The sequence below is a fragment of the Drosophila persimilis genome, unplaced genomic scaffold (assembly GCF_003286085.1).
Source record: "Drosophila persimilis strain 14011-0111.01,24,50 unplaced genomic scaffold, DperRS2 tig00000002-arrow-pilon, whole genome shotgun sequence".
NCBI classification, from domain to species: Eukaryota; Metazoa; Arthropoda; class Insecta; order Diptera; family Drosophilidae; genus Drosophila; species Drosophila persimilis.
Window position 1 is genome coordinate 21,401,986 of NW_020825289.1, and position 470,949 is coordinate 21,872,934.

The window sequence follows — 470,949 nt, forward strand, 5'->3', positions numbered from 1 at the left end:
TTTAACACTTTCGATATATCTTGCGGCGAGGGTGGATACTGGATAGTAATGGCAGCGGCAGTAGCAAAGGGAGCATCTTCTGGCCATAAAACGTATTGGCTGCCATTATCGGTTAAGCTCTCACTTTATGGCCGAGAAACGCGCACGGCTTTCGGCTTTCGGCTCTTGGCTCTTGGCTCTCAGCTCTCGGCCCAGAAGGAATAGCCCCTTCATCATCTTTGGTATCAGTCGTTGGTTGGTTTAGTGTTAAAAGTACAATTGGACTCACAAAACATTCAATATCTTATATGTGTAAATAATCGGGATACCCCCGGATTCCCCCGCGTTCCTCAGAGTCCCGCTGTTCCCGCTTGCAAGGACTTATATTGATCCCTGCTCAAGTGCCTGTAGACTCCATCGCGATTCAAGTAAAATATTGGATCCGATAGCCGGGTCAGATCGTAGCCCTCATTGGCCAACTCGCGCTTCTTCAACTTGAAGGTGGCCGTGCGCGGAATCTCGTCCAGCAGCCGAATGAAGAGGGGTCGCGCGTAGGCCGGCAGGCTACCCCTCAGCATAATCGACAGATAATCCATGTCCACTTTGCGGCCGGGATCCACAATCGCCGCCATGCCAGCCTTGCCCTCCACATGGGGGATCTGAAAAGATAACGAGAATTTACCAACCAAACAAATTTTACGCGTATTTTGTGCGTTATCTGACGTTATCAGGCTCTGACTCAACTGCGGCATCAAAGAGCTGACTCACCTCCACGCCATAGACCACACAGTCCTCGAGGCCAACGCAGTTCGTTATGATGGCCTCCACCTCTTGGGTGGCCACGTTCTCGCCCCGCCAGCGGAAGGTGTCACCCGTGCGGTCCTTGAAGTAGAAATAGCCGAGTATATCGCAGACCACCATGTCACCGGAATTGAAGAATACGTCGTCCTTGGCAAAGACATTCCGCAGTAGCTTCTTCTCCGAGGCGCCCTTGTCCGCATAGCCATGGAAGGCGCTGACCGCGCGTCGGGAATCCACCTTGCCCACCAGCAGACCTGCCTCCCCGGGTCGACAGCGGATGCAGTGGCCCCGTGGGTCCTTCAGTAGCTCCCCCGTCTCTTCATCGCAGAGCAGCACCTGGACGGGATAGATCTTCCGGCCGTAGACGGGCACAAAGCCAATGGCGCCCTCGCGGTTCGAGATGTTAATCAGATTGGAGTTTCCTTCCGTGGCGCCGTATATCTCGCCTATCTGCGGTATGGAGAAGCGGCGGACGAACTGCGACCAGATCTGTGGCCTCAGCCCGTTGCCGTACATCATACGAAGGCGATGATGCTGCTGCTCAGGGGTGTAGGGCGTGGCCAGCAGGTAGCGACACAGCTCCCCGATGTACTGGGCCACGGTGCAGTCGTTGCGGCTGCAGTCGAGCCAAAAGTTCTTGGCCGAAAACTTCTTGCGCAGAACAACAGTGGAGCCGTTGAGGAGAGCCATGCCCACGCCAACAATTCCCCCGGCGGTGTGATAGAGGGGCAGAGGATTATACACCACATCGTCGCGGTTCAAGCGTAGCATGTAGAACGTTCCGGCGGCCATGAAAAGGAAGCGGAGGTTGGTAATGACAGCCGCCTTGGGCAGTCCCGTGGTGCCGGATGTGTACACATACAGCAGCTTGGAGCGCGCTTCCTCTGCTGAGGATGAGGGCGGCAGGGCCATGGCCTGTTGCGTCGCCAGGGCGGCACTTAGGTCCACGGCTCCTGGCAGTAATTCATGTCCGGGAATGGTCCTCAGCTCTTTATCGGTGTACTGATAGACGGGAAGGCATGGCAGCTGCTCCTTCTCGATCAGCGATTGTAGAACATCCATCAGCTCGCTTCCGAAAATGAGGGCCTTGGCGTTGGCCACTTTGATGGAGTGCAGCAGCGACTCTCCCCGAAGATTCGAGTTGATCAGAGCCGTGATCACGCCCAACTGCGAGAGGCCGAGCCAAATGCAGGGATACTCCAGGCGCGTCTCCATCAGCAGGGCCACACAGTCGCCCCTCTGCAGTCCTTGCGTACTGAAGAATCCTGCCACCTTCTCGCTGAGGAGCAGGGCCTCGGCATAGGTGATCCTGCGATCGTCCATGACAAAACAGGACTTTTGGGGCTGCGCGCGGGCCAGTTGCTGGAAGCATCGCGCTATGGTGAAGCCACCTCGATCCCGCTTCAGGAGATACAAATTGAGGGCCAAGAAGCGCTGCAGAGCCCTGCAAGAGGAACCATTTAGGTAAGTATCTTAGTAACTTTCAAAACATACTCACATTATGTCCCTCTGGGCGGTCATTACCAGGGAAAACACAAATGTGGGACTCCGCAGGAGTAGACCCAAGAGCGCGGCGAAAATAACGCTGGCCACGGCAGTATCGCAGCAGAAGCAGAAATAAACCAAAGATGCCGCAATCAGAGTGCCCAGACGGGTGGCAAGCTTTTGCTTCAGGTTGAGCTCCAGCTGTATCTCCATTTTCTTGCCTCCAGGCTGTTGGTCCTCCTGGTCGCCGAGTTCTCCGTTCTCACTCACTGCAAAGGCAAGGCATTAATGATTTACTCAACATTTTCATGTTTAGTCTGACAGCAATGGCAAGGCCAGACACCTGACAGCAGACCAGAAATCCCCACACTAACCCTTCGACTAACGCCTAGGGCAATTGTCTAGCTTCGACTGGAATAGTGATAGTGGGCCTCTGATAGCGTGATAGGGAGCTTCCCTGATAGCGACTAAGTTTGTGGATCCCAAGTTCTTATCAATGCATGGTGCCGGGGCCGTTAAGGAGTGGGGTATTGACAGAGTCTTAAGATAGTTGGGGCGTGAAAAATCAAACAAGTGTGAAATATACACTGTGAAACAGGTTTGAGCTACAATGTTGTTGATCATTGAAATGGAACCATTCCGCTGAATGAATTCTTTGTCATTCTACTCAAATTACAAATGCAATTATAATTACAGCCGACTGGCAACGAGTCTGCTTTACATATTTATTTAAATATAATATATGCTGAAAAACCAGCTTAAATACTTTATACCATGTATTCCCCTGGGTTTTGTTTAATCCTATCTTATAGTCTCTTATGTGACAGCTTTTCTGGGGGGAAAAGCGCTAATTGGACCGTACAATTTATTCACTTAACTTTGACGACCTAACCTAATGGCTTACTATAAATGATAGTGCACGAAGGGGTAGTACTCGACGTAATCTCAAGATTTTAACCCATTTGGCTTGGAAACTTTTAGGTCTCAATGAGAGTGAAATCTTAACTAATCTCCCAACATGCCATTTAGATTAGCTGCGTCTGAAAGTGAAGTGGAAGCTATCGGCAAATAAAAACTGCACTGGGTGACTGCCATTGAACCTGGGGCTGGTCCCAGCAAAACAGCTGATATCACAATGGGGCAGACAGCTAATGGTTTAGAGGGAAACATTTGGCAGGTGGGACAAAGGAAAAATAGCGCTACCCAGAACTGAGTGATAAATCAAAGAGAAAAAAGCAGCCACAGCTTTCATATGGGGTGCGAGCGTACCTAGTCAATTCTAGGTTTACAAATAAATTACTTTGTTTGCCTTTTCAAATGAGTCTATTGCTCAAAATTGGAGCAGATTTTCGTTTGTTTCGGGCACAGAGGTTCCCTACACGAGTATAAGGGTTAACGAAGCTATCAGGCACCACGGACTGGGACCGGAGACAAAGTTCATTGCTACTCGCGAAACATCCAGTATGGACATGCCCGACTCTATCTCTATCTCCATGTTTACACAAACACTACTGCATATGCATGTGATTGTCGATGTGTGTATGTGATTGGGTGGCGTCTATGTTGGGACCTTGACTTATTTCGAATTCCGATCACAGAACGATCGCCACGCACTTCTTGGCACTGTCTTCCGCGGGTTACGTGAGCCCAGCCCATGGACTGCGAATGGGTTCTACGAGCATTATTCCACATTTACACTATTGTTCTGAGCGGTTCGTGGCTGTCAGCGTCAGCCCCCGTCATGATCAATGCAATTCACTTTTCAATGTCAGTGCAGCAGCGCCTACTGTGTTCTCTTCTCTTCTCTGACATACTTTTTACTGCACGAACGTCAACGGTTCTTTGGGATAAGCAGAAACACGCAAAACAACTCGAAAACAGTGATCGCGAACGCGAGCTGAACGGACGGCTGGGGATCGTGGAATTGAGCAAAAAAGGGGCCATCCGTCGGCCTTTTATAAGCGAAGTCGGGGAGAGAGAGAGAGCGTAAGCTCCAAAGTTGGAGAGTGAGAGACCCCCAGCATCAATTACCTACGCCAAAGCATATTAATGCACGGCGTGGCTTCATGAAAGACCGCTCTCACGACATTCGAATATGTTCTTTCAATTGAGGTGTTTGTTCGGTTACTAGCGAGCGCCAGAGAGAATAAAAGTAATGAAGAGAGTGAAGGCCTTACCTTTCATAAATACACCTTGGGTAAGCAGTTAAGACTACTACAACTCCCTTTACAAAACTCTCAAAAGAAAACACTCTTTGGATATCCAAGGGCCAGCCGTAGCATTTGTTACACCATTGGAGAATTGTTAATCGCTTCCAAATCGCATGCAATCTTCAAAGTTTTTCCATTTTTCCAAACACCCGATTGACTGTTACCACGTGTTGCAGCACCTGCTAGAATTTTCCGGCTAGCATTCTCGCTTGTCGAATTTTTTTAATTAAACATTTTTTATACGACATTGGCATGGCCTGCGCGATGAAAAAACAAAGCGAAAACCAATTTGTCGCTGCCCCAACTTCTCCCTCCCCCTTAAAGAAACGCCTATGTCAAAATAAATTAACATAGAGCAGCGCAGCAGCGCCGTCAGCGTCGCTTCGCTGTCAAATGCCGGCAGCAGAAATATAAAAAATATGTGCATACTTTCGGGCGCGCATATAAAAAGTGTGCGCATACTTTTGGCAGCTTTTGAGTTATAGACGGTGTGAGGGCGAAACTAAGTGAGCGAATGCATGTGTGTGTGAGAGTGTGTGTTTGAGTTGCGATTGTGGCAGTGTGTGTGTGGGATTGCCTGTAATTGACACATGTTACGCGCACAAAAGCGGCACTGGCAGCGGCAACTTGCCTCGCCGCTTCTCAGCCCAGACCGTGACCCGCACCCAGAGACCCCGACCCCCGACCCAGACGCATGGCTCCATCCCGGCCATCGTTATTATCGACAATGGCGCCGCCAAAAACACACTCTCATCTGGCGCTCTCTCTTTCTCTCTCCCTCTGCCACTGTCTCGCGTGTTCTCCCTGCCTCTCAGCCCCCATACTACACACTCGCATGCCTTTGCTGCACAGCCTTCAAATGCAGGCTCAGGACACAGAGAGAGGCAACCTCAGTCAACTTTGTTTGTAGCCGGCAAAAACAAAAACATACACACACACACACAAACTTACAGAGGACACACACAGAGCACCGTTTGCTGATAACGTTAACGTCAGCTGTGCGGCACTTTGGGGCACGGCACACGTGAGTTCTGGCTATGAGTCTGACTCTGGTTTCGGGGGATGAGGATGAGGACGAGGGCAGCCAGAGTCGTGCGCAGGCAAGCGTCAAACGTTTTGTACCTTGGACCCCCAGGCGACATTCACCTCCCTTCCCTCCTCTCCTCGCCCTCACTTCGCCAGGCATTTGTTTGTGTTGTCAACAAAAGTTTCTTTGAAATCAGTAACAGATGTCGATTGAAATGGCACAATTGCTGCCTGCTCGGTCCCCGTCCCTGGTCCTGGTCCTGGTCCTGTGGCCTACCCATGCTCTGGCTCTGGCTTTGGCTCTGCGTTTGGGTCTGTGCCTGGTGGAGCATCGCCGGGCGCCCGGTACTTATGATGAATATTTTTACGCCAGACACAACACAGGCCCAAGATATCCCGAGCGGCGGGCACATTTTAATTAAAATTCTGTGCTCAAGTTTTAATGTTAATGCATTGGCATCGATGGAAGCTGGAAAACAATGGGACGGAAAATCGGGACGGGGTATATCTGATAGGAAGGGAAACTCTGAATAGTATGCCTTTGTTTGCAGCACGTTATAGAGTATCCCGGGTACAGTTTTAAGCCCCAGGCTGCTGCTGCTGCTGCTGCTGCTACTGCTGCTACTGCTGCTCCCTTTCAGTGTCCCTTTATTGACATCGGACTCTGTACATCCCCATCCTTATGTGTGTGCACGGAGCGCCTTGTGGCTGCTGGCGATAACAAACGATAACTGCATGTTAAATAGAAGCTGACGAAAGGAAAGGCTAGCCCGCACAGGGAGAGGGCTAGGCTGCCTGCCAGAGAATGACAGCATATGCAAGTTGGACGCCGGACGTGCAGCCATTTCAATGTGTACAGGCATCCCTCTGTCCCTGCAGATCAGAGCGGAGGTTGAGGGGGTGGGTGGTGGTGGTAGGTGCGAGTGGGGCTTTGGGAAATCACTCAGGTAGCAAAATGCCATCATCATCATCATCATTGTTGTGGGCTGAAGGGTTGCTAAAAAGCGCACAGCATCGAGACAAAAGCAAAGTTAAGGCAAGCTGCTGTCTGTCTCACTGTTCCAGTATCTGTGTATCCGTGTATACGTGTATACATGTATGGGTTAGCAGCCGCAAGGCAATGTGTGCGTGTGTGCAACAAATGTTGTGGGCGTCCTTCAGGCGGGAGCTAGAGAATGAGCATGGCGGTAGTGGGGGGCGGGGTCTAACGAGCTTTTACTTGCTGGCTTGCAATGCGACAGCAGCAGGTGTGCCATGCAGGCGGACACCCGCAGACACACACACACATACACACGGAGGAGGCAGGGCACAGCTGAGTGACGATAATTGAAATTTCATCACAGTAGTTTGTGGTTTTGTAGCACTCACACACATGCACATGTGGAGATGCTGCCACTCACACTAATGCGCAATTCATGGCCAGTTCCGTTCCGTGCCTGCCTTCAACTTCTTCCAGGAGCCACAGCCACAGCCACAGGCACATCGAAATGTAATTTTCTAATTCGGATATATATCGAATTGGGTTTGGGTTTTGGGTCTTTTGTTTGGTTTAAAACACTTTATTTCTTGGGTTTTCTTTTGTAGCCTTTTGCTGGTTTCCGTTTTTTGTTTTTGTTTTTGTTTTCGTTTTTGTAGATGCAACATTTACGTGGTTTGTTTGTGTGTCGTTTATGGTAAAAGTACATTAGGTATTAGTTTAAGAGATACAGTAAATACTAATCAATAAATTAAATACAATCAATAAATTAGCCATATAATAATTTTTACTTTATTGTAATAATAATAAAATCTACTATGTTCAGTTGTTTTCCATTACTTGCTTTGGGGTTTGCGGTTTGCCTAAGTACTTACAGATCTATACTTTCGTATTTCGTATTTCTTTATTCTTTATTCTTTTACTGCTTTGAGAGTTGAGCCTTGAGTGTGGGATAACATGTAATATGGTCTATAATATTAAGTTTTTTTCTTCCGTTTGCAGATTTCCGATTTCCAAAAGTGCATTAGCTGAAGTGTGCCGGAGATTCCTCTTGTAGACTGATTACCCTTTTCGATTCCATGTGGAATGCCCTTTATAAATTCCTCTAGAGGCTGGGTTACTCTTCCCTCTATATCCTAAGACCCCTCCTACACTAATTGTTGGCTGCATAAAACATTTAAATGTGGGCACATCTACATATGTATGTATGTGGTATCTGTATCTACGGCTGAAGCGTCCTCCTACTCCGTGTATCTTTAATTGAGTTTAGAAATCTATTTTCTGACGAATTATTCTTCTTGCTTTTTGGATTATGTTTATAGTAACTGCATAATTATGTATGTAAGTGTGTGTGTGGTTGTGTTTGTGTGTATGTGTATAATTATTATACACCTCGCACCCCTTTAATTTGACTAGCACAAGTACTTCTTCTTGGGTTTCATCATGCGAATGCGTCATTTGGAGCCCAACCCATTGGCCACCAAGGCGCTGGGCGTGGCAGCGGCCACCGCGGTAGCCCCCGTGTTCCCCCCGCCCGATCCTCCGCCGCCTGCGACACCACCAGCCCCTGTCCCACCACTGGCCGCAACAATCGCCTCACGGGCACCCGCCGCCGCTGCTGCTGCCGCTGCCGCTGCCGCCGCCTGGAGATGGGCTGAAGGGGTGGGCGTGGGTGGGGATCGAGTGGCCATCGCAGTGCGGATGCCGCCGGCGGGGTGCAGATGCTTGGCACTCATTTCGCTGGCCCTGGTATTGCCACAAACCTTGAAAACACAGAGAAACAGAAGGATATACAGTGTTAAGATCAGTCCGAGGCGGAAGCGAATGGAAGGGGAGGGGAGGGGAGTTGGTAAAGTGGACACCAACCTGGTGATGGCTATCCCAGTCTCTGTATTGGCACGAGGCGCTGCAGTAGCGAGCCATGTTGCAGCCCGAGCAGGTTTCGGTGGCCTTGCGGCCGCAGTTCCAGCACTGCTGCTGCAGACTCCCGTTCTGGAAAGCGAGGATGGGAAAACTTTGGATTAGCGAATAACTTCACTGCTTTGGAGGAGCACTCTACACCTACATTCTGTGGCGTGGTGATGGATGGCGACTTGTTGTCCAGATCTCGCTCGCCGCTCGAGTGGCGACTCATTTCCATGAAGAACTTCTCCATGCGGAGCCTCTCCTGTGTCATGATCTCGGCGGCCCGCGTTTCGGCAGCCACCACCGCCCGCTGGATCTCGATTACCGCCTGCCGCTTCACCTATGCGAAGAAAAGGGTTTCAAAATTGAGCCTTGAGCGCCAAATGTGGGAGACCCACCTGGGTGACTGCGTCCTCGGCATTCCGCTTGAACTCGGAGACTTTCTCCTCTGTCTGGCGGCGCAGTTCGGCGAGAGCCGCTGGCGTTATCTCCTGGCCGCTGTTGGGATGCTGCGGCTCGATGCCCCGCTGCTGGAGGATCGTGATGGCGCGCTTCGTCTTGTCCACCATGGCCGAGATGCAGTTGAGCATTGTGTGGATGTTCTTCCACTCCTCTTCGCCCCCAGCAGCGCCTCCGCCTGAGGCAGGATTCGGGTTCGGATTGGGGTTGGATTGTGGGTTCGGGTTCGGATTGGGATTGGGATTGGCAGGCCTCTGGGGAGGAGCCGGATGCCGCAGCTCCCTCTCGTCGCGCTGCATGAAACCAGCCGCCGAGGGGAGACCCTCAGCCACCGCCACAGTGTAGTCGCCGTAGGCCATGACCGAGTGCGCGGGATGCAGGGCCATCCGCTTGTTGGGCGGTGGGGGGTACCCGGAGGCGGACACACCCCCGCCGCTGGCCATATACTCGCTCCACTCATGCAGCCCGTTGTGGCCTCCGTGCTCCATCATGGAGTCCGAGGATCGCCGCTTGAAGACGCCACTGGCACTGCCGCCGGCACCGTTGGATGTGGGCGCCTCCAGTTGGACGAAGATGTCGCCGAATTCGGCCCCAAACTCCATCACCGCCTGCTCGTTGTTGGTCACGTACTGGAGGGCGGACTGGTTGGTGGCCCTGGCCAGAGCCAGCACCTCGCGCTGCATCAGGGTTACGCTGTTCTTTAGCAACGGCATCACGTAGGGTCGCAGGGGCAGGTTAATGGCCTCCTGCAGGGCCAGGCGGAACTCCTCCAGCGAGATGGTGCCGCAGCACAGCGACAGGACCAGAGCCCGCACCCGCTCGCACACTTCCGGCTGGCCCAGCTCCTGCGAAAAGTGCACCAGGGCGCCGAGGAACTTGCGCATCTTGCCCACGAGTCGTGCCTGCTCCACATGGGCCGCTGCTGCGGCGGCGGCTGCGGCTGCCAGCGAGGCGGCATGCTGGGCCCCCGGCGTCGGCGAGGTTCCAGACGAACCTACTCCTCCGTTGACCACGGGGGAGACACTGGCATTGCGCTGCGGTCGATGGTGCAGCTGCAGGGGTGAGTGGGGTGAACGGGGGGCGAGACTGCGTGCGGAGTCTGGCGGGGAATCGGGCGGAGTGCGACACAAGCGGTCCCTCTCCCGCTCCCTCTCCCTCTCCCTGTCTCGACTGCTGTGCGATGTGCAGTTGCTGCTGTCCTTGCTGCTGCTCGACGAGGATGAACTCTTGTCGCCATTGCTGCTGTTGCTGCTACTGCTGTTGGCTGTTTGGGGAAGGAGAAAGGAGAAAGGAGAAGATAGTACAGCTCGTTAGTTGTGTGTTAACAATAAACAAGAGAAACAAGTCCAAGTGCAAGTCCAAGTCCGAGTCCTGGACGAAACATATCACAGGATGTGCAGCCCAGGCGCATTACAAATGCATTAGCAGGAACTTGCCAAAGGGGCAGGGCCGAGGGCGCAGGGAGCTGGGCAGAGGAGTGACAGAGGAACGGAAGTTGCCACAAATATATATGTACATATATATTCCACCGACCACAACACGCTACGGCACTTGTCCTCCTGCCACATCAAGGAGCGGGTGCAACAACCAACTGGCAGCATTAACAAATTTGTTTGAACATGGGAAATAAATTAGCAAACATTTTTGGTCCACGTCCTCGTCCCCGTGCTCGTTCTCGTCCTCGTTCTCGTTCTGGTGTGGTCTTCTGTGCTGTGCTCTGCTGTGGCATGGTAGGTGGGTGGGGTGTGGCAAGTCAGGCAAGCAAATCAAGCACCACATAACGCACTAATTGCATGGGTAAAGAGGGATGCCAAGGGGCAAGTGGGGCAAGTGGGGCAAGTGGGGGGAGGGTCTCTACAGGCAGTGGCTACAACACATTGCGGTACGTGCTGTCCCATCCGATTTCCCATTTCCCATCCGCCGGCCCCATTCCATGATCCTCCTGCCAAAGCGATGCTGTAGCTCAAAAATGAAAAGCTTAACGCAAATCCGCACTGCGCAGATGGCCGGAGGAGCCGCTGGGGCCCAGAGTGCCAGGCGGCAAACGAATGCCAGCGCGATTTCGTTGCTTCCTTTAAAAAGTGAGCTTCAATATGATCCAGGGCTACCTTTGTTCCCGCGACTAATGTTAGTTTTGCTGAGACCTCAGTTCGATTCATTAAATATTCAAAAACCATCCATGGTTATAAATAGGAACCTATTCTGGAAACATTTGTAGCCTGTGCCGAAGCTATAACGCCCAAACACAGACACACACACACACACAAACTTTGTTTGCACAAGCTAATGGAAATTGTTTATGGGTCTGTGTGTGTGTGTGTGTGTGTCCTCCAGTGGGTGGCTGACAGACACCCAGAGAGGCGAATGTTGCTGCTGACGACGACGACGACGACGACGACGATGATGATGATGATGATGACGATGACGACGACAACGACAACGACGATGGGAAATGGCAGTCGGTTGATGTTGCCGCTTTTGCTGCTGCTTCTGCTGATTCTGCTGCTGCTGCTGCTGCTGTGGCTGGTGCACAGTTTGCTTTTGTGATAATGATTGTGGATACAGCTGCAACTGGGTGTGTTTTCACAGCCATTCAGGCACGCCACCGCCATGCCAATCGAAGGGACACACAGATACAGTGAGGCACACAGCGAGACAGACAGATATACGGACGGACAAGAGATACGCAGCACATAGTCGCAGTCGCAGTCGCAGTCGGAGGCATCACTCACTCCGTCGGCGGCGCTTATCAAACGCCAAACATAGACAATGATGGATCACATGAACGTCTCCACAGCCCACTAACGAACCCATCTCGCTCCACCCAATCCCACGCCGTTTCGCCCCCTTAATTGGCTGCCAGCCTCCCTGCCGTTCCCAGTCCACCCGCAACCCGCAACCGGCAAACCCCCCACCAGCAATTCTTCCCCGCCTATACTCCTTTCTGTGGTACAATTGTAAAATATTGCACTTGACCGGGCTTAAAAGTTTTCGGTTTGTTTGGGTTCTACTCATATTTGTTGCTGCTGTTGTTGTTGTTCTTCTTCTTGCTTTTTTAGAAACCTCAACTGACCAAAAGTTGGTGTCCAGAGAGTCCAGACCGAGGACCAGAAGCAGCAGCAGATGTAGCAGCTGTGGCAGCCAAAAACCCACGCAAAACCCAAAAAACTATTTACGAAAATTTTGTGTTGACAATTCACATATTTTCTAAAACATAATGTTCGGGGGGTCGGGTGTGCCCGTGGCTGTGTGTGTAGCATTGGGCGGCTCCAACTGCTGGCTCAACATTTGCCCGCAGCATGAGGCTTGCTCCGGTTGTGGCATCGATTTAAGGTTACGTATACGCAGCATGGGCCAGTCTGCATCCTCTGCTGCCACTCGTCCCAAAGACTCTATATGTGTGTGCTAATGTCTGTGTGTATTGTGTGTGTGTGTATGTGTGCTAGTATGGGCAACAGAATTTGCACAGCTGCGTCCCATAGATTGCAGTCGAGCGTACAAAACGAAACGTTTGCTAGTTTAGTTTGTTGTTGCTGTTTCTGTTGCTGTTGCTGTTGCTGTTGTCATTGCTGCCACTGCTGCTGCTGGTGCTACTGCCACTGCTGCTGCTTCTGCTGCTGGTTGTGGCATAGTCATTTGGGAAAACAATCATTTTGGCAAATATTCATCATGCGCTGTTTGTGATTATCATCAGAAGAGGCACAGACTGACTGAGATATAGACAAACAAATAAAATAAGAGAGAGACAGTCAGAGACATCACGAGTTTCGGCTCGGTTGCCCATTGTTTGGGGCTGTGGCTCCTCCTCTTTGTTGAACAAAACTGTGCTCAAACTCCACAAAAATGCTAATTAGCGAACGGAACCTTAAGCGTCTTAAATGCAGGGCGGCCACACATCATTTCCCCCTGGGAGTTGCCACAGGTACAACGCACGCACAGCACAGAAGCAGCAACAACAGCAGCAACAGCCACAATAACAGTGGCAATCAAAGCAAAGCGCACAGAACGGCGACCATCATCCTCCTCCTGCTCCTGCTCCTGCTTATGACGCCTAAAAGCAGGCAACAGAATGTTCGCCTGCGTGCGGGCTGCTGCTGGGAACAATGCCAGCAGCGGTTTCTGTGTTTTTTCTTCTTGTTTGGTTGGTTGGGGGTTGGGGTGTATGTTGGGGAATGAGGGGAAGCATAGGGCAACGGGGGCCAACTAGGAAATGCTTTTGGCCTTTTCCATTCGTTAGGTTGTTGCCTGCTGTGGGATGTGGGATCTGGGGTCTGTGGCACTGTGGCTGAGGTTGCGGCCCCTGCGCAGAGACCAGTCTCCAATGCTCTCTGCTCTGTGTGGAGAGAGTGTGGATCCACGCTCAGCTGATTTCGTAGTTCCCCTTGCTTTTTATATATGTACATACACTTTGAGGAGGGGTTCGACTCCTTTCTGCTAACGCAACATAAGCAAGGAGGCTGCAACCCGAGGCTCTCCCACCGCACAGAGACACGCAGACAAACAGCTGCTGGCATTCACACCATCAATCGCCTGAGCCGTCAGCTGGTCGACGCCCGTCCGCTCGCCTCTATGCACCCAATTAAACGCCTTAAAGTATGCTCCACTTCCACTCCCATTCGACTCACCTTTAAGCCTTCGGCAAATGCCTGCCGCTGTGGCTGCTGTTGCTGTGTTGTTGGTTGACGCCGCTGCTGCTGCTGCTGCTGCTGCTGCTGCTGCTGACGCTGCTCCCGTCACCGCCGACACCACCACGGACGATGATGATGATGACGATGACGCGGGTGGCACTGGGACACCTGCTGCTGTGGCCACCGCCAAGGCAGCGCCAGCTGCCACCGCTGCCGCCGCCGCTGCGGCTACGTCATATGAGTCCTTGTCGGTAATCTCCTCCTTAATTATCGCCTTTCCATCGAGCGCCATCTGGAAATAGTCCAGCAAATTAGTTAAGAAATACATATATGTATAAGCAGCAGGGCGGAAGAGAGGCAGGGACTGGGAGGACGAAGACGAGGACGAGGACCCGCCCACGACCACGGCCCGCGACAGACAGACTGCACGGGTTCCCACCAGCGACGGCGATAGACAAAAACATCAAGTGACAAAGTTCTCACATTATGTTTTCAACTTATTTGATTTCAATTTGATTAAATGGTTGTCTGACATGCAAATTGGGTGTGCCCGCACACAGCTACAGAGTCCTTGGACTCCTGGCCAAATGGGGAACCTCAAGCAGCTGTCGCACTAATGTGCCTAAACGGGTTCTCTTAAACAAAAAAACAAAAAAACACATTTAAAATTAATGCAAAATACAGTGCAACTTCTTCCATATAGAGGGTCTTAAAATATAGAAGCCAGTACATACACACATATATTCCTAGGAATTATTCAAGAATACTCGGGGTATTCTTTCGTTGATTATTTTTCAACAACTGGGAATTTCGGAAATTGAAATTCTTCGAATATTTTCCAATTTTCCCGACCGCCCGACCATCCATTCAGCCAACAACTGGGCACAGGCCACACGCTGTGGACACCTGTTCCGTAATTGAGTTGGAGAACTTTTGCCCCGCAGACTCTGCAGCGCCTTCGACTCAATGAATTTCCACGAGGAATTCTCGGCTATTTTTGCCGGAGGGCAACTCGATTGCTCTATTGGGTGGTGGCCTTGCTAATTGACTCAACAAATGCAGTTCCTGTTTATTGGCAGTGGCAAGCAACCCTTCGCCTGTGCAACCCACCAATTAGGACCCCTGCCCCCTCCCGCCTGGCCGTATCGACGCCACCCCGTATCCCCCGCCGCCCGGACACAGCATGTTCATGTCCAGAGCGAAACATTTTTCTGTTGATTTTTATCACTAAAATATGTAAATACCTCTGCGGACTGTGGGAGTTTGTGCAGCTTTGCGAGGCAAGCCCCTGCATAAACAAGAGGGTGGTAAGGTGGGAGGTAAAAACAACAAGAAACTGAACAGAAGGCTGTGTGTATGATGGGTGTATCCGAGAGTGTGGTGCGGGCGGGGTGGGGTGGGGTGGGGTGGGAGGTGATGGGCGGCTCGGAAACCTGTTCATTTTCATTCATGTTTTCGATCAATCTTTGCGGCCTTTTATTTCGCTTGAGGTGTAAGAATCGGTGGAAGCATCATCGTGTGTTTAAAGTCCATCGTCGCCGCACTGGCTAACATGTACGTATCCGAACAATTAGTGCCCCCCACAGACCCCTCCTGCACTCCCTGCAGCCCCCCTAACAGCTGGAGCAGCTGTTTGGCATCAGAGCAGAAATTACACACACACACCAAATGCTGGCTGCTAATGAAATGAAATTCTATTGAAAACAAACACTTGACACGGCGGCAGCTGCCGTTTTGCCAAATGACGACGAGAGATGGCCCACAGATCGGTCCCCCGTCCCACGTCCCACGTGCCCCGTGCCCACCCTCTTCAGCATATGGTAGACATAACACTTGTCAACTGTTTTTCCGAGCTCTTTCCGAATGAAGTTTGCAAAAATACCAACAAAAGACAATGCGTACGAGTGTGTGTGCACACATACAGGGCGGCTGATTAGATGAGGGGCAAACAACAAGTGTTTTCAGGTGAGAGGGGAGATGCCACAGGCAGAGGCCAAGAAACCCAGCGTTGCCGCTGAGTCACTTAATAGCCCCAACGTTGCCTGCCACCAGCTGCTGCCTCTGCCAGTGCCTCATGTTCTGCCAACGCCTCTGTTCTGTTCTGCTCTGCCACTGCCACTGCCACTGCCACCGCCACCGCCACTGCCTCTGCTGTGGCCCTGGCTATGACGAATGAATCAAATGTCAGAAGCAGCCGTGTCGTTGTCGCTCAAGCAGCTGTCGCCTGTCGTCGCCAGAAGGCGCCCCCAGTGCCTCAGTTAACCCCCAGCCAGCTGCCACCGCCCACCCACCACCTCTCGTACCTCCGCAGGCACTTCAAAGAGATGGCAGCCTCACAAGCTTCCATCGCAGGAAAATGGAAAATGTCGCCCGCAGAAGTTTTTCCCACAAAACTTGGGCCAGCTCTGAGGCTGAAGCTGAAGCTGAAGCAGAGACTGAGGATGGGACTGAGACTGAGACTGAGACCGAGGCAGCAGCGTCTGTGGCAGCAGGGACTGGGGCTTGTGACGGCTGCAGGCGAAATTGCCAAGAGGAAAAGTAATTATTTAAACGGAGCCAAGCAGCAGCAGCAGAAGCAGCAGCCGGCACAGTGGGATGAAAGACTCAATTAGTGATATATTCAGCCACAAACTGCAACGGCATTACCCTGTCTGACATTTTACCTGTCATTATGTTTGGAATTTATTAATATCCGTTCTGATTCACGCGATATACAAGCTGACACAAGCTATTAATTTCCTTTCCAATCACTGGCCTTTCCTTTGCCACAGTGACCCTGCAGTGAGGCAGGGGCGGGGCGTGGTCACTACTTGACAAGTGGAAAGCTACAACAAAGCATGCAGCACACAGCATTTTCACTGGATAATTTTCAATTAGGCTCGCAAAGAGCATAAAAAAACAGAAGAAAATTCTTAAACGACATTCATTTATTTCTGTGGAGGGCAGGAGGACGGAGAGTATAAAGGAGGAGGCAGAGGCAGAGGCAGAGAGCCATGTGCTGGACACCAAAGCATTTTATACTTTTATCCCTTTTGCTAACAAAAACACACCCAGATGTGGATGTGGATGTGGATGCGGAAGGGTCCAGCGGTGGGGCAGAGAGTGTTAACGAAAAGGCGCGCCAACTGTAATAACAACAACAGAAGCGTTAGCGCGGCTGTGGAGGCAGGAGACGGATAGGGCCAGGAGCAGGGGTTGAAGGCCAGCGCCAGAATGAGGTTGAGGTAGAGGGGGAGAAGGAGGAGGAGAGGCGAAAACAGAATGAAAGAGCCTGGAAAATCACAGCACAGCTGCATGTGCTTTTCCCGTAAGCTGCCCGTCGACGTCCACAACCACGTCCCAGGTCCCAGGACCAGGACCAGGCCCAGGTCCTGCCCCTTCTCCACATATGCCTGCGTGTGTCTGTGTGTGTGAATGACAACCCACTCGAATGCCGGACGCCGGGCACTTTGTAGCGTTGTTGTTGCTGCGGCTCTGCGGAGTCCGCATTGTGCGTCATTATGCGCAAGTGGCGCCCCATTCCTGGGAGAGATTACTGGCGACGACACCTGTGCAACAGCAGCAGTCTGCATATGTGTGTGTGTGTGCGTGCGTGCGAGAGTGTTTTACAGTTAAAAACTTTTTTGCAAGTCGCTACGTCAGCTGCTTCATTACACAGGGGGGAGGGGAGGCAGCCCTACAAATGGTATGTATGCTGGATGCGAGAGGGGGCGGCAGAATGGCAGGGTGTGCGAGGGAATGGGTTGAGTGAAAAGTTCCTGGGAAGCATTTAATTAGACGAGCCTTGACGGCCGGCGGAAGGCCGCTGCCAAGTCGATAATTAACGATTCAATGTTGTATTTAATTCACAGCTAATGAATGGGAAAGCGGTTACAACACTTTGCTTTGATGTGAAATTATAGATATTCTTGATTTCAGTATCGATTGGTATCTAGTACAATTATTCCGCAAATGTCTGGTATTTACATCCGCTCATCCGAAAGTGATGACCGGAGAAAGAATGTCCCCACATGAGTGAGATGGTATGTATTACGCATCAGGACATCAGGACAGAGCTTACAGAAGATCTTCAGTGGCGACCCTCGTCAACTATTTGCTAAGCGCCTCTCAGTCGTGCAACGTGCCGCAGCATCGGCGTCATTTTAAATTACACATCACGCGCACACACAGACGCCCGACAGACAGACAGACAGACAGACGGCAGCATAAGCGGTGGCAACATCAACATTTTTGCACTACTCGCCGCACGTGTGAGCCTGCCACTCGCTCTCCTGCCTTCCCCGCAATGCCGCACTGCTGGTGCTGTTTGCTGCCTCCGTTCACCCTTCATTTGCAGCCTGTGTGGGGCATAATAAGATAATGGCTTGTCAGAGAGCAGCAACAGAGGCACGGCACGGCACGGCAACAACCTCGGGGGGAAAAAACAGTTGAACGAGCGAATGTCGCGCTTAATCGGCTTTATGGTCTGTTTTATTTCCGATATGAACTGCTTTATGTCCAGAGAGGGCGAGAGTGCGAGAGAAAGGGAGAAATAAAGAATGAGAGAGGGGTAGAAAAAACTGGAGAACATTTGCCTGCCACATGTTGCCCACAAATTGTATTTAGTCATCCCAATTATGCCACATCCAGCAGCTGATGGCCGCCAGCTGCTGCTGCTGCTGCTGCTGCTGCTGCTGCTGCTGCTCTTCTTGCCTCCAGCGGTGCATGCAATTTCCCAATAACAAAACGGGGCCTTCCTGCAATTGAAGATTTCCCAGCTGCCTCAGCTTGTTTCCCGGCTGATTGGAAAATCATTTTGGAGCAGTCTTGCAGCAAGCAGCAATCAGCAAGCAGCACGTGGCACTGTTCAAGTTTGTGCCGTTTCTGTGTCTGTGTCTGTGCTGTGCCTGTGTCTGAGGCAGAGCAGCCAAGTTGTCTGCTGCTGGCAGCAACAACTTCAGCAACTACAACAGTGACTGTGGCAGAGAGAAGACCAGGCAGCAACTGCTGGCAACACATGGTGGCACGTGTCGACGTTGACGACGGCTTTTGGCCATGGCTGCACTAGACAGCAGTGGCTGCTGCTGCTGCTGCTGCGGCTACTGCTGCGGCTGCTGCTGCCGTTTTCAATTAAAAATTGCGAATGACAGCAGGTGCTGTTGATGGCTTCTCTGGCTTCCGTCTGCTGCCTCACCTGCCCCTCCTGCTGCTCTTCTGGACGTGTGCACCTGAGTGTTTGTGCGGTTGGATGTGTCTAAGGAGAGCAGAGTCCTTTCCATTAGCAGCACCTGCGTCCAGCTAGCAACTCTCGGCCCTATCATGCCCAAGCATCAAAATACACAAGTTTAAGCAGGCAATCCTATGCATTAGATATCTCCAGGGCACAAATCGATGCCCTGGGTGTTGCAACTGCCTCCCCCGCCCCTCATGGCACTGCAGCAACAATCTTGTTAGCTTTTTTTCCATTTTTTCTACACTTTTTTGCCGAAATCTGTTGCAGACACTTGAGCCAGCAGCTCAAACAACTGTGGCATGACAACTTACAAGAAGGAACGGAATGGAGTGGCTGATCCGGAGGCAGGAGACAGACGACGATGCCGCTGGCGGACGCAGTTTTTCAGTCTCCTTCGATGCGGCTGCTGCTGCTGCTGTTTCTGTTCCTGTTGTTGCCTCGGGTATCATCTGCTTTTCATCTGGCGTAAGAAATATTGCGCCAGCTGTGCCAGCTGCTTCATTTCGACGACGCCCCCTTTTCCCAGAGAGGGGACTAAGTACATCTGTGCGTCAGTGTGTGTGTGTGAGTGTGTGTGGCAAGGTCAGCCCTGTCTGGGGCTGGAGATTTAAGACTGGCTGTGGCTGTGGGTGCGGGTGCGCGCCTGCCGCAAATCCAATTCAAATGCTCGGCGCCAAGTGGGGGCGACATTTTGGTAGCCTGCCAGCAAATGGCGTCTGCGATTGCACTGGACATGCCGTTACTCTCGTGGACACACAGACCCTTTTTTCCGAGGGACGAAATGTTTAAAACATAAGCGGGCAAACAGGCAAAAGGATTGCAGATGGCTTGGGGTGGGTGTGGGCTGCGGGGAGGGATGAAGGTTAATGGTTAAAGCATTGAAACAGATTACGATGTGCCAAGGCGTTGCAAATGCAACATCGACAAGGAGGTGGGCAAAGCATGGCTTCGATTTTCCGATGCTATATCCTATATATTCTATATTTGCCCCTGCCACTGGCAGGACTCTCCTCTCTTTTCCCTTCTCTATTGTTTATACCCAAAATGTTCTTCCTCTTATATATTTTTTTAGAACATTTTCCTGGTATGACATTTTTTCGTTGTGCCCCCGAAAACGTTTCGTGCTGCTCTGGGGCCCACGTCTTTTTAATAAGCTGCCACTTGCAGGGACAACAATTCCGGTGGCGGTGGCAGTAGCAAAGCCACAACAACGGACCGAATTTCCCAAAAACCAAGAGAGAGAAGGAGAGTGAACCAGTGGGGAAACGGATGGCAGCCAGGCGAACAGAAGAACTAGGAGTAGGAAAACGGAAAACCGAATTTCGTTTTTGACTTTTTCGATTAAGTGTATGCTCTATAGAGAGACGGAGAGACGGAGAGAGAGAGAGGGCGTACCGTTAGTTGCTGTTCTGTGCGTGACATTTTCGCGCTTTTTTAGCTTCCATTTTTTCCCTCCCCCCTGTGGCCATTCCCCTGCACATCCCTCCCTCTAGGCTTCAGCTCCTCCTGTAGCTTCCAATGTTTGCCTTTGAGCTTTGAGGAAGATTTTCCTTTCGTTTCTCTGGTTTGGTTTTGGTTTTGGGTTTCTTTTCTCTTGGCATGCCATTCGTTCCGTTCCATTCGTTTGCTTTGGTCTAATAAGCAAATTGACTTATTTCCGGTCGCCATGTTGTTTGTTGTCTCAGCTGCTTCATGCCGCAAACAAAATGGCGTCTCATTAGTCAATGTCGTCTAGGCGGCATCTTAATTGCCAAAGGTGTGAAAATCCAAAAGTTTTTTCTGTTTGCTTTTTTCGGATGCTTCTTTTTTTACGAGGCTGTGCCGTGCCGTGCCGCAAAGTTTGCAGTACTAATGATTGATTGAGCCCTTGATGGATTGCCGTTTCTCTGGATGGCTGGCTGTACGTTTGAATGCCTGGCTGGTTGCCATTCCGGGGCGGGGGTGGTCACGAGGGGGCGGGACGGAGCGAAGCACATGTGGCCCTTGGTAATTTGATGCCAGCTGCATTTGTCATGTGCATTTTCACCTGTTCCACCGTGCCTCACTACCGACTATTACGCTAATAACTTTGCCCTTTTTCGCCGCCGCTGTCCATTTTAAATTCCATAGCCATGGAAATACACATGCAAGCTCGCAGACCATGCCTCACGCCTGTCCTGGCCTGGCCTGTGCAAGCCCGTATGTCAATGCATTATTCAATAGGACATTGTTGAATGGCTGATTGCCCGATGATTACTGATTAGATGAGGGCCGGCTCTCCGATTTGCCCACGGGCCAAAACAGAGCCAAATTGCTGACACACTAATTGAACGGCGCGGCTGCCGGATTGGATTGGATTGGATTGGATTAGAGTGCAGGTCAGATTCTTGGTGAAACACGAGCATTGCCATTGCCCGCATTTGTACAAATGTCCTTCCTGGTCAATCCGCTACATACATTATTGATCGTTGAATTAATTTCTATTATTGAGCAAATATTTGAGGCAATTAATTCTGGGTTCAGGCTGTTAAAGGCCGAGTAAAATTTCCACTGCATTTTGGCACATTATCCGTTTTATCCAAGTGCTAGGGTATCGATCTGTCCAACCCCTTATTATTATGCCATAGTTGCAGGACGGTTTTGCGGTGGCACTGCATTGTTGAATGAATAGCGGAAAAAATGAGAAAAGCACAAAACAGATCGAACCGCGGCCAGGGCCTCCAAGCTGGTATAATGTTTATGCAGGTGTCATGCCTGCATGACAGAAACCACACTGTGAGAAAACACGGAGAGCAACGGAGGTATGGCGCAGGTACGGGGAATGGCAACCGTAATAACAATAGCAATACCAACAACAATGATCTGCCAGACGGTGCGACGGGTGCGACGGGAGAGCAAAAAGGCCGAAAGACAGCTGCCCTGTCCTCACACTTGTTCCGATCTCTCTTCTCCTCACTCTCCATCCAGCTCTCGTTCTTTCTCTGTCTCTTTCTTTCAATTGTGGCAGCTGCAAAGTCAAGGCCACAGCTGGCCAGGCGATCCAGGCTGAGTCACGGACTTCACTTCTGTAGTTATCCCCAGAATTGAGCGATCTACTACAGATGATAATTATGATACTCACATGTGTTTGAGTATTGATAGCTCCCAAATATTTGACTTGTGGGTAGGTTTTCCCTCTTTTTATTAAAACATTTGTGACATTGAAAACGTAAATATATTATTAGATAGACTGTATATAAGAACTTAAGATGTTTCCACTTGTTTAATATTTGATATCAACCGAAGACCGTAAATACCAGTTATTGCATCAGGGGAACAAATTCCATTTACATTTTTGTTTGATGCCCTTTGGTAATCGTACTTCTATTCTCTTTTAGGATATCCTTCGCATCAGAGCCTTGGGCAGTTGAGTCGGTTCGAAAAAACACAACAACAACTACACAAGACCGATGCCTGGACCCGTTGTCGGACCCACGAGAGGAGAAAACATGCCTCGTCATGCCCAAGACATACATTTGCCTTTAACCAGAGTTCCAAACGAATCAATTGGGAAACTTATGAATATTTTGCCAGTCTATTATCAGCACGAAGCCTCTACCAAAATCTAGGCCTAAAGAACTGCCCAATAATACTGCCTAATAATTATTCACAATTTTGCACTGGAGACACTTTCCGCAGTAAAAGTTTGGGATTTCGGGCACTTATTTACAACAGCAGTCACAGATGGAATCGACAGATGGCAGCAGGAGGCACAGGGCAGCAGGGCAGCAGGGGAACAGGGGAACGGGGGAACGGGACACGGGCCAGCAGCTGCGACACATGGCAGCCAGCTGCAATTATTTGCAGTTGGAAGTTCTGTTTCTGTTGGGAACGCGGGCGCACAAGGCCATCAGAAACAGACGGCGGCCAAAGTCATGGACCAAAAACCCAGTCGAGGCAACTTCCGACCCCAGCCCCATCCCCATCCTCGTCCCCATCCCCTGCCCCGGGCAAAACAGCAAAAAGAGGGCAAATAATTTATAATTTCGCACGTGAAACTGACAAAGCAGAGGGAAAGCGAGATTTTCCTACACATCGGATCGTATCCCCTTCCGCCGCACAGCGCCCCACTATCCCCACTATGTCTGTGTTCTGCTAAAACTTTTATTCGAGCACTTGACAAACGAATTTGTATCTGCAGTTGTGCTCGCCAAATGTTTGAGCAAATAAAAAACAGATGCGTCTTGGCCAGACTACCACACTCGAATATCTTTGTATCTACATATATGTATATTGTGTATAGACACTCGCACTGTATCTTGTGGGGCCAAAGACACTTGGAGTGGCATGAGACAGCTGGCCCTGGACCTGGACCTGGACGGGAGCCACAATCAACATGTGTTGGCCGTAGCTCATACGCGTAGCATCCACAGATGCGAGTGATGCGGATGCCGATGATGCGCATCTGTGGTGTACAATTTTCAGGGGGGGACTTACCATTTTATCTGATCTATTGGTATACTTGATTATTTGGCTCTATAATAAACTTTAGTTCGATTGAAACTGTTGTTTGCTTTGGCTTGTTTTGTGTTTGATGAATATTCAGTTCGATTGCAGCATCTTTATATCAAACTATTTGTTATCTGTTAGTTTTTCACTCCTGACTAGTGGAATCAATTAGTTTTTCTTAATTACTGTTTCGCGTTCTTTCATTTATTCACTATTTACAGTTTTCGACGATAAAACAGCGCGGAACCGGCATTTCGAAGCATTGCAATGCCGAGCAAATATTCTGAATGGCGCGGCATCGGAGGCAAGCAATCCACGCGGAAGTCGAGAACGTGGATAAAGAGTGCGGATGCGGAGCGGAGCCGTCCGAACTGGCGAATGTTGGATTTGTTTGTGAGAAGAGCAGCCGCCACTCAGGTAGCGACGACCGACCGCCTCTGTTTCGGACGTGTTCATTCGTGTACATCGCTTCGGGTTCGTATTCGTCGTCGCCTGCTTGCAGTCGGGCGCCTGCGCAGTGGATTCCATTGCAGATGGAACAGCTGTTTCCCCCTCTTCAGCCGCCTGCCTTTGGTCTTATCGCAGGGCTGTGGCAGCGGCAACAACTGCCAGACATTTGTTCTTGTTGGTCGTCGCCGGCATTCGGCCTCTGGGCTATTAACATCAGCTGCTGCTGCTGCTGCTGCTGCCTGCCTCTCAGCCTCCCTCTCTTCGTGCCTTTCGTGCCCCTGCCACTTACTCGTCCCTCGGGTGATGCCTTCTGCTGGCGGCAGCTGAAAAATTCCTTTTTGGCAGCAGCTTGTTACGTTCTCGTCTCTGTTGCTGTTTCATTTTGGTCCCCTGCCACTGCTACTGCCACTGCCACAGCCACAGCCATGAAATTCCAGTTGGCATTGCGTTGCGAACTGCGTGCCGATATTTAAATAAATTGCCAACCAATTGTGCACACACACCCCGCAGTGGCGGCCTTATGCGCGTGTTCACACCATGTCAAACGCTTGGACCCCCAACCCCCACACACAAACACACACACCACGCACTCCCCCCCTGGACCCCAGGGAGCACCGGGCTTAGCCATGGGAACGAGCGGCAAGCAAATTAGAAGCGATTTGGTCTCTGCTTCGTTCTGTGTTTGGGATCTACCAATCCTCGGAAATTCCAATCGGAGAGGGTAGGATCAATGCAGACTTCAATTAGTACGGGAACCACCCTATGAACATATCCATGTTTGCATTATCTTACTCTAAGCTCAGTTAATCTAAGCACTTACGGAAGGCTAATGAGCGATATTTTTAAGGGATTCAATGCACAGAGGATGATGGGTTACGCAGGCCGATATTAGCCATTAATCCATAGATTGTACGCAGATTATAGATTATGTTCGTCGTTTGCACTGTCCACTGTACTATATTGTCATCTACCTATATATTAACATTTGTATATTCTCACGCTCGGCATTATCCTATGCTGCTCTTCTTCGATTTCGCTATCGTTCTCTCGATCTGTCGGGCTATAGTCTAAGCCGCGCTTACGATAGGGAACGCCTGCCCTTATGTAGATCACAATGAGGATATATATTGTATGGTAAAGGGTATAGATCATAGATCCTATAGAAGAAACGATTGCGTTTGAATTGAATCAGTCACACTCCATTAGTATCATCCTTCAACATACATAGTGGTTATAGGCAATTAATTCCCCCTTTCCCCTGCTGATGATTGGTAAGAAATCGGCAAAGCGTATACATACATATGTATGTGCATATCTGTCATCTGTTTGCATTTACCAGCTGTGGCAGCGGGGAAGACGTTTCAATAGATTCCTACAAATTGACCACCGCAATTTAAACAAACCCCCGCTTTTGGCCAATAAGTGGCCATTCATCTTGTCCAGCCGCAGTTCTCCCATTCCCCCAATCGAAGCACGGATCCCTGCCCCCACACCCACATAAGCAAAACTTGCCACAAACGAAAACCCAAGCACCCTAAACCACAAACTTGAGCGAACGAGAGGGGGAATCGTGGCAGAGAGAGAAAAGGAACATTTGGCACCCAAACCAAGTCCTATTCCAAGTCCAGAGCAGGGCGATACGGGAAATCTATTGGATTGGCGGGGATGGGGCGGCAGAAAGCGGCAGCTAGCAGCCAGCAGCCAGCAGCCAACAGCCAACAGGCAGCATCCAAGGCAGAAGCGCTCTTCTTTTACTGCTGCCACTTGGTAGCAGTTGGCAATGGCAGCGACGTTGCCGTCTCCGGCTCCGGCTCCGGATCCGTCGTCTTCGTCGTAGTAGTCGGGGCAGCATCAGGCGGCAAATAATGTAAAACGCCATTAGGCGAGATTTTCTCATACAAACAACAATTGTGCATTGGCACACCAGCCTGAAGTCGTCTGCGATTCTGGTGGCAAGGCTGCTCTGTATGGTGAGGGGGAGGGCTGCTGGGGCACTGTGGGTGGGTGGGTGGCTTGTGGGCGTTGGACACAGTATTTTTTATGCGCATTTCGCACAAGTAAATGGGAAAGAGACGGCGAGATGGAGACAGAGACAAGAGACAGAGAAACGTAGCGAACGAAAACAATTTTGGGGCCGCGCTGCCTGCCTGGCAAGTGGCAACATTTGTTGCTGCTGCCGCCGCTGCTGCTGCTGCGACAAATTGAATGAAATCACGGCAATTTGGAGTGGCATACATCGGCAGGGAACAGCTGCGGCCGGGCCGTGTCCAAGTCCGTTCCCAAATGGCCAGTCGCAAAAAGGAAAGAGGAAAAAAAGAGGGCAGGCAGAGATGGGGCAAACAACTGTTTGCCCTGACTGTTGACGCATAATTGAATTATTAATTTTTATTTTAAACAATGTATGACATATTGTTGCCGCTGCTGTTGCAAGGGGTGTTGCTGCTTCTGCTTCTGCTTCTGCTTCTGTTGCTGCGGAAGCGGCTGTTCTGTTGCTGTTGCGCCTGCCCCACGTGTTATCTGTCGGCGGCGTGCGCCGTTCCGATAAAGAAGTTGTTTGCTCAGCGCCGATTCAGCAGCAGCAGCAGCAGCAAACAAAGTGAAAGTCGGGGAATGAACCCGAACCCGAAGCCACCCCCCACCCAGCAGCCACCCACTTGCGGCGTCCTTTAGGCCAGGAGGTCAAAATGAAGCTGTTTGTTTGGGATGTGTGTGTTCGTCTGAGTGTCTGTGTGAATGGGTGGGTGGCTGACTTTTGATAATAAGTACGAATATGAGTACAAGGGAGATGGGTGCTCGGAAAACAGACGGGGGCATGGGAATTGGCAACTGAGTGCGAGCAGATAACACTCCATGGACGGAGGATGGTAATGGCGAGCGATGATGTTGACGATGATACGACACCCATTTCATTCCCACTCCCACTCCCACTCCGACTTCAATCCCAATCCAATGCCAGTGCAGTGTTGAGCTCCAAATCGTTTGAGGCTCAACTCTTCTTAACTGCTAAGGGCTGCTTCCGGCTGACAGCAGACTGTTGGATGCCGTCCTCAGGCCCAGCGGTTGGCCTGGCCTGTCCACGGATAAGACGCGCTAAAATTGTCGCCGGCAGTGACAGGCCGCCTGGGAGGCACCGATCCGATTCTCAGCTCCGTCCTCCGTCCTCCGTCCTGTCTTGTGCTATGCTAGCCTGTCCCATCCCGTCCTGTCCTGTCCCGTCCTGTCCTGGACATGAATAGCCAAGAAAGGACTTGTCTTGTCTTGGCTTGGCTTTTTGTGCGTGCAAAGTGAAAAGCGTAAAAAGTGAGGCAGAGCTGCAACTAAAGTGTGGACAATGGCGAGCATTTGACGAGGAAGGCGGCACTAGGAGCGGGATAGTTGTGGCAAGAAAAGCGTGGCCCTGGACAGGGACCCAACAGCTGCAATTATACACGTTGCAACGATATAGAAGAAGTCTGCAAAAATGGTCCAAAATAAAACCAGAAACAGATTCGATATTAATTCTTAAAGCCTAGATTTCAATTCAAATCAATTGAATTCATAGTTGGAGATATGTAGTTGGAGTCTTTAGATTTGAATTGAAGGCAAAGCCTCAAAGGAATCATTTGAAAGACAGATTATGACAGCAGCAGCAACAGCAGCCACAAACATCTCTTTACGTAAAGCTTCTGCCACACAACATTTCTATGCCCCACAGACACACAAAAACTGAACGAGCATTGGGATAACTAAGGATAACTAAATTGTCTGCGTGTGTGTGTATGTGTGGCACCACAGAAATGGCAACTGGCAACTGGCAGCTCTCAGCAGCAGCAGCAGCAAAAACCCGGCAGAAGCACTAGCAGCAGCAAGAGTAACCGTTATTAAAGATTTTGAATACCTAATTATGAAAATGTCAGTAGCAAACTTTTTTTTGTGATGCTGACGCTCAAAGAGAGAAAGAGAGAGAGCGTGGGAGAGCGAGAGAGAGTGACAGGGACGGTACAGAATCACAGCCAGGACTCTACCGCCAGCAGCTGATGTGGCTTCTGCTATTTGCTGCTGGCTGGCTGTTGTCTATACCCTTGAAGAGGGTCCGATAATATTGCAATACAGAGAAGAAGGAGCTCTCAGAAGAGCTCCAGAAGAGGATCACCAGAGGATTTCCACCAAATGTCATGTGTTTTGCAAAAATGTGTCACCAAACAATAACCATATATCGAAGATATGAAGGGTATCCACTGCTTCGGCTCACAAAGCTCTACATTCTTCCCGCCTGTTGTTGGTTGGTGCTCGTACTATTATTGCGAGAACAACAAAGTTGCTTGTGATGTGCCTGGCAGCCAAACACGGGTTGCTTCACTCTGCATTCAGTTCGCTGCTCAGCAGTTGCCCCCAACAATAACAAGAAAAGCAGCAGCAGCAGCAGCAACAGCAACACCAACAACAGAAAAGAAATATGAAAAATTCCATTTTCATGTCACTCAATTGAATTTCCATTCAAAAGTTCCATTTTTGTTTTCTTTTTATTTTTTTCCTTATTCTGCTGCTGCTGCTCCTCTCTTTTTTTTTGCTAGTGACTGACGCTGACGTCGACGGTGGGGCTTTTCCATTTTCCCCCCATTTAATATTTTTGCCTATTTTCTGCGAGTGTAAGCCTCCAATCCCCTCGCCGCAAAAAACCTACATTCTATACCCACACATCCATATGTGTGCGTGTGTGTGTGAGCGAGTGCTTTGTATTTTTCGGGTTTTCCAGCTAAATTAATTGCCTACGGATTTGTAGTTAGTTGCCATCGTCATCGCTATTGTTGGGGCCTGTTGTTGGTGTTGTCATTGCTGTTGAAAGCTCAAACACAAATACAGGCTCACCAAAATGCCTGCCACACACCCACACACCCACACGCAGAGAGAGAAACAGAAGGACGAACACAGGGAAACACCAATGGACATACACAATGGCAAACCAAAAGTCCCTTTTTTGCCTTGACTGCATTCGGGGTTTATGGTAAAAATAAATAAATTTCGGGTTTATCTCAATGGCATACAAGTCATTTGCAGCTGAGATTTTTTTTGTTCCTCTTCTATCTCTATCTCTATCTCTATCTCTACTACTACTACTACTACTATTTCTACTACTGCTATGGGGACCCCTGTACTCCCTTACCCACCTGCGACGTTTTTTCCTACCATCTTTATGATTATTTTTTCCCCTATTCCATTCGCTCCTGTGGTTGCTTTTTGACTGCAAAGGTGAGGACCACATGTACATACATATGTATGTATGTGTAATGGTTGGGGGCTGGTTTGTGGGTTGTGGTTGTGCTGTGTGAGTGTACGTCTCTCGGGCACAATATGCTGGGAACAATTGAGGCATGACAAGGAGATCTGTGGGAGCTGGACATGAGCTTACATTGGATTAACATTGTGCTCAAGGCGTTCAGGCAGTTCTGGTAAATCGATGTCATTCGATTCCAGCTGCAACAACCACAAATGGCGTTACTACTCGTACAGCCATTTGGAGTATTGGAAAATGCTCCTGAAACAACCACAAGTACTACTTATAGTAATGTCGATAGATGCCTGCTTTACTGCATACCATTGACAGCTGGATGCTTTTAATCCTCAGATAGTATAATTATAGAATATCGGTTTAATAGCTTTGTCAAGATTAGTAACTTAAAAATAATTGGATTAACAAAATTGAATATTCAACGAATTCGTTCCCGAATCCCCTTCAGTTTTCAATAGAGTAATTATTCAGTAAATTAATTATTCACCTCATTTAAAATTATTACTCGATCAAAGTAATTATTCATTTAATTCAATATTCAACCAATTTCTACTTCAATTCGTTCCCTCCCCCACCCTGACACTTCCCGACAAACTACGGGACCGCAGGAGAACGTATCTCCCATTCGAAAAAGAGAGCGACTCCACCTCCACTGACCCACGCAAACAGCCCAATTTCCCCATTGTCCTGTGTGTTTTTTTTGGCAGGAGAGGATTGGGGGGTTGGGGTTGGTGTTGGGTGTGGCACCGTTCCTGCCTTTGTTTAGTGGCCAACAGCGATGCCAACTGCAGTCACACTCCACTTGGCCATGCTTATGGCCAACATGCTTCTTGTTTTCATGCAGATTTATTTACAGAATTTAAATTTATACAAAAGCAACAACAGCAACAGCAGCCACAGCAAGAGAAAAAAGTGACCAACCAACCCGCCAGCGGCTATGGCATTGGGGCCTGCTCCTGACAAGCTGTCAGTCCTGCCGGTTCATGCTTCTGCTTTCCGGCTGCTGGAAGCTCGATGCTCGACTCTCAGTCAGGTCAGGCGACATCCTCCATTGACATGATTTTGCTTCTGTAATTAAACAACATTTTTTTTCCGCGCGTGACACGTAAAGCAGGAGAAACAGTCGGGAGACATTTGCTGACAAATTGGACGACCCTGTATTGAAGGAAGTTGAAACCATCCGATGAATCTTAAACGCTGTGAAGGAATGGATTCCCCCGCTCTTATATATTATTTTTGGGAGTGTATTTCCTAAAACTTCATGGTGTTTATCGACCGACAGAAGAGAAAATTCTTTTCAAATTCAAAAGCGCCGTTGAATGCTTTTTCAAAAAAACCTCAATTTTGCAATATTTTTCCACTACAGGTTTTGACAAGGTTTTTGAATTTGCATCCTCTTTCCCTCGCGTATCTATCCAGTTTTTCGCATTTTCTTGTAACAATAAATAGTGGGTGCAGCTGCAACAACAAGAGCCAGAGCAGCAACAGCAGCAGTGGCATCGGTGGCAGCAGCAAAAAAGCACATCAGCAATGGCATCAATTTTTTGTAACATGTTGGCAAACAAGGTCTCACCCACGCCCACTCCCACGCCCACAGGCGGTCCCCACGGCACACTGGCCGTGGCTGATATGGCTGCTGTGACTGTTGTTGTTTTCTGTTGGTGTTTCTGCTGCTGCTGCGGTGCGGCCACTTAAATGTCGTTATGTTGTCGGGTCACGTGCCACGTTCCAATGTCCAGTGTGTCCCATGTCCTGTCCCAAACTCAGCTTTGGCCAGCGGGACGGCTAGCGGCGAGGAGGGAAAACAACTTTATTGCCGCAGCAATTATGCGTAGCTAATAAAAATTTTGAGAGGTACAGGACTGGCAGGACAGGAGTCTAGGAGCAGGAAACATCGACAGGCAAACGATTTATGCATGATCGAATAATTAATGCGTTGATTTATTTTCAAACGTGTTTTGGCATTCGAATAAAGGCGCGAATGTCAAAAAAGGCAAAAGCGTGTTCAATGGCTGGCAGTATTAACCCATTGTCAGGCAATTCCGGATAGTGCTATAGAAAAAACTCCTCCAAAAACGGCTGAAAATGTTCGAAACATAATCTCTTGCCTATCTTTGGGGGTTTTAAAAGGATTGCGATGCAGCCGCCGATGATGGGGCATTAGAGGGTTAACATGTGCGAATTCTGGCGCTTTGTCGAAATGCAAATTTATATCCCAACCTGACAGCAACAACAACAACAACAAAAGCAACAATCAAACAACCCAAACAAACATTGCTGACAAAAAATACACATACAATATGGCTGGGAGAAAAGGGAGCCGGTGCCGGAGCCGGAGCCGGATCCAGAGCCCCGGAAGCAGGAAAATCAAATATGTTAAGCGGCATTTAAGAGCGACATCGTGCCTGCCACATGAGATAATGCCCCATCCCCCAGCAGCTTGCAGCAAACCAGCCCACAATCTCCCCCCCCCCTTCCGCCAGTGATGAGCTTTTATATTTTTCTAAAAATTTGCACGCATTGCATTGTTTGTTGCCATTGTTGTTGGTGTTGCTTTTATTTTTGTTGTTGTTTTGGGAGTGCTGCTTGTTTGTTTGTTTGTTTGATTGTTTGCTCGGGGTACACAATCGTACACACACATGTGCGGTTCCCAGCGGCTGCTTCGACGGCAGCGTCCCCTGAAAGTATGGAAAGCAACAAAAAGGACATGAAGGAAAGGACATCACCGAGGCAGAAGCTTTTGATACACTTGCAGATATAAATAAAATGATTCTAACAATGTGTGCTAGAGGCTTAGGCGTTTCGGCATTGCCAACATCAGCAAAGAATCAAACTCCCCTTCGGAAGGGTACAAAAAGCGGGAAAAAGAACGGTGGCACACGCCATTTGTGTGTGTGTGTGTGTGTATGTATGTGAGAGAGAGATGGCGAGATGTGGGAAATGTAAACGGAATTGTTTTGCTTGCCTTGATGCTGACTGAGCCTGCCCGCGTGGGTGCGCTTCGTACGTGTGTTGTGTCTATGTGTGTGACAAAGGGATAATGACTGGCAGCCACACCAACTCACACGGCCCCGACCCCGGACCCGATCCCCCGCTTGAAGCAGAGGTGATGACGTCGACCGCGCTGCCCTGCGTGTCTTATCGCCAATGAAGGAAAACACGCATGCCACAGCCAGTTTCTGTCTCAAGGATATTCCACACGGGACGGTGCGGCAGATAGAACGTCCATCTGACCCCAAGACGGAGATTATGTCGGGAGTCTATTTCGCACTGAACGCTTGATCAAGTGGACACAATGGACTTGCATCATTTCTGTCTATAGTCACCAGCTTAAACGGAAGTTTTACATTAAACAATAACTCCAGAGTGTAAGATACAAATCACGAATTCAGCCAACTAAGCTTAAATAGTCTGAGAGTGGCGGCTTTTGTAGCATCTAAACAAAAGGCTACTAAGCCCTTAATAAACACTCCTCACCAACTTGGGCGTTGAAAAGATAAAGATGTCGCATTTTGTGACTCGGACGAAGAACGAAAGGCTTGAATTCCTGGAATTGTTGAAAAGTGGAGAGAATGCAGAGAAAAACATGAATATAAAATCGTTAGAGTATAAATATTTGAATTTTTCCGCCAATAACCAAGATATTATCAAAGAAGTGTCATCTCCAGAAAAAAGTACTTTGTCGTTGCAATAGAAAACGCTAGGTGGCGGTATGTCAGTTGACACGAAATTGCGCCAGGTGGCGCGGCACAGTGCTGGCAAACAGCAGTTTGTTGATATTTAACAGCACTGCTAAGTGCATATTATTTGGCGCAAATATTCAAAATTTCAAATTAACTTTACTTTATTTTTAAATGAAAAAAACGAGGATATAAATATTATGTTAAACTAAAATAATTGCACTTTATTTACGGTAAGCCCTAAAGTTGATTAAATTTACAGAATTATACAATAATTTGTTCAACAAAATCCATTACGCAAAAGGGCGAACCCTGCCACGCCCACAATGCAATAGCAACGTCAACAAAAACAACAAAGACGATCAACGACTCGATCTATTAAATTTAAATGACTATTGTTCCTTGACTCAGTTTTTCCATCGGAAGGGGGGTCGGTATGCCTGTGGGAGCATAATTGTGGGGCGAGGACCGAGAGCGGTGCTTTGTGACACGACATCGAATAAACATATATATATTCTTCGCTAATTTTAGTTTTAGTTGTAGATTTAAGCACTAATTATCACATAGTAAACTTATAGTGTAGGCTTTTGTTTCCACTTGGACTTGCATTGACTTGCAGTTGACTCTGGGACTGGACCGCCAGCTCAGCGATATCCCAGCAGATATTTGGGCAGATAGGTGATCGAAGAGAGCAGGCTGTAGCTACGGATTGGGTGGAGATAGAAATAGATTGCCGGGGGCACGTGAAATTTAAGAACTTCTCTCATTTATTCTCATCTGAACATTACAGAATCGTGTCACCATCAAATAGCTATATAACGTATATATGTATGTGTCTGTACAATCCTTATAAGTACGAGTATCTCAACCACCAATGTTAACCACAACCAAATCAATCGGAGCCCAGAACTCTGTAGTTGTCTGCTCCCCGGATGCTGGGATTTCTGTCCGATCCTCTGCGCTGTGTAGGGTTTTAGTATTTGGTTTTTTGGTTGTAGTTTTTTTTTTTTTTTATTGTTGAATGAACCACACCAGTGCAGAAAGTAAAATAACTTGATTATTTATCGTGTTTAAAATAAAGTTTAAATGAAAATGGAAGATCACGAGCACGAGCACGAACTAGTGAAGAACACAATCAAATGGAAAGCAACCAACCACCACAGGGAAAACACTTAGGATTTACTGAATAGTACATACGAATTGGTCAGTCCACGATAGAACCACGACTTCCACGACTTGGAGGACTCCTCATCGATCTTGGACTCGACGTCCGCGCAGAAGTGCTTTCGATCGTGAGAGCGTCCGCTCTTGCAATCGCATATCAGACGCTTCTTGCACTCGGCATCGCAGGTTGGCCGAGCCGGCGAGTTTTTCCAGTAATATCTGTTGAAGGATCAATTAGCCATTAACTAAAGGCGAAGCTAAACTTTTGGTGGAGTTTAACCTACTTGTAGTAGAGCTCAAAGAGCTCCTGATTGTTGGTCAGTTCGTTGAGGAGGTTGTTCCAATCGCTGGGCCGTAGGGCCTTCATATTGTAGGCAGCACGGGCTGTGTATAGTTTGTACCAGATGGGATAGCCATACAGATTGGCCTCCTTGAGGTTCATTATCCACGACTCGTGGTCGATGACCAGCCGCGTCGTAGAGTCGTGATCCCCATCCACGTAGTACATGCGGTAGCCAGGATTCAGATCGTAGTACGGAGACACAGAAGGTCCTATATACGCTATGCTGTTGGGATGATCTGCAACAGAATATAGAAAACAAATAGATCAGAAATGTTGCAAATGCTGTTGATCTGTAGATCGTTTCATACTCAGATCATGTGGGTCGTAGAACATTTCAAACTCATCGTAGTGCGTGTGGCCGTAGAACTGAGCCGTGATTGTGCTCTCGTAGCGGGAAATGATCTTGTAGAAGTTGCGCGACCAGACCTTCAGACAATCCGAATGTCCTGGCGGTATGTGGCCTATCACATGAACCTTCTCATTGGAGAACTCTGCACTCTGCAGCTCGTAAATGAACCTAAAGCGATCAAGAGATTTTGTAAGATCTGGGATCCATTTCATTGGCTCAAGTCCCTATGCTCACCATTGCAGTTCTGTGGCCGGATCCGTGGAGTTGAGCAGCAGCCACCAGTTCTTGTTGTTGCAGTAGTTCATGTTCAGCGAGATGATGCGGAATCCGGGACGTACCAGCACCGAGTAGAAGGCACCACGCCGCACCGTATGGGTGACACTCTGGGGCAGCCAGCGCCGCCATTGGATGTCGAGTTCGTCGTACAGCCAGCTGATAGAGATGTCCACCTGGTTGACGTATGGCGGCGGAAAGCTGTTCACTGGCGCACTCTCATGGTTTCCCAGGGCCGGGAATATGGGGATGCCGGGGAACTTCTCCACCATCTGCTTGACCGTCTCCTTAATGATGGCCAGGTTCTCCTCCTTCGTCTGGTTCCAAACATCGTGGGGCGGCAGGTCGCCGGTCCACAGGATGTAGTCGATGTCCTTGTGGGTCTCGGCAATGTGCTCCAGCATGTGGTCCACCGTCCGCTTAGGGGTGTCGCACTTGCGGTAATCGCCCCACTTGCCGGCAGCTGCATTCGGTGTGGCGGGTCGCCCGCTGCTCAAGCGGCAGCAGAGAGGCTCGTTGCAGTCCGCGTTCGAGCCCTCGGCGTAGTGGGGGTCGTAGTGGGTGTCGGAGATGTGCAGCACCTTGAAGAAGGGGGCCGCCTCCAGGGGAATGGGCAGATCGGCGAGACGCGGCGGCTTGGGCACCGGCGGGAAGATGACCTCCCACTCGTGGTACGGATTGTAGACGTCGCCGCAGCCATCGCCAATGATGAAGCTGCAGAGCTCGTCGGGACTGAGGTTCACCCGCTTGATCACGTAGATCAGCTCGCTGCCGAAGAGCTGGGCCACGCCCTGGCAGACTCGCGCGCTCTGGATGTTCAGGTTGGTGCAATAGTCTGAGATCATGCGGATCAGCTCCGCGTCCGTCTTGCCCGACTGGATCTGGTGCTGCAGCATCCCGGATCCGGCGCGGCAGGCCGTGCAGGTGACCTTCGACATCACACTGTTCTCGATCTCGAACGCCACCTGCTTGAGATTGAGCAGCTTCAGCGCCTTGTCCACAAACGGCGGATACACGAGGCCATCGCCGGAGCCCACATCGTACCACAGCATGCGGGACTTGGACGTCTGGTTGTGCCTGATGCTCACAAGGCGCTGCAGGAACTCAGCATCGGAGCCATCGCCAGATGTGGCAGCACTGTGGGTGCGATTCGGATGATTGACCAGATCCAGGTGCGGCTCAATGCTCCGCGGCTGCTCCTCAATCACCCACCGCTCCATCCGCGGCTGCGTCCAGTTTATCTGCGGCCTGAAGCGTGTGAAAAGGAAGGGGAGTGCTGCAACTGTAAGTGAAAATCCAATTAGAAACGATCTCCCATTGTGTGAGACGACTCCACTCACGACGGTGCTCCACTTACCCTCTGTCACCATAGATAGAACTGCGAGAAGAGCGAGTATCATGAGTGCGATGAGCCTGCAGTTTCCTCTGGGACTCGGCCATGGCGGCTGCTGTGTCATAATTGCTGGGAGGACGTTCTGCCTCTGGAGCGGCCAGTTCCACGGGCAAGTGGCAGTCAGCAGTCGGCAGTCTGCAGTTGGCAGTCGGGGGCTTGACCTACATGCAACCGAGAGTACATGCATGCATATACCCGAAAGCAGAGACAACGAAATTGAAGAGTCATTATTATGTTAAACGAGTTTCATTATTATGAGGAGTGCTCCTTCATCAACGTTTTTCGGTTTGCTTTGGTTTTAATATGCAGTTTCTTTTTCCTGTTTTTTTCAGTCTGTCGACCCAGTGAAAAAATAAAAAAATATGAGCAATTTATGTAATTTCTGACATAGGGTCGAAAATAACCATGTAACATATGTAACTTCGTCTTTTTTTAGTGACTTGTTAAACAAGCTTCGCAATTAAACAGCATTAAGGAAATGCCGATATTCCTTACACAATCCTGAACATCCCACGACTTATTTGGCTTTATGTGTCTCCCTTTAATATGAATTCCAGTATCACACACACTTGACCTTTGAATTGCCTAACACTGGCAGAATCTATTTTCCCGTTTGCATTTGCAATTCCATCTATGTGTGTGTGTGGCTTCTGTAACCATTTGACAGCACTTAAAATCTCGTTAGCTGTAAATGGCTGACATGTTGGAACACCCACAACATCAGCGGCAACAGGGGGCATGCATCAGCATCATCGGTTGCCTGGCAACTGCCACCACTTGACACTGCCATTGCCCCACGCAACATTAGATGAAATTGTTGCAGTGCTGTTATTTGGATTGACAGATACATTTGTATCTCTCTGGCCCCAATGACTCGCGTTCTTTTATTTCGTGTACCTAAAGCGCATATCACAGATCATAGTTTTTAGCTCCTTACTTATAGAATTTTCATAGAGAGAGAGAGAGAGAGGGTTATCAATCTGCCGACACTGTTGTTGTGCAGCTGCTGCCAGATCTTATCAGTGTGAACTACATATACAGCAAGATGCACAAGGCACACACAAATAACAACACTCTTATCAACATATAAGACCTCATGTTATTCAACTTCTGTTTCTTTCCAGTTTCGAGAGAGGTGAAAGTTCATGTATGTATGTACATATGTACATTTCCAGCCTATGATTCGGTTGAATATCTCATTTGAATCCCTCAGAGTGAATATCCTCCTCTTGTATGAGTAATAGCAAGCTAAATTGTATATTTTTATTCGTATCAATTGCCAGAGCTATGTACGTATCAGAGTATCACATGACACGAAATCAACATAGCAGCAACACTCGTACTCGTACTCGTATAATCAAAACAAACAAATAAAGCAAATTGATTTGTTTGCCTCCCATCCGAGCCATGGCGGGGCTGCGGCTGCGTCAACCTTCAGTAGAGCTCAATGCCATCACATTGGATGTCATCCAGACATGCCTTTTGCCTTATGCCTTATGCCTCATACCGCTTTGCCTCATCTATTGGTTGGGTCTGCCAGACAGATAAAGCGCCACTGTTGAGCCACTGGGCGGGGGCTCTGGGGCTGTGTCTGTGGCTGTGGTTGAGGGTACATTGGCCTCCCTGGAGTGAAATCGTCACCGTCTCGGAGTAGAAAGAAAACCAAACTTTTTATTTGCCATTTGCCATTGCGATTTGTGAAAAATCGAAAGTGTTGCCCGACACAGAGCACAGGGTTCACTTGGAATATCCACTATTGTATTAACACACTACAATCGGATGGGCAGGGGAGAGGAGGGGAGCGGAGGAGAACTCGTTTCGTGGACAAGGTTAGGCACCGCAGGTTAGGGACAGCACTAATTTCCAGCTGAATGCAGGTCAAGTTAGAGCCGTCAAAATGCTTGAACCCGACAGCACAGCCGCCATACAGATACACAGCTACACAGCTAAACAGCTCAAACAAAAGGCGTTACAAAACTATCAAAAGCTAAACGAACGCATAAATGTTTTTTACAAATGTTTCTTGGGGCTTATCGAACCGGTTTATCGGTTATGGCTGCTGCAGCACGTGGTCGGGCGGTAAGTGGATTTTTGGCACACCATCTGCATCCGATGGTTCTCAGCTTTCCCATTCAGAGTCGCCTTCATTCAGGGCACGATTCCCCCCTCCAAGCGTACAGCCGTCCAGCCCGCCTGCCTGCCCCCCGAAGAAGGGCCAGGGCAACGCACAAAGAAATCAGCTCCGCTCCCGGCGCAACGGTAATTCCGAAAGAAAAAGAAGTCAAAAATGTTGTACGCGCCCAAAAACTTTCACTTTCTTTAGAAATTATATTTTTGATAATTTTCGTATAATTTCTTCTTTCTCTCTCGCCTGCCCCGTGGCAGCGGCACATGAAATACTCTGGAATGTGCTAACAACCAGTGCTGCTCCCGCAACGCACCGCACCGCACCGCACCGCACAGTCCCGTCCCCAACCCACACCCAATCTTGTTGGCTTTTTATCTCAGACTCCCTCTGCCTCCTCTGTCTTTTTAGAGTCTATTGTATAACGGCGCAGGCAGACAGGCAGACAGACAGGCAGGCAGTCAGGCAGTCACGCTGCATGTAATGATTTAATGAAAATTTCTTGTTTTATAATAATTAGGAGAGAGATGGCAGACGACCCCTAGATGGATGGTGGGGAGGGGAGGGCGGAATGAATGATATGAAAACGAAAGTGAGTTTCTTTTGTTTTTCCAGAAAAGCCTTAACCAAATGTGGAAATGCAATACACGTATGCTTGGATTTCACAAATAAAAGCACGTCAGGGAATCCAATCCAATCCCAAGCAAATAGCGCGTATAATTCTGAAAAGCATTACATATCAATCCCAGTTGATTTCAAATGACATTTTTGTGAGTTCCAGACAAGGAAGAAATTAGTTCTACTGCCATTACCAATTGAGGCACGTCGTAAGGAAAACAATGTGAAATGTGGTAAATGAATCGGCAAAAGTCTGATCCAATCTCTCCTTTTAGAAGCATTTGTTGATCTTTATTCCACACCCCGAAATTTCTGGGATTGATATTCATGGTCAAGCTTCAGTATACGTACGATGGTCAGCGGAATAGCCTCGTCATGACCAAACCAAACACTGGCCTATTTATTTGCTTTTGGTTAGCAAGAGCTAATTAAATATGCACCCGCCGAATACCTGACACGCACAGCAAACTGCACGCGAATAGAAACAGAAACATAAACAGTAACAGATACAGATACGGAATGCCAAAGACGGACAAAACCAATGAAAGCGCTGCGTAACCAGCAGCCGCTCAAGAAGTCTTGCGTATGCCAAATGAATACCAAATCAATCGAGAAAAATAGAGATGGAAATACAGAGAGCGAAAGATACATATTTATGGAGACAGAGAGAGAGAAAAAGTGAAACAAAGTGCAGACGGATGAGATGACAGATTTACAGCATAACTCATGATTTTGCAAGCAATTCAGAAAATGCACGGTCTGCGCATGCGTGACAGACAGTCACAAATCCAGAAGGAGGAGAAGGCAGACGGGCAAAAGCCAACGCCAAGTGAAATGCGCAAACGTGTTTTTCCTGCGCTTCTGACGACATGTGTAACAGTAAAAACAGTAAGAAAACTACCACAACTGGTTTAGCAGAAACAAAAACCGAATCAAACCAAAATATTGATAGCCACCACCCCTCCTCAATGGATGGGTGTTCAAGCTTTTTGACTTGCCGCACTTACCTGTCCAAATAAATTCACAAACAATCAATATTTCTTTGCTTTTCACACACAATCTCACCGGCGAAGACGAAGACGAGTCTGAACTTTCGTTCTTCACTTGACTTGACCCACAACGAACCGAACCGAACCGAGCCGAAACTGCACTGAACTTGCTTTTGTTCTTTTTGTTTGGATTTCGATTTGAGCTTAGGCTTGGAATTGGAATTTGATGGGTTTTCGTTTTCTATTTTTTTCTCTGTTTCGCTTTTTCTTTCTTCAGCTCTGCTTGGCGCTTTGGCTTTGGCGGGTACACTTTATTTATAGACAATATTGTGCCATAATTCGCGACTCTCCTTTGTCGATTGGCCTCATTTATTTACGTTTCATCTGTTTAGTTTACGCTTTTGCTACCCACACACAATACAATACATTACAATACAATACGTACTCGTATTTTGATATTTCTTTTTTGGCATGCACTTTACAATCGTTGCTTCTGCTTTATTGGTTGCTTCTGTCGTAGATTTCACCCGCTTTGACTGAGTTTTCAATGGAAGCCAAACGCGTTTCTCCGCTCCGAGTGTGAAACGCGAACAGACAGAATAAATGCGATGGATGGCCAGAGTAGCTTTGGAGCCGAGCTTGCTGATAAAAATTCATGATCTGTACACCAGAGAGAGAGAAAGAGAGAGAGAGTGAGAGCGGGAGATCTGTGGAGCGCATTTCGTATGTGTAGAGAGCTCCATGATTTTCAGAGAGGTAAAGCTTTTTATTCACAGAGACAATAACAGAAGAGAGAAGCGTGTGATGTACTTTAAGCTCCGGCGACTTGCATGAATAACTTTTGACTGTTAATTAGTTAGTCTGATGTCTAATCTCCCTAATAGAAATTGTTCTACTATTGTTTCGAAACGGAAGTACATATACTGTGCACAGCAACCAGCTAATGAGCTTAAGTCACCGTAATTAAAATTAGTTAGTCTGGCTTCCATTTCAGTGTTTTAATCGGTTGGTGTGGCTATAACTTTATAATGTCTGTAGTTTTCCACTTCTTTTATTTGAATATTTCAATTATATTTACATTTTTGCACACCCACATTGGTACATTTCAGGGCAGAGTTGCAGGGAATGTGTTGCCTATCAGTGGCCGTAACAATCATTTTCGCGGACTGAATTGGAGGGGGACATTAATCACTCTATTAATCAATCTCTGCTAACCGTTAGAAACCGTTTATGGCAATGCACTCGAGTGATTTATGACGCTGCCTATCAGTATCAGGCTGAGGACTCGATTGACGCACTCTGGGAATCGTCGCGGCTATGGGCGACGGGGAATACGTCATGCTTAAAGCTGAAGAATCGCTGTAGGCTGCTCGGATCGGCCTCCATCTCGACTACTCGCTGGGCAGAGGGCTGCTCCCCGCCCCGTACTTCAGTGGTTGGTGGTGGATCGTGCGCGGGATAACAACGCCACGTGATAGTCAGCTGCCGGAGGCCACAGCAGAAGCAGAAGCACAAGCCGCATCGCTTTGTCGGCTCTGGGGATTCCGTGGGCATTGGTCCGTCCTGGCCCCGACCGGGGCGGCGGCAGCAGATTAGGTCCATGGTCTTCTGCTTCAGCAGGGATACAGTGCGAATGGTCTGGGTGAGGAAGGTGTAGAAGAGCGGGTTCAAGGCGCAGCTGAGGAGATTCAGGATACCAAAACTGAAGTAGAGCAGCCAGTCGACGGGCTGCGAGTAGGAGCCGTACAGGCGCATGATCAGAAAGATCCAGGCGGGCAGGCGCAGGCAAATGAAGACGGCCATCATCAAAATCACCACGACAACCATGCGCCGGTGGCGAGCCTCGCGAGCCTGAGCAGCTGGTCCCATGGCACTCGGTGGCTCCTGATTCATGTTGTTCGCCCTTGGAGCTTGTGGGCTGGGAGGGATCGAGGGCAGGGGAGGCTTGTCGATGACAAATGGCAGGGCCACGCCCATCGCACTCGCCAGGGAAGAGGGCATCAAAACATCCCCATTACTGGCCGCCGGCAGGGGCTTGAATTGTCCCTCCTGATTCGGCTGCTGCTGCTCTTGCTGGTGTTGGTGGTAGTGGCGCCGCACCCAGAGCTGCCGCGCTATCACCGCGTTCAGCCAGATGAAGCTCACGATGCAGGGCAGGAAGATGAGGGTGAACAAAATGACGTAGTAGAGGCCCTCGTTGCTCTGCGTATATGTATATAGAATTGCATAAATGTTTTTTCCCACGCCAAGCGATAAGATAATAATCCCATAATCGCCCCGATCCCCACGTAGTGCGATAATCTATTCATGGACTTACGACGCCCGCCAGGCACATGCTGACCAGCTCCAATTCTGTGACCTCCAGCTTCTGATCTGTCTCCCCGTCGTCGTCTGTTGTCTGCTGTGTCGGGGTCTCCAGGTCCAGGAGATAGATTCTGTGGTACTCGTAGATGCCAAACAGTGGTGCAGAGGCGCCTATGGAGCACACCCATATGAGGCCCACGCAGAGACAGCTGTAGCGGATGTCAGGGTTCCAGAAGCCCAGCACTGGCCGCATCACGGCCAGGTAGCGGTCCGACGCAATGGCCACGAGGGTCAAGCTGCCGGAGAGCACCGATGTAGTGGTCACAAAGGGCACAAACCTGCACATAAAGCTGCCAATGGTCTGGAAAAACAACCAAATTCAACAAAGGTCGCCAACCGATTAAACGCGGGACTCACCCACAACTGGAGATAATCCGCATGGAACTGCGCTATATAGGACACGGTGCAGAAGACACTGGAGACCACATCGGAGAAAGCCAGCGAGAGCAGGCAGGCCCGAAAGAAAGGGCGCAGTTTCCTCCTGGTGTTCACATAGATGGTGCTCAGATTTCCAAAGAATGCCATCAGAAAGAGGGCGCCCACAACGCACATAAAGGCATTCCGCTTGAAACGATTCAACTGGCTGAGGTCCTCCACGAATATGCCCGGATAGGGCTCTCTCGCAGGACTCTCCGTCACTGTGGTGTTCTTGCCCAAGGCCCATTTCAAGTACAGCTCCAGTTGCTTCCACGTGTAATGCAAGAGCGCCATTTTCAGCTGCGCCCACAAGTACGCAACAGTTTTTCCGCGAGCACGCACTCCACCAACCTCGAAAGCGTTGGCATCAAAACTGTCGAAAGATTTACAACAGATATGGGCTTTTAACTCCGGCTACCTACCGCTACCGATTGGCTTTTATGTTATAGTCCTAGTATTATCGCTTCGTCGGAGCCCGCTTATCGGGCGACATCCCAGATAGCTATCGGCTGTCATTGTTATGCGCACCCCGTTGCACATCCTATCAGGATGGATTGGATGGAAGAATGATGAATCAATGGTGATGATGATGATAGTGGTAATCGCAGAATATTGATCAAATGCGTTGTACATACAGCTGAGGTCAACATAATAGTAAGTTATTTTTCTTGGTCGTCTATATTTTTGAATACAATACTAGAATAATCGTACATGGAGGATGGAGGATATGTGATTGCAGTGACTTTCCCAATTTCTCAAGTAAAAGATTGTTGAACACTCCGATTTGAAATAGCTTTGATTTCATATTTATTTGCGACATTCTCTTGGATTTTTCTCCATATATAGCACATTTGTTTATTGTCCACCTTAAGTTGCACAAGTTCAGCTTCAAAAAATACAACGCCTTCAACGCACATACATACATATACATATACATATATATTCGTAAAGGTATATTTAATATATGTGGTAGATAGTAATATATAATTATGCTTAGCTAAAAAATACACGCAAATTCTTTGATTACGGATTAAACTTAACAGCAAAAGCCTAGAAAAAAGTACCTAAATGTAAACTATTCGTAAGAGTGCTAAACTAAATATCGAAAAAACGATTACATATACGCGCAGGCAGGCAAAAGGAAGGCAAACGAAACATTTTATACAAACATTTATAGAGCTAGCTACGATCGAAATTACAAAACTAAGCACTCGAAAATACTTGGAATCTGTTGGCAAACATAAATCACATACTCGCACAGACACGCGCACACAGATACTGACATACTGACAGATACAGTTACAGACACAGACAATCACTCACACAACATTTGCCACGAACATATGTATATTTGTATAGGTGTATAGTATAGTCTTTTAACCAGCGTAGTATTGGTAGTAGATAGTTTTTTAGATAGTTTAGTTATCATATAGTAGGTATAGTAGATTAGGTAGCTTTACAACGACGGATAGTTTCTTGCTTTATTTGTGGTATTCGTATTTGTGTTTGTAGTTGCAAATGCAGCGAAGCTTTTAGTGTTGGGGCCCAGTTAGTAATAGGATTCGTGGGATCCATCCAGGCACTGGCTGGACATGTGGATGGTGAGCGTCTGATAGGGAAGTGGCTTGCCCATGCTCAGATTGGCCGTCACATAGACGAGATAGCTGGAGCCGGGCATTAGGTTTAGTATGGTCTCCGTTTCGATGTTGTCGGCGCTGTAAAGAAACGCAAAGGATATAAGACATGACAGATCCACTGAATCTTCGGCTTGCCTTTGCTGCCTCTCCCGACAGGTCATCCACTGGAAGTTCTTGTACTGCATCACCTGCTTGGGCACAAAGTCCATGCAGTAGTTGGTGGAATCCACAACGCTGCGATTACGCTGCGGCAGATTGAAGACAATGATGCAGTAGCTGCAACGAATGGAGAGCAACCGTGGCTATTGGAGAACTGTTATCCCGAATACTGGTATTTTTATAGATCTACCTGAGATCCCGCTCATCGGGTGAACCGTTCCAGGCTATGGTCGCTCGATTGCATCTCGTACGCACATTGAAGACGCTGATATTCAGCGGCAGCTCCGGGAGATCTCTAAAGAGATGCTCACTGCTCACAGCCACCTGCAGGAAGGGGGAGAACTATCGCTTAGCCGGGGCTCAACAAAAACGGGCTTTACATCCATCCTTACCAACACTTTCTGGGCACGCACCGCCTCGTCCTCGTTGCTGGGCTCGAAGCGCATCAGATAGCGTTCGCCGGGCTGGACCCCATCCTGCCGAAGATAGGTGGGCCGGTAGAAGGCATCCGATCTGACTACCTCATTCCGCTGGCGCAGCAGGTTCACTCGAATCTCACTGCCCGAGCAGGGAAGAAACAAGTGGCGCATATACGCCGGTGGCGGCTCCGTCTGCGGCACCTTGAAGCTGTATACCTGCATCCCGTGCTGCCCGCCGATCTTGAGCAGAGTGAGCGACTGCTGCCGCAGGGCCATCGGCTGGGTGCGGTTGAAGCTCACCTGGCTGCTGCTCAGCAGCATCGTGAGGTTCTGGCGACTCTGATGGACCCCGTAGAGATCCAGCTGGTAGCTGTTCTTGGGCAGCAGTCGGCGGAGCACTTGCTGGCGTCTCTTCCCAGTGCACACAATGTGGAGATTGTGGCGCGGGTTCAGGCGACGCTCGCGCTTTGGAGGCGAGCCCCAGACCAGATCCAGGGGACTGCCGCCGGTGGAGCAGCCAGAGGCTTTTGGATGATTTTGCTCCACATAGGCCCCAACGGCCTGGCAGAAGTTGTCAAACGGATTGCGGAGCGACGCTGTCACCATGCGCTGGATGACCAGACAATAATGCATGGCATGGTAATCGAATTTGCTGCAAGGGAAATCGAAGAAAAAGGGATTCAGGCTGTACATTAACATAATTAAGCATTTACTCTCACCTTCTGTCCCATTTGACCACCATTTGACGCTTTCGCACCCGATTGTGGGTGCGAATGTGGATGCGATGCGTTTCGTTGAGCAGCGGCCACGACTGCTGCGGATGCTCTGCCAGGGCGTCCACTTTCAGGGCGCCGGCCTGTCGCGCCTGGACAAAGAGATCGTACTGGCCGGCGAGGGCGCAGGGAAGCACGAGACTGCCCACAGCAATGCCAGGGCCAGGTGTAACGGCTGCTGGTCGCAGTACATTCGCTGCGGATCGGGCCATTTGATGATCACGATGATGAGGTTGAGGTTGAGGTTGAGGTTGAGACAGTGCTGGGACAGTGCTTACCTGTTTGATTGTAGTACATCTTGCGGCCCACGGTCACCGAAAAGAGAATCGTCAGCGGCGTCGAGGCGTTCAGGTTCAGCACAAATCTGCAAGACGAGAAGAAGGAAGACGAAGGCGTGTTCAGACGATGGGACGGACTAAGTGAGCTGTTAACGCCCTTTGTCAAAAATGATGACACTAAATTATCACACGCAATTTGTTCTGACTGACGCCTGTGGCTCTGTCCCGAGTCCGGCAAATGAGTCAGCATGTTTTGGCTATACTATACCCTATCTAAGGCACTTTGATTACTATATACATATGTTCATTCGAAGTAGGAACTTATTTGAATGGCCATGAGTGCGACACGAACCAACCAGTTGCATTATTGGGGTTTTGAAAACTTAATTGAAACTGAAAGGAGTGTATCGTTGCTTGAAATGTTCAAGGAAGAACGAAGAAAAATGGTGACAAAACCAAACTAGACCGTATTTAAAGAGTATCCACACTTTGCCTTCCCTCACAAGCAACTTGTATTTGTTTGTCCATCGCCTTGATGCTGTTGCAACATTGTTGCAGCCAAAGATTGAGTCCAAGTAGTCTGTGTTGCTGCCTGATGGAAGTTCTTTCTGCACTGTAATTAAATAAGAAATTTACGAGCAGTTTTTCTAATGACAAACAACGGCAAAGACAAATGCCCGGCCCGATACACCCACACAGGTCCTTATATGATGGGCAGTCTAGGATGCAGGATGCAGGATGCAGGATGCGGGACGCAGAGGATAGCTATTGGCCATTGCAGCAAATGACTCATTGACTTGGCTTATGGCCGTTGGCCATCTCAAGTTTTATTTTTATGACCAGCTACTTCCGGCCAACGCCATTTGCCCAGCACAGTCCTCAAGCGACGCCCGCCCCCGCAGCAAAAGGATGTTCATGTCCGTGGACATAGATGGTATATATGCATGTTTTTGGCTGGTCTGCCAAAAGGTTCTCTCTCTGGCATTCCCCAGCCCAGCACCAGCAGAAAAGTGATGGAGTGTTTTAATGCATTCGACCATTGTTGGGCGGCGGCGCCGCAGCGACTGAGCCAATATTTGCTTTAATTTAAGCCTCGCATGTTGCAATTGCATTGTTTGCTGCCACTGTCACTGCCGTTGCCGTTGCCATTGCTGTTGCTGCTGCCACTATCCTTGTTGTCGGCCATCTGATGACAGCAGTCAATTATATAAGGCAAACATCAGCCAAAGACGAAAGTTGAATGCGCTCGATGGGCAATGATTTAATGGATTATGTCCAATCCGACTCATCCGACCCATCCCACCCATCCGAGAGCATAATGGACTTGGAATGGCTGCGAGAGTGCCATAAATTTCCCAAACTCCCAAGAATGATGACTCAGGACAACCCAGCTCCAGCTGCCGATATGCTGCAGCACTCGTATGTAGGGTGTCGGGCAGGCACATCACATGCAGCGCAGGATTCACAGACATGTGCCCCACGCAGTTGACTCCCCATCGTTCAGCGTGACAGACAAAATGTGGTCGAGTTACCAGAGTGCGATCTGCCGTCCTCTTCTGCTGCTGCTGTTGGCACTGGAAAGGGTACTCGTCGTGTATGCCATAGTGAATCCCTCAAATGACACAGCCAACACGGTGATTTATATGCTGCCCGCCAAGGATCTGGGCCCAGAGACGTGGCGTGCAGGGGTGGACTGCCTGGACAGCTTTTCCCAGATCTTTTTCTACCGGCATCCCAGGGAACGTTACACCCGCTCCTATAACCTAATGCTGACCAATGCCTTCAACCTGTCGACGCCCGCGGATCAGATCCAGGAGGGATTCCACAAGCTCATCAACGAGGCGGTCACCCAGGCGGGGGAGCCGCATCGCTCGGAGCTTTTTCAGCTGCGCGTCGTCTCCGACCACATGAGCCACCAGGAGAAGAGCAAGAACTTCGGCGAGCTGCTCCTGGCCGACAACTATGTGATCATTGTGGACACCGTCGAGCGCCTTCTCAGCCTCATGAGCCGCTATGTGAGCCGGATGCGCTCGTGGAATCCAGGCGCGCGCTTCCTGGTGCTCTTCCACAATCCCCAGGTGCACAACCGACCCTGGCGCGTGGCCTCCCAGATCTTCAACGAACTAATGCAGAGCTTCTACGTGCACCGGGTTGCTCTAGTATACGCGAACTCCTCGATGGACTACAACCTTCTGGTGAACGACTACTACAGCAACGTCGACTGCCGCATCCTCAGTGTCCAGAGCGTGGGCCAGTGCCACGATGGCCAGCTCTTTCCCAACCCCAATGCCGTGCACGCGGCCATGACGGACTACATGACTGGCTTCAGTCCGAAGAACTGCACCTTCTTTGTGTGCGCTTCCGTCTCGGCTCCTTTCGTCGAGGCCGACTGTATCCTGGGGATCGAGATGCGGATATTGGGATTTATGCGCAGCCGATTGCAGTTCATGGTGAGTCCAAACGATATTCCAAAATCTGATTCATTCCGTATTCTTTCCCTCAATCAATTAGATAAACCAGACGTGCAGTCTGGAATCTCGGGGGGAAATGGACAGTTCTGGGAACTGGAACGGGCTGCTGGGCAAACTGACAGATGGCGAATGCGATTTCGTGATGGGAGGCTACTATCCAGACAACGAGGTGGCAGAGTTCTTCTGGGGATCGGACTGCTACCTGCAGGATGCCCACACCTGGTACATCAAGGTGGCCGATCGCCGGCCCGCCTGGCAGGCTATGGTCGGCATTTTCGAGCCGAGCACCTGGATAGGCTTCATTGTGGTGCTCCTGATCAGTTGGCTCTTCTGGTTCGCCCTGGTTAGCCTGCTTCCGGAGCCGGACTACTTCCAGCAGATCAGCCTGACGGCCATCAACTCGCTGGCGGTGTCCATATCGGTGGCAGTCCAGGAGCGGCCCGTGTGCCAGACCACACGTCTCTTCTTCATGGCTCTCACCCTGTACGGCCTGAATGTGGTGGCCACATACTCGTCCAAGATGATAGCGACCTTCCAGGATCCCGGCTATCTGCATCAGCTGGATGAGCTCACGGAGGTGATGGCCGCAGGCATACCTTTTGGTGGGCACGAAGAGAGCCGCGACTGGTTCGAGAATGACGACGACATGTGGGTCTTCAACTCGTACAACGTTTCGCCGGAGTTCACGCCGAAGACGGAGAACCTGCTGGCCGTGAAGTGGGGAAAGCGCTGCATCCTCAGCAATCGCATGTACACGCTCCAGAGCGCCCTTGCTGACGACATATTCGCCTTTCCGGAGAACGTCTTCACCAGCCCCATCCAGATGATCATGAAGGCGGGCTTCCCCTTCCTCTACGAGATGAACAGCATCATCCGGTCGATGAGGGACGTGGGCATATTCCAGAAGATAGACGCAGACTTCCGCTACAACAACACCTATCTGAATCGCATTGCCAAGATGCGTCCCCAGTTCGCCGAGAACGCCATTGTCCTCACCACGGAGCACCTGAAGGGGCCCTTCGGCATCCTCGGTGTGGGAGTTCTCTGCGCCTCCGTCGCATTTCTGGCCGAGCTAATGATTCGCCATTGGCCCTTCAGGCTGCAGGTCAAGCAGCAAAGTGAAATCTCTGCTACTCCGCGTACTCGTCGCACTCGCAGGAAAAGGACCTCTCGACATTTGCGGAGGAGCCAGTGGGAACGGCAAGTTCAAGTGGCTCCAGTCATACGATTTACGCCAGTCAAACGACGCAAAGTTCTCTAGAGACAACAGGGAATGTATTTGGATTTGGTCTTGAATAGGGATTGGGATTCGGATTGGGATTGGGATTGGATAGATAGACAAGCAAGGGAAAAGGCAAACTAAAACAAACTACGAGGAGTAGCTGCCCGCTTGGGCTGCGATAAAAATTGACTCAATTCCCATAAATTTGCAATTGAGAGACAACCCCAACGCAGTCTTCCTTGTCTTCCTGCTCGTCGCTGTCGTTTGCGTCGTCTGGTCTGGTCTGGTTCTGCGTCTCGTGTCTCGTGTCTGGTCTTTGGTCTGGTCTGGTCTGGCCTGGGTCTGGTCGCTTCTGTTACTTTTCACGCGAAATACTTAAAATCAGAGACAAAATTCTATTTTTGCAACTATCACGAGAGAAGACAACAAAAATGAACAGCAGAAGCAGATGCAGGCAGGCGGGCGCGGAGTCTTACAGCACCCCTTGTTGGACGGCAGCCACCACCCCTGGCACTCCACTTTCCGCAAATTGACAATCAGCTTCTGCTTCTGCTTCAGCTTCAGCTTTTCCCAGCACGAAAAACTCCAAACCGAAAACAGAGATAAAGAACAAGTTAAGGAGCCATTCCTATAAGTAGCACATTCACTGATTGCACAGTCCCTGTCCCTGTCCCTGTCCCTGTCCCTTTCCGTCCCGTATATAAGAAAAAGTCACTGCATCCAAACAAATATCTCTTCTAGTACCTAATCGGATTGAAGAAGTTTTGATTTGAAAATACTCGTATCTCGTATCACACATAATAAGTGAAAACAAATTCTTTTTGTAGAGAAAAAAGCAAAAAGCATATTGGAAATTACTTTGAAAATTTGAGTTAAATCTATAATAAATTCTGAGGAAAGAAATTCCTATAAATCTGTTATCGCTTTGAAAATTTCTTTGGAATTTACTCTTCTGCCGGAGAACATATTGTTCTCTTTTTGTATCTGATACAATTTGTCATCAAGTCCAACAATGGCTTTCAAAAGGAATTTCCATCCAATAGGATTACTATTTGGTGTAAATAAAGTTTGATTTCCACTCGTATTTCACTTGGAATCTTGTCTGTCTGCTACTTATTTCTCTATTATTTGATATCTCTATCATGCCGCAACATACCGATCCTATGAATGATTCAGACCCATAACAATGCCACACAGAAATGGGCAGAGGAGCCACACTCAATTACTCACACCGAAATGGGCGCAGTGAGCACTTAGTGGCTCCTGGCCCCCTACCTTTCGTTCCTTCTGTTTGGCGAAATTTTAGACTATTGAACTATGGCGCTGAAGTACCTACTCGTACTACCCATTTGCCTTGCCTCAGTGTGTCTGACTAAGAGAACTCTCAGCCCCAATGCGTCTCAACACAAATCGAGCGACGACGCTTCGCGACGCCCCTATGTCTGATATGTTCGTACGGTTCGGTTCTATTCTGATGTCGATTCTGATGGTGATGCTGATTCTTATTCTGATTCCGATTTCAGTTTCAGTCTGCTGCCGTCTCGGCCGAGTATTTTCGTACTCTGGCCAGTGCTATAAATACTATACTATACCCACTGTAGGATATATTCTCTGGCGACGCAGAAAGTTGTTCCGAATGATGACGATGACGATGCCGCTGATGACTGTGATGTTGATGTCGATGTCGATGATGGGGCAATGGGTATTGTGCGAAATTTCTGCGGCAAGGTTCACTCAAAAAACAAAGAATTATGCACAGCTTTTTATTGCAAATTGTTGCCGTAGCTGTAGCTGCTGCTGCTGTGTTGCGGTGTAGTGGCTCCTTTGATACGCTTACAAATAAATAGTTTCACGCCATAAAGTAGGGAACGAGAGCACGGAGAGAGGTGTGGGAGGAGACTGTCGGACAGGGCAATAAAAGTTGTTTACATCGCTTGAGCCTGCGGCGCACATAAAAATGCAACAACAACCCAAAAAACAACATCAACACATTAACAGAGTTTTTGTTTTGATATCCTGTAGACATACAAATGTGCCAGGGAAGGGTATACTCGAATGGAAAGATCTGCGATACATCTGGTAAGACCTTAGAAATGCCGAGATATATATTGCATCGTAGCATCCTTGATAAATAGCAAGTGACTTATGTAAGGGGTATCCCAGAGTCGGGGTCCAAAAGGTGGCCACTACCTGGTGCCTATTGTGGTGCGGTTCTGTTTTGATTTGAGGCCGCGCTGGCTGGATTGGATGGTTGTCTGAGTGGCTGCCACAACTAGAGAGGAGAGCGGATGCTACAGGTGGCCGCTATGGCGCGGTGGTTTGGCAGCGAATGATCGAATTGGGAATTGGAATTGTGCCGTCGAATTAAGTCGTTAAATTAATATTTATGATTTGTTTGCGCAAAAATATTAACGGCTGGCAAGCAGTTGATTGGCAGGGACCCAGAGGGAAGGAAGGCAGGATATGCGGATACGAACGATACGAGCGATGCCAACCGGGTGGGACATGCACTTTGAGGCGGATCGTTGCTGATTCTAGCAAAACTCTTAATGACTGCACGCGCCATAAATTGCGCTCGCGACTCTGGCGACCGACTCGCTCCTTTTCACACGCTCCGCAAACTGGCAACTCGAGACGAACATCACGTACTCGGAGTCTGACTCTGTCTTTGGCTCTGGCTCTGGCTCCAACTCGCACTCTGGAGACTGGAGACTGGAGCTGGATACTGGATACTGAATACTGGATACTGGAGATGTAGTCGGTCAATTGGAGCACTGCAGGGTCGCGCGACTCTAAAACTCAAGAGAGAACCACTAGTGCTCGTACTCGGATCTCCAACAAAATGAAGTAGAAATGGCTCCGAAAAAGGAGATGGCGACAAACCACGACATTAATTTGAATGTTTGCTAGCTGTTTGCTGTATGGTATGCCGAATGATCGAATGTTATACGAGCCATAAGCCAGGGGTCTCTAGTTCCTGCAAACCGTCGAACGGAGAGCACGTCCATTGGAGATGATGGAAATGAAAATCCCTGGCCCGACGCAGGCCTGCCTAAGCGAAAACGTGACGGGCCCAAGGCCCAAGCCCAGGTCCAGGCTCCGTCAAAGCAATGAAACTCGGAAAAAAGAAAAATAACATTGCTCATACGCCACGTGTTATGCTGAAGTGCCACAGTGGTGTGGCAAGGCGCTCATGGGACACTCGTGGTTATCAAAGGGAATTCAGATTTTAGTTTGCAGAGTAGGCTTGCAAGTTCTTGACTCTTTAATAAAGAAGTATTCCATTGCATTCCATTTGACTCAAATAAGAGACGTATTCTCACAGCAGTAATGAGATATCAAGTAAAAATTTGCCGAATACATAGCCAATTTTTCAGGGAATCCCAATCCAATGTGCCAATATGTGGCAGCAGCTGTAAGGCCAACAAAAATCCGCACACTAGACCCACAAAAAGAGGCAGAGACAGACACATGCCCCTGTGTGCACGTACTTATATGGGCTACTGTACAAAAAATCTGGCTCTGGTTTGAATTTTTTTTTCGGGCCAGCCACACGTCGTGGTTATAAATTATTTTTCCCCTGCTCGGTTCTTGCTCGGTTTTTCTTTGGAGGCGCCCCTAGCTTTTTGGCGTTGGACATCTTTCGTGTTTGTTTGGCCATAATTTGATTTGTGTGACAGGCGGCGTCGCCATCGCACTTAGCCATATTACAAGACCGCGTCACTACCCACTACCCCACTTACCGCTTCTTCTGCCGCCCCTCCAGGGCGATATGCACGGGCACATCCACATACAGGTCCTCCACATCATCGATGTCCTTCAGCAGTTTGCGGTATCTCTGCAGCTTCTGACATCGCGCCGTCGCCGACGTTGGCACCGGCCCGGGCATCGGGTGAACCGGCGATGACAGCTGCCCGGATGGGCCCATGATGATTCGATTGCTGGCCAGCGGCATGTGGGAGATCTCCGCCAGAAGCGAGCCACTGAGCAGCAGCACCAGCAGCAGCACGAGTCCTGGCATCCTGGCCAGCTTTTCCTTCACTTCACTTTCTATATATGTAGTAGTTTATTAACCAAAGACTTCCTGTTTTGTTTTTGGATTTGCTTTCGATTTTGTTTATTTGCCTATTTTGGCATTTGGTAAGCAGAAAAAACTTTAATTCTTTGATTCTGTGTGGTGTGGTGTTGTGTTGTTTTTTTGAGTGTGTTTGCGGGTGAATTTCTTTTTAAGATTTTTGCTCTACAAACTTGAGTCATCAATTCTGCCATAGAAAGGTATCTTTGCTAAGATCAAAGAGAGTGATGTATTCTTTTACCCTTTTTCAGCTTAAATATCATTCACTGAAGCATTCCGGAATGAGGTGAAAGATTGAATTACTGGCTTTAAGAACTCGAGATAGTACAACAGGTATCTCTGTATGGAAAAATGTGTATATTGGCAGAGTAAGCCATGATGGTGGGAATGCTCTATATGTAGAGGGCTATCCCTTTTCTATTATCTCCTTCTCCCTACAATCTAATCCTTGCTGCACGACATCTGCTCCATTATGACGCACTGTTCTATCTCTTATCCGATGATCCAAAGCCTTTAGCTCTCCTTGAGGATTCCTGCCGCTCCAAAGAGATTCCCAGGCAAAAGTTCAGCAATCCTTCATGGGCCTGCTCTGTTCCCCCTCTGTTCTCTGCACAATTAAGGCCTGTCAAACCTTTGACACACGTCGCCTGCTGTCTGTCCCCACTTCTGCTGCTGCCTCCTCTCCCTCTCCCTCCCCTCCGCAGCCCAGCCTGCTACTTTCCGTTTTGTGTGGCGACAACTTCTTTGACTTGCCGCAAAATTGCCAAAAAGAAAAAAAGGAAAATATGGCCTTCTTTGAGGGGAGGCACACTGCGCCTCGTCTTCCCTTTTTTTCGTATTTTTCTCTTCTTCTTTTTATTTTTTTATGTTATATTTTTTGTTGGTTGTTTGGGGGGCGCCCAATTAATTTGGGGCTGCAGTGAATCGATTCTTGGAACTGTTAGATTTGCTAATTGCGGCTGCCCGCTGACCTTTGGCTCTGCTTCTGCCTCTGCCTGTGGCACGCCACACACCAAAATCAATTAACGTTCTTCGAAATTTGCGTGTGCCGCAACAATTGGTCAGGAGATTGAATGCAGCGGGGGGGCGGCGGAGAATGGGGGCCTTTGCCACCTGTGGCTGGGGGCAACAGCAATTAGCCGGTCACACACCCACACCCGCACACACGCACACACACACACTTAGAGCAGCTCCATCTACTCTTACTTTTGAAAGCACTTTTTCATAAATTGTGATTTGTTGTTGCACGCATAGTTGTGCGGGCGGCGGGATGTGGGAGGGGTATGGGATACTTGGGTTCACTGTTTTGCTTCTCCTTGGGAAACTCTTACTCGACGGACGGCACACACGCGACACGTTTCCCGGGTGTTTCGCTCGGTTCTCTGGTTCTCGTCCGCGACACGAGTACGTAACGGAAGCGATGCGGCACAACTGCTTTGGGGCTGCTTGCCTCGTCTGCCTTCCTTGACGTGCAAACACAAAATGCCCGAGAGTCGTGCGCAAAGAAAGCCAAAAGCCCGAGCGCATAGCGCGCCAGCGTCCCACAGAGCAGCGACGTCAGCCGTGGCAGTAGCTGAGCCAGTGGCAGAGGCAGCGCAGCCGGCAGGCAGGCAGCAGCCCCAAAACGAAGAAGAAGTCCGTCCCCATAAAGCACGAAGACGACACGAAGTCTCCCCCACGCACACGCACACATATGTATATGTATATGTATATTTATATGTATATTTATATGTATGTGTGTGCCTCAATTAATGTATTTTTTTTTGTGTGTACTTTTGGGCCCGCTCATTGATGAGGCTGCTGCTGCTGCCTCCCTTCTTCTGTCTTTCCTTTTTTTCGCCCTCTCTTTTTTGGACTCTTTTTCTGTTGTTCTTTCCGCGGCAATGTTTTTTTGTTGTTGGTTTTTGAATTTCATTGAAAACAGAAGAACAGAACAAGAGTCGCCTGCCGTTGTCGCTGTCGCTGTCGAAATCGAAGTCTTAGTTGAAATTGAGGCAGAAACAGATGAACAACATGAAATGCGTTGATTTTTTATGCCCGGCACGTGACTTTCGGTGCAAGCATTGAGCGCCACTCGGCCACATCCATCTGCAGTTGCCGAATCTCCTGCTTCTCAGCGCCTAAAGTGCTACCCGCCATGTAATCGGAGCTGCCCCAAACACGGAAGATACACATTAGATACGAGATACTAGTGATCAAGTGAGCGGGTGATCGTGTTGCCGCAGCTCTGGCACCCCGACATCTGATCATCGTTTATGCGGAGCGCAGCGTGAAACTCTTGGGAAACCATTCGAAGAGTATATCTCTAGATTCGGCACTGATGATATTTATTACCTTATTAAGCAACAAATAATCTTGCATTAATTCCCCAGCCATTCCGGAGTACGTTTCATTCAGACGCATAAACCAAAAATAGTATGTACATACATAGCTATGTCTCAATCTGGGGCTGACCAGCCCCCAACTGCAGTTCCCATTCGAAAAACTGCGCCAACGTCAGCGCGAAACCGAAAACGCAAGAACATTGTAAAATTTTCACAGGCCGCTTGCAGTTTTGCTGAATTTTATAAAAAAAAATGTTGTCCCCCCCTATCCTACCCTTAGACGCCTGTCTGGCCAGCGGCCGCCGCTTTTCCCTGGGTTCACCTGTCTGCTTGCATCTGTCTGCTGTGTGTGTGTGTAAGGGGGGCTTTCCCAGAATTCTGACAATTCAAAACGTACGAAAAAAAAAACACCATTTATACTGAAACAACATTTCTTCGCTGCGGCAGGAAGGAAATGAGTCTGGCGTCTGGCGGTAGTGAAGCAACAAATTAACAGCAAATTAGTTAGAAAATCAGGCAGCAAATTTAGTGACTTAATCAGCGGCAGCGGCCAACAGAAGGGAAAACAGGGGAAAAGGAGAGGGGAGCAAAGCGGTGGCAGGGAGAAACATCAGATGTTGACAGCGGGGCAACCTTGGAGGCTCCCCCAAAGCGCATTACTCAAGGGTCTCCGTCTCTCCAGCATCAACTCGGTGTCCAGGTCCAGGTCCAGGTCCAGGTCCCGGCTCATGCATAATGCAAGGCCCTGTCTCTGACTGGGGCGGCTCTGATGGTGGCCCAGCGACGGCGTTGCATTTTCAACAAATTAATTATTGGCAAAGAGGTGGAACAAGTCAGTTAGTCGGCTGACTGCAAATGAGTAACAGAACAAGGGTCCAGTCCATCCGTACTCGTACCCTTGAAAAATTTCCAATAGGTTTTCGGTACAATCAAAGGAAATCTTGAAGAACAATCTAAGCAACAACAACAAAAATTAAAGCATTGCGGACCAGAATATTTTCTTAGTTAATTAACCAATCGAACACTTGCAAAAGGCCTTTATCAGCACTAAAACTTTACTAAAGAAATGTATTTAAAGGTATTCTGATTCAGCTTTGGATTTTTCGATTAATTAAGCATCCACCCGCTGTCGAAATAAATGAATACAGAGTGAATGCGAATTGAATGCAATCAAAATGTTGACAAAATACTTCGATTCGCTTTCATCTGTTCATCTATCCGGATGGAGTCAACCGTGGATGTTCCCTCGACAATCGATCAACAATTTGCGGCCCTGCCACCAGCCACCAGCCACAAGCCACCCTTCCTTTTTCACCAACACCAGCAAGATATTTTTGGTACAACATTTTTGCCCCACACTCACACTTCATCAACGCGAAATGATTGGCATGCCATCGTCAACCGGCAGAAGCAGCAACAGAAGAGGCAACATCACCACCAGAGGCATCAGAAAGGACAACAGCAAAACAACAATAAATGCGGCAACGTTGGCGGCGACAGACTCCGACATGTGTAAAGGAATCGTTTAAAATAAATGACAGCGGCGCCCCCCCTCCCCCCCACTCCCCCAACTCCCTCCATCCTCCCCCTGAATGCATAATTACCCACAGAGCAGGGCACACGGCAGATCACAATAATCAATACGGTCAGGCTGATGGGACAGGTAGCATACGCGAGGTAGGGCGAGGAGTGTGTCCAGGGTGTGCGTGCGTGTGGTCCAGCTCCGGGTTTTTACATGTTTTCGGTGGCTTTGGCTTCGTTTGAACTTGGGCGCCGCTCAGGGGCAAGCACTCAGTACTCAGTCCTCTGCCATCCATCTCCGTCCAGCCTAGATCATTTGTTTACACGCATCCACAAATGGAGCAACTAGGGATGGATACTCAGATGCGGATAACACATACATATACCATATTTATTTCCAGTACGTTAAGCCCGACCATTAACTATTTCATGATTTCGTGCCATGAAACTTCCCAAAGTCTTGACACAAGTAATCTTCATCATTTGCGATCCTTAAGCACTTCAACCCAGCCCTAGAACACAGAATTATCATGGCAGACCAACCAAGCCTTAGCCTGGAAAAAAGATGCACTCAAGTTTTTAGCACATTACAACACCTTTCGAACGAAAACTTTGCCGGGGGCAGCAGCAAAGGTAGAGGCCAAACAACATCTGGGTCTTGGACCAGGACAAACACTCCTCTCCACTGCGTGCCCCACCTGTCCGTGGCTCCAGTGGATTGACAGATAGCTGGGGCGTGGCTTTGGTAAAATCAAAAACTTTAAAACTTCCTTTCATCCCCGACTGAGGATAAGCTCAGTGAAAATTGTCAACTTGGCACGCATTTTATTAAATGAAAGAATTTTCCTTAGCTACAGTCAGGGGCTGATACATGGCGAGGGGTGGGGGAGGGGGGGGGGGGTGCTTGGGGGAAAGTCAAGAGCTATCCATGCTGCTCCTTCTGCCGTCAAAGTTACGCAAAACAAAATCGGAAAAGGCCATCGCCGTCCCATCTCATACACACACACACGAATACACTGAAAGAGCAGACAAAGATGGCATGGGACATGGGGCATGGGGCATTGGGCATGGGGCATGGGCATCTTCTCCTTGCCAGCGACAAAGTGAAAATTTTTTAATTGCATTTTTGCCAACTGTCGCAGCGGATTATTGGCAAGCAATTCATTCCGTTGGAAATTGCAGCGGAAAATCTTTTCGTCCCGCCAACACAGAAGTTGCATTAGGCTCTGTCTCAGTCTCAGTCTCTGCCACTGTCTCTGCCTCGCTGAAGAAGAGGAAACCTTTCATTAAAAATTTTTCATTTGCTTGTTGAGCGGAGCGAGCCATTGTATTCGGGAAATAGGAGAAATAAAAAGAGATATCCGTATTCTGTGAAAGCAAAGGAATATTGCTACTTATGCTAATGATGAATCGACATGGAAGTCGCACAATGCAAGAAGGTAAAGGATAAAGGTGATTGCGCTAAAATTCTTGCAAATCTTTTCTCTTGGAAAATACGAGACACTTTTCTAATTAAGATGCTTGGTGCAATATCACAGCATCCGGACGTCCATTCATTGATTTGCTCCAAAGGATGGATGAGCAATCTTGAGCAGGGAAAATCAGCATACTTTAAAAAATGCTTAAAAGAGCTATTCATGGGGCTTGCCCCTAGTTATTTATTATTATTTATTTCTTTTATATTATGACTTGATTATGGAAAATGATAGTTGCATGTGGGATTCTATTTTTTCTTGCTGGTATATATGTATATTTAAATTTAACACACAAACACACACCCAAAATCAATACGAATTACAATTTAGGTCGTTTTTTTTCTCTCAGGATTTTGTTCAACTTGTTTGCCGTTTTTATTTTTTCTTACGTTTTTTCTTAAACATTTCGGCCGGCCGCTTGTCATGCGATGAAAGAGCTTTCGATGGCCGAGTGTGTATGTGTGTATGTGTGTGTCCGAGCTGTTATGCGTCGCCACCCAGAAGCTCAAGTTTATAAGAGCCACCACCATCTACCATCTACCATCTCATCATCATCGGTAGCATCATCCTTATTCAGAGTCCCAGGAAACTTCGTCGATAAGTTGTTGCTGCCACGCAACCAGCACGACAACAACAACAGCAGCAACTACACCAAGAACTGCTACAAAAAAAAAGAGGCAACCTTTGTCATGACCACGTTCATCATCATCATCCTCATCCTCATCATCATCAGCAGCAGCAGCAGCATCAGCAGCAACAACAACCTGGGGGCACGATGATCATGATCGATGCGAATGTTGGCAATAGGCAGAGCGCCCCAAAGGCAAACGGCGACTGCGTTTGATTTGTTTGCTGCCGAGATTCTGCTGCTGCTGCTGCTTGACCATTAAAAGTACAATGACCAGAGAAAAATAACGTTATTAAGCCATCCAAGCAGGCACCAGCAACCAATGAAAGCTAAACCCTATAACAACAACAACAACAAAAATACATAACCCTACGAAATCGGAATCGGAATCAAAACAAAGTGACCAAGAATTGGACCCAAAACACACACACGCAATCCCGGGGCCAAGGGGATACGAGTATTGTATATGAGTACTGATGCCCATCAATCCTCAGAGAAGCCAAAGGGTATGTTGAATTCGCTGACACTGATACTAACGAAACTAACTGCCAACGAAATTAATGACAGGAGTGATTAAGCATTTTGTATAATGATCGTTGGACAAGATGATAGATTAACGAGAAGCTTGCTGTGTTCTGTATTTCAGAGAACCTTTTTCGCTCTTTGTAACCTCTTTGTAACTAGTCGCGGGTAGAGGGTAACTACCCTTCGAATACATTACCTTGAACTGCTTTACTTTTATTTTTTATACTTTTGCTCCACTTGGCATTCAGGCACGATCGAAAGCGAAAACGCTGGGGGTCCGGTCCGCGCCTTGCGTAAACAAACCAGAAGCAAAAGGAGCGGAGCTCCACATCCAATCCGAAGCCACAAAATACGTATTTCCGATTCATGGTCTTTTGATTTTATGTTTTATGTGGTTTTATTTCGCTTTTGCCTAACTGTTTATCACATGAGAGCTTCAACTAATTGGCTGGGGTCCGTCCTGCTTTTTGAGTTGGGTTTCAGTCTTCTCTTAGAACCTTTTATTAAAAGCAAAAAACAAATTGTGTGTGTTTTCTGGAACTTGGCGGTAAATATCGGATTAGCAATTGCAATGCTTTTGAAAATATAAATTCTAGGAAAAGAAATGTGATTACAATTTTGAAATTGAAACTTCTACGAACATTCTTGGAATGTGGAACCTCAAATGTTGAAACTTCATCCTTGACTACCAAGCTCTAGAGTTTTCCCAAGGCATTTCTCTATTATCCTCTTTTGCTGAACGCATCGCTGTGGACTCAGGCGAGTTTCCATTGAATTTCCAGCTTGGTAATTGCAGGCAGTCAACTGCAAAACGGCTAAATTGGTTGGCCCGATGTACCCTTTGTCTCTGGCTTAAAATTGATTGAAATTATCAGCTCTGGTTTCTGGCATGTCGCTCTCTATCTGCTCCTGCCCCAGCCCCAGCCTCAGTCTCTTTCTGATGCCAGTGTGTGCGACATTTAATGGGTTAAACGAGGCAATGTGTCGTCGTTGTCGACATTTGCCAGAAAGGCTGTTACTTAATTGGATTGGATTTAAGCTACAAAATTACAGACAACATGGCTCACAATAACAATAAAGTTGTAGTTAAATTGCTCTGTACGTATACGTGTGATTGTCACTGGGTCCCTGGTCTCTGTGTTGAAATGATTGCCTCAAATCTGTGGCAGCTGCTCTTATCGCACATCGAGGCAGGCCCCGCATAGATATGCGGCATTCCGGCCTGTCAGAAATCAGACAAAGGATCCTTGACACGACACTACTGCTGCTGCTGCTGCACATTGTAATTAGCCATGGCAGCAAATCCTGGCAACCCGTTACCCAAAATGTCAAAAATTAAACGCTTCGCCAGCAAAAAATAAAAGGATATGCGAATTAGTAGCGGGAGCGGGAGCGGAAGCGGAGAGCTGCAAAACACAAATGACAGAAAACCACAAGCCAAAATGCTAACAAAATGGCGATAGGACAGTAGTATGTTATGGGCGATATTCCGGACAGGAAAAGCTGATTACAAATTGTGTGAAGAGTACTTAAATGTACCAGAATGGACTGGTGTCTAGTACCTTCAGCTCACACCCACAACACCTGAACGCAAATAAATACAAATATACGCACGAGAGTATGCGGAAATTTGTGAATAAAAGCTAATATAAATCTGTGTATTCCAAGAATTTGCATACACCTATGATATAAATTTGCTTATAAATGCGAGTCCATTCGGGATGCAATTAATCAGAGAGCTCTGCGCACAACCGACTAACCGCAGTCTATCTCCAAAGGTTAATGGTTTCCGTACGAAAATGCTCCATTTCTGACATTCCTGCCAGTCAAAATGCACAACTAATGCTTCTGGAAGCAAGCTGGGAATTTCTGACATGCCTTTTACATCTCTAACATGGTTCTTCGGCCCGACTTGAGGTCGGGGCCTGCCAGCAGCTAACTGGCAAAAAGGAGCAACTCTGAAGGAACTCTGAAGGAACAGCAGTTCTGTTGATGCTGCCAGGCAACATGTTGGCAGCCACTTCTTCTGTCTGTCTGTCTGTCTTTCAGATACTCCTCTTGTATATAATAATATATACATTTATACATATATATTTATGGTATACGAGTACATACGCCTAACTGGGTATCGTGCTTTGTTTCGTTGGGTTTTTGTTTTTCTTTCGCTATGGCAACATATTTCACTGCATAATTTCCTAGTTGATGTGACTCCCTTCCCCATCTACCTCTTTTCAACGCATGCAAATGACAAAAACAGAAACTAGGAGTGGCGGTTAGTGATGGGAAGGGGAGAGTAGAGCCAGCAGGCAAACACTAAAAAAGTTGACAAGGGGCAGGCCGCAACAAACATCTAACTGACAGTTGTCTTTGTCTCCTAGTATCCATGGAATACAACAAAAGGTATATGGACTATGGTACACTAGCGTGAATGAGAGATATCTACAGATAGCTAGATAGTACGAAAGGAAGAAATCCCCTCTATCTTCTATTTACTTTGGAACTATAGGATCTCTTCCACTAATCTTTCTAACATAAGTGCTCGATATGGGTATAATTTCCTGTATACGATGCACAGGTATTTAACCCAGACAAGAGCACACCGCCATCTCTCTTAATCTCTGTGCCGTAAACAGAAAAGAATATCATGCTCTTTTATGGTTTAAAGCTCTTAAGAAGATCATTCAGCAGTGCCCATAAAACCATTTTAGTATCTTCTCTGAAATAACTCAATAAAGATACTCCTTTCGCTATAATATTTCCCTGTTAGGATTTTTTACACCATAGTCAATAGTCTAGACGCCCTTAAATAAATGCCTTTGGTAGCCATTTTTCTGCCGTTCCCTTGGCTTGTTATCATTTTTTAATAACATTGTTGCGCACAGTGGTGAAATTTGCATAAAGCACACAGCAGGACACTGACGGGACGACAAACGATGGAGAAAGCAGACGGGAAGTACAGCGGAGACAGCGCGTACAACATGTGGTATGAGTAATTTCTTGCTTAAGCACAATACAATGACACGAGCGTGCTTTATGGGTCTATGTCTATGTGCGTGTTTGTGTGTGTGCGAGTCTTGACTGGATGAAATAAAACAATTTTCATACAAATTCCGTGCATTTGCATAAATTTCATGCACTCCGGACGTGGCGATGTCGTCATTCTCATATACTTAGCAAAGTGCAATGCAACACGAATCTCTCATGGAGGATGGGGCCGGTCCTAACGAAGGCATCAGAGCATGACAATTCACTGACGTGAAGAGTGTGGTGTCCCCATCTTCTACCGCTGCCGCTGCTGCTGTCCCTGCCCCACTCTATCATACCATTTACCCCCACTGCCATCGGAACAGGCGGTGTGTTGGGAAAGTTTTGCGGCAAACTTTTTTGTCGCTTTGGCAATAATCATAAAATTTCACTGCATATGAAACAAAAAACCATAAAAACTATACAAGAACGGGAGAAAAGAGAACAAGGAGAAACGTGATTGCAACATAAAAGCGTCATTTACATGCCGTTGTCGTTGTCGTTCAACTTGCATCACTCTCCTGGCATCCGCTGCAGGTCCTGCGGCCCTATCGCAGTGTCTCTGGTCCATTTACGCATGCGCCGGAAACTTTTCCGTTTGCCATTTGCCGCCTCAATAGTTACCGGCTCCACGCTCTCCGGCCCCTCCTACCCCTCTTGCCCCACGGCTTTATTGAGGTTTTGTTTAAGCTTTTAGCGTAGTTTTCTGTCTCTTTTTATCGTGGAGAGGGTTCTTTAATGGGGTGTGTGTGGGTGTGGGTAGGGCAATGGGACCCCTTAGCCAAAAAAAACTTTTTCGGTTCTATGTGTTGGCCGGCAGCATTTTTGCAATTAGGCAACAGTTCTGTATATTTCCTTTCTACTTTTTGTTTCAGTTTGCCAAATGCAATGGAACTTTTCATTTTCGGCCACAGTTGCAGAGTTTTCATTGCTAACAGCATTCGACAGACACCACACTGACTCCCACAAACACTCGCACATCGCACATTGCACACTGCACACTGCTGTGAACAGTGCACAGAAATTGGTGCGTAATTGAGACTGACTGTAAAGTGGATTGGCGGAGGAGGGGGTGCTGAGCCGTGGCGAAGTGCTTGTCGGAAAATTTTGAAGAGTATTAAATTATAAGTGCGACGGATAGCTATGTGAGAAAAAACAAAAATGTTTAATTGGATGTGTATTTTTTTTGCATATTGGTAGCAGTATCCACATTGAATGGGCTGAGCCTGGGGCTACCTTTTATGGTCTGCTTCATCCGGCACCCATGAAACCTAAGCGACAGGTTCGACCATGTTGAGTTGTGCGCCCCAAAGAGAATGGAAAATATAGGGCTGCGAACTTCCTTTAATTTAATTTAATTTAATTTAAATTTTAAATTTCTTCCAGTACGATTCTATTTCATTCCTTGCGTATCTAATTGCTGGTTAACTTGTGTGTTGGCACTTCACTCCATTTAACACCAGGCAGGCAAACCTTGTACGATTCGTGCTATATTATGGAACGCATTTGTTTGGCAAATAGCATGAGACAAGCAAAAACAAGTAGTGGCCAAAAGCCCAGGCATAAAGATAAGCTAAGACGCTCTTATCGCTCACAGATGAAGGCAAGAAAAATGGCGAATAATCTGAGCAGGAAAACACAAACACAGCCTCACGTGCATGAGGTGGCACGTGTGCGGGGCAGCAGGACAGGGCGATGGACATGGACATGGAGGATACGAAAATATTGGCCACGTTGACAGCTTAACGTACATAATTAATGTGACAATCCAACGGAATGTGTGTCCGTGTCGCGTCGGTGTGTTTGTGTGTGGACATTAATATATAGGCATTCGGCCGGATAAACATGTTGCCAAAATGATCAGCCATACATGAAGACACAGATACTACACCACACACACACTGCCATTGCCAAACATCTGACACTGTTGACATTAATTAGGACCAAAATGTTTTCTGGCCAGTGCCGCCACACTTAAGCCGCCAACTCATTAAAGAAGCGGGCCCAACAGGGCGTATGCGTGATGCGTGCTCAACAAAATTGAGAGACAAACAACAAACATTAAAAGTTTTTACTGTCGAAATGCGTCCTCCCTGAAAGTGGACCCAAACTTACATATAGTATATAGTCTATAGATATGCAGTGTAATAGCAATCCCCCACTTGCCAGTGCAGACAACAAAAAGCATTAAATTACTTTATAATCCGTTTATAGCTTTGGCCGGAAGTGATCCAGACACACACACACGCACACACAAACAGGGGGATATAGCACAGACAAACACTCACAAACATGCTCTATGGTCTCTGGCTCTTGGGGAGGCAGCTCAACAGCATAATCAAATCAAAGATTACGTTGAAACATTGAAATTACGTCTAGAGCAGAGAGCACTCACAGTCATGGACACAGTCTCCCCAGTAAGCACACACACGACAAACACAGTGCGCTTGCTCGTCAGTCCCTATAGTCCCCACAGTCCTCAGTGCTCGGTCCCTTGTTTTCGGCCAAATCTAGCCGAAATGAAGTGGTTTTTGGTAACACTCTACCAACTTTATGATACTTTGGGAATGGACTTAGCTAGGGAACTTAATTTTTTCACTTGTCGGAGATCAATCTATCAGAATGATATTTCCATAGAATGTTTCCAGAGAATATGCCAATGTCGTACAGATCAGTCAGGGGTGCGACTTTCATGAATTATCTGTTGTTTTACTTTTCAGCATGAAATGCGTTTCAAGTGATATTACCACACCGTTCATTTGCTACCCATTCCTATTCATCCTCCTATTACAGTGCCTAACATGAGGCGGGAGATGTGGCTGCCGCAGCACAAACAATTACAAACATTAGGGGAAATCCTCTACAACTTTGACCCTGGGAAACGTAAACAGAAAAAAACTATAGAAGCAACAACAGCAACAACACAGCCTTCAAAAAGAATGAGAGGCGGTAATAACTTTGCTTCATTCATTCACACACAAGGTGATTCATGTTCCACAAGAGAGAGAGAGAGGGAGAGCGAGATGTCCTGCGCAGTCTCTCTCTTAGTCAGCGTCTCTCTCTTTCTCGCTCTCTCCCTCCCTCTCTTTCATTATTGTGGCCATCTGGCAACGCTGCGTAGCAAAGCTGGCTGCGGCCAGCGTCTGCTATCAGTTGGCCTGCTGTCCTCGGCCAAGCACGACGCGTTGGTTGGCTTTCATTTCCGTGTCCGTTGGTGTCCTGCCTGTGTGGGAGAGCGTACGTAAGCGCGTGCCTCTCTCTGCCTGAGTGCGTGTGTGTGTGTGTGCCTGTAGGTGTAAGGGCGCCAAGTGGTTCACCAGTTAAACAACAACAGTCAAACAGAGACATTTATCCTTCGAGAGGAAGACGCAGACAAATATTTATATAGACAGATAGACAGCCGCAACCGAAAATATCAAACCAACTGAAAAATTTGGAGAAATAGGCGTCCACAGCGGAAGACGCTGAGAAGCAGGCAACAGTTCTGTTGCCGGCTAACATGGAAATGGATGTTAATCGCCAGACACGCCACAATGGCAACCTAATGACCATATCCGCCCGCTGTTCCAACAACAATTCAACAGCAACAATAGCAGCAGCAGCAGCAGCCACTACAGGAACTGAGGCAGCAACAGCATCCTATTCGGCGCCGCCGAGCGGGTGTTGCGGCATCTTGAGTCGCCTCTTTTGTGTTAATCGCCACAAGGCAACGCATTCGGTGGCAGGCAGCGAGTGCCACAGCAGCGATCCATTCTCGTCTCAACTGCACTGCAAGGCGGCCACTGCATCCGGACAGCGACGCCGACGGACGCCACAGGAAATCTACTTCGAGAGTCGCGGCAAGTCCTGCAAGAAGCTATTGAAATTCAATGGAAATTCCAATAAGGTGAGTGCCACAGGAACGGGTGGGGCGGTGGTGGTGGTGGTTTCTCTGCCAATATCAACGAATAGCAGAGCATTTCGCATAAGATTCACAGCACAAAGAAATGGTGATTTAGTGAAAAGAAAATGAATTACTCAAAGGTCTTGCATACATCAAGCAGAACTTGAGATTCAATGGCTTCAATTGGGTTGAAAGGGAATAATCAGAGTGGATTCTAGTTACATTTTGAGGAGGAGACTGAAGAGATCTACAGAGATAGAAAATAGAGATAGATATGAGGATAGACTTACAGATTTGAGGAGATTTAATAGCGACGCTAGATGGACTGAATTTAGCATCTTAAATAAAGTAAATCTCCCGCGGCTCCCATTGTTCTCCGTCTGTGAAGATCTTGAGAGATTTCCAATCATTCTCGCATCCTTTTTCTGCAATCCTCAAAAGTGCATAAATTTTACAGTCTCCTGGTTACATTGTTGGGCCAAGAGCCGGGACCCTAAGCTAAGAGCTACTCAGCCGTAACGTGGCCAATACGTGGCCCACGGGGGGTGGGCTCTGCTCTTTTCCACATCTTCCCCTGCATACACTTATGCATGTGTTAGAGTGTGCTGTAGTGTGTGTGTGAGCCATTGTTATACATTTTTGGAAAATTTGTAGCCAAAGCTATGGAGTGAAGCGGAGTGAAGTTTACTCGATTTCCACCGTTTTGTTTTGTTTGGCTTGTCGGCCTAGGTGAGAGTGGGTCAGAGAGGAGCTGGAAAAGAGAGGGCAGCAGAAGGCACACACTTTTGTCTGCTTATACCACTTTGCATATAAATCATTTGGGGCATTGTGGCGAGAGCGCAATGTGCTTATGAAATATTTCGTTTTGTTTAATGCGCCAAAGGACAAACACTCTGCCGCATGGCACAGCCCTATCCCCTCTTCAGCCGTCCCCACACTCTGCAGACTAATTAAAAACTTGCAAAAAGAAAAGCCAATCAAACAGGTCGATGCACAATAATGGATCTGCCTCCGTTCGTGCCTGTTTCCGAAAACAGAGAAAAGGACCATATTCAGATACGAATACAAAAGCAAATACGAATTCGAATACGAGTATACATACGTATGTGTGTCGAATGCACATTTCAGGCATTGTTCCACATGTAGAGTCGCCCGACGCCCCAGTGGCAGATAGACAATAGCATGTGCCGGCCATCTCTGGCTCCTAGGCACGCACTGAAGCGCAAGCAACAGGATGAATTTGTTAAACAACACGAACACGAAGGCTCTGGCAGCTCGAGAATGGGGTTTTTGGTTTGAGGAGTGCATGCGAGAAGTGAAAAATGAAAAACCCCCACGCCCTATCAAGTGACATCATCAATTTCAGTCCATTTTGCAACACAGTCCACAGTCCTGGTCCTGGTCCTGGTCCTTGGTACTGCTTCTGGACTAAAGACTGCAACAATGCCAGAGGACATTAGCACCAGAGTCCGTTGACAACAGTTCGCCGCATGTGTCTGCATTAGGAGCAAGGAAGCTCTACTTGAATTCAATCGAATCCAAAACTGGTATTGTACTCCTCTCTGTTCTGCTTTCTCTCTGCCACTTCCTTTGACAATCAATCGCATTAACTCTTTTGTACTCCTTCGATGACTCGAAACAGAGGGTGGTTTGCACCGAACCCCCAGGCATCGATTTTTTAATGAAGCAATGGCCAAGTTGAGATAAAAAACTGTTTGTTTTTATCCAATTGCAACCCCCCGAAAAGAGAAAATCCACCCTCGGATGAATGGATACTTCTCGTATAATGCTACATTGAGGTATTCCTATGGTGGGGGGAATGGATTTATCCTTCTAACCAAATGCGATAATGCTGTAATATGTACTTTGGTACGTCCACAGCTGAGCTTATAAGGTGAGAAAGTGGGATGATATTTATATATGCAGAGTGTAAATATCGCACAATTAATGTCTCTACTATTATTTATGTATGTGTCGTTCTATTGTACTTTTCCCTTCCACACAATTAGTTCATGGCCAGTGCTAAGTATAAAAAATCTCAAACATACTCTATTCGAATTATATTCCAATTAGGGCAGTCCTGTTCTGACCTAATGTCATAATTCCATAGACGTATCGTATCAAAAGTAAGCCCAACCACAAAGGTAATTGCAATCAAGCTCGGAGAGTGCTCAATCATTAGAAAGTCTATTATACTAGTATGGAGGGCCTCATGAAGCAAAGCGGAAATGACCAGCCACTTTCCTCCTATCTGCCCCTCCTCTGTAACCCTTGCTTCTCCTCTGAACATGGTTATATGTATGTATGAAAGCTGCTCCTTGTCCGGGGGCATTGAACATACTCGTACTCGTGCATATATATGTGTCTATCTGTGCATACATATGCATAAAAAAGGGAAGAAAAATGCCATCAACATTGCAACGTTGTAATTGCCAACAGGCAATGAAGAGCCACAGCCAAGAGGAAAGCATGAGAGAGGGAGGGAGAGAGATAGAGCGTGTGTTTGGTACGGGGCAGGCTCTGTAAACTGGCAACTGCCACATGTCCTGTCAACCCAGCTCGGAGAATAAAAAAGAGAGCTCTTAGCCTGGTCAGTCACCAGCAAACGAGAGTCTACCCACAAACTTCTCAAGAAAATATGAGAGATTGAAGCATTTAAATGAAAATATAAAAAACCAGGAATATTTTATGTCTAAAAACAGATAATAAACAGCCTGACCCCAGAAGAAGAAAATACTTCCAATTGTTCCTGTAAAGCATAAAAACCCATAAAACCAACCATAAATCCAAATATTTTACCGCCCCGACCAAAACTAGAATATCTAGTGTAGGATCGACCCTCGTTTTGCGCTGTGTGCGTTGGGGCGACTGAGCTGTGCGACATTTTTAGCACGCTGCTAATGTGTTTTGGCTGCTGATGCTGATGCTGATGCTGCCACAGTCAGGGGCAGCTACACAGGCTAAAGGCGGAAATGCAGAAGGAATAACCAGAAGCTTTGCGGTCCAGTACAGTCTGCACAGACTGACTGATGACCTGATGGCCAGTCGGTTGCCTGTCTCTGCCTCTGGCTCCTACCCCTCCTTGCTCTCTTCTATCTGTGGGCTCCGATGGTGAGCCTTCGCCTTTTATAATTTTTGTTCGGAGTCAGACCAGAACTATTCATTATAATCAGGCATGATTATGTCTGACCAAAAGTTAAACATGCCAAGTCAATTCAAGAGTGAATTTTCAGCCGCAATTCTTTTTGAGCGAAGTGCTGAAAAGGAAATCCCAAACAGCAGAAAGCGGAAAGCTGAATGCCGAGTGTAGGACGTACAATATTTTATATAAAATAAAAAGTCATAAAAATGAACCGTTAATCCAAGTAGTTGAAACACAGAGAGAGATATACTATATATTATATAGAGAGAGGATGGCAGCCAGTAGAAGGGGTACAGGACCCTTTTTTAGGGGCAAGCAGATGAAGCGGTTGCCTTTATTTGGATGCCTCCCGTTGCCGTTTCCCCGATGGCGATGGCGATGACGATGACAAGGGTGCTTTGCCGCCTCACTGACTAAATAAAATTGGAATTTATTATCATGATTTGTAGCAAGAAGAGGAGGCACCAGCAGCCGTAGCTCCAAAGCCGGAGACAGGCTGAAATTGGCGGGCATAAAAGGCACAGCAGTGGCTCCTCCCTATTCCCCATTCCATCCCACCCATAGCTAACTCTGACTCATCGCCAGAGACTGGCAAATGCCTAACCCAAAGTCATGGACTTGGATAAGTGAGAGCGGAGCATTCTTAAATTTATATGCCCAGGCACTGATTTAAATCGCTCTGGTCAAAGTTGAAGTCAACGCCTGCTTCGGTGGCTTCTCTGAGAAGAGGCGTGCCACTGCCATTGAAGGAGGCAGCATCACCAGTAGGGGAAACAGCAGCAGAAGACTTAACTGTGCACTCTCTTGCTGGTTTATTAGGGTTTTCCCACAAGCTGGTAAGGCGATTTGCTGCTGCTCCATTCTAATTCCCAGCAGCCACTGCAGCTGCTGGCCAACAGGCGCACGGGTTGGGACACGCGATGTGGCAGTGGCACTGCCAGCTTTAAGCTATCAATGAGCAACTGAGTGGCAGGCTTTGTAATTGTTACGACGCAACATGGGCAAGACCAATCCAAGGAAATCTGTACAGATTTATGTGGCACGAGGTAAATCCAGAGGGGACTTTAACGAGGTAAAATTAAATTTTAAAATAATCCCAGAAGAAAACTTGTTGGTATTGAAACTAAGAATCAAAGTTAAACTTTACCCTCAAATATAATTTAAGTAATTGCTAAAATAATTCATATTGGAATCTCTAAGCTCCCCAAAATATTCTCTGACATTCTCCACAGATCTGAAATCCCAATTAAGTACTTTTCATCGAATGGAAATCCACTCTACTCTGACTACTCTCTCTCTTTGCCACAGACGTATGCCCTCCCCAAGATTACAATTTGGAGTTAAAAACAAGACTTACCATCCCTCCACCTTTTCCTTTTCCATTCCTCCTGCCTGTCTTTCATTGTTAAACCCCTTCGAGAGCTCACCGGCTCGGTATTGTTTAAACCACATTTTCCATTGCCGTTTCATTGTTGGGAAATGGGAGTCGACGAGTATCCGTACACATATATCGTTTTTTTCTTGAATTTTTCCCAGCTTTCTACTATTTTTCATTTTCAATAGGATCCTCCCAAGTTGTAGTCTTGAGAATGGGAATGAAACTGAGGCTGAAGTAAAAGCCGCGTCAGAATAATGTGTAAATGCAGCCCACGCAATTTCATTTCACCTGTCAGCTCAATGTTCCATTTTTTCCCTCCTTTTTACGTAGCTAAAACATAGACATTCGTACACATACTTACTGCATACATATAGGTCTGCTTATATATAAACAAAAAATGTTTCTCTCGTTTTGTGTATATTTTTGGGGAGGTCCAAAGTTTTTTGGAAGCTGGCTAAGCTGTCGGCTCTGGTGTCTGCTCTGCTGTGACAAATTGCGTTAATGCCAAGTTAAGCTGGTCAGAAGAGTGGTTGGGGAAGGGGAGAGGAAGGTACTGTGCTGTCTGGGCTAGATCCTTTTACCGTTCCTCGCGTCCTATTCCCCTGGCGCAGATGCTGGTCTTTGGATGCAGTTAATTATTGTTGCATCTATTTAGCCCTGCTGTGTGGCCCTGAAATGTGTGCTATGCCGTTTGCCACGCTCTAAGCCGAGCTTAAATTTAATTGAAACTAAAGCACGAGTAACTCACACTCTACACTACACTCTACCAAAAGTGAAATATTAAATTATGTGTAAGCTGAAGACCAAGCAAAGTGTAGATGCCACAATGCAGGTGGATCCCTGCTGCTGGCATAGCTCTCGTGTACAACCTCAAATCCACAAGTATTGGCACTCCTCTCAGTTATGTCTACATATTCCTGGCACACATTCGCTCTCCTACCACATCCCCATATCCACATATCCAGGCACATGCCATGCACACAGCTGCCACTTGATTAGCCCGTAGAGGCTGCCAAGACCAGAGTCAGAGCAAGATCCAGGGTCAGAGCCAGAAGAGGAAACAATTTCTTTTTCATACGAGTATGCCGCCACATGTGCTGTCAACAATATTTTGACTTTGTCAGCAACACGAATCCAGGACTTGTCCATGTACCAGCCAGCAGAAAATAGAGGAATTAAAAAGGCATTTGTGCCGAAAATTAAACCGACTTTTCCCTTAAGCAAGACTTTCTATCTATGTCCTCTACCAACAAGTGGAAACCTACCCAATTTAATTCAATTTATTATCTCCTACTGGGTCTGGTCTGTGGGCGTGCGTATGAGGGGCAACTCAATGAAGTAGACAACGAAATAGGCTACAATTTTGATGCTCACCCAAGTGAGTATCGGGTTCGACGAGCACCATCAAGGGGCTCTAAAATGGTTTGATACAGATGGGTTGGGGTGGAATGCTAGAAACCAGGAGCCTCTCCTTTTGCAAATTTTGACAGCACAGAGTCAGAGCCATTGCCAGTTGTAGACAGCCTTCATCCGAGTACATACTCGCTCGTATAAGGCACGCGACGCGAAGTAAGACACCCCCCGAGTCATATTTGATGGATGGCATCGCTGATATGCTAACATGCTGGCAGCCAAGGACACACGGTCGCAGGGTTCACGGGACAGGACGATGGCATGCCTTTGATGTCGAGCACTCACATCCCATCGCACAATGGGACAACCGGGTCGCAGCGAGCGTCTTCTAAGGGCGGAGGCACAAACAGTGATAGGGGCTCGAAACTCAATGATTGGAAATGGGTTGCACTCACAAGGAATTGGAGAGAAAGCTATCATTCTCCTACATATATGTATGTAGCTATCGAAATATCTTACCGTTTAATGGGCTAATGTCTTTCGATGAAACGAAAGGCAATTTCCCTGTCTTTAAAGCTGACTGAAATAAAATTCTATTTTATGTTAGCCATGCTCCGGAAATGAAACACAAAACAGGATGGATGGTAAGAAATGTGGCAAGGGGAGGTTTATACCGGTTTTTTTTATTTTATGTAGCGCCATATAAATACGGTTCGCTTCAGAGTCTCGTGTACAAGTACGCATACCCGTACTTGAGGTCCCTCCGCATTACGTTTATGGCTGCCTAAATTAAACACAAGGAGCTGAAGCCGACGACGAAGTAAGAGCGGAGCCCAGCGATGGCGAAGTGGCAGAGTGGAAGAGTGGCAGTCAGTCCCTGCCCCTAGGGGTAGCCGGAGACCGGGGAGCGCGCAAGGGGAAATTGCTACAAGTTGCTTTATTTTATGCGCATATTTGCGCATATTACTCATACGCCCGGCTGGCGTATATCTTCATTTACGGCAAACGTCTTTGGCTGGAACTGAGCGGAGTCGTATACTTTTATTTTATTAAATTTTCATTTCATTTCGCATGTTAGACAGTGCCGTACATTACACGCTCAACATGTTGCATGCCATGCTATTTTCGAGGGACTTGCTCCCTCTAAGCGGCAGGACGACGGAGTCATCTCTCATTAAAAATAATTGAAAGAAACATTTTCCCGCTGATGCGTTGATTGCCAATGAAAAAAGCGCACAGATGCTGGAGATTTACAGGCTCGGATGGGGATTTCCCATTTCTTGGAATGCTTCCGTCCGTCCGTCCCTAATTTATGCTACTCAATTCCCCATCCCAACCTCCATCCGAATCCGAATCCGCACTGGAGTATGATTACGAGTACGAGTATGAATGGCAAAGTGAATAAGCGAAACTGCGAGAAGCAGTCGCTGGTGGGCTTACCATTTTGTATCCACTAGGATATCTGGCTCAAAGCTGTTTCCGATTCCCAGTGGGTAAGGTCATGCCATGACCTGGCCTCTCCTGCCCTGCCCTGCCCTGCTTTGCCCTCCTCTGTACTGTGTGGAGTATCGCACAAATGGGTTATTGATGAGCTATTCTGTTCGGTGAGCTGGCAGAAGTGGCAAAGTTTTCAGTTTGTGGCAGGGGGACCATTCAGTTTTAGGCTCACTTTGTGACTTGGAGCGTGACGGGGACCATTGGGGCTGCTCTCCGGTGCCCCTAATGAGACAATCCCAAAGATATATGCTTTGTATTCAATGCGCAAGTAGTCTCAAGTAGAGCCATCTCACAGAAATGCACCGCTTTACCTGCTTCTTACCCTTGACAAGACCAGAACTCACTCCAACTTCTGGCAACTTCGAAGCCAGAGCTCAAAAAGCATCGGGCCAGGACTGGTTCCAGCCATTTTTGGTCTTGTCGGGCATACTTTTAAGTTGCAGCTGCCTTTCATTCATTTCCACGCAGGAGCTGAAATTTCATTAGTGCCCAACTTTAAATTGTGGCACATGCGTGGCATGCGTGGCAATCCTGCCTCGCGTGCTCATCCTTCTGCCACTTAGCCTGCCCCTCGCTGTCGCTGTCTCTGCTGATGTCGCACTTGTCACATAAATGTGCTTAATCTTTTACACCGGCAAAGCCCAGCCAAGGAGCTACGGAGCCATCCAGGCAGTGGAGGGAAAACACACCACACATTCGATGTGGCTGGGAGTCAGCAATATTTTGGCGCGGTACGGAAATCTCTCAAGGAAATTAATAAAATGAAAATGCATGGCAGTTGAAACCCTTCGAAGATACGGGATTGAAACGAAAACCTGTTTGTTGCCTCCCAATATAATATTTCTTGAAAAAATATCTATCCTTCTCAGTCAGTTCTTTTGCAAGAGGTTTATCTCTGAAAACATTACTTCCTTGGAAATAAATTCGATACAGGATGAGGGAAAGTAAACATGGATTTAAAGAGATTCGTAAATTAGATTTTTCAAAGGCAAACTGTATTATTTTTTTCTACTCATTCATTCAGATTCTTTCCAAATAGATAGTCCCAGATTAATTCATCCTCTACTAAAAATAATATCATTTACATCCAGCCAAAACCCATATCTCTGTTTCCCCCAGCATTAACTCTGTAATTCTCTGCTTGTTATGTCAATATTTCCTTCTCTATTTCCTTCCGCAAAGTTTTACTGCACTTATCGCCCATGGTGCTGCAGAGCAGCAGCCGCCACAGAGAGACAGGCTGCCCCGCAGCGGTGGCGGTGGCTGTGACGGTGGCGTGTGTAGAACACCAGGACTTGTCTAACATATCAAATTTGTAGCTACGCATATCCTTGTGCGCCTCAACATGTCAACTGGCAGCAAGGAGGAAAGTTTTTAGCCTCTGCCGCCTGTAGTTTGGCAAAGAACTTTAATTTGTGCATTACTGGAGCTGCCACAAGGCGAGGTGGCATCATGCGGGGCGGCGAGATCCGGAGGCGGTATCCACAAACTTTGCCATGTACAAGTTTACACCAAGCTATGGCTGTGGCTGTGCCTCCGACAGAGAGCTACTCCTCTCTTTAAGTTGCTCGTAATACAACTCATTAAATTTAGAAAATACGAGGCACTCGCGGCCCAAGTTGGGCCAAAGAAAAGTTTCGTTTCTTCCTGAGCCCCGGCATCCGTTGACATCTCCATCTCCATTTACAGAGCAAGCCATAAACTTGGCCAAGATACGGGGGCACGGACATGGTTCTGGCTAAGACACCAAAGCTGCCAAAGGCACTGCCGTGACCTGAAATTTAAGTTTTCCCTTTTGCAGTTTAATTGCAACGGATGTTGGCGTGTAAATTATTTTGTCTTGCTGCCGCCTCGCCGGCCTCATTTTCTGTGCTAATGAGCAACTTATTAAAACTTTTACCAACCTTTCTCCTTCCCGACCACCCACGCCGATCCGGTCCGAGACCCTTGAACCCTGTCCTGATGCCAGAATGAACCTGGACTTTGGCAAGACAAGATGGCAATGGGGTTGAAACAGAAATAACAGATACAATTGGCATTGCCAATTGAAAACAAAGCAAATTGAAAGCCGAAGCCAGCAAATAATTTGTACAATCAGCGTGCAAAAATACTCTTAACCATGGAAAAACTTAAATTTCCGCCCGCCATGAAATGCTTTTCCGTACACCTAAGAATGGCGTAAAGAACACCAAGCGGAAGTTTGCTCAAGGCGCGCTCCAGAATGAATGAAACAAAGCTCTGCTGCTGCGGAGACTCTCAGAACATTATTGATCGACTAGGTGTTGTTCTGTTAGTCAATGCAATACTGTTCGTTTCATGGTACCTAAGGATAGGAAACTGCAAAGAAATAATAGAAAGCAGATACTTTTGTATATTTTCTGTTGTTTTCAATCTACTCAGAAATCAGAAAAAATGAATCGTTTTCTAATCTTAACGGCTTGGGCATGTCTCAATTGAGAAACTCTTAATCTGGAAATATGATCCGCAAACTATTTGACTATCCTTAATCCCCTTGCTTGCTTACAGCAGTGCCCAATACTTTCGCCACCCTTCGTCTTCATCCATTATAATCTTTGTTAGGGGATGTGGCCCCTGCGCTGTAGCCCCTGAGTGGTTGTCGATGGGGGTGGGGGTGAGTGGGCTCTTTGAGTGCTCAGACAATCGTGTTGAAGCTTTGATTTTCAAGCTTATGCTGGAATCGAGTGCCTCCTCTGGCCTGCTCTGTTCTCTGCAGCATACTTATAAGGCGGGTAATTAAGTTGAAGTGCCCAGAGATATACACATACAAAGCAGAGGCACAAACACAAAGACAATTTGCCTAAGTAATGAGTGAGTCGATGCCTGAGTGACGGGCCGACTGAGTGACTGACTGAATGCCGGACGAACTGATGGACCGACCGACTGGCAAAAGTGTTGAAATGTCTGTGGCAGCACTTAATTAATTAACGTCGAACGAAATGAGAAAAGTTTCTGTGCCGGCTCAGGGCTCCGTGCTCCGTGCTCTGTGCTCCGTGCTCCTTGCCCCCAGCTCCCGGGGTGAAGGCTCTGGAAAACTTGGCAGCTATTTGTTAAGTTGCAGCCGTTCAATATTTGTCATTGAACTCATTAAGCAAATTAATAGACAAAGTTGCCAATTGCTGACAATGGCGGCAGCCAGCCAAGAACCCAAGAAGCCAAGAACTTTTATTTACTGAGCAAGCTGGAAAGCCAAGCTAGGATGAGGGTCACCCAACAGAACCTATCCCAACCCAACCCGGGAGCCGGAGCGCTGCATTGGGTACTGTTGGAGGTGGAGAATTGTGGTGGCAATAAAATGGCACGCAATAAAAAACCCCAAAGTCAACAAACGATTTCACGAAGGAAGCCAGTCCCTGTACCAGTGCCAGTGCCAGAAATCGATTATGGACGCCTCAAGTAAGCGCCCAAGGAATCGACGACCCAGTCTCTCTGCCACGTTTTCGATTCCGCCATACGACATTCGCCACCTGATGCCCGTTGCTCTACGAGTGGGTTGCCCCGTGTTCCCCTATGCCACATCTCCGCGACCCATTTATCTCCTCGCCTCTGCTCTCCTCTGCTCTCCTCTGCTTTCCTAGCCCGTGGCTGCGAAATTGCCAACGTTGCAGCTCAAAAGCGGAAGTGATTTTCCAGCGTGTACGTGTCTCTCCCTCTTCTCTTCTCTTCAGATGTATTCGTGGGGGAGTGTGTGTGTGTGTGTGTGTGTATTTGTGCGTAAATGGTTACTTTCATGTGTATGCTAGAAGGCATGCTACCGAATTCCAAAGAAATACTAGATATATCACAAAAATACCATGCTAAAACCAATACCCATAAATTGGGAAAGATTTGATTGATTAAATAACAAAGAATTGAAAATATTTAAGACTAAAATAAATAATTAATAAATACTAAAAAATACAAATTTATATTTTTCATATAACATTGTAATATCCTAAGCATTATAAGCTGATTAAATACCGAAAAATGGGGAATATTGAAGGACTTTTCGCCTATATTTTTCTCAGTGAAATCCTCCCAATTGGCTTTTTTCGCCCACCTTCGACGAATCCTATTCGCGCACCCTACAGATGGGGTACTCGGTGCTCGGAAGTAGTGCAAAATGTGGAACGTGCAACGGAAAACGGGGTGGCAGTGAAGGATTTTATGACCCTTGATAGTGGCAAGCGATTTGTTGCGTGCATTGGTCCTCGCTGCCACTGCCACTGCAACTGCCACAGCATTTTCAATTTCGCAGCGCGCACTTCTGGCAGCTTTGAATAATGCAATGGCGACTCCTACTCGCATTTGACTTCAGTTAGCGTATTCTGGCAGCTTATTAAGGCAGCCCGTGCAACTCATGCACCGCCAAGGATCCCGATTCTACTAGGGGGCCACGACTATGCTGCTGAACGTTTGTTAAATTTTTCCTTATTTTCTTTTCTAATTTTCAAACACGAGTGCGCCATTTGAGGGAAGCGAAGCCATCTCCATGGCACCACTCACCATCGCCATCGCCATCACCATCGCGTGGCATGTGCAGCAAGTTGACAAATATACAGCACGTGCCCTGGCTTGCTCAAAGGGCGGTTCCTCCGGTTGGACCCGCCGATTTATGTGTCATCTTTGCAGACAGACGATGGCAGCTCTGCAGCAAATTTGATTTTTCATGTGCAATTGAGAACTATGAAGATTTCATGAAGTTGAACGAAATGCAATGATGTGGAAAACTAATGAATGGAGAATATGTCGTATTCTGAACAATCATTTGATTACTTGACAGTCTGTTTTATTCCTCGTACCGAATTTAAAGAATGCACAAAAAATATGGGGTACCTCTGACAGCCGTCCATTCTATCGATCCTTATATAAATATATCAATGAATATTCCATATCCTTGCGTAAATCATAAGATCACACCCTGAGCTATTTGTAAAAAATGCCTCTGTGTATGCACGTTCGTATTTATTCAGAGCCATCGACTCTCGAAAATCGTTTAATTTTCATTAACGGTGAAGAGGATTTTCATTTCGAACTTAATGTGCCGTGTCGGGCGAAGCTTTCCCCATTTCCATCCTCCGCATTCTCCTTCGCATCTGCATCTGCCTGGGCATTGTTTTTTTTGGCCTACCATTGTTTTAAAGCGTGAATAAAGGGCAAATTGATGCATTTTTAAGCGCTTCTGTGAGGCACTCATTTTGAACAGCTTACCTGGGGCCAGGAAATAAAGGGGTTCTTTTTTATTTTGTATTTTAAAGTCACCACAGACCAGTAACAAGCGTAGCAGTCCGAAAAGAGAGGAGGAACAAAGCAGGCAGACCCCGGGAGCCTCTGGGGCAGAGCCCGTGGTTGCAACTGCAGCCGCTTCAATTTCAAAAGCATCTGCTGATGTGGCTCCCAGCCCTGCTCGAGGCTCTGTTCCGGGTGTGGGTTATGGTGCTGTGGTGGCCATTGGCCATTGGCCATTGGGCACTACCTCCTTTCTCTTGTTCTCCTCTGCGCCATTTCTCTTTTGTTCAAGTATTCTTTGGAGTTTTCCCTGAGATTTCCCCTTAGTGATTTACCGAGCAACCTTGAAGCCAGCTTCAGCGTTTGATTAGCTCGCTTCCTCCCCAAAAATCTCTCTGTGGATGGCTTACTTGCTGCGTATTAAGCATACGCCTTGTTGTGCACAAATATTTGGAATATCTGGCATTTAAAATGGACAGAGCGTATTAATTAGAACCGAGAAACAACCGCACAAAAAATCGCAAAGCACCATGGTCTGGGGCCTCGATTGCCATTTGGGCAAATGATAAACTAACGAATTTTATTTATGGCCTTCGGATGACAAATCCACCATATGCCACACGTGGTAGTGGCTGGCAGACTGCTGCAGTTGCAGTTGCAAACATCCCGTTGCGGTTGCAGCAGTGGCAAAATGTCAGTGCGATAAGATATATATATATACATAGATGTATATGTAGATGTATTTAAACAGGGAATCCCCATAAAGAGATAAAACTGGAAAAATCCAGACATGCATATCACTAGAAGATAAGCCTATCAAACTATCTTTAAGGAAAGGGGAATATAATAGAATTCATATATCATCCTTAAATGGTCCACCTTAGTGAGGTGTCACTGTGTTTGTGTGTGTGCTAAATATGCCACAATAAAAACGTCAAAAGCAATTCCATGTTAATTTAACGCTCGTTTATTTTGACCAAATTAAGCGTGTTAACAACGACCGTCAACTTAATGAGAAACACTTCGGCCTGGACTCGATAAAGGTGTATGCGGGCGGGATAGTAAAGCGAAATCTAAATCATGGCCAAACAATTTGCACGATTTTAATTGCGATTTTCAATTAAAGTGCGACACGGAAAACCAATTTGCAATTGGCTCTCGCTCCGAGAATCTCAGTGTCCTTCTCTCTGTGTTCCGCTTTGACTCAATCGTCTCATTCATCTTTCGTTGCAGATATTGCTTTATCCTGAAGAGGGCTGGGCGCGCACCGCCTCGTCCAGCTACTGGACTATCACGCCCTGCTGGTGGCAGCCCAATCGGTGCCGCATTGTCGAGTTCTCCGGCACCCAGCGTAGGGCGACAAAGGCACAAATGCTGCCACTGGAGCAGCAGGGTTCCCTGCTGATTGCCGGACACTTTGGCAGGAGCACGCCAGTGGCGTCGGCATCGACAGCAGCAGCAGCATCCGGAACTGTGGCTGCCACTCCAACCTCTGCTGGATCTGGAGCAGGAGCAACAACCACTGCGGCGGCAACAACAGGCCCTCGGAGCAGGTCCAAGGGCTGTGACAAGTCACAGCCTGCGCGGAACGACGAGTTCAAGCTGTATCTGACGTCGAACATCTCGATGGAGGACTACAACATGGGTTACTGCCTCACGGGCTTTGTGGAGAGGCGCTGCCAGCTGACAAACACCTTTCAGATGACTCACTTTGCCGTCATCAAGCGGCAGTGGCCGCCGTCGCCGTCCAATCTGAGCAAATCGTAAGATAACATGGCTCCAACTGCAATTCCAACCTTTACAACCCCCCACACATTTGTGATTGTGATCCGGTCTTTGGTTTAGATTTGAACCCGATTTTTGTAAAATTTTTAGCAATTAAGTAGTGTGAAATAATTGTTGTGCAATCTCAAATCGAAATCAAAAGAAGTACACCTTCAGGCAGTGCCCTGAACACGATGATAGATTAAACTCTTTGGCTATAAAGGCACCTAATTCTAGTGAAAGAGAAAACTTAGATGAGCTCAAGCTTACGCAGCGGGAGTATATTTAGCCTACATATATTTAAGGGACGACTGGAACTTCGCTTCTGTGGGTATTTAGTGAGTAAATGTATTTTTATCTAAATGTTCTAGAGAAATGCCAGCAAAAACTTAGCAGAAACCCCAAACCGAAACCGAAACCGAGAAAAAAACTCTATGTGTGCTTTCAGTGTTGTGTACTACAAAAAAATAAATATATAAAAAAACGCATGAAAAACGAACTGTTAAATGCCAAATGAAACTAAACCGCTTAGCCAACACACACAAACACACACACACGCATAGTAGTAGCAGCAGCACACTCATACAGTTGCAGCACTTGAGCTTGGGCAGCTACTTAATTCCTCAAAAAAGTGCAACAAATTGAAACTTGTGCTTGTCGAAGCATGTGATTGTGAGTGCTCCACTAGGGGCACGGCACCTAAGTGTGCAAGTGTGCAAGTGCGCTGGTGTGCTTGTGTGTGTGTGTGTGTGTGTATGTGCTTGATGGCTGGATACTCCCTCTCTCTTCTACGACATACATACACACTCTTATATGTACTTAAACGGCCATGTTTGCGCAACTTATTGCCTTTAAGCTTTAAAATATAAGCAAAGACAGGAGCAAACAAGCCAACAGCTTGAAGGGATGGCATCAGCCACTAGGCAGCGGGAAATGATTGTATTCACTCTGTGGGGTAACTGCTTGAAAATTCAACTCCAACTTACATGGAATTCCATATCCATATAGTATCCCCCCCACAAAGGTGCTGCTGCTTCTGTTGCTGCTGAGTGGCTGGCATCAGTCCTTCGGAAGTCCAGTCCAATGTTTGCACTGTCACACACTTTCTAAGCTTAGCTAGCTCTACGAGTAACTATCTCATCCCAATCACCGACCCACTCACCACTGACCCTACTCTCACTTGTGCTGTCGCTCTGTCCCCTCATCCACTCACTTTTGAGCATAATACGCAACGTATATCAACAATTCGTCCAATAATTGGAGTCTTTTGGCGCACAAATTGCCAAGAGAACAATTGGCAAGGCCAAAGCTCCAGTTGCCAAAGAACCCTAAGTGTTAAAAACAAATAAACGAAAACCAAAGCTAATTAAAAACCAAAAAACTGTATGTAGTTTAAGGAATACATAGTTTAAAAGTCGAATATTTACAACTAGAGTTTATGAAATCTATATATTGTATGTGTGTAGGCTGAACCTTTTTGCGAGAACTATATATGTATATGTATATGTGTATATGTGTGTATTTATATATAATTGTATTCCATATACAATAACATTTTTGCTGTAGTTTGCATAGCTCGCTTTTAGGCGCTTTACACGCAAGCGACAAATGGGGAAAAAACTCTTCTTAAAATCCCCCCATGGATATCCCATAATTTTTGCTTCAGACACTCCGACGCTCCCGCCACTTCAATCCTCATCTAATTGATATTTACGTGTCAGGTACCTGCCAGATTCATCCAGAACATTTACATAGAAATACGAATATTAAACAATGCATTATGTGCAAATATTTGAGTCCATTTTGATTAGCAAATACACCGAGAAACTGAGAATTACTCTATTGTTCTATATATTTATTGCATATGGATAGATTCTAGACTCTAGTACTATGCTCTGTGTGGTGTGTCCCTCTCTGTGTGTAGCATGCATTTCTGCGCTTTAGCTCGAAACAGAAAACAGAACAGACCCTGGCTTAAAGCTGAAACCCCCCAAATGAAAATGAAATATATTATAAACGCAAGAACACGCAATGAGCTTCTTTTGTAGAAATTAAACAAAAAACTAATTGATATTTAACATTTGTAAGCTGCAGATACATGAAAAACCAAAAACCAATTAGGCCATCTACATACGTGAGCAAATCGCAAAGGGCTTAAAATTAATTCATTAACATTAAGCTTGTATTTAAATAAGCGATGTGGAAACCCACATATAGATTGTAGCAGAAATATGTATGTACGAGTATGACGATAAAATTGGTAGACAAACAAAATTGCGAAAATATAAATCAAATCAAAGGGAAATCGATTGGAAAATGAAAATAAAAATGCAAATTTAAATCAGAAATGTTGACATTGATGCAAAAGTATGAATCAAATAAAAAACGCGCCAACAAATGCAATTTGAGTCTGCGGTGGAAATGTATATTCAAGGTAAATACTTGGCCACCGGAGAGTAGTTCTGCTCCCGAGTGGAGTGGACAATGAGGCAGAACTCAAAATACAGAGATTATACCGAATACTGAAAATCAAAACATAGAAAATAAAGAAAGAAAGCTGACAACAAATCGGTGAACGCTTATTACTGCTTTTGAAAATGATTTTACAGGGAGTAGAAAAGGGTGAGTTCAAAGCTTGAAAGTTGTCTTCACGGGGGACATCTTGGATACAATATTCAATATTATTTCAGCGTAGAACGTGCCACGCCTTCACAATTTGCCAGAGAATCAAAGGGAGATCTAACCCCTGAAGTGGGGCAAGCCATTAACTTTTACCATTGCGCGAGATTCACGCTTCACTCTTGTTTCGTTAGCCAAGTCAAGGGGAAGAATGCTGCTTTGCAGCGACTTCTTCGCACCGATACCCACACTCACACCTGCACCGGCAGCCGTTGTGCCGGTGGCATAAATCGCGCCATGAGTCTCTACTTTCAACAAAGATGTAAGCCAAGTTAATTGCTTTTTGTTGCCTTTTTTCCAGCTACTCTCAGGCGCTCCACCCTGCCTTTGCCAGCGAATGTCAACAATGAAACTAACGTCAGCCAGCTCCAGCTCCTGCTCCTGTCCATGTCTCTGGGCATATCCCTGACCCCGTACCTGTCGGGCACCTAGCCCACCTTCTAGCTGTCTCTCTCTCTTTCTCTCTCTCGTTGCCCGTGCTCGTGCTTATTTGAACAGCTCTTCACAAACGAGAACTTGGCAACATGGAAGCATTTACCAGAAGCGTTTCGCACAACCATTTTGTTGCCTTGGCAGACAAACGGCTCAGGCCCTTGGTGGCTCTTCAGAAAGGCATGGCCTAGCATTAAAGCGGGGAAAATTTTAGAGCAACCAACGTCAAGGAGAACTGAGTCAAATCCAGAAATGGAAATGGTAAATTCTTGAGGTGCAAATGGAAAATATTCAGCAAGAAACAGAAGGCCAGAAGAGAAGGTCATCTTAGAAACATTGCATTTCTTATATCTTGTTGCATCCTCCAAAGGTTACACTTGGCACGGCTCAAAGAGCAACGTTCAAAACGTATTTCCTTTAATCAGTTTTCTTCATACCCCCTTCACTCAGCCACCATTATTAATGATGACTATAACCGGGATGTGAAACGGACAAACGAATATTGCAGGGGGCGCCTCAATCAATTTACAATTCATGGTGTAAGCCCAGGGAAAAAGGCGCTGCTAGAAATCGAAATCAGTCGTCTGTGAATATTGCAAAATGAGCTTCCGTCTCCTGCCTGGGCTCCGACTTCCGGCAGCAATTTCCGTTTCCTCATTACCCTATTTTTTTTTTCTTATTTTTCTGTTAAGTCCGGAGACTGTTAAGCGGAGGCTGCTGTGCAGGCGTGTCCATGCCTCCTGCCATATGACAATTTATTATGCCTCAAGCTTCGATTTAAATTGCTTGACAATTATTATACAATGACGAGGGCCAACAGTGACAAAAAGGACGATGACGATGACGACGACGACGAGAACGACAAATGAAAAATGTTCTTGTTCGACAATTTTCCCAACCAGTCCGCGCCCCTCAGCTTCGCTCTGCTCCCTGCTCCACTGAGCTCCCTGCCTCAGAATTAATGATGGCAAATTTGCAAAGTTCACAAATTTCTTATTAGTAGTCCATGGCTGACGAAGTTGGCTTTTCCTCAGCCACCGCCCCGCCTCCATCGTCCTTTTTGTGTTCCAGGAGCACTGCCTGGGGTTCATATTTCATTTTAGGCAGTTAGTTTTGCAGGGGTGGTGGGAGCTTCCAGAGGGGAGGGGGCCCTTCTCTGAGGTTTTAAATTTTCGCACTCTTGCCGCCAGCCAGAAGGAAATTTCCCAAGCGTTCTAATTTGAATTTTAATTGAGGTTCTCTTTGTGGTTTTTCTTCGTGCTGGTCCCACATTTTTTTTTTTGGTGTTGTGTTTGTTTGGTTGGTTGGATGCTTTGAAAATTAACAATAATTATAAATAATTAATATGCGGAACAGGGTTTCCTTCACTTTCTTTACTTATTTTTTTTTTTTTGATGGAACGTGACGACTGAGATTGCTTTGGAAAAAAGAAAAACCAGTCAGGGAAAATATTGATATATACTTTTATAAATTGCTCGCAATCACATTTACGTTTCCATTTTAAAAAAATATTACAACTAAATGGTGTATTTTTGTCAGATTTATTCCTCAATTGAAAACTCTTTGTAAATATTTGACAGCGAAAATAAATGAGAAAAATATATATTTTCAACGATGTGAAATCAAATCAAAGCGAAAATCTTTTATACAGTTTATGCAAATAAAAAAAAAAAATAAATAAAATGTGGCTACGTCAATCGTTAAAAAAAGTGAAAAGACTCATCAGCTTCGCATAAATAAAAAATCAAATGAATATGGAAATAATGTGAAGCAAATACAATAAAAATAAAAAACCAATACCATACTCGATGGAAGGGAAGGGAAGCTCGGAATGGCCATCGAACTGTGTCATACTCGTACATATATCTCGATTGATATATCCCTATGCCGCCGCGGACGAGGAAAATATTGCGGGAATATACCTACATTTAATTGCATTCAGCAAAAATATGGAAAGAAAAAAGTGGTCTTTCTGCGAAACGCTCTGCCTGGCTGCCATAGAATATGTAAATTGATATTTCAACAGCTAACAGATTTTCTAATCAATCAAAATGTCTTTTAAACATTGGAATAATTATTGCTGTAATATCTTTGCTATTTTTATGGAGCTACATTCTCCAAACTCGAAATATAAAATATATTTATTATCAAGCAAATTGGAGTTTTTTCCCACGCCAATGATATCATTGATGATTACTCTCCGTGTAAAAGATTAATGATTTAATAACTGGGACATATCTTTATCAATCAATCAATTATCATACAATTTTTTACCTTTCTCATCTCTCATTTTCCTACACTTATTATTTTTCATCTTTAATTTTTCCCACCTGCCATGGTCTGCCCTTGTGTACCACATCCATTATGGGGGCAAAGAAGCAGAATTAATTAAAAATGCAATTCCCATTAAACGAATGCAATTTCTTGAAAACAAAATGCCAGTGAAGGGACAACAGACGTGAACTATGGTCTCCCCCGTTGGGGTCTGGCCCCCTCCCCTCATCAAGGGATTTCACCTGACCAGAACCGTCGCGTCAGACGGAAGATGAATGATGAAGACGACGACGACGTTGATGATGACATTATCTCATGCCCATTGAGCGCAAATGTGGCGTGCTTGTTGCACGTCATAAAGGATCCCAGAAAAACCAAAAACATGCAACAAACGAGAATCACTGAGAATTAAATGAAACAAGTTGATCACAATATACTCTACAGTGCATTAATATTGCAAATGCTTTATATGATTAAAGATTTTTAAGATCGTGCCAAGAGTCGGAAAGAACAGCACTTATAGCCTAATATATGGTTTAAATAAAGAATTCCATCTATCATTTTTAAGAGTACACAAAAGCCGGTAAAAACTAAAAGATGTAAGAGAGAAAATGACAGACATTCATTCCCAACCAGACCAGCCCCATCCACTCACACTAGTACTCATGGCTTATGTCACTTTTTTTTGAGTGAATTGTTCGCTGATGCCTTTGTGTTACAGAATGAAATGAAATGGGAGCTCGAGCTGTGGTCGAAAATCTGTCTGTTCCAGGGAAATTTTGACTAGATGCTGCCAGTGGCTTTTGTTCTGTGCACCGAAACAGGTGAATGATCGGTTAAATATTGTGTTGCAATCTGTTGTTTCAGTTCATTGACTTGTTTGTGGACATAACTGGAATATTAATGTAATATACTAAAGCTGGATAGTTAAGGCAGGGGAAAGTTCTGTAGTTCTGTTTACGAATTCAGTGGAGGCGCTTGAGGCGCATTTAAATTAAGTTTAATAGTGCTGCCTCAATCCCTCTGGAGTTGGCTCCTTGGAGTTCCTTGGCTACATCTCGCTTCGTGCTAGAGCCACATTTACGCCAAGTACTTAACAACTTTAATGAGCGGCCAGAAGGAGAGAAGAAAGCAGGAAAAACGCCCTGCCCTGGCCTGTCACCCACATGAAATGGGAGGACGCGGAGGCGAAGGCGAAGGAGTAGCTTCCAAAGTAGCCAACGCGCACTTAATACTAATGGCTGTCATTATCCTTTATCCTTTTGGCTGTCGCAACAACTGTCTCTGAAACACACTCGCACTCTCACTCTCCCTCTCTACGACTATCTATCCCTTTTGTTTGCACGCACATTTATTAGGCAAACCAAAGCGCAAACTTCCGTTCAGTCCACGTTCGAGTCCCCCCAGACAAAAAACTTGTCCAAAACAAAGGCAGAAAAAAAATTAACTTAACTCAATTTAAAAATAAAACTTTTATTCTTATTTTTGCTGGTTGTTTTCTTTGCTGTTGACAAAAAACGAATTAAGCTTCGAGCAAAGGCAAACTTTAAGTAGCTTTTGTGCGAGGAAAGTATTAAAATCGTTTTTCAGATGGACGTAGAAGAGGGGGAATGGAGGATAAGTGGTGTGGGGTATGGGGGTGGTTGGGTAAGTAGCCAAAAGGATTCCTCGCCAAGTCAAGTGTCCTTGAATCAAATTTACTTAACTTGAAGCTGCCTTTGCAATGTTGTCTTCGCCTCGCCCTTAGTGCTCCCGCTCAGAGTTTTCTTTTTTGGTTTCCCGCTTTCACCATTTACATAAAATTGTCCTCTTTTATTTTGGCAAAAATGAATTTTCATAAGTCTCCTGAAAGCGAGTACACAAATCGCTGTTGGAAATGGTTAATATGTGATGGGTTGCGCATTCATTTCAGCAATCTTCTGAAAAGTTTCTTTGGTTTCAGGTCAAGTTGAGATTGAGTATTAGAGCACTGGCTGCAGGAGAGAGAATTTAAGTGGTTTTTGGACTTTGAGTTTGAGTTGTGAGAGTGTTGGTTCTATAAATTAAGAATTGGTTCAATGTATGTATCTATCCTCTCCAGGAGTCAGAAGAGCAGCTAAATAAAGGTAATATTTATGGGGGACATAGCATATATGTACGATTACAGAAGATACATAATCTCACTCGTTAAACGGCTTTTAATTTTGACCTGCCACCTCTGACTGGGGGAACCACACTCAATTATTGTCTGCCATCCAGCCGGGCCGGCATCCACTCAACCGATTTCGACCTCTATCATTGGGGTGTACGTCACATCTATGGATGTGTAATAATTTCACACGCTCTCGCCCCGCGGTCATTTTAATTAGCACGATTGCATTTTCAACACGTTCAGACAATTCAAATGGTAAATCACATAGGCAGCCCCAACATCTGCTGTTCTGCTGCTGCTACTGCTGTCCACAGTCATTCAATCACTCAGTCAGTCAGACAGGCGTTCATTATACGCATACCTATGTATACGAGTGGGCATGGTCCAACTGCGGCCTGGTGCACTTCAGTGCGTTTCACTGCAGCAAGGCAAATCAGCCCGAAATTGGACTGTAAATTAATTCTGCTAATTAGTGCATCCAGAATGAATGGGAGGACTTGGGGGCTCTCTTAGGGGACTGATTACCATCCAATATAATAACACATTAATTGGGAGGATTACAAAATCCTTTAAATGGTGCAGAAAAATGCAAAGTATTCAGAGAATAAAGAGCCAATGAATGACTGGAATATTTAAATCCGAATTAAGAGCTTGAAATGCGGGAGAGTTCTGTTCATCTTTTCTAGGCCATCCTCCTCTGCCCCGACTCACGCCCCGTATGATCCCCTCAATGGCTTGTCAACGGGCAAACAAAAGATGTAAATGTATTTATTTAAAGCAAACCCCCTCTCTCCACCGCCATTCTCAGTCACTCATTCAGTATTTGCATTGCGTATACGCGACGTTTGCCAGAGAGACGCACACAAAACCAGTCAACAAATGCACTGACTGCCACAGTAGCCGCTCGAACGTCACTTGGCTATAACCATGCTCGACATGAAACTTTGCGTAGTCTTTCTGCTGATCAGCAGCAGCTTTCTGCGGAGTGTCAGTCTCGGGCAGGGCCTGATCGACTCCGTCTGCCAGATGGCGCAGCTACATCGCCTCGAGTGTCAAGTGCATCGCGTGCAGACCGCCGACGGGTATCTCTTGAGTCTTCATCGCATTCCCGCGCCTCGCAACCAGAGCTGCCCCCGTGAGACCAGGGCCAGGCTGCGGCCCTTTGTGCTGATGCACGGACTCCTCGGCTCGGCCGCAGACTTCGTGACTGCGGGACGGGGCCAGGCTCTGGCAGTGGAGTTGCACAGGCGATGGTTTGACGTCTGGCTGCCAAATGCCCGGGGAACAACGCACTCCCGTCGGCACCGCACTCTGCAGACGAGTCAGGCGCGGTTCTGGCAGTTCAGCTGGCACGAGATTGGCCTCTACGACCTGCCCGCCATCGTGGACCGTGTACTGGTAATGACAGGCCACCGGCAGGTACACTATGTGGGTCACTCGCAGGGAACCACTGTGCTGCTGGTGCTCCTGTCGCAGCGTCCCGAGTACAATTCGAAGTTTGCCAATGCGGCCCTAATGGCTCCCGTGGCCTTTCTCAAGCACCTGAGTAGTCCGCCGCTGCGTTTGCTGGCCAGCGACAGTTCTGGGGTCACCGTGCGTATATACTTGATGAGCGGACACATCACCAGAATGTGATCCTAGAATCCGAACCCCTCCCCCCTTACAGATGCTACTCAACAAGCTGGGCCTCAACGAGCTGCTGTCCGCCACGGCGCTGACCCAGGGGGGGGCAGTTCTTCTGCAGTGCCACCCTGCCCACCTACACCCTCTGCACGCTCTTCACCTCCCTCTATGTGGGCTTCAGCGACTATCCAGTGGATCGTGTGAGTACGATTATATATGCGGGCCATAATTTAGCCAACAAAGCGGCCCCAAAACTTTTTTCTTGTTGTATGCAAAAGTTTTTATTGCACTCAGGAGTGGGACTGAACCAAAACCCCATGCTGCCACACACACACACACACATACAGGCAAATACACACATACAGACAGAGAGAAAGAGAAAAAGAGCGGAAGTGGAAGGTTGGAAGTTGGGGGAGAAGCCTTAGTTTTGGTAATAAAAGTTATTTGAATTTAAATGCGTAAACGAGCTGCTCCTACCGGGTCTCAGCTTCCTGGTTGGAAGTTAGGTCAGAACTATTGTGGATAGGAAGAGTGCAGATGGGTATATCGGTATGGGCTTAAAGTTTATAACCTTTGGACTGTAAATATCCAAACAATCGAGAACTGTGAGAAGGTCCGTCAGACATTCAATTGGATGAACAGATTTAATCCATATATATCTGTATATATATATATATATATACATATATGTATATATCTTTATTAAATAATCACATCATTAACCATTCAGAGCATCTGCATATAGACTCGACGGCACTTCAACCTTTTGTATATCTCCTATAATGTGCAGCCAAAAGGTACGCTAAACTTTTCCACTGCCCAACCGAACTATAACCCTTTCCAGGAATACACACACACGCACAGTTCCCCACCGCCTGTTCCGCTGGCGAGGCTAACTAGAGTATAACATACATTACGTATACGGCACGCTGCCTTAAACACTTTTTGTTTCCCTCTGGCATGCGAATGGTACACTCGGTACATTTGAATTTTGTTTTGCTGTGAAATATGGCGAATAAATCGCGCCCGTGCAACGAAAGAAAAAACTTTATGGCTTATCTGTGTGTTCGCCATGTTACGGGGGCGCGTGCTTAAAAGGCTTACCTATCCGACTGGAGTGAGTCTGTTGGAGTGTGCCTGGTGTATGTGGCATGCTCCGGACGGACGCCAAGTGCCGCTTGTTAGTTATTAGGGTAAGGGCTTGGGCCAATTGGTTTTTGGGCCACGCCAATGCTGCCGAAGCCGGATGTTCACTTTTTATAGTTGCCAAGAGACAGTGAAAAAATGGTTGGAAACTGTTGGGGAATATAACTCTAAAGACTCTTTCCATATGCAGCCATAAACAAGCATTTAAAACGATGAATAAAACACAGTATAACTTAAACAAAACACTGCCCTCAAAAAGTACAACATAAAAAATTGATCGTTCATGAAATATGCAACAATGGAAACGCAATCAATTTATTATAAATAAATACGATTTGTCCGATTTCTGAGAGTCTTAATAGCTTCAAATCAAAGAAAGTTTTATCGCAGGAATTTCAGAATATTGTATTTTATTTCAATACCAATTCCAAGCGAATCCCTTCAATTGATGACTCTTCCTCCCAGGGAAGAACCAAAAGAAAACCAGTTTCCCTGTACATGAATAAGTTTGTCAATTTGAAACTTCAACGCCGAAACTTCGGAGCGCCAAACGGAGGCAAGTCAACAGCAATTTGGCAGCAACTGCCACTTGACACAGGAATCACTAAGTGCAACCGCGTGCCATATCTGTCGGATCGTCATGGCTTCCATAAAAAAGTCAACAAACTAGTCACTGCAACCAGTAAAAAAAATAAAAATAAAAGGAGAATATATGGCTAAGCAAATAGGGAGCAAAGACGCTCAGAGTTGAGCAAATGGAGCGAGGCGATGGCGATGGCGATGGCGATACTTGCGACAACTGTCGAACATGCCACACCATACAGATAGACGTCCGAATAAATATTTGTGCATATTTAGTAGGAGCGGGCTGCCCCTCAAGCCGGGGCCCGCATGGAGTTCAACAGACTTGGCCAACAGCAATGCTGCAATGCGTCGAGTAAGATTCGAGAGGGAATAAAGAATGTACAGAAAAACGCAAGCGAATAATCATGGGGAAGGGGCAAAGAAACACTCTGGAAACACAAACAAGCTGGCGGCACAAAAATTGCTCGTATTTGCCACAAGTTGCAAGCTGGTTGCAACAAAAATAACAACAACTGTCGTGTGGAAATGCAACGGCCAGGCGGAAAATCAAATAAACATCAAAATAGCAACAAAAAAACAAAAACAAAAAATATGTCGCCGCAGGACGCAGAGCGACACTCAACGGGCAAGGAGACGCGCGACGACAGGACGCGACACTACTCCACACGACGCCCCACGACGCATGCAACGTTTCAATGGCTTGTCATGGAAATTTAAAGTCGCTGGATTTACATAAAATACTACAGTTAAAAACTCCATTCAAGAGTCGTTGCGGCATGGAAAAAGAATGCCACAAACATGCAGTCGACATCCACAAAAAGTGACCAAGTTTTTGCGGATATTCCAAATGAATATCCCATTCGTATTCAATCAAGCAGCGATTTTTTCGTTTTAAATTAAACTTTTTCGATAGAGTTTAATAGTATCAAAGGAAAAATTGGCAAGATGTTTATTCAGTGTTTTTGGGGAATAGAAAAACTAGGCGGAGATGTCTTGTCAAATAAATGCGTAGAATAAAAATCAATTAATCAATTGTGGAATTCTGCAAGTGTAATTTAAGAAAAATTGTACGAAAGATAAGCAGAATGAGAATCTATGTCCGACTCTCTTAATAACAATATTAATGGAAGCTTTTTAATCTTCCGACTCTTGCTCTTAGTTTAATTTATCCACCCCAAATCAATCTTAATGAGTTTCAATTTTAAATGGAAAATTCCTTTGCATTTTCCTTAATCAAAAGCTGATCAACAAATAAGCAGCTAATTTCTAAACAAATAATAAAAATTCCAAGCAACGGTCAGAGCAGCCATCAAAGCGAACGGACCTCCTAGCCTTTGGCCTGCGACCTCGCTTCAGTGTTTGCTCATGTGTGTTTGTGTGTATGTGTGTATGTGTGTGTGCTTGTGTGGACTTCCGTATGCTTTGTGTCGCAATGAAACGGAAATAGCAGCCTGAACACACACCGATACGCCGGCCGACACACACATGAATGGTCGAGAGGTCGTATATCCGGCTTCATATCATACAATTTAAACGTTTTGGAAGTTTAAGCCTAACAATATGGCTTCATGCTTGCCTCTGCTTTGGCTTTTGCCTTTCACAGAGCCTCTTGCCACGCATCCTGGAGACGATTCCGGCGGGCATCTCGCGTGGCCAGTTGCAGCACTTCGGGCAGCTCATCAATAGCGGTAAGTCGGAGAGATGACATATGCCTGATGCGAGTGGGGAAGGTAATCCTTCTCCATCCTGCTGATGTCTCTCTCCGTTTCATCCGCAGGCAAATTCCAGCAATACGACTATCGTTCGCCAAGGCTGAACAGCCTGCGATATGGCCAGCCCACGCCCCCCTCATATCGGTTGAGGAATGTTCGCCTCCAGCTGCAGATCTTTCATGGTACTCGCGATGCCTTGTCCAGTCAGGCGGATGTACAGCGACTGGTTAACGAGCTGCGCCAGAGCCGTACGCGGCTGTATCAGGTTCCAGGCTACAATCACATTGACTTTCTGTTTGCCGTCACTGCCTCGCAATTGGTTTATGAGCGCATCATTCAACAGGCCTGGCAACTGGATGCAACAGCAGCAGCAGTAGCACTCCAGGGTAGATGATGGTGATGATGATGAATTACAGTGGTAGAGGGACAGCAATGATACTTTTAATCTATTTTATCAATAGGTTTAATCGTCTTAGTCGTGGAAATATTCATTATAGTTTGTTACACTCATAGCTTGTTATGGGGAAAACAAAATCTAAACTAAAAATAATCAAAAGAAAAACCTTGCTAAACAGACCTCAAAAGCTTCATTCTTTACACGTCGTATTTAGGTAAGTCATTATACATATACATATATATTTACTATGAAGAACTGGAATAGATGCACTGTCTGCACCGCCTACATCGCCTGCCTATGTACCAGTGTGCCTGGTGGGTCCCTTGGATTGGAGTCGTGTTTTCCGGGTATGGGGATATGTGTACCCTGTTCAAGGGAGAGTGGTACTGTGGGTGTATAGGTGGGAGGCAGATTAGCTGAGCTCGAATCCCACACCGGACTGTATGGCATAGAGCAGCTTTTCGCGCATTTGTTCCACAGTATTAAATGGCGGCAACTTCAGCAGATTGGTGCAGGTGCTGGCCGTAGGCAAGCGCTCCATATCTCCAGCATTTTGTATGAAGAATGGAGGATCCAGGTCCTGCAAACGATATTTAATATAAGATAAAACAGGTTCAAATGAAATTCCATCTAGTGGTCAAACCTTAAAACCCAACAACGGTGGCCTAGAACAGCTGGTAACGAACTTTAGCAGCTGCCTGCGCTGCAGGTCATCGAAGCCCTCTAATGCCTCCCAGAAGGCCACAATCGAGGGATGCTCCGGCGTGTATTCGCCGCCGTACTTGCAGTGCTTCTTGAGATCCTCCAGATCGATCGGAATCTCAGCACCAGAGATGAGTATTTGCAGCTCCTTGTTGCTGAACATGTACAGCCATTCGATGGGCAGGACATTGGACAGACCCTTGCGGAAGGCATTGCAGTGGCGACGTATCTGGACATTGAGCTTATAGTCGGCTATCAGCTGGATATACTCAATGCGATTCGAGTTGGTCACCGGAGTGCTCTGGCCCTGCGGCTTCAGCTCGACAATCTGTGTCTGTCCCAGAGAGCTGCTGGCCACGGTGAAATCCAAATTCAATTCACTGACATCCCCCGTATAGTCTTTTAAGTACAACAGATTGCGATATAGTTCCGGATCCAGCGAGGCCAACTGATGTATGTCCACATCCGAGTATTTGCCAGCCAGTTTTGTCAGGAAGAACTCAGCCAGCGGCAGCTCCACGAGCAGATTCTCGTATATCGCCTTGCCCAGAATGCGACCAATGAAATAGTAATGCTTCTCAAAGTCGCCAAAAAGATCCGCCACATTCGGATTCGGATAAAGCTTGTTGTCCGTGGTTACCCTGGTAATGCCAATATAATGAATAAAGGGATTTCCCCCTTGGGTATAAGTAATGTCCTCACATGAAAAAACCCCGATTGGGATCGAATGCAGATTTGATAAGCTCTGATAGGAATTCGCGAAAAACTCCGCCGCCATCAATGCCCGCCTCATCCAAACCCAGCGAAGAGACAAACTGTATGCGGAATTTCGGACGTAGATCCGGCTCTGTAAGAAAGATCATTTCATTAATATCAAACATTATGGAATAGGAGGGGAGAGCATACCATTCTCCGGGCGCAGCTTGTCGTAGGCATCTTCATATAGATGCGTCCGCCGGACAGTGATCATAATGGAGGGACCCTGGAGGAAGGCTTGCAAATGGCCCTGTACTCGCATCTTGTTGGCTGCCACCAGACCTTGAAGAATGCTCACACGCTTGCTGAAGGCCACCACAAATGGTATCTCGCGCAGAATGGTTATTGAGCGTATCTGCTTGGTGGACATGGGCGGACCGTTCTCGAAGTCTTCGCGTGTAAAGTCCCGGATCGGTTGAAAGGGACGAATGCCGCGCAAACGGCTGCTATGAGTCAGGGGAAGATCGGTTGGCCTGTCGAGCGGCAGGTCCAATCGGCTGACAGTCCAGTGCGACTCCGGACAGAAGCCCATGCGTAGGTCACGCGTGTGTATCTGGTTGAGCACAAAGACCACAACATTGAGCAGATTGGCCCAGATCTGCTTCTGATGACGCAGCTTTTTGTCATCGGCCTCTGTGTGGCCCAACACGCTGCGATAGTTGGCCAAATTGCTGCGCGTTTCTGGAAAGGCCAGCTCCACGAGGCCCAGACTAATGTCCTTGAGCGTCTTCGACATTTGCACAATCTCCGCAATAGAGAATGGCATCAGTCGAACGTGCGTCGTCGGCATCAGCTTGTTCTCCACAAACTCTACATCGTGCAGAGTGGGCAGCAGACGTCCAAAGAGCATACAAAACGTGGCCAACAGTGGAATGGTGCGATCCACTCCTTGCTGCTTCGCTGTGGAAATGCGAAAGAAATGGCAATTTGTAATGGAACCAAAGAAGCTTAGTCTTTCATTTTAAAGAACACTTACGCACAACCCCCTTGGAAATGAGGGTAAGCGGTGCTGAGAAGCCCAGCTGTGTGGATTCGGCGGCCAGCTTGAACCATACGGCGCGTATAAACTTCGGAGTGAAGGCCAGAGTGTAGAGCAGCCTGCAAGTGCGAAAGTTTACTTAACTGAATGCCACTATTGACCATATTCTCACTTATATTCGAAGACTGCGTGTTTGTTGTAGATCATTAGGTTGTGGCAGATCTCGCAGAGGGCGTAGATCAGTTGGCTGTGCTCGATATGAGGATCAAGTTGCTGGACAATAAAATCCACGCGCTCCGTTTCGTTCAGTGTGGCTATAGACTCCAGCAGACAGTCACGCTCCTTGCTGCTTAGTTCCGCGCTCGTGCGGCATGTCTGTTCCATATCGTAGTCTAGTGTGTGAGCGACTGGCTGGTCCTCCTCTTCCTCCTCATCCGATTCATTGTCGCTGTCCACATGCCGATGCGGGGCATTGGCATGCGTTCGTAGAGTGGACTTGGGAAGGAGCAGAATGTTGGGCATCATTTCGGCTATGATTCGCACGTAGACAGTGAGCAGTGAACTCTGCTGCAATGTGGCTGCAGACACAAGACAATTTATGATGGATATTTGATCCGGGTACTCAAATACAATATTTTTGTAGCGACCTACCCAGCTGCCTGCGGTCGAGCACCAAGAGAGAGCTAAGTAAGAATGAGGTAAACAAGGCATCCATTGGTTGGGCCACGGTTTGCTTAGCGCCGCCGCTGCCCGTGTCTGCTCCATGGAACAAGAAGCTGCGCCGACTGGAGGCACTATCTGACTCCGATGTCGCAGTCACCGCTGCTGTTTCCAGGAGATCGATGAGCGAGCGCATCAGCAGATCGAAGGGGAACTCTGGACATTCTGCCAGGCAGGGGAGTACGAAAGAACGTATGGCATCCGTGTGGGGCGTGGCCAGGATATCCTTTATGAAATTCTGGCACACGAGCAATGACACGGGCAATACTTGGCCCCCATTACAGGCTCGTTTGGCCACTGCCAACGGACGCAGCAGCAAATGGAGTAGGGCATCGGCCTGCGGACTGGGGGCATGCAGCGTTTCCCCATCCAGCGGCGGGCATTTTTCATCCAGCAGCCTGCGCAAGCGAAGGAAGTAGTTGCGTGCGATTAGGAACCCAAACACACGCTCCAAATATTTGAACAGCAATGTCTCATCGTTCACATAGCGTTCCACGGAGGTGACGGTTGTGAAGGTTTCCAGCATTCGCAGGGGAATGGCCTGGGGAACCTGGGAGAGTGTCAGCTGGAGCAGGCAAGCGTCTAGGAGCTTGCATACACGAAACAGCCATATCGGATCCGAGGCTGAATGCTGCAATAGGCGGCCAGGGCTACGCAGGATTTGTTGACAGACTTCAATCTGGAAAAGCAAAGCATAACCCGGCTAGCGAGTGGAATATGTAATTGAAAGTTTTACGAGATCATACCAAACGTTCGCCGTCCTTGGCTTCGCGACTACTGTAGAAGAAGTTCAGGCGACGCAACAGAAAATTAAGACTCTCATCCTCCGTCAGGCGGTGGCGATGAACCTGGAGGTATACGTCAAAGGCCTCACGCTCCGCCCTTTTGAGACGCTGGCGATGAATGAAAGAACGGGCATAGGACTGCAGCACCACGGCGCCGTTGGCCTTCTGGCGCAGCTCATTGCGTTTCTGTCGCTCCTCGGCTGCTTTTCGAATCACAGTCTCCCGGTCGTGTGTATGCGAAGCGCCACCAAGACTTTGCACCGGACGACGACGGTACTCGCCATCGAATCCAAACATGACGCTGCACTTGTCTTGGTTTAATATTGAAGTTGTTCCGTCTTGTTTCTATTACGTTCCTGTTGTTGTTGTTATTGTGGTTGCCAGCAGCTGATCTCGTTCTCTTTACTACCTCGCACCACCTTCCTAGGACATTATTCACACTTTCAAAAATAGACGCAACACGAAACAGTTTGCAAAAAAGGCACTGTGGCAGAGGGCCTTGCTCTATAATCTTCACTTGAACAACTGAGCTACCTATCAAATTTAAATGCATAAAATAAAATATCTAATTGCAAGTTTTCGTATGTATTTTTCTGGCATAGATGTCGATATCATTCCAGCTATCTTGTCGTCAGCTGTCCACCTCTAAGTTAAACCAAACTGGCAGTGGACCATCTCTAAGCGTCTGTTAATGGCGACTGTTAACGATGCTGTGTTAACAGACCTGAAATATTTCGTTTTTTTTTTTAAATATATACTAAATAAAATTGAATAAATAATTTTGTAGCACAACGTTGTCATTTAATATGGTGTGAATTTCTGTTAGAATGGATGAAATGGTTAAATCTAAACCACTTAATTAGTAGCTTCTGCTGTGTGTTTGTGTTTGCTAATACAATTTAACACTTATTCCTGCTAATGAGAAAGCAGGAACGTTTTTTGAGTACGATACAAACGGACTACGTATTTTTGTCCGAGGTTTCAAAGGGTGCTCTGCGTTGTGGCCTGCTGCTTCAGCTGGTGCTGCTTTTCGATGAGAGCGAGCAAGGCCCGGGGCACATCCATTGTTTGATCATCCACCAAGACGATATCAAATGTCTTCATGTACTTATCCATATTGGCCTCCACATGTTCGAAAAGGAAACCAATTTTTATGATATGCGAAGAGGCCGGAACGCCGGAGGCCATGTCAGCGTCTCCTAGGGAATCCCCCATCACGATGATGTGGTCGCGTGTGTGGACCAGGTTGTAATACTCACTGCCGTCCAGGACAGTTTCGTTCTTGTTGAAGGTGTGTATCATGGGCTGCTGGAAGCCGTCCAAAAGTCCATTGCGAAATTGCAGGAAATTCGACACCACCTTTACATTGGGATGCATCACATTTGCCTGGCGCAACAAGGAGACCACAGAGTTGCCCAGTCCGGCGGAGAAAACCAATGTAGGAATGCCCAAGCGCTGTAGATCGGCAAAAAACTCATGAGTACGGTCACGTAGCGCGTTTTTATACTTGCTGGCAATCTGATCTATTTCTGATTGATCGAAGGGGAAGCCGGTGGCCAGCGCACCAGACTTGGTCCACCATTCGACCATGTACTGAACCTTCTCGGGGATGGGCATGTGCGGATCGATCTCAATTGGCCTGTACTTATGGTATAGTTTGTCCGACTCCGTTTTGAAGCTATCGGGCAGCGACTGGCAGGCGTTGAAGATCCCAAAACTGGAGGGCACCACACTGCCGTCCTCAGTTCGCTGTTTGGTGATTGTATAGTCAAAGTCCGACACAAGTTGCATGCGCTCCGGGCCGCCCTGTACGAACTCATTGATGATGCGCTCCACCTTGGAGGGATCTAGCATGCGACAGTGGTCCTGCATCAGCACCGGAATGTCCTGGATGCGCAGGCTTGGCTTGGTGGTTTCTTGCTTCTCCTCACAGCCCATGTTAGTTTTCTCGGACACAAACAGAAAGACGTCTGCGTTTTAACGGCGCGAACGTTGATATGGAAAAATTGTCGCTGACTGCACCGATGGAAATTCGCTGGGGAAGGGAGCTTTCGATTCAGCAGTATCTGCAAATGTTATAGTGGTTAAGCGAATTAGTGCCGTCGCCTATATCCCGATATTTTTGCTTCCCCTGCACTTATGTATGTCAGCAAATACGATTATGTGAATGTGGTTGCGCGTTGGTCGTTCTATATTATGTGTGGCTGACCTTGGTTGTGGTTTTTTTTAAATTTGACAATTCAATTGCTTTGCTTTGCCGCCTCCAATTTCCCCCCTATACCAGTACGAATGAATGCGTGGGCGCTTATCAGCTGACTATCGAAGCTTTAATATGACAAGCTTTTTATTTATATATCATATGAGCAAAAACAATGCGGAACAACGCTGTGTAAACAATCAGCTTATTTAACTTGTACTCGCGTCGCGCGGTTTTTGCAATAAAAACTACGAACAGCTGTTGATTGCAGCAATTTCTGGAACGCTGTGGAACTGAAACTAACTTATCGAAATCCAAGCAACAGCTGTGAAGGGCCTGAAAACAAATCAATTTGAATTGAAAAAACAACGAACTGTGTGAAATAGTTTAGTTGGAAACATTTGCTTTCCAAAGAAAGAAAGCACACAATCTAATATATATAAATAGTTCTGCAACCAACTTTCAGATAGCTGAAGCCAAGTGGAACTGGAACAAAGAAACAGCTGGCCAGCGGTCGAACGAAATGAATTTAAATCCACATTTTTATAAACTTAAACTTATGTAAATAAAAAAATAGCTTAGAGATAAAAAACATTGGATCATGATCAACTTAAGTTACAAACTAGATAGTTTACATATTTCATATGTATCAGACAGACATACGATACGATGATGAGCGTGATTGGTAAAGTATGTGCAGTATATAGCATATACATAGTTCTTAAAACTAAACAAAAAGTGTTTTTGTTCATGTAATGAGACGACAGCAGTGGTTTTTTCTTTTCCTATTTTTGGGATCAATCTTCGATTTCAATGGCGGCCGGTGGCTCTTGATCCTTTGCTGGCCCTTTCGCGGTTGTCGTCTGTTGCCTCACAATCGACTGTGGGTCCGGCCGGAACTTCCAGTCGGCTGGCAGCATGGACCTGCATTCCGTCTTCCGCATGAGTTCGCTTCAAGAGGGAATCGAATATTGAAATTGTGTGATTTACGTGGACTTTCCTGTGCTACTCACCGATTGAGGTAGGCGCCAGCAGTCACGCGATTCGCGAAGCGCAGAATTCCCACATGTGGCATCTTTAGAAAGAAATCGTCGCCCGACAGCTTGGTGCGATAGCTTGGCAGTCCATTAGACACCATATAGCCATATGTACACTTTGTCGCCACCCCTTCCGTTTGAGTCGCACTTTGCGCCGTCGGTATTTTGGCTGGCAGGGATGGCCGCGAGCGGGCCTGCTCCGCGGCAGCAGACGGTTGGCCAGGCAAAGAGACGCGGGCGACCATCCGACCAGGAGTGGCACGGACGTACGGTGGGTTTGCCTTCTTTGCCGGTTCCACCTCCCCAGCAGCCGCAGAAATCGGAGCCGTTTCCGGCGGTGGGTCTTTTACCGCTCGTGCTCCTTTGTTGGCGGTGGACGGTCCTACCCTGGAGGGGTACAACCTCACACAGGTGCCCGCCCTTGCGGTGGCGGGTCCTACTGGCGGTGTAGGACGTGGTCGTATCGGCTGATGATTACCTATGGAGAAGGTAGTTGCCGACTGCTGGATAATGGTGGGCCCAGCCTTGGATGTACACGCTGTAGGTGTGGCTGCGCGTGGCTTCTCTGTAGACGCGGGAGTCGGTTTAGGTAATAGTCTTGGCAAATGTCTAGGCCCCCCAGAGACACTACGCTTGGTGCCAATCTTGATGGCTTCACAGCCCTTGCCTAGTGATTTGGAAGTTGCTTTGGATTCATTGCCATCCATTTTGGTGACGGTTATGCTGGCAGGCAGGGCTGTGGCTGTTGCTGTGGCTGGGGCTGTCGGGGTGCCGCTGCTCAGTAGCTCTTGCAGCGATTCGTTGATCCTGGCGCCAAAACTGAAGCGTCCCATCTTAGGAGCCGGCGGGTCCAAGGAAGTAACATTGGATGGACTTGGCTCGGGGGCGGCGCCGGCTACTGTTTGGGTGAGTTGGACCTGGGGTGTGAGGAACTGGGTGGTGGGCGCCTGAACCCCAATCGCCGGCACATTGGCTATGAAGGGTACAAAGGAGCCAGTCAGCTGCCAGTTGGTCGCGGTACTGTCTGGAAGGGAGGATTCTGGGGCAGCATCTGGAGTGGCGGTGTCTGGGGTGATATGCAGGGCCCCACTGCTGGGAATTGTTTGAATGGTAAAGTTCATGCGCGGTAGCGCCTGCACTCTCTCCGGATCGGACAGTGGGAGAGGTTCCACCACCGGCTCAAGATCTGTCACCGTCTCCATTGGCTTCTCGTTCGCACACTGGTCCTTTTTTTTTACATGTTTCTCCGACACTTCTTCATCTTCGTCGTCGCTGTCGATGATGACAACCGGCAAATCGTTGGCGGGCACCAACTGTTCGCTGGGATTGCCAGGAAACGGAACCGGAACTAGGTTCCCAGCGGATGGCAGAGGGATCTGCGGGGCATTGGAATCAGTAAGAGTCTTCTGATCCTCCATATCGATCTCAAAGTGCAGCTGTCCCTGAACTTTGAGCACCCAAAAGGCCATGCTCCGGTGGTGGGGCTGAACGGGAATGGAATGCTCTCTCTGGTAGACCTCTCGCAGCATCATCTTGCCATCGACGCTCTGCAGCAGCACCAGAACGGGTGGCGACATATCTAGCCGCAGCGGCCCGAAGTAGATCTTCTTTCGAGAGGCGGCCGTTACGAATGCATCGTATGGGGCCTGGTGGAAGAACTGAAGCTTCACCAGTTTATTCTTATCACGGGCCACCCGCATCACCTTGTGTATCCTGTCCAGCGATATCATCTCCCCGAAGGCGGGCACAAAGATGTGCGAGAAGTCATCGACAAGATCCAGCACCACCCAACGATGGTCACCCTGGTAACTTTCGGGTATATCCAGTTCATCCACATCGTTGCGGGTGACCTTGCGGAACTCGATATTCGTGCGGATGTTGGAAGCGTTTGCCTTTGTGAGGGCCTGATTGGAGGAGGCTGCTGGTCTTAGATCAGCTTCTGAAGCAGCCACAGATACAGATGCAGATGCAGATGCAGATGGAGATGGAGATGCAGATGTAGGTGTAGATGTAGATGGAGTCTGTTCCTCTGGCACAATCGTAATGGCCGGAGCATCAGGGGCAGCAGGCTTCTTCTGGTGTTCACGAATGCGCTGCTTCACCAGCAGCGAGCAGAGGACGTTTATCTTCTTGGTGAGCAGTGGATGCGTCTGAGGCGTCGGCTTAGTGCAGGCGCTGCCCTGCATGTGGCGCAAAAAGCCCTTGACCAGCCAATAGCTCTGCCTGCCCTGCATCACCACGGCCAGTCGGCTGGTGTACTCGTTTCGCTTGCTATCCATCAGCATGCGCGCCATCATAGGGGTATCGGGGTTGGCGGAAGCGAATCTGGTGTCCCCAATGGCGATGGCGCCGCACACTGCAGGCATCAGGTTGGTAGTGGTGGCCGCCAGGAAGGTGTACGTCTTCATTTGTACAATCCAAATGTACACATAGTTACATTCGTAAGCGGCCAGGAAGTTGGTCCACTTGATGATGCACAGAATCTCCTCGTTGGGTGCTGGTATGATTTTGCTCTCGCGCTGCAGGGCCAAATCAATGTCCTGCATCTTCTTGCTGACCAGCGAGTTCATGTTCTTCACCACCTCGTTGTAGAAGGAGCGGAAGTTGGGCGAGTCCGCATCGGCCGGGGTGGGCCCTATGCCACTAGCAGCCACGGCAGCAGCGGCCGCTGTATTCATGCCAGCCCCTAGCACGTCCACAGAGGCGGAATTCAGCGAGTAGCAGGCTGAAATGCGTGGCACTTGTATATCCAAATGAAGCTTGCCACTCTCCATCGGAGCCCTGTCTGATTGCAGTTTGGTGCGTTTGCTGGGAGGCATAGGTGGCGCATTCTGACGGCCTGACGACGGTACACTCCGCTTTCGGCTTCCTGTCTGCTCGCTCTCATCCGAGTCGTCCCGCACGACGATGACCGGGGCCTCGACCCGGCCCTGGCTCTCAGCCTGCTGGATTAACTGTCGACGTCTCTGCTTTTCCAACTCCTTGCGATAGAAGAAAACGGCGCCATCAATGCGACGCCTGAGCAGCTCCTGCTTCTCGGTCGTCTCCGTCTCAGTTACGTAATCGCGGGTGATATCCATGCGACAGCGATTCCGCCGTGTATAGGAACGCCTGGGCACGGCTACGGCACGACGGCAGAGATAGGGACGCGAAATGTAGTAGGTGTAAATGTTGTCCAGCTCAACGCTACGTTCATGCGGAGACGATATGCGAGGATGTTGTTTTGAGGAGGGTGCAGAAGATGCGGAAGGTGCGGGAGATGCGGAAGGTGTCGAAGATGCGGAAGATACTGCTACCTTCGGCGTACACTCGTCTTTACGCACATTCTTTGGGGACTTGGGCAAAACAACTTTAGGCTTTGTAACCAGCATCCCTTCTAGTTTCGGCAAAGGCGGCACCGGCAGTACCGTGGCCTCCTCCTTTTCAGCCACCTCCAGCTCGGGTGGGTTTTGCTTTTTCCTTCCCCTCTTCTTAGGCTGTTGCTCCTCCGGTTGTCGCTCAAAGCTATAGTGCGCTCGGGTGGCCAGCTCTGGGTTGTAATGGGATACGGTCGCGTTCCACTGCTCCTTCTCGATGATCACGGGCTTTCCCTCGGTGGCCTCGCCGCCACAGAAGCACTTGTAAAGCTGATGAGTCATGCAGAAGGGTGCTAGGTTGCCCACATCGCGCAGGCGACGGATCGAAACAAGGCAATGCTTCAGCTTGGCCAGATCCGTGTCCTTCACGGTGCAGCTCTTGGTGAGAGCGGCAGCGGCATTCTTAGCGCTAGCAGCAGCTGCCGCCGAAGCCGCCGCCGCAGCAGCTGCCGCCGTGGCAGCCGCAGTCACAGCATTCCTCTTCGATGTGATCCGGGAGGGCGAGACTATTTCGTCGTCGTCGTCAAACATGTTCGAGTCGTCAAAGTCTTCGTAGCGTTTGGGGGCCTTGGTGCAGCGTCGCTTCTTATCGCCCTGCGACTCGTTTATCAGCAGCGTTTCGTTATCCGTGAGCACCAGTGTCGAGGTGAAATCCTTCTCCATTTTGGCCAGTCGAGCAGTGGCCTTGCGTCGCAAATTGAACGCATCCTCGTTGGAGATGCTTCGCCCCTAAATAAGCAAAAACACACAAAACGAATAAGTCTGACCCGAAAAGAGCGGGGTTCCAATGAGAGCTTACATCGGCCGTTTTCACTCGCATCACTCGGGACTGTTCGCCGCCCAGGCAATGACACTCGATTACGCAGTCGGCGCGTCCGCAATGGTCCCGCATCGGCAGCTCGGCTCCGCTCAGACTGGCACAAAGGCAGCCCAGCTGGCAGTGTTCCTTGATGCAAGGCTTTTTGGCTGCAAAAATAATGCAGGATTAAAGGATTCCTGACTATGACCTCGAATTGGTTTAAAAAGCACATACCATCCGCATTCCTGGCGGCCGCATCTATGATGGTGGCATTGAGACGACGCAACTCATTGGCCAGTCGCTTCTGCTTGGTGGGACGACGCTTCCAATTCCCCACGGACTTGTCATCTTCCTCCTTGACGAGACTCAGGTCGACGGCAGGCTTCGGTGGGCTGCTTATCGCTGCGGGATCGTCCATTGTCAGAGTATCCTCGGTGATGAAGCTATTCTCGCTGCAGCTGATGGCCACCGTGTTGATCATGTCATTGATCATGTTTGCACAGTCTAGCATATCGGCGTCGGGCTCCTGGGGTAGAGCCTTACGGAAACCGAACTTTTGCAGCTTGTGTGGCTCCTGGTAGAAGCTGGGATCCATCTTTTCAGACCGATCAACGACGCGACGCACTAGGATGTGATTTCGATCGTTTGTATAGGGAATAACGAAGGTGAAGCTCTTCCGTCTACCGGCTGCCGTCTGGGAAGCCTGCTCCTCGGCCTCCTTCATGCAAACAGGCGGCTGCTGCTGCAGCGTCGACACACTAAACTCGGCCCACTCTCTGGTTATGTCATGATGGGGCAGAATATGCTGCAGATACCGCCTGGCAATCTCGTCCAGTGGCCGCCCCAGCTGTGGCATTACTTCCAGCTGGACGGTGGGCATGCTGACCACAGCCATGCTGCCGCCGGCCAGCAAAAGGGCTGCCGTGTCGTCATCCAATGGCTTCTGTAGCGGCTTCATCGACAGCGGACAGGGTGGAAAGATGGCAGATACTGGATACTGATTGAGCCGCTTGTGATGCATGGCATTCGTCGCTGTAGTGGGTAGAATATTCAGCTTGGGTTGAATCGCTGCGTCCAAGCACAGGTCGTTGCAATAGACTGTGGCCGCCTCCTGGGGCGTCAGTTTGCTCTTGTAAGGACGCTTCTCCCGCTGCAGATTGTTGCCTTGGGCACCTGGCAGACGAACCCTCTTACCGTCCACCTGGATCACCTGTCGGCATCGGAAATAGAGTTTTTTCAGTCAATGGACAGCTGGAAGGCATTCAAAACTCACCTGATAATAATACTTTGACGTTTCAGTGGCCACATAGCTGGCCGCCTGCCAGCCCTGGCGGGTGAAAGGCATCTGAGTGGTGGAGGCCTGCAGGTGCTGCATCGCCGCAATCTTGACCTTCCGCTGGCGCTGCTTGCGCTGCAGCTCCCTGTAAATGTTGGCCTCGTTGTTAATGATGGCCATCTTTTGGTTCTTGGAGCGCTGCAGGTACGAACGACGCTCGGCCACCGTGCGGAGCCGCTGCAGGGCCTCGGGAACAGCTGGCATATCCATGGGTGGCGGCAAACTGTGTGAGGTTACCTGCCCGTCGTGACCCATGGGCTCCAGGAGTTTCTCCTTGTCATCGTTGATGTGATGCTCGCGCATGTACGCATCGAGAGATTCGCTGACGAACGCCGAATTCCCCTCCAACGTCTTGCAGCTCTGTGGCACTATGGGAGTGAGCAGCATTCCCGGCTGATGGACGCTCTCATCGAAGCCGACAAAGTCGCCGCTGCCATCCTCTTCCGCTGTAAACGCAGGAATGGACGCTGGACAGTTTTCAATAGGTAAATTCGATTCCCGGGCGAAGGTCTTGACGCGCGCTTTATTGATCAGCATGTCCAAAAACTTGCTGCCACCGGATTTCTCTGATTTCTCCGATTTGTCAGCTTTTTCGGCACTAGAGCAAGCACTGGTCTGGCTGGTATTCTCTTTGCTGGGAGTGGCTGGCGTAGGAGCATCTTCCTGGCCGGAAAACATTGATTCGGGTGACTTTGTGGGTGTCTTCTCGTCCGTCTCCTTTGAGGGGGCGATGTCCATTGGCTTAACGCATTCGCTCTGACCATTGTCCTGGCCGATCCTTTCGGCATGCGATCCTATTTTGGCAGCAGTCTGACTGATCTCTTTGGCTTCGAGCATTTCGACATTTTTGTGTGAGTCTTCTATCAGGCAGAGAGTCCGTTTGCCAGTCTTGAGCAGCTCCAGTTGTTGCTTCATTTTCTTGGACAACTCCTCGGGTGGCAGCGGCTCGGACACGTTGTATAGCTCCGTCTCCTCGTGCTCCTCGATGTGGCCCATTTTCTTGTGATGGTTTACGATGCTAAATGACCATTTTCTGATGTTCTTCTTACGCCTCTTGATCATCCGCTTGAGGCGCGGATCGAAGAGACAGATGCGAACGCGTTTCCGGATAACGACACGGTTGTTGCGTCGCCTGCGCCAGGCGTAGTTCCGCAGGACACAGCGTGGCGTCAGGGCATAGATGATAAAGCGCTTCACGTTCCACCAATTGCGATTTAGGAATTCCCTGGACACTGGATATTTTCGTTTTAGGTGGCGATATTTGATCAATTGTTTGCCTTGTAATATGATAGGCGGCAGTTCGCTGCTAGTCATGCTGTAAAATATTTACAAGCAAAAATGTGTGTCCATTAGTCCTACGAAAATAATTTATTTTCACTAAATCTATTGTACCCGCCCCAGGAAACGATCGACTGTATATTAATGGGCAGCACTTTTTTGATACAATGCACGATCACGTTTCGCAGGACCTGTCATTTTAAAATGAGTTGACAGCGCAATTCAGAATCTTAACTTCCATTTACATTTACCCGGTGGCGTGGCGTGGCCACATCTTTCGATGCTGTAATTGCGTTTAGGCCAAAGCGGGCTGGTGCATTACACATATAATTAAACAACTTTAAGCCAAGGAAAGTCTCGTAGCCACGTGCAGAATAACAAGCAGCGTGCTGCCGAGTTTGCAGCATGAATCTTGCAGTGGGTTGGCAGCACCGTCCGCCGGGGACACATACATACATATACACCTGGAATAAACCGTATTCCCCGGCAATCATCGACATGTAGCATGCATCATATTAAATCAAATAAATTACCACGCACTTTTTTCGACACTTAAAATATCACAGGAACGATATTGTTGCGATTTGGTTTTGCGCCTTTTTCCCAGTCGCAGCAGTGCACACAAACGCTCACACACAAGCAGGCAGGGCAGGCGACAAGAGCCAGAACCATATGCACCAGCAGCCATCAACAAAACATTTTACACTTTGATTTCTTTTCAGCACTGACGCCAGCCACAATAAACAATTGCACTGCCCAAAGGCATTGCGCATGTGCACACAAAATAGCTTTTATCAGTGCATGCAAACAATTTTTTTAAACGATTTATAATGCAGGCAGCGCGTGCGAATTCGCGATCACAAAACAGCATTGATTCTAACCGAGTGAGTGACGCTGCCACCGTCAGAAGTGTAAGTGTGTGTGTGTGTGTGTGTGTTCTTTGCGTGCGTGAATATTGGGCAATTTCGGTTCCAGGCGTTCCTCTGGAATACATGGCAATGGCACACTGGCTGAACCAAGTGTGGGCGGCGAGGGACTGGACTTAGATACATATATGTAAATATACATGTACTGTATGCTTACGTTCGTTTGTAAACGAGTGCACAGATTACCGATGAATTATGTAAACCATAAATAAATGCAAAAGGAGCGGGAGACGAAGATAGACCTTACTTTTTCAACACTGAAAATCGGCGTTTAAACGTGGAAAGTTCCGTATCTAGGTGGCGTACCTCCCTGAACCTTGGAATCGCGATCAAAGCTATATTTATTGAATCCAATTTTATATTACCACATCAAAATGCAACCATGTGCAACTGCATTTTATTCATGTTTTAGTTTACGAAGTCGTCACTCAATTTCAGAAAATAACCTCAAAAATTCCCACACTTCGTGTCAGTCAATCGACGTTAAAACATCTTAAAACTTAAAAAAACATTGATGTATCTGGTCATTGCAGGTTAATTTCCTTGCGACAATATAATTCGGTACAGAAGTGATCAAATACAAAACAAAATTCAACATGGCGTCTCTGGTCGTCAGCAGATACATACACAACCGATCACATGCGTCACGCAAAAGCACCCCTTTTGCGCGGCCATGTAGAAAAATCTCGAATGATAAAAATGTCCTTTTGCACAACTTATTGCTTTCAGATTATTTACCTGTACAAGCAGTGGCTATCCGCACCGTGCAAGTTCCGAAACAATCACAAATCCGTGTAGTTTTTACTATTTTACAAGCTCTTTTCACAATTAATCAACAGCCAGCTCTCGTTGCTCACGTTGAAAAAAGCCAGCGAATACATACACAATGCGTGAGACACAGATGCGCACACAATGACGGGCTCGATAATTCCAATATGGAGACCGATAACTGCCCGCGAAGGGGACCAAGGTTTGCCACATGTGGAATGAAACGCAGGGTTGCATATTAGAGTTTGGTCTTTTATACCTGATATTTTCATTCTAGAGGAAATGTGCAAACACAATTCGAAAATAAACCTGCACACCAGATAGAAATAAAGGGACAGTAACTAGAATTGGTGGTCTTTTGACGGCAAACAAAGTCATTCAAATTAAGCCTTGTCAACAATGCCCAATAAAAAAATGTTGTTGCGCTTTTTCTAGGCAACTCTGTACGTCACCTGATTCCCGCAAAAAATGCTCAGAGAGAATCTTCTGCGTTGTTGGGGTTAAATGCGCAAGTGGAATTTTATTCTGTGGGTTCATTTATTTCGAGTTTTTATTCATTTAATTTTTTATTTATATACAGTCAATGAAAGATAAGTCGTCAAATAAATATCAGCTATAACAAGTGCTTTACAAATGAAACAAACCTTTTGCGATTACGTTTCTACGTGGTGAGGCAGGCCACTGTAAATGAATAGAAAACGTGTCGGTTAATTCTTTCTCAGGACAATCTTTATAAGCTTTTAGCATAGTTTTTATATTCAGTAGGACCTATTGGATTTTGTGTTGCGGTTATGTGAAAATCATGCCACATTATTCAGTTTTTTTTTAACATCATTTTAAAACAGAATCGGGTTTAAATGTATAGAAATATTTACCTTGAACATGTAGACAATCCGTACTTGAGCTGCAAGAGATAAGGAAGGAAAACTTTAGTCGATTGCAGAAAATATAAATGAATAATTAGTTATAACAAATTGAATTCAGTAAGACCAATCTCGCATTCAACAGGAGAAGTTTCATTTTTCAGATAGGGGCGAAAGTTTATAGCTCATCAGAGAGGGGAAAGTAGTGGACCTGTAAATTCTGTATATTCACCTTTGAGTTGGGCCGATTTTGTATAATCATCAAATGTGAGTAGCAAAGATTGGGACACATCTGGAAGAACAAACAAACAAAAAAAATACGTTCAGTATAGAATCCTACAATATGTTGTCTATTCTATTGCGATGATAAATTTCAGTAAGACCAATCTCGCATTCAACAGGAGAAGTTTCATTTTTCAGATAGGGGCGAAAGTTTATAGCTCATCAGAGAGGGGAAGGTAGTGGACTTGTAAAATTCTGTATATTCACCTTTAAGATGGGCTTATCTTGTGTAGTCATTCAGAGTGAGTAGCAAAGATTGGGAGACATCTGGAAGAATAATACAAGAAATATTTTTATTATAGAATCCTGTAATATTTTGTCTATTCTATAGCGATGGTAAATTTCAGTAAGACCAATCTCGCATTCAACAGGAGAAGTTTCATTTTTCAGATAGGGGCGAAAGTTTAATGCTCATCATAGGAAATACCTTGCGTAGAATACAACAGATTATTTCTCTCACCTTATCTTGTGGGCGACAGAATCCAGATCCATTAACGACTTTCCAGCGACTGCAAGAGATATAAAGAAACGTTAGTTAGTTTTGTTTATTTGCTAATAGAAGTTCAAATTGATGGAAATATTTTTTTCAGTAAGACCAATCTCGCATTCAACAGGAGAAGTTTCATTTTTCAGATAGGGGCGAAAGTTTAATGCTCATCACAAGAATAATTACCAGATAAGCACTCCAGAGAGGCACTAACGACACTCACCTTATAATTTAGCTGATATTTAGTTTTACGTCGGGCCACTGGTTTCTCCAAGCTGAAAATAGTTGCAAAATTATATCCATCGGGAACATATTAGTGTCGGATATGGAACTCTCAAAATTGCTTGTTTGCTTATTCATTCAGTAAGACCAATCTCGCATTCAACAGGAGAAGTTTCATTTTTCAGATAGGGGCGAAAGTTTAATGCTCATCATAAGGCAGCAGCAAAAGCAGAATTTGACCGAACTTTTAATCAATTTCAAATTGAACTTACCTTTAGTTATGTTTTATGTGTGGCTGCTCACTGAAAAGCTAAACAGAACTGAACTACTGGGAATATAATACAGACAATATTTAGATTCTGCTGTTATATGAACAATAAAATATATAAAATTTATTGCATTGCGAATGTCACCTAAATGCATCTGAAATTTGTTTGCATTTCTAAACATAAAAACACTTGTTTTTAGACTCCTCTTTAAGCTTAACCACTAAGAAAATGTGTTGAAAATAATAATTAGATCTCTACAAAAAATCGTAGAGCTCTCTTAGAAAACCTAATTCTATAGGAACATACATATCCTATTCCTGAGCTTCTTCTCTTTCCCTATCCTTATCCTTCTTCTTCTTCTTTTTCTTCTCCTTCTCTACTGGCTCCACATCAGCCGTTGCCTCCTCCTCCGCCGCGGGGGCCTCTTCTTCGCCCTTGTGCTTCTTCTTCTTCTTCTTTTTGTCAGTTTTGGCAGAAGAATCTTCAGCTCCCGCTCCCTGTGCCGCCTCCTCGGTACTGGAGGTGCTCAGTTTGCGCTGAAAAGTATGTATTTGATAAGTGAAAAAAGTATAACATAGAAGGTAATGTATAATCCCCACCTTGGACGGTTCGTCCGAGCCATTGGAGTGGGTTTCTTTGACGGGTGTCTGTGGGGCCACTGCCGCCGCTGGCTTCTTGGCATTGTAGTCGACAAAGCCGGTGAGCCATTCTTTAGGCGTGTTCTCATTGGGCCTGCCAAACTTGTCCAATTTTCCGGCAGCGATGAGTGCCTTCTTAGCGGAAGCCTTGGGACCCAATCCCCACTTACGCGGATATATGTCGCGCTCCATTATCACACGCTTTATCTTTGCCACAACGCCATGATCACACGACGACATTGTGGCCGTGGTCATCAGAGCAATGGCCAGGCAAATGGCCTCACCCTTGGTTGTGCATATGACAATCTCCTGATCGATCTCAATGCCATCCTCATAGCGCAGGACCCCAGGCAACATGATTTTGGCGCCATAGCACACAGCATTCACCTAAGAGAAGAGCAGCATCAGCATACAGATTTGCAAGTTGTGTCGAAGATGATTTCGAATTCGGTCGGGCTTGGAAGTGTAGTCTGAAATTTCTTTGTCGAGTGCGCAGGAAAGAGCGCTGCCCAACATACACACATCAGCACCTTTACTGTTCCCAATCAAAGTCACAGACGCTTATGGGGGATACGGGCGTCTGCCGGCTTAATATCATGGGGTCATGGGGAATCGAAAGTGTAGAAACACTGTTGAACACTTACCGAACTGTCCTTCATTATGATGCGCTTGTGGTTGACCAGCAGACCCTCCAACGGTTTTATCACACGACGCAGCATCGACTCGTCCTTGTGGTTCTCGTACAGCCACATGGCATCGAGGACGTCATGCATGGTTACCATGCCGTCGCCCTCCGATTGAATGCCCGAACGCACACGACGCAGTTCCAACATTTGACCACCGACGCCCAGGACTAGACCCAGATGGACGCACATGGTACGGATGTAGGAGCCGGCCTCGCAACTAACCCAAAAAACACCTAAACGTGAGTAGGGGGCAGATATTGTGGTGTTGGGACATTGGGAGGGGAGAGAAGATACAGAGATGTTTTAACTAATAACTGTGCATTTGCATGTATGGGCAAATACTGAGATTTTACTGTACTAGCCGAAGCATCCTGCACGTCCCTGCCATACAGATTCATTCAAGCAGCGACGCACAAGCTTCGAATCGAATAAAATTGAATACAAATAAAACGAAAACTTACCCATATTGCGACTCTCATCGTAGTCCAACAGCTTGCTGTCATACACTGTACGCACTCGGAGCTGTCGCTTGACGGCCGAGATAAGCGGGGGACGCTGGAAGAGAGCACCGCGCAGCTTCTCCAAGCCCTGACGCACTTTGGCCACCGATTCAACAGCACCATGGAGCTTAAAAATAGCCACATACTCCTTACCGGCACTCTGTTGAGACTTCACTAGACGCGTGGCGCGGTCGATGCAGACAATCAAGCAACCTGCCGAGCAGAGCACAACACACGTGCGTTGGTATTTGGAGGTTATGTTGAGGCGGCACATGCGTATCGCTTACCTGTAACCTTCGGATCCAAGGTTCCCGAATGTCCAGTCTTCTCTACCTTGAGAATCTTCTTAATCCAGGCCACCACCTCGTGGGAGCTGGGATTGGACGGCTTATCCAGGTTGATGAAGCCCGTCTTCATGTACTCTTTGATGTCGCGGTTGAGGGGCGAGGACCCATGTGCCAGGGGCGTATAGTGGTTGGATCGAATATTTAGCTTGTCGAAGTTCTTCAAAAGCAACGGCCATTGCGATGTGTCCAGCTCGGCTATCTTCGACGAGGGTTTTATTTGAAAATTACCCTGCTTTTGCAGCGTGCCAATATCATCGGCATCCACTGGCTCCTCCTTGACCTTCTTCTTTCGCTTCTCTTTGCGTACATCTGCAACGATTCGCAGCGATGCTTCTTGTAATCCTAGCACTAGGTTTAGTCATCACTTTGCTACTCACCACCATCAGCCATTTTATTTATAAAAATTTTAAAACGCTTGTGCACGCGGTGCCTGGTCGAAGAAAATGGACGATCCAAAAAACACGTGTTGCCGATGAGTGTGGCCGTGACCTTCGAACATATACCGCGATATACGGTCTCATTTTCAAAATATGCCGTACATATACTGACGATGTCAAGTTGTGTTATACATATTCCTCGTTTTTCATATTCCGTGCAATATAACTGACTAAATAGAACATTTAGCCATGCCCACATAATTTTAACCGATTAATGAGTCAATTTTCTATACAATTGGTTAGTTTTTAGTCCTTGCTTTTATTGTATTTTGACTAAAACAAGGTTTAAGCAAAATAGTTCAACAAAAAAACAGTCGCAATGTTGCTGGTATTTAAAGACATGTTGCGTGTAGGCCTTGGTATACCCTATTTTGTTAATTTTATATGAAGATGAAACGTGATTTATAAACCCCTTTTCTCAAATTGATATTCTTTAGACATATTCAAGTACATTATTAGTATCTTGTATATATTTATGTCGATCCTGATACCTACGGATTCTTGGAAGACAAACAATTTCTCAGTTCTATAACATCCATTTCCCCCAGGGTATGCAAAATGTTGCTCAATCCGCGCAATGTTGTGGAACAATGCTGCTCGATTTCACGGCACATGAGTCAGTCTGGCCCATACAAATTAATGTTGCCAGCAACATAAAAAGTAAGAAAACGTAAGTGAGTGAGGAATGTAAGGGACATTGTTGAGCTGAAAAGGACATTGTATCCCGGAAAAATTCCCTCAATTTGAGAAAATTTCCTACCATAATATAGAGAGAAAATACCAAAGAAAAGAGAGCAAGTCCCAATAAAATATACGGTCTCATTCCAAAAAATACCGAAAATGTATCATATTCCTCGTTTTTTATCTTCCGTCGAATATTCCCAGCTATATAGATATTTCAGCCATGCCCACATAAATTTATACGATTGGTGAATCTATTTTCTAATTGACTGGCCTACTCTTAATACTTGCTTTTATTGGATTTCTGTATACCGTTTAAAATGAAATTGACCATTATATACCGATATACAGTCGGTTAAATTTTCACCTAAAAAGATACCGAAAAGTATTAAAAATACCAGAAACATATCGATATAAATATTCAGAAATGTAAGAAAGATGCAATTGTCACAGAGCCACCTGGCGTACATCATTGGCGATACTATCGCATAGGTGCGACTCTGTGGTTGAAGGCGTTGGTTGGTCATCGGGGTTCATCGCGCCACCAAGAAATGAAACGAATGAACATTGTTCATCGTCATTTTGCATGAGAAAAAAATCGTCGAGTTCAATTCGAATTTTTATAATTGTATTACCTTTAATACGAAACTATAAGGGATAGACGCATAAGAATCAACCAGTTTGTGCCATTTTTTAAGCAAATTAAGTGTCGAATTCGTACTGAGTGTTGTAAAAATCATCATAAATTGTAAGTGAGAAAAGTTGAAAGAGCAGTGAAAAAATTCCACAGAGGCACACACACGCACACAGAAGCAGCTAGCGCAAAGGCAGAGACACACACAGACAACAGCAAAGCGAGTGGATGATGAGATGTTTTTGGAATAAAAGCAAAAGCAGCGGGCACGGGACGAGGAGTTTCTTTCATTGGATTGGAGAAGGGAACGGGGCTGACGGGCACGGGCGGGCCCAAGCCCTATGACGCGACCACTTTGGACAAAACGCGAAAGTAATATGCATCAGGAGTATGGAATTCGATTAAAGCCAAACAATTATGAACTGAATCAAAATTTTCAACGCGGACATTGGTCGAAAAGAAAAGAACCCCCACTTTTGGCTATTAGATCGTTGTTCCGTTCAGTCAAGAGCATGACTAAGTGTGTGTGTGAGAGAGACAGGGCGAAAGAGAGCGAGCGAGCGTGTGTGTACTGTAGCGGTGTGTTGGAGTGCTGCTGGTGTGAGTGCCGTGCCGTCTGTGCGCCTGTGTGTGTTTCATTTTTCATTTTGATAATTTTGAACAGCTCGCGCAGTTTTCGCGAATAAATCAAATCAAACAGAACTCGGATTTCGACGAACAGAAGAACGTGCTGCCTAGTATTGCATCCACACTCTCTTCCTTTTGCCATTGCAGAACTTCCAATGACGACGATTCGCAAGAAATTGGTAATTGTCGGCGACGGTGCCTGCGGTAAAACTTGCCTTCTGATTGTCTTTAGCAAAGATCAATTCCCCGAGGTGTATGTACCCACTGTGTTTGAAAACTATGTGGCCGATATCGAAGTTGATGGTAAACAGGTAAGTTTTCTACAAGCCATGCTATACCACACCCTGCCCCCCTTCCCTTTGGCAGTGCCAATCATCTGATCTCGTTTTACGTGAGATTTGTGCATTCAGCAAATTCAAGTGCGCGTATCCTCCTTATTCTCCATTGTACTCACACATCTGTGCTTCTGCATTTGTGTGTATGTGTGCATTGTGTATTTTCTTTATTATTCGTATTTCTCCACCACCCACAACTCCCGCCCCACTTCCCAAATACGTTTCCTTTTGCGGGTCTTTAAAAAAAAACCGCCGTGAGTCAATACTGAGCGACGACCGACGGAACAGGCACACAGACACTCCCGCACACAGGTATACTCACGAGTGTTGGGGATATACTTTTATTTTGGCGATCACAGTCAACGAAAATATAAGTTTCTTCCGGCTCTGCTGATAACTGAGATATACTTTTGCGAATTTTTGACTATTTCTCAAAACTGTGAAATATTCTGTGATGGTTGCTAGGATTCTGAAATACTGTTTAGTTTTGACTCTCAAATATATTTCCCCACTAAGCCAATCATTCACACATAGCCAGACTAAGAGAGAATCACACACACAAACAAAGAGCAGTTGGCAGCACCAACACACACAATAAACAATCATGCAGCTCCCTTCCTTCCGTTTCTTGTTGCTCGTTTTCTTTATTTTGTATTTGACTTATACAAGTCCGTTTGCGCACATACAGTTTTGTGCGTTGCGCCGACCCGATAGCCCCCTCCTCTGTTGCCTACCGCAGCCTACCATACCCTAGCCTCTCTTTATCTCGTTCTCTTGCTGAGAACATTCTCCCTACCTGTGTGTTATGGAGCCAGCGCTCCCGCTCTCTCTCGCTCACTCGCATTTGTAATGAATCTTTTTGCGATTTTTTCTGGGGAGCCATTAAGTCATGATTTTGAGTTTTCGCTGTATTCCATTTCTAATATTTTCATTCGGTTTTCGGAATAAAAACGGAGAGTGTTTGTGCTGCGCAGTATATGTACATATGTATAGCTGGTTTCTGGGGTGTTGGAAGCATGGAAGACCTGTGTTTGGGTAACGTTTACATACCCATTTCGCACACACATTCGCACATATGTACATATGCTGACGCTCGCGTCATTCTACTTTGATGTGATTAATACGTTCGGTATTTCCGCCGCCAAGTTCCTTAGCCCTGCTCTCCCTCGCTCAGTCGCTATCTCCAACTTGAAGTTGTTTCCTCTGCTCTTCCATATTCTCCCCATACGTCCCTCTGTCTGTAAAACCGTCTGATGAGCACCCATCTACACCGACATATGTATCTATTTATCTGCGATCGTCCTCTGTATCACCTACTAATGACATTGTTGCCATTATTTCAGGTGGAGCTGGCCTTGTGGGATACGGCCGGGCAGGAGGACTACGACAGACTACGACCGCTGAGTTATCCGGACACAGATGTAATACTGATGTGTTTCTCAGTGGATTCCCCCGATTCACTAGAAAATATTCCTGAAAAGTGGACCCCAGAGGTGAGTAAATGACGTAGCCTTAAACCGTGACCAACAACTAATCTCTGAAATGCCATTCTCGCAGGTCAAACACTTTTGTCCAAATGTTCCAATCATTTTGGTAGGAAATAAGAAAGATTTGCGAAATGATCCCAACACAATTCGGGTAAGTCTCTCTCATTCCTTTAGAGGGTTATCTAATTAAATTTGTGTACCTCCTGAAGGATCTCGCAAAAATGAAGCAGGAGCCTGTTAAGCCGCAGGAGGGACGCGCCATGGCCGAGAAGATAAATGCCTTTGCCTATTTGGAATGCTCGGCCAAGTCCAAGGAGGGTGTCCGGGAGGTGTTTGAGACGGCAACCAGGGCTGCGTTGCAGGTTAAAAAGAGGAAGAAGACCAGATGCCTTTTGCTCTAAAAGAGCAACTAACAAATGAAAATCTTTAACCATAATACAACAAAAACAGCAACAACAACACACATAAACACCACACCCTCTCTCACCACACACCCACACACACAACACACACCTTTTAAAAAAAGAGAAAAAACGACAGCAACAAACAACAACAACAAAAACAACATCGGCTGGAGGATGGATCATCAGGAGAACGCCAGAAACTAACGCAGCAAATCGTAGTGAACCCGGGGCAGAGTGTGTCCCATGCGGATTTGATTTTATATACAGTTTAGTGTAGTTATAAACCGAAGTAAAACCACAGTAATAACGATGGCATTATTAATTGTATATCCCAAGGGCAGCAGACCGACCAATCCAGTCGAGCAGCTACAATCCAGAAATATATATCGATATATGTATACATATTCAAGTTGCATCCGTTTCTGTTCACCCCCTATCCTGCGCTGTTCTTTGATGCTTTTTGTGACCTTGTTGCCTTGAGTGCAGACCCGCCTGCTTGTGCGAGGGTGTGGCAAGTTGAATCAGTTGAAAATGTCCAGTCAGACGCGATAATATGATCTATTATGTTCCCTTTTCACAAAAACTACTTTATCAAGTGACACAGAAACCGCCAATAAACGATGAAAGCGTAACTACACTACAAGCAAACACACACAGAAAAGATACAAGATACTTTCAACACAAAAGATTAATGTTTATTATTTGACTAAAACGTAAGCCACAAATGAGATGCATTCAGTTTTCGGGAGTGGGTTGAGTCCCAGGAATATGGAATCAGAGCGAAAAGTTTTTAATATTTGTATTTTGCATTAAAACAAATTGAAAAAAATATAAACAAAAAAAACGATGCAACAAGCTACCAAACTAAATGTATGAGGAGGATTTTATAATTTTATAAAATGCCAGTACCACATATATATATATATATATATATATATTAATATATATACATACATCTAAATATATAGTGCATATATGTGTGTATGTCTCTTTTTGTATTTTGTACCGTCAATCGTGTAATTTCTCACACAGAAAATGTTTAAACAAAAGAACACTCAAGGGAAAAGTGCCGTTTTCTACAGCAACAACAGAAAAAAGCAACCGCAAAGGAATAAATCTGAATATTTTCTATATAAGTGTAACTACGCTACTATTTTCTACAGTTACTATTACACAATTTACTAAATTTATAAATAAAGAAAACAAAAATAAATACAAAGAAACAAAAAAAAACTAAGATCGAAAACCAGAGTCGAAAGTAAATTTGTAAATTTGTGCATTCAAAGTTTTGCTTCCTATACAATAAAAAAACACATTTACCAGATTACCAAAATTAGATTTATATAAATTCCATATATGAACATTTAAAACGAAATGAAAACTAAAACCAAACAAGCATATTATTTATACATTTTTTTCAAATTGACCAGAGATTACGAAAATCGAATCCGACGTTTGGTGTCTTTTGTTGTTAATTTAAAGAGCAAAAATATGAAAAAAAAATTATGTGAAACGTGTCAGAGGAAAGAGAAAATGAGGATTATTTAAATAATAAAGAATTTTTCGAGAGTCTATTGTGCATTTTGCATAATATTCCTTACAACAAATTAGAAAAATAATGAAAATCATCAAAAAAAATTTGAAGAAAACAAAATGGAAATGAATAATTAAAGGTAAAAATATTTTACTAATATACATACATATATTACATATATAAAAAATAAATAAAAAATGAAAAACGATACAAAAATCAAATCATATTTTGAGTTTTATTGAAGATCGCTCAGGTGGTACGTATAGACGGCCTCCAGCTAAACTTGCAATTATGGATTAAATGAGAATGTTCGAATTGTCCACAACTCTTTTGGTTGGGAATGTAGATTTCGTGAAGTTCTAGTGAAAGTCGTACTTTTAACGGGGGGTTCCAAAAATCTTTATTTCTTTTTGTTCATATTTTGTTTTTCCATTGTGCATTAGTATACCATTTTTGTTTACATTTTAAATGTATATAACATTATGAATAAAAATGGGGTTTTGGTTTCTCATTTGTTTGGGCACCTGGAACATGTCGGCCGTTTTCGAAACGACCAGAGCTACGACAGAACGATGGTGTTACATACACACTCGTGTGTAGGTATAGTTTCTAGGATGTTGAGGGAAAGCGTTCAAGGCTGGCTTTTTCTTTAGATTAACCCGCATTCCATGACGCGCTTATCGCTTGTGAAGTTGGCTATTGTTGTGTTTTGTTTTTTTTTTTTTGTTGTTGGCGGGTTTACACAAATTAGTCATCGAATCGTTTCATGAGGGGATTTGTAATAACAATATATATGTAGTTATGGAGTAGTTCCAACGTTCAACTGCTTAAGTGGGTTTCATAACAAATTTTGGAGTAATTAAAGCCGTTTAAAACTGTTGTTTGTGTAGTGTAGTGTTTTCTGTAGTAGTGATGATAGTTAATAATATTAACATGTATGAGAGGAACTCATGGTGAACGCTTAGAGAACGTGATGTGTTGCGTGGTGGAGTTGTTTTGTGTGTAAAAAGTAATTAACAAATGTGTTAAACTAATAATAAATAAACTTAGAAGTAAACACGTGTCCTTAACAATAAACATATAAGCAATAAACATTTCTCAAACTTAAACAACAAATGCAATCGGCTGTCTTGGGCTTAAATTACATACATACATTATCTCTCTGTATATTTAGGTGTATATCATATATGTATATATATATATATATATATCATTATCAATTTGGATTGGATTTGGATTTGAACAAAGCTCCAGGTCAAACACACATTCTGAAATGTTCCCGCGTTTTACATTCTTATATCGTAGATCGATCGATTTTTATATATATATATATATCTGTATATATGAATTAGTATACATTAAATTCAACATTTATTCGATTAGTTAAATGTGTGCTTGTGTGTGTCGCGTGTCCTGCTGGGGTAATACATGCATTACATAAGTTCAAAAATCCACCATCAATACTTTCTCTGCCAATATCCATTCACTTCCCTGACAGTAACGCTTGGCATTCACACTCACTTGTGTTGTGCTTTGTGTGTCCTTTGCTAGGATTCAGATCTCTCAGGTGTGTCACGATTTGTTATAAGATTATTGATTTTGGTTTTGGTTTCGCGTTGCTCTGCTTCGGCCGATCTCAGCCTCAGATTGAAGCTCATTGCTTCAGCTTGAATTTAAATGCATGTCTACTTTTTGCTGCTTTTGCCAATTGCCAGCCAATCTGTCACGCCTGCTTCTATTCTACCTCACCTCGCCTTAGGAATCAACGTTATTTATTTTATTTTGACTACATAAAACATATGTACGTGCATTGTTAATATGTATCATTTTGGATCGGTGCTTAAACATATTGATATATTCTATCGTCTACCTCCGCTCGCTGCGCCTATCTTTGCTTGTCTGGCCAACAACAAATACGTTAAATAGTTTGTAACAAATAATAAATAAACGACTGACCGACCGACCCTCTTCCTCTCCACGGTGGCCATAACAATAATTATTTAGTTTCTTCTATCTCTCGATTGGTAAATTCTTGTGGTTTTGCCTCTGCCTTTGGAAACTTCGATCAATTACAAATAATCGTAGATATATATAGGATCTGCGGATTGGTTGTGCTGTATACAATCCGTGTATATAGCGACACATAGAAAGAAAAAGTTACTCGCATTGGTTAATATTGCACTGATTTAAAGAAATTGTTAACGCGCGCACTCTTCTGGCTCCACCTCCAGCTAAAGCTCCTACCCAGCTTTATCCCCCAGTCTAGTTCAAGTTGCGTCGACGACGGAATACCAAGGCGAATATGGAGCGTATGCGCCACCAGCGGCTGCGGTGGCGCGTGTGGATTTTCTCCGAGCTGCTGTCGGTGCCCTTCTGCTGCTCCTTGCGACGGATCTCTCGGACGAGCGTGTAGAACGCCTCGTCGATGTAGTGGCGTAGTGCCGCGGACGTCTCAAAGAACGGACAGCCAAACTGATTCGCCAGATTTTTGCCCTCCTCGGTGGTGACGCGACGCTGAGATTCCAGATCCACCTTGTTGGCAATCAGCACCAGCGGTATCTCTTCGGACAAACGCACCCGGGTAATCAGTTTTCGGTACTCCGATGCCTCCTGGAAGCTGTGGCGGTCGGTGACTGAGTAGCAGATGATGAAACCTTCCCCACAGCGCATGTATTGGTCCCGCATGGCCGTGAACTCGACCTGGCCGGCAGTATCGAGTATATCGAGCAGGGCGGCCTCGTTGTCGATGACCGCCTGTTGCTGGTACGAGTCCTCTGCGGCAACGAGTCGGCAACATTTAAGGATTAGTCAAACGATTTCAAATCTATCGGGATGCTGCAGCACACTCACCAATGGTCGGGTCGTGGTAGTCCAAGAAGCTGTGGCTCACGAACTGCAGGGTAACAGCTGATGTTCGAGTGCGCAGGGTTCACCCGAACGCCCGAACGAAAGCGCCGAGACAGACGGATTGGGGGTGGTCGGGGCGATGGTGCGTGTGGCGTGTGGAGGGTGGGCAGTGATGGGGGACGGACAAAACAAAGCGTAAAAGAAATTGAGATAATTTATTGATTTTTCGCAACCACAATCAAAATGCGCAGTGATAACTTTGCAGAGCCTGGTAGCCAACATACCCGACTTTCCGACACCGCCATCCCCAAGGATGACTATCTTGTACACCCGGAGGCCACCTCGCATGTTCTGGGGCGGTGCTGGGGCTTGTTTTACGCTGCCATTGTCCATGCGATCGTTGGCTGCTATGTGCATGGAGTCCGTGTCGCCCCCACTGGTGCAGGACTTTAGTTTGCTCGACCTTTTCAAAGCTGAACAGCCAATGGACATGTCGCCGGCCATTACTTTTACTCCCTACCCCTGGGGGCCCTTGATCTTATACGTTTTTCAACAACACGACCCGCCACAACCCAGTTAGAACTCACTAAAACCAATTTCTGTATTTATTTTCTTGTTTTTTTTTTGGGGCTCGGGTTCAGTGTGATTTATCCATAAAATATACCGTCAGTCCTAAGAAATATACCGAAATATACCCAAATTGCCGATGAAAAATTCGAGCTAACCCATTCAACCCCCCTCTGTTTAAACCGGTGAGCAACTGCGGTTAGTTGTGTATGCAGTCACATATCTTTATTTGTTGAACACAGTGGAATAATAATAATATTTATGGGCAAATCAATGAATATTACACTTGCTTGGTGTTTGCTACTGGGGTTTCCTAAGCCGGTAGCCTGGCCGTGTTTGAATAATTGTTTACCGCCTCGAACACAGAGCTGCCACCCAGTTCGACTGTGCTCGGGACTTGAAGGACCAAAACAATAACTTCGCTCAAATGTACTGTTTAACAATCAAGTTTAATTTACATTGCAATTCACTATTGCAATATATATTTTCCCATCCACAGGACGTCTGGCAACGTCGAAACGCAACGGCGCACATTTTATAAATAATTTCCAACGACGACGAGCTGCTCGCATTTCGTTACGTACAGCGATCGTGTTCGGGAACGCTGCCAGCCCGGTCTTTGTGGCCGCCGACGACACCTATACACATCTGGACACAAAACAACATACACTTCCCCCCATCATATTGGCATAAATTTAGTGTCAGGCCAGGAAAATGTCGGGGGATGTGCAGCCGCGAAAGCGCAAGGATAAGCGGAGAAAACGCGGTAAGTTCTCCATCACCCCTCTCCCTGTCATCAGTGATGAACGGTGACATGCAGTGACCGTTAGATTGTCTAAAATACCCTGCGGCCGCCGCTAAGAGCGTAGCAAGCAGTTCATTTCTTTTATTAGCAAAATAATATTGTCGAGTGCCTTTAAAAATAACTTTGCCCTATTATATAAAATTATACATCTCGCCAGTTTCTGTCGCTATGCGTGTGCCGATCCACTATAGAAAAATATGTATGTATATGTATTGGACATATGCGGGGGTCTATGTGTGGTTTTTATGACTCGTAGAAAGGAAAAGGGCATTGAACATTTCGGGTTGGTTAGCTTAGATTTTAATTTGAAATTATTTGTGGAGACTGCTCTGTCTTTTATCTTGTATCTTTCACTCTGTCCGAGCTATCCCGGGTCTTATCTCACGGCTTATCTATAAAGACTAACAACTGGGGGAGGCTAAGAAATCACCTCGACCATAATTCATGATTCCAACGCTGTTAATGCGCTGCACAAAGACACGGAACGACACTTCCCGTTTCGTCTGTGGCCATTACACCCACAGAAGATTCTCTTTTTGGACAGGCAGTGCAACAAAAACACCGAAATTATATGTAAAGCAATTTAATTTTATTTGGCCATCTGCCCAAGAGCATGACTGGCGGGTTCTTTGTTTATTATTGCACATATTTAGGCATAAACAAATCCCTCTCTTATCGCATTGTAATACCGGTGTCACACAAATGGGGGAAATTCTGCGGGTACAGTAATCCAGGAGGGAAGCTGTTTTCGGGGTAGTACATTCTAAATGGCTTTGGCATTCATTGTAACTAACTTTTTGTGTTTAGATGATCGAAAATCTGACGGCGATGTGACTGTTCTGCGTCAGTCCAGCTTCCAAGGTAGCCAAAGCCCCTCCGTCCCATATCCCATATCCACATCCGTCGTCTTACCCTCTCCAACCCCCTAAATGGTTTTCTGTTACTAAATCAACCGCTTGTCTATCCCCACGCTGTCTGAAGGTGCATTTAATTAAACAATTTGTAATCACATGTGTTTATTATTCACTACCATGCAATCGCACACACGAACTCACAGATGACGACGAGTCTTCCCATGGCGTCCACATTACGAAGATGGGAAATGATGATGTACACTTGCACGTGCATCACGAGCACGACACCGGTGGCAATTGGTGTGCCAAGATCATATTCTTCTCTCTGATGGCAGTTCTCTTGGGCCTCGTAGGCCTAATCATCTTGGAGAATCGTGGCCTTGAAGATAGTAAGTCCAGAAACCACTAAATGATACTTGTTTGGATAATGAAAATATATTTTAGTGGACACTCCGTTATCTGAGTCGCGCTTCTCAAACTATTTTAATGGTTTGGTCGACGAGCATCGAGGGGAGCATGATGTCCATGACGTACACAAACCTTCTGGAGAGGCTTTGGATGAGCATGATGATCATGACGATCAGGATGAAGAAGGTAGGCCGAACACACTAATGCATAACTCTCTTTTTAAAGCTTTTCCTCTTTTAGAAGAACCCCTTTCGGAGGAAATAGAAGAGGATGATGATCATGATCATGACGATCACGAAGAAGAAGGTAGGCCAAGCATTACATAATGCATAAATATATTTTTAAAGCTGTTTCTCTGTTAGAAGAACCTATTTCGGAGGAAATAGAAGAAGAAGACACAGAGCAAGAGCAAGAAGAAGATGAAGAAGAGGTGGAGCAGGAGGAGCAGGAGCAGGAGCAGGAAGAAGACGACGACGAGGAGGATAACAATGCTGGCGAAAACATCACCGCCGAAGATCCAGAAGATGACGCTGAAGACGAAGACAATGTTGAAGAGGCCACTGTTGAAGCTACCACAGAGGCCACCGCAGAAGCCACCACTGAGTACGATGTAGAGGAACCCGAAGAAGACGAACCCGAGGACGATGCCGAAGATGAAGTGGCAGAATCGCAGGAGCCAGCTTCTTCTACAGCCAAATTGGATGAGGTAAAGTCTAAGTTTTGTTTAAATATTGAACAGTTAGATAACTATCTGTCAACCATCTTGCAGGAAGATGAGGAGGACAACGATGAGGCTGACGAGGAGGAGATCGAAGAGCCTGTTCAATCGAAAGCACAAAGGGTCCCTGCCACAACTAAATATGTCAAAGTTGATAAATATGATGAGGTGAAAGAAAGCAATTTCTTGGAAAATATGTTTAATATTCGATACACGATCTGCAGGACAAATACGATGATGACGACTTTGAGTCCCTCGATGAGGAACCCGAAGATCTGGTGCGGCGAGTGAGAAGACCCGACCTTGACGAAAGCGAGGAGCAGAAACAAGACGATGATGAGGAAGAACCGAAAGAGGGCTCTTCCTGGTTAGCATCGCGTAAGTTGAGTCCCTTTCTGAGGCGATACCCAGTGGAACAGTGAACGGATGTCCCTAAGGCCCTAGAACGTTAAGAACTGACAGACCATCTCTTGCTCCACCTTATTACAAACACGCACACACAAACCACAGAAAAAATATTGTACAAGAAAGTGCAAAACAAATCTTGTTTGTTCTCTGATACTAAAACCTGAATCATTTTACAGTTGCCGTTAAATTTGGCGTTGGCGTTGCACTTGCCTTAGTTTCACGTCTTGTATTGATCAGGAAAAGTCCGAATACAAGTGAGTCTTCAATGCTTGACCTACTCCTCCATTGCTCTCTGCTCTGTGATCTGTGATCTCTGCCAAAGCACGCCAAAATCAATGTTACTGCATCTCTCAATCTGGCTGTCTGCTTGAGGACTGTGTGTTCGGACAGTTTGTAACCAAAGCGACGCTTTCCTTTCTAATCCACCAAAAGCCATTGGCAACAACACTCTCAATGTCTCCAATTCGATTTGTGACGTATTAACAGAACTAAAACAAAGTCTCGGCTCTCGGTTTCTCTCTTTTCGGTTTTCAAAATATACAAATTTCTTCTATTTTAAACGAAATACGTTGAGAAATCGGTGCCAGAGCTAACCTTTTGCACTTTCTTTATTATTTATGATTATGATTTTTTTTAATTTTGTAATTTTGTAAATTTATTGTAGTTACAGCTTTGTTTAACTATTTCCACCAATGTATGTATGTATGGAAATTGCTGTATGGCTTTGTTGTTGCCCGTCTAGTAATAGTTTAATCCGCATTATGTTGACCAAAAATATATCCCGTGATGAATGTGTAGCCGAAGACGAGCCGCCCCCACCGGAGGCGATCATGAGGCGCCGCCTGACGATTGCCACGGACGAGGATCAGATACCAGACGATCTGGAGGAGATTCCGCTGCTGGACGATGGTTGGAGAGCTCATTTATATCCCAATTCAGAACTTCGGATTATCGAAGATGCTTCGAAATCATTTCTAGCTGCAGCTGGAAGTGATCTTGAAGTCTTTAGTTAGGATCCAAAATGTAACCATTAATATTAATTTGTATAATATCACATTCCATCACAAAAACAAGAATATTCCGAGGAGGAAATCGAAATCGAGGAAGAAATCGAAGTGGAGATCAGCGACATCGAAGAAGAGGATGCCGGTGATGGTGATGTGGCATTGTCGGCCAGCTATGTGCCCGAGACCTTTGAGCAGATGAGCTCTATGTACAAGTCATCGCCAGAACCATCAGATGAAAGGAAGAACAAGGAGCCAGAGGAGACAAACGAACCAATAAAGCCTTCGGGCTTCAGTGATCTTTATGTGGAATACGAGGACGGGGCTATTGAGGATTACGAACACGATGGAGAGACAGACGAGGAGGACGAGATATCCGATGAGGAAGAGGACGAGATATCCGACGTGGATGATGCCGATCTAATGAGCAGACTGGAGGCCAAGTACGGCCGTCTGCCGGTTAAGGAGTACGAAAGCGATCCGGACTCCGACGATCCAACCTGGACACGTAATTACTAAATGTACAATTCACACAGTATCGCCTCCGTCTCTCGATGTCCTCCACTGCATTGACTTATCCGACATACTCTCGTATTGTTTAAGACTCTAAAATAATCTCAGTCATGGCCATAAGCTACACTCTACTTTAAGACACACCATCTGATCCATAACCGATCGTAAGTGAAGAACTTCTCCTACTCCTACTATCAATAGAAACGCCTCACTAACACTTCATATGTATAAGGTGGAGCTCTGTCTAGGCCCTAACCGTTCAAAGAACTTTTCATTGCACTGTATAAACATCAAATGCAATCAATCTTTAACCCAACCAGAAATCAAACCCAAGGATCCTACCACAGATGCTCCGGCTTCGGTTCCGGTTCCGGCCGCAGATGATTCGTTTCAACAGGAGCTGCGTCAGGCCAATGCCGAAATGATCCGGGAGGTAGGTCACAGATTTAAAGACTTCGTGCCAAGGAATAACCAAGGAATCTCTCGATATATCTCTAGCTCAACAATCATTAAATCACACAAAACCAAACTCATTTCATAGCTTTAGTTTCATGTTTGCATTGCTAGTCACTAGTTCTATTAACTGTTTAGCTTTATAAGATCCAAAACGTAAGATTTGGCTTGTTGGAAACCCTCTTGTCAAAGCTTTTCAATTGGGCGCAACCAAAGGCGGCCTCCTCCAGCCAGACACACCCACTGGAGGGGTCCTCCTCGATGGGATGTCCCCCTGAAGTCCTCTGAAAATTGTGTTTCCTCTTCTAATGAGCTTCATTATTTTTGTACTAATTGCATGTTCTGTGAACCCTATCTAACCCGTCTTTGTGTGCGTTTTGGCTGACGAACCGCGAACTAATACCCGCCCAAAGAACTATGCCCAAGCCCTGCGCTCGTTTAACACGCTCATACAATACTATGCCGACGAGCCCTTGGCCCATCTGGCCCGTGCCCACTTTTTGGAGCGCCTGGCAGAGAGGGAGCGCAGCAACCAGCGACTGTTGGAGGCCATTGATTCCTACAAACGATATCTGGCCTTTGGCGAGCTGGTGGCCAGCGATGGAGAGTTTCTTTCTGCTGGAGAACGCTGCATCGAGCATTTGCGATTCATGGGTGAGTTTTGGAGATGCTGTTCTTCTTGGAAAATCTTTTCATGATGTCTCTGCTCCAGGTTATCATCACCAAACAGTGGCCATTCACGAGCTGCTCATCGAGCGTTTGCCTGCTGATCCGCGACTGCGCAATCAACTCTCTTTCACCCACCTAACGGCCAATAAGTAGGTGAGCTAAGGTTCAAGCCCAAATCCTATTGCGGCTCTAATCTCACAAGATTGCTTGCAGCATGCGCCAGGTGAAGTTTGTGGCAGCTGAAACCTTGAAGCTCTGGCCAGCAGATCCAGTGGCACAGCTCCACTTCGGCCTGGCCCTCAAGCAGCTCCATGGAGACTACGTTCAGGCGCTGTCCTACTTGCAGAATGCCATAGAGTCAAAGGCAGATGGCACACAGGAGGCTTACTTCTACCTCGCCCTGGGAGAAACGCTCCAACGTTTGTCCAGACAGCCAGAGGCTGTGGAAGTGCACAGACAGGGCGTGGCTAGGGGATTCTTCGTCAGCGTCTATCAGAGATCGCTGTACAATGAGCCCAAGCTGAGAGCTCAACCCTTTTGGCAACCCTCGGAGACGGGCTACAACTCGCAGTTAAGGAAACTACAGCACAACTGGATATCCATCCGTGAGGAGGCCTTGGCCCTCCTCAGCCATCGCGGCTACTTCGAAGATGAAACGGAGAATCTGCGCCACATGGGCATCTGGCAGCAGTTCGAGCTCTTCGCGAAGGGGCAGCTTATTAGGAAGAACTGCCAACGGGCTCCCATCACCTGTAGTCTGCTGAAAGAGTTCCCCGAATCCAGCGGCTGTCGACGGGGACAGGTGAAGTTCAGTGTGATGCAGGCAGAGACGCATGTGTGGCCGCATTGTGGTCCCACCAATTGCCGCTTGAGAGCGCATCTCACGCTGGTGGCTCCAGAGCCAGAGCGAACCTCACTTCGAGTGGCAGAGCAGGAAAGGTTAGTGGAAATGGAAGTTTTTCACCATCAAAATCTCATTTGATTTTACCTTTTAGAACCTGGCGCGAAGGCGAACTAATCATCTTTGATGACAGCTTCGAGCACGAGGTCTGGCACAATGGCACTCGCCCTCGGCTGGTCCTCATCCTGGACATGTGGCATCCAGATCTAACTGTCTCACAGCGTCGCAGTCTGACAGCTATCTGAGATCAATATCGAGCGTCTTATTAGATTTACAAATGGTTACGGTTCCTAGGCTTCCCGTATAGACAATTTCCGCCCCTTTTGTTCATTGTTAGTTGAATTCATTCACTAGTTATAGAGTCATTACACTCAAGTACTAAAGTAATTGTACCTCTTAATTGTTAAGCTCAGTTGAATGCGTGTTTAGGCCATAGGAAAATGCACTCTTGATACATATGTATTTTACATACGATCTGCTTTGGTGGGCAGCGACTGTTTGCCTTTTGTACTTTAAATACAGAATCAATACAATGTTTTTTAAGATTTGAAAATAGCAGGAATTATTTTTTGGGAAGCTTGGCGATATGAGATTGAGATTATTGTACACTAGTGTGTTCGGTTAAGTTTTTCTATAAAAGGGAGCCGCACTGGCTGCCCGTACATGAAACCAAAATGCGCCTGCTCTGGTCTGGAGCTCTACTGACTCTAGCTTTCTGCTGGCTTTCGGTTACCGGCGATTCTTTAGATGTGTGTCTGAAGGATCTGGGCTGCCTCAGGGGCACACATATGCGAGGATATCAGGGCGAGGAGTTCGAGGCCTTCATGGGAATACCATTCGCCCAGCCTCCTGTGGATTCCCTCCGACTCAGGGTAAGTTCAGGACAGTTCTTTTATAATTTTAACATAATAATGTATACCAATCTAGAACCCAGTTCCTGCCATTCCCTGGGAGGGCATCTTTGATGCAGGAACAGCCAAGGACAGTTGCCTGCAGAGGAACTACTTTGTCGAGAAATGGCCAGTTTCGGGCGTAGAAGATTGCCTTTATCTGAATGTCTACAGGCCAAAAGTTACGGTTGATGTGCAACGGAAAGGCAGATTTGAACTAACTTTCATTCCTTTCATAGAGACGCGATAGAAATCCCTTGCCCGTCATGGTCTATATCCATTCTGGGGCTTACCTCAGCGGTTCTGCCCATCCGGCTGCCAGTGGTCCCGAATATTTGATGGATACGGAGCAGGTGATCATGGTCAGCGTACCTTATCGCTTGGGCCCATTAGGTGAGCTCTGAGGAAGGAATTGTCAACAGTTTCTTGAAGAGAGGATCTCTTGAAGGATTCCTAAGCACTGGCGATACAAATATGCCGGGAAATTTCGCTTTAAAGGATCAGCGCCTGGCCTTGAAGTGGGTGCAGCAGCACATCGCCGACTTTGAAGGTGATCCCCAGCTGGTGACGATCTTTGGCCACAGTGCGGGAGGGATGTCGGCCCAATATCACATGCTCAGCCCCAGCTCAAAGGGTGGGCTTCACTGTACCATCATTTGACTCTCGCTTAACTCTTTTCTTCTCTCTAGGACTCTTTCAACGGGCCATGTCCTTGGATGGCACCATTCTATCACCATTATTGAAGATAAACAGGGATCCTCTGGCCCAGGCGATGCAAATTGCTGTTGTGACAGGCATCGAAAATGTGGACAGCTTGAGCACCAAGGACCTGGCCCAAGCTCTGCGAGAGCTGGATTCAATAAAACTGCTCACCGCGGTAGATTCCCTAAAAGTCTGGGAAAACTTTCCCTTCATCAGCAATACACCAGTCGTCGAGCCGGTTGGATGTCCGGAAGCCTTCTTCACCGAGGATCCGGTGCAGGCTCACCTTGAGGGACGCATCAATCAGGTACCCTGGCTGCTGGGCATCAATTCGAGGTCCGGAGAGGGTTCTCTTGCCCTTCTGCACGTCTTCGACAATCAAAACCTGCGGACGGAGCTCAACGAGCGCTTCTTGGAACATTTTTCACAAATTTTGCATTTGCCTGACGGCACATCGCCTCAGGTTGTGCGGGAAATCTTAGACGCCTATGGATTCGAGGGAGAGACCATTAGCAACGATACACTAGTGCCGCTGGCCGAGATCTCGGGCGACTTTGGGTTTTACTATCCGCTCTACGAGTCGGCCTCCACGTATGCGAGCTACGCCAATCCCCAGGAGAATCCGCTTTCCTTATTTGTTTTCGAGTACCGTGGTCTGCGCACCCTCTCGCCCCTGTTTAGTGGTTCATCGGTGGAGTATGGGGTGGGTGCAGCCCACATGGACGATGCCCTGCACGCCATACGAATTTCAGCCATTGTCGAGGACTATCCCAAGGATTCGGAGGATGCTGAGGTCATTAAACGAATGACATCATTGATGGTGGACTTTGCCAAAACCGGGTGAGGTTTTGTTCCATCTTTCTATGAAAGAATATCTATATGTATTTCTGATATGTATGTTGTGCCCTGACTTAGGATCTTCCACAGTGGCACATCCTGCAAAGCTTCGGATTTCACGGATCATGAGATGTGCAGCTATGTCCATTTTGGTGGCACCATTGGCAACTACAAGGAAGACATACTGAAGGACGTCCAGCTGCCAGCCTATCCAATATGGAAAAGGTTGTTTTTCTGAGAATCCATTTCGAGATCCGACTGTATTCTATACTGTATACTATAAATACGAATGTCTCTGAATATCTGGAACTGGAACGAGAATTTTGTAATTAAAGAGAAGTGAAGAGAAGTGAGAAGAAGAAATTAACTGTAACTCAATATCAGTGGTTACTGTAAATGGAGCTGAATGTCACAGTGCACATAATAGGCCAACTTTCCCGATGGAGAGGAGCTCGCAAAGCAAGGGTACGGTCTTCTCTCCTTTTCGCACGTGTGTCTCCCTGACATCGGTTGTGCAAGTATTGTTTTTGGATTTTCGGGACTGAGGCACGGTCTTGAGTCTTGCATCAATTTGGCGCGTCATGCACATGCAATGTATGTTGTTTTTGAAACTGTTGGGCAATCCTCTTTTGCAGCATTAGCTTGCGTGTGTCGAGTCGCGCAAATGTGTGTAAATAGGTCTATAAAAGGTTATAGTGGGTTTTCCAAAACGACAATTACCGCCTCCTATTTTTTATTGCTCATTCACTAGTTATATGGTCATTATTATCGAGTAATTTTATCTCTTAATTGCTGAGCTCAGTTGCGTGTTTAGGCAATAGGAAAATGCACTCTTGATATGTAATTTTCATACTAACTGCTTTGGTGGGCAGCCACGGTTTGACTTTCATACTTTTAAATCAAAAACAAAATATCGTATCTTAGGATTTGAAAATAACTGGAATTATATTTCGGGGAGGTTGAGCAAGTGCAATATACAATTGCGGGACATGATTATACAAATTTGTGCACTCTAATGTCAATGGGAAGTCGTAGTTTTCTATAAAAGGTAGACGTGTTTGGCTGCCCATAAATCAAAGCGAAATGCGTCTGCTCTGGTCTGGAGTTCTTCTGACTCTAACTCTCTGTTCGAGTGCGGCTGTCGGCGATCCTTTAGATGTGTGTCTGAAGGATCTGGGCTGCCTCAGGGGCACACATATGCCAGGATATCAGGGCGAGGAGTTCGAGGCCTTCATGGGAATACCATTCGCCCAGCCTCCTGTGGATTCCCTCCGACTCAGGGTAAGTTCAGGACAGTCCTTTTATAATTTTAACATAATAATGTACACCAATCTAGAACCCAGTTCCTGCCATTGCCTGGGAGGGTATCTTTGATGCAGGAACAGCCAAGGACAGTTGCCTGCAGAGAAACTACTTTGGCACCTCATGGACAGTATCTGGCGTGGAAGATTGCCTCTACCTGAATGTCTACAGGCCAAAGGTTGAGCTTGAGGGTGCAACGGACGCTGGGATGGTCTAATTTCTCTTTCTTCCACAGAAACGCAATGGAAATCCCCTGCCCGTCATGGTATATTTTCATGCTGGAGGTTTCTTTAGCGGCTCTGCCCATCCGGCTGCCAGTGGTCCCGAATATTTGATGGACACGGAACAGGTGATCATGGTCAGCGTATCCTATCGCTTGGGCCCATTAGGTGAGCTCTGAGGAAGTAATTGTCAACAGTTTCTTGAAGAGAGGATATCTTGAAGGATTCCTAAGCACTGGCGATACAAATATGCCAGGAAATTTCGCTTTAAAGGATCAGCGGCTGGCCTTGAAGTGGGTGCAGCAGCACATCGCCGACTTTGAAGGTGATCCCCAGCTGGTGACGATCTTTGGCCACAGTGCGGGAGGGATGTCGGCCCAATATCACATGCTCAGCCCCAGCTCAAAGGGTGGGCTCTACTGTACAATCATTTGACACTCGATTAACTCTTTTCTTCTTTCTAGGACTCTTTCAACGGGCCATGTCCTTGGATAGCACAGTTCTATCACCATATTTGAAAATCAACAAGGATCCCCTGACCCAGGCGCGAAAGCTGGCTGCTGTGGCGGGCATCGAGGGGGCAGAGAGCCTGAGCTCCGAGGACCTGGCCCAAGCTCTGCGTGAGCTGGATCCTATTAAACTGCACACCACGGTAGATTCCCTAAAAGTCTGGGATAGCCTTCCCTTAATCTGCAATCCACCAGTCGTCGAGCCAGTGGGATGTCCGGAAGCGTTCTTTACCGAGGATCCGGTGCAGGCGCACCTTGAGGGACGCATCAATCAGGTCCCCTGGCTGCTGGGCGTTACTGCGAGGTCTGGAGAGGGTTCTCTTGCCCTTCTGCACGTCTTCGACAATCAAAACCTGCGGTCGGAGCTCAACGAGCGATTCTTGGAGCGTTTTTCACAAATTTTGCATTTACCTGACGGCACATCGCCTCAGGTCGTGCGGGAAATCTTAGACGCCTATGGATTCGAGGGAGAGACCATTAGCAACGATACACTCGTGCCGCTGGCCGAGATCTCGGGCGACTTTGGGTTTTACTATCCGCTCTACGAGTCGGCCTCCACGTATGCGAGCTACGCCAATCTTCAGGAGAATCCGCTTTCCTTATACATTTTCGAGTACCGTGGTCTGCGCACCCTCTCGGCCCTGTTTAGTGGTGCATCGGTGGAATATGGGGTGGGTGCAGCACACATGGACGATGCCCTGCACGCCATACGAATTTCAGCCATTGTCGAGGACTATCCCAAGGATTCGGAGGATGCTGAGGTCATTAAACGAATGACCTCCATGATGGTGGACTTTGCCAAAACCGGGTGAGGTTTTATTCCAACTTTATATGAGGGAGTATCTATATGTATTTCTGATATGTATGCTCTGCCCTGACTTAGGATCTTCCACAGTGGCACATCCTGCAAAGCTTCAGATTTCACGGATCATGAGATGTGCAGCTATGTCCATTTTGGAGGCACCATTGGCAACTACAAGGAAGACATACTGAAGGACGTCCAATTGCCGGCCTATCCAATATGGAAAAGGTTGTTTTTCTGAGAATCCAGTTCGCGCACCGCTTTCTTCAAGGTTAACATAATATAAAGCTACAAATATGAATACTACACAATATCTGGCACTGGAACGAACATTGTAATATTAAAGTCTCCTCTAAAAGACACTTTCGTTCCACAATACGTGTACTCAATGTCAATTGTAACTGTGTGTGGGGCTCTACTTGTACTTGGGGCTGTTTCTCACTCTCTCTCTCTCTCTCTCTATATATATCTCTCCCTCCCTTTAGCGATCGGCATGTTGCTGCTGCGTTCGCGGCTGTGATTCCGAAGGTCAGTTTTGCATATTGCAGACAATGCAAGAATCGAGATTAAGTGCGAATAAAAGACACGATGGGCCTGATGGGAAGAGTGATGAGATAAGATACCCGACAATCAAGGCCCAATACTGACATACATACATATGTACATACATATATGGAAAGACAGGGGAAATGGCAATTCTCCCTTTGAATAGATGAGTGAAGAGTCTCCAAACTCAGGGCAGCAAAATGGAGACGGTTCCAGGATAAAAGGAAAAGTGATCTGGCAATCGATCGTAGTCGGAGCGGAGCCGTTTTGCAGTTCAGAGTAAGTATTTCCACTATCCTCTCCCGTTTGTGATCTGGTACTGCTGGATCTGCCCTGTGTATTACCTCAAAGCGATCGCGATTGCGACTGCGACTGCATCAGAAATGCAGTTCCAGATCAATTGATATCCGCTCTGATCAAGCATACGCCTTGTGTGAGTTTTACCCATTGTACGGGTAGTGCTGTTGGTTGTTGAATTAATTTTCCATTTCGAGTTCAGTCACTCAGTCGAGATACTAGACAAGAGCAATAGCAACAACAACGCACGGCTCGGCTAGCGCAGAGCAGAGTTTTCTTCGAAGCAACGACTACAGACCAAACTGTAAGCTCCACCAACGAAACCCCTCAGATCAATTTGGTTCGCCGTCGTGTAACGTTCTCCAGATTTTCTATATTCCGAGTGAGTTTTCCTTCCGAGCTGCAAGGAGTCTTATGCAATTTATGCAACGGCAGCCCCTGGGAACCGTAGAGAGTGTCACATCCGAACCGATTTAACGTTGACATCATCTTGAGGGGCAATAGCAAGGTTTTGGAAGCATCAAAAAACCGTTCATAAATAACCAACCACTCGATATGCATAATTAATGATCCATAAAGATGGCCATTAGCTTGGCTCGGCTTCGATTTCGGTTTCTTTGTAGCCAGACGATGATTCAGGCGATACAGTTACGGATGATGCTGGTGCCGCTCGTGCTCATGCTCGTGCTAGAGCTCTTCTCGTGCCCGACTCTGGCTCTGGACCAGCTGACCGTCTGTCCGCCGAGTGTGGGCTGCGTGAAGGGCACGCACCGAAAGGGCTATCAGTCGGAGCGGTTCGAGGCCTTCATGGGCATTCCATATGCCCTGCCACCCGTGGGAGAGCTGCGATTCAGCGTAAGTTCTGCGCGAAAATCGGAAAGGGAAAGGAGTTCCATGTAATGTCAGGACGGTATTTTTCCATCTAGAACCCCAAGGTTATGACCAAGCTGCTTGGCCTCTACGATGCCACCAAGCCCAAGCCGGACTGTATCCAGAAGAACTATCTGCTGCCTACTCCCATCGTCTTTGGCCAAGAGGATTGCCTCTATCTGAATGTCTACAGGCCAGAGGTGGCGCTATTCTAACTTGTTTTATCTGCCTTTAGTCTTTATCTGAGTCATTTCTGCAGCTTCCACGTTCTGGACAGGCCCTGCTCCCTGTAATGGTCTACATCCATGGTGGTGGATTCTTCAGTGGCTCCGCTGGACCTGAAGTCACGGGACCAGAATACTTCATGGACTCGGGTGAGGTTATCCTGATAACCATGGCCTATCGCCTGGGGCCTTTCGGTAAGCACCAGTCTCTGTAGACAGTTGTAGTTAATCAAAAGTTTATCCCATTTCCTTGTCCCTTGTTGTGGCAGGTTTTCTATCCACCCAGGATGCAGCCATCTCTGGAAACTTTGGCCTCAAGGACCAGAACCTCGCCCTGCGCTGGGTGCAACGCAACATAGAAGCCTTCGGTGGCGATCCCAAGCGAGTGACCATCTTTGGCCAAAGTGCCGGGGGAGTTGCCACGCACCTGCACCTCCTCAGTCCCAGGTCGAAAGGTCTTTTCCACGGCGCAATCAGCATGAGCGGCACAGCCAACGTGCCCTTTGCAATCACGGAGCAGCCCTTGGAGCAGGCCCGTCTTGTGGCCGAGCTCTGCGGAATCAAACAGGCCCAAAACCTGAGCACGGCGAAGCTGGCACGATCCCTTCGCCATGTGGAGGCGACGAGACTGCTGGACGCCGGCGATGGTCTCAAGTTCTGGGACGTGGATCACATGACAAACTTCCGTCCCGTGGTGGAGCAAGGTGTTGGCGCGAAGGCGTTTCTCAGCGAACACCCCAGCCGGCTTGTGGCACAGGGCAGTCGAATGCCCATTCCCTGGCTGGTGGGAACAGTTCCGGACGAGGGAGCGGTCCGCGTGGTGAATATCATGGGCAATGAGACGCTGCGCCAGAGCTTCAATTTGAGATTTGACGAGCTGCTGCAGGAGCTGATGGAGTTCCCGACCAGCTTCAGCGAGGAGCGGCTGGCCAGCAGCATGACCCTTATCCTGAAGGAGTACTTTCAGAATCAGCACGAGGTGAACGAAAAGACTGTCCAGGGGTTCATGGATGTAAGTGACTGATCTGATGGACCTATCAATCATATGCATCTAAATATCCGGATGCACTTCTCAGCTCATCACTGACAGGGGATTTAAGCATCCTTTGTACAATGCCATCAGGGAGGATGTGCGCCAGCAGCGCCCGCCTCCGCTCTATCTGTACAGCTTCAACTACAGAGGTCTCCTGAGCTATGCCTCCGCCTACACCTCGGCGAATGTCAGCGGCAAGTACGGCGTGGTTCATTGCGATGATCTGCTCTACTTGTTTCGCACTCCGCTGATCTTTCCCGACTTTGAGCGGAATTCCACTGAGGCCAAAGTGATTCACTCCTTTGTGGATTACTTTGTGCACTTTGCCGAATTCGGGTGAGTGCTTGGATCGGAGCCAAGCGTTGGTCAGATAATAAAAATAGTTCTCTCCCATAGCAAACCTAGGAATATGGAGTCAGTGAAACCTTGTACTGAGTCGCTGCTTCAGTCACGCCCCAGTGGGATGTGTGATTACCATGAATTTATCAATGCGCCGCCTCCCTACAAGGGGTTTGAGGTGCACGTGTCTAGCGAATTCCAGGGGCCACGAGTCAAGCTTTGGGCGAGTATACTGAACGAAACCTCCTTAAATGAATACTAAAGCAGTCAGTGAATGAATATTATGTATACGCATAGTTCCCCCACACCTCAAAGATGTATTACGACCTAAGATGAAACCAGAGAGTACATACATACATACGTAATGTTAGAAAACACCTAAGATTTAATCGTTGATGTAGAGGATTCTAAGGTTTCTGGCTTTCTTTCGTCGATACCTAAAAGAAATCTTATTCTTATATATGTATTGCTAATATATGCCCCATCACCTGGAAACGCTTTGTTTGGCATTATACAAGTCTGAAAAGTGGAAATTGAATTTCATGGCCTCATTATCCATGAAGCTTCTGTTTGAAGGCAGCAACTAGATTTTCAAATACAATATACAATATTCTACCTGTAATAGCCATGTTTGCAATTCAACATTCTTTAATTGCTGGACGGGGCGGAAGAAAGGTGGCGGATAGTTTAAGCCGGTTTAGCAGGAATGGGAAATTAAGTACCGTCAATGGGGAAATGGGAATACAGATTTCAAAACCCATTTAAATATTCACAGCCTGAGTTTGTTGTTGAATATTGTATAATATATAACATTTCGTAAGGGAACAAATATAATTTATTGTCATTTCCTGGGGGAATTGAAATAGTACTTATTGCCATTTCTAATAATGGTTTGCATCACATTTAATTGCAGTTGTCCTCATTGAGAAGCGAAAGCTCAATGAACTTTTGTATCTGATGGATTACCGTTGCGGGGGTGGGCCTGGTGGGAGTGTCATTAGCCCGTCAAATTGAGTTGGCGCATGCAAACCGCAGATACAGTCAGGTGCCGAGACCCTTGTGGCCGGTTGTGTGCCAATTAAAATCAATAAAGCCAACCCAAATCAGTAGAGCTTATGACAGCTCCTGCAGGACACTGCCGAATCGTTTCAGTTGCATTTGGAAGTGCAGCGCGAGAGCTTCATCCATGGAACTAGCACGGAAGATTGTGATTCGGATTGTGCCCCTGTTTTTGCTCGGGTGGCTCCTCACAATGGGCGAGGCATACCTGGAGAGTGTCCGCGTGGAGGAGATACCCTTTGCCGGCCACAAGGTCCCGGCTAACCGTCGTTCTAGTGGGATTCACCTAATATCCAGCCTTGAGCATCAGCGCAATTTTCTGCACCTTTTTCATGTGCCCTGTAAGTGAAGGAAAACATAAATTTTGCAGATACATTAGATATCTATTTTATATTAATATTACAGACATAATCTGTTTCTATGCCGCCAAAGGAAAGTGGCCTTATGTGCCGGGATTCATGAAGTACAAGGTCGACAACGCAGCTCGCAATTTGTTCCACAATAACGATAGTGCCATAAGGCAGTTCTGCAACAAGTGGATCCAAGTGAAGGAGTGCTTCCGGCCCATTTTTGGTGAGCTTAAGTAAGAATGTTAGGAAAGCCCCTCATCTACGACATCATTCTTGCAGACAACTCCAACAGGACCAGTACCGATGATGTTGAGACACTGAACGGAAAACTCCAGCAATGCAACTGCGAGAAGCTCCTAGCCACGGAGTCTCCCGTTGTGTACTTTGATAAGAACTATATTGGAAACGTTAGCTCGGAGACCATTCATAATACGATCGAGTTTTTGGAGAGTTTCCTACCGCCGCCGACTAAAAAGCACAAGCGGAAGAATCGCGTGCGTAGTCGTGTAGATGAAATGGATATTGATACCTAATCAATTTGCTCAACACATCATTAACATTTCTATCTTTAAATAAAACATTTCTAAGCCGCTGGATAATTAAATTTGATTTTGAATTCAACCGAATGTAGTCATTACTTGTGTGGTCACACTGACAAATCGAGGCAGAAAATCTGTTTGCAGGGTGTGTTAGAACAGCGAGGTGTGCTATGTGCTTCTATGAATTACCAATTACCAACAGAATTTTGATACTAATTAAAGGAAATAGGGTATAAAGATGTCCATACTCATACCTGTTGAAAGACAATAATGACTAACGTTCATACGTTCTTGCATAAATATGTAGTTCATATATACAAAATAAGTAGTAATTATGTAGTTACCATGTACGAAAAACCTTATTTTATAAACAACCCAGTAAAATGGGGTTGTTAAAATTAGCCGTCGCTATATTTATGGTAAAATTATGTGGGCATGGCTGAGAGATCTATCTAGCTAGTAATATTCGACGGAAGATAAAAAACGAGGAATATGTAAAATATAACTTGAATTCGTCAGTATATTTACGGTATATTTTGAAAATGAGGCGGTATATTTCGGTGCCGTTCTGAGGGTCATACTGTAGAAATACTGGTTTTCGCCGCGCTCCCATGGTATTTTTGTCAATTTCATCAATCTATTAATTTAATTTTCAATGTTATATAGAAAGCCAGTAAAAGCAAGTATTTCAAATATGCCAATCATGTATAGAATTGATTCACCAATCGTACAAAAATGAGTGGGCATGGCTAAATGTTCCATATAGATAGTATTATTCAACGGAACAAAGAATATGAGGAATTGGTCGTTTTTTGAATATAATTTGAATTCGCCGCAATTCGCTTTAGCAACAATGAGTCTTATTCCATACTCAAACATGTTGCTAACATACCCCGGGGGAAATGGATGTTATAGAATTGAGGAAAAAGGGTGTACAAAGGCCTATACAAGCGTTATGTCTTCAAATTCCAGCGACATTGCAACTGTTTTTTTGTTGAACTATTTTGCTTAAACCTTGTTTAGTTAAAATACAATAAAAGAAAGGACTAAAAACTGGCCAGTTAAGTAGAAAATTGATTTATTAATCCTATCAAATTATGTGGGCATAGATAAAGGCCCGGTTGACAACATTTAAGTCCTTGTCGCTCACATTCAAAAAAGTTCGATTTGGCGCGCACCACTCGGTATATTTTGAAAATGAGACCGTATATTTCGGTGCTGTTCTGAGGGTCATACTGTAGAATCTGGTTTTTGCCGCGCTCCCATGTGGTGTTTTTTAGTGCTAAATGGTATTTTTGTTAATTATTAATTTAATTTTCAATGTTATATAGAAATCCAATAAATGCCAGTATTTCGAATAGGCCAATCATGCAGAGAATTGATTCATCAATCGTACAAAATTGAGTGGGCATGGCTAAATGTTCCATATAGATAGTATTATTCAACGGAACAAAGAATATGAGGAATTGTTCGTTTTTTTGAATTCGCCGCAGTTCGCCGCAGTTCGCCCCAGTTCGCTTTAGCAACAGTGAGTCCCATTCCATACACAAATGTTGCGCATTCCATACACAAAAGTTGCGGCAACATTTACTTGAAAACCGTTTTTTGGTCAAAATAAAATACATAAAGATAATTAAAAGAAGCAATCTTGTAGAAAATGCATTTATCTATGGGATAAAGCTAAGTGGGCAAATCTATATAGCTTGAAATATAGGCAATACCCGATTCGCCGCAGTTTCGCTTGTGCAACAATGAGTCCCATTCCATACACAAACATGTTGCTAATTCCATGCACACATACCCTGGGGGTAATGGATGTTATAGAATTGTGAATACGTTTGTCTTCCAAGGCTCAGGATTGAGATAAATATATACAAGATACTAATAATACACATGAATAAGTCAAAAACATATCAATTTGAGAAAAGGTCTTAATAAATTGCGTTTGATCTTCATATAAAATTAGCGAAATAGGGTGTACAAAGGCTATACACGCATCACGTCTTCAAATACTAGCAACATTGGACTCTTTTTTTTGTTGAACTCTTTTGTTTAAACCTTGTTTTAGTAAAAATACAATAAAAGCAAGGACTAAAAACTAACCAATCTTGTAGAAAATTGATTCATTAATCGTATAAAATTATGTGGGCATGGCTAAATGTTCTATTTAGTCAGTTATATTGCACGGAATATGAAAAACGAGGAATATGTACAATAGAACTTTAATTCGTCAGTATATTTACGGTATATTTTTCGAGTAAGACGGTATGTTTCGGTATATTTCTGAGGGTCAGACCGTATATCTTATCGATAAATCCGCGGTCACTCTGGCTATGAATTTGTTGTTCCAATTGTTGTTATCGTCAGAGTTTTTCCAATTTCTTGCTTAAATTTCATCAAGTGCTCGGTCTGTTGTTATCCGCCAGAGCAGCTACATATTTGTTTCGCAATCCAATTTCTTGCTTAAAGTTTCATCGTGCTCACGTCGCGGATGAAAAAAAAGTGATAAATATAGAAGTGAAGCACTGCAAATGCTTTTAGCACATAATCGGGCAAGAACACCGCATTCGATTAGACAAGTTAGCAAATAAGTGGCAAGTGCTGGCCCAGCCAATTGATTAAACGCCCTAATTGAAATAAAATATACCAGGCGCGAGTGATATAGAGAGAGAGAGAGAGAGCGAGATCGAAGCATCGAAAAGCTGCCAAAGAAATCTTGCCACCAACACACATTTTTTGCATTCACTCTTTGCTCTCGGCCGCTTTCATCGCGTGTTGTTTGTGTGTGTGCGTGTATATATATTTTGCCGCGTTGCCTTGCTGGCTCATTCGTGGTCTCCTGAATCTGTTTTTGTCGCTGGGAATCGCCCGAAAGCGCTGTTGGAAGAGTGTGCAACAAGAGGCACGTGAATGTCGCAAAAACACCAGAAGCAGTCCTACCAACCGCTCCCCACCGCCGCGGCCGCCATGGACAATCCGGCGATGACCCAGAGCAGTAGCAGTAGTGGCGGCAGTAATGAAAATGTCGCCAACATACCTCCGACTTACTCGTCACAACAGTTGATGCCCTCGGATTCCGACAGCATGGAAGAGGAGCGTCAGCTACGTCCCACTGGAACTGCAGCCAACCTCGGTGCCGGCCTTGGTTTACCGACCGTGCCCACGCGCCTCTCCGCGGTCGGCCGGTCGCAATGGTTTACCGTTTCCGTGCTCTGCTTTGTCAATCTCATCAACTATATGGACCGCTTCACGATTGCGGGTAAGTTCTTTCGCTCTTTCTTCTTGACAGCATTCTCAGAAAAGCCGTTACTCCCAAAAAGCGAGGGGTAGTGATTGTGACGTCAGTTGTTGTTATTTACTTAATAGATAAGGAAAAAGTATTGTTGAACAGCCGTTCTTATATGAATATTATTGTGAAGTGCAGGGTCGGGTCTGATGAGAATTGCCAACAGAATCGTACGAGTTGTGTATGTGATAAAGGCCTTTGGGGATGACTAATCAGCGTTTACATTTATTTTTGAATCATCCGATTCGAAAATACGTACATACATATGAGCACACTCATTTGGATACTGTTTTTTTTTATCGCTTGTTAATAATAAAGCTATTTGCTTCCTCTTTTTGGGTACATTTCCACGGGAAATCAATCAAATCGGGGGTGTGATATCAGCACCTGACCATGGGGTGGGGGCACCAAAGGCTGAGCCCCAAGTGGTTCCCGCCCGCGTGACAATTGACAGAAATCGTATGTTATGGAAGTAAACTCCCCTCTCCTCAAATATCATCTAATTTCTGGGTAATCGTTTGGATTCGTGTTAATTGTTTGTGCTCTAATGCGGGTCTTTCTAAGTTTTCAGCTTCAATTTGATACTAAAACAATAATTTGTGGGATTGAGTGCTTCCTTCGGCGTGCAAGACGAGAAATAATGATACCAGCCAAGTGTCAAATTGTCTAAATTCCTAGTAATTGACATGATTCGAATAGAATCTTTGTGTTACAATGCGGGCCTCTGAACTTTCAAAAGAAACAATAGCAATGCCTCCGTTTCGAATATCTACAATTCTGAAGTAATCGTCTACATTGCTTCTTTGCGGCTCAATGCGGGTCAGCTTTCGTCTTGGATCCTTGTGTCATTTCAGTAGATGGATTGAGAATCAAGTGCAATGGGGATTTGTAGTTATCAAGAAAACAAGGGAAGGAAATAAAACAGTAACTTTATTATTTATAGAGCTCTCTCGACGCCGATTGCCAGGTGCAACAGGTTACGTGTATGACGTTCCGTCGTCGGGGGCGGCCCCTAGAAATGGGACGGGTGGCTGGTTACACAAGTCGTATAGCTCTGTAACTGGTTAATTTCCGCACACAAATACCCATAGTTTGCATTTCACATTAACGATCTTGGAAAAGTCTCTGGTCTGTGAACCTGAACTTTGCCAGTTGCGATATCAGCGAAAACTCTTAGCCAAGCCAAACGCACTCCAAGGTCAACAGATAAATTATTTTTCACAATTTGCACTTCCAGGGAGATTAAATGTAAAGACAATTGGTTGATTGATATAGAATCGATCACAAATTGATTTTAAACTCATGTGTTGATATTTTAACCCCTTTGTAGTAAGCTTTTAATGGGTAATGGGTGGCCCAAATGCCTAATATATGTATATGTATGTACATACTCGGATATATGGTGTATCGTATGACTTTTAATCAAGCAAAGTCGGTCCCGTCAGGCAGGAAGCGGATTTGCACCGAATTCTTTAGCGAAAGGGCGATAACATTTACATTTAAAGCTTCCAACGAGTCCATCATCCATCATTTGCACTCACTCGCACTCATTTTGGGGGGCCTCACTCATTCATTGACTCCACTCCCCCTTCTCTGCCGCACGAGCGCCCACTATCTTATTTGCTGACTTCCACGCAAATTCATATTTGCATACCCTTGAAAGCAGGGTATTATAGCTTTGATCAGGTGCCTGTAACTACCAGTATTTTCCCGATTTCCAGAAGCTTCCCACCCCTTTCTCCAATTGGCAAGGGTATAAAAGCGTTGGCCTTAGAGTCTGCTTTCCTGAATTTTTCATATTTTGCTTGTGCCTCTAATTAATTAGGAATAATTTTGTATATTTAGAACAAAAACTAAAATAAACAGTTGTGTGCACGCCCAAGACTATAGCCGTTTTGCAGCTACGTACAACACTGCGGCTATCACATCTCTTCTCTCCAGTCGTGTCTTATCAGTTTCAGAGTGGCGCAGCTGGTGGGGCCAGCGGCCATGGGACACGTGTCGGGAATTTGTTTAAACAATTTCGCATTGATTAGATTGGCAGTTTCGTGGGTTATTTATTTACTTTTTGGATGGCCTTTTGTGTGAATTTCAACATTTTCCACATTGATAAATAAGCAAAAATACATTTACTGCTGGCTATATGTATATTTTTATATATGTACATGTATATATACATATGATGTCTGTCAAGTTCAACGTGATGCATCTAATTAATATTTTAAGTACGTCTTGGCCTTTGCGAACGACCCCCGACTTTGCTATGGCCTGATATTATCTCTACTCTTTTCGGACCTTTTGGCAAAAAGCCTTTTAGGTTCCTTTAAATGGCGGTTCCTGTTGGCACCGAAGTGAACTTTGGATCAAAGATCTTTGATGGTACAGGGAATCGGTTATTTTGGTCGCCAGATATGTGGTCTGAATGAACGACACATATGTATCTCTACATAGATCTGTTGTGCCATGCCTCCTACGTAATTTTCTTGGCCACCTTCCAAGGCGCCAAATAGAACAATTGTCGCTGTCCAATTGATTGCAAACAGTTGGTTGGCTTATAGGATCTGCAATGTGATAAAGAGTATCTTTTGCAACCAAACCGAGGTGTTTGTTTTTTCTCTTATTTCGATTTTATTATGCGCTTATTTTGCATTTCGTTCAAAGTCGCTGAGTTTGTTTTTATGTCCACTTGAGTGGAGTGTTTAAGGTACACACCGAAAAACTTTCCATTTTGTTGCCTTCATGGTTGGAGAAAGAAATAAACAAAATGAGATGAAACCTTGACACACCGAAGTGACGTATACCCTTGGAGGTACGTATGTATGTACATATATGAATATTAACAGAAATATTAGACAGCGGAATGCATATGCATGGATTTGGTTAGGTAAATACCATTGGCTGTACAGAACCTTTCCCAATTCGTATTAAGACACACCCGTTCCATAATACTTTTGTGCTTTGGGTCTTGCATTATGCAAAGTTTGTTGCAGTTTTTGTAGTTGTTGGATTTTGCACTATTTTGCAGCGTCACTGATTCTATTGTGGCCTTTTTCGGTTCAACGAACTGCAGAGTCAGGGCGGTGGCAGTCGGCGACTTGCAAAATGGACATTTGCCTCGAAATTGAATTAACCAGAGAGCCGCAGTCACAATACGAATAACCATAATACAATCTAGTTAATCGGTCAGTCGCCTGTTGGGGTAGGGAGGGAATGTCGATGTGAATGCGGTAAACATGGAAATGTAGGGAAGTTTTTTAAGTTTTGTTTGTAAGCTTGATTTCCATTTGTGTTTATTTCCACCTGCCCCAAAAATGAAAGTTTTTCTCTGCAGCGAAAGTCTCTGTCGCGCTGCTCCGCCTTTCAGGTGCAAGAGCACTCCAAATTTCAACCCAAGTGTCTTTTAAATATCCCGATTGGTTAATCATTGTCCGAATTTAAAGCTTACTCGGCAGATATCGCGTGATATTCAAGGCCAACGTCACCAGACACACACAGAGAGGGCAGAGAAGAGGACGAGCGACGCGACGAGCGGGACAATCACTTTCAGTCGAACAGCTTTTTCATTCATGGTAATGAGGTGGCTTCCACCCCTTCACCTCTCTCTCTCTCTCTCTCTCTCTCTCGGATAACATTTACTGACTAGACGTAGTAGGTGCAACAATAACCGACCTCCCCCCTTTTGGCCAGGTCCCCTGTCTACAGTACGTTTCGGCAGTGTAAGAATATGATACTGTATCAATTATTCAAACCGATTTGGCTATCAAAGAGAGCCATTGGCTTTTTGTTATGCGACGTACTGTCTTGTGCTAAATAAAAGAGAGCATACAAGAGTGCCGGAGAGGCCGAGAGGTTGAGAGAGTCAAACTGGTTCTTAAATGGCCAGAACCGGCAAATACAAAAAAACACATACAGACGTAGGCAGTTTACTGCTGCTGCAGTGCCCCCAAGGCAGCGCCCCGTCTGACGGCCCTAGCTGGCAAAGAATGCCATAAACACTCGGCATTCCTTATGCGGGAACCCGATTACACCTCGTGTATGGGAGGGAAAGACCCCACTTTACCACACCACACACTCCTCTTTTTCTATCGCGCTTTCTGTCTGTCCCCACAACCCCCTCTGCCATTCCACACCCATCGCATATCGCAATGCATTGCACACACACACAAGCACACACTGTTTATCGCGTGGCGTCCTCCAACCATTACGTCACTGGGCAAACAAAAGCTCTGATTGGTCGAAAAATATCGTACGATAAATTTCTCAAAGCGAAACGAGCAAAAAGAGACCCAGAAAATGAAATAATTAAAAAGCAAACGCTGATTCACGTTTCTCTTCGTGCCACGTTCGCCTAAGCATTCGGCTCCGCTCGGCTAGAGTTCGTTGGGGGTTCGTTCGGCCCACAACTTGTTGAGCTTTTGCTCGTCTCCCGCTGTTGGTTGTGTTGTCTCTGTGCGGTGCAATTACCGGCTTTTGATCTCTCTCTCTCTATTCTGTCTTTGCTCTCTCGATTGTCACTTTATTTTTGGGTGCTCGAGCACTTTTTTTGTAGACCATTTGGCCGCGTACATTGGCCCCTACGCTGACGGGGGGCTTAAAAGCCATGCTTGAGCTGCAAGTAGAATGTAGGAAATAGCGTTAGATGCTCAAACAGTTATTGGCGGAGGTCGTTTTGGCCATTAATGCGGCTTGCACATCCGTTTGATAATGAATCTTTAAACGATGCGACGAAACGTGCCGCCCGGTTGTCTTTGCATGAAACGGAAATAAACGGCTATTTGTAGGCGAAGGTGATTCATAATATTAAAATTCATCTTTGGGCTCGTCTTGACACGGATTGAGATACTCTCGTATATGTGTACATACTTATGTATGTATTTATTTCGAAAGCGGGGAAGCCCTTTTCTAGATGCATCTGATGGCAGTGCGATATTCCAAATTGAACGAGCGATTTTCATTATTTACTAACAAGTCTTGGTATACCCATTTTTAGCCACTCATAGTGATTGATTTTGCCACTTTCTGCTGCTTTTAGTTGGGTTGTTTTAACATTTTAACGAGTCACGGTGAAGAGGAGTGACTGTATGACTGTGTGACTGTGGCGTGCTAATTGAGGAAGGCACCACCGGCACCTCTCACCACTCCCATCGAATCCCATGGGGCTTACGTAAAGCACTTGAATATAGCATACTCATATTAACAATTTATTTATTTGGACAATTAGCGTCTACTGGTGTTTGAAATAGTTAGTACACACCATAAAATATCATACATATAATATTTATGTATACACCACGCGCTCCAAATTTGTATCAATATTAAAATTCTTTTAATTCCTTGCAGGGGTTCTGAAGGATGTGCAAAACGACTTTCAAATTGGCAACGATAGTGCGGGACTCCTGCAGACGGTCTTTGTCATCTCGTACATGGTCTGTGCGCCAGTCTTTGGCTATCTGGGGGATCGGTACTCCCGGCCGTGGATCATGTCCGTGGGCGTGGCCCTATGGTGCACCACCACGCTGTTGGGCTCGTACATGCAGAGCTTCGGCTGGTTCATCACGTTCCGGGCTCTGGTAGGAATCGGCGAGGCCTCGTACAGCACGATAGCACCAACGATAATATCGGACCTCTTCGTGGACCACATGCGCTCCAAGATGCTGGCGATGTTCTACTTTGCCATTCCCGTCGGCTCCGGTATGGGGTAAGTTCTATGACCCACAGAAGCGGCAGTAACGGTAGCTGGAAAGTCTTATCAGTGGATCGTCTGGGTGTTGCGTCTTCGACTTTGTCACTCATCGAGAATCCGTTATCAGCTGCTGACAACAGCAGATCGGGTGCAAAGTTTGTCTTGGGGCTCGACTCAAGGGGATGCTCTAATCAGCGTAGCGTGAGAAAAGTCACGTGACTTCACCCGGATCACCTTCAATTAAAAGTGGAACTGGAAACTGGAATTGAAATTGATTTACTTTTGGAACGAAGAGATGGCTTGGCCTTAATTCAATTAAAGTGGGGTCAATTGGGAGGGGGGCCTGTTGCGTTGATTGAAATTTATGCGCCGCGCCAATTGGCAGCCAATGCAATGGCGGACCAAGAGTCAACTAATCGCAATCAACTCTAATATGCTCTCTTCTACCCTCCAGATATATTGTCGGCTCGAAGACGGCTCACCTGGCCAACAACTGGCGCTGGGCGCTGCGCGTGACCCCCATCCTGGGCGTGGCTGCAGTCCTGCTGATTATGCTGATCAAGGATCCGGAGCGCGGCCAAAGCGAGGGCTCCCACAGCATGGAGGCCACCTCCTACAAAAAGGACATCAAGGAGCTGCTCAAGAACCGCTCGTTCATGCTCTCCACGGCCGGATTCACGTGCGTGGCCTTTGTGGCCGGAGCCCTGTCCTGGTGGGGACCCTCCTTCATCTACCTAGGCATGAAGATGCAGCCGGGCAACGAGAACATCGTTCAGGACGAGTAAGTGTACAATCCTCCCCCTGCTTCCCTGCCCCCAATGTCCCCAAAATTCCCAAATCGAGCTCGGCGCCTTATACCTTTACCTCTGGTTCTATCATCGAAGCATCTCGTACAAGTTCGGAATAGTGGCGATGGTGGCGGGCCTAATCGGAGTCCCGATGGGCTCCGTGCTCGCCCAGCGACTGCGCAGTCGCATGGAGAACTGTGACCCGTACATCTGTGCCGGAGGACTACTGGTATCCGCGCCCATGGTGTTTGCTGCTCTGGTGGTGTCGCGGACGAGCGGATCGCTGTGCTTCTTCTTCGTGTTTCTGGCCCAGGTGGCCCTCAACCTGTGCTGGTCCATTGTGGCCGACATTCTGCTGGTAAGCTGGCCGAAAAGCGTTTCTTAACAGAAGCAACAGCAACAAAAGCAGCCACAGCAACGAAAGCCGATTACTAATGCGCCCGTCCCCAAGGCCCCAAGCTCGCAGAACAGTCTTTACTATCCGCCTAAGCTTTCTTTCAAATACTAACCTGTTTTATCCCTCCAATTCCAAAATTTTCCCCCCCAATCCCAGCGTTGCATTCAATTTCGGAGTGATCACAATGTTGGCGGGCCTGTTGGGCGTGCCGCTGGGCTCGTTCTTGTCACAGTATCTGGTGAAGCGATACCAATCCGCGGATCCGGTGATCTGCGCCTTTGGCCTGCTGCTCAGCGCCCCGCTTCTGTTCGGCGCCTGCCTGATGGTGTCTTCGCACGAGCTGGGCACCTATTTGCTAATATTTTTCGGACAGTTAGCTTTAAATTTGAATTGGGCGGTTGTGGCGGACATCTTGCTGGTAAGCCGAGAGGGAGAGACACCTACCTCCTCCAAAAATTTCTCCAGTCTTGCTTTTGTAATTTTGCACTCACTTTTTGTTTAAATATCAGTATCGTAACTGTAATTACAACACGTACGACACGTAATCTTAATATTAACTTTTTACTGTTATAATGAGAACACTATCACCCACCCACACACACACACACACACGCACAGCATGCTTACACTCACACTCTAACCAATATACATTTTTATGTTCTTCTCCTCCGCATCCTGTCTTACCGGTGGTGGTCGTTGTCCCTGTCAGAGAGAGCCTAAAAGGAGTATTAACTCTCGGGAGTGGTACTGACTTAATAGCCCCTTAAATGGTGCACATTTCAAAAACCTTACATTTATTATGATATTCTAGTCTGGATATCTTATTCAAAGATCTTTTACCTTAAACTTATATTTCCCTTAAAGATGTGGCTTTTTTGCAACTATCTTAAAGCTGATAAATGCACTGTCCCTTTTTTTCCCTTGTACCCCCCAGAGAGAGAGAGTTGACATTTCTTCTTATTACTTTTCTTCTTCTTTCTATGTAATAAACGTAAAGCTCATCTTTATTCTTTTATATTCTGCTCCTTGGCATTTTCCACCCCTCTACGCCAGCTGATGGTTGTCTGGGGGTGAAAGAAAGTGTGCCTGCCACCCCCAGACACTTGCAACTTGGAATAAATTTCATCACACTCAACCCCCCAATGGGTAATGGGATGGCAACCTTATTACAGTCCCACATGGCACACATCCCACAAGTGCAAGCCAACGCGTCATACCCCCATAACCCCCAAACCCCCATGAAGATAAAATGTCGAAATTTTCGTATTTATATTGTACGCTTCTGTCTGGCAGTTTTTGGGGTTATCTGCACTGGCGAGTCACGTTTGCTGGCTGCCAACTGATAAGCGAGAGATAGTCGCACTTTAGTCACACATATAGATACGTACTAGTAGATACTCTGTCAATCAGATATTGGTTGGTTCTTGATTACTTTGATTTCGGTACGATTCGATAAAGAACCTTTAACGAAAGCTGATAAGCAGAATTCATCATCGATTCGATAGTAGATTTATGATTAAGTGAACTACTTACATACATACATATATGGTATACCTAATTCAAGATCTGATCTTATGTTTGATACTTGACCCAATTCGACCCTGAAGGGGTATTTCCATTTCAGATAATGATATAATCCATATCTTGCGATATTAAACTTCTTATCTGTGCTCTACTTCAGAACTCGAGTCATACAATTTCCACCACTTAAACTTAGCTAAGAGCCATAGGCATCTATAAGATTTCTACTTGGGAGCTTCGTCTGCCTTGTGAATGGTCAGGGAGAGCTGTTTAAACAGCTGATGTGCGCAACCTATGCGCCAAGATAGTGGATATTACTCGTTGTATATAAGTATATATTCGTACTGAGTCCAAAGCCACTTGAGTACTCGCAGACGTAATACTTTCAAGTGGTATGTATGTTATGTGGCCTGTTCTAAATTTGGCAGTACGTCAGACCACACTAAACATATGTATGTATGTGTATATACTATACGTACACCCCTCTCAATGCATTATACTATTTTATTTTATTTGGTTCCGAGTCTCTTTTTTACCACGCACTTGATTTGAGTGTGTGCTTCTCGCTTTTTTGTTGCCTTTTTGGCATTGCAAAATGATTCCGTTCCGTGACAAAAATAAGCAATCGAAAATGATTATCTAACCCAAAAGAGACCCAATGGTAGTGGTCCCACCCGAGGGTGGCGCTATTTTAATTGGTTCAGATAAGGAGCTTTGATTAGAAATCGGGTTTATCTAGCGTTTTCACTGGAATGAGAATGGAATGACCTACACCAAAGTTAGATCTTTCGAGAATGTCTGCCGAAATCTTAGGTTTGCTTTGCATAATTTCTGCTTCCGCTTTAGCACACATCTAAAAAACACACACGCGCAGACCTCCCAACACACACACACACTCACTATTGTAATTATAACAGTAAAAACTTAATTTTGCTTGAAAGAAACTCGAAAGTTAATCCATCAAAATTGGTAGATCAACAAAACAATGCCACAATCAAACAATTCAAGGACTTTCCACCCAGTAGTCGATGTCCGTATATCCTTCAATGCCCATCGGCATTATATAGAGAGCCGTAGCGGTAAATTCTACATGTCGAAAGTACCGCTAGCAGCGCCAGAACTGTTCCCAGGCGCACGCTCGCCCAGTGTTCCCAAATGCCGCCATTGTTGACACGAACCTGCACGCGAATTGGGGTGGGAGCCCGTTCCTTGTCCCCCGCATTCGCAAGTGGCTCCATCTGTGGCGAGCTTTTGGCAGCATCGCAGCTTGTTTGATTGTGGCTGCTTCTTGCACACACATACACGTACTCTAGAACTCACGCACACTACGCACCCTAATCGATTTGATTAACAATTTTTGGTTGTGGTCTTGGCTTAAAAATTATATTGCTTTGTTTTGTTTTGATGTTGTTGTTGGTAAAACCGCTGTTGGCTTAAATTAAACATTGATCGATCAAAATTAAACTAATATATATATTTTCCCTCGTGATCCAGTATGTAGTGGTGCCTACGCGTCGTTCCACGGCGGAGGCCTTCCAAATACTCATCTCCCACGCCCTGGGCGATGCCGGCAGTCCCTATCTTGTGGGAGCGGTAAGTTTTAGGATCTCTTACCTGTGGAAACCCATTCCTTATACCTATGCATATGCTTATTTGTACCCTTTTCAGATGTCGGAGGTCATCATGAAGCATCTGCGCAAGCATCCCGACGCCTCAGGATTGACAAATGAACTGCAAAGCATGTCCCAGGTTCTGGAGGCGCAACTCGTCAATGCCACGGAAGTGGCCACGAAAGTGGCCTCGGAGGCTATCCAATCGTTACAAACGAATCTAACAAAGTCAGCTGACAAGCTGGCAGAACAAGTGGGTTTTGGAAGTTCTTTCTATACTGGACTATCTTAACTTTTGCTATTCCCGCAGTTTACGGAACTCGAGCAGTTTGAGGGACTTCAGTACGCGCTGTTCTCCACCAGCTTCGTGGAGGTGCTGGGCGGTATCTTCTTCCTGTTCACCGCCTGCTTCATACTCAAGGACAAATACAAGGCCGCACAACGTGTAGCTGGTAAGGATCACCCATGAGTCCGATGTTCTAGCACATGTGTCCTCTATCTATCTCGTGGGCAATCTTCTGTCAATTTCGGTTCTTTTGTTTGATTCTGTTGGTTTCGGCAGGCGATAAGGGACTAGCAGTGGCAGCGAAAGACGTCGAGTCTGTCAATTCGGACTGTCTCGTCCTGTACACTGACATTGCCCTGCGGGAACGCGCGTGATAGTGCAAGGCGCTCTCGAAATAAAACTATTTTGGCCTCAGATCCCATAAGGTGGGTTCCTCTAAATTCTCGTTTCGTTATACGTTCTGTTCTGCGTGCCTTTCATCGTTCAGCGTTGCGTTCTACTAATCCGACATGACCGCAAGGCCTGCCCTAACATCCAAATTGTCCACAGTCCTCAGACATAGCTTTTCATATGTGTTCCTTCGCTTAATGGGATATATCTAATGAATTGTATTTCTTTCTCGATTTTACAGATGCTCAGGATCAGCACCAGCAGCGGGGCAACCAGATTGCCTAATACCAGCCTATACTGGAAGTTATGCTGCGCACTCAGAGCACTGATGGCATTTTGGGTGAACTCATACTGACTGAAAATCATCTTTAATTTAATCTCCACACACACACGCACACCACGGATTGGTTTCATTTGGAATTTGGATAATGTGTAGACCTACGTAGGATACATGCTCAATATTCTATCAGAAGGGAAAGGACAGATAGCCACGACATCCATACATACCTAAACAGTTCAGTTATGTAGATATATACATACATACACTCTCAATCATCCACTCCCAAACTCGCGAGTCATATACTTTTTAATTGGTTCATTTTACCTGTAAACGATAATTTACGTAGTCGTAGATAGACCTAGCTCTGGTATTTTAGTCTAAAGAAAAATTAAAATGGAAAAAAAAATACAAAATAAAACAAGCAAACACTTCATGCGATTTCGAGGATGTTCTCCATTAGGCGGCCACTGCTCTCCTCTCCAATCAAGACCGAAACTGTTGTAAATAGTTCAAGAACCCTATCCTATTAAGTGGCAGAAGCACCGAACCGCACGGATTATCTCAGGCAACGTATGGAACGCATGGAGTGTCGATTGTTGCGATATTTATATATAATAAGCTACACATTTAGAGTATAATATATGAATACATTTGATTTGTAAATATTGATACGCATTGGGCCATTGTATAAGTGCATAGTCTCTATAGATAATCAATCTAATCGTAATTCTGTAATTTTATTTTAACTATAACCTTAATCGTAATCTTAACTCTAGATAGATTTGTGTAACAAATTGAATGAAATATCTGCACCCTCAACTATTACTGAATATTACAAGCTAACTATTTAAACAAATGGAAGAAATCCTTTTAGCTACAGAATTAATCTTCTGGGATCATATATGTTTTTGATGTTAACTCTTAGTCCAATGTTAGCCACTTCAAACTGAAATAGAAAGCGACAAAAAGACTGCAAATAATCAAAATCGATATTCGTCTTAGGAATAACCCAAAGATAGGGCAAACAAATATGTGACAAATATGATTTGACAATTGAGGACTACTGGGGCAATAAAGAATTTTCAAAAAAATAATACCCAATGTACTTATTTCATTTGAGATTGACAACCCAGCCCGGCTGATAAGCGGACTAGTCTGCATCGGACCATATGTATATGTTACATGTAAAATATATACATATATGTATTTTATATTCATTGATAAGAAATACTTATATGCGAATCAGTGATCAGTTCAATGCGGAGCTGATGAAAGCAGAGCCAGGTGTCGACAGCGAATCTCCGGAAGAGTTAGCAGCGAAGGCAGCCGCCGACTATTGTCCGCCCGTCAAATGGGCTGCCATGGGCCTTCCATTTGGGAATGGTTACTTTATTCCCATGGATTCCAACAAAACTTATCCACTTCTTCACGATGGATGCTCGTCTCCGTATGTGTTTGTAGTCTTTTCTATAGCACCGAACTGGTTTTTTTTTTTTTTTATTTAACCAATGGATCAGCGAAGAATATATGAAGAAATATAAACGAAGCAACTCCTGCAATATATACAAGGGATGAGAGCTTTCATAAATATAGCACTACTTTTAATTGTTATAAACTGTACGGGTGACATCAGCGTACATACTTGTTTGCGTCGCTTGCACTCGAAACTCTCGGCATTCCGGAATGTTTATACGATACCCAATTCAATAAAAAACTGAAATCCTTCCCATACAATTTCGTCAATTTATAGCTTATAAGAGAAGTGCGAGTGACACTTAAATGCGAGAATCTGGCGGCAGTGGATGATTGGATGGGAAAAGAATTCTCGAGCACAAACAATCTTGACCATCGGAAACCAAGCGACCAAAACATTCTTCTCCACTTTAAACCATTAAAGATTCTAACTTTTGAGTATCAGGCACCAGACGGCATATGTTACAAGCCCAAGACAAGGACCATAGTAAGATGAGTAACGCCCATAAATTTCAATTGTTATATGCAGCAAGGTTCTTTGAAGGCACCCCGCTCGTACAAATTAGAGAGTTTCCAAATCTAAAAATAGAATATATTTCCGTGTGTGAGTACGACAGAACCTGCAAGTACGTAGTAGTTGCGAGCCACAAATCCACAAATCTTTATCCAAAAATGTATTTACTGGAGGGAACGAAAATCCTTTTGCACTACATATCACGACTGGACACTATTTATATCAATTAATGTGCCATTCGTCTAAATTAATAGGAACCAAACTTCTTGGGTACGAAGTTGCCGCCGTACCCATCCTCACTTCCTCGCAGAAATTGTTGCGTTATCGCACGGAAGCAGCAGCATGCAGCTTATAAGCCTATTACACGCTTCAGCATCCACCAATGAGTCGATGCTCTAATAAAAGGATATCTGCAGGAGTTGCACCCATCCGCTGTCCAGCGCACCCAACTTCTTGAGTACATGCTGTCGTATCATACATCATACAGCATCCACCCTATTTAGAACCCCTGTTAGAATTAAAATTAAGTCAATTATACGCTTGGGCTTCCATTAATGCATCAATTTCGATATGGCCAATGGGAGTTCTGCAGAAACACATGCATATATAGGCCTGTCGCCAACGAAAGGATTAATGCATGAAATGCTTCCATCCGCGGCCCAGCGGCTGACGGGCCATCAGTTTCAGATTAGTTTTCGAGGTTTCAAGACGTGCAACGTTCGATCATCCTTTCGAGCACTTCTACGATACTCCCAGCTAGTAATGAATCAAAATAATTAATAATAGCATAATTAATAATAATGGTGCACCGAAAGCACCATTAATATTGAATACATATTCCAAGTGCAAGTGAAACACGCATTCGAATCCATTCGTGAGATGGAGGGGTAAAACGGAGCCCAGAGACATAGACATACCAAAAGGTGCAAAAAGGTTGTTTTCCAAGCGGCATTTAATCTATTGTAATCTATTTATAAAGAGCTTTCAAAGAGCCGTTACACGACTTACATATGTACATATGTACATACATATATCCTGCGATACGACGACTCTCTTTTTATCCATCCAGACACGAACGTGCTCTCCTTCAAAGTTTGGTTGCTCTATTGCTCTTATAGTCTTCCAAAACTAGACGACAACGGACCCCTAACGGGCGGCCGGACGGACAGACAAACATACATATCAACTCGTCTACTGATGCTGATCAAGAATATATGTATATACATATGTAAGTACATACATATGTATGGGTTGGGATACTGTTTGTGGTACCAGGGGGTCATTTCCACACCCCCGCATTGCTCCTTGGAATAGGGCAGATCTAACCCAAAAAATCATAAATATTATGTTAATTACATACATATGTACATATGTATGTATGAGTGGAAAATTGTAATTACATACATAATTATATATGTACATACATACATATGTATGTATACATATTCATGCAGATTTTTGTTTGTAGATTTATCACACCAAACACGAAGCAAGGAGCAGCAAGCCCGTTTTATTATTTTCCTCATTCCTCTTTCTCTCTTAAGAACTGCGCGCACTTGAAATGCACACATCCATATGTATGTACATATGTATGTATGCATGTAGACATGGTTTTGTGTATTGCCATCGCGTTCATATTTCGCTCTCTCTCTGTCTTCCTTTTCCTCTGTCTCTGATCGCTTGCGCAGTTTTGTTTTGTTCATTCGCTCGTCGGTGGCAGAAGGGGGAAGTTGAAAACGCAGGAGCTCAGCGCCGTTAGACGACGCGATAAAGCGTGGAATAAGCAAAGCAAAACGGAAAGAAGCGCGGAAAACGCAACCTCAACAAACAAACAACTGTACATTTCGCGAAGCGTCTAGAGGAATTTTGTGTCAGCAAGTAAGTGGACATGTGGACCTTGGTTTATTTCAAGAAGCTTATGGTCAAAAAGTCAGTTTCAGCTGCAGAAAATGGACAAAGCATCATCACAGACGGAGGCGGACTTGACTGGCCTCCACTTGGGATGCCTGCTGTGCGATAAATGTTTTGTCGGCATAGATGCGCTCCAGGAGCATCACCTGTCCCACTTTCCTTCGGTCAGCCCAGAGCCGATCCCCAAGACCCACACCTGTGACCTGTGTGGGCGCGCGCTGCACTCGCTGCAGGAGCTAAGGAAACACTACAAGGAATACCACGAGGCCCTTGTTAGCACGGAATCGCGTACGGGCGAGTTTTTCGAGTGCGATCGTTGCGCCAAATACTTCGTCCTAAGGGACTATCTCAACCTCCACTTGAAGCTAAAGCATTCCGAGTGGGAGATCAAGAAACCAAATGATTCAGATCATGTCCTACAGAATCCCCAAAATCTAAATTATCCACCGTACTCCGCTTATATGAACGGGTAAGTTCAGTGATGGTTCTTTCTTCACCCACTAACCCGACGTTTCGTATCTAGGACTCTGCGCACCGACTATTACGTGTAGGAACCTACTTCTCAAGATTGTTATTATGGAATATTATTTGATTTAAAAACCTCTGTTATTGCTTATAAACAGGCCATATCGGCACTGAATGCTAAATTACTTTATTGACGATAGATGCAATAGGGCGCATAAATCGTGCCTGCATTTCTTATAAAATATAAAGAAATGTTGTACGAACAGTATAATAATAAAAACAATATGTGTACATATGAACTATGTATATTGTATATGTATATATTTCAAAAATCATCAGCAGTCCCATGGCACATGCTCCTGTTGAGCATCGTTGTTGATACGAAGTTAGATAAGAAGTTGCACAAGAGCAGCTCTCCCGGGGTAAACGTTTGTTCCTTTTCAAATAAAATTTACCCCAGACACCCTGTATCGGCATATGTTATGTTCTCATTTCACTTTTCGCTGACATGCGCATTTTTAACCCCCAGCCGATGTCCCGGCCGATGTCTCCACCGCTGGTGGTGAGCCCACAGAGCGGCCATCTCCGTCGATTTTTGTCATCGCTTGCTGCAGCTCTTTCTTAAAATTTTCTCGTTGGCGTTCCGTTCCTCGTAGTCTTCGTTTTGGCCTCGCTGCGTCGACCTGCTGGCCCCCGGGCCCTGTCGTCTGTTCACTTTGCAACCAGCAAAAAATAAAGGTTATCGTTGAAACTACATATTCCCAGCAATTGGCCATAGCGAAGTGGAGCTGCCTAAAAATAGCTAATCACAGACAGACATTGAACAGTCCCGTCCCAGTGAATCGTCGTGCCTCACATGTTGTCGGTGTATGTGTGTGCGTTTGCCTGCGAGTGAAGTGGAAATCTGTTTAAAAATAAAACAACGCCGCGACGGAAAAACAGTGCCAAGTGACATCCATCAGCATCAACGATAACAAAGCCCCCAACTGCCTCTCCAGTGGACACAATCGTCAGGTGAGAAGGGGCAGAGATTTAGTTAATCTTCAGGAGTCCTGGGGAGTTTGTTTCCAACTGTAAATACTCTCACGCTTCCGAGAGAGTCGGAACTCTCTCTCGTTTGCTCTCTCGCTCTCCCGTTTTTTTCCCGCCACGTTCAGTGTGACCAGACTGTCTGTCGGCTTTCCAGCCTTTAAAAATATTTTGTTCGAGTGTATTTGCAATTACTTCAAGTTTTCAATCAACGGCACGGGTGGTGGAGCGTCTAGGGGTGAGTGTACCTGCCTTATCTTACGCTCAGAATGACTGCTATTGCTGGAGTGCACTTTAGCCTTTTGAGGGTATGTCTATAATTAGTGTAATTGCAGCATGGCTCGGCCGAACTTCCTTGGCAGTAACTGCAACAGTACACCCCCACATTGCAACGCCTCGATGCACAACGGGAAATGCAGTCTGTATCCTTGAAACCTGCTTCTGCAATACGAACTGGCCCACGCGCTCACATGGATACATTTCGTCGTTGCATGGACGGGAAACTGTTGCCATGCTGCTGCAGCTACTGCGTACGCACGATATGTAGTTCAAGGTCATCTGTTGGCCAAGCATCGGCCTCCAAGCAACCCAAAAGCCCAGAGTTTGAGTGTAAGATCACGCTCATTAGCGGCAATTGCCTGGGGCAAAGGGAACCCTTCTGCAAGTTTAAGGACATGCGGATCATGCGAATGTCGGGCCATCAACTTGAGACGCTTTTTCTGGCGTGGCACTAATTTGCTCCCCCTCTTCCACTGCCTCTTTCGTGTGAGAATAACTGTAAACGTGGCACTAATGACCGGCTGGCATGCCACGGAAAAGCTACGTGGCCAGGCGACCCCATTACATGGGCAACGTGTTAGTGAACTCTGCCCACGGACCTGGCACTTCGCCAAGACACCTCCAGCTCCAGCAACAGGAAGCGCAGTCATTGAACACTTAATGGAATGCAGTTGGAACGGAAATAGGCGCCAACATTCTGGGCCACTGGGCCTCTCTTCCTACCCGCAGATGAAAGTGACCATAAATTTTCCGCTTGCATCAATCTCCTGGGCAAAAGCCAAGAGGGGGCAACCTACTTTGCCCTGCTTAATACCAGCTAATTGCATTTTACAGTTTGGGGGCAGCCAATAGAGAGAGAAAGAGAGAGAGCTCCGCTTAGACAGAGCGTCGTCAGTTGGTCGCCATCGCCCCACCATCCTTGCCACCAACCAAGTTCAATGGAGCGCAAATTGTTGTTATGGCAACGAATAAGTATAGCAGCTCATTCGGCTGGCAACATTATCCAGTGTCTGGCGGCGTTCCCTGCGGCGGACGAATGACGTAAAAGAAGTCGTTGTGGGGGCGGTGCTATCCTTGGGGCTGGAATAATCATACAGCCTTCTCCCACCCCCACCCTGTTGACATGTTTATGCGCAAATTTTCAAAGTTTCCTTCGTTCCGTTAAAGCCAGCTATTGATTTTGTTAACTCAATTACAGTAACAGCGCAGCGCCGAAAGGATAGCCAAGGATAGTGGTAGTGCTTCGTAGGCCGTTGAGTAGCATGCTAGCTGCAGTTATGGCATCGGACATCAATTGGGATCCAGGTGAGTGGCGTGCCAAGGATTTCAGCCGAAGGGCTGACTCAAACGTTCTCCTTTGTGCGCTTTCAGCTTTGTCTAAATTGTTTACCACGCTCAAGGAGTCAGAGAACCTCTCCAATGACCAGGAGATTGATTTTCTGAAAGCCCTGCTCGAATCCAAGGAGCTGAATGCTCTGGTCAATGTGCACACAAAGGTGGCCAAAGTGGGCCGGGATGAACGCCTGGCCCCAGTGCTCTCCACCTCTGCCCAGGTGCTGTACGAGGTGCTGGAGCAACTATCGCAGCGCTGCCATCTGAGCGATGACTGCAAGGAGGCCTTCCACCTGCTGCAGGATGCCCACGTGCAGGTGAGTGTCTTCCAAACGGAGAGATCAGGATATGCATTGCTGATCCTTCCACTCGCTCTAGCATTTACTGTTTGCGCACGATGCCATCGCCCAAAAGGACTTTTATCCGCATCTGCCCGAGGCGCCCTTCGAGATGGACGAGGACGAGGAGACCATTAAGATCGTGCAGTTGGTGAAGAGCAACGAGCCCCTGGTAAGTGCCTCTGCCTACATCTCTAGCGCTCTCTCTCTCTCTCATTCCGTCGCTCCATCCCAATCTGCATCTACTTTCGGCTTCACTGTCCACCGATTGATCATTCTTCCAGGTCCTGTCGCTCATTGTGATCGTGACAGTGCTCTGTGTTGTCTCTCATTCCCTACCATCCCACCCACCCCTGCCTCTGTCGACTATTCAGCCAACTGCTCCTCCTCTATGCGCCTCCATTCATGCATTCGTCGTATCATCGTATCCGTCCCATCCGCCGCATCTATTTCAATTCTTCTCCAAGCTAATCAATTTTGTAAATTTTGCTTTCGACCAAAATCGAATACGATCGAATCGATATCTCATTAAAAAAACAAACAACTAAAAAACATTTGCTAAACAAAAATTAAATAAAAAAACACAGACAGGAGCACAGAGTGCGGAGCCAATTGTTGTAAGTAAAGTAAACGAATGTCCATAGCTGTAAAAAGTTCCACCATAAACTACAACAAAAGAAATCCCGTTCCAGCACCACTAAAAGATGGATACGATATGTGTATTCCCACAACGACATAGCAAACTGTACAAAACACACACATGCATACACACCGATGTACTCTTGTTGTTGGTTGTGTGCCGCCCCATTTGGTTGTTGTCGCACGTCCATCAGCCACAGCACACGAACACTCCAACATACACATAATACACACATCGGAAACAGCACTGTCTCTCTCTCTCTCTCACTCACACACACGCACACACACACGCACATGAGCTGACTTTTGATTGGCGGAATATTGAAATGCGTTTGCCTACTTTTAGGGGGCCACCATTAAGACGGACGAGGAGACCGGCAAAATAATCATAGCTCGAATCATGCACGGCGGCGCTGCCGATCGCTCTGGTCTGATACACGTCGGCGACGAGGTCATCGAGGTCAACAGCATTAATGTGGAGGGCAAGACACCTGGCGATGTGCTCACCATACTGGTTAGTGCCCAGCGATCCCATCGACCTGACTCCCACTACATTCTCTCTGTTTGCTAGCAAAACTCGGAGGGCACCATCACCTTTAAGCTGGTGCCCGCTGACGCCAAAGGCGCCCAGCGCGAGTCCAAGGTGCGGGTGAGGGCCCATTTCGACTACAATCCCGATGTGGATCCGTACATACCGTGCAAGGAGGCGGGCCTGGCCTTCCAGCGCGGCGATGTCCTCCACATTGTGGCCCAGGATGATGCCTACTGGTGGCAAGCACGCAGGGAGCACGAGCGCTCTGCCCGCGCTGGCCTCATCCCGAGTCGCGCCCTGCAGGAGCGTCGCATTATCCACGAGCGTACGCAGCGGGATGGCAATGATCTGGACTCCAAGCGTAAGCATCCATCATACCAGCTGGTTCATGAATATGTCCCTGACTCGCCCCATGCCCAAGCCCAGACTGAAATTGATATACTTTCATGTCGCCTCTTAATCCGATCATCCGCAATCTGACTAACAATTGGCCGCCTCTCCTAACATCAACCATCAATCAGCCGGTTCATGCGCATCACTCTGCAACACCACCCCACCCGGCTCCCCCCGACTGCACACGAGCAGCAGCAGCTCGTCGTGCCGCCAGCCCAAGACTAAAAAGATCATGTACGACTTGACAGAGAACGACGACTTTGATCGCGAGCAGATCGCAACCTACGAGGAGGTGGCCAAGCTCTATCCCCGGCCCGGCATCTTCAGACCAGTGGTGCTCATCGGTGCCCCTGGTGTGGGTCGGAATGAGCTGCGCCGCCGACTGATTGCCCGTGATCCCGAGAAGTTCCGTAGCCCAGTACCATGTAAGTCGATTTCTGTCCCCATATCGATATTTTTACAAAGAGTTTCTTTCTTACAGACACCACGCGACCCATGCGTACGGGCGAGGTGGCTGGACGTGAGTACATCTTTGTCGCGCGCGAAAAAATGGATGCGGATATTGAGGCCGGCAAGTTTGTGGAACACGGCGAATACAAGGGGCATCTGTATGGCACCTCGGCGGAGAGCGTTAAGTCGATCGTGAATGCTGGCTGCGTCTGTGTGCTGAGTCCCCACTACCAGGCTATCAAGACGCTGCGCACGGCCCAGCTGAAACCGTTCCTCATACACATTAAGCCGCCAGAGCTTGATGAGCTCAAATCTACGCGCACCGAGGCGCGGGCCAAGTCCACGTTCGATGAGGCGAACGCCAGGAGCTTCACGGACGAGGAGTTCGACGATATGGTAAAGTCGGCCGAACGCATCGACTTCCTTTACGGCCACTTCTTTGACGTGGAGATCGTCAACGGCGAACTGATCAACGCCTTCGAACAGCTGGTCCACAACGTGCAGCGGCTGGAGAATGAGCCGCTCTGGGCACCCTCGATCTGGGTGCAGTAGAAAGCCAAGAAAACCAACCCGTAGATGCCCATCTATAGGTGCATTTCATGCAATTTGTTAAACCAAACACCAAAGTATTTTTGCCATACGAATTTAGCGACGTGCTAAGATAGAAGAAATGTAGTTGAATAGTTGAGGAACGAATAGGAACGATATAGAGACACTATGACACCCGTAGGCGGTCCTGCTGCTGGGCTGGTACACTCCCGTCCAGCTTTAGTCCTTTCACGACAAGTACCTTTTTGCGTAACAGTGAAAACAATGAAATGAAAACAATAAACAATTGAAAGAACTTAGAAACCAGCATCTATAGAACGGATTAACAATTATGTACACTTACCATTACAATTACAATTAAATTATGTGAAATTGTTGTACAAAATTGATTATTTGTGTTCAAATCGAATAACTTAAAAAATTAATGTATTTATTACACGTTGTTAAAATCAAAAGAGTTAATCCCTACGACACATACCCCTATAACTGTAACTTTACCTCTAACGCTAACTGTATTGTATCTCAATTGTATATACACTCTCACTATCCGGGGCATATTGGATACAGTATGGATCTACGTTCTATATGTGACATTTCTCTCATTTCTAAACTGATTTCATCTAACGAGGAGATATTGTGCGGCGATTCATTGTTAAAAACAAGTGAGAAATTAATAAAAACCTATTTTAAAAGGAAGTTTCATTATTCCCAAGGGGGAACATTTCAATTTGGATCAAATAAAAGAAGACTTAAACACAGCTTTATTGGGCAGCACATTTTGTATACATAATACATATCGACACTACACTCACATATTAATGTATATAGTACCTACGATGTATGTATAATCTTTCGTCTAAGTATAGCCTATGTGGTACATTGTATATCTTATCCATATCAAAGTCTATGCAGGATGTTTCATCAGTTTTCTTGATTGATTGCTAATTGCAGATTGTAATACGAAGACAAAGACTAACTCCCATCTTTCATTGCACTGAAATCATTGTCAGGTATCGCAGTTCGCCCTCTCTCTTTCTCTCTACCTCTCTCTGTATAGCTAGAGCTGCGACTTGGTCCCGGACCAAGACGCACTCTGTCCGTAAAAGTCTGCCAACCGCTTGGCCTCACGCCATCCGGCCTCGACCGCACCATGCACCGTGGAGTAGTAGTGCTCGCTGGAAGCCTCGCCCGCAAACTGGACAATGGGCTTGTCGCAACGACTCTGTTGCAGCTCGTCCGACGGCTCGCGCTCCCGCTCCGGGGTGGTGGACACCACAGTGAGTGGGTGGGCGAGCTCGCGGGCTCCTGTGCCCAGGTTCTCTGTTTCCATGGAACGGTACGAGTACGAGCCACGGAAGTTCTCGTTTGTGTGCCAGGCAGAGGTGCGGAAGCTGCTTGGGTCGGGGATGTTCCAGTGCAGGAAGCGGCGGAAGAGATACATGCAACCAGACAGAATCTCATCCTCAGGCAAGGTCTCCATGTGCCTGCCGTTGACATTGGTTATCCAGCCGGCCAGGATGCGGGGCTGATAGCTCACTCGATAGAAGCCAAAGACGTCCTCCAGCCATGCCCGTGAAGTCCCCCGAATGTCGTCCAAGTCCTCGTCCCGCCAGAGCAGCGTGAAGCCTGTCCAGTCGTCAGGCCAAAAGGCCACCGGAAATTCCACAAAGATCTTGTTGACGGTGCCAAAGGCCAGTCCTTCGATAGCGCGCTGCTTTTCCACAGGGAGCTTCGGCTCGAACAGACGCCAGTGCTGCTCCTTGAGCACGCCCAGGGAGACGGTGACCACCACATGATCGGCGATACAGTTCTCTCCGTTGCTCAGCTCCAACTCCACGCGTCCATCGTTGCGGTTCCAGTTGATCTTCAATGCGCGGGTACCCAGGAGCAGGCGCTGTTCCAGGACCCCCAACTCGGACTTGAGCTCGCGGGCGCGCATCAGTAGTTTCAGCAGCTCCACGTAGCCCTTATCCTTCCAGTTGAGGAGGATGTCGCCCTCACACTCCCAGTAGTCCAGATATCCACGTCCCGACACCTGTTCAAGCGTGTCGGAGGCCTCCACGGAGTTCTCGAACTTCTGATAGTTGTCAAAGAACTCTCTGGCCACCACCGCATCGATGTCGGCGTTCTCCGGCCGGCGCAGGGTCTCATAGAACTTGTTGGTCAGGTAGCTGCCGAGGGATCCGCTGCAGTGGCGCAGCTCCAGCTGCCGCGAGACCAGTGAATCCCCCACGATCGCCTTGAGCCGGCTGGCCACGTTCTCTGGTACCACCTCCCGATTGGAGCGCACACACTGATAGTTCTCGTAGACAGGGCCGGTGGACTCCAGCAGTTCCTCCTCTTGTCTCCTGGTCAACTCGTACACAATGTTATCCCTCTCACCGTGACACCACTGGGCGCCCAGATCGATCACATTGTCCCCAAAGGGGATGGTGTGTATGCGTCCTCCCACACGCTCCTCGGCCTCCACAACGAGCACGTTCTGGAAACCGTACTCCAGCAGCTTGGTGGCACACGCGATCCCCGATGCTCCGGCTCCAATCACAACGATCTTGCGATCAAGATTCCGCTGCGTCTGGCTCATTCTGGGCAACTAAATCTGGGAATGAATGTACAAAAGCAAATCAAGGGGGAGGTACATACATAAGAATACTCCAGCCAATTGATGGAAAATGTGCAAATGCACACTTTATGCACATATGTATCTGAGTGGGAGGTGAGGCATGGGTGGGGTGTCAATTCCAACAGCAACCGAGACACCGTTAGTTGATTTTCTTCGGAAATTGTTTTCATTTGAATAGCTGTTGCAGTGCAATTCCAGGCACTTGAGAGCTTTATCAATTCAACATATACAATCATACAATCAAAAAAAGACTAGCTCTGAGGGACCGAAGCTGACAATACCCTTACACACCGTACAGGGAAATCTTATAGACATGACAGTTCATGGGATTCAGTACATATACGTATGCAGAACTGGTCTTTTCTGGTTAAGGCCTGAGTACCCTTTGATAGGGTATATACGCTTCCTTTCTGTTTCGATTATGAATTTGTAGTGCGCCCGCACGGCAAACGTAACGGCATTTCAGCCTTTGATAAGAGTCTCGAAAAAGCTCCCCAGCAACAAACAAAAAAGCCATTTCAGCCAAAAGTAGGAGGTGGGGGGATGGGGATAGTCGTGTACATACGTACGAATGTTTGGTCTTTGGCTGCATGAATTTATTAATAGTCGCCACACTGTGAGTGTGGGGGTTGGGGCGGGCCGGGGCGCCGTGACCAGTGAGCATAGCATAGGAGCCTAGAGGAAACAGTGGCCCAACCGGACCAGCGGGTTTTGCCGACGCGGCATTCCTCTGGATCTAAAATGAATGCTCAGTGAAAGAGGGAGCGCCGCAACTTCCTGGTCGCGAACAGAGAGTGTGAGAGAGAGCGAAGCATTGATTTTATATTTGGCAAAAATGTTCAAGGTTTTCTTCGGCAGGCGGCAGCAACAAACCGAAATACCCCAAAAAGCCACCACTTGACACCCCACAAAACATGTGTGCGCAAATATTTGACTAAGTATTTGGGTGTCTATCCAATCAAATCACGCTCCCATCGAGAGCACTCACCGAAAACTCGTGACTTGTATTTCAAAACTGCCGAATATATTCACAATCAAACATTTTGACTGCACTGTGGAGGATTTTGTGGGTCCAGGTCCTATGCCGAGAACTGGAAATCGAGAAAAATTCTGACTGAGGCGGCTGCTGCGACTGCCGCGGCGGGTACACAAACAAAACTGAATGCCGAAAAGCAATGAGCATATGGAAACGTGCTTCTTTGGCCATGATTATGCTATGCTGCCCAGTGGCGCTGTGGTGCTCTGAGTGGGGGCCGCTGTCGTATTGGTTTCCCCGTCAAATTGTTGCCCACGTCTCTGGGCGCTCTGCGCAGACTGTAAGCTTGCGAAGAGCTTTGAGTGAAAGCTGTGCCGGTACAGCTGACTGCCCGATGGAATGAGGGAGGGTGGTGTTGTGAGTTCTCTTCGTTGGGTGGGAGATTAGGAAAGGAAAATGTGGTATGATGGATGACATGACCCCTTGACCACACCAGCATGGATGCAATTGGGTTGTGCACTTGGCGCCATTAGAAAGTGTTTTGGGTTTGGTTTTGAATGATTCACATATATATATATATATATTTACTCAACTGCATACAAGTTTAGTTAAATTACTTAGTGGAATTGGCTAAAACTCTTCATTAAATAACTCACTTGATATATGCGTTCGTGTTTATGTGTGTGTGTGTGTGTGTATATATAAGATATATTCTTCAATGTATGTACATGTTCCTTTGGCCAAATCGGGAAATTACAGACAGGAAAATCTTGATTATTTGGTTTATATATGCATGTATGTATGTATTTATAGTTAGTTTTTATTACATGATCATTCGGTTCGGTATTTGTCTTTAACTTTGGAAATGCATATGTATTCCGTATACTATATGCACGTTAGTGGATTTAAAAGTTAAGTATATGTACGTGTATATACAGCAAGGGAGTTTACTTGGATTCTGCTGATAGTTTGTTTGAATATAAAATATATGATTTACTTTCGAATATCCAAACAAAGGGGAATCCAAAGCATTAACTAATACAACTAATTTACACTAAATAAAATTAAAAATAACTGATCTGGAAACAATCCAAACAAAACGCAATTACAAAATAATAAATAGAATTATCACAAACAATAACAGCCCCGTTAGGATGAGAATAGCAGCCCACTGACATTTATCTGCAAGAAGGAATTTAATCATTACATAACTTAATCATTGGGTATTCTATTGTATTGCATTCCACTCACCATTATTCATGTGCAACACTTTGGCAACCTTCTTCATGGTCGTGTCCAGCTTTGACTCTGTTGTATCGAACTCGTTCCCAAAATCATCCAGCATCACAGCCTGTTCATCCAACTCGACGCCGATCTGCCGCGATACAGTCTTCAGAGTGCCTATGGAATCACTGATCATGTCGAGCTGCTCGTCCTGACCCTGGATCATGCGCTGCTGTATGGACACCGTCTCGCCCACATACCTGTGGCCGGGGCTGTCCAGACTGCTGGCTTGATGCGGTTGCCCGTAGTGACTGGGACTGTCAAGGGCATTCTCCAGCTTCGAGTACCTGGTCCCGCTGTGGCGGGAAGCAGCCGCTGCCGCTGCTGACATCGTGCCGGCTATGGTATTGGCCACCGCCTGACTGCCGCTGTTGATCAGTGAGTTGCCGTTCAAGGTGCTGGGGCACTCCACCAGGTAAGTGCGATCGTTGTGCGGATGGAGGTGGTACTCGTTTGAGTTGGTGTTGGAATTGGAGATGGTGTGATGATTTGGTTGATTCTGATTGGGGTTGTTGCGATCGTTGTCGAGGAGTGGCTGGTGTGCGGTTATGTCTCTGTCCCTGTTCCGGTTCAGGCTCATCTTATCCTTCATCTGCTTGACCTCATCGCGGGTGTTGTCGATGAAGTGGCGCCGGCTGGAGAGTTCGCGGTTGTCGATGCGAAACTTGGTCGGATTCTTCTCGACAATGCGTGCTAGTCGGTTTCCCAGGGTTAAGAAAAACCGTAAAAAATGCAAAAAATTTCTCAGCTAAAAGGGAAAGGTTAGGCAAAGCGAATTGATTTTTCGCCAATGCGGCGTGACGTCGCGCAATACATTAGTAATGCAGTTTAGGAAAAGGATATTGATAGTGTCCTCGAGGTCCTCGAGATCCCATTCGATGCTCCGCAACGAGTTACGCAGCTCAGTGGTGGTCCATTCAACCTCTGCTCCACCGTCCTCCCCCAGCTCGCGCCAACGCAGGTAAAGGCCTCGTGTTTTGTTCAGAGCTTTAAATACCTCGCTGCAGAGAGAGAAGGAAGAGAGAGTAAGAAGGAGATGTGGTAAGATGGGGCTGATGGAACGTAATGACGAAGAAATTGCATTGCAATAAACCACCTACTCCTTGACTACGAAAAACGGATCCTCCAGAGACATTTTGCTCGTTCCTTGGCCAAATGGAAATTTACGGTTGCGGCAAGGCTAACAACGGTTATTTTTCACGTACGAGTACGGGTGTAACGGTTAGCGCACTTGACTTTTATATTCATGGATTTTTCTTCCTCTTATGCGCTGCTCCACGGACGCGCGCACACTCTGACACACAGGAGGAAAACCACCCCCGAAATTGGGGAAACTGCAAGTTGGAAAATATACGAATATTCGTTTCTAAGGGCGCCTGGACGAACCGACCGTTACATCAAAAAAACATGGGAGTTTATCTTTTTTTTAGCAGGAATTTCACAATCAACTGGGATCTAATCAAGCCATAAAAGCGTATTGTGCGAAGTGATGTTTGAATAGCACGTTTATTGATTATTGCACTTTGCCGAGCTGCTTATCTGCTCTTTTTCTTGTTTGCGCCGCGTCAGAGTTTTGTTTCGGCCAGGCAGAGAGTACACTGGCCCAGAGTACACTGGCGCTATTTTGCGATTCGGAACGACGGCAGCTGCAGGTCGGCGAGAGTGAAGGCGAAGGTGAAGGCATTTGTTTATGCCACTCCAGCGGCTGCGCACTGGATGCCACCCACCCCCAAGCCACAAGCTAACCGAACATTACAGTTTTCCAGCAGAAAGTGCCCCTTTCTGACAACACTTTTTTGTATTACAACAAAAAGAATCAGCTAAAGTGCCACCACTGGCTATGACACTGACCAAAACAAAGATTTTGCTCACCTGCTGCACGTTTCGACGTCATTGAGCAAAGCGCTTCTAGCAAACACTGTGACACTTTAAATTCAAAATTCTGCAGCAAATTTCGCTAAACTTTTAGCTTAATAATAGATTAATTATTATTTATTATTTATTCGTCCACCAACAGTGTGACCGCGGATTTATCGATAAGATATACGGTCTGACCCTCAGTAATATACCAAAATATACTGTCTGTATACTGACGAATTCAAGTTATATTTTACATATTTCTCGTTTTTGATATTCCGTCGAATATTACTAGCTATATAGAACATTTAGCCATGCCATCATAATTTTATACGGTTGGTGAATCTTTTTCCTACTTGATTGGCCTATTCGAAATAATTGCATTTATTGGCTAAAAGGGCGGGCGCAAAAATTGTCTGTGATGTAAAAAATCATCGATGCATCGAAGAATAAATCCGATGTATCAATCCAACATCGATGTTTGATTTTGACAACATCGATGCACATCGACATCGATGTTTTTATTCAAATTTACATCATTTGCATGTATTCGTCCACCAGGTGATGGTCTATCGATGTAATTTTTTATAAAATAATATCGGTTCCATATATCGATAGGTGAGATGTACAAATTGAATAGGTCACACTGTACATTATTATCGTTGCCCATTTTAGCCGTTGCCGCTCGTGTTGTCATTTGAACACTGCATTTAAAATGCTCCAAAACGATGCGGTTCGAACACTGCAATACGACAGCGAAATACGCGTGGCACAGCAGCCAAATGCCACGGAACCCAGAGGTAGGTAAATGATGAAATGTAACCAAGAAATATCAACAAATACATGAATCACCATGGACATTGGTACAATTTTTACTAACTGAACTGATAAGTGGTTTTGCGCCTGTGTTCGCCAGCCGCTGCATTTGGATTAATTGTTACGGCGTTCATATGGTCTGTGTGTGCGTGTTGTGTTGTGGTAGTGTTACTGTTCAAAGAAATATGCGACATAAAATTAGCTATATCTTATCAGCAAAAGTTTTTGTTGTGGTATCATTATGGCCAATGGCGTCCCGGTTACGCCTGAAGTGCCTTTGTTCCTAATCAAACTGAGATATCGACCAAGTGATCGTCAAACATGCTTACACATACACCCATTCGAAGATCTAATAATAAATCCTTTTGTTTATTTGCAGTGTATGATTCCCATATTAGCATAACCTCACAGCCGCGACCGGGATCAGAAGCTCCCAGGATACCCCTGCCCACAGTGACTGGCAGTCGAACATTTATGCCCCTCTCCGGCTACGACTGCCTAGCGGACTTGCCCTCGGTTCACATTGAACAGACATTCGAGTTGAATGAGTGTATGTAGAGTAAAACTATAGACCGTGGCAGAGATCCTTTGAAGAACTCTTCTTTGCAGCCCTGACAGCCGTTTCTTCGGAGAACCGGTATGTGGTCCGCTCGCCGCTGGGCGATGCCGTCTTTGCCGCCAGCGAGAGTTCCACGGAGAAAAATCGGCTCCTTTGGGGCGCTGGGCGACCCTTCCAGATGCACTTGCTCGACAAGACACACCAGGAGGCGCTGGTTTTCCGCAAGAAATTCGCCCTCGGTTCGATGTGCTGCCAGGCAAAGAGTCTCGAGATCTGGATACCGCCAGGCAATGTCCTGGGCCGGGTGGTGCAGTCGCCCACATTCATGCAGCCCGAGTTCTTCATTGAGGACGGCAATACGGGCCAGCCCGTCTTCTGTGTGGAGGGTCCGGCGAATTCCGGTTTCTGTTGCTTCTGCCTGCCCAAGGAGTGCTACTTCAAGGTAGATTTCTAACCACCATACTTCAACTCCATACTTATCTAATTATTAACCCTGATCCCCATGTAAAGGTACATTCAGGAGGTAACCTGAGGGCGTCCATCGATCATAAGTGGATGGCCAGCAAGTCCCAGTACACCACAAATATCTACTTTAGCGATGCCAAACTGACGGCTAAGGAGCGTGCCCTGATCTTGGGCTCAGCATTTCTGCTGGTACGATTAATCATACCACGAATCTCTCAAAGGAAACTGTAATTCTCTTTTGTTTTCCTTTCCAGGAATACATGTACTTCCAAACGCGCTTCTAAAGCGGTCCAATGACAAAATAATTTTACATTTCATATATTTTCACATTGATTTCTTTATTTTTTGTCATTTTTTTTGTATAAGTTTTCAAGTTTTGTTTTGTTTTGTATTTTTTTTCGTTCAGTTTTTTTGATATATTTTACAATAATGTAATAGATCACTTCATTTTCTTGTTTCTTTTAACCACATGCATGCACACACAATAGATATATCTATGTATATATGTATATATACGTTGCTATAGCTCTGGCGCTGGATAGCAATTTTTTGTACAATAATTTTCATTTATCTCTATCAATTTTTGTGTAGTTTGTGTTTCGACTAACCTACAACTTATAGCATATATGACAACATAATGATTATTTACAGTTAGTTATTCATCTTATTCTCCACCCTCCGTTTCATTCTCTCTCTACTATTTCTCTACTCTTCGATACACCAATAAAAGTAATTAAAAACAAACAATTGAAAGAGTCTCGTGGTCTCGTTGTTTTACAAAATTAGAAACAAAACTAAGGATATACATATTCTCTACATATTTCTCTCGTCTCGTTGGTGTATGATTAACAATTTCAAATAAGGAAGAACTGCGTGTTTTGTTTTTTTTTTGGAAAACATGGTTCTTAAGGTTTTGGTGGGTGGGGAGTGCAGGGGCTTGGGCTGGCTAGGCCTTATAAATTATATATGTACATCTCTCGTTCTCCTCGGCTTCTTCGTGTTATATTTTTGTAGATAGACGGCTCACAGCACTTCAGGGATCTATGAATCTATGGATATATCTTTATCTGTATACATATACTACTCGTAGATTGAATTTTCCTTTTCCGTGTGTGCTTCGTAGGATATACATACACATGCGGGATAGCTTAAAACTAGGGCTAGCGTACATGGTACCTGGGTTGCATACATATACGTACACATACACATATATATACTTTATGGGAGATGAACAGCTTTTCCAAAACCCTATAGCTACATATACATATATTCTCATACATATATTTTTTAGATCAGAGTTGATGACGATTCCTTAAACTAGATACTTAAGAGGCAAATCGATCAGTTTCGGGGCTGCCCAGAGGATTGATTGCAGGTTGCAGTGATTTGCAGAAATCAGTTTGGGCTCGTCTGCGCGAGTGGGAAGGGGTAGGTCTCTTAGAAGCTAGTGCTAGAGTAAGTTTTGTGTGCCCAAATGCGATATGCTTAGACATTTGATATGCGCTCGTTGGAGGTTTGGTCATGGCTGCCCCCAACCCCATTGTCGCATCCCAAATCGCAGGGGAACTGTGAACGGATGGCGGTGCTGGCGGTGGCGATGGTCGGCAAGTGGTATCCCTGGAAGTATGGATACTGCTCTATAGACACCAGTTTGGGCGTCGCTGCTGTCGTGGGCCACACTCAGGTGGGCTGCAGCATGTACATGTACTGTCAGTTGCTGGCCGCTGCCGAGGCGACCACGGGTACGCTAACGGCAACGGGTAGGGCCAGAGCAGCATCCTGAGAAGGTCGGGGACGCTTCTCGTTGGCGGTGGTGGTGCTGCCCTCCGGTGGGTTGTCGCTCTCCTCGCCGCCCGTGCTGCTGAAGCTGCCGGGCAGACGACGCTTCAAGTTGTGGCTGAGCCCATTGGCCACGGTCTCATCTTCGGACATGGAGCTCGCACGCTTCGGCGTGTTGCCAGCACTGTCGTTGTCCAGCGAGGCAATGGCCGTGGCGATGGCCTCTAAGCCACTAAACCCATCCTCAGAGGCGCTGTCCTGCGAGGTGGGCGTATCCTGGGCCAGCTGCATCATGCCCGAGGGCGTGGTGTAGCCGCTCAGCTTGTTGGGGTCCTTTTCCAGAAGCTTGTGGGCGAGCAGCTTCAGGGAGATGAGCGAGTTCTCGCAGTCGCTGGTGTCGATCTCAGTGAGACTGATGCCGGCCCGTTCGATCTCCGCGTAGGTGCCGAACGGCAGCTTCTGCAGGCACTCCAGCTTCTGGACGTGCGTCTTCGAGCGCAGATGCTTGGCCAGATGACCGTGGATGCGGAACGCGATCTTGCAGTCGGTGCACTCGAAGGGTCGCGGATTGGAGGTGGTCGGCACCCCAAACGTCGACGTCATCATCACCTTGTTCTTGTGCGCCTCGGAGCGTTCGTGCTTCTGCAGATGGCCCTGGGTACGGAAGGAGATGCCGCAGGGCTCGCACTTGAACTTGCGCTCCATGTAGTGGATGTTCATGTGTAGCGTCAGCTGGTGCTGGCGCTGGAACGTCTTCGAGCAGATCAAGCAGGTGGGTCTTGCATCTCCGGCAGTTGGTGGTGGCGGTGGCACGCCCCTTGGATATGTTGGCACAGCTCCAGGCTGCAGTTCGTTGTTGTTATTGTTGTTATTGGTATTGTTGTTGTTATTGTTGTTCTTGCTGCTGGCCGTAGCACTTTTGAAGCCATCTTCGCCCACGATGACAGTCCGTGTGGGCTGCTGCTGCTGCTGCTGCTGCGAGGATGCTGTGGATGAAACTGCAGCTGCAACTGGAGTTGGAGTTGACGGTGGAGCTGGAGCTGGAACTGGAGCTGGAGTGGATGTGGCAGGGATAGATACTGCTGCCGAGGCAGGTGCGGATATACCCAGGACACCGCTAAAGTCTGTGGCATCCGGCTGCTGCACTGCAGCAGGGAGATTCGCATTGTGCGGCGGCTCGCTTGCTTTTTCCTGATCCGACTGTGCCTCACTCTCCTCGCTCTCATCGTTGACCGTTCCCTTCGCAGCAGGGATGATCGTGGCCGTGGCCGTGGCATTGGATGTCGATGGCAGCGAAACCTCGACCGCCTCCGGGGTCTTCACCTCATGCACCTCGATGCTGGGCACCTCATTGATGGTCATGATGGGCCTGCTCACGGACAGAAGGCTGCTACTGCCGCTGCTGGTGCTGGTGATGCCGCTGGTGCTGCTGCTGCTGGACATGACTGGGGTCGTGGCGGTGGAGCTGGTGCTGGAGAAGAGCGTGCTTAGATAGCTGCGACTGAACTGGCTCTGCTTCATCTTGGCATGCTGCAGGGCGTGCTCCTTGCGGTACGTCTGCATGAGCACATCTTCGCCCTCCGCCGCCTCGTGCTTGGCCTGCTCCTCCTCCTCCTTCATCTCGGCGGAGATGCGCACCTTGTCCGAGACCGAGATGAGGGTCTTCATGAAGCCACTGCCATTGCTGCCGGAGCTCCCGAAGATCACGTCGTGCATCTGCTGTGCCTGCGATTTGGGCAGCTCCTGTGCCAGGGCTAGTGCTAGGGAGGGGGAGGGGGAGACGGAGCCGGAGCCGGCGGCGACGGATGTGCTGGAGCACCGCGGCTTGGTGAGATCCATGGGCGCACTCTCCTCGCTGGCCGCGCCCCGCTTGGGTTTGGACTCCTCGGGATTCGAGTAGTACTGCTCCTGCTTCTGGTAGTCGAACGGCGGCTTTGGCGATGTAAAGGAGCACACCACACCGCGGGGCTTGGGCTGCGATGATCCCGACGAGCCGATGCTGTTGGCGGGACTGCCGGCCGGGGCCGGTGTCTCCTGGATCTGGGGGGGATATGGCGAAACGCTTTGCGGTATGGGCGGTGTCATCGACAGCGACAGCAGGCAGCGAGCGGCCTCGTGTTCCTTCAGCCGCGACTTGGATTCGTCTGTGTCTGCCAAAGGGTCAGGAGAGAGGATCAGCGATTAGCGAGATATTCCAGCAAAGAAAACGATTCTGTCGTGCACTTACCGCTGCTTTCGGATTCAATGTCGCTGAAATCATCCGAATCTGATTCGCCATCGGCCATCGAGGAGGTGCGTCCGCCCGCCGAGGTCGACGACTGCTGATCAAAGTCCATGTCCACGTCGAGGAACTCGCCATCGGCTGGCATGGGTCCGGGATTGATGCCCAGCTCGATGCACTTCTTGAAGTGCGTCTTCGACTGCATGTGCTTGGTGAGATTCCCCTTGGTCTTGAAGCTGCTTGGAAGATTCCGTATTTACTTTCTCTGGCGGATTGGGACAAATAGAAAGCCTTACCTAAAGTTGCAGTGGCTGCAGGTGAACGGTCGAACGTCCGTGTGGGTGCGTATGTGCTTCTTCAGCATCGACGGCTTCTTGCAACGGATGCCGCACTCGGAGCACACGTATCGACCGCGTCCGCGCCCCCGGATGTAGGTGTAGTCCTCGTGCGACTCGTAACCGCCCACCAGGGGCTGTCCCGAGGGACTCACCTCCATCTTCTTGTCCTCGGCCGCCTCCTCACAGGCCTTGGCCGCCACATTCGCCTCGCTGAGCGCTCCCACGGACACCACCGGCAGTGGAGCGAGCGGATTCTGATGCAGTGCACTGCTGGACATTGTCGAAATGGAGCAGATGGTCTGCTGCGAGTTGACCAATTTGTAGTTGTGCTTCCCCGTGCCTGTGCCTGTGCCTGAGCCCGCCATCGAGGTGCAGCTCCCGTTGCCGAGCATCTTCTGGCGCGAGTCGTACAGGGCCATCACCTGCTTGAGCTTGAACCCGAGCGGATGCGGCTGGTTCTCCTCGCACACCTGCCATACGCTGTACATCGACAGCTTGTGCATGCCCGCCACATACGACGGCTGCGGGCAGTTCACGGTGCAGTAGAACATCTTGGTGCTGCACTTCAGCCCCAGATAGGTGTAGGCATGGCCGTTGAGGTACAGCTGCACACACGACTTGGACGGACGCGGCGTTTCCGGCGAGATCAGCGGCAGGGTGTTGGCTGTCGGTGTGATTCCATGATGGCGCTTCGGTGTAAAGGTGCCCGGCTTCAGGGGCAGGCTCGTGGGCCGCAGAAACTTTGATTTGGCGGTCGACAGCGTCTCCTCTCCAGACACGGGCGTCCCATTGGGCGTATCCACGGGCAGCGGCGCCAGTGGTGCAGCCTCTTGTGGCGGCTGCTTGGCAGCAATCACATTGTCCAGGTTGAAGTGCCGCACCTCCGGTTCCGATGCCTTCACATTGTCCGCCATCCGCAGAAAGTTGAAGGGCGCCTTCTTGGACGTCGTCTCCTTGCTGCTGTTCCACTGCAGGGCGTTCCTCTGGGCGGGCGTCGGCGGCTGCCGGCTGAACTCGCTCGGGAGATTCTGAACGCCACCGAAGGGCGACAGCGACTTGAGTGACTCTCCTGCTCCCGGTCCAGCTGCTCCTCCCAGCAGCAGCAGCGGACTCGGCTGCTTTCGATTGGGACTGCGGCCGCGACTGGCGGGCAGCTGCAGCTGCTGCGGTGGAGGCGGCAGCAGGGACATCTGTGGCGTCAGGCTGCCGGGACCCGGAATCCCCGGCACATACGGAATGGGCGTGACGGGTGCTGTTTTATCCCCAACACCGACGCCGCCCCTCATCGGCAAGGTGAGCGGATTGAAGTCAGTTATCGAATTTATGGGCGGAAACTGGAAATGCTGTGCGCCCTGTGCACTGCTGACTCCGAGCATGGGGTGGCCAGCACCAAGGCCAGCCGCCAGCAGCTTGCGCTCCTTGCTGGCAGACGACTCTTGATTCTTGGGCGAGACATCCTGGAAGCTCCCTCCGGACAGTAGCGGAGTGCGTATCATCCTGGGACTGTTCTCCAGCTCGGGGCATTCCGAAATGGGTATCATGCTGCCGCCGGAGGAGGTAAGCCTGCGCAGGCGCTCCTCCTTGCCGGACTTCTGCTGCAGCTCCTGGGCCATGGTCATGTTGTGGTTGCCAAAAAAGTTGAACGTTTGCGTGTCGCTTGCGGTCTTCGCACGCTTCGCAGGCTGCGGAGCAGCAGCTGTAGCAGCTGTAGCAGCAGCGTCCATGTCCATTGAGAAATGACGGTCCTCGTGCATTTTGGTGATCACCACCGAATCGTGGGTCTTGCGCGGTGCATTCTGCTGGGCGAAATCCACCAGCGGGGTCTTTCCAAGCAACGGACCGGGCGATGGCAGTGGCGCATCCACAAAACGCATCGCCTCCAGGGGGACGGAAACGGAAGCCTGAACGGGAACCGGAACCTGAACCTGCACGGGAGCCGATACCGATGCCGTTGGAGCCGTAACTGTCGATGTCCGGGCGGGAGATTGGGCGGCACTGAGGCGGCTCAGCACCAGACTGCTCCGCTTCGTCTTCAGCTGCGACCACGCGAGCTTGGCCAGCGACAGCGGGTTCTTCGAGTTGGCCATGTGGCACTTGAGTTCCGGAAGGCTCATCGAGATCGAATTGGAACGAAAGTACTTGGAGCTGGGGGACGAGGCCGGACTCATCGGTGCACTGGAGCTGGCGTCCTGGCAGTAGGTGCTGTTGTGCAGCTTCAGCTCGTCCGCGCTGCGGAACTCGCTGGCGCAGATGGGGCACGAGTAGAAGGCGTCGTCGCCCTCGCCAATGGGCACGGCCAGTCCTCGGGCATTCAGGAGCAGATTCTTTATGATTGAATTGTTTGGCGTTTGGGGGGCACTGGCTGTGGCAGTCTTTGCTGGAGGCACTCCTGCTGTTGCTGCTGCTGCTGCTGCACCCGTACTCGTCGAGGGCGTAGAGGCGGGCATGGGAGTGGCCTCGGGTGTCGGCTGTTGTTGCTTTGGCTTGGCAGAAAGATTCAATGGCATGGCACTGACAGCGACCGCTGTCTGCTCCATTTTGGGCACTGGCGTGGCCGGATCCTGGCGATACTGTGGCGTCTGCATGGGCAGTGGCGAGGGGGGCGGTGGCAATTGCTGTTGTTGGAGTTGCTGGTGTTGTTGGTGCTGCTGCTGCTGCTGCTTGGCGGCTGTAGGCATGGCCGGGGCTGGCTTGTAGCTGTAGCTATTCCGTTTAACAACACCATTTGGCGGTTCCAGTTGTGGCAGGGGTTGCAGCTGTTGCTGTTGCTGCTGCTGCACCTGTTGTTGCAGATACATTTGATAGTGCTGCTGGTGTATCTGTTGCTGTTGCTGCTGTTGTTGCTGCTGCTGCTGCTGCTGCTGTTTGTGGACGATGGCCTGGGCCAGATTCACTTTCGTTTCTCGTTCGCTGGCACCGATTCCCATCATCTGAGGATTATTACTGCTGACAGCCGCATTGCTGGCATTGACACTGGCATTGGCATTGGCATTCGCATTGGCATTGTTGAAGCTGCGCGAGCGATTTAGCTGCTTCGGGTACTTCTTCTGCAGTAGAATCTCCTTGTTCTCCACAATCGCCTCGTTCTGCGATATCAGCTTCGAAATGTGCTCCTGCACCTTTTCCACATTCTGCAAAATAGAATTTCCCACTGGATTAGCCGCACATTTCCCGTGGACCCACAACGCAAAGTACTTACCACTTGCATGCTGCCACTGGCACTGGCAAAGCTGCTCAGGTTGGTGGCTGGCGTGGTGGGGGCTGTTGCTGTCGCTCCTGCTGATGCTGGCACCACAATCGATGCCTGGCTGTTGGCTCGCACCAACTGAAAATCGAGAGGGAGAGAGTTTGAGTTATAGGTTCTCATGTGACTGGATGTTCCCCATCGCGCTCACCTGTTGGGGAGGAATATTCAGTGGGTGCTGCTGCTGTTGCTGCTGTTGTTGCATCTGTGGCGGAGGAGCCTTCACCAGCGAAGAGTGTTGCTGCTGCTGCTGCTGCTGTTGCTGCTGCTGCTGCAGATGAATATGTTGTTGTATTTGAAGTTGCTGAAGCACCATTGCCTGCTGATGCATGGCCGCTGCCGCTGCCGCATCCTGATTGTAATACGATGGCTGCCCCAGATAGTAGAAGCCTGCTCCCGGTGGCAAGGCCCCGGGATTGGCGGCCAGCATCAGCGACTGCTGGGCGTGTAGCTGCTGCTGCAACTGCAGCTGCATCTTGTGCGAGGTGATGTGATTGTTCAGCTTCATCTGTGTGCTGGGCGACAGTGTGGGATGGGCCAGCGCTGGCTGTTGCTGCTGCTGCTGTTGCTGCTGTTGCATTTGCAACTCCTTGCTGCCACCGGGCGGCACATATAGAGCTGCATTGTGGAACTTCGGTTTGTACGGCTTGTAGTCGATCGACTGGCGGTGCTGGCCCGCGGCCACGGGCATTGGCTGCAGGAGCTGCTGCTGCACGGCCATCAATTTCTGGTGCTGCACGTTGGGTAGGCCTGGAGCTGGTCTGTAAGTAGATATAATTAGACCCTTTAATATCAAGCAATACATACGGCTATAGGAATAACTATAAGCCCGTACAACTGACTGCAGACGACTCCCAAGTCCGGCCGTACATACCCCGCAGTTGTCTCCTTTGGCTGCTGCATAGCGGGAGCGTGCTGCTGTTCCACTGTTCCTCCACTTGCTACTCCTATGCTGATGGGGGTCTTGTAGTCGAGTGACTGGCGGTGCTGGGCCGTGGCCGAGTGCAGGGTGTCCGCGGTGGCAGGCGGCAGGGTCCCCGCTGCCGGCGAGCCCAGTGGCAGTTGTTGCATGTGATGCGGCAGCGGTGGCTGGTGCTGGATGTAGGCGCTCTTCGATGCCGACAAAGTGGAGGGCGATGGCGTGGGCGAGGCCATGGGCTCGTCGTACGGCGACCCCGAGCGACTGGGCTGCAGAAACAGAGAGAACGAGATTAAGTGGAAATCCTCGATGACTATTCGATGGAAGTGCTTACCAGTTCGGAGCTACTGTTGCTCAGGTCTGCATCCTGGTCGGACAGCCCGTCGTCGGCATCCGCGGGCACCTCCAGGCCGCGCACTCGTGCCGCATGCGACCGGGAGCGGCAGTGCTTGTACAGGTTGCTCTTCGTCTTAAAGGCAATGCCGCAGGTGTCGCACGGATACGGACGCTCGTTGGTGTGCGCTCTTATGTGCTTCTCCAGCACCGATGGCTTGGCACAAATCAAATTGCAGTATGGGCACACATATCTGCCAGATTTCTCTACTGCCACGCCCACGCCCGCGCCCACTGCCGCTGCTGCTGCTGCTGTTGGCTGCGTCTGTTGCTGATGCTGGGCAAATGTTGCAGGCGTCAGTGTGGCATTGGCCGCATAGTTGCTGCTGTGACTGTGGCTGTGGCTGTTGCTCAACGGTGTTTGGGTTCTGGGCTGGCTCACATTGTTGGCCAGCTTTCCGCTCCCACTCCCCCTCTCACTGTGGCTGTGGCTGTTGTGAATGTTGTTGCTGTTGCTGTTGCTGCCCTCCTCATGGCTGATGGCAATGACATGATTGCTATTTACAAAATTGGCACTGAATTCATTCGTCGTCGTCGTCGTCCGCTGCTGCTGCTGCTGTTGCTCTGGCTGGGTCAAATGATGACCATTGGCCACTACTGGCACCACCACCGGGCCCACTGGCGGCGGCGGCGGTGAAAGTGAGCTATTTGAGGATAGCGATGTGGTGCGACCGGCCTCCCCGGCTGCAGAGAGGCTGCCGTTGCCACCGCCAACACCCTCCACTTCTGTGGTGCTTGCCAAGCGCTTGAACTTCTTGTGCAAATAGCGAGAGATATTTGAGCAATCCGCAATGCCGGCAGCAGCAGCAGCCATACTGCTGGCGGGGGTAATGCTGTTGCTGTTGCTGTTGCTGCTGCTTGTGGCGGCTGCTCGCGGCGACTCCTCATTGGGGCCGCCGACTGCAGTAGACATTTGCTGTAGCGTCATTTTGCTATCACTTACATTTGTTTTAGCTTCATCTTTATCCCTATTCTTAAACTCGTAATTATTCTCATTAATACTATTATCACTGTGGTGGTGGTTGTTGTTGTTGTTGTTGTTGCTGCTGCTGTTATTGCCACTATTAATGCTGTGGTCGTCGCTCAGCTTATCTCGAGTGCTGCTTGTACTGGGTTTGCTGCCTGCAACATCGGCAACTGTTGCTGTGGCTGTGGCTGTTGCTGTGGCTGCTGCCGCTGCTGCTGCTGCTGCTCTGCTAGCTTTACTGTTGGCTGTTGCTGTCTTCTGTGTGGCTGCTGTTGTGGCAGATTCCCGATATGTTTGCTTCTTTGTTGCTGGTGTGGCTGTTGTTGCTGCCGCCGCTGTTGCTGCTGCTGCTGCTGCCGCTGCCGCTGCTGTGGCACGTCGCGTATTGTTGTTCACCTTACTGTTCGTCTTGTACTGTTTGCCCGCCGTCTTGTTGTAGTGCTTGCCCGCCGTTGTGGTGCTTGCATTTTCCATAGTATCATCAAATTTATTGTTAGCCTGCGTGGAATTGGCAGCGGGCTCATCTAAAAAGAGAACAGAGAGAGAGAGAGAGAGAGAAGAGTGAAATTTGAGTTAGTAAAATCATAATTTAATTCATATACTAATGCTAATTTTTGGCAAAACAAATTAATATCAGAGCAGGAGATCAAACGCGGTCGCGACACTGGAAATGTCGAAACTGGAATCGATTAGCCCCCCACCGGGGGTACTTTTCTGCCATCCCCCGCTGTCGCACACATTCACTATCGATTCGCAATGGCATATAATTTCCAAAAATCAATTTTTGTTTTACTTTTCATCAACTTTCTACCACAATCCAAATCAGAAAACCCCCTCCCGCCACATCAAAAAGCGACTCTGTTAAGGCCCCACCTGTTGCACACACACAACCACACACACACACACACACAAGTAGACACGAGCCAGACGACAGGCGACCGAAACGAAACGAAACGACATGACACGAAAAACGGTACGAAAATCCAAAAGAAATGACAAGTGAAAATGTAATGACTCTTTGTTGCTGCTGCTGTCGTTGTTGTGGGGAGGGGGAGGGGCAACCGTGTTATCAGTGAGCTCCACTGTACATGTGCCCTCCTCTTATAGCACAGTACAGTACGTTTCGAAAGTAAACACTTGTACGAAAAGCTCTACGCTAATTAGAAATTATATACATTTCAAAAAGGGATACTCAATCAAGGGGAAAGGAACAAAGGAAGCCCTGTATCGAAGCGCACCCGTTCTATAAAAGGGAACTCTATGAGGGGGAGGCGGACGCCACTCGGGGACTCGGCTGTCGGCGTTAATTGACTCTCGACTGCGAGTGGTGATGGCGACTAGCTTTAGCATTCAACGCTATTATTATAACACACATTATACGGCATTATGGCGTGTACGTATTGTAACCGATCCCCCCCCCCCACACCAACACTCGCCTTCTCGTCTAATGGCAGCTCGCTCGCGTGTTTACTCAATTTGTTATCAGCGTTTATAAGGCTTTCGGCTAAAGAATCGCCTAAAAAATTCCATTGATAATGCCCAAGCTCTTCTAAATACAGATACGATCGTACATATATACATACATACACTCATAAAATGCTTGTGTGTGTACCTATTAGTTTTATTATCGGTTATCAGGTTATCAGGGGAGGTGCGGGGTAGGTACTATAACTATCGTGTGTGAGTCTGACTCAGAGAATCGAAACCGACCCAACGATAAGTGATCCCCACCCCACCGCAATTTGAGTGATTTGTGGCCCAGACAGACGCTTTGACGTCAACTATCCGCCGGACAATTGAGCCATTTAAAGTGCTATTCGACGGGGATTAAGGCTCTCCAATCTTGAAATCTTGATTGCCCGATTGCATAATAACGTGTAATGGCACTACATAAAGGAATATTTATAGGCATCCCATCTCGTGTAGGCTGCCTCCTCAGTAGGTCAATTACAAGGCGCCAAATGCGACACAATTAAAATGCTTAGTATACTGTATATAGAACTGTATCAACGACAACGAGCTAGTTAAACGATTACATGGTATTTTCAGCTGTAAATGGAAATACGAAACGTACAAAGATCAAGTATATGTGCGTATACCCTTGCAGTTCGGGGAGTTCTTTAGAAAGAAAGTAGTTTTTGGGCAACACGGGATATATATGTATATGTTGTACGTATCGTAGTAAAATCCCCATTAAGTGTACCATTGGTGTACCCACTGTACTGTAGACAAAGCTCAGATTTGGGGTACCATAAAAGCATAAACAAGAGGAGGGGACAAAGCCTACGCGCTACGATAGGAGGCCTTAACCACCCGACCAGAAGGCGATAAGCTGTAATCAGCTGCAGAAACCCCAGTAATTATGGGGCAGAATACTCATACGCCGGGCATACACTGTGGGAGGGTCGCTTGGCTTCATGGCGTCGCATAGAATAGAATCTATCTAATTCTCATCTCCCATATTACTTTGTATTTACTTCAGTCGCACAGTCCTAATCCATTTGCTACAGCGGCAGAAAATAAATGAAAACTAATATTTAAATGGCATTTTGTTATCACGAATTTTTGTTTAACATTTTCTGGCATTGTTGTTGATAGTTTATTTTATATACGTGTGTGCCTGTGTGTCTGTTGAAGGCGTGAAGTGTTGCTCGGGTTATTCAGTTTTATATGCATACATAAATATATAAATACACCAGTATATGTATGTATGTATGTATGTGTACTTTGTTTGCATTTGCATGTAGTTTCATACAGCCGGGCAGAGCTAAAGTGCAAAACATGAAAATATCAGGCATTTTATCAGGCATGAAATGAGTGCAGTGGCAAGCAGTGCAAGCACACGCTGCTCTCCGGCCACCCAGCCCGAGTCTGCGACGTCATCAGAGCGCTTCTCGATTGACAGATTGACTGACTGACAAACTGATGGGTGGGATGGACACACATGCACCCACTCACACACACACACTCTTCGCACGGCATACACGAATAAAGTCCAAGGTGCGGCCAACGGCGCCACAGAGTCCGTCCGACTGTCGTCTCTGTCTCTCCGTCAGTCGCTTTGACCGTGTCAACGCGATTGCGGTGCATGACTAGCCCTGATACGACGTCATCACGAGAATATGCACTGGCTAAATGGGGCGTAGGTGTACGTATTTCACGGAATGCAGCTGTGAAACTGCTAAACAAAAAAATCTAAGACCGCGCCACTTGGCAATTGTTTATAATTTATAGACCCACTCCAACGAGCAATGTTACGTTTTACAGTGCTGATAGCGCGTAAAAGTACGTCAAATTCGCGGAAATGATACGAAATTCCAGCGAAAAGAAAAACTCCCAATAAAAAAAACACCGCAAAAATACCAAAGCACACATAGACACAAATGGGAAGACCAAACGGTAAAGTGAGACGCGGCGAGACGACACATACCCGTCTAATTGTGGCTACGCATGCTGTTACACGCACATACACTCATACATATTTGCATTGAATATCGTTTGTAAAACGCAACAAATGAAACGTAAAGCTACAAAAAACTGTCCAACAATAGCGGGCGACACGCGACAACGACAACGACCGAATCGCCTGAAACATTTAAGGCGACTACGACTAGACGAGGCAAGCGGCAAAATTCATTCAGAGAGTGTGCAAAAGGAAAACGAAGAAGCGACAGCGACCCAGCCGCCGAGTAGTGCAAAAACAAAAAGCACAACCACTGCCAGCGACGGCGACGACGTAAGCAGAAGCAGAGGCAACAGAAAAAAAACGTACAATAATCAAATAATTGCGGCAATGCCTGCTCTTCCCTCCTCCCAGTACCCGATTGAACGATCCACCACGATCTCTCTGCTCTGCTCTCCCATCTCTTCAGTAAACACTCTTTCGCACTCACTCACACTCTCACGCACACGCACACACACAGTGCAATTGTCAATCAAAAGTAAGCACAGGGTCGTCGCTGCTTCTGATTTAGCTGCTGCTACTGCTGCTGCTGCTCTGTCTCTGCCTGCGCTGAGAAATGATCAAATCAGGCAAAAACGTAGGCCCCCCTCCAACAGGTGACGTGAAGTGGGGTATATGACTGTCGCCAGCCGTCAGCCGCCAGTCAGCCGTTGCCGCTATTGTTGATTACGTACAACTCGCACACACTCAAACGAGACGAGAGCTTTATAAACACGCGCACACATACCAGTACACATCCCCAGCGACATACCCAACCTCACCTCCGCACCCCAACCCTCCCCAAAACCATTCCAATGAATATGCGAAATTTTGCTGACTAAGGAAGGTCTGGGGAGCACCAGGCAACGGCAGCAGCGACAGCGACGATACGATAACAACAAAACCATTTAAAACGTAGAAGCAACAGCACAAAACGTAGCAACGAAAAGAAGAGAAAAAAAAGTGATAATAAAATAATAATTGCTACACATACAACAAAGCAAGGCACTGATCAAGAGAGAGTGAGAGGGGGGAAGAGAGAGCTAGAGTTGCCGCAGCTGTCTATACACACGAGCAAGAAATACGAATGATACGCTGCTCCCCTTCCCCATTCCTCTGCTCCAACAAACCTCCACGAGTGGAGCACGATTTGCCATGTGGCCCAGCCTGTTCGTTCTCTCACACACACTCACTCACTCACATACGAACAACATGACTAAGCCAAACAACTTGACAACACTGTTGGTTCGGTTCGGTTCGGTTGAGTTCGGTTCGGTCGCTGCTGTGCTGTCTGCCCCTCTCCTCCACCCCCCCACCGACTCCTCTCCTACTCATGGGCTTGCTCTTGTATATTATATTGAGTCAATTCATAAGAAACGAGGAAACCCGCCATATCGTCGTTTGTTGCTGAATACATGTTTACATTTCTTTGTGTGTATGAGTGTGCTTGTGCGAGCGTGTTGCGAGTGTGCGAGTGGCATGAGCATGAATCAAGTTAAAAATTTTAATAATTTGCCCCGATGCGATGTTGTGGCTGAAAACGAGTTTAGCTTGTTGAGCCACCAAATGTTTCTGTCCCTGTCTTCTGTGTGTCGGGTCGGCGTATGTATGCACGTGTGTGTGTCGGTTAGGGTCCCCCCACGGTTCTTGTGTGCGCTTGCAGCTACTTGTTTTCTTTCCTCCTCGTCCTCGCTCTTGTCTTCGTCTACGTCTTTGTCTTCTTCTTCTTGAACGCAACGGCAATAATACTCAACACAAAAGCAGGCAGGCAGCAAAGCCACAAAACTTTTTATATTGAAGCAGAAAAGAGGAGCTTTCTAGAGCGCTTGATAAGCGGTTTACTTCGTCTCCCTCGCTCTGTTTCTTGCTGTTGTGGCGGCAGTGTGGGGGGCTATGACGTACCATACCCACTCAGCCGTTTCGGTTGTGAAGTGTTGTAGGAAATCAAATTAAGGCGATTAAAGAACGCGCGCGAGCTCTCGTGAGTTGCGTGAGTCGTGCATATCGCTTACAATGAGAGAGAGAGAAAGAAAGTGTCGACCGTGGGATACCCTAATGATGTGTTGCCTCAACAGATACACATCAATATAAGCTAAGATCTTAATACTTTTTAAGTTTATTTCTTTTTTGTTGAATTTTCCAGGAACCAAAGAACTCACTCTATACCCTGTAAGGTTTCCATCTAAACTTCCCGCGATCCAAACGATTCTCCACCACTCTATACCCGTTTGCACCCTATACAGTATGTGTGAATGATAAGGCCAGACAAAGAAATCTCACCGTACATATGTATATATGTATATTCGCATTTGTTTATTCGTATGAAATATCATTCTATTCTATAAACATTGCTTAGAAAAATAAACCCAAAACACGAAATTCCCAATAAATAGAATGATAAATGGAAGGGGAATTGCGATAATGATTTCCACAAATTCGTCTGACGTTCGAGTTTTCGGCTAATCGCGGAGCAGAGGCCATCTTTCGTTATGGTCTTGAAATAGATTTGGCTGTTTGGGGCTTATCATCGGGACATACCGATTCTCTCTCTAGCTTCTTTGTCAAGAGTAAAAGGTCAAGGTGCGGCTTTAGCTACTGATAAACAGATAAGATAGATGGTAGTGCTATACAAACACCTGCCATATATGGTGGAGCAGCCAGGCAGCCGTCATGTCATGTGACAAATATTGTTAGGGTATGAGTTCACTTGTACCCATTCCCATCTTTATAGCTAATGATTTATACTGTTTGTTTTCCCCATTCATTGTATTATCATCTTTGCAGGAGATCCAAGGTGTTCATCATCATCCAACGGATGAGTAAGCTGAATCTTGGATCATTTAGCCAGCAAAACAACATTCTAGGGAAAGTATACATATGTACGTCTCTTTTGGCACGGAAATTCCCAAATATGCTTGACGTCAGCTAAAGAGATTTGTAAAATTTTCTTTCAGGGAAAATCGTGAATACATATTCTTTGAGAGTGCCAAGGTTCCTTGGGTTTACTTTACATATGCATAGTTCGGATTGGTATAAACAAATAATGCTTTTTGGCACAGCACAGCAGAGCCGAATCGAGTCGAATGTTATAAATTATACACATCGTACTTAGAGGAGCTTTCCTCCAAATAGATTAATAGATTGGTTTTCGGGGCCTGCAGTTTTCGGAAATTTATGCCAGCAATTAAGTGTTGAAATGGGGGATTAAATAAATATGTTGATATAGCTAGAGAAAGGGCGATCCGTATCGGAAATAGTAAAGAATCTGCACGAAAGGGAATTATAGCTTTTATTGGTTGGAAAGATCTTGCAAGATTCATAAAATTCGTCAGAATTGAAGAAATTTCAAAGAAAATACTAAGTCCTCGTTCACTGATTTCTTTAGATAATCGAATAAATCGTATAAATCGAATAAAAATGTACATACATATACATACATACACAACACGACGAATAATTCGTGGCCGAAAAGTGTTAAATAATTGCCAGTCCCACAATTTTCATTTTTGTTTACACACAAAACCAGAAAATCCGAGGAAATCGCACGAAAAATCATTCGATGATTTTTTTTTCTGTCTTTGACTTTTGCCAGAATTTGATTCTTGTATTTTTTATTTTGTTTTGGCGCTGCGCTAGAAATGTATTTTTAAATGCTCCAACTACGTAAGACGACATTCAAGTGTTTTATTTTAGACAGCAGACAAGTAGACAGCTCTATACATCCACACATCCATCCGTATATCTATGTATGTACATATGTATGTATGTATAGCATGTAGTGTGCACATATGGACGGACGTACGGCCTGGCATGGGTTATTTTGTATATACTCGTTTATTTATTTATTTTTAGTTTCAGTTATTGGCCTTTTGCGTTAGCACATTTTGTGTTGGAAATCATCTCATCTATTTGCATATCATTTATGGGAATCTCACATCGAATCGAATTGGTCTTATGCAATGGATCAGTCCCCGCCCCTAATGATCATCATCATTATAATTTCCATTTATAAAAAAATTCTTTCGATTCCGCATTTTTATGGACGCGTTAAAATTAATAACAAATAATTTAATGAAAGTTTTCTTTTAATGTCACGTTATGGGGGTGTCTACCTATCTCTCGGGGTCCAATTAAATGTTTTAGAAATATTTCGTTTCTGTCAAAACAAACAATTAGACAACGAACGTAGAGAACGGAGAAGAGTCTCTGCCACCAAATCGTGCGTTCAAGCGCAAAACAAAAATGCACAAAAATCCAAAGACATTTTATAATAAATTTTTCACAGATTTAGCTGTTCTTCTTTTTTTCCGCTTGTCTTGGCATTTTTCTGGCAGCTGAAGGACGGAAATACGTTGGCGGCATTTGGGAATTTTTGCATATTAGCAAAAATTAAAGACAAAAACAGAAAAAAGACACACCAAATTCATAAATAAATACAAGAGGAGAAGATTAGGCAACGTTGTGCCGAACCATTTGATACCCTTGCAGATTGACGGTTTAAATGGAAGGTAGATTATTATATTGTATTGATTAGCTATATGTATGGTGTATGTGTATGGTATTCCAGCAGACAGCGCAAACATCTATGGGAAATCAAAACAACCTCGGTAAAGAGAGGGTATCCTGAAAGTTTGATATATTCAAAGAGTTTACGTAGGTCCCCTGCGTTCGTCTGCCCCCACGAGCAGGTGTGAAGAAGAGGAAGCAGAGCCGCCAGCAGCAGCAGCAGGGGAGTAGTAGGTGAAAAAGAAACCGATTTGATTGGGATTTCATGGAGATTCGATTGGAAATGAAAAGCAGTCGCTTGGGGCGAGAAAATGTCAATTGAAAAGGCCATCAGACATTTCAAGCTACGCCCACGCCTTCCGCAAGCAAAACGAGTATTTGTATCTGTATCTGTTGGTCTGGTCTTTCTGTTGTCAAGGTCAGGGCATTCTCTTCGGGGGTTGCCTCTAAGCGTCAGCAGCCGATAAACATGTGTCGTCATTTCCCATGGAGGGCATTCCTCAACACACACACACACACGCACGCACAAAAACGGAGAGAGAAACACGAAACACACGGACCAAAGCGGAACGTATGATAACTGTTGCATGTTTAATTGTTCGTACCACACTTAAGAGTGGCCATAAACTGCCAGGGGATGAGATACAGATACTCGAATTCCATCTAGAGACGCACACACACACATACAGGGAGAACCCCCACTGGTGTGGCGGCTTTTGTGTACCTCCTAAGTGGATTTCCACCTTCCTCCGCCCATTGTTTGTTCTTGCTCTCACTCTTGTTGTTGTTGCAATGGGAATGACGTTGCAAGCCTTTTGTCTCGCTCTGCACGAACGCTGATGCCGCCGCTGCCTCCGCTTCTGCTGGCTGCGGCAGGTATCCTGGCGCCGGCTTAATTTACGTTACGTTCCTTTTTAGTGCAGGTAAAACGCCTCAAAGTAGTTCAAGTCCAATGCGCTGCCCTCTTATTGCTGCCTCTGCCGCGTCCGCTGCCTACAGCCCAGCATTTCACAGGCTTGCTCACTCGCGCACACACATGCACTCACTTATGCCGAGATTATCTCTATGCCTGCGCTGTTCACACTCACCCGCACACATTGGTTCCAACTGACACGTACACATCCACACAAATCTGACACACACACAGCGGCCCGGCCGCGGGGTTGCCCAAAGTGTGTGTATGGGATGGTTTTGTTGTTGTTGGTGTTGCTTGCTCTCCTGCTCCGCCGCTCTCTCTATTGTATTCCCCTCTTCTGATGTCTGATGCTTCTTGACCTGACCGTTTCTGACTTTGTTTATTTTGAATTTTCACAGTTTTTCTTGGAATTCCTTCCACACTCCACTCCACACCACTCTACTTCTTTTCCACTCACTCACACTCTTTCAGGACCGAATAATATCCGCCCCACGCTGCTTGGCGCGCAGAAACTTTGCTCTCGACGGCGATTTTTGCACTTTGATTTTTGGATTTTGGCCACTTCGATTCGCACCGTACTCAATTAGCATATTATGGCATTCGCTTCTGCCGTAACCTTTACATGCTCACTGTGCTTCAGGTCTTCTTTTGCCTATGATCTAATTTGATTAATACAAAACTTGTTGTGGCGACGGCTGCACTCGCACTTCGCCCACACACATACACACGCACACACTACAGACTCACTGACTATTCGCGTATTCCGTTCTTTTGTGGTTTCTTTGCCTTTTGTTTATGTTCGGTTCGCTTCGAGAGGCTAGCGTAGCGGTTTTGCTTTGCGTTATTTATTCCGTTTCATCGTCACGAGCACGAACACACGAAGCAGCGAAGCCAACCTAACAGCGCAAAGTATGATCGTGGAATGGCAGACCAAGAGCGTCAGCGTCGGCGTCGGACCGGGCGGGCAGAGTAACGTAACCCTTGGGCGCCGAAGTGTGTGTAGTCTGGCACATGCATTTGTAAGAGGTCTTTAACAGCCAGATCAATACAGATTCCGTGAAGTATTACTACATGGATGTTGTGGGACCTAATTAAGGTAAGTTTTTAACAGAATTGTGTTCCACTCGAATTCAACTATATTTGTATTACTATTTTGACTTGAGTCCGCTTACATTGCATCATCCAATCAGCTGAAACTGCTCTTAGTTAACCGCGCCCCCCTGAACCGGCCCTGTTCATATGATTAACAATAACGACAGCAACAACAACGACAGCAAGTGCCTTGGCGTCGCCAAGTCGTCGGCTGTTGCGCGTCGACGCTGTCACTGTGTGAGAGTGTCTATGTGTGTGCGTTCCTGTTCTTATAATTCTCCCCATCTCTGTCTGGCTGCACGAAAGAGCCCCCCACCACTGGTCCAAACGGCAGACATATGGCGCTCACTGTTTCGTTTCGTTCTTGTTCCACGAAACTCAAACAAGCCCTGCCTCCGACGCTGACGCTGACGCTGACGTTGCCGCCTCAGACACGGTCGCGGGCATTGAGCGAAATCGTTTTCTCCGTATTTTCTGCCGCGAGGGAAGCCCGCCCGCGAAATGTGCTATTGTTGTTGCTGCGGTGCCTTTTGCCGCGGTGGCATGAACAAGCGCGAAATAAAAGAATTCGCTGCTGATGTTATTCACAAATAAGTGAGCGCCGCGTTCTTGGCTTATTAGATCAATTGGGTCTGTTGGTTTGTTCTGTTTCGTCGGGTTTATTTTTATTTCTTCCATTTTATATGCGCCATTTTCGTTGGGGCCTCGTATTGTTTTAGCTCGCTTATGTCGGAATATTATTTTTGGCGGCTTAGTTGTAATTTTTGCGCCTTTGCGGCGTTGACTGATTTTTGCTGTTGCTTTCTTATTACGTGCGAGTGTAGTGTGGCTGACATTGCCGTTCCATTTTTTTAGCCCGGCAGGAAGAGGATGTGATAGGTTTCAGCAGAAGTGGCAAAGTTAGCCATATTCATTGGTCGCCAGTTTCACCGTTGCATCTTTGGTCGGAATCGACAGGATTTGTGAATATCACCATGCCAAATATGAGAGGGAATCTTAATATTCGATCTTCAAACGAAGTTTCCTCTTATGGTTTACCCTTTTAAACGGGGGATATGATAGTTTTTAAAGCAGTTTGCAAATCTATCCATTTCCAGGCCCATATGTACATACATATATCTATCTTAACAAAATACGCATTTGTTGCTGGTTTCTATCCACTCCTTCCTTATGTTGCAATTCGGAATCGTCGGTATGTCGATCTGCAAGGGTATTTTTACTTCGAGACCCAAACATGTCGTTTTCTGTTTTTGATTTCCCTTAGCGGTTTCTATCCAGGTGTAAGTGAATGAAGAGAGAATGGAAGAAACACTAATCAATTGTTGCAGATTAATTGCAAATTAATGACATCCTCTGATAGACGGTATCAGACTATCGCTGAGAATACGATATTAATTTGTTGGGGCTGTAAAACGCCAACAGCGCCCAATAAATCAGTTTCCGCGACTCACGCTCATTAAAACTCGATCTTCGATAAGGGGCTATCGGAAACAGCAAGAAGGGGATTCTACATGCACGAGCTTGACAACCCCGATTCCGAGGGGCCTGAAACGTCGACGCGTACGTATTTCTGTGCCAAATCAAACGGAAGCGAATCGATAAGAACTATCCCCCACCCACACATACACATGCATAGAAATAGTTTCAATTTTCCCATTTGGCTCTGTGCATGTGTGCCTGTGCGCCGTCTCTGGCCGTCGTTGAGGCTGTTCATATATTTAGACAGTTGACGTACGATAACGCTCAACACTTTGTCGCCGCTGATGATATCACAGAAAAGGTAAACAATCTAATCAATAAACACAATCAAGCGGGCAAGAGTGGTACGCACTCGTCTATTGGGTGACACGTACATACATATGTATCTACCACATCTGCAGGACTACGTACATACAATCCGCCACATTGGAATACGTCATTTAAAGCAAATAAGCCACACATCATATTCAGAATCCAAAGAACTAGGGTTTAAACAGTAGTCGTGTTTAGTAGACGTGTCTTGGATCATAGCAGATAAATGTGTATGTATGCATGCCCTATTCATGTGTCGAGGAGTGTACCCCATGCTTATGCACGCTATCTGTGTAATAGCAGTTGTGTGTACGATTAAGCGAACAGGCGACGCTGCTCTGCCCCGACTACACGCGACGATTGATTACAGCAATAAAACGTCTATCGCATCGATTGATTTAAAAATAAAACTCACACACATGCACATGCTGGGGCTCATGCCCATACCCGTGCCCCTCTTGCGTTCCGTGTCCTATCGTCCAATGATCGGCAATTGGGCGGCTGCACAGCAACAATTAACTGTGTCTCTCTCTCGGTTCGCCCTCTCTTGGTCTCGCTCTCGCTCTCGCAAACATAAATAGGCACAAGTGGCTGGCCCCAAACTGCAAGCAGCAGCGACTGCAGCAGCAGCAGCAGCGTACGTCGCCCCCAAAGAGTTCTTACTCATTCACGCATTGGGTAATCAATACAAACACACACACACACAGACATGCACCGGTTGAGAGAGGGGAGCCAAATGAAACCATTAAGCGCTACATAAAACAGTCGTCGTCGCTTTTGGTGGATTGAAGGGGAGACGGCGCGTCGGGGAAACATTGCAACCAGAAGCTACGATCGCCAGTGCCGCCAAAGTGGCGACAATGGCAGCAGCGAAGAGACGACGACTGCACTGCAACGGCAACACCGACATCGACAGCGGCTCCAACTCCAGCGCAGACAACACAAACAATCAGAGAGGGAGAGAGAGATAGAGAGGGAGAGAGCCAACAACAATCGACAAAGCGACGGCGACGTGATCATGTCTGGCCCGTTCAGCAATGTTGGCGACGTCGTCGTTTATACCCTTGCCCTTGCAGAGGTCACTATGATTTTGACCAGGTGTTTGCCAAAAAAATAATCATTCGTGTAGAGAATTCATTAGGCAAATAATTCCCTCAGCATTAAAGATGTGTTTTAATCTTTTCACTTAATAATACATCTGTCCAAGTAACGATCGATTTGTGAGGGTATCAAAAACTTCGACTCTCGGAGCTAGCCTACCCCGCTTGTTTTTGTTGCATTCGGCGGCTCCAACTTTGTTATTATTACCGCTCGTGCACATGCCCCCAACTGCCCACGATGCCACGCTGCTGCTGTGGCAGCCCCGAAACAGGTTTGACCATTCACTTGAACTGCTTTAGCAAGCAGAATAGGACAGACAGACAGAGAGACGGTCAGACTGGAGGAAGAGTGGTGCCTGGGGGCTAGGTGGCGTCGTCTCCCATCTCCATCTCCGTCTTCGTCATCGATATGAAGCGTGTAATCAATCGGGCGAACTTCTTTAATTGAGGAGCGCATCGTCGTCAACGGGCGGGAGACAAAGGCAAAGCGACAATCAAAGCTAATTGAATGCGCAGCCAACAAAAAAAATAGAATAACACATGCGACGGACATAGTGGCAGAGGAGAGCATCATAGTCTGAAAGTATTCCTGAAACGGATTGTTTTGGGTTAACTGAACAACGCCTAAAACATCTTCAAAACTCCAAATCCCTGCCTTGCCTTTATAGAATAGCCTTAGGAATGGTTTGCTCTTTCTGCATCTAATGCGATAGTAAGCATAGCTCTGATCGAATGTCCGTTTCACCTAATTATGTACTACAATACATAGTAGGTAACATCGCTTGGGGTCCACTTAATTATTGAACTGCTTAGAGATGGGCGTATGGCTGGGGCACCCAACCATTTGTGGTTAAATGGCAGGTACTTCGTTGAAGCGTTAAGCGGCTATCAATGTGGCTTGGAGACTCCGATGGTAGTGGTGCTTGCTGATCGATGAGGTGTGCCACAATCCGCCATGGATTCCATCTTCCAATTGCTTCTATTAGAAATCTGGTCTAATATTAAGCAGAAATTTCTGGTAGCGCTTCCCTCGCCGGAGAGTGCAATCCCAGTTATCAGTTAGTTGGCCTTTCATTTAAATAGTACGCGCGGGTTATCGCTGCTTTCTAGAATTTCTTAGTCAGACAGCCTGGTGGTGGTGGCGGTGGCAGTGGTGGGGGCAGCACAATTTAGCTGCTGCATGCGTCAGCGTTGAATAAATAAACGTTAGACGCCTAGACGTTAGTCAACCGACGACCTACACGCTTCAGGCACTAGGAATACCGAGTGCCGAATGTCGAATATTGACCGCAGAGGGTCCGGGCCCCCGAGCGTGCTGGGTGTCGAGTGCTTCAGGCCGCTTAACTTAACTTGGCTATTATAATATCGTTGATTGCTCATTTGTTGACACGCAACGCTGGCTCTGGGGCAGGGCGAAGTGTGTTGTGTGTGCCGGGCAGTCAACAAAAGGTATAGTGCGGCAGGGGGCAAGCAAACTACAACAAGAACTGAAACAACAACAGTCCCGTGTTTGGTTTCGGTGTTATTTTCGTATATTTGAACAGTTCAACTACAACCACAAAGAAGCTGTGGCAATGACGAATGCTTCGAGCCCATAGCCATAGCCGTCAAAACCGGGCTAATATATATCCATAAATACACATATACGGATATCATTTGCAGCAGAATGTTTTGCATATTCTGTGGCATATCGAATGTGTCTAGGCTTTATTGTATATGTTTATGACACACTGCTGTCTTTATCCTGATACTTCCCCTTCTGCACTTGTATCAGAGTATCTTTTGTATTTACCAATGAATCTAGAACGTTCTTAAAGGGTATATCTCTTGAATCTGTATCTAGCAGAAGGTATGCATATTTTAGTCCAACGTCTCCCCAAAGTGGTATCCAATATTCATTGTTTTCCACATCATACAGACACCCTCAGAGTATTTGCCATTCGTTTAGTCATTCCAACGATCGATTGTCATTCTCTGGGCTGTGTTTTGTGTGTAAATAAAACTGACGATGTCGATGTCGATGCCGATGCCGATTCTGTCCGCCTTTGGCCGCTGCTGTGGCTGATTGGGAATCGCCAGTTTGGCGACTTGTGCACACAGCCACACGGGATACAGATACAGCAACAGCAACAGCCCGAGCAAGAGCAAGAGCAAGAGCAAGAGGCTACAGATGCGGAGATACAGCGAACAGACACGCAGATACTTTTATACACATTCTTTGCCGCCACGACGTACGAGTGTACTTGTAGCGTCTATGAAATCGCTTTAAATTAAGCACAGCACAGCACAGCAGAGCAGAGCAGAGCACAGATCAGATCAGAGGAGAGTGGAGGGCGGAGAGGAGCGGAGGCGACGCCAACGAAAATATGCCCGTGGAATGTTCAGCTGCCTCTTCGACTCTCCGGATTCTCTGATTGTGTATCTGCGTCTGTGGCTGTATCTGCATCTGCATCTATCTGCAAGTGCCGCGCTCTGGCTGTTCTTTTGTTGGCCATGATGGCCGCATATTTGCATACGCCAGCCAGCCAGCTAGCCCACTAGCCAGAGCAGCTGTTTGTAGCCTCAGATGTCAGCTAATTGAATCGGCTCAGAGCTGCCCGTTCCGTTCCGTTCCGGCCCAGACAGCAACGAGACAGCTTAATCACATGCGTCAATGGATTTGCGCGACTGTTCCTGTTACCTGTTTAGGCCCACAAAAACCAAAAACGAAAGAAAACATCAAGCAGACGGTGTGGCATCATTACACGTACATAGAATGACCGACGACAGCTTTTCCCGGGTAAAACCCATAAAATCATCAATGCAAAGGAATTTCGAGGATTATCCTGGGCTTACGCTGCCACTTGACTTGAGGCAGCCCTTGAGCCTGGCGCTAGGCAGCCAACCCCTCAAGATGCAGGCAGTCAAACAGGCAGATCCTCAGGCTGTCGGCAATTAAAAGTGGCTTTGTCCAAAAAAAAAAGGAAACAGGTAGAACCGATTTCATTTCTGGCGAAAATCCCTAACAGCATAATTGTATCTTCGAGCTGGCAAATGCTCAGCAGATACCCCTTATAATTAGTGCCGCAAATGAACCCTAAAATAGATATGTAAAACAGAGGATTTATCATACGGGTATGTGCATGTGTACGTCACGTATCGTATCGGCTTTTCGGAATGAAAGTGAAATGCGGTTGACTGGCAAAAGTACCTATAAGTATGCCCAGAAGCTCGTAATCTTTTCCGATACGCTTTCGCACAGATACAAATACAACACCGATAGATACGGAGCTTATATTTGGTATATAATGTGCTTTATATACTCGTATTACTTGATTATTTATAGGAATGTTTATGTGCGTGTGTGCATCGGTGTGGAGTGTTCTTTTGCCATGAATCACTCCATTCGGCCTTATCAAATGAAGCTCTCAGCGGTTCTATTTGATTCGCTTTGTATGTACAGAGCACGCACTTTATCAATATTGCCAGCCACTCACATATGTCCATACTCTGCTGTGGGTGACTGTTTGCGCGGTGCTTTGTGCGTTGGAGCCACCCATAGAGTCCCCCATTCCCATTCGCATTTCACTTTTATTTTTTCTGCACCCTCCCGAAGGTCATTGCTATGCGACGCGACTGTCAAATATTTCAAATTCGGTTTATAAATTTAACTTTTTCTTCTGTTTTGTGGCCGTGATAGCGGTGCACTGATTGCCAGTTCTACTGTGACTCACGACTGATATAGGTTTGCAGGTATTGATTGAATTATCAGTGATATATGCATACATAAATGTCCCAAAGCTCCTTGTTTATAAGAGAGATTACCGACTGGAATTTCTGGGGGTATACTTAATCTTCATGTTTCTCAGTGATTTGTAATCATCGTTCGATTTCACCTATCAAACACCGATAATTGCTAATTTTGTAGGTTGAATGAAGTACATTAATTAATCTATTTCGATGTGATGCCGATACTTATCGATTTTTTAATCGAATCTTTGGTTCAGTAGTTAAGTCATAGACGAATAGTTCTTATTATGATAATTTATCGATAACCGGATGATGGCTCACTAAATTCTTTAATATCTGAAATACTCCGATCGATAATCGATACATTTTCTGGAATACAAATTTTGATCACTTACCTTTCAGCTTTTCACGCGCCGTTTCCAGGGCACTCTTTCGTGAGTTTACTGTGGATTCTGAAAGCAAGCAACGATTTGTTTCAATTAATTTCGATTCTTTGGTGAAAATTAAGATTAAGATGTTTTTGCGGGGATGATGGGAAATTACGAGTAATGCAATTTGCTTCAAGATCAAACCTCTGCCGCACCCACGCTCTCACACTGACATTTCATTTGATGACGCCAGAACCGATGGCCGAGCGAAAGCAAAAGAAAATGGGGGAAAATACACAGCACACACCGACACACCGACACACCTCCCACCTCCCACATTGAAAATAGAGAATTCTAATGGCGAGCAAACGGATGGATGGGAGGGGCACGGAGGGGCAGCCGAATGTTGCCAATTTTCATGGGCCATGGAAAAGCCAAAACAGCGTCAGACAGAGGCCATCAAACCATGGGGAAAATTCATTTCCACAAGAATGTTTACAAGCCAATTTTGTTGCGTTCTTTGCTAAATTTAAAATAGCTGTATCTTTGGGCGGCGCGTGTGTAGGCGTGTGTCTGTGTGTCTGTATTTCGAAGTATTTATGAGAGGATTTTTCGCGCAGAATAAACGTGAAAAACGCATTTGATGAGTGACTAAAAATAGCCTTCAAAGATCTTTCTTGGGAAACTGTGGCGAAGTTCCCTTTTGGAAGGCACTATAAATACCGAGTACTTGTTGGAAAACACTCGTTTTGTATGCCAGTACGACGGGTATCTGTTGGGTGACCACACAGGCACTCGAATGACGCACTTTTCGGGATTGATGATAAGCCACTGGCCGCTGCAGAGTGTGTGGCAATAATAACGAGGAGAAATAATCATATGGAGAGGCAGTGGCGCAGTGGGAATACCCTAACCGATCTACAACTGTGACCTCCGCTGCTACACCTCCTGTCCGTTGCATGTCGTCCCCCGGAATGGGGGGACCCTCTTCTGGGTAGGGGATCGTATCGACTATAAACCAAATGCGATTAAGAGGCGCTCAATGGGGCCGGGGGATTCTTATCAGTATTTGCCATGGTGGAAACACTGAATAGTCAATTCGAGGCGCTGTCTGGCCGTCCGCTTGGCTCTGGTCGGTCACCGAGACGTTGTAAAGCACTCGGGCTTAATCGCTGCGAGTGGCTGCACTTTGAACGAATCATCGATAAGCCGTGGCCCCTACACTCCCCCTACACCCTACTCCACCGCCTCCACTACCCCTAGAGACGCCTCGTTGAATCGGAGACGCCTCCAAGTATGCAATGAAAGGTGCAGAGTTCGAGCAGAACGCCAGAGAGAACGAGAGTTAGATTAGAGCGAGTGAGAGAGGAAAAAACCTGCATGCAAATTAAAGCAGCAACCAGGCAAACAGCAACCGATGGAGGCAGCTGGCCAACACTGCTCCACTCGACGCGACAGGCAACAGGCAACAGGCAACAGCCAACAGCCAACAGAAGAAACCGCTGCCGTAGCTTGATGCCAAGTGCAGAAAAGAAGTTGCCCCAGGTAGGCAGCCGAGAAGATGAGAACACGGGTCGGCCTCGATTGCGCACGCATCGGGGCACTGGGGAGACACGCCGCTCCACCTCTCTGTGACTCCTTCACCTTCTGCTTGGCTCTGGCTCTGGCTCTGGCTCTGGTTTTTGTTTTTTCTTACCACCTGCCGCACTTGTTTATGGCCGCGACTCGTTGGCGACCAGCTCTGTCTGCTGCTCTTCCCCAAAGCGGAAACATGCACATCCAAGCCCCAACCAGATTGAAATTGGCAATGTCGTCGCGGTCGTCGTCATCATCCGACCATCCGACCATCCGGCCATCCCGTCTTTTCAGCCTCTTTCTTTGGGGCTTTGGCATTAGCAAAACTGGTTGGGAGAATGCCTCGCTGCAACCAGTTTATCTGCCCTCTCTTTCTGTGCGGGGAAGCCGCTGCTGTTGCTGTTGCTGTTGTTGTTGCCTTACTAATTGCTGGCTCGAATGTTTATAGAACAATTAACATTTGCGGCTCATTACGAATACGCTCTCGGCATGAGTTCAGCTCGGAGCTGCTGCCGTTGCTGCTGCTGCCGCTGCTGATGCCATCACAGCGATCTACCCGGGCACTGGGGCGTATGAGTAATTTCTAGAGAGGGACAGGTAGGAGGAGCGGAGCCAATAAAATGATTCAGCAATTGCGCGCTTATTATTTTTCGAGATTTTTTCGATGTAAACAAAATGGGCAATAGGGCAAAGTGTTTCCAGATGATTTTGTTTTTGGGTTTTATTGCAGATTTGCGATTTATTAGGCGTTAATCCACCCGGCCATACGATAACCTCAGAGTGGATCGTAAAATGGGGACTGTACGCAGATAACTAGGGTACAGTAGGCATAGAAAATGACAATGAAAGATGGAACAAAGATGAGGAGAAAGAAGACCGAACATTCTCAATGTCAAAGGAAGATCAGATTGGAGGATAGAAGGCTATTATCATGGGGAGTCAATGAATTTGTGGAGCCGTTATACGTATTCGTATCCCCATGATTAGAAGATAAGTTTATTGGTCTAAAAATATTTCAAAGCTACGCAAAACCGTTAATCTATAATCCATCTATTCGAACCCCTATATCTACCCATTTGGATGTACTTTGGCCTCTCGGTTTCTCGGTTTCTGGTATTCTCGTTTTCGTTTTCGATTTCATTAGCAATTCACTTCTCTCGTTTTTGTTTTTGTTGGTGACGTATACGGCGGCCTGTTGATTGCGTAATTGCGATGTGGTTTAGTGATTTATTTTCGCCCAAGTTTTGGCAAATTGTTTCGCTCTGCAATTGCACCCAAAAATAGCATTAACAATAAATTGTTTGTTCTTTGTTTTATAGCAAACAAAGATCTATACAAAAAATCGCTAAAAAGCGAAATATGCATTCTGCGCATTTTTTGTTGCTGCCAAATTTTTGCAGCTGCTTGCACATTTTATTGAGACACAAAAAGTATATAACAAATTATATTCAAAAGGAGAGAAGTACATATGCAAATATGTGTGTCTGTGTGTGGATATGGATTTGCATACAGGCTCCGTCTCTGGCTCTGACGCTGGTTTTTGGCCAGCTGTAAGCGTCGGGCTGTGCGACCCACATGGAAATACTTGCTGGAGTAGAAGTACGAGTATGCGAGGAATTCGGCCCCCTCTGTGCGTGTGGGCCACAAACCCGTGGGGAAGCCTGACATTTGAACAGCTCTGACTGCTCTCAGGGGATGGGGGGAAGGAAAACTAGAGCAGAAGTGCTGAAATTCCTAGGAGGCGACTCTGGGGAGGGTAGGCGGCGCAACAATGGTTTTGCTATCTGCCATTCAACGCCCCTATCTCTGCGGGAATAAACAGAACTACTAAATGCTTATGGTATGAGCTTAGAGATGCACAAATTTGATATCTAGATATCAGTTTAATAAGTGATACTAGTCTTTAAACCTTTTAATGGTTTATTTCTGACGAATCTAAATTAAAAAGCAGCTTGGGGAAAAGCCGGCAATCGAGGAAAAGCCGGACGAGATCTTAAGTGGTGGCGCCCCACAGTTGCGTTTAACAGCTGTCAGAGAATCTACCGCTAATCTGACACACGTACACATTCATGCATATGTGCTTGTGTTTGCGTTCAGTTGAAAGAGCAGAAAATGAAATGCCAAAACGCTGACATGGCAATTATCAAAAGTTATTCACTTTTCACTTTTTATGCTCAATTTCCTTTGAATTGTACCCCCACCATATCATAATGCTGCTCCCAATCCCTCTCTGTCTTTTTCTCTTTCGCTCACACAGCCATAGACACACACATACTATACATACACCTGCACTGCTTTCAATCGTTTCAATTTAACATAAGAGACGGAATTCCCTGTTAACAGCGCTGTCACTGCTTTCTGTTAACTTTCGCCTGCTTGTTGCTCTCTTGCAGCGCACACACACACATAATCGCTCGCTCTCTTCTCTCTTTCACTCTTGATTGCTCTTTTATTTTTTCAATTGATTTGTTGTTTTAAGTCGTTTCGTTTTCGTTTCGTTTACCGATTATCATTAGCCGGCGCTCTTTCTCTGCTTGCTGCTCTGTTTCAATGTTTACTGCTTTGCTTGTTGTTGCTGTTGTTGGTGTCACCTTAATTGCTCGGCTTTTGTTTTAGCCCCCACCATCAGCACGGCAATCACTCTGTAGCGATAAGATTTCACGGGTGCTTTTGCCGTTATTATCGTACACACTTCGCACTCGCATTCCCATTTCCAGCAGATAATGATAATCAGAAGCAGCTCACGGGCAGTGATGGAAAGCAGTTCAGTTCAAGTTCAAAGGGGAATATTTGGGTGGAAAAAAACGTCACAGATGGAATGGAAACGGAGGCTTAATAGAATAAAGGTATGTCCCAGTGTATTATATGGTTGGGGCAGCGGTCCTCTAGGAGAGCTCTCAACCGTAATCCCCAGACCTTATCGAGGGATATTCATCTCGAATGCCATCCCTGGCTGTGCAGAAATTTATCGCGTCCTTCGCTTTCGGTGGAGCACAAACAAAAACAAGAGGAAGAACAATATGTAAAGATTTATTTTTCGATCTGCGTGAACATAAATTACGAGAACAACGCACAGTACGAGCCGAAGGTAAAATATGTTGGCTACGTCATAGTCGTGGCAGCACTGTGTCTGTGTGGGTGTATTTGCAGCCATTCCAAATTTAATATGTACATATATGCGTGTGTGTGTATCTTATATGAAGATACAGGCTCCCAGCGAAACATGAAAGTACGAGTATCTGTTGCTGTTGCAAAGTTCGAACACCGAAGCATCCTGGCAACGGCAACGGCAACAGCTGCCAACTTTCATGTTCCAACGAGGGGCACAACAAGAAAAAGGCGCAAAAACGAATGCTGTCTGTCCCGTGTCTGTCCATCTGCCTCTGTGTGTGTGTGCCTCAGTATCTGTGTGAATCCTCAATCAACTTCTTGCTCACCTTCTTGTATCTGTATTTGTATCCGAAAGATACAAGTACGTATAGCACTTGCCGCTGCCGCTGCCGCTGCCTTTGCCTTTGCCTTTCTTTTTGGTTATATTCTTCCACTTTGAAACTTTGTTCGAGACTGTGCTTCTGCTCGTTCTCTCTCTGTCTCGCTCTGATTGTATCTGCAGCAAGAGCTTGTCGCAAAAACGGGGCGAGATAGAACCGTCTGTTCGTCAGACTGTCTGTCTGTCTGTGAGTGCGACTGTCTGTCAGTGGGAGAGACTGTGCGTGGAGAGCGGTCTATAAACAGAATTCTGAAACTCTGGCGCCTCACCAACGTGCACAACGTGCTGTACGCTGTACGCTGTACGCTGTACGTGCCACATTTGTAACGTGACTTCCTCCAATAAATGGCCCACAGCAAGCAGCAGAGAGAAAGATGGGAGAGTGGCAAAGCGAACGAGAGACAACTTTACGGCTTCTGTGTCTATAATTTTGTGGCAAGAGTTAGCTCAGCATTTCTCGCCCTACCACTCCCACTACGAGACACCCTCCCCCCCACACATCTCCTGATTTCACAGGAACTTGTTCATTGTCGTCTATTCCGGGGAATCAACATCTACTCGTACTACCGAGTAGCGTAGAACAGAATTCAGTTAGCTGAAAAGCTCTTAAAAAGTTAAGTATTTTGCATGCACAAAGGGAAGTTTTCCACTTTTTCTTTTCAAGGGAAAAGTACGTATCGGTATAACACTTCATAGGTAGGAGTTGAATACATTTCGAGTGGAATATACTATGTATCCGAATCATATTCAATTTCCCTCTATCCATGATTAAATTGCATTTCCAATTGCACCTCCGGTGCGTTTCGCTTTGAAAATACCGCCATCGACCAGACAGCAAGACGACAACGTCGCCCGTCGCCAGACGACTGTCGTGGCAGTGGTGGCGGGGGGGTGTCGGCAGAGGTTGGGGATGGATGCATAAAGAATGAGACCGTTTCCATGCTTATTGGTCTTTAAGACGGTTTAGCTGTATAGAGCCAGCTGAAGATAAGCAGTCAAACCGCATAATTTGAATAAGATTAAGCAGTGGTAAAGCATAATACAAAGAGCAAGCAGTGCAGAGGTATAAGAAAAGAATCTGCTGCAAAAAAGAGAAATAAAGAAGCAGTGGTAGATATAAAAGTAATATCAACGAACACGATTAAAGTGGATTAACCGTGAATGAAAGTGGAACTGCATCAGAACTAAGCAGTAAGAAGCAGTGCTACAGAAGGTGAAGAACGAGCGCTGCAGTATTATAATAGCAAGCAGTGCATCATCAGCGGCATCCCCTCCGCCAGAGGCTAACTTGTCTCCACAAGAGCATGCTCCCTACACTCTGTCTACCTATCCCCATCCCATCTTCAGGACAGTCCCTTTTGATCTTGGCTTGTTTATTGTCTTGCGCTTTCGGGCGTTGAATGGTGGTCGTTGTCGTGGTTTTGGCCCCTAGGCGTCGACTTCTTCCAAAAAGGGGACTACCTGACGCAGTCACCTTGTTTGTGCCGCGCCTCCCCACCCCAACTCCGATGCTGCATCATTTTCATATTTATGATACGCATGGACTGAGGAGGAAGACCATCGTCTTGGAGTGTTTGAACCTGCTTGGGCCCTTTTTGTGAGGCTTTGGTTTTGTTTGTCTTTCGAGGTTTTTTTCTTTTGAGGGCACTTAACTTTTTATCGGAAATCACTTTTCGGTATTCTGCGAATTTCCTTTCGACGTTTGTGCAGGAATTTATATTTAATTTTTAACGTAAGGGTTGGAGGATGGAAGACAGACAGACCGTATCACGTGTATCCCTGCCAGCACTTGTTCACCCGAATCCGAATCCATGCATATGGTGCATGTGAGGTACATAAGAGTTCCGTTGTCTTAGCATCTCCCCTGCCGCACATTCATTGCGAAGATTCGAGTCCCCGTGCCACAAATTCACGTGGAAAATTCGAGCACTCCCGCCACACAAATTCAAGCTCCGCTGTCACATTGATGGGAAAATGCAAAATCAATTTGAATTCGAATTTGAATTTGAATTTCAATTGGAGCGTAACGTTTGCTGAACGGATTGATTTTGGCCAGGCTAGAAATTAAATTGATATATGTATGTATGTATATATTGTAGGGGCTGATCATTTATTGATTATTACGATTGATCACACAAGGGACACACACATACAGGTGCGGAGGCGGAAGGCAATGAAATTCCAGGAAATTTGGTGCGATAATTTCAAGACTTTCAAGTGTGTATGTGTCTATGCGTGTGAGCGGTGAGTAAGATAGAGCCCCACCATAAGATGATATAAAACTCGTTTGAAAACAGCACAGTGGGTAAAAGAGAGATAGGGAGAGTGTAGAGCGAGCAGGAATACGGGCGATAGAACCACTCAAAAGCGCTCAGGTGATTCATCGGGAAGCCCAAGAACCACCACAGCAGAGCTGTGGAGCCACTGGGCCCCTCACTCAATCGGTTATCAGCTAATATTCTGGTCAGTTGTGGGAGCGGCCGAAAGATCTTAGCCGCAGCAGCACCCACCCATGGCAGAGAACTATTGGTCTATCAGGGGAATACTAAGAATTCGGTTAGAACTTGTTTCTGAATGTGTTCCAGCAAAATTTGCATAATTTGATCTAAAATTGTTTGTGCAAGGGTATCTTGAGGTTCGTTCTGCGAAGCTCCCTCTCGGATTTAATAAAGCTTTGAGCCCAATCCAAACACACACAGACACACACACAGGCAAAACCGACAGACACCACACACCCAATCGAATGAGGCCGAAACAGGTTAACACACAGTCTGCCATTTGGGTGCAAGAAGTGTGGTTTTATTAGTGCATTGTAAGGCAAAAAGTTGGCGGCTCTTGGGTGCCCCCTACCCAAAGCAGTGCAAAAGCAGTGCCAAAGCAGAGCTCGAATCGAATCGCATGGAGTTGAGCCGAGCCGAGCCAAGGTGCGCGCGTGTTTGTCTCTCGTTGTCTCGGCCTTTGGGACTTTGGATTGCGGAGCTTCCCCCCATAATTCTGTTTCGCTTTTTCTCGGGGATCTTCTGGGGACGGGAAGCAGCACACCAATACCAAAAGACTGCTTTCGAAGATTTGGTTACCCTGTCATCGATCGATTTAGTATATTTTTGTTCTGCTTAACTATGAACAATGGACACTTGATACCCTTTCAGACCGTTGCACACTTCACAGAGCACAGATCCGTATGTATTTTCTCGTTACAAGAAGAAGAAGACGCTTCCACCTAACCATTGCAAAACATCTGATCGAAGTCGTAGTACCCTCTGCGAGGGTATACCTCTGTAACAACAACAGCAGCAGCAGCAGCCAAAAGACCCAAAAGCGCTGACGAAGCTGAAATTAAAAGAGAAACCGGTATGACGTGATGTGATGCCTGCGCTGTGTTTTTCTTTCCTCCCCACTCTATTTGCCTTTCTGTTGTTGCCATATTGTTGCTCTTCTGTTACTCAGACTCTGATTCTGACTTTGCATATTTCAGCCGCGCTGGTGCTTTTGTTTTTGCTTTTGCCATTGCCATTGCCTTTGCTCTGCCTCTCTCATGCTCTCACGCTCTGCTTCTCTGATGTGTTTGCTTTTGTAAGCCTATATTCAACACGTTTCTGTGATATCTCGCTCTCGCTCTCGCTCTCTTCGTCTGTGTTTGTGTTCTTTGCGTAGACAAACAGAAATTAGAAGAAAATAAAACCGAAATGAATACCATAAACAATTTTTATTTTTTTGTTATTTTATTTCTTTTTTTTTTTTTCTTTTCATTTCTGTCACCACTTGGGGCGACTGTGTGACGCCGCTGCTGCTGCTCTGTTGCTCTGCTGCGTGTCCGTTCATTTTTTTGCCAAAGAATTTTCTTTGTCTGGCAAGGGGGACCACGGCGGTCCGTGGGGTTTTGGGTGATAAGAATCTATAGAAGTGATGTTTGTTTGTCCAGCTGATACGCATTTCAATTCATTTCAGATTATGGGAACTGTTGAATCCCATAGAATACCTTTCAAATTGAAGTTTTCGATCGGAACTAGCAATTGCATAGCTTTATTCCTTATCGGAATATCGGAACATATTCACAGGCTAGGCACATACATATGTACATATTTTTCATAGAGAACCATTCAATTTCCATGCATTTTGTGGTAAAACAGAATTTCCAGGAACAAAGAAGTCCGATTTTAAGCGTATTTCCTCTGAAACCCCATGCGTACGAGGGCTTCAGAGCTTTCAGTTTATTGAACACCAAATTGTTGTGTATATTCAACAGCTCCGATGATTTGCCCGGCAGATTGCCTGTCCGGCGAGGCGGGAACGCACTGACCGCATTCAGCATTGACCTATGCTGCGCGGAGGGGCCCCGGGGGTGGAGAGGTTATCAGTGGCTGTCCAAACACACAAGCAGTTCGTTCGATCCAATGCGTACTCAAAAACACAACGAACACCAGTCTGCACTAGTATGTACATACATACATACATATGTAGTTGTACTTGTACTTGTATTTTAATTGGAAAGTGAAACCCAATTAGGGACTGAACGATTGGTGCATGAAATATCTGCAGGGCAATCTTTTGACGATCGATTGGGGAGACTGACTGCCTGCGAAATTCAGGACGAGCACTGACTCATGAGGAAAACCGGCAAGCCGCGAGCCGTGCGCTGAAAATGCTTAAAAATTAATGAAATTCAAAAAAGTACCTGGAAAATAAGCTGGCCTGCTGGCAATTCATAAATAAATCAACAGCTTTTGCTTAGCCCCATCAGTTTGGGGATGGATAGGGGTGTTTTTCTAGTCCCCCACCGCCCTCACCTAACGGGGGAATTTCCCCCGAATGCATAGACGAGAAAATGCAACGGAAAGTGGATTTATATATATATTTCAAATTACCAGCGAAATATTTTGCTAGCAGCTGTTCCAACATCAGTCACAGGTCCTGGCCAAAGCTATATGCCACCCAAAGGATATGCCACTTTTCCCGTAGTGGGGTTAACAGCCCCCAATCCCCAATCGTAGGCCCATTCTCCGGCAATCGAGAGGGAGGGAGAGAGAGAGATACACGAGCAAATTCCTGCACGTCCTTAGGCAACAAAAACAGAAATTGTATTGGGTTATCCTTGCACACACACACACACACACACAAACATAGATACTCTCACACACACACAGACACACACACAAAGGAAGAAGGCAAATGGCCTTTCACGGTCGTTGCCGTCACTCACTCGTCGTTGCCTCTGCCTCTGCCTGCTTTGTTGGCGCTGTTGAACAGTTTTCTGCCCCGGCAACAACAGGAGGCAACATTGGCCATAGCCAACAAGGCCCCTCCACCCCGTCCCCATGCCGTGCCACGACAGGGAAGGTCGGGCCAAACAGGGGGCCAAGCGCACGTTTCCTTGCATCCGTATCCGTGGCACTCTCCGCCTCACAGCCCCTCTCTTTCGCACACTCGCACACTCCCACACTGCCACTCCCCCACTCACTAGCCCACCGCCCCTTTGCACATTCTCCCTGTCTCTGTGGCACGCTGGCTCTTGCCTACTCGTTTGTGTGAAACACGTCTGCCACAGGGTTGAGGGACATCCGATACCTCGCAATCCTCCACTGGAATATCCCTCAATCCCTCGCTTCAGCAGATGCAGCCCCCTGATGAGGAGGGGCCCTTGTATTATTGTATTTGCTGAAATTGAACACAGTTTAATGCAATTTTATTGCAGCTCACAAAAGCCCAAAAGGGAGAGTGGGTTGAGCTAGGAACCTTGTGCAGCATCAAAACGTACATAATTCTGTTATAATCACGTTCCATTTGAATTTCATGTTGCCACAGGAGCTTCATTCAATTCTATCCTTGCGATGAAACTAGCGGATTAGAAACGTTTTTTTCCGAAGTTTTAAATAAAAATGTTGCATTTGAAAGCTTAATATTTCCCAGACGGTGAGCAGAAGCTACAAAATGTTGAGGTACGATTTATAGCTGCATTTATCAGCTTTTCAGAATAGAATAGTTTATTACCACCAGTTGAAAGACACTCAAGTTATGTGAAGAAAAGAAGGACAACGTTCTAAGAAAAATAAAACAAAAAAATATAATTTTTCGGTATTCTTTGTTATTTTTTGATTGGTGATCTTGATCTCGATACTGTGAACTAATGAAGCCTGATCTATCCTCCAGAAAGAGACCTTCTCACCCAAGGAACACAGATATCCTTCGGGAAGCTGTGATCACAATTTCACACTAGCCTCATCCTTGAGCGTCCCTTATTTACAGGATATCCTATGGTCCAGTCTCCCGTGGCACATTTCTTGAGGATGGGTCGGTTGACTTGGTTTAATGCTCGCTTTTCTGTGGTAACTGCTTGACGATGGAGGAGCGGCGACGGCGACAACGTCATCATCATCATCATCATCTGGATCATCATTATGAACCCCACAATTCGCATGCCCCTCCTTTCCCCTGTTCGTTCAATGTTCGTTTTATTATGGTTGAGTGCTGGCACTGGCTCTGGCTCTGCCTCTGCCCCTGCCACAGTCTGCTGCTTCTGCTGCTGCCCCACAAAAATCCAATGTGTGTGCGCCCGCAAAAGCAAATAAAACTTTATCATTTGGGGAAGCCCTGCGCTTTCATAGACTCTCCCTCTGCACACACACACATGCCACACTCGTTGTATCTGTGTGTGTCTGATGAAGAGGTTTGGCAACACTCACACACAGATACACGTGTACTTTTTGCACGTTGCCTTGTTTTTCCCCATTTTCCGCTCTGCTCTTAACTTTTCCCTTAATTTCTTGTTTTCGTTCTTTTTCTTTCTTTTTTGTTGTTTGTTATTGCTTTGTATACGTATTTTCGCCTCTCTTGCCGTGCCTCTTGCCTCTTGTGGCAGGTTCTACAGTGGGCGGGGGCGGGGGCGGGGGTGGGGAGTATACAGGTATGGTATGGGGTTTTATTTTGGCTTACTCTCGTAGAATTTTCTGGGGCCTGGATTTCGTTTCACGTTTATTTATTTATTTTCCTTCCTTTCCAGTTTCCTTTGCCGTTTCTGTTGCTGCCCCCTGTGCCACTCTCCATGGTGCCTTTCTTGTTTTTGTTGCTCCTTGGCACTTTTGGCCACTCTGTCCTGACCTTTTTAGAGGCCCCAGCGGCCAGCGGGGGAGGGGGGATTTCCTGGGCGTGGCTGCTGCCTGCAAGCCGAATCGAGCAGCGAGAGAGCAGAGCCAGAGTGGAGGGCGGAAGTGTTTTGTTTATGGCTATGATACGGCCCGGGGGAAAGGGAAACCCCAGCTTTATGCCACCTGAAGTTCGGGCCCAAAGCTGGCTTTTAAGCGAAAAGAAGTGGAGGCACTTTATTGGTAATTAGGAAAACTCTCCCTCAAAAAGGATGTTAAATGCGGGAGGGGGGATTAAACATGGCTTGGACTTGGAATTCGTACATTTTACAATAGAACCAATTGCAAAACAATTTGTAATTTAAACAGATGTATGTTTTGTTTATTTTCGTACACATTTGTGTTTTTTAATCCGTCTTGTAGTCAAGAAAGATTTAATTTGAGAGAATCCCAACTGAAAATAAAGTTAATTCCCAGTCAAAGGCGGAGTTTTATGAAAATACAAAACGAAATCAGAGCAATCAGCAAATGGAAATGGTTTCTGGAACAGGACATTGCGGCCACACCTAGACCTACATACGAGTGTGTGTGTGTATGTGTGTATGTGTGTGGAAAGGAGCTACTTTGTGGCACTCAAGGGCTCTTCACCTTCAACCCTTCCGCCCCAAAACGACCGTAATGAAAGGCAACCCCACTTTCAAGGAAAAACTATAACAAACTAAAAGCCTTTTTCCATTCGAAATGGAAATGGAAATGGAATGCGGACGAGCGCAAAAGTCGCCAAAGGGAAAACAGGGAAGCAGAAAAGCAGAAAAGAACAGAAAACAAATGCAGAGATGAAATGAAAATACACAGAAATAAAAGTGTATCAAAGGAGAGCAAAGGAGTGCTCCCCCTCCGACCCCCCCGACCGCCAACGACCCCCTCCGACTCTTGGCATTCCCATAAATTATCTGCACAATGGCCAAGAGGAAAAGAGCCAGGCCAAAGGGAAAACCTCGAGCCAAACCAAATATAACCCAACGGAACGGAACCCAGGAAAAGTCTATTTTAATTCTGACGTAGCTGGTGACACACAACGCAGATAGAAAGGGGGCCACAGACGGAAGGGGGATGAGCCAAAGTCAGAGGCAAGGCAAAGGCAAAGGCAAAGACAAAGGCGAACTCGGCTTAAGTGCTGCCTGCCTCCCGCACCACCCAAATCCCTCCCAATCCCCAGCTGGGCGACCCTGCCACAACAGCTCCAAAGGCTATGCTCCACACCCCAACCGTCCTGCCGCCCAGTTTCGTTGGCAAGTCGAGGCGTAGCCCAGTGCGACGGGAGTGCTTCGAACATGTTGCGCTTGCCAGTCAGCGCTACGGTGGCTCCTGGCTAAGGGGGCAAGGAAAATGATGGAAAATGCGCGGAAAACATCGGGCAGACTTTCCCCATGGGCCAGTCTCCACTGTGGCTGCCAACGAACTGAAATACTTGGCATATATCAAAGGCAAGGCGTACTTGTATCTCATTTGGCAAAAGTATCTGCAGCAGGGAGCGTGATTTGGGGCCAGAGGAAAGAGCTAGCAGCGTGTGGGTAGAAGAGGTGCAACACAGTACGAGTATCTGAACGCGGTGGCTGTCTTTTTAATAAGTTCAAACTGTGGCGTGAGGCACGAGCAGAGGCAGGGGCAATGGCAACAGCGATAGTAACAGACGAGGCAAGTTGTCTAACAGGCAATGTGACGCAAAGTATCTGTGACTGTGGCTGTGGCTGTGTGCCGTGCCTGAATTCCAAGTATCTGTATCTGTATCTGTATCTGTGGCTGTGGCTTTGGCGCTGCCTGTCTGCCTGTTGACTACAAGTTTGTATCTGTGTTCACAAGCACACACACGCGCAGCAGAGAGTTCATGCCGCTTGGTGTGAGCTTGATTTTGAGGCCATTACAAGGGGGCGGCTCTCCCCGACGACGACTACGTCAGCGTCAGCGTCAGCGTCGGCGTAGTCGTCGGCGTCGCCGTCAGCGTCGATGACTTGCTGCCTTGTTTGTGTCGCATTTTCGCTCCCTCCTCTTTCTTTTAACCATTTTTGTTTTGTTTGCTGCTTCTCTTTGAATCGAGCTGCAGCCCTCTCGCCCAGTCTCTACCGCCCTCTCCGTGTGTTTGTTTGTTTGCCTTCTGTGTGCGCTTGGGGATTACGTAAGGGAATCCCCAACATTTTGCAGCGCGCACGCCACGCCACGCAACTAAAATGATAAAAGAGGGGGCGGAGGGGGGGGGGCGCACCCAGTGGTGGGGCCTGGAACTGTGGCCCGTGGGGGTGGGTGGTGGCTGTAGGTGGGTGTAGTGTGACTGACGATGGAGCGGCCCCCATCGTGGCCGTTTGTTTCATGTTTTATGCAAGCTCTTCTTCTCTCTCGCTCTCGCTGTCGGTCTCCCTCTCGCTCTCGCTCTCGTGCCTTCTCTGTCGCTTGTTGAGCAAGTGCGCGGCGGCCTGTTCAAGTAGTCGTGGCACAAATAATAATGCAAAAAACATGTATCTTATAGATACAATTCGCTCGCTGGCAGAAGGGTTGAAGCGGGGGCGTGGCGCACTTTTTCACTTTTGCATATTTTATTTCGCATCACTTGCGGGACTTCTCCTTCTGCCATCGTTTAAGGCAGGCGAAGGGGGTCGGGGCGGTTGGGTTCTCGGGTTCTTGGGTTCTTGGGTTCTTGGGGCACGGTACATAGATTGATGTCCCGCCATATGGCGGCTACAGTTTCTAAAAAGAGATCCTTGACTCTGCCGTAATTGAAAGTCCCTGTCGAGTGCTTCGCTTCGAGAGCTTGAGGACTCTTTCGGGGGAAACTTTTGCCAGGAAAGCAGCAAAGCTGTTCAAGTTTTCTCGTCCTTGAACGAATGTATCAAATTCCTGCCAAGATTTCCAAAGATGCGTTGTTTTTCGGGGCAAAAGTTTCGTGTGCTTAATGAATAACAAGAAAAGATACTTACTGCCTCGGCCGCTGCCCCTGCGTCGCGCCATATTTCCTGCTCCCGAAGATGTGCGTGGGTGGGGGTTCGGGTGTGGGTCCTTGTTGCGCCCTTCCTTGTCGCTATCACATGGGACAACTGTTGGACAGCTAGGAGTATTTCCTTACGCCTGATTGATGTTTATTTAATGGGACCCGTCGAGTGGGTTGGTTTGCCTCTGTGCATGTGAATGTCCTTGAAGCACACACCACAACAATGGCTACCCCTCTTAATGTCCTTGCTGTTGTCGTCGGCTGTAAGTGTGCAAGTGTGCAAGTGTGCAAGTGTGCAAGTGTGTGTGTGGCCTGGTTCCTGCCTCGCTTTTATTTGCCCGCTAGACAAATGGGAGTAGGGGCCCTGCCCGTGTCCATATCCCTCGCTGTCGCTGTCGCTGTCGATGTCGATGTCGTCGTGTCCTGCTAATGTTCTGATATGCCTTTAGTCGGATGACGTAGCTCGCTCTCTCATCGCTGCCCTTCTGCCCCCCCGTGTCCTGTTCCTTTCGCTCACAGTCCTTGGTTTGGCATTAGGGGGTTTCCCAATTCCGGTTGCTGTTGCTTCTGTTGCTCTGGGTGTTCCCCTTCTCTTTTTGTTGCTGTTTCTGTTGCTATTGTTATAAATATGTTTACTCTGGTGTATAGATCCATATGTGTATGTGTTTGTGGGTGTGTTGTATATATTAATTTAACTCTTTTTCGATATCTTCTTGTGGGCTCTACTTTTGATAGTTGTAAATACTTGAAAATGTTTATTTTATTGGTTTCTCTATTTGATATGCCTTTTGCTCGGTTTATTTTGTTGCTGCTTTGATTCCCTCGTTTTGTAGATCTTGTTGCTGGCTTTGTTTTTGTTGTTTTGATTGTTGCTGTCGTTTTTGCTCCGATTGTCGTAGGCCGTTCTTTTAATCCATTTATTAGCGTTTCGTTTCGTTTCGTTTTCCGCACGCAGGACTACGTCACCGTTCCGTGTTAGTCGTACGCTCTCTAACGTTTATCGTTAATCGTTGACCGTTACGGCACGTTACGTTACCGACGCTGACTAGCGATCGAAGCTTTGGACCCACCGGGCGTATACGCAGCCTGAACTCGATAGCACGACGCTGCAATCAGCAATCAATTAAAACTAATTCGCGTTTCAAAAACGGGCGCGTAAATTCTTCCGACAGTTCTTCTTCTTACTTTCTATCTCTTTCTCTTTCTTTTACACCATTTGCACTATGAAGATATTTCTTATCATCTGATGGTATGCGTGTGCGTGAGTATCTCACTTTTTAATATGCTCTATATGGCTGTGCGGATTATATAAATAAACTGCTTGAATATATATACTTCTTTCGCTGTTATTCCAATATTAGTTGCTGTTTTTTTGCGCATTTACCGTTTTTGCGAGAAGCGCGCCTGACGAGATGCGTGCGTCGACGTCAGCGTTCGCGGAAAAACAGAGCCCCGCCGAAATCACAGGCCCCAACAGTGGCCCCCAACGCTGCTAACACAGAATGAGCCATATCAGCGCAGAATTGAGCGGACACACACACTAATGCATTAGGCACTGCTTGCAATTCGCACTGCTTTCAAATTCAAGTTTAAGAGAGAGGCCATGCAAAGAGAGCGGCTCTTAAGAGTAAAATAATACATTTCAGCTTTTGTCGAGTGACAAATCGATAACCAAAATATAGTTACATGGTGGCGAGCCTTTGTCGAGTGACATTCGATAAGAATTTTCTGACTTCTCTGGAAACATCGCATTAGGCGCGAGGTTCAAATAAATTGATAATGTATTCGTTTTTGTTTTTTAATATTGAAGCATAGCATGGTCACCTGGCCCAGCGACTGATTCTTGTGTTCGATGGTGTGCAAATTGGCGGTGACGAATCTCCATGAATCTGTCCAATGAGGATGCACTGGTCCTCTGATTCAGCCCTTGGACATATCCAAAAAATGTAAAAGAAAACTACTAGCTGTGGCACTCGCACTAAGCGAGGACTCTGGCCTTTGCTTCACCCTCCTTCCTTTTCTGCTTCACTTTTTCAAACTTGGAGATATTATTGTGTATTTAAAGCCCACCCACAAACATCTTGAATTCAAATTCAAATTCAATAATCTTATGGAACGGATGGCCAATAAGAGCTTTGACACAACCTGCCCCAGTCGAATGCTGTTCGTGTCAAAGGGACACAACAATGTGGTGTCAATGGAAATTAATGTAAAGGAAAAATAGGAAAACATCTGCGGGGTGGCTGTGGCCGGGGGTTTAATGAACCATTGGCTCTGGCAGCTGTGAGTGTTCTCAACCGGCGCCGTGACATGTGAAAGGCGTGGCCTTGAGCACGTTAACGTTAACCGGCACGTATCCGCCCCGTTGACACCAAAAAAAAAACAACTCAATGCCGCGTGACAGGAGATTATGTCTGCTCAAAGGACTTCTATAATTTTATTGCTATATTTCATGGGAAGAAAGTGCACACATCATCGAAACTGATTAGAGCTGCAGCCCACTCGACCTTCCATCCCATGTCCCACACGCCCGCCCCAGTAATTGTCCCGCAATATTCTGCAAATCATCAATGAATCTGCCCCCCGAATGTTGTTCGTGCAAACAGCTGACGTTTGTTTACGCCGTGCCACGCGCCTGCGCCATTTTGCCGGGAAATTCGAGTGCGAAAAACTAATTTGGCGCCAACGCTCCCCGGCGCGTCCAATCCGTTGCAGTCGGGCGAAAACAGAGCACGCGAGAGGATCGCATCGCGCACCGAAAGTGACGGTTAATTTCACGCAACAATTTTGAAACATTTCGAATAAATAAAACGAAAAACTAAAAGCAGCAGAACAGAGTTATTTTTAACAAGTGTTTTTCACCAGCAACAAAAAGTACAATTCCTCTAAGGTTTTCTGTTCATCTGGATAATCTTTTAAGCGGAACATAATACAAACATATATTTAAAGGTACATAGTCCTAAATCTCTTTCAACAATCGAAACTAGTGAACTAGTGGCGTTAAATTTCACCTTTATCGAATTGGTATTACGGTCGGAATATGGAACACAACAACTCTAAACCGTTGTTCTATGGCTGCTCTGGCATCTCACTTGTAGCCATGTATCTTTGTACTTTGGATCCTCTGTTGAACATACTCGTACTTATGCAAATTATCAGGACTCCCCTAGCCATCCTTAGCCAACCCAGGCTATACTTCATTGCAAAAACAAAAAAAAAAAAACAAAACAAAACAAAAAAAAACAAGAGATTGAAGAGTTTTTACTTTTAATTGGAACACACAAAGCAAAAAAAAACGTACAATTTTCTGTGGCAATCAACCATAACATTTTTCGTGATAGTTCTGGGAAATATTACACAAATATTTAATTTTGTATACCCGATACTCAAAATGAGTATTGGGGTATATTAGATTTGTGGTAAAAGTGGATGTGTGTAACGTCTAGAAGGAATCGTTTCCGACCCCATAAAGTATATATATTCTTGATCAGCATCAATAGCCGAGTCGATTGAGCCATGTCTGTCTGTCCGTCCGTCCGTTAGTCCGTCTGTCCGTCTGTCTATAAGAGCTAGAGCAACGATGTTTTGGATCCAGACTTCTGTGATATGCCCCCACAAAGGACGAAAACCTGTGGCATCCACAATATTGAGGATACAAGGAAACTAAAAACGATCAGATCAGATCAATCAATTTGCAGTGGCTACACAGCGCCCGACGTCACGCTCAGACTGATTTTCTGTCTCTCTCGCACGCACTCTTTGTCGTATCTCCGGCTCTGCCGGAGGAGAGCCATACTGACTTAGTATCGGGTATAAATGTAGAGTTGCGGTGTCCGCAGCAACTCACAAAGTTCGCCCTCGTTTTTCAGTTGGGAAAGTAACTAAAAGAGAACCGAGAATTCCACTTAATGTGTGTGTTTAATTGATGGAAATAAACGGAAATTAAATTGAAAAAAAAAATTGCTGGAAGTTGCAACGAATACATGTGTAAATACATCTAGTAGAAAATGTGGGAGTATCAGTTGGCCTTCTACAGGCGATGGCATACAGAGAATAAAATAGCAAGGAAGCTAATATTTGCCAATGTCCTGGATTACAGAAAGGTGCATTTTTGGAGCTGGATTTTGGGCAACTTTCCTTCATATCCTTCGCACTGGCTAGGTCTGACCATGTGGTTCAATGTCCTGAAAGTAACCGGACATTTGCCTATTTAAAGGACTACTGGCCAAGAAGCTGCCCATAGAAATGTTTGACCCCATTTAATCATGCGAAAACACAATAGACATACGTGGGCAAGAGCCGAGCTTCTGTGAATTTCTGCGGAAGCTGACGAAGCATCTAGGAAAGGGAAACCTCACACCACAGCCACCACTAGCTCTAACCAGCGATGCAGACGGGATCCGTGTGGCATGGTATTTCGTGTGGAATTTTCTGAATTTCAAAGCAATCCAAAATTCTATTCCAAGTGGAATGAAAATTGACGCCATGGCGTCACCTTCCATCATTTCCACTCCTCGCGGGATAGTTGGGATCGCAGCTGGACGCTTTTTAATATGACAGCTTCAATGGCACGGCATGGGTCATTTTAATAAAGAACAATGATGGCTAGCCTAGGGAATTGTAGTGGAATGGGGCTGCCTATGAGCATCTTCCCAGTTCATTATCTCGAATTGCCAGCAATATTCTTGGCCAGGCCAGAGTCTAAGCGAAACGAATAATAATAATGCCAATATACGAGGAATAAATCCTTATTTATGGGTCTTAAAGTTTTGCCTCAGGCGTCAGACATCAGGCCATCGGGGCATGGGCATGAGGCATGGGGCATCAGGCATCAGGCATCAGTATTAATGGCAGTTAATTAGTGAGTGAGTCCCATGTTGACTCCCTCGACGAATATTAAATGGTTTGATTCGGGGGCCACTGGCCATAGGAACGGATTTGTCTCATTAGGGGGACTTCCAGCTGTGCTGCTTTTCCGGAATGTCCCTCCACTTGCCAATATTCAGCCATTAGTCGAGCTAATTGTTCTGCACCAGCTATGGGTGAGCACCCAAGGACTTTCCCGATCAAAGAGCACAGAATATTTCGTTCAATAAATAAAGCATTTCACTTCGCTTTTGTTGCATACATTTCCCAGGATGACGAGCGGATGAATGACAAATGGTTCCATTCACTTTTGGATTCCCAATGGGATTGATGGGTTGGAAAGTGGATGCCACTTGAAACGCGAAACGTGAGCCCTGCAAAGGAGCCGGCCTTTTCATGACCCAGATCATTGTCTTCGTCATCGTGAACAGCATTATTATGAGGATAACTATAATATAATAAGGAAAACTCTCACCTTTGTCCTTGGGTTTCGCATTACGCTAAAAGTATTTTCCCTAATTGGAAAACTTTTAAAAGCGTTCGGAGTAACAATCAGACGCTTTTCAGACCTTTAGATTTGCAAACGAAGATACTGGGAGGTATTATCCACTCTCTCCACTTTTTTCTCTCGGTGTATGTTAAGGTACATATGTACCTATACCTTAATCCTTTATCGTTTGTGGTTGTTCGAATGCGATTTTAATTACTTTATTCTACCGAACTGAAGCGCTTTCATTCAGCATGAGGAGGGACCCTTTTCTGTCTTTTTGAGGAAGAGCACAGACACACACACACAGGTGCACACGCCACGCACACTGGCTTGCAGTCCCACCGCCCGACAAACCCCAATCACCAACCATGGATGCGTGCCTTTCAACAAGTCGTTAATGCAAATAACAAACAATAAACAATTCTCCAGGCACTCACCTCCCAATCGCACAGACTCCCAGCCCCCCAGCCACCCAGCCACCCAGCCACCCAGCACAAATGTATGAATACTTTTGTTGAAAATGAACTTTTCATGGTTTTGGCTTTGGCGTTGGCGTTGGCGCTGGCGTTGGCGTAGTGGTGCTGTTTGGTCCAAACGCTTCGGAACGGCTCTCGGATCTGTTTTATTGGCCATGGCCATGTCTGGCCTGTGGTCCGGTTTCCCGTTCTGTTTCCAGCTCACCTTCTCCATCGCTTTCAGACGAAGGTTGAATGTGAATTTATGGAAATGCCAAAGGAATTGGCCTTGCTTGAGAGGAGTCAATGCCTGTTAAAGTGGTTGTTGTGGGGGCCCCGTTATTTTACCTGGAAAAGCCCAAGAAAAAAAATCAAATATTAAAGCAATCGGCAACAGTTCGACTGCATGATACCCAGGGAAGCGCTGGATGTTGGAAGGGGATATCTCTTCAATAAGTATGTATATCGTACATAATTTACGGCCAATAATGTCCATAAAACTTTTGAGCTGGCGGGATCTGGCATCCCCAATTATAATATTGCCCATCAAACGATTGTGTTTGTAAGTGCTCGTATTTTTGCACTTAATTCCAGTCTGCCATTTTATTTATTGTTCTTTTCTGGTGTTTCCCTTTGAATTAAATTTGTTTTTTTACCGGCGCTTTCCACATTCCTTGGCAGGTTTTTGCGCCAGGCGCTGTACCTTTTTTTCGGTTTTTTTTTCTTCTTCTCAATTTTGGTGTTTTATTGGTGCGTGCTGGCATTCATTAGCATCGAATGTCTAGCCGTCTGACGTTTGAATATAAATTGTCTAATGGGGCCAGTGGGCATTGATAATTGTATTTGATGTCGCGTTCCAACGGTCATCAGTTAACGGTCATCGCTGAGAGGGACTGAGAAAACGGGGCCTTAAGCGTGGTCAAACGAGTCCATTACTCAGCAGATGCAAGAATGGTAAAAACCGTCCTCTCCAGTGGCCTAGATTGTGCTCTCAGGTCCCCTACACTCCAAGGCAGTTTTTATGAATTGGCTTTGGCAGCATTTGTCGCCACTCCACAATGTACCAGTCATGGAATCCCCTCCTATTTTCCTCCAGCATCGAGGGGCAATGAGGTTGTCGTCTCGTCTATTGCTGCTATTGCTGTTATTACGTATACGCAGTGTGAGCGTTAAAAGTTCCTTTCAAACCCATGTCAAACTGAATGCCTGTCATCGTCGGGGGCTTTGTCGGGGAAAGAGGTTCACTTGCTCCGTTTCATAAATCCAATGGTGGCTGCTGGTATCCTGGTGTACTGGTGTGCACGGAGTATCCCTCACTTCATTTGCGCTGACGAAGAAGTGCTGTTTTATTGTTATGAGCATGTTGCATGTTACGACGTGACCGGGTTGTTGAAATTCCAGCCTGAAAGGATACAAACTAGAAGGAATCCAAGGAATGACAGGGGATGGGGGGCCTGGCTTCCAAAATAAGACATGTATGTACATACAATTTTGTAAGCACAAAAACAGCTACTAGTCAGCGTGCTAGTTCAACCGGATAGCATCACTGAGAGCGACTCTGGGGCCCCTCGCACATATTGAAAGACCATTAAGAACAGATACTGTCAGTGCAAGATTTCAACAAGTGAGTCAACACACAGCAACAATTGGATCGGCTGTCAGTGTCTGTCGATAGCACAAATAAGCTTGAAGTTCCATTGGCCCTCCGGCATTCTGCTTCCATGGTATTTACAGACAGCATTTACTTTGTTGTTGACCATCAAGTCGTTTGTCTGGCGGCTAACGAAGCTTGAACGTTCGTCAGGCCGGAGATGTGCTGGGGCCGGGGGCTGTTCCTTGGATCCATTTTGTAGCATCAACTTGATTTATGTCTGTGTGCTACGCGCACGTGCCACACGGCAGCTTGTCCGGCTGGCATCGCACCGCATCGGGTCTGTTCGGATTGAAAGAGGGATCCTGGATCCTGGGTCCTGGGTCCTGGCTTTACAATGAAGATAAATTGCAAGAGTAAGCGAAAAATTTGCGCGCATTGAAAGCGGCAAAAGCGCGGAAAGTAAACGACGGCAAATGCTTATTGGGATTTGTGGACGATAATATGTCACAATTGAATTTCCCTTCCATCCGCGACTGCTGTTCCTGGAGCTAACCGACATGGCAGAAGGCTCTTTAAAGCCTATTTCAATTATGGAAAGGCCCTTGAGGGTACATGAATTGATCTGGTCTATTGATGGGGCCAGCCCATCAAACGTGCGGAATTTGTAGCCATGCAGCTCATGGTCTGGCCCTTCCCCCGAGGGCAAGATTTTAAGGGCAGTGTCTGTGTCCCCTTTTTTATTTCAACGAAACTGGACGCAAGTGGGTGGCTTTCCCAGACAAAAAATCTGTTCTCTGAGCGAGCGTGGCACAGAAAAAACAGGAACAGCCCCAAAATAAAACGGCGCTATCGGGTTTATGTTTCGTTCATCATCAGCGTGCAACAGCTGCTGCCAGGACCAGTAGCAGGTCCAGGACTATTTGCTGGTATTTTTTACGGTCTTTATAGCCTTCTAAAGTGCTGACAGCTCCAAGTCACCCCAAAAATACTATGTTTTCGTCTGACCTACGTCCTTTTTAATTAAAGCAAACTCAAGAGCAATTCCTTATTTACATGTGGCCGGCTGCCGAGATATACATCTTGTTGTTGTTAAAGCATGAACATGAAAGGCAAACAACAAAGTTTTCAAGGGAACAATGTTGTGAAAATAGTTTCACCTCCAGTTACATTTGACCTTAACTTGGGTGTCTTTGCTGTGTTACCAACAAATGAAACCTTGTGCAAACAAAGTTATTTTTCCTGATTAAAGCATTCTGTTATCGCCTCATTTGATGGGCTCGGACTCGGACTCGGACTCGGACTCGGACGAAAAGGTAATCACATAATGGAGTGCACTCCGCCGGGACTCACAAGAGTTCTTCCCTCGGCTTACGGTCATCGAAAATCTCATAAAACAGATGGAGTCCAGTGGCACAAAGGGGGAAAGAGCAGGCAAATTCAATTACCATTTTATCATTATCATTTTGTGTGCAAGTAAAGCCTAGAGTACGTCTAGGTAACAGCTCCGCTCGATTCATTTATTCTGTTGGATTGCATTTTCCACCGTGAGTTTTCCCCAAGCTCTGCTCCCATGGGAGTGTAAGCTCTGGCCTTAGGGGGGGCTCCTTTCATTGGATTTTCCAGAGCTTTTACCGAGATCATTTCACCCGAATTACAGCTTTGGCGACCCATGCCATGTGTCATTGACTGCTACCTTTTTTGTGGTACCCCAACTGCTCCTCTAATTTTAGGGCTGTTTGTTTAATGTCAGCGCCAGTTGCTGCCAGCCAATTAAATGCCAAACAGAATTTCAATTTATTCTGAAAGCAACATAGCCACACTTTCGAAGCTGTCGGATTAATCACCATTAATCACTGTGTGGTTGAAAGAGGAACGGAACTATGTAAGTTCTCCTCACAATGGCAGTTTCAGAGACCCGATCGGTGGAGTGGAGTGGAGTGGTTTGAGGTGCCAAAAAAACCAAAGACCAAACGTTCAAATGTCAACTTCGGTAACGTCGTGGTCCCGAATGGAAACTTTGTAGCAAAGTCATTATAAAACCCGATAAAAATTGTATCTTGAGCAATTAATTAGGCGAAAATAAGTGACCTTTAGAGGGGGACCATAGACCATAATGTGCTGGGAACACTCCAGAATTTATTGCATGCCCGAAGGCAAATCGACAAAGTTTTCGTTGTGCACGTGCCCACGTGGTCCCTCCTAAAATAATATACAAAAAGCAACAACAAAAAATACACAATATTCAGATACAGTGTGAATTTTACACTCAAAACGCCAGCCCGCCAGGCAGACAGGCGGCCTGTCATAATATTGAGGCAAACATGTGGAAATATATCAATGGGGCATTGCGGAAAAATTTTAAGTGATTGAGATATTGTTTGGCTGCTTAAAGAACGATGGAAACAAATAAATGCCACTTCATAGAAATATTAATGGCACTTCAAATTATACGAGCACCAAAGTGATCAAAATTAAAATGGAATACTCGACTGCATTTCATAAAAGCAAAGGGAAAATGTATATTGCCTTAATGAATGAGTTGGTTAAATTCAATTGGAAATTAGTCCCGTCCGACCATTGCCTTTTTCTGCTCTGCTCTGCTCTGCTCTTTTCAGTGCGCACAACTTAATTCTGAGCAGGAATTTCAGCAATTTCTGAAAAGAAGCGTAAACAAATTTATAAATATTTCTCGCCAATCTGCTGTACGAGAAAACATGCACATACTCGTACACATAAAGTGGGAGCTAAATGAATAGAGAGGGGAAAGCTATTGTGGTGCCCTCTGAGGGGCAAACTGTCGGAAAGCAGCTTCTCATAACAAAGTTTTCTGCGAGCAACGCCTTACGGCTTTGACTGTAAACTATTCTATTTAAATTACTTTGCAGAACTTCAAGCCACTAGTTGCAATTCCGAACTCAGTTCCAGAGAGCGGATTTCCAGACTAAAACGGGGCGGAACGTTGCGGCTCTACTTTGTACCCGTTTCTCAGTCTCAGTCAGTATATACGCGGTCTTACGATTTAGGTAACTAATACAATATATTCTATAAGTCGTTTATAAAAATCGGTCGAGCCGTTTGGGAGGTTTTTATATAGAATATATATAAGATTAAATCTTATTTACATCTCCCTTATTTCCCTCCGCACTGCAGTAGGAAGGGTGTGTGGGAGAGAGTGTGTGTGGCTATCGCAGCCATTGAAATTTCATTTGATCCTTCTGGGCTATTCTTTCTGACTCTTCAATTTCTCGTATCTTCAAAATTGTGGATGCCACCGATGTTCGTCCATTGTGAATATACATATATCAAGAATATACATATATACTTTAGGTGTTACACGCATTCACTTTACCCTCAAATATGATATACCCCTATACTCTTTGAGTAGCGGGTACAAAAAAGACTCGTACTCACAAAATTCCCCACAAAAAGTGAGCAAACAGTTTGAAAACTGCACTCACTTTTATTCCTTAAGGGCTACAGATGCTTTTCCTTTTTCCCTTTCGGGCTAACGCATTTCCATGTCAGAAATTAGCTGATATCGTTAGGGAGCTGTCTCACACACTTGTACAGATATAGAAATAGCATTCGTGAAATTAGAAGAAGTTGCACGAAAATGAAAAATTCTTGAATGGAAGCCACTCATCATATTGTGGCAACGCAAACCCTTCCCTTTGCTATTTATGGTGAGCAGCTCTCAGGTCGGTCTGCAATAAGCCGCAGAAAGTTGCAATGGTAATCCACACCGGGGAAGGACGCACTTGGACATAATTAAATATAGCACAAGAAACAGGATAACTGAGCTTTGGGGGTCGCAGCTGAAAGTACCCTGACCTGACGGACAGACCCCATAGAAGTTCTTAAGAACTAAGATATATTGGAAAAGTAAAGGCCTGAGCGATTACTTGGTCGAAGAATCTAGCTTCTTTGCGTATCATAATAGAGTAAGTCATAATAGCCTTTCAACAGTTGGCAACAGGGTATATTGAGGGTCGCGAAGTTTTCAATGCTCTCCTGTAATGCCTACCATAGCGTGATGGCGATGATGATGGTGAAGGTGCTAGGCAACGCGTAGCGGGAAATGTTTACATCTGAGACGGATTGCCGAGTTTCAATGAGTTCGCCGTGTCCCAGTTCAAAGGACTCACTCGTAATAATTTGCATAAATTTCAATGAAGGTGCTTACGGCAAACAGATTGACGCTGGAAATGGCTTTAAAGTCCCTATTAAAGGATATTCCCGTATATAATATTCAGTTAATGAACAAAGGAAATGACAACTGCAGGACGAGCACTCTTAGGGAGAACAATTAACGATTGTGTTGCACCGTTGCACTTCAGTCGGTCTAATGGAGCGTGCCCTGAGCAGTGAGTTTGCAAATCACAATTAAATTGGCTTCAACTCTTTTGTCAAGTTACGAGAAAGGGCGAATGGACACATGGTGCTGTGAAACTGGTGGTGGTGCTTCCCCCTGGCGATTGTTTTAAATGAAGGACAACCCACAATTTGCATAAATTACAACGTAATAAATAATAAATGACAGCTAAATGAATTGGCACTTGCCATGACATGGCCAGACCGCCGGAAGGCCGATCAGACCGTTCCTTGCCCTGAGCTTGTCCAACACGCAAATTGTTAGACCCTCTCGTTGGCTCTTCCCTAGAAGCCCTTCATGACTTTGCATAATCAAGGTCATTGGATCATAGAAAATGCACTCGGCTATGGCATGGTATAGTTTGTCACCCCAATGTTGTGTAATAACAATGTGTTTCAAGACCATTGAAGCATTTAATATTCACTGCCCGTTGAGTAAAAGCAATTAAGAAGCCGTTTCCCTTAAACGAGCCTCGTGAAATCAAGATAGCGAGCTGCTATCTCGAAAGACGCGTAAGAGGCACTAACTTGTTGCTATCTTAATGGCGGTGTTATTTCAGTTGGAGACCGTTCGCTGAAATGCACTCTCCTCGCTAAGCATAGTTCGCCAAGGCTGCCTTCTGCTGCACTTGGAGGATTAACTTTGGCCCCCGTCTCGGGTTCAGCTGCTATCTTGATGCTGCACGAAATACTTTGAAGCTTTAAAAGATGCAAAATCCAACAGGTGTATCCTAGGTGTACAGTAATATTTCCTGTATCGTTTGCTAGAACCAAATTTGATATTGATTGATATTCTACGGTGCTGTCGTAAATCCAATCAAATCCAATGTTTGCTTGTTGCCGAGCAATCTCGTTTGGGTTTTGGCTCAGGAAACACAATTTCGCTGATTGTAATCAAATATGCTACACCGATCGGAGAACAAATAGCCACTCCCTGTTGAACAACATCCAGTATAAGTATATAATGTAAATCCTTGTATATCGATGAAGAGTAGAACCGTATGATTAATCGGTATCTATTCATGTAACTCTGTGTCTCGCATATGACCGAACACGCTCTTTGACATGTGGCGCCCGGTTGTCGCCTAAAAAAGCCCTGACCGCAGACCATCGACGGGGGCCATCCCCTTGATTTATGGTGAAATATATCACGTTTGTCCACCGGACACACCTACAGCTGAACAGTGGCCAAGCCAATGGTATTTTATTCTGGTTAACAATCGTGGCTGCAAATAAATTGGATTTTGATGGAAACAATTCACATTCGTGCAGCAGTTTAATGGGCAAAGACTCGGTTTTCCCTCTACGGGAAAAGCAAAGGGACTCCTGTAAAATTTAAAAAGCACGAGTATACATTATGGTGCATGAAACCTGTCAGTCAGCAGTTCAGCATAATCCATAAAGCCAGACAAATGCCACTAGAAAATCATTTAAAGAACATTACACTTACAGTTCTCTGAACTCAAGATACGAGTATATACATACCTCAAGATGTTGGCCGGCTCAAACAATGAGTACTCCAGGATTATGCTAATAACCTGGTCTCGGCCATTGATGCCTGTTAATGAGGGCAGACGGAGCCCATAGCCCTCAATGCGGGGCTCAGATTAACTCGGGCGGGTTCACTTCGGTTCACTTCTGTGCTTAATTTCAGTAGATTTGCTTGTGATTTGATTTTTCTTTTTTACATTCTGAGCACATTTGCTTTAGTGCCGAGTTGGCATCAGTTTCGTTTATGGCTACAAGCTACCGGTCTGCGTGAGCCATCAATTTTGATGGATGCGACACGCAGGCCTGAAGCTGGAGCTGAAGCTGGAGCTGAAGCTGGAGCTTCGGATTCATATTCCGGAAAAACTGTCAGCCATCTTTGCAGTTAACGGAGAGTTTCCCTACACACACGCATCACACGCATCACATCACACTCATCTGGCACTCAGGAATCCCTATTCCGCATCAATATTCCCACACTCAGCGCAATCTGCCACAGGACTTTTGGCAGCGGTTTTGCAGCAACTTTTCCATTAGGAAAGTTAAAGCCGAACATGAAACAAATTTAAGAAAGTTTCCCCCTGTTTTATCATGTAATTCGCCAATGAACAAATGGATGTTTTAACTTTTTCTGAGTGAGGTATTCACAGGTATTTTTGGCATTTATTATATTATTATTTTGTTTTGGTTAAATAAGGGATCATCCATTAGCGAATCCATCAACTTAGAGAAAAAAAGACTAATTAAAAGACTTTAATTGAGTATTCGTGTTTTAAATACAAACCTAGAGAAATTAAATAGAATCCACTTTGATGCAAACGTAAATACATTAAAAAGTCTTTTTAATATAATCTTATTAAAAAACTCTGTAAAATAAATACATCATATAATATTTTATTTTGAAAACAAGTTTTGCGTCGTGTTGTCGTCCGATATTTTACTCCGATGGGCACGTGTCAGCGAAATTTAATTTAAATATGTAATATTTTTATAAAATATACTGATATTTGGTTAAGGCACGGCGCCGCTTTTTTTTTATCAATAAATAAGTATTTATGACAAACTGGCCGCCATAAAAATACATCAAGCACGTAAATTGTGCGAAACCCATTGAAATTAAAAATAAATACCAATTAGAGCTTGCAATGTTATTTATTTTACATACAAAAAAATTACGTTCTGTTGTTTCATGCCTGACATCCAAGGATAAAGTAAAGCAGATAAGGTAACTCCCTTTGGGCCACTTTCTAACTGACATTTGACTAGACTTTTTTCATAGTAGATGTTCATGGTAGATTATCTTTCAAAATTTGTGGCACCCGAAGCTTTGATAAGAAGGGACGGCCCAGGTCTGCACTCTGCTTTTCTTTGACTGTTTTCTGCACAGCAATGTAATTATCCTTCATTGACTTTCCACAGCTCTGCCATGCCTCTTTTTGATATATTTGTTTGAAAAATAAATACAAATGTTAATGATATCTGGCCATATGCGCGAATGTAATCAATCCAGTGTACCCTCTACTAATTTGGCTGATGAGAGAATTGATTATACATACATATGTATGTACTCGTGTGACTATGTATGATTATTTCGCCAACCATTGACCTGTTTTGTCGCTCCTCTTGCTTCTTGGATTCATCATTACTTTCAGCAAAAACATCAACTTAGAGAATTTGTATAGTCGATAAAGGCCTTAAATCAAAATAGCACAGGCTTTTATTGACTTGTTGGGTTTTGGGTTGATATCAGATTTCAAATCATTCTGCCTCCCCAAAATTTGTATTTTGTTTTGCTTTTTTTTCAGCACGATCTGGTGGCGCCAGTATTTTGCATAATTAAAGCTGCCTCAGCAGATGCTGGACGCGATATGAAGTCGCTCGGATGATGGGTGGAGGTAAGTCACGGTCTATTGATAATGGTTATGGGTCTGGGGCTGGTGCTGGGGAGGCGAATTTTGCATTGCAAATCGATGGATTCTGATCCATGGATGTAGTTTGAAAGCGGTTAACAAATTTATACGCCCGACGCATGCGAGAAATTTTTGTTTCTGCTGGTTGTTTGGTGTTTGGTGTTTTGGGTTTTTTTGTTTTGCCGCCGCATTCCACTGGGGAATTCCTGATCAAAATAAACACTAAAATACTCGTAAACTCTTTAGCGGATGCTCTTGAACATTGGTCGGCGAAGAAGTGCTCGTTAAATGTCATTGTCGGGGTCATAAAATACTAAGAAACCCATTCCAATTAGCAGCCGCAGTCGTACATCTAACTAACATCTAACAGAAGGGCAAATTGCAACAATTGGCCAATTAGAGCATAAACCAAGAAAGAGATTCGAGTAAGTAATGGCTGATACATAATCATACGTTAGGCCGACTGCAAAATTTATGGCTGAGGTGAAGGAAAATACGCAAATATTGTCTTGTATTGTATTTTGTGCAAAATTTGTTGCAGTATATTTCTGTACACACAAAGCTGCTGGCCTGTCCATAAAACTTGGCTCCAGGAATCTCTTGCTATAAGATTTACGACTAAGCTTGAGGACTAGACCCGTGAGTCATGGCAGGACTACCTGCGCATATTTCAGAGCCGTGCCATTGGTGTAATGAAAAAATCCATTTAAAAGGGAAATCAGATTACTAGTAGGTACATCAATTGATCCCATCTCCAGCATTGTTTCCTTCAATAACCTGTGGAGTCTTGCCGTTATTAAAGTGTACTTTTATGTCAAATGTCCTTCACTTTGTCCGGCCCATGAATATTTCAGTGACATACATTCCCTGAGTGTAGCCATAAAACCAAGTCCGGGGGGACTGATGATAGCAGGGAATGGGACGAAAGCCTAAGCTCTGTACACACTTAATGTGGACATGTTGGTATTGGCAAATTCATTTCACTCGACTTGTTTCCGTGTGTGAAGAGACAATTTCCATTTCAATAAAAACTCGAATCCACTATATCTCTTATCCCTTTATGGCCGTGGCTTTTGATGCATGAAATATCGGCATAGCTTTAGCCTGTCCCAGTCCGTGGCACTGACACACAACCACGACACATTATCAACTTATTGATGCCAATATAGTGAGCGCAGTCGACGTTATTTTTGAAGTGCATACTACGGCCCGGAGCGTAGAGATGAGTGAAGGCCGCACGTGGTTGAAATAGTCGATATTTCTAGACAAGAGCTGGATAAACACTCCAGCATCAGATGGAGAGCCCTGCTAAACTTTGCCCAATGCCTTGCAGATCCACTATCTGTTCTTTTTCCCACTTTTATACGCAAGTTATCTAGCAAAAAAAAAATGGTAGAACAATTTGCAAAAAAAATGTTTGTGTTTTATTTCACGTCAGAACTTTATAGAACGAACAGACAAACTTTCGATGAAATGTTTTCGTTGAAAAATGGACAAATCCTCGAATGGCCACAGACAAATTTAAGCGTTTAAATATACAAAAACAATATGAATATTTTCTTTATTTAGGCTTTACCCCGTCTAATTGAAATATGTGAAACATTCCTTGGGTCGATTGCTTTGTATCGGATCCGTCCATGGTGTTGTTAGCCCGAGTCCTTCCCCTCTGTATACCTGAAGACGCCTGCGATATAGGACCACGTGTGTTGGATCGGTCGGGTAGGCCACCTAAACGTGTCCAGTGCTTTCGTAAAGCCAAGTTTCCGCAGCTTTATAGCCTCATTAGGGAAGGCATTCAAGGAAACTTACAGACCGATGTTATTTACACTGACTTCAGTAAAGCATTCAACGCTGTAAACCACTCCCTTCTAGCCGAAGAATTTGACCTTTAGGGCCAACCTCCTGAGATGGGTTTCTGGCTACCTTTGTTCCAGGTCTCACAGAGTACTCTTCAAAAACTCCCTCTGCTCGACAGTTAACGATACTTCTAGAGTACGACAGGGCAACCGCATAACCTTCCACATTCCTATTAGATCGAATATTAGTCCTCCATCTATCCTTCCTGCATGGCGCACGTCATGCAGCAGCGCCCCTCGCTCGGTTGGTTAATAGTCCTCTGCTGGTGTCGCATGGGCTATTGGATGGTGCAGTCATTGTATATCATAGTTAAGCTTAAAAACCTTTCACTTCTGGGTAGTTTTCCCCTGCCGAGAATGTTATGTATTAGTAATACGAGTATAATAAGTTGTTATTAATTAGTGGCAAGCTCTATCAGTTTTACCAATTAAAGCTAATCTAATTATTATTAAATTATTAATAATTTGGTCTGTTCAGCATACCATCTTGTTATGATAATAAAACGCACTGCAATGCTGGTTAAAGTCCTTGAGCGTCGGTACTGGATATTGTGGTGCAACCCATTACATTGTCTTTCTGCACGAGGGCTTTAATTTAAATTTTAATTAATATTCCATCATGCCATCACAGAGTAATGTGGCCCTGTTTCCCAGGCCTCCCATTCCGGTTCTCTCCTTTATTTATGTTTATTTTTGCCAGAACTAGTGCTGTCGAAATTTCCTTGGATAATACTTTCGAGAATCAAGTTTTTTGGTTATTGCCAGGCAATTAAATTTTAAAGCCAAATTCTATAATTGCCGCTTGCATGAGAAGCAGGTGCCAATTATGCAACTTAAACTTAAACAACTTAAATGCCAATATAAACCGAAGATAAGAAAGCCAATCGGGGGTTATTTTGTTCGTTTGTTTATTAAAGAATTGGTGCGGTGGAGATAGATTTTGTACAAGTTTTCATGGGACAGAGAGTGAGTCCTTTCAGTAGTGGGCCACAAATGTGTTTGGATCAATCACGGTGGCCACCTCCGCAGGGTGGACGACAGAGCGTCCTGGAATGCGATTGTAGGCAGCTGCAAAGACGGATGGAAATCAGTTGTGTATGTTCTACAAATATAAAATGCTTTACGCCCACTCACCAATTATCTTCTGGATGGCTGTCTGTGCATCCAGCAGTTGTGCGGCAGGGGCGGCGCTGGCCAGGATCAGGCAGACGGCGGCAAATGCCAGGGCAACCATGACAAATTTCGACATGCTTGTGGTTTTTGGTTTGTTTGGGCTGGATGCTCTTTCTTGAAAGTTGCTTGGAGTCTAATTGATTCTGCACGAGCCGCGCCGCAGCTATTTATACCCATCTTCGAGTGGGAGACAACAACAGACGGCAGCAGCCAAGAACGGGATGAATGAAAGCCCCTCCGCCTAGATATGGGTAGAGGCACATAGGTTATAAGAGAGAAAGAGTGAGAGCTCGTTCCTAGAGGCAGCTGTTTAGAAATGGAATTTCTTGTTTTGGTTTTGGATTCGGTTTCTGTCTAACCGTCTAATTTTTGTGGCATCCTACACTCGTATAATCCGAGAAATGTGAAACGAGTTTCGCAAAAGAACAAACGATTCGGACTGGGGAATTCTAACAGCCTCTCGCAGGAAGGCCAAACAATGCACAGCAAATGTGGCAGAAATAAGAAGCTACAAATAAATAATATCAGATACCACTTAGATGTGGAGAAGTTCTGACCAGGTGCCAGATTTGTTTATGAAATAAAGAAAGAAATAAAAAAATGATATTCTAAGCTGAAAATTGTACCTAAAATCTTACCAGATTGACACCCTATCCTCCTGCTGTGCTCCCGTTTGCTACGTTGTATTATCGAGGATAATTTCCAGCGCCGATTACCAGGCATTTACCAGTCGATAGCGCCTTGAAGATGTGGCCATAACGTACATATGAAACTGTTTTGCATACGATTTGTTTTCGACGGCGACAGTTGGGCGACAGTTCATTGTACGACTGCCCTGTTCTACAGACATTCTGGGCATTTCCCATCGTCACCACAGCCACGGCCACGGCCATATCGGCCACTTGAAAGAGTTAAGAGAAGGAATCGTTTTGCTTATTTGTCGGCTTTTGTTTTGATTGGTGATTTATAAACAAACCGGTTGGCTTAATTTGCCGCTCCGGTCAGGGGCCAAAGGAAAGTAAAATTTGTAGGTATTCTATTCGTTTCATAAATTACGTCAGCTGGAGAATTTCTCCAAACTCGAGCAAAAATGTATGCAAAATTCTTGAGATACTTCTGGGACTATGTCGTCTGCCTGCTTTGAGTACAAAAGATGATTGAAATTTACTTTTCCTCAGGGAGATGGAGAAGGCTTTCAAATTATTCAATCAATCTAAATCTTGTAAGGATAATGCAGATATGTGCCTCATTGACACATTTCCCAGCTGACAGACGAGGGAAGCATAGGCTGATCCACTTATAAGTACCTCAGGAAGACTCGCGAAGGCAGACACATGGCAATTGTTTGGGGAAACAACAATCATGTGTGTGCGAGTGTGGGTGGGTAATGAGGCAGGCGTTAAGCTGCTTATCGCAATCTTTATGGGCCTGTCATTTTCCCCCAATAATTGTAATCTATGACCCCGGTCCTGGTCTGTTGGGGCTAGAGCCAGAGGGCCAGCGATTTCATATTAATAATGAACCCCCGTATTGAGGCCCTGCACTTTTTTTGTATTTGTATATTTTTATCTGCGCTGCTACTCGTTTAATTTGGGCCGTGTGCAAATTTGTTACAGTCATAGATATATGTAGATACTCTATGGTATTTATGGATATAAATTGGCTTTTGGGCTTTAAAGAGCGAAGAGAAAAGAGCAAAAAGAGACAGGAACAGAAACGGAACGCTCTCCATGAAGACGCCACACCACACTGGGGAGGCAGCAGCTGAGTGGCAGCTAAGCATAAACATGTTACCCCAGGGCTTTTTAAATTATGTGACGATAAATTATTATTTGCTGCCTTAGCTTGCCTTTCTGTGGCTTTTCGCACTCTTACGATACATGTGTACATCTGTTTGTGGGAAAGAACTTTGCATTGCACAAGAAATCGACCCAAAGTCCCGTTTTCAGGCATTTTATTTACTTAGCCATTTCTTTGTTTGTATGCACCCAGCCGCCACGCTGCGTATGCGTAATGTGCGGCAAAAGGATTATGTGCCAGCCCGGAGAGACGGAAAAATAAGAACATCAGCATCAGAATTTGATTAATGTCGCATTAATTAGCATAAACATTACCATTACCATATACTCTTAATGTGCAAAAAAAGATACCCAGAGGAGCTACAGACGTATTCGGGCTAATTTTCATAAGCTCAAGGCATTGCTGGCACATGTACGACTAAAAGCATAAACCGCCGTTAGTAGTCACGTGTATATTGCGAAAAAGTAATTAAAAGAACAATCTGCTCTAATCCACTGTTTGAGAGAGTAGGAGCTCAGCCAAAGGACGCTCCAGCTCGCATCGAGAACACGTGCCGAATCAGCAGTGCTCTTAAATTAGATTGGCGGCGGAATTCATCGATTTGATTTGATGGATAAGACGTAGCCCGTCAAGTGGTAAATCACATTATGGAAAAGTTAGTTTCCATCGCAAGGAAAGTTCCAATTGCCAAGTCACTTTATCGTTGGATGGGGGAAAACTTCTGCATATTCAATATCACAATATCGAAGCCGATAGGTTGATCATAATTCATCACGAAGTTCATGGTGGAAAAAAAACTTTCTCTAAGCCGGACTAGCTGAAAAACAATCGCTTTTGACTAAGTTGGTGCATAAGGAGGGATATTACGAGCCTGAGCTCTTAAAAATAGAAAGCCAGAGTGTGTCAGAGGTCTCTCTTTGCGGTGGAGTGTAAAGGGCAGCACAGAGCAAACAAACAGCTGAAATGTCAAACACTTTAAATTGAAAATGGAAAGGTAAATCAGTCAAATTTAAAGAAGACAGGCTATTGCTTCATGTGGAAGGCATATACATAGTAGAAACCAAAGATGGAAGAGAGCCACAAAGAAATTAAAACCTCAATACCGCCAATAACAGTTCCAGATCGCTGCTTTTACGTATAAAGGTGCTATGTACACCTGGCAGAGTGTAATATGTATATTCAGTTCCACTTGAGAACATCATCCCCCGCTGAGGGCTTTGTGCGTCTCTGGTGCTACTTAAGCCTTCAACAGGCAGCCATATGCTGGCTGTTTGTCTTTGGGATGGCAATAGCTATGCCGATGGCGGCTCCCGTGCGTAATTTATCATGTCCTGACTTCGCTGGTAGTTGGATGCGTATGTATGTGTGTAAGTTGACATGGCCGTGCTTTTTTATTATTGCCACTTCCAACGTAATGCTATATTTATCTTGTAACATATATTCCAAGGCGCAATCGTCCCCCGATGTTGTGTTTTTTACCATTTGGCGTCATAGCGGTTTGGTCCTTTGAGTCCAAACCATCGTCACCTGGTTCTGGCCCTACCAAAGTTACAATGCCAGCCACGGCAACAGTCACGGCAACAGCCACGGCAACAGCCACGGCAACAGCAACAGCATCATCAAAGCGCAAAAACAACAAACAGCAAAAACCTAAAGGAGCCGAGTCGAGACGAGACCAGACCAGGATGTTTTTATCAAGAGTAGAAGCCTCTGAACATTCCACTGCGATAATTGCTGACGTAAATCAGGCACAAAAGGGAAATAACGGAGGAGGACTTAAACACATACGCGTGTGCAGAGAGTGACAGGACCTGTTAGCGTTAAAGGCGCCCGAACATCCGGAACATCGGACACATTAATGCCCAACATTTCTCTTGGAAACCGCATCACAAATTGATATAAATATTCATCTTAGCTGCTGCTGAAAGGACAACAATATTACTAAATGTGGGGGGCGGGCACTGAATTGAATCTTGAGTTTTCTTAGCTGAAGATAAACAACACAAAACAAAAGCCTGTCCCGGGAATTGATTCAAATCGAAATATTTGCATTTTATTATTGTATAAGCCATTTGGTTTTGGGACTTAGCAATTGGAAATCTTAAAAGCCATACTAAGTGCCCACAAAGCACCTTTTTCTTGTTTCTCGTTTCACTTGTCCTTCGGAAATCGTGCGGAAAAGACAGGCTTGTTGTTGTTTTTATTGGCCAAGTACGCGAGAACACATTTCTCAAATTAATGTGTAAAAAAAGACAAGAAACATTATGCAAATCACGTTTCGATTTTTTGTTTTGTTTTGTTTCTTGCGCATCTACGCGTTGAAAAGTCAGGGGGCCACGGTATTTTTTTAAGACATGACAAGGTGGGGTGGTTGTGGGAGGGAAGGTGTTCTTTATTCTGTTTTATGGCCAACACACGTACGAAATTTGCAGCGAAAGTGAAATTTGAAAGTAACATCCGGTAGAATTATGTTTATTACATCAAATTGCTCTTCTCTTCATCATAAATATTCCAGTCCCACCAAAAGCTTTCCTACATATATTCCACTGTAACGAATTCATATCAGTGTCAATCATTCACTTCAAATAAATCCACTTTGGCGCGCAGTTACAGCGACTATCCAGTCGATAGTATCGATCAATAGTATCGGTAGCCAAACAGCTGTTTGCTCTGTATACTTTTTCAATATGGCTGCGAGCGAAAAAAAATATACGCTGCGCTGAGCTGTTTAGTGTGTTAGCCGAACAATTAACCCATTGTAGACCATGACGGTATTTGAATATTCCACCGAAAATAATGAAAATTGTATCATTTTAGCGCAGTTCAGGTGCAAGATATCGTAGTTTTTTTTCGAAGTTCAAAGAAAAGATGGCATGGATCTACATGAAGAACTTATAATCAGTCAGATTTTCCGCCATTTGACTCAAGTCGTTGAACTGTTTAAATACAGGGGGCTTAAGTGGGCTAAGTTCGTTGTTTCATCGGCATGCGAGACGCTGTATTGCACCAAAATTGAGGCAAAAACAATAAAAGCAATCTCCATTGCAGGAAAACAAGCCAAGTATTTAATACATGCTAGTCAAGTGGAAAATTGATTCATTAATCGGCTAAAATTATGTGGCCAGGGCTGAGGGTTCCATCCAGCTAGTAATATTCGACGGAATATCAAAAACGAGGAATATGTATGATGGAGCTTGAATAATTCGTCAGTATATTGACGGTATGAGGTTCGACGGTACATCAGTCCTCTGCTGCGCGAATTGTGCTACAAACTAAAATTGTTATTAAACAATTAACAAACGAATACCGCGAAAAAGGCCAGTGCCCATTAATATAAAATCGCGACTAAAGTTCGCGAAAACAAGAAAAAAAAACAAGAAAACCACCGCCGGTAGCCGCGCCAAAAAATAAGAAAAAAAAAACCCCGGGGTGCACCACAAAAAAAAGAAGAAAAACACGCGCAGTAATGGAAGCAGACATTGCGCCTGTGATTGCCGCCAATGGCACTGAAGAGATTAGCCCCGGTGTAGAGGTGCCCCCCCCGGTGGTTTACCAGGAGCTGCAGCCACATACCGACCAACAGCAGGACAAGTCGATAGAAGCCACAGACGCCTCAGAAGTAGTGGGAGATCTTATGGAGTACATAGGAGAGGTACTGGTTATAATCCAAAGTGTCAAGCACAACAGATTTTCTTCATAAAAAGTGTTCATTTTAGGGAGACGCCTCCACTCATACAATGGCCAATGCAGCAGAGCCGGAGGAAGTTGCAACAATAACACCAGACGTTGCTGGGGCCGTGCAAATAGGGGAAGCTGAATTTTTGGACGATGAGATGCCCGAAGTGGATGTGCATAAGCTGATTGAGGAGGTGGACAATGCTAATACATCACCCGCAGAGCAGGGCATCGATGGGGGCGCAGAAAAAGCCGATGCTGCTGACATCGGTGCGGAAGAAGATAATGCTGCAGAAAAAGACGATGCAGCTGCTGCTGACGTCGGTGCTGAAGAAGATGTCGCTGCCGTTGAGGAGACGGATGTTACTGCTGAGGAAAATTTTGAGTCTGCATCGGCTTCGGAAGAGGAAGCTGAACTAATCACCGGTGACGAGCCACCCAAAGAGCAGGCCGATGGCACTGACCCTGTTCCTGCCGTCAGGGAGCGCAAGAAGGAGGAGGAAGTTGACGAGAATCAGTGCCGCGTCTGCACCAGCAAGGAAGATCTAGTCAGCCTCTTCAAAAAGACAGTCGACGCCACACCCGCCGACATGCTGGTGGACCTCTGTCCCAACTTGTCCATTGCCGTCAAGGACTTCATGCCGCAGTTCATTTGTACAACGTGCTTAAACAGTCTCACCATTGCCATACAGTTGCGGAAGCAGCTGGAAACCACAGAACGAGATCTACGCAAGCGCCTGTCGCGCAGCAAGAACAAGGTGCGTCGTCCTCGAGGGTATGTGGTCATTGATGCCCCCGTTTCCGACTCAGCCAGCGACGATGATGAGGACGACGATGTGGAGTTCAAGGTGTCGGACGTGGCAGGTTCCACTAGTGCGGAGAGCGACTCACCCGAGTCGGACATCAGCGAGAAACGCAAACGTTCGATGGGTCGCGGTCGTGGACGCAAGAAGGCCACTAAGCGCGGCAGCGAGGACAACGATGACGAATCGGTCAGTGCCTCAAAGAAGAAGGCACATGGCTCCCCCTCGATGACCGGTCCCTTTGAGTGCAATCAATGCGACCTGACCTTCTCGCGCAAACAGTCTTACGTTCTACACCGCAAGTCCCACGACCCACGCAGTGTTTTCACCTGCGAGATTTGCGAAAAGACATTCAAAGTGCAATGGGCCTACAAGACCCACATGGAACGTCACGCCCAGGAGCGTGCCCACTTCCGCTGTGAACTCTGTACGCAGGTCTTCAAGCTGCGAGCCGAACTTAAGCGCCATATGGCCGTGCGACACGACGAGCATGGCTTCATCTACGAATGCAAGCGATGCCAGCGCACCTTCCTCACCCAGCAGCGCTTGCAACGCCATCAGAGCACCAGCTGCCTCCGCCATGGCGAGGAGCGCAGCAGCCACAACAACAAGCGCAGGTCCACGGAGGGCCAGCCACAAGGCAGGGACCTCTTCAAGTCGGTGGCCCCCCTCACCACCACCTACTGGAGCGACAGCTTCTCGGACTAAACTGTGTGCGGGCCCGGTGCTGGTGCCGGTGCCGGGCAGAGCTCGTGCTTGGAAATTTCGGACATGTGGATTTCTGTTTCTATGAAAAGAATTTAAGTTTATCTAGCTTTAAGATGAAATTAGTGCAAACAAATACATAAACATATGTGTGTAACGAATGCGCATTGAATGTTAATCTTCTTTAAGATTCTCTTAAGCTTCTGCTCTGGTTGCCCGGTGGTCTGCTGCCAATAGAAAGGATTTTCCCCATAAATTTTCCAAATGAAAAACAAAAGTTCCCTAACAGCTGAAGCAATATGGACCACAGCATTATACATTAATGTTGTACGATTCAATGCTCCTTTCCTCTAATGCTCCTCGACTGTGCAACAAAATTGCAGCATTCATTTGTATTTTGTGCGCACAATCATAATTTAGCTGTAGCTTATGTTTATAATGTGGCTGTTTGGCCCTAACAATGAGTATTTAACAGCTGGGCTTGCATCTGCCAGCCCCTGCTGCTCCGCTGCCATGCCACAAGCAACCGACCAGAGTACTTGACTTGACTGCAGCCACTCAGAAATAAAGTTTCCTCATGGCATGAGCTTAATCTGGAACGTTCTTTGAGCAGTTGCGTACGCGCTTAAATGCAGACGGAGGAGGACTGGTTCAACACATGTATTTATTTATACGATTATGTACAAAAGCAGGTCATTAGGGAAAGAAAGCACGGAAGGGAGTCCAATCGTACTAATGCCAAGCAAAAGTGTAGTATCTCTGGTGCTGCTCTTGTGGGTGCTGTTCCTGCTGCTGCTGCTGCTGCTGCTGCTGCTGCTGCTGCTGCTCACTCACGACTCTGGGGTTCATTAGAAGTGATGGTAGGAGTGGAGGGAGTGGATGGAATGGTAGCTGGGCAGGTGATACGACACCGGATGATGCGCGATGAGCGGTGCATGCGAGATGAGTGGTGCATGCGAAATGAGCGGTGCATGCGAAATTAATGGTGCGTGGTGTACTATAGTCGGTGCGGCAACGTAGTGCGAGGATGTCACCAATGGGGCGTGGTAGCCCAGACCGAGCGACAGGCCACGCTTGGCCTTCACAGAGCCCTCCTCTGCACCTTGCTGCTGCTGCTCTTCGGCCACGGGTGCGGGTGCAGGTGCGGCCAGGATGCAAGTAGCACAGGCAATCAGCAAAATTAACTGTTTCGCGATGTTTTTCCAAGAATTTTCCATTAACGAGTCATGACCGATGGGCAAGCGAGAGCCATAGAAAGAAAGGGTGAGGCAGTGGGTTTTTAATATTTCGCATTCTCCATTTCAAAAGGAATGTGCACAGAAACTCAATTTCAGTACTTACAGTGAAATTCATTATTAATGATTGACTCTCACGGGGCACGGACACTTTACACTGGACACTGGACACTGGGGGCACTGTTTCGACGGGGTTCTCCCGAAAATTCAACTAACTTCGATGGCAGTCAGAACGACTGTATTTATACGATTTTTCCGATGTGCGTACACGCATAGAAACTCACTCAAAACGAAACCGAACTGCACTCATTAGGCAGAAACTATTTGGGCCCACAAATGAAAATCAAATAAAACATTGACGAGAAAAATATCATGCCCACATCGATCCAAAATTGCACAAACAAGTTGCAGCAGCAGCTCCATTCTGCACCATTGTGTGTGTGAGAGTATCTGTGCGAATGCATTTGTGTCCGACAGAACGCCAGAGCGACTGTCTGACTGCTCGACTGTCTGACAGCATAAGCAGTTTGGTTTTTTGTCTAATTCAGAAAATTATTTGGAGTAACACACGCTCAAGTCACTCACTGGCGAGTGTCAATGGAGACGGATACCCATAAATTACCTGTATTTCTAATGGATAATCGCGACTAAGTTCTTCTTAGTAATTGCATCGCTTAAATGCCAAAAGCATAAATACCAAAACATGCTGGTCCAGTGGTGAAATATATTCATTCAACAAACAGCACAGTTCATGTACTAGTTCCACATTTACCACAGTTCACTGCACCACCAATTGCATTTAATCCTCTGCAGTGCTCATGATACAACACAGGTCCTGCATGCCATGGTCGACCATTAAAGCATAGGGAAAATTGTAAATTGCCAATTTACTTTATAGCTAAAAAGCTTTTAATAAGTTCTCGTTCATCGCACAGCAATATATATTCTGCATTTAAGCTTAAGTTCTGGCCTTCGAGCGCCTGGTCATTACGAGAACTTATGCCTTTTTAATGTTCAACAAGTGCATGGGGATAGTACGAGCAGGCAGAGCAGAATAGGCCAATTGGCCCAGCGTGGCTCCAAGCCGCATCTGTCTCCTGTCGTTCTAGTGAAATGTTGCAATAAAAACATCCGCCACACACTCACACACTCACACACTAACACCAGAGAGCCCGGCGTTAATTAACGGCATAGGGAAGTGGCCGGAAAAAAAGCCAAAAAACGAAACAGCCTGAAGTTCCTTTGCCGCTTAAGTACAGTTTTCTGTTTGTATCACTTTGTCTGCCATTACCCCTCATGTGCTTGTGGGTGTGTGCGTGTGAATGTGAATATGCGTGCCACCTGCCACCGGCTGCGACGAAAAACAGTCTTATGAAAAAGGACGGAAGTAACAGCAGCTAACAAGATAATTGTACAGGGATTGTTTTTTGCAAGTTGGCAAAACAGAAATGGCCATCGACGACACAAGCTTAGAGGGCATAAAGAGAGACGTAAAGTTAAAGCGGATGCTCTTTAGTGGAACGGAATCCTCAAAATGCCAGGATTTTTCCCTGGAAAAACTAATGATAGTCTATTAGATGATGGCACAGTGAAGACACGCATGTGGGGTTGTTTTTTATTGAAAGACCATTGAAAAGCCTCCAGTAACGAATTGTATTCGTTGGACATAAAGATTTGTCGGCAGAAATTTGTCGTTTTAAGAGCGGTCGGACACCTGCAACAAACTGAACATAATTGAATCGGCTACCTGGAGATCGTCGTTGTCGTTTCTTGATGACCATTTCGTTTTGATGGAATGTTCAATCGTAAAGAATAATTACCCGCCACAGATGTAGTCGTACGTCGCGGCTCAAAATGTTGACGAAATCGAAAGGCCAATCCATCAGCATCAAAACGCTGACAAGCAGCAAATGACAGGCCAGGTCCAGGCCCCACTCTACGGCATCCACTGAACCGCCGCACAGCTAATTCAAGAATTATGCATACCTGATGAGGCAATGCTGTCGTTGTAGTCGTCGTTCAGACTGGCATGGACAAGAGGGTGGAGCAGGGTGGAGTGGTTGGAGATTGCAAAATATGTGCTGCGAACAGGATTCGATTCAGATTCAGATACAGATTCGGATTGGTTTTTGGGCCATTAGCCGAATGCAACACCTTCGACGACGTGTGGACATGTCGACATTGATTTGCACCACTCACCTGGCCGAGTGTCATATGCTAACCGTCAAATAAGTAGTTGCAACTGGGTCTGCGTGCTGCCAATTAATTTCTGGGCTACGCCCAGGCACGACCGCTTACCGTTGCATTGCATATTCCATTAGTTACACTTGCAATGCCACGGAAAAACGCGGGCAGGACGGTATTGGTATTACACGGTGCTTACCATCGGGAGGAAGCTTACTAAACCGATTGTCAAGTAAGCTCAAATGTGGACAAAAATTTGTACATTCTCCTGGTACCACGTTTTCCGCTGCGGCCTTCAATGCTTGGGCGGAATGGACGCGCGTGGGAGGTTGGGTGATTATATCACACAGCGGTGAACAAAATAAATGCAGGATTTGCTTTGGCCTCTGACACGGGCTTTGGAAGTTCAATTTGTTTGGCCCTGGCAATGTGGTCCGTTGTGGCCCATGTACACATAAGTCTTTTGTTTGTCTGGTTTCGCAAGATTATTAAAGCATTTCAATTGGTTATTTTCAGCACTCGCTTTGCATAGGGTTTCTAATAGGTGGATGGCATAAATATCGGCCACATCAAAATGCAGTTAACCAGCAACATGCCGCAGTCGCATCTGCAGCAATCGGTGCCCTTCAATGCCACCATACTCAAGGACTTTAAGATAACCAGCAGCGAGATTGAGGATTTTGTGAAGCTTATGTACGAGTTCCAGCGGAAGAACCAGTCAAAGCTGAACGACGAATGCCAGGGGTACTGCCAGGGTGAAATCTACAACTGGCTGAGGGCCTACAACAGCATTCATGGCTATGTATCCCTTATGGTAAGTATTACCCACCCCATCTGCACAGCAACAAGACTAATGATCAACAATACAATGAAACGAATGGCTTGGGGTTGGGACAAGGGTTTGGGGTTGGGATTATCGTCATGAAAAGTCAAGAAATGAAAAACTGTCCGAAAAATTGTGCAAAATGTCCTGCCACGGACTGTCTATCCGTCAGCTCCTGCTGATGAATCTTTGGGGCTCCGACACCTTTGAACTTTTGCCAAGCCCATGAAACTGTTGGTACTTTTTCGTGCAGCTCGGATGAATAGGAGTAATGCGTTGGGCACAATTCACAAATCATTGTCATTCAGTCTGTCAGGGGTTTCCTTTGCATGGATATGAATAAGGTTTCGATGTGGTCGGAAGTTAATTAAATATTTCAAATGTTCAGCAAACACAGATATTACCGAATAATGGTCGGTTGGTTAAACTCGACAATTAGAGCAATTATTTGATTTTTATCATTCGGTTTGGGAAAACGGAAAAGGTCAAATGGAATATTACAAATTAATGTATCAAATGAAAAGCTCAGGATGTTTTCACAGTAAATCCAAGGGAAACTCGAAAAATAAAGCATTTCCATTTTGATGGGTAGTGTGGCCTGGGCCTGGCCTGGCAGAGAGTCAGTAACAGTGTGGAGATGGGGCGATGTGGCAGAGTCCGATAGAAATTCCCCACCACCCCACCTTTATGAATAACTCATCCCTTGGTTGCTTTTGTTTTCCCTTTTCTGTTGGCCCAAACACACACAGATTTGCATTTTCGGAACAATAGCAAACATCTTGAACATAATGGTGCTAACCAGAAAGGAAATGGCCAAGGCGCCCATCAACAACATTCTGAAGTGGTTGGCCGTCGCTGATATGTTTGTGATGCTCGAGTACATACCCTACACCTCCTACCAGTACATATACATGGAGCCGGGTAAGCGTCACCGTCTTCTCCCCCTTATGGAGATGCTCCTTTCCTGCTAATGCCTGGATTACGCACTGTTTTGTAGGTGAAAAGGATCTGAGCTATGCGTGGGCCGTGTATCTGCTGGTGCACATGCACTTCACGCAAATCCTGCACACAATTTCCATTGGCCTGACAGTGATGTTGGCCGTGTGGCGCTATGTGGCGATTAGGTGAGTGGACTGGCTGGCCAGGCTATTGTGATGTGCTGCAGTAGCGTTCGGCTGCTATCATTCATTCCGATAAAGGCATTTGCGCAGAACAATCCATACCGTCTAACCCACATCGACATCGATATCAAAGTCTGAGTAGAGATGGACGTCTGTCTAATTTGATTAACACGGCAGCAATATGTCTGTTTCTGTTCTTCTTTTCTGTCTTTCGTTTATAGCCAAATGTTACCATCTCTTTTCCACAGACATCCAAATGAGGGCTGTGCCAATTTTCTGCTCGCACATTCCAGGGAGGCCATACTCTTCCCGTTCATCATTTCGCCGATTCTCTGCTTGCCCACGTACTTTGTGTTTCAGGTGCGGGAGACGCACGACGTGGACACTGTGGACCACGAGGCCCTTTACCATGTGTACTTTGATGCCGATTCGGTTTTGTACAGGTGCGTGTGACCCGCACATTATCATCTCCATCCTAATTGCCTTCCTTCCTCTGACAGATTCAATTTCTGGATACATTCCGTGATCATCAAGCTGTTGCCGTGCAGCGCCCTGACCGTCATCAGTGTCGTCCTAATGAATGTCCTGTACGAGGCCTCGCGTCGTCGCCTCAAGCTGAAGGACTACGGCCATGCCAACAAATATGCCACCCAGCTATGCCTCAATGACACCAAGTCCAAAAGGTGGGTACGCGATCGATGTTATTTCTGTTATTATTGCCGTGAGCTAACATTTCTTTAGGCCACCGCGATGCGATCGCCGCAACGATCGCACCACTCTGCTGCTGGTGGCAGTGCTGGTGCTGTTCCTGGTCACCGAATTTCCGCAGGGATTGCTCGGACTGCTGTCCGGGATGATGGAGAAGTGCTTCTTCGCCCACTGCTATCCGCCCTTCGGGGAGCTGATGGATCTCCTCGCCCTGATCAATGCGGCTGTCGGCTTCGTGCTATATGGCCTCATGTCGAAGCAGTTCCGCACCACCTTCCGTTCGCTGTTCTTCAAGCGGCACTTCGGCAGCACAGAGATGACCCGCTTGACCCGCGTCACCACCACATGCGTCTAAGGGGGGAGAAGATTGAGCAGAAGGCCAAAGCCCGACAGGATATGGCATCTCAAAGATGCAAAGATGGGCTTGCCTCCATTGGAATTTCCAAACTATATATACTTTCTAAAAGTGTTATTATCTGTGAGCTGAGAATTTTGATCGGTTAATTGATTAATTGATGGATTCGTCATGTGATTTGGCTGTTTGAGCAAGTGCCATTTCCCTTCCCATTTAGCTGCTGATAAAAGTTATTGGATTACGGCTTAAGATTAAAGATTAAAGGATTTTATCCTTTATCAATTATCCGTTTGATGTTTCATATTGATGTGCGTTTCGTTAGCTTAAGATACATACATGTGTAGGTCTTGCCACGTAAGAAATTAAACATTAAACTACAGTTTATTCCAGTGTTTCGTATACTCTATGCCTAAGATATGCCTATGTCCTATATACATGTTACATCTCTGTGTGTATCTATATCTGTGACCAGAGCTGAAGCCGCATGCCATGCCAGGAGGGCAAGAACGCGAGAGCCCACGCGTTATACTGCCCCTCCTGTCATCAGGCAGTACCCAGCCTCTACAGTTTATTCGATCTATGTATGTATTTATTGCACTTACGGTTGCAGTTTACTCTATAAAGTTAAGTACCGATGCATTTTACGAGTATCATCCAAGTAATACAAAGAAACGTTCATTTAAGTGTATTCACGTTCGAATAAATGTTTGGTGTGAGTTAAGCATCTTTGATGCCAAGAAAGATTCTTATGGGATGGGAATAACCCAGCGGTGGAATTGTCTTCTTCTTCTTCTTTATTCATATCAGATTTACATCATATTATGCGTATACATGTAGAGTTCTTCCAATGAAGAGATTTTCGCTTTAGTTCTGGCTTACAACGGCATTCACCTCCAGTGGCAGCTCATCAGGCCGCAGCTCCGGCGCCGTTGCCAATGCCGCCTCATCCGACTCAGCGGCCTCCAGCGGCATTCCATTTCCTTGATTCGAGATACGAAGCAGAGACTTGAGTTTCGTTGCCTGGAACTTGTACTGCGAGAAAGCGAGAATGTTAAAGCGTTTAAAGAAAGTAGCCAAAAAGCATTTCGTTTTGGAGGCATTTGCTATTCGCGTTGTATTCGAGTCGACTTACTTCCGTGGGCAGCATCAGGTCCTGGGCCTGGCTCATGAATCGATTGTACTGCTCCGTGGCCAGAGCGAGGCGACCCGTCTCGTAACAGAAGAGAGCAAAGTTCAGGAACACCAAAGGATTACGTCCGGCGCCCTGCTGGCCAGTGGCCATGCTACTGGACCGCTCGAGAGCCACGAACGCGTTGTCCACGTCGTCCAGCTTGCGCAGACAGACTGTGGATGGGGAGGAGTAGGGCGGATATCATCTTGAGGACGAAATGAACGTAAGCATGGCTGGCTCCTACTTACGGCCCAAGAGCATGTAGCACTCGGCATTGTCCTTGCGCAGGTTTATGGCTGCGGCCAGCGTGTGAAAAGCACTGGCGTATTGTTCAGCTGCGTCCGAGATGGGGTGAAGATGAACAGATGCCCCGCTTTAGAAAAAAAAGGGCAAGGAACAATGTGGGGAAGCGCAGCTTCCAGTTGGGCTTTTGGTTGGCACATTTTCCAAATTTATGAGATATGAGTCGCCTGCTGTACAGCAGCAGCAGCTCCCCCAAGCATTTATTTGCATCTTTTGCCAGTGTGCCACTGGACTATGCCCTCTGTCACACTTATTGTTCCCATTGTCCGGCTGTGGTCCATTCATCGCGCCTCAATGCCCCACGGCACGTGCCTAACCCGGACTCTGCAATCCTACAAATAACAAGAACTGCATGCGTTCTTTTTGTAGAACAATGGTATTGGTTTCCAATTCCAATAAGCCCCGCTGTGAATTTCCACTCAGCTCAACCCAGCTTCTGCATGGACATCGGAGGGCAACATGTACATGCTGGCCACAAAGGGAACACAACAGTGAGCAAACCAAGTCTTTAGGATGGCAGACATCTTCGTTTGGAAAGGGAAATCGGTCAGAGGTGAACAGAACAGCATCAGAATGAATGGGCAATGATACGCATACGGATTTTCCGGAGTAACGAATTTTGGCAGTAAAGTTACTCAAATGAAAGACTTGAGGTAGCAGATGAATCGATTTGAATTTGTATGCAGTAAATATGTAGGGATTCCATCCCGCTGACCATACGCAAACCCATTGCTGGCCGCATTTGCATTGTACAAACTAAATGCAAAGACAGGACGACCACCACCGACTGTCAGTACTCACAGGCAATGTAGATGAGGCTCAAGTTGTAGAGAGCATTGTAATTGAGCGGCGAAAGCCAAACTGATTTTCGCAGCGATGAAACGGCCTGGAAAACGATTAAATATTGAAATGCCATCAGAATGTCAAAGCGCCAGCGGGAGAGTGGCTCATTCAAGTGTAATTAAGCCCCTACCGCAATGAATTTTTGCTTCTTGAAGAAGCACAGACCAATGTTGTTCCACAGCTCGGCGATTTCCGGCTCGGCGTTTGCGATTTGGCTGTACTTGCTCAGGGCGCCATCCACATCGTTGCGGGACTGTCGAAGAGAACAACACCAGTACAACAGTTGATTGGGTTTGGGTTTGGGGTGCCGCAATTGTGCTACGCTACCTGCAGAATGGCGCCGAAGGCCAATAGGCCCTTTGGGGAGCATTTCCGTTCGATGACGACTTCCGCCAAGCGATCGTAGGCCTTTTGGGTCTCATTGATTTTCAAGTACAAAACGCTGATTTCAATCAGCACCTCCGCATTCTCCGGCGTCAAACTGAAATCAATTGTTGGGTGATAAGGGTCCACAGCAGAGACGTCATTAGCATCGCAATGCGGATGGATACTCACTGCAAACAGTTCTCGAGGACATCGATGGCCTGCTGGTACTGCTTGTCCTTGCGATAAAGCTCTGCCAGCCGGACGTGGCTCTCCATCTTCTTGCCCGTCTGCACGGCCAGCTCGAAATATGCGCGTGCCTCGTCCTGCTGCTTCTTGGCCATCTCCAGCTGGCTCTGAGTGGTCGCCGACCGGTACAGCAGCTCGCCCAGATAGTGATAGATCTCGTGATCCTTTCGAGGACTGCTCTGCTCGGCCTCGCGGAACACGTCCAGCGCCTGACTAAAGCGACCCATCACGTAGCTGGGCCGGGGTTGCCGTGGATGAGTGGACACGAGATTCATGAGTGCCTGGTGTGGGCTAATGACAATTGACTTACAGAGTTCGTCCGATTTCCTTGTACGTCTCGATGTTCTTCGGATTGAGCTCCACGGACCTTTGCAGGTGTCGCAGCGCCTCGATGTGGTTGCCCTCTTCGCGGTCAATTAGGCCCTGGGCGAGGGCAATCAATTAGAAAGAATACCCGGCATTAGCACCGCAACTTGGTACTTACCAGGACAAAGTACAGATACTCGGCATTCAGGTGACGATTCAGCTCACGTCCGATGAGACGGCGGCAGCGGCTGAACTCGCGCCGCGTAAAGTAAATGTGGAGCAGCCAATCAATGTTGGCATCGCTGGGCATTTTGGGAGCTAAAAGCAAACACAACACAAAAGCAAAGGTATGTAAATCCGCAAAGTTTGCGCACAGTTTGTAAATGAATGACAGGACTAACCTGGACGCACCACCTCCAGGCTGGGCAACTCGATGATTCTGCCGTTGCAATTGATCCGCTCCGTGCCGGCCTCGTACATTTTGGGGTTTATTCTACACAAAAAAAGGCTTTTCGATTTGTTTTGACTGGCAGCTTTAAAGGTTGGGTTGCCATGGCGGCCATAGTGGTGTGGTGTGGATAGTTGTTGGGGGTAGGAAAGGGAGGGGACGGTAAACGACGCATTAGGGTTGCCTAGAAATGAACTTGTTAAGTGGATTAATGCCTGCTGGCCAAGAGCTGTCTGGCCGGTCCGAATTCGGGGCCTGTGCAAATTCCACGCCTTGTATTTTTAATTAGCTGCGACGAGAATGTCCAAAACTCATTCGAAGCTAATCGAAATGCAATAAAAACAATCTATAAATGCACTGGGCAAGGTAAGGTAAATAATTGCCAGGCCAAAGATACGAGTACTTTGTAGACAAGCAGTTTTTCTTTTTTCTTTGGTATCTCCAACAAGTTTCCACGGTACGCTCTTTGTTGTCGCAGCTCCTATCTATGACACCGCCTAATTACTCAATTTAATTCACACCGACAAAAGTGGCAAATGTTTGCAAGCGTTCGCTTAGGTTCGGTTCGGTTCGATTCCATTTGCGGCCGTAATCGTAGTAAACATGTGATCGTGAGCTACATTTCAAGTGCTTACCTGGCCAAAACCAAAGCAATTAATGCACTAAATATCGTACAAGATCACCAAGATAACCATCGGCCGCATGATCGCCTCGCTGATCTCAAAGCGTTTCCAAAACACGCTGCAACGGGAAGTCGCAATGCAATGCTTGTTTCTCCCGCTCCCGCGCGGACGTTTGAGCGATTGGCCACTGAATGGTACATGAGAGCGAGCGAGGGGGAGAGAGTTAAAGTGCAGTGCACCTGTGTCGGTATTTGGTGGGAGAGGGGCGAAGAATCCAAGCAGTTTCTGACACTTTCCTTTTGTGGTAGTGTGAATTAGGAAGAACATCAATGATATTGTTCGCCGCTATTGGCATGTTAGGCCTAAGAGATAGTTTTATGAAGAACAAAGAATCTTGCAACTTTTCGTTTTGCTAATTTTATTTGCGGCCTCAAGATTAATGTAAACGGTTTGCTTTCAAGCGTTTCAAAAATATATATTGTTTATTTTATTTTTCGCGCTAAACCCAGGGATGAGAATGTAAAATATCGATGCACAAAATTATATATCGATATGTAACTCTGACAAAAGCTTGCCACCATGAATCGATTCGACATTCGACAAAAGCTGAAATGTATGAATGATATCGTAAAATTGCAGTGCCGCCATCTGTGAATTGCTTCTCGAAATATTTAGTTCATCGATGTGCCGCACAGGTGGCGCAGTGAATTATCGGCTTGTGAATGATATTTTTTCCACCGACGCTTTCTGCGAAAACCTAGAAACGAGTTTTGTTTTGATTATGTTTCTAAAGGGCAGAATAAACAAGAGAATGAATACAAAAAGGGAATAATTCGAGTGTGTCCATCATGGCCACATCTTATATTACTTGGACATAGACGGGCTGAGGGGCCTGGGTTAGATGATGGGCCAGGAGGAAGTAGTGCTTAAAGAAAACATCCTGGAACAGAACCTCCTCCGATTCGCCAATCGATGGGTAGCATTATGGATCAGTCTTCATATTTTATTATTCTGGAATATTTCTATGTAAATGGCTTGATTTCCCGCTTTCAACTGCTGCATGTTGAAGTATTTGTTTATGCCAGCGCATTGTGTAAATTCGAGACGAAATACTTTTACCAAGAAATCAGGCAGAGAGAAAGAAGGTCGAATGCTCTTTTATGCTTAATTAAATTTCGTTTTGTCCTTCCGTTTGGTGTCTACGACTGTCGGGGTGCCAGGGGGGCGGGTGGCAGTGGGGGGGAGGCCTAAATCAATTATGGTACCATTGTAAATATGATTTACACCCAACGACACTTCAGCCCGGTCGGCTTGGAGTGGGAGGTGGCGGCGACTCCTCGTTTCGTGTACGCACATTTGTGCGGCTAAAGGTCGTAAAAAAGCGACTTATACGGCATTCAGCAGAGACAGCGGCCACCCCCCCAATCAGCCTGCAGGCTGGGAATCATTCATGTGAATTGCAAGTGTCGCTCACGTTTGCTTCTGTGGGAGGTCGTAATTCAGTGGAGAGCACACAAGAGCAGAAGGAGCCGGGGCCCAGTCGTAAAGAAGCAGCAAAGATATGGGCCTGGCCTGTAGCAAATACGCGGGCTCGTACGCGTACGCGGATCGGGCCAGATCTGACCTTAGCTCCACTCTCTCCGCCAGCTGTGGCGCCCCCCAATTTATGCAATCCCAGCGAGGACAAGGCTTTGTTCGAGTGCCCAGTTTATTATTTGTCCATGCCCAGACACCCAAATATAGTCGTAGGCAGGGGGCGGCAGGGAAGGGGCCAATCTGTGCCGAGACAACAGCTCAGCAGAGGCGGCAGGCATTTGGATATACGTGAGTGAACCGAATAAGTGTGCTTTGTTTCTGCCTCTGAAGATACCCGAGCGGGTGGGGGCAGGGAGGGCCCTTTATGCCGCCTGCGATAATATTTAATCGCAAATTGGTGTTTACACTTTCGATGGGGAGTCGGGGTGCCCCGTCGGGGTGATATGGGGCCAGAGATTGGCAGGGCTTAGGCATGACACTGCTCGGCTCGGCATTGTTTTGTTTGCCCTGCACTTGGCTCTGGTTTTCCTGCCACAAACTGCTGCCGAAAATCTTTTGACACATTTTCGGTAGAGGGCCAAAGGTGCGGGGGGCCATTAGCATAACTATGGAATGTCAGGGACAACAAAAAGCCAACAAAAATTGTCAATTCTTGCAGCTGGCACTGGCACTGGCAGAATGTGGCTGTGGATCCTCTGTGGATCCTCCGCCTCGTCCTGTGCATGGCTGGAAAATATGCGTGTGCTGGTGCTGGTGCTGTGGCTGTAATTTATGTCGGGCGGATAAAAAACCAAAAAAAAAACCAACAAAAAAATACAATGAAAATGTTGTGGCATTCAACCAAGACCAAGAGTGAGTGTGACATCCATATACAGTTGCACAAAAACAAAAACAAACACAAATAGAAACAGAAATTGAAATTGAAATAGAAACACAGATACTCACACGCACACACACACAGAGAGGGAGAGAGGGAGAGAGAGAGTTGGGGGATGCGGCGATGCGGAATGTTTATTTGCTATAAAATTTGAGGCATGGCATGCAACGCTTATGAAATAGAATTTTTGCCACAGCAATGGAATGCCCCAGCAGCGCACAGGAGAACAGAACGAGGCATGCCGCAGCAGACCACTTCATGTAATAACTCCATTCGAGCCGTTGGCCAGCGGCAGGCCGAGCATTTTCGAGCACATGAATGCAAATTGCTTTAAATGGCGAAATGGGAAATGCGAAATGTGATAGCATTCGGGTGGCGGCAAACATCAAAGCGAAATGCCCATTAAACATTCACCAGTTGAATTTTGTGGCATCAACAAGGGGCACAACGGAGTACGGATGTGTGCGTGGGCCTCTGATGTTGACGCATTTTGTTGCCCTGCTAATTTGACTTTAATAAAACACATAACGCAATTATGCTGTTGCCCCAAGAAGCGCCAGTGGCCCCATCGACGGCGCTGCTTGGGCCGGGGTTCAATAGGTTCATCGAAGGGTTACTCGGGCGCCTGCGGGCCCCCCAATGATTGATGGAAAGCAACGCAACAACCCCTCGAGTGCGAGGAGACTGTGGCTTTTTCGGTTAATGAATAATAATCAGGGGTCGGGGTTCGGGGTTCGTGGGTCGTGGGTCGGGGCAGGCCCATGCGCTGTGTGTGTGTGTGTGTCGCATAGGCTCCTTCCTGTCTCCCCTGCCACATGTTGAAAAGTGAATTCTGAGTCGTTAATTAATTAAATTGTCATAGCCCCTTGGGCGCCACGGCGACAATTGAGAAATCTTCAGCTAGGTTTGCCATTTGAACTCTAAACTCTCCCTCTCCCTCTCTCTCCCTCTCTCCTCTTTGAGTGCCACTTGCGGTGGCAGGGCGGCTTGCTCCAAAAAACTAATGAGTTCGGTTCGACAGTACGTTAATTTTAACCGGAATTCACTGGCAGAAGCCAGCCCCCAGACACAGATATAGACACAGATACAGAGACAGATACTATTCCGCTCACATATGTATTCACACTCGACCGACTGGCCAAGTGAATCATGCTCGAGCGATTCATTCATAAAAGCGAGTAAATAATTCAATTTAGATCGAATGCGTCAGCTTCTGCTAATTAAAAAACAACTAGAGGGCCACCGATGCACGAGGTATCGACGCGATGGTACCCTAAAATATGTAGCAAGCATTTTGGAAAATATATAACTGCTTTCCCTTAGGTATGGACTTCCATTGATTGACATTTATTATGCTTCAATTGTTAATAAATAATAATTACCCCTACTTCCCAGGGTTTAGGGTTCGCCAGGAGAAACACTTCTTGTTTGTCTAAAGATTTCCCAGGGCCTGAGGTTCCCTTCGATGGCAGGGTATGCGGGTGGCGCATAAAAACCCGCGAAAAGAGTTGCCTGCACCCTGACTGTGTGTGTGTGTGTGTGTGACGTCATGAAGGTCAACAAACAAACAATCCATGGAGATCAACCAGCCACCAGCCCCCATCGACGACGGCTGGTCAATTGAAGAGGTTAAATTGGTGTAGTGCCTCACTCCCCCTCTCTCTCTCCCTCTCTCTCTCTCTCTGTGTGTATTTGGGGTCAGGCTTAGTCATGTCCCCGGGGTGTTAATGCTAAGGCCCCAAAACGCCAGTGTGTGTGTGTGTGTGTGTGTGTGTACAGTTATGGCTGGCAATTATAATTTGAACAAATTATAAATTAATGCGTGCCGGTCATACGCCCGGTCGTCAAAGCATAATTGTAATTGTTGACTTGCGAGTGCTTCGAGGGCATGCGGGGCACGGCCTTAACGGGGTGGGGGCAGGGGTGTGGCGTGGGGTTGTGGCGGGGTCTAAGAGCTCTGGAGAGTCGTCTGATTGTTGAAATTTAATCAGCAAATGCACTGAGTGTCCATGCGGGCCATCGTGTTGCTTTTTTCTGTCCTCGAACACCGCCGAGCCCTGCCACAATTCACCAATTAGGCGCGGTCAATCGAGCAGCCCATTGAAGGGTGTGTGTGTGTGTCTTAGCCGTCGGGCAGTTAGCGGCTCGATCGGGCAGCATTGTTCCCTTTTGAGGGGCAAGGTCCTGTTTGGGAGTACTCCTAATTACGCGTTCGCCTGCCCTCTGGTCACCGGTTCATCCCGTTTGAAGCCGCAGTCAGTGCAAACCCACTCGTACTCCGTAGAGCCACCTCCGATTCACATTCCTCATCAAAATTAGTTGTCAGTGCATAAACCGAGGAGCATGCTTGTGTACCTCTGGGCTTGTATCTACTGAGGCGAAAATCAACGCCTTCAAAGATGGGTTTCATCTCAGAACAGAACTGTACTACTTCCTAGGGATGCTTTTCTCTCGGTGGAGCCATGACACCCTGGTGCATCGATGTGCGGCTGGTCAGGAAGTCTTGCGGCTGCTCTTGCCCAGTGGGTGCTGACAGCTCATTAGGCCGCCACCGTGTGAGGCAGGCAGTGCAGGCATCCGTCTTTGGGTCTTTTGCACCTTTCTGCCGCACCTGAAAGTGTGACAGTGAGGCGCGTGGTGGCCACCTCTTGGGCTGGTGCTTGGGCGTGGCACCCAACTGACAGATTTTGACAATGTGCGTCGGTCTGTAGATGCCTCGGCACTTGATGTCTGCCACTCCACGCCGCCTGCCGCCTGCCGCCTGCCGACTGCCGCCCGTTCGTTCAACCGCATCGGAACATGGAGAGTTGTCAACCAGTTGACAGGACATGGAAAAACAGCGTTAACCACATGTCCTGCCGAGTCTTAAGAGCCTTCCCTTTCCCCTCTCCTCCTCTCCTCCTGCATGCCTCTGTGACAGTGGCAATCACTTGATTTGATGGCCCACAACTGCAGGAGCTGCTGCGGCAGCCACATAAAATGCAGTTTCCATTTTTGTGGAAATTTGTGTTGCACAAAAGTCGGTGCTCTGCTGTGCCGTGCTGCTGTCCTCCCCCGCCGTAAGTTGTGGCATTTTTCAGGAGAATTAAGTTAATTAAAAAGTTGCAAGATTTGTGAAGTAATTATCATAAACAAGGCAACTGTGTGCCGCATCTTTGTCGGGGGACTCTACGTCAGCTCCTGTTCGGTGGTACCTGCCCCGCCTCCCCCTCCCCCTCCCCCACCTGCTCCTGCTCCTGCCTTTGCTCTGTGGTTCGTCTTCTCCCAGCCCTTGATGGGGTCTCCCCGTTGTTGTTGGTGGCGCCTCTTCTCCCTGTGCGGATAAAGTTGGCTGCCAGGGAATATAAACACTTCAAGTCGTTCCGCCTGATGCGTTCAGCCAGCCACACGTGAGAGGAGGTGCTGGTGGTGCCACTTGCCAAAGGCAACTTCAAGGATGCTCCGCTCCAAATCTGAGAACCAAAGAGGGAGAGAAGCCAGAGACAGCCCAGAGAGAATGAATGCAGAATGGAATCAAGAGATATGTCAGATGGCAGTTGGCAGTTGGCAGTTGGCAGTAGCCGTAGCTGGCCATGTTCTGTGTGGCAGTTGCACAGTTGCACAGGTAGTGTGGCAGTGGCTGCACTGAGAAAAAATGAGCAACTACGAGACAGAGGAACACACTCGCCACAGAACAAAGGAGACGGTGGGGGGGGGGGGGGGGGGGGGGGGGGGGCGACGCACACACACACGTTGAGAACAGGTACAAAAGTGGAGCTAGCGGTAGCCACATCCACGTCACACCCACCCTCCCCAGCAGGCAGAAAGAAGTCATTGGAGCTCGTTGAGCCGACATTTTGTTATTGCCGACAGTTGCGGCCAGCGCTGGTGACACTTGAACATAACTGGGTTCTGGGCTCTGGGTTCTGGGCTCTCGGTTCTCGGTTCTGGTCTCTGGACCGCCTTTTGTGCCCCCGCTTGAGTGCACTGATTATGCACCAGGGAGCCCAAGAATCTCTCCCAGAAGGGGATTTACGGAGCGCGAACGAGAGAGTGGAGAGCCTCAACAGGACGCGCTACGATTTACAGCCTCTTATATTTGTTGGGGGTGCAACTAGGGCTAAGAGACTCCTGCCTTAACATTGTTCGTACACTTAAATAAACCTTTGACCTCGCAGATGATTAGACCTCAGTTTTGCTGATTTAGCTGTGCTCTAAGCTGATTGAACAGGTTTTATTCAGCCATAAATAAACTGCAGAGACAACAGTATTTGCATGCATTATTATTCATCTCTCGAACTGGAACATATTGCTGTTTCTGCTCTCAATCGCCAAGCAAAATATGCGATTACACGCGGAGAAAAAGCCCTGAGAGCCCCCGAATGTTTCCACTTCACTTTAAAAGTGTACATATGTACATATATCTATTGGATTTGCTCCGAGAGGGAAAATTGTAAAAGAAAGTGTTCATCGTTGAACAACCTTTTCTCACTTACCCACAATCTTTCTGTTCTTTTCTCATATTCTCGATTCTGATGAATGGTGATGAATGGGGATTCGACGACTTCGAAGTTGCGACAAAACCGCAAGCGAAACGCACAAAATGATTTCCAATAAGAACACACATTTTAGGCATTAATTTCCTAATTGGTAATGCCTCACCATATTATGAACTTCACTTGGAACGAGAGCCCTCATTCCTTTTTGCTTCTTTTCTTCGCTGCACTATCCCATCATAGAGTGGGAGAGGGACAAAACTTGACGAATTTTCAAGCACGCACACACACATAGCTGGGGCTCACGTGATCAAACGAAGAAACATTTTAGATTTTGGCACACGAAAAAAAAGAAATGCAAAACTAATATGTTTTTCTACACATATCTATATCAAACATTTTACATATATATCACACATTGCGGCACTTTTCCTTCTTAGATCTGAATTTTGTTCTCCATTTCGCCGCTTTCTGCGCCCCCGCAATTGATCAAACGCATTTTCCTGCATTAAAACACTTTTTCCTGCATTTACGTTTCATTATTGCACTAAACTTAACTTCACACATCTGCTGGGCAATTTTCCCGTTTGATTTTTCGTTATTTTCCGGATTTTCACGGATTGAAGAGCGGAGCTGACTTAAAAACGCGCGCTTTGACCGGGTGAAAAAATTTGAGTGACAGCGGTGCAAATGAGGTCATTCTATGCTCTTCTACTCCCACTCCTCTTCCTATTTGCACTCTCTCCCTCTCACTCTCGGCTACTTTTGCTAATACTAATCTCCACTCCTTGCTGTCTTCCTCTGTTACTGCAAAGGGTCACGTCACCACTCTCTCCATTTCACTCCCACTCCCACGCTCTTTTGATCTCTCTTCGCAGTAGCATCGGAAGAAGACAAGGAGCATGATGAACTTACACAAGGTGGTCCGAGAGTCTGCTCTCGCAGTGCATCAAACGCTTTCAGTAGTGCTGAGCGTAAAACCCGAAAAAGAGTTAGAGTTAGACCACCTTGTGCAATTTCATCACGAGCAAAAGTGCCCGAAGCGAGCGTGGGAGAGAGAGAAAATAGGAAGAGGAGAAGGAGATCGAAGAACGCATTTGCACCGCTCTCACTCAAATTTTTTCACCCGGTAAATGCGCGCGTTTCTAAGTCAGCTCCGCGTTTCAATCCGGAAAATGGTGAAAAATCCATCGGGAAAATTGTCGCGCAGGTGTGTGAAGTGAAGCTTAGTGTTGTGATGAAGTGATTATATAAAAAGTGTGTTTTAGTGCAAGAAAATCTGTTGAATAAATGCGGGGGCGCAAAAGCGGCATAATGGCGGCATAAATGCAGGTCAACGAAGGAAAAGTGCTTGTGATAAATGTACATATATACTAGATACATATGTACATATTTGTAGGCAAACATATTATTTTTGCATAAATTTTTTTTTCATGTGTGAAAATCTAATCTGTGTTACTCTTTCGTTATTTCGCCTTTTTTCGTTTCCTTCTTCGTTTTCGCAAAAGTACCAAAAGCGAGCGTGGGAGTGAGAGAAAATACAGGAATGCAGGAAGCGGAGCGGAGATCGAAGAATTCACTCAAATTTTTTTCACCCGGGACAAGCACGCGCTTGTAAGTCAGCTCCGCGTTTCTATCCGTGAAAATGCGGAAAATGGTGGAAAATCAAACGGGAAAATTGTCGCGCAGATGTGTGAAGTGAAGTCTAGTGCAATAATGAAATATAAATGCAGAAAAAAGGGTTATTTAATGCACGAAAATGCGTTTGAACAACGGCAGGGCGCAGAAGCTGGCAAAATGGAGAACAAAAATGAAAATCTACTAATGTTTGATATATGTACATATGTATGTATGTGTACAAAAACACATTTTTTTTTGCATATTTATTTTTTTCGTGTGCCAAAATCTAAAATGTATTTTGTTCGATCACGTGAGCCCCAGCTATGTGTGTGTGCGTGCTTGAAAATTCGTCAAGTTTTGTCCCTTTCCCACTCCATGATGGGATAGTGCAGTGAAGAAGAGAAGCAAAAAGGAATGAGTGCTCTCCTTCCAAGTGAAGTTCATAATAGGGTGAGGTATTACCAATGCCCAATTTTTGTGCTCATATTGGAAATTATTTTTTGCGCTTCGTTGGCGGTTTGGTCGCAACTTCGGAGTCGTCGCATCTCCATTCATCAGAATCGTCAGAATTAAGAATATGAGAAAATAACAGAGAGATTATTGGTAAGTGAGAAAAGAGAATGTTTTCTCTAATGCAACATTGTAGCGCATTAATATAGGTATTTTCACCATGGTGCAGCGCAGTCGGCCCTTTGTTGGCGATTTGATACCAAAATAATACTTTCATGGGGGACCAACTGGTTTTTGCATTTAATTTGTATATAATACCCATACCAAAAACGAAAACAAAGGAGGTCCACAATCCCCCGAGCTGCATATTTCTTTTCTGGTTTTGACAAATTAACGAATAATCCCAAATATTTAATGTTTTCCAGTCTCAATGTCCCATAAAGCATCAGCATCAATGGCCAAGTCGATATAGCCACGTCTGTCTGTCCGTTTGTCCGTTTGTCCGTGTGCGCGCTCTGGTTGATGGGAGTATCGGGTATAAATGTAGAGTCGCGGCCGTAGCTGCGATTCGCAAAGTTCCCCCTCGTTCAAATATGGGTTTGTGTCTCCTTACTATGCCGTTTTTCTCTGAGTGTACATTCAGAGCTCTCATCGAACTGATGCCATTTTTAATGCTATTTTTCGAGGACCATAAAAGATGGAATGTTTCTGCCACCAATCAAGGGTATTAGAGGCCTCTCTGTGGTCGAGTTTCCAGTTATCAAAGTCATGTCTCTCTGCCATGGCAATGTCTGGGCGACTGAAGAAATCACGGTGATTGAGTGGGAACACGGCCCGGAACAGGCGAATGCTCGATAAGAGGCCCCCCAAAATGCAAGTCATGATTGGTAGCAGGTTTTGCGTTTGTTTTGCTCTCGTGTTTCGCTTTGGCTTAGTCTCTGTCTCTGTCGCTCTCGCTCTCCCTTCCTCCTGCCCTGTTCTCGAGTTTGATGATAAGGTGGGTCTATAAAAAACCTGACTACACGCCACGGAGATTCAGTTGTTTGTCGAGTGGCGCTGCGAGAATGAATGCTTGGCAGAGTCTGACGCGACGCCTGGCCGTCGCCACAGGCCCCATTCGATCGTTGAGAGGGTCCTCGGCCCAGGCGCAGACACAGGCCCAAGCGAGTGTCGAGGATGTGGAGGCACGCCCCTTCAGCGAGGTGCCGCGGCCCGGCAGGCTGCAGTTCATGCGGAGCTTCATGCCCGGCGGGGAGTTCAGCGACGCCTCCATTGTGGAGTTCTCGATGGGCATGCGGCGCCGGTACGGGGACATCTTCATCCTGCCAGGGATGTTCGGACGCAAGGACTGGGTGGTGACGTTCAACACCGGCGATATTGCCACTGTGTTCCGCAACGAGGGGGCGTGGCCGCATCGCGAGGCCTTCGACTCGATTGTGCACTTCCGGCAGCACATTCGGCCAGACGTCTATGGGAGAACCCTGGGGCTGACGGCGGGGTAAGTAGACCCCGCCCCAAGTGTGCCCGCTTTGGCGATCTAATCGGAAGAGTTTTTTGTCTGCAGGCAGGGGGAGGACTGGGGCAAGATGCGCTCCGCCGTCAATCCGATCTTCATGCAGCCCAGGGGCCTCCGGATGTACTTCGAGCCGCTCTCCAACATCAACAACGAGTTCATCGAGCGGTAAGGGTAGCTCCCCCGAGCGGCTTGTCTCTTCGCCCAGAGTAATGTGAGATCCTCCCGCTAGCATCAAGGAGATACGCGATCCGAGCACCCTGGAGGTGCCCAGCAACTTCAACGACGAGATGCAGCGCCTGATCTTCGAGTCGCTGGCTCTGGTGTCGTTCGATCGGCAGATGGGGATCATCCGGAAGCACAGGGACAACTCCGACGCCCTGGCCCTCTTCCGCACCTCGAGGGACATATTCCGCTACACCTTCCAGCTGGACGTCCAGCCATCGGCGTGGAAGTACGTCTCCACGCCCACCTACCGCAAGATGATGCGCACCCTCAACGAGAGCCTGGACGTGGCCCAGCGCGTGCTCGCGGAGTCGCAGCAGCTCCTGGAGCAGCGGCGCCGGGCCGGCGAGCAGGTGAACAGCCACAGCATGCTGCAGCGCCTCATGGACATCGATCCCAAGCTGGCCCTCATCATGGGCCTGGAAATCCTGTTCGCGGGCGTGGATGCCACGGCCACGCTGCTCTCCGCCGTGCTGCTCACCCTGGCCAAGCATCCGGAGAAGCAGCACAAGCTGCGCGCGGAGGTGCGCCAGGTGATGCCCTCGAAGGAGTCGCTGCTCAACGAGGACACCATGAGGGACATGCCCTACCTGCGGGCCGTGATCAAGGAGACGCTCCGCTTCTACCCCAACGGCCTGGGCACCCTGCGCACCTGCCCCACCGGCGTCACCCTCTCGGGCTACGCGGTGCCCCCGGGCACCCCCGTCCTGCTCGCCGCCAACGCCCTCATGAAGGACCCCGCCCACTACCCGCGCCCCGACGAGTTCCTGCCCGAGCGCTGGCTGCGCGATCCCCAGTCCGGCCAGAAGATGCAGGTCAGCCCCTTCACCTTCCTGCCCTTCGGCTTTGGGCCGCGCATGTGCCTCGGCAAGCGCGTGGTGGACCTCGAGGTGGAGACCAGCGTGGCCAAGCTCATACGCAACTTCCACGTGGAGTTCCTGCACGATGCCTCGAGGCCCTACAAGACGCTCTTCGTGATGGAGCCGGCGATAGATTTTCGCTTCAGGTTCACAGACATCCAGGAGTGAGAGGATCGCATGCTAGATATGATTAGAGTACTTCCAATAAACTAAGCTCCCAAATCGATAGATAATGTTCGAATGTTCCGCTTGCCAAGAGTCGAACAACATTTAAATGTTTGGCGGTTGGCGGTTGGTGGCGAGAGGGCGAGGGGGCGGCCTGTGCGGGGCTCTGGTCAGGTGTTCCGGCCACGAACTCTGCTCTGCGTCGGGGCCAATTTGGCCAATTGGAAAATGCAAATTTAATTAGCGTCTAATTTTGTAAAATTGGCGTAAAGTTGAAAATCGCTCGCTCGACACCCCCTCTGCCCCTCTCTTTCGGGGCCGGCGGTAAATGGATTATTAATTGTAGGAATATGTTAGCTGGGGATTGGGTTTGCGGTCTATCGATTACCGAGCGATTATATGGGAGGATGCCATACATAATCTCTGGCGCCTCAGTGGAAAAACAAGCAGGCAGCTCCCTGCTTATCCCAGGCCAAGGACACTCTTTGTCCTGCCTCGGGTGGGTGTCGGTAACGAGTGAGCGTCTGCGGCGGGTTTTTCCAGGTGGAGGGGATGCTTGTGCGCAAATATTTCTAGCAGCAGCGGCAGCGGCAGTGGCAGTGGCACCAAGCAGCAGAGCGGTGGGCAGACATACCGCCTGCGGCCGGCGGAGTTATGCCAACTGGCACTCAAAGCCGGGGAAAGCGCGCCCAAAGCTCGTCGGTGGGACGGGGGCGGGGGGCAACAATAATTTAAGCGATTTTTGCGCTTTTTGCGAGCGGGCTAATGGCAGGCTTTGGCAGGAGCCTTTGCCGTGGCTGAAATTCCCTGCTTTTTGTGTGCTGTTTTCCGGTTGGATCCGCCCCAACGCCCTCCCCCCCCCGACCCCTGGGCGAACGCACAAAGCTTATGAATTCCGCAATGCCGCTGCTGCGGTGGGGGCACAAAGTAAAAATGCAGAGCATGTGATTGGTGTTGCAAGAGGGCTGGTGGGGCATCCGGAGAGGGCAACGGATGCGTTCAGCTCCAGATGTCTATCATGCTGCCACAGAGCCATCTCCAGCTGCAGGCTGCAGCCACCCCGCACTCTCCTGCTGCTCCCCATTCAAATTGAATCTGAGGAGTGGCCACGCACAACGTGGCGTATGCGTAATGCGGCATGCCGTCATTTGCGTGCGCCTTCGCCTGGAAATGCCTCTGCTTTGGCATAACTAATCTGAAGAGCCTCCCCGCCCCCGACGTTTCATATTTCTAGCTGGTCGCACTTCACCCCCTTCCCCCCCTTCCCCCGTCTCTTCTTGCCCCTTTTCCCTTTGTTTTTCCATGTTTTTTGTGAAAAATTTCATACTCATCAAGTTGACAAAGAAAAAGTTTTTCATTATTACATTTCGCTGTCATTTGGGCGCAGAAATAGCTTGGAAAAGTTTTCATCCCCTCTGCCTGCCCCATGGCGCTGCCCTGTAACTCGAGTGCAACTGGCACCCCCCACCCCCTGCCTGCCTGCCCCTGCCTGCCCCTGCCACCCGCAGCAACAGTCAGCTCTCGTCATCAGATTGCCACAAAGCAGAAGGGGCGAGGTGACAATGGCTGGCCCAGTGCGTACAACCGAGCCGGGACGAGGCGAGGCGAGCCGAGGCGAGTCGCATCCTTGCACATTAATCCATTGGTGGCTGGTCTTGGTCCTTCGTCTTGAACCCTACCCGCTGCCGCTGCTGCTGCTGCTGCTGCACGCAAATGAGGGTATGGTCAAATCACTCACTGTCATCCTGTGTCCCAAGGAATGCGTTCAGCATGTCCTTTAATTTTTCGCCTCCACCGGGATCTTTCTCAGTCTCAGTCTCAGGCCGCCCCCGAAGCCAGCTCGAGCAATTTCTATAACTTGACGTTTGCCACTTCCTCCCCTGCCACCCTACTCCCCCCCCTCCCCGGCCACTGTACTGCCGCATGCCGCTTTTCTGCTTTGCTGCCTGTCAGCGGAGCTTAAGATAAAAACTTTCCTTTCCACCGAAAAAGCGGGGAACAACCAGAAACAGGGGGCGTCAGGCGACGGGGGACGGGGGACAGGGAGATGGACAGAAAGGGTTGACGCTGACATTTAGCTTTCGCATATTTGCACACACCCAAAGCGACGGGACTCCCCTGGCTACTGGCTCCCGACTCCCGGCTCCTGTATCCTGGCTACTGGCTACTGGCTGCTGGCCATATATTTTATAGACTAAGGCCAAGACATGACAAATTCTCAAACAGAAATTCTTCAGCCAGGATTCTTGGCCGAAACTTAAGTTCATTTTTTGCTCGATTGTGCCTCGTTTCGGGTGTTTTTTTTGCAGACCAAAAGAATTCAAATTAAATTTCGACTGCTGCCGGGAACTTGGATTTTTTCTGTGCGTGTATTTCTGACACGTCCTGTCAATGGTAGCAGCCACTAGCCCTGTGATTTGGCCAGGAAAAGGGCACGGCAGAGGCAAGCTCCCAATGTGCAAAATAGATCAGATATATCGTCTATCTTTTACCATCAATGGTCTCTACGCCCTCAAAGTCCTCTGTGGTGCTCGAAATTCCTCATTTATTCCGATGATGCTGCCAGGGAAACAATCAAAAGTTCTTCGTGGCCAAATGGCCATCGTTTCTTGTTGCTTGTTTTGATAATTGCTTGGACAATCGCGTTACCCTTTTATCGACATTGGTCTGTATGGCCCCCCCCTCTTCAGCGGGGGACTTGACCGCGGAATTGGGGCTGTGGAGGAGGGGTCGGGGTACGTGTTCTCCTCCCGCAGTAGGCCCGGTTTCATTCATCAAGTGTAGCGCACACGCATTGCCAAATTTACACCCCTACACACACACACACACACACACACACACACACACAGACGAGTCCTGGCTGCAGTAGGAGACCCACTCACCCATTCATATATTTTATGTTTTGTTTACACTGTTACCGGCTTTTGCAACAAAAGCAAGAAGTGCCAGAGGAAGCTGTGAGAGAGAGGGAGGGCGCGCACACAGAGAGAGAGAGAGAGAGAGAGAGAGAGTATGCTTGGGGCTTGCGAGTGACGTCACTGGCATGCGTGCTATAAAACGGCGTATAAGAGGTGTATAAGCGGAAAAGAGAGCGCAAAGAGTGGACCCGAACGCGAGAGAGAGCAGAGAGGCGGAGGAGCAGAGGAAACGAAGGCGTGCGGGCATGTTGTGTGCGCAATTAAGGAAGGAACTCGCAATTTGGCTGCTCATTTCGTACATTTTGCGGTGAGTAGCAGTTTCCGCAGACCCTAACCACGAGCGAAAGAGAGAGAGAGAGAGACAGAGAGGGCTGGCGAGAGTGAGGGTGAGAGCGAGAGCGAGAGCAGGAGCTTAGCTAACGATGTGCAACGAGCGACGAACAACGTCATCGGCTTACGGCATCGCATCGAACAAGCAGCTTTGGCGTCGTTCTGGTCCCCGAACTCCGGCGCTGGCTCTGGCTCTGGCTCTGGCACATCGTCGTCATCGTCGCATCGTCGTCATCGCCAGGCCTTGCCATCTTCATCGCCATCGCCATCGCCATCGCCAGGAGCCTGCAGCAGGAGGCATGCAGCGAGCAGAGTTGTCGCTGTCATTGGCCAAACAGAAACGAGTCAACGTTCGAGTACGTCGGTCGGGTCATTGCGCTGTGTGTTGCACTCTGTGTCGTCGTCGGGCAGCGGCCACCAACCAAAGAGTAGGAGGGAGAGGAGAGGAGAGGAGAGGCGCAGGCAGCGAAGAGCGAGCGGACACAACTCTATAGCACAGCATCGGGCGCAGCACATGGCGACTGTTTTGCCGTGTCTGTGTGTGTGTGTGTGTGCGTGTGTGTCTCCTTGTGTTTGTGATATGTAAAACGGTTTCAACGCCGCCATGTGGCAGGCCCAAAACTAGAGAAAAGTGCCATTTTGTCGCCGAACCGAAACTCTGTTTATCCTGCTCGACGATCCTGCTTCCGGCCAGGGATTTTTCGTGTAAGTTCCAGCTCCCTCACATTTACACGTTTACAGATGCCTCCTCCTCCTAGTCCTCCTCCTTTCCTCCTTTATTCCTTTCTTTTTTGTCTATTTTTGCCGGCTTTTGCCTGAAAGCACGCGCTCTCTCTCTCTCTCTCTCTCTCTCGCGCTGGTGCTCTCTGCGCCGCCAGAAAAAAAAGAGCGCGCCAAAAGCTCCACAAATCGTAGTAAGCGGCGAAGTTCAAGTGCCGGTTGTACTACGAGCACGGGGTGGCGCCACAGACGGGGGCAGAGGCAGGGGGCAGGGCAGGGGGCAAGGCAGTGTTACCTGCCTTTTCGATGCTCCTTCTCTCATATCATTAAAATTCCATTTTGTCTCGTCTCGACTTTTAGAGATATTTACCTTTTTATCCCTCTCCACCTCCCCCTCCCCCTCCCCCTCACCCCTCTCCCTTTGTCTCTTTTATGTTGTGGCATTATTTGCTGTGTGTGTGTGTGTGTCTCCACTTCCTCTTTGTGCAACGTGCAAGCTGCTCGGCTGGTGCACGTGTCGCCGCTGCTGCTGTGTGAAATTTCCGCACCGGCAACAAAAGTGCGAAATAATGACCGACTGCCTGTCACACGGCTGACTGCCTGCCAGCCTGCCAGCCTGGTACTGTGCCTCCTGGCGAACAGAAGGAACTTGCCACAACTGTGGCATCGACTGGTTACTGCCATTGTTGTGTCCCCCTGCGCGGATGTTGTCTGTAAAGTTGGTTAAACAATTTATTTGCCCGCACAAAAACAGTTCTACTGGCAGTCCCCCGTCGCACGTCCCACGTTCCATGGATGCGGAGTTCTTTGAACTTTGACACTGCCCTGGCCTGCTGCCTGCCCTCCTGCCCTCCTGCTCTCCTGCTCTCCTGCTCTCAATTGTCTTGCATAATTAATACCTGATTATTGCATTGCACGGCACTGCAGCCGCCCTGCCGCCTGGCTCCTCCTCGATTGCCCTCATCAGCAGGAGATCTCTCTCTCTCTCTCTGCCGCCCCCCACGTGTGTTTTATTAAAAATTCTTGGGCATCATTACCAGCAAATGCCGCTGACAAATAAAATAATATGAGAAACTGAAGAAGGCGCTGGAGCCCGGGCCCATAAACTCCAGAGCCAAAAGCTCTGGCAGGATATGCCAAGGATATGCACACACACACACACACACACACACACATACATGCGTGGGTCTACCTACGTCAACAGGCGCCCATCGCAGCAGCCAGCAAACCGAAACCGAAACCGAAGCCGAGGCCGAGGCCAAAACCGAAACCAGAACGTGGCCTGGCAACTTTTCGGGGCAGCAATGGCAACAACGATGCAGACAGGAAGTGCACAGTGCCACAGGCAGTGGCAACTACAAAAGGCAGCAGTGCCAGCAGTGATAACAGCAGCAGAAGAGGATGAGGCCACAGCGTGTCTGTGTGTGTGTGTGTGTGTGTGCGTCCTCTGTCTAGGTAAATGGCAAAATCAAATCAAATTCGAGCGACTAAAGTTGAATGGCGGAGAGTTAGTGTGTGGCACAGACAGCCAGGGGGGGGGGCTTTAAGCGCTTGTCCAGGTGTTGGCTGTGTTTTCGTCCTGCAGGAGCCACACCGACGAGGGCTTACAGACAACTAATTGTTTTAATTTATGCTGGATATTAGCAGACATTAGCAGCCCCTCAGCAGGGCTAATTAATCAGAAAGGAGCCAGAGACATTCCCGAAAACGTACACTTCTAATGGATGAATAAATCGAATGATTAGAGCTGGTTGCAGACGAGAATCGAGGGGCAGGCATATGTGGCAGGATAGGCCCTCCATCTGTGGGGCATCGAGCAAAGGCTCGGGCAAAGGGGTTTCCTTTCAGAGGTTTCTGCCACTCATCTTCAACTCAATTTATTTCCAGCACAGCCCTCGCTGTGGGGACTTTAATCTGTCGCTGTAATTTAAAGCCCAAATAAAACATTTAAACGCCTTTTCTAGTGGGCGTATCTGATGCCCCGTATCTCCTGGCGTGTGTTTGGGGCGTTGCAAATGCAATAAACGAACGGCCATTAAGCAGCCCGCAAAAGGCTTTTAAATTATGCGTGAATCAAGTGCATCAAACTGTCGGCGGCCATTTCGGAGGCATGCCCCCCCATATAGAGAGAGGCGTCGGACAAAGGTTAATTGAATAAAATCATGGAACGCTGAGCGATAATTTTACATTCAACTTGTTGCAAGTGATTAAGCCTCATTCGTTGGCCCTGTTGTAAATAAAAAATTGGATTAAACAAGGGGGCGTGGCATGCGGTCGAACAGGTGGGGGGCTTTAAGGTTGAAAGCATCGCAAATCTATCTCCTGAAGGGCAACGACGGAGTGATACCTCCGAGATATAGGGGAAAGGATCGAGGGATCAACCCCTGATATTCGAGAGGGTCTGCATTCCTAGGCATTCCTCTGCCTGAATTCTGGCTGGCTTCTTTGGCTGGTCTCATAATTTATGCCCAGCATCGTTTTTTCAATTAGCGAATTAATGTTCTGCTTAAGTTTTATTATTCGATTCGACCGAAATGACGAACAGCAGGCGAAGACAGCAGGCATTCCGCAATTTTTAATTCAATTAGCATTGAAATAAGTTTTTATTCGGCAAATTGTTCCAAGCTTGTGTCACTCCATTCCCTGCCTTAAGGCTGCCCCTCGAGGAGATTTCCCCCAGGGAAAATCTGTCCATTTTTCCAGTGTACAAAAGTTTCGTCGAGGGCCGAAAATGTTGCTGTTTCGTTAATCGAATCAGCAGAGACAGGCAACAATTTGTTGCAGGCGGCTCCGTGGGACGCAGGGGGCGGGGCCTTCAAGGAGGGGCACGGGTAAATATTTGCATTGTTGGAGGTCTGCAAAAACATTGACGGGGCTCTGCGCCGATTATTGAACCGTAATTAAAATTGTTTAATTTAAAATTAATTTTATAAGCAAGCCATGACCCCACCCCCCACCCCCGTCCACTGACCCACCCGCTACACACGCAACGGAATTAAACAAATATTTTTATTAAAATGACAGCCAAAGGCGGAAGACAGGACAGGGGGGAAGGGAGACGGGAAGCGGGAAACGTAACCGCAGCCGGAGACAAATATGCAAATTTTTTGTGTGGCAGGAAAGGCAAAGGAAAAAGGGGCAGTGGCAGTGGCAGTGGCCGATAGGAGGGGCTGCAGCTGACAGATTTTCCGATATTTGTATTCGATACTTTAATCAACATTTCAATGGAATATCTCTGGGCCAAATTGCATATTAAATCCAATCCAATTTTTTCGGCTAGCCCCGTGGGCTTGGCCATAACGCAGGGAATTTATTTGAAAACTGATTAAACGCACGAGATGACAGATTGTTAATAGCTTTCGAGTCTACAAAGGCTTGAAATCGGAGCAAAAACCGCCACAAAAGTGCCAGGAAGATGCAAATATTTGCATTTAATTAATTTGCATTCGAATTAATTATGAAAAACCCGCATTAATCTATACGCGGAATGGCCTGGCGGAAAGTGCGGCTTACACGGCTCTCTGTGGCGCTCTCTCGCTTCTAAGCCCACATTTTGTTAATTGCTCAACGGCATATTAATGACAAAGTTAATCCATTTTAGCCCCCCTCGAGAGAGGGGGAGGGGGAGGGGGAGAGGGGAATCTGTTATTGCACAAATTAACGCTCCATATAAATCGATAAGCCTTTGCCCGTATAATGAAATGTGCTCTTCCATGGCACAAAAAAAAGCAATTAAATCGGCCCCACTATCGGCTGGTATGCAGGAATGCAGAGGCTGGGCTCCACTTAGCGTGTGAAATTATGCACCTTTTCCGATGGTTTTTTTATAAAGAAAATTGCAGGCTGGAATCTGCTTAGCTTTAAAAACAAATAAAGAGTTTTTCCCGTCCACAAAAACAGCAATGAACATGGAGAATGCCCAAGCGATCCAGTCTGTTAATTCTAGACGATATCTACAGGCTATCATCGGATAAACGAAGCCAATTCACGAGCCAGGGCTTGCTGCCCGGAAAAGCCCAGTGTTTCCACAGTAATCTGTTGGGCAGTCAAGGATTGCAGTGGCTGGGGCTAACCGCTGGGGATCTGAAAGGCCATACCCTTGACCTAAGAAGGTCCTCCTTCGACGGGCTAAGGGCATGAGAAATGCTCCCTTTGCCCAAGCCCTTATGAGTAGTAGAGGCAGAGAGAGTGGGCGAGGGAGGCGGACAGTCTTCGGTCGGATCAATCCCGATGTCGTTTCTGGGGCCGAATCTTGCGCTGGTCAGTGCCGTGATTGCGCATCGTTATCGGCCCTCGTTATCGTCTTTGGTATGCGTGTCGCGTCGCGTCGCGTCGCTTCGGGTGCCGGTCGAGTGCGTGGAGTCTATTTTTAGCTTCGCTGCTGCTTCTGCTTCTGCTTCTCCCTCTCCTTCTCCTTCTTTCTTATCACGTCAAAGCTTCTCGGTTTTGCTTGTCTTTCCACGCTCTGAGAATCTCTATTTGCTCTCTGCTCGGCTATCGCCATCTCGCTCATGGGATACCCTAACAGAGGACCAGCTAAGCCGCTAAGCCATCCCATAGCTGCCAGGGCTGGGATCGATCTTGCAGGGTATTTCCATCGTCGGCTCTCCGAGGGCTCTGTTTTTCGCCTGTTGTGGCGCCTATTTGCATGCAAAACATTTTGGAGCTGTCAAAGACGCCTGCAAATAGAGCGCGAGGCGGCGGGGAGGAGAGGAAAGAGCGCAAAAGTTTGGTGGTAGAAAGTTGTTCGTGGGGGGGGAGGGGAGGGGAGGGGGTTGCGCCGTGTTTACTCGAAGCAATGAACTGCAGCTAAGTGGCGTATCAAGTGCGGCAAGTGTGTTTGTATTTGCCAAAAATTAAATTACATTTTTCATTGTTCCTGTGGGGGGCTGTAGGGGGTGGGGGGCTGTAGGGGGTGGGAGGGCCGTGAAAAGCAGTTAATGAATGCCATTTGAGCCATTACCGGGAGAGGGGCATGAAAGGGGGGAAAATCAGACAAAGCCCAAAGCTAAGCCCGGAAAAGTTCCCCCCACCACACCCTACCCCTGGCTTGGGGCATGGGGCAACGACATGCAATGAATATCAAGAGATTTTTATGAGGCACGCATGTGTATGGCCGTACTTTCCACCCTCTGACTCCGTCTCTGTCTCCGACTGTGCCTCTGCCACACAAAGATAATGATTAGTGTGATGTGCATAATAATCATGGCCATATTCCACGATTAGTTTCCAATTCATATGCGTCGGGCGGGTCTTTCTGTCCCGCTCTGCCTCTCACGCACACTCCATCCATCTCGCTCTCGCTCTCTCTCTCTCTCGTTCTCCCCCTTTGTTGGCCACTTTTCCACCTTGAACACGTCTTGTATTTTCATCTATTCCGTTTCGCTCTGTCTTTGTTTTTTCGATACCGAGAGGGGGGAGGGGAGGGGAGGGCAACAGAAATATTACCACGTAAATTATTAATAAGTCGAATGGGGGGTGCTCCCCCTCCCCCCCTGAGAATCTACAGAGCATAAGTTTCCGTCGATTTGTCTGTTACTTAACATGCATAAAATGCTTCCATGAATACATCAAAATATTTTCGCTTTGCCAGTGGCCCCCCCCTCCCCCCCAGGCCCCATGGGGAGGGGTGTGCTGCCGCGTTTTGGCCATTGGCTTATGCTGGCTCTTGCCTCTTGCCTCCTGCCTCCTGCTTGACGATTCCGACTGCGAGCGCACACTGTTTCTGGTTTCTGGTTGCTGGTTGCTGGTGTCTCCTTTTCTCTCTCTCTTTTTTAGCAATTTGCTTTATGATTTTATGCACTTTACGGTTTCCTTAGTGCCCCACAGACGGCGACTGTATCGCTGCCACAATTCGAGTCGGTGATTGAGATCTGAGCACCTCTGGAGGTTGCAACGATACCTTTGATCCGTGGCAGGGTCACCTCGAGAGCATGGACACACCTTTAATTAAGGCCATGTGGCCTGTCCAGCGTGCCCCCCTTCGTAAGTGTGTGTGTGGCGGGCAATGGCAAACATAAATTCCCATTACAAATGCACAAATGTCACATTAGACGCTATCAAAGAGCAATTTGCAGCGTCTACTAAATCAATAAGCCAAACTTGGCAACCTAACGGATACGCACAGAGTTTGGCCAACAAGCGGGCACACACACACGCACACACACGCACACAGTGAAGCTTCAATGTAGTGAAATGTTGGGGGTGTACGGGGTAGGGGGACTGGGGGACTGGGGTGGGGAACAAACACAAGTAGCTGTAGATTCTCGTATGTTTCCCCCCATTTCGAGTGCTCCTTCCGCCCTGCCGATGCCCCACTGCCGTGCCACATCGGATTCGTATTGGGGCAGAGGCACTTTGCATGCAGGCCCTCATGCAAATATAATAAATTGTAACGCGCTTTACATTAACATTTACATAATCGCAATTAATCGACAACATGTGTGTGCCTGTGTGTGTGTGTGTGTGTCCCTGTGTGTGTCTCTGTGTGTGTGAGAGTCCCAGCTCTCGAATCCCGTCGCCAGTTTATGCTCCAATCAATATTAATAACCATTGCAATGCGGGGTTTAGGCCCTGTTTCTGCCTCCGGCTCCTGCCAATTCCCTCCTCTCCCCCCTCCCCCTCCCCGGCTGTGGCACCGATAATGGACACTTTGGCCGTCTCCTTACTTGGGCGCTGCGGAGTGCTTTGGCCGGCATGAACTGTGCCGTTTACGGATTTGTGTGACTTCCGCTGCCCCACCAGGGGGGCGCGCAGGGCAAGATGTCAAATTGTCAACGCACCTTTGGCTTGCCCCATTGTGGGGGGGGGGGGGGGGGGAGGTATGTTTGCTAGTTTATTCGCAATTATGCCAAATGCCAGCCGTTGTCCTTAATAATTGTCATACGTGGAGTACGAGGATTATACGCCATATGATTGTCAGTAATTGAGCCCCCTTGCCCCTTGCCCCTTGTGTGCCTTTTAGCAAGTGTTTTGGCGGCACAGAATCCCCCCCTTCCATGTTAACCGACTGTTGGGTAACAGCCCGCCCCAATATCGTACGCGTATAACAGTTTAACAGCGGGCTGTTAGCGATTCCGGTTCTTATACGACAACAAAACGAAGAGAGCCACACAAACGCAGCCGAATCGAACTCTAACAGAGTTTCGTCGGGTTTTGTTGCGTTCGTCTGCCTAGAGCCGCTTGCTGTCGAGCGAGATGAGGTTCTGTTTTGTTCTCTTCCCTCTGTTAGCTAACAGTAGAACAGCATCAGACAGCGAACGGTCGCTGTAGAGCAGTTTAGACACGGCGAACGCTCTTCTAAAGTTCTCTCTTCGGTTCGATCGAACCGCTCGGGCGAGCGAACCCGAGCCGCAACACGTTGCGTTCGGAGGCGAGCGCAGTTGAACGAAAGCAGCCCCGAATCTCGTGAGCACGATTTAAAACATGTTTCGGCCGCGGACAAGGAAACAACAGTTGCTGTCGAACTCTTTTCCGAATTTCAGAGAAGTCCGTTGAAAAAGCCCGCGCAAGAGCGGACCACAGCGGGCGAAGACGCGTTTGCCGGTTACCCCCAACACGCACCCGTTAGCGGTTAGTTATTTATTTTTGCCAAAACACACAAAAATATCCCAAAATCAAAACAAAAACCGTGCAAAACTGCAATTGTTTATCCGGCCTTATCGCGAGTGATCCGATAGGAAAACAGTACAGGGCTTACCGTTATGGCCGCAAGTGCGAATTCCGTAAACAACTGTCGAATCAAGTGAGACGAAAACCCATCCAGAACAACAGAATACAGCAGTGTAAATACAGCAAAAACAAAGAGGAAAATTATCGAGAAATACAACAAAATAGGGCTGGAAAATTCAAAATTAAAGCCGTGAAAATTGCAACAAAAAACATAGTTGCAACGAGAATTATTGAGTGGAGAAAATAAATACTAATATTTGTGTTTGTATTTGTATTTGTATTTGTATTGTTATCGCCGCTCGATCTGCCGCCAATGTTGTGGCTTTTATTGTTGTTGCTGCCTGCCGGTGTCGCGTCGCGTCGCGTCGTTAAGGTGTCTGTCCGCCGTTGCTGGTGTTAGTGCGTCGCGCGCGCGTGTGTGTGTGAAAGAGTGTGTACGTGTGTGTGTGTGTGGCAAACAAGTTTCTGTGTTTGCGAAAAAAAAGGCCACAACAAATACAGCAACAACAACAACAACAACCACCACCACAAAAGTGAGGCAGCAGCGCCGCAAAGTGAAGCAGTCGAAACGGGAAGCAAGTGTTGCACATGCACCAACTGGCAGCAAGGTAAAGCAAGGGGCAAGACAACGAATAGATCGAATCGAAGGCCCGTTAGGCAGGTGCGGCAGGGACATTCCTCGCTCTCGACACGTCCATTGATGATTCACTGGGATCCTCTATGAGTAATTCCCTGCCAGATACTATGCCGTGTGTAATGTTACAGCAATGTTAGAGCAAATGTTTTGCGCAATTTTGCATGCCCCCCCCCCCCAACCGACTGCCGATTGCCCAGAGATCACGTAGTACACGGGGGGGAACGGGGGATCCGAGCGGATCCGAGCGGATCGGAACGGGTTCTCGAGTGCTGGCTGTTGGTTGATTCATGCATCGAGTATTTTTCAATTTCCACTGCGGTTGACGGTTGACTCGTCGGCGCCAAAACGACAATAATCGTATAAACATGAATAATAAAGAAATACATATATTTACTGCCACAACTACTTCTACACACAGATACACTCTTGTACAGAACAGAGGCATTGCACTTGTTCTACGATTCATACGAATCGGTTCTGCTTTTCCAGTTTCCCTTGGTCTCCCCTTGCAAATATCAATATCGCCACAGCACCCCCTCCCTGCCCCACAGTGGATAGATATGGAATACCTGCCCCTTGGGTTGCTGTTTCTTGTGTATACACCAAATATTTACCAATAGCTTCACTTTGTAATCCAATTACTCAGCGTCGAGGGGCGGCGAGAGTGTGGCAAGAGATCTCCAGCATTAACGGGAATGTTGCTAATACCCTTTAACGGTGTAATGGTTGGGGCACGCAACATAGGAGAATTCCAAGAGTTTTGGCTAATTCTGTCTGGTCCGCCACTGATTTATGGAACCCCTCCCCCCCCCCCCCCCCCTTTCCACCAGTTAAAGATATGCCACATGTGGCGGCCCGTCGAGAGTGTCTTCTGTCGCCTTCGGGGTCTTTATTAATATTTATTTGACTGTACGAAAATAAAACAAAGTAAAATAGAGCCCATAAATAACGTTTTGTTTATAAACACACGCAAGCGATTTTCCGGCTAAAAATAAATGATCCAAACAACTGAAATAGGGAGGCGACACCCCATGAAACGGTATTTCTTGCGGGGCACGAAATTTTCTTGTGGCGTTTCCTTGAGGCTTCTTCTTGCGGTGTGGCCGCCAACAGGTACAAATCCCCAGGAATCCCCCATTTCGAGCTTAATGCGAATTAATTGCGGAAAACCGCCAGGAAAAGCCGCAGTTTGCAGCATTTTGTGGGCACCTTTTTGGGGCAATGTCAATCCGCGTGCAACCGCAGGAACAGAATCGAAATGAAACGAGGATTTTCTAATTGAGAATTTCCCTGGTATGCGTGTGTGTGTGTGTGTGTGTGTGTGTGTGTGTGTGTGCCCCTCTCTATTTCTAGAGGAAAATTCCCACTCGAATTGGAATGTAAACAAAGTTTTGATATAAAAATAGACCAACGAGAGCCCCGAGAGCCCCGAGAGCAGAGCATACCATTTTCCATTTTCCATTTTCCAATTCGGTTTTGGGATTTTATTTGAAAGCAATTCACGTGTGAAATGAACAAAGTGTTGATTTGTTTTTCGGGGGCGGCTGGCAGGAAATATTACACTGGAAACAAAAGAGTTTTTGCGTGGGAGGGGACAAGGGGGGGCACAGGGGGGAGGCATCAAGTTCATGGATGGAAATGCCAAGTCATGGAACGAAGATGAAAACAAAGTAAGACACAAAAAAGGGGGAGAGGGAGAGCGAGAGGGAGAGGGACAACAAATGCAGGCAAAGATCCGTTGAACTGCTGATGACGTTTCGTTGGTGTCCATTGTTGTTGTTGTTGTTGTTGTTGTTGCTGCCTCCTCGAGAGTCCGTCTCGGGGCCCCGTCCCTGGCAGCATGCCCGTTAAGGTCGTCGCCAGTTCTTCTCTCTTCTCTCTTCTCTCGGTTCTCCCTGTTGCTGTCTCTGACTCAAAAAACCAGCGGGAGAGAAGGGCAAAGGGGGAGAAAAGACCCCAAAAGCATGTGCTTTCTTGAACGCTTAAAATTCCGTTTTAAAATGGGGAAAAACAAAACCAAAACAAGAAAGCCGGCAGTCGAGGCTGTGGCTGTGGCTACCCTGGAAGATCCGTCTTGGGTCTGGAAAGGGCGGGAGGGGAGGCAAGTGGCCGTGCAGCAGCGGACAAGAAATTAAAACGCACGTAGGCAGAAGGAGTGGAGGAAGAGGAGAGACTGAGACAGAGACAGAGAACGTGCGGCAGGGAGCGAAGAAGCGCCTCTAGCGCTGTCTCTCGGCTGCCGCGTGGCGCGTTAAGTTGTTGATTGAAGGGTCTTTGAGTAAAGTATCTTTACGTGTGTGTGTGTGTGTGTGTGTCTGCTGTTGCTGTGGAGGCAGCTCTCTCGGTTACTGGATGCTGCAATCATAAATGCAGGCAATAGAAAGGAGGAGGCGGAGGAGGAGGAGGAGGAGTGAGAGTGGGCGACCGCTTCATGTGGGTTTCCGTGTGGGCTCCACTGCTTGTTTTTTTGATTGTTTCAACTCCACGGCACTCGTGCAACTTGAAACTGCAGCTGGAACGGGAACTGCAACTGTAACTGGGTTAACAGTTAATTAGACCAAAAAACAATCTACCTAAAGCCCAAAGTTCAATATGAAAATCGTATTAAATTTCAAGCGAAATGTGACTCCTCACCCGCCACCTGCCCCCTTCTCCCGCTCCCAATAAGGGGTTCCAGCGGCCCTGGACAATGGCCAACGCACACACACAGACACACAGACACACAGGGACCTCAGAACTGTACCCCAGACATAAGAGACATAACTTTTTGTTTCGATTTTCCCTTTTCCCTTCTCCCATCTCCCTTCTCCCTGGTGTTTCTTCTCTAAGAGTGTGGATATAATACAAACTTGTAAAAACGTCAAAGCGATAAAAATGTTCGATAATCAAAATGAAAACGACCGTCAGGGGAGGGGAGTGGTAGAGGAGGGGGAGGGGGAGGTGTAACATCTAACGTCGAACGTCTAACAATAAAACAGGAAGAGTTTCAGAGCGCAGGACAAGTGTGTGAAAAGGTTCTCGATTCGAGATGGGATGCTGGGGAAAATGCTGTTGTCTGGATTGGTGGATGCTCGATGCTGGATGCTGGAAAATCAATAAGCCAATGCTTATTGTCATAGAATAGAGCCCGGGAATGGTAGGGATAGGAACAGCAGACACTCCTACAAAGAAGGAGGGAGAGCGTCAGAGAGGAGTCCCATAATGTGGTGGAACCGATGGGACTCATGGGGAAAACAGTCGGGAACATAAAAATGCCATTGACTGCGGGACTGCGTGGAGAGTGAGGGGGAGGGGACGGGGAGATGGGCCGGGGCATTATTTTTTAGGCCAAAACCAAATGAAAGTTTGCCTTTGTCGAAAGACAGAGAACTGCAGTGCAAAGTTCTAATTTGGGCCCCGAAAGAGACAGCGCCACATGTGCCGCATGCATCGGGCAACAGAAACAACAAAACTGTACCAACAAACACAACAAACCAAAGAAGAAAACAAAACCGAAAACGAAAAACGAAAACCGAAACAAAACAGAATTCAAGTCAAAAGCGCACACGGTCAACGGGCTGGGACTGGGACTGGGACTGGGACTGGGACTCGGTTTTGGTGGTTCTTTTTTTCAGTTAACACGAAAACGATGTGAGCCCGTCCCGGCCCGGCTCAAACAACAACAAGAAACAGGTAGTAAAAACCGACAACAGACCGCGACTGCAGCAGGAAAGGGGAGAGCAAAAGAGACACCAGAGAGAGAGAGAGAGAGAGAGAGAGAGAGGGACGCCAAGCGCTTAGAAACGAAAGAAAAACTCAGGCGGCGGTTAAGGCTGAGTTGTGGCCAGGCCGAAACAGGGAGAGGGAGACAGGGAGAGAGAGAGGGCCCCTGTTGACTATAATAATAATCAAATTGATCCGACCCGAGCACACTCACACACTCACACACACACACACTCGCCCAGAGAAGTATGCACACGGGTGTAGTGCTCGAATCGGGGTTACTGACCCAAAACTGTGTTTTCCAAATTGTGTTGAGCATGGCTAAAACAGATACCAGAAACTGAAACCAATTCGAGATTGTACGACGGGGCGAAAAACCTCGAGATCTATTTTTAAAGAAATATTGAAAATATTCCCACTAGAGAGCGCAAAAAAAACCATAAAAATAAATAAAACTAGAATAATTAATAATTTGGAATGACGGGCGATGACTCGGCAGAAGATGAAAACAGGCCAAAAAGAATGTGGGTTAAAGAACCCCCCCGCTACACCCCCCCGCCCCCAAAAGAAACCCATAATTAATGATTATTTATGCATTTTTTTGTTTACTTGCAGCTAACAAAAAAAAACCAACCAACAAACAAACAACAGAAAAAATTATGGAAATGCATTCATAAAAATCTAAAAAAAAAAATAGGAAAAAGCAAATAGAAAAGCAATTAATGTGAAAAAGTGCGAAATCAAAGAAACCCCAAATGAAATTAGTTGAGAAGAAAATTAACAAAATAAAGTGCGAGAAAGATAAGTGTGTGTGGATCCCATACAGTATATAGTATATATCCACAGATAATCCACAGACGCGAGTGTCAAAATGCAGCCCACAGCGGCCCCCGCCAGCGCTGGGAAGCAACAATCTCTCTGAAATCAAAATTCAATCAAAAAAATAATACACATAACCATCTGCATATACATATAGTACATAGATCTATAGCATATAGCACAAAGCATATAGCATATAGCATATAGCAAACCTCAACGAGCAGCACTTTGAGCCGCATTCAATCAATCAATCAATCAAAACCCTACTGCAACGGCCTCACCACGGAGTCCCTAGAGTTTTTGCGATTCACCGAAGAGGACTTCGAGATGGATATCCTACCGAGTGGGAATATCTTCAGCGAACTGGAGCGCATCTGCACCACCGGCTACTTCTCGTCGCAGCCCTCCATTGAGGATCAATGGCAACAGGTTTGTGGCCCGAATCCCCATCTTATGCTTATCAAAACGATACCGAATCAGTGCCTATTCGATGGTAGATATGGGAGCATTCCCAGACCATTGCAACCTTTTCGAAAGATGATTCAGTTCTTAAGGGAATTTCAGCACAATCTTGGGCTGAACCCTTTGGCTAATCTAATCGCAAACATTCCATGCTCTTCAATGTTAATTGATCTAGTTTTTGTTGTTCAATAAACTAAAGTAGTTCGGCGATAGCAGAGAGGGAATAGTGCTCAAGATTATGGGGGTTTCTGGCTTTCCATTTGGTTTTCCTCTCATAGAACAGACTGTTCCCATTTCCCCTCATAATTGTCCGCCACATTCCCCCCGATTGACGTCACCTTCCAGCAGAGCTTTGTGTTTGCTTTGTGTTTGGAAATTTATCAAAAGACTCGACTACTTAATTCCTCAATTTTATCGAAAGACCTGGCCGACTTGGGCGACTTTTCTTCGACTTCCTTTTGGGGCATTGCGCAATCTTGGTCGATCGCTAGAGGGGGCCACAGGGGCTGGAGGGGCCAGAGGTGCTAGAGGGGCTAGAGGCGAAAGTGTTTAGTGTTTTGTTTTCAAGGTCTGCGTATTCCAGCTTACCTGCCGCACGGTCTAAAATTAAATCGCCAGAAATTATAAACTCTTGATAAGCTTTTCGGGTGCTCCAAGTGTGTGTGTGTGCCCTCTATATGTATGTGTGTGTGTGTGTGTTTCTATGGTCTCTCCCGGACTGATATGTATTTCAGTTTTGTTTGCGCGAAAAACCCAACAAAAGATGGGGCCAGCCGAATAAATAGATGTGCCGGGGCCATAAATAAGTAGAAATTCGCAAACCAGCAGCAAACCAGCGGCAACCCAGCAAACTCAGCGCTCGGTTCGGTTATCATCGCGCGGCATGCATAATATATATACTAAATAAATGTATACTTGTACTATATACAGACATTTAATCTTTTCTTTTCTTCTTTTTTTGCCAATTTTGTATGTGTGTTTTTCTGTGTTTGTGTGTGGCATTTCTTTTTATTATTTATTATTTTTTGTTGCTCGTTTTTTCGAGTGTTTTCTCTGATAAAACGAATCGAAGACCGCCGCCAGCTGATTGCAGACAGCTTTTCGTGGCTTCTACTGGCCCCCCCCCTCTCTCTCTCCCTCTCTTTCCCTCTCTGGCACCCGCGGGGGGGTCGTCTTGGGGTGTTATCAAAAAAATAACTGACGCATAAGAAGATTGTGTTACGACTTTGAGGGGGCAGAGGGGGACAGAGGGTGGCGGGGTGTCTGTATTTTGTATTCTGTTTTTGTTTCTGTTTTCCCATTTGCGATGAAAGAAATCTGCGACAAGTCGGAGGCTGTGCCGCTCTTTGGCCACCGTTTCAGGTTTCGCTGCAAATTAAGAATGAACAAATTTTTCACACCCTCAGTTTATTTATTTAGCATCCACGCACAACAAAAGATACAAACACAGCCAGCAGATAGATATTTCAAGTATTTCCAGCCAGAAATTCCATCAAAATACACAGAAATAGGCACATGAAAATGTTTCAATCCTGCAAGCACTAGATTTTGGATGAATTTTGTGGAATTTCCATCAGCAGTTTGGATACTCGTACTCGTATCAAGTGCGAGTCTGAGTCTGAGTCGAAGTCGAAGTTAAAGTCGAATTTGGAATGGAAACGGCAGCCGGGAGTCGCGAGTCGCGAGTCGCGATGCACTCGTTTCATTTGCACAACTTAAAAACTTTTAATTGAACTCGAGTACACATTTTTGCATAACTTTTTGTATTTTGTATTCGTCGTCGTTGTCGCTGACGTTTGGGGCTGCCGCTTCTGCTCGGGATGCCGTTCCTTCGGATACCCTTATGTCGGAAAGTCGGAAAGTCGGAACTTGCGAAAGTTTGTGCAAACTTGAAATTGAAACCAAAGAGATGGCCTGCCAGCCTGAATACTTGATTGAGGCAAGCTGCTGAAGTATTGGCAGCGTCAGCGAGGAGGCCGCTAAGGAGGAGCCCGGAATCAGATCATATCCTAGATCATGGCTGAAAGTTAAGGGGTTTCATGGATATTTCCATGGATAAACATATCAGCGAAGAGGCCAAGACTCATATCTTGTACTAGATGAAAGAGGAGGGGTTTTCCTCCTTAAACTAGAACCATTCTCTGCGATCAAAAGCGGTTTCTCCTCTCTGGCTAATATTTGTAGTATTTTTTAAGGTATTTGCCGCTGCGGCCTGGCCTCAAGAGCGGTTAGATTTGATTCGGGGCTAAAAACTTTAAATTGCTGCATTTAATAAAAGTTTTGTCGGCGTTGCAGGGGCGGCGGGCAGGTGGCAAGGACATCAAAAGGAGCAGAACCACGAATTTCGTACTGGAACTTTCTCAAGCGATCTCCCACGCCCTCTCTCTCCCCCCCAACTCCCCCACTCTCTCCCCCTGTCTCTGTTTGGGTTGGGGCCTTTTGTAATTAGAACTTGCGGATGGATGTTTTGTTTATTTCCGTTGACTTCCGCCTGCTTCCGATGCGGCGGCTGCGTTTTGCTGTTTGCTTATTGTTTTATTGTAATTGTTATTGGGGGGAAGTGCTTTAGCTGGAGGGGAGAGGGGGGAGGGGAGTGATTATGCCATGGTTATGAGGCATAATACGGTGCCATCCGTCCGTCCGTCCCTCCGTCCCTCCGTCCGTCCGTCGCTGGGAAACACTTGTGTCTCATTTCCATTTAAACAGCTGTTGAGCCTCAAATTGTTGCCTTTGCTGCTGCCTCAGTGGCAAAGACAAACAAGCTGCGGCTCTGGCATATGTATCTGTATCTGTATCTGTATCTGCTGCATACATTATGTGTATCTTTGTATCTGCATTTGTATCTTTAGCTCTTTTTTGGTGGGCTGTTTTTGGAAACCAAGAAAAATAAATGCCATTCTGGGCATCAGGGGGCGGCGGGGGCGGTGAGGGGGATTTCTACTCTTAATTTATTTCATTTCCACTCCAATCTGGAATCTAAACCGTATTTTCCTTTCATTTTGACGAGCGAAAAATCCCGAAAATGAATTGAATTTTCCTTTTGTTTTTCCGTTTGATGAGAGGGGGAACGCCCCGCCCTCCTCACAATTTCCCCCACCCGCAAAACTATTTGCGATTAATTTCATTTATAGAATTTGGCGAGTTTTCGGTATTATTTTAGCCGTTTGCTCTTGGCCATTGGCCATTGGATATTGGTTTTAATTTGTGAAAATCTAAGCGGATTCTATGCGATTTTCGCCCAGCGTATTAGCCACATTCTGTGGCAGTGGCAGGTCCCTGTGCTGCGGTTGCACAAATTTAAACCATCAATTTAAATAAATTTAAATAAATTTAAATCAATCGAAATAAATCGAAATAAATCTAAATCTCTGTCTATCCGTCCAACGGAATATCTTTGCATATTTCCCAATTACATTTTAATATTAAATATTTCCATTCAGCCCGCCCCCGCCCCTGGTTACTGCCCCCTGCCCCCAGGCAACCACCTTCGACAATATGCAATCAGCAGTTAACATTTAACACACGAAAATCGTGGCAGAAAACCCAAAAATGGCACGTACCAAAAAGAGCAGAAAAAATACAAAAAAAAAAAAGAAACGGAAGAAAACCAGAAAAAAAAGCGCTGAGAAAACGGAGCTGTTGCCGTTGGGAAATTCATGAAGATAGATGCACAACACACGCACACACACGCACATAATAAGCCACACACACACACAGGCACAGACACACACACGCAGACACCCACTTCATTGACTAAAACACGTCGCAGTGGCAGTGGCAGCGGCAGTGGCAGCGGCAGTGGCAGAGTTCTTTTTTCCAGCAAACACAGCAAAAAAGCCAAAGAAAAAGCAAAAGGAAGTGCCAGAAAGAGAGGAAGAAAGCGAAAGAGACAAAGACCTAGAACTAGAGACAAGGGGGAGAAAGAGAGAGCAAGGGAGAGAGTGAGAGAAATCCGAAATACGTGCAATTGCTGAAAATATGTTTGTTCTGCGGCAGAAGGGGCAGGGGCAAGGGGGGAGGGAGGAACCAACGTGCGGGCCAAGCATCTGTGGGCCTTAAATGCCCTCCGATACACACACACACACACACACACACCCTTGGTGTCGTCGTTCGTGCCACTGTGCCTCTGCCACACATTTGCTACTCCTCTATTACCCTCAATCATTTATCATCTTGGCTGCAATTAATCATCAAATATACGCGCGCCCTCCCCTCGCACATTCGCACTACGTGGCAGCCACAGCCACAGCCACAGCCTCGCACCCCGCCTCGCACCCTCGTCCCTGTCCCTTGTGCGCCCGTGTCCATGTCCTTTTATAGTTTTTGCGGGATTTATGCTTATAATGTGGAATGCGCGACGCCACTGTCTGTTTATCTACGAGTGTGTGCCGGGGAGTGGCGGGGAGTGCTGGTGCCACACTAGACACTCGCATTTGCGGCACATAGCTCATATTTAACTATGCGACTGCCCCCCCTCTAAGGCCGGGAGGGGAGCGGCGCTTGGTTACGTGCAAGTTTATGATACGACTGACTCCAGACTCCAGACTCCGCTCCCTGCCGCCTCGAGCTGCGGTCTGCAGTGCCACCGCCACTGGCTTACTGCCGCCGCCTGCTGCCACACGCAGAGCTAACCAGAAAAGTTGCTGCAACTTGTGGCAGCAGACTTCTTGCATAACTCCCAGCGATGCCGCCAGAGAGCGAGAGAGAGCGGGCGAGATCAAGCCAAAGAGTGGCTAAAAAATGGCTTCCAAAGGAGGTTCCCCCTTGCCCTCTCCTCCCCCTGGTGATACTCCATATCGCACAATAATTATTGCAAGAGCGGGTGTGCCAGTGGCCCGCAATTGGGGGCACGAACCTCAGACCGGAATCAAAATTCTGCACAGCTGTTGAAGGCGTCTCGGCTTGAAGAGCTGACATTTTCCTGCTGTTTTCCCCTCGGTGCAGTGTGGCGGGGGGGGAGGGCACCACCCGGACGAAAGGGACTCGTCTAAATTGCGGATAATTGAGTTGCCGGCCATCGGCTCCACTTCCACCCACTGTTTCCGTACTGCTTCCCGGCTCTGAAGAGAGACTCTCAGCCCACGATTGGGCCTCGAATGTGGACTTTTCGATCCACCGATGCTTGCTCTTTCCGCTCTCTTTGTGCTTTAAGTTTGAGTTATATCCTCTCTGTATCCAGCTCCTAATTGGTTGTACAATTATGTATGCCTCGGTTGCCCCAGCCCCTGCCCCAGCCCCCCTGCCCCTGCCCCTGCCCCTACCCCTGCCGCCCTGCCACAGCCTGGTAAATTCGTATTTATTAGAGTCATACATCAAGTTGGCATCTCCTCTGTGGGGCTCTCTCTTATCCTTTGCTGAGGCAACGTTTGTCTCCCCCCCACCGCCCCATCATTTGTGTGTCTGTGTGTGCCTCCAGATTTTAGCTACAATCTATTCCTCCTCCTGTAATTCCATCTCCTACCATGCTGATGCTGTCTCTCCCTCTCCCTCTCTCTTTGTATCTGTATCTCTTTCGTCTGCTTTGGTCTTTTGCTCTTTTTCGCTCCGAAAGATGTGCGCCCGTTGATAAAGTCTCTTGGTAATGAGTGGATATGTTTCGTATTAATTACAGTTGTGTTTTTTCTCCCCCCCCCCCCCCTTGGCTGCTTCCTTGTTAAGGAGAACAGTCCCCTGATTGTGGGTCGTGTCTCCAGCTCTCTGTTTGCTAATCTCTCAGCGTGGGCTGGGGCGCCTCTCCATGTGGGTTGATTCCTCATTTCCTTCCACACACACACACACACACACACACACACATACAGTAGAACGACTTTTACCCATTAAAGCGGCAACTGGCATTCACTGAGACTTTTTTTTGGCCAATAAAAAATGGTCTCTCTAAGCAATTGATTGATTTCGCCAAAGGACAAACATTTCTTTTTTTCGTTTTGCTGATTGCTTGCTCTTCTCGTGCCGCCGCTTTATGCCTCGAAATTAATCTTTATTGCCTCCGAAGCCGAGCCCCAAGCCCCCCCCCCCCCCCCAAAGAAAGAGAGAGGGAGCGTGCTCTTTCTGGCCATAAAAAAGGCCAGAGAAAGAGCCAGAGCCAGCGGCAGAGGCCGATACTCAGGCAGAGGCCATGTGTCCTGACAGTTTTCTTTTACGAGCGGCACAAACTAATCCTTTTTTAATAATGCGATGGCCTCGAGGGCGACTGGCCACGTGCCTCGGGGCTACACCGGGTCCAGCCCCTGCCCTAGCCCCTGCCCCAGCCCCTGCCCCTGCCCCAGCCTCCTGCAAATCGTCATCTTTCACTGCCGACTCATTTGAGCGAAAGATACACACACACAGACGAGACGAGACGAGACGATTTCATTATACCACAGCCAATTGCACACTCATTGTTTTATTTTTTATGTAAATTCCAAGTAAATACCGAAATACCAAAGTACCGAAGTACCGAAATACTCGCTACAAATTGCTTTCCATTTCCTTGGGTAAACAACCATCGCCGTAGCCATCGCCGTCGTCTTGAGCAAATGTTTGCGGAAAATGCTGCGAAATAAAAGGCCAGCCCAGCAACAACCACCGACAGGCACACCCCCACCCCCTCCCTGGTGGCGAAAAATCTCAAGGGGTGGCGGCCGCCAGAACAATTTTTATTTTGGAATATTTTTGGTATTTTTGAAATTTTTTTTTTTTTTTGCGCACTTGCTATTTTGTTGAATTTTGCACACGTCTATGGTGGAGGGGGGAGGGGGGTGGCGAGGGGTGTGGGGCATGTGTGAAGGGTGCAAACGAGAGCGAGCCACACCGAATGGAATGATACATGCCGGCAACAGCGATCTTGCTTGGGCATGGAATGGAATGATAGACAGAAAGATAGATAGATAGATGGATGGATGGATAGATACATCTCCAGTGGGCATAGCATTTTCCATGCTGATCGATAGCATTTTGATCGTTTTTCAAGCCCAAAGGAAGCTGATTCCTGCCCTTATCCTTCTCTAGTATTTCAAGCCCCAGAGCAAAACTCTGGCAGAGCAGGTGAAATGGCATATACTCCCAGATACTTGAGTTCCCGAGGGATTATCGAGATGTTTCACTACTATGCCATTGAAGGGGAGGGGGAAACACAAGAGCGCGCCTTCTACTTGGGCCCAGATCCAGGAGAAGGAGGGCTGGAGTGGGTGCCGTTCCGCCCGGTGGTGCGTGGGATGACAGCCAGGCTAGACGACCGCCATTGTTGTCGGCTGGCAGTCTGGTGTCCTTTGGCCTAGTCCCGTCTCCCTCCTCCTCCTCCTCCTCCTGCCACCCTTAAAATGTTTTCTGGCGAAAAATGTATGTCAAATGTGGGAAAACAAGAAGGGATGCGACATGTGTGCGTGTGGGTGCGTGTGGGTGGGTGGTTGCCAGTGATTTGTGGCAGTGGCAGAGGCCGCCTCAATATGAAAACAGTTGACAGTTGTCCGCCGTCGAGGCCCATGCCCCTTGGCGGGCAACTAAAATTTGTCAGATGCCCAACAATGGGCTAATTAAAGGCCCTGCTTTGGCCCGAACATAAATTACTTTCAGCTAAGCTCACAGTTTAAGGAGGGAGGGGAGGGCGGGAGGGACGACCCGACCCGACCTTGGACTCCTTCGACGGAGGGCCCACAGGGCCTGCTGTCGTCTGCATGATGTCTGATAAGTGATAAGACCAAATGGCGCCAATATCTTCGGGGGCATGCCCTGCCCGCCGCCCCCCTCCCGGCCATAGGGAGGCGACAGCAGGCGATGATAAGGAACAAATTTTGTTGTTCTGTTTGTAAATACAAAAGCAATTTTCGGTCGCCGACACATTGCCCATAAAAGGGATCAAGAGGCTCGCAACTGGAACCTTAAGAGACCCACATATCTCTGCCCCTGCCCGTGCCACTGCCCGTGCCCCTGCCGCATATGGCGGTGAATTGTTTTCCCTTATTTCTCAATATTTTTCCGAAACAATTGCTAGGCCCAGAGGGGGAGGAGGAGGAGGATGATGATGATATGGGCGTGCCGAAGCATTCGCATTGAGTGCTAAATCGTTTCGGGGGCAGCAGCAGAAGCAGCAGCAGCATTTCCTGTTGCAAGGCAAAGATAAAGCCCACAGGCGGCTGGCCGAGCGATGAATCAGAGAGGGGCAGCGCACCCTTTGCCCCCCTTCCCCTCCCCTTCCCCACCCCTCCCCGACTGCGTGTGTCATCTGCTCCGTATCAAAGTTTTGAGGGCAAGCGAAAAACAAACAACGCGTACCCTTCCGAGAGGAGCACACATCCCATTCATGTATGTTAATCATCCATTCAAACAGTTTTCGGCTCATATAACATCACAAGAGAATGGATTTGGATTTGGATTCTCAGCGGCCGCCATGGGAACCGGCAGGGCTCCGGCGATCGGAATGCAACCAAAATTCAGAGTGAGTGCCGGAACAGTGGCACCCCTTGATGGCTCCCCCCACAGACCTTGGGTTGGGCTGGGGCTGGGGCTGGGGCTGGGGCTGGGGATGGGCCTCGGTCTTTCCCAGCGTTGAATCCTCCCCAAAATTCGTGTCGCTTTTTGAGTTATATTTCACGCTGTATCTCTGTATCTGTGGGATGTGGTGGCAAGCCCAAAAATGAAATCAATTTACACACCCCGCTGTCTGTCCCCCCCCACCCCCCCCTCGTTCAGTGTGCACTCGTCTGGCCGTGAACCTTTTGTGCGACGAGAGATCTTAGCGCCTAAGTGCATCAATTGACGCGCTTTTTCAGATGGAAACTTCCCCCAATTGCATTAAACAAATTGAAAATGCTTCAAGTGCGAGGGAGAGGGGAGAAGTAATGGAAATTTCTCGAGGGGGCTGCTGTTCGCGACAGAAAAAGAAGAAAAATTAATAAGCCAAATAAAATATGGGGACTAAACGATGGACTAAGCCGCACAGAAAGCAATTTATCAAGCAGGCCATAATCACAGGAAAACCCAGAAGAGACTGGGGGAGGGGAAGGGGGGCAAAGAAATACCCAGAGAAAAGATAGAGCCCTCAGCAGGAAGGCGCGGATAGTGGAAGGCAGGGCCTCCTCCATTTCCATTTCCATTTCCATTTCCAGTTCCATTTCCATTTCCCAATGATAATGATTGATGGCTGTTCTCTCTCCAAAGGAATGCTGTTGCTGATAAAAAACGAGTCACAAACAACACAATACACACCCGATATTACAATATTATAAGTATTCTTGGCTTTTCTGTATGGAAATAAAGGCAATTCTGTTCTCTGATAAGTCAGCTCTGGCTTTTATCAGAGTTCTGAGGAATAACTTGAAATAAATATGAAATATTAATGAGGGAATGCCCACACATGGTGGCAGGGGCAGGGGCAGATGATAAATGTGGCAAGCGGCAGGCGGCAGGCATCTCGCCTGTGTGAAGGACCTTTGTCAGTGTTGAAGATTTGCGCCCCATTTAAGAGCTGCCCCAAGGTTAACTGTCGCCAAAGATACATTCATCCTTCCTCTGGTTGGCTGCCTGCACACCGATACACACTAATACCAGTGCGGGCTCTTATGACAAATTGATTACATGTAATTCTGTTGCCGCTTTGGCTGTCTTTGATTAGGTGGAACATCGCTGCGAGTCTCTCAGAATTTGTCTTATTTTCTGTTGATTTATATCTCCACGAGACATAGTTTTGTCCCACTCTTGCTCTCTCTCCCTCTCTCTCTCTTTCTGTCTCTCTCTGATTTGATTTCGGCTAAGATGATTTGGCCTTAATGCATTGAATCGAGCCAAACAGGAAACCTTTGAAGAAAGCTCTCTGGCTGCTCTTCCCCTTTGAAAGGAAGTGGAATTGGCCTGGTCGAAGGGCATTGCTGGCCAATACTCCGTATATATTCGGTTATAAATTAAATTTTTCATTCCTACTCCTCCTCCTCCTCCTTCCTTCCGCCCCGCTCTCCTTGGGAAACGGTTTTATTTACGGTAAATTTCATTTCGATTTCTTTTCCGATTTCTCCTCTTTTCTTTCTTTTTCTTCTTTTTTGTTGGCTGTCTGCACTCCTTGAGACGCCACAGCCACAGAACCGAATGGGCCAATCAATAACATGGGGCAAGAGAGTGCCCCCCCTCCCCCCCTTCCCCTCCTCGGACCGTGCAACACTCTAAACACCAATTGATGTTTATATGATAATGATTAATGACTACGTTACTTTTACACAGATTGCTTTCGGAATGGAATGGCTTCACTGTGCTGTAAATACCATGTCAATGTATCTGTGTATCTGAGTATCTGTGTGTGTGCCTATTTATTTATAGGCCCTGCCTCTGGCGCCTGCTTTTGGGCTTCTGTTTCTCTCTTCTGTTCCTTTCCCTGCGTTTCCTTTTGACAGAGTTTTAGTTGCGTTTAGCCTTAATTTTTGTTCGTGTTTCGGGCCTCATTACCAGACATTCATCAATTGTTGCCAATTTGTTTCAAAGCGAAAGAAATTCTTGTTACGACTTGTACTTGGCAGCTTCCTGTTGTTCCCTCCATCCTCTAACGGCTGTCCTCCACCCTGGAAGGAAGTGTGGACATGTTTGGTTCCGCTCCAAGAAGATTTATTCGGAATCGTATATGGGCTCCAAGGAACACGGAAACGGGCGCTAGTTGCCTCCGGGAAGCATCAAAGGGCACTTCTATCCATCTGGAATCTCAGGAACTGCTCGGAATAGATCTGAACTCCCCAGTCGAACCCTCTCCAGTTCCTTGGGGATCATATCTATAGGGTATGCTGCTCTGCTCTGCTCTGTTCTGCTCTGCTCTTGGCCAACTTGTAACTGCCACTAATGATGACAACTTATTTTGGCCTAAATGCTCGGCCAACACTTTTATTGGTTTTCGTTATTAATGATGGCCGAAAACTGGCGGAAATGACTTTGTGGTTCCCATCCGAAGGTGGAAAACGAGAGGCTTTTCATTAATCAAAGGCTCTGATTGGGGCACTGGTGGAGGTGCCTCCCCCCCCCCCCCCCCCCCCCCCCCACAGACACAGTCGGGGCACACTGGCAGCCATTACACTGGCGGCCATGAAATTAGGACAGGAAAAAAGGGTTGCCAGAGCCACGCAAAAGTATCGATGAGGGCGAAATTAATCAAAGGCGAGAGTAATCATCGAGTCAACATGGACAAATGGACAGAAGGACAGAAGGACAGACGGACAGAGGGACTAATGGACTAATGGAGTGTGTCTGTCTGGAGGCGTGTCCTTTTTTCGGTTGCCGTTAATTGTTCTTTTCTCTCTCTCTCTCTCTCTCTCTCTCTCTCTCTCTCTCTCTCTCTGTGTGTCTCTCCCCCTCTCTTTCTTGTTAATTCCTTTTGGCTGTTGCGCCCCTTTACAATTCCATTTGTAATTTATCACTGTGTTTGCCTTTCGGGGGTTTGCCTTTGGGGGGGGGGTCTCTGTCCCCCTTCTGTGGAAAAAGGATTCACTTTCCTTTTGAGTTTAAATATTTTATTGAGTGCTTGAAATTGTTAATTGTTTTTTAATGGCCAAAAAGGAAAGGATTGCCCCCCACACCGTGCCCCCCCCGCTCCCCAGAGCCAAATTGATTCCAATTAGGCCTATATCCATATCTCGCTGGGGGCACGTGTTGCTGCCACATCAAAGAGCAGCCAGACAGCTGCACATTGCTGTGGCATCGCACATGGATCAAAGTTTGATCAAAGGACACGCCAAGGTGCCACTTCTTGTGCCACTCGCGGCAGTGAGAGGCATTCCAGGAATCCCTAATGAAGCCACGATGACAGTTTGCCTCCCCCCCCACTCCCCCAGGCATGTGTCCGCGTTTTGTGGAGCTGACAGCTTTTAATAAAAGTTCACTTTCCTGGATTTTCGTTTTGATTTTTCCCGAAAGGCGACGCAGAAACCCTTTTTTTTCTCCTGTTTACCGGGCGGGGCGGGGGGGGGGGGGACCTCCTTCATGTGACATATTTTCCAGCAAGTTGTCAAATTATTTTCACTGTTTTGCACAGCGGGAAGAATGAAATTATGTTTTGCGGTTTGCCTTCGTCGCCTTCGCGGCTTGGCCTGCCCGGAAAATGGGAAAAGTCAAAGGGCGGGCTAATAATGAAAGACCCTTTTGCCGGGGCTGGAAGGGGTGGGGCAAGTAGCTCCGTGAAACCCGAGATGCACTCACCCCCGAGCCCACAACTGCACTTGACTTCGGGCATCGCTTTCCCTCACCTTTTCTGTGTGTTTTCTTTCTTCGGAGTAGTAACCTTTTGTTCCTTTCATTGCAGGTAATTATCCCATCAATGGCCCACCGCTTAGAGCATCAGCTCCACCACAATGATGCCGGCCTTCATGAGAATGGCCATGGCAAAGATGACCAGGATCAGGCTCTTGCTGGGCCTCTGCCCGTCCTCAGGGAGTAGCCTCCGAGGCATAATTTCAGCAACGATTCAATTCGATTTCCAGTTTTTGGTTTTCGGTTTCCAGTTTTCGTTTTTCGTTTTTCGTTTGATTTGATAGGCAATGCCCAGCATATGGCTGGAAACTGGTATTTTCCCCACTTGAGGTGTGAAATGCATGGCCAAACAGTGGGCCTCGAGTGAAAGCCGGCAAACAAAAGACGCATTTGGCTGCACATTCGGCGGCAGCTGCTGCTGCGACTCCAACTCCGACTCCAATGGCCGCCACATCTTTAAACAGTAGTTTTTTCCTCTGTTGTTGATTCTTCTCGCTCTCTGATCTCGGACCGGGCTCGGACTCGGCTCGGACTCAGCCTTGGCTGCTTGTTTAGCCTTTTTCGTGTTGATGTTAAGTGTTTTTCTTTGGGTCTTCGGTTTGTGTAGTGTCGTGTCGCTTCAATTTGTGTTTGGCTAATGAAAATACAAGCCTCCGCTGCCGTAAACGTTTTACAGTACGTATTTGGGCTAAGGCATGCCACAGGCAAATGGCTTCATTGTGTGGCACCCTGGACCCCTCTGGGCACCCCTCTGCGTCGGCGGCACTTGTTGTTGAGCTATAAATTCGCAGACGCAAGACAATGGTGGCCCCCAGACTCGGCAACAGCCACTGGCCCTACCCCTGCCACTGCCACTGCCCCTGCCTTATGCCACTGCCACTGCTGATTCTGTTGATGATGATGATGATGCGTTCGTAATGGAATTCAATGCATTTAATGGAAATTTTTGCATTTACATAATCGATGCAGGGCAGCCCCGGAGAGCCACAGCACAGAAGCACAGTGAGGGCAAAAAGTGTATGCTCACACGCAAATTAAGCATCTTGCAGCCCCCCCGCCACCCCACCCGCCTCGGACTCCAGAGTGCTGGCCCGGACAAGTCTCGAGCGAGTCTCCAGCGGGTCTCCAGCGAGTCTCCAGTCCATGGCCATGCAACTCAATTTGCTTGCGCAATGTTTGCGCACTCTCCCCCCCTCCCTCCCTCCCTCCCCCTCTGTCTCTCTATACACACTTGTGCACGCGTGTCTGTGTGCTCGTGTGCGAGTCTCTGATTCAAGATACTTGCTTAATGTGTAATTTAGTGCGTTTAGATAAGTTGCATAGTGAATTTTTGATGTGTGCTTGCGAACGGAGGGAATTTAATGCATTGTCTTGCGATTCTGCATTCAGCATTCAGCAGTGGTTCTGTTTGTGCCCCCCCCCCAAGGCCTGCTGCCCCACTGCCTCCTGCCTCTGGGTGGATGCTGCCTGGCTCTGCTCTGGCTGATAATGCTTTTGTTTATTTAACGGCGCTAAGTGCATTGGTTGCATTTGCATAAATCGTTCATGGCTCTGGCGGGGGGCGGGGGGCGGGGGGAGGCGCAGACGAACGCATTAAACAATTTGTGGCATTTACTCGTTATTATAATGCCCGATAAAAGGCAGGCCCGGCCATGTGGCAACTAAAAAACTGTGGCCGCATAAAAATGTATATTCAACAATTTGCGGCCATGCGTTTAAGCCGGGCCTGGGCCTGGGCCTGGGCCTGTGCCTGGGCCAGAAGGATACGCCGATCCACTCGCATCGAAGCGCTTTAATCGCAAAAGCCAATATGCAGCCCAAAGCCGAAGGCCGAAAGCCGTTTGTTAATGCGTTATGCATTGCCACACTCCAATCCCTAATCCCCCCCTCACTCTCTCTCTCTCTCTGTCTCTGTCTCTTTCCTTTGCCATTTCTCAGGCATTGTCAGTGCATTAAATCCCCCGGAAAATTCCCTCTGCCGGCCAGGGACCTGGACTCTGGGCCAGTGATAAATTACACAACGGACAGACATCGACACACAGACAGAGACAAAGAGACAGAGAGACAAAGAGAGACAGAGACAGAGAGAGAGAGACTTGCATTTAATAAATAAATATTCCATTATGGTCCCGGTCTCCAGCTCAATCAAATAACAAAGGAACTTGGCTCCATGGAGAGGGGAAGGGAGATTAAGCAGGGGTGGGGTGGGGAGGGGAGGGTGGGGGTGGTGTGTGTAATAAATGACGTTGCATCTCCTGGTCAAAAAAAGATACGTGTGTGGGCGGTAGGGGGGGATCGTTATGATGCCACAACGTGGCACGGGGACAAGCTTGTCAATTGACGTTACCATTTTACATGCCTCATGCCGCACGCCGCATGCCTCTGCTGGCGCCATCTCAAACGCCCACAAAGCGTTGTTGGTGGTGTTGCATCACTGGACAGTGGACACCGGACAGCGGGGGGCATGCAACAATTGTGTGTGCCTATAAAACAAAAAATCCTGTTTTTTGTTAGCTGCCGCTGCCGCTGCAGTGGCGCCGCAACATGCTGTAATTAACCCGTTTGTCATGCAAATAAATCAAAAGCAACATGCCCCATGCTCGGCACTCCCGTGGGGCGGAGTGGGGCGGAGTGGGGCGGAGTGGGGGCCATGTTAAATGCACTTTCGAGTGCATTTTCCCCCATTGACTGCTGTCGTACACGTGTCAGTGCAGGATTCAGTGCTCGCTGGGCTGGCGGTTTATGAAATCAAAATTCTGCAGCATTTGGCAGGCAACCAAAAATCTTCACACTCCCCAAATCACGCCACGAAATTAATTGCAACAAACTGCGTTAAATGCCTTTCGCATTCATCAAGACAGGAACGTGCCCCAGCATAGGCCACGGACTAGTTCTGCCACCCTCCTCCATCCCCTATCCCCTATCCCCGATCCTCCATCCCCTATCCCCCGATCGTGTGCCATTTAATGCCTCGATTGCCCCAACAACAGCAATTGCCGTTTGTGCCACAGCTACGTGGGCTCCCAAAAATAGCCGTGTTTTTCCTGTGCTTCTGCTTTTGCCTTCGATTATTTCTGTTTTGTTATTTTGGTTTTCGGTTTTTCGGCTTGCTTTTTTTTGTGGTCAGAAGACAAGTTCCGCGTGCGCCAGTTTTTGGCCTAAATGGCAATGAACTTGAACGTCACATCGCGTCGCGTGGAATTTCGCCGGCGCCCTGCGATTTAATTTTGGTTTTCGTTTTCGCGTCGTTTTCTTTTCTTGGCTGCCCCTTGGGGGCCCCTTGGGGGCCCCTTGGGGGCCTGTGCCTCGCTCGTTTCGTTTAGCGTTCGGTTTTGGTCACGCGATGCTGTCAGGCGTAACAATTAGAGACTCTGCTCTTAGGGGTAGGCGGACGGGACAGGGCCGGGCCTATTAGCCGTGGTGGGACGATAAATTTACATCAAATCCATTGGAAAGGGGGCTCTGTTTTGTGCTATCTTTGATTAGTTGGACCCTACTTCACGGGGAGGCACTTACCGATAAACAACCAGGGGAGAAACAGCTGCTACTTTACTAAATGTGTCTTTGTCAGGAGTTTTAGCCACTCTGAGAGCACTGCTAATGCGAGTAACCCTGTTGTTTTCAACAAGAACACTAAAAAAGTTACACCAACAATAGTTAATTCCGTTTGTACAGCTGTGGAACTAGTACTGACAACGATAATGCTTGTAATTACACCAACAACAGAAATAATAGTTACACCAACTACACCAACAAAAGCTACAACAGCAATACCAGCATTGTTTGTTACACCAACAAGAACACAACACTTTAAACACTACACCAACAATAGCAACACAAAACAGTGAGACACCACCACTAGATATATCCCAAATCATAAGCTATAGTGTCACCAACACTAAGAAAGCCATCATTGGAAACTTCTTCTGCTACACCAACACATTTTTCATACGAAAAACTCACCATTAAGGGCTTCCATAGCCACTTGGCCACACCGATACTTACACCAACATTTGCTCAATGAGAAACCAACAACAACAACAGCAACAGTTCACACCCAATAAAAGCAACGAAGACATTTTCTCCGTGATGACAGCTCGAACAACACCAACAGCAACAATCCCCAAGAAATGTTGCCAAAAAGGAAAGAGAAAAGAGTTGATATGTGCAGTCTATGGGGAGGGGGGAGAGTGACGAGTGAAAGCCTGTGGAGAGGGGAGAGCGGAGGGAAGAGGGGAGGCGTGACAGCATGAAGTGTAGCGCTATAAAATGCACACAATTTACGCAATTTACGTAACGCTAAAAAACATAACAGGCAAACAAGGACCATCAACAGGGAGCGGCATGGGGCGGGAGCCCCCTCCCCCCACCCGAAAGTCAGAGATGGCAAAGCAATGGCACTTAGCGAAACTCCAACGCACCGCCGCATAGTGATGGCAGCTGCAAAGCAGCTTCTGGCACGTCGCTTCTTCCACCAGGATTTTATTCCAACAATATTCGTTGGAATGCAGAGAGACGCGAGAAGGTCGCCGTTGGAATATGTTGCATGGCTGAAAAATCATCGGTGGGAAACGCATGGTGTCACAGCAGCTAGAGTGCTGCTGTTGTTGTTGTTGTTGTAACTCCTGTGATGTTGCTGCCGCTACGCGTAGCCGTGCACTGGCTCCTCATTCAGCCCCTCAAAGCTCCTCTCCGCAGAGCAGAGGAGCTGCTCCGCTCACGCTTGTTGTTCAAACAGTTTTCGACGCGTTTTTCACATTTAAGAGCCGCCATTTTGTTGGTGTCGCTGCTGTTTTTTTCCGTTGGTGTTGCATTCCCCGGCTTTGCGCTGTCATTGTCCTGGATCCTGGAATTCCTGTTGCCGCCGCTGCCGCCGCTGCTCCTGAAAGTGCCGCTCTATTCGCCCATCTCTAGAGTTTTGTGTCGTTTTTGGTTTGTTTGTTCTTGCCTCCTTTTTTTTGGTTTCTTTCTGTACATTTTTCCTTTTACCAGCATGTTTCGGAATTCAATTTTCGTCAAGTTGGCAACAGGCACATGAAGACAGCTAGTTGATGAGAGGCCCCCCTGTGGGCGGTGGCTGTGGGGGATGTGGTGCATGCCTCCTTCAGTTGCGACGACAAGAGCAACATTTGTCTATGTCGAGCTGCGACGACATGCAATAACTTTAACTGATTTTCAGAGGAGCGAAGGATGCCCGTAGAGTATTTATAATTCTATTTATGTTTCAATATACTCGTAGTCCTGGACACACATGGGGCACAGAGGCACAGGGGGAGACGGGGACACACGAAGGCGAAGAGCCTCTGGAAAAAGTTCCATCCTGTCAGGCTTAATGATAAAGTGAAAGTTTTTTCAGTTGCTCGTGCTTTTCTTTCTTGCCATCTTGCTGCATGCCGCATGCCGCATGCCACACAACCCCCCTCCCCACCCCTCTGGCATGTTGGACAAGTCAACGGAACGGCCTGCTCTGGCATGAAAATCAAGTTGACTTTTCATTAACAGCTCAACAATGGCTCCTCCTCTGCCACTCCCACCCCTGCTTGGGGTTCTGGGCCTTGGTTATTTTTTGGGGGGGACTGGCAAGCCAAGTTAAGTTGTTTTTACTGTCATTCCGACATATGCGGGCTCTGAAGAACAAAAGTTTTGGCCCCGCATTAAGGCCTCCACTTAAGTTTCTCACTCATGCAACAAGAGAAGCGGCAACAGCAACAGCAACACCAACAGCAACAGCAATTAATGCGATTTGTTCAACATTTTCCGTGTTAGCTGCTTGAAAGAAAACACAGGAGAGTGGGGCTTCGGGAACCCCCAAAAAAAACATTTATTATAATAATAAATTGTTGCAAATGATGATTGACATTGGACTACGTGTGTGTGTGTGTGTGCCGGTGTGTGTGTGTGGTGTCTGATGATGATGTTCATCAGCAATAAAAATGGCAGAAAATTGCGCATACGCACCGTTGAACGTTAACGCACTGCCACCGAAACGGAATGACGATTAAAAGCCTTGCCACCAGCCCGATTTTATGGCCCTCCCCCCTGACATGTCCCACGGCTGCTGCATCATAAAACCATGCCACCCCCCCCCTCCCCTGGACTGACGTGACAGGGAGCCTGGGGGTGTCCTAAGACCTTCGGGCGCGCCACTTGATTAAATGAATATTCTGTGAGTGCGGCACCGCACCCATTACCGAATGCGGCAACAATTTTTGGTTGCATTTCGAATGAGGCGACACACGCCCCTCATGAATGTTTAAGGCGCCTCCCGCCCCCCACCCCCCCACCCCGGCTCCAGGTCGAGCTCTTAAATATTTGATGCTGTCGTCCCATCGAAAAGTATGCGTTTCGATACGGCTGTCAGGCACTTTCGCCTTTAATTAATTGACATTAGCCGAGTGCCCCCCCACCCGCCACAGCCCACAGAGCGGCTGCCACGATAAGATATTGTTTACAAACGAAAACTAAACGAAACTTTGGCCAGCGATAAGAACTTGGATTCAATTAAGGTAAGTTGGTCAATGCCTTTGCTGTGTGGCATGTGCAGGGGCAGGGGCAGGGGCAGGGGCAACTGTGCCATATGGAAACTGGAGCGAAAATCAGTTAAGCTTTTTCTCTCGTGCTCCTCTTTTCGATGGCGATTTGTCCCTGCCTCTGGCAGCGCTTTGTCGCTTGTCGGTTGCTTCGTCAAGCAGCCTGACAGGTGCCATGTTGTTGCCACGCCCCAAATGTGTCGAGGCGCATTAGGCCCGCGAGTATGCCACTTAAAGGAGGGCCTTGCTGTTGTTGTTGCTGTTGCTGCGATGCGATGCGATGCGTGTGCGTCATTGACTGCTGCGTGCCTCCTCCTCGGAGTTTTCCAGCTTGTCAGTTTGTCAGTCGCTCACTCAGCTGCTGCTGCTGGTTCACTCACTTGATTTCTATCACACTTGACAATTTCGTGGGGCTCTTGCAGCCGCTTCTGTTCCGGGGGATCGCTTCTTTTTTCCTCTCGTCGGTCGTCGGGCGTCGCCATTTCACGCTGACATGATTTTGACACATAAATGACAAAGTGTTTAATATCCACAGCAAAGCAGCGACGCGACGCGACACAAGATGGGGCACTGTCGAGCAGCTCCAGCTCCAGCGTCAGAGCCAGCTCCAGCGCCAGGGGTGGCCCTGGAGGAGACAGCGCGAGAATTATGTCACTTGAACGGAGGCAACATTTCTACTGCTGCTGCTGCTGCTGCCGTTGCTGCGAAATTGATTACATTTTAATTTGTGTTGAGTGAAAGCCGGCACTGGGAAAATGCTCTGCTGGAAAACGCCGAGCAGCGGCAGAGTGCACGCTTCCATGGCAATGCGAATGCGGGTGAATGTGCCACTCGTTGCCACGGTGGATGTCGCCGTTGCCTCTAAATGTGTCGCGCATTACATGCAATTTGGCCCGAACTGAAGAGGAACGGAGCACTTCCCACACCCGAAAGATGGAGACGCAACAGCCCCGTTTACTCTTTCGTTTTTTATATATTTCGAGCATCGTCATCGTCATCATCATCATCATTATCGCTGTCCCTGTCGCTGTTGCTGTCCCTGTCGCTGGGTTGTTGTTGGTGTTTATGTGTCGTCATTATCGCCAGATTAACTGCCGCTCACTCTCTCCGTCTGTGCCCCATCCCTGTTGCTCTGTTCCTCCGATTCCCCCAGACTCCCGCAGACTCCTCGGGGGCTGGGGCTGGGCCTGGCCCTGGGCCTGTTCTGTCCTGCGCTTTTGGCAGCTCTCGCGTTGGCGTCACATGCATCGTTGTCGGTTGTCGGTTGTCTGTGCATCCTGCATCCTGCCCACGCGTGCCGTACATGCAACGCACTCGCTCGACGCGACTCCCTTTTGTTGCAGCCTCTCTGTCTTTCTGCCTTTCTGCCTGTCGCCTGGGCAAATTATGCTGCAGTTAAAATTTAAAGTTGAGTGCCGCAAATGACATTTAATTGAATTAAAAATAGCACCATGCACCATGCAGCATGCACCACGGCCCCTCTGTGTGCCTCGGCGTATATGGAGCGAGTGCAGCCAGCGATTGTGCTGTGTGGCAAGGCTTCGGCATTCATGATGCATGACCTTATTGGGCAGGTTGTCGCCACACGAGGCACAGTCTCTGCGGAGAGCAGAAAATGTAACAATTTACTGCCCGCTCACCGATAAATGCCATCGAATCGATTTGCAACTTGAATAAATCGTTTTGTGAGCTTTGGTTGTTTCTAAGACCAAAAATGGATATTATGACATTTATTTAATCAAATTATGCTTCAAATAACCAGAATTTGTCGATTTCCTACGCAATATGATTCAAATTTTGGTTGATTAATTATCGATTAATTATCGATAACTCTTGTACAGATATTTAATTAAAAAACTACCTCTTCTTGTCTGGATTCATCCTTTTTCCACATAAAATGGTGGAAATTCGACTTAAATAATTATCGATTAATTATCGCTTAATTATCGATAGCTAGTATATAGATTTTTTCACTCAAAACCCACTCTCTTTGCCCGGATTCACTGATAAATCGATACAAAACTCTCAATTATGAAATATTGTGCATCGAGTGATGGAATAAAACGCTCTCTATCTGGCGGAATATCTTAAATGTGTTTGTGTGTGCAGCTAAGCCTGCAATTGACACTTTTGCGTTCCCCCTTGCGATCCCTCCGATATCCACTCACCCGAAAAAACACACATATCCGACCCAAACACAGTCCCGTCCGTAGTCGTATACGATATAATGAATTTCACGTCAATCTTTATTTGGCAGCGAGTGTCATTTAAGATATCAACGCAGTGCGCAATGTTTGGTTTGGTTTGGTTTGGTTTCGGTTTTTAGGCGGGCGACGGCTGTGTCCGGGGCCGGGGCCGGGGCTGGGGCCCCCAGTGCCACTGACGCTGCTCGCCTGCCGCAACGGAAATCGCTCGCATGGGGCATCCAATTCGGAATACGAGTGCCAAAAGAAGCGCAGAAACAAAAGGGGGAGTGGGGGGAACGGCATACAAAGTAGAATTACTGATTGGCAAAAGCCAAAATGCCAGCAGAGGCAGAGCCCAAAAGGCAGCGGCTGGGGCAGCGACTGGGGCAGCGCCGCAAACGGGAACGACTGTGGCAATGAAATGTGAAAAGGCCGAAAGAGCAACAGCTACGAGTACGGCAACAATTCGCATACAAGTTTAATTTAATGAAGCGCGGAGCAAAGTGTTTGAGGCAGTGCCACGGACGGGGGCAAGAAGAGGGGCGCCGGAGGTGCGGGCACATCGAGGTGTGGGCGTGCTTTGGGCCGACAGACAGTGAGACGGCAGTTAGACATGTTGTATAAATAAATAATTGTGCATTGATGAGCAAAAGCGAAACGTCCGGCACTGGTCAGAGATACAGAGATGCAGAGATACAGAGATACAGAGCTGCGGATCCATAGATACAGAGATACAACACGCACTTCCGCCTTATGCCATCGAGAACAGAACACAGAGCGCAGACACCAAATGAATCTGTCATTTGAAATGTCAATTTGTGTAAAAGACAAGTCATCGTCATGCCTGCCCTATGTATCTGTGTATCTGTGTATCTGCGTATCTCTATCTGCAGCAAGCACTTGTTGTACGAGAGGTGGGGCCTGGGGGGCGGCTTAGGGCTATCAAGGTCAGTCAAGGCACTTGCATGTGTCTTGGGTCCCGGCCCCGCGGCGAAGGCCTGGCGACAGTTCATTGATCTGCCAGCCTCTGCCGCGGGACTCTCCTCTCGATTACCAATCGGGAAAATTGCTCATTCTACGCCCTCTGCCGATAGCGGCAGCGGCCGCCGCTTAATGATGCCAAATATGGTCCGTTACGGAGCCGCCGACTCGCTTTGGGCCGCCATAAATATGGGAAAGCTATTCGCGACCAGAACAGGGCCGAGCAGCCGAGCAGCCCAGAACTGTTGACGTTCTGCCAGTTTTGGTGGCTTGCCTTCGACTCTGTCTGCGGCTTTGTCTCTGTCTCTGTCTCTGTCTCTGTCTCTGTCTCGTGCGAGTGTCAGTGCCTTAGCACCGGGTTATGACATGCTGCTGGCCAGTGGGGTGGGGGAGGGGCGAGTGGATCCGCCGTATACTCCGTGTTTTGCATTTGACATTCGACTGGGGCATGCCATGGAGCTCGGTTGCCAAGTGGCACTTCCAGGCACGTGTATCTGTGTGAGTGTGTGTGTGTGTGTGCATATGGCAACAGTCGTAGTCGCCGTTTGACCAGACACTGAGAAAAAGCACAGAGCTCTTAGGGGATCTACGGGGCTTCCACAGATGTTCCGCATTCGCTGCGAGGCCTTCTTTTCTCTCAGTGTCCACTTGGGAGTCGATCCCCTCCTCCTCCATCGATGTTGAACTCTATTTCGGACTATCTGCTTCCTCGGTCCTTTCCTGTAGCGTCTGTGCTGCTTTTTATGGCCCTGGTTGGCTGTCAGCTTTTGCTTTTTGCATTCAATTGCAGCAGCAGCAGCAGAGCCACAGCCAGAGCCAGAGCCAAAGCCAAAGCCAGAGACGGGGAAAGAGCAACTGATTTGCTCTGGGATTACGATTTTGTCTATCACCTAATGGGGTCGTTTGGCGTGGACCCGTCCACGGACACACAGAGCGGGCACTCGGCGGACAGAGAGTTCTCCTTCTCGTTCTCGTTCTCCCTCGCTGTCTGGGGATGCATCTCGTATCTGTGTGAGTGTCTGCTTTAAGTAGATGTTAACTCAGGTCAACTGCTGCATGGATTTGCTTATGGAATATGCTTTTCGGGGTTGGATATATACCTATACATCTCTGTCTCCCTCCCTCTTTCGCTTGTTGTTTGCTGCATGACACTCTTCCGCTCCTCTTGGCTCCTGCCACTGATTACTGTTGACAGCAGTCGATAATTAAACGGAAATTGCAGCAGGAACTCGCTGCGAGATACAGATAATGACGGACAATCTGGCTTAGGTCTCGTATCTCTCTTTTGTCTCAGTCGCAGTCGCAGTCGCAGGCTCGGTCTCGGGCTCCTCCTCTTTGACATCCTTTCTTCTTGGGTAATCCATTTTATATTGCATGTCTCAGAAACCGCATTATGGTCGGTTGTGCTATGTATCTTCCTGCCACCTTGCCTCTCCCCGTCCCGCTCTCGGCAGACACATCAATAATGGCAACATTGTTGCCTGTCACATGCTCATCTGGCTCTGCTTGCCCCTTGCCCCTGGCCGCTGGCCCCTGGCCACAGGCGACTGAGCCTCCGAAGGGTATCTCGGGTTAGACGGGAACGCCGCGAAACCTAATTAATTATCGATCAAGTACCGATAAATCATCCCAGCAAATAGCAACACAATAATTGCGTGGGAAACTTTCTCCCAAAATACAAAAATATTTAATTAATTATTATTAAGCTGTGGGAAAGCCCGTAATACCGATAACATGTGCAAAGAGTGAGTTATCGTTGAATTAATCGAAAATATTCGATAGGTTTTCGATAGAGAGTTTTTTATCCATAATACCGATAACATGTGCAAAGAGTGAGTTATCTTTCATAGTTTTTATCGATTTTTAATAATTTAATTAATCGAAAATATTCCATAGGTTTTTAAGATGATTTTTGATAATGGATTTAGCTTGAAATGGATTTAGCTTTAATTTTGTTCCCATTTTTTGTAGTAAGGGCATTCCTGCTTCGTCATTCCGATGGATACCATATGCAAGGCCTGCCTCTGAGGCTCTCTGGCTATCGCTTATCGTTTTCGTTTTTCTTTCAATATTCTGTTTCCCCCCTCCCCGCCCACCGCATAAGCTCGAAATGACATTTTAACTGGTGCGTAGACTCGAGTCTCGTATAAAGTTGAGCATTTTATGCATATTATCCTTTATTGTGTGCGGCCTAAACCCCCGAGAACCGCCTGCGGCCTAATGCGCATTTTCCCCACCCACCCACATACATGCGCGTGAGAGCAAGGGAGAGGGGTAGCTGAAGGGAGGAAAAGAGGAAGTGTCCTCTCCTTCTCGCTCTCGACAGCTGGGACAACGACAACGACAACGACACGCCTTGGCAGCGCTTTAACAAAGTCAAAAATCGTATTTATTATATTGCATTGACAACTCATGTGTCACGGCTAAGAGGCAGGAATGAAGTGGGTGAGGAAGGGGAAGGGGAAGGGGAAGGGGAAGGGGAAAGGGAAGCACCAGTGTTGCAGATTAAGCCCCAGTCTCGGCTGAGGTTCTGTGTGCCATGCCCCTGCCCTTCCCCCTCGTCGCCGTCTCGCCTCTCCCTCGGGGATAACTTTAAGTTTATGTTCGGGCACTGGGGCTTGTCTCTGCTCGGGTTGCTGCTTGACTTCTTTCTACCACTTTTGCTGTGTAGGTGGGCCCGGATGGCCCCCTTCCCCTTACCCCCCCCTTAATCTCTGCGCTCTCCTTGCCACAAACGAGGAAAAAACACCAACTTTGCCGCCAATGGCTGGCTGGGCTTTATCACTCTTCGATGTTTGTTGCTGCCGCCTCCTCCGCCGCCTCCTCCTCCCCTCCCCCCCGGCTGTCGCTCATTTGTTATGCGACAGTGATAAATGTCATGCAAAAGTTTCGGCAGCTGTCAAAAGGCATGTTTTTGGTCTTTTTCATTTTCCTGCGGCTCGTATCCTGGCCTTTTTCTTCGCTTTCCTGCTTTGCTGCTTTCCTGCTTTGCTGCTCGCCACGTTTTGTCTTTGGCTCCCATTTTTCTTTGGAATCGTTTGCCTGATGACAGAGGGGCTGCAACCCAGTGCTGCGAGGGTTGATGAAGCTCTTGCCACATGTGATTGGGGGGAGGGGGAGGGGGGGACGCCTCCCCGGAGTTGGCTTAAAGCATAATCCTTTGAGTTCGCTAAAAGTTATGGCCCCTGGCAGTTTTTGCATTGGAAATTAGCTTTCACTCTCGTCTCGAACTACCTCTCTGCCCCCCTCTCTCTTCCCCCGCCCGCTCCCGCTCCCCCTCCCCGCTGCCTAGCTCACTTTCTGTCTAATTTCACGCATATTAGTTTCGTCGTTGGAAAAATTCAGTTCCTTTAAGGATTACGGGGAGTTCCTTTGAAAAATTAGCACCATTTACATAGCTGCCACGCAGCCCTCCTAACCCCTGTCACCCTGCCTCCTGCCACCCCCGCCCACTGTGGATGTTCAGTGATTTTGACGATGATTTTTCTTTTGGCATTTCTCCTCCGAGTTTTTGAGTCCTCACATGCGAGGACGGAGGACTTGATTTACTTGAATTTATTGAAACAGCCTGCATGTGTGTGTGTGTGTGTGTGTGTGTGTGTGTGCGTGTGAGTTGTATGAATAAAAATTTATTCAGCCATAAAGGCGCGAAAATTCCTCACTTGATGCGAGAAATCGAACAAAAAAACAGGGAACCCAATCGCACACTCCTCCCTCCCTCCCTCCCTCCCTCCAGAGAGAGAGTGCCTGCCACCCACTCCTGCCCCAAAAAGAAGACCTGCCTTTATGACTGTTTCGCTCCATAACAGTTATATCCAGAGAACGATGTGATTTATTTGTGTTCTTTATGATCCAATATTGTTCTTGATGTCTTTTTCCCCCCCTGCACCCCTGCCACCACGCTGCCCCGCCACTTCGTGATTCGTGAATTGATTATTTGCTTGTACTCTCGAGATGCGATACTTTTTTGGGGCATAAAAATTCAATTTGAGAGAATTTCAATTTAAAGTGCTTTCCCGGCCCCAGACCGGCCCCAGACCGGCTCCGGCTCCGGCCTGGCACTGTGCCCCAAGTAGTTGCCACGTTTCGCCACTTGACTCGGTGGCCACTCTGGCCACTTGCTCGATACTCGTGCTACTCCGCTGGAAATTATGTAAAGAGGCGTTTAAAAAGGGTTTCTCCTGCCCTGCGAGGCTGCCCGGCCATAAACGTATTTCAAAGAACTTTATTGTTATGCTGATGAGTCGAAAACAAGTTTTTCGCTCCCAAAGATGGGGCTAGAATTTTGCTTAATTCCTAGGCCCATGGCAGGGGCGGCGGCGGCGGCGGAGGTGGGGCTACACTGAGAGAGTCCAGAAGGGCATAGGCATGGGGAATTATTCTCGTAAATATTCAAAGTCTTTGGAGATTTTCAGGCGATATTCTTGAACAACCATTTCTTAAGATTCTAGACATTATCTCCAGTGTAAGCGCAGATGTTGTGCTTCCCTTTGGGGCTGGGGGCTGGGGCCTGGGTTGGGGCCTGGGCTGGGGCTTGGGCTGGGGCCTGGGCTTCGCTTTCAGTTACTTTCTTAATTAATTCGAAGTTGGTTGGAGCTAAGATGAGCAGCTGGAGGAGTTAGACGGTGTGGTGGGGAGGGGGGGGCAAGGGGGTTGTGGCACGCTCAGCATGTGTGCCACATTGTCTACTTCCCTCGGCCGAGGCTGCCGCACAGCTTGTCGCCGCAGCATCACTTCAATTAAGGCACTTCACTCTCCGCCAAGGTGTTGCACGTGCTGCAATGTGCTCTGTTGCCAGTCGGGAGTCGAGAGTCGGGAGTCAGGAGTCGGCAGCCTGCCCTGCCACACGGCCCACGTTCGGGATGCGACGGCCCTTCTTTTTATATGCTGCCTCTACAAGTGTCAGGCGCTGATTATGATGAAGCATCTTGTCATAAATAAACACGACAGTTTTCCTTGTATGCCGATCCCCCCTGCACCGTGCCCCCTGCCCCCTGCCCCTTCCACCGTCTGTTGTTGATTAACCCCTTTTGTAATCCATGCCACTTCCCACCTCTCAACCTTTTGAGCAGTCTCTTCTTGTTGCCGGGCTCTCATGTGCTGCTTATCTTGCTTCCTGTCTCCTGCCTGCTGCCTGCTGCCTCCTGCCTCCTTTCCCTGTGGCAGCGTGTGGTTCGTGTGGTTTTCCCATCTGACTGGAGCCCTGAGCCGCCCAGAGCACTGTCTCGGCCCGATGCGAGGTCCCCTTTCAGCCAGAGCACTTGTGGTTTTTAATTATTTCAAGTTTTCAGCCTGCCTCCTCTCTAGCTCAGGCCTCTTGCCTCTTGGCCCATGCCTCATGCCCCATGCCTCTTGCCTCTTGTCGCCCTGTCAACTGTACTTTTTGTTGCCTGCTGCCCCTGTTGCTTCCCCTGTTGCTTCCCCTGTTTAGATTTCATTTAATTAAGTTATGAGCATGAGCTCAGCAACTGTGCCGTGCCGCCTCCAATTTGTGTCCATTAAACAAACCGAAACAATGGCAGCATTATTTTGGCAAACGGAACGCACTTTTTCGCCCGTCCGAGGCCCCCTCTGTGCCCTCTCCTGTCCCTCGCCCGTCTCCGTGTCAGTCGGTCAGCGACAGCGACAGAACTACTCGTAAATGGAACTCAATTCAACTGCTGGCTGGCTGGATGGCCCATTCATTATCTCATTTCCGCCTGAATAAGCAAAAACTTTATACTACATTTAGTATAAATATACACCCACACACGCACACACCCACACCCCCACCTCCACACCCACACCCCCCCCACACACTCTCATACAGAGACAGTTGAAAATTTAATAATAATGAAAATTGCAAGCGACAGTGAGAAAAATTCAATTAGCTTTGGCTTTCTCTTCGCTCTCTCTCTCTCTCTGTATTTTTTGGGGTGGTGGTGGCAGGGGAGGGGGTCTCTGGGTGGGGGAGCGGTGCTGAAGGAGGGGGAGCGGTGAGTGCGTGGCATAATTTAATTTGTATGCTTGCTCATTCATTCAAGCCAACAAGCATTCATTCAGCCATTCATCGCCTCCATTGTATCAAAAGATACACAACAAAAAAAAAATACAGAAAATTCAGAAAAAAACATTCGAAAAAAACACCACAAAAATTAAATGAGGGAAAAACTGATTAAAACGACTTTCAAACAGTTCTTTAGCTTCATTTCTCATCACTCCGTTTGTGCCATGTTCAATTAGTCGAGACAATTAGCGGGTCCACAGTGCCTGTTGAAAGTCCTGCAGGGGGGAAGGTAACTACTGCCTTGAGGGAGTGCCAGGATGCGGCGATCCTATGTTCCTATGGAGGGTATTGTAGCCTTTTGTAGCCGTTTCTGGGCTCTCTCTTTCAACCGGTACTAGGAGACATGTCCGTCTGTCGCATAAGGGGCATCTTTATCTCTTTATTTAATGGGATAAAGTCTGGTTCTGGCTCGATAAATCCCCTCTGCGATCTAGAGGCATTGCCTGGTCGTTGCCTTTCGATAGCTCTTCTTTGCAACCATATCGATCTCCTATCGAATGACTGGGCGAACCAATGCGATACCAATTTATTAATAATCCCCCCCGAAAGGGTGGTGGATAGCTGGAACCGGGAGTCCCCCCAGTAATTATACTCGAGTGGAATTAAAGGAATTGCAAGCAATTATTATTTGTCATTAGTGGATGAGAGAATCCTCTTACTGCCGGCTTCGCCGAGGCTCCTTTTTCATGGCACGATTTTCAATTTGACCAGAACATTGCTTGGACTCCAGAGCCGTAGAAGGAGATGGAGAGGGAGAGGGAGAGGGAGACGGGGAACCGGGTATTCCACAAATGAATGGCCCTTCGGCGCAGGCATCAAAAAATGCACGAGAAACAATTAATTTGTGGGAATTAATGAAGGACGGAGCGAGTGAACCCGCCAAGGGATAAACCAGAGCAGGGATCCAGCAGCAGCAGCGGCAGCGGCAGCAATGTTGATTGCAGCCAGCGATTATTAACATTGAGCAGTGGGGCATGCAATGTGGGGCTTGCCGCATCAATATGCAAGACTGCGTGAGAGCCCAAGCAGCACAAGCAGGAGGTAGGGGGGGAAGCAGCAACAGCAACAGCAACAACAAATTGACACTTGAGTGAAGACATTGCCCCAATGCGTTGCAATGTCGATGGCGAGCTCCAGCCAGTCAAGGGGCCGGCGTCAAATCGATTTGCGCTACAACAAAACACGGCGCGATAAGCGCGGCAATGAGACAGGAACGTAACTTGATGATGCCACTGCTCCGAGCGGCAGCAGCCGAGGCAGCAACCGCAGTGCCATGCCTTGTAATGTTGCAACAACAACTTGGGGGCCGGGGCGAGTGCAACTGGAGACTGCTGGACCCAGCACTGCCAAACGATTTGTCGTTGGCCTTTGATAATGCTGCCCGTCTGCCCGACTGCCTGCCCGACTGCCTGCCCGACTGCCTCCCTGCCTGCCTGATGATGATGTTGTTCCTGTTGTTGCCGGGGCACAACTGTACTGTAAAGCGCGGAGAGGACAGAGGACAGTGGAGCTTTTTACACTGTTTTTCCCCTTCTGTGTTCTGTCTTCTGTCTTCTGCCTTTTGCCTTTTCTTTTTCCCTTTTTGCCCGTTTCTGTGTCTGGAGTGGAAATACTTTGCGCCAATCGAATTACCAAGTTATAACATCCACTTGGCCAAAAGGGTAGAACGAAAGCCATGGCTATCCGATTGCCACTACCTGCCCCTGCCCCCTGTCCCCTGTTGCCGCTCCTCCTCTGTCCTCCTGTCAACAGTTGTGTTGGCCGCTGCTTTTTATGGCTTTGCTGTTTGGCTGCTTACTGCTCCAGTTAACCAGAAGAGTGCAGTTCTCTCTCTCTCCCTCTCCCTCTCCCTCTCTCTTTTTGCTATTAAATTTCGCCAGAGAGGAGCAGCACTTGCTGGAGGATCCACACATGCCACACACACTCGGGCCTTCCCCTCCCTTGGCTCGTTATGCGTGATAGGATTCGACAGTTGCTTAATTTTTCTATTTCATTGCATTCCCATCGCATATTTCCGCATTTTGCGGGGTGCCGGGCCACGTGTTGCCTCCGAGATACAAAGATACAGCTGCAGATCCCTCGTTAAAGAGTTTATCTTTTGGTATTTGCTTGGCAACTGCAGCGCTTTGTCAGTGGCTACTGGCTGCGGATTCTGTTGCAGTTGCACTCTCATCTCGTTGCCTCTTCTTTGATTTCCATGGCTGCTGCCTCCGATGCTGCTGCAAATTGCATTTGCCGCGCACATTTAGCTGTCAATGCCAGGAGCCAGAGTGAAGCTATTAGTTTTTTCCACAGCCCCACAGCCCCACAGTCCCGCAGTGCCAGGACCTTTGCCTGTCTATGGGGCTCCAGCTATTTGTTTGAACTGCACTCGCTTTGGCGCTGTGCTGTGCTGGGATGGGATGCTGTGTGGCAGCTGCACAGGGTGTTGTTTGCCTTGCTGCATCAGCATCGGCATCAGCCGTGCCACCACCAGGCCCTTCTCCCACAGCCAGCAGCATCATCATTATCATCAGCCGAAGATGCCGGCAATACCGCAGATACTACCACTACTACCTCCACCACTACGATGCAGTTCATCAATATGTCACACCGCCCCCAGCCTCCAGGGGCAGGCTGCGCTCGGCTCCACCCACTTTGGGGCTCTCCGGGGTACATAATCAACAGCTAGATGGGGAGCCCTGGTGTTTGCACTGCCACAGCCCTGTGCACTGAGAGAAATGCTGTCTATGGCTGGGATACGGCTTGCGACCGTCATAATCTGGGGCAAGGCCTTTCTCCCAGTGCCGGCCCAAGCTGCGGTTCAGCTCTGCAACTCATCTGAACTCCAAGCAACACGAGGCAACGTACAGTTGCCGGCAGTTCGGTCCAATTCCGTTCGGTTGGGTTTGGTTTTCAATACGTTTCATTTCAAATTAAGTTATTTTCAAGCTGAATGCAATTTGCCCCTGTACTCTGTCCCTGCCCCTGCCCCTGCCCCTATCCCTGTCCCTGTCCCTGTCCCTGTTCCTTTTCACTTTGGCTGGCACTTCGCCCAGCACTTAAGGACACCGCCAGAACAGTCTTGGCCCGAATGGAGGGGGCCAAAAGGGGTCTGGTCTGTGCTGATCAGCCCGAATGAGTGCTGAGTCATCGTCAGCATTCAATACCAATCAATAGAGAGAGAGAGAGAGAGAGAGAGAGCATGCACTCTGCACCGTGTACCCTCTCTCTATTCAAATTGCACATTCCATTTGCATTTGGATGCAGCAGCACTTTTCTCACCTTTCCAGAGAGAAAGGTCTTGAGAAATACTATCCTATCCCCGCCCCAATGGGGATAGTCTCCACAGTAAATAATTACTTGCTGCCGCCACTTTCTCGGGACGCATTCTCATCAATTTCTACGCTTCTTCTTGCTCTCGTTACAGGTAATTAGAGATGCCACTACGTCACTGCGTCACTCCGTCACTGCGTCATTCCGTCCAGACTTTGGCTGCTTTGGCACGCTTCAGTGCCACTCGGGGCGGTGGGCGTGCCCCTAATTAACAAATTGTCTGCCATTAATTAGTAAGTAATAAAAGATAAAAGCAAAAACCCGCTGGTCGATCTGGCAACGCTCTAAACTGCAGCAAGCAGGGGGGGGAATGTGCTAATCTGGCGCTCAGGAGAGTCCACACGAGTGGGAGGAGGAGGGCAGAGAGTGGGAGTGGGGAAAGTAGGTAACTGATGAGCGGATTGAGCGGATATAAGTCCTGATTTGCTCAAAGGCAAAGCTCTGCAGAGATCGGAGGCACTACCTTCTCTAGATAGAGGTATGTTTATGTATATATGTGGGTGCTCGAGGGCTTATCTTTTATGGAGGGGAATTCTGCTCAGTCATACGGTCTTTATTTTATCGTTTCGCTGCTTTTATGGCGGGCCTTGTACATAGATAATTATCTACCCCGGAGCACACACAAACTTATGACGAGAGCGGAGTGGAGTGGAAGAGAGCTAAAAATGTTAGTAATTAAAAATAATAAGTGCGCTTAAAGTGCACAGAACAAAGAGTGGAAATAAAGCGAAAGTTGAATTGAAGTGAGGATAAGTGAGGAGAAGCGGAATGAAGAGCTGCCCTCGGGAGAAGATGTTCGTATCCCCAACAGAAGCTCCTCCAATGGTCAGTCGCAGTCCTCTCCCCCTCCCCCCTCCCTCTCCATTCAATTGAGTTCGAATTCGCTTCCCCCCTCTTTCTGCGCTCTCTCTTCTGCTGAGTTCTTCAGCCGCTGTGCGGCTTTGTTTGCTAATTTCTTGAGCAACTTTCTTAAGTGTTTGGCCGCTTTGCCCGCCAGCGGCACCCTTTTGCCACCAGCTCTTGGCAGCTGTCTCTGCCATCGTGGCTGCATTTTCCATTTTCCATTTGCCACTGCAGCTATTTCCTAATAAAAGTTGTCAATTAATTTACTGCGGCCAGCATTTACTTTGAAACAGCAGCCGCAGCCGGGGAGAGCACCCCTCTCTCCGGTAGAGGTCAAAGTGAATGGCGGAAAGGTGGGAGGAGGGGGGGTGCTAGGTGGATGGTAGGCACAATGCGAGAACGAGTATTTATGAACCGATCAGCCAGACGACGCTTCCATTGTGCCCATCCGCTGGTCTCTGCTTTCCACGTTACGCTCAATGAACAATGGGGAGGGGGGCGGATTGGATCTCTGAGGGAGGGGGCAATGTTTTTAATCAAAAACCGCACTCCATAACTCGGAGCACAAAAACGGACGGAGGCAGAGCGCAAATGGTGCTAAAACAATGCAGAAAAGGGAACCGCAAACCCTTGGGGAGGGGGAGGAGCAGCAGAGGCTGAGAAGAAGGAGCAACAGACACAAGCAGCGGGCGCCCTTCGCCCCCTCCCTCCCCCCGCCACTGTTATGCACCAAAGCACAGCGACAAAATACTATAAGAGTGTGTGTGTGTCTGTGTGTGTGGGTTCCCTTTGTGCGGGTGTCTGGTTAACATGGGAATCAATCTTTAAACAGAACAATATTAAATTTCGAACATTTCCGCAATTTCACAGGCAGTCAACCAGGAATAGGCTAGACAGGGCACGGCACGGCAGGGCAGGGCAGGGCAGGGCAGGGAGGTGGATTCGAGTCAGAGATAAGGTCCACCCTAACCTCTAGACGCCAGACGTTTCCACCCTTCAACTCTTCTTCTCTTATTGAGTGGACTCTTTTGTGTTTTTGCCCTTAGGCCACTCTTCGGGAGTGAACAACCATAATATGTACACTCCCTTTGAAATGGAAACTGCAATCATATGCTATCCCCCTATTCCCCCTCTCCCACTATCCAGCCTTCTCTGTGTGTGTCTCTTTCCCCCTCGCTGATTTATATATGTATGTATAAGACCGCAATCACCAGTTTGATACTTAATTAACTTGAATTTGCATTTGCATTTGCCACTCGAGAGGCGCACACACACGTGCAATTATTTCTACCTGCAGAAGACCCTCCCCCCTAGCCCCAACGATACCACCGTCTGTAGGCAATCAATCAATCATTCTGTGAAATATATTGTAATTGCATCAAAAATACAGCAAATTAAAAGCCAGCGGGCGACAGAGACAGCAACAGCAACAGCAACAGAATAGTGGGGCATAAATTACGCATACGCATGGGGCATGGGGCATGGGGCATGCGGCATGGGAGGGAGAGACAAGTGCAGCAAACAGCCCGAACACGATGCAACAAGCAAATCTCACAGCGGAATTTAAAATGCAAATAAATTCATTAAAACAATCGCCAGATAAAAATGTAAAAATACAAAAACAACAAGAAAGCGGGGCTCTCCATTGAGGAGTCGAAGTGTAAGATACCCTTTAAAGATCAGTGGTTTCTATGGGGTATATTTGATCTATTCTCTGAAGATGCCCTGCTATCCGTCTCGTTTATGCGTTGGCAAGCCTCTCAGAAAATCGATCGCATCGTCTGCTCGGAGAGTGTATAAAAAGCGAAAACACAAACAAATTGCAGCTGCGAGCAGCGAGCAGCGACGTTGACGCCAACCGCAGCAGAAGCCATTTCAAGTGCTGCGACCGTGCTGTTGCTGTTGTTGTTGAACATGTTCATGCATGCCGCGGTCGCGTTGCTGTTGTTGCTGTTGTTGTTGGTGCATTTATCTAACATTTGGTACTAGTATTGTGCTAGTTAATAAATCTTCATGTAAAACACAATGAGCGCGGAGCGTAGAGCGCGGAGCGCGGAGCGCGGAGTGTGAGTGAGAGTGAGAGTGGGGGCAAAGCTCTTGCACGTTTTGTCTGCTATTTTATCTAACTTTCATTAGAACAACAGTAATAGCCTCTGTGGCAGCACCAGCGACCGCGACGCGACGCGACGCGACGCAACGAAACGCAACAACACAACTGTGGCATTCAGTTGTCTGCGTTCATTGAACTTTTGCTCTGCTGCCGGCAAACTGCAGTAGCAAAAGCAACACAGGGAGAGGCAATAAAAAAAAAATGCGAAGCAACAACAATTATCTGCAGCCAGAGCAGAGCAAACACTGAGCGCATGTGCGAATCGTTGATACTCGAAGAGTATGGAATGCCATGCTACTGCGAGAATTGCAATCGAGCGGCCTCAAGACCAGTACAACTTAGTACCTGAATTATAGTGAATTGATTTTCAAGTGAGAAGGAACCACCTCTACAGGGTATCATATTGTCGACTACAGCACGCTTTCTCGTCTGATTTTCTTTCCCTGTGTTGTCTGTTTCTTCGGTCGTCCCTCGTCCCTCGCCTCTCTCCCACTGCTCATTGCTATGCAGTTATTATTGCTTGTTGCTGTAAATTCCATTTACTGCTTGCTCGCGCCTTCGCATTCTTCTGCGGGTGTGTGAGAATGAGTGGGGGCTGTGCTGCTTTTTCGTGTGTGAGTTCGTTTCGGGTGTAAATCTCATGCATTTCACAGTTTCATTCATAAAATTGTTGACAGGCGAGCAGGCAGTGCACGACGCAGCAAAGGCAGCAGAGCAGCGCAGCAACCACTGGCAGAGCATGTTAATGAGATTCTGCCATTAGACAAAAGACTTCAACAACTCTATTACACTCCCCCCTCTCCTACTCTTCTGCGAAAACTCAATTTCGATTCCGAGTCGAATTCGCTTTTCGGTATTTGGGTTTCTAGTTTAGCGTCGCCGCCTGTGTCCGTGAGTGAGTGTGTGTGTGTGTCTGTGTCGCTGCAGTCGCGCTAACTTGTTTTTGTTGCTTATGCAATTTGAGCGGTTCAAACTAGTTTTTTTTTGCGTTTCCATGATAACTAAATGATTGTTGTAGTCGGATTTTATTTTTGTCTCCTTTATAGCTAAAAATAAATGAACAAGGTAATTGCATATATAGTTTACGGTTTTCTCTTGTCTCGACTCTCCCCCAAGGCATACTCAATGCAAGGAAAGTCACTGCTAGAACGTACAAGAGCTAAACAGCTAGAGAGAGGGACTGCCTTACCTGCCATTTAATATACCTTACTCTAGCCTCTGCTAAGCTCTAGCTTCTACTCATCTCTAGCCTCTGCTCGGCTCTCGGCTCTGCTCGGCTCTAGCCTCTGCTCAGCTCTAGTCTCTGCTCGGCTCTTCAGCTCTTCTCTATCCTCTGCTCTTCTCTAGCCTCTGCTCAGCTCTCGCCTCGGCTCAGCTTTAGCCTCTGCTCGTCTCTTGCCCACAGCTCATGCTTCTTGCATTCCCCCCTTCTCTCTTCGACTTTCGTGCTGTTGCCCACTGCCCGCTTGCACGCTCTGAGAGCGGAAGTCACAATTTCAGTTTCATTTTTGTCTTCTCTGTCGCTCGCACTGTTTTTGCTATTTGCATACGAAAAAAGCTGAGTTTTTGCTTTGATTTCTGTCGTTTGCTTTTGATGCCGTTGTTTGCCAGAGCGGATGCAAGCGCATTCCAAAAATTGAACTAATTTATGCAATTCCATTGGCTGGAAAACCCGCTCTGCAAGCACACATCTGGGCTAATAGAAAGTCGCTTTGGCTTTTTAGAAAGTTCCCTTGGTCATTCTATACCCCATTTCCCGGGCAGGCACGGCACCCCACGCCCGGTGCCCCGCCTGTGGCAGAAAGAACGGACGAACGGGCGAACACAGTCGCGGCTTTTCACACGCCCGCAGCGAGGAAAAGGCAGTTTCCCAGCCAAAGGCCAGCGGCGGCTATCATATATCAAGCCACGGTGGTCGTCACGCCAGTCGCCAAACGCCAGTCGGCGGAAGGGGACGATGCAAAGAGAGGCAAGAGACAGACATAGAGAGAGAGAGGGAGAGGAGGTGGAACAGTCTCTCTGTGTGTTGCAGTTTTTTGTCCCCTTGCATACATAATTCATGCATACGCATACACAAAAGAAGGCCCCCAGGACTTGCGTTCACTCGGAGAGCTCCACCTGGCGGCTCGGACTTTGCATTTTGGGGAAAAAGCGAAGCTGAGGTTTTTCACTGGAATACTCGTGCAATAGGAACCCCACAGCTCGAGGGTATTCATTGGGCCATCAATTAATATTGTGGCAAGCAAAAGCAGATGTTGGCGAGTCAATTTTTGGCTCTTTTTGTTCGAATTTGAATTTGCTTTTACCGTTTCGTGTATTGCCAAATGCTTTCCGGCCAGCACAGAGCACAGAATGATTACCGAATCGAATGATTATAAGGAATACGCACCACATCCCCCCCCTCCTCCCGTTCCCCGAGTGCCTTGTGCGTCTTTTTGCCAATTAACTTGGCCAGCGTTCGACGTTCGCCTGAGCCCATTGAGTCATCAGAGAGAGAGAAAAGCAGAAACAATATATAAGCCACATGGCCACATTGTGGAGGAGTCCGCGGATTCCGGCGCGGAGAAGGGGCAGTGGCAGTGGCAGTGGCAGTGGCACGTCGTTTTTGCGCACGCCGAGACACGCGTCTGAGATGTTTTATGCTCATTGCACAGGTAAATGGCTGAAACGAGACGACGGTCCAGCCACGGACTGCAATGGACCATTGTTTGTGCAACACTTGCTCACACACACACACCACACACCACACACCACACACACACATGTTGCAGCAACAGCAACAATGGGCCACAAATATTTGCCAACGTGACCGTGAACTGGCATAATGTGGCACGCGATGCTCATGCCGCGACACGTGCCGCTGGGCCTCACTCCTCCCCTCCTCCCCTGCTCACTCCGTTCGTCCATCTTATTATTTTTTCCTGTTTTTGGCCGTAGCACCCCCAAACACCGCTGCAGTGCTTTTCGTGCAGATTTGTTAAAGGATTTACACGCATTTTCGCACAATTTGTCAGCAGCTGGCGCCCTGCTCCCTCCCTTCCATTTGCCTGCTTTTCCTGCTTTTCCGGGCTGCCCGGGCTGCCCGGCTTCTCCGGGTAATAAAATCAACAATTAATATTTAAGTGAGTTTTGGGTGCCGCTCACGCACTCTGCCAAAGGCCGGCCGTTTCTCTGCAAAATTTATGATGAAAGCCTTTCAATTTTCATAAATTCCCAAAACAGGCAGCAGCCAAGCTCTAGCCTGGTCAGAAGATCAACTGAGATTTACGCAGTTTGTGTGCAATATTTATGAGCTCTCTGCTCTCAGCTGAGGTTCTGGCCCGGACTCGTGCTTTTGTGGATGACTGTGTTACTTTTATCTGACCAGAAATTAACTTCTCGGCCTGGCCTACAGCTCAGCTCGGGCCGGGGCTCATGGGCAAATGTTGTGTTGGCCATAAATTTGCTCGCTGAATGTGCTAATAACTGTGGTCTTGCTCGGGCTCCGAGCCCGGTTTTTTCGGCAAACAAAAGAAAAGAAAACGAAAGGAAGTCTTCGCTAAGTTATGGCCATGTCTTTGGGCAGGGGCCTGTGTCCCTCCCTCTCCCACAAACATCCCCTAATTGTTGTTTCCATTATCTGTGCGCCACACAATGCAATAAAGAGCCAACGATTTGCCACTATTTTTCACACGTTTAAGCCCGCTTTAAATGCATCTATTTATATGCATGACAGTCGATGCGGCCAGCCCCTTGTTATTGCTGTTTTTGTTGTTTTTGTTGTTGGCGATGCCGCATGACGATTCCGATGCTGATTTCATTTCGAAATTCCTCAAATAGCACAAAAAAATACATCAAATTGTTGCTGCCGTACCCCGCACAATTGAACGGTGTGTTGGGTATATTGGTTAGGGGGGATTCATGGGTAAAATGCGTAACCAAATTGGAAAGATTTAAGCCCGGAGTGTTCTGGGCAGGGACTAATGGTAATGGGTAATGGGTAATGGGTATCTTCGTGTCGATCCCTGGCACGCTTAACTGCCTTTTATTCATGCATAGTATTCCGTTTCAATTTATTCACATTTGTTGTAGTTGTTTGTTCATTATGAGAATTACTAACTCGTTTGGTATGCAAAAAGGAAAAATATAGCCCGTATTATAAATTGTTTTCTGCGAGTAGTTTATACAACGAAAAATTCTCTTGTTATTGGGCTATGACATGCCTTATTGTTCTGTGTGTGTGTATGTGTGTGTGGATGTGGGCGTGCCGGTTTTTATTTTATTTAACCAGATGGAGCTCGGCTCTTGGCTCTTTCGGGCCAAGTCGTTAGGTCGCTTGTAGCTGCTGGCTTGAATGCCAGAGCTACGTGCCAAGTATGTGTCATGTTCTTAATGCCCAGTGCTGTTGTTGTTGTTGTTGTTGTTGTTGCTGTTGCTGTTGCTGACTGAATGACGACTGAACTGCATGCCAGATCTGGCCTGCCATTTGGCTTATAAAATTTATTATAGAATTAACCTTCAACTTTCAAATGTTGGAAGCTGGTGCAGGCTCTCGACTCTCCGCTCTCGACTGGCACTGGCTGTTGTTGCAGCTGCTCATGTTGCTTTTGTTGCAGCTCTTGTTGCTGCCTCAGCTTTTATGTCAAACAACAAACAAACCAAAAACGTGCATTTAATAGACCTTGACTCAACAGCAACAACAACAGCAACAACAGCAGCAACAATGGACTGCCGACTGGCGACTGGAGGGAAAAACAAATTGTGAGAAAAACTCGTTGCAGTCTTTTCAGTTCATTGACACAATTTTCATGTTTTGTGCTTGCTGCAAGCTGCAAGTACGAGTATTTTTTGAGTTGCCGCAAAAAGTTTTGCTGCCAGTGAGAAAAAATATTGGCGAACAAATATACAATATTTCGGTGGCAGGCGATGTCTGTGGATGCCTCTGTGTTTGGACGTAAATATCTCTTGCCACATATTACACAATTTTTTGTGTGGCCCGTTGTTTATGTAGGCGCCACGAGTGGCGGCAGGAGCAGGAGGAGTGAAACAATGGCCAGACACAAAACCTGGCCATGATTCATGGCCTTTTACTGAAGTACTTTAGTACATTTTCACAGTCCATTTGGCTAATTGCTAGCCGTTTGTGCTGATGCTTTCGGATGCCCGTACGAGTATGCAGAACGGGTTTCGTTCATAAAAGCATTGGCTTAATGTCATAACATTTGTTGTCAGAAGGAAAAGATACAACCACTTGAGTTCCCAATACCAATGAAGTCCCCTTCGATCCATTCCATTTGGGGGGGGCTTCTGCTTGTTTTCACATTTTTAAATGAATTTTTCGGGTGGTGCTGGGGGGGCGAGGACGGAGGCCTAATACGAAACAAATCTCCGAACAAGACTGAAAACAAAGCTCTGGCCCTGAGAGCCAGACAAGAGGCAGCAATCTGATGGATGAGATGGCCGAGAGTCTTCTGGTCTGGTCTCTGCCTCAAGTGCGGGGTCTGTCCCTCCGACGTTTTAATTATGGAACTGGCCGTGGCCCTGGCAACAGTTCTGCCACAGCTACGACAGCAGTGGCATGCCACCTGTGCGGGGCACACACACACACACACAGAGGGAGTACCCCAATTAAAAGCGAGCTAAGGCCCGACTTGGAATTCAAAAAACAAAAACTGTCGAGTATTTAATGATGGTGTTGACTGTTGTTGGAGGCTCCTTGCCTTTGCCTTTGCCCCTGCCCCATAATTAGCCAATTATATGTGGCATCTTCCCCGTCATTCCGGGAGCTGGAGATTCGCTTTCGATGGGCGCTGCTATGCAAAACAGCAACTGCTTGGCTGTCATTGAGCCTGTGTGGCACAGTTTTCGCTTCATGTTGCACACACACACACACACACACACACACACACACACATGGAGCTCGAGTCTTTCTGCTCCAGTAAGCAATCTGAACATGATTTCCCGTTCTCTGCCGCTGCGGCACATGAAAGGGCAGAGCCGCCGCCGCCGCCGACCATTGGACTGAATCTATGGGAATTTATTAGTCGACGAGATTTACGAGGTGTTGCGCGGAGGCCTTGTCTGTGCGGCAGCGACAAGTTCTACTCTTGATACCCGATTCGAGGCTTGACCACAAAAATTCCTCACGTGCCCCTTTGTTTTTGGGTTCATAAATTGGTTTGGTGGCGCGAGAATTTCACGAGAAGCGCGTGCCCTGTGCCTCATTATCTGTCGCTCTTTTGGAGGCGAAGAGTGTGGCTGGCGGAATTTCAAGGGGCAGATGTGGGGGACCTTGAAACATACTGGAGTTCCATCAATAAACGAGGAATTATTCGAATCGGCACTCCCTTCCCTGAAGGGTGGGCGAAGCGTGCTCTGTTTTCTCTCAGTGCACACATGTATCATCTTTGAGTTGGGGGTGGGGGATGGGGGCTTGGCCTCAAATCTCATTTTGGTTTAATTTACCCAAATCCGACAGAGCCAGAGATATGTGGGGCTGTGGGGGGTGTGGGGCTGTGGGGGGTGTGGGGCGTGTGGGGGTGAGGGACACACCTTTCCATGTTGGCAAACACAACTTTTTGATGCTCATTGCTAAGCTGCCGCATTAGACTGTGGCAGGCAGCAGAGCAGAGGCTGGGGCAGGGCTCCTCCGTCTTTCGAGAGCCAAGGAGATGCGCGCTGAGAAGTCAGCACTAAATCAACACGAAAAGGGTACCCAGGCATCGAAGTCTCGGTGCGGAGCCGGCCACAGCCGTAAGTTGATACGAATGAAGCTGACACCAGGCCAAGGCCTGGCCCTGGCCCTGGCCCTGGTCCTGGCCCTGGCCGGGGATAAGGTTAGGGGTTGAGGAATGAGCAAAGGATCCTGTTTTCCTGTACACCGAAACTAAAACTCTCGAAAGTCAAACAAGACGCACCAGGGCAGGGGGCACGGGGCAGGAGGCACGTGATTTTCTATGGGGTTGGAAGATCGTTCGTCTCAGATTGCGTATGTGAGAGGCGGACACTTCAAAGGGGTAACGATAGACAGGAGGCTGTATGTGTAAGGAATCCAAACAAACTTGTGGTGCCCTCTGGTGTGGGTCACCGTGCCGCTGCTCCTTCCTGTTCCTTCCTGCTCCTTCCTGTTCCTGGTTTCGGTGTTCGTTTGATGGCCACGGCGATGACAACGCTCGCAGGCAAGTGCTCCTCCCAGATGAGATTAAAATTACCAAAGGGAGTCCTGCACACAGCGGCGACAGCAGCTCCATCAGCGCTCCAGACAAAGCTGCTTAATGATGGCCCAGAGTCTGGCTTCGGTGTTTCTCTCTCTCTCTCTCTCGCTCTCTGTCTCTGTTTCCCGGCTTTCGCTATGGCTTTGGCCTCTGATGCAATGTCCAAAATCATTAAAATGGATTTTCCACTAAAATCCTTCGCTCCCGTGGCTCCACCCGACCCCACTTTCAGTTCCCTTTCCATTCAGGATGACAAAGGCAATTTATGAAATGCCACCAAAAGGGGTGGCCCCACTGGATCGAGGGGAGGGAGGGGGATAGTCTGCAAATAATTCTAGCCCCTGAGGGGGTGCGGAGGGGACTTTAGCTTGTTACCATGAAAGGAGTAACTTTGTTAACCCCCCCCGCACTATCGATCGTTACATGCGATATTCCCTCTGCCGATATATTTTCCATCTAATGATCTGTTAACCATCGCTCGATGCGATGCAATTAAAACAAATTCATAAATTATTACCTCATCGACACCCAGCACTGCCTCTGTCCCTCCCTCCCTCCCTCCCTCGCTGTAGGCGTGGCCCTCGGTGGCCCTGTCATTTCCACGATTATCACGGGGGAAAATCAATTATTTACATGGAAAATCTACACATTTTTTGTGTACATTTATGATGCATTTTATTACGAATCGATGGGGCATTGATACGGGAAATTGAATCTGTCCCCCGCCTCCTGCCCGCGGATCCGACAGCAATTAGTTGTTAATTCATTTAGGGGGGGCGGGGGGTGGGCAAGTGGCTGAAATTGGATTTAGTTTTAATATTGCTCTCCTCTCTTTATGATTCGGCGACTATTGAATGTTTAATGAGGCCGCTGGCGGAATTAAATGAATGAATAAATGAATGGATAAATGAATGGCTGGCTATTGGATGCGAGATACGAGATGGGAGATACGAGATACGAGTACCTTCTCCCATGAAGGGATATTTGTGCGAGCAGTAAATCAACGATTGGGCCACGTTTCGGGACAAATTGCAGTTTCATGTTTCGGCCAATCCGGACGGAGTCGTTGCCAAAGTTTTATGAGCATTTAAAGCGCCACAATAAACGGCAGAGAGGGGGGAGTCTGGAGTGGAAAAGTGGAGGAAAACTTGCAGCCAAGTTGAGCGTTAAAAGTTGTCAATAGATGCTGTGGCGCCTCTCCCTCCCCGCTCCCCCTCCCGACGGCACGTGAGCCATTTTTGAAGGCAACATTTATTAGAGCATGTTGCCACACGCGTTGCACTGTGTACTCGTATTTGGGAAATTGAAATGGCGCATTGCGTCCTCCATTTGTGTGTGTGTGCACTGAGAGAAATACTGTAGCAATAAAGAGAGAGCTCCTTCTCTCCTTAAATATGTTAAAGAGGCATGCCCCCATGGTGCTAGCTCCCCTTTGAGGTCACAAATGAGAACTTGTTGCCTTGTCCAACCGCCCTTTTCCCCCCGTGTATGCTTACGTTACGGTTTGTGTGAGGGGAGAGCTAGAAGTATTCCCCATAGTGCCCGCAGCAGCAGGCAAAGTAGGAGCACACCCCACAGCCCCACAGCCCCACAGGTTGTGGGGCAGCAGCAGCAACAGCAGCAACAAGAGTGCAAAGGGGGAGGCGGCCATATGGTGGTGGGTGTGCCGCAAATACAATCACACTAAAAGGTGTTACACCGCAAAAATGCAAACGCTTTTATGGCAAAGAGAGCCAACGGGGGCGGGGGCGGGGGGCACCCTCCCCCCCCTTTAACTAGTGTCAAATGTTACCTTGCCACCGGCCCCAGTCATTCCGCCCCTGCCGCCGCCTGCCCCATTTGTCGGCACACACACACACACACACACTCCCCTTTTATGGTCCATAAGATGTCCATATATGTATGAGCTGGGCTGTACTCGTGTGCGTGTCTTGTGTGGATTATGCGTGCGTCTGCTGTTCGCGTTCGCACTTTTAGTTTACAGGAAATACACGAAGCCGCCATTTGATTTTTGCCAGAAAACCCATAAAAAACTAAACGAAAGTCCGCACCAAAGAAGACCCGACCTTGGGATACCCTAAACACTGAAAAAACTCACGAAAATTCAATAACGAATAAAAGAAAAATTCTTGGAAAATCCGTACAAATCCCAAGAGTCGGGAAAAGTTTTTTAAATAAGGAAAATAAGTTTTCTTCCCATCTTTTGAGGACATTTTGGAACAAAAAACTCGTATAAATTCGGAGAAAAATCGAGTTTTTGGCTGTGATATCTAACGGATTGCTTCTTTGCTCCTTAGCTGGCTATATCCCCTCCCAGTTTAAGCCACAACAAGCACCCATTTCGTTAGAGGAAATTTTACGAGTCCACGGCAGACGGCGACTCTCGCGGCGGGGCTCAAAAATTATACGAGCGTTTTGCTCTTGTCTGCGGCTATTTGGCATATTCAAATTGGCAACAATGTTGCCCCCCCCCCCCCCCCACCACACGCACCCCTGTTCCTGCCCCAGCGCTGCCTCCTTTGCCTCCCTTCAATATGCAACGCGTTGTCGCATTTGTCAGGTTTGTGCTTGAATTTCCGACTGTAGTTTTCCGTTTGTTTGTATTTTTATTTTTCCTGAAATTTGTATGCAATTTTATGAGTTTTTTTTTGCCTTACATGCCCCTTCCCCCCACCCCACCCCTCTCCCGAAGTGGCGTGGAGTGGAGTGGAGTGCTGCGATGCGTTTGGCATTCTCGTTGCGGTTATTTCAGCGACGTGTTTACGCATAAAAATTGTTCACTTTTGCCTCCAGCAGAGTTTTCCTTCGTTGTTTTGTTTTGTAGAGCGAGGCGGCAGCAGCCTGTCTGTGACAGCATTAAAGCCATAAAATGTACGCGTCTCCGAGCAGCCACAAAATGTGTGCTGAAAGATGTGTGGCAGTGGCGGTGGCCGGAAGAAAGTGCAGCGCTGGAAATTTGCACAAAAATGTTTTATGCTCATATTTCTTTTATGTTTCGAGGCTTGAAGCCACATCATAGCCGAACCCCTTGGGGCCCCTTGGGCCATAGATAAGGGTGGAACGGGGGGGGGGGCCGCAGCCCGGCTCTCGACCTTTTGGCCAATTGCTCCTCCGCCTGCGCTTAAACTGGGTTTTAATTTTCTAATTACACACGGCAAACAAATGAAAATTTATTGTTGGGCGCCGGTCGAGGGTGGAGGGTGGAGGGTGCAGGGTGGAGGCCTGGACACGGGTGTGGTGTTTGTTCTTGGTCCCGGCTCAACCCTCTGCCAGACAAGGGGCACGCAGCCTTGCCTTTCCACGTGTGTGTCTCTGTTGCGGCGGGGGGGAGGGGGGTGCGTGCCACCCCCACTTTGGCACAATTTGTATGCCAAGGTAAAGGCCGGGGAAGCAGCAACCAACTGAGGCAAAAAAAAGGGAGCCATGTATGTATATTGTAATAATAAAATAAAGCGCCATGCAAACAAATCGTAAAAGTTCACATATCCCCCGTGACCCCATCTGCAGAGAGCCAGAGAGAGCGAGGGGGAGGGGGGCATATGGGTGCGATGTGCGTTTTTTAATTTAGGCTTTTTCGTGCCTGCGATCCTTTAAGTGAAACAAAAACCACGCTGCACTTAAGGGGGGAAAGGGAGGGACGGTGTGCCCCCTCCGAATGGCACGCCGCTTGGGGACCCTTTTGGGATCCAGAGACGGCACCAGAGGCCGTTGTGTGCCCCGCCCCCCTCCTGTCGCTTCATCTTATTTTTTTCTTCTCCATTTTTTCGTGTATTTCTTGATGTTGTCGTTATTTTATTTCATTACATTTGCAAGTGTGGGCCCGAGGGGGGAGGGAGGGTTGTATAGGGTATTCCGAAAAGATGTTAAGGGCACCTTCGATGCGGTTCAGCGATCAGGAAGGAGTCATAAAGTGAAAGTAAACGAAAGTGTTGCCTACTTTTTGGGTCGCCGCCGGAGAGACCTTCCACCCCCCAAGCGAGGGTGTTCCCTGGTATTCCTCCTTCCTTGATTCCAGGGTAGTTTCTGGTCGATGCTCGCGCTCTGCGGATGGCCCCCTTCCCCTGGATTTCATACTCATATTCCCGTCAGAGCCTGTTACTTCCATACGAGTCCTTTGGGGGGTTGAAACGTGTGGGAGGTCACGCGTTGCGCCCCCCCCGCCCCCCGCCTTTCGTTGGCCATTTTCTTGCCGCTTTTTGCAAGTTTCGCTCGTTTTTATTTTACGGTTTAGTAGAATCATGCGACATTGCGTGGGGCATGAAAGGAGAGGCAGAGAGGCAGAGAGGGAGTGGGAGAGAGGGGGGCGGGGAGGCCTCGGCAGTTGCTGACCTTAGAGATTTGTATTTGGAAATTTTTATGTGCAGCTGCCGGCAGCAAGACTTAATTTATATGTGCCCCACTATAAACAGGCCCTGCCGAGGGGTGCCCGAGTGGTACGAGGGGTGCGGGGCGTCACGAGTCGCCTCCCTCTCGTTGCCCGAGTCTCGGGCTAATTTAGTCATATTTTGCTTGGTTTTTTCTGTTTTCTCAGGGCCTCCTTTTCGGTGGTGGTGCTGTGTGTGGCATGCATCAGAGCGCACATTATGACGGCGTCGCACTTTTCACGCTACACCGAGCACCCGGGGCACGTTCTGTCGTCCGAGAATATATAGTTGTCCTTATTTTATTTGCATGTGTCCGTGTGTCCGTGTGTGTGCCCCTTGTGTGGCACGGGGCACGGGGCACGGGGCAGGGGGCAGGGGGCAGTATCTGGATATAGATACAAGTAAGTGCTCGGCTCTCTTTGGAGTTTCGGCCATAAAACACCAAGTCCTTTGGCCTTCGGTAATTCTAGGCTTTGGCCCCGCCCATAAATACCCGCCCCCCTGCCCCTCTGCCCCTGTGCCACTTTGTGCGTTTTAGTTTTTGCTGCCCAAACGTGATTTTATTAAAATGTTGTAAATTCTGTTGTCTGCCGGGCCCCTCCCTGGGGGCTCACTGCTCCCCGCCCCACCGCCCCCGCCCTTTGATGTGTTGTCCTTCGGCACTTCGGCAGCTCTTGAAGCCACGTCAAAGTGCAACTCATTAGAGCTGAAGCGGCAGCAACAGGAACTTGCCTCCTAGACATGATTAAGTGCAATGGAAAATGGCTAAATGATGTTCGTGCCTCGTTCCCTGCCACATGCCTCTCCCTGCAGCGACAGCATCAGCGTCGTGTTTAAGTGTCAACAGAGACCTAAAGTGTCATTGTGCGAGTGTGTGCTCCACTCCCCCGCTCCCCCGCTCTCTCCCGCCTCTGTGCGGGCGTGCAAGTGTCGCTCTCAAGGGCTGGATAAAGCACACTCAATTAAAAACATCAAATGCGTTCGTTTTCTTCTGCTGCAAGCACTCGAGCCCCCGCGAGGCACACAGATCAAGGATGAAATTAAGAAGCTGAAGAGGAGGCTCCCAAGCCCAGACCCAGACCCGTGGCTCCTTTTTAGCCCGTATATTGCCGAAAGATCTCTAGGAGTAAGGCATGAATCCCAAGTCTCTTGCCGGGAACAGATCTACCTGTGGAAGACCCCAATAATCCAATCAGAGCTCTCTTCTGTTTCGTGGCGAATCCGGCTAAACCGAACACTGAAGGGACCGAGGGGCATGCCCCCCTGTCTTGGCTCCGGGGACCCGCCTGCCACCGCCTTCAGGGGAGCGGAGCGGTGTGGCTGGTTGCCGGCAGGAGAAATTGCTTGCGGTTAATTGTTTTTCACGCGAAAAACTTCAATAATGCAGATATTGGCTGGCAGCGGGTTGAACACACAACCCCCTAGCGCTTTGCCACCCCACCACACTGCCGCATTGTTGCAATTTATGATGTTGCATGCATTTTGTTTCCATTTCTTTGGCGGCGAACAACAGCGAGGCGGAGGGAGGGAGGGCGGGCAAGGCGGGCAGGGAGGTTCTGGCCAATCAAATCAAAAATGCCAATTTGTTGGTTGCAAAAGGATAGAGAGAGAGAGAGAGAGAGAGGTAGAGAGAGGGGGGGTGTGGAGGTGTGGGGGAATAAAAATCCAATAAGCATTTCCATTTGCCGGCGACAAGCGGCGACCAATCGGCGTATACGCAATTTGTAGAGCATTTTTCCCGGAGAACTGCTTGTGGCTCCGCTTTTCTTTTCTTTTCTTTCAGTTTTCCTTTCGGAGCCCTGCTTTGGCTGCAAACTCAATTTATTGTAAATATTTTTGCGCCAAAGGCAAAACTTGCAAATTAATTTTGTTCGCTTGCCGCCCGCACAAAATGCACAAGTGGCCAACAAATGGAGAGGGGCAGAGAGCGTGAGGGGGGAGGGGGGCAGTGGGGAAAGGGGGAAAGGAAAACATACAAATAATAGAACAGAAAATAAAATAAAATCCAATAAAATGGCAGCAACAAAGAGCGAATCGGAATCCCCGTCGACTCAAGGAAAAAGAAAGCGCAACTTTATCACAACAAAAACAGGGATGGCCAGGGGGATGGGGAGGGGTGGAGAGGGGGAGTCCAAGAAAAGCACAGCTGTGAGCTAAAAGAAAACTCGAGGGAAAACGAGCGCGAAAAAAAAGGAAAACTCTATTACGGCCACGAATGTTGCTGCCGTTGCTGTGGCTCTGTGTCCTGCAGGCATTTCCTGCGCTGCTCAAGTAATGAGAAACGCCAACGGGGATGGGGCACTCGCCAGGGTGGGGGCACGCGCCCTGCAACATTTATTAAAGTCGAAAATTATGAAGGCGGCGCTCAAATAAAGTCCTCCTTCGGCAGCGAACGCGCGTCGAACTCAATTACGTCCTCAATGATGTCCATTTCCATGCCCCTCTCTGCCCCCGTCTGCCCCCAACATATTTCTGTTTGCCTTTCGCTGGACTCTCGCCCCTGCACTTTGTTTGTTGTCCATTATTTTTGTTAGTTTACGAGCTAGTCCGAGTGTGTGTGTCCTTTTGCCGCAATAATCAAATCGTCGCACAATCGGAGGCATGCCCTTTTTTGTGGCCTAACCCCAAGTGTCCTGGGGGCATTCAATTAGTCCTGCAATCTATTCTATTTTCTGTATTTTCTGTATTCTCTGTATTTTATTAATAATAATGTTTTTTCTCTCTCTGTTTCCTCTTTCATTGCAGGTTTGTAAAAGCTTCAATTTCACGCAACTTTAAGGGGAGACCCGGCAGACGAGGGAGCGGGTGCGGGTGCGAGGCTGGAGTCCTTGCGGCAAGTTCAAATGCAAATTTCATACGCAAACATCAACAACAAAGGGAGGCAACATCACAGCGTACGCTTCCATGGCTCGAGGAGTGCACTCAGGGGCCGGCAGGGAGGCCCGGCCACGAGTCAAGACAACAGACCATATGTCAGAGCCCTTTCATGGGCGCAAAAACCCATGCCCATGCCCAAGACTAGGGACAGGGACAGGCCGCTCCCCAATCAGCAATCGACGTCATCAAATGCCAGAGTGGCCGAAGGCCCCCAAGGGAGCGGGAGTGGAAGCGGACCGCACGCGATACTGTGTTTTGTCAATGCCAGGATGACGATGGCATTGACCACAGGACTACGTCATGATAGTGGGATGCACGAGGGCAGGGGACCGGCCTGGAGTCGGAGAGGGTGACTCGGGGCTCCGTGATAATGATGGCCGGGCGTAGAGTTCATTGTCTTGCAGCACAAAATGGAAAGTGCTGGAGAGGGGGGGCGCTCCGAGGGTGGTTTAAGGCACCTGCTTGAATGCGGCAGGGGTGCGGGGCGGGGCAGGCGTGGCGGAGAGTGCAAATTGCATGCGAAAAACCCAGGGACTTGGCAAGTGCATTAGTTTGCAGCCTGAGCCTCGCCTGCGGCCATATGGTGGAATGCCACACCCACAGCGAGTCCTGCAACACCCCCTGCCGCCCCCCTTCCGCCCCCCTGCCGCCTAACCTCGTTTCCAGGCAAAGACTAAAAGGAGGCAAAGCTAAGCCTCGACTGGAGGTTGCATTGTGTGCCGCCTGCAGACAATTGAATTTTAATTTGTATAACTTTAGTGCCAGACAGTCGAGGGTGAGGGGAGGGGGAGGGTGACGGGGAGGGGAGGGGCGGGGCCCTGCTGCATTTAAAGCATTTCCATTTAAGCGTTGCCAGGCCGTTGCCTGCGGCCATGCAACGGAATATTTTACATATTTCATGCGACACAAAATGGAGCCCCGGACGCTTGGGAGCGCCCTCCTCCCTCCCCGCTGCCACACATTTAATGGAGTCATGCATAGAAGCTCTTTAAGCTCTCGGCCACTAAATCCCCTCTTATTTTGGTCTATTTTGTGCTGCCTGCCTGCCGCCACAGCCGCCTATGTCTGCAAAACAATTTGCAAATTGCTGGCCAAAAAATGGCGCCACAAAGCTCACCTGACGCCGGCCCAAGCCGAGCGACGGGCCGACAACACCCGACGCCATCAATTCAAGAGCAATTACAAAAGACAAACGGGGCAAGGCACACCACCACCAGCAACAGCAACGTGCAACACACACACACTCGCACACATGCAAAGAGGTTGCACAAAAACAATGGAAACAACTTTAACGGCTGGTCGCCTTGATCATTATCAGGCAGGAGTCGAGTCTGCCACCAGGCGAAAGGATTGGGCCCACGAGTAGCAGAAGGACTCGGGCGAGGACTCGGACGAGGACGTGACTCTTAAGTGACTGCTGTGGCGGCGTTTTGTGGCCATGTTTTGGGGTGTCAGGCTCGACTGCACAAACACAATACACTCTCGTGCAGGGCACCCAAACAGGAGACAGGAGGCGGCCGGAGATAGCCAGAGAAACGGTTCGAGGGGGGACACCCACCCACACATACTAAATGGAGTGTTGAAAACGTTGCCACACGGTGGCACGGTGGCACGGTGGGATTTAAAGGGCTGAAAGGAGTCTATGGGTGCAAGATTTCTGTGTTTACCAACACTGAAGCTCGCCCAACACTGCTTTTGCGCGCTTACCAGCACTAAAAATATTAAAGATTGAAGATCGCATGCACATACCATCCACAGACGCCAAGAGCTAGCCAAAAGCAAGCCAAAAAGTTAGCCAGAAGCTGCAACACCTGCCACTCTGCCCCCCTCCTGCGCTTGTGGCACCCGCGCCACCGCCTGTCGCCAAAAAAACGGGTGGCAAAAGTGGAGTGTGCAACAAAAAAGAGAGCGGACAAAGTTTAGTGCTTTTCATAAACTAGTTGCCTGAAGGGGCACGGCGCAGGCAGGGGCAGGGGCAGTGGCAGGAGCCGTGCCAGTGGCAGGCTTCCTTTGCCTTTATTCTCGAATTTAGTGGCGCTGCGGCCGTTGGCCCGTCTCCTATTATTACTGCTATTATTATTATTATTTTTGGGCCCTGTTGTTGCTGCTGCCACGGCTGCCTCGGCTGCCTCTGCTGCTGCTTTTTGTTGGCACAGGAAACGTGCGACGTCATGTAGGCGCGCCAGCCAGACGCCTGAAAGTATGCCTCAGCGTTTAGTGGCAATATCAGGAAAAACACGCGACGTGGCACTGTGGGAGGGAGGGGGGCGGGGCAGGGATAGCGCTGGGTGCATGGACTCTAGGCCCTGGCGTCGTCGTCCTGCTTCCGTGTTGCATGTTGTCGCAGGCTTTTCGCTGTACGATGGAGGAAGGGCGATGGAGGAAGGGGGGATGGGGGTGGCGGTGGAGGGGGAGGGGGAGGGGCCCCCTCGTAAAGTAAACAAAAGAAAAGCGAATTTTTCGTTGGCCACAAAAAACTTTCGTTAACACGAGAAATTGCATGCCAGAGAGAGAGAGAGGGGGAGGGGGGTAGAGGCGCCCCCGATGGGAATAGGATGCCGGGCCGTACGAGGGGGAGTGTCTGTGCGGCACTCTTCTGTGCTGCCTTCCCGATGTTTTGCTGCCAGCTGAAGGTTATTGTGGCAAATTGTGTTTTTGCATGAAACTTTAATCGGCTTAAAGATTAGGCCAGGCCAAGACCCAGTCCCAGTCCCAGCCCCAGCCCCAGCCCCAGCCCCAGTCGAGCAGGAGTTGCACTCGCAGTCACATTCAGAACCAGGGAGTTGCCACAGAGAGAGAGGGAGAGGGAGTGGGAGTGTGTGTGTGTCCCTGAGAGAAATGTGGGCTTAGCTCCACAGGGCTGCTCCTTCTTTCAGCTATAATTATTATGCAAGCTGAATAACGCACACAGAATGGAGGAAGAAGGCTGAGAAAACATTACTAAAGACTTGACACCCTCCCAAGGAGTTCTAAGCCACTCGAAAGAGCAGCAAATCTGCGCATAAAACGAGGCACTTTGCAGGCGGGGGGGGTACAGAGAGATCTTCTGTGGCTGGAACTGTAACTCAATTGTCTTAAGCCTCTTGGCCGCACTGGAATCAGTTACTGAATGATTAAATCCCTGGGCAACTGTGTAGGCCCCTTAAGGCCTCCGTTTCAGTGTTTTGCAGGGTACTTATGCTTCCGATGTTTGCTCTAAGACATTTTCCATTGCATCCAAAGAGTTTTCCACAATATTTGGAGTTCCTTGAGTGGATCTTCTATCTGTATAGGTGTCTGTGTGTGTTCAGCCTTCTCTCTGGTTACCTCATTATCATTCCATTTGGCTGAAAGCCTTCTTCCCCCCGTAACAGCCGCATAAATAGTTGCCTCTCTCAGCCATTTGGCTGTCGAGAATTCGGCTCATTGTCGCAGTGCCTCGCCGGGCACTGCATTTGGCCAATTGTAATTCATGTCGCATAATTTTTTCGGCTTATTAAATATGGTAATGCCGCATTGCCAGGCGAAACACCTGCCCTGCCAATGACAACGAACCCCAGCACGGCCCGAGGGGAGCGGCGAGGGGACTGCGGCTAGAACGGATGCTCTAATGAGTCATGTGCCTCATGTGTCTAGCTCTCGGCTCTCCGGCGTCAGAAATTCATTAAAGCCATGATTGTAATTTATTCTAATGGCATTTCGGTGTGCACACTGCACTCGTACAAACGGCTGCCTGGCCAAAAGGTTACGCAAGGCCCCCTCCCCGCAATCCCCGCCACAGACCCACCAAATGTTGGTCAAAAAGAACATTTTGCTGCTGCAGCTCTCGTGAAGTCGTTATGGCCATGTCCAGCATTCGTTTTGATTGACGGGCCAGACGCCGAGCCAGTTTGTTTCAGCTGCCGCCAATGCCGCCACTGCCGCTGCTGCCACCACGTTGCAAGCTCGTCACACACACAGTTTTTGGGTCATGCCAACAAGCTCTGGCTCTGGCTGGGGCTCTGGCTGGGGCTCTGGCTGGGGCTCTGGCTGGGGCTCTGGCTGGGGCACTGGCTCTTTGTCATCATCTTTGGATGATGCTGCTGCTCGTACTTTCAGCTTAATTAGCGGTTTGGGGCTTTGAGTGGAGGAATTTCTCACGATTATGTGAGAGCGCATACGCAGCAGGCAACCGGTTTTGCCGAGCAAACTGATTTATCCGCTGGATGTGCCACCATTGAGGGTACTCCTCATTTGCTTAGAGGTTTGCAGCGCCAAGAGGGCCCCTCTGGGGCTTGGTACTTCCTCTGGGAAGGGTATTTGCCTCTTCGATCTCTGTGCCGGTGGCTTCTTTCCTGTTTTGCGGCTTTGTTGCTTTAGGTGCCTCTCAAACGGGTCCAAATATAAACAATCTCCCGCGCGTACTCGTAGTAAAGCGATTGCAAAGTTAATTCATTTTTTATAGAGGACTGCCCGCCGCCGTATAGGGGCAATGTAGATATCCAGATTCGGCTGCTGATTCGCTGAGGCTGGCAGTTCATTCAGACCGAGATCGAAGACAAGTTGCAGCCAGCGAGGCAGCATCCAGCGAGGCAGCAGCGGGTCTGCCTGTGGCCTGTCGCCTGTGGCCGGTTGCCAGGTTGGGGCTTTCAGCCTTTTGTTTTGGCGCGAAACAAGTTTTGGATTTTGTTTATAAACAGTGTTTTCGGGGCCTGTTCTTACTGGCTGTCCGTCTCTCCGTCCGTCTCTCCGTCCGTCCGTTTCTTGCGTGCATAAACAGAAAACAGAAAACAAAAGCCGAAGCCGAAGTCGGACGCTGCGCAAACAAATGACATAATTTGATATTCAAATTCCAACACAAACAAAATTTTAATTTGAAAAGAAAACGAAATTGAATTTCAATTTTCAGACTACCTGCCACGAAGCGAGGCACGACTCTTTGCTGTGCTTCGCTCTGCTCTGCTGTGCCTTTGGAATATGCTAATGCCGCGAAATGGCTTCGATGCTGATATCATGGGCTGCGCTTCTTTATTATATAACATCGGAAGGGTGGCGGGTGGTTGGGGGGCTAGGGGGGTAGAGGCATGGCATGGGATGCTTGTGATAAACAGACAAACTGGTTTCCATCAATGGCCTTAACTGTTTAGCCAAGAGAAAAAACATCGCATGATGTCATGTCATAATCGGGGTGGGGGGTGCGATAGGGGGTGGCAGGGGGTGCCCGCTGATCGATTGCCTCGGATCGGGCCTCCGCCGTCAAACGAAAGTAAGAGTCATCCCAAGATGATTCACTGTACAGTGCACACTGTACTGCTCTCCTCCTCTCCTGCTCTCCTGCTGTTTGCTTAGCTAATGAACAGCCCAAGGGGGGCGTGGAGCGAGGGGGGAGGTGGATGTTTGCCCCGAACGAAACACTCGAGGAGCTCAAAGGGAATCCTCCCGATAATGAATCGTTTCGATTGAAGCCCCTGAGTCGCAGGGAGAGACTCTGAGGAGTCTGCCGTGGACATCTATTCTTGTGCCTCCTGTGGGCCCTCTGTGCGCATCTACCCTTGGAGCTGTAGGGTGTGGAGGCTGTTTGTTGGTCGAGAATGCTGTTCGCTAATTAAATTTGCATAGGGAACGCGTGCGAGTAAATAATTCTCCAAACATGTGTTTCAGCTTCTGCCGTTGCTGCCGCGTGAGAATGGGTTGACTCATTGCCTCCCCCCCGCCACCCCTCCTCCCCTCCCCCACTGTCCAATTGCCGTTGTTTCAAGCGGGTTCACACAGCAATTGAGTGCCAAGGCAGCCCCACAGAACACTAAACACAGACCCAGACGATGACTAAATGTGGGAGAACAGAACCAAACCCCGCCCCACCACCCCCCCATCCCCATCGGGGATGCGCGTTGCACATGACTCAGGGAAAAGTTCGTGGAAAACGCTTCTGACGCTGCCACTTTGTGTGTGAATGGATGAAGCAATCGCGGATTGAGTCAGCGACGCGATGCCTCGAGAATGTGCCTCGAGAACGTCCAACAGAAAGCAAAAGTGGCCATCGCTCGCCCTCTCTGGAGATCATTCATTAGCCAGAGAGCAGAGCAAATTACATTCCCACATTCTGCTGCGAGCCATAAAAGAATATAATAACAAAATCTGCAAAATTTCAACATTGTTTAATTATTGTTTTTAATTAGGAGCGGCAGAGGCAGAGGCAGCAGCGGCAGCGTCTTAAAAATAAACACAAATTATGAACCACCCTCAACACCCCACCCCCCCCCCCCCCCCCAGATACAGTGGGGTGGCGGGGGGGATGGGGCGGCCATACGAGGCGTGAGGGAAATGTTTAATAGTCGCGTTGAAATGAAACTTAAACAAAGAATTTTACATTTCGCCAAAAGCTGGCCCAACAGCAAACACATGTTCTTCAGATACAGATACAGATACAGATACTTATAGGCAGATATATGTATGTATCTGCACCCTTCAGGGAGGAGTGTGCCTGCCCCTCCGACTGACATTTTCAGCTGCCGTCCTGCACAAGAGTTTTTTGTGATTAATTGCAGCAATCTGGAGTGAAGAACGCCTCCAGGCAACCGACTCGTGTCCCCCCCCCCCCCCCCCCCCCCCCTCATTACCACTCAATCTTTTAAGCATGCTGCCTCTGCGGCTGCCCCTGCTGCTGCCCCGCCTCTTGTTTATTTATAAGAAGTTTGTGGATGAGCACGAAGAGCGCCTTTTTTCTGCCACATTTAGCGCGGGATTTGTGGCTCAAGGTCCCGCCATGTATCCTCCACTGCAATTTCGGTGTCATCGCCAATGCCGCCTGCCATTTGTTGCAGGCCAAATTGCAACATAAATCTAAATTTAAGACGTGTCCCCCACACCCCCCGCAATGGATATATGGGATATATATTTTCAGAGCTGCCTGCCTGCCTGCCTGCAAAAATTGTTTATTGATGCTGTCCAATTATTGGGATATTTGGCACACACTTGACTGCCAACTCCATGCCCCGTGCCCCTTGCCCCGTGCCCCATGACCCCCCCATAGATATGATGATAAACTTGCAAATTATTGCAACTTTTTCTACTCAGTCGAGTGCAAGAGATGCAAACCCAAACGAGTACTGAAGGGAAATGAATGCAACAACAAGTCAAGCGAAGTCAACATAATTTTGGGGAATAAATTCGAGAAATTTGAGAATTATTTGCCGCATTTGCATATTCAAACGAGAGCCCAAAAACGACTAATTAAGCCGCTCCGCTGCTCTTCTTCTGCGCCGAGCAAACAGGGCCGAGTGTTGGCCGCAAAACAAAGAGCACTTTTCCTTTGTACTCAGCGGCCTTGGAGCGTGCTAATAGCCATTTCTATAGATGCTATTGGGGCGGACGGCTGGCGACTGAGAGACTTGGAGATACCCTCTGGGAAGGAGGACTGCGAATCCGCCAAGCGATCCACCGAATGCATGTGCCGCCGCTCTGCAGGGCATCGAGAGTTAAACAAACATTAACATATCAATATAAGCATAAAGCCTCTAAATATAGCCCGCGTCGGATGGATCTGTGTGCGAATTGTGGCTGGCTTTTGAACTCTCAAGTAGTTGAGACTCTTCGCAGATACAATACGCGCAGAGACGTAGATACATAGATACATAGATGGATCTTTTCGGCAAAAAAGTAGAAATGTGCAAATTTATTTAGCCTTGATAATTCTTCAAATTAAAGAGGAGAGGGGAGTGGGAGCGGGGCTAGAGCGACGTCAGACCATTTATATGGCTTGGCACATGGCACATGCCCCATCATGTGGCTACAGATGAAAGGCAGCAGCCACATCATGGATTTAAACTGATTAATCTGCATCTGCGAGAGAGCGGGAGAGCGGGAGAACGTACTTCAAGTGTGTAGTATCTGCGACTCTAATGTCATTTGCAAATTCAATTTATCCAGTTCAAATGGAATTTATCCAAGGCCCAGAAAGCAGAAAGCAGGGCCCCCGAATGGGGAGCGGTGGAGCTGGAAGACTCTTTGCACTCTTGCGTTTTTACTACCAATCTTTATGGTTTATGCATAGTTTACTGTACGTGCCACTACCCTGTGCCCCCCCCCCCCCCTCCGTGGGCCCCAACTTTTGTCTGTCACGGATTGCGGGACGGCCGACTGGTTGCGACATTGTGACTCCGGCATGCCCATAAAAAGGTAATAAAATTTTTGTTTACCTTGGTAATAGGAAGTGAAAAGCACACACACACACACACACACACACACACACACACACACACTCATACATTTGTACCGAGTGGAACATATTCCTTTAGCCCGTCGTCGGCTATAGCCTTGAGTGGTTCAAGTTTTTTGTGGCATGAGAGGCATGAGAGGCAGGCGAAGAGGAGCTTCCTCTGTGTGTGTGTGTGTGTGTGGGGGCAAAAGAAATAAAGAAAGTATACAGGATAATCGCAAGAAATGGAGTTGTCGAATGTTTGGAGTCGAGTCACAGGAAATTGATTTCTTTTCGTGGTTTGGCCCCAGGACCTTATCCTCTATACCCCCCTCCCCCCCTCGCCCCACCCGGCACTCGTCGATGCCCGTGTTGTCAAAGAGAATTTATCGATGATTGGTTTGCTCTTTGCGCATATTTATCTCAATGCAGATTTCATCTACATGGAGCTGCGGCTCGGAGCAGGGGGGGAGCAGCACGGGGGAGCGGAGTGGAGCCATAATTGCACTTGCTTGCATATAAATAACGCTTGCTTCCATGGAGATCGTAAAGTATTGCATAATAAACTTCTTACGTTGATAAAATGCTACGTCTATGTCTACGTCCTGGGCTGTGGCCCGGGCTTTGGCCCTGGCTCTCGGATTACAAATCATTTGGCAGTGGGGGGAGTCTGGGAGAGGGAAACCTCCAAGAAGCTCATAAAACGCTGATTATCTGCAAATGGTGGACACACAGAGGCCTTGGAGGAGTTCAGGGAGCTGCCTCCCTCGAGTCTTCTCTGGTCTGAAATTTAAAAAAGGTCCCGAGCCTGGGGAAAACTTTGGCTCGTTGATTATTGAAATCATTTTGCTGCCGCTACCGAGCTGGGCCGTGTTCTGCCTGTGTTGGGCCCTTCATTAAAAGTTCGGGACGCCGACATTTGTCTCCAAGGTATACGGGAGCCCGGGCCCAGGGCCGCTTTGATTTATTGCTCTATTAAATAATTTTCACGGCCCCCCCCCCCCCTCCCCCACCACACACGAAAAGTCGGAGTGCCGGTGGAATGGCGGAAGGGTGCCCAAAGATTTGTGCGGTGCCATTAAAATTCTGTTGCAACCGAAAAGGTGCCACACAGACAGTGCCTCTGCCTCCGCTCCATCGCTGTGTGTGTGTGTGTGTGTGTGTGTGTGCGTTTGCATACTTTGCGGCGATGTTTAAATATGCATTTGTTATTGAATTTCCGTAACATCTGCTGTGGCATGCCTCCTCCTCCTTGGGTGCTACGTGCTGGACGCACTCAAGCGCAACTAACACACCGTGTATGATGGTGGCATGCCACATGCACTTTCACCTTTAACTTTGTCTGATTTTTAGTGCGGAAAGAGCTTGTCGAGGGATGGATCCTTAAACCTCTTGCTGCCTCCCTCTTCGCTGTGCTCCTCTTTCTCCTCCTCTGCTAATATGTGTCTAATACAGCGTATTAATTTATTTAAATTCCACACACACACACACGTACACCTGACTCGAGCATATCGGTACATAGATGCCCCGACATCCGCCGGCAGATAGCTATGCTGCTGCTGCTGCTCCTGTGCTGTGGCACACATATGGCTGGGTGGCTGGTTGGCTGGGTGGCTGTGGCTGCCACCGAAGCCATTACAACGTTCAATGAGACGGCAAAGTGTGCACCGTGGCAACTTTTTTTCGCCCAGGCCCCGGCCACGGCCACGGCCCAGTCCCCCCCTGCCCGGCCCGTTTCATGCGATGCCTGACTGCTCCTGTGGCTCCTGTGGATCCTGCTCCAACTCGTGCTCCAGCTACTGTCGCTATCTATGGCTCGATGATTACGGCTGCCATCAGCGGGGGATCGAATGCCTTTCGCCTTTTGCCTCTCGCCTTCCGCCCTGCCCTGCCCGGGAAACCCTTTTGCGCCTTTTGATTCTGCTAAGCGCACACCAGGAGCTCGCTGGCATCCTTTCGCGCTCGGTTCTAATAGCTTCTAATGCATGTAATGTCAGTTCACGTCAGTTTCCGCCGTGCCCCCAGCTCCAGTCCTAGAATTTCCGCCCCTGCCTCCCCCGTACAGCCACCTATCCACCTGCGGTGCTCTGCGGTTGGGGCTGCGAAGATTTAAGGGATGTATTGATTTTTGTTGCTGAAGGAAAGCTGAAATTTAAATGTGTTCGAATGTGGCTTTAAAGATCGCAGAGGACTACAAATACCACGGGCTATGCGGAAGGAAGGAAAGGAGGGAGTGGAGGAGAGGTTATAGGCGCTCGATTATCGGTGGAAAAGGTCTTTAAACGGGATACGGAGTGCCTGGACAGCCCTCCAGAGAGCCCTGGGGTACGACTGAAGGAGTTCGGAGGGAAGTTTTGCGACAATTTCGACTATCAAATGACCGGCATTCATTATTTTATTTAGTTTTCGAAACTATTCAAATGTTTGCGTAGCCCTGGGAGCCCTGGGCATTACAGTAAACTGCCTTGTTATACAATGCTTAAGTGTTTGGCCAAGTGTAGGGGGGGACAGAGAGAGGGGGGTGTCCAAGAGGGGGCCGACATATGCTAATAGTTTTGTCACTTTTTGGAAAAGGGACCGTCATAAAATTAACAAAAAACAGAGGGAGGGGCGGAAGGCTGGAGCTTAGTTTTTGGGTTCAAGCACTGGAAAAGTTGAAAAGTTTATGGTGTCGGCACCTTGTATGCCTCTGTGTGTGTGTGTGTGTGTGTGTTTTTGGCAATTTCCCGTTTTTATCTGGAAACAACTCCGGGTACAAAAGGGGGGTGGTGGGAGGGATGGGGGGCGGGTAAAACAGGATATTAATGCAGGCGGCACTGCAAGGATATTGCTTGTGTCCTTGTCGCGTTCGTGTTTCGTATGCGATTGTGGGGTGCCGCATCTTCATCTTTAATAAATATTTATGTGCCACCCAGCAACCCAGCCACCCACTGCCTACCTCCTCCTTCCAGGCTGTCAATTTGCTTTTCTAATTTGTGTACAAGGATTTGTTGCCTTTGTGTGTGTGTGTGTGTCTGTGTGTGTGTGTGTGTGTGTGCTCTTTGGGGCATGGAAAACTTGGCACTCTTACATATTGATGAGCGCTGCGATTAAGTAGAGCATGCCTAATGCATGCAACAGGGGGATGGCGGGGACACCATGTGTGTCACACACACACACACACACACACCAGCACAACCCATAAACGAAACTCATCAATTTTTATGCGGTTTCGTTTTCTGTCGTGTTTGATGAAAGTGAAAAATTCCCCGAGACGGTGGCCAGGGGACTGCCACCTGTCCCCCTGTCGCTAATGTTATGCAAAATGAAAGTAAACAGAACGAGGGGGAGAGGGGGGGGGATGGAGTGGTGTGTGAAGAGAGTCCTGTGCTTGTGTGCATACAAATTGTCGTTGCCGGCCTTTAGGCGTAGCTTAATGCATTTAAATGAGAAAATTACAAAAGTTATTTTGCGTCCCCCCCCCGCTTCCCCCCCGCACCCACACCCCCTGAAAGGGTTCTCTTCTGCCTGATTGCAAACGGAAATCTCTGGGCTTGCTGATTTGTGCCAGTCATGTGGCAGCCACATGTTGCCTGTGGCCCGTTGCCCGTAGCCTGTTGCAGGTGAAGTGTGAAAAGCTTTTAGCTTTCTCCCTGGCTGTAATTAATGTTCCACGATGAATGCTTCTCGTGTGGCAATTGCTTCATTCCTTGAAGCCTTCTTTAAAGTGTTCTCTGTGTGTGTGTGTGTGTGTGTGTGTGTCCTGGCCTCTGTGTTTGTTTGTTAAACTGTGTGTGTGAGTGTGTGTGTGTGAGTGTGCGTGCGAGTTGATGGACGCCAGTTTGGCGCCAACTTTGGCTTGTTGGCTGGCCCTGGGCCATTGTTATATGCGTGTGTGTGTGTGTGTGTGCGACTGTGTGTGTGTGCTGTCTGGGAGACTGTAAAAGTGTCGTCATTGTTGTTTGCCGCTGAATGGCTAACCAACACACCAACAAAAGAGGGAGAGAGGGAATGAGAGGGAGAAAACGCTCTCAATTCGTGTATCCATCCATCGCTTCCCCCCATTCCGCCCCCCTCCACCGCCCCTCCCCGCTGATGGACGGAGCTCTGCTCGTTGGCTTTTATTGCTTCAGCCCTGAAGTATGCAACGCTTGCCGCTCCCTCCATCCTGCCACCGCCACCTCCACGCTGTTCGACTGTTGCACGCTCTGTGCTCTGTTCTCTGCGCTATGCTATTTCTGACCCACTTTACGCGTTTTTTATTTACTTACTTTTCCTTTCCTTTCCTCTGCTCTTCTTTTATTTTCCTTTCTTTTCGCTGCCTTCTCTGTTATTTCTTCATCGTCTTACCTCCCTTTTGTTGATGTTGTTCTCTCGGTCTTATTGTGGGGTTGCCCTTTCTCTCCTTTCTCTGCTTTCTTCACTTTTATTGCTTTTTGTCTACGGCGGCGACAGCAATTATGTAGATTCCAGTGGCCACCCCCCCAGTGCCCCCCGGCAGTGCCCTCAAAATCGAAATAAAGTGGAGCCGCATAATGAGCCGAGAGCGGGGGTCGGGGGTCGGGGAGTTAATTGTTAAATGCAATCATTCGCTTTCATTCCGTCACAAAATCCGCATCCGCATAACAAATCCCGGCTCAGACTCCCCTGCCCCCTACCCCCTACCCCCCAACCGTCGCTGTTCGTGCGTGTAATACACGTATGATGATGCAGGGATATGATCCGATATGTCAGCAAACATAACACAACGAGACAGGACACACACACACACAGACAGAGCAACCACACATCAACAGGAACAGACAGACAGGACGGGCGGCTGTCAGACCGACTCGAAGGACAGACAAGCGTTTGACGGGCGATGAAGCGACCTGCAAATTTGGCAACTGTCGGCCTGTCTGTCGGCTCTGTGCCACGTTTCTTTTTCCACATGTTTATATTACAGCCAGCAGACAATGACTCTCCCGCGAGGGGGGAGAACCAGAGCCCGAGTTGCAGCTTGAATTACGCGGTACTGGCGCCGCATCAGGGGTGTCTATAATGTATTCCTCCTAATGTAGAAGGCTCATCTCTAGAGAACAGACACCCCTACAGGATGCTCTGCAGGACATCCTGTTGTTGCAACTCTCCTCGTTTCGCTGATGAAGTGGCGCTTAATTGGGGCTCGTTTCTGCTGGTTTCCGCTTATCGAAATGAGTTTTTTCGCCCACTCATAACCGTTTGCGGATATTTGATTACGCCCGGAATTTGCTGGCATTTTATTTGGTTTTATCTGCAGCCCGGCACTCGTTTATTCGCACTTTGGGCAGCCAGCGGAGCTGAAAAATTGATTGGCAGGCCGTGTAAATAGCAAATGAATCGAACCAATGAGCGGCGTGGGGGTGGGGGTGGGGATGGGGATGGGGCTGTGGATGGGCCTGCACTGCCGCACAGAAAGTCATATTAATGTTAAACAAACAGTTAATAATGATGCGATTGCATCTGCCACACTGCCAGTGGCAGGCACGAGTCGTGGGCTTAATTAAAGCTCCGCGGCTGAGCCGCAGATCAAAGGGGGTCCCCTTGATCTGCCCCTGCTGGAGCACCTTTGGCCCCGGATTTAAATCTCAAAATTAAATAGAAACCCGAAGAGTGAGTTCTTGGGGGATGAAGACGGGACTTGGCCCTGATTTCGGGTTGGCCTTGGCTTTGGCTCTGGCTTCGGATTCGAGTTTGTCGCCATCTTGGAGAACGCTTCGATGATTTTGCCAGGGCAACGCAATAATTTGTGTAAATAATCAATGGATGGGGTCCTGCTCGGGGACTGGGGGGCAGTGGTCTGCCTCTTTATTGACATATCCTCTGGTACGCGTGGGGCACGGAGGGTCGTGGTCCTGGGGCAGCTCCTCAGTGGCCTTTTGTGGCCAAGGCAATTAAATTATTTATAGCCAGCCCTTAAAGAAACTCTAGCAAACACTTGCCCCCCCTCCCAGGTGGTACTCCAGGAAGCGGCTCTAATTACAAAGAGCTTAGGCGCTGGAAATATGCAACAATTGCTAATTTGATGAGTCCTGCGAATCCTGCGAATGTTGTTTCAGCTGAAATAATAGACAAATTAAAACATTTCACAGCAGCAGCGGGGGGGGAGTCGCCACAGCATCTGCTCGATGCTCAATGCTCAGTGCTCGTTGCTCCATGGGTGGGATGGATCAAGTGTCGAGACAGGGCCAGCAATTATGGCGCACACCTTTTCATCGCCGCCGTCGAAGCCATTATCAAACTTTCCGACGACTAATACCATTGAAATTTCTGCATAATTTCGAGGCACTTAAAGCCGACGCTTTGCGCGTACTTAAGGCCACGCCTACTCCCAATCCCAGCCCTCCCCCCCTGGTGGCTCCCCCTTTGTCGTCGTCATGCTTAGCGAGGCAATTTCGTTGAGTGAGCCCCAAAATTGTTGAGTTCTGTTGCGAGTCTCCGCCCCGGGAGCACCGGGAGCCCGTCGAACAGGTGGCAGAAACTTTTGGAGATTGTGCGGCTCCACGCTAATTTATTTATGAATGTTATCCCATCCGGGAGGCTGGATTGATTGCCGATAGGTCAGTGTCACCTGGGACAGCTTTTGCAGGGTATACGGCAGTCGGTGGTCGCTCCTCCACCCCCCACACCCCCACCCCGCTCCAGTTGGAGCAACAGTTTTCTTGTTTAAAACTTAAGTAGAGCACGTCGCACTTAATTAACTATTCAGAAATGTTTTTGTAAATTAACGATCTTGCAAGAGCAGCAGACGGGGGGGGGGGGGGGGCGGGAGGGGGCATTATCCAAGGCCTCATTAAAGGGAATTGTCCGGACTGGTTCATGCCACGCCTGTCTACCCCTGAAGTCAAGATACACCCACAGCCCTCCCCAAACCCCCACCAACCCGCAGTCAGTCGTGCGTAGGCTTTTTGATAAGACCCCTCCCTCGCTGCTCCGCCCTTCAGCTGCCAGTAATGGCGGCTTGTCCTTTTTTTCTCTACTCTGTCTCTCGTTCTTTCTCTCTCTTTGTGTGTGTGTGTGTGCCAGGACGTCCTTGACTTGCTGCTCCCCAATCTCTGCCCCCTCTGCCGCTGCTGCCGCCGCTGCTTTTGGGGCTATTTTCTCCATTTGACTTTCAAATAATAAAACATATTTTTTGGGGCAACGAAGCCGCACGAAAACGGCAGCTGTAAAATTTGTGGGTTATTTGTTGAAAATACATTTTCCACTTTTCATTTTCATTTCCTCTTTTCCCCTACCTTCCCTTCCCTCCCTTCCTTCAGCCCGGCAAAGGTGAAGTCGAATTGTGGGCTTCATTTGGGGCTCGTTGCCGGTGGCCTGCCGCTTTGTTGGTTTTTGATGCCGCCCCGCCGGGGTTCAGGTTATGTTTTGTGTGAAGTTTGCTGCTCAATACGGTGGGGGGCACGAGTGGGCTGCGGCAGTGCAAAAATGCCAATTTTATGCATGAGAAAATACTTAACAAAAAATGTATAAAATATTTCATTTAAATGTAAATGATTTTTTATTTCACTTTGGCTCACGCTTAAAGGTGCTTGCATGTGTGTGTGTGTCTGTCAGTATATATATTTATGGATATATAATAGAGCCCCTTTCCATAGATACCACAGAGAGACGGACATACATATATCTTCTGTTTGTGCCATCAAATCTCTTCAATAGTTTTCTTCAGAACTTTCCAGCTTCCCTCCCTCTCGCTGTCCGATAAATTTCTTCGTGATTTTTAGGTGCTTCGGCAGGGCCATTTGTCTTGGACCTGCCGCAGAGTCTCTCGATGCCGAGCTGCAAGCTGGCTGAGAATTATGGGGCATGTCCTCAGCTCCGTTCCTGTCGCTGGCTGCCAAATTGATGTACGATGTGGCAGGTGATGATGGAGTGTGGGGCACAGTGTCTGTCGTTTGTCATAAAATTAGCGGGTGGCAGGAGTGGGTGGCAGGAGCGGGGGGTGTTGTTTTGGTTTGTGTCCTTGCGCCTCTCACAAATTAGTTGTTGAATTTTTCATGTTCGCCACAGCACGATAATGTGACACGCCTCCCTGGCAGACGTCTTGGGTTGGTCCCCCCCTCGAAAGCAGGGGGGGACACGGGGAGGCAAAAGAGCCTCCCTCATAAATGAAAATTGATGCTGGCGCAATGATTTTTCACGCCACATTGTCAAGTGTGATGCTGATTCGATTAAGCCGAGAGATGGAGTGCCGCAGGGGGCGGAGGGGGGCGTGGTGTGGTGTGGCACTTCCACTTGCACTTGCATCTGGCCCACAAACCCATTTCAAGAGCAATGGCATGTCTGAGCGTCAGATTCAGAGACTGAGACTGAAATTGAGACTCCACCTAATTGCATTAATGCAACAGCAGCATCGGAGGCAACATCGGAGGCAGCATCAGTCAGCCAGCCAGTCCGTCCGTCTGTCATTCCATCAGTGTGCCCCATTTCCTCTCCCTCTCCCTCTCCTCCAGCTGCAACGCTCATTACGATCTCGAGCGAATCGAGAGCACGCGAGGCACAGAATGAAATTAAAATTTCCGCTTTTGCGTGTGAAACCTCCAGCAGAGAAGGAGGCAGCACTGGGGGAGAGAGACAGAGAGAGAGAGACGCAGACCGGGAGACTGTGGCACAGAGAGTGCAGGAATAATTGCAGAAAATATATATTTTGTTGCAGGCGGCCGCCCATTGTGTAGGCAATTTGACTGTCCACCTATGTGCTATGTGGCATGCCCCAAGGCTGAATTCGTCACGCAATGAGAGGCTGCCGCTGCTGCATGCCGCTTGACCCATTGTAATTGCATTTGTGGCATTGTCGTCGTCGTCGTCGTCGTCGTCCTACCCATCCACGGCCCACTTGTCCGGCTGTTGCTCTCGTTGCCGTTGTCTGCCACTGGCTGCTGCTGCCACTGGCTGCTGCTTAAGAAGGATATCCGCTCTTTAGCTCGATCGTTGCATGGCATTCCTTGGCTGTTTGCTGCCCTGCCCCTGCCCCTGCAACAGAGACATGCGGACTACAATAATTACGATTTCGCATTATTATGCGAAGTGAATTCTCATTTATGGAACTTTTTCCATGTCTCAAGTAGACGCGGCTTCGACTTGAGCTACAGATTTTGTATCTTTCTTGCCTCCTTTTGTGGCGGCTGCCGCCTCGTTGAGAAGTTTATTAAAATGTCAAGTGACTCTGGCCTCGAATGCCCGCATTATTTTCATATTAAATTTCATTTTCCCACTGGAAAATCCATCGCTGGCGTATTTCTATTTTGCATTTATTTGCAGACACCGCAAACAGTTTTCTGGCGACTCCACCTGCTGCTCTGCTGCTCCGCTGCTCTGCTGCTGAGTGGCAAAAGCAAATACATTCCCGAACTAAATATTGAGTGCAAGGAATGGAAGGGCAGAGGCAGAGGCAGAGGGGGAGAGGGAGGGAGTGCCGGAGAGGTATATTGCAACAGGGTGAACGCACTTTTTATATTGAACACACATCGCTGCACTCGAATGCATCCGCCGGGGCTGTGGCGAGGAGTCCTGTCTTTTGGTTGGAGAGCAACGACTGCGACGGGGGGGGGGGGGGGGGGGGGGGGTGCGGGCTGCCATAAACGCTTTGACGCCAGCAAAAAGCATTTGCCTCTAAGGCCCTCCCCCCCACCACCATTCGATAGCCCCAGCGCTGACTTTCTTCTATCTTCGAAGGTTGTGTGTGGTTCCTCAATGATTGTGAGATGTGCAGCTGCAGATGGAGTCTGGGGGGGGGGGGGGGGTGGGGATACAGGAGCTCTGGAGCTCTCGCTGGCGGGGATCCTAAGTGCTTTTCGATTCTGCCCTCCTGCTGCTGCTGTGCTGCTGCTGCTCCCTGCTCAATGAGCCCGAAATCTATTCAAATGCTTGCTGCCGTCTCTCCACTGTGTTGCAGATGCAACCTTTAAGCTGCTGCCGTGCCGCATTTAAGCGGCTGTTGTTATTGTTCTCTTTTGCATAATTAACGCCAATTGAACAGTTTTCGCTGGCGCTGTGGGGGGCTCTGACGGGGGTCTGGTGGGGGTCGCCGGTGTAATCCAATTTGTAAACCCCGGGCATTATTAATAAGCCCAATTTTCCATAATGGCGCTACAATGCGAGCGGAAATGTAAATAAATAATAAATAATAATGTTACGAAATTCTTTGGCGTATTATTTATTTGTGTGCGGGGGGCGGGGGGGACCGGGGCGGGGACGGGGAAGGCCATGTGGCATTAAATTGCACAACTTTTGCGTGGCTTTAAGGCCGATTGCTATTTTTGCATCCCCTGATTTAAGAGTCCGCAAATAGAGGCACGTCCCTCCTGGTCCTTACAGCCGCACAAATATCCAAGAATTTTAAAATTCCAAACGCCTACGCAATGAAATACCCAAGCGGGTGTGGGGCGGGGGCGGATCGGTGGCGGAATGGAGTGGACTTATATAGAAATTAAATGAAATGGGCAAAAAGTACGAGACAAAGGCAATCGCTGGATGGCTGGAACGAAGTGGAACGGAGGGATTAAAGGAAGGTGCCAGGGAAGGTGCGCCTGTCCTGTGTGTTTAATTTAAATGCCGCCCCCACCAGCCCCCCACTCAAAAGGGGGGCTTGATATGGCAGCTTATGTCTAAGTACGTGCCTGGACCTATACAAGGCTTACACCCAGCGGCTGGGGGAGTCCAAGGGGGGGCATCTTGTCTGTCAGTCAGCTTAGATAGAGAGGGAGAGAGAGAGAGAGAGAGAGGGGGGCTAAGCAACAACTTGCCGCGGGCCAGAAATCATGTCTAGAATGCTCAAGTGTGCGGCAGCCGGGTGCGAGCGAGCCAAGTGGCAACCACCGCCCGCTGTGGCACCACCGTGGCCCCAACTATGCGTGGCCGTCTCGTGCGTACCGAAAGTTTAATGAACTTCAAAGCATTTCCCATTTCCATGCCTCAATGACTCAATGACTCAATGCCTCAATCCCTCAATGCGACAAACATCGATTGACGAATGTTTTGCGTTGTCTCTCGATATTTCTTTATTGGAATTGGAATTGGAATTATTATTACGGCTATATGGAAATGTGTGTGTGTGTCTGTGTGTGTGTTTTGCATATTTATTGTGGCAGCCGCTGGCGGGACGCAGCGCTTTGTAAATGGCTTTTAATTATGGCCCTGGCCATACAATTCTGACCGCATTTTATGGCTAACAACAACAACAACAGCATCGGCATCGGCATCGGAATTTTCTGCCGCCTGATGGCATTTTTCAATTGTTTGTCTGAATTTCGTTGAAACAAACAGCAAACATGTCAAAGGCAGTGCGGGGGGAGTGCGGGGGGGAAAAGCAAAAATCAAAAGAACCAAAAAAAGGGATGGCGAGGGTGGAGGCGTGGAGGCGTGGAGGGGAGGTGCTCCAGCGTCAATCTCCTCCCTGCGGAAAAATGTCCGAGCCAAAAAATTCCGCAAAAATCGTTGCTTCCTGCGCTGGGAAGCAGAAACCCCAAAAACAATGCGAATTTGTCAACCAAATGAAACGCACATGCTCATAAATTTCCCCTGGTGGAAGGGGGCATGGGGGGAGGTATCCTGGCCCATAAACAAAAATGTTTCATGCGAAAATGTTGCCTCTTGTTGTGTGCTTTGGCTGCTGTTTCCCCTCTCCCCTCACCCGCTGCTGGTCAGCGCAACATGGGAATAGTTTTTGGGGGAAAAACTAGGAAAAACCACACGGAAATGTCCCCACTCGAACCGCTCTACAACAATTGGGAGTATTTCCACACACAAGCACACAAAGCACTTGACTCGTCTCGCCCCGCTTTAAGCCCTGAAAATGAACCCCAAAGCCCACACTCCCCCCCCCCCCCCCCCCCCCCCAGCCCTCTTTGCAGGTAATTTGCAACACTCTTTCCAGCACTTGATCATTTTTTGAGGCTTGTACAAGAACAATTCGTTCGTAAGTAATTTATGTAATTTGTCAAAAAAAAAACGAGGAGGAGGAGGACGCGAGGAGACGAGAGGAGCGACAGAGTCGCGGTTAAACCTCAAACAAGCAGCGAGACTTTATGAAGCGAGCTTTATTTTTATTTTTATTATATATGGTATGCTATGGTATGCTATGGGATGCTATGGTATGCTATGGGTTGGTATTATGCAACGAAAAGCTGTGGTGGCAGCAACAACAAGCTGAAATTGTTGCATGAATATCCTTTTAGCGCACTTCTGACGCTTTTATGCGCATTTAACTTTTATGATTATGATGACGTTGCGGTAAATTGGTTGAGCGGCGAGGAGTGGGCGTGCCCGTTCCCCGCCCCTCTGTAGGTTGTAAAAGTTAAATTCATTTGCGGGTTGCATGTGGCACACCTATGGGTACTAGGGCCTGCGCCGATGTGTGTGCCTCTGAACGTGAAGCAATTACATTTTTAAGCTTCAATTCTTCCAGGATTAATCACGCTTCCTTCTCGCTCTCGCTCGCTCTCTCTCTACTTTCCACTTTCGCCACGGATTCATAGTTTGCATTGCATTTCCATTGCGCCATGAATGAATGCCACAAATATTTCACTCATTCTGAAAGTTGTAGCGTAAACAGAGCCACAGCCAGAGCCAGAACCGTGTTAATATGAAATCGTTGCCCCAAATGCCACAGAGAAAGAGAGAGAGAGAGAGAGAGATACAAGTGAATGTATCTGGTATATTAAAAAGCGAGCAGCAGCCGCGAGTGAAACAAACTGAATGAAAAGTTGTAGTAATGCCTTTACAATGATTACGTCGACTCCATTTCTGTGGTGGCAACTTTTCAAATAAACTTCCCCCGCGATCCGCCACCCCACCAGCCCACCAGCCCACCAGCCCACCAGCCCAGTGCCACCTCCAACGATGTCTGCCTGATTGTGCGTTCATTGCACCCATAACTGCAATTTGCAACAGAAGCAGGCGAAGCGCTGCCACCAAGACAGATATGAGTTGCATTGTTTGCGCCACGCAGGATATTAAAAATGAGGCACAAACTGCTCTCATTACGCATACGCCTAGTTGGCCTGATAAGGCAAATAAACGGATGGCGAGAGGGGAAACATTCGTTGCGCCCTTAAAGTGTCTGTTAAAGTCCCGCAACAGCCAGCGGGCCGGGGAATGGGGCGGGGAGAGGGGGGGAATCGGCTTAAAAGCGACGCTCGCTGCAGTGAAATAAAAACCGCATTTGATATAAAGGCATTGCCGCAGCTTTTCCCAGCCCATCCACCAGCCAAAAAGGAGGAGCACCAGACAGGGAGCAGCAGACAAAGCTGCCCCATGCGCCCTGCCCCATGCCCCACGCCCCGTGCCCCCTGCCCGTTGTGCTCCTCATCTAACTGTCTGTCTGCTGGCTGCTTGTTGTCTCTATATGTGGCTAGGGCCTGCCTTGAAGAGTTCTCCCAGTGTTTTCTGTGGCATGCCGACGACGACGACGACAGCAGCAGCCAGCAGCCAGCAGCCAGTCGCCCCACCCCGTTGCCACCCACTCCCATGCCAGTCCACTCACACATGCACAGCGCATACAAATGTTGACTGGATGGGTGCCTCTGCCTCTGCCACAGCCTCTGCCTCTGCCAGCTGCCTGCCGCCTGCCGTTGCATGTTTGTGCTTATGGAAAATCCCTGCGCTCTAAAAAATTTATAAGTGCGCCACACACACGCAGGAAGAGGGCGGCAGAGGGTGGGAGGGGGAGGAAAAGTCTACTACATTGCATACACACCCGCTCCGTGCTCTCCTCTCTCCGCTCCCCCCTCTCCCCGCCCGTCGTCGCATTTTCCTCTTTGCATTTTGCGAAAACTTTTGTAAAATGACAAAAATATGCCCATTAAAATGAGCAAATGTTGGAATTTATGTACATTAGGAGGCATAGGCAGAGCAGCTGCATGGGGGATGCGGATGGGGTGGGGCATGCCTCATAAGGGATGCTCTTTTATTTGCCAGGATTGTGCTTTTTCTGCTCCGAACCCGGGGTGTCTCTCTCTCTCTATCTCTATCTCCCTGGCCATTCAGCTCAAACTCATTCATCATGGCGAAAAGGGAGCACAGAACACAGCAAGGGAGACAGACACACAGAGAGAAAGGGGGAGAGAGAGGGAGTAGAGATTGGAGATAGGCGGAGAAATGTCATTTACGAGTGGCAGTGCAGCACTCGGCTTGTGGCACAGTCACAGTTGGCTAGTGCAAACAATTAGCGTGGCTTAATCAGATTTGCCTGGCACATTAATGCCCGATAATCCCATGCCCCAAGCCCCCGCTGCCCCGCTGCCCCCGCTGCCTGGCTGCCAGGAAAAGTTGACCCCAAAGTTTCTGCGAAAAGAACTTAAAACGCTTCTCCCTCTCGCCGTGGGCAAAGTTTTCCCCTGACTGACGGACGGACAGCCGGACAGACGGACCAAAAGTTTTCCAATTTTAATGAAAATATTTGTGCAGACTAGTGTACTCGACTCGTATCACAAGGCATTGGATCGGATGGGATCGATTCGGATCGGATGGGATGGCATTAATATGCATGTCATCGATGCAGGAAGAGCCCCGTCCTGTCCGGACACGGGACACAGGACACCTCTGGCTGAGGGGCCAACTTTATGAGTGGATTGTTGTTACCTACGAGTACAGGACTTTGTCCTGCCGAGGGCGTTCTAGGAGGGTGGGGCGGAGGCGGGGCCTTCTATTTATGTGTTGATAACAAGCTGTGAAAATATTTCCACACTTTTTTTGCCCCCATTTGTGTCTGGGCCAAGTCTCCGGCTTGCCGTTTTCTTTATGGTCTGCAGGCCCCTCCCTTGTAATCGATTTCCCCCGCCCCGCAGGTCGTCGAAGCCAAGCAAAAGTGTTGTTGCCAAGAAATCAGAGACAGGATTCTCACACTTGGCTTCCTCTCCGCCTCTCTCCTCTTCTGGCCTCTTCCATTGTTGGCAGAAAACAATAACTCGAATCTGGCCTCGGCTTTCAATTGTAGTGCAGGTTTTTCCCTCTCAAATGGCAATCAAACTTTGATGCCCCCAAAATCTGCAGTTTCAATTACACATTCCTCCCCGTCCCCGTCCCTGCCCCACCCACACCCACGCCCACGCCCACCCATTCATGCCGCCAACCGCAAGGTGGCATTCTAGAGCTTTCGTCGTGGGGACACTTTAATGAGCTAATTAAGAGCAACACTTTCGTTTTCACGGGCAAAACTCCTCGCCGGTTGCCACATGAGCGAAAGTTCTCCCGTGGATACCCAGGTTTTTGGGAATTGCAGCGAAATTTGTTGCCAATTAAAAGTTACAGCCGGCGGGGGGGAGGGTGAGGGGGGGTCATTTTGGTGTGACAAAAAGAAGGACTGCAACTGGAGTGGGGAACAGCGCAAGGAGGACCTCGAACAGCAATCGAATGGAATTTTAATTGAAATTCCAACGGAATGAAAGGAAATGCAAGTCACGATTCTTTCCCGCTCTCCGTGTGGGAGAGGGAGAGAGAGAGATAATGAGAAAGGAATTACATTTTATTAGTCGGAAATTGAATTTTCTTATTCGATGTTCTACACGTTCCTGCGATATTTTTGTAAAGAAATCGAAGGCTGTTTAAGCAAGATCTTATAAAAATAGAGCTACCGAAACGATACCAGTCTCCCTAGCACTTTCCAACACTATTTCCTGGGTTTTGAAGCGGTTTGTCCCTGCCTGAAAGTAGCCTACTGCGGGAGTGGGAGCTGTGCCACAAGCCCCCAACCGGGACACATGCCTCCACATCACGACACCGCATAATGTCCGTCCTTTGGGGCGAAGGACTACCCAGCCACGGACGGGGCGGAAGGAATGCGAATGCGAGTATCTAAATGTGTATGCATTAGCGGCTATCTTATCTGCAGCACAATTAAAATATTAGAAAGAAATCATAAAAAGAGACAGACGCCAGGCAGCCAGGCAGCCAGGCAGCCAGACAGTCCGACAGTCGGCCACTAGCCATAATTCAAGTCATTAAAAGTTCTGTGGCCACCAGAAGCACCACCAGAAGCACCACCAGAAGCACCGATGTGGGGTGTGTCTAAAATGAAATTACCCACCGCATCTAATTCTAATTTACTGCGTTTATATGGGCGGCCAGTTTTTGGGCCACCGCCGCCGCGTAGGAGTGGCTGCCACCGCCACCTTTGCGCGTAGTCGTTGCCGAGGAAATAAATTGGGGAAATTTATGCCCTCCGCATTAAAGGGCTGCTTAGGGGTTGCCCCTGGCAGCAGAGCGGGGCCCTTAATTTGCCGCCAAATGAGTTACGAATTCCGCTCACCTTTTCTCCGTTTTGTTTTCTTCCGGTGCAAATTGTTTGCCAATTTGTGCCCCATGCTGCCTCCTAGCCGCCTTGCCTGCTTGCCGCCTTGCCGCCTTGCCTCCTCGTTTGCTGTGCACGCGTGCGTAGCCTATGGTTGTCCTGGAGTCCTCGGTGTGATAATTGCGTGTTGAAAATATATATGGGATGTACTTAGCCATCTCCTCCGGGGGGTAGCGTGGGTGCTGCCTGCTGGCTGGTGGCTGGTGGGGGGAAAGTTGACTAAACAAGCGGCATTCAATTAGCAGCAAGCGAGGCGGAAATTAATCAACCGCCAGACGCATCAGCGGCGGCAGCGGCGGCATCTCCAACGGCTGCCAATCAGGAAAAACTTTTGCCTTTGAAGTTGCGCCCGGGACCCCCATTGCAGGCAGCCCTGACACTGACAATGACAATTAATCAAGCGATAACAAGATGTAAATGCAATGCATTGAATATTTTTCGCCCTTGCCACTGCCACTGCCACCGCCACACGTCCCCTCCCCCTCTCCATAGCCGTCTCTCACATTTTGCATAATATTTCCTTTGGTTCGGCTCTTTCGTTTTTTTTGCTCCTTTTCTGCGGCCTTGGGGGAGGACTGCAGTTTATTTGAAAATTAAATTTACGCCAAATTTGCGCAGACAGCTGGCTGCGTTTTGTAGCAACACCCTTGTACCCTTGCACCCCTGCACCCTTGCACCCTTGTGTCGTGCCCCCCCGAGTCCCCACCGACCCTGTCAGACGTTCAACTTCATGAATTGGATTACGGCGGCGGGGCTCAGCGCGGTCCAAGTCGAAGTTGGAAGTTGGGAGTCGAAGGAGCAGCATCAGCATCAGGCCAAAGAAGCGGAAGACTCGGGCCATGTTTCACTGCCGCAGGCTTTTGGGAGCAATGCTGCCTGCCTCTCTCTCTCCCTCTCTCTCTCTCTCTCGCCCTCCTGCTGCTACTGATTTTCCTGCATAGTTTTTAAGTAGCTGCGTAAATTTCCCTGCACAGATTTTGTGTGCTGGGGGTGGCAGCCCACGCCCCACCACGCCCCTCCCTTCTGTCTGTTTTCTTTCAACGCGGAAACTGCCGCCAGCATCGAGAGCGTCGAGAAGAAAAATGAAATGTTGTCTATGCATGAATGCAGTCGCCGAAGGCACCCGGCACCAGGCACCAGGCAGTGGCAGGAGGCAGTGGCATGTGGCAGGGGCATCCCTTTGTGCTTACACTTTGCGTACTTTGCGTGTACGAACAAACGGTTTAAGTGCTTTCAAAATGTTGACGCTCGCCGAGGATGCTGCTGATGATGCTGACGATGATTGGGCAGAGAGCATGGGGAATGGGGGATTGGGGATTGGTGGGGGGATGGGTGGGAGGATTGGCCAAACTCCGGCTTCATTTTATTATCTGCTATGTAAATTTGCGCGTTGAAAAGTTTGCGGAAAGTATTTCAAGTTTGATTTTGAGGTAGCGTTTATCCTCTAGCCAGGGATTAGCCAGCCTCTTCCTCACCCTCTCCCTCTCCCGTTCCCCTTTGCCTGGACGAAAACCAACAGCCGCCGGCGCTACCCTGTGAGGGGGGGGGGGGGGGGGGCCGACCATAATTTAATTCAATTATCGTGGCCGTGCCTCTCCCGCCGCGGGACACCGTGCCTCTGGCCTCTGCCTGTTCTGCCTTTTTATGGAATTTCTATTGGATGGCCGCTTAAAATGCTAAATAATGTTCGTTTCGGGTTTTGCCCGAAAATGTCTATAAATTTAAATGCTCTCTCTCTTTCTCTCTCTCTTTCTCTTTTGTACCTGCGGAAATTCATGGCTGCTTGTAAAAATTTTATTGCATATTTGCAGGCGCGAAAAGCTGCCGCATATGAAAAATATTCCAGGCTCTGCTGAGGCCGGGGCTGCGGCCAAAACAATTTGCCAAAGCCGCTTAAAAGCCGCAAGGCGCTGAAAGCATTGCATACCTTGAGGCGACCCCACACACACACACACACACACACAGACACACAGACAAGCACATGTGGGCCCTGAGTATGTGTTGGGTCCTTTTGTTTTATTTGCTAAGGCGTCAAGGGGTGGGGCTGGGGGGGAGCAAAGCCTATTAGCGCCACAAGGAAACCAAGATGGCGCCATATTAAATTTCGCTTTCCCGTCGCTCGGCGAGTATTTGCTTACGTCCTCTCTCGCTCTCGTCTGGCGCCCATAAATACGCCACGCCGACTGTCCTGCCGCCTTGGCGAGGCGATAAAACCGGCTGATTATCGGCGAGCGTCGTAAAACCAGCAGCCGAGGAAAAGCCAAGCGCCAAGCGCCAAGCTTCAAGTTCTGCCCAAACACTGGCCAAACTAATTGTTCAAGCTGCGGGAAAAACTTGCTGGAACTCTTTGCTGACGTCATCCTTAAAGAGCTGAAGGCCGGAGGCGTCTCCCGGCGTTGTCATGCCGAATAAAAACATCTGGACTTGAGCTTCGTTTGTTGTTGTTGTCGTTGCTGGTCCCATTCCTCTGTTATCAAATCAGAGCGACTTTTGACAGCTTTTTGGCAGACATCCCCCCCCCCAATCCTCCCCCCATCCCAAGATACACACTTTTGATATTTTTGCGGCGCGTGGATATATTTCTGTGTCGTCGTCTGGCAGAGTAATAAATACTTCAACGAAAAGAAAACAAACTTCAAATCGTTTTCATTAAAAAACATGAATGTGGCAGCTTCCCCTTCGGGGTGCTCCTTCCCCTCCTTCGCCTGGCGTCTAGGCTCGTCTTTTGTTTCACTCGAGTTGGCAGCTTGATTTTGATTTATTGACCTGACAGGTTAAGGCCTGCATTATTAATGCCAATTATTGTGATTGCCCCAGCACAGGGGACTGGGGGGTCGAAGCGACGAAAATCATTAACCAGAAACAGATTTGTAAACTTGTCGGCCTTCGGGTTGGGGGCGGAATAATCAGGCTTCTCTTGGATAAGTGCCTGGACTCAGAGTCTTTAAGGTTTGTCTTCCGTCTCACTTCCACGCCTTTTCCAATTAGTTTCCCTGCAAGAGAGAGAGGGGCAAATGTCCTGCGAGGCAATTGAGAGCTTTGTTCAAGCCAATCGATGGCCAATTTTATTGAAGCGCTGTGCCGAAATTCAACCTTTAACCTTAAAATTAAACACTTATTTACTGCCTTTACTAAACTGGGACTATCTTTTCGTATCTTTCGTTGCAGGTAAACCCCGGGCCCGGCGAATACTTCCCCCTAGATGTGCTCCAACGTGTGTGTGTATCTGTGTGCTTAAGAGGATGCGATGATGCCGAAATCGGATTACAAACTTCGTTGAGCAGAAATAAATCACTTGACTTTCCATAAATCATTAGCAAGTGGGGCAGCGGCTAGGGTGGAGCTTCCCCTGGGGTCACGTCTGCCGAAATCAAAAGCATATTATGCCCGAAAGTATGCAAACATAAACCAATTATGGCCCAGAGACCCAGAGACCCTAACCCCAGCACAGCGACAGCTTCCGCCGTAGATATCCCGCCCTAGGGGCCATCCCCCAGCCCCCCAGCCCCAAGTGGCAGTCAAAAGAATCGCTGAGGCATTTAATCAAGGCACGCACACAAATTTACACGCTAAACTGATTACGCGGAAAAGCCAATAATTATGTAATCATAGCTCCATATAATTTTTGACAAAGGTTTCTGCCGCCATCCCCCGTCCCCCGCCGAGAGTTTTGTCCATTTCACAGCTGACAGAACTTTGGCGGCGACTGTACAACATTTTGGCATCCCTGCCGCCATTTCCTATTCCCATTAGGGGCATCATTCCTCCTCCCGTTTCGGGCACTCTGCAATGTGGAACAGTTTGCGGTTATTGACCAACTCGCGCTGCAGTTGGCCGCCGTCTGCGGGGGGGCCACGGGGTGGAGGGAGGGCGGGGGGCAGCTCTTTTATGTGGCCATTGAATGGCCCTGGCTGGGCCGTTAAGAGTGCAATGGAAGCAGAATGCCGTTACTTTTAATTAACTTTGATTTTCATTAAAGAAGCCATAAACAGAGGCAGAGTAGCACAGAAGCAGCCCAGGACTCCTCTCTCTCTGTCTCCCTCTTCTCCCTCCTCTACATAATGATTATGAATCGGATCCAGCGGCGCGTGCATTATGCATTATGCATAAATAAGAACAAAAGTTTCATACAAATTCATTTCAATTTTTAATTAAAATTAAATTTTCATGGCATGTTTCTGCTGCTGCCTCCCATAGTTTACATTTGCGGCTGCCTCCCTCCGGCAAAGGTCCTGCCGCAAGGAAATTAATATTTTGGCTTCCACGCACACACACACACACACACACACACACCCAGAGATAGGGAGCTATGTGGAGATACAGTCATGCGTGGTGTCCATTTTAATTATGCATAAATGTCTGTCTGTCTGCATTTTTTTTTTTCAGGGGGCACGAGACCCTGCAATAATTTCCCCCAGTATTTGCACAAGTTTTTCCGCAGCAATTTGCCCCATTTCCATACGGGGCAAGGTGTTGCAATGTCCGCAGTTGCCTGCTGTGCCCCTCTGCGGACTCTTTTGGCTCCAATTTCTGCCTGTTTTTTTTTTTTGCTGGTTCGTGTCCGTGCCACAAGGTAAATAATTGACCAGCGGCGGAAACTTTTGTTTGCTTAGGCTCTGGGGGCCATTAGCCCCGCTCTCCCCGCTCTACCCGCCCTCCCCAGTCGTTCAGTCAATTGTTGCACGTCTTTCATGATGTTGCACACTCAGCTTATTAGTGCAGCTCACTTAAGGCAAACAAAGCCGAGCTAAACTGTTAATCGCCGGCAACACTTAAGACAAACACGAGTCCCAGCCCCAGCCCCTGGCCCAGCCCCAGCCCCAGCCCCAGTCCCTGGCTGCCTGCATGTCGAGTGCAGATCCGCCCACTCCACTGCCACTCCCCCCCCTCCCCACATAAGCCAACATCTGACTGCCTTTGTTCGCACTCGGGACACATGAATGCACATGCAGACAGGCCAGAAGGAGATACACAGAAAGGAGCAGCTTTTCAAGGGGATTTTCCCTACTTTTCCATCCTCCTCCTCCGCCTCCGCCGCCGCCTCCTGTGTGCCCTCCCGTGTGTCTTTCGGGCTAATCTTGATGGCCTGCCAATTGCCAAATGCAATTGCCATCGATTGGCAGGCCCGGACAGGAACACCAGAATCCACTTGTTGGAGGCGTGGCAGGGCATTTGTTTGGCTCTGTTTTGTTTCGCTTCGTTTCGCTTCGCCTCGTACCTTTTGGCAGCAGCTCTCGAGTGGCTTAGAGGAGCCACTTGACAGCATAACTTCCACTGAAGGACTGAACGACTGAAGGACTGAAGGACACCTCCAGGGCAGTCAGATTATGCTGCCCCTTGGCTGCCCCTGGCACCTGGACTGGCAGCGGCAACTAGCGGTAAAAGCCCATGCAAATGTTGACCAATTAGAGGGCTTTTTGCAGCGGTAAATCGATTAGCGGCTTTTGGGGTTTCGCTCATTTGTCAACAACAAATGCCCAACCCATTGGGCAGCAGTCGGCGGAAAAAGCCCGCCGGAACAAAAAACGGAGTCATTAAATCCAATTGACTGTGGGGCGTGCCCCACCGACTGGGGGGGGGGGCGGCATGCTTTTATTTTATTTCGTATTATTCTAGTTATTTATTTAGTAATTTTTTGCTGCATGCGAATTTCCATAAAATCTCAACGTTTTGCCAAATCAACCTGCCACAACATGGGGCAACACCAATGCACCGACGCACTTTGTCATGGTTTATGCATGAACAACGGCAGCAACATGCAACGTGCAACATATCCCCGCCCGATCAACATCATGCAAATTGCATATGGAGCTGCATGCAACACCCCCCCCCCCTTCCCCCACACAAAAAAGAGTGAAGCGAAAGGGATTAGGGCTGTGCTGTGCTGTGCTGTGCAGCGTATGCCACACAATTGTTTGCACTTGCCACACCCCACAAACGGCAGCATCAGCGCATGTTATGCATTTTCGACTTTATGGTAAATCAGATTAGGGCCTGCCTCTGCCCCAAACACACCCACACACACACACACACACACACACGCACACATCGAGGATGAGCTCTGTTACAATTTCAATTGTAAAAATTTGTTGCACTGTTTTATGGCTCTGACTGTCCTTCAGTCTATCCGTCCGTCTGTCCATCCGTCTGACCATCCGTCCGTCTGTCCATCCGTCCGTCTGTGGTGCAGTTTCACTTGTTTGTTGATTTAGCAGTTAGATTTATTGCATATTTGATGCCATGCAACAAATTGCCTGTATGCCACAAGCCAAATCTCCCATCTCTCTGTGTGTGTGTGCCCCTCCATCCCTCATCCCCTGCCACCCCTTGTGTGGAAAGGCAATTTAATAATTTTTTGCTGCTGTTTTGCCAGATCCCAAAGATTTGTTTTCCCATTTTTGGGCTGCCTATAGCTATAGGGGGGATGAGGGGGTGTACCCCCCTCTCCAACGTCGAACTAAATGAAAATCTAAATTGGACACAGTTCCAGTTGCCACTGCAACAGCGGCAGCGGCAGTGGCAGCTATTACTGCAGTCGGGGCGAGGTCATGACAACAGTGCTGACGTTTCTCTGTGTTGACCCATAAATATTTGAAATGATTTGATACATTTCCCATTTTCCATTTTCCATTTGCTTATCTAACTTTCCTCTGTCTGCCTTTAAATATTCAGGATATTCCGAGTCCCCAGTAAAGCGATCGCCTTCCTGGGCAAATATTAGCTGCAATCCGATTATGGCAGTACCCACCGCATGTTGCAAGCAGATTGATGCTTTAAGGACTTCAATACTGAGTTGTGGCAAGCGAAAGCAACGTCTATGGCCGGCACTTGATCTGTGATTCCATCTGTAATTAGTTGGGTTCTTCTGTGCCGCGGTCTCATTACCGCGGAGTGCCACCTGTCGGCGTGCCACGCCAATTGTCGGCATCAAATGTTGTGCAGCTCTGCATCAGCCGCACCACAATGCCATTGTCAACGTTGTTGTTGTTGTTGGTGGTGGTGGCTGCTCTGCTCTGCTCTGTTCTGCATTTTGCCACTCGCAAAATTACCTTTTTGCGTTCAACCGCTGTCATGTGGCGGCTGCTCCTCGTGCCGCCCCTCGTGCCGCCCCTCGTGCCGCTGCTGCTGCTGCTGCTGTCGCTCTTGTCGCCGCACTTAATTTATGGCATTCGCTGTTGCCGCAAAAAGACAGCCACAACACCCAAGGACTGCGCATTTTACAAATTTTTGGCACACTGCTGCTGCAATGACAACAGCAATTGCCGCTGCGGTTTGTTGTGCCACAAGCAGTCATCAGGCGAGCGGGGACGAGGAGGGGAAGGCTCAGTGCTAACAATGCAATTCGCTGTCCTGCCAAAGGCATGCCAGAAACCTAATTACCATAAAATTACACCAGTCCAGGGCTTTGCCACACGTCTGTGACTGCCACACACCTGTCGACCGATAACTGCCAGCAACGATTAGTAATTTTTTGACAGCTCCCCCTCAACGGATGGGGAGGGGGTGGGGGGGGATCCAGAAATATGCACTCAATTAATTTCGCCAAGTGCCGGCCAGCAGCAGGAGGAACTATTGTGTTTTTCCAGTGTGAACAATTTGCAGGAATTTTTCTGGCAGCCCAGCAGCTGAAAAAACCCGTAAAATATGGTTAATATTGCGACTAGCAGATACCCGGTGCAAGCTCCCTGGCGGGGATCCCGAAAGTAGGATGGCCGTACAGTGAACACTCCCCGGCAGTCCTCGTGTGATGGGCGCACAAAAATTGCTGAATAAAACTTTCACTTGGCCACAGACCGAGCAGAGTTTTCAAAAAACAATCAGAGAGATGGCAAATTGCACATTTCCGCATGGAAATGCACACAGACACAGACACAGACACAGATACAGATACAGATACCCTCGGCACTCCGCAGGACCTCCCCACCGACAGGGGGAGGGGATCATCATGACGGTGCCTCCTCTGCCTCATGTTGGCGGCAGACAAACAGCTAAAAACAACCGCAAATTGTTGAATTTAATTTTCATTTTGGATGTATTCCAATTTCATCAACTCGAATGTGAAACCCACACTCCAGCCCCTCCCCCAAAGCACACACACACACACACAGAGGCACACAGAGGCACACAGAGGCACACACTCTTTAGCTTTTGCCAAATTGCTTTCGTTGCCGCTGCTGCTGCTGCTGATGCCACTGCGTATACGTAATATCTGTTAACTGGGCGAAATAAAAGCGAGGACAAAAGCAGAGCAAGCATAATGTGCAATTACACAGTTCGTTCCTGGAGCGGGACAGGGGCAGGGGCAGGGACAGGGGCAGGGGCAGGGACTGCGACTGGGACTCCTTCTAACGAGAGCATAATTTTCCCCATTGCGGCCCACATACGAGGGCTACGTGGCACGCACCAGCCACTGCTTTCTGATGGCTGATGGCTGATGGCGGTTCATATACGGGGGCCACATGTCCGGAATTTATGCTGCAGACGTGCAGGACTCTGGGATGTGTGGCACATAAAGCTGAGCGCCCGGGAGCTCCGGGAGCTCCGGGATCTGCACTCTTTATGCTTTATACTTTGTCGCTCAATCTCTTGGAGCCCCGACACTTGATCGGGTTGCAGTGCCATGGAAATTGCCTCAATTTGCGGCACTTTCCAGCGTGCCACCTGCCAGCGTGCCAGCGTGCCAGCGTGCCACCTGCCACCCTTTGTTGCCGACACCTGGCGAAAGCCCTTTCAGCGCTATTCAGTTTACCTTTTCGCATATTTTTTATAGCCATCGATCAATTTAATAATTCTTTTTCCAGCGGCGCCAACAGCGCTGACGTCCATCAATTGTTGCCCCTGAATGGGGCAGCGGGGCCGCGGGGAAGCAGGGCAGGGGATGGGGACTGCCTCAACAGCTGCGCGTTTGGGTTTCCATTAAAATTGTTTCTCTCCATCTTTTTCCTTGCGCTTCGCTTCGCTTCGATTCGCTGCTCTTCATTTTCCTTTATTCGTTTTCTCTTTTGTTTCCGGTAAAGCGATTCTTTTTCCCCATATGTCTGTCCATTTCCATTTCCATGTCCATGTGCATGTGTGTGTGTGTGTGTGTGTGTTACAATGTGTCCTTGTAATTTATTCCTGTTGAGTGCCATGTGCGAATTATTGTCAGCGATTTGTTGCAAATTTAAGGGCATTAAAAGGCTTCGTCGAAGAGGCAGAATCCAGCGACACTAAATGAAAGAAAAATGCCAGCAGCAGGGGAAGTGTATGCTGCCACATATTTCCGCTGGTGACTGTGGATCCTTTTTGTGGATTGCACGAGACTCTGCCTGAGTCAGGGTCAGGTGAATGTGAGAACAACAGGCAACTCTCCCTCTCACTCTGTGCCCCCAAAAGCCAAGCCCCGTCTAATGTATAATTTATTTGCCGTGTACATTTGGGTCGCAGCATAAATCAGGGCGAACCCCAAACACGGCGCAGAACGAGAGCAGCAGAAACAACAAAAATTACGTGTACTTTTCTATACAAAAATCCGGCGTAAAAGAGCTGTAAAACCCATTAACAATTACGCGCTGCGTTCAGCTCTTGTTCCAGTTGTGGCACATTTTGTTGTCGCCAACCCGCACCCCCACCCCCTCCCTCCGCGAAGCCCGAACCGTGCCACAAAAAAGGCCCACCGCCAGAATGATAACCTAATTAAGCTGGGGCTCACCTTTTCGTGTTTCTTTACTGTATTTTATTTTGTATTTTTTGCCTCCATTTCCATTTTCTCCTCCGCCCCCGCCCCCAGAGACCTGCCTCCTGTCTCTTGCAGGCATCAGGAGACGACGACGACGACGCTGTCAAACGAAATGGAAATCAGGGCAAAGACAGCACAAAACAGCAAAGGCCAAAAGGGACCGCGGAAAAGCGGGGAAAACAAACCGCTGCGAGCGACAAAAGCAAACAAAATTCGGCATTAAAGTTTCATTTGGGGTCTATCCAGTGGAGCTCCCTGGATCTATTCCAATCCACTCTCCACTCTCCGCTCTCCGCTCTCCCTGGCATACGCGTTTTTAATTTCCCCACAGTTTATCGCCGACCCAGAGAGAGAGAAAGAAAGCCGAACACCGAACACCGAATGCCATTCAATGCCATTTCATTTACTTCCGTTTCATTGGAGCTGCCTCCGTCCTGCACTGGGGGAAAAGAGTGCAGAGATTGGACTTCTTGCTGAGATTGAAGCAAGTCCCGAGTGGACCTGGGATCTATCTGGGATTCATCGCTGTCCCTGCTGCTCGCTTGTATGTGCATTTTTCCTTGGCCTTTTCGTGCAGTGTACGGGCCTCCCTGGTTCTTTCTGCTTTTGGCCCTTTTGGATGTGGCTTGTAATTGCTAATATCCGCTTTTAATTAAGCAACTTCCTTTTCAGCATTGTGGTCCTGCGGACTGCGGACTGTGGACTGTGGACTGCGGCCTGCCCTGCCTGTCTCTCTCGCTTTTGGCCTTTTCGGTTCCTTTTCAACTGGAAATATATACATATATATTTTATGTTCTTTCGTATTTGGCGCCCTTTTTTGTCGGTTTGCTGCTGCTTTGGCTTTTGCTGCCTTTTTGGCCCTTTGTGCATACCAAATGTGGCTCTGAGGCTGCGCTATTGACCCAAAACTCGACTCACAGACTCAGGCCTGCATTATTCAGTTGGTAAAGAAATTCGGCTTAAAGAGGCAGCGGCATCCCTTTAAGAGTGAATGCCACATGGTTGAACTTCAATTAGTCGGGCCTGCGCAAGCGTTTTCTAATTTCGAGCACTTTTATCTAAATAACCGCATTCAATGGTGCATGCAACAGCAGCAGCAGCAGTAGCAGCGGCCGCATCTGGACAACAACGGTGGCAGTCACTGGGGAATGGGGATTGGGGAATGGGGGCCACAATATGTGTGGAGGACTGGCCAATCCCATGCAATGGTCAATTCCCGTTTGGCAATAAAGTTTCACGGAGCATATCAATTGCTTGGCCTGCGGCTCTCGCGTCCTTTTCCCTGGAAAATGTGTAAAACGAGCCGAAACAGCAACAACAACAACAACAGCAACAACAACAACAACGGCCACAGCTTGATTGGGGGGTCAATCCACAAAAGCAACATCCGCAACATTCGCAACAAGAGCAACATTCAGTGTTCGATTTTTGCTTCCTGCTGCCATTCCTGCCATTCCTGCTATTGTTGCTATTTTCCCTTGTTTTTTCATTGTGTGGCACCCAATCCCCCTCCCCCTTCCGCTCCCCCTGCCCATCACACTCGCCGCGTCTGGTCCTTCGTTTGGGTTGTCTCTGCGTTTTGTTGTTCAATAATCAACACCAGAGCAGAGCTGCAGGGGGAAGGGGGGGGGTGGCAGTGGCGGGCAGTGGCAGGCAACAGTGCCTGGAGTGCAAACATGCTGCAGCTGTTGCAAAAACCTGCATTTGTGGTTAAAAAATGGAGAGCGAAGCCTCTTCCAGCGTGGGGCAGCAGGGGGCCGCGGGGGGCAGCCGGGAGTGGGTGCAGACAGGTGAAAATTGCTGTAAAAATACGAGTAGCTGTAAAAAGTGACATCCACGAGCCGTTAGACGATCCGTGTGTGGGCTGGGGTCCTGCCAGCAGGGACATCATGTAAGCTCCTGGCCAAAGGGGGGACCGTCTGACTTTCGGGGCAAGCCTATGTGCCGCATGTGGCAGGGTGCCTGTCCTGCATGTCCTGCATGTCCTCCTCCTCGAATGTTTGCTAATAAATGTTGGATTGTTTGATGTCAGCGAGCCGTGGTCAGAAATCACCGTACCATGCACTCGATCCAAGGGCCGAGGCAGAGGCAGAGGCCGAGGCCCTCTGCATTAATTAAGCTTTGCGACTCTTCACACCTGCGCCCCCAGCCCCCCGCCCCCCGTCCCCTGGCCCACTCCTTCGGTTCGGTCGTAACTTCTGACCTGGTGAAAAACAGCAATCGTTGTAGTCGCTTAAGCGCCAGAAAGTAGGCTCAAAACGTATTAGGAATTTGGTTTTAATGGTCATGCCGGAGCGGAGGCCGGGGCGGAGGCACAGGCAGGGGCACAGGCAGGGGCAGGATGTGCCTGCGGATCTGGTTTCGTTGGCAGAAGTGCAACCTAATCGGCTTAGCCAAGCTGTTGATGTTGCCACTGTTGCTCTGCTGCCAAATGTATGCAAAATGCATGCAGAGCCAGTCATGGGTTTGGTATTGTCTGGCGAGGCAGGGCGGGGCGGGGCAGGGCAGGGGCAGGGCAGGGGCAGGGGCAAAGGCCAGAGGTTGTGGCTGTGGCCCTGGCTAAGAGTGTTGTTCACTTGACAGGCAATCGGGCTTGGCAGTTTTTGTGTTTTAGCAGCATGCAACATGCAGCAGCAGGAGGTCCAGGAGCTGCTCCATTTTTTGTTTCGAATTGAATCGAATGGCCATGGAATTGGTTTTTTAGGCATTTCACATGCAGAAGCACCATTGCCACACACTTAATTGCCATGGAGTTCAATGACACACACACACACTAACACACACACACACACACACCAGTTGCTTCTGCGTTGAATGTCTATTGTGACAATCGGCTCACACGCCCTTCAGGGGCTTCATTTATTGCTGGCTGCCTCTTAGCCTGACAGTTGCCACATCTAGAGCTGCTGCCTGAATTACAGTTAGTTGCCACACTCAGAGGCACTACCGAGTACAGAGCCGTTCCATTCTATTCTGTTCTGTTCTGTTTTGTTGCCCTGGCAGTTAAGCTTGCAAATAAATCTGAGAAGAGTGCAAGCTGATGCGGCCTGTGCACTCAAGGAAATCAATGAAGGGACACTTCCTTGTACACTAGCCCCCCCCCCCCCTCCCCACCATTAGTCAGGTGAATCTCCGCCATATGGACGTGCCTCCAACCTGTTGCTGCCGCTGCTGCCGCTGCTGCTGTGGCTGCTGCCTTGGCAATTACTCAGGTTTACGATTCATTAAATCTTTATGTCGCCAGCACATAATGGATTAAAAACGAGTGTAAATGAATGTCGTAACAGGAGGGAGGGGGAGAGGGGACTGCCTCCCCTTTCTGGTTCTTTCCGCTCCTTGAGCTTCTTTTCTGCTTTCCTTGGCTTAATGGAGTGCACCTAATGGCCATTTTTATGCGAGTGTCGGCTTAAAGGCTACTCCTTCGCCGCTTCTCCGCTGCTCTGCTTGGGCTGTCGGGCAATAGAATTGCAAATGTGAACTGCAAAGCGGTCAAATATTTGCCAATTTCTGGATGGTCGATGTCAACTGCAGCATTTGTCGCAATTCTCGCATAAATTTTGCACACAAAAATGCAGGCCCCCCCCCCTCCCTGCCTGAGCCACTCCCAGGCACCTCTTCCACTTCCCCTAGCTCTCTGTCTCTGTCTCTCTGTCTCTCCATCTCTATCGCTGTCTCTATGCAAATGCAAATCCTCTCTTTGCCAGCCCGTGCTGCGTGTAAATGAAATGTAAGCAGTGCCGCATATTTCATGACACGCTGCATAAAATACAATCGTATTTTAGTTGGCGACCGGGCAGGAGGCTCCCAGCTGCAGGACGGCTCTCTGGCCAATGCCGTCCCTCCACCCCGATCCGTATGTAAATGTGCCACAAAGGGAGAGCGAAAGAGAGAGGGAGATAGCTTTATGGCAATGTTCGTATCTTATTCCATGCTTCTGCTGCTGTCGCTGCGTAATCTCTTGTGCCACAAAATGGGGACCGGAGACCGGCAGAACTTTTGTACTTTTGTTAGTTTTCCATTCGGACAGAAATGTTATTAAGCTCGTTGCCGTTATTTGATTGCCATGCGGCACCAGGACCGGAGAAACTTGACCTTAAATTCGGTTGTTTAGTGTAATTTGCAGCACTCCCCCGCCGCCCGCCGCCCGCCTCTCACCCGACAGCAATTAAGTTTGGGGACAGGGACAGGGACACATGTTGCAGGGTCCCGGAAGGGTGCCCCTAATGCCCCTTCCCCTGGCATTATTACTTTTATCGTGCCACGAACCTGCTTTGTGTACAAATTTCCCATTTATGTGTGGGGACACTTCTCGGGCAGGACAATCGATGGATTGAGCCGATAAGACCCACTCGCCGACCGTCGACCGTAAAGCATCAGCATCAGCGTCAGCACACTCGCCCACATATGTATGCGCACGGCACGCCTCGAACGGCAGCGTTTCTCGGCTCTTGTGCTCAGACAAAATGCGTTGTTAAACATGTTTTGGGTCAATATCATAAGCCATGATAGTTATAAGCCACAAAATGTTAGACAAGCACTGGAAGATGGGCAAGGGGCAGGGGCAGGGGGCAGGGGCAAGTGGGGGGCACCACGAAATCCATTCAATGCCATAATAGACACTGAAAATGTTCCACCTTTCATTCGTTTTGGGGCTCCAGGGGATTGGAGCTGCCGTAAAAATGGGAGACCACAGAAATTGCATTTACGTCTCGACAGTTTTTGTGGGTTTCCTTGTCCTGTCAATGCGAGTCTGTCTGTGTGTGTGTCTGTGTGTGTGTCTGTGTGTGGGTGTCTGTGTGTGCTTATTTTGTCATTTATGTGTATCCCTTTTAATGCGACCCAAAAAATTAGTTTTTATTGTCACACAAAGGACATTGGCCATGGCAGGGCCAGGGGCGGGGGCAGGGGCAGGGGCGGCGGCGGGGGCAGCCACCAGATGGACCGAGTTTAGCCTCTGCGCTCAGTTATTAAGCTTTTGTCTTTATTTTATATGTTTTACAATCTCTGTAAGGACCATGTTGTGTCCTTGATGACAGGGCCAGTCGGTATCCCGGGATCCCGGGGTCGTGGGCGGTCGTGGTCCTTTCAATTGAAATGTGTGCGCTTTTGTGGCTTGCTCTTCCGTTTTTGGGCTCCTTTCAATGATTTCGTCTTGCCACAGAGCCTATGCATGTGTGTGCCTGTGTGCCTGTGTGTGTGTGCCCCCGATCGAAATCGAAATGGGAATCGGAATCAGAATCGGAATCGGAATGGACGACTAGGCCATGGGGAGGACGAGGCCCACTTGTAATTGCCTGCTAAGTGCGATGTATGTACAGGGATCCATGGCTGTTGGGCAGATGCCTGGCTGGAAACTAGGCAATGAAATGTTGTTGCAACTCTTAATTGCAACAGAGGACGCACACACACACACGCACACACACACGCATATCCTGCTGCCAGGCAGTCATGTGCAAATTGCGATTGGTGCTGCCCTTTGGCCGGCAGCAGACCAAGCAGAACAGCTCCGATAAGCGAGAGCTCTTTAAAGAGCGACTCCACCTACGAATCAGCTTTAAGCGCGGACACATGCCACATGCCACACAGATTGGGGGCACACTCTGTTGTTAATAAAGTTCAATTTCGGTTACAGCTTCCCACCGCCAAAGCAGGGCAAAACAACGACAGAGGGAAAAATGCAAATGACCCTGACTTTGGGCGCGGGGCTTGGGCGGGGGCGGGGGAGGGGGAGGGGGCGTGAGGCCTCGAGTGTCGAAGCTGGAGCGCACTTGGAGTGCGTTAAATTTATTTATTATCATTGTCAGCGTCATCATTTGGGGCAAAGTGTCATTTAGGACGGGGCCAGGGGCATGGCAACGCGGTGGCAAGGCGGCAACATGCCACAAAATGACAAAACGAAGCGTAAAGCGGAGCAGGCGGCAACAACAAAAGGCGGCCCGGCCCCCGTCTCGCAATTTGCCTCTGCCGCACAAATAACATCAAGTTCAAAGCTAATGGTCGGGGCAGGGTTTGGGAATGTCGGTGGCATGCTACCGGGGGGGGGGAGGGGCAGCCCAGCAAGGACCCAGGACGCAGGACTCTGGCATAATCGAACCGAAGCAGACAACGAACGACAGAAAAATGTAAGACAGAGACAATGACAGAGAAAGGGAAAGCAGGGGGAAAACTGTAACGAAAGCGAAACGAGAGTGGGCCGCCTGCCGCACAATGCATGTGGCAAGTGGCAAGTGGCAACTGGGAAAATGTTTGCACAGTCGAAGAGCCGAAGAGCCGAATAACCGAAAGCCGTAGCCAGAGCTGGAGCTGGAGCCTGGAGATGGAGCTGGAGATGGAAAAGCGAATGGCAAATGGGGATTGGGGTTGGAGTCGGGTGCTCGGGTGCTCCGAGGAGGGTTGGAAATAATGTACGCATTAATTCCTCATTTAAATTCAGCGGCGCGTACAACGCATTAGTTGCGTCATCCCCACCACCCCCCACCAGCCCCCCGCCGAAGCCGGAGACACTTTTGGCTCCGTTTTCAAGAGTCCTTCGATGATGGCCTTAAAAGCAGAGAATTCCGCTCTGGGCGAAAGTGATCCTGCTTCCTGCTTCCTTCTTCCTTCTTCCTGCCGTTTCTTTCTAGAACTACTTGTGTGTGTGTGTGTCTGTGTGTGTGTGTCTGTGTGTAAGTTTCTTTTCGTGAAATTACCATAATGCCAGCGAATTATGCAATGCTTTTTTCCGACTCTTCGAGTCTCCACCGCCGTGTCGTGCCCCGCCCTGAAAGCCTGCCTAAGTGCACTTTCCAACCGAAAAACAAACCGAGAAACAAACAAACACCCAACGAGTGCTGCTGCAACAGCAGGAGGGTGCCGTGGGAGGGCCCTTGGCCAGGTCAAGTAAATCAACGCATTACACTTTGTAATGTGACTGAAAAAGCACTGGGAATACGACGGGGGGCGGGGGTGGACAGAGGGGGGGACAGAAGGGCCACTCTGCCCAGAGTGTAAGTGCAAATGCACTGATAATGCCAATAATTCAATTATCCTGCTGCGTTTGCCACTGCCATCTGCCACCAAGCCACCCCGCCACCCTGCCACCCCGCCACCCTGCTCTGGCCAGCTTGTCTTGGCTTATTGTTATTGCCAAACCGAGTGACTAGTTGATGTTGCTGTTGCTGTTCGTGTTCGTGTGGCTGTGGCTGTGGCTGCACAGAGATTGCAGGCACTTTCGTTGGTTGCACGTCTCCGGCTGCGTCTCCGGCTGCTCGCAGCTTGCCTCGTATTAAGAAGTCACTTAGTTGACAGCCAGATAACAAGGAGCAGAGGCAGCATTAGGTGCAGGAGCAGCAGGAGCAGGAGAGGGGAGGAGGGGCAGCCCAGCAGGACGTAAACTGGAAACAATAGTTGCAATCCAAACGACACACGAAATGAATCAATCTGAGTGCGAGTGTGCGAGTGTGTGTGTTAGTCCTGTGTCCTGTATCCTGCGTCTGGCTATAAACATAAATAGGAAATGAGTGGACGGATGGACGGATTGCATGTGTGTATCGTGGCACGGTTCATCACTTGAGAGTGGGTCAAGATGTGGCCAGTACTCGTGTGAGAGTGCTCATTAGGGGCTACCAGAGCACCTCTCAGCTCTCCTCTGGCATTCGCCGGAGGCCCCAAAGGCCAGCAATTTGGGCAGGCAGCAGGCGACCTGCCTCCGAAATCGATTTCTCACAGGCTCATCTGGTGGGCGGGGACCAATGCTTAAAGTGGGAGTGCTTAAAGTGCTTTCTGGGGGCTCTCCTCCGCGACGGGCCACATTAATTGTCGGCATAATTTCATTACGTTTCGTTCATTAAAACTTTCGAAAATGAAAGTCGGCGGCGTCCCAAATGGAAAGCGCCAAAAATTGTTCGGAGCAGAATTTCCCCCGGGGGCTAGGGCTTAAGGCGGCGGCTGTGGCTGCTGATGCCTCCTTCTCTCCGTGGAATTATGGCTCATTAAATGACATAATGCAGACACAGTGGAGAAACCGAAATTGTATTTGTATACTTGCGAGTTCCTTCGACAGCGACAGTCCCGAGTCCCTGCTCCTCGATGCCGTGGCCGCAGGGCGCTGGCATCCTGGCCGCCTGGCCGCCCGCTGGCGTCTGCTAATGTCTTTCAAATACACAGACACGCACCGAGGACACACGGAGACACTCGCACATGTGTGGAGCCTGGCCGGGACACTTCACAGACATGTGCCGCATGATGGTCCTGGCTTGATTTTTCTCTCATCTTCAACGTCTTCTTCGGCTCCTTGAGGCATGCCCCATGTGTGCCTGTGTGTGTGTGTGTCTTAACTGCCGTTGCGTCTTTTTCAATTACACACATAATTAAATATGTTGCACGCCCCAACCAATGCCGGGGCGTGGTATCCCGCGGGGACACAGCCCATTGCTGTGCCTCTCTGTGTGTGTGTGCCTGTGTATGTGTGTGTGTGCTCCAGACAAATACTCCCAAATCTCTCCCAATTGTGCGATATTCCCCCGCAGCAGCAGCCCCGTGCCCCGTGCCCCGCCTCCCCGCCTCCCCTGTCGGATAGCATTTTGTAGATTTTAATAAACACGCAAGATAATTAAATTTAATCGCAGGCTTTTATTCTACATTAGCATGTGTGCTCCCCCCCCTCTGCCCCCCCTGCCCCTCCCCCTCCGCCCTGGCAAACGACAAACTCTATTTGCTGTGGCCAAATTCAATTTGCCACCAAAGTCCTGCCTGGGTCCTTGGGCAAACATTTCATTTCCATCTAGAAATGCTCAAAAATCCACTCCCCCTCTCCCTCCCCCCCGCCTTGTGCCGCCCTCTTGACAACTCAAATGCTCTCCAGTTGGCAAACAATTTGCGGCCAGATAATTGCAAAAATTTCAGGATTCTCTGTATTCTTTTTCCTGCCTAAAAGTGTACCTCGACTCATGTGAGTGTCCCCGTATCTGCATGCCCCAGGATCTGTGGCTGTGGCTGTATCTTTATCTGTGTCTCTTTTTCCGGTCTGGCTAATCCTTGAGCCAATAAATTTATGCGGAAATATGTGCTTTCCGGCGGCTCTGTCTGTGGCTCTGGCGCTGGCCCTGGCTCTGGCTCTGTCAAATTCCTCTTTGCAGTTGCCACTCTGCCGGGGGATATAAACACAATTTGCAGGTTTTAATAACCGCAGCTGTCGCCACATCACATCGCCTAAGTGCAGGGCATAAACCAGGCTCAGACGCGGCGAGCAGACGAAAAAAAAAGCGCCATGGAGAAAGTTGAACCACAATTTAAGATCAGAAACAGAACAGAAATGGGAATGGGAATGGGAAAGAGGAAGAGGAACAGCAAAACAAGGAAACAGAAAACAGAAAACAAAAGGCAGACACAACGGAAATGAAGATTTTTATGTGGCCCAAAGTGGGGCAGGACATCCACCCACCCGTACTTGCCCCATAAATTGCTGGCAAAAAGTGTTTTGTTGTCACTCGCCAGAACCACCCCCTCCCCCACCCCCACCCCCAAAGGGAGCACCACACAGCCAAATAAATTTCTATTAAACACAAATGAGCAACAAAAAAGTTTCTAAGAAAAGTTTTATCCCCACACACACACACACACACGCACACTTCGAGGACAACTTTGGGGGCAACAATAATTATGTTGATTACAACAAAGAGGCAACTTTTGGCCTCTTCAATCTGCCGCTAAGTGTTGTGCCTCCGCCGTGCTGCGCCGAATGATACTCAATGATGCTCTTGAGCTGAGCCGTCAATATCCATTATCCAGCCACCAGCAATGCCTGTAGTTCTAATGTAAGCCATAATTCGGGGGCCTTCCCCATCAACAGGGAATTTGCATTCGCAACAAACCGATTTCCTGTGTGCCACTCCGCTGTGGAGTTACTTTTTGTTTTGAAATCTAATTAAAATCATGTTTGTTGGCTCTTCCTGGCCAGCAATTACTAGCCACTACTAGCCCACTGGCCCTGGCAGCCGCAATTATAATTAAACTAATTACTAAACACGAGATAACAAAATATAATGAGCTCGATAATGAGCGGAGGCTGCAGACGGCGCTCGGGAGGAGTCCCATGCAGGTGACTGCCGCCTCGCTTTGGTGTCTATAAATTGGCCAGGCCTTGAACTGCCAACCCGCCGGCCATCAATCAGGGGGGCCACCTATCCCGGGCCTGGCCGTGAGCAATTCGAAAGTCGCGTCTAATCTTTGGCCTGTTGGCTCACGTGATTTGTTTGCAGCATCGCCGGGAGCGGGGCGGCAGCAGCAGCAGCAGCAGCCGCAGCAGTGGAGCGCATAAATCAAAATGCCATTTTTGATAGCAGTTCCCTTGGCCACCTGCCTGCCACTGCCACTGCCACTGCCCCACTCCGATCTGCCACCCGTTGGACAATATATCAAATTGCTTTTGCATTGCGCGCATGCTACATTTTATTTAGATTCTGGCTTAAAGATTGTCCTGGCTGGCTGCTGGCTGCTGGCTGCCGGCTGCTGCTTGCATTGTCTGTTGCCTGCTGTCTGAGTGAGTGGCCCGGAAGTGGGAGGTAAGTGCAGCACCAGCACCAGCACCAGCAGCAGCCGCCCATTAATCATGGCCAAGGGTAACGTGTTGAGGCCCCACACCCCACACCCCACATGCGAGGAGTCTAAGCCAGATTCCCCATTCGCCAGTCGCCATTCGCCATTCGCCATTATCCTTCCTCCCGATTCATAAACCATTATAGTTTTCTCTCTTGTGTTGTTTTCGGCAAAGGGTTGCGAAATTTATGTGTTGCAATTATTTTCTTGGAACAACACTTAAAGTGATTTACGGGGGGGAGGGGGAGGGCGAAGGGGCCCCGACTGTCCGCTCTCGAAGGGAAACTAAGGAAAATCCCAGCCAAATGGTGGCTTCCCCTGCGGAAAGGACTCCTCCGATGGTCCGATGTCTGCTGATGCTGCTGCTTATTCCGCCCCATTGGGTTTTGTGCTTTGCATTGCACTTAATAAGATTTGTTAGGCCCTCAATGAGCCTCAATGGGACCCCCCCCCCCTCTCCCCCCGGAAGCAGGAGAGCGGAATCCTGGCTTTAACAAATCACCGGCCGAATGGCTCGTCATGTGTTCAATTTGTGGTCGACTTTAAGGGCCCCCAGAAGCCAGACGGACAAACAGGTGGCGGTGGTGCGGGTGGTGCGGGTGCGGGTGCGGGGGGGACCTTTGAGCTCGTACTATATTGAAATCGTAGCAACGAAGAGGCGTGGCAAGTGGCAAGTGGCTCGGCCACTCGCTTGTTTGCACTTGCAGCAACATGCTGCATGTTTGCGCACCCAGGTTGTTGCAGCATCAAAGGGATGTTGACGCTCGCCCCCTGCCACGCGCCCACTCGCTGCGGCCTTTGCGTGCCCCTAAGTGTCGCCCCTCCATTAAGCGAGAAGAGCGACGCCTAAAAGTATGCAAGCGGCCATAAATTCAATGGTCAGAATTATTACCTGTAATTACAGGCAGAGGCAGGGGCAGAGGCAGGGGCATAAAACATAATTTGAGACTCCCGCCACTAAATTATAGGCCTAATGGGCCCCGAAATTCCTCCGCTGGCAAATTGAATTGCGGGAGCGCAGCCACTGCCACTGTACGGCAGCATCCATTACCCTCTAATGGAGCAACTTTTCTCATGCACTCCCTTCCCTGTTTTCGATTCATTCGCAGACCTGCTACGAGCTGGAGCGCTATCTGCGGGACGAGCCGAAGTTCGTGAAGAAGAAGCTCCACAGCGATCTGGACACCTCGGCCTGGGACATCTTCTCGACGCCCGCCCGCCTGCTCGAGGAGCTGAAGATCAAGGAGCAGAACCTGGACGCCATCTCCACGACGTCGTCGGTCTCCTCGAACTGCTCGGGCATCTCCTGGGACAGCAATGGCTCGCAGGCGCTCAGCTGCGCCGTCCTGGTCAAGCAGGAGCGCATCGACGAGGAGGACGAGGAGGGGGGCTGCGACGACAAGCTGGGCGGGCTCTTTGCGGCGCCCCCCTCGGCCATCTCGCCCAATCCCAGTATCAGCAGTGCCAACGGCAACATGACACCCACCAGCAGCAGCAGCAGCAGCAACAGTCACATCAGCAGCAGCCCCATCATCCGCAGCAGCAGCTCCAGCAGCAGCAGCAGCAGCAGCAGCAGTGGCATGAGTCAAGTGAGCAGCGGCCTGACTGGGGCCAGCACCATCACAGTGAGCTCGCCGAGCAGCTCGGCGCCCGGCTTCAAGGTGCGCGTGGTGCAGGCCAAGAGCCAGGTGGGCAACGGGGCGCGGCTGCACCTCGGACACGTGCAGGACTTTGTCCTGCCGACGCTGACGCCGCCCTCCTCGCCAGAGTCCAGCCTGCGGAGCCACAGCAACTACGCGCAACAGATCGAGGCCAACGATCTGGCGGTCCTGATCCAACAGCAGCAGCAGCAGCAACAGAGGCAGCAGCAGCAGCAGCAACAGCAGCAGCAACAACAGCAGCAGCAGCAAGGCAACTCCACACCCGCCACAGCGATCCTGCGCTTCACCAGCAGCAATCACCAAAACAATCCCACATTGACGCAACTGCAGCAGCAGCAGCAACAGTTGGCCGTCCAGCATCTGAGCATATCGCCGCAGGCCCTCGGCCAGAGCGGCAATACAGGCGGCGGCAGCAGCAGCAGCAGCAGCAGCAGCCATTCTCCCCACAGCCAGCCGGGCCAGACGGGCAGCAGCAACAGCAGCTCCAGCAGCAGCTGCCACAAGGACCAGTCCACCCACAGCAACATTCCGCGCAGCACCATCGTACGGCTGACCACGGCAAACGGCAAGCCGGGAGCGGCTGGCATCAGCCTGGCCCGCGTCATCCAGATGCAGAACAACGGCAACTCCAACGTGGCAGCCGTGCTCAGTGCAGCCGCCAGCAGCAGCAGCAGCAGCTCGCATGGATCCAGCGCGTCGACGGCACAGCAACAAGTGGTGGCGCCACGAGCCGACAAGGCCTCAAACGGTGCGTATGACAGCCCAGCACTTGCCCCAAATTCAGCCTCACCCTTGACCCTTCTCCCGCTTCAGGTTCTGCCAAAAATCATCACCCGCGGCAACATCACGGCGATCACAGCCCGGACGCCAAGCGGCGGATACACAAGTGCCAATTCCTGGGCTGCAAAAAAGTCTACACGAAGAGCTCGCATCTGAAGGCCCACCAAAGAACGCACACAGGTGAGTGCCTGCCACGCAGGGGGCAGGAGAGAGCAGGGGGGTGCATGTGTTGCTGCCCCTGACAGCTTCGAGTACTGCCTGCTGGCTGCTGAAATGTGAGGAGGCATTCGCCCTGAATGCCTAGGCACCAAAATCTAGCCCAGACCCGACCCCCTGATACCCTGCCCGAAGAGCGGGCCCCCGTCGGTGGCTACCAATTAAAAGCCGGCACACACCTTGCGGCAAGGACACCACCCTGGCCGTCGCTCTTGCGCTGCCTTAATAAATCAGAGACCTGCGACAACAATGTCCCGGACAGAGACCCCTGGGACACACGAGTGACATGTTGCATTGTTTGCCCCGACACTGGCCGCCGTCCATTGTCCACTGAAAAAACATGCAGCAGGAGTGCAGAATGCGGGGGCAGGCAGTCATCCTTCTGGGATGGGGCACTGGCAATTGAGGCCCCCACCCCCCCCCCCCCCCGAAAACAACCTCGTGGCCTGACAGCAGACGATGCTTGAAATTTCAATAAAAATCGCATAATTCAAACATGAAATATTGGTGGCAGAGAGAGGGAGGGAGCCAGAGAGAGGGAGGGAGCCCTCTCCCAGCGATGAAATGTAATTTTATTACAAACCACACACTCGAGCGCCAGAGAGCAAATCTATTGATTTGTGCCCCACGTAGAGGCGGCTCCTCTCTGCCGGCAAACACTTAACCCATAAAATAGAAGTCGAAATCCATTTCAACTTCTGCCAAAAAATGGGCGAAAAAAACCCACGGTATTTGCAGTTGTTGGAAAACAGTTTTGTGCGCATTCAGTTAAAATTCGCTGAGCTGCCACCCAACCCCCCTCCAGGACGAGTTTTGTTCCCGCCTGTCAGTTTTATTTGGAGAGGCAGGGGCGGAGGCAGTGGCAGTGGCAGAGGCAGGGGCAGGGGCGGAGGCAGCGGGGTGTGTGCGTGGCACAGCCCACAAATCACTTGGCACACACTCAAAAACAGAATTTCCATCGTTGACCTTCTTCCGAGACATCGGAAACAGACAAATACTTCCGCTGGATCGAACCGAAATTTGCAAGAAGAATATTTCCTCCTTTTTCTAACTTGAAGCCTCGAAAGTGTTCGGAACACCTGTTCAGCCAATCCTCAAGAATCTGGACAACAATTCAGAATTCAGAGCCATACGTTCCGGCATTGTTTGATGCAAATGCCGGGCCCTTGCCCAACAATCCAGAGAGAATGGGGAATGCCTGGGGGGGGAGAATGCCCTACAGCAGAAGTAGGCTTCCTCGAAAGGATGGTCTTTCTGTGGACATCCTGCTGGGTGTTCACTTGTGCATCCAAGTGTTGGCAACGCATCGCATCTGTCAGATGCCCAGCAGATGAAGTTTGGGGCCACAGATATTTCTCACTCAAAAACGAATGCGACTCTCCGGGGCTTGTGTTTGTTTAGTGCCCAAATGTTGAGTGACCCTTTCGGGGCATACCCAATCATCAGCGGGGGACCGGGGGACCGAGGGGGGGACTCATGCATATGCGACAGGAGGTACCAGTCTGTCACTTGCCACTTGCCACTTGCCACACCCTCAACCACTGACAGACGTACAGAGAGACAGACACAAAGTCAACAACTTTCTCTGTCAGCCGCAGGATATTGCTCAATTTATAAATGGCATGGCTGCTGTGGCCCCAGGATGTGGGGCTTAACATTTTAATTAACATTCAATTTCTGCGCCTCCTCGAAACTGTTTGTTCTGCTGCTGCCTCTGCCTCTGTTGCTTCTGCTGCTGTTTGCTCTTGCCGCAAGAAAGCCAAAAACTTCTGGCTCAATAAAAATCCATAACAGTCGAAAGTTTTTGCTCATAATTTTCAGTTTATCTTTGGCCACAAAAACAACAGCAACAACAACAGAAGAGAAGCTCATCAAGGGGCGGTTCGAAGGCGGCGTGACTGCTTGATTGGCACCTCGTTCCGGTGCCCCCAGTGGCCCCCAATGGCCCCCAATGCGAAAGTGTTAATTTGCTCGGCAGAAAGTTTCCCCAGTGCCGACATCCGTTTTGGGCCCGATAAAAAATGAAAGCGGGGGAATTCTATAATTAATTACACATGTTCTAGGGAAGGAGGGGAGGAGGGGCAGCAGGGCCAGCAGAAGTCAGAGGAGTCCAATATATCAAAAGCCAAGGTGTTGGCCCTGCGATAAGATTGAAACCTCTGATTTCGGACGCCCCCCTCCCAAAAAAAAAAAGCAAAAGCCGAGAGGGATTCTTTTCTGGGGCGGGGGGCTGTGGAGGGGGAAAACGTAATTATTTTAATGACACCAGGGACACCATGGAGACCGGGGCGCAGGTCCCTTTTTCCGTTTTTGGCTTAAATTAAAGAAAATCTAATGAATTACGTTTTTTGCATCTGAAATTAAGCGCGGGGGCTCGTATTGGGGGCATTCTTAAAATGCTGTCGCATTAGAAAGGCGGACACATGCAAATAATTGATGATCAGCCATTATTTAGTGGCCAAACGGGGCGTCCTTGAGCGGGTAGGAGGGGCTGGTGCTCGGTGGGTGAGAGAGCAAAGAGCAGCACGATGGCCTGCTGCAATGGCAGACAGAGAAATTAATTTGATTTGGGCTCTCGAGCGCGCTTCCTGCGTTTCCTCCTGTGGCTTGTCGGGCATTTCAATTTGCATGTCCCGGACCATTTAATTAGGAATCCATTCAAGCATTTCCCCCCCACCCCACCCCACCCCACCCCAGATGCAGATACAATGGTATAGATGGATGGATGGATGGATGGATGGGTGGGTGGATGGAGCACAATTGAATATCAATTAAAGCGCCATTCACTGCAATAAATTCCTCACAAAGTTTTGCCACAAAAGATTTCAATTAGTTAAACGCAGAGGCGGCTATAAGCATTCCAGAGTTGCATGCAACCACAGGCACCAGTGGAGTGGGGGGGACGGGGGGGGCACTGAGACCGTTAAGAAAAGATTACAAGTGCAATCAAGTGAGAAGACGCAAACAGACCATAAAAACTGTGCTGAGTGCAAAAGCCGAGAAGGCATCGACGAGGGCTCCTTCCTTGAGCTCTCCGCCCCTCCGCCCGCATCGCATGTCCCGCCGGGGCATTCCTTTCTATGGCCAACGACTGAAATTAAAACCCAGCGCCAAGTGAAATTTATAAAATATTAACTGGCTCCATACGCTGCCACGGCAGGTCCTTCGTCTCCTGCTAAGCGGCTGCTGTCGACTCCAAGCCCAGTTCGTGCTCCTCCTGTACGTGGCTTTTGTGGCCGACTCCTTATTGCCTTTAAACAATTTACAAGTGCAAGCTTTATGGCCTGCCACAGCCACGGCGGCAGCACAACCCCCCCACCCCTCCCCCTCCACCAGTCGTAGTTGCAACTGCAACTGAAACTATCAATATACTCGGGCTCGTGGAGCCAGACAAACGGCTGAGGTTAAGTTTTAACTGCGTTCGGCTCAATAAATTAACATGGCGACGTCTCGGCGTCGCGATTGGAGGATCGGAGGCAGCCGCGAAAAAAGAGGAGACAAAGGCGGGTGGGGGGTGGGGGGGCGCTTAACCCAGTTGCCGATTGGGATTGGGTGGCTTTTTGGCCAGGTCGCGGGCCCCGATGGCAGCCATGAAAACTAATTAAAAGACATTGGCCGCTGGCAGGGAGATACTAGCGCCTCGTACATCTTGGCCCATATGAGCGAAAGGACAGCCAATGGGTAGTACGTGCGGCGAGGGTATATCCTTCCGTGTGATCCGTGTGTATTCCGAACTCCTTGACCCTTTACAGGGTATCAAAGCGGTCCGAAGCTCCTTGACCAGCCCCGAATGGCGCTTTTTAGTTTGTTGTTGGATTTGCTGGGAGGCCAGACCACTCTTCAATGGCCAGATAACAGGGCCATTTTGGTTGCTTTATCGCTGCTGCTGCTCCACCACTCCACTCCACTCCACTCCCCCCTTTCCCCTGGCCATTCGCCGTTTAAATGCACTTCAATACGAGACTCTTGGGGGTCGCATCCTAGATCTCTGTGCGAGCTTGCCCTTTGTGCATTTGACGCTGATTTACACAGCGCCAGAAAGAGCTGCAAGAGGCGTTTAGAAAGAGATAGCCGGCAGAAAAAGAGCGTCAGAGATGGAGCGGAAAAAAGATGGCCAAGCCAGTACATATGTATGTGTCCCTGTGTGTGTCCCTGTGTGTGTCCCTGTGTGTGTCCCTGTGTGTGTCCCTGTGTGTATGTGGGTGGGGGAGTGTGACTGTGTTTGTGCAGCCGCTTATTTATTGGCAATGCTTCGATTCCCAAACATTTCTGACAACATGCCAAAGTGCAAGTGGCAGACACCCACACACCCACACACACCCACACACACATGGATACACACACTCTTTTGCAGCTGCAGATAGCACACGAATGGAGGACTCAGGCAGTGGCCAAGTGTAAACAAATGGAAATTAAGACATGGTCGAATCCCTGCAAGCGGAAGGCCCACCAGCCACAGAAGAAAGAGCGAGAAGAGTGCAGAGAGAGAGAGAGACAAAGAGAGGGGGGAGAGCGATGGAGAGCGAGGGAGAGCCGCAAGTGCATAATGTGAAATTGAGCACGGAAATATCACACATTTCCGCATGCATTAAGTTTTAAGCCAAGTGTAAGCGTGTCCGTGTGTGTGTGTGTTGCGCGTGTGTGTGTGCGTGTGTGTGTGCGTGTGTGTGGCTGGCTGGCTGGTGTGCGTTACAAAGTTTTCCACTCAGCTTTATGCATTTTTCTTGGCTGTCGTCGTCTACTTGCCGGTTATCTCGCTCCATTTTTTCCTCTCTGCCCCTCTCTTTCTCTCTCACTCTCTTTCTCCCTCTCTCTGTGGGAAAAAGAGCCAGAGCCAGCAACGGCGGCAATTTCCTGCCTCGGCTCTGCTGTTTGTCTTTTAAACTGAAATAATTTTGCCATTTTTTTCGGTTTGTTCTGCTTTTCCCTCCTTTTGTCTGTGTGTGTGTGTGTGTGTGTCCTTCTCTGGCTCTAGTCATGGCTCTCTCTCTCTGTTTCAGTGTTCCTGGTGCGCATTTTTAGGTTCTTCATTTTTTTGGATATTTTTTTTGCTTTTGTGTGAAATTACAACTTCTGCATTTCCTTTTCCTTTCGCCTGGCTGATTCTGTGGCTCTGACTGTGGCAATGGTTCTGGTTCTGGCTCTGGCTCTGGCTCTGTTTCAGGACCTGTTTCAGGACCTGTTTCAGGGTCTGGCTCCTGCTCTGGTTGGCTTTTGGCGCTTTGGCTGCTGCTTGTATCCTTTGAGGCTTTTGGCACGCATGAAAAATGTTGGCAAAGGACTGGGAAATGGCGAGCAGGGGAGCAGGGGAGCTGGGAAACTGGGGAGCAGGGGAGCTGGGGACCCGGGACGACTGCTTGGCACACCGTTGACGTTGGCTCCGCTGCCGCCGTCGGCATCAGCGTTAGCATCATTTCGTTCCGTTTCGTTTCGGTTTTAATTTTACAGTTTTTCATTTTTAATTGTCTTACATTCCTGGCTCGCGCTCTCTCGCTCTCTCTCGCCCTTTCCCTGTGTTCTTTCAACCCTCTCCTCTCCACTCCTTCCCCCTTCTCTTTGTGTTGGTTGTTTACTCGTGTTTTACTTTATGCATATTTCGCTTCCGTCGAGGAACGAACGAGCGAGCGAGCGAGCGGCGGCAGCGTTGGGAAAGTTTTTTCATTTGGCAGGCGCGTGCTAAATAAAAAATGCTTTCCTCCCTCCCCCCGAAACCCCACCCCGCCCCATCTACCATCCCCCAGAGGCTACGCATATTTATGCGCTTTATTGTTTGTGCAACAGCAGCGGCAGCAGCAGCAGCAGCAGCAGCGGTTGCAGCTCCACACACATTTTTGGCATTTTAATAGCAACTTATTTAATAAACGTTTCTCTTGTCCCGCTGCAGGTGAGAAGCCCTACAAGTGCTCCTGGGACGGCTGCGAGTGGCGCTTCGCGAGGAGCGACGAGCTGACGCGCCACTACCGGAAGCACACCGGGGCCAAGCCGTTCAAGTGCCGCAACTGCGATCGCTGCTTCTCGAGGTCCGACCACCTGGCCCTCCACATGAAGCGCCACATGTGAGGCGAGATCTAAGCGGGGTCGGAGACGGAGACGGAAACGGAGGACGAAGGACGGAGGATGGAGGGTGGCAGCACCGCCGGCGGAGTCGGAGTGCAGCCGAAACTGTGTGCCATCAAGGAACGATGAAAAAACTGCGTAACGCGTAATCAAAATAACAGAGAATTAAGGAGCATTTAAGCGGAGAGTAAACGGAGAGAGTAAAGTGGGAGGAAAATCAAAGAAAGCATCACAACAAAACAAAACAAAACAAAACAAAACACAACACAAGCACAAAGACGGAAGACGGGAATCAGATATTTGTGTTGCCATTCATCAGCGTTATCGTTATCGTTTTCGCTTTCGTTGTGGTTATCGGCTATCGGTTATCGGTTATCGTTATCATTGTCCTTATCATTATCGTTTCAATTGCAAATTCGATTTGTTTCAATGCCTTGTTAAGCGTAAGTCTAAGCCACCCCCCATACCCCCCCCCCCCCCACCATACACCCCCCATACCTAGCATTTAGCGTCGCGTTCTGAACAAAAATATCGTACAATTTACCAAAGCTAAGCAGACATTACTGTAATTTGTAATGAAGCGGCAGAGAGCAGAACTAAAGCAGAAATTGTAATAAAAAAAAAACAAAAACCTAAAGAGTAAAGGAATATTTTTGTTTTCATATTGTGAACACTGCCAAAAACAAAAACAAAAAGAAATGCAAGAAAGGAAGAAAGGAAGGAGGAAAATATAAAGCTAGAAAAAATGTATGTAAAAAATGTGTGTAAAAGTTAAAAAAAAAAATAGTTAAGATCCGCTGTCGGTGGAGCAGAGGAGCAGAGAAATAGGAATACGGATAGGAAAAAAAAAACAACAAGAACAAGTGCAAAATATGTTTTAAACAAAACAAAAAGAGAGAAAACACAAAACACAAAACGATGAATGCTTATTTTTCTTAAATTAATTTTAAATGTAATTTAAATGTTGCCTAGGTCTGATTTTACATTACGTACACTCAAAATTCAAGCAAACCCCTAGAATTACGATTACGATCGGTCGGAGGAAGAGCAATTTTGTTGCTATGTTTTTAGGTTATATACGTAACTGATTGAATGCAGCTTCCCTTGTGCATTGCCCAAGTGATGGAAAGTATTACGAACCCGTTTTTGATATGTATAACTAATTTAATCGAAATTTGCATCGCTCGATCGCCGACTGGAGCTGGAGCCGGAGCTTGCTGCTTCTCGTCGGGGATCCATCATGGAAATTCTTCTTTATGTGCCTCATTAATTTTAGTCCGACTTCTTTGCGTAACTGATTTTTTTCGTAGTTTTTCTTTCGCTAAATTTATAGATTCCGTTCTGTTTAGTTTTACTCCTTTGTGTGCTGCATTTTATTTTGTAATTTATCATTTCAGCATTTTTGTTTATTTTTAATTATTTTTAATGAATAAAAAGATTGTGAAAAGCGTACGTTTCCACGGCCTAATCATTTCCACATCAAAGTATACAACGGTCAAGCATTATGGTTTGTGTGATGAGAAATTCTGTGATCCAGAGAACAACAGCAACAAAATAGCTGAGGCAAAAGAAACCCAAAACCAAAACCAAAACCAAAACCAAAACTATAGCAGAACAGATACTACTCGGAGGAGCAGGCGGAATCGGAGGCGGCACAGCTCGCCGCCGCCTCGAATGAAAGAAGAGTCTAGCAGGACTATATCAGGATATAGTACTATATGTCTCCATTATTTGTCTATTTGTCGACTTTTTCTAGCTTAATTCTCGCCCATTGTGGCACAGAGAAAGAATATACGATGTTTATCGATATCGATATTGTGTATTGTTGTCGATGTATCGTCTAGATGTATCGATGTAAGTGTGTTGCTTGTGCTTTGTGTCATTTGAATGTTGTTGTAGCCAGATATCATCCAGTCACAGCCCCACAAGCCCCCTTCCAGTCCGTACACTGTACACTGTACACCGTTTGGCTTCCAAGTGAAAATTGCACTGAAAACAATACTATGACTACTACACACATGTACTAATAGCTCGCGAACGAAGCGGGGAATTAAATGAATTAAATCCAAAAATCCAAAAATGTCTACGATGTGTCAAAAATGCTTCAATCAGTTTAGTCTAACTTTTCGAGAAACCAAAACTAAACCAAAACTAAACCAAAAAAAAAACAAAAAAAATAAATTAAAAATGTAAACCCAAAAAGTAAGAAATATTTTGTATAGAAAACCTTTAAACTAAAAATCCACGAAACCCAAAGAATATTTAGATCCTAAAGCAGATATTTGATGGTCACTCAACTATGGATATGGATATAGATATGGATATGGATAAACCATAAATGTGTGTATTTTACAACCAAAAAATGTGTATTTTAAAAGAGGAAAGCAAAGAAAAAGAAAAAAAAAATATTAATGTGTAAAAAAAAGTAAAACAAAAAAAAAATGAAAGACTGGTCAACGAGGTGTTCCGCGTTTATGCAACAATTGCAACATAAAAATAATATATACATACATATATACATATATATATATATGAGAATTTGAAACAGAAATATGGTACTCCCAAATGAGCGACAGGCATAGGTTCCACTCGATCATTTCGTGTCTCGAATTCGGCAGCAAACTACGCATACGTAAGAGGGCAGGGCAGGGGCATAGGCAGGGCTAGAGCCGAGTTCCCACGATCCCTTGATCCCTTGATCCCCCAAATTAAAGTTAATGAAGTACGAATTTTAAGTAACGCTGAATGTGAGTCTAGAGAGTACTAACCCGATAACTATGAATATATTTTATTGTCTACACTGGCACATTTTACAAGGCAGTGCCCCCTGGGTCCCTGGAGTGCAGTGGAGCGCGGAGTGCGGAGTGCGGAGGGTGGAGGGTCTGTGGTGCCATTGCCGTTGCCGTTTGCTGCAGAAGCAATCTATAAACATTTTCTACAGATTTACAGTCGAGGCAAGGGCCCAAGGAGATGGCGGCGGCAGAAGGCTGGTAGAACAAAGATTTGGCAGCACGGATGCATGAGGCATGGGGCATGAGGCATGAGACATGAGGAAGAGTAAATAAAGTATACTAAAACTAAAGTAAATACATTTTAATTTCGTTTAGAGTTTCGTTTGCAAATGTGCTTAGCAGTTTCCCAGCTCCCCCCCAACCCCGAACGCCCCTTCCCCGCCATCCCCCTCAAGTATGATTTCCCTGGGAAAACGCAGGGCGGAACATCATAAGCGTTTAGTTTAAGTGTAGACTAAATGTAGGACGGATGGCCAGGCATAGCATAGCAGAAATATATAGCAGAAACCCCCAGACAACCCAGGCTAAAGCATATACACTCTATATACATAGATACGTGTGGGTGGGAGGTGGTAGATGGGAGGTGGATGGTGGTAGGTGGTAGGTGGGAGGGACACGTTTTATGTAGGCAAATAAGGGCATAACTCGTAAACATTTTGTGTATAGTTTAGTGAAATGAATTAGTTTAATGTTAAATCAACTCGAAAAGTAAACTACATTACAGAAATTATATATATATATAGTGTATAGTGTATACGTATATATATTTTAGGAAATATAAGTGTATGGCAAACCTATTTACGTGACAGTTGTGCGTGTGTGTGTGTGAATTAACTTTGAATGCATTCAGTCGTGGGAGGAGGAGGAGGAGGAGGAGTATTATGCAAAGCATCTACGAGTTAAGGCACAGCATTATAAATTACCTTGTTTTTTTTGGGTTTTTTTTTTTGGAGCTACAGACGCACGAATGGTTACTAGAGAGCGGAGCGGGAAGGGCCCTGAGGGCGGGCACTTTTCTCGGCTTGGCAGGCAGCAAACGGTGATTTATATAGAATTTTTACGCGATAACTTAGTTTAGCCCGATCCTGAGTTCTGCGAACGATGCGAAACGACTCGAAATTCATAATTAAATTGTAGTCTTAAGCGTAATTGATATCAAAATAAAGCAAAAGGCAAGAAATGAAAAAAACTAAATGTATAACAAGAAAAATTCACCCGTTTCGGCACAGGAAAAAAACCACATAAAAAGAAAATACATTTAAGCATAAGAAAATCAAAAAAGAAACAAAAACTACATTTAATGCTTGTGCATGAGGCCAGAGAAGTCCTTAGCTAATAGCAAATAGCAGAAAATCTAATTGTCAGTGTTTCATTATTTATTATCAATGTGTGTGCGTGCGTGTGTGTGTGTGTGTGTGTGTGTGTGCATTCGATGCACAGCCCCTAAACAGCCCCCACACCCCCCCTCGGACAGTTGTTTGAATTTGTTTTTAGCGCTTCGCTCATTAATTCATAAAAAATAAAAAGATAATGGAATGGAATGGAATAATAATGGAATGCACTGCATCGGAGTCCCCGATAATTTGTTTGGGGCAAACTTTTGAAGCGCGAAATGTTTGCACAACAAATTAGTTGATTAACTGCGGGAATTATTGATAGAATTGAATTCGATTAGCATACGTTCAGCCCCCCTCCCTGCGATCCCCCCTAAGGTGTAATTGCATATTATATTCATTAAATAAAACACTCACATCATTGTGAATTATTATGATTGTATTATTACGGCTTGTTTGTTGCGGCTTTTTGTGCATTGCATCTCCATACGGATACCAGTTTATTAAGGCAAACGAAAATATAACAAATATCTAGAAAATTAAAGAAGAAGAAAAACCACTAAAAGTAAGACGAAGACGAAGACGAAGACAAGAGAGAAAAATTGAAAATTAAATGGAAATTTCTTGTATTTAGAATTAGTTTATTATACAAACAAGAACAACAGCAGAGCGAAGCATCTGAGGAGTGAATGAAGAGAGGACGAAGCGCAGGCGAGGAGTAGAGGAGTCGAGGAGTAGAGGAGTCGAGGAGTCGAGGCAGGAGAACCATCAGCATAATTAGAAAAACGTTATTTTTATTCTTGTATTGTATAAGTATAAACCGAAGGCATTTTTCAACGTATGAATACTATTATTGTACGTAACTTGATATTTTGATGAGAATTTCTGTGAACAAAACGAAAAACCAAAAACCACAAAAAAACCGAAATATAGAAAAATATAAAAAAAAAAAACAAAAAACAATTCCAACCACTGTGTGCTTGTTTTTGGGGATCCCCCTGCCTCTATAGGGCGGGCAAACACTCCGCATCGATGGCCGAGGGCTGTGCAGCGCCTTTAAAGCCCTGGGGACTGGGGACTGGGCCCCTGCCTGTGGGCTAATTTTTAATTACACTTTTCAGTACTCCGCCACCAGAGCTGAAAAGGTGCGCCCTGGAGGCACGGGGCCATAGCCAGGGGCCGTGCAAATGTGCGCCGTAAATCATAATTTGCAATAAGTTAATTGCCTGTCAGTCAATTTTCAGCCTCTCCGCCGTAGGACTTGGATCCTCTTTTCGGTTCACAAAACTTAATTCTGAAAAGTTCTGGCTGGGAAATCGCTTTGCATTTCCTCTCCGGCTGCTAATGAAACCGGACCCCACATACTCGTACGTGCCGGTCTGGAGCCCGGAGGATGGACATCGGGAAAAGTGCAAGCAAGTTTTCCTTTCCTTTCTTTGCCATTTCTTTTAATTCTGGCCCGCAGACTCTGGCCCGTAACTCTTGTACTTTCATGCATCTCCGAACTAAAAGCCAGAAGATGGAGGGCCCCAGACAAGGGCTGGCAGGGCGCGGCGGGGGGACGACGGGCGGGAGGGCAAAGTGAAGCGAAGGTTGGAAAACTTTTCATTTTCTTGATTCTGTTGTGCTGCAGCGAAACTTCTAATTACGTACATGACCAGCAGCAGCACCAGCAACAGCACCAGCAACAGCACACACATGTCCCGGGCCGGGCCGGGCTGGGCCGGGCCGAGAGCAGTGCACTGGGAGAAATCTCTGCGAACATCTGGCTGGCAGAAGCTCCTTCTGCTCGGTGCTCGGTGCTCGGTGCATCTTTATCAAAACTGTTTCCAAAGTTCAAACCACTTTGCGAGCGGCGGCGCGCAGGGAATATGACTTTTAAAAAGTTTCCATCCGCACCCTTGCTGCCGCCACTCTCTCTCTCTCTCTCTGCTTGCGGCAGACATGCATGTTGTATGTTGTGTGTTGTGTGTTGCATGCTGCTGAGGCCCCGCCTCCCCCCCAGCTCTGAACTGCACAACATTTGTAGCCTGTCAAAGTGGCTCAACACCGGCCCGGCATGTTAACTTATTTTGCCGCTGCCACGGCCGCTGCCTCGGCTCTCGGGACGCTGCCTGTTTGCTGTCCACCTGCTGTGGCTCCCTTTTGCTCACCTGTTAGCCGGCAAGCCCCGGATATCATGCCGTCCCTGCAGCTCCTCTGCCAGTTCATTGGGAAACAAAGCTCTCGCTGCAGTCGCTTTCTGTATAAATTACAGGCAGACATTCGGTCCGCACACACGTGATGCCTGTGTTTGCCTTTTGCTGGTGTCCGTGTCCGTGTCCGTGTGAATCCTTCAAGTCGAAAGCCCCGAGGCCCCCCACCTTATCCCCAGTTGCAGCCCAGCCACAAAATTGCCACCAAATCAATATTATTAGACACGACTCTCACGCGACGAGAGAAAAGCAGCGGAAAACGTACATTCCGGGGGAAAAACCCCGTGCTGCTGGGGATCGCTAGTGGGGCTGGAGGGCTCCATCGAGTGGGTGCGGCGGAAACATGTTCTGCTCTCGTACGCAAATGAGGGCGTTGCTGGCTGCTGGTTAGACGGGGGACAGCCACTGTGTGCTGGGGGGCTGTGTGCTTGGGGGCTGGTGGGGGCTGGTCCTAATGTAGCAACATGAAAATTATGATTACAAGCAAAGACTGTCATTTGCCATAATATTTGCAGCATAACGATTATGGAGCGCTTTAGTCACGACTCCGACCGAAAATGGATAATAATAAAGTGCTGCCACTGCCACGGGGGTGGGGGAGGGGGCGGCATGGCATGGCATGGAAGTGGGGTTGCAAAGATAACACACATCCAGCGACTGCCAATGACAATGACATCAGCTGCAGACAAGCCCACAGAATGGCACAGACACCGACACACAGAGAGAGAGAGAGAGAGAGAACGAGTGGCACAGAGCATGGAAAGGGTGGTAGTGGGGGGCAGTGGGGGGAGTGGGGATGGAACTACAAAGATGCACTGCCCCGATACGGAGCTAACAAGACAACCCAAACCACTCCGAGCCGAGCCGAGGGCGTTGTTAGCCATCCGACGCACTCACGGAGAAGCGGAGGCAGCACCATGTGGCAGGCGGACTATACTGTGGCTGGGAGGGGAGATTCGTTTTGATTTAACGATACGAGTGGCTATGAAACCGAATCGAGCAGAGATGTCTGAAAAATAAGTGTAAAATGCAGTAAAAACAATTACAATAAGTGCCACGCCGAAGGGGAATCAAGAAAACGATTGGGCAATCGGTGTCCTGGCGAGGCTGTGGCCTGCCACAAATAATTACGGAAGCTGTCACGGGCACAGCCCCAAAGTATGCCACGATTCTGCCACTAATGCTAGTGGGGGCGCCTCTCCGATAGCCCCAACAAAAGTGAGCACTTTTTTGACCGACTTTCGCTTTAATTCCGCTTTAATCCCGCTAACTGGAAGCGATAAATCCTCTTTGGAAACTGCGCGGAGGCTGCCATCTGCCAATTGCCTGGCTCCGCTCCGCCCAGCTCCTGGATGGAATAAAGAGCTTACAGGGTGCTAATCCAGAGGCGCAGGGAAAATGCCAAAATCTGATTGCAAAGTTTGCCCGACAAGGGGGAAGGGGTTGGGGGTAGGGGGAAGGGGTACGGTGCGATGTCATGCAAATGTGACACGTCTAAATGCTCTGCCTTGGCAGGTGCAGCCGTGGAAGGACTCCAGCCAGTCCAGAGTGCAGTGTCGGTGTCGTTTTCACCAGACTTGTCTGATTCCGAATCCGGAATTGCCGGGTGCCGGGTGCCAGGTGCCGGCGTGCCTGTCACTGGAGAACGACAACGACCGCAGGTGCATGCATCTCCCGCTCCCTGCCTCTCCCTGCCTCTCCCTCCTCCCCTCTGGCTGCGCAGAGCATCTTCTTATTTACACTTCTTTTTCGGGCAACTGGCGGCAAGTGCACTTGAAGTGTATCGAATTTGTATGGATTTCGCTGGCAGCCAATAATTTGACACTTGCATTGCGGGCAAGCGACAGAGCAAAAGGGGTGGAGGGGGGTGGAGGGGATCGGATTGAGAAGAGGAGCCGCTTAAGCCGAAAAGAGCGAAATTCTTGAATAAAAGTTGCCGCCGGCTTCGGTGGCACGCGAGGGCGCCATAAACCAGGCGGAGAACGAGAGAACAGATTCCGTTAAACCACTGTCACTGTGTGTGTGTGTGTAAGCTCCACACACACACACACACACACACACACGCCAGCCCAATTGTCATCACCATAAAAATAACATGAAACTTTTTTACGACTCCCGTGGCCTGCGTAGGTCTGTTAAAGAAGGGTTCCCCAGAGTCCTGGGCGGGGGGCGGGGGATAGTGATATGGGGCTTACGTAGTGGGCGGTTGGGGGTGGGGGTGGCCTTAATTCGACATCGCTTATGTCACGGCGACGGGCCCATTAAAGTTTCATTTGTTTCACCCCCCCCCCCCCCCCCTCCGCACCCGTAGGCTTCAGTGCAGCATCTCCGCCCTCTCCCCACCCCCCCAGCCACCGCACTCATAATTCTCCGACCAAATGCCTGTTTGGCGAGGCGTAATTGATAATGCATTCAATGGGCAGCCAATTTGCTAAAGTGCCTAAGCGGAGGCGCCCCTCGCAGGTCAACAGTGGAGTCCCCAGTCCTGGACGGGCGTCTCCCCGGAGTTTCCCCCAGTTTTCGCCCGCACTCAAGCCACTGTGCAGGCTCCTCGACTTCCCCCAGCGGCGGCTATTGGCCGCGCTGTCAGGGCACAGATTCAAAATCAACAACAGGCAATCGGCAGCGACAACAGGAACAGGCACTGGGACAGGCCCTGGGACAGGCACTGGGACAACAATGTCTGACCGAACTGAGGCGTGCACTCATTTGCACTAAAAGCGGCATAAATATAAACAGGAAAAGTCGCCAGAAGGAAAAAGGCACAGCAGACACAGCAGACACAGGAGGAGCTCTCGAGAGCAAACGGAATGGGAAATCAGGGAAAGGAACGACAGGGCCGAAAGGTGGAGGGGGGGCCAGACGATGGGTGGGGGTGCGTGCGGCGGAGTGGAGTGGCGTGGAGTGCAAATGAATTGCAATGCAGCCAAACGTGTGCCCAACTTAACGGTAATTTAAATGTTAATGCACAACGGGCCCCACTCCCCCCCCCCTTCCTCCTTGCCCCCCGCCCCTGGCCACAGCACCTGCTACACTCCCCGCTGGCTGTTTGTGCGGCTGCTGGCGCTACCGTTGTTAAATGCCGTTGACATCATTGGCTTTGGCCATTGTTGTTTGCCTTGTGGCAGTGCCTCCGCCCCTTCCTTGTTTCTGCTTCCTGCCTCCTCCCCACCTTCGAAATAGCCGCCATTTTGTCAATGCTCTGATGATGTTCTTTGGCCCTGATTGCACATGGTCCTGCCACCGCATCGCATCGCTTAGTGGCACGTTAATTAAAACACTTTTTCGGCAACCGCCCACAATTAGCCCTCATTTAAATAACACTCAGGTGGCCCCCATATGATGGAGCGGATAAGGGACTAAGTGGCAGGATAATTAGCAGAAAGAAGGGTATGCCCGGGCCTGCCACACGAGCAGGGGTATGCCCCAGTCGACCAAGGCGGACCTGCCCCAAAAAATGGGACACAGCGAGGGGGGGTTGTCGCTCACCTGTCATCAGGATGGAGGTCAAGACTCGATGGACCTCGCTGGACATTAATTTGGCGCCAAAGTGGACGTACTCACGCATCGGGCTCCACACCCAGCCACCGCCCCGCCCCCCATGGGTGTGGGGCATCATTTTTCATGCATATTTCAGGAGGCGTGTGCGTAATTAATTACAAACATCTAAATTGCGCTGGCATTGGCATAAATTGTCTTTTAATTTGCGCCTTCCCCATGACCCCTCCAGGTCCTCCCTCCCTGCCACTCTTCTCAGCCCCCCGCTCCAGGTGCGAGAGTATCGACTGTCTCTGCCTTTGACATTTGAGGCCGGTCGAGACGAGGGCCAGGACGAGGCCACCACTCAATGGCCTTGACGTCGACGTGCCAAGTGTGCGAAATCGTTAAGCGTCCTCCGGGGGTGGGGGTTGGGGGTTGGGGGAGGAATTATGTGCGAACTGTGGCTGTGGTTGCACACCCAATGATCTATGCAGGCACCCGGAAAGCACCCGAATGTTAATTTCGCCTGCCACCGCCACCACCACCGCCCCCCAGGTGCCCAAATGCCCGGTTCCCCGGTTGCCCTGCTGCCCGGCTGCCCAGGCGGACTGACTAATTGACCCAGACACGGCGCATGAATGGCCCCTCATGCACCAGTAATCACAAAATTCCCATTCGATTTCGAGCCCACGAATCACGTCGGCGGCCAGAGAGGGTGGAGGAGGAGGAGGAGGCAGGACGAGGGAGGACCCCACGGTCAGGGTCATCAATTTAGCCGACTCCCAGTGGCCGCTGCGTATGTGATTTCAATTTGGAACGATTCACAGGTTGAAGCTTGAACACAAATCATTTTGAAACGCGTAATGAATGTGCGTTTAGTTGCGGGCCCAAATTCCGCGAAAAGCACGGCTAACAGCGACACAATCGTTGGCTTTTCCGGCGCGAAGAAGGGCACATAATAAAGTAGTGCTTAACGAAGTTGCAGCATCGTATTTCATAAGCCAGACGGGGCGGAGGCGGGGGCGGGGGCGGGAGGCACCTCCAGCCAGTGGCCCCACAATTAAGCCGGGAGTCGGGAGAGGGGAGACGGGAGACGGGTGCGGGGAGCCCTGCCAGACGAGACGAGACGAGACGGTCAGTCTGCCACAGAGTGTTGGATTCCCTTAACTTTATTGTTCTCATGTGGCAAGGAGACTTCCTTATAAGACATTTACCGACCGCACCTTAACCGAGCAGGATCAACATGGCATCCATGTATTATTTAAGCGCTGCGCATCCTTTGGCCGTGCCCTGCATAAAATTTCCTTTAGCGGAAGTTTGTCTGCAGCCCGGGGTACCCCTCGCCGCCCCCTGCCCCCTGCCCCCTGCCCGCCCTTCTCCTGGGCGTGCTTTATGTGTTTCCGCTCTCGCATTTCTTTTGCCATTTAAGTACACACCTAGCTTCCCCCCTTCCCCCCCTCCCTGTCCGGGGGCACTGTCGTTCCTTTGTTCTTTCAGCCTCGACTGCTGCTGGCCGCTTGTTTATGTCTCTTCTTTCGTCTTTCGTCTTTCGTCTTTCACTCGCTCCGCTCTCTGCCTCGTTTTTTGTGCCTTTGTTTGCGCTTTTTATTTTTGTTTATTGCTTGTTTTGAACCTTGTTTGAACTGGTTTAAAATTTCTTGGCACAGGCTCGACAAGGCCCCGCCACTACCGCCACGCCCGCCACTCCCACCGCCCATTGGCAGGCTCAACCGCACTGGACCAGGCAGGAGCTGGCTTTGGAGCTGTAGCTCTGCCTGGAGCTCCGGCTGTAGCTCGAGGAGAGCTCATAACTTTGTTACACACAATTAACAATTTGATGCCTTGCCAAGTCTCCTCTTTGTCCTCCTCCTCCCTCTCTCCGTGGCAGGCACACAGAACTGGCAGTTACATTGTTCCTGCGGTTGCCAAACAACCAGGACGACGACGTGGAGGACGACGACGACGACGACGACACACGAGCCTTTAAGTGGGAGTCTCTAATTGAAAAGTGCAGCCAAAAATAAAACACACGTCCAACTCCCGTCGCCAGGCGCCCCCGGCCCCTTCCCGGTCGCCGCTTCCTCCGCTTCCTCCGGGTGCTCCAGGTGCTCCAGGTGCGCCTCGAGTGCACTGCAATTGCCACGTAAATTTTATGCGCTGCTAAAACTTTGCCCGCAGCGGGGGACTCGACTCTCAAGCTCTTGCCTGAGAAACTTTAAGGTCAACTTGTTACTAAAGTTGCAACAGCCGCCAGAACGGGCTCCAAGGCTCCACCCCAAGCCAAGCCCCCCAGTAGGGATGGCAGCGTGACAATGCGTGAACTACGAACTCTGCACTCACTCGATTACCCGATGGAAATGTCCCCAACGGAATCCAACCATCAGCCGACTGGCCAGTGGCTGAGTTCCATCAGAGCTGGCTCAAGCAGATGATCGGCTCCTTAGCCCCAAAAACTGTCCTGAGAGCAGCTTTCAAGGGGGCGTGAGGCCATCTCTAGGCCCCAAAGGCAGCAGCTGCCCAAACGGCGGTGCAGAGCGGTGTTGCTGGTGGCTGTTGGCTGGTGAATTAGCCAAATGGCCGCCAAGTGTTCGCTTTGCGTTAAAGCGGCATAAAAATATGCAGCTCTTCAGGGCTGCGGCTGGGACAGATGGCCTCCGGGGGCCCCCTCTGTTCTGCTGTGCGGCAGAATGCAGCTCTTGACCTTCACCTGCCATGCCAATGGACACGAAGAAGTTTCCCTGGTGGCAGAACGTGCAGGCGGGGGGGCGGGTGTGCTGCTGGCAAACGATTTGAAAAATTTATTCGAAAATATTTTGTGCCATGTAACGACAGCAAGGGGCAGGGCGGGGCGGGGCCGACCGGCGGGGCAGGGCACAGATTCAGCTTCAACGGAGCTTCCAGGAGGGCTTCCGACCCTGTCCGGGCTGTCACCCTGCATGAGAAATAGCACTGCTTGCTGACAGGATGTGCTGCCAAAAACATTTTTAATAATTTAGCACACACACACACACACACACACAGCACATCTTTGGTGAAATTCGCTTTGAAGACCTTGCGGAAAGTATGCGCCCCAAGGAGGAGGGGGGCAGGGGGCGGGGGGCGGTGTGCCACGCCTGGGACCTGTGTCGACATCGGCATCGACTACCCGGCGTTAGTGTTGAGTAATGCGAAACCAATTTTCGAGGCGGCACTATTTAGAATCTCCAACAAGAGCTGGCTTTGATGTCAAAAGTCGTGAGGTTGCAGCAGTCGCAGGGAGCAGGGGCAGGGGGCAGGGGCAGGGGCAGGGGGCACACCTCGAGACACAACATTTGGCCACAGGCTGCACACACAAATTAGTGGCATGCAGAGAAGGGGATCGCATCGGTGTATTCTGCTCAGCAAAAACTGCTCAACTATGCCTTTGATGTGCCCCAAAGGCCGCAGGGCTCGTCACTCCGACTAGAACTCATTATGCTTAGTGCAGCTCCCTGCTTTAATTCAATCCGCAGCACAGCCGCACGGTCCTCCGTCGGGCACGTTGCGTATGAGCAATATGCGCCGGCCCTGGCCGCCGCTGCGTCAACATTTGCCAGCCATATTCGCACATATTCGCATCGCAAAATTGATTTTGACCGGACCCCGGCGCTGACAGGCGTCTCCGGGCATCTTTTTCCGCCTTGCCACAGCCCGGGGCAGTGCCCATGTCTGTGCCTGTTGGGGCACTCGTCCACGCAGCGTTTTCCAATCGAACAGCACGGAGGAGTCCCAGAGGAGGCAGGGTATCCACGAGTCGGTGCACAGCCGGTGGGCCAGAGGCTTTCATACGCCGCTTGAAAATTGAATTTTAATACACAAAAGCAGGCATTCCTCGGTGGCAAGTGGCACGGAGACGGGCATTCAATCCACACCCCAATCCAGCCCCAACCCAGCCCCACGCCCGACCCCACATGTAGCTAGACAATTGAGAAGCACTGTGGCCCTTTCTTTGGCTCAGTTTTCGGTCTCATTTGGCTTAGTAGATGCTGCCCCCCCTCCCCGCTGCAGACCTTCGAGCCCGCCCCTCGACCAATTATCGGTCTGGCGTAATTCCTTGTCCTGGCCATTACTGATGCCCGGCTCAATAGGGGAGGGATTTCGGCACACAAAAACTCCGAAGCTTCTCTCTTTCCGACTCCGATTCTCGGGGCAAAATGGTTGAGTCGCCGCCTGATTTGGGGCCTACAGGGTCCACCCTACAGGCCCCTGGCAATTGGATTACCTGCTCCTGAATGCAAGTTCTGCCTCTGGCCCTGCCTCTGCTTCCAAATTATCCTTCCCTGTCCCTTGTGGTGTGTGTGTGTGCTTCCTGTTCTTAAAAGAAGAACTTGTCGACGGAGACATGGCAAGTCCTCACGGCTGTCCATTGATTTGCTAAATAAATTTGCCAGAGAGAGAGGGCTGCACTTTTGATCCCATTTGACCTGTGCCCGACCTGTATTTATTTACCGAAAAAACTGCATTTGGTCCTTTTCGAGTGCAGAATAGAGAGGGGCGAAAAAAAGAAGCTTGAAATTAAATTTTCAAGTAACTTTCACTCGAGCGCAATGCAAACTAAATAATTCATGGTAGCAGGAGGGGCACGGGCAGGCGGCAGGGGCAGGCGGCAGTGGCAGCAGCTGCCCAAGGAGTGCGGCAGGTGGGGCAGGTGGGGATCTGCGTGTGTGTGTGTGTGTGTGCGAATACATTTAAATAAACAGCAGTCAGCGTCAGTTGGCATTCCCATTCCCATTCGGTATCCCCCCCCCCTTCCGGAGTTAACTTTTCTCCAAAGAGCGGGGGGGGAGGCGGAGTCCTGGTGGGCGAGATGATAGCGTGGAAGCGCACAGCACAGCACAAGTGTGCAGCTGTAATGGTCTTGGGGGGATACCCTTTGTGTCCTCGCTGGCCTCGTCCTGCCGTCCCGCCGTCCTGCCGTCCCGCCGTCCTCCCGTCATGCCAAAATAGGCAAGTTCACTCAGGCAGAGCAATTGCACAAATGGCCAATTCTGCTCGTAAGCAGAGCCGGAGTTTTCTTCGTTTTCGCTGAGCGAAAGACCCCCCTCCCCCTCCCGCCACCCCCCCTCTGGCTAAAACACTGCAATTCCGTAAACATCCAAAGGGAAAAGGGCTGGCTGTGTGCGTGTGTGTGTGTGCTGGTGTGTGTGTGTGCTGGTGTGTAACGAAGCATAGATAAAACACACAAAACACAAATAAATACGGAGTACGAGTGCGAGTGCGAGTGCGAGTGCGAGTACCGGCACTGGGCACGCTCTTGGCCCGAAAGTTTAAAGTGCTAAGAAAAAATCAGAATGTGAGAAGTTTCCCCTGGCAGCAGCGGTTGGGGGGTGGCGGGTGGCTGGCAGCTGATTGCATTTAACTGGATTCCAGCCAGGCGCAACGAGCGGCCACCGAACGGATTGAATCGGAACGATCCCCAGGCATCGACAGGGAGGAGGAGGGGAGTACTACTACAGGGCTGGGGAGCACTAGAGGGCTTTCCCCGCTCCAAGGGAGGCCTTTGACTAGACCCTTTAATAATGCCTACAGTCGTGGGGCACCAAAGAACTCTGCCTGCCCTTGGATGGCCACCAAATGCAGCAGCCCTGGCCGTAACCATCGTAGCACCACCGCTGCTCCTCCTTCTATGCTGGCACTCGGCAGAGAGCACCCAGAAGAAGCCTCCTGCCTGGCAAACAATTCACCGGGGGGGGAATCGTAAGTGTATCGGTGCTCGGGCGTTAAGTGGGCGCCGCGAATCAGTCAGTCTCTTGACCTGGTTCCGATTCCGGCTCTGGCCTATCCCGAGGCTCGTCCTGGCACTCGTCCTGGCACTCGTCCTCGGACTGTTGTCATAATGCTAATTGCATTTTTATGCACTGCCGTCGATGCAGTAAATTCGATTCAACGGAAAACGCCGGCCACGTAATTAAATCCGCTTCGACTTGCGTCCAGGGCTCCGGTGGCTGTTGCTTATTCGATTAATCCCGGCCCGGCCAGTGGCACGGCGAGACTGGCCGCAGATGAGACGCCTGCCACGGGTCCATATGGAGGCGGAGAGGCGGCGTGGCAGCGTGGCAGCGTGGCAGCGTATTTGCTCGTGACACTTAAACACATGCGAACCAAAATGCTTTATGCTTAATTGAGTATTATCCCTGTTGCACACAGGGATGTGTCCGAGGAAGGGGCAGGCATGGGGCTGGGGCTGGGGCTGGGGCTGGGGCTGGGGCTGGGGCTGGGGCATGTCTGCAAACAGCAGCTCTGTTTGCTTAATAGCATGGTCAGTAAATTTAATTAACTTCCCTCAAGGATACATGCAACATATAATGAAAGCAATGCAACCAACGTCGCAACGTCGCACAGAACGAAACAAAGACAGAAACAACAGCAAACAGCAAAAAAAAGGATATTGCCAGAAGTGGAGGAGAAGGAGCGAAGGAGACAAACTCCAACGGCAGCTTCTGTCTTCTGTTTTCCGTCTTCCGTCTTCCGTCCCATCTTTGGCTCAAGTTGCACTGGGATTACCCCCACCCACCCACACTCTCTATAGAAAGAGAGGCAGCACGGACAAGACTTGGCTGGCTGGCTGGGATCCTGGCTGATTGTTGGCTTGCCGTTGCCGTTGTCCTTTGAGATGTTGTGCAAACAAGCAGCTTAATGTCAGTCGACACAAGACAAACACAAGCGCACAGGACACACACAGTGGGGCACACACTGGGGCACACTCGGGGGGCACACTCGGGGGGCACACTCGGGGGCAGAGCGAACACAGAAATTAACTTCTTTTTGATGAGCATATGTTGCACAGACGAGCCAAGGAACAACGAACCCAAAAAGCCGGCTGCCGGGAATAAAACACGCCCGAAGCTATCATTGCCACAAATTATAGTGCGCTGGCCCCTGCCCCTGCCTCTGCCTCTGCCCCCCACTCTATCGTGCCCCCTTGGATGGCAGCTGCGGCCATCGGTTCGCCCAGACAAATGCAACTCCTTCTCGGATGCAGATTCCGATTCCGATTCCGAATGCGATGCCGATTTCGATTCATAATTCATAGGCATCCACTTTGCATGCAGCCGTGGAGCCCTGCCTGTGGCACTGTGGCGTCGTGCCACTGGTGACGCGTCACGTAGCCCTGGTTAGGTGCTTGCCGCTGATCACCGATGCTGCTGGCAGGCAGTGCTGGCAGTGGCATTGTCTTGTCTGGCCACGTCTGGGCCATAACAAATGATGCACTCGACGGCGCGGCGGGCCAAAAGTTCGCTCAAGGTGAATTGAATGTTGAATTGTGGCCAGCAGCCTGGCAGCCTGGCACCCTGGCATTTGAATGCTTGATTACGGGCATGTGTGGGGGTCGGGAGGGTCGGGGGGGTAGTCGAGGCCCTGAGATATGTTGGGCCAAGAGTCGAGCTTAGTTCTCCTTAAACAGGCGACTATTTCCGTCTAGAGCTCCTTCTTCCACTCCGCCTATCGCTTGCCACTCCTTTCACATCACTCATACGCCGCGTGGGCCGCTCCAAAACATTTAATTATGGCCGGAGCTTAGCCAGGAAGAGGAAATCACGCGGCAGCTCTGATGAGGCATGCAATCAAAGTCAAGCAGCTGGAAACCCCGGCTCCGTCACCGTCCCCCTCCCCGTCCTCGTCCCCCTCGCTGGAGCTACAAAAAAGGCAGCCATTAATATGGCCGTTAACATTGCGGTTAGTGACGTGGCCATTGCGATTGCCATAGCCATAGCCATTCCCGTTGCCGCATTGCTCTGGGCCTGCTGGGGGCGTGGCATGTGGGCATCATGTGGCAGTTACGGCAGCTGTCAGTGTGTGTGTGTGTGTGTGTGTGTGTGTGGCAGTTGCATTTAACACTCTCATCGACATCGCTTCCGCCGTGGACCCAGGACCGAGGACCTCCGACAGACTGTCGCTGCCACTGGCACTGCCACTCCCCGTCGGCTAATGTTGGGGCCCGCGCGAAAGTTTAAGTCGACTGCCGCCAGTAAAAGCCATTTAAAATTACGTGCCTGGATTTCTCACCCGTTCGTGTTGCCCGTCCTGTGCCCCCCCCGGTGCCCCCCTGCCCCTCGTCCTGCCTGTTATTGAGAGCTCGAGTACGTGGACGCTGGCTCCGTCTCCGTCTCCATCTCTCCGTCTCCGGCCACACGGCCAGGTTTGTCACTTGAAATGTTGCACTTGCCCCTCCCCGCCACGCCCTGCGGCAGGGCTCTCGTATGTTGCACATAATTTTCACATAAACGAAAGCCTAATATAAAAAATTCGTGCGAATCGTGACCAGCAAACGCAAGCGGAGTCCTGCCCCAGGAGGCACCCCCACAAGGTGGCCTTAAAGACTTTCGGCCCAGGCCCCGAATGCAGGCGCTCCCCAGGGAGAGGGCGGGCGGTGGGCGGCGGCTGCCCATCAATGTAATAAATAAATCAACTGCAAAAAATGTTGCGCCCGCATCGACGTTTTAAGTGTTGGCCATTGACTTTTGATTGCTTTTTGGCGGGGGCGCAGACCCCCCTTCCCCCCTCCCGCCGCTGGCCGCACGAAAAACGAGGCGAAGAAGAGGGAAAATTTAATGAGTTCCCCCCCCCCCCCGCCAGGGGAGGCAGGGCCCCGGACTGTCTGCCACAGCGGAGAAAACTTGGTTTTTTGTTCGGTTTGAAACTATTTTCAGCAAATTTGTCAAATTAAATTGCATGTACAAGAGGCCGCCGCAGCCATCGCCCCCAGTGGCCCCCGCCGGGGGGGGGGGGGGGGGGGGGGGGGGGGGGGGTACTGCTTCTTGGGGCGGATTGAATTAAAAGTTCTTGCCGCCAAGTGGTTGGTTGGGGGGGGCGGGGGAGGGGCGGGCCAAGTCCTCCAGGAAGTCCCTGCAAAATGCCGCAAATTAATGTGCATAGTTTTTGTTTTCTGCTCGGCGGTTTGGCATTTAATTAAAATTGTTTACTAAATATGCTTGAATTTGTGGGCAGGCCCCATCCCCTCCACCATCCCCCAGCCCAGGCCATCCCCCCGCCATTCCTGACGCTCCGAATCAGGTCAATGCACAATTCAATTTACGCGTCTCTGTGTGCGAAATCAGTGCCTGGCAAATCTGCTTTGTAACCGGAGTGACAAATGTTAATTAAGGCATGGCCTGGTGCCCCCCCCTGCCCCCCAGCCCCCTTCATTTGATGGATTTTAAAAAGGCTTCCAGCTCGCCGCGGCGCCGCCTTGTTGAGTGCTCGCGAATGCATAAAAGTCCAGTCAGAGAGCGAGGCAAAATGCATTACAATGATAATGTTGCCCCTGCCCCTGCCCCTGCCCCCGCCCACGCCACTGCTGTTGCCGCGCTACATAATTCAGGAGGACATGAACTGACAATAAAATTTAGTGCTGAGCTCGCATAATAAAGAGAGAAGAGAGCGAGAGCGAGAGCCCTGCCGTGGCCAGTGGCAAGTGGCAAGTGGCAAGCGTCTTGTCCAGCTCCGCCGCTGCTGCTGCTCCTGTTGCTCCGAAAAGGGCTGTGAAAACTAAAAGCAAAGTCATGCGGCCAGAGCTGTAATGAAAAAGATGCTGCCTCCTGGCAGGAGAGGGCAGAAGGGGCAGAGGGGGGCAGGCTGTAAAAGTGTAAGTTGGCATTAAGTTGCAAGCATAATGAAATTATTTCTAGGGCCGCTCAGACGACAACAACGCATCGCCGCTCGCTGCTTGTTGCCACTGCCACAGGCACTGCCCCTGCCCCTGCCACTGCTCCAGCTGCAGAAGCGTCGGCACATAAATACTTCATGCTTAATTGTCCTTTTGGGTGTAATTTCAAACGCTGCCACGCAGACAGCAGCGCGGGATGACAGCTCTTAAAGCCGGACTAAGCTCCAGCATCCCTCTCAGCCCCCTGCCCCCCCCCCCCCCCCTCTCCGCGGGCTCCCCCCTGGCTAACTGCTGCTGCTGCTGCTTCTGCTTTGTTGCCTTTGCGTCATTCTTTGTGCTGTAATTTCAGCGCTTGACACAAAAGTTGCAATTTTCGCTGGAGTTTAGCGGAAAAGCGAGACAGGAAAGGAGGATGGAGATGGTGGAGGGAGGAGGGAGGAGGGAGAGCAGGGACTGAGGAAGGCAGTGAGGCATGGGTTGGCTTCCAAAACTTTTGATGCTTGTTAGTGAGCCCCGAATTGCAGCTTGCAACTGCAACTGCAACACTCAGCGACTCACTCACCCATGCCCTGGCTGGCCGCACTCAAGCCTCGTTCAAACATATTCATTTCGCTGGAAAACAGCCGTCCGCTCGAGCCATGGAACGCCGTGAATGGAGGCCCGAATGGTCAAGTGAATGCCACAAAGCGTGCAACAAATATTCATGCATAATGCGGCAGCGATTTGAAGGCTTTTCGCTAATGTTTTCCATAGAAAATAACCGACAGTCACTCGATCTGCAGTGCCAAAGAATTCGGGAATTAAACAGTCCTTCCAGGGGCCATTGTTGACGCGCGAGCGAATGAATGAATGAATGAATGAATGAAAGTGTGAGTGCACTCACTCCTGCAGCTGCTGCCATTCACACCCTGTCCCAGGCGCCACACAAATCAGAGAAAACCGAAACCAAAATCGAGCCAAAAACAACAGCGAGGGGGGGGGGGCTCCGTCCGGCACAGACTCGGAGAATACTCATCAATTTTTAAATTTTATGGCACAAATAGGGGAGGGGGGGGAGCTGGTGCTGGTGCTGGAAGGGGGGGGCGTATCCACAAATTCTCTTTGGGAAATTAAATGCTACGTGATGGAAAGTTTCGTTTGCTTTCGGCCAGCCTCGATTTCTGCCTCGGCAGTGGAGATTCTTTGGGGGGCTTTGGGGGCTTTGGGGTGCTCGTGGGGCCTGCTCTCATCACATGCTCGTATGTTATTCCTGCCACGCCCCTTGCTGCATGGCCCCTGCATAATTGGCGGCCATCAAAATTATTAACCAGCAGAAATTGCAGCAAAAACAGAAATGAAATAAGTATCTGCATGGCCAGGCAGGCCAGGCTCATTAGCGGTGACATCCCTGCCACTCCCCCTGTCAGGGCCCCCTCCCCGCCCTCCCAGACCGCCCCGGCAAGCCCGTCTCGCAATCATTTCCGCCCCATGGCGAAAGTTTTATGAGATTCATAACTTTTTGCCAGCACACTTTTTGTGCCCGTTTTTCTTCGCTTTTTGCTCGTCTCGTTTTTATTGCTTGCTTAATTATGGAGTCACTTTACATTGACACGCTCTCCGGCCGGGACTCGGACTCGGGCTCCTGGCGGGGATGCGCCTCCGCCGCGCACTCCTCGACGGCGATCCACGATGCAAAATAAACAGCAAACAAGTTGGCGCAAGCCGCTTAAAAGTTGCCCAAACGAAGTTCAACTTTATCGTAACCTCCTTTCGGGCCAAGACTCCACTTCTGGCAGTCCTTTTTCTGGTTAATTAGCGGCACAAATGTCCTCTAAATTATTTATTAAGCGACCTGTACGACTACTGGCACTTGTTCCGCCACTGTTTTCCGAATCCATCTTGATTGCGGCTTTCCACCGATATTTTCTCCTTTGATTTCGAGCATTTCCAGGATAATCGCTGTTTGGCGCCCTCGGAGACCGCTCCCCGGGGGCTGTGTCTGCTCGGGATCATCAGCAACAATTAAGTAAACACGAAAACGGCCACTGGCACTCGCAATGGGGCGTTAAGTATGCGCCGTGTTGGCCGCAAGTGGCGGCGGTTTGGCTGAAAGCGCGAAATCTTGCAGCTCCCTCTCGGGCCCGGCCACAATGGACCGGCCATTAACCGGTTGACAACAACCACTTCAAGCCCACTCGCCAGGAGGGGGGCGGAGGAACAGGTGGAGGCTGGAGTCTGTCTGGAGCTTGTCTAACGTCAGGCCAAACGACACTTCCGTTCAGTTGCAGCCCCCCCCTCCGGGTGTCGCGTCCAGCATTTACAGTTAACCACATTTCCGGATTTGCATCCCAGCAGCTTCCGCCCCGGCGTCGCAGTCCGCAGGACTGAAAGAAGAGACTGCAGCGATGTGCAGGGGATTTGTGGGGCTCTGGTGGAGCATTCTTTAAATTATTCAAGCAGGGCTCATACGCCCTGGATACGCTGGAGTGGACAGAAGTCAGAGTCTAATGAATAAATCAACGGAACAAAGCAAAAACTCCCCACGTCTGGCAGGACACTAATGAAGTCCTGCTCCGAGCACGTGCCTCGCCATTCGGACGGGCATCTCCCTCTCAATTTCTTTCGGGACAAATCAATTAGGTAGCACATGCGGCAGGGGCAACGGGGGGGCAACAGGGGGGCCAACGAGGAAGCTGCCTTCTAATTACGCGCCAATGTTGGCATTGCAGTCGCCATGACGATCAAAACTTATTTTAATGGCCACCGAACGGATCACACATGCAGGGCCGGCGCTGTGGCATGCCACAAACTTTGCCAGCAAAAATCCCCCCACCTCCCCCCGCACTCTAAGCACACATAAACAGTTTACAGTTTACAGTTGAGAAGTTAAAAGCATGCCGACACCTGGGAGCGCACGAGGGGGGGGGCCTTGGGGGGAGATCTGTGGCATTCACCTGATTTGCGTGCACACACACACACACACACACACACACACACACACTCTCGCACACTCAACGACAGCAAAATTTTGACAGTTAACAAATTTCGGTGCAAAAGTTTGGCACATGTTTGCCATTGACAGAGAATTATGCACAGGAAAGCAGGAAAGCAGGAAAGCAGGGAGGCGGAAGGGCCCACCCCGCCCCCGGCCCCCTTCTGGGGCGACAAAATTAAGTGAGGCATTCGTGCGTGGCCAACAAAGGTGAGGGCCACCCGTCAAAAAAACTTGGCCCGACTGCAGGTCCGCAGGTGGCCGTCCCCCTGCACTCTTTTTCCGTCCGGTCTGTTCTCCACTTCCCGCTGGCGAGGACACTAATTGGCAGCATAGACCCAGCATCCATCCAGGCACTCAATGAGCACGGTTTTGAGACATTTTCGGGAAGCCACATGGAAGCCTTTGGAAGCCTTTCGGCGGGAACGAAATGTAGCTCTTTGCGTGGAAATTAATTTGATTCCAAAATGAACCTTAAAGTCAATCGTCGGCCAAGACGTTGAGCAACAGCTGCACAGGACGTGGTCAGCAGCCAATAGTTATTGAACAGAGAGGGGCAGAGGGAGGGAGAGGGACAGAGAGGGACATGCTTAGGGTCGCCTTGTCGTTGCGGCGGCTGTGTGGCACCGCATCGGTGGCTCCCCTTGTTGTCGGCGCCTGTCAGTGTCGCATATTGTCCGGCCGCAGCCCCTCCCCCCTCCCAGGGCCCAAGATGCTGATGATGGGCGTGTCCTTAAAGCAGGGGGCAGGACATCTTAAATCATTCAAAGAGGTTTTTGGGGGAAGGGGGGGGATGGGGGGGGAGAGGTGGCAGAATAGAGGAAATTAAGTGCCGACCATTTTTCGTCATTCCATCCTCTGATTCTTCTCTTTCTCTCTCTCTCTCTCTCTCTCTCGCCATGCACTATTTTCGGATTAAGTCCTGCGTCTGTCATGTGGATTCGTATTTGTCCTTTGGGGGTATCCGTGTGTGTGTGTGTGTGTGTGCATGTGTGTGTGTGTAGGACCAACGTCTGCGGTTGCAGCTCTGTTGGCATTTGGCGCTGCCTCCCCACTCTCTTCCCCCCTTCCCGCCTGCCTCCTTCAACGTGGGGGCGACGCACCCAAATATTGTTAATCCCATTGATTTGTGTTAATGATTGCCATTGACACTGTTGACAGAAGAGTGTGTTTCGTAGGAGCCTCTCCACTCCACTCTCCACTCTTTGCCATGCCCCCTGCCCACCCCCTGTCCGTGCCTGTGTCCGTGTCCGTGTCCGGGTTCGATTGCGGTTGCTGGTCTTTGGTCGGTGGAAGCCAAATTTTATGAACGGTCACCGCAGATGCCAGCCGAGGTGCCAAATTCAGTTTTGGCTTTGTTTAAATTTCCCTCTCTGTGGGCCCCGGGCCCCGGGCCCCAAGGACACGCCGCTGTCGCTTGGTAATCTCAAGTGGACCGGGGACCAGGATGTGAGGGGCTGTGTTTGCCAGGGTCCTTGGATTGTATTGATATTTCACGAGAAATCAACACAGCACACAAAAATAGTCAAGCCCAGGCTTCCTCTCTGCTGCCCACTCCCCCACTCCCCCTCTGCCCCTCTGCCCCTCTGCCCCACTACCCCTCTCCCCCTCTCCGTCTCCATGGCAACAGATCTCCCTCCACCTTTGAGAGATTTCCAACTTTGTCACCATTTGCAGCGGAAATGAAAAATCAAATCGAAGAAAGGCACAGGAAATGTAGCTCTTCAGTTCACCCCCCCCTCTCCACCCCTTCTTCCCCTCTCCATCCTCCACTATCTGTGTGTGTGTGTGTGTTTTTGCTGTTTAAATTTAGCCAATGTCTATAGAACCGACTGGAGAGGCTCTCCAGTGTCTGGTGCACAAAAGTCGGCATCTGCCGTGGGGGCCCCCGCCCCCCGCCCCCCGCTGCCGCATGTGGGGCCTCCTGTCCCATGTGGCAGTGTCCACAAAGCCATATCTCAATGGTTACCTACTTGTACGGGCTGTAAGTCCCTGTCATAGACATGAAATTGTATTTTTATTGTCTTCCGCCACGTTGTTTCGGATACTCTTCCGGCCAGCGAGGCCCCGGCACGGAGGGCCCTGTTAACAGCCGTTTACTGCTGCTGGCAGCTCGATTTCTGCAGGAGAAGGTTTTAATTTCACAGTTGCACGCTGATTTCCCCTTAATGGGGCACAGCAACATTGCGCTGTATCAATGTCCCTCGAGAAACTGCATTCTTCCGCAGGTCCCAGGTCTCGAGTCCAGCTTGGATTATGCCAAAGAGCATCCCCTCTTCGATGGCTCTAAAGTCGGCCGTCATCCGCCTGCTTTCTCCGGCCATTTGTCGGCGCTCGAGACGTTTTTATCGTCTTGGCCATAAGCCTAAACAAATACAAACAATTTCTGTCCCAACAATGGAGCAAAAAAACGAGGGGGAACGTTGTGAGTTGCTGCGGACACCGCAACTCTAAGGTTATACCCGATACTAAGTCAGTATCGCTCTCCTCCGGCAGACGCCGCTAATATTTAACGACACGACAAAGAGTGCGTGCGAGAGAGACAGAAAATCAGTCTGAGCGTGACGTCACGCGCTCCGTAGCCAGTGCAAATTGATTTGTTCCTTTCGGCTACAAAAATGATCCGATCTGATCCAGATTCAGCAATCTGATAGATATGGTCGTTATCTATGATTCTGCGTTTTTAGTTTTCTCAAATCTGCAATATTGTGGATGCAACAGATTTTCGTCCTTTGTGGGGGCGGATGGGGGTGGGGCGAAATTCTGAGATATACGTTTTATAGTGACATCTTAAAGGAGTGTGTGCACCAAATTTGGTTACTCTAGCCTTAATAGTCTCTGAGATTTGTGGTTGCCTCAGATTTTCGTCCTTTGCGGGGGCGGAAGGGGGTGTGGCGAAATTTGGACAGGAAACGGTCAAGGTCCGATATCACAGGAGTGTGGATACCAAATTTGGTTGCTCTGGCTTTTATAGGTTCTGAGATCCTTGAACTCATATTTTGCAATTGGCAAAACCGACCATGAAACCTGTGTGTTAGAGTGAGACAGAGCGAGAAAGAGTGAAATTGTTTTCGTGATTCTGGCTGTATTAACTATACGATCTGGTTCAGATTTTGCACTCTAGAAGATATAGTCATCTTCTACGATTCTGCGTTTTTAGTTTTCTCGTATCGTCAAAATTGTGGATGCCACAGATTTTCGCCCTTTGTGGGGGCGGAAGTGGGCGGGGCAAAGTTTTGAAATATTTTTGGAGCAGTGACATATCACAGAAGTCTGGATCCAAAACATCGTTGCTCTAGCTCTTATAGTCTTTGAGCATTAGGCGCTGAAGGGGACGGACAGACGGACAGACGGACAGACGGACAGACGGACAGACGGACGGACGGACAGACGGACAGACGGACAGACAGACATGGCTCAATCGACTCGGCTATTGATGCTGATCAAGAATATATATACTTTATGGGGTCGGAAACGATTCCTTCTGGACGTTACACACATCCACTTTTACCACAAATCTAATATACCCCAATACTCATTTTGAGTATCGGGTATAAAAAGAGTACGGGGCGGAAACTGTAGAGGCAACAAAGTAACTGAAATTCCGAAATCGAGAGACAAAAAATATACACCGAAAATCAACAGACAAACAAAAGTCGGAGGTAGACGCAAGGACAGAGCCAGGAGAAAATCGGAAAATCAATTGGGTTTCGGAGCGGACAAGTGCGTGGCCTCTCCGGGGGAAGGGCCCGCCGGAAGGGCCCAAACTGTTGCGTCTAATCTAGTGAAATCATTCACCGCAAATCAGACAATTCCCCGTACAAGCTGTGCAACTAATTAAATGATGAATGCCCCCGACGACAGCCCAGGGAGTTAGTTGGAATACTTGCCACAGTGGCGTAAGGCAGCCGGCTGAGGCATCCCCGCATTTCCCAGAAGTTTGATTGAACAATGGAATGGTTTAATTAATAAATAAATAGGTGTGTGTACGTGTCGTTCTGTGCTGTGCTGTGCTGCAGTTCAATTGCAGCACAAGTGTGGCAAAACAATTAATTATGGAGCTCGATATGGGCTCTGGAGCTGGGGCTGGGTCTGGGGCTGGTGCAACGGTGCGTATGCGTGACAACGTGTTGCAACACATTTGCCCAGCCCCAGCCCCAGCCCCAGCCCCATCCAATCGATAGTCGTTCACAGTTTACTGCTCACAGCCTTGCAGCCTTGCCACTTGCCTCTTGCTGTGTGTTTGCTGTCTGCTGTTTGATTTCAACTGCAAAATGTACCACAAATCAAACGGACAAGGCTACAAAGTCAATCAGAGAGTGGCAAGAGAGCGGGGCGATGGGCGAGGGGCGGATGTGGCAGCAAATAGAACCCGAGACACCCAGTTTCAGTTGCAGCTACCTCTCGGACCGCCCTGGACAGTCCCGTATTGATTTGTCCACCTGGCCAGCCCATTACCATATCGCCTGGGGGGAGGAGGTTAATTCTCGGCCCAAGAATCCACGGCCGTCGCTGCTCAATATTGTAGTGAAATGCTGTATCTTTTGCGGATAGAGTGGCTTCAATGGCAAGACTGTGGGTGTGCTGGTTGTGGTGGGTGTGGTGGTTGTGGGCGTGGCAGCTGTGAAGGGGTCTCCTCCAAGTGAACCGCAAACTAGTTGGCTGAGTACTTCTCGATGCGCGGCAACCGCAACAGCATGCGGAAAGTTTCCACAATCGAAAATGATAGCCTGGAGCCTGGAGCCTGGCGCAAGAGGGAGAAAATCGAGTGGGCTCCTGCCGTCGAGGCCCCGTGCCTCTCATTTGGTGGCATCTGCACGGCAATTCGGCATTGAATTGTTTCCATTTGTTGGGCCAGCTCTAAGCCGCCCCCCTGCCACCCTGTAAGTGTGTGCTGCATGCCTCGAGGCGCTTCGAGTACTCCATGAAAATGCAATTAGTGCGCGATTTGCCAGCGATGATCCCCCATTGAATTTTCACTTTTGCAATACGAAATATAAGCCGCTTTCCTCGGCTACAAAAGAACTCAATTATAATTGCATTACGGCCAAAGTTTCTAGTTCTCGTAAGACGATCAAGGATATTAGAATGTATAAATCAATCAAAAAGGGAGGGGGGAGGGAGGAGTGCTCTGGGAGGAGCGGGTGCTCTGGGTGTGGTTAGATGCACTCGAATCGAGTCGCCGAATGGCACTTAAATGGCTCAATCATTCGTGAAATTTGTTCATTTGCGCCAGTCATGAGTGCCACACGCACACGCACACGCACGCACACAAAGCCGTAGACACAGGAAGCCTTGTGACGTGAAAAGGTGAACGAATCGAAACTGAAATTGAAATACTCGTATAAATAGGAAACGCTTCAGGCGCATAAGCAGGCAAATCAAGCGCGAAATTTGCGCAAAGCGATGCCCGACTGCAGTCTCTGCTCGCGGGAGAAACAGAGAAGGCGGGCCAGAGGAATGTGTAGACAGCATTTAAGCACCCACTCCATCGAATACACAAAAGACGAGCCCCCCCCTGCACCACATAAGCCCCTGAGAGGGAGGCAGAGAAACGCTAGAGAGATGGTGAACCGCCGAGGCAGCTGCCAATACACTGATGTTATTGACTTACTGTCGTGGCATGCAAATACCGGGCATGCCCCACCACCAGCCACCACCACCCACCACCCCCTTTTGGCCATTTCGAGAGCTGCGAAAATATTTGCCAGTCGAGACAAAAATTGGCAGCGATGCAAGACAGAAATACAAACAAAACTAAACAAAAAAAAAACAATGCAACAAATAAAAGTCCACACATACACTGAGAGAAAAAAAGGACAGTGTAAAAGCAAAAATTTAATTAAATGGAATTTTTAGAGGAACAAAAATATTACAAAATATAAGACACTTGAAAATAAATATAAAAAATATAAAACACTTGTAAATAAATATAATAAATTTTTTTTAAATTTGTAGAAAATATATTTAATTTTTATGGGAATTCTGGGAATTATGGGAATTAAATTATATTCAATGGAAATGTTTCCACTCTCTCCGCAATCGAATGGTAAATATTCGACTCTCGGTACGTTTTTTCTCTCTGTGTAAGCGCATAAAAATAATGGCAGACACAAAAACCATACAGAAAGCATTTTCCATGTCATCACAAACAGAAAGAGCTCAGGGCTTGGATCACTTTTAGCCGCAGATTGAGAAGAGCCCTCGGGAGCAGAGCTTGGCCTTGGCAGTGGCAGTGGCAGTGGATCGGAAGCACTCGAGAAATAAACCAGATGGTAGGTTCCTCAAGCTGCACAGGGCTTCGACTCTGCGTGGGCTCCCAAGGGGGGGAGGCACAACAACGGGGCATTTGATTAATTGGCGGCGCAATGGAACCGGTTTGACTACGACTCGCGATAGATGATCTCATCGGAGGCCCCCTCCATTGTTCCATCCATTGTTCCATCCATTGTTCCATCCATTGTTCCATCCATTGTTCCATCCATGCGCCGATCAGTGATCGGACAGCGGCGATCCAAGTCGGTTCCACTGAGAGCTCCAGACCCCAACATGCCAGGCGAAATAGGTAACCAAAACTACTCCGTTTCGAGATCCGTTTCGAGATCTGTTTCGAGATCTGTTTCGAGATTGTAAAATTTTCCACTGCCAGTGCTGCTGCTCTGCCTGATCCCGATGGCGGCCGCGGGTACGACGGCGCCTTCGCTGAGTGCGGGTCCGATTGTGTTCGCCCGCAACCTGTTCCGGGCCCTGAACGAGGACTCGCCGAGGGGCAACATGGTGGTCTCGCCGGCCGCTGCCCGGAGCGCCCTGACGCTGGTGTTCATGGGGGCCGGGGGGAAGAGCGCCAACGAGCTGCGCTCGACCCTGATGCTGGGGGCGGCCGGGAAGAAGGACATCGCCAAGCAGCACGCGGAGTTCTGGAGCAGGGAGTGCACCTGCTCGGAGCGGGGCGCCGCCCTGCGGCTGATCACGCGGCTGTACGTGAGCAGCGACCTGCCGCTGCGGCCGGACTTCAACACCAAGGCCGTGGAGTTCTTCAACGCCCAGGCGGACGCCCTGAACTACTCGGACGCCGACGCGTCCACGCGGCAGGTGAACAGGTGGCTGGAGCTGCAGACCTTCTACACGGTCCGCAACCTACTCACGCCGGCCTCCTTCAGCCCGGAGTCGAGCGTGCTGCTCGTGAACTCCATCTACTTCCGGGCCAAGTGGGCGAAGCGCTTCTCCATGGACCGCACGGGCGCCGGCGACTTCTGGATCAACCCCGCCCAGCGCATGGAGCTGCTGATGATGCGGCAGGTCGGGGAGTTCCGCTTCGCGGACTCCAAGAAGCTCAAGGCCTCCATCCTGCACCTGCCCTTCGAGGACTCGGACATCAGCATGATGCTGGTCGTGCCCCACGCGGTGGACGGACTGCCCGAGCTCGAGCAGAAGCTGGCGCTGCTCGACCTGAACGAGGTGGCCACCAAGGGCCTGATGCACGAGGTGGACGTGGTGATGCCCCAGTTCAAGATCGAGTGCGACATCGACCTGAAGGTGCCCATGCAGAAGGTGACCCCAGCCCCCTACTAGACCAGGAGTCTTGTGTCCCAGCCCTTTCACCCTTTGACCTCTTGCAGATGGGCATATCCCGGATCTTCAGCCCCGGCCAGGCGGATCTCAGTGGCCTCTTCGCCAAGAAGTCGCCCCAGCTGATCTCCGAGGCCAGGCAGAAGCTCTACCTGCAGGTGAACGAGTCCGGCTGTGAGACGGATCCAGACACGCGTAAGTCCCGGCTGGAGTCCCCCTCGTCCCTCCCTAATGCCCTCTCTGATCTCCTTTGCAGCCTCCCGAGCAGCGGCCTTCGTGCAGAACCCCGATCGCAAGCTCTTCATGGCCAACCGCCCGTTCGTCTTTGCGATCCGCAACAACAGAACCGTCTACTTCGTGGGGCGCTTCCTGAAGCCCTGATTCATCAGCCGCCCTGCGTCCCATCGAACATCAGATTATTGGCAAACAAATGTATAGAAAGGCGCACAGAATACAGAGCCCCACAGCAGGCAAGGCATCGTACGGGTGATTGGTGATTGGGGGCGGGGGCGGGGCAAAACAAATAGAAAAATGGCTGCCCGGAGAGATCACTGGGAAAGGGCGGGGGGGAGAAACGGCAGCTGCAAAACTAAATGAAAAGTATCTAGTGGAAGCGATTCAGTCGAGTATTCCGCCCACGAGATACCCTCTAAATTGTCCTCTAGGATCTGTCATTCCCCCGAAACCAAAGACAGCAGACAGCATCCCAAGTACTCTATGGGTAATCCCCCCGGATCCTTCCGTTCCCTCCCTTCCTCCCAGGCGAAGCATTCCCTGGCACTCCTAGGATACAGGATACTTACTGCAGAGCATAAAAAGGCAACAGCAAACGAGAATTCTTTTGCCGGGTCCGGGTACGGGTCCGGGTCCGGGCCAGTCCAGCCAACTTGTTAGCCAATTTTAAATACAACTGCTGCCACTGACAGTAATCAAGATTGCACGGCAATGGCCCGGCGCGGCGCGGCGCGGCACGGCGCTCCTACAACAATGCCAAATGCCGGGCCATTCCGGCCAGAAAGGGCCGCCAACAATTGAAAAATAAGTAATTTCTCAACTGTAGTGAACTTCAGCGGGGACCATGGAGGCAGGGCAGAAGCAGGGACCATGGAACAGCAGCTGAGACAAGCAGCAAAACGCGAACCAAGGCCCCGGAATCGGAATCGGAATCGAAACTGGACTTCGACTTGGACCTGGAGTTGGACCTGGAGTTGGAGTTGGAGTCGCGCGCGTCCGGTGGCAAAAGTTTGCCCGTCCAATTCATCGATGATTGTCCCGGAGCTGCCGCCGGTTGGTGCTCCGTCCCGCCCCGCTCTGGTCTGTTCTGGTCTGCCCCAAATGGTGCCCCGTCTGCTATTGATGGCCATTTGGCGAGTTTTGTGCGGCAAATGTTTATCTTTTGGTTTGTTCTGCCAGTCCCAGGGGGACTCCCTTCCCCCCTCTCCTAGTCGTGTCATTTGTGTCAAATGCTAATGTAAAATGTCACAATAATCGAATTACTGGGAACGGCATCGAAATGAATTTGATTGCAACTTTGTCAAACGAATAATTACGAATTTATGCGGAATTTTGCAAATAGCACGACTCGATGGAACGGCAAATATTCCAAGCAAATTAATTGCATTCCCTCGAAAAGAGTTGCCCCAGATTGGGCTGTTTTTTGGGCAGTTATGGATCCGATTCGATCCGATTCGACTGTGAATGTTATGTGTGCGACTGGGCCGGACTCTGGCCGTAATTGCATTTGCAACTGCAACATAATATATCAAGTGGCCGGACCCTAAAATGTAATTCAAAACCAATCAAACGCATCCGCATGCAACAACGGGCGGCAAGTGCCGGCGGTCACAAAATGCATTAAGCATCTTCATTGGCCATGAGGTTTCGGTTGGTGGGGCAGCTTATCATCACCCACACACACACACACACACACACACACACGTACTGCTTGGTCCATGAATTGCCACAACAAGAGGGAGAACAACGGCAGATCCACAGCCAGGCCACTGGAATCAATGCCATTCTGGGGCTCCACTCCACTGCGTGGAGCACAGTACTTAAATCGTCGTTTGTGCAACATCTTCATGGCATTATGTTTCGGATTACGAAAGGCACAGGGCACAGGGCGTGTGCGTTAATGAGATTTTCAGGTTACCATTTCGGAAGGGGTGCCCGACCAGAAACCAAGGAGGAAGCCCCCCACTCTGAAGACGGCGAAGAAGGGCCTTGGAGGTAGAAATAGAAATAGATCTACTTGTTTGCCCGCTCTGGAAATCATTCCCATAGAGCGAGGGAGACCCCACCTATGCTTGTGGCAAAGTAAATCTACTCACTGGCAAGTAAAGCCTGCCCCTGCCCCCGTCCCTGCCCCCGGACACGGACTGCATGCAAGTGTTATCCGTAGAGGCATAATTTAACTTATTTATGGTATCCTTGACTTTGACTTACGTGCCTGCATCCTCTGCATGTGTTGGGGCTGTCCTTTTGCCAGGACGCCTATTACTTTGGCCTCTGCCACATGCTGCAGGAAATTACATTTCAATTTTAAAACGTCTCTCATTGCCAGCTTCCGTTACCTTGCGTCAGTCGCGCACTCGGCATGGACCCTCGCTCGCTCCCTCCCTGGTTGCAGGTTGCAGGCTGCAGGTGGCAGGTGGCAAGTTGCTGGCGTGGCAGGTGTGGCAGCTGAGTGAGCGGCAGCACACAAAATGGCCTGCCATGAGCGGCACTTATCGCTCGACTGCAGCTTAAGCGCCGGTTAATCCATCACAAAAGTGCAGCATGCCCCTTCCCGCCCCCCTGTGCCCCCCTTCGGGCGGCATCCACCCGTCCGCCAAGTGCTTTGGAGCGTGGAAAGTGCTGCCGTTGCTGATAATAAGCCGTCATCCAGGCCAAACTTCTGATGAGCCAGAGCTGCAGCGTTCAACACGGACTCCGCCTCGGACACGGGCAGAGGCACAGGCACAGGCACAAGGCTTTTCATTGCGGTTACGCATACGCCGCATGGGCCCATGCCCCGCCCCCCGTCCACCAGCCACGAGCCAGACATGCGTTGCCACCCGTTCATGGGGCAATGGGGCGATGGGGCAATGAGGCAAGGACTGTGGGCGGGGCACCAACTGATGGCTGCACATCCATTTCACTTGCTGCAAATTGCAAGTCAACGCCAAGTGTCTTAAGTATGCAAAAAGAAATCTGTGGAGCATCGCAGGAATAACAAGGGGCACAGTCCGGAGTCCGGAGTCCGGAGTCTGCAGTCCAGGCCGGAGTCTGATTCATGGCCGGACAGGTGATTTAAAAGCCATTTGTCAGCCGGGCCAACTGAAGACTGAACTTTCACTGCCTGCCTCTTGGCTCTGGCGGAGTCCCGCCTCCCGCCCCCCGCTAGCGGGGTTTGGGCGATTGGCTGGGGTCAGTGAAATTATTCAAATTATCCCCGGGAAGATTTTACTGTCAGGTCGGAGCAGGCACTCTCCGGCAGACGCTGCTGCAGCTGAGGCAATGGCAATCGGCACCCCACCCCCCGGCCCCCTCGGGCGGGCAGCAATCAAATGGCCTTAGTGGCATTCTTTTATCGCCCCTTCGCATCCGCGTACATCCGCGTCGGACTCCATCGCCCGCTCCCCTTCTGGAAGGAGTTGACAGGAGAAGCCTTATATTTGCTGGGTGTCCCATCTATTATAAGTGCTTACCACTCGGAGGCGAGCATTGACATTTGGCTAATGGCAAAAATGTCACCGAAATGCAGACGCAGACGGAGGCACAGACGGCGGCACGAGGCACACAGCTGCCAGGGGAACGCGGGAGGGAACGTGGGACCGGTACTCCATTTAGGGGCGTGGTCCAGCTCAGCGGGAGAGCCCATTCATCCCCTCATCCACCCATCCAGTTATTATATGATGAATGCGCCAAGTGGGAAACCAAATCGGAAATATGGCTAAACAAACGCGTTTCGACCTTGGAAGAACCCTTTCCGCAAAAACCATCCATCACAAACGCCTCTCGATTATCATTTTGAAACGTATATATTTTTAAATGGCAAACGATTTACATTGCAACTATTTATCAAATCTTATCGGTGGTGGAATGGCGTTCGGTGCCCCTTTAAAGACGGCTAACAAGAGCTCCTCACATATTATATAATTCATTAAGCAGCGGGAAATCCTCGACTGTGTGTGCGCGGGGTGGAGAGGGGAGCGGGAGGGGGAGGGGAGCCAATCAAAAGCAATCATAAATCAAATCATTTGATTCATTGATTAAATAACAGACTGGAGCCTGGCGTGTGCGTCTGTGTGTGTGGCATGTGTCTGTGTGTGTGTGTGTGGCATGTGTCTTAACGCGGCTATTTAATCAGCCCCCAACCCGAGACCCATTCCGCCCGTCCGCCCGTCCACCCGTCCACCCGTCCCTCCTTATTGATTAATAACAAAGCCCAGCGTGAGACATGAAACAAAATTGCCTGCCAGGATTTGCTAATGTGCAGCACGGCTCCTCCCCCCTCCCCCCTGCCACCCCGCGCACACGGCTTTAAGTGTGTAGCAAAAATATGGCAACAATTAAAATTGCTTTGGCCCATTGTCCATCACACACACACACACAAAAGCAATTAACTGTCAGATTTGATAACAATGACAAATGCACAAATGCACAAGTGCACGCACACACACACACGCACGCACACACACAGATGAACAGGGACATGCACTTGCACACTTGAGATACACTGCACTACACTACATACACTCAGAGAAAAGCGGCATACGCCCCTCCTTTTTGGAATAAATATGCTGTTTTTACATAAGAAATAAAGAATAAATATATTATAGCTCAAGGCCTTGCCCCGTTGTGGCTGCAAGTTTGAGAAATGAGGAACCGTCAATTCATTGTTTCATCGATGGAGAATTATATCTCAAGTTTGGAACTGATTTCCGACTATGCTGAGATTTTTGTAAACCACAAAATCATTGCTTGAGCGAACGCTGTTGGGTTTTCTCCAAATTTTCTTTCTTTTCCTGCAACCAATTCTGAATTGATGAAATCCCACACATTTTTCCCAAGGTTTTCATATATTTAAATTCAATTTGCAGGAACTTTATTTAGACTAAAGATAAAAAAAATGTAAAATATTGTTATGTTAAATATGAAATATATTCAGATCAAATATTTTCGTCTATCGAATGTTAAAACACTTTATTTTTGCCATTTCCCACCTCAAAGGAACTCTATTGGTCAACATGTTTAAATCGAAGTGTAAATATTTAAATTCCAGGGCTTTTTTCTCTTAAACACTGGAAAAAAAGGAGCCAACATACATATATTTTATTATGCAATAATTAGACATTAAAAGCCGAATAGATCTCAGGGATTAGTTGTTTGGTTGTGATTCCACAACAATTCCATGGCATTAAAAATAATTATTGTGGAATACAGACTTTTATTTAGTGTTTTTCAGTGTATAGGCTATAATTGAAAAGGACTCGATGGTATGACTGACTGAGTGCCAGGCAGCCTGGTAAATTACTAAAAAACATACAAAATATACAAAATACAGACAGTGGCAGTGGCAGAGGCAGAGGGGGAAGAGAGACAGAGACAGTGGCAGAGAGCGTGGCCTGTTCCTGTCCGGGGTACCAAATGTTATGACAAGTGCTGTCGCTTCTTGTTTGCTTTTCCATGCTGGCATGCTGGCAAATTCTCAAAATTGTTTTTCCATTGCACACACACACACACACACACACCCACAACTGGAGGGAAAGGGTGAGAGCGAGAGAGAGATGGGTAGAGCGGCTGGCAGTGAAGCGAAGACTGCACTTTTCTGCACTTTGCCGCATTCGGTTGCACACTTGGAGGCGGGGGCGGAGGCGAAGGCGGAGCGTCGCGTCGCGAAGACAATAACTCATTAACATAACATCTCGTCCTCGACGCGCGTTGCCGGCAACATATGCGCCAACATTTCGTCCTGTCAATCAGCGAGCGAGCGAGCGAGCGAGCGAGGGAGCAACTTTCGCGACAACTAAACACAAAACATTTTGACATTTGCCAAATGTCGGGGGCAGGGGCTGGCTGGCGGCCGGAGTGATGAATGGGCGACGGGTCCTGCCTCTGTTCCCTCTCCGAGCGGAGGAACAGCAGCAACGCACCTTTTTGCATTCGGCAATTTGGGAGAAGGAACTCAAACAACAGACAAATGACCACAAAATGTATTTTACTCTGGAATACTCTAAGTAGCCGCAGGGTATGAGTGCTACGGCAGGAAAGAGCGACAAGCAAAGAGAGAGCCGGAGAGAGCTCTTACCAAAGTGGCCGCCAAGGGGCGGGAGGGGCCCTAGGCAAACGGAAACGGAATCTCACCTTTTATAAATACGCGCTCAGCGAAACAATCGAAATCCTTGAGCCGCTCTTTCCGCCCACTCGCCCTCCCTCGGCGGCGCCGCTGCCTGCCCCAATCACAGCCGTTGCACAATCAATCGAACGACGGAGCACATAGCGGTGTCCTGTACTAACAAGCATTGCAATCGAGTGGCTAACCCTGCGGACGGGTAGGGGAAACGAAAACCAAGGCATAATTACAATGGATCAAATATCCTTGCAGGGCTCTTGTCCGGCATTAGCTTCCAGCCCAACTTGCAACATATTTCTATAAATATTTAATTCCCTTTGCAGAGCATTCCCGTTTCCACCAGGAATCTCCATAGAAAGTCCATTCATTTTTCGTCGGGACGTCTCTTAACACTCGCTGCGAGGACGAAGCTGGGAACAACAAAAACAATGACCAAGAATAATTGCATGAAATAAAAAGCGGATTTGCATTTTAGATTCCCAACGTCCGTGCCGTCTACCGTCTCTACCTTTTGCGATTCTGTTGATTTTTGTGTTGTCATTAGAGGTGCGGATGCGGATGCGGGTGCGGATTCGGGGGCGGGGAGGGAATGAGCATGAAAATATTTCAGTGTTTCCCTGTCCGCTGACAGATGACCGGCGGGACCAGGGGGACCGGGGACAGAGGCAACGAACCAGAGGGCTGCTTGGCCGCGCTGATAAGAAATGCAGCAAGCAGCAGAGGAGGAGCAGAGGAGGAGCAGAGGTGGAGCAGAGGTGGGACGCCGAGAGCCACTGAGTGAATGCCGGGCTCTGAATGGCTGCCAGCTTGTCACACACAAAACTAATACTCACGACCATTTTTTATGACAGGCCCAGGCCCAGTCCCAGCCACTACTTTTGGGGGGGTTTTTGCAGTTATATGTAGACCCCAGCAGAGAGGAAGTACCTTTAGGAATATATGCTTCTTCCAGATCTGCTGTTCATACACACATACATATATGTATCCGTACGTGTACCCTGTTTTATTGGACTTCCGATAGTCAAAATGGGAAACAATCTTTGGCAAGACAATCCATCACCGTGCAAGTACAGGGTATCCACAATACCAGCCTCGAAATCTGGATTGGGCCCGGTCCAGCCCAGAGTTTTCGGTGTTTAGTTACATGTTTGTCTTTCAAGGTGGGCGCTTGGGGAACTTGGGGGACTTGGGGGGCCTGGGGGGGTGTATTTGAGTTGATGAAGTGCCGGCTAGCTTTAAAGTGGGTAATATATTTTTACGATTCCCTGCCCCCGCCCACGTTTGATGGGATTTCTTCGAGATTGTTTTCCTCCGTACTTCCACTTTTGGGTTTTTTATTCACGCTCATTTCACATAATGCGAGAAGTTTGATGTGTTGTGATTTGCTTTTGATTGTTGGCATATTTCTGTGGAGAGAGCAAAGATAAAGCATGGCACGATAAAGCGAAGCAGCGCGAAGCACAGCGAAGAGGGAGAAGGCAATTAGCGGGCGAACGGGAAATGCCAAAAAGTAAGTGTGAATATTTTAGCTAAATTTTTTCAAGCGAAGCCGCAGTGCAAATAAATGCGAAAATTTCTTCCTGCTTTCTGCTTTCTGCTCCTTGGAGTGTGAGCGGACAATGTAACATGCAAATTCTTTTTGTCGGTGAGAAAGTGGACAAAAAAGCCGTGGAGCAGAGGAAGAAGAAAACTATTTGCCCAAACAGAACAAGCGAACGAATGAGCGAAACGAAACGAAACGAAACGAAACGAACGAACGAAACGAACGAACAGCTTGTCTAATTGTAATCCGAGTTGTAAGTCGTTTAAAACAGACAACGAACGACAAGGAGCAGGGGGGGGAGGGGCGGAGGGGAGAGGAGGATAGCTGGAGGATCTGGACGAGCGTCGAGTACTCGAATTAATTACCCTCGGAAGTTGCTTGGTTAACAACGCGCAGCGAAATGGAACGGCACACGGAAATGCCCAGAGCCGAGAGAGAGAGAGAGGAGAGATTCAGGAAGGAGAAGAGCAGGGCCAGAGCTGGCTGGGAATCGGAATCCCTCTCTCTCTATATATCTGTGTAGACTTTGCGTTTGGGAATGTCATCATCATCAACGCCCCAAGTCCGTGTGCACAGTGTAGGTTTTGGACACTGGATCTGGGACCTGGGACCCGGGACCCGGGACCCGGGACCCGGGACATGGGACCTGGCCATGGACTTGTGGCCGCAATGCAATGAAATTGCGACCACACTATATATCTCTCCTCCCCCCTCTCTCTCACTCTCTCTCTCTATCTCTCCCTCTCTGTGCTGCGTTTCTCTGTGACGTGCAAATGAATGCAGCGGAAATTAAATGAATTCGTTAGAGCCGCAAAAACGCAGCCAACCAGCTGCAATGAGAGCCGTGAACATTTCACAAACGGTTCGCAATTAATGAGTGCGCGAGAGCATCGACCAAAGCGAGAAACTTTCGAGAGATTGAAGGCTGGAGGAGGCGTGGCTGGACGGCTGGCGGTGACAGCCATTCATAAATATCATTGACTTTTGGCCTCCACACCACAAAGAGCAAAGCTGCAGCATTGACACCACGCACACCATTCGATTTGAGCAATACACATACATACATATGTACATGCATACATGTGTAGCAATACCAAATGCCATCAAAAAATAAATCATTTTTATACACGACCACATAAGGTATACATAGTTATAAAGAAAATAAAAGTATCAATGGCAATGAACAACATATGTACATAAATTCTATCGTATATTTTCTCGCTTACCCATAATCGACAAAATCGCACAGAAACCACAAGCGAAACGCACAAAATGATTTCCAATAGGAGCACAAATTGCTGGCATTAATTTACTAATATGAGGTGAGGCACAAGAGGGCGGAAGTTCGTGTGGACACACGAAACAAGAGAGTCAGATCTGCACTATTGGGAATTCCTCACCCTATTATGAACTTCACTTGGAACGAGAGCACTCATTCCTTTTTGCTTCTCTTCTTCACTGCACTATCGCATCGTGGAGGGGGAAAGGGACAAAACTTGACGAATTTTCAAGCACGCACACACACATAGCTGGGGCTCACGTGATCAAACGAAGAAACATTTTAGATTTTGGCACACGAAAAAAAAGAAATGCAAAACTAAAATGTTTTTTTACACATATATCAAACATTTTACATATATTTATGTATATCACACATTGCGGCACTTTTCCTTCTTAGATCTGAATTTTGTTCTCCATTTCGCCGCTTTCTGCGCCCCCGCCCTTGATCAAACGCATTTTCCTGCATTAAAACACTTTTTTCTGCATTTATGTTTCATTATTGCACTAAACTTCACTTAACACATCTGCTGGGCAATTTTCCCGTTTGATTTTTCGACATTTTCCGGATTTTCACTGATTGAAGAGCGGAACTGACTTAAACACGCGCGCTTTGACCTAGTGAAAAAATTTGAGTGACAGCGGTGCAAATGAGGTCATTCTATGCTCTTCTACTCCCACTCCTCTTCCTATTTGCACTCTCTCCCACTCACTCTCGGCTACTTTTGCTAATGCTAATCTCTACTCCTTGCTGTCTTCCTCTTTTACTGCAAAGGGCACGTCACCAGTCTCTCCATTTCACTCCCACTCCCACGCTCTTTTGATCTCTCTTCGCAGCAGCATAGGAAGAAGACAAGGAGCATGATGAACATACACAAGGTGGTCCGAGAGTCTGCTCTCGCAGCGCGCTCACTTTTCGAATCTTCTTTTGCTCAATCATCAAACGCTCTCAGTAGTGCTGAGCGTAAAACCCGAAAAAGAGTTAGAGTTAGACCACCTTGTGTAATTTCATCACGAGCAAAAGTGCCCGAAGCGAGCGTGGGAGAGAGAGAAAATAGGAAGAGGAGAAGGAGATCGAAGAACGCATTTGCACCGCTCTCACTCAAATTTTTTCACCCGGCAAAAGCACGCGTTTCTAAGTCAGCTCCGCTCTTCAATCCGTGAAAATCCGGAAAATAACGAAAAATCAAACGGGAAAATTGCCCAGCAGTTGTGTGAAGTAACGTTTAGTGCAAAAATGAAACATAAATGCAGAAAAAAGTGTTTTAATGCAGGAAAATGCGTTTGATCAAGGGCGGGGGCGCAGAAAGCGGCGAAATGGAGAACAAAATTCAGATCTAAGAAGGAAAAGTGCCGCAATGTGTGATATATGTGTAAAATGTTTGATATATGTGTAGAAAAACATATATTTTTGCATTTCTTTTTTTTTCGTGTGCCAAAATCTAAAATGTTTTTTTCCGTTCGATCACGTGAGTTCCAGCTATGTGTGTGTGTGCGTGCTTGAAAATTCGTCAAGTGTTCTCCCTTTCCCACTCCATGATGGGATAGTGCAGTGAAGAAGAGAAACAAAAAGGAATGAGTGCTCTCGTTCCAAGTGAAGTTCATAATAGGGTGAGGAATTCCCAATAGTGCAGATCTGACTCTCTTGTTTCGTGTGTCTACACGAACTTCCGCCCTCTTGTGCCTCACCTCATATTAATAAATTAATGCCAGCAACTTGTGCTCCTATTGGAAATCATTATGTGCGTTTCGTTTGCGGTTTCGGTTCGATTTTGTCGTAATTTCGGAGTCGTGGAATCACCATTCATCAGAATCGTCAGAATCGAGAATGTGAGAGAAGAACAGACAGATTATGGGTGAGTGAGAAAAGAGAATGTTTTCTCTAATGCAACATTGTAGCGCATGAATATAAGAATTTTCACCATGTTTCAGTCGGCTCTCTGCTGGCGATTTGATACCAAAATAATACCTCTATGGGGGACCAACTGCTTCTTGCATTTAATTTTTAGTCCCATGTCCAACATGTACCCATACCCATTCCAAAAACAAAGGAGATCAGCAATATCTCGACCTGCATATTTGTGTGCTGGCTTTGACAAATTAACGAATAATAACCAATATTTCATGCTTTCATGTCTCAATGTCTCATACAGATCTATTGTTGGAATCGAATGAAAGTGGATGTGTGGTCCCAGGGGGTATAAATGTAGAGTCGCGGCCGCAGCTTTTATTCATATTCTGTCTGTCCAGAGAGGAATGTCCGCTTAAGAGAGCACTTATGTAATGGAAAGCTTTCAATGTACATGCATTTATCCACATATTGTGGGAGTAAACATTTGGAACATACGCTTTAGTGGTCATCTGTGTACGTGTATGAGATACTATGTACATGTCTACAGGAGCACAAAGAACCCTAGAGCTTTTGCCCAACTGCCAAGTTCTGGCTCTTTGAGCAGAGCTTAGCATAATGAGCTCAAATTAAAATCTTGTTAAAAGTGCAAAAGGCGCAGACAGCAAAAGAAAAAAAAACAAAAAGGAGAGCGAAGTGAGAGTGGAAGTGGGAGTGGCAGGGAGTATCAGAAACAAAGATAGAGGCGAAAGAGAACTGGCAGGAAGGAGAGCGCGAAAATGGAATATAGAAATTATTCACGACATTTGCACGGTTCACTCTGTTTCGCTCCGTTCCGTTCCGTCTGCACTTGACTTACAGTTAATCCCGGGAAGCTACTTAAAAGTCATTGCGACAGCAGCGGCAACAGCAACAACAACGGGCTCGCTGAAGGCACAAAGTGCAACGGGAACGAGAAGAGCAGAGGGAGAGGAGGAAGAGAAGTCGAAGCGCGAGCGGGAGCGGGAGCGCGAGTAAGATGAAGCTGAAGCTGAAGCCGAAGCCGAAGCTGCATGCTGGAAAAGGAAAAGGAAACTTAATTAGAAAATTATGCGCGCAAGTCGAAAGAGCAGCGCATTAGAGATGCGGATGAGGAAGCGAGCAGCGACTTCCTAAGCCTTACCCCCCCTCCCCCCTCTGATGGTATAGCCCCTCCCCCGGCTATACTGCTTATAATTTGCATATTAAATGTCACGAAGTGATTTTCTAATGAATCAAAAACCATCAAATTCGGCTACATCCATCCGTGTGCCGCTCCTGCTGCTCTCGAGCACATCCTGCAGTTTTAATGATGGCTTCACATTAATGGCTGTCAAATTTTGTTGCTGCTTACCCTGCACTTATGCACATCCCACACAGGATGCTCTCACCAGTACGCTCCCCTGCCCCCTCCGAGGTGCTCGAAAACTTCTTGAGGAGATCTACTTATGGAAGTTGTTGGCTTAAGCTTTTCCCGCTTTCCCGCCATCCCGCTACCCCGCAGCTTTTCGTTTCGGCTCTCTATTTTTTCGGCTCCTTGGTAACGTAATGCAGACGTTACAGTGCGTTTCAGAGCCGTAAAATAGTTGCAAGCAATGAGATTTTGTCTCGGGTTTCCTGTTTGCCGAAGTTTAGACAGTTTTCAAAGTAAATTATGCTCTGTATTCCAATTCCAATTTATCTAACGCTGGCTATCGCATACTTTCAAAGCCCACTGTACGCCAAACTTTGGCAGGAGTTTTGCCGAGGGGAAACGATAATTTCACACACGACAACAACGAATCATAATTTTCTCACATTGATGTTGATTAAGTTGTGCTTAAAGTTTGCCATCAAGCGACCCGAGACCCGGGATCCGGGACTTGGGACCCGGGACCCGAGACCCTCGTCAGGAGCCCACTCCTTGCTCCTTGCAAAGGAGGAAAGACACTTGGCTCGTCAGGTTTGCTGACATCCTCACGTGCCACAAAAGGGGGCAGAAAGTTTGCCAATGCGAGGGGTGGGAAATATCACGGAGTATCGGTGACCAGAGAGGAGGGAGTCGCCTCAAAAGCCAATAAGAGGAGACATTAAAATTCATCTAATGGTCAATGCACTCAGGGACTAGTGGGGGCCCTAATGGTGTCTCTCTCCCCCCCCCTTCCACGTCAAGAGGGCGACATGTCCTGCCCAGACGAGCTCCAACTAAGTTTTAATTGAACTTTAGTGAGTTCCAAGCTCCAACTGAAAACCAGAAAAGCCACAAAAGCAATGAACAGGAATCGGCGGGGAGGGGGAGAGAGAGTGCAGAAAGGAGGTTACTTGCGAAAAAATGGAAATACTCGTAAAAAGGTGGCTCCAGCCAGGTACGAAGCAATATTACTTTAATGGAATAATTAAGCATGTTTGCCGAGAAACCCCATGGCGCCACAGCCGCTCAGCGACTCCGCGGCCCCACCCGTAACAATGGGAGCTCGCTGCAAGTTTGTTTTCTTAGTCTTTGTGCCGAGGAGCCATTGTTGGGACCTAAGAAGATGACGAAGGAGAGCCTGAAGCCCGCAGCAGCTGATTCATTGTCTTTCTCCTTTGATGCTCTGCTGCTCTGCTCTGCTCTGCTCTGCTCTGCTCCCTTTTCGCCATTCAATATGCAAGCCGCACCGCACAATGCCAGGGCCAGAACCAAAGACAGACCCAGAACCAGAGCCCAGGCCATAATCATATTGAATGACAAATAATTGAGGTTAGTTTAGCCATTGACCTGTGGGAGCCGAAGCAGAACGAGAACTAAAGGAACGGGAACTACTCGCTGATGTCAAACACGTTTCAGGGCTCATGAGCAAGGCAAGTGTTGATGGGGTTCTCTCTCTCTCTCTCTCTCTCTCTCTCTCTCTCTCTCTCTGTGTCCTCCCTGTCTGCCATGGACCCGGTCTGGAGCAATGAGTGGTTCAGTGGGTGGAACCACCACAGACCACACGTGCTGATGCTGATGCTGCCACTGGCACTGGGAGCACCACAGCAGCCACTTCTGCTCCTGATCCAATACAAAAGCGAACAATTTTCTAAAGAAAAACTTTTTGTAACGGAAAAAGCAAAAGTTTTGCCTTCGACACCGCAACGAGAATTGTGTTTAGCGGGGCATACACACACACAGGCACACACAGACACAGTGGGAGATACGGGGGGGACAGACAGGGCGAGGGCGAGTGCGAGTGCGAGTGCATTGCACTTCCTGCTCCGCTCTCCGCCCGTGCCCTGCCCACTGCTAATCCCTGGCCATAGTCACACTCGGCTAGTGATAGTTTTAGGCGTACGTGTGGAACGTTTCAATTTAGTTCCAGAGTCGCGTGCGCAGCAAAAATTGAATTTATTATCATTGGAATTGATTGTAAGGAGCAGCATCAGCATCAGCATCCTTCTGCTGCTCCTTTCGGTCCTCCTTGCCACAAAGGAGCTCTAATAAGTGCGAGAATGAGCTGCTGCTGCTGCTGGCTGCTGGCTGCGGTCACAAGATGTCAAATTTACAACTGACTTTGATTTATACCGAGCTGATGAGGAGGAAATGTAATTGAAATGTGTATCTTGGAAAAAGAGAAGAAAATAAAGGGAAAACTCTGAGGATGGGCCATGGAAAAGTTTCCCAAAGAAGAACTTTAAATAATACAGATTTCGAGATACTTTTGACAGTTTTTCGAACGAGTATTACTCGCTGGGAATGTAACGAGCAGATTCGCCCTCATCTTCGATTCGCCTGATTTAAATAGGTTGTATTTTCCAGTTAAATCCGTTGATCCTTTTCGCTGTCTTCCTGTTGATTACACTCTCCTCCGAATCAATGGTGTGCCGGTGGGGCGGAGTGGTTTCCCCTCGGAAGTTGTGTGCACGTTGCTGGAAGCCTGGCCAAAGTCGTTAAAGCTTCATTTCCGGCCCAGTCATGCATGTAAACGAGCAATGACCGTAGAGTGGGCCACCAATTGGGGCCTGGGCAGACGGGCAGACAATCACGGAGAGCGGCGCGGGGAGGCGCCGAGTGGGACAGTCCGATTCCGCCGCCCGAGACTGATGAGCATCCATTGTCTGCTCTTGACGTGGCTACGCCTCCTCCACGCCTCCCCCTCTCCCTCCGCCGTGGCGCTGGCCCTTTTTGGCCGCTCTTAAAGCGCATAAATTATGCAATTTAAATTAATTAAAAGACTCGTCAACCCGACACGTGCGCATTAGCAGCGGCAGCAGCAGCAGCAGCAGCAGAACACAACAATTTTCACGCAGAAGTTTGCGGGTCCCCCCGCCCCCAAAAGAGTGGCGGGCGGGGGCGAGGACTGTGTGTGATTACTGCAAACACTTTCATTAAAATTATTATGGCTAAAAATGCTTTTTGCTGTTTGCAATTGTTTCCACTCGTCGCCGCTCTGAACCTGAAGTTGCACCCACAGCCAGGCGCCACACAGACCCCTCCGCCACTCCGCCACTCTGCTACCCTCTCCCCCCGTCCCCCGTGGCATTTACATGCGGCGCATTGCGTTTCCTGCATTGTTACTGGCGCAATACCCTAACAGAGGGCATCACGAATGGCAGGGAGCGCCGGGAAGGAGGCAGCAAAGCTGTAGTACGTGTATCTTCGTATGGATCCATGCATCCAGCTGCATCTCCAAGGGTATCGGGAGTGTCGGCACCTTGGGCTCCACCCTCTTGTTGCTGCCGTGTTGTGCTGTTGCCAGCAAAAGGCGGCGGCGGCGGCGGCGGCGTCGGCGGTGGGGAGAGCACAAATGTGGCAGAGTGGGCTCTCTGTGTGTGTGTGTGTGTGTGTGTGTGTGCGGCTGAGGTGTTTGTCTGCGGTGCTGCGTGTGCTGATTGCTTGGCAGCCAATGCCAGCGGCGGTTTCAAGCAGGGGCGGAACCAGAAGGAGACAAACAGAAAGAGGGCGAGGGAGAGGGCGAGGGCGAGGGAGAGGGCAGGGGCAGGGGAGAGAGCATGAAAATGCAATGTGCTCGAAATGAAAACATTAAAAATTTAATTGCGATAATACAAGCGCATAAAATGTTAATGGAGTGTATGTAATCTGACACAGCAGCAGCAGCAGCGGCGACAGGGACTCCAAGGACTCCAAGGACTCCAAGGACTTCGGGAGGAAGCCAGGCGGAACGCAATGAAATAGCCAAAAGGAAGCAGCTGTAATGAAGGATAAAAGAAATTAAAATGCTTTGTATGTTTGCTGGTTGCCAACAAGGAGCTGCCAGCTCCAGCTCCAGCTCCAGCTTCAGCAGCAGCTTCTGGCTCAGCAGCAGCTCCGGTTTCGGCTCCTCCGAAAGTCTGTCCGACGGGCTGTCCGGCACCGGCCTGGGCTCGTGCGGGGCTCTGAAATCAGGATCCGGGACTCGGGCTCAGGCGATAGTCCACTTTCAACGCCACCCAAAACCAAACAACATGCCGACAATGCACATTAAAGTCGTTCGCATCAGGCATCAATGAGCTCTGAGAGGAAGAGACAGCTCAAGATGGTCGTGGGGAGAGGGGAGGAGGGGGAGAGTCGGGCACAAGGGGCTTGCATAAAGAAATACAGATGCAGGCGAAAAGAGAGACTGAAAAACAAGGAGCACACGGGTTGGGGGTAGTCGACTAGGAGATACCTTCCAATCTCCCACATCCCTCCACAGACCTGCCACAGACCTGCCACAGCCCTACTTGCCTCCTTCCGCGATGCGCCACTGCCGCATATGCCCCACTGTGCCGCTGTGCAAGGGGTGTGCGGACAGGTTGAAGCATTGCGAATTCAACTCGACAACATAGTCGAAGGTGCTCCGTCGCTTCTTGTGTTCCTCCTATTGGCAAAACAAAAACAGGAAGTGCTCTGCGCTGCGCTTAAGTACTTCCGCCGCCTCATTGTTGCCACACACCTGCACAAAGAGAGGGCGGGAAAGGGGGGGCTGCAGCTCCAACTCCCTGTAGAGATGTGCAAATAGTTCTCGCATTCGGCATAATTGCCGCAAGCTGTTTTTCCCTCCGCCCGTCGGGGAGCAGCAGCAATCAGAAAGTTATAAAACGAGCACACGTATCCCGACAGAGAGGGAGAGGGAGAGGGGGATAGAGGGAGAGGGGGATAGAGAGATCTATGGGGGTTATTTAATATACTTTTGGCATATCGAACGCTGACAGAGAACCTTCTCCCTGGTCCCGAGGCGGAATAAACAAATTGCAGAGGAGCAGAAGCCGCCCCTCCCTCCCGCCCGCGCCCTTTTCCTAATCAGCCATGCCATGCCCCGAACAGATTCCATGTCCATGGGTGGCTGTGGCAACTTCATTTTGGCCACAGCCATATGCCAGGGCCACCTTTTTAAAATGCAAAACAAAACTTTCGGTTAACAATACTAATCCGGCAATTTATGCAAGGGATTTCGACAGCTGGACCACAGCTGCTTAAACAAACTTGCTGGCTTGGGGCAAACTAAAAATACACACACACACACACAGACACAGAGGTTGGGGTGCGGGGGGGAGGGGCAAACACAGATAGAGATGCGACAAAGCGCTGGACCGGACTGGACTCGACTCGACTCCGGGAGGCTATCATAAATAAGTGGCCCAGGACGAGCGGGGCCAGAAAAAGCCGAAAACAAAGCAGCAAAATTATAGGAGACGCTTATAAAACTTTGCATCGCTGCCAGCTGCCACCTGCCCCACCCCCCCCTGCCGACCATGGCGGTGATGCATGGCGTATACGCAACTTTTGATGCCGCTCAACGTAGCCCCCTATCCGCCCGCCCACGGACCGAAAAAAAACAATTCATTATAGAATTAGAAAGTAATTCGAACGGAAATTTTACTTGTGGACCGTTGCACAGGCAAAGTTGCCCCACGAGCTCCTCGAGCTCCTCGAGCCGGGAATCGTTATCTGTTTGTGGCTCGGAAGGAGAGCGGAGAGCGTGGCGGGGGGGGGGGGTGTCGGGGGGTGCGCACCTCAACATAAAATTTAAGGCGATTAAAATGTCAAACACGACAAAGCGTGCGGTATTAAAAACGCCAACAGCGTGGCAACAGCCAGCAGAGAGCACTGCCAAAGAGGGGGGGCAGGGGCGGAGCTAGGGCCGGCCAGTTATCGCCTGGACTGATACCCTGCTCGAGGCGAAATTGTGGCTCTGGGGCTCTTTCCTTTCACCATGAAATGGTGTTTGAGTGGATGCTAGTCCTTCCTTGGGCCCTGCTTCCGATTCTCCGGGGTCATTCCTCCCTAAACCTAGTGCAGGGTATCCCAAGCTTCGCCTAACCTTTCGCTCTATGCCTTGCATTTCCTTTATGTTATATTCGAGGGTGTATGTGCGGGCAGTGGCCCCCTTCGATTTTCCGCTCCTGTTTGCCTTTGCATAAAATTCTCTTGATGTTGCCGTGGCCGTGGCCGTGTCCGTGGTCGTCGCCGTGGCCGTTTCTGTTTCTGTTTGCGTTCAGTGTTAAGTACTTAACGGCATGTCAGCGCTGTTGGTCAGGCACACAAGTTGTTGTTTTGTTGTTTCTGCTGTGGCTGTTGTTGCAGATGTGCCGCTGCTTTTGTGCGCTATCAATGTACGCCCCTGTTTGAGGGTCTTAAAAATCGAAAGCTCGCTTTCAGTTTTTTGCCTGTCAATTAGTTTTCCAGCAGCAGAGACCAGACAGGCCCCAGACCCCTCCCCCTCCCCACCCAACGGGGGAGACCAGAGCCAGAGCCAGTCAAAGGAAAAACCGCTCCGTGTGGCTTTAAGAAAAAACACTTCAAGTCCAGTTTAAGAGTCGCGGTGCCCCCTCTGCGGGTGCACACTTTTGTGTCTGTGCCGCAGCCGTGGGGGCGCGGGGGCGCGGGGAGGGGTCCCGAATTGCAGAAAGAAATGGCGCAAATTGTGTGACAGCGTGTAAAGTTGGCACTTTCACACATAACTCATAACTTTGGTGGCAAAACTTTCGCTCAAACCGAACCTTGGTGGCGGGGGGTGGGCAGGGGGTTGGCGGGGATGCGGGAGCCGCTTGGAGCCACAACATTGGCGACTATTTGGACGCTCATGTTCGACTATTTATCTCGACAAGTGCACGGGTATGTGGCAATGTTTTTAGCTAAATTCTGTCTCGCTCCCCCACTCGCCCGCGCCCGCGCCCGCGCCCGCTCCCTCTCGCTCCTGCGGACTCGCCTATGTGGTGGAGTTTTGACAGCGCATATAAAAGACCATAAAACAAAAGTTTTTGCTCAACTTTCGGCGCTGCAGCGCCGAGAACTTTAACGCCTACGAACACACACACACAGACACACACAGTCATGGCCCTAGAAGGTGCGTTACATACTTATATAAACAGTTTCAGATTTGAATCAGTTTTTCTGCGTAAGAAATAGGTTTTTAGGGATTATAATTGGTATAAAAAAAAGAGAGAAAAAAAATAATTTATTTCTGATTTTGAAAAGTGTTTTATATATATGATCTGCACGTTGTAGAGGCACCCAGCTACAGTCGTCTGCAGCAGGCCAAAGCAGAGCGGTGGAGGGGGGAGAGGGGCAGATGGGGGGGGGGGGGGAGTCTAAACTATAAACTCTTTGCGGCATTAGAAACGTAGAGCAAAGCGGTGATTTCTCTTTTTCTACCTAATTTTTTTATTTTTTTCCTTTGAGCATAGTTCTTGGCGTGTATGTGTGTGTGTGTGTGTGTGTGGGTGCCACAAACAAACGTCAGAAACAGAAGCAGCATCAGAGAGGGGCAGAGAGGGGGGCAGAGGGGGTGCAGTTTTGCTCATGAATTATGAAAAATTTAAAACCAACGCGATGAAACTTTGTTGCCTTTTGGCCACGTATTTTTTTCCAACTCTTTCTGTTTTTTTCCCTGTTTTTTTGTTGATTTTGTTTACGCTTGAAATTAACCGGCAAATGACGAGTTTCAATTGCAAGGCACACAAGTCCGCACCCCCCGCAACCCCCGCGCCCACTGTGGACATTAATCATTGCCTACTTATGCGGGCCAGCGCTGGGAGCCCAGTGCCTTTCCGCTTGGGAATCAACTCCGATCGCCCTGGAAAGAAGGTGGGAGAGAGAGGGAGAGGGAGGGGGAGGGGGACTGCAACTGCAATTCGTTTGGCTGCTTCTAATGAAGTAATAGAAAATGCAAAGTGCTGCATAAAAAATGATGCACATTTCTCAAAACGCAATTATGTTGGTCGTCTGCAAGAGAAAGAGAGAGAGGGAGAGGGAGAGGGGGAGAGAGAGGGAGGGGGAGAAGAGAGCTAATAATAATAACAGCTCATGAGCACTGACATTTGACAAATGGCGAAAAACAAACGAGGAGTGCCCCGGACACGGACACGGACACGGACAAGGATTGGGGATAGGGGACACGCCCATCCATTTAGCATGCAAATGCAGTGGCAGTGGCAGTGCCAGTGGCAGCTGCACCATTCCAAGGGGCACTTCTTCTTATTAACGAGACCACAAGAGAAAGGAGCAGCGGATGAGCCAGCGAGAGAACCGCCACTGAAGGACTCATCAGCCAAAGTGGATAAGGGACAAAAGCCTCGAGTTGATCGGGCCATATTGACAATGGCCTGTCGCTGAAATTGTTTATTACCGGAAATGTCCAGCCAATGTCTGGCAGTTGAACTCCAGAGCAGAGGGGGAACACCCTACACTCCACACTGTACCGTGCACCTCCGTCCTCCTCCCATCGCCCATCTTCCATCTCCAATTCCAATTCCAATCCCAGTCCTTGGCTCAAATCAAAATGACAACGCAGCTCCTTCTTGGCATTGTTGTCGCTGTCGATGACACAACACAAACAGAAATAACTGGGAAAACTCGGAGACTGGGAGACTCGGAGACTCGGAGACTGGGAGACTCGGAGAGTGGCAAGAGCTTCTGGTAACTTTTCCACTGATTCCTAGCCCCCGCCCTGTGTTGATTTTTCTTTTCGACTGCCGGTCGCTTGTTGTGTATTTATTAAAAAACTTTTGTAATTATAGCAATGCGTCTCATCTCCCAGGGAGAGGGACACCTGAGTGCTGGCTGGACAGTTGTCGGGCACTGGCTCTCGATGAAGTATTTCCACTGGTCCCCCCTACCAAATAGCATTTAAGTATTAGCTAAAAGAGCCACGGAAGAGCTAGAAAAGCTAGAAAGGCCTTCTTCAAGCGAAGAAAAATTTAAGAAAATACCTGCCCACAGATGAAAGTCGAGAATCGTCGGGGGAAACAGAGTAAAAGTTCCAGCAGGAGCAAAAATAACATCAAAACTAACAGCAGCAGCAATGTCCTCGCTCGACCCCATAAAGGCAACAGAAACAACAGCAACACGAACATATTTCCCCCAGAACATGAATTTAATTTTTATTTTTTAGTTTAGTTTTAAGCTCTTGTCGGAGGCCAAACTATTGTAATTATTTTGAACAGCCAATAAGGGCAATGAAGCAGCCCCAAGAACGGCAGCAACATCGGCAGCAGCAGCAGCAGCAGCAGCGGCTAATGGGGCAACATTGGCAGCAACCAGCAGCAGCCAGGAGAGAGCTTTGTGCTGTTCTTGTTTGTCCTTGTTACGGGCTGGGCTGGACACCAAGCCGGACGATGCATGCACTACACAGCAGACACAGCAGACACAGGAGACACCCTTGACAGGGGACTACCCTGATGGCACCCCGCCACCCCGCCTGATGGCCTTTCTTTTACATCACTTGCTGATGGCACCTCCTTTTGCTGTCCCCTCGGATACCCGGATGCCCCTCCTGAAGCCGCCCCTGAATTTTGTTTGTTTGATTTGCTGCCGAGCATTTTGTGCAACATTTTCGGGCAAATTACTTAAACAAATGCCGAGTGGAGGCAAGGACAGGATAGCCGGATGTGTAGCCTCCCTCTCCCCCCTCCCTTATCGTTATGCAAACACTCCGGCAGGCTCTATTCCTGGCTTAGTTTCACCCTAAATTGAGTTCGATTTTTGACTTTTTTGGGGGCTTACAAAGCCCCCACATATGCACATACATATATACATAGGTATTCGTTTCAGAAAAATATTCATAAATTATCGAATAGCTTTTTGAGTGCGGCATCGTCGCTCCTTTCTGCGTTCACAATCAAATATTTGAATTTGGTCATAATTCGGCATCTAATTAATTTCCCAACCAAGCCCCCAAACCCCTCCCCGCCTCGCCCCCGCCTGCCCCCCTCGCTTGGCCTGGCTTGCAGTTTACTCGCTCGCGGCTGTGGGAAACCGCACACATGCACGGGCCAAAGGAGCGACAGTGGCTGTGGCAGTGGCTGTGGCTGTGGCAGCAGCAGCAGCTAATTAATTTTAATAAATTGGCCACAGACACACTCAAACACACACGCACACGCACATACACACACACACACTAATATATGCGTGTAAACATATGTGTTTCCCTATAGAAACCGTCTCGATTGTCTCCACTCGAAAGATTTGTATATTTCTTTGGCGAAAATTGAATAAATCCCGGAAGCGTCAAATTAACACACGCAAGGGGGGCCCCTGCCCCTGCCCCTGCCCCCCGTGCCAAAGTGGCGCCTATGAATATTTATGTAGGCGAAATTGATAGCGGCTGCACCCCCACCCCCGCCCCCACAGCAGCGGCTGCCACACAACAATAACTCCTTGCTGCCAATTTACGGCACTTTGGCCGCAAAGTTTTTGCCTTGCTATAAATTATTGACAGCTTGTAAATTTCACTAAAGTCACTTGCGGTGTCTCCCGCTCCCCCGCTCCCCCTCTCCCCCCCTCCATCTCTCTTGGGATCCCCCATCCGCTGGACATTTGGGTGCATGCATCAGCTAATGCTTGGCCAAAGATTTATGGGGAAGCCCCCCTCCTAATGTGCCCGAAATTTGCATACGGGAAAAAGTGGCGGCTTCAAAAGTAGGAGGAGGCAGGAGGAGGCGGGAGGAGGCGCGGACACATTGTAATGGACCCTGGGAAATCCCCGAGCGTTAATTTCTTCTGCTTCCGCTCGCTTTTGCTGGACTTAATTCCATTTGCGGCGCGGGGGGACGGGCAGTGTGTGAGCGCACACATGAGAAGCGGATGATGTCGCTATTAAGGACACATTAGCTGGACACTTTTCTGGAATTATGTGGCTCACAGACATGCATGCTAATGACACAGGGAGACACAGAGAGAGAGAGACAGAGAGAGAGAGAGAGAGAGGGGTGCTTTGAAATTGCATTAAATGCAAATGCCTGCACTCGCACTCCCTCTCTCGCTCTCTCGCTCTCTCCCTCTGCCTGTCTCTCCATCTCTGTCTGCATCGGTTTCCCGTCTATGACGATTTGCTCTGCAAACTGGGTTAAGTTTTTTGGCTTTTGGAGAACGTCATCGATGCTGCTGGGCGCCTCTGAGCGCCTGCTACTCCGGGAGCCGATTGGCCAACATGGCGGCCGCTCAACGTGGTCTCCGCCATGGAGCAAAATGGAGGCTGTAGGCCTCTCTCTTTCGCTCTCTTCCAAGCGAGTACTCTTTCCCGAATGGAGCCTCTCTCTCGCTCTCTCTCTCGCTCCTTTTCCGCTTGTAATTGAAATAGTATTGTGGAGTAAATTGCAGAATTGATTTGCTTATTGCCGGCATATTTTTCAGTGAAATGAATGGACGATGACGACAGAAGCCCAGTGGCAACGACGACGACGGCAGCTCAAGAGAATCGGCCAAAGAGCGCAGAGACAGCCAACGAGAGAGAGAGAGAGAGAGAGAGAGCTGAAGAGAGGCAGCCCCCATTAAGAGAGCTTTCGAAAAGCTCTTGATTCTTGCTATAAACCGGACACGACACCCAGCTTACGGTAAAGTTTATAATATAACAGTTTTTGCCACCCCCCAACAGCGCGCTGTAAGGGCTTGCGGGGGGGAGGCCCCTTTGGAGGCCTCCGGTCTCCCAGGAATCTTGCGCCTGGGGATATGTACGAAATTTTCAATCTGTTTGCCTGCCCCGCCTTCCGGCCCCTCCCCCCGGGGGCAAATTTGCATACTTAACGTTAATTAAAAGCTACAAACAAATCAGATCCGATCCGATACTCCGCTGTTGCTGCTCTTCCGAGAACTTTAATTTACAAGCGGCCCCAAAAGCGGGGGCGGGGGCAGGGGCGTGGGGAGGGGCGGAGGGAGGCGCCTGCCTCTCAAGTGCTACTTCTTCCGTCGTGTATCTTCTTTGCTGCTGCTCCTTTTTTTGGCGAAAAGTTGAAGAAGGCAACGCACAGACCGGAAATAATAATCAACAACAAACATCCACTCCGTGCGCTCCGGGGGGGAGACGCTTCTTCCTTCATCGTCTATGAACTGCCAGGACAATGTTTTCATTATATATGAGTGTGAGTGCGAGTGTGAGTGTGTGTGAGTGTGCAGCAAACAAACGAATATGCTTGATGAATACTCGACATCACGTACGCCTGAGAAATGTACGTGTTTCCATTGTAAGGAAAGCAGCCCAAAACCCACCTCCGGAAAGAGCTACCAGGAAGGCAGACAAAAGAGTAGCATAAATTTCGGGAGAGAAACCCCCCTCCGCCCCCCAAAAAAAAGCAGGAGGAAAAGACGCTCGCGGTTATGCGGGGATCCAAGTGCCAACAAGCCGAAGAGCCTCTGTCTGTGTGCGTGTCTGTGTGTGTGTGTGTGTCTAGGACGTCTCTGGGCAATACAAAATGCCATTTATCATATTCGTGGGGGCTCTCTTTGCCCCCCCGTGCCCGCTTCTCCGGCTCCGGCCTCGGCTCTGGCTGGATCATGAGTGTTTTATTGCAATTAATCATTGAGCGCACGCACGCACAGCAGAGCACAGCAGAGCACAGATATGCATACGCAGACGCACACATTTACAACTCGTTACAGGTCCACAGTGTCCTTCCCCACCGCCCCACCGCCCCACCGCCCCCCTCCACCGCATGTTAAGTTGATAAACTACGCTTTCCTCTATTAACTGCTTCTGATTGCTGTTGCCGTTGCCGATGCTGTTGCCGTTGCTTTTATTATTTGTTGTGCACAACATGTCGCACTTGCCACAGCCTCCACCCCCTGCCAGAGATGGCTTTATCACAATTAAAGGAGCGCCCGCCGGAGAGTCGTGAGGGGCTGAAGGCCAGGTGTCTGTCTCTCCCTCCCCCTCTCCTTCTACGTGTGCCGTCTGTCCCCAGTTGTCTGTTGTGCAATTTGCTTAGTTTTGTGCCGCGCAGATGGCAGATGGAATCAATATTTGTGTTGTCGGAGCCAAAGGAAATGCTATCCATGAAGAAGACACGATTGTGGCTCAATTAATTTAAACCTGATTCCTAATAACACTCCCCAATAGATACTCGATCTGTGGGCCACTTCCTATGCGTACACTCGGAGAAAAGAGAAACACCTCCATAAATAAATTGAAAATTTTCTATTTTCTCGATGGATTTGCCATTTAAGGGCCGCCACTCTGGCCACTAATTATGGGTTCGTCCAGATGAATGACCTCTGACCTCGGACCACTCACCTGCGACTCGTCTTTGCGGTGCATTAAAGCCAATTAGGCGCAGCCTCAAAGCTTCGCATAATTTTCCAGCCGAATTCCCCTGTCGGCTGGTCGGGCGGCGGGCAACAATAACAATTCATTAAACCCATTAGCAAATGCAAATATTTATGCAATTAATTAAGTTTTAATTACAATTGTCGGCACTTGGCCAGCGGCATACACGTCGTATGCGTACTCCTCTCCGAAGTGGAACAAATCATGGTAATTAAATTTGAAACACTTGCCAAAACCCAACTAAAAGAAGGAACCGACAGGCGACAAACAAACATTGAATCCAACTTTAAACGGATTTGCGGAGAGAAAGGAGAAAGGAGAAGCCGGGAGAAAACTAAGAGAAATGGAAACGCTGGAGGGGCTAAAGTTGAAGCGAAAAATAGCAAATAATAGTGACATGACGAAATACAATCATAATCATGGCACAATGCGACGACCACAGAGCAACAAAACTACAAGAAAATAAAAAGCAAAATGGAGAAAAACTTTTGCCATAAACAACGACGAGGGGGGGTCCGCAGAGGGGGCTGCAGAGGAGGAGACAGAGAGAGCAAATAACAAGCAGCATAATAGAGCCGAAGCTGAAAGAAAAACTAAGATACTCTCTGGCCGGGGCCAGAGGATAGACAACAGAAGGAGCAAAGCAGAGGATGGGGCAGGGGCAGGGGCAGGGGCAGGGGCATGGGGATGGGGCAAAGGAAAACGGAGGAAACGGGACAACCACAACAGCAATAATAATGGCATATAAATGAAGTAGCAAACATTGTTTTCCTTTGACATAACTCATTAACCACCAGCGAGGAGCAAAAAGAGCTGCAGGAGCAGGACCAGGACCAGGAGCAGACAGCAGACAGCAGACAGCAGACACCAGACAGAGACCAAAAGAACTAGGAATGCACCCAGCGGATGATGACGAAGACGATTCCAGGGCAGATGGAGGGCGTCCAGGGAGCATTCTGGCAGCCACATTCCAGCGCTGTCCCGTCTGGAGCAGCAGCACGTTCCCGGCTCCCAAATGGGCCCGTTGGTGGCCGCTCGCACATCTTAATAGACCTCAAATCTACCAGTCGCCGAGCAACTAAATTTCTTAATTAATACAATGAGCAGGGGCAGGAGGGGCAGGGAAAGAGGCAGAGCTAGAGGTAGACATTCAGCGGGGCCACAAATGTCTGCAATTATTTTTGCATGCCGCTCGAAGGGCACAACAGCAGCTGGCAAAAATCTAGCTCCCGACAGCGCGACCACAACCGCAACAAGCCGTCAAGCCCCCCAGCAATCCCCCAGCCCCCAGCCCCGTCCCCTTCCCCCTACCCCTTTCTCCTGCTGCTGCCATGTCAGCAAGTTTCACCGCAAAACGTCTCCCTGTAAATGAAGAAATTCCTGCTGTTGTCGCCTGCCTGGCTGTTGTCTCCGCAGCCGGAACTGGAGCTGAGGCTGGAGCTGGAACTGGAACTGGAACCGCCAGTCTTGGGTGGGGGGCAGCTGCAACTCCGTTGATTTGACCGCCATGAAACGGCAGAAAGCGAGTGCGGCGGGGCAGGGCCTAATTAGGTGCCGGACCGGACTCAATCAGCGTGTAAGCAATTGCCAATACGTGATTTGGCAAAACCAAAACGCCCCCCAAACGCACACAGACACACAGGGAGGGGGGCGTGGCAGATCACAGCTGCGTAATCGATTTTCAAGTGTGAATCGTGGGCCCCGAAACTTATTTGCGGCCATTTTTTAATCTACACTTGAACGCGGGCCTGGCATGCGGCCGGGAAGGGCCGGGGCCGGGCGGGCCCGTATTTGCTCAACGTGATGAGATTTTGTGGTCGGCCCCCAGCCCCTGCCGCAGCCCCCACTTTATTTACATTTTTTTTTTTTGTGGAGGCTCCCTATCGATCTTTGGGCTCTGGCATTCGTGGTTTCCTCTCAACGCCTCAGAGCGGACAACAGAATCCGGCTCAAGGCTCAAGTAATTTTTTCCCATTTCCAGGGCTTGGCCAGCAACGCAACAGCTGCCGGCAGCCGGCAGGCGGTGGAGGGCGGTGGAGGGCGGATGGCAAAAGGAAAACTTTTCAGACCATACGGAAAATGCACGAAAAAATATGTTTATAATATGGGAAAAGGGAGAAGAAGCATATTACAAATATCAAAAGTGGCTCAAACTCTCTGGAAATGGGGGGGTGGGGGATATCGAAACTATGGTTTATGGATTATCACCGCTTGCCCTAGGTTGGGGCTGTCCCTTACTCCTACCAAGCCCTTTATTCGGCTATTGCCACTGTAATTGTCTTGACTGCAAGTCCCTTAGGTTTCAAGAACATCTATCCAGAGGCAATGGGTGTTCTGTTGAGGCATATTTGTATTTAACTCAAGCCAAAGCCCTGCCGAATCCATTTCGGATATTGTGGCCCCTGAAAGCGCATCACTTTTCAGTCCGCCACAGTGGCTGCCAACTGTGAGTACCCACTGCCGTTTGCGGGCACCTGCTAGCCCCCCCGGGACGGGCATATTTTCGGGGCAGGGTGGGGGGATCTTCTAGTACTCGCAATCGCACTCGCACGACATCAACGTCGAGGGCAAAGTTTAGTCTAATGCTCTTAACGCTCATGTCTCGCTCAGGCCCGCTCTCATGGATTTGTCGCCTGTCTGTTTGCCTTCGTCTTAGCTTCGCCTCTTTCGCTCATTCTTTCGCCGCCTCTCCGAGGGGGGGCCTGATGCCTGATGCCTGTCGCCACCCATGGACATCTCCCTCTACTTAACAAATCGACAGACGTCGCGCAAGTTTTGACATGTCTCCCCAGTTGTAAGGCGCTGAGAGTAGTTCCGTGTCCGGGTCCGTGTCCGTGTCCGGGTTTGGGTCCGAGTGCGAGTGCGAGTGCATAGTGCCATCATAGTGCCATGTTCGGCATGGAATCCGCTCCATTTCGGGGCCTGTCTGTCGTCTGGCAGATAAAACATAATTTCAAATAAATGCATTTTAATATCTGCCCCCCCCCCCCCCCACGCCTGCCCCCCCTGTGAAAGTCAGGCTTTTGCCGTAAATCAAATGAATTATTGAAGCCCTCCGCATGGAGCATGCACCGTGGACCGTGGACCGTGGACCGTGGACCAGTGTCAGTCACTTTAAAATGTCTGTTGCCATCAAAAATGCCTTTTTCCCCCCATATCTGATTTATCGGCTCATCGGCGGGGGCGGGGGCGTGGCCGGGGGCGGGAGGGGCACAGTAAGCTCTTCCGTAATTGCATTAAATGGCATGGAACCGAATCCATCACAGGGCACAACAAGAAACACACTCTGCGGGGGGCGGAGAGGGGGGTGCGGGGGTGGGGTATTGTTTTTTCGGCAGGCGAAAAAAATATCATCGCGTTCAACGTTCAGCGCACAAAATTCCAATTTATTTTAATTGATTTATTAATGATTGAAATATTGTTACAAATGTATTTTTCGACTGTCGCAGCCCCGCATCCCCGCAGCCCCCTCTACCTTTCCGTCTCTCGCCATCAGCTTTTATTATCCGCCGGAATGGGTCTGATGAGGCGAATGAATGCAATTTACAAGACCGGACCGAGTCTTTGGGCCAGCCTTCGAGGGAGACTAATCGAAGCCCCCGATCGACATCCCTTCTTCCTCTTCGTTAAGGCTCAGACCCTGGGAGACGGCCCTAGACATCAGGGATGAGCCAGAGGAGCTAGATGCAGAGGATGCACCTGCTTATCCAGCCATGTGCCCCTCCCCATCCCCCTTGCCGCCTCTGGCGTTGCACATTTGCGACTTTGCCTGAAGATTAGGCGGCATAATTATGCAATTTCCTCTTTAACGCTCACCCAGACAGACACAAAAGAGTTGAATTCAATAAAATTTGCATTTAACCACAAAAACAACCTCTTCAGCGCCCCCCCCGCCCCCTAAGCCCGGAGGCGGCTGCAGACACAGAAAAAAGTTAAGATGAAAGCTTAACAAAGGCGAGACTTGCCAAGAGATAGGGATAGAGGGGGGTGGGGGGGAGACAGTGCAAGACAGAGACTTATGTAAATTGAAATTCAAGTGCAGAAAAACAACAACCACAGAAACAGGAATAAGAGCCACATCAACAGCTGAAAAAGTGACTGAAAAGGCAAAACCGAGCCGAAGAAATTTTCATTCATTTCAAATTACGCTGTATGTGTCGCCCCCCGCCCCCCACAGCCCCTCTGGACATAATTGAAGGCTTAAGGGGGCCACGGCGCTGACGGTTGACCCACCAATTGGCTGGCTGGGCCCTCCCCCTTCTCGTTGCCCCAGAGTGAAAATTCAATTTCATGCCGCGTGACACAAAGACAAAGCCCAGGCAGGAGGCGCCGCCCATAATGGGTGGGGTGTGGTGGGGTGGGGGGATGCAATCGGGAAGACGACCGACGGAAGGACAAAAGGACATCCCCAGTTGACATTCAAAAATGTGCGCACTTGGCTCAAAAGAATTTCAAATTAGCCACTTTTCCTCAACAAATTAAAACGCAGCCAAGTGCGGTGGCAGGGGCGGTGGCAGGGGCAGGGGCAGGGGCAGGGGCAGCGACAGTGGCAGCGACAGAGAACAAATGGCAAAGGAAGTCGAGAATCCAGGTGGTCAGAGCCGCAGCTGGCGACAATTTAAAGTCAAGTGGGGGTCGGGCATTGAGCAAAAAATAATTGCCGAGCAAAACGCACTTGAAATCGCAGACAAGTGCCACGGCACGGCATGCAGAGGGGTGGCTCCAACTTCGATCTTTGCATTAGCGTCATTTACACAATCCGTGCGCCCCCATGCCCTCCTACCCCCCATACCCCCCTGTAGTTAACAATGCCAGGCGACAGAGACAGAGCCAGAGTCAGAGCCAGAGACAAGTGGCTAAATTTCCATGGAAAAGCGAAGGAACCACAAGGGCTCCGCAGAAGTCCCGCAATTGAGTATCGAGCCCGCACTAATGGTCGCAGTCGAGGGCCGGGACTCGAGCATATGGATATCCCACGGATATGAGAGCCGGTCCGAGTGCTGCCTTGGATTAGAGGGTTTTCCAGGCAGAGATTAGGGTAGAGCAGCGATAGACCTGGCCAAGATACTAAAAATACTGTATTCCCTGGACTTCGTTCCAATTAAGGCTCTTGTGGGACCGACTCAGCCCCCCAAGGCATCAAGGAACACCCCTTTGGGCTCTCGTAGTCAAAGCAACTTTTTCATTGACAAATAAGATGCCTTTCCCTAAGAACCAACCAAGGATTTAATAACGATTCAAGCCAGCAAAAGAACACTATATATACTCGTAGAAGAAACATTAAATTCCAACACCTAAAACGAAAAGAAAGTAAAAGCCTAGGGCAAGAAGTCATCTGCCTGCGAGGGAGTGCTGGTGGAGTCCGCCTCCTTGGTGGCCTCGGGGTCGTGCTGCTCCTTGAGCTGCTGCCGGCACTGATGGATCCTGAAGGCCGTCTCGCATTTGCTGGAGCCACGGATCGCGTGGCACTGGCGCTCCGGCCAGGTGGCCGGATTGCTGGCGTCCGACAGGAGGCCGATCAGGTCGCGCTCTACGAAGACGCCGTCGTGCAGGAGGCCCATCTGCTCGTAGAGGCAGTGGGTGAAGCACTGGACGGGCTCCGAGGGATGCGAGAGGTCGTGCTGCTGGAGGGCAATGTCCGTCTGCTCGCCACACAGGCGGACCATGGCCTCGCTGAGGGGACGCGGTGCCTCATCGGCCACTGTCAGGCCCAGATTGAGGTTCACCTTGGCATAGCGGCCCTGCGGAAGGACCAGAGAGCAGTGAGCAGTGAGCAGGGAGTAGCCTCCTCTAGGGGAAGTCCTTCTTTCCAGCACTCACCTCGGCCAGGACCGTCAGACAGGCCATCAGCAGCAGCACCACCGAAGCACGATTCATGTTGGATTGTAGTTCCGTTTCTGGGGCCCCACTCTCTGCTTATATACGCACCCACCCACCCACCACTCGGTCATTAGTCAGTCAGACATTTTAATGGCAAATATCAATTCAATGAGCCGAGCCGAGGCCCATTCCGGGAGGCCTTTTGTGCGGCCAACGGCGCAGTTTTAATAATGCAAAAGTAACAAACCAAATCAAACCAAATCAAACCAAACCAAACAGAACTCCAACTCCAACTCCAGCGCCAACTCCAACTCGAAATGGAATCGATGCCGAAAGTACGAGAGTTACTTGAGAGTCCTTCAACAAATCCCCGACTGCCAGTGGCAGCGGCAAGTTCTCTGCCAAAACGAAGAAAAAACTGCCCAAGTTTTCAACAAAATGTTGAAACAAAACAAGAAGAAGATCGGGCCGAAAGTTTGGGCCGAAATTGGGGATACTCTTGCGGCACAGAGATGTGTCTGTGCTACAAATCGAATATCATACATTTATCCTGGATAGTTTTAGAATTAATTCAAAGCCGAACAGTGCAGAGTTTTCCTTGGAGTGCAATGCATTCCTATATGTTTACTTATAAGGTATTTGGTGCGTGTGCACGCACTCGTAGATCTTCGAATGGAGTTCTGCCATCAAGCCTGATGCTCCCCCCGAAACGAGAATACTAATAACCAAAGTACAGTCAACAACTTTGGATATTCATGCATGAGTATGTGTGTGTGTGTGCTTGTGTGTGTGTACTTGTGGGTGTTTCGGGCACTTCCGTTCGGCTGTTGCGCCATTTTTGGCTGCGACTATTTCCGCTGGTCGCATTAACTGCAGGCGCATAACTTTTCCAATTTGCTTTTGGCAATTATTGATATAAGCCAACAGCAACAGAGGCAGCAGAGGCAGCAACAGTAGCGGCAACTTGAACGAGCTTCTGTCTGCCACTTCAGTCGGCCCCAGCACTCCCCGCCCCCCGCCCGCTCCCCGCCTGGGACCCAATCATGTTTGCTTTGGTCCAAGCATATTTTCCTGCATTCTGCGCATATTTGTGCAACATTCTGAAAATTCTTGAACAAAGTTTTCGTTATTATTGCCATTTTGGCCGACTCTTTTGGGGGCCGGGGGGCCGGGGGGCCAGGGGCCAGGGAGTCAGTGGGCTCAGAGGCTGCCACTTTGATTACTTTTGCAGTTGCCGTTAGTTGCAATTAGTTGGTTCATTAGAAGAGCAGTAGAAGAGCCCCTGCCCCCGCCCCCGTGCCCGTGCCCGCCCCTCTTCCCATAGGAATTCACACACTTAATTAGCAGCCAGCTGCAGGCGGCAAGGGGGGCGGCGGGGCAGCTCTCACTGATTGCAGGGATGGGCAGCATGTATCTGTGTATCTTTAAGATGCACGGACTGGACTGTTTGTCTATGCAAATCGCCTGCCAACCCGAAGCTCCTCAATTCTTTTCCTCCCGACCCTGCCACTGGGGCACTCCGGAGGGGGAGTGTGTGACCCACAGCTCTGTTGCATATTTGTTGCATAATGCCAACTTATGCACTGGCACATTGTTGACCAGTCGTCTGGCATCTGGCAACTGGCAACTGGCATCCCTCTGGCAAAGGGTTTCGGGATGTTGGAAAAATCTACAAATCGCATGCCGCAAAACAAAAGCAAAACCAAAAGCAAAAGCAAAGGCCAAGACAGGGACAGGGACAGGCACAGGGACAGGGACACGACTGAATAGATGGATGGTTAGATGCAGGACCGAATGCTTAGAGGGATATCTCGACGGATGGATGGATGGATGGCTGGATGGCTGGATGGTTGAGTGTAAGGGAATCTCCTCTGCATACCGGCATTATTCCACGTCAGTGCCCGGCGGAGCACATTTCAAATTGGAAAGAAAGCACGAATGAAGAGAAAGCAAGCTGAGGAAATGTGGCGGGGGGGCAGAGGGGGGCTGAATGTAGGAGAATGCGGGGGGGAAACTCGGGTAAATTCTCAGGCGAAATTGCATCGAATAAGAAATAAATAAGTAAATAGTTGAGATGCTTCTCGCAGCACCTCCCCCCGGCCCACTCCCCCCTCCTCCCTCTATCTCTCTCTCTCTCTCTGAGGTCTAATTTTTATCCCTACCCTTCAGCATGCAAATCACACACACACACACACACACAGCTGAAATCAGAATGAAGTAAACGTGGCCAAAAGCAAATATGACATTTCAGTCAGCCAAGTAAATAAATGTTAGGCGGCACAAACGGAACGTGCCACAGCCGCTCGGCAAACGCCGGTGACGGTGCGGTGCCCCTCCCGGGTCAGCGGCAGCTTAGACCTTGCTCCAGTTACTCCACAGCTCCAGCACCTGAGCACACAGCAGTGAAGAGTCACTTTATGTGTGGCCGATATCCGAGGGGGGCAGACCGCAGAGCAGGGCCTGGATCCAAGAGGCGCCCCGTTGGGTGGCACATCCATCGCAAATCTGGTTTAACCGTTGGGTTCCGGGCCTAGCCCAGAGAATAAATTGCAATATTTACAGTATTTAAAAGACTTCTTAGGACACGAATATTTGATGTGAGAATCTGCTCCACCATCGGTGGATCCACCATTAATCTCTGCCTTAACCCGCAATCAAAAACTTTTCTATTTCTCAATCGTTGTTTGTCCTTTGAATATCTGTCACTGTTTCCCAGTCACTGGTTCTGTGGCCGATCACACGTCCTCCGTTTCGGCCATATCTGTTTGCCATTTCCATTTCCAGACTCGGCGTCGTTTCCTTTTCTTTTTAGCCTACAAATAATTGTATTAAAATGGGAATTTTTTCAATTTGAGAGAATGTCGTGACAGGACTCGACGGCAGGACATGTGACAGCCGGGAGCGGAGCGGCGAGGAGAGCGGAGCGGAGAGCGGGAGAGACAGAGAATGAAGTTGTGGCACGCATTGTTTGGCTGCCTGAAAGAAGGGACAGCGACAACTTACCCCATGAGCCGCATGTGAGACATGACTCCAGCTTGTCTCTCCCCCTTCCCCTGCCCCTGCCCCTGCTGTCCCTCTCTCTCTGTGGCATTCTTTGGCTGACTTTGCAGCAAGCGAATTGTTTGATAATGACACTGACATGATGCTGCACTGACAACTACTCGTAGGCACAAGAAACTGGAGCTCCAGCCGCAACGCAGGCTGCTGCTCCAACTCCAACCCCCCGCCTCCGCCCCGCCCGCCTGGCGGTCCATTGAGGCAACTGTTGTCTGGGCCACGAAATTATATACGAGAATTAGTTGAAACGACCGCCGCTGGCGAATGCGAATTTTCTATGCTACCGCATGCTTTTCCGCCTTTTCCGTTTGCCCCCCCCGTTTGCCCCCCGTCTCCCCCCCGTTTTCCCCGCCTGATCTCATTTCGGTTTTCCCTAGTTCGCTTTTTTGGGAGGCCAGTGCAAGCGGCGCTCTAAATTAAGTTTTAAGCAACATGTCTGCAAAAATCATGCCCCAGGACAACAGGGACCCCGCACCAACCCCCCCCCCCCCCCTGCCGTTCCTCTACTCCCTCTCCTTGGTTGCTGTCGCTGGCAGTCGCAACGTTTTATTCTCGGTTTTCTTTTCTTTTCTGTATTCCGTATTTGAGGAATGGAAATTGTGTTTTTGTGTATGTTTGCTGCAGTGGTCTTCCTTGTCCTTCGTCGTGCAGCAGTTCCTTGAGGAGCTGTGCTCTCCAGCCCCAGCCCCAGCTCCATCTCCGGCTGTACAGCGCCTGCCAGCGTCTTCTGCTGCCAGCAGCTCCTCCCCGTACTCCATTTGCTTCCCGCATTGTATTCCGCCGTGCTATTTACACTGGCGCGCCGTCAACAGTCGCCCCGGCAGTGGCTCTTCCTGTGCCTACTTCTGTGTGTTTGCCGGGGACTGTACTCCTCGGGAGTCTGGCTGTATTTGTGTATTTGTCTTTTAGTTTATTGTGCGGCAGCTAGGCAACTTTTGCCTTTTGTATTTGCGCTCCATTGAGGCAAGGAATTCAATTTTAAAATCCCCTATTCCTATTCCTATCCCTATTCCTATCCTTGTCCCAAAAAAAACACATACCTGGAGTGAGCAGAGTGCACAGGACTCGAGGTCCTGCTGGCTGCATTTGATTACGGACAAATGGCAAATGTTTCATGTTGAAATGATCAGTGGCAGGAGCTTCCCGCCCGCCGCCCGATGAGAGCTAATTAAACCTAAGCGAACATCAAGCATACGCCACGTTGAGCAAACAGGAAGCCAGGAAGCAAGGCAGCGGCTTAGACAACCGACTTAATGGGGGATAAGCCGGCAGCCTTCAGCCGGCAAACACTTGGCTGGCAATTAATTAAAAGGAGCCACCGCCTCCGCCGCCAACCAGCTCGAAACCCAGTCAAATATTTGGTTGTTAAATGCAGCACCAGAGGACCTCCTGGAAAAGCCGATTTTATTGCAAAAAGAAAGAAGAGAGGGGCAAAACAGCAATGATAAAAACAGGAGCCGATGCCGATGCGATGGAAGCTACATGTGTTGCAGCGTCGTCCGGAAGTCGTCCACCAACTGCTTCATGGCCATCGTGCAGCCCACAATCCCAAAGACGAGTCCCACGACGATGAGCAGGAGGTCGCGCACCAGCTTCCACCTGAGACGCCCGTAGCCGACGTCGTAGTTGAGGAAGATGTCTATCAGGGCCGGACAGAGCAGGTTCAGATTGCTCAGAGAGAAGGCGCCCTCCAGCTCGGTGAGGGCGGCCAGATTGGGCACGCCCACAGCCACCAGACCTGCGCGGAAGAAGGAGCTGTGAGTGGCCTTCGGGCAGTGGCTGGAGCAGCGATGCCGACCTGTGAGCAGCAGAAAGCTGAGGCGCACCGCATACTCCTGGAGAGTGTGGTACCTCCCCTTCTCTGTGGCTTCACTGTAGTCGCTGAAGATCACCGTGATCACCACGAAGCCGTTGAGGGGATAGCTCAAGAAGATCCCCGTGGCAATGAAGACTTTGATCAGCTGCGAAAGACTGCGAGAGATCGAGCGAGAGTGAGCGAAAGTTGGGACGGGATTCTTACATTTCATTCTGCGGAATGTTCAGGGTTATGCTGGCCTCCACGATCTCGCCGAACCGCCAGTAGCCCATGATGCCGAAGAATATGTTGGAGAGGAGGATGAAGAAGACGGAGACATTCAGAACACCGAACATCCCCAGATAGCTCTGGGGCTGGGCCATGTTCGCCTCCACAACCAGCATCTACGGAGAAGAGGATCAGTGGCAGCCCCGATGCGGCGAAAAAGGGATACTCACCGAGCCCACGGCTGTCAGGGAGAAGGAGGCGATGCCGAAGAAGACCAGCCACTCGCTGGGGCATGTGGTCAGCTGGCGCTCGCGGGGATCGGGCAGCCCGCTGAAGAGGTAGTACATGATGAAGGCAAAGCCCCCGTAGAGCAGGAAGTTGGAGACCAAGTTGAGGGGCACCAGGTACTTGAGACGCCGGATCAGGAAGAGGGGCAGCAGGAGCAGGCACGCGCCCAGGACGTAGTAGCGCTCGTTGTACTTGCCGCCGTAGTAGTCGCCGATCTCCTTGAAGTTCTTGGCCACGAACACCAGGTAGACGGTGCACAGCCCGAACTGGCCGAAGACCAGGACACAGGCGGTCAGGAGGCCGGCGGTGCGGCCGAAGCGGTGCACCCACTTGGGCCCCAGCTCGTAGGCAATCTGCACGGCCTCCGGCATGGACACCTGCGGCACTCGGCGCCTGCGACAGCACTCGGTCATGCCGGCGATCTGTCCGCGGAAGAGACCGGAAACCAATGAGAAATCGGGGCGGGGGGCTGTCCACAGCCACTTACAGACCAGCAAATGGATGGAGTACGTCAGCAGGATCATCAGCAGGACCGAAAAGAGGACGCCCCCCAGAACGCCCGAGTGGCGGAAGGCCAGCGGCATGGCCAGGATTCCGGTGCCAATCACGCACTTCAGCAGGGATATGACGGCATCGCAGTTGCTGGGGAAGTGTGCGAACGGATTCAACGAGGGGAAGGGAAGAGCAAAGGGCAACTCACGTCAGCGGCACCTCCACGGTTCGCTTCTCGTACGGATTGTAGATGAAGAACGACGACCTGGAGCGACTGCAGGGAGGACAAGTTTGAATCCAGGAATCCAGGAACCTCAAACCAGTAGCCCCAAAACACTCACATTTCGGTTAAAGCCAGTTCCGTTGGCTCCGCCTGCTCCGGCCTTGGCTTGGGCTCCATTCCCCGAGAGAGCTTCGAAAGGAAAGGCGACGGAGAGAGAAGGACCAAAGCCAAGCAAAGGGAAAACGAAAAAGTGTCTCGCCCTTTTGACAGCAATTTCAAATTAGTTCAGTCGATTCCCCGCAACTGCCGGCAGCTGCGCACACATTCAATTCACTTAGAACGAATCAGAGCCGGCGCCGGAAATGCCCGCCACTGCGGCACAATCAAAATGGCTGCACATGCGCGGCCATTATCGTAATAAGTGCAACTTATGGCCTGCCTTGGGGCGCTGCAGGGCATAAACTGCCCCAACTAACGGCGGTCGTGCGGCTGGGAGCGAGGGCAGGGACAGGCCAACGAAGCCCTGAAAGCCGCATCTCTAAGGTCACAGTGAGATCTGTACCCTCTAGTAGTCCTACCCTACCCTACCCTGCAATAAATGAGTCTTGAGAGGACCCAACTGATTGCCAGGATATCCAGGCTCCACTGTCTCCATTCCCCGTTCCCCAGTGGACGATTGCCGAGCCCGAATGTGCATTTCCGCGTCCGCATTTAGTTGTAGCTGCAGTTGTGCCTGTCTGTCTGTCTGTCTGTGTGTGTGTGCGAACTTAACAGTAAATTGAATTAAAATTTATTGTGCAAATTGCAGAATTCCGAAAGCGCGTAGTGCAGCCCCAAAGCCAAAGCCAAAGCGAAAGCCAAAGCCAAAGCCGGAACACGCGCTGACGGCAGTCGCCGAATGTCAGGCAAAGACATCGGCGCAAATCCAATACAAATAAAATTAAGTAAAAATGCACACAGCGCCAGGATGCGAGAGGGGTGCTGTGTGGGGTGGGGGGCACGGGGGTGCGGAGTGTTTGGCAGAGAAATATGCAAATGTGATATTGTCGCTGGGCGACATTTACAACAATTACAATAACAACGACAGAGAGAGGATGGGGATGGGGATGGCGAAGGGGATGCCTGTGGGGGCGGAGACGGAGTCGGAGACGGAGACGGCACCTAACTGCGTGCGACATGTGACACGATATTCAAATAAAGGCGCACGGCGCACAGCGCACTGCTGGGGCGCTGCTGGGGAGGCGTGGCATTTATAGCATATATTTTGCATAAAGGGAAATATGCAGCAGTGGCAGTGGCAGTGGCAGTGGCAGAAGCAGGAGCAGCAGTTACTACTGGAAAAGAAAACGAGCGGCGGCAGCGCAGCAGCAGAAATCAAATAAAACAAATTTGGAATTTTACAGCAGACAAGGACGGAAGGAAGCAACGAAGGATCCCCAAGAACTGCTTATGTGCAGCGCGACAATGCTGGGTCCCAGTCCCAGGCCCAGACCCAGACCCAGACCCAGTCCTGGCTGCTGGCTCCTGGCTGAGTCCTTCTCTGGACTGCCTCCACATGTTCCTTAAACTGTCACCAAATGTGTGTGAGTGTACGTGTGTGTGTGTGGAAGTATGCCAGGGTGAGAGAGTCTTTGTGTCTGTCCGGGTGTGTATGTTAGGGAAACAAACAGACTGACATTCAATTTAAATTCCTATACAAATAATTGCATGGCATTGGCGGGGGCCTGGAGGGGGCCTGGCGGGGGCCTGGAGGGGGCGATTGCTAACGGCAGATTGCAGCTCTGAGATAAAAAAGTCTAACCTGAACTACAGTTGATTTGCTTTGTGCAAAAGGCACGAGGGACCAGACCCCAAACTGAAAGCATCCAAGATGTTGCACAGAACTAATTCACACTGCAGCAGAGCGGGAGGATTGCACCAGAGCCGCTGAATCGTCAAATCCCCATCGAATATAATTATTCACACGCCGTTTTTGCACGGATTCTTTCAAAGCACAGACTAATTTGCTTAGCCCAATGTCATTGGCCAGACCAGACCAGGCCAGGCCAGACCAGACCAGAAAGTCATCCTGCAAATAATTATAAATTCCTTGCGGTGCTCGTCTGCCTGCCGGAGCTGAGCTGCTCCTCCACTATTATTCCGGGGCTCATCATCCGTCTCTAAGCCAAAAATAAATTCCATTTCAACGCAAATTTTCCCAATGCTGCGCACGCACGCAGGACGAGCAGGACGAGCAGGATGTGCTGGCTTTTGTCCTTGGCAATCGGCGTTCACCTGGCACGCCATCCCAAACATTATCACTGCGGTTATCCCAGCAGCGTCGTCGTCATCATCAAATGTTATCAACAGCTTAGCGACACAAAGCGGGGCAGGCGGGGCAGGCAGGGCAGGCGGGGTGGGGGGTACAAAAAACTTTGCAAGTGCGCCACGTTCCGCTGCAGTTGCTCCTGCTGGTGCATCCTGGCAATGCCCCTTCCTCGTACCGCACCGCACCGCACCGCACCACACCGTACTGTGGCATGCACCGCGTGCTTCCCCATTCTGTGCGCATCAATGATTTTGATCAGATTTACTGAAGCCGCCTGTCTATGTCCAGCAACGCCACCGCACCACTCCCCCCCCCCCCCCCACGCCTGCTATGTATTTTTGCATTTATAATGAAATTCATCGTTCATTTTTCATACTTGCACAAAGTGGATTTTTATTAGATTCCCATTTCTCTTTTTTCCCCGCTTCCTGCGCTGCTTCTTCCGCCGTTTTGAGTCCGTCCCGTCCTTTTCCAGATTTTTCTGATTTTGTTTCTGCGTAGCCGCATGGCACGAAATTAATGCGGTTTGGAGCTCTCTGGAGCTCCATATGGAGCGAGGCCACGGAACACATCCGGTGCAGGGCACTTACATTTTTTCATCGCGAAAAGAAAACACAATATTCTAGCTGAAAGTGCACTTCAATTGAATTATCGGTAATTGATAATCGAGAAAGTTAATTGGTGCAGATTGGGTTGGGAAATAAATACATAAACAAATAATTAAATTGCTAGAATGTTCGGGTTACTAGAGTAGAGTAGAGCAGAGAATTGTGTGTGGGGCCTTTGTTTATTAAATACAAAATATAGTCCCATAAGAGACTGAAATTGCTCGTCGCTGATTTGATATCACTCAAACTCTCCATCTCTTGCGGCCTCGCTGCGTTTATTCGCCGGGGAGCGAATTCGCCCTAGCTCGGCTTCTGTTTTGCAGCTCAGCTCGCCGATCTGCTTCGTGCTCGAAATAATTCGCCCCCGCTCGTTCTTGCTTTGCGCTCTCAATTGTGCGCTCTTTCTCTGCTGTGATGATGAGTAATTCGCCTGGTCGCGAATTCGCCGTCGCCTCGTTTTTGCTTTCTCTAGGGATCGGATCGGATTGCAATTGGAAAGAGTCAGCCTACAGACAAACATATGTAGTACATACATACATATGTACATATGTACATGTATGCATGTGTGTATTAACCGTATATGCACGGTTAACTCTGATTTCCATTTATAAGAATGCATATTATTTGTTCTGTATAATAAGCCAAAGTATTGAAATTGAATACTGACAGCTCCATACGTCCTTTCTTGCTTTTAAGAACTGGAAAAGTTCACATTTCACAGCGCGTGGCGTGGCATGGCTTCATTTATTATATTATGCATATTTTCCACACAATTTGTCACTGCTGCTGGAGTGTGTTGTGTGTGTGGGGGGGGGGAAACTATTTGGAAAACAAACGCAACGCAACGCACACACACACACCACTCGGCGAATTTTCTATTAAATAAACTGTCAGTCATTGACGTTGGTGCGTCTCCAACGTGTGTCCTGTCCTCTGCCTCTACCTCCGCCTCCGCCTCCAAGTGCCAATGCGAAAGTCATACACGATGATGTTTCAAATAATTGCACACCCCGGCTCAACTCTCCCTCTTTGCTCCTTCCAGCGAACGGGAAAAATATTAACAGCATTTTTAGCGAGAGGCACGCAAAAACAAAGGATAAGACTAGCAGGTCCCTTCGCATATTATTTTCTGGTCTTCTGCCGGGGTATGTGTCGCCTGTCTGGAGCGTAATTGAAAGCTACACGTAGAATATTAGACAGAGCAAAAGGTTGAGTACATTATGCGGTCACGAAACGTGAGCGTACACAGAATTTCTATTAATCCTCGGAACGAAACTGACAATGAATAGCGGAGATACAAATAACCTATAAAATAAATACGTTAAGAACGAGTTTAAGAGTTCGCGCGCATGTTAGCTCACTGACAAAAGCTCACACAGATTTAGGTGCTGTTAGGCGCGAAATTTCGCGTTTACATTTGAATTTAACAGTGCCATAACATATGTCAGTACAGTGTATAGTTTGTGGCGAGGAATACGAGGCAAGGCGCGACACTGTCCTTCAGGGACTGCCGCGGCACATCCTTGAACAAGTCCTTGGGAAACTTGAGCAGCCGATTTAGACCGAAGTAGACCCTTATACCTACCACAAATATGCCTACCAGCAGCGCACCTGCTTCTCCAGCTTCTAGGGCTGATGGATCTTGAAGCACCACCCACTTTGGCCAGCGTGGTCTGACCGTTGTGTTGGCCGTAAACTGAAAAAGCGTTGTTGTGGCTTTTTTTCATTTCAGGTTCTCTCTTCAGGAGGAAGTACGTTCTAGGCGTCAAATCCCCCTCCGAAGGTCATTACTGGCTGGATTCTTGTAGTTCAATTGCTGCGGCTTAATGGACCAATACGCCTACATACGCATGAGCATCAGCTTGCCCAAAAGCTGTCTGCTGGATCAAGAAAATGTCAAGGAAATATGCTACAAAGTATTTAGAGATCAGGATTTGGCCTATTCTTATATCATCATCGTTGGGACCTTGGCTGCTTATATAGTGAGTACAGTTTTGAAGAAGCATCAAATGGAACTCCCTTAATCGGTTTCTACACTACAATGTTCCAGCTTTGCAAAAGCGATATTTTTGGGTATTTTTTACTCACTATTTACTACGTTCTTTACTATTTTCTCCTATAAGAAAGACGATTCTTGATTAAAGTTCCTCCTAGTCTCTCTTGACAGCCAACTAAGTTGTTTGCCAATGAAGTGATGACGAAGTGATTTATAAACAAAACATATGGAAAAATCGTACGCTCGCATACGTTTCTTTGTAGGGGGCAGATCGGAGGAACTTCTATCCATCGACGAATTGGAAGATGTTTAAATAAAAAACACTCTCAGGCTTTGGTCGTTAGTTGCTCCAAGAATTTTCGTATTTAGGTATAATTATCTATGAGTATGTGCGAGTTACTTAGTTCTATACAAATGTATAGTTGTCGCATCTAATATTGTTATTTTCACAATAAAGTGTGTAGCCGCCGAAATCAATTGCCAATTATCCCATAATAAATAAAAATACCGATATGCGTCTATGAGAATAATTAGTTCATGCAGCTATCAACAGATGGCGCCTATAAGGGATATCCGTGTATATACAAAACCGATCATGCACCTGTTTTAATAAAGGGGGCTAAGAGGGCTATGTCCGTTTGTTTATCAGTATACGAGCTACATACTCATACATAAGAAAATCAAAGCAATCGCTGCAGCAGTATTTAAAATAGGCCAGTCAGGTAGAAAATTTATTCACTAATCGGATAAAATTATGTGAAAGTGGCTGAGCGTTCTATCCAGCTAGTAATATTAAACCGAATATCAAAAAAGACGAATTTGATAGAACTTGAATAATTCGTCAGTATATTTATGGTATATCTGCGGTATTTCTGAGGGTTAGAGGGTCATACTGCTGCTCTCTACTGCAACGAAGAAATGAGTCGTGATATGGAATGGCCTATAAAAGGGGGTAGGGACAAAAGGCAAAAACAGCCAAGCCAAGGCAAATAGCAAGGCTCGTCCGAGCCCCACCTCGCGAGTGATGGCAAAAGGGGTGGACTTTACCTTGCATGCGTTTCTTTTTTTAGGCGGTTGGTCCCACTGTGCATACCCTATTTTCCCTCCCAATATGTATCAAATGTGTAGTTACCGAGTAGTTGCGATGTAATTACTTGAACAAAATGTAAATAATGAAGAAACGAACATGTAGTATATGTAGTATAAAGCCGCGGTCACACTGGTGAAACAAAAAAAAAACAAGAACGAAAAAGAAAGTTGGCGATTTTTGGTTTACGTGTAAATTACTAACTAATATACGCGAAGTTGCTATAACTAAAGTGAGTGTACCCCATCAGAATAATCCGGGACTGCTAAATCGGCAGTTATTAACACATTGCAAGTGCTATTTGAAAGTAAAACATGGGTAACCAGAGTGACGTAGATCTCGCAAATGTACACACATCGGGCGGGCACGCACTCACATTGAATCTTGCAGAAATTTATGTGCATAGCTATGCAGATGCTTGAGAATTTAATACTGAAATACTAAAGCGAGCACTTGCAGTTAGATTAAAGTAAAGCTGACCTCATGGCCTGTGATGCAACTGCTGCTGTATTGATTTTGCCCACTTTCACCTCTTACTAAATTCGGTTTCGCTAAAAGCCGCGGCAGATTGTCATACGCGTCAGAAATAGGAACGGAACGCACCGCTGCGCAGTGAACTTCGTTACCCGATGTAAATTAGGCAGATAGATACTATAACATGTACTATATATGTATACAGCGGGCATATAGCAAAGTCATTACCTGACGAGGCGACCAAGAAGAAGGGAGGGGGACGCGGAGGGGCCAATGTCAGTGGCTGCTTAAAATGTGTGTGCTTTTCAAATTAGATTCAAAGCTCCACTAGCTAGCCCAGCCACTAGTGGGTACCGTTTCGCCCTCGACTCCTCACATCATTTAGTTTGAAGAAATTTTGGGAGAAAGTTAAGCTGGCAGGCAGCTGCTGCCCTTCGATAACCGGTTCATCACAGCCCAACCACTTGTTTGACAAGTGAAAGACTGTGGACCACTGTCCAGGTAGTGCATAGCCCAGTGCCAGCCTCCCCCTTAATCTGGAGAGAGGCTTATTCTTGGGGACTAACGTAAGCCCCGTTGTCTGTCGCTCTTAAATCTCCCAATCTCCAAAGACGGCGAGGCACCCGAACAGCTTGTGCTCGCGCTCGCGCCTAAGTCGTCGCACGAAGGCAGGCGCTGACGAGGCGGTCGCTGACGCTGACGCTGCCTGCCCTGTTGCTTAGCTTTTGTTTCCCTTTCGTGGCTGGTGCTTGCGCATATTTGATTTCAGTTTACTTCCAAACTCGACATCGTGCAGGTTGACAGACACACAGGTTTCCAAGTGATTCGATTCCAGAAATAAAACACCGGACACCAACACACGCACCACACACACACACACCGTCAGAAATACCTATTGCACTTGCACACTCACACACAAACACTCTAACGGGCGGCTCCGTCTCTAATCAATTCTAAGTAAATACTTGTAAAATCAAAGTTTGAAAGTACAGACAAAAGTCAAACGGTACGGCACGACACGGGGTGGGGTGGGGTCCATATTTGCCATTGAATTCCGATCCATGCCTATATCCTATGTTTCTCTCTTTCTACCCTTGACAGCATCTGGGATGTCGGCGAAAGCAATCACTGAAGCCACGGGCAAGGATATCCTGAACCGTCACCTCAATGTCCATGGCGCAGGCGCGGCCACTTGTCGCTTTGCCACAGTCAATGCCGACACAGACTGGTCCAAGCTGAGTGTCGATCAGCCCTGGTTGCTGACCACGGTGAGTTCCATTTAAAAATAGCCTAACGGATCCCTATCAGCAGTAGCAGCAGCAGCAGCAACCGTTAATTAGGCCAGCGTCGGCCACAAACATTCGACGTTGTCATTGAACTTGACCCCGCAAAAGCGGGGACAGGCGAACGTGGGGACGGCGGGATCTCTGCACGCCATCCCCGGATGACTAAGCCGGCGCTGGCCTCCACCTGATAAGCAGCATGTTGCGAGCGCCAGGCGACCGAGTGATTCTGATAGAAGGGCGGATTGGCTGCGCGGTTTTTTCGGGTGGCGTTTGTTTATCGGCGTGCATGATTATTGAGCACTATTGGCTATAGCTATATCTAGAGGTCGTGTGGCGTGTGGCGTGGTCGTCACTTGAGAGCTGGGGAGCACGATAAGTGCTACTGCTGCTCACAATAGAATTACTCAATCTTGTAGATTCGTAGCGGAAATTCACTCGCGTTTTATCGGTCATTGAAAGCGAGAAATCTCAAATCTTCGAAATGTCGCGTGATGTTTTTATTGTTTGCGGAAGGGCAAAAACACAAAAAGCGCTGACGATGCTCCCCGGCTTCTTCCGAAAGTAAACACTTATTCTTTTTGAAAGTTCTGTCTTGCACTACCATTTTGTGTTGCCTGACGACTCGGATGACATTTGCTAAATTTACACTCGTACGATTTTCTAATAGGCATCTCCGACAACATCTGTGTTTTCGCGTATAGTGTACCCGGGGATTGTCATTGTCAATGACGAGGCGCTGGCTGTGTGGCCGGCCTGACCCTTGGGGACGCTCGCTCGCTATCGCCTGATCTGGCTCCACACACATACACACACACAGTTGCTGAGAAACCGGCTTCTCTCGCTGTCCGTTCAAGTTCAATGATTTATTGGCTATTATTATACTCGCACTCGTATCTTATCAACAGTTTAATTAACATTTCGATTTTGGGGATGCTCTCCTTTGTTGCAGCCGCTGGTGGTCAAGCCCGATCAGTTGATCAAGCGTCGCGGCAAACTGGGACTGATTGGCGTGAAGAAGAGCTTTGAGCAGGTGAAACAATGGATTGGCGAGCGCATCAACAAGGATCAGAAGATCGGCAATGCCGTGGGCAAGCTGCGGAACTTCATCATCGAACCCTTTCTGCCACACACCGACGTGAGTGCCACACCACACTCTTTTTCAATCTCAATTGAGTCGAATCCGACCCCTTAACTGTTTTCTGCTCTGTCCCAGGCGGAGGAAATGTACGTGTGCATCTATTCCCATCGATCGGCGGACACGATTCTGTTCTATCATCAGGGTGGCGTGGACATTGGCGATGTGGATGCCAAGGCCGTGAAGCTGGATGTCCCAGTGAACAGTGACCTCTCGCTGGCCGATGTCAAGAGCAAGCTGCTCAAGGAGGTCAAGGATGCCAGCCAGAGGGAGCGCATTGCCAAATTCATTGGCGCCTTGTATGCGACGTTCGTGGACTTGTACTTCACATATCTGGAGATCAATCCCCTGGTGGTGACGGCCGACAATCTGTACATACTGGACCTGGCCGCCAAGCTGGACTCGACGGCTGACTTTATCTGCCGTCCCAAGTGGGGAGAGATCGATTATCCGCCACCATTTGGCCGCGATGCCTATCCCGAGGAGGCCTACATCGCCGATTTGGATGCCAAGAGCGGGGCCTCGCTGAAGCTCACGATTCTGAATCGGAATGGTCGCATCTGGACGATGGTGGCGGGCGGCGGTGCCAGCGTGATCTATTCGGACACCATTTGCGATCTGGGCGGCGCCTCAGAGCTGGCAAACTATGGCGAGTACAGTGGTGCCCCCTCCGAGCAGCAGACGTACGAGTACGCCAAGACCATACTCAACCTGATGACCTCCTCGCCCAAGCACCCCGATGGCAAGGTGCTGATAACCGGCGGTGGCATTGCCAACTTCACAAACGTTGCCGCGACCTTCCAAGGTGATATATACCTATATACATATATATATCTTATCAGCCATCGATCAATATTGTACTCATTCCTCATCCCAGGCATCATCACGGCCCTCCGTGAGTTCCAGCCAAAGCTGGTCGAGCACAATGTCTCGATCTTTGTGCGCCGCGCTGGGCCCAACTATCAGGAGGGTCTGCGCCGCATGCGTGACTTTGGCGGCACCTTGGGCATACCGCTGCACGTGTTTGGACCCGAAACACACATGACTGCCATTTGCGGAATGGCCCTGGGCAAGCGGCCCATCCCGAAGGTGGCCAGTGTGGAGTTCTCCACCGCCAATTTCCTGCTTCCTGGCGGCCAGCAGGCGCAGGCTGATCTCAAGGCGGCCAGCGATGCCAGCAGCGAGGCCCTCGGCTCCGGTAAGTGAAATGGAATGGAATTAGAATGGCATCTGAACGTGAAATCTGTTGTATGGTGTGTGTGTACCCCAAAGGAGATCACTAATCCATTCTAGCAGTAATCGTATATACAATCTTATTTTTAATCGTTTGTATCCTTGCTGAGGCATCGATGGTATTGATTGTCCTGCACTTATCTGATCTCTCTCTCTCTTTTTATTCTCTCTGTATTTTGTATGTATTTGCATTGATCGCTCTCGCCCTCGCCCTCGACTACCGACAACAACAAATATTGTCATCACATAAAAAACAAACAAAAATAACAATCCACATAAACCTCGATCAAAAAATCAAAAACCAATTTGAAATGCTCGTTTGGCCAATCAACCCGAAACTGCACCGCGAATCCTCATACACCCCGTGTTTGTATATCGTATATATCGTATCTGTATCTGTATCTGTATCGTATTTGTATATGTTTCCGTTATTTGTGTATCTTTTATCCTGGTTTGATCTCGCTCTCTACTCCTCCTCCATATCATCATTATAATCGAACTCTCGACTCGACTCGACTTCATTCTGGGATCAAAAATCAAAAAGCCCTGAGCTCGACCGCAGCTAAATCGATTAAACTACCACCTATCTCAGCAGATGAGGCGGACAATGGCAGCAGTGCCAGCAGTGCCAGCGGGCATCGCAATGGCTCGAGCCTAACTCGAAAGTTCTTCTCCAACACCACCAAGGCGATTGTGTGGGGCATGCAGCAGCGTGCGGTGCAGTCGATGCTTGACTTTGATTTTATCTGCAGGCAAGCATTCAGAATATTTAGAATATATAACCCTAAGTAAAGCTCTCTCTTTAACGTATGTATATGTTCTCCCTGCAGACGCGAAGAACCCTCTGTGGTGGCAATGGTGTATCCATTCACCGGCGATCACAAGCAGAAATACTATTGGGGCCACAAGGAGATCCTCATTCCCGTCTACAAGAAGATGTCCGACGCCATCCACAAGAACAAGGAGGTCGATGTCTTGGTGAGCTTTGCCTCCCTGCGCAGTGCCTACGAGTCGACGCTGGAGGTGCTGGAGTTCCCCCAGATACGCACCGTTGCCATCATTGCCGAGGGCATACCCGAGAACATGACACGCAAACTGATCCTTGAGGCCGACAAGAAGGGTGTGGCCATAATCGGACCCGCCACAGTGGGCGGCGTTAAGCCAGGCTGCTTCAAGATCGGCAACACTGGCGGCATGCTGGACAACATTCTCCACTCGAAACTTTATCGTCCGGGCAGCGTGGCCTATGTCTCTCGCTCCGGCGGCATGTCCAACGAGCTGAACAACATCATATCGAAGGCCACCGACGGTGTGATCGAGGGCATTGCCATTGGCGGCGATCGGTACCCAGGATCCACGTTCATGGACCACATAATGCGCTACCAGGCCGATCCGGAGACCAAGCTGATTGTGCTTTTGGGCGAGGTGGGCGGCACCGAGGAGTACGATGTGTGCGCCGCTCTCCAGGACGGACGCATCACCAAGCCACTGGTGGCCTGGTGCATCGGCACCTGTGCCAGCATGTTCACCTCTGAGGTACAGTTCGGACACGCCGGATCCTGCGCCAACTCGGACCGCGAAACGGCCACGGCCAAGAACAAGGCTCTACGGGAGGCGCGTGCCTATGTCCCAGACTCCTTCGACACGCTCGGCGAGCTCATCCACCACGTGTACAGTGAGCTGGTGAAGACGGGCCGTGTGGTGCCCAAGGAGGAGGTGCCGCCACCGACCGTGCCCATGGACTACTCGTGGGCCCGGGAGCTGGGTCTCATCCGCAAGCCAGCGTCGTTCATGACCTCGATTTGCGATGAGCGTGGCCAGGAGCTGATCTACGCGGGTATGCCCATCTCGGAGGTGCTCAGCAAGGATGTGGGCATTGGCGGTGTCATCTCGCTACTCTGGTTCCAGCGCTGTCTGCCCTCGTACGTGTGCAAGTTCTTCGAAATGTGTCTCATGGTGACGGCCGATCACGGACCTGCTGTCTCTGGCGCCCACAACACCATTGTGTGTGCCCGTGCCGGAAAGGATCTGGTGTCTTCCGTTGTCAGTGGCCTGCTGACAATTGTAAGTGGAATAAAATGCGTTTTCTTTGCTGAAAGACTTCTAAAAAATTCGAATTTTCAGGGTGATCGGTTTGGTGGTGCTCTGGATGGCTCGGCGAGACAGTTCTCGGAGGCCTACGACACCAATTTGCATCCCATGGAGTTTGTGAACAAGATGCGCAAGGAGGGGAAACTGATACTGGGCATTGGGCATCGCGTCAAGTCGATTAACAACCCCGATGTGCGTGTGAAAATCATCAAGGAATTTGTCCTCGAGAACTTCCCGGCCTGTCCGCTGCTCAGATACGCCCTGGAGGTCGAGAAGATCACTACCAACAAGAAGCCGAATTTGATTTTGAATGTGGATGGTGTGATAGCCACTGCTTTCGTTGATATGCTCCGCAACAGTGGATCTTTCACAAGGTAGGACGCGAGGCAGAATATTCTGTATGAGAATGTACCTATAATTTATGAATCCTTAAATTTTATTTTCCAGCGAGGAGGCGCAGGAGTACATCAATGTGGGTGCCATCAACTCTCTGTTTGTGCTGGGCCGTAGCATAGGTTTCATCGGCCATTATATGGACCAGAAGCGTCTCAAGCAGGGTCTCTATCGCCATCCATGGGACGACATCTCCTATGTCATTCCCGAGCAATACAACTAAGAACATACCATACCCGTGGCGGAGGAGCTAGCCCTGATGTTATATATTTATATACACCTACATATATATATATATCATATATATATTATTCGGAAGTTGTTGTAGTTAAGCACAGATTTACGATGTTAAGCAAAAACGGAGGAGTTGGTCACAACACAAACACACACACACATACACACTCCATTAGCTGGTTATCTTCGCGTAGGATGTGACGGAACAATCTCTTATAATTTCGACCGTCTCTCCCTCTTTCTCCCTCCCAGTCCCTTTTCTCTCACCTATGCCTGCATTTAAAGTTAAGTTATCAAACATTTAGCCCATGTTGTTTCTTGTAATCTGTTATAGATGGGTGTGTCTCGAAGAAATACCAGGGGGAAGGGCAGGGTCGTTTTCAATTAGAGGAACAACATCACAGCCTAATATTATTTCATATTTCTTTTATACCTTACCTTAGCTTGGAGCCACAAGAGAATAAATTGTTGCAAAAAGCTTAATTCCTTCAATTTTGTCGCTTCTTTTTAACATGCAATATTTTGTTAAACCAAGCTCCTCCCAGGCAAAGAAACGATGCGGAAAATGCACTAGTTCCTTCTGCACTCAAGCACACATTTATTTATAAATAATATCGTAATGTATATGTATTTACAATGCACACACCAGTACAGGACGATCGTTCGCAGAACAAATTAATTATAGTAGTCTGTGGGCCTTTTGTGGAGACGTGAATGCATTATATATGGAACTGTACTGTATTGTTTGTTCAATCGGAAAAATTCACCAAAAATTAAATCGCACAAAATGTTTCACGTAGCTGAAAATTGCGGGGATTGTCTTTTGTCTCGAATTTAATTTGCTGAATAATTTGAATGAATAATTTTTGATAATTTGGAAACGCCCACACACCCATCTAGTCCTAGTCAATTATCTAAGCGTAAAATCTCATTTAAACATATTTAAGCCAGCCCCAGAGGACCCCAACACAACTGATAGTTAGCCGACAGTTGATGCTGCCTTTTATCTCATGCGGCGCATTTTTCGCTCCATCTTCTTCTGCTTCTTTTCGTCCAACTCTGGCTCCTCTTGGGCATTTCGCTGGGCAAGCCAGGGCTTTATGAAGGAGCCCCAGAGCATCCAGCCGGCTCGCATGGGCGCCAGAAGCAGCACCAGCCAGAAGTAGTTCGAGATGAGGGCCATCAGTAATGTTCCAGAAGTAAGGATAATCAGGTCCTTGACATTTCTGCAAGCAAAGCAGACAGGATTAGCTAATATCTAACGGATTCAGACGCAAGCACTACTCACTCCGCTATGCCGCCTTCCATGTTCAGATCGTTGCCCGAGTCTAGTAGAGCCCCGGTCTCCGAGAACTTTGCTTGGGACATAAACGCCATGAACTGGTAGGCACCGCCAAGTATCGCCAATGAAAGGATGTACATGATCTGTGGAGAATGGAAATTATATTAATTTAAGAGGTAGCCGCAGTTTGTCACTGATCTGACTTACGATTGTGACTTTGCTGAATTCGAAGACTAGAAAGCTCAATAGGAGAGCAGGTGCAGCACAGCCAATGGCCATGTTCCTATAAAATGCTAATGTGGTCTTGTTTTCTTCGACGATTTGCTTGGCACCTTTCGTGCCCTGTTTGCCCTTCTGCGTTGGCTGTAAGAGAACAAAATGTTTATTGGCGATTCCCTGGCATTCTGATCCAGTATAATTTACTTACAGCCATTACTGCTATTTTAATTATGTGTTTATAATTTCGAAACTAATCTCGAACCACTGTTTTATGTGGCCTTACCGATAAAATTTAATATTATATAATTATAATTATATGCTTCAGATAAGATATCCTTCAGATGCAAACAAAACAAAAACAAATCCGCAAATGGGGATGTGGCACAAGTATGTGGAGCAGGATTTATTGATAAAATATACCGTCCGACACTCAGAAATATAAAAAATATACCGTCTACTTAAAAAAAAATACCGATGAAAAAAAACGTTGCCCACCTAATCCCCCTTTATTTAAACAACATAACAACTCGAGTTAAAACGCTGAAAATAATACTAATACTAATTAGTCTTGTAGGTCCATCCAATTATTCCTCTTCAGTTACAAAGCACCCGGCGATATCTTTTACCTGATCTATGCTAAAATTCGTATAGTTTCATGATTTTCGTGAAAGGTATTTTAATACCCACTGGTCGACAATGGGCTAATGGTTCCATGATCGAAAACCATATTCCTCGATTTTGCTATTCGGCTGAATATTACTCGCTAGATAGGACCCCTTGTCCTAAACAAATAATTTTATCCCATTTTTGATTTAATTTTCTACAAGGTTGGCTAATTTTAAATGCTTCAAATGCCGATCTGAACCCGATTCAAAGAGAGCGAAAAAGATAGCCTAAACCGATTTGCAGCGGCAAGAGTGTTGTAAAAGGGAATTTCTCTATAACTTTTTCTTAGACTGCTTTTTTGTACCTTGACCGTTCGGATCGCCTGCACATTATTAACATGAATATGGACAAGTGGGTGCAGTTGAATAACCAGGTTGCTGGCCGGGATAAACTAGCGAGGTAAGTGGGTCGACTCGAAGGGAGCATAAAACACTAATCTTTATTTTCACAACCAAAACAGACTAATTCAATATGCGTCGCGAGCAATGTGGGATTCCCTCGAGGTGTGCAACTCTAGTCCAGCGCTGGTGGACAACTTCAAGACAGTTGAGTACATCCTGAGCACATTCCGAAAGCGTGAGTTTCATTCAATACGATTACATTGCACAGTTAATACATGCTAATCCATAGTGCTTCGTTTTGGCAAATGTTTGGATGTGTTCTATGGAACTCTGCGCACAATACACTATCCGGACCTCACTATTCGGGCCACTCTGACCCTGGGTAAGCTGTCGCAGTCCCTGTTCCTGTTCGCTGACCATTTCCTGTGGTTGGCGCGGACAGGCCTGACGAAAGTGGACGTAAAGCGTTGGTCCAACATTGCCAATAAATACTGGCTATTCTCGATTATCATGAATCTGTGCCGTGACTTTTATGAGATAGTGCGGGTGCTGGACCTTCACAAGTCCAGCTGCAGGAGTGGCATATCGCGCTGTAAATTGCCAACAAGTATCAATAGCCCACAGGACTTCAAACGCCTGGCCCTGCAGTCGTATGTCATTATTCAGGGACACAAGGACATTGCAGTGGACACAGTAAAGAATATTTGCGACTTCTTCATCCCCCTGACGGCCCTGGGATACACTAATCTGACCCCACGGACGATTGGCTTCCTGGGAGCGATTTCCTCGTTGGCCGGCCTATGGGCCCTGCTGGAACCGAAGGCCAAGCTAATGCCCGCATAATACTGCATGACCTAATATTTTAATCTCTGTGTATTTTTACTTGTGCCTAAACTCATTCCTCCATTATCTGTAGAGAAACGTTAACGGTTGTATTTGTATTTGTGAATTGGATTAAGTTTGAAAGATATGATATGAGAAATGAACGATTTTATGAACCACCTAAATGGACTTCTCGTTTTCTGTTCGCGTTCCAGGGTGAATGGCGGTTACGGCCAGCTGATTGCCTCGGCCACACTGTGAGTGGCACTTTTCTTAGTTGTATTTTTATTTGGTTTTTCATTATCTATTCGTCCGAAGTTTTGTTGTTAATAGCCTATGGTCTGCCGTCGCGCCATGTTATCTGGGAATTGATGAATCCGATGTGTCATTTGCGTATCAAAAAACCATGAACAACTACTCTTATTCAGCCCTGGCCAGTGTGGACCACCACAATCGGTGCTGCGGTAACCGCGCCTGGTGCGTGAAGGACATCTGCGGCATTGTCTGTGTCATCATGACTTGGCTGCTCATCCTCTTTGCCGAGTTTGTGGTCATGCGCCTTATTCTGATGCCCAGCGACTACACAGTTTTCAGTACTATTAACATGATTATATTCCAAGCGCTGGCGTTCCTAGCATTTGCCTCCCACATACGCACCATGCTCTCGGATCCGGTAAGTACGAATCAATTAAATCCGTATGCACTTAACCATGTCGCCATTTTGCAGGGCGCTGTGCCTAGGGGAAATGCCACCAAAGAAATGATCGAGCAGATGGGCTACCGGGAGGGTCAGATGTTTTACAAGTGCCCCAAGTGCTGTAGCATCAAACCGGAGCGTGCCCACCACTGCTCCGTCTGCCAACGATGTATTCGGAAAATGGATCACCATTGTCCTTGGGTCAACAATTGCGTAGGCGAGAACAATCAAAAGTACTTTGTACTCTTCACCGTAAGCTAATGCGGAACATTTTTCCATGCTCTTCACTCACTCGCGTTCTCTCTGCAGTTCTACATTGCCTCGATATCGCTGCATACGCTCTTTCTAGTGCTCACGCAGTTCGCGGAGTGCGTAAAGAACGATTGGCGCACATGCTCGCCGTACTCTCCGCCATCCACAATATTCCTGCTGCTCTTTCTCACGTTCGAGGGCCTGATGTTTGGCATATTCACCATCATAATGCTGGCCACTCAGCTGACGGCCATATTCAACGATCAGACGGTGAGTAAATGCCAATTGTTTGGAGAATGAATTTGATTTGATTCGTTTCTTTCGTTTGCAGGGAATCGAGCAACTGAAGAAGGAGGAGGCCCGATGGGCAAAGAAGTCGCGTCTCAAGAGCATTCAATCGGTTTTTGGGCGATTCTCGCTTGCGTGGTTTTCGCCCTTTACGGAGCCCTCGTGTCGCACCAAATTCCATACCCATTTTTATTCGGTCTGAGGCGGGATTCCGGATCCACTCCGGACAATACCGACATTGGGGTAGCTTTATCGAACAACTAAACGTACAAGGGGGCAACAAGTAGCCGCCACTTGTTGAAATGCTCCGTGCAGTTTTTGTATTTTTCTTATGTTCTTTTCATCGATTGATCGATCGATCGATTTGTGTCTTACCTTAAGCAAAATGATTGCCTTAGCGCCTGGTCGAGTGCTGCATGTATTGTACTTACTATACACCTGAGCAAAAAAACAAAAAACAGAGATCAGTACTCTAAGCAATGTATTTATTTTATACCTAATGGGAGACGAGACAGTGTGCGACCAGAAATAAAAGTTTGAAAAAACATGCGCAAATCTTTTCTCATCCTCAGGAATTCTCTGAGAGATCTCTCAATCTCTCTCTCGCTGCGCGGTGTAGTGTTCTGCTAGTGGCATGGACTGTTGGATCTGTTGTCTGCTCTGTTCAGTCTGAGAAAAACGATCGGAGATCCAGGAGGTGTCTGCTGGACGTGGTGCGCGCCCTCGACGTCGAACGCCGTGTTGTATATATTATTTATATATAGAAAGAAAGGAAAGGAAAAGAACATTTCTGTGTTCACAAATGTGTCAATTTGTGTAAGTGTGTGTGTTTGTGTCTATGCAGTGTGTCTGGTCTAGTGGAATTTGGAAGAAGAAAGGCTATTTGCAATGCCAGAAAAGGCAAAAAATCTGAATATATCCCAATTATATATTAACCAGTATATTGTTTTAAAGAAAACTAATTAATTGCCAATCGAAAAAGCGGAAAATTTTCAATTATTACCAGTGTTTTTTCACGTTGGTGTGCGTCGAGAGTTCTAAATATAAATAAATAGGAAAATCGGCTGTCGGCTAAAGCCGCATTTAAAAATATTTAAAAATTTTCGGTCTAGAGCACCCTAATCCTACAGAGAAAGTCGTCCTGAGAGTGTGTACCCGTACCCCCCGAGCCGGTCCTCTGTCCGCGTGTTGCCCCGGTTTTTTTTGGCTAATTATATAGCGAGAGAGACCTGAACATGGAAACATCGCCAGCAGCAGCCGCCGCTGAAGAGGCTGCCGTCGTAGTAGGTAAGACCCAGACGAAACCGGGAAAGCGAACGATTTCTCCTTTCCCCCCCAACCACGATCTGTTCTGTTCTTCTGGCTGCCCTGCACATGCCCATTCCCGGACAGACAATGGGATCTTATGAGTATTTGTGTGTATTTTTATGGCATGCCACGGGCTCCGACTTTGTCCGTAGCCGTGTCTGTCTGGCTAGTCTTTTAGTAGCGGGGCCCCAGTGCGCGAGTTACGTAATTGTGAAATGTGTATGAGAAATTTTCATAATTGTACGTTGGAAAATGCGCTGCTGCTGCTGGTCATTCTGTCCTCAGCCAAGAACGAGATGTTCCTTAATATTTCAATAGTATTTAGGAATCACATTTGATTATGGTTTCTCAGGCGGAACGGAAAGATTCGACATGGTCGAGAATAGTTCTTCTTGTTTTGCGTGTATGAATATTTGGAACTATTTATAGTGCATATTCGGAATACTCGATGTATTCCGAGGGTATAACGGTCAATATACTTCTTTAGAACAATTACATTTAAATCTCATAAAATCATCAGACTTTTGGAGCTTACAAATTATTTTTCTAAAGAGATAGTGGACCATTATCGACAGAATCCTTTTGGGAAAGCTGCACATTTTAGGGTATCTTATAGTCGAATATAAAGAAGGCAATTGGCGGTGCGCGACTGCCTTGTTGCCGGCAAAAAAAATATGTATGTTTAGTTCTTTCGGGGGAATCTTTGACATTTCTGCAAATATTTCGTATAATTTATCTTTTGTGAAACTTCCTGCGACACCGCAACATAGAAGACGATTAGTCATGCATACTCGTATATTGCTCATGATATTCCTCATTCTCCTTGACAGAACCTCCTGGCCAAGAACCAGTATCGGAAACGATCCAACGCAGACCACCACCCCGCATCACGTTCAGCGATAATTCCAGCTCTTTAATCCGCTGCATTCCCAACGAGCGGGCAACGTTCTTTGTGAAAATCGATTGCGATGAGGATGAGGAGTCCGAAATGCTGCCCTTCAAATTCGAATGGTAAGTCATATCCACGTATAAGTCTTTCAGGTCAGTTCTGTTCTGCCTGTGTCTACCTGTGCACTTGTCGTTGGTGATTCACCCAGACCTTGCCCGTATCCCGTCCGGTCCTAGTGTTCGCCTGGTCTGCATAATAGCAGAATTTTGCGCTTTAACATATGATTTCTCCTTCAAACGCTCTATTGAGCAGAGACTCAGAGAGACAGAGAGATAGAGAGTAGTTCCACCGGCGACTGCGCCACAAGCGCTAGAGCGTTGGCTCTCCTTCGATTGCTGCGTGCTGTGGAATTGCTCAACTTGCTCTATGGGTCTATGGCGTATGGCGCATGGCGCATGGCGCATGGTGTATGGTGTATGGTGTGCCTCAGGCCCATCGAAATGAGCGGACAGTTCCACTTTGACGATCGGCGCATTAACATATCCGTTGCCCAACTGGCAGATATTCGTGTTCGGCCATACGAAAGTTCTATATATACACAGAGAGATCAACGTGTATACGAACGTATAGTGCGTAAATCTGGGGGTGCCCGTGGCGTATACTTAATAAATAACATATATGTATAACGGAATCAATCAAGTTAGTGAGAATTCAAAAGCTTCAAAAGAAAGACATTTCCCAGAAACAATGGGGAAGCAGTAGCTGGTACCAGGTACCTGTCCCATATTTTGCGTGTGGCGGGCCTGAAAACTGTAACGATCGTCTAAATATAGCTGCATTAACAAATCGCATCGGCCTGCGACGCCGTCGCGTTGCCTCCCCCGTCGTCCGTGATTTTTCGGGTTGCGCCAGTGAAATTGTCTCGGGTATTGAACGGAATTCGGTCTGGCGTGCGTCAAAACGTTTCAATTTTATGCCCTAAAAGTGTTGAAAATAGTTTTTCAAACGAAATTGAAAATTACATAATTGACTTGGCTGAGAAAACAAAAAGAGAGAGAAAGAGTCAGTCAGATGTATAGCAATATCCGCGAGAGCATAAATAAATAAATAAATGGCTGGGGTTGGGGCCCAAGCCGATAGAAACACAACACACACAAAAGAAACAAGAAACAATTTGAATGAAAATTCTCGATCTCCGCGATTTTGTGCAAGAAAAACAAACGCGAAAAGAAAACACCTCAGAGAAAAGACAGCGAAACAACAAGTTATTAGCG

At 48.3% G+C, this 470,949-nt stretch overlaps 42 protein-coding genes, 1 long non-coding RNA gene, 6 other non-coding genes and 1 pseudogene across 74 annotated transcripts; 22 read left to right on the forward strand and 28 right to left on the reverse strand.

Moving 5' to 3' along the window:
* Nucleotides 1-215: 215 nt before the first annotated feature.
* Nucleotides 216-4,156, reverse strand: LOC6601319 (long-chain fatty acid transport protein 4). Its single transcript, XM_026986068.1, has 4 exons — nt 4,080-4,156; nt 2,279-2,534; nt 748-2,224; nt 216-638 (listed from the first exon to the last, which is right to left on the reverse strand). Coding segments are annotated over exons 1-4 (2,043 nt in total). The 5' UTR covers nt 4,081-4,156; the 3' UTR covers nt 216-329.
* A 3,085-nt stretch (nt 4,157-7,241) lies between these two features.
* On the reverse strand, nt 7,242-23,469 carry LOC6601320 (protein CBFA2T3). Its single transcript, XM_026985841.1, has 6 exons — nt 23,137-23,469; nt 13,467-13,761; nt 8,781-10,105; nt 8,543-8,722; nt 8,344-8,469; nt 7,242-8,240 (listed from the first exon to the last, which is right to left on the reverse strand). The coding sequence occupies exons 1-6, from the start codon at nt 23,137-23,139 to the stop codon at nt 7,932-7,934; spliced, it is 2,238 nt and encodes a 745-aa protein (XP_026841642.1). The 5' UTR covers nt 23,140-23,469; the 3' UTR covers nt 7,242-7,931.
* A 9,276-nt stretch (nt 23,470-32,745) lies between these two features.
* On the reverse strand, nt 32,746-40,381 carry LOC6601321 (sphingomyelin phosphodiesterase). Of its 2 annotated transcripts, none has more exons than XM_026985712.1 (7): nt 39,820-40,381; nt 36,034-36,230; nt 34,638-35,958; nt 34,363-34,571; nt 33,996-34,290; nt 33,745-33,930; nt 32,746-33,249 (listed from the first exon to the last, which is right to left on the reverse strand). In XM_026985712.1, exons 2-7 carry the CDS (start codon nt 36,131-36,133, stop codon nt 33,192-33,194), a joined length of 2,169 nt encoding a protein of 722 aa, XP_026841513.1. In that variant the 5' UTR covers nt 36,134-36,230; nt 39,820-40,381; the 3' UTR covers nt 32,746-33,191. The 2 variants fall into 2 exon arrangements, with proteins under 2 accessions (XP_026841513.1, XP_002026372.2); XM_002026336.2 differs by lacking the exon at nt 32,746-33,249 and adding an exon at nt 33,292-33,508.
* Nucleotides 40,382-41,055: 674 nt separating this feature from the next.
* On the reverse strand, nt 41,056-42,876 carry LOC6601323 (gastrin/cholecystokinin type B receptor). Its single transcript, XM_002026338.2, has 3 exons — nt 42,523-42,876; nt 42,119-42,466; nt 41,056-42,003 (listed from the first exon to the last, which is right to left on the reverse strand). The coding sequence occupies exons 1-3, from the start codon at nt 42,874-42,876 to the stop codon at nt 41,074-41,076; spliced, it is 1,632 nt and encodes a 543-aa protein (XP_002026374.1). The 3' UTR covers nt 41,056-41,073.
* Nucleotides 42,877-43,597: 721 nt separating this feature from the next.
* Nucleotides 43,598-55,069, reverse strand: LOC6601324. 2 transcript variants are annotated; one of them, XM_026985813.1, is made up of 8 exons: nt 54,948-55,069; nt 53,285-53,666; nt 45,849-45,934; nt 45,517-45,766; nt 44,771-45,449; nt 44,569-44,702; nt 44,355-44,495; nt 43,598-44,297 (listed from the first exon to the last, which is right to left on the reverse strand). In XM_026985813.1, the coding sequence occupies exons 2-8, from the start codon at nt 53,560-53,562 to the stop codon at nt 44,132-44,134; spliced, it is 1,734 nt and encodes a 577-aa protein (XP_026841614.1). In that variant the 5' UTR covers nt 53,563-53,666; nt 54,948-55,069; the 3' UTR covers nt 43,598-44,131. The 2 variants fall into 2 exon arrangements, with proteins under 2 accessions (XP_026841614.1, XP_002026375.1); XM_002026339.2 differs by having other exon boundaries at nt 54,823-55,069.
* On the forward strand, nt 47,366-49,585 carry LOC6601325. The gene is made up of 2 exons (XM_002026340.2): nt 47,366-48,298; nt 48,360-49,585. Exons 1-2 carry the CDS (start codon nt 47,366-47,368, stop codon nt 49,578-49,580), a joined length of 2,154 nt encoding a protein of 717 aa, XP_002026376.1. The 3' UTR covers nt 49,581-49,585.
* An 11,248-nt stretch (nt 55,070-66,317) lies between the features above and the next one.
* LOC6601326 lies at nt 66,318-82,834 on the forward strand. The gene is made up of 2 exons (XM_026986100.1): nt 66,318-66,999; nt 80,826-82,834. The coding sequence occupies exons 1-2, from the start codon at nt 66,613-66,615 to the stop codon at nt 81,357-81,359; spliced, it is 921 nt and encodes a 306-aa protein (XP_026841901.1). The 5' UTR covers nt 66,318-66,612; the 3' UTR covers nt 81,360-82,834.
* A 5,972-nt stretch (nt 82,835-88,806) lies between these two features.
* Nucleotides 88,807-94,366, forward strand: LOC6601328 (gastric triacylglycerol lipase). The gene is made up of 2 exons (XM_026985598.1): nt 88,807-88,846; nt 93,830-94,366. Exon 2 carries the CDS (start codon nt 93,979-93,981, stop codon nt 94,330-94,332), a length of 354 nt encoding a protein of 117 aa, XP_026841399.1. The 5' UTR covers nt 88,807-88,846; nt 93,830-93,978; the 3' UTR covers nt 94,333-94,366.
* Nucleotides 90,043-90,793, forward strand: LOC113564878 (annotated as a pseudogene).
* A 36-nt stretch (nt 94,367-94,402) lies between the features above and the next one.
* LOC6601329 (ubiquitin-protein ligase E3C) lies at nt 94,403-98,830 on the reverse strand. The gene is made up of 8 exons (XM_002026344.2): nt 98,239-98,830; nt 97,424-98,171; nt 96,945-97,350; nt 96,770-96,891; nt 95,944-96,693; nt 95,740-95,884; nt 94,979-95,678; nt 94,403-94,915 (listed from the first exon to the last, which is right to left on the reverse strand). The coding sequence occupies exons 1-8, from the start codon at nt 98,572-98,574 to the stop codon at nt 94,748-94,750; spliced, it is 3,375 nt and encodes a 1,124-aa protein (XP_002026380.1). The 5' UTR covers nt 98,575-98,830; the 3' UTR covers nt 94,403-94,747.
* A 232-nt stretch (nt 98,831-99,062) lies between these two features.
* Nucleotides 99,063-100,613, reverse strand: LOC6601330 (7-methylguanosine phosphate-specific 5'-nucleotidase). Its single transcript, XM_002026345.2, has 2 exons — nt 100,487-100,613; nt 99,063-100,343 (listed from the first exon to the last, which is right to left on the reverse strand). The coding sequence occupies exon 2, from the start codon at nt 100,213-100,215 to the stop codon at nt 99,259-99,261; it is 957 nt and encodes a 318-aa protein (XP_002026381.1). The 5' UTR covers nt 100,216-100,343; nt 100,487-100,613; the 3' UTR covers nt 99,063-99,258.
* Nucleotides 100,614-100,847: 234 nt separating this feature from the next.
* LOC6601331 lies at nt 100,848-109,998 on the reverse strand. 3 transcript variants are annotated; one of them, XM_026985584.1, is made up of 6 exons: nt 109,945-109,998; nt 106,940-108,317; nt 105,901-106,876; nt 105,667-105,833; nt 101,488-105,596; nt 100,848-101,425 (listed from the first exon to the last, which is right to left on the reverse strand). In XM_026985584.1, exons 2-6 carry the CDS (start codon nt 108,314-108,316, stop codon nt 101,272-101,274), a joined length of 6,783 nt encoding a protein of 2,260 aa, XP_026841385.1. In that variant the 5' UTR covers nt 108,317; nt 109,945-109,998; the 3' UTR covers nt 100,848-101,271. The 3 variants fall into 3 exon arrangements, with proteins under 3 accessions (XP_026841385.1, XP_002026382.1, XP_026841384.1); XM_002026346.2 differs by lacking the exon at nt 109,945-109,998 and adding an exon at nt 108,821-109,066; XM_026985583.1 differs by lacking the exon at nt 109,945-109,998 and adding an exon at nt 108,532-108,554.
* A 512-nt stretch (nt 109,999-110,510) lies between these two features.
* Nucleotides 110,511-112,001, reverse strand: LOC113565173. Its single transcript, XR_003408492.1, has 6 exons — nt 111,830-112,001; nt 111,580-111,628; nt 111,327-111,386; nt 111,070-111,129; nt 110,850-110,878; nt 110,511-110,655 (listed from the first exon to the last, which is right to left on the reverse strand). It is a non-coding gene; the product is annotated as an uncharacterized LOC113565173 (long non-coding RNA).
* On the reverse strand, nt 110,946-111,032 carry LOC6601333. Its single transcript, XR_048162.2, has one exon. It is a non-coding gene; the product is annotated as a small nucleolar RNA Me28S-Gm1083 (small nucleolar RNA).
* On the reverse strand, nt 111,202-111,291 carry LOC6601334. Its single transcript, XR_048163.2, has one exon. It is a non-coding gene; the product is annotated as a small nucleolar RNA Me28S-Gm1083 (small nucleolar RNA).
* Nucleotides 111,454-111,545, reverse strand: LOC6601335. Its single transcript, XR_048164.2, has one exon. It is a non-coding gene; the product is annotated as a small nucleolar RNA Me28S-Gm1083 (small nucleolar RNA).
* LOC6601336 lies at nt 111,697-111,787 on the reverse strand. The gene has a single exon (XR_048165.2). It is a non-coding gene; the product is annotated as a small nucleolar RNA Me28S-Gm1083 (small nucleolar RNA).
* LOC6601337 lies at nt 111,959-112,047 on the reverse strand. Its single transcript, XR_048166.2, has one exon. It is a non-coding gene; the product is annotated as a small nucleolar RNA Me28S-Gm1083 (small nucleolar RNA).
* A 533-nt stretch (nt 112,048-112,580) lies between these two features.
* Nucleotides 112,581-113,568, reverse strand: LOC113565094 (H/ACA ribonucleoprotein complex subunit 4-like). Its single transcript, XM_026985655.1, has 3 exons — nt 113,380-113,568; nt 112,697-113,122; nt 112,581-112,613 (listed from the first exon to the last, which is right to left on the reverse strand). The coding sequence occupies exons 1-3, from the start codon at nt 113,566-113,568 to the stop codon at nt 112,581-112,583; spliced, it is 648 nt and encodes a 215-aa protein (XP_026841456.1).
* LOC6601339 lies at nt 113,200-113,338 on the reverse strand. The gene has a single exon (XR_048167.1). It is a non-coding gene; the product is annotated as a small nucleolar RNA snoR639/H1 (small nucleolar RNA).
* LOC6601338 (H/ACA ribonucleoprotein complex subunit 4) lies at nt 113,524-114,673 on the reverse strand. Its single transcript, XM_026986420.1, has 4 exons — nt 114,646-114,673; nt 114,209-114,577; nt 113,883-114,134; nt 113,524-113,638 (listed from the first exon to the last, which is right to left on the reverse strand). Exons 1-4 carry the CDS (start codon nt 114,656-114,658, stop codon nt 113,589-113,591), a joined length of 684 nt encoding a protein of 227 aa, XP_026842221.1. The 5' UTR covers nt 114,659-114,673; the 3' UTR covers nt 113,524-113,588.
* A 1,388-nt stretch (nt 114,674-116,061) lies between these two features.
* Nucleotides 116,062-118,955, forward strand: LOC6601340 (ras-like GTP-binding protein Rho1). 2 transcript variants are annotated; one of them, XM_026986143.1, is made up of 5 exons: nt 116,062-116,134; nt 116,795-116,958; nt 118,326-118,475; nt 118,540-118,620; nt 118,679-118,955. In XM_026986143.1, exons 2-5 carry the CDS (start codon nt 116,803-116,805, stop codon nt 118,868-118,870), a joined length of 579 nt encoding a protein of 192 aa, XP_026841944.1. In that variant the 5' UTR covers nt 116,062-116,134; nt 116,795-116,802; the 3' UTR covers nt 118,871-118,955. The 2 variants fall into 2 exon arrangements, with proteins under 2 accessions (XP_026841944.1, XP_002026384.1); XM_002026348.2 differs by lacking the exon at nt 116,062-116,134 and having other exon boundaries at nt 116,775-116,958.
* Nucleotides 118,956-121,283: 2,328 nt separating this feature from the next.
* LOC6601341 (GTP-binding protein Rit2) lies at nt 121,284-123,866 on the reverse strand. Its single transcript, XM_002026349.2, has 3 exons — nt 123,539-123,866; nt 123,258-123,314; nt 121,284-123,181 (listed from the first exon to the last, which is right to left on the reverse strand). The coding sequence occupies exons 1-3, from the start codon at nt 123,756-123,758 to the stop codon at nt 122,670-122,672; spliced, it is 789 nt and encodes a 262-aa protein (XP_002026385.1). The 5' UTR covers nt 123,759-123,866; the 3' UTR covers nt 121,284-122,669.
* Nucleotides 123,867-124,399: 533 nt separating this feature from the next.
* LOC6601342 (aspartyl/asparaginyl beta-hydroxylase) lies at nt 124,400-131,107 on the forward strand. Of its 8 annotated transcripts, none has more exons than XM_026985515.1 (16): nt 124,401-124,587; nt 125,434-125,487; nt 125,684-125,869; nt 125,925-126,074; nt 126,129-126,194; nt 126,251-126,594; nt 126,658-126,774; nt 126,831-126,984; nt 127,191-127,268; nt 127,813-127,923; nt 128,089-128,526; nt 128,852-128,964; nt 129,398-129,638; nt 129,697-129,802; nt 129,867-130,592; nt 130,649-131,107. In XM_026985515.1, exons 1-16 carry the CDS (start codon nt 124,536-124,538, stop codon nt 130,797-130,799), a joined length of 3,087 nt encoding a protein of 1,028 aa, XP_026841316.1. In that variant the 5' UTR covers nt 124,401-124,535; the 3' UTR covers nt 130,800-131,107. The 8 variants fall into 8 exon arrangements, with proteins under 8 accessions (XP_026841321.1, XP_026841322.1, XP_026841316.1 ...); XM_026985516.1 differs by having other exon boundaries at nt 126,254-126,594; XM_026985517.1 differs by having other exon boundaries at nt 126,132-126,194.
* Nucleotides 131,108-131,287: 180 nt separating this feature from the next.
* On the forward strand, nt 131,288-133,292 carry LOC6601343 (esterase-6). Its single transcript, XM_026985959.1, has 6 exons — nt 131,288-131,426; nt 131,482-131,625; nt 131,684-131,837; nt 131,893-132,078; nt 132,134-132,986; nt 133,074-133,292. Exons 1-6 carry the CDS (start codon nt 131,343-131,345, stop codon nt 133,219-133,221), a joined length of 1,569 nt encoding a protein of 522 aa, XP_026841760.1. The 5' UTR covers nt 131,288-131,342; the 3' UTR covers nt 133,222-133,292.
* A 759-nt stretch (nt 133,293-134,051) lies between these two features.
* LOC6601344 (esterase-6) lies at nt 134,052-136,195 on the forward strand. The gene is made up of 6 exons (XM_002026352.2): nt 134,052-134,264; nt 134,320-134,463; nt 134,521-134,674; nt 134,730-134,915; nt 134,971-135,823; nt 135,899-136,195. The coding sequence occupies exons 1-6, from the start codon at nt 134,067-134,069 to the stop codon at nt 136,056-136,058; spliced, it is 1,695 nt and encodes a 564-aa protein (XP_002026388.1). The 5' UTR covers nt 134,052-134,066; the 3' UTR covers nt 136,059-136,195.
* Nucleotides 136,196-136,635: 440 nt separating this feature from the next.
* Nucleotides 136,636-139,748, forward strand: LOC6601345 (esterase E4). Of its 2 annotated transcripts, XM_026985957.1 has the most exons (7): nt 136,636-136,642; nt 137,251-137,515; nt 137,587-137,730; nt 137,790-137,949; nt 138,024-138,766; nt 138,831-139,123; nt 139,184-139,748. In XM_026985957.1, the coding sequence occupies exons 2-7, from the start codon at nt 137,291-137,293 to the stop codon at nt 139,386-139,388; spliced, it is 1,770 nt and encodes a 589-aa protein (XP_026841758.1). In that variant the 5' UTR covers nt 136,636-136,642; nt 137,251-137,290; the 3' UTR covers nt 139,389-139,748. The 2 variants fall into 2 exon arrangements, with proteins under 2 accessions (XP_026841758.1, XP_002026389.1); XM_002026353.2 differs by lacking the exon at nt 136,636-136,642 and having other exon boundaries at nt 137,030-137,515.
* A 319-nt stretch (nt 139,749-140,067) lies between these two features.
* On the forward strand, nt 140,068-141,119 carry LOC6601261. Its single transcript, XM_002026354.2, has 3 exons — nt 140,068-140,526; nt 140,591-140,758; nt 140,815-141,119. The coding sequence occupies exons 1-3, from the start codon at nt 140,313-140,315 to the stop codon at nt 141,066-141,068; spliced, it is 636 nt and encodes a 211-aa protein (XP_002026390.2). The 5' UTR covers nt 140,068-140,312; the 3' UTR covers nt 141,069-141,119.
* A 2,437-nt stretch (nt 141,120-143,556) lies between these two features.
* On the forward strand, nt 143,557-156,301 carry LOC6601262 (protein spinster). Of its 3 annotated transcripts, none has more exons than XM_002026355.2 (9): nt 143,557-144,333; nt 149,701-150,058; nt 150,498-150,824; nt 150,928-151,189; nt 154,244-154,342; nt 154,418-154,612; nt 154,670-154,811; nt 154,922-155,070; nt 155,277-156,301. In XM_002026355.2, the coding sequence occupies exons 1-8, from the start codon at nt 143,985-143,987 to the stop codon at nt 155,017-155,019; spliced, it is 1,830 nt and encodes a 609-aa protein (XP_002026391.1). In that variant the 5' UTR covers nt 143,557-143,984; the 3' UTR covers nt 155,020-155,070; nt 155,277-156,301. The 3 variants fall into 3 exon arrangements, with proteins under 3 accessions (XP_002026391.1, XP_026840878.1, XP_026840879.1); XM_026985077.1 differs by lacking the exon at nt 150,928-151,189 and adding an exon at nt 151,385-151,646; XM_026985078.1 differs by lacking the exons at nt 150,928-151,189; nt 154,922-155,070 and adding an exon at nt 151,385-151,646.
* A 2,715-nt stretch (nt 156,302-159,016) lies between these two features.
* LOC6601263 (uncharacterized zinc finger protein CG12744) lies at nt 159,017-159,956 on the forward strand. Of its 2 annotated transcripts, none has more exons than XM_002026356.2 (3): nt 159,017-159,180; nt 159,237-159,682; nt 159,737-159,956. In XM_002026356.2, the coding sequence occupies exons 2-3, from the start codon at nt 159,252-159,254 to the stop codon at nt 159,762-159,764; spliced, it is 459 nt and encodes a 152-aa protein (XP_002026392.1). In that variant the 5' UTR covers nt 159,017-159,180; nt 159,237-159,251; the 3' UTR covers nt 159,765-159,956. The 2 variants fall into 2 exon arrangements, with proteins under 2 accessions (XP_002026392.1, XP_026842001.1); XM_026986200.1 differs by having other exon boundaries at nt 159,233-159,682; nt 159,737-159,955.
* A 346-nt stretch (nt 159,957-160,302) lies between these two features.
* On the forward strand, nt 160,303-165,915 carry LOC6601264 (MAGUK p55 subfamily member 7). 4 transcript variants are annotated; one of them, XM_002026357.2, is made up of 9 exons: nt 160,303-160,692; nt 162,185-162,291; nt 162,358-162,635; nt 162,697-162,828; nt 163,244-163,273; nt 163,642-163,809; nt 163,867-164,188; nt 164,349-164,645; nt 164,702-165,915. In XM_002026357.2, the coding sequence occupies exons 2-9, from the start codon at nt 162,249-162,251 to the stop codon at nt 165,220-165,222; spliced, it is 1,791 nt and encodes a 596-aa protein (XP_002026393.1). In that variant the 5' UTR covers nt 160,303-160,692; nt 162,185-162,248; the 3' UTR covers nt 165,223-165,915. The 4 variants fall into 4 exon arrangements, with proteins under 4 accessions (XP_002026393.1, XP_026841545.1, XP_026841544.1 ...); XM_026985744.1 differs by having other exon boundaries at nt 164,469-164,645; XM_026985743.1 differs by lacking the exon at nt 163,244-163,273.
* A 44-nt stretch (nt 165,916-165,959) lies between these two features.
* Nucleotides 165,960-168,998, reverse strand: LOC6601265 (spermine oxidase). Its single transcript, XM_002026358.2, has 2 exons — nt 168,831-168,998; nt 165,960-167,818 (listed from the first exon to the last, which is right to left on the reverse strand). Exon 2 carries the CDS (start codon nt 167,801-167,803, stop codon nt 166,277-166,279), a length of 1,527 nt encoding a protein of 508 aa, XP_002026394.1. The 5' UTR covers nt 167,804-167,818; nt 168,831-168,998; the 3' UTR covers nt 165,960-166,276.
* A 486-nt stretch (nt 168,999-169,484) lies between these two features.
* Nucleotides 169,485-171,691, reverse strand: LOC6601266 (syntaxin-6). The gene is made up of 4 exons (XM_002026359.2): nt 171,203-171,691; nt 170,946-171,103; nt 170,070-170,792; nt 169,485-170,000 (listed from the first exon to the last, which is right to left on the reverse strand). The coding sequence occupies exons 1-4, from the start codon at nt 171,235-171,237 to the stop codon at nt 169,924-169,926; spliced, it is 993 nt and encodes a 330-aa protein (XP_002026395.1). The 5' UTR covers nt 171,238-171,691; the 3' UTR covers nt 169,485-169,923.
* Nucleotides 171,692-172,644: 953 nt separating this feature from the next.
* Nucleotides 172,645-174,129, forward strand: LOC6601267 (phospholipid scramblase 3). Its single transcript, XM_002026360.2, has 5 exons — nt 172,645-172,759; nt 173,155-173,325; nt 173,385-173,776; nt 173,845-173,988; nt 174,054-174,129. Exons 1-5 carry the CDS (start codon nt 172,675-172,677, stop codon nt 174,081-174,083), a joined length of 822 nt encoding a protein of 273 aa, XP_002026396.1. The 5' UTR covers nt 172,645-172,674; the 3' UTR covers nt 174,084-174,129.
* Nucleotides 174,130-174,172: 43 nt separating this feature from the next.
* On the reverse strand, nt 174,173-217,125 carry LOC6601268. Its single transcript, XM_026985933.1, has 9 exons — nt 215,721-217,125; nt 200,632-200,688; nt 182,635-184,184; nt 182,256-182,569; nt 181,533-182,142; nt 181,337-181,462; nt 178,096-181,268; nt 177,806-178,035; nt 174,173-177,728 (listed from the first exon to the last, which is right to left on the reverse strand). Exons 1-9 carry the CDS (start codon nt 215,749-215,751, stop codon nt 175,510-175,512), a joined length of 8,310 nt encoding a protein of 2,769 aa, XP_026841734.1. The 5' UTR covers nt 215,752-217,125; the 3' UTR covers nt 174,173-175,509.
* LOC6601272 (sex peptide receptor) lies at nt 193,540-247,684 on the forward strand. The gene is made up of 8 exons (XM_002026365.2): nt 193,540-193,620; nt 230,801-230,890; nt 244,853-245,150; nt 245,909-246,080; nt 246,157-246,283; nt 246,529-246,723; nt 246,781-246,963; nt 247,022-247,684. Exons 3-8 carry the CDS (start codon nt 244,911-244,913, stop codon nt 247,341-247,343), a joined length of 1,239 nt encoding a protein of 412 aa, XP_002026401.1. The 5' UTR covers nt 193,540-193,620; nt 230,801-230,890; nt 244,853-244,910; the 3' UTR covers nt 247,344-247,684.
* On the reverse strand, nt 233,738-234,010 carry LOC6601269. The gene is made up of 2 exons (XM_002026362.1): nt 233,896-234,010; nt 233,738-233,829 (listed from the first exon to the last, which is right to left on the reverse strand). The coding sequence occupies exons 1-2, from the start codon at nt 234,008-234,010 to the stop codon at nt 233,738-233,740; spliced, it is 207 nt and encodes a 68-aa protein (XP_002026398.1).
* On the forward strand, nt 238,803-241,078 carry LOC6601270 (uncharacterized zinc finger protein CG2678). Its single transcript, XM_002026363.2, has 2 exons — nt 238,803-239,386; nt 239,451-241,078. Exons 1-2 carry the CDS (start codon nt 239,201-239,203, stop codon nt 240,918-240,920), a joined length of 1,656 nt encoding a protein of 551 aa, XP_002026399.1. The 5' UTR covers nt 238,803-239,200; the 3' UTR covers nt 240,921-241,078.
* Nucleotides 241,766-242,270, reverse strand: LOC6601271. Its single transcript, XM_002026364.1, has 2 exons — nt 242,259-242,270; nt 241,766-242,101 (listed from the first exon to the last, which is right to left on the reverse strand). Exons 1-2 carry the CDS (start codon nt 242,268-242,270, stop codon nt 241,766-241,768), a joined length of 348 nt encoding a protein of 115 aa, XP_002026400.1.
* Nucleotides 247,685-248,120: 436 nt separating the features above from the next.
* Nucleotides 248,121-251,704, reverse strand: LOC6601273 (Bardet-Biedl syndrome 4 protein homolog). The gene is made up of 11 exons (XM_002026366.2): nt 251,662-251,704; nt 250,980-251,071; nt 250,757-250,896; nt 250,583-250,695; nt 250,216-250,506; nt 249,988-250,141; nt 249,791-249,913; nt 249,619-249,703; nt 248,763-248,849; nt 248,476-248,687; nt 248,121-248,375 (listed from the first exon to the last, which is right to left on the reverse strand). The coding sequence occupies exons 2-11, from the start codon at nt 251,056-251,058 to the stop codon at nt 248,208-248,210; spliced, it is 1,452 nt and encodes a 483-aa protein (XP_002026402.1). The 5' UTR covers nt 251,059-251,071; nt 251,662-251,704; the 3' UTR covers nt 248,121-248,207.
* A 9,964-nt stretch (nt 251,705-261,668) lies between these two features.
* Nucleotides 261,669-263,433, forward strand: LOC6601275 (probable cytochrome P450 12d1 proximal, mitochondrial). Its single transcript, XM_002026368.2, has 3 exons — nt 261,669-262,105; nt 262,172-262,288; nt 262,353-263,433. Exons 1-3 carry the CDS (start codon nt 261,672-261,674, stop codon nt 263,371-263,373), a joined length of 1,572 nt encoding a protein of 523 aa, XP_002026404.1. The 5' UTR covers nt 261,669-261,671; the 3' UTR covers nt 263,374-263,433.
* Nucleotides 263,434-280,068: 16,635 nt separating this feature from the next.
* LOC6601346 (Krueppel-like factor luna) lies at nt 280,069-383,185 on the forward strand. Its single transcript, XM_026986683.1, has 4 exons — nt 280,069-280,596; nt 375,112-376,411; nt 376,477-376,623; nt 382,544-383,185. Exons 1-4 carry the CDS (start codon nt 280,495-280,497, stop codon nt 382,717-382,719), a joined length of 1,725 nt encoding a protein of 574 aa, XP_026842484.1. The 5' UTR covers nt 280,069-280,494; the 3' UTR covers nt 382,720-383,185.
* Nucleotides 292,816-293,040, reverse strand: LOC113565205. The gene has a single exon (XM_026986684.1). It carries the CDS (start codon nt 293,021-293,023, stop codon nt 292,904-292,906), a length of 120 nt encoding a protein of 39 aa, XP_026842485.1. The 5' UTR covers nt 293,024-293,040; the 3' UTR covers nt 292,816-292,903.
* Nucleotides 383,186-411,612: 28,427 nt separating the features above from the next.
* Nucleotides 411,613-413,165, forward strand: LOC6601347 (serine protease inhibitor 42Dd). The gene is made up of 4 exons (XM_002026370.2): nt 411,613-411,678; nt 411,763-412,664; nt 412,733-412,877; nt 412,939-413,165. Exons 1-4 carry the CDS (start codon nt 411,663-411,665, stop codon nt 413,061-413,063), a joined length of 1,188 nt encoding a protein of 395 aa, XP_002026406.2. The 5' UTR covers nt 411,613-411,662; the 3' UTR covers nt 413,064-413,165.
* A 30,316-nt stretch (nt 413,166-443,481) lies between these two features.
* LOC6601348 (general odorant-binding protein 56a) lies at nt 443,482-444,040 on the reverse strand. Of its 2 annotated transcripts, none has more exons than XM_026986741.1 (2): nt 443,984-444,040; nt 443,482-443,889 (listed from the first exon to the last, which is right to left on the reverse strand). In XM_026986741.1, the coding sequence occupies exons 1-2, from the start codon at nt 444,038-444,040 to the stop codon at nt 443,482-443,484; spliced, it is 465 nt and encodes a 154-aa protein (XP_026842542.1). The 2 variants fall into 2 exon arrangements, with proteins under 2 accessions (XP_026842542.1, XP_026842540.1); XM_026986739.1 differs by having other exon boundaries at nt 443,482-443,904.
* A 4,387-nt stretch (nt 444,041-448,427) lies between these two features.
* Nucleotides 448,428-450,285, reverse strand: LOC6601349 (glutamate transporter polyphemus). Of its 2 annotated transcripts, none has more exons than XM_026986272.1 (7): nt 450,185-450,285; nt 450,052-450,117; nt 449,843-449,993; nt 449,294-449,773; nt 449,061-449,239; nt 448,892-449,011; nt 448,428-448,778 (listed from the first exon to the last, which is right to left on the reverse strand). In XM_026986272.1, the coding sequence occupies exons 1-7, from the start codon at nt 450,241-450,243 to the stop codon at nt 448,445-448,447; spliced, it is 1,389 nt and encodes a 462-aa protein (XP_026842073.1). In that variant the 5' UTR covers nt 450,244-450,285; the 3' UTR covers nt 448,428-448,444. The 2 variants fall into 2 exon arrangements, with proteins under 2 accessions (XP_026842073.1, XP_002026408.1); XM_002026372.2 differs by having other exon boundaries at nt 448,474-448,778; nt 448,839-449,011.
* Nucleotides 450,286-456,243: 5,958 nt separating this feature from the next.
* On the forward strand, nt 456,244-463,396 carry LOC6601350 (ATP-citrate synthase). Of its 5 annotated transcripts, none has more exons than XM_026986568.1 (9): nt 456,244-456,297; nt 457,641-457,807; nt 458,775-458,960; nt 459,039-459,765; nt 459,838-460,158; nt 460,738-460,945; nt 461,024-462,257; nt 462,318-462,658; nt 462,732-463,396. In XM_026986568.1, the coding sequence occupies exons 2-9, from the start codon at nt 457,649-457,651 to the stop codon at nt 462,898-462,900; spliced, it is 3,345 nt and encodes a 1,114-aa protein (XP_026842369.1). In that variant the 5' UTR covers nt 456,244-456,297; nt 457,641-457,648; the 3' UTR covers nt 462,901-463,396. The 5 variants fall into 5 exon arrangements, with proteins under 5 accessions (XP_026842369.1, XP_026842368.1, XP_026842371.1 ...); XM_026986567.1 differs by lacking the exon at nt 456,244-456,297 and adding an exon at nt 457,331-457,545; XM_026986570.1 differs by lacking the exon at nt 456,244-456,297 and adding an exon at nt 457,331-457,545 and having other exon boundaries at nt 460,786-460,945.
* Nucleotides 463,397-463,477: 81 nt separating this feature from the next.
* Nucleotides 463,478-464,704, reverse strand: LOC6601351 (transmembrane protein 208). The gene is made up of 4 exons (XM_002026374.2): nt 464,621-464,704; nt 464,401-464,556; nt 464,200-464,336; nt 463,478-464,137 (listed from the first exon to the last, which is right to left on the reverse strand). The coding sequence occupies exons 1-4, from the start codon at nt 464,624-464,626 to the stop codon at nt 463,915-463,917; spliced, it is 522 nt and encodes a 173-aa protein (XP_002026410.1). The 5' UTR covers nt 464,627-464,704; the 3' UTR covers nt 463,478-463,914.
* Nucleotides 464,705-465,373: 669 nt separating this feature from the next.
* LOC6601352 (peroxisomal membrane protein 11B) lies at nt 465,374-466,426 on the forward strand. The gene is made up of 3 exons (XM_002026375.2): nt 465,374-465,477; nt 465,539-465,654; nt 465,709-466,426. Exons 1-3 carry the CDS (start codon nt 465,416-465,418, stop codon nt 466,260-466,262), a joined length of 732 nt encoding a protein of 243 aa, XP_002026411.2. The 5' UTR covers nt 465,374-465,415; the 3' UTR covers nt 466,263-466,426.
* A 221-nt stretch (nt 466,427-466,647) lies between these two features.
* LOC6601353 (palmitoyltransferase ZDHHC3) lies at nt 466,648-468,025 on the forward strand. The gene is made up of 4 exons (XM_026985656.1): nt 466,648-466,914; nt 466,969-467,190; nt 467,248-467,460; nt 467,522-468,025. Exons 1-4 carry the CDS (start codon nt 466,648-466,650, stop codon nt 467,678-467,680), a joined length of 861 nt encoding a protein of 286 aa, XP_026841457.1. The 3' UTR covers nt 467,681-468,025.
* Nucleotides 468,026-470,949: the final 2,924 nt, after the last annotated feature.

Coding starts and splice junctions, on each gene's coding strand:
- LOC6601264 (XM_002026357.2), top strand. CDS start 162,249: ATGCTAGCTGCAGTTATGGCATCGGACATCAATTGGGATCCAG. Junction 162,829..163,243: donor TGAAGAGCAACGAGCCCCTG/GTAAGTGCCTCT, acceptor AAAAAAACACAG/ACAGGAGCACAGAGTGCGGA. Junction 163,274..163,641: donor AGAGTGCGGAGCCAATTGTT/GTAAGTAAAGTA, acceptor GCCTACTTTTAG/GGGGCCACCATTAAGACGGA.
- LOC6601330 (XM_002026345.2), bottom strand. CDS start 100,215: ATGGGCTGTGAGGAGAAGCAAGAAACCACCAAGCCAAGCCTGCGCATC.
- LOC6601325 (XM_002026340.2), top strand. CDS start 47,366: ATGTGGTCGAGTTACCAGAGTGCGATCTGCCGTCCTCTTCTGCTGCTG. Junction 48,299..48,359: donor GCAGCCGATTGCAGTTCATG/GTGAGTCCAAAC, acceptor TCAATCAATTAG/ATAAACCAGACGTGCAGTCT.
- LOC6601347 (XM_002026370.2), top strand. Junction 412,665..412,732: donor TGAAGGTGCCCATGCAGAAG/GTGACCCCAGCC, acceptor GACCTCTTGCAG/ATGGGCATATCCCGGATCTT. Junction 412,878..412,938: donor TGAGACGGATCCAGACACGC/GTAAGTCCCGGC, acceptor TCTCCTTTGCAG/CCTCCCGAGCAGCGGCCTTC.
- LOC6601269 (XM_002026362.1), bottom strand. CDS start 234,010: ATGTCGAAATTTGTCATGGTTGCCCTGGCATTTGCCGCCGTCTGCCTG. Junction 233,830..233,895: donor AGCCATCCAGAAGATAATTG/GTGAGTGGGCGT, acceptor CCGTCTTTGCAG/CTGCCTACAATCGCATTCCA.
- LOC6601331 (XM_026985583.1), bottom strand. CDS start 108,554: ATGTGGCCACGCCACGCCACCGG. Junction 105,834..105,900: donor GGCCGCCAGGAATGCGGATG/GTATGTGCTTTT, acceptor TTATTTTTGCAG/CCAAAAAGCCTTGCATCAAG. Junction 105,597..105,666: donor TGCGAGTGAAAACGGCCGAT/GTAAGCTCTCAT, acceptor TTGCTTATTTAG/GGGCGAAGCATCTCCAACGA.
- LOC6601263 (XM_002026356.2), top strand. CDS start 159,252: ATGGACAAAGCATCATCACAGACGGAGGCGGACTTGACTGGCCTCCAC. Junction 159,683..159,736: donor TACTCCGCTTATATGAACGG/GTAAGTTCAGTG, acceptor TTTCGTATCTAG/GACTCTGCGCACCGACTATT.
- LOC6601329 (XM_002026344.2), bottom strand. CDS start 98,574: ATGTTTGGATTCGATGGCGAGTACCGTCGTCGTCCGGTGCAAAGTCTT. Junction 96,892..96,944: donor CACGCAGTCTTCGAATATAA/GTGAGAATATGG, acceptor TCGCACTTGCAG/GCTGCTCTACACTCTGGCCT. Junction 96,694..96,769: donor CATTTCCAAGGGGGTTGTGC/GTAAGTGTTCTT, acceptor GCATTTCCACAG/CGAAGCAGCAAGGAGTGGAT.
- LOC113565094 (XM_026985655.1), bottom strand. CDS start 113,568: ATGTTGGAACTGCGTCGTGTGCGTTCGGGCATTCAATCGGAGGGCGAC. Junction 113,123..113,379: donor TCATAATGAAGGACAGTTCG/GTAAGTGTTCAA, acceptor CTCTTCTCTTAG/GTGAATGCTGTGTGCTATGG. Junction 112,614..112,696: donor GCTCGGACGAACCGTCCAAG/GTGGGGATTATA, acceptor GAGCACCTCCAG/TACCGAGGAGGCGGCACAGG.
- LOC6601350 (XM_026986568.1), top strand. CDS start 457,649: ATGTCGGCGAAAGCAATCACTGAAGCCACGGGCAAGGATATCCTGAAC. Junction 458,961..459,038: donor CCTTTCTGCCACACACCGAC/GTGAGTGCCACA, acceptor GCTCTGTCCCAG/GCGGAGGAAATGTACGTGTG. Junction 462,659..462,731: donor AACAGTGGATCTTTCACAAG/GTAGGACGCGAG, acceptor TTTATTTTCCAG/CGAGGAGGCGCAGGAGTACA.
- LOC6601320 (XM_026985841.1), bottom strand. Junction 10,106..13,466: donor CATTTGCCGAAGGCTTAAAG/GTGAGTCGAATG, acceptor TTCCCCAAACAG/CCAACAGCAGTAGCAGCAAC. Junction 8,723..8,780: donor CCGAGGACGCAGTCACCCAG/GTGGGTCTCCCA, acceptor TTCTTCGCATAG/GTGAAGCGGCAGGCGGTAAT.
- LOC6601273 (XM_002026366.2), bottom strand. CDS start 251,058: ATGTACGAGGCCGGCACGGAGCGGATCAATTGCAACGGCAGAATCATC. Junction 250,897..250,979: donor CCTGGAGGTGGTGCGTCCAG/GTTAGTCCTGTC, acceptor GTTTGCTTTTAG/CTCCCAAAATGCCCAGCGAT. Junction 249,704..249,790: donor AGAAGCAAAAATTCATTGCG/GTAGGGGCTTAA, acceptor ATCGTTTTCCAG/GCCGTTTCATCGCTGCGAAA.
- LOC6601351 (XM_002026374.2), bottom strand. Junction 464,337..464,400: donor AATTCAGCAAAGTCACAATC/GTAAGTCAGATC, acceptor CATTCTCCACAG/ATCATGTACATCCTTTCATT. Junction 464,138..464,199: donor ATGGAAGGCGGCATAGCGGA/GTGAGTAGTGCT, acceptor CTTTGCTTGCAG/AAATGTCAAGGACCTGATTA.
- LOC6601270 (XM_002026363.2), top strand. CDS start 239,201: ATGGAAGCAGACATTGCGCCTGTGATTGCCGCCAATGGCACTGAAGAG. Junction 239,387..239,450: donor TTATGGAGTACATAGGAGAG/GTACTGGTTATA, acceptor TGTTCATTTTAG/GGAGACGCCTCCACTCATAC.
- LOC6601338 (XM_026986420.1), bottom strand. Junction 114,135..114,208: donor CTTGGATCCGAAGGTTACAG/GTAAGCGATACG, acceptor TCTGCTCGGCAG/GTTGCTTGATTGTCTGCATC. Junction 113,639..113,882: donor CGATGAGAGTCGCAATATGG/GTAAGTTTTCGT, acceptor TTTTTGGGTTAG/TTGCGAGGCCGGCTCCTACA.
- LOC6601262 (XM_002026355.2), top strand. CDS start 143,985: ATGTCGCAAAAACACCAGAAGCAGTCCTACCAACCGCTCCCCACCGCC. Junction 154,343..154,417: donor GTCCCTATCTTGTGGGAGCG/GTAAGTTTTAGG, acceptor TACCCTTTTCAG/ATGTCGGAGGTCATCATGAA. Junction 154,812..154,921: donor GGCCGCACAACGTGTAGCTG/GTAAGGATCACC, acceptor TGGTTTCGGCAG/GCGATAAGGGACTAGCAGTG.
- LOC6601345 (XM_002026353.2), top strand. CDS start 137,240: ATGGCCATTAGCTTGGCTCGGCTTCGATTTCGGTTTCTTTGTAGCCAG. Junction 137,731..137,789: donor TGAATGTCTACAGGCCAGAG/GTGGCGCTATTC, acceptor TCATTTCTGCAG/CTTCCACGTTCTGGACAGGC. Junction 138,767..138,830: donor CTGTCCAGGGGTTCATGGAT/GTAAGTGACTGA, acceptor TGCACTTCTCAG/CTCATCACTGACAGGGGATT.
- LOC6601275 (XM_002026368.2), top strand. CDS start 261,672: ATGAATGCTTGGCAGAGTCTGACGCGACGCCTGGCCGTCGCCACAGGC. Junction 262,106..262,171: donor ACCCTGGGGCTGACGGCGGG/GTAAGTAGACCC, acceptor TTTTGTCTGCAG/GCAGGGGGAGGACTGGGGCA. Junction 262,289..262,352: donor AACAACGAGTTCATCGAGCG/GTAAGGGTAGCT, acceptor TCCTCCCGCTAG/CATCAAGGAGATACGCGATC.
- LOC6601267 (XM_002026360.2), top strand. CDS start 172,675: ATGCTCCAAAACGATGCGGTTCGAACACTGCAATACGACAGCGAAATA. Junction 173,326..173,384: donor GACATTCGAGTTGAATGAGT/GTATGTAGAGTA, acceptor TCTTCTTTGCAG/CCCTGACAGCCGTTTCTTCG. Junction 173,989..174,053: donor TGGGCTCAGCATTTCTGCTG/GTACGATTAATC, acceptor TTTCCTTTCCAG/GAATACATGTACTTCCAAAC.
- LOC6601346 (XM_026986683.1), top strand. CDS start 280,495: ATGGATATCCTACCGAGTGGGAATATCTTCAGCGAACTGGAGCGCATC. Junction 280,597..375,111: donor TTGAGGATCAATGGCAACAG/GTTTGTGGCCCG, acceptor ATTCATTCGCAG/ACCTGCTACGAGCTGGAGCG. Junction 376,624..382,543: donor CCACCAAAGAACGCACACAG/GTGAGTGCCTGC, acceptor GTCCCGCTGCAG/GTGAGAAGCCCTACAAGTGC.
- LOC6601352 (XM_002026375.2), top strand. CDS start 465,416: ATGAATATGGACAAGTGGGTGCAGTTGAATAACCAGGTTGCTGGCCGG. Junction 465,478..465,538: donor GGCCGGGATAAACTAGCGAG/GTAAGTGGGTCG, acceptor CAACCAAAACAG/ACTAATTCAATATGCGTCGC. Junction 465,655..465,708: donor CCTGAGCACATTCCGAAAGC/GTGAGTTTCATT, acceptor GCTAATCCATAG/TGCTTCGTTTTGGCAAATGT.
- LOC6601326 (XM_026986100.1), top strand. CDS start 66,613: ATGGAAATGGATGTTAATCGCCAGACACGCCACAATGGCAACCTAATG. Junction 67,000..80,825: donor TCAATGGAAATTCCAATAAG/GTGAGTGCCACA, acceptor CTTTCGTTGCAG/ATATTGCTTTATCCTGAAGA.
- LOC6601342 (XM_026985515.1), top strand. CDS start 124,536: ATGTCGGGGGATGTGCAGCCGCGAAAGCGCAAGGATAAGCGGAGAAAA. Junction 124,588..125,433: donor GGATAAGCGGAGAAAACGCG/GTAAGTTCTCCA, acceptor TTTTGTGTTTAG/ATGATCGAAAATCTGACGGC. Junction 129,803..129,866: donor ACCCACCTAACGGCCAATAA/GTAGGTGAGCTA, acceptor GATTGCTTGCAG/CATGCGCCAGGTGAAGTTTG.
- LOC6601341 (XM_002026349.2), bottom strand. CDS start 123,758: ATGGCCGGCGACATGTCCATTGGCTGTTCAGCTTTGAAAAGGTCGAGC. Junction 123,315..123,538: donor TGGCGGTGTCGGAAAGTCGG/GTATGTTGGCTA, acceptor CTCGAACATCAG/CTGTTACCCTGCAGTTCGTG. Junction 123,182..123,257: donor CTACCACGACCCGACCATTG/GTGAGTGTGCTG, acceptor TCGTTGCCGCAG/AGGACTCGTACCAGCAACAG.
- LOC6601343 (XM_026985959.1), top strand. CDS start 131,343: ATGCGAGGATATCAGGGCGAGGAGTTCGAGGCCTTCATGGGAATACCA. Junction 131,427..131,481: donor TGGATTCCCTCCGACTCAGG/GTAAGTTCAGGA, acceptor ATACCAATCTAG/AACCCAGTTCCTGCCATTCC. Junction 131,838..131,892: donor TTATCGCTTGGGCCCATTAG/GTGAGCTCTGAG, acceptor GATCTCTTGAAG/GATTCCTAAGCACTGGCGAT.
- LOC6601266 (XM_002026359.2), bottom strand. CDS start 171,237: ATGTCTCTGGAGGATCCGTTTTTCGTAGTCAAGGA. Junction 171,104..171,202: donor CCGTTTTTCGTAGTCAAGGA/GTAGGTGGTTTA, acceptor CTCTCTCTGCAG/CGAGGTATTTAAAGCTCTGA. Junction 170,001..170,069: donor AGTGTTGCACATGAATAATG/GTGAGTGGAATG, acceptor TCCTTCTTGCAG/ATAAATGTCAGTGGGCTGCT.
- LOC6601261 (XM_002026354.2), top strand. CDS start 140,313: ATGGAACTAGCACGGAAGATTGTGATTCGGATTGTGCCCCTGTTTTTG. Junction 140,527..140,590: donor GCACCTTTTTCATGTGCCCT/GTAAGTGAAGGA, acceptor TTAATATTACAG/ACATAATCTGTTTCTATGCC. Junction 140,759..140,814: donor GTGCTTCCGGCCCATTTTTG/GTGAGCTTAAGT, acceptor TCATTCTTGCAG/ACAACTCCAACAGGACCAGT.
- LOC6601349 (XM_026986272.1), bottom strand. CDS start 450,243: ATGGAGCCCAAGCCAAGGCCGGAGCAGGCGGAGCCAACGGAACTGGCT. Junction 450,118..450,184: donor GAACTGGCTTTAACCGAAAT/GTGAGTGTTTTG, acceptor TCCTCCCTGCAG/TCGCTCCAGGTCGTCGTTCT. Junction 448,779..448,891: donor GAAGCCACAGAGAAGGGGAG/GTACCACACTCT, acceptor TCTTCCGCGCAG/GTCTGGTGGCTGTGGGCGTG.
- LOC6601324 (XM_026985813.1), bottom strand. CDS start 53,562: ATGCCAGGACTCGTGCTGCTGCTGGTGCTGCTGCTCAGTGGCTCGCTT. Junction 45,450..45,516: donor GTGGTCAAATGGGACAGAAG/GTGAGAGTAAAT, acceptor TTTCCCTTGCAG/CAAATTCGATTACCATGCCA. Junction 44,298..44,354: donor TGTCGGGAGAGGCAGCAAAG/GCAAGCCGAAGA, acceptor GTTTCTTTACAG/CGCCGACAACATCGAAACGG.
- LOC6601265 (XM_002026358.2), bottom strand. CDS start 167,803: ATGAGCCAGACGCAGCGGAATCTTGATCGCAAGATCGTTGTGATTGGA.
- LOC6601321 (XM_002026336.2), bottom strand. CDS start 36,133: ATGACACAGCAGCCGCCATGGCCGAGTCCCAGAGGAAACTGCAGGCTC. Junction 34,572..34,637: donor CCGGCCACAGAACTGCAATG/GTGAGCATAGGG, acceptor TGATCGCTTTAG/GTTCATTTACGAGCTGCAGA. Junction 34,291..34,362: donor CTACGACCCACATGATCTGA/GTATGAAACGAT, acceptor ATTCTGTTGCAG/ATCATCCCAACAGCATAGCG.
- LOC6601348 (XM_026986739.1), bottom strand. CDS start 444,040: ATGAATCGTGCTTCGGTGGTGCTGCTGCTGATGGCCTGTCTGACGGTC. Junction 443,905..443,983: donor GTCTGACGGTCCTGGCCGAG/GTGAGTGCTGGA, acceptor GTCCTTCCGCAG/GGCCGCTATGCCAAGGTGAA.
- LOC6601344 (XM_002026352.2), top strand. CDS start 134,067: ATGCGTCTGCTCTGGTCTGGAGTTCTTCTGACTCTAACTCTCTGTTCG. Junction 134,675..134,729: donor CTATCGCTTGGGCCCATTAG/GTGAGCTCTGAG, acceptor GATATCTTGAAG/GATTCCTAAGCACTGGCGAT. Junction 134,916..134,970: donor GCTCAGCCCCAGCTCAAAGG/GTGGGCTCTACT, acceptor TCTTCTTTCTAG/GACTCTTTCAACGGGCCATG.
- LOC6601340 (XM_026986143.1), top strand. CDS start 116,803: ATGACGACGATTCGCAAGAAATTGGTAATTGTCGGCGACGGTGCCTGC. Junction 116,959..118,325: donor TCGAAGTTGATGGTAAACAG/GTAAGTTTTCTA, acceptor CCATTATTTCAG/GTGGAGCTGGCCTTGTGGGA. Junction 118,476..118,539: donor CTGAAAAGTGGACCCCAGAG/GTGAGTAAATGA, acceptor CCATTCTCGCAG/GTCAAACACTTTTGTCCAAA.
- LOC6601323 (XM_002026338.2), bottom strand. CDS start 42,876: ATGGCGCTCTTGCATTACACGTGGAAGCAACTGGAGCTGTACTTGAAA. Junction 42,467..42,522: donor CGGATTATCTCCAGTTGTGG/GTGAGTCCCGCG, acceptor TTGTTTTTCCAG/ACCATTGGCAGCTTTATGTG. Junction 42,004..42,118: donor GCATGTGCCTGGCGGGCGTC/GTAAGTCCATGA, acceptor ACATATACGCAG/AGCAACGAGGGCCTCTACTA.
- LOC6601272 (XM_002026365.2), top strand. CDS start 244,911: ATGCAGTTAACCAGCAACATGCCGCAGTCGCATCTGCAGCAATCGGTG. Junction 245,151..245,908: donor ATGGCTATGTATCCCTTATG/GTAAGTATTACC, acceptor AAACACACACAG/ATTTGCATTTTCGGAACAAT. Junction 246,724..246,780: donor GCCGATTCGGTTTTGTACAG/GTGCGTGTGACC, acceptor TTCCTCTGACAG/ATTCAATTTCTGGATACATT.
- LOC113565205 (XM_026986684.1), bottom strand. CDS start 293,023: ATGCCTCGGAGGCTACTCCCTGAGGACGGGCAGAGGCCCAGCAAGAGC.
- LOC6601268 (XM_026985933.1), bottom strand. CDS start 215,751: ATGGCGCGACGCAGGGGCAGCGGCCGAGGCA. Junction 182,143..182,255: donor CCAAAGGAGACAACTGCGGG/GTATGTACGGCC, acceptor ATCTACTTACAG/ACCAGCTCCAGGCCTACCCA. Junction 181,463..181,532: donor TGAATATTCCTCCCCAACAG/GTGAGCGCGATG, acceptor CTCGATTTTCAG/TTGGTGCGAGCCAACAGCCA.
- LOC6601319 (XM_026986068.1), bottom strand. Junction 2,225..2,278: donor ACCGCCCAGAGGGACATAAT/GTGAGTATGTTT, acceptor TTCCTCTTGCAG/GGCTCTGCAGCGCTTCTTGG. Junction 639..747: donor GTGTGGTCTATGGCGTGGAG/GTGAGTCAGCTC, acceptor TTATCTTTTCAG/ATCCCCCATGTGGAGGGCAA.
- LOC6601353 (XM_026985656.1), top strand. CDS start 466,648: ATGAACAACTACTCTTATTCAGCCCTGGCCAGTGTGGACCACCACAAT. Junction 466,915..466,968: donor GCACCATGCTCTCGGATCCG/GTAAGTACGAAT, acceptor GCCATTTTGCAG/GGCGCTGTGCCTAGGGGAAA. Junction 467,461..467,521: donor CCATATTCAACGATCAGACG/GTGAGTAAATGC, acceptor TTTCGTTTGCAG/GGAATCGAGCAACTGAAGAA.
- LOC6601328 (XM_026985598.1), top strand. CDS start 93,979: ATGTCTCTCTCCGTTTCATCCGCAGGCAAATTCCAGCAATACGACTAT.